Source organism: Lissotriton vulgaris, chromosome 4_1 (assembly GCF_964263255.1).
Source record: "Lissotriton vulgaris chromosome 4_1, aLisVul1.2, whole genome shotgun sequence".
Lineage (NCBI taxonomy): Eukaryota > Metazoa > Chordata > Amphibia > Caudata > Salamandridae > Lissotriton > Lissotriton vulgaris.
Genome location: NC_141691.1, coordinates 325157537 through 325565619, shown reverse-complemented (window position 1 = coordinate 325565619; position 408083 = coordinate 325157537). Strand labels below are relative to the sequence as shown.

Sequence of the window (408083 nt, the reverse complement as noted above, 5' to 3'; positions counted from 1 at the left end):
TAATAATATTGTAAATAACAATGCCTTTTATTAATGCTTTGCTTTTTAAAAACATAATTAAAAAACATTGCCCATTACAATACTAATAGCTTAAACTCACGCAAATGTGAGACCAAGTGCACCGCAAATGCTTGTTTTTAATGCCCTTTGACCTCTGATTGGTTACTGTGGCAGGTCTAAATGGAGTAACAGAAAACCCACAGAGGCACCAAAATGTTGACTGGGGGCGTGGTGTGAGAAGCGATGTTTTCCTATTTTGTAAAGGCAAAAGTTTCAGTGTGCTCTCTTGTCCATCCAAGTTGTGAATGCGGAAGCAATAGCTTTTATGATTAGTAACACAATTGTGACTTTAATGGGTGTTATATGATATTTGTGAGTCCACCAAAGAGTAAGAGAAAGTCACATGCACAGTGGAGTTAGGTACCTTTTGTAGTTGTAAAAGTTTTCAGATACAGATTGGTACATCCCATTAGTTAGTAATTAGCTGAGCAAGGCAAATATTATATTTTATGAAAATCAGGGTTCACATGTAACAAGAAAGTTTGGGAACTAAGCTGCAGCGGAAAGTCGTTCAACAAGCAGCAACACTGAATAGCCATAGTTGCAGCGTGAGTCAGGAATCACGGCGGTCATTTATGTTACAGAAGTAGAATGAGGACAGGGCATTGTGAATGTAGAAACTTAGAGCACCAAGTTGTGATTTTCTAAGTGGTGCAATTGCACACCAAGCAGTAGATGGTCAAAGAACGAGAAGAACATTCAATTTACATCTCTAGTAGAAGCAAAACCATTTGCATTACAACAAAGACTTCAAGTTTCACTGAAGCTGCATTTTGTTTGCTTGCAAGGAAGATACAGCATACATGGCCAAAGGTATACAAAGGTATACAAACATGGATTAATGTAGATTAATGTATTTATTGCACAGCAGGATAACACAAAGTTCAAAGGTTCTAATTTCGGGCAGGACCCAGTCTGTCTCTCATCCTACCAAAGATGGTAACAAGAATACCAATTATCATACAAATGTTTAATATTAGCATATCATTATTTGATGGCTATGTAACAGGGAAGAATAAAGCGCGCCTTGCTGAGTTACGATAAGCACTCGGCCACTGAAAGACAAACTATTCAGTTCTGGAAAAGTATGTTGAAAAGGACCAATCTCACTTATCTCACACCTGTGCACTTTTATGACTTTAAAGAAGATAAGTCACAGGAAACACAAAGAGGGGAGCACAATAATCTTGCAAAATAAGAATTGAGGACCCACGAAAATATCAAACAGAAAGGTTGCAGCACACTTCCAATTACTTTCAAAGTGATTATAATATTTGTCATAAGCTGAGGTTCACTCCAAAATTCTCCATTTAATTTTCTTCACAGGTGGGTGCAGCTGTTAAAGATGAGCAGGTGTTTACATACATCAATCAGGGCAGTCGTTGTATGTATGTAAAGTCCGCGTTCAAGCCACAGGGGATCATAAGGCCAATTACTTACTTAAGCGTGAGGTTGAAAGGCTGAGTGGACCGCTGGGATTCAAACCTGTGACTAAGAGTTAATTTTAAACCACTACAAGGGCTGCATTGGTCTAACGAGCCACCAAACAAGATAGTTAACTGACCTGCTTTTAATTTACAAACATGTCCGAAGAGGATGGGAACCAACATTTCCAGACCCTTCGCTAGAGAGCTAGAGTGATAGGAACTGTGCCAGACAATATTTTTACAACAAAAAACGAATCAGAACCAGATCTCCTCGTACCCAGAGTGGACATCATAACTTGGAAGTTGCATTGTTTGGCACAACCCTATGCCATGGAATGGTGTCAGGAGCACAGTCTTACCAGCATTTATGAAGGGCAATGACACAATCTAATGACCAAGATGGGCAGAGAGTGAGCGGGGCTTTAAGTACATACCTAAATACAGTATGGCTCACAGAGTGGAATGCACTATGTAACAACTCAAATTGTATGCACTTTTTCCTTCCTCTTTCAGCAATGCTCTGCCTTTGACTCTAATGCACCGATGTAGCTCACTTTATTTGTCCTCACTATACACATCCGCATCATTTTACATCAACACAGTGGTTGGCACAAGCACTAATTCTAAGACAGCAGGGTTTACTTTTTAACATGAGATTTTGACCCTCGCAAGAGAGAGAAAGGCAGAAAACTAGGGAAACAAAGTCATAGCAAAGCACTGACAAAGGGAGAAACGAGAGAGGAAAATGAATTTGCAAGAGTGAAATAAAGAGAAAGAAAGCGGAATAGGGTGAAACTAAGTGTTGGTTGCCTTGGTACAGAGCAGCCCAGTGTTCAACAAATCCGACCAAGAGCTCCATAAAAAAAATCTGAGCTGCGTATATATCAACACATAACAGGCCATTACTGAGAGCACTGGAGTTATCCCAATAGGTAGTGCAAGGTTCTCACAGAAGCTGTCAGGGGATCATCAAAGTGTTTAGAATACTACCTATGGGGTTGTCTAGATTGATGGTGCATTCTTGCAGTAAATAATTACATTGGTTTCTTTCTTTTGCTGTAGAACACACCTTATATAATAATTTACAGACGGTAGTGGTGGTTTTAATAGTAGCACATCACTCTTTGTGTGCATTCAAAAGTGAAAATATAGTATTGGTGCCCCTCAAGGTAAAAAAAAATACACCCCACTACCTCAGGTGTCAGCCCACTGTGGTTCAAAAGAACCCAGTGTAAGTGTCAAACATGAGAGTAAACCTCGGCACTCTAATCAAATCACTGTTAATTCATCAATCGTTTTCTTGTTTCTACGCGAATCAATTTAGACAGAAAACAATGTTCAGCTTGCTTGTACAATTGAATACATATATGGAACACACAAATTTGGCAATAGGTTTGGAAGCAGAGAATTACAATAACATCATTTTTCAAAGAAGGAAAACATAATGCAGTGATCCTCCTGTAGGGCGTTAGACCGGCAGCCGACACGTGTTTCGTTCCAAAGAAACTTTTTCAAGGTTTAAATAAATAATAGATAGGGTTCATGCGTATTCTGTAGACGTTCACGATCTTCCAGTAAAGATGATCAATTTCTATTTAGTTATGACGTGTATTTAGCCCGGAACGATAATTGCACCATACAATTTCAGTAAATCCAATTCTTGTCTTCTGAGCATATCTTATTACATCATGGTTCAAAATAAGTCCATATTGATAAACGCAGGCATAGAGCTATGATATGCCCCTGTCAATGAGAGTTCCGCCGTGTATGGAGTCTGTCCTAAGTAGTTCGCTAAATGTATTAAATTGTACAAGCAAGCTAAACACTGTTTTCTATCTAAATTGATTCGCGTAGTAACAAGAAAACTATTGATGAATTAACATTGAATTGATTAGTGCCGAGATTTACTCTCATGTTTGAAACTCACCTTATATATAGGTCAAACTCTACCTGCTGAGAAGGAGCAATCTCTCCAACATTGGATCCGGTTACTTGCAGATTACGCTTATATCACTGATATTGATGTAAGTACCTGGAGATCAAATATAGATCTTTGTAGAAAGTCCCTACATATGTTGAGGGACCTTCCGCAAACTGTAGCCTCTTTATTTTTCGGTTTTTATTCTTTCTTTTTTTCTGTTGTGCAGGTCATGAAGGAGAGAAGTATGTTTTGGATAAAATGTACAGTCTTATTAAATTGGGCCATAGCAACTTATATTGTCCACAGTGTTTAATAATTATGGAGGTACAGTAGGAGTCACCATATTAAAGTATGTTTTAGATTGAGCTGGGTAAATAATATTAATTGGTAAGTAGTAGGGTATAGGATATCAGTTAAAAGATTAACTTTTCATGTTGTGATTTGCTATTTAAATAGAATCCTAGAGAGTGGGGCCTAAGACAGCAGTGTGGCGCCGGGAGGTGGAGTTGACTGCAGCGCCGCTCCATTGTGGATAGCCAGGAAGAGAGGTGATTGAGGGGTCCTGAGAGGCTCAGACTGAGCGGGGCCGACGGTCTGGTCGGTAGCAGGGCACCTCTGCAGTGGTGCCGGGGATGGAGCTACAGTCTGAGGAGCTCGTGGTGCTGTCATAAAAGGAGGCCCTGGGGAGGCGTGAACTGCTGAATCCACGAGAGCTTTCTGGGACGGTGAAGGCACTGACCGGACAACAGGGCAGGGGTTGCCCTACCCAGAGGGCTCAGGAGGAGGAGTTTGGGACGAGGGCGACCATTGCTAGTCTTCTGCACATCCTGTAACACAGTCTTTCTAGTTGGTCAGAGAGAGACTGGGCTGCCGAAGGGTGATAGGTGTGTGCCCATGACGGAGTCTGCGGGGACCCCCACGTCTCCGTAGTGCTTCTTTGGGGGAAGTCATGTCCACCTCCAGAAACAGGAAGGAGAAGTCCATTAAAGACTTGTTTGGTAAGACACAGACAGACCCGATGGCCTCCACTGCAGCAGCTGATTCCCAGGGCCCAAAATTGGGGAAGGAGGAGGGGTCTGAACCCATAACTAAGGCGTTCTTAGAATCCATGTTTGTGGCCTTAAGAGAGGACATAAACACACTCAAACAAGAGTTTGCATCGGAGATCCGAGAGGTCAGACGGGAGATGGATGGCATTGGCGAGAGGGTTGCTGACTTAGAAGGCAAGAGTGATGGGAAGGACGTTGAGATAGCGGCTCTACAACAGGAAATCCTCCGGATTCACGACCAGCAAGTAGACCTCAAAACCCATGTGAAAGATTTAGAAAACAGGTCCCGCCGCCACAATATACGCATTAGAGGAGTGAAAATGGAGGAAGATACGAAGGATTTCTTTACCTACTCCAGGGAACTTTTCAATCACATCCTGGGCAGACCGGCAGAGACAGAACTGAAGGTGGACCACGCACATAGAGTAGGCCCTCCAAGAGCACAGTCGGCCTATCCTCCGGACAAACTGGTATGTGTACAAGACTTTAGTACTAAAGAGGAGATCCTTCAGAAGGCGCGACAGATGCACCCTCTGCAGTTTCAAGGACAATCCCCAGTACTTTATCAAGACCTGTTCGACCTCACCCTACAGAGGAGGAGAACCTTTAAACCCATCACTACACACCTACAGCAACGCAACATCACCTATAGCTGGGGTCACCGTTCCGACTGGTGTTCAGATTAGACAACAAGTTATACCAACTACGCTCTCTGTCGGAAGCCAGTAAACTGCTAGGTGTGGACCTGCCGGAATCAGACGGTGGAGAAGAAAACTCTAAAGCAGAGACAGATTATTCCAGGCCCAGATGACGCCAACAGGGCCGAAGGCGCCGTCTTAGGAAACCGAAAACAGCAGAAATCATGGAGGGTAGAAAGGCGGCGTTGGAAGCGGTCTCGACGGATACTCCTGACACCCAGCCCGGCTGACTTTTGACTATTTTCCAAGCCGACTGATGGAATTTCTTTGGCCTAGGCCGTTGGCGGGAGAGGTGGACATATTGGTTGAAGTCCCACCCCGCTATATTTTTCCCGATCAACCATGGTTGATGGACTAAGTACTTTCATATTTTTTTACCATTTTTGTAAATTTTACTGTTTGGGGAATGTTATGGGGATGGGGGGAGGGTGTCCAGTGCTCCATGACTGCCTTTTGAACAGAGACAGTGATATTTTGAGTGTAGGAGGTACATGCCCCTGTTCTAAGATAGATTACATTAGCGGAATTGCGCGTAGCTCCTTAGGTACACAGCTAGCCTTACTGCTTACTGATTATGCCTGCTTCCACCCTTAAAATTCTTACCCTCAATGTAATGGGACTTAACAATCTGATAAAGCGAAGAGCGATACTGTCTTGCTTAGAGAACTCACAGGCAGACCTATGCTTACTACAGGAAACTCACCTACTATTGCGCGACTGCCATAGGATGAGATCCCGCAAGTTCCCCACCCAGTTCTTCTCCTCTTGCTCTACCAAGACGGTGGGAGTAGCGATTTTAGTGGCCTAACGGTTTCGGGGGGAGGTATTGCAGAAAGGGTCGGAGGGGAGGCTTCTGTCCTACCGCCTTAGGCGGACTCACGTTCACCATTGGCTCCCTATATGCCCCGAATGAAGGTCAGGAAAAATTCCTTCAGATTGCCCTGACTGAAATTATGGCCACCTCAGACCGTCATATTATCTTAGGGGGAGATTTTTAAATTTAGTATTTGACAGCCTTGCAGACAGGTCCAGCCAACGCACTCACCAGGTGGGGACACTGACGAAGGAGGGACTGGGACGATTGCATGAATTAGGACTGCACGATCTCTGGCGGGCCTTTCACCCCAAGGAAAAGGAATACTACTATTATTACAATGCACACAAGACTTACGCACAACTAGATTATCTATTAGCTTCGACTATGGTGCGCCGGTTTGCGACCACAGTGGAAATGGGGGTGGCCTCCCTTTGGGACCATGCCCCGGTAACAGCTACACTTACACTCCCGCCTACATCACACCCCTCCAGAGTTTGGCATCTTAGAGACACTCTTTTACACAGGGCGGACAATGTGAAACGCATACAGAACGCTATTACCGACTACATTTCACATAATGCGAACTCGGACATGACTCTAGCAGTTCAGTGGGCAGCACTGAAAGCGGTGATCAGGGGGGAATTCATCGCCCTCTCAACGGCAGCAAATAGAGAGCGCCAGCGTAAACGTGAGGAACTTACACAAAGTGTGAGGGAATTGGAGCAAATGCATCAACGTACGGGGGCCCCGAGAGTGTGGAGACAACTTAAGATGGTGCGCTACCAACTGACGGCATTGGACAAAGATAGGGCAGAATACGCGGCATTGCGTCTACGCCATGCTTATTATACCAGAGGGGACAGATGCGGATGTTTACTGGCCAATAGACTACGGGAGGATCGCCAGCAACAAGGGGTCAAAAAGATTATTAAACCAGACAGATCTTGTGTGTCTTCGGACGCGGAGATAGCAGAAGCCTTTCGTGATTTTTATGCAGCTCTGTACGCTGGGAGCTCGGGAGATCTTTTGATGGGAACTGCTTTTTTAGATTCGGTTTCCCTAACCTCACTGACGGCAGCCCAAGCTGAACATCTGGAGTGGAACATTCAGATATAGGAGGTCATTGCTGCTATCTCTCGCCTTAAATTGGCGAAGGCACCGGGACCAGACGGCTTCCCCGCCATTTTCTACATAACGTTCTGTGCAGTACTTGCCCCAATACTTACCCGACTATCCAACTCCTTTGCTGAGCAGGGAGTGATACCAGGAGACCTTTTAAGAGCTTCCATAGCGGTGGTTCCCAAACCTGGGAAGGACAGAACTAAGTGTGGGGCTTATCGCCCGATTTCCCTTCTCAACATTGATCTTAAATTATACACAGGGATTTTAGCTGCCAGACTGGCCCCCCACATGCCTGATCTTATTGACCCGGATCAGACAGGTTTTATACCAGGACAGCAGACGTCCGACAACACCAAATGAATTCTTCACTTGATAGAGAAAGTCTCTAGGGTATCTGGGGAGTATATGCTGTTGGCCATGGATGCCAAAAAGGCATTTGACCGTGTTCATTGGCCCTATTTAGAATAAGTACTGGAGAGGGCGGGATGGGGGAGAAATTTCGTACCTTGATTTTAAACTGCTACAAGTTCCCCACCGCCATGGTCAGAGTGAATGGGTACACCTCCACTAGCTTTTCTGTAGAGAGAGGCATGAGGCAGGGGTGCCCTTTGTCGCCCCTCCTCTTTGCACTCTACATGGAGCCTCTAGCCCAGAAGATCAGACAGAATTTGGCAGTTGAAGGGATCAAATTTGGGGGCTATGTACACAAAATTAGCTTGTATGCCGATTATGTTCTGGTATCGCTCACTAATCCAAAGACGGCTCTGCAGGCATGCATGGCAGAGTTCGACACCTTTGCCAAAGTGGCTGGATTTAAAATTAACACAGACAAATCAATAGCGCTAAACCTCTCATTGTCCCCTACCACACAGGATTTCTTACAGAGCCAGTTCCCCCTACAGTGGGCGTCTGATACAGTCCAGTATCTAGGGATCCAATTAGCCCCTTCACTCCCTGCCATGGTAGACACTACTTACACCACCCTGCAGCGGAAAATTCGACGAGAGGTCGGTAGATGGGAGCATTGCCCTCTCTCATGGTTAGGCAGGATTGCGGCGGTAAAAATTACCGCTTTGCCCCTGATCCTATATCTATTCCGCACCCTCCCTCTCCGACCACCAGCTGGCTGGATCAGCCAGCACAGTCCGAGTTAGCCCAGTGTATCTGGAATGGCAGGAAACCGCGAATGCGACGAGTGTCGGTAACGCTTGGCCCAGAAATGGGGGGATTAGGTGTTCCTGACCTCCACCTGTATTTTAAAGCAGCGCAATTACGCTATCTAGTTGAATGGAACAGATGGGAATCGGAGAAATATTGGTTGTTTCAAGATCAGGTAGTAGCGGCGAAACCGTTGCAGGAAATCCCTTTCTTGCGCAGGCCCCACGGACCCCCCAACCTGTAGGCTTCACACATAACTAGGGTCCCTTTGGAGGTGTGGGGTGGTATCAACATCACACACGACCGTACAACTTTCCCGTCACCCCTCACCCCGCTGGTAGATAACCCTGACTTCCACTCAGGCAGAGAAGGGACGGCCTTTACACACCGGTGGAAGCCGGGCTGCATGGTTTTAAGTCACATATATGGCCCATAAGGGGTCATCCCGTTCTCACACTTTCGGAAGGAGTATGGCTTCCCGGAGACTGAGCGACTGAGATACTTACAAGTACTAAATAACAACTCGTGAAAAAGAGGGTCTAAGGGAAGTTTATAGACCTGCCCCGGTTAACATCCCCTATCTAACACTATGAAAAAATCAAATAAACCATGTCTCGCGGGAATACGGCAAACTACAGAATGACGTCATCCCGCTTGAGGTGGTAGTTCGCCGGGATGTAGTTTGCCGTATTCCCGCGAGACCGCGCGAGTCTGAGGCTCCAGGAAATGAAACAGTACAGGGGTTAATATATATTTTTATGAACCAAGTAAGTGGCTTTCCCCTTCTTTTAAATCCTTCCTTTCCACTGACAAGGCGATCGAGTTTGAATTACCATGTTTAAGAATCTGAATCATGCCGATTTTATTTGCGCGCGAGCTCAGTACCCTCCTATTGGTTAAAGCTGAGTTTAGCTTGCTCTATAAGAATGGCCCACCTCCCTCTTCACGTTGCCTCCCCCATACTCAGGTCCAGTCTGAGGCAACAACGGAGAGGTGAGTAAGGGCTATGCTGTAGGAGCGTTTGGAGAGTATGCTTGCTTCTACATTTTAAGTAGAGGTGAGCTCTGTATTGAACTAATGGGAAGTGACATATAGATTTATACCTAACAAGTGGACTTCCCTTTGCTTATACTATTAAGAGATTAAGTAACTGTCCATTTAGAAGGCCCGTGGGTGAGCCTGATATAGAGTCGTAGTGAAAGAAGAGTGGAAGCTAGGATAATTATGTTTTTTTTTATATGGAAAGGAGCAATACTAAATGTACTCCCTTTCTATTCAATACCCTATTCCTTGCCTCCATAGTGCGTGGCCTCCTCTGTCCTGAGCCTTGTCCAGGTGAGGTGAGGTACATATCCCCTGTCATTATGGGTGAGTAAAGAATCTTTAATAATTTGTGGTTTTTAATGTGATTTCTATTTAAGTCTACACCCAATGCACTTATTCCATTTGTTCATTTTTTGTAGGTGAATAAGATACCATTTGACATGGAGGAATAGTTAACACATATCCTTTATGGTTTGATTTATTCACATTATATTGTATGGTTTATCTTTGATTAACACATCCAAGCAGTGACAAAAAGTATTTAGGACAGAGGCCCTGAAGAAAGCCTTAGGAGTTTGTCCCCTTGTTGGCAGAAACATGTCGGCCCCTATACAGTTATTTGTTGAAACTGTTTTTTGCGCTGTTCTTGTTTTTAATCAGAAAGAGACCAAGGGCTATTAAAGTTGTTTGCTGTTTGTCTTCTATTCTATTTTTAACATCACCACTCCATTTATTATTTTTTGCACTGCACTTATACCATTTAGTAATCACATGTATGGTCTACCAACAATTGCGGGTTGAAATCCTGTCCTGCATGTTGGATATGGATATTGTCTCAATGATCTAGAGACGCACCATTCCAACCTTGGATGACCAGATGAGAATATTGATCACTAACAAGACTTTGATGGGAATCCATCTCTGGACATTGGGCTTCACCTACTGTTGTTTGGTGGTTATATGTGTGTTGGTTTATGAGAATTTCTCTAAAGACTCTAAGGTATTTTACCGGGCACTTATTGTTTGGCTTTGAGGCTTATCGTTTTGGAATACACTTTATTCCTTAGCAGACCCCCTGGTTTATTTGTTTTTTTCATACTTACAAGTACGTCACTGGGCACTACAGCCACAGGTCCGCGCTAGCGCAGATACAAGACTATCTACATACGAACAATGGATCATCACACACACAACAGACTCTAAACTCATCTCCGACCTATACAAGATGCTACAGACCATGCAGGTATTATCAAGGAAACAGAAGGTCCTCAGCATAAATGAATAAATGCAAACGATGTTATATAGACCACAATAGGCTGCTATATATTTCAGTCCCTTGTCCAGCCGGACAGGGAATTTAATAATCAAACAAATCGTTCAAGGTAAGGGTACATAATAACAACAAGCATTATGGTTACAGTAGGGCACAGTCCTGTACCGTACAAGGGAAAGTGAGAAAGTAGCAGAGTGAAGGGATATCAGGCAAACAAGGTGAGCTAGCAGGCCACTGTCATAAATCAGAATTAGCAGTGTGTCCTGGAGTAAACCATACATACAATGATATAATAAGGTGAAGCGTATGTTTACTCAAAGGAGTCGACGTTTCGATCCCGCGCTCAATTTATATAGGGATCATCTTCAGGACTTAGGGAATTGTTTTTGCCTGAATGGGAATTAAATGCCAATTGCTGGCGAATTGGAGGACACCCGATATGTTTACAGCAATGCTGGATGGGCAGCTCTGTAGAGGCTTCAGTTGTCAAGTATGGGCCTCCACTCAATCGGACACGTGAAATCCTCGCGGCTGATACAACGTAGGTTTAATGGGTGGCCGGAGTTATGGTTCCATGCAGGCGTCTATTAGCACAAGTTGAGGTGCAGATAGGGCGCCCCGTTATTTTCTAGATTCCCAGGGTATTTCTGAGCGTCTGGAAGGAGTTCCAATGACTACAGCGTGACCGTTGAGGCCGTCTGTGGGAGCATGGCCGGAATTATGGTTCCGTGCAGGCTTCTGTTGGCACTGTTGGAGGTGCAGATATTGCGACGCGTTTTATGTTGCTTGCTTTAGATGGCTATTCCAAGCGTCTAAGTAGACAGAGTTCGAAGGAGGCAGCGTGAGCGTTGACGCCGTCTGTGGAAGCGCGGTCAGTTCAGTGACTAATCCGCAATTGTTGAAAAGATGTTGGGACGCGGGTTGCGAGCTGTGCCAACAGAAGCCCGCACGGAACCATAATTCCGGCCATGCTCCGACAGACGGCCTCAACGGTCACGCTGTAGTCATTGGAACTCCTTTCAGACGCTCAGAAATACCCTGGGAATCTAGAAAATAACGGGGCGCCCTATCTGCACCTCAACTTGTGCTAATGGACACCTGCATGGAACCATAGCTCCGGCCACCCATTAAACCTACGTTGTATCAGCCGCGAGGATTTCATGTGTCCGATTGAGTGGACGCCCATACTTGACAACTGAAGCCTCTACAGAGCTGCCCATCCAGCATTGCTGTAAACATATCGGGTGTCCTCCAATTCGCCAGCAATTGGCGTTTAATTCCCATTCAGGCAAAATCAATTCCCTAAGTCCTGAAGATGATCCCTATATAAATTGAGCGTGGGATCGAAACGTCGACTCCTTTGAGTAAACATACGCTTCACCTTATTATATCATTGTATGTATGGTTTACTCCAGGACACACTGCTAATTCTGATTTATGACAGTGGCCTGCTAGATCACCTTGTTTGCCTGATATCCCTTCACTCTGCTACTTTCTCACTTTCCCTTGTACGGTACAGGACTGTGCCCTACTGTAACCATAATGCTTGTTGTTAATATATACCCTTACCTTGAACGATTTGTTTGATTATTAAATTCCCTGTCCGGTTGGACAAGGGACTGAAATATATAGCAGCCTATTGTGGTCTATATAACATTGTTTGCATTTATTCATTTATGCTGAGGACCTTCTGTTTCCTTGATAATACTTGATACCCATGGTCCCTAGCTACCCATTGGGTTCCCCTTGTCTTTTGTAATGAACAGACCATGCAGGCGCACACTTACAACCCACACAGAGAGTGCTGGGAGAGGGAGTTGGGCAGGACTCTCAGCCACAAAGAATGGGGAGAGATCTACTATAGTGCCCGGCATTCGGCATACCACGTGGGGCTCACAGAAACATTCACGAAAATTGTGACATATTGGTATTACACCCCAGACAGACTCCATGCGATAGACCGAAATCGGGAGGCGACTTGTTGGTGGGGCTGTGGACAGATTGGCAACCTGGTACACCTGTTGTGGGAATGTACACAGATTCAGCCATACTGGACTCCGGTGTTAGACGAAATAGACAAACACTTCGAAACGGAAATCCCACACTTCCCAGCCTATGTACTTCTAGGTCTTCCCAACCCCCTGACGTATCCATTAAAATCCCGCAGGGGCAGGCTGATGGCTATCGCGCTAGGCTCAGCGGTTCAGAATATCCTTACACATTGGCGTACCTCCACTACACCCTCCTTCCTGGGTTGGCTCCACCGCCTATGGCACGTACTTGGGATGGAAAAACTGTCGCTCACTATGGCAGGGGAGGGATCCACCTATGATGACTTATGGCAGCCTTTCCTATCACTATTGGCCACTGAGTTCCGAAAAGTCACATGTCCCCGGTACCTTAAGCTGTTGCGCCTCACTGAACCCTGAAAGACAGACTGTTAGATAGTTTTTTGAGGGACTAGAGAGAGGGGAAGAGAAGGGAGAGATGGGCAGGAGACTGGGAAAACTGGACGGGGAGAGGGAGGGGGTAAGTGGGAGGGATAGGGTTTTTCGTATTTCCTGTTTTTCTAATAGGTTGTTGTTTTTAGACACACTAAATGAGCGGATATTGGCTTAAGAGTTGGCTTCCGGCTCTCGGCTGGTACATTCTGATTGCTATGTTGTGGAATAGCTCGACAATGGCTGTATGTAATTGGCATTCCTTGCGTGTGTTTAAACCAAAATCAATAAAAACATTTGAACCATAAGTAGAATCCTATCAATTTTTCGTGATAGGTATCTTGTATATTTGAAAAACTTACACATACTGTATGATCCCATTTAAGTACCTAATATGGTATTTCATTTTAAATTTATTCTGCAGGGTCAAGCTTTTTAACATAAGGAAAAATGCCAAGCCATTCCGCGACAATGGACGAAAACATTCCTCTGGTACATTCAAGAGGAAAAGGAAGCTGGAACAGATTGAAGAAGTTAAAAGTCAGCGTGGAGAGCTACTTACAATTATGAGAAGAGGGATGTACAATGAGAAGGAAAGTAACCCCAACGCAGCAGTCTTCCAGTCCCAAAATCAGGAGCCAGAGAACCCGCAGGACCAGCACCAAGCATCAACTGCCACAAGTGTACTCATTCAGTATGACAATAAAGTGGTGAAGAGCATCTTGTGTCAAGATCACTACTTGAATAAGACCAGTGGTTTTTGACCGTGCACTGCTTAACTGTTAAACAAATTTCGAAGGTAGTTCGTGCTCCAAAGAATAACTCCCTGCTCTAGAGAGAATAATAACGATTGAAGTTGCACCAACACACATGTATTGGTGTCTCCTTGGGCACAGAAGGGGCGCTGTGTACTACAGCTGAAACTTGAAATGAAACAATCAAAGAGTTGTTCTTCTTAAGTATCGTAAGTGATTTTATTCATCATTTACTGCATCCAGGTAGGCAAATTTGTATCAATGTGTATCCCTCCTGGGTATGCCATATAACATATAGTCTTTTCATTCCCAATGCATTTCGGCATCTGCCTTCATCAGGGGAATATCTGTTAAGAAACATATAGTATATATCACTATACATGAATACATCACTGAACATAAAAATGTTGCTTAAATGTGCTTAGCAGGTAAGTGAGGGTTAAGGAATAGTGTGATTAGAAGGTACTGAGTATACATTAACTAGGAGAGTGGCTGATATCTCAGCGTCATATGGTATGGGCCATAGCGTGAACTTCTGAAATGTTTACATGCAAGTGAAAAAACGAAGGTAAGGGAATTGTGAAGGCGAACGTGCTCTATAAGATGGTTAAGCAGTGAAGGGGTGTGCGATAAGTGAAAACTAAAACTCAGTTTGTGAAAGATCTCATAACGGCAAAATGCAGCATGGCGGTTTGCGAGTGAATCGAGTCAACCACAAGTGTTTACCTCCACCTTAACACCTTCGCTGCTAAGGCAATTCCCCTCCTGTGCTGGAAATTGCTATTTTCATTCTTTTATGACGAGCTGGGCTCGTCATCAGCACACGACCACTGTGCACCATGACGAGCCCAGCTCGTCATCAGCATCGAAAGGGTTAAACTGAAAGTCAAGTCAGTATTACGCTGTAATGGAACTACCGAAAAAACGCTTACCGGTTGCAAGGGCTGTTAAGCTGCGCATCGTAGATGATTCAAACGCCGCGCGTTTCTGCCAAACCGGAATCGAAACACTAAATTTGTGATGTGGGGGTGTGTGGTTAAATACGCGTGTGTAAACAGACAAAATCTTAAAGATGTACGCACTAAGGTGGGGAGTGTGTACAAAGCGTGACTAATAAAGTTCCGGCAACTTGAAGCTAACGTGAGCCAGTGGTGGTAATACCTGCCTGATATGTGAATTAAACTAAATGATAGCATACGAAAAAATAACAATGAAAACTAAATGTAAAATGGAAACTGAAACCAGCATCTCACATGTGTGAATGTGTACATACACATAAAGTTATAAGTTACAAGAAAATTCAACCCTTTCATTCATGCCGTAGGGTTTCAAGGTTTGAAGAAAGTAAATCCAGTGGTTTTCGCGTTTCAAAAGGGATTTCTTATTGTCCTTTTCCTCTGATCTTTCAATGATTTCTAAAATACATGCTTTTATCTGGCTCACTTGGTGATTAGCATCAGTAAAATGAGCCGCAACCACTGATTTTTTCGATTTAATTCTGATGTTACTTTTATGTTCATTATGTCTGATTTTGAGTTTCCTCTCTGTTTGGCCAACATATCCCATTCCACAAGGGCATTTCAACATATATACGATGTTGCTAGTATCACAGGTAGCGTTCACATATAAGGGTATCTTTTGTCCTTTCATAGGATTTTGTATGCTGTTGCCCTGCAATATATTGTTGCAGAAACTACAATTCCAACACGGAACTGTGCCTCTGTATTTTTTTGCTGTGACCTTGGGTGTGGATTGCTCAATCATTTTGCCAATATTCTTAGCTCTGCTGAAGGCGAACAATAGGAAATCATTAAAAATGGCGTGGAAATCAGGTCTGTTTGTAGTAGCGGCCAATATTTCTCAATGATTTTCTTGAACTGAAAGCTGACCGTGGAAAATTTGCTGACATGTGTAATTCTAGGTTTCTTTTCGACGTTTGTAGCGGTTAAAAGTGATTTACAGGGGAGGAGCCAAGCCAGCATCCGAAATGGCCGCATAGCCGCTCGGCTCCGGGAGCCCTCTCTCCCTGCACGCCCATCCTGCTGTTCATTCTGATCTACAAAGGTGTATTTGGATAATAGAAGGAGAGCGTTCACTTACCACCTGCTCCTGAGACTCCTGCGTGCTGTGAATCCGGAGAATTTCCCACCCATTGCTCAGCGGCCCGTGCGGTGACGAAGCCGGGGTGTCGATTGCAACGGGCAGCCGGCCGCGACTGCAACAACAGCGGCCGCCTCTGGTGGTGAGGAGTCGGTCTGAGGGTGCCGTTGTCTTGGAGTGCCGCTGAAGGCAGCATCAGCCCGGTCCCTTGTCGAAGAGCCCTGGGGGCCTGAGAGGCATACTGGAGTCGAGGGGGGTGTGTGGCTCCTGGCCCCCCTCTTCGGACTCTGCACCCGGACATAACCAAGGATCGCCCCCGAGACAGGCGGGCAGCCCCCGGGGAGTGGTAGGGTCTTTTGTTTAGCCTTTTGGTGACTCTCTCTGGGGAACCCACCTCATAACTTTGTGTTCCGGGCGTACATTTAGCGGCGCCCTGTGCTGGGGCCGGGTCCTACAGTGAGGTGCAGAGGGACGGGGCCGAACTGACAAAGATGGCGGCTGACACCTCCCATCACGGACCAAGTCCCGATCGGACGGCTGCCGTAGGCACGGAGCTGGGATGCTGACGGCGCACAATGGAGCCCACACCCAAAGATGTCTTGGCCGCCTTAACGGATCTACGCGAGTCCCTGATTTGCAATGCCTGTGACCTGGATCGAAGAATGGCCGCCATTGCTGTTTCACCACCCTGTAAGGACGTGGTCCGATTTCAATGGAGTGCCGCTGTGCCTGTGTCTACTTCCTTGGGGAGGACTCTTGGCCCGCCTGGGTTTTGGGAATTGCCGAGAGACCTGGTTGCTTCGTCCTCCCTGGACAGTGCGGATGGATACGTGAGTGCCTCTTTGGGACACATGCCTAACTTGAGCTTAGGGACGCGCTGCTGTTCTTCTTTTCGGGCCGCCCTAACAACACCGCGGCATTTGCCGGACAGTGAGATTTCCTCTTCATGGATGGTATTACTGTGCTTGGACTTTGTGACACCCGCGGGCTTGGTATTGCCGCCCTTGGACTTCAGCTGCACACGTCTGGATGGACTCGAGCTGCTGAACTTTTTTTTGGTATTACTCGGGCCTGATTCGCTCGGATCCTCCAGATCCTCCAAACAGTACTGTATATCGATTGACAAGGGATCATTGGGTGGTTCCATTGCTAGACGAGGCCAGGGGTGATGCATTTTAGGTTTCAGTGGCCCTCACGTTAACTGACGGTGCTTTGGGTGTGTTTGCATTGGGATTGTATTATTGATGTACTTGGTACTTGACATTCTCCGTGATACTCCGTTTTGCTTTTGGACTTTCCCCACGTGCATGGGTGATGGGCGGGGCCGGGCGGCGATTTTGAGGGCCCTCCTCCATCTATGCTTTTTGTCTTTTCTCTCTTTCTTTTCTAAATTTCGGGTTCCATTAGGGCGACAGGCACGCGGCTGGGGGGGTAGGCCTTGGCCTTCCACGGGTGTGCAGGGTGGGTGTAGGGGGGCGGGGTTTGTCCGTTCTTTGTTTCCATGGCCCTTTAGTCTTTTTGTCTTTTTCTATAGTGTCGTCTTCACTCGTGGTTCCTGTAACGTGTATTGCTTTGAGGGGTGGGGTTGGTGTTTGCTCTCCACCGGATTTGTGCCAACGTCTCTCCTGATTTGTGTGCCTTAACCCCACTACTTCGTCTGTATTTATATTAATTGTGGATATCCTGATTTGCGCGCTGTGTTGTAGAACCACGTGTGATTGTATGGCACTTTTTCAGTTCTCTATATTAAAAATGAACCTCTGTAATCCTGACTTCGGACCTGACCGTATGTCCACGTGTTGTCTCCTGATATACATATCGTTCCGGCTTTTGAACTGTTCTGATTCTCCGTATCGATTGCTATACTTTTACCCTGTTTCGCGGCCGGCCGAGAAGGTTGTAGGCCCGTACCTGTACTTGATTGCAATGACTAATAAAGGTTCACCAAAAAAAAAAAAGTGATTTACAGCTTCTGGATAACCTCTCTCTCGAAACCCTTGTATCATTCTGTTGGATTGGTTTGTGTATTCCTCGGGGTTTGAGACAATACGTTTCACTCGTAAAAGTTGTGAATACGGTAGATACTGTTTCAGTGCCTGGGGATGGAAACTTTGGTAGGCCAGCATGTTATTGCGATCTGTTTTTTTAGTATACAATGTGGTGGTGAATCCTGTGGTTGATTTTAGAATGGTTACATCCAGAACATTGATGGAATTGTGTTGAATTTCAAAGGAGAATTGAATACGTTCATCCACTTCATTAAGCTCAAGAATATTGTCCTTCAACTCCTCTTCTGTGCCTCTCCACAATATAAAAATATTGTCTATGTATCGTAGGTACAAACGTAGATGGTGCTTCCATTTTGACGCCTGTAAGATATGTTGACTTTCATACTCATGCATGAAGATATTGGCGTAGCAAGGAGCGGCACAATTGCCCATAGAAGTTCCGCTCTTTTGAAGATACCACTGTTGTTCGTGTTTGAAATAGCTGTGCGTTAATGTGAAGTTCAAAAGTTCCAGTAGGAAAATTTTCATGGGTTCATCATAATCCATATGGAGTACAGCCTTTTCAACTGCCTCTATGCCTAATTGGTGCGGTATAGATGTCTATAACGATTGAACATCAATGCTACACATCAACAAATGTTCTTCTCCTTCTATGTGTACCTGACTGAGTTTATTCACAAAGTCAGTGGTGTCTTTAATGAATGAGCCCATGTTTTGTACAAATGTTTGGAGATATTTATCCAACAATTTTCCAACTGGCTCATGGAGACTTCCACAAGTGGATACAATAGGACGGCATGGTGGTCTAATGGGATCTTTGTGGATTTTAGGAGTCATATAAAATCTAGGAGCTTTGGGGTTGTTAGTGGTGAGATAGTTTTTCACTTTTCCATCGATGGTCCCATTCTCCATGGCTTTTAATAAAATCTTGTCAAGAGTATCTTGAATTTCAGCCGTAGGATTGAAGTCTAATAACATGTAAGTGTTATCATCCCGTAAGTGGACACATACTTGTTCCTGGTAGTACGTGGAGTTTAGAATCCCTAGGGCTCCTCCCTTATCTGCTTTTTGGCAAACAATGGTATGGTTGTTGGCTATAGATTTCAAAATGCCAAATTCTTTATTCGTAAGGTTTCTGGTTCTGGTCTGTTTCTGGCAATTAATTTTGGCTAAATCCTGTTTGACTAGTTGTTCGTATAAGTCAAGTGTTTTATGGCTTGAAGGTGCCATGAATGTGCTGGTTTTGGTTAAACCTTTCAGAGGGTCATGTGGAGGCTCTTGTCTTTCTTCTATGAGGTTTTCAAAAAAATGTCTTCATAGTTTCCTCATAAGTTTATAAAAGCTAATATCCAGCTCAAGGTGATTAGTACGTGCTGTGGGAACGAATGACGTGCCCTTTTTGAGAGTATGTAATTGTACATCAGAAAGTGTTACATCGGATATGTTAATGACCAGGGTATTTATTGCTGAGTCTTCTTCTTGTCTTTTTTGGCTATGGTGACATTCTGCGTCTGTGGCGGGTCTTTTTCTTTCTCCTTGGTTGCCTCTCCTCTTTGATCTCCTGGGTCGTCTCTTTCGTTGCGACCAACCTCTAAAAAAGGCTCATCACACGCACGACAGACTCTAAACTCATCTCCGACCTATACAAGATGCTACAGACCATTGTCGCAGGGATTCTGTGCTCAGACAGAACTGTGCATATAGGCTTGGAACCTCAGTTAATTAGGGTGTGCCAAAACTCACCATAGTACCCAAAAATCCCCTACCAGACTAGCTACAGTGTCTCATTGGTTATCACAAACTCCCAATGCTTAGACAAACCAGAACATGGACTTAGTACACCTCAGGTAACGTGGAACACATGAACATTCTTTCGTTATACAATCATTTCAATCCAGAACAAGGAGTAAAAGAGGACACGTGCATATTTGAAATGTTTATTCACTAATGCAGTGTTCTCAAACGCAGTATCTTAGCTAATACAAGCAAACATATTATAAGAAACAAAGTAATCAGCATAGAACACAAATGGTGAAAGCATGGTATTATGCTAAAATGAATAGGGTTTAACAAAACCTAATTCTCACCCTCCCTAGCTAGTATATTATATTATATCTAAGAAGGTCTCTTTGGGTTTTAGCAGGGCGACCCCATACCTCAAGATCCTAGTGGTAAGGGATCACATCATCAGCAACCAGCTCTCTGCATGCGAAGCACCATCAAGTGTGTTTGTATGCTCTTGTGCAAAGCAATATAAAACGCGCCTAAAGCCAGAACTTGTATCACAAAAACAAATGCCAATACTGCCAGTTGGTTCAAAAAAATCAATCAAATTCTATGCATATGAACTAAACACTATGCACAAGAAATTCTAATCATAGAGTCAATCACTTCAATTTTGCATGAATTAAATGTTTCTTAGTGCGAATGAGTATGAATGATATGTAAGGAGAAAAGTATTTTTATGTTTGATTTTGTAAATGTGCTTCACCTAAAAAGTCTTGTTGAAATAATGAAATGTTAAAAGATAAATGAAAGAAGAAAAGTGCAAATAAAATGCAAAATTGAAGTGATTGACTCTATGATTAGAATTTCTTGTGCATAGTGTTTAGTTCATATGTATAGAATTTGATTGATTTTTTGAACCAACTGGCAGTATTGGCATTTGTTTTTGTGATACAATTTAAGGCAGGGTTTGGCCTTACTGTCTGGGAGCCCATACCCAGTGTTGATTAGTTAAAGCCAGAACTTGGCTGCAGCTGCATGTATGTTATGTCTAGGAACGTGCTAAGATCAGTGTTCACAACAACCACTGTGTTGAGATATCCTTGAAGGTTTCTGCACTCACTGTACAGACACAGCTCGCCAAGCAAGGCTGATATCAGAGTAACAACATATTATTCTCGCATGAATCAAAAACAGTCTACTAGGCTCAAAGCTAAAGCAACAGCTATGTGTTGTGTGCAAAAGCAGCAGAAAGGTAAAATGGCGTTTAAACTCCTAAAAAGCTCATGCTAACTTAACACAGCATACAGGCTATATATATCTATATGACACCCTCCCTTGATCCAAGCACGGATAAGATAAGATAAGATAAGATAAGATAAGATAAGATAAGATAAGATAAGGGACTCAATGTTGAAAGCAGAGTTCAATAAAATATATAGTTCAAATTCAAGTAGGTGAGGAAAAATAATGTAGTCCGCCCAAAAATCCAAAATCTCACCAGCATGACAATGTAATGTCCACTGTTATTAAAGCCAATAGGTCCCATATAAAAAATATTCCATCATAATTCTAAAAAGAAAAAATTTTTACAGAAAAAATCATGACATCAAAGGCCTCAATAGGAGTCAGCCTAAAACTGAGTATGCGAAATAAGCAGCAACCGCTTCCAAAAGGAAGTCACTGTTATCATCCGAAAATAACTCAGCCATCCAATTCAATAGTGAGAAAGAACATACATGCTCTTCAATTATCGGAGCCTCTAGTACCATCAGAGGACAACTCGGTGGGTTTTCAATGAAGCTGTGTGCCAAGAAATCTTGCGCCGCTGCAAATATATTCCAACGACCCAGAACACCATGCATCGCTGCAAAGGCCATAATCCCTCCGTCAGAACAAAGCAATTCATGAGTAACTAAGGGAATCATGAGATGATTAAAATCCACTTCAGGAGACACCAAATTGCAGAGACACAAATCCAGGGCCCAGTCGAAATCGCAGCTCAGACAATGAAAGACAGGCTGGACACAGGTGAAATAGGAAAATCGAAATGATAATCCATATGCTCCACTTAAGGTGGCAAGGGGCAGCGCACCATAGTATTCAAGCATCCTGTTGCGAAACCGTGTTAACTGCACCAGCTCGTCTGCGAACACAGGACGGGCATCCATTTTGAAAAAAACAAAATAGCAACAAAAAGCCAGCAGCCAGCGCCAGTAAAACTGGAAATCCACCAAATAGGCTGGAAAAGATTGAATGGAAGAAAGCAGGAATGACTCCAAATATCTTTTGGAAAGAAATCCCTAGACCACTGCTCACTACTTTAAAAAAATGTGCCAGCCCCGAAGTGGAGGACGCGTTAAAAATTATATGAATCAGCTCACCGAAATGTAAAGGAAGGTCAGTATTTAATAAAGCATGCACTTCTGTGCGGGTGTTAGCTATGTGAAGGACAAATGTTTCACGAGCAGATGTCAGGGCAACTTCTTTTTGTGACAATAAGGCTCTTATTCTGCTCATCCTATTGAACTCTGACTTCAAGGTCGGAATTCTCGGCCAGATGGAAACATCCAGGTACCCATGCGTGGGTGGATACAACACATTTTTACAGCAAACCACATGCTCACTGACTGTTACAACATAAGCTATGCCTTTCAATAACCCACAGCAATCTTCATTATTTACAAGTAAATAACTCCCGTTTGCTAATAAAGTAAAAGTCAGGACAATAGCGGGCGCAGGTGTACCTTTCAAAACACATGCTTAATTAGGGCGTTCCTGATTACAAGAGCCATGCAATTGTATGTGTCTATATATTAATGAGTGATCTGGTGTTTCTGTACACTCCTCCCCTTTCAGATAAACCTCCTTTCCGGCCCTAAGGCATCTGTAAGTGAAAGGGAGTGACCAGGCTTCATGTAAATAGGAGCTACCAAGTGGCTCGTATCTACCAATGGCAAATTATTTCATGCAATTTGTAAACTGGAAACGCGCAAATGGTAAAGTTATTAACCCGTGGATAAGCCACGTAGCAGCAGTGGCCCTGCCACTGAAAAGGGTAAAGACTCCAAGCGTTCAATGTGTAACATGGAAAAAGAAGCATCTCTCATTGAAAGAAAACGTTGTTTTTCAGTCAAATTAAAAGGGGCAAACAGAGATGAGACATTAATGTAATTCCAAGGCACTTTTCCGTTTTTCAGTGTCTGCAGGGTCCATACAAACTGCATAATAGAACGCAATTGATTTTGACCATGGTACAAAGCAGACACTTCATCCTGTACAATATCAACAGATGACACAATATTATCCAATGTGTAAATGTGTGAGGAAAGGGTGTTAATGCTGTTATCCACTACTGCAAGCACTTTTTCCAAATTAGCTTGATCAATAGCCCTAAGGCGGGTAGCCGCTTCAATCTGTGATGTTTTCGAGAGTTCATTATAAACGGCATAGATCCATCTTTTAGATCTACCTTTAGCCGGGCCCTTTATGAAGTCATTCAAGTCAACCTCGTCAGTCAGTTTAGACAAATGCAATTTTACTGACGCCAATTTAGAGTGTTTGAGCTAATTCTGACGCAATTTGCCTACTGAATAAGTGGTTAGAGAATGGTCACTCTCAAAACGGGGATCTACTCTGACCTGTGTAAAACCCTCAACCAGGCCCAAAAAACGATGTTGGCACGAATTTGCACTTCTGTGCCACATCAACCAACCCTTGGGAGCCAAACTGGAAATGTTAAAGAATGAATTTAGCAATAGGGTCTGCAACTCTCTAATCGAAAATTTAGTTGAATTTTCCCAACACGAATATTCTTCTAAATCAGGGAAGGAAGGAGCATTTAATTGTTTAGAAGTAGCCAATCCAAAGCATGTTGTCTGTGAGATAGTAGAATTCAAAAACAACATATGATTTGGGATGAGACATGCACGGTGCAAAGCCTCAGTGCCTTATACCTGCCAATTTTTAGAACCCCAAACTGATTTAAGGTCAATAGTTTTCTTACACAACTTGTAGCCACCAACAGCTAGCTGGTCTACAAAGGACTTCGAATACAATAACTTAGTATTGGTAAGTCTAACTTTGGACATGGGTTTATCTGTCATTTTAAAATAAAATGAAGCAGGATTGGACTGATTAAAGTCAGTAAAATAAGTGTACTTTTTCAAAAATGTATTCGAGCTGCCTCTTAAAGGAGCTGGGCAATGTTCCCATTGGGTATAATTCACAGTATTTCTCCTAGAAGTTGTTTTATGTAAGAAGTGATTGCCAAAATGTTGGAAACAAAACAAATCACCATAATTAGCAGATTCTAAATTTAAATCCTCAGCATCAAAGGCAGCATAATATTTCAAATCAGCAAACAAAGTCTCTACAGCCTGAACATCCCAATCATCAGAACGTATGTTTTGTTGAACTACATCCCCCATGTTAACTCTAAGCACATTCGGAACATTAATAACTTCAGTCAGGCCATGGATTTGAAATTTAACTGCATCCCAGACTATTCCATCCAGGACAGGCCACACGGTGATGTTAACAAAGGCCAAGTCTCTTTTCAATCTGTGAGCTGAATGTGATAAGGAGTGGGGAGCAAATGTTCCATTCAGATGTCTACTGTCTACTGCATGTTCTCTCCTCGACATAATGTCCATTGATGAATCGGAAAAAAAAAACACAAAACCAATTGACATAAAAAGATAGAGAGCAAAAAGCCCCAGCCAAATATAAGCCCAAGGGGGAATTAAAAAATGTTTTTTAAACAAAGTCGTGTAGGCCCTTAGCCTCGTGGGCTTCCCTGAAGTATGTGAAATAGTGTCAAATGAAAATCGGGATTCTGTATCTAAACGAGTTTGTAAATCAGGCATCGATAAGTCAGTTGGGTAGGTGTAGTCTGTATCATCAAGGCGAGAACCAGGCAAAGCACTCAATAAAGGACTTGAAACTGCAGGCATCTCGAGGGCCACCTCCGGTACACGATCCGAAGCTGAGGCCAATATAGAATTTCTCACTATCGATGGACATGAGACTGCCAGGGTCATGCTAAGAAGAATCGGCCATTCTGTGTATTTTGACATTGTCAATGGAGATGTACCTCTTCTCTTTACGACCTGGAAGTGGTGGTAAAATGACTGTTCTTGTGCCCTTCACTCCAAGCACGGGAACCGGAGCACGGTATGAGGGACCAAATTCCTTCTTGTTATCGATCTTCTCCCGAACCAGTTCTCCAACTTGGGGTAGCCAGCCAACTACCGGGATCTGCAACGCATCATCCGAAGTGGAGGGCAAATGTTCCTTTGCAAGACTGTCTCTTGTCTCTTGTAGAGTCTGTAAAACATTGCAATGTTCATCTACGTCAAAGGAGGCAGCCGGACCAACCGTGTCTAGACGGTCAAGGTCCGGGACATACATCTTGATACCAAAAAGCATTTCGTATGGAGTCTGCCCACCCAGAGACCTTCTAGGGAGATTATTAAGAGCACGCTGCACGCAATTAAGATGGCAAAGAAAGTTTCTGCCAGTGCCTATAACTCGAGCAGTCAGAGATTGCTTTAAGTCACGGTTCATTCGTTCCACAACACTATTACCCTCAGGTCGGTATGGAGACGAAAACTTGACTTGGACCCCCATCGAATCCATGGCATCCCTATACGCCTTAGAGGCGAAAGCAGGACCCTGATCCGAATGGAAGGTACCACAGGCAAAAATCCCTACAAAGACACGCAAATCCCTGATGACAGTCCGTGAATCAGCGCTGCGATGAGGCCAGACCCATACAAAGCGTGTGCATGAATCAACTGCTACTAAGATGTACTTATACGCAGTATCAGAAGAAAAAGGACCGCAGTGATCCAAATAAACACAACCTAATGGCTTATTAGAAATGAACAACTGTGTTTGGGGCAGATGGGTAGCAGTTGAAGGCTTAATCTGCTGGCAAATGTCACATTGAAGGACATAGTCACGCGTCTGTTTGTACAGTCCCCGCCACCAAAAACGTTGTTGTAACTGAGACACAGTGGCTGAAACGCCCGCATGCGCAGACGCAACACCTTCATGGGCCGCTGTGATCAGCGTGTTTCTGCGATCCAAGTGGGGAATCAACCTTTCCCCAACTTCAGGAATTTGCACATAAGGAACCTTATCGGGACTTAAGTGGTATGTGTACTTCGAAGGGAACCCCGAGGATATTTACCTCCCTTCTCAGTGGCAGCAACAGCCGCCAAGATATCATCATCAATCTTACTTTTGGATCGTGTGACTGCTGCAACTAAATATGTCGATACCGCTGATTTCGCAACTTCACCAGCAAGCGAGGTGCCGACAGCGTGGACTCCAACGTGCTGGTGACCGAGAGTATGAATTACAAACACGAGTGGCAACTGCTCTTTAAGCTCAGCCACTCGGACCCAGATTATTTTATGTTTTATTGTGCTAACCTTGGAATCACGAAAATCATTCTGAATTCAAAAGAACAAGTTCTCATTATAAGACTGGACACAGTAATAAGAATCACTTACGATGAGTGTTGTCACACTAGGATCAGCGTACGCCAATACAAGCATCACAGCACGAAGCTCTGCTAATTGTGCGGTGCAGTCCCCTAGAGTCTGCGTGTGCATGACTCTGGACTTGAACTCATCGTTCACCATGGCACCTACCATAATGGCGTAAGTGGGAACGTAGGCGTGTTTAGAACCATGCGCAACCTACGCCGAACCATCAGTGTATATGATGCAATGGAAATCCTCCAAAGGCCGCATAGCCAAAGGTGCAGAATGAACAAACTCATATTGCAAAAACTCCTTCGACCGTAAGGAGGCATCAAAAATGAACGTGACATCCGGAGACATCAATGATGCTGCTCATTGTATCCACAGAGGGTGCAAAGCTTTAGAATTAGGTACACTGGCTTTCGTAACTGCCTCAAAGCAGGACACGGGGTAACCACCAACATGCGTTTTCCCTGTGACAGAGCGCGTTCCTTCAGAATCGCCATCTGTACAGCCGTCAAAACTTTCTCCACAGTGGAAAATTGCATTTCAGCCAAAGTGTACAAGTGTGACTTGTAAGCAATAGGTACTGTATCTCCTTCATTAAAAGTAAGGTATGTGAAACCCACCGTCCCAGGGATGATTCTTATCACCAGGTTGGTGTGATTATCACGAGTCGATAAGTATTTAGAAGCGAGCAGATCGGCCTGCAAAGATTGCAGTATAGCCAAGTGCTCAGGCAGCCATTTTGATTTTGTAAAATTTGGTTGTATCGAAGCATACAAGGGCTTGATACGCTGGGCATATTCAGGTATGTATGTCCTCCTGAAATTTAAAAATCCCAGCAAAGACTGTAATTTTTTCAGGGTTGTCGGAGCACGCAATTGTGCGCATTTCTCTGTTGGACCTGACCTTGTGGCGTGGTTCCCCTCCGTTCCTCAGCTCCCCGTCAGCCCAGCCCGTACCCAGAAACCCCTGGTTGCCCTGCCCATGTCCGCCCAAACGCCCATGACCCGCATCGGCCTGTCCACGGCCACCTTCCCAGCCCCGCGCGCCCCGAACCCGCAAGACCCAATAAGCCCACCGGCAGCTATTTTCCCTTCCCGAGATCCCTGACGCCCTGGGCTTAGGATGACCCCAGCCCCAGCGAAACTTAGGCTCCAGACGCGCCAGCCCCCGTTGGGAGGGTGAGGGCTACCCTAGTGAGAGAAGACAGGGAGTTTCGATGGCACCCCCGGCCTCCCCTGAGAGACTGGTTTCTGTCACACCTCTGGTCTTCCCCTGGGGGCCAGTTTCGATTGCACCTCTGGCGTCCCCGAGTGCTGGCTCCAGACCTGCTGGGCGGCTGGGAATTCCCGACGCATCCTCAAAGGGATCAAAGAGGCAACCGCCGGACCCCGCCAACGGCCCGCCCCCACGGCCTCGGACCTCCGCCTGCGAGGGTCCGGACATCAAAGGGCCACTGGACTATATCAAGGCCCGCCCAAGATTTAGCAGGCAGTTGTATCCTGGACAAGAAAGCCCTGCTGATCTGATTGCGGCTGCCCTTGGGGAAAACTGAACTTCGTAACTCTTCAAGCCCTGCTGACGCTGTCGCGGCTCATCCTTGGAAACTGGAACATCTGAGCCCTGCTGACCTCGTCGCGCCCCTTCTAACATTCTCCAAGAAGTGAGGAGCTAATCCTCGACCTTCATTCTTGAGCTCATAGCTAGGGAACAACACTGTGTACTCGATAAAAACATTTGAACCATAAATAGAATCCTAGCCATTTTTCGTGATAGGTATCTTGTATATTTGAAACACTTACACCTACTGTATGTTCTCATTTCAGTACCTAATATGGTATTTCATTTTAAATTTATTCTGCAGGGTCAAGCTTTTTAACATAAGGAAAAATGCCAAGCCATTCCGCGACAATGGAGGGAAACATGCCTCTGGTACATTCAAGAGGAAAGGGAAGCTGGAACAGATTGAAGAAGTTAAAAGTCAGCGGGAAGCGCTACTTACATTTATGAGAAGAGGGATGCACAATGAGAAGGAAAGTAACCCCAACACAGCAGTCTTGCAGTCCCAAAATCAGGAGCCAGAGAACCCGCAGGACCAGCACCAAGCATCAACTGCCACAAGTGTACTCATTCAGTATGACAATAAAGTGGTGAAGAGCATCTTGTGTCAAGATCACTACTTCCACAGCCAGTAGAGTCTCCAGTTTCGAGGAACGTGATCAGGAACATGAGCAGCAAGTTACAGAAGGACCAGTATCTCAGTTGCAAGCATAGGTATCGGAGGACCAGCAGCAAGAAAAAACAAGCATTGGCATAGCCAATAGGTCTGGCTTTTGGGACCTTCTACGTATTTAGTTACGCAGCATAATATCCTTGGTGCAACAACATCAACTGTTGCATGGCTAAACATGTATAAGGTCCCAAAGGCGAGACCTATTGGCTATGCCAATGCTCATTTTTCGATCTTGGGGGAAACAGGGCTAGTGCCAGGAGGGTCAAGGGTGAGTGGCAGGGAGGTGAGGAGTGAATGGCAGGAGGGACAAGGGTGACTGTCAGGCCATGGGGGTGAAGGGCTAGTGCCACGGAGGTGAAGGTTGAGTGCCATTTAAGGGGGATAAAGGGTGAGTGCCAGGGAGATGAGACGTAAGAGTTGGGAGGGTCAAGGGTGAGTGCCAGGGAGGGGAAGAGTGAGTGCAAGGGGTGAAGGGTAGCTAGCAGGTCATGGGGATGAAGGGCTAGTGTCATCGACGTGAAGGGTGAGTGGCAGGGAGGTGTGTAGTGAATGCCAGGAGGGACAAGGGGGACTGTCAGGCCATTTGGGTGAATGGTGAGTGCCAAGAGGTGAGGAGTGAGTGCCTGGGAGATGAGAAGTAAGAGTCAGGAGGGTCATGGGTGAGTGCCAGGGAGGGGAAGGGTGAGTGCCGAGAAGGGGAGGTATGAGTTCCAGGGGTGAGGGGTGGCTGCCAGGCCAGGGGGGTGAAGGGCTAGTGTCACGGAGGTGAAGGTTGAGTGCCAGGTAAGGGGGATAAAGGGTGAGTGCCAGGGAGATGAAGGTTGAGTGCCATTGAGGTGAGACGTAAGGGTCAGGAGGGTCAAGGGTGAGTGCCAGGGAGGGGAAGGCTGAGTGCAAGGGGTGAAGGGTAGCTGGCAGGCCATGGGGATGGAGACCTAGTGCCATGGAGGTGAAGGGTGAGTGCCAAGGTGGTGAGTAGTGAATGCCAGGAGGGACATGGGTGAGTGTCAGGGAGGTAAAGGATATGTGCCAGGGAAGGGAAGTAGGAGTACCAGGAGGGTCGAGGGTGGGTTTCAGGGAGGTGACAGTTGAGTGTCACAGAGTCAATGCTGAGTGCCAGAGAGGGAGAAGGGTGAGTGCCAGGTGCGAGGAGTGACTGCCAGGCCTGAGGTGTGAAGGGTGAGTGCCAGGGAGGTGAGGGGTGAGTGACAGGCTGTAAACAGAAGTGAGCTGGTGTCTAGAAGGAAGTGCGAAGATCATCACCTGGTGTGTGCCAGGCTGGGATGCACCAGTGCCAGGCCAGATGGATGCAAGAACCTCTGAAAGGCGGGTGCCAGGTCACTCATAACCTTAGTACAGGAGTGGGGTGCGCAGGAGAGAGTAACATCTTCAAACAAGAAACTATTCAAAATCCTGAAAACTCCACTTTATGGTCTTGCAACCTTATGTGGAATTTAATTAGCAAATGAATGGGCTTCCGTAGCGGACTTGCAGCTTGTTACAGCAACTTATTGAGATAAAGTTAGCATTGCAAATAAGCCAAAGCTAACACAATTTGAATTAGTAACAGTAAGATTCGCAATGAACTAGAGACAAGTTAAAAAAGCACCCCAGTATTGAACCAAGGATACAGAATAATAACAAGCACTGGCGTTGCCAATAGGTCTCGCAGTAGGAAAGTTGGAGCTATTACAATTGCAAATAACAATGCCTTTTATTTTGCATGTTAAAAACATAAACGGCTTTGTCATTTAAAAAACCAATATCTCCAACTTTCCTACTGCGAGACCTATTGTGCACTGCACAGTGTGTGTGAAAGTGGCACTGCGTGGGTGAGTGGCGTTGCGTGTGTGAGTGGCATTGCGTGTGTGAGTGGCGTTGCGTGTGTGAGTGGCGTTGCGTGTGTGAGTGGCGTTGCGTGCGTGAGTGGCGTTGCGTGTGTGAGTGGCGTTGCGTGTGTGAGTGGCGTTGCATGGGTGAGTGTGGCGTTGCATGGGTGAGTGTGGCGTTGCATGGGTGAGTGTGGTGTTGCGTGTGTGAGAGTGGGCTTGCGTGGGTGTGAGTGGCGTTGTGTGTCTGAAAGTGGTGCTGTGCGGGTAAAAGTGAAGCAACAAAAACACATTGGCAAGGTAGTTAAGTTATAGCAACAAAGTTAAGTCACACTTACTCAATGGATCTAAGCGGACACACTTTTCATTTATTTTTTTACTCTTTTTTCATATTTCACGAAATTCATTTATAGAGAGAAGGATACAATTTCAGTAGCGAACATTCACATGAAATTACACTTTTTACAACATAAATTCAACGCTCATTGTGAATGAGACATATTTACATTTACACACTATATACACTATATATACATGGTGCCGCTCGCAGTGAGGTTTCCAGAGTGAACTTGTTCGTGGCTACAGGAGTAGCTTTTGCCAGTGCTTCAGCCCTTTGTGCCTTTGGGGAGAGGAGTATACCAGCAGCGAGGCCGCAGAGGAGGTGAGAGGCGCGGCCCCGGGACTGCGAGGATCAGCGTCTAACACCATCAGCTGTTTCCTCTTCCCGCGTGAGCCGCGCCCCCTCCCAGTGCCACGCCCCCACCAGAGTGCTTTTTACCTCTGGCGGCCCCCACTTCGCGGGTGCCGCTCGCAGTGAGGTTTCCAGAGTGAACTTGTTCGTGGCTACAGAAGTAGCTTTTGCCAGTGCTTCAGCCCTTTGTGCCTTTGGGGAGAGGAGTATACCAGCAGCGAGGCCGCAGAGGAGGTGAGAGGCGCGGCCCCGGGACTGCGAGGATCAGCATCTAACACCATCAGCTGTTTGCTCTTCCCGCGTGAGCCGCGCACCCTCCCAGTGCCACGCCCCCACCAGAGTGCTTTTTACCTCTCGCAGCCCCCTCTTCGCGGGTGCCGCTCGCAGTGAGGTTTCCAGAGTGAACTTGTTTGTGGCTACAGGAGTAGCTTTTGCCAGTGCTTCAGCCCTTTGTGCCTTTGGGGAGAGGAGTATACCAGCAGCGAGGCCGCAGAGGAGGTGAGAGGCGCGGCCCCGGGACTGCGAGGATCAGCGTCTAACACCATCAGCTGTTTCCTCTTCCCGCGTGAGCCGCGCCCCCTCCCAGTGCCACGCCCCCTCTCACTCTAAAGGAATTTAAACAAGGCCACTAACGCGCACCGCGGGACGCGCGCGGGTCGCAGCCCGGGGCGAATCCCGGGCCAAGGGCGGGCCCGTTGTTGCCCGTTAGTGCCCGGTAGAGACCGGACCGGGCCACCTCCCCTGGTTCTTTGTTTTTGTCCATATTTCCACTCCACAGAACCCCATATATGTCTGTCATGCCTGGAAGAACCAGAAGTAAAACTAAATCAGCGATGGCCGTAACCCAAATTACTGGGCCCATAGACCAATTTATTTCCCGGTTTAACGAGACAATCGATCAAAGTATCTCTTTACTGGAACGAAGAGTATCATTGGACCTCATGAACGCCAAACGCTCGTCCTTGGGCACTTTAACAACTGCAATCTCACCTACCCAGCAAACTTTAACTAATCGTTCCCTTCCTCTACCTCAGTCTGTTGCTGGGCCCCTCACAGTACCAAACTCAGTAGACTTATCAGTGTCCCAACTAGAGTCTGATTCATCATTTGTTGACTTAGAGGCTACCCCAGACCTAGAAGCTTGCCAAACACTTGTATCTACCATAGATAAACGTCCTCGAGGATCAGGGGAAGGAGGAATTCCTGTATTAACAGAACCAAGGAATCCACCTAAGACCAAGAAAAAACCTAAAACTAACACCAGGAATCATAACCTTGTGTCACCAGCCCCAAACTCAGCATCAGGCATACCCTGTTGGGTTGAAAATATGGTAGCAGATCTAAAACCGGATCTTGAAGCTACAATATCAGCCCAAATTAAGCCCTTAATGTCCAAAATTGATAGATTAACATCTTTAATCAATACTAAATGGACTAATAAGGCAAATGGAAATGCGTCTTCACAGATACAAGGGAAAACAAAAGAAGTGCCCCTGGCAAATAACACCAATAGCAACTTACCAAAAGATGTTACCGAAAAAGCTAAATCTTTACCCAATAAACCAGGAGTAGCAACGCAACATTTGCCTCAAAGGGGGGAAAAAGCTGCTGCGCCTTTACCAACTCCTAGTGGTGTAGACCTTACTACAAAGCCCCAAACACCTTCAGGTTCTAAAATAGTGCCCAATCAATCTGCAAAGGGTTCTAAAAGTTCAGCCACCATTTTGACAACAACTAATTCCCCAAATAAGACTCAAGGTTCAAAAACAAGGCCGGCTCGTTTTAAGACAATTAACTTACCGCCGGAAGTCTCACCCTTTGTGGTTGTACTGACGGGTGTGCCACCACTGAAGGAGGGGAGAAGAGAAACCCTTGCTGAATTAAAAAACAAATGTGCCCAGTGGCTCCACCTGCACAAACCACTACCCATCAACATGTGTGGCGAAATACACGCAGTTAGAAGAGGAGATTGGGTGGGTAGAAATACTAAGACCATAGCAGGAGACGTTATAACTATTAACTTTAGGGATACAGGGGTAGTGAATTATATATGCAATACACCTAGTAGTGGGCCGGCTACTCAAATTCACCCACTTCCCTTGTCCTACTTTCTACCCATGCCTCCAAGACAATACCCCCCTCGATTCAGCTTTCCAATAAATAGAGGGTATCCACATGCTCAACAACACATTATCCATCAGTGGCAGCAACCATGGCAAGGTCCACCTCCTCCTTTTGACCCCTTTGTATCTCAGTTTGCCCACTGGAATAGATTCAGTGCGCTGGAAGAGGTAGACTGACTTACTTCTGATGAAGCTTTCCCCATGCATTTTGCTACCAATAGGGGCGAGGAGGAGGGCTCCCCTGGTACATCTTATCCGTTATGCCCTAATTCTCCAACTGTGGTAGCCACTAGTCTGATTAAGTCACCATCTTCTGTCTTACTGAGGGAATGTATGGAACCCCTTAGTTTTAGGGACACCGACGGTAATAGAGGAGCTACCACTAAGGATAAAATAAAAATCCTTAGTTGGAATCTTGCGGGCATCCATAGGAAACTGGGTCTGCCTGAGTGGAATGATCTGGTTGAAGCACATAAGATCTGTATGCTTCAAGAGACCTGGAGTACAGAACCACTACACCGGGTTGGGTTTGTTACCTTTTTTGTCCCAGCTGAGAAACCCATCCATGGGAAGGGGCGTCCCTCGGGGGGCCTTATTACTTGGGTAAGCATCTCCCTGAACTGCCGAATAACATCTAAGCAGATAAATAATCCAGACATCTTAGGCATTTTACTACGCAATCCCTGTAGAGGTTCGACTCTAGCTCTTTACAATGTTTATGCTAGAGGTACAAAAAACGGGTGCATCTCTGTAATTTCTGATCTTGAGGTGCAACTTAGGGATTGTAAAGAAGCTGACTATACCCTAGTAGCAGGTGATTTTAACTGCACTTATGAGCCACTTCCCCTGGATGGCATCCCCGACCTGGGTGAAGAAGACAGTAGATGGGGTATCCCTTCACTTTCTATTCCTCCGATCAAGCGCTGGACCCGCAGTGCAGTGCAGTTAAATGCACTGACTCTAGAGTTTGGGCTAAGAGCCACCAATGGCCGTACATCTTCCGACCGGATGGGCGCCCCGGCGTTCAACAGGGTTGGTCATACCTCGAGGATTGACTACATCCTGTTGGACCTGGGGCTTTGGAGCAAGGTTGAAGATATGACAGTCATACCGACTGTTGAGAGCGACCATAACTCGCTTTCCCTAATTATCAAGAATCCCTGGTCTAATGAAGCATTGTCAGTACCCTCCAAATGCTTGCACAATGTTATTGTCTCATCCTGTGGAAGGCGCCTAAAGTGGAACAAAGTTGTTAGCAATCCTGACAAACTTTCTAGTATAGAGGTGGTACTTGTGACCTCACAAGCAGAAATTGATACCATCGACTTAGCCACGGCAGCGGATAGGGCAACACCCATTTTTGAAGCTGCTGTTAAGGCTATTGGGGAAGTCTTTTGGGTAAAGGGCAATGCAGGGAAGATTATCTCCCAGAATAAAACCAAGGGAATGCATGACTGGTATACAGTAGCATGCAGGAAAGCTAAGTCTCGATTAATTGAGGCCGTTAAGGGCAAATCTCAACCCCAAATACAGCTAGCCAGGAAAGAACATAAGAGAATATTGGGGCTAGCAAAAAAGGAGTGGGAAGAGGCCTACTGGTCTATCCTTAAAGAAGCTAGCTCCAAGAAAGACTCATAATGCTTTTGGGATACCATTAGAGCTCGTAATAGGCCTGATAGCGATTTAATAACCTGTAATATCCCTAGCCAGGTGTGGGTCAAACATTTTTCAAAACTCTACACCCGCCAAGCTGATCAACTGCTGACGAGCGACCCTCAAGGGGGGGTTGTGGTTCCATCATTGTTCCCTCCAACTTGGAACATTCAGCCTAGCGATTTCGACTTTACCATTAAGGAGGTCGAATATGCAATAGGCACTATCATTCCCCAAAAAGCGGCTGGCCCGGATGGTATCCCCGGCGACCTCTTAAGATCAGATACTTCAAAGTGGGGAAAATTGATCTATTCCCTACTCATTGCTATCTGTAGGGGCGCCCCTGTCCCCTCCTCGTGGAAAGGGGCGGAGGTGGTCCCTATCTATAAAAAAGGCCCCAGAGAAGACCCGTCAAATTACAGGCCCATTAGCCTGCTAGACATCAGCCAAAAAGTAGTCGGCAAGGTCCTACTGGTAAGAATTTTAAACTGGGTAGAAGAAAACAAAATCCTTACTGACTACCAGGCGGGCTTTAGAGTGGGAACTGGGACAATCGAGCAAGCCTTTAGGCTCATGATGGTCTATTGGAAAGTTGTGGTTATAGGCAAGGGCAGTCTTTATCTCGCGTTCATCGATTTAAAGACTGCCTTTGACCTTGTACCTAGGGAGACCTTATGGAGCGTATTGGCCGATATGGGGCTGCCGCACTACCTGCTTGTATTACTTGTTAGGCTGCACGAAAATAGTTTCGCCCAGATTAGGTGGGGCCCAGGGGGGGAAAAAACTAATAGTATCCCGGTTGAGAGAGGGGTCCGCCAGGGATGTGTGTTAGCTCCCACCCTCTTCTCCCTCTACATCAATGGGGTGGTTGAGCATCTCCGGAAACATCCCTCAGACGAACCATCCCTGGCCGGTGAACGTATACCAACCCTCCTCTTCGCGGATGATACGCTTTTAATATCTAAAACCCCAATAGGCCTCCAAAGGCTCCTAAATAACTTTCAATCCTTCTCCGCAAACCGAGGCCTGGTAATCAACTCAAGTAAAACAAAATATCTTGTACTGAATCCTCCCAAAAAACCAGTCCGCCCTCCTATCCTGAATGCTGAACCCCTGGAGGGGGTTGAAGTTTTTGACTATCTTGGGATACGCCTTTCACATAAAATGGAATGGACATCACACTTGGACAAAATGCTCCTAACCCACAAGAGAATAACAGAAGCTCTTTTGAAAGAACAACGCTCCTGTATAATAAGACCAATAGCCACAGCCCGAGAGATCTATTCGGCTAAGGCGGTTAGTTCTGCTCTCTATGGGGCTGAACTCTGGGGGTCATCCATTTCCGATGCTCTAGCAAAATCTGAGAGGAAATTTTGTAGAGCGATTATGTCTCTACCGCAGGGCACTCCCACGGTCCCGCTAATGCTCGACTTAGGCTGTCGCCCAATGGATGACCTCGCAAAATTTCGTCCACTTTTGCTATGGGCGCGTCTGTGGCGGGTGGAGGAACTCAGCAAATATGCCCAAGGCCTCGCAGAAATTATGTCACTACCAGGGTGGCATAAAATCAAATGGCTGAGAGACATGAAGTCGCTGTTAGTTAATCTGGGCTTAAATGAAGCGTGGACGAATAGAACTTCGCCTCCGAAGTCAACCCTCAAGAAACTTTACTGGGACTGGATCTCCACGCAAAGAAATACTAGTACCACTATGGGTAGACTTACGGAGGATTTCTTGAAGTTTAAAGATCAACCTAAACGGGAAGTGTACCTTGACACTATTGAAAAACCCTTTGATAGGGCGTTATATTTTAAATTTAGAGAAGGAACCCTTCCCCTTTACTCCTTTACTTCGAGTTGGAAATCCTGTGCCCAAACCACAGAGCTTTGCCCAGCTTGTTTAGCTAAACCTGAGTCATTGGCTCATTTTATGTTTGAGTGCAGAGAGTATGCGATACCAAGGAGGGTTTGGCTCAAAAATTTATGCCGGCAGTTGGGCACCAAGAGTCATGTGACTGCAATTAGGATACTAATGTCTGATAGCCGTGCCATTTATGCTTGTGTTTTAGCCAACTTTTTATCATGGGCTTGGTCTATTCGAACCAAAAGGCTAAAATTGACTGCTTAATGCTTTTTTTTAAAAAAATCGATTGCTTAATGAACTGCTTTGTAAATTTGTAAAAACGTTCTACATATGCTTTTCTGATTTTATAAATTGTTGTATTGTGATTTATGTGTTGCTTTTATGATAATTTTTTTATCGAAATAAAGCCTTTTTGACTTGACTTGACTATATATACATGAAACACAGACAAAAAATGCCTATTCTTAATCAACATTTAAGGCACCAGTCCTAATATACAACCTATAAACAACAAGAGGCACCAGATGTTTTTGCTAGCCTGCTTGGTTGTTTGTACTGAAACAATAGCAAATAATAGGGTCAAAAAACAGGTGAAATCAAATCCATAATCACAATCCTGATACGCCCTTCCTGAATCTTGTTCCAGTAGTATGTCAACGCGTTTCGAGCCCGCGTATTAATGAGGGGCTCTCCTCAGGACCTGGACTGGAGACTGTCCTGAACTGAAGTGTCAGTTGTGTAGGGCCACAGTGTTCTTCTAAGGGCGCTCTGAAAGTATGTATCTCAAGTCGATGTCTTTTATGAAGTGTCCCTTGCTTCTAACTAAGGTCACCGGCACTGTTTGCTCGTGATTGGGCAGTCGAGCGGGACTCTCACACTTTCTGTAGTTTTGAAGAAAAGTTTCTTTTGAAGATCCGCTATTAATCCGGCACTCCGTTTTTCACATTGCTTCGCTTCACAAAACGGCGTCTGACGTCAGCACCGAGAGCCCGACTCAGTGGGTGGGTGTGAGTGGTGTTGCGTGTGTGAGTGGTGTTGCGTTTGTGAGTGGTGTTGCGTGCGTGAGTGGCGTTGCGTGCGTGAGTGGCGTTGCATGTGTGAGTGGCGTTGCATGTGTGAGTGGTGTTGCATGTGTGAGTGGCGTTGCATGTGTGAGTGGCTTTGCGTAGTTGAGTGACGTTGCGTAGTTGAGTGGCGTTGCATGTGTGAGTGGCGTTGCGTAGTTGAGTGGCGTTGCATAGTTGAGTGGCGTTGCGTAGTTGAGTGGCGTTGCGTAGTTGAGTGGCGTTGCGTAGTTGAGTGGCGTTGCATAGTTGAGTGGCATTGCGTAGTTGCAGGGCGTTGCGTAGTTGCGTGGTGTTGCGTAGTTGCGTGGCGTTGCGTAGTTGAGTGGCGTTGCGTAGTTGAGTGGCATTGCATAGTTGAGTGGCGTTGCGTAGTTGAGTGGCGTTGCATGTGTGAGTGACGTTGCATGTGTGAGTGGCGTTGCATGTGTGAGTGGCGTTGCATGTGTGAGTGGCGTTACATGTGTGAGTGGCGTTGCATGTGTGAGTGGCGTTGCATGTGTGAGTGGCGTTGCATGTGTGAGTGGCATTGCGTGGTTGAGTGGCGTTGCATTTGTGATTGGCGTGGCATGTGTGATTGGCGTTGCATGTGTGAGTGGCAATGCATGTGTGAGTGGCGTTGCATGTGTGAGTGGCGTTGCATGGTTGAGTGGCGTTGCATGGTTGAGTGGCGTTGCATGGTTGAGTGGCGTTGCATGGTTGAGTGGCGTTGCATGGTTGAGTGGCGTTGCGTAGTTGAGTGGCGTTGCGTAGTTGAGTGGCGTTGCGTAGTGGAGTGGCGTAGCATAGTTGAGTGGCGTAGCGTAGTTGAGTGGCGTTGCGTAGTTGCGTGGCGTTGCGTAGTTGCGTGGCGTTGCGTAGTTGCATGGCGTTGCGTAGTTGAGTGGCGTTGCGTAGTTGAGTGGCGTTGCGTAGTTGAGTGGCGTTGCATAGTTGAGTGGCGTTGCATGTGTGAGTGGCGTTGCATGTGTGAGTGGCGTTGCATGTGTGAGTGGCGTTGCATGTGTGAGTGGCGTTGCGTGATTGAGTGGAGTTGCATGTGTGAGTTGCGTTGCGTGGTTGAGTGGCGTTGGGTTTTTGAGTGGCGTTGGGTTGTTGAGTGGCATTGGGTTGTTGAGTGGCATTGGGTTGTTGAGTGGCGTTGGGTTGTTGAGTGGCGTTGGGTTGTTGAGTGGCGTTGCATGGTTGAGTGGCGTTGGGTTCTTGAGTGGCGTTGCATGTGTGAGTGGCGTTGCATGTGTGAGTGGTGTTGCATGTGTGAGTGGCGTTGCATGTGTGAGTGGCGTTGCATGTGTGAGTGGCGTTGCATGTGTGAGTGGCGTTGCGTGGTTGAGTGGCGTTGCGTGGTTGAGTGGCATTGCATGTGTGAGTGGTGTTGCATGTGTGAGTAGCGTTGCATGTGTGAGTGGCGTTGCATGGTTGAGTGGCGTTGCATGGTTGAGTGGCGTTGCATGGTTGAGTGGCGTTGCATGGTTGAGTGGCATTGCGTTGTTGCGTGGCGTTGCGTGGTTGAGTGGCGTTGCATGTGTCAGAGGCTAAATGTAGCACAGGGAGACTTCCAGCGGTAAGACAATCAAAAACAACTTAGAAAACATTTCACAGTATAAAAAGATCAAACTCATGAACGAGCGTGATACACCTCAGCTAAAAATCATGGTAAATAACAACACACATTAGAAGTGAAACTGCAAGTACAGAAGGACCAGCTTTGCTTGTTTAAAACTCCCACTTCAGGCAGATGAGTGTAATGTGTAAAGCGTCTTGTGCACATGAGCAGATCGTGGAGTCTGAGAATGGCAGCCGAAGCAAATACAAACAAGAGGAACAAGAGGAATGACTGTGAGGCGCATTGGTGTGAAGCACATCAAAGGGCTTCTCCTCCCCTAATTAGGAGAGGAGAAGCCGTTTCGGGAAACTGAAAGTACGGCCGGCCTGCGGCTGGCCATGAATAATTAGGGGAGGAGAAGCCCTTTGATGTGCTGGGCTGGCTGGCCCTGAATGCGCGTGCATGTTATCACGTGGTTCACGTGAACAGCATGAAAACCGCGGGGCTAAAAGCCCTTTGGTTTGACGATGTTTTCGCCACTTGAATTCTCGCTCCGCTCGATGCGCTTGCGCACATCGATAGGTCGCGAGACCTAAAAATGGGGGCAATATTGGTCTCCTTTTCACAGCTGACAGCCAAAAAAACAGGGTGTTGTAGAGGACTCGGATTCTGGTGGAATCAGAATTTTTAAAAGACTCAATTTTCCATAAAACTTTTTTTAAACAACTCTTTTCGACACACTAGCATTTAGTGCCATGTGAGTGCCACTGCCCTTCTCCTAAGACACAACCTCTGTGAAACAAACTGATTAGAATAACTGTTTGCTGTTTAAAACTAAGTGAGGCACGAATGCAGTTTAGCATTCTGATTATTGGTTGAAGGAAGGATAAGAAACCTGGTTACCTTTGTCTGTACCACTGATATCTATGTGGATCGGAGAAAATGCATGGAGTGGTATGGTTTAAAGGAGACGTGCAGGCTGCTTAAATATTGCAGAGATTGGATTGTCAAGCACTAGGAAACAAGAGTGAATGCTGAATAAAACTAGAAACGTGAACACTGATTGCGTGAAAGTGAAACTGATTGCGATTGCGCTACCTGGCTGAGAGGAGGCTGATAGGCAGTGAGTGGCCGGGGGCGGGTGTGTGTCTGGTTGTGTGTGTGTGGTTGTGTGTGTTGTTGTGTGTGTGTGTGTGGTTGTGTGTGTGTGGTTGTGTGGGTGGTTGTGGTTGTGTGTGGGTAGGGTTGTGTGTTGTGGTTGTGTGTGTGTTGTGGTTGTGTGTGTGGTTGTGTGTGGTTGTGTGTGGTTGTGTGTGTATGGTTGTGTGGGTGGTTGTGGTTGTGTGTGGGTAGGGTTGTGTGTGTGGTTGTGTGTGTGTGTGGTAGTGTGTGGTTGTGTGTGTGGTTGTGTGTGTATGGTTGTGCGGGTGGTTGTGTGTGGGTAGGGTTGTGTGTGTGGTTGTGTGTGTGTGTAGTTGTATGGTTGTGTGTGTCGTGTGTGTCGTGTGTGTGGTTTTGTGTGTGTGTGGTTGTGTGTGTTGTGGTTGTGTGTGTGGGTCTGCTTGTGTGTGTGGTTGTGTGTGGGTGGTTGTTTGTGTGGTTGTGTGTGTAGTTGTGGTTGTGTGGGTGTAGTTGTGTGTATGGTTGTGGGTGTGATTGTGTGTGTGTATGTGGTTGTGTATGTTGTGGTTGTGTCTGTGGTTGGTTGTGTGTGTGGTTGTGTGTGGGGTTGTGAATGGTTATGTGTGTGTGTGGTTGTGTGTGCGGTTTTGTGTGTGTGTGGTTGGTTGTGTATTTGTGTGGGTGGGATTGTGTTTGTGTGGTTGTGTGTGGTTGTGTGTGTGCGGTTGTGTGTGGTTGTGTGTGTGGTTGTGCGTATGTGTGTGGTTGTGGTTGGGTGTGGTTGTGGGTGTGGTTGTGCGTGTGGTGTGTGGGTGGTTGTGGGTGGTGTGTGTGTGGTCATGTGTGGGTGTGGTTGTATGTGTGGTTGTGTGTGGGTGTGGTTGTGTGTGTGGTGTGAGTGTGGTTGCGTGTGTGGTTTAGTGTGTGGTTATGGTTGTGTGTGTGGTTGTGGGTGGTTGTGGTTGGGTGTGATTATGTGTGGTTGTGTGTGGGGGGTTGTGTGTGTGTGTTTTTGTGGTTGTGTGTGTGGTTGTGTGTGTGTGGTTGTGTGTGTGTGGTTGTTGGTGTGTGTGTGTGTGTGTGGGATTGTGGTTGTGTGTGGTTGTGTGTAGTTGTGTGTGTGTGGTTGTGTGTGTGTGGTTGTGTGTGTGGTTGTGTGTTTGTGGTTGAGTGTGTGGGTGTGTGTATGTGGTTGTGTGTGTGTGTGGTTGCGGTTGTGTGTGTGGTTGCGGTTGTGTGTGTGGTTGTGGTTGTGTGTGTGTATGTGGTTGTGTGTGTGGGTGTGTGGTTGTGTGTGTGGATGTGTGTGTGTGGTTGTGTGTGGATGTGGTTATGTGTGGTTGTGGGTGTGGTTGTGTGTGCGTGGTTGTGGGTGTGGTTGTGTGTGTGTGTGTGGTTGTGTGGCTTTGGTTGTGGGTGTGGTTGTGGGTGTGATTGTGTGTGGTTGTGTGTGTTTAGTTGTATGTGTGTTTGGCTGTGTGTATGGTTGTGTGTGTGGATGTGTGTGTGTGGTTGTGTGTGTTGGTGTGTTTATGCATGGTTGTGTGTATGATTGTGTGTGGTTGTGGGTGTGGTTGTCGGTTGTTGTGGGTGGTTGTGTGTGTGGGTGGTTGTGTGTGTGGGTGGTTGTGTGTGTGACTGTGGTTGTGGTTGTTTGTGTGGTTGTGCATGTGTGTGTGGTTGTGTGCATGGTTGTGTGTGTGACTGTGATTGTGATTGTTTGTGTGGTTGTGGTTGTGTGTGTGTGTGTGTGTGTGTGTGTGTGGTTGTGTGTGTGGTTGTGTGTGTGTGTGGTTGTGTGTGTGTGGTTGTTTGTGTGTTAATGCGTTGGTCATGAGGAAAGGCTAGACAGGGAATGGGGTTGCTACAGAGGAGAAGGGCTGCGTGGAAGGGGGTAGTGAGGGCTGCGTGGGAGGGGTAGTGAGGTCAGAGAGCAAGGGGATGGAGGAGAATGCTGTAAGGCTTAATGAGCCATGAAAGAAAGGAACAAGCAACTCAATGACCCATGACTGAGGAGACAGATGGCGGCTGTGCTCGTGCACGCTTGTGTGAACGCAAACACTAGGCCAGCCTGTAGCACTTTGAAAACTCACCTACTAAATGTCTCTCCGAGTAGCGCATGCGATGGATCAGCAAAACCTAACCAGTGACACTTCCAAGCTCCAAGGAGAGGTACAAAAGAACTCGGATGTGCAACAGCAAGTTAAGGTCACAATTTACATGCCATCTGAATATTATGATTGCGGAGTAAAGAACCAGTATAGCCAGCGGCAGGACATTGTAAAACTGGCAGGGACTGATAGCAACGAAACTACTAGTGAAACTGCTGAAAAGTTTTTCCACCACATTGTTGATGACCCATGGAAATGGCCTATTACTCAAGATGATAGAATATGTTGCTACCCAGTAGAAAGAGAACCTACCCAGGCTGGACGTAATGCATGTGATTATTTTCCACGTGACTCCCAAAATCGATCCTTCAAACCTTACTTATTTCAAAAGGGAAATGAGTAACGGGCAGCAAATTAACCGTCAGTGGCTGGTGTATTCGACGTACAAAAATGCTGTATTTTGTTTTTGCTGCAAATTGTTTACCACTTCTTTCACTAACACTCAACTTGTGAACAGCTGTTTGTCTGATTGGTCAGCGTTTACATTAACATGAAAATTCTCAGGAGCATCTAAAGAATATTAGGGAGTGGAAGGAGCTTGAACTTTGAATACGGAAGGAATGCACTATTGATAAGCAAAACCTTTCTAAAATCCAGCAGGAGAAGATACATTGGTGAAATGTCTTGGAGAGGGTCCTAGGAATTACACAGTACCTAGCAGAATATAACTTGACATTCCGCGGCAGTGTTGACCTGCTAAACCAACCCCACAATGGCAACTTCCTAGGGCTTGTACAACTTTTAGACAAATTTGAGTCAGTTATGATGGAACATGTTCGCAGAGTTACCACAAAGGAGATTCATACACATTATCTTGGCAAACACATTCAGAATGAATTGATTGAGCTGACTTCCAAGATGGTTCTCAAAGAAATCCTATGGCGTGTCTGAAGAGCCAAATATTACTCAGTGATTCTTGACTTTACTCCTGATTTGATTCATACCGAACAGATGACATTTATTGTGAGATTCGTTCTACAAATGGATGTGTGACTATTGAGGAACATTTCATTTGATTCATTCCACTGGAAGAGCAAAATGGTCTGGCTCTTACTGATGCATTGTTGCACAAACTGAAGGCACTGAAACTACCCCTTGCTGATTGTCGTGGGCAAGGTTAAGACAATGGTGCAAATATGCGTGGACAATACAGTGGTGTGCAAGTTCGAATCTTAAAAGAGAACAGATGGGCTTTTTTTACACTGTGCGCCTGTCACAATTGGACCTGGTCTCGGGAGATGCTGCAGCTTCATCTACATATGCTGCCAACATCTTTGGTATTATTCAACAACTTTACTCATTGTTCTCTGCATCAACAAAAAGGTGGAATGTATTAACTGAAGCTGGAGTGACCCTTTCCCTAAAAAGCACTCTGCTAATCGGTGGGAATGCCGTCTGTAAAGCGTCAAAGCGGTCCGATTTCAGATGAGTTTAATACTTGAAGCACTTCTGCAGGTGTCTGAAATGGATAAAGATATGAAAACCAGAAGTGAAGCAACATCACTAGTATCAGAGCTTGAATCATATGAATTCCTCCAATGTTTGATCATATGGTATGATATTTTAAAGAGAATCGACACAGTAAACTGATGCAGAGTGAGAACATGCAGCTTGATGTAGCTGTGAAATACTTTCCGGAACTACTTTACAGCTGCATTGATATCAGCAAATGAACTTGCAGATTAATTGGAAATTCAAAAAGAATTCAAGTGTGATCAAAGAATATCTAAGAAAAAGAAAATGTTTGGATATGAGGGAGCTGACATGCCAATCACGGACCCACAAGAGCAATTTTGCATCAAGTTTTTTAATGCTCTTGTTGATACAGCAATTGTGTGCATTGACAGATGATTTGAGCAGCTGAAAAATCACTGAAAGCAATTTGGCTTTCTTTATAATATTTCCAGCTTAAAAGACATGAAAAGTGGAGACATACAAAAACACTGCAATGATCTACATCATCTTCTGTCAGAAAGCTCAGCGGATGGTGTTATATCTTCTGACATAGATAGGATTGAACTGTTTCAGGAGATTTCCTTTCTTGCTCAAGTCCTTCCTGAAAAACTTAACATGTTAGAGGCTCTACAGTATATTTATATTAACAGATTGGAAGACATCTATGCAAACTGTGTTCTTGCTCTAAGAATTCTGCTTACAATTCAGTGACAGTAGCATCTGCGGAACGCAGTTTCTCACGCCTCAACTTGATAAAGACTTAGGATTGGCCCTTATTTCAATTGAAGGAGATATTGCAGCAGGATTGGACTACAGTGAAATGATTGATGCCTGTAGTAGAAGAAAGGCTAGGAAGATCACATTTTAACATGTAGTGCTACACACAAGATATTGATTTGTCACAACAAATTTACTTATTCAATATTGTCCTGTCAGAATAAACTCATTGGGCTCTTTAATGTGTTATTTTTCAGAGTTCAACTTAATGTATCCTGATTTGTGCCTCCTTCAGATTCGGCTGTGAAATTTATGCTGCTGTTTTCTTGACCCTCTGGTTCCTTTGAAATTTGGGGGCATGTCCATTCCTGATGCACTCAGAGGATCGACACCAACTAGTCATTGAAGGAACAGGTAAGTGTTACACTCATGTTGTTTCCTTGTATTATTTCTCTGTTTGTTATGAAATAACTTCCTGATAACCTGTTATATGTATGTTTGTATTAGGATGTAGGCGAAACTGGCAGATTCGACCAGTGACCTCCAGATGCGTACAGGACACGAAATGAAGATGGCAATTTCTTTTTTTCCCATTCCTACCCTTACATCAATTTTCCCCAAGTTGGACAACCCCATAAAGTTGGAAATCTAAACAACAATGGTGCTGTCTATTTGGGGAGTTTGAGTATTGTCATCAGAATTCTGCCATTCTGCCTCTACCACTTCCTACAGTTCTAACACCAAATTAAAAACTGTGATTTGAAAACCCCTTGAATTTGCAGCATACCTCCACTTTAAACACACCCAGATACATGACCTTCCCTAAATGAATCAATACTAGGGAGCCACTCAATGAGAATAATCTAGAACGTTGGAGTTACTCTATTTATGTTTCACTGGAATTGTATTTTTATGTGTTTATTCTCTCAACATTGTTTGATTGCAATATTTCCTTTTATCTTCTTGTGTAGTTCCTATATCCCTGATAGGCTCTGCGCATTGGAATAATATACACATAGTTTGGACATAGGACTGAGGTCAGTATGTCTCTATCGAGTTTGTTAAACTTAATTACTTGTGTGTGTCAGCTAACTCAGAGGTCACTAGAAACTTCTCGAATGCACAAGTGTAGCGATTTCATACCAGATCACCACCCATAAGGCTATTCACCGTCATGGTTCTAAACTAACTCCCAGGCTTGGAGCACGAAAAGGCCTCCTAAACTACAATCCCCAGCAGGCAGTAGGGCGAGCCAAGGTGAGGCAAAGGGCGGGTCGAATATAAGCACTTCCTCCGCAAGAGGAAGGTGCTTGACAATTACTTAGAAGACCGGAATGGCGGATGGTATTCCCCGGCGGATACCAGCGAGAAGAATTGCCGCATCCATCCAGTATTTTGAGTGACCCGTGTTTAGCCCATCTTTTTCCGAAAACTTCCTGGAGTGTGCCCATGAAGGAGTGCGGGATTGCCTGCTTCGTGTGCCAGTTTTCGTGTTTCCTGAAAGGGTGCGCCGCGGTAACACGCGAAGAGCTGGAGCGCTTTATGGTTGCGGCGCCTCCGTTACATTTGCATTTATTTGAGCTCGCATCCTTGCGGTTGCATGAGAAAAGCCGGTGCGCTTTCTTTTGCGTCAAAACTAACTGCTGTCAGTTTATTTACAACACCGGTGTTAGCCTAATACCCTTGGCGTTTCTCTGCTACGCGAATTGTGCATTTATATTTTACAGAGTATACCGGAAAGGGCTGGCCTTTAACTTTTGCTTCCCAGTATAAGCGTGCCATTTTCCTATAAGTTTGTGAGCTGCTCCTCACATTGCTGAGGGAATTATAACTTTGAATATCGAAGGTACTTATTTCCTATAGAAAACGAACAACATTGATATCCTCACAAAAGTGTTTGTGGAAATAACGTCACTATGCACAGGGTTTATTGAACTACTGGAGTGACTGTGATTTAAACAGTTCTGTTTTTGTTTGCCTTACTGCATATTGTTTTGAGGCGTTCTTATTCCTGGGTTTTCGGATTCATATGCAGTTGTATGTCTTTCTATTTTTAGGGCTCGGCCTACATCCCACGAAGTGGGTGTGGCTTCAGAGTCCTTTAGAGAGGACTTCGACTAGCTAACCTACGAATTCCAGAGAAGCGCGTGAATTTTGTTCGTTATATATGGCAGCTGCATGGCAATTGGCCCTCGCATGGCTGTGTTTTTACAAGTCAGCACGCAATAGGCCATAGTCTGTAGAGTTTCTTCACTTCCTGCATATTCCGTGCGGAGACGCGCAGCAGAAGGGTATAATTCATCAATTACCAGCTGTTAGACGGACCGGGAGGGTCGGCCGAGGTTACGGGGAGAGGTCTCCAGGGAGAGCCGTCTCCAACGACTGTACAGATAAGTAACTTCCCCCCCCACAGACGGACACCACACAAGGTTGAAGGTTAACGAGACTTTATATGCAATTCTTAGGTTACGATGATGGATACAAGGAGGTCTGGACTCAGGGGTCCCCTCGGTTCTAGTCTCTGGTTTAGGAAAGGGGTAGCGGGACAGTCTTAGTTACCAATGAGTACAAAATAGCTCTCAATCCTCGAGCTCGGCGTTCTAGATGATCGGGCCGTGGAGGAGCCAAGCAGGTCCCGAGATGGATGAAGGAATGGATGAAGGAAGGACGACGGTCCGCGGCGCAGGTCCCGGTGGAAGATGACGGTTACAACGGTCCGCGGCCACGCCAGCAGATCCCGACGACGATGAAGGATGAAGGTTACGACGACTGTGGCAGCGCCAACAGGCAGGACGATGGTGCACAGGACAGAGCTATGGCAGCACCAGTAGTCCGTCCAGGATGAGTTCCTCTTTACGTCTCTCGACTCCAAGATACAACTGCCTTCCTGCTCTGGAGCTGCCCCAGTTATAGGGCTGGTGTGCTTTGATGTCCGGACCCTCGCACTTGGAGGTCGGGAGGTCCGGGATGGGGGAGTCCAGACACCCAGCAGGGGGGTGGAGCCAGCGCCCGGGGAGGCGATGGGCGAGCGGCACTTGGTGGGGGAGAGCCATCGGCACCTCTTTCTCTCATTGACTTGCCAAGTAGTCCGCTCACCTCCTGGGTGGATGGTGGTGCCGGGATGTCTGAGGCCGGGCCAGGCCCAGGGTTGAGGTCGATCGGGGGCCAGGCGGCCTCGTGGTGGAGTGTCCAAGATGGCGCTCCAGGATGGGCGCGTGGGCCGGCAGTGGATCGGACCCACGAGGTCGACATGCTCGAGGGCAGGGGTCCCTGAGGGGACGGAGGACGTGCAATGGTGGTGTGTGGTACTTGCGTGACCGGGCTCGGGCCTGGTTGGGCCGGGGGAGAGCGGCCCTTCATGTGGCCTGTCCAACATGCGTCCCCCCCAGCTGAAGGCGGGGAGAGTTACCCATCCTCTTGGGGACTCTCCTCGTCGAGGCGGAAGAACCGGGACAGGCCATCCGCGTTGGCGTGATCTGGCCCAGGCCGGTGTTCAACGGTGAAGTCCATACCTTGTAGGGAGATGGACCAGCGTAGTAACTTTGGGTTTTCCCCCCGCATCTGCATCAGCCACTGCAGGGGTCGGTGGTCGGTCTGCACCCGAAAGTGGGTGCCGAAAAGGTAGGGCCGGAGTTTCTTGAGGGCCCATACCACAGCGAAGGCCTCCCTCTCTATGGTGCTCCAGCGTTGCTCCCGTGGTAGGAGTCTCCGGCTGATGAAGGCCACCGGTTGATCAAGGCCTTCGGTGTTCACTTGAGACAGGACTGCCCCAATGCCCTGGTCGGAGGCGTCCGTCTGGACGACGAACTCCCGGCTGTAGTCTGGGGCCTGGAGCACAGGGGCGGAACACATGGCGGCCTTTAATTGTTCAAATGCAGTTTGACACTCTGGGGTCCAGGTGACTTTCTTGGGTTGGTTCTTTGACGTGAGTTCTGTGAGGGGCCCCACTATGGTACCATAGTCTTTTACGAACCTTCGGTAGTAGCCCGTGAGGCCCAGGAAGGCTCGTACCTCGGTTTGGGTGATGGGGGGCTGCCAGGCCTGGATGGCGGCAATTTTCAGCTGTAGCGGGGCCACTAGGCCGCTTCCCACCTGGTGTCCGAGGTAGGTTACAGACCCTTGCCCAATTTGACACTTGCTGGCCTTGATCGTGAGGCCAGCTCGCTGAAGGGCTTGCAGCACTGCTCGGAGGTGGTGGAGGTGCTCGGTCCAATGGTGGCTGTATACAGCGATGTCGTCTAGGTAGGCGGCGCTGAATCCTTCGAGCCCCGCTAGGACCTGATTGACGAGCCGTTGGAATGTTGCTGGGGCATTTTTCATGCCGAAGGGCATGACCGTGAAGTGGTAATGGCCATCGGGGGTGGAGAAGGCAGAACGTTCTTGCGCCCGGGGTGTGAGGCCGATCTGCCAATAGCCTGCTGTCAGGTCGAAGATGCTGAGGTAGCGGGCAGCTCCCATTCGGTCGACTAGTTCATCTGCCCGGGGGATGGGGTGCGCGTCTGTTCTGGTGACCGCATTCAAGCCCCGGTAGTCGACGCAGAACCGGAGTTCTGGTGTGGTGCCGGGGGCAGCTGCTTTGGGGACCAGTACGACAGGGCTGGCCCAGGGACTGTCTGAGGGCTCGATGACTCCGATCGTGAGCATCTTGGCTATTTCTTCCTGGATGCAGGCCCGTACCCGGTCTGGCACGCGGTAGGCTCGGTGGCGGATAGGGGGGCTGTCCCCGGTATCCACATCGTGCACACACCAGGAAGTGACACCCGGGGTGAGGGAGAACAGGCTGGCGAACTGTGATAGGAGGGCTTGACACTCCTGGCGTTGTTCTCTGGTGAGGGCCTCTGAGAGCCGGACCCCATCCACGGAGCCGTCTTGCTCTTGAGTCCGTAGGAGGTCAGGGAGAGGCTCGGAGTCTTCTTCAACCCCAGTGTCTGTGGCCATCAGGAGGCTGAGCTCTGTTCGCACAAAGTGGGGCTTTAGTCTGTTAGCGTGGAGGACCCGGAGAGGGTTCCGGGAGGATTCCATGTCGATGAGATAAGTGGCAGGACCCTTGCGCTCTATTACTTTGAAGGGCCCGTCCATTTGTCTTGCAGGGCGCATGGCTTAGTGGGGGACATCACCCATACCTGTTGGCCAGGTTCGAATTCAATGGATGAGGCGTTCTGGTCATACCATTTTTTCATGTCCTCTTGACTGGCCTCTAGGTTGGCCTTCGCTAGTTCTCTGAACCGCCGGGTCTGGTTGCGGAGGGTGAGGAGGTACCGGAAGACATCTGGAGGGTTCTTTAGCGGAGGCATCTCCCAGCCTTCTTTGACGAGACTGAGCGGCCCTCGCACTGGGTGTCCATATAGCAGTTCAAATGGGCTGAAGCCCAGGGATTTCTGGGGGACTTCTCGATACGCGAAGAGGAGGCACGGCAGCAGCACATCCCACTGGCGACGGAGGGGCTCCTCCAACCCCCCGATCATTCCCTTTAGCGTGCGGTTGAACCGCTCAACGAGTCCGTTCCCTTGAGGGTGATAGGGGGTTGTGAATCTGTAGGTGACCCCGCACTGTTGCCAGAGGGACTTCATATATTTGGAAATAAAGTTCGTGCCTCTGTCGCTGACGACTTCTCGGGGGAAGCCCACACGGGAGAAGATCCCCATCAGGGCCCGGCCGACCACCGGGGCTGTCACAGTTCGCAGAGGAACAGCCTCAGGGTAGCGGGTGGCGTGGTCCACTAGCACCAGGATGAATCGATGGCCTTGTTTTGTGCGTGGGTCCAAGGGCCCCACAATGTCTATCCCGACCCTCTCAAACGGGGTAGTGACCACGGGAAAAGGTTGCAGGGGAGCCTTTAGTTTGCGGCCGCTCTTCCCACTGGCTTGGCACGTGGGGCAAGATCGGCAATGCTGGTGCACATCGTTTCTCATTTTGGGCCAGAAGAAGTGGGTCACTAGGCGACTGTAGGTTTTATCTTGTCCCAGATGTCCTGCCAGGGGGACATCGTGGGCCAGGTTTAACAGGAAGTCTCTGAAACGGAGGGGTACCACTAGTACTCGGTTGCTCCCCAGCTCGGCGATTCTTTGCTCGCTGTACAGCAGATCATTGTCCCAGTAGACCCAATGAGTTCCGGGGGTATCCCCTGCGCTTTGGGCGAGCGCTTGCTGGCGGAGTCCCTCGAGGGAGGGACAGGTCTTCTGTTCTTTGCGAAATTGTTCTTGCGTGGGCCCCCCTTCTTGAGGCCACTGGTCGAGGTTAGCGAGGTCGGTAGATTGAGCTGGTTCGGCGGGAATGTTACGGTCGGTGTTTTCGGCCGGGGCGACCGGACGCGGTGGCGCCGGCCATTCGGGTTCTTCTGGCTGGTGGTTGGCACGGGCGGCCATGGAACGGGTGGTGACGCACGCCCAGTCTGGGACGCCCAACATCCCCAGGTGTTCCTTTCGCTCCACGGCGGCCCACGGAGAGCTTTCCAGGTCATTGCCCAGGAGGCAGTCTACGGGGGCATCGTCTCGGACCGTCACTTTCAACATGCCGGAGACCCCCCCCCATTCGAAGGGGACGCAGGCCATCCGACACAGGCTCTCCGAGTTATCGGCTGATCGTACAGGGCAGAGAATGTTCGGTAGATACTGTTCTGGGGCCACCAGGTGACAGCGGACGGCTGTTACACTGGCCCCGGTGTCACGAAGGGCTTCGGCCTGGTGTCCATTGATGCTCACCCATTGGCTGTACTTCTGGGTGTTAGCGGGTAGGGGGACCCGCGGGACCATGTCTTTCCCCCCTAAGCAGGCTAGAGTCATGGCGGCTGGCTCCCACTCTTGATGCTCTTGTTCGTACTCTTCCTGTTCCTCGGAGATCTGTTCTTCCCCTAGAGCTGCAGCGGCCACTTGGCGGGGTCTTGGGCTCTGGTACTGCGGGCAGTTTGGGTCGTTCGCATAGTGGCCGACTCGTTGACATCGGTGACACGTGACATTGGCTCTGTACCCTGGTCGCGCTGGGGTGCTGCCCCGGTTGGCCGGGGGGGTGGTGTTGGTAGCGGGGGCGACCGGGGCGTTGTCTCTTCCTCGCCCTTGGCCCCCTCCTCCTCCTCTGGGTCGGTGCTGACCATTGTTGTTCCGGTTCTGTTCGTAGGACCCATTCCGGCCCACTCTGGTGATCTCCCACCGGTCAGCTTCGGCTGCGAGCTGCCGGGGATCCGTTAACTTGCTGTCGAGGAGGTGTTGGCGGAGTTCAATGAAGCAATTGTTCGACAGATGCTCCCATACCATCAGGTTAAATAGTTGCTCGTAGGTCGTGACGTTGCTTCCTCGGATCCAGCCCTCGAAGGCTCGGCTAAAGTATGTTACATAGTCCACCCAAGTTGTACCCGGGATGCGGGTGCAGTCTCGGAACCTCTGACGGTACATCTCGGGTGTGAGACCATAGCGGGTGAGGAGGGCCGCTTTCATATGGTCGTAGGAGGTCATCTGGTGGTCCGGGAGCTGTAGTAGGGTGTCGCGGCCCTCATTGAGGAATCTTCCCCAGAGACCGGCTCCCCAGTCGCTTCTATCGATCCGGTGTGCAGTCATAGCGATTTCATAGGCTTTAAACCATTGCTGGATGTCGTCCTCTCTGAAGTATTCTCGGACAACATCCTTGGGGATGTGTACCTTTTTGTCTGTGGCCCCTGGGGTGGGGGGTCGCTCGGGCACCCCTGCTTCTTTATTCTGCTTGCGTAGGTTGATCTCGGCTAGGTTTCGTTCGTGTTCGTACGCTAGTTTTTTTTCCTCGAGCTCCCTTTGTCTCTGTTTCTCCTCTCTTTCTTCTCGGAGACGCAGGTGCTCTAAGTTGATTTTTTGTTCGGCCAACTTAAGTTCAACGTCCATTTTAAGTCGGGCCATTTCTAGTTCGTGTAGTCGGGTCCTTTCTCTTTCCTGGATCTCGTCTTGCGAGAGACCCGTTCTTTGCTCTTCCGGGGCCGTGGTCGTTTTTTCTACGGTGCTTTGATCAGGGGTTCCGGCAGCCCCGGTTTCTGCCCAAGATTCTAGGGCATGCTTAAAATCGTCCTTGGTACTCAGTCCGGTGGTAGCGATACCCAGTTCGATGCAGAATTGTTTAAGTTCACGATGGTTGTACTCCCCCAATTTCTCCATTTGGAATTTCTCGGTTGATCCGCTCTCTTTCGTGGTCATTGTGACTCCGTCGTGGGGTGAGCTACTCTCTGTACGTTTATGCGGTGATTCGGATCGCGCCGCTGGCCACCAATGTTAGACGGACCGGGAGGGTCGGCCGAGATTACGGGGAGAGGTCTCCAGGGAGAGCCGTCTCCAACGACTGTACAGATAAGTAACTTCCCCCCCCACAGACGGACACCACACAAGGTTGAAGGTTAACGAGACTTTATATGCAATTCTTAGGTTACGATGATGGATACAAGGAGGTCTGGACTCAGGGGTCCCCTCGGTTCTAGTCTCTGGTTTAGGAAAGGGGTAGCGGGACAGTCTTAGTTACCAATGAGTACAAAATAGCTCTCAATCCTCGAGCTCGGCGTTCTAGATGATCGGGCCGTGGAGGAGCCAAGCAGGTCCCGAGATGGATGAAGGAAGGACGACGGTCCGCGGCGGAGCCTGCAGGTCCCGGTGGAAGATGACGGTTACAACGGTCCGCGGCCACGCCAGCAGATCCCGACGACGATGAAGGATGAAGGTTACGACGACTGTGGCAGCGCCAACAGGCAGGACGATGGTGCACAGGACAGAGCTATGGCAGCACCAGTAGTCCGTCCAGGATGAGTTCCTCTTTACGTCTCTCGACTCCAAGATACAACTGCCTTCCTGCTCTGGAGCTGCCCCAGTTATAGGGCTGGTGTGCTTTGATGTCCGGACCCTCGCACTTGGAGGTCGGGAGGTCCGGGATGGGGGAGTCCAGACACCCAGCAGGGGGGTGGAGCCAGCGCCCGGGGAGGCGATGGGCGAGCGGCACTTGGTGGGGGAGAGCCATCGGCACCTCTTTCTCTCATTGACTTGCCAAGTAGTCCGCTCACCTCCTGGGTGGATGGTGGTGCCGGGATGTCTGAGGCCGGGCCAGGCCCAGGGTTGAGGTCGATCGGGGGCCAGGCGGCCTCGTGGTGGAGTGTCCAAGATGGCGCTCCAGGATGGGCGCGTGGGCCGGCAGTGGATCGGACCCACGAGGTCGACATGCTCGAGGGCAGGGGTCCCTGAGGGGACGGAGGACGTGCAATGATGGTGTGTGGTACTTGCGTGACCGGGCTCGGGCCTGGTTGGGCCGGGGGAGAGCGGCCCTTCATGTGGCCTGTCCAACACCAGCTGTCAGGGGCCGCCGTAATTGAAGCCAGATGTTGGGCGCGCATTCAGCACTCTCATGTTAATTTTTTTTCAGCTGTGTGTGCGCGCATGCTGGCTCCCTGGCAAAGCTTGTGGGCCCGTGGTGTTTGAAGCCAGATGCCAGCACGCGTGCCCCAATCTCTGCTGTGTGCTCCTTCACTGTGCATTTTTTTTTTCATTTATGCGTATCTATGGAATTGGGTCTACAATGGCACACAGGTACACGCTAAGCTGCTCTTGATTTGTTTTAGGCTCTGTCCAGAACGTCAGCCCGGATTTGTACAGGATCAATAAATCTTTATAGTTTCAATGCCCCCTCCCTTCTCAGCCGGGACAAGCCCCTGCCCTCGGAGCACACTGTGTTCACTTTGTTGTGCGGCTTCCAAAGGGGCACTGAACCGCTGGTAACTGGCAGTGCTGGAGTGTATTAAACACACAAACCCTTGGTTACAGGACATAAGGATTATTATAGTGTGAGTGCAGAGTGCGCAGAGTGCAGAGTGCGCAGAGTGCAGATTGTGAAGTAGTGAGTGCAGAGTGAGTGTGCAGAGTGTGAGTGCAGAGTGCAGAGTGAGTGTGCAGAGTGAGTGTGCAGAGTGAGTGTGCAGAGTGCAGAGTGAGTGTGTAGAGTGAGTGTGCAGAGTAGTGACTGCAAAGTGAGTGTGCAGAGTGCAGAATAGTGAGTGCAGAGTGAGTGTGCAGAGTAGTGAGTACAGAGTGTGAGTGCAGAGTAGTGAGTGCAGAGTAGTGAGTGCAGAGTTGTGAGTGCAGAGTGGTGAGTGCAGAGTAGTGAGTGCAGAGTAGTGAGTGCAGAGTAGTGAGTGAGTGTGCAGACTAGTGAGTGCAGAGTGTGAGTGCAGACTGTAGAGTGTGACTGCAGAGTGACTGTGCAGAGTAGTGAGTGCAGAGTAGTGAGTGAAGAGTGCAGAGTAGTGAGTGCAGAGTGAGAGTAGTGAGTGCAGAGTGCAGAGTGCAGAGTAGTGAGTTCTAGTAGTGAGTGCAGAGTAGTGAGTGCAGAGTGTGAGTGCAGAGTGTGAGTGCAGAGTGCAGAGTAGTGAGTACAGAGTAGTGAGTGCAGAGTAGTAAGTGCAGAGTGCAGAGTAGCGAGTGAGTGTGCAGACTAGTGAGTGCAGAGTGCAGAGTAGTGAGTGCAGAGTAGTGAGTGCAGAGTAGTGAGTGCAGACTGTGAGTGCAGAGTGTGAGTGCAGAGTGCAGAGTGCAGAGTAGTGAGTTCTAGTAGTGAGTGCAGAGTAGTGAGTGCAGAGTGTGAGTGCAGAGTGTGAGTGCAGAGTGCAGAGTAGTGAGTGCAGAGTAGTGAGTGCAGAGTAGTAAGTGCAGAGTAGCGAGTGAGTGTGCAGACTAGTGAGTGCAGAGTGCAGAGTAGTGAGTGCAGAGTAGTGAGTGCAGAGTAGTGAGTGCAGACTGTGAGTGCAGAGTGTGAGTGCAGAGTGTGAGAGCAGAGTGTGAGTGCAGAGTGTGAGTGCAGAGTGTGAGTGCAGAGTGAGTGTGCAGACTAGTGAGTGCAGACTAGTGAGTGTGCAGACTAGTGAGTGCAGACTAGTGAGTGCAGAGTGCAGAGTAGTGAGTGCAGAGTAGTGAGTGTAGAGTGCAGAGTAGTGAGTGCAGAGTAGTGAGTGCAGAGCAGTGAGTGCAGAGTAGTGAGTGCAGAGTGTGAGTGCAGAGTAGTGAGTGCAGAGTAGTGAGTGCAGAGTGTGAGGGCAGAGTAGTGAGTGCAGAGTAGTGAGTGCAGAGTGTGAGTGCAGAGTGTGAGTGCAGAGAGTGAGTGCAGAGTGTGAGTGGAGAGTGGTGAGTGCAGAGTAGTGAGTGCAGAGTGGTGAGTGCAGAGTGAGAGTAGTGAGTGCAGAGTGCAGAGTAGTGAGTGCAGAGTAGTGAGTGCAGAGTTGTGAGTGCAGAGTAGTGAATGCAGAGTAGTGAGTGCAGAGTAGTGAGTGCAGAGTGTGAGTGCAGAGTAGTGAGTGCAGAGTAGTGAGTGCAGAGTAGTAAGTGCAGAGTGCAGAGTAGCGAGTGAGTGTGCAGACTAGTGAGTGCAGAGTGCAGAGTAGTGAGTGCAGAGTAGTGAGTGCAGAGTGCAGAGTAGTGAGTGCAGAGTCAGAGTGAGAGTGCAGAGTGTGAGTGCAGAGTGCAGAGTGAGTGTGCAGAGTAGTGAGTGCAGAGTTGTGATTGCAGAGTAGTGAGTGCAGAGTAGTGAGTGCAGAGTAGTGAGTGCAGAGTGTGAGTGCAGAGTGTGAGTGCAGAGTGAGTATGCAGAGTAGTGAGTGCAGAGTAGTGAGTGCAGAGTGAGAGTAGAGAGTGCAGAGTAGTGAGTGCAGAGTAGAGAGTGTAGAGTAGTGAGTGCAGAGTAGTGAGTGCAGAGTGTGAGGGCAGAGTAGTGAGTGCAGAGTAGTGAGTGCAGAGTGTGAGTGCAGAGTGTGAGTGCAGAGTGTGAGTGCAGAGTGTGAGTGGAGAGTGGTGAGTGCAGAGTAGTGAGTGCAGAGTGGTGAGTGCAGAGTGAGAGTAGTGAGTGCAGAGTGCAGAGTAGTGAGTGCAGAGTAGTGAGTGCAGAGTAGTGAGTAGTGAGTGCAGAGTAGTGAGTGCAGAGTTGTGAGTGCAGAGTTGTGAGTGCAGAGTTGTGATTGCAGAGTAGTGAGTGCAGAGTAGTGAGTGCAGAGTAGTGAGTGCCGAGTGTGAGTGCAGAGTGTGAGTGCAGAGTGAGTATGCAGAGTAGTGAGTGCAGAGTAGTGAGTGCAGAGTGAGAGTAGAGAGTGCAGAGTAGTGAGTGCAGAGTAGTGAGTGCAGAGTAGTGAGTGCAAAGTAGTGAGTGCAGAGTAGTGAGTGCAGAGTGTGAGTGCAGCGTGCAGAGTATGATGAGTGTGCAGAGTGCAGAGTTGTGAGTGCAGAGTGTAGAGTGAGTGTGCAGAGTGCAGAGTGAAGAGTTGTGAGTGCAGAGTGCAGAGTGTAGAGTGAGTGTGCAGAGTGCAGAGTGAAGAGTTGTGAGTGCAGAGTTGTGAATGCAGAGTTGTGAGTGCAGAGTAATGAGTGCAGAGTGGTGAGTGCAGAGTGGTGAGTGCAGAGTGGTGAGTGCCGAGTGCCTGTTCCAGAGAGAGCAGGGTATGCTTGTGCGCTTACACGGTGCACTGACACACAGGAGCTAAAACAAAGAACAGCTGAACACGTGGGAGCTTCATTGAGCCAGCAGGCCCTCCGTGAAGGGAGCAGCAAGGAGGGGATGCCTCAACCAATCAAGCGCAGCTACTCACAACCTACTGTACAATTACAACACAGGCCAAAGGGCAGAGCTAGGTCTTTTTGCATTACGCAGGGTGAGCAATGTGTGAGTGTGTAGGGTGAGCAGTGTGTGAGCGTGCCGGATGAGCAGTGTGTGAGCGTGCAGGGTTAACAGTGTGTGAGCGTGCAGGGTGAACATTGTGTGAGCGTGTAGGGTGAGCAGTGTGTGAGTGTGTAGGGTGAGCAGTGTGTGAGCGTGTAGGGTGAGCAGTGTGTGAGTGTGTAGGGTGAGCAGTGTGTGAGTGTGTAGGGTGGGCAGTGTGTGAGTGTGCAGTGTGAGCAGTGTGTGAGTGTGCAGGGTGAGCAGTGTGTGAGCGTGTAGGGTGAGCAGTGTGAGTGTGCAGGGTTAACAGTGTGTGAGTGTGCAGGGTGAACAGTGTGTGAGTGTGCAGGGTGAGCAGTGTGTGAGTGTGCAGGGTTAACAGTGTGTGAGCGTGCAGGGTGAACATTGTGTGAGCGTGTAGGGTGAGCAGTGTGTGAGCGTGTAGGGTGAGCAGTGTGTGAGTGTGTAGGGTGAGCAGTGTGTGAGTGTGTAGGGTGAGCAGTGTGTGAGTGTGCAGGGTGAGCAGTGTGTGAGTGTGCAGGGTGAGCAGTGTGTGAGCATGTAGGGTGAGCAGTGTGAGTGTGCAGGTGTTAGACGGACCGGGAGGGTCGGCCGAGGACAAGGGGAGAGGTCTCCAGGGAGAGCCGTCTCCAGCGATCGTACAGACGAGTAACTTCCCCCCCACAGATGCACACCACACAGAGATAAGGTTTAACATTCTTTATAAGCAATCTTGAAGTACGGTGGAATTGTACAAGGAGGTCTGGACTCAGGGGTCCCATCGATTCTAGTCTCTTGGATGGGAAGGGGGTAGCGGGACAGTCTTATTACTAATCTGGTAGATGCGAGGGTATGATGGATAGCTCACAATCCTCGAGCTCGGCGTTCTAGATGTACGGGCCGCAGCAGCGCCAGCAGGTCCCGAGATGATCGAAGGTAGCGACGGTCCGCGGCGGCGCCAGCAGGTCCCGGTGAAGGTGGTCGTTACAACGGTCCGCGGCAGCGCCAGCAGGTCCCGACGAGGTTGAAGGATGCAGAAGGTTGCGGCAGCGCCAGCAGGCAGGACGATAGTTCGCAAGGCAGGGCTACGGCAGCGCCAGTAGTCCGTCAAGGATGAGTTCTTCACGGTGTCTCTCGACTCCAGGATACAACTGTCTTCCTGCTCTGGAGCTGCCCCAGTTATAGGTCTGGCGCCCTTTGATGTCCGGACCCTCGCACTTGGAGGTCGGGAGGTCCGGGATGAGGGAGTCCAGACACCCAGCAGGGGGGTGGAGCCAGCGCCCGGGGGAGTTGGAGGCGATCGGCACCTGGCGGGGGAGAGCCATCGACACTTCTTTCTCCCATTGACCTGCCAAGTGGTCCGCTCACCTCCTGGGCGGATGGTGGTGCCGGGATGTCGGGGCCTGGCCAGGCCCAGGGTTAGGGTCGATCTGAGGCCACGCGGCCTCGTGGTGCAGTGTCCAAGATGGCGGCCGGGCCGGGCGAGGGCCGGTAGTGGTTCGGCCCCAGAATACAGAGATGTCCGGGGGTAGGAGTCCCGTATGAGACGGGGGTGCGGGTTGCTTCTGTGGGTAACACCCGGAGGGCCGGGGCTCGGGCCCTGTCATGCGGGGAGGGAGCAAGCCCTTCATGTGGCCTGTCCAACATGCGTCCCCCCCAGCTGAAGGCGGGGAGAGTCACCCATCCTCTTGGGGACTCTCCTCGTCGAGGCGGAAAAAGCGTGACAGGCCATCTGCGTTGGCATGGTCTTGGCCAGGTCGATGTTCCACAGTGAAGTCCATCCCCTGCAGGGAGATGGACCAACGCAATAGTTTTGGGTTTTCCCCCCACATCTGCATTAGCCACTGCAGGGGCCGATGATCTGTCTGCACCCGGAAGTGGGTACCGAAGAGATAGGGCCGGAGCTTTTTGAGGGCCCACACCACTGCGAAGGCCTCCCTCTCGATGGTGCTCCAGCGCTGTTCTCGGGCCAGGAGACGTCTGCTGATGAAGGCCACTGGTTGGTCAAGCCCTTCGGGGTTCAACTGGGAGAGGACCGCCCCAATGCCATGGTCGGAGGCATCCGTTTGCACGATGAATTCCCGACTGTAGTCGGGGGCCTGGAGCACAGGGGCAGTGCACATGGTGGCCTTCAGCCTCTCGAAGGCTACTTGACAGTCTGGGGTCCAGTTGACCTTCTTCGGGTGGTTTTTGGATGTGAGTTCCGTGAGGGGCCCCACAATGCTGCCATAGTACCTCACGAACCGCTGGTAGTAGCCGGTGAGTCCCAAGAAGGCTCGGACCTCGGTCTGCGTGACGGGGGGCTGCCAGGACTGGATGGCAGCGATCTTGAGTTGAAGAGGGGCCACCAGACCGCTTCCCACCTGGTGTCCGAGATAGGTCACGGACCCCTGACCAATTTGACACTTGCTGGCCTTGATTGTGAGGCCGGCCCGTTGGAGGGCCTGCAGGACCTCTCGGAGGTGGTGGAGGTGGTCGGACCAGTGGCGGCTGTACACAGCGATATCGTCCAGGTAGGCGGCGCTGAACTCCTCGAGCCCCGCCAAGACCTGGTTCACCAGTCGCTGAAAGGTAGCTGGAGCATTCTTCATGCCAAATGGCATGACTTTGAAGTGGTAGTGGCCATCGGGGGTGGAAAAGGCGGATCGTTCTTGAGCCCGGGGTGTGAGACCGATCTGCCAGTAGCCCGCTGTCAGGTCGAAGATGCTGAGGTAGCGGGCAGCCCCCATGCGGTCGATCAGTTCATCCGCTCGGGGGATGGGATGAGCGTCGGTTCTGGTGACAGCGTTCAAGCCCCGATAGTCGACGCAGAATCGGAGCTCAGGGGTGGTGCCGGGGCAGCCGCTTTGGGGACCAGCACGACCGGGCTGGCCCAGGGGCTGTCCGAAGGCTCGATGACCCCGAGCGTGAGCATCTTTGACACCTCCTCTTGGATGCAGGCCCGTACCCGATCTGGTACGCGGTACGCCCGATGTCTGATAGGGGGACTGTCCCCCGTGTCCACGTCATGCAAGCACCAGGGGGTGACCCCTGGAGTGAGGGAAAACAGGGTCGCAAACTGCAGCAGGAGGTCCCGGCAGCCCTGGTGCTGTTCCGGGGTGAGGGCATCTGAGAGTCGGACCCCGTCCACGGAACCATCTTTCTCCCGGGTCTTGAGGAGATCAGGGAGAGGCTCGGAGTCTTCTTCCGCTCCGCTGTCTGTAGCCATCAGGAGGCTGAGCTCCGAGCGCACAAAGTGGGGTTTGAGTCTATTGGCGTGGAGGACCCGGAGGGGGTTCCTTGGGGATTCCATATCAATGAGATAGGTGACGGGGCTCTTGCGCTCGACCACTTTGAAGGGCCCCGTCCACTTGTCCTGCAAGGCACATGGTTCGGTGGGGGACATCACCCATACTTGTTGGCCAGGTTCGAATTCAATGGAGGAGGCATTTTGATCGTACCATTTTTTCATGTCCTCCTGACTGGCCTCAAGGTTCGCTTTCGCCATTTCTCGGAATCGCCTGGTCTGATTGCGTAGGGTCAGGAGGTACTTGAAGACATCTGGAGGGGTCTTTAGGGGGGCCATCTCCCAACCTTCCTTGACTAGGCTGAGGGGCCCTCGCACAGGGTGTCCGTACAAGAATTCGAACGGGCTGAAGCCGAGGGACTTCTGGGGGACTTCTCGATATGCGAAGAGGAGGCACGGCAGTAGCACATCCCACTGGCGACAGAGGGGCTCTTCCAACCCCCCAATCATCCCTTTGAGCGTACGGTTGAACCGCTCGACTAGTCCGTTTCCTTGAGGGTGATAGGGGGTCGTGAATCGGTAGGTGACCCCGCACTGTTGCCAGAGGGACTTCATGTATTTTGAAATAAAGTTTGTGCCCCTGTCGCTGACGACTTCTCGGGGAAAGCCCACCCGGGAGAAGATCCCAATTAAGGCCCGGCCGACCACCGGGGCTGTTACAGTTCGCAGGGGAACAGCCTCTGGGTAGCGGGTGGCGTGGTCCACCAGTACCAGGATGAACCGATGTCCTTGTGCGGTACGGGGGTCCAGGGGCCCCACAATGTCTATTCCCACCCTCTCGAACGGGGTGGTGACAACTGGGAAGGGTTGCAGGGGTGCTTTAAGTTTGCGGCCGCTCTTCCCGCTGGCCTGGCACGTGGGGCAGGACCGGCAGTGGTTGAGGACGTCGTTTCTCATCTTGGGCCAGAAAAAGTGGGTCACCAGGCGACTGTAGGTTTTGTCTTGACCCAGGTGTCCAGCCAGGGGGACATCGTGGGCCAAATTTAACAAGAAGTCTCTAAAACGGAGGGGCACCACCAGTACTCGACTGGCCCCTAACTCTGCGATTCTCTGTTCACTGTACAACAGGTCGTTGTCCCAATAGATCCAATGGGCTCCGGTGGTGTCCCCTGCGCTCTGGGCGAGGGCTTGCTGGCGGAGTCCCTCGAGGGAGGGACAGGTCTTCTGCTCTTGGCGGAACTGTTCCTGGGTGGGCCCCCCTTCTTGGCGCCACTGAACCAGGCCGGGAAGGTCCTGGGGCGGAGCGAGCCCTTCGGGGGTTTGCTCCGGGGGGTCGGTGTGGTCGGTGTCCTCTACTGGAGCGATCGGGGGAGGAGGTGCTGGCCATTCGGGTTCTTCTGGTCGGGGGATGGTACGGGCGGCCATGGACCGGGTGGTTACGCACGCCCAGTCCGGGAGGCCCAACATCCCCAGGTGCTCCCTTCTTTCTACGGCGGCCCACGGGGAACTCTCAAGATCATTCCCCAGGAGACAGTCCACGGGGGCATCATCTCGGACCGTCACCTTCAACATGCCGGAGACTCCCCCTCATTCGAAGGGGACGCAGGCCATCCGACATAGACTCTCCGAATTGTCGGCTGAACGGACGGGGCAGAGAATGTTCGGCAGGATCTGTTCTGGGGTCACCAGGTGACAGCGGACGGCCGTCACACTGGCCCCTGTGTCACGTAGTGCTTCGGCCCTGCGCCCATTAATGTTCACCCACTGACTATATTTTCTGGTGTTGGCGGGTAGGGGAGCCCGCGGGACCATGTCTCTTCCCCCTAGGCACGCTAGAACCATGGCGGCCAGTTCCCACTCTTGTTGTTCTTGTTCGCATTCTTCCTGTTCTTCGGAGATTTGTTCTCCCCCCAGGGCGGCGGCAGCTACCTGGCGGGGTCTCGGAGTCTGGTTCCGTGGACAGTTCGGGTCATTGGCGTAGTGGCCGACTCGCGGACCGGGAGGGTCGGCCGAGGACAAGGGGAGAGGTCTCCAGGGAGAGCCGTCTCCAGCGATCGTACAGACGAGTAACTTCCCCCCCACAGATGTACACCACACAGAGATAAGGTTTAACGTTCTTTATAAGCAATCTTGAAGTACGGTGGAATTGTACAAGGAGGTCTGGACTCAGGGGTCCCCTCGATTCTAGTCTCTTGGATGGGAAGGGGGTAGCGGGACAGTCTTATTACCAATCTGGTAGATGCGAGGGTATGATGGATAGCTCACAATCCTCGAGCTCGGCGTTCTAGATGTACGGGCCGCGGCAGCGCCGGCAGGTCCCGAGATGATCGAAGGTAGCGACGGTCCGCGGCGGCGCCAGCAGGTCCCGGTGAAGGTGGTCGTTACAACGGTCCGCGGCAGCGCCAGCAGGTCCCGACGAGGTTGAAGGATGCAGAAGGTTGCGGCAGTGCCAGCAGGCAGGACGATAGTTCGCAAGGCAGGGCTACGGCAGCGCCAGTATTCCGTCAAGGATGAGTTCTTCACGGTGTCTCTCGACTCCAGGATACAACTGCCTTCCTGCTCTGGAGCTGCCCCAGTTATAGGTCTGGCGCCCTTTGATGTCCGGACCCTCGCACTTGGAGGTCGGGAGGTCCGGGATGAGGTAGTCCAGACACCCAGCAGGGGGGTGGAGCCAGCGCCCGGGGGAGTTGGAGGCGATCGGCACCTGGCGGGGGAGAGCCATCGACACTTCTTTCTCCCATTGACCTGCCAAGTGGTCCGCTCACCTCCTGGGCGGATGGTGGTGCCGGGATGTCGGGGCCTGGCCAGGCCCAGGGTTAGGGTCGATCTGAGGCCACGCGGCCTCGTGGTGCAGTGTCCAAGATGGCGGCCGGGCGAGGGCCGGTAGTGGTTTTGCCCCAGAATACAGAGATGTCCGGGGGTAGGAGTCCCGTATGAGACGGGGGTGCGGGTTGCTTCTGTGGGTAACACCCGGAGGGCCGGGGCTCGGGCCCTGTCATGCGGGGAGGGAGCAAGCCCTTCATGTGGCCTGTCCAACAGCAGGGTTAACAGTGTGTGAGTGTGCAGTGTGAACAGTGTGTGAGTGAGCAGGCTGAACAGTGTGTGAGTGTGCAGGGTGAACAATTCCGATCCAAACCACATAATTGCATTACACACCACATGCATACGCCCCCTAACACATGGCTAAAAATCATTGCCATTTACAATGCCATTAGCTCTAACTCAAACAAATCCGAGACCTATTGCATTTCCAATGCTTGTTGAACCTTGAGGACATTATTCATTTTGTACCTTAGCTGCAGAACTATGGGTGAGTGGGTATAGAGGGATAATTATCTAGATAGCCTATGTTTCAGACCTTAGAGAGAGCTACTCATATTTGTTGTGTTGTCTTCCTGTCCTTCAGGGTCACCTATCTATGGGTGTAGTACAAGTCTCCTAGACCAGACCCTGAAGTGACCCAAGAACTTGCAGCTAGTTTGTTATTTTATCCACTTCCCTTTTCCCCTGGGCACAACCAAACGCAGCGGGATTTTTTCCTCTGCTGGGGGTTGCGTTAAAGGGAATTGGGTGGGATTTACATCTGTCATCATCTCTGCTGTCCACAAAAGAAAGGTTAGTGGCGTTTCCTATATACTTGTGCTACTGACAACCTGACAGAAAAAAGGGATTAGTTTCTGACAACCGCATAAACATGACAAATTTGTTTCCCTTAGAATCAGAACAATCTCAGAATCGTGGAAACAATAGATAAGCTTCACTCAGTTAATCGTGCATGCTTTGTTTCTACAGAGTTACACAGAAATAGAGAGACGGGCATTTAAATAAAAGGGTTTATTGAACAGTCTTATTTCTCATGCAAGAGATATGAACTGCTACAATCATAAGACAGAATGTGAAGTATAATACGTACAGCGTTAGCAGAAAGATAAAACAATACTGCAATAGCATGGTCTGTAGCTATGACATATATAAGAATACATACATAAATAACACAGGCTAAAATACTCAACTGGTGCTTCTAAAATAATCCTACCCCAGTGTACCTAACCTAAGTGTAGTACGAGGGAAGACGTAGATGCTGTTTAGCTATAGTGTAGTTTAGATTAAGTTTAGTTTTGCCAAGAGTTGCCAAAAGTTTCTCTAGGTTCTAGTCTGCTCCATACCTTAGAATGAGAGAGGTTGGTATCTCTTTACCGGGACTCGATCTCTAACACCCCGCCAGGGGAGTCGGAAATACTGGAGCTGGATTCTCTGCGAGGAGGATGACAGCATCTGGTCAGTGCGTCAGTTGGGGACTTGACTTCCTTCCGAACTTGCTGTGGCGAGCTTCGTCGTACAAGTAAGTAGCTGAACTGCACCGTGGTTTGCCATGGCAAGTGAAAGTATATTTATACCTTGAATGTGTTTAGGAAGGCCAGTATTGACGTACAAGTCGGGCATAAGAACGTCATGAATGAACCCCTAAGGAATAGATGTTCATGCATAATAAATGAGTTCTTGGAGAAATCAATATCCAGGCAAGGGGAAGTCCTAAAGGCTTAAGAATCTGGTTTTCCAAGAACTCGTTGTGACGAAGATGAACAGATGTAGTTGACCATGATGTTATTTGGTTAGCCTGAGCAATGCCTAAATAAGGGCTGGATTTCTATGCCTAAATAAGGGCATTGTGATTTTTTCCTATATAAGGGCATGAATCAGGAAATCTATATACAGTATCTAAATCGACACACAACACCCACTCCACTTTCGTATGAAGGACATTACTAAGTCCTAAACATGTTAAACATATCTAAAATAGAGTATTGCATGATTTGCTAAAAAATGTCTAAAAAACATATTTCTGAAAATGCATCTAAAAGTGTTGCTATGCATAAAATGCAATGGTGCTCTACATATTAAAGCAATGGTTCATTCTAAGCTTATGTTGACATTTGAATGCTAAATGAAAGAATCATGAAAATATACATGTATGAAATGGCTCGTAAATACAGAACAAAAAGGGCCGAAACCATTTCATGTGTCATGTCCAATTACATAAATCAATTTGTTTGTGGACAAGGTTATATATTGTCTCTGGAAGTATTCAAAGAATTATGTTCTCTATGAAAAGCAGATTACTTGTGCCAAAAATGAAAAATGCAAATTTGGAGAAAACAAATTTAAATCATAGGAAAAAAGTTCCAAAGTTAGTCCCTTGTTTTGGAAGAATGAAGGCCAAATTCAGAGTCTCTCAGTACACTGTGTGCCAAAATCAAAAGTTAGTGTTAGGGTTTGGAGAAAACATGAAACCTTCTATGTCTGTAGACAAAAAGTCGTCTACCAATGTAGGTGAAAGTTGGAATACCTTGTTTAGAACATTAACCGCACATAGATGTGAACTATCGCCTTCAGCATTGGTCGCATCAGCAAATTTTTGTATCGGATGTTACCGGTGCACCTGTTGTTTCCTCTTGTACCTCAACAGTAGCAATTTGCGTCTGTGAGATCTCAATAAATGCCGTCATCAGGATTGGTAGCCGCTGGGGACAACACAGAGCATGGGCCGTTACAGGGTCCAGCAGAGTATCGACATCCGTAGGCATGACTGACGGGAGTGTTAGACAGATGTCTAGCACGCATTCTTCAGTGCATAGCAGGCAGCGTAGAACAGGTAAGATGCAATATTGCCAGATTGATCTGAATGATAGAAAGCATGTGGTAGTTAATTCTCCTAGACGAGGTTAACCCAAAATATGGACGATGCGCTCACAACACTTCCTCTACAGCAGAGCTCTCTTCACAGTAAATTGGGTGTCGCCTGGTATTTGGCTTGCCATATAGTAGCAGTAGGAGCAAAAATAGAATCCCTGCAACGAGTCCAAAATGTAGTGGTAGTCCACCAAACACAGAGTTCACGAAGTTTGGAATTATTCCGAGGACTGCTTGAAAAGGTGCTAACAGTCCTGAACACACGATCTTAAATACATGTACAATACCGCTCGTATCAGACATGTTTAAGATACGACCTAACATTTCTGAGAAATGTATAGGGCAGTTTGTATTCAAAAGGGCATGTATCTCGGCAGAAGTCCTTGCGACTTGTAGATCATAGGTTTCTATGGCCGAGGTCAGTGGCACAGTTTGTTGCAAAAGAATGGCTTTCATTCTGCTTAGAGTATTAATTTATATAGAAGAGATGTCCAGTGAAGGCCATAAAGGCAACTCCCTGGCTGTCTTAATTTGTAGAAACAATACTTGCATACAGCAAGTTACCCTGGATGAAACAGTCCCTAGATATGGGATACCTGGCAACATGCTACAGCAGCTGTGATTATTTAACATGATGTAACTTCCATTCGAAAGTTGGCCAAAAATTGGATTATTCACTGCAGCTGCAGCTGCAGCTGGTGAGCCTTGCAGGTGACAGGATAAGTTTGTAGTGGAACCATCACAGGCCCCATGTAAGTTAATACCCTGATAAAGGAGAGAACCGCCTAGTGCGTTTTCACAGTGAGTACACTAAGAAACACTTCAAGCCCCCACTCCAACATTTGTGTGTATATGGTAAATTCCAGGATGTCTTGATGTATTCTTTACCCACCCTTTCATATTTGCCTGCTGGCATATGTTTTAGGCAATACTGAAAATGGAAAATTGTAACAGGCAGAGTAATTTTACCATGTATAATCCATTCAGTAGCTGGGTTTTATGCTACCGTGAATGGTCATTTTTCCAGTTTTTCAATGCTCAGCACCATATGGTCTGCTCCCCTTTTTGCCAGTTTGATCTGTTAATCAGTGAGATTGAATTCTGAAAACAGTGACGTAGTGTTGATTAAACGCCAGGGCACATAGCCTGCACGCAGGTTTTGTAGCGTCCAGCCTAATAGCATAATAGAACGTAAGTGAGACTGATCATGTTGCAACATGACCAAGTTTATTTCCATGATGTCTATGGCAGAAGAAACAATGCTGTCCAATGAATATATCCTGGACGACAGAGTCGTTAACCCATAGTCTACTACAGAGAGAGATTTCTCTAAATTAATACGATCAATTTCTTGTATTCGTTCTGCAGTTTCAGCTTGGGTAATCTCCCATATTTCGTTATGTGCAGCATAGATAACCGCATATATAAAACGTTTTTGACGCGGTTTTCTTGGTCCTAGCAAGAATTCCCTAAGGTCTGCGCCATCTTTAAGTAAAGATAAGTGTTGTTTTACATCCTGCAGTGTACCTTTCTGTAGCCAATCAAGGCATAACTTCCCTACATTGTATGTTGTTATTACCCCAGGATGCTGTCTTTGAACATATCTTGGATCTGGCCTATTGATAGAGAAACCCTGAGTTTTGTTCAGGAATCGATCTTGACAGTTGTTTGTGTCTATGGTCCAGAGCAACCATTTGTTCCAATCTGGATCTGATCTGTTGTGATGCAAAATATTATGAACGTCGACCTCCCTAGTGTAGTGCTATTACTTGCAGGTATAGGTATGGTCGTGTGTACATGTCTTTGATCTTGGCTAACCCAAGGCAAGTGGTAACAAAAAGGAGAGTAAAGGATTTACCACAAAGGTGGAAGGAGTTACTCCTGGTCCCCTGGACCAAAATTAAAAAAAACAACAGGAGGAGTATCCCCTAAGGACCAAATAAATGGTCCTAAGTGGGATAGGAGGAGAAGAAAAAATAATAAAAGAAAGATCTTCTTTTGTAGGAAGACCCCTCACTCATCAACCTGGTTGGTGACATGCTTCATCATCGGGGTCCCACCCGGATAGCCGAGTGCCATCCGGGTGTGCTGCGACACCTGGCTACAGTGGAGCGTTTTCTTTGTCAGGAGGCTACTAGGCACAATTGTCTGACCTGGTCTTCGAAACTAATGAGTTTGTGAAGACCCAGCCTCTTCCTAAAATAAACCCTGTGAAGCACATGAAACAACATTCTGAGTTTCTCTAGTTTTTCCTCGCCTAATCCAGGCTGTGAGGACACCTACTGTAAGTTTACAGACAGGTTTTTCCTGGAATCGAGGGTTGGGTACACGTTAGTGTGTGTATACCGCCCAGTTTCCATACACTTGGTCCTGAAGAAAACCTGGTAGATTCCGTCGCAGGTTGAAACATGTCGACCACTATTTTACACTTCACATAGATGCAGTCGGTCATTGAAGCCAACTGAAGTATCTTACAATTTATTTTAATATTGTTCAGTAGCTTCAGAATATAAATCTCTTTCAAGAAGTTATACTCTGACAATTTTTAACATCACTTTTTTTATTGCACTTCACTCACACACAAAAACTCACTCCACTGTAGCCAGGTGTCGCAGCACACCGGGATGGCACTCGGCTGTCCGGGTGGGACCCCGATGATGAAGCATGTCACCAACCAGGTTGGTGAGTGAGGGGTCTTCCTACAAAAGAAGATCTTTCTTTTGTTATTTTTTCTTCTCCTCCTATCCAACTTAGACCATTGATTTGATCCTCAGGGGATACTCCTCCTGTTGTTTTTTTTAATTTTTTTTAACCCAAGGCAAGACCTTTTTGGACAGTGTCATTCACAAACACAATTTGCTCAGGGATGGTACAGGCTATAAACATAGCTTCTACCCCCTTCGCTTGCCAATCTTTTGTACCCCAGACAGTTTTTGTCTCAATGTTGTCTTTCCAAAAGTCGGAACCCTGTCTAGACAGTTGGGCAATAAAGGCTGCAGAATAAATCTGTTTTGTATTTGTTAACATATTTGTCGTTCCTGTTTTGTTCATATTTTTGAAGAAAAATGATTCTGGATTGGATACATTGAACCCTGAAAAATATTGAAACTAAGTTGCAAAAGTTTTGAGCTACCCTTTGGAGGTGTAGGACAATGTTCGTATTGAATATACATATGCACATTTCTAAACATAGCAGATTTGTGCAAGAAATGATGACCATAATGGTTATAACAATACATTTGTTCATATTCTGATGAACCTTCTAAATATTCATGATTTGTGAATACTGCAGACATTTCTAGATCAGACATTATGTTATTAACAGTCTTGAAGTCCCAATCATCAGAAAAGGTATTAGAGGTAATAAAGTCACTTAATGAAGTCTTGAATTAGTGTGGAATCTTCAAAAGCTTCGACGGGCCAAAAATGTCGTATTCTGTTTTGTCCCAAAATATACCATCTTGTATAGGAACGTCTGTGATGTTCACTGCTGACAAGTCTCTTTGTTCACGATGGGATGATTTGTGTGGCTGGAGAAGTAAGTTCACTCTTTTACTTGCTGTGCCCATTTGAATATATATTCCATTTATCAGCATACCCAGAGTTATTACCAGAGCTAACCAAAGTAGAAAGAAGAATATTCCCAAAACAATCCAAAGTTCAATCCATGGTGAAACCAGATAAGTTTTTTCCAGGTGATGAAAAAAGTCAGTTGCTTGTTCCTTGAAGGTTCTTTTTGCTGGCGTTGTTTCCAGTTCGCTGCGATCCTCAGAAAACATATCAAAGTTAATTAAATAGCCAGAGGCAGTACTGTCAATGGTTGGAATTGCATCCGGATTTGTCGAAATCACTGGAACCACTTGATCACTTGATCACTTGTAACTTCGTTGTAGACAGGTGTATCTGGACGAACTGTTATTTGGGTCTCAAGAGGGACGAGTTCCATAGCTTTGTTGCTTAGTCCTTCATTTCTCACTGTAGAATCTTCAATGGTGATGATTCTCTCAGTTTGAACCTCTTGGATTGTAGATAGAGGAGTGTGTCTGCTACATTGTCTGAGTCCACTTGGCCTACTGCTTAGTATCGGCCACATAGTGTGGTTTGATCAGGTCGATGGACACAAATCTTCTCTCCTTTTTACCAGCAAGGGGCGCCAGTAGTACTGTTCTTGATCCGTGGTTTGCTAGGACGTGTTCTGGATATCTGTAAGAAGGCCCAAATTCCTTCTTGTCCACAATCTTTTCACTGACTAGATCACCAGGCTTTGGGATCCAGACATGACCTTGCTGGGACGGTTGCTTTTTCCCCAGTGGTGGTTGGCTTCAGGAACACGTTGCTTTGTTTCGTTCTTAGTTCATTTAAGTCCTGTAAAACAGCCAAATGATCTTTGATATAAAATTTCTTATTTTCCACCACTGTTTTATGACAATCAAGATCCGGGACCAACATTCTTGTCCCAAATAGGACCTAATATGGAGTGTCACCCCCTAGAGAACTTCTTGGCAAGTTGTTTAAAGCACGTTGAACCCGATACAGATGTTTGGCGCACCCCTCAACCGAACCTTATACCCTTTTTCTTTCCATAGCAGAATTTCCCTCAGTAGAATACCGCAATTCAACGTCCAAACTGGCCATGGCTTCTTTGTAAGCTTGAGAGCTAAACGCAGGGCCCTGGGAAGAGTGTAGTGTGCCTATTGAGTATTTGCTGATAAAGACTTGCAAATCTTTTACAACAGCTCGAGCGTCAGCCGAGCGCTGAGGCCTCATCCAAAGGAACCTTGAACACGAATCCACTGTCGACCATGATATATTTGTAGTTACCATCCCTTTGAAAGGGACTGCAGTGGTCCAGGTAAACACATGCTAGTGGTTTATCTGAGATTAACAGGGGCGTCTGTGCAGGAAGTTTCACAAAAGAGACTTTCAACTTTTGCATATTCACAGTCCAGGACATAGTTTCTGGTCTGTTTCCTAATGCCTGGCCACCAGTACCTGTTTTAATAATGATACTGTGGCGGAAACACCCACATGAGCAGAGGCAAGCCCTTCATGTGCTGCTAGGATTAGTCCTAATCTATGTTCCATGTTTGGAATTACTCTATCCCCCATTCCAGGGATTTGAGCAAACGGAACATTGTTTGTATCAGTTATATATGAGTATTTGAGTGGAAACCCTCTAGGTAACGTACCACCACTGCCTTTGCTTGAAGCTTTGACAGCCATTATTATTTCACTGTCTATTTTTGTTTTTGAACAAGTGTGAGACCTGGCATCCTTGGTTTGGTTTCCCCCTATCTTTTTGCCTCTACCTCCAGTATTTTTGATGCTGTGCTGGATTTGGTTTTTGCTGGTTTAGATGCTTTGGACACTCTGCCACTGCTGATCAGTGTAAGTGTAGGTGCTCCCTGTGTAAATTGTTATTGTGATTGGATATACATGATTGGCATATTTGTATCACCAAGAAGTCCCTAGTAAAGTGCACTAGGTGTGCCAGGGCTGGTGGTGACAAATGCTGCTAATGGGCCTGCAGCACTGATTGTGCCACCCACATGAGTAGCCCTAAAATGGTGTCTCAGGCCTGCCACCGCAGTGCCTGTGTGCAGTCTGTGAATTGCCATGTCCTCCTGGTCAGTGTCCACAGTGACCAGGCCTAACCCTTCCCTTTCTGTGCACATTGGTCAGCCCCATGGAAGGCCCAAGGTACCCCCTTGGACAGGGTGCAGTCTATGTGAAAGGTAGAGAATGTACTTGTGCAGGTGAAATTCCCTGGTAGTGAATTACATCCATTTTCTTTTTTCACTGCTGCAAGGCTATCTTGCTCCATAGGCTATCATGGGGGATGCTGGCTACAGTGGCTACCAGCATATCTTTCCATAGGAGCAAGATAGGACATAACAGTCTAGCATCCCTGAATTCAGACTTTAGTAACACATCTTTTAGGAAAGGTGGTTTTAAACTCCCGTGTTTAAGAATGGCACTTTTTGAAAGTTGCTGTTCTCTTGTCTGACTTTTCTGTGTGCCTTGGCCTGTTTGTGAATTGACTGTCTGGTTTGAGAGTGACAGGGGCTGGGGATTCCCCAGGAGGCTGGCTGAGTCAGCCTTAGGCGGAATGACTGCATTTGCAACTTGAGTGGTGGGAGGAGATAGCACCTGGGCCTGAATAGGGCTGTGCCTGCCTTCCACAATGCTGGCTCCACCTCCTGCTGGGCCGCTGAGACCCTGCCCCTCACTCTGAAAGGAAAGGAGAATCCAGGAAAACAAAGTGCTCAAGGAACACCCAGAACTGGTTCAGACCGGGCTCAGAGCCCTCCGGCACAAAGGGAACAAAGACTTTTAGGGGTATAAGTACAGGACCCCTGACAACAGAAAATTAGATCATCCTGGAATCAAGAAGGAACCTCTGCCAAGGAGAAAGCTGAAGCTGAAGAAGGAAGACTACCCTGCTGTTGCTTTGCTGCCAAGGAGAGGGGAAGGACTTTGCTTTGTGCTGTGTCCCCTTGCTTGAAGGAATCTCCAAGGGCCTGAGAAGAGCTGGCTCCCTGTTATGAAGTCCCAGGAACAAAAGGACTACACCCCCAGCTTCCCTGAACTCTATTGAGAGAGTTCTGTCCTTCCTGGAGTGTGTGGCCCAGTTGTGGTGCCTCTGGAAGTTGTACCTGTGTTGGGAAGCTGGTAACCAAGCTTTTAAAGACTTTCTGCAAGTTTTGTTGCTTCGGTCACTTTCGGAGCGCTTCCCCGACAGTGCGAGGAAATTCCCGCTGCTACGAAGGTCGAGATCATCGCAGCGTCTGTTGCCGCTGCCAGAGGCGTCGCATCCTTCGTTTGCAGGACGCACCAGACCGGTGCGGGAAAATTACCATCGCTGCGAGTGTTGTCGCAGAGCCTGTCGTCGCTGGGTGAGATCGCCGCACAGCTTCTTTGTGGACCGCATCACGTCGTTGCGAGTGTCATAAAGTGTCAGAAGCGATCGCATCGAGAAGCTGCGAGAGAGAGTTCACCGCTGGTCCACGCATCGTCACTCCGGAGATCATCGCAACTCCAAAGATCTTCGCAACATGCTTTTGCGAAAGAAAACTTCCTACGGAACCTACGCACCGGAATCTATACAAGTCTGCCTTACTTCCCATACAGACCGGATTCGTCGCAACACGCCCGCTGCTGCAGCGGGGTTGTCGCATCGCCTCCCCAGGGTCTAGGGAGCAATGCATCGCTTGTTTTCCACCGCACCAGCTTCTGCTTTGGAACTTTGTCGCTTTTAAAAGGTACTGTTGGCTAAACTTGACGCAACTGTGAACTTTTCACACAACTGTGGATTATTTTATCGCAACCTGAAGAACTCTTTTGCAACCATATTCTTGAATTGTGTATGTTGGATTTTTGTCGTTTTGGTCTTGTGTAGTTTAGATTAAATACCTTTATTTTTCTAAACTGTTGTGGAGTCGGTTTGTGGTGTTTTCACTGTGTTACTGTGAGTGTTGGTACAAATACTTTACACATTGCTTTGGGATAAGCCTGACTGCTTGTGCCAAGCTACCAAGGGTGTGAGCAGAGGTTATCTAAAGAGTGTTTTCTCCTTACCCTGACTAGAAGCAAGGGTCCCGATTTGGACAGTGCTACCTACCTCTTCCATCTAGAGACCCCCAGTTCTAACAACAAGTGATTGCAGCTACCGAAGCCGGTTGCACAGCCCCCTTCGCGGCTTCATCAGCCAATGAATTCCCTTTAACGTGAACGCCATCACGTGAGAGTTTTTTTAGTCCATTTCGCAACTGAACTACTTGTTCCCAAAGCGTTTTATGCTTGATTGTGCCACCTTTTGCATTTTTTAAACCGTTTTAAAGCCAATTCTGTAAATATGAATTGTAAGATTGTACACAGTAGAAGGAATCGCACACTATGAGTGTGGGGAATTCGCGATCCGTATTTTCAAGTGCCATGATGAATGCTTGTAGTTCAGCTCGCTGAGCAGTACAATCTTCTAGAAATTGCGTTTTGGTGAACATAGGTCTGATTTTGCCATCGGGCATACAACCTTTAACGATCGTGCATGGTGCACTATAAGCTTGCTTACCCCCCTTAGCGAGCTATGCAGATCCGTCAGTGTAAATTATACATTCATACTGATCAAGAGGGAGAATTTCAGTAGGCAGAGGACATTTGTGTTCGTATTGCAGGAATGCTTGTGTTTTTAAATAAGGATCAACAACATATTCAACATCAGTTGCCGCAAGAGAATTAACCCACTGTATCCATCTCGGATGTAAAGCTTTTGCATTCGGAATGCTAGCTTTTGTAATTGCCTCTAAGGCTGGTACAGGTGTTACAACCATAATGCGTTTTCCCTGTGCTAGGGCTCTTTTTATTTTGCTAAAGCGGTTTGAACTGCTGTCAGAATTTTTTCTTTAGATGTAAATTTCATTTCTGCTTGTGTGTACAAATGTGATTTGTATGCAATTGGTACTTTTTCACCTTCGTTAAAAGTTAAGTAGGTGAATCCGCATTGACCTGGAATTATTCGGATCACTAAGTTGCGTACGTTTACGCGTGTTTGTAAATGTTTTGTTGCTAACATGTCAGCTTGAAGTGAACGCAAGATTTCTGTGTGTTTTTGTGTCCAATTCATTGTTTTAAAATTAGGTTTGATTAACTCGTAGAGAGGTTTAACCCTTTCTGCATAGTTTAGAATATAAGTTCTTCCAAAATTCAGGAAACCTAGAATCGACTGTTTTTTTTCAGTGTTTTTTGAGGTTGGAGCAGCGCACACTTTTCTAAAAAGTTGGCTGCCAGGCTTTTACCTTCACTTGACACCTCATATCCTAAGAAAAGGACATTGAGATGGGCAATTCTTCAGTTTTTAAAATGTATTTATAACCCAAAGAAGCAAAGTCCAGTATAATGGTGTTCACCCTGTTTAAGTGCCTATCCAGGTCATCGTCTGTCAGATAGATATCATCGACATATGACAATGCCTCGTCATCATAAGTTTATAGTAACTCTGTTATCTTTGCTGAGAATAACCCCGGACTTTTCTTATATCTTTGAGGGAGACAACAGAACTGACGCTGTGTCCCCATTATTAAGAAAGTGGTCAAATACCTACTTGCAGGTGCAATGTTTTGACAAAAGAACCCGTTAGAAATATCTAGTGTGGTTTTATATTTGTTGCGCACAATGTTATTCATTAATGCTGTACTGTGTGCATTTTGCACTGCAAATGTTTTGCAACAAGAGTTTAGATGTCTGTAATCCAAAACTAGACGATATGTATTGTCTGGTTTGGAAACAGGAAACAAAGGATTGTTCATAGGTGAGGTGCATGTTTTAATCACCCCTTGGTATACAAGTTGATCTAAGATCTCCCTGACCTGTTTTTTACCTTCTTGCTTATCTAGATACTGCCTTTGTGTAGTTGGTTGATTTTTTAACTGGATTTTATGATGAGGTGAATCCTTATCCCATCCTACATGATTTTTGTATAATGCTGGGGTTTGGGCAACTGCCCATTTCCTGGCATAAGTATATTTTAAATGTACTGGAATATGGTAAGAGAAGGCTGGCATATTCATGTCTTCGCCATGTGGTCACTCCCTGACAAATTCTGGTGGCCAGTCTTGTTCTTCTAGAAGTATATTATCATAACCCTTTGAAAGTCGCTCCCAAAAGAGTGCTTTTACTTTTCTTGGTATGTCTACCTCCATCCGGAGTATTATTTCAAATAACCTATGTGGAGAGCTAAACCTAGTATTTGCAGTTTCAACTTCAATGTCTTCATTCAAGCTGTCTCCAGAAGTCCCTTCAGGGTCTGGCAAGCTATTGTTACTTCTGCTGCGCTGTCCAACAATGTCTGAGCCCATTCTCCGTTCCTCTGCATGTCTGATTTTTAGACCTGCTACCTTTTTGTTGGTGAATTGAGTTTTTTTGTTTTTCTGAACGTGTTGATCGTCTTTGGACTTCACGCTTTCTTCCTTGTTGTCTGACTGTCCTCTTCTTTCGGATATCTGTGACGATATCTGAAAGATACGAGAGGAACGTGTATCAGTATCTTGATACCTGTCAGGTTTTCTCAAATTATCCCTATTCCTGAGGTTATACCTCCTTTCAGAGGGCTCCTTTTAAGGAGATCTACCTCTGGATTGAGAATCTTTCTCTTTTGAATGTTGTTTGCTATTTTCCCACTTCTTTTCAGAAGATGTAATATTGTTTTTAGTAAAGGCCTTTTCAGGACTTTCAGACAGTTGTGGTTTAACTGTATAATTTTATTAATCTTTGTATGTTACTAAGTAATTCATCGTCCGACATTGCTTCAATGTCAGGATAAGGTGTATAGCTGGCTAAAATCGGCTATGTTGTTCCTGGTCTACCTAGTGGACCGAGCTGGTAATGTGATTTAAATATTTTAGGGCGCCTTTAAATTAGAGGTTATGCTCTTGGTAGGTGAGTGGAATTTCAACATCCTCAAAAGGAATATATTCCTCTGGTGGATCATCTTCTTTGTAGAAGTGAAACAAATCTGACCCTTGACCCTGTTCTGGGCCGGTCGCTCCACGCACCGCGCACACTCCCCGTGAGTGAGCCGAGGCTGCCCCCCGCCTCTGCCGAGTTCGCCGCTGCCCTGCAGCTGAGTTCCTCATCCTTGCAATTGTTTGTATTCTGCCTCTCTATTTTTTTTCTGCATTTTGCCTCTGTATTGTCTGTTTCTGCCACTGTATTTAGTTTCTACTGTGTCCTGTCCCTGCTGCGTTTCCCGCCCTCCTCCCCGCTCTCCGCCGCTGCTCCCCTGCGGCCCGCCCCTTTTGTTTCGGTCTCCCTTTCCATTCGCCGCCCCGCTCTCGCCTCCCAGCTGCTCCTCCCTCCCACTTGGCCATTTATGGCGGAGTGCACGCGGTGGGGAGCAGTGACCCTTGAACCTGTTATGAGCCGGTCGCTCCACGCACCGCGCACACTCCCCGTGAGTGAGCCCAGGCTGCCCCGCCTCTGCCGAGTTCGCCGCTGCCCTGCAGCTGAGTTCCTGGTCCTTGCAAATGTTTGTATTCTGCCTCTGTATTTTTTTCTGCATTTTGCCTCTGTATTGTCTGTTTCTGCTACTGTATTTCGTTTCTACTGTGTCCTGCCCCTGCCACTTTTCCCGCCCTCCTCCCCGCTCCCCGCCGCTGCTCCCCTGCGGCCCGCCCCTTTTGTTTCGGTCTCCCTTCCCATTCGCCGCCCCGCTCCCGCCTCGCAGCTGCTCCTTCCTCCCACTTCGCCATTTATGGCGGAGTGCACGCGTACGCGTAGCAAGCACGCGCAGCGGGCACGCCGATTGCGCACCGAAGGCGCGTCAAAGGCAAGCCCGTCTGCGCCCGTCCACGCCTGGACCGCGCCCAGCGCCAGGACCCCTAGCTCTCGTCGACGCCAGACCACACGCCGGACCTACGATGACGCCACCCTCAACGCACTCAACATCGGCCGAACCCCCGCCTACTACCGAGCCACCCCAAAACGCAGCCACGGACCCTTCACCTGCCAAGCCTGCAAGTTCACCTGCCTCCAGATCTGCACAGCACCAGCCAAGCCGAGCACCAGCAGCAACCACCTCAAGTGCATTCTGCTCAACACCCGCTCCATCCACAGACACGCCGTCGAACTCTGAAACCTGCTCGACACAACATCACCAGACGTTGCCTTCCCCACGGAAACCTGGATGAACGCCTCCTCAGCGCCCGACATCGCCATCGCCATCCCGGACGGATACAAGATCACCCGGAGGGACGGCGTCAACCAGACTGGAGGAGGCATCGCCATCGTACACAAGAACACCATCCGCATCACGACCAGCGCCGACGACACCTTCACCACCCGCCGCCGAACACTTCCACTTCCAGATACACACCGACCCCAAGACCACACTCAGAGGCACCCTCATCTACAGACCCCCGGGACCACGCACACAATTCAGCAAAGACATCACAGACTTCATCAGCCCGCACGCCCTCCCCTCCGCTGACTACATCCTCCTAGGGGACCTCAACTTCCACCTGGAGAACAACAAGGACAGCAACACCACCACCCTGCTGGACAACCTCGCCAACCTCGGACTCAAGCAACTGGTGAACACCCACACCCACTACGCCGGCCACACGATTGACCAAGTCTTCTCCTCCAGCAAGAACATCGCCTTCAGCCACTCACCGGACTCCATTGGACGGATCACAGCTGCGTCCACTTCAGCTTCAGAAGAACCACGACCCACCACCACCCGCAACAGGTTCCTCGCAGGAGCTGGAACAAGATCACCACGGGCCAGCTCACCACCTCCATCAGCCAGAAACCTCCCACCAGCACAACGGACCCCAACAAAGCAGCCAGCAACCTCACACAGTGGATCACCAACTGCGCAGATGACCTCGCACCACTGAAGACCCATCCCAGCAGACACAGCAGCAAGAAAGCCTCTTGGTTCACCGACGAACTTAAGAACTCCAAGAGGAACTGCCGCTCCCTCGAGAAAGCCTGGCGCAACAACCAGACCACAGACAACATGACTGCCCTCAAGCACGCCACCCGCAAACACCACCAGCTGATCCGCACCACCAAGAAGACAGCATTCAAAGAACGACTGGACAACAACGCCCACAACAGCAAAGAACTCTTCAGCATCGTCCAAGAGCTCTCCAACCCCAGCACCGGAAACAACAACATCACTCCCTCGCAAGACCTCTGTGACTCACTCGCCTCGTTCTTCCTCCGCAAGATCGCCGAAATACACAACAGCTTCGGCGCACCAACCACACACCCAACCACCGAACCAACACCCCCCACCACCACCCTCTGCGCCTGGACCCCGGTCAGTACCGAAGACACCACCCGCACGATGAACACCATCCACTCCGGATCCCCAACCGACCCCTGCCCCCACCACGTCTTCAACAAAGCCGACTCCATCATCGCACCCCAACTCCGGGACATCATCAACGCCTCCTTCAACACTGCCACCTTCCCGGAAAGCTGGAAGCACGCCGAGCTCAGCACTCTCCTGAAGAAACCAACAGCGGACCCCACCGACCTCAAGAACTTCCACCCCATCTCGCTCCTCCCTTTTCCTGCCAAAGTCATTGAGAAGACCGTCAACAGACAGCTGGCCGCCTTCCTCGAGACGAACGGATCCCTCGACCACTCGCAGTCCAGTTTCCGAGTCAACCACAGCACCGAGACCGCCCTCATCGCAGCCACTGACGACATCAGATCCCTGATCGACAACGGGGAGACAGCGGCCCTCATCCTCCTGGACCATCCGCAGCGTTCAACACTGTCTGCCACCGCACCCTAGTGCAGCGCCTCAGCAACATCGGAATCCAAGAGAAGGCACTGGAGGGGATCATCTCGTTCCTCGCCGGAAGAACCCAGAGAGTCCACCTCGCCCCGTTCAGATCTGAGGCCACCAAAGTCATCTGCGGCATACCACAGGGATCATCGTTCAGCCCCACCCTCTTCAACGTCTACATGAGCCCCCTCGCAGCCATCGCACGCCAACACAAACTCAACATCATCTCCTACGCCGACGACACCCAGCTGATCCTCTCCCTCACCAACGACCCCGCCGCCGCCATAACCAGCCTACACGTAGGGATGAAAGATGTCGCTGAGTGGATGAAGAACAGCCGCCTGAAACTGAACTCAGACAAGACGGAAGTCCTCATCCTGGGATCATCGCCCTCCGCCTGGGATGACTCCTGGTGGCCCCCTGCCCAGGGCACCACTCCCAAGCCAACGGACCACGCACACAACCTGGGCTTCATCCTGGACTCCTCCCTCTCGATGACCAGACAAGTCAACGCCGTCGCATCATCGTGCTTCAACACCCTGCGCATGCTCCGAAAAATCTTCCGATGGATCCCCACCGAAACCAGGAAGACGGTCACCCAGGCACTCGTCACCAGCCGACTGGACTACGGAAACACCCTCTATGCCGGATCCACAGCCAAACTTCAGAAAAGACTCCAACGCATCCAGAACGCCTCCGCACGACTCGTCCTGGACATCCCCCGACACAGCCACATATCCGGCCACCTAAGAGACCTGCAATGGCTCCCCGTCAGCAAGAGGATCACGTTCAGACTCCTCACCCACGCACACAAGGCCCTCCACAACCTGGGCCCCAAGTACCTCAACAACCGCCTGACCTTCTACATGCCCACCCGCCAGCTACGATGGACCAGCCTCGCCCTCGCTGCCGTTCCACGCATCAGCAGAGCCACCGCCGGCGGAAGATGCTTCTCCTTCCTGGCAGCCAAGACATGGAACTCCCTCCCCATCCACCTTCGGCTAACCCAGGACCATCTCTCCTTCAGGAAGCAACTCAAGACCTGGCTTTTCGAGTAGTAACGGACCCCTCTCCCCCAGCGCCTTGAGACCCTTCCGGGTGAGTAGAGCGCTATACAAATGTCATGATTGATTGATTGATTGATTGAATGTGTTATTGGATTTGATTCAGGGAATACTATCCATGAGTGGAATACCTCTTTCTGGTGAGATTCATGTGCCTCTAATACAAAAACTGCTCTACCACCTCTTGGTGTTAGGCCATGTTTTATAAGTTTTAGAGTGATGGCTCTCCTTAAATTAATAGGAATGTTTATAGCATTCTCATCGGTTTCAGTAAAACCTGTAAAGTTTAAAACTGCTTTGGCTTGGTCAGCCTCAGCTCCACCATTATCGGTGTTATTGTCGTTATTAGACATTGTTTAATGAAAAATGCAGAGAAAGTTTCAAGGGAACAAAGATACAGTGCACAATATTTTGGAACACTGTATCCTTCAACGTAGAACAAACAGAAGAGCTAATACATAGGATTTTTCATCCTACTCAGCTATGGCGGATATTATCCCTACCCACTCCAGATGTCTTATGGAGTATTATGAGTAGAGGGTCTCTGAGAAAAGCATGACTGAGTTACTTCATTATCTAGCATTAAATTAGTGCCTTACCAAACCGTTGGGCGCCGTGTAGTATAGTTCCTATATCCCTTATAGGCTATGTTCATTGGAATAATATACACTATAGTTTTGACATTGGACTGAAGTCAGTATGTCTTTATCGAGTATATGAAACTTAATTACTTGTGTGTGCCAGCTAACTCAGGGGTCACTAGAAACTTCTGTAATGAACAAGAAGGGATTAGTTTCTGACAACCGCATAAACATGACAACTTTGTTTCCCTTAGAATCGGAACAATCTCAGAATCGTGGAAACAATAGATAACAGTTTCACTCAGTCAATCATGCATGCTTCATTTCTACAGAGTTGCACAGAAATAGAGAGACGGGCGTTTCAATAAAATGGTTTATTGAATAGTCTTATTTCTCATGCAAGAGATATGAACTGCTACAATCGTAAGACAGAATGCAAAGTATAATATGTACAGTGTTAGCAGTAAGATAAAATAAAACTGCAATAGCATGGTCTGTAGCCATGACATATATAAAAATACATACATAAATAACACAGGCTAAAATACTCAACTGGTGCTTCTAAAATAATCCTATGCCAGTGTACCTTACCTAAGTGTAGTACGAGGGAAGACGTAGGTGCTGTTTAGCTATAGTCTAGTTTAGTTTTAGTTTTGCCAAGAGTTGCCAAAAGTTTCTCTAGGTTATAGTCTGCTCCATACCTTAGAATGAGAGAGGTTGGTATCTCTTTTCCGGGACTCAATCTCTAACACACTGCAAGGGGAGTCAGAAACACTGTAGCTGGACTCTGTGAGGAGGAGGACAGCGTCTGGTGAGTGCGTCATTTGGGGACTTGACTTCCTTCCGAACTTGCTGTGGCGAGCTGTGTTGTGCAAGTAGGTAGCCGAACTGCACTGTGGTTTGCCTTGGGAAGTGAAGGTATATTTATACCTTGAAGGTGTTTAGGAATGCCAGTATTGACGTACAAGTCGGGCATAAGAACGTCATGAATGAACTCCTAGGGAATAGATGTTCATGCGTAATAAATGAGTTCTTGAAGAAATCAATACCCAGGCAAGGGGGAGTCCTAATGGCTTAAGAGTCTGGTTTTCCAAGAACTCGTTGTGACGCAGATGAACGGATGAAGTTGACCATGCCTGAATTTGGTTAGCATGAGCAATGCCTAAATAACGGCTGGATTTCTATGCCTAAATAAGAGCAATGTGAATTATACCTATATAAGAGCATGAATCGGGAAATCTATATACAGTATCTAAATCAACTAAAAAAATCTGCTTTTTATAATAATTGGATATTTGCTAACCTGTTTTCCATCCCCTCCACTTTGTGTCCATTTTACTGATATCCACATTAGTTTGCTTCAGTGATGCCAAATAACATCAATAGTCCTGAGTTGTCACTTTCTGTGATATCACTTCTTGTGACACAATATACAATTAGAGGGGCCTCACATCTTAACTTTCGCCCGGGGGACCGGCCCTGGAGTCCACAATGACCTTTAGGAGTCAGGGTGAACCCAATGATGAAGCATGCCACTACTAAAGTGGCATGCTTCATCATGCAAAAGATGAAAGTCTCTTTTGTGAAATGTCCTGCGCAGACGTCCCTGTTAATCTCAGAAAAGCCACTAGCATGTGTTTACCTGGACCACTGCAGTCCCTTACAAAGGGATGGTAACTACAAATATATCATGGTCGCTGGCTCATAGAGGAGGATACTATATAGATAGTCAGTTTATATCTCGCCTTACCTGGCTGCTCATCCTTGTCAGCACTTGCCCACACTACTCACTCGGGTTCTCTTGCCCAGCAGCATGTGCTGACATCACTTGAATTTAGATTTGAGGGTAGGTGCCTCCAAACTAGTCCTCCATGGTCATAGGGCTCTCTTCTTGTCACAACAGGCCTCTAGCTCTGCCAGTAATGTCACCCAATTGCCACAAGAGTCTTGCTGAATCTTCACGCAGGTCCTTAAACATGTGTCACCAAAAGGTTGAAGTTGGAAGGCAGGGACTTCACACAAGAGTCAGGAGCCATTCAGGTAGGATTCTTCATTCCGTTTTAGGCCCTTAAAATATAGTCACAGCATCATACATGCCAAATGACCCAATTCAGGCAGGAGATTTGTGATTTTTAAAGCCCAGAATGGCTTTCATTTAGCATTCTCTGGCCTGAAATTGTCCCTACTTACGTACAAGTCAAAGTGGAAAATACATTCTCCCAACTATTTATTAAAAGTCTTCCTCTTTCTGCTTACGAAATGTTGGCATGTATGCCAGTAGGTCCTGTTAGGACTCCATTCTCCCCTATCTCCTAGCTTCACAACATGCACCAACATTCTAATCATTTATTCATGAAGGCAATGGGAACTAACAAGATACTACACACTGTTACATTGTTAATCACATTTTTAACCCATAATATGATGGGGCAGTTGCCTAAAGCACTGAGGGGGGACAATCAATTTAGAAAATGGTAACAGGAGGGAGGGGTACCGTAGTGTTGTGAGACTATGGCGCTACCCTTGCGAATCTGGGCGGACTCAATAGAGCAATTATGTAACTTGCTGGGAGGTGTTAAGGTGTGGTTATTAATAGTCATGATTAAATCAGAGTGCAGTGTGTGAGCATATGCTGAGGAATAAAGACATCTCTTACAGAGCTCCATGTGTGGCGTATTCATTTGCATGCTCCCGGGCTGGGAAGTACGCTACATCTGGCGATAAGTAGGGGATGCTTGCCCTGAAGAAATGAGACTGCTGTTCCTGAGAGTTTGCAACACTGCAGCAAACTTCTTGTGGTGCTACGTGTGCCCCAAGTCGATACAAAGCAGTGTAAAGTTGGCGAATGTGGAGTCGAAGCCTCCCTCCAGCCCAGACACAGTAGTTGAAGAAGCTGACCGCCCTACAGAGAACACATTTGAAAAGCATTCCAGAATCTGCTGGTAAGGCTGAAAGAAGAGATATTGTGCTGCACACATCAGAGCCAACATCAATACAAAGCGAACCGCTAAGGGCAGCTATAACCAGGTATGAGGCAAAAAGATAAAGGCAGAGATGAGCGAGTGTGAGAGACAAAAACAGTACTTACCGTTAAGAAAGGAGATGCCGCCTTACAACCTCTGATCAAGCGTGACAAGCAAAGTGCAAGAACACAGCCAGTCCTTGCAGGTGAACAGCAACAGTCATTTGAACAGCATATGTTCTCAACAGCAGTAGAAAAGAGCGCAAAATACAATGCAGCCGCGTGACTGAAACCACCACCGCCATTCGACATGGCAAAGAAGCTAAATATTGGTGCCAGGTAGACTGCATGGATAAAGATGGTCGATGATTTCATAAATGCGCTGGAAGAGGCAGGCAAAAACAAAATCATTAAGAACTTAAAGAATCTTGCTGGTGATGGAGTGAAAAAAGTGAAAAAGAAAATATCACAAGCTGATGTCATCAAATCAAGGAGCCAAGTTCAATCCGATGCCAAATGTGACTATGAAAAGTACATTTTCAATCAAGTGACACAGCAAACTGGTGAAACAATGGATGAGTTTGTTGAAAACCTTGATATGCTTATCAAACACTGCAAATTCAGTGAATTCAATTATGAAGAAGCCACGTGCCTTGGAGTCATTGATGGTTGTCTTTCAAACTTGTTCAGAAGACGCATGTTGAGAGAGACAATCAGTTTAGAGAAAGTGTCAATGGCCATGAGAGCAGAAGAATATGCAGATCAACAGCTGCTGATATGGAAGCTGGAATAGTGCAAGGTGAATTAGCATTGATCATGAAAAGCAGGAATAAACACAAGGTAGATGCATGCAAGTTGATGTTTCTGAAGAAAAATAAATTGTGTTTCTGATGTGGATTTACATTTCCCCATTAAGGCAAATGTTCAGTATAGGACAGACATGCAAAAGTTGTGGGACAGAAAAACACTTTATATAAAAACCAAATGCGTCACAGCGAGAAGAGAAAATGGAGGCCAGAAGGTTCAAGAAGCATTCTCGTTTTACCCAAAAAGCCACAAAGCAATATAAGTTATGACCAGTAGAAACCAGGCAGAGCTGATCAACATCAAGGTCATCCTATAAAGAATCTTCAACGTCATTATCAAACGGCAAAGAAAATGGGTGTGTGATGATGGTATCGACCAAGGAACAATAGGCATATGTAGGTTTGGCTCCGTGCAAAGAAGAACAAGAGACAAGGGCAAACCAACAAACAAAATGACCAAATTCTATGGACACTGCCCCAAGATTATAGTAAAGGTCACTGGTTGCCCCATAACCTTTATCATAGACAGTGGAGCATCAATGAACATAATGACAGTCGAAAAGTTCAATAGCCTGTCTGTTATGGCACGCCTCAACCCATTGAACATGAAGGTATACACGTGGGCTATGTCTACACCATTACACAAAACGACATCAGTGCAAGCGCTGATTTATGTTCTTTAAGAAACTTCATTGCATGCATGTTTATTTAACTTTGCCACTGCAGGTGGCATGGGACTGATATCTCTCAACTAAAACATCCATGCTCAGTCTGAAATTATGGGCCAGTTTCCGTCATTGTTTCATGGCCTAGGAAGGTTCAAGGCAATACAAATGCAGCTTTTTATTAATAAGGACATTCCCCCTGTTGCCCAGCGGCACCCTAGAGTCGTTTTTGACTTGCAATAAGCAGCTGAGAAAGAAATAGAAATGCTGTTGAAGCATGACATGATTGAGTGCTCCACCGGTCCTATGCCATGGGTTTCACCCATAGTAGTGGTGTCAAAAAAAGGCACTGGCGGTGCAGTGCTCATCTGTGTTGATATGCATCAGGCCAACAAAGCAATTGAGAGAGAAAGACATCCTGGTCCACACATAGCAGACATTATGGTGCAACTGAACGGTGCCAAAGTTTTCTCCTGTCTTGACCTGAACATGGGATACCATCAACTTGAGTTGGAAGAGAACTTTAGGTACATCACCAATTCTTTTTCTAATCATGTTGGTTTGTTCAGATAGAAATGGTTGAATTTTGGAGGGTCGTCAAATGCAGAAATATTTCAGGATGTTATCCATATATTTATAAAGCTTTATATAGAACATGATCGCCAAGGATATCGGAGCGCTTTACAATTGGAGGTGAAGAGGAGGTAACAATTGGAGTACAGGTATCAGATAGGAATACTAAAACAAAACATTTATCAAATAGAAATACCAAACAAAAAGGTTACAGACAAAATGGGTCAGCAAAGAATAAGATAATAAACTGGTTTATGGGGGGAGGAGCTATGCGCGGATCCAAGATGGACGCGTGAGCACATGGCTCCCGAGACCCTTTCCACCTCCCGCATCTATCCTGCCACATATCCTGATTTTGACGACAGGTTCTATTAGCTGACGCCCTGCTGGCATGATATCTCTTTTCAGAAATTGATTTGGCTGCTGGGAACCGGACTCTCTGCATCTTGGAACTTTGTGGCCGACACCGACGAATCTCCGTGGCCTCGAGTCTCTGAAGTACCCAGGTGGCAATTGAACAACAACGGTCACTGGGATCCTTCTGTCGCCCCTGAGGTACTTTCGGTTTCGTTTTTGGTCATCATCTACTGTGACTCGCTGTCTGTTGCGACTGCTGGCCTTGCCCTGCTGCTGGCCCTGCACCTCTTCTTCTTTCGCCCTCATCCCTGCCTTTACTGGTCGGTTCTGCGTGGAGCCATTCTCACCAGATCTCGAACGGCCCGACTGGGCTCGCTACCCAACATGGCGGGCAGGTCGGATAGTGAGAAGAGAGCCACCAGGGGTGCATTCCGAGGGGGTGTCGCCCAATCCAACACTATTGATCGCTTCGCCCGCCCGAAGGGATCCCCTGGTGGAGTGGGTAAAGTCTCGGATGAGACTGGAGATGGCTCTCCTGTGACGGAAGACTTGACATTGCGGGATGTCATGGGGGCGCCATTGCCGGTGTTAAGACCTCGATGGGCCAGCAGTATGAGACCCTGGCTTCAAAGATAGACACGGTTGCGATTGAAGTGAACCTTATCAGAACGGACCTCGCAAAGACCAACGAACGGGTCAAGTCGCTGGACATTAAGACCGCAAGCCTCACGACGGATGTCTCTGATCTACAGGCGGAGGTTCGTAATCTTCGATCATCAAATGACTTGTTTGCCCGTTGGCTGGACGACTTTGAAAGCCGGGCCAGGCGCAACAACGTCCGCATCATCGGTGTTCCGGAAAGTTCCTCGGAGCTCTCCACAGATCTTTTGGTGGAGGATCTTGGGCTGCATCATCTCGTGCCTAAGGGACTCAGCAACTTTTTTACCGTGGAGCGTGCCCACAGAGTCCCAGGTGTTAGGCCTAAACTGGGCGCCGCACCAAGACCTATAATTGCCAGGATTTTTAATTTTCGAGACAGGGACGCTATCCTGCAAGCATCACGCAACAACGGACCCACTAAATTTGACAATGCGTCGGTCAGCTTTTATCCGGACTTTACGCAAGCGGTGCAAAAACAACGCATGAGCTTTACCGTGTGAAAAGGCATCTAAGAGACATGGGACTAAAGTACGCCATGCTGTTCCTGGAGTACCGGGTATTTTAGAACTCGGCGGTGCCAGGGAACACACCTGAAAACTCCGAGTCCTTCCTGTTTCAGACCATAGAAACACAGAGTCTTCTAGGTGAAGTCAAAGATCGTATTTATTGGCTGCAGCCAGTAACAGGTATCCTAGAAGTACAACGGCATGTATGTTCTCAGGAGACTGCTCTCTTTTACAATACCAGTCTTCTCCTTATATACAAGATAATATGCTTTAGGCAAACATTCCTTATTTTACAGTGGATCATTCGCATATTTTCGCTACAAAGGAAAAGCAGAGTCATGATGACAAGTCCACATTTCAGTTCGTCCAGCCCGTAATTGATTACCCGGCAAGGCCCACTATTTTCATCAGATATCGCCAGACCCCCAATAAAATCGGGCAACTCCTCCTCGTAAAGCAGGTCATAAAGCAAAAGACAGGGACAGGTGTGTGTAAGATTAGGCATGGTTTGTGTGTGATGAAAGGTTTATGATCTGTCGTGCCTTGATATGAATCTAGCTCGGCCGCTGGGAAGGACCTGGCCGAACAGGTCCGGCTTCGGGCAGTGGAGTGAGGCTTGCCAAGGTCACAGATGGTGTACGTGTCCTTCGAACTCGGTTTTGGTTTTTAGTCATTTGGCTATGTGAGGGCAATCACAATGGATGCCGTTCGCAAAATGAAACCCGAGGGTTCGGAACGGAAATGATGATTTCAGGGTGATTTTGTCACTCGATCACGACGGAAATGCTCATGTATAGTATATGACTCATTACCGGTCTGTTGATACCAAAATCGTCATGATGCGACGATGTTTATAACACGGGTCCAGAATTTTCAGTACCACAGACCCTCCTTTTGCCCTTACATAGGCAACTTAACCTACACTCACGCTAATCTGAGTCCAGGTCTGTATTCATAAAGTCATTGAGATGTTGCTGTAGCATCATCCTATTACTTAGCTTGTTTCTTGATACAGGTTTCCTTACACACGATGTAGCACAGAGGCCACATAGTGCAGGAGAACACTGTACACACAGACAGAGCAAGAAAAGAATGGCTAAGACCATCCCAACGACTATCAATATCTTTCAACCCCAGGCGGATATTAGTTCCCAGAACCACCCCGCCAGTGACCAGTCTCCCTTATCCATGTGAATAGATTCAGATATTTTATGCAGTTTGGAGATGGCCTGGTATACTGTTGGAGCGTTGTCTGGGATGAAAATGCAGCAATTCGATTGGATCACTTTACATACCCCACCTCGGTCTGCAAGTATGACGTCTAAGGCGACCCTGTTCTGAAGAGTCATAAGGCGGTCCGAATGGAGCTCAGCAGTCAGGTTACCAAGGGCACCGGCAGTTTCAACAATGGTAGATTCAACCACCCTTGTCAATTGGCGAATGTTCCTGCTGTTCACCATAGGCCCCCAAAACGGCAGAAAATCCTTTACGAAGTCTCCAAATTCTTGTCCCACATTGTCGTCTTTACTCACAACACCTCTAACTGTCCTTGCCTTGTGGTAATCTGACGCGGCCGTATAGGTGGGAGGCAACAGGAATGAAATAAAACATGTGCCCGAGAAGTCAGGGGGCAACCATGCATACGCTCTATCGTGGCAGATGAAGTAGGTACCCTTAGCTGCTAGGAATGAAGGGGAAGTCTGGGATGCAAAAACATATGTTTCTGCGCAGACACTTCTTCCTAACTGAGCTCCGGGATTTCTGCCATTACCTTGCAAACTTAGGTGACCCTTATGGGGTACAATCCAAATCGGGGAGGATCTCTTTGCTTGCTCGTTCTCACTCAGAGCAACTCTATATCCTGTTATGTTCCATCTAGTGTATGCTTGCAACTCATCTCCAGGAATGGTTCTATACGAGTCAATGTCTCTGCTCATATTCGTGATTCCTACCACTAATGCCTTGTTGCTCAAGTTACTTTTCGTGGAACGTGGGGGGTGTGGTTCGATGGCAAATATGAACATCGTCTGAAACGCCCATAAAGAACCAAGCTGAATGGTAAGACAAAATATGGGATACCTTTATCCGTCGTATGTGGCATAAGACCACACACCCAACAATTAGTTGTGTTCATTACTAACTGGTGTTGGTGTAAAAGCTGAATGAATGAGTTATTTGTAAATTCTGATCTTCTAGCGGTCTCGTGTTCAGGCAGAGGGTGAAAAGAATGCGAGGAAACAGTAGGAGGAGGTATGGGCTGTGTAGTAGGTGCAAACGCCACTTGAAAAGTGAATAAAACATATCCTATTAAAAATGTCATCACACTGAGCAACATACAAATACATAATATCAGAAATCGTGTTCTTATCATTAATGTACACATTCTGGCTTTAAAGTTCATTGATTTGGCAGGTCTCTCCATCTCGGAAAACTCCATCCTCTATAATTGCTGCCTGCGGTGGTAGGGTGTTCTATGCTAAAGAGTGCTTCTGTCAGTCCAGGGCAACTCCCTTAGACCAACCAGAACCGTCGACCTAACGTCTTCGGCTGCACCCCAAAGACTTGGGCAACCGCGACCCTAGCAGCAGAACCCGGATGGCGGTTCGAAAAGCAAAAATAAGCAAGTTTATCAGATGAGAGAGCTGCACTTTCAAAAAGGTCAAAAGCAATATTTTATTTGTCCATAGTCATAGTTCTCGACCTCAAATTGTAATGGTTTCTTCCAGGTGCTGTCTGGTCCTGGAATAAGAGTTCAGGATCTGTAGTGTTCAATCGAATTGACGGAGGCACGGCTGCTTGTAAAACAATATCGCTTTCACGTTCAGAGTTTGTTCCTTTTACACGCGCATCGCTAAAAGGCAGGAAACGAGGCACACTCTCAGTCTTGGAATCAGCGATCCCCTCCTGGACCCATCGGTCGTGCGGCAGAGGTAAAGGGACTCTCTTGCAATGGATCCCGTGGACCCAGTGTTTCTTCCCTTCCACTCGAACAGCCGATCTTGTTGAGAGAAGCACTAGATGGGGGCCGGTCCACCGGGGCTCATCATTCTTTGTCCGCTGAAAGTTCTTTACCAATACGTAGGATCCAGGATCGATAGGATGTCCTGGAGCTTCAGTGGCTTGAGGTAGAGAGTCGTGAACCTGTTGGTGTAAAACACGCAATTTAGCTGTCAATTCGTACAGGTAATCAAGCAGTACAGGGTGTTCTATCTCACTGAACTTTGCTGGCCTTGGCCCTCCCCATATGTTGGCCGGACGGCCGAACACGATTTCATAGGGGCTAAGTCCCACTCAAGAATGCGCAGTCATTCTTGTTGATAGGAGTGCCAAGGGCAGAGCGTCAGGCCAATTAAGACCAGAACTCGCTTGAATTTTGGCCAGTTTTAATTTTAGTGTACCGTTATAGCACTCTACTAATCCAGCTGATTGGGGGTGATTTGCAGCGTGAAATTTTTGATGAATGCCTAGCCCTTCACACACTTTCTTCATCACTCGACCCACAAATTCACTCCCATTATAACTCCAGACCATTCTCGGCATTCCAAATCTGGGGAAGAATTATTTGATAAGGGCTTTAGCAGTGGACAGGGCAGTATTGTCTTTTAAGGGATATGTTTCTACCCATCTTGAAAAGGCAAAAACAACAACGAGTACGTATTTCAGGTTGTTGCACCTTTCCATGTGGATGAAATCTAGCTGCAAAACCTCGAACGGATACGTTGGAGGCGCAAAATGACCAGCTGGAGTTGGGGTTCTCCTACCAGGATTGTATTTCAGGCATACCATACAGTTCTTGACCACATTCTCTGCACACTTAGGAATTCCCGCATTCTGCCATACTGGGGCCAACAACTTACAAATCCCTTTCACGCTGATATGAGCCATTCCATGGGCCATTGTCACCACTGCAGGCACATACGCATCAGGTAACAACCACCGCTGATGTTCTGACAATTCGATCCAACAACCATTTGCATCCAGTTTACCCTTACTTTCTCTCCATTCATTCAGCTCTTCCTCTGTAGCTTCAGCTTGGATAGATTTCACACACTCAATCGTATCTTCACACATTCCAATGTCACCAACCCATCGTGCAGGGCCTGCAAAATACATTCGACTCATCACATTCCTTGCAGTTTCTTTCGCAACTTCATCCGCAAACGCATTTCCATGACCAACATCATCCGTCACCTTTTTGTGTGCACTGCATTTCACAATCGCAACTTGTAACGGCAAGGTCAGTGACTCGAGAAGCTCATTTACCAACTGACCATGCTGGATCTTAGCACCATGCGAAGTCAGGAAACCACATTCCGCCACAAACGCCCAAAACTATGAGTAACACCAAAGGCATACTGACTGTCAGTGTACACATTTACTCGTTTTCCTTTTGCCAACACACACGCTCTTGTCAATGCAATCAACTTTGCTGCTTGCGCTGAGTTATGTGGGATACGTGCAGTTTCAACAATCGTATGCAAGGTCGTAACAGCATATGCCGCAGTCGTATCACCATTTGGCAACTTGAAACACGAACCATCAACCCATAAAGTGCCATCACATTCTGCAAGAGGAGTGTCCCTAAGGTCTATTCTCCCTTTCGTTTCTTCCTCAGTTCTAAGGAAACAATCATGTGACTCTCCGACATTCTCTGACTCGACTGGAATCGGCAACAACGTAGCTGGGTTTAATGTATTACACCTTTTGATGTGCACATGACTCGCTAGGAGTGTCAATTCATAACCTGACAGTCGAGCACTAGTTAAGTGCTGTGTCTTGGTTCTATTTAACAAAGTGTCCACCGCATGTGGAACCATCACGATCAACATGCTATTCATTACTAACCCAGCAGACTGTCGAATAGAAACAGCTGCTGCGGCTGTGGCTCTCAAACAACTCGGCAACGCCTTAGCTACCGGATCTAAAGTCGATGAAAAGTACGCACATGGACGTTGCTTGCCCCCAAAAGACTGTGTCAGAACTGACAATGCACAACCTTCTTTCTCATGCACATACAATGTAAAGGGCTTACTGTGGTGATCTGTACTGCTGTGATGTCACCCATTGGATTCCTATGTACTGAACATTCCTCCCCAGTGTTCCCTGTTTTGGCAGTTGCAGCTGCACTGTCTTTCCCTCAAGCTGGACGGCTCTTTCCTCCTGAATAAATCTCCATCAACTTATTCCTGCTTCCGCCTCATCCTTACATTGGCGACAGAGGATGGGATACGGTTCTTCAGCTGCTGTTTCAAAACAACCTTGTTAAGGAAAACGCTTTGAAATTCAGGATTTTTTTTTTCTCTTCCTACGATCTTCACGGCCATGTGAGTAAATTTACAAATTATTTCTGCAAGAGCTGTCGCAGCCTCTGAACTTCTTTCATTTTTATTGGCCCTGCTACAAACTCTGCCAATTGAACTCATTTGCGCGTTTCCTAACGGCGCTTCACCCGGCTCTGCACAATCTACTTTGCTTCCTGCGCAAGCCCGCACTGCTTCCACCTAACTCCCGCAAGACTTTCCTACCACGTTTTGCCACTATTTAAAGAGTTTCCTACCTCTACTTTCGTCTTCTCCACGCTGTGTGCTCTCCCTCCGTTGGTTCTTCCTCCCTCGGGCTGCGCCACAGAATGATGACGTGGTAGAACCCTCACAGCGAACGTCGTCAAGCAATCCAGCGTCTCCACGCAGCAAGCATTCCTGTCACCATGGAAACTTAGACGCTCTTCCTGCTTGTCAGTCTCTGCTCGTCCTCGACGTCCCACGTCTTCACGTCATAAAGCCTTCAATTTCTGCATTCCAGCTTTCATTGTCTTTGCCGGGTTTTTCAACTTCAACACGTCACAAAGGTTTCTCCTTGTCAACACGTCACAAAGGTTTCTCCTTGCCGTGTACAGCTAATCAGCCATTGAATATTTTCCTCAGCCTCCTGCAGCTTCACTCATTTACGCTGATGTGCACAGCTTAAGCACACAGCAGTTTAAACAGCGTCAGATTAAGCACATCTTTAATCATTTTTCTCTTCACGCTGATGTGCTCAGTTTTTACATACCCACTACAAAAGTAAAACTACAACTTCGCGCTGATGCGCACAGCTTTTACCCTTTTTACCAACGTTTGCACGTTGATGTGCATTTTAGCTACATCTGCACGCTGATGTGCACAGCTTCTACAACATCTGCACGCTGATGTGCACAACTTCTGCACGCTGATGTGCACAGCATCTGCACGCTGACGTGCACAGCTTCTACACGTTTAACAGCATCAATACGCTACTTTTGCATAATAATGTGCACATCATCTTTGTCACGCTGAAGTGCACTGTTTCTGCACTCTATTGTGCACAGTTTACATTTATTTATTTTTTTCTTTTCTCACATTTACATTTTTGTTTTAGGTTGTTTCTTGAATTTAAACTTTTCAATTTTAAGGGAAAATAGAAGATATCATAATGCAAAGCGTTTCTCCTCCAGCTCCATTCCTTCAGACTCCCGGAGATCCTCCTCTTGAATGGAAGCTTTGGTTAAGATCTTTTATGGCCTACTTAGGTGCAATTGACGGTCTTAGGTATCGTGCAGAAAGAAAAAAGAGCTTAATGTATTACCATCTTGGTGTAGAAGGCCAGAACGTTTTCGATCATCTTCCTCCTTATGTTCCACCCCCTGGTGAAGCTCCTGATGAATTCGACATAGCTATAGCTAAATTGGACAAGTACTTTGTCAAAACTAAAAATATGGTTGTACATCGTTACAAATTCTTCACCAGGGCTCAGAAACCTGAAGAAAGCATTGATACGTTTGTTACTGCTTTGAAAATACTTGCTTCTAAGTGCGAATTTGACAATTTCACTTCTCAACTTATTAGGGATCAACTTGTTGCTCGTTGTTCTTGTAAACAAATTCAAGGGAAACTATTATCCTGCAAAGATCCTTCTCTTGATAAAGCTATTGACATAGCCAAAAGTATTGAAACATCTTTGGAGGATTCAAAACAATTAGAAGTTTCTCTCTCTAATACTTCTATTTCTAGTGCAGTTTCCACTAAAACTCCTACTCCTGTTAAGACTTCTAATTTTGTTCCTCGTGATTCACGTGGTTATTTTAGAAGAATGGGAAATACCAGTACTAGAAGACCTTTCATGCCCAATAGACAATTCAGTCAAAGTACTTTTTGCTTTAGATGTGGTTCTTCTTACCATGTTTCTAACTTCAAAAATTGTCCTGCTGCCAATCAACAATGCAGTCAATGTGGCAAAAATGGCCATTTTTCTAAGGTCTGCATGAGAGGTAGAAGAGGTAATGTGCGTTGTGTTATGAATGAAAATGAATCTTCCCCTGATTTAAATTCCCTTGAGCATTCAACTGAATATCCGGAGTGTGATGTAACCAATCAGGAGTATGTAGTTGTTGTGAAAGACAATGATGTTGTTAGTCATACCTTTCTTGTTCCTGATCCTGAAGTTGATGCTATTATTGAAAAACATCATGTTCAACTTCTTGTAGACACCGGTGCTCGCATCACTATTGTTTCGCACGAAAAATATTCTCATTTCTGGCAAGACATGTATTTGCTTCCTCCTGATGTTCTTTCTGTAGCCTTTGAAGGAAGTAGAATTAACCTTTTAGGTTATTTCTGGGCCGAAATTTCAATTTTTGGTAAATTTATCAAAGGGAAGGTTTATGTTGCCAAGCGAGGCATCAATGTTCTAGGTCTCATTCACCAGGCAGAATTTGGGGTTACCATTAAACCTGGTTTACCCAATCCTGTATTTATTGAAGAATGCAATCTTCCTTGTTCTATGTCTTCATCTTCTGCCCCTGTTTGCAATATTGTGAATGACAAATTGTTGGAGCACAAATATAAAAAAGTTTTTGAAGATCGTCTGGGTAAGATCACTAACTTTCAACACTTCATCAAAGTCAAAGATGGCATTACCCCAGTTAAACACAAACTTAGAAATGTCCCACTCAGTATCAGAGAGGATCTGTCCAAACATGTAAGATCATTATGCGAACAAGGAATTATTGACAAAGTAGAATCAACATTATGGCTTTCTCCCATTGTTCTTGCAAGAAAAAGGTCTGGTGACCTTAGGATGTGTGTGGATTTACGCAGTCTCAATCAGGCTATCTGGCTTGATGGCTTTCCCCTTCCTCGTATTGAAGACTTAATAGCACGAGTTGGGTCATCCACTTGGTTTTCAAAATTTGATCTAAAGGCGGCTTACCGCTAGATTGAGTTGCATCCCCTCTCACGACACCTCACTGCCTTCGTAACGCCTGATGGTGTTTTCCAATTTCGTCGCCTCCCTTTCGGGTTGGCTTCTGCCGCCGCTGTTTTTCAGCGTATCATGTCTGAAATGTTTGTGGAACTCTCCAATGTAGTCGTCTTCCAAGATGATATTCTTATTTTCACTCAAACCGAGAGCGAACATGACAAAGTTATTGACCACGTTTTTCATATTCTAGAACAAAGAGGTGTGACCTTACAGAAGAGTAAGTGTGTTTTCAAAGCCAGAGAAGTGGAATATCTTGGTCATACCATTTCTGAAAGTGGCATCAGGCCAAGATCAGGTCTAGTGAAAAGCATCATTGAAGCTACCGCTCCTTCCAACAAAGAGCAGCTCTTGTCCTTCCTTGGTCTTTGTGAGTTTTATTCAAAATTCATGAGAGACTATGCCAAGACCACTGAATGTTTTAGACTTTTATTGAAAACGGGTGCCACCTTCAGCTGGTCTGAGGAGTGTCAAAAGGGCTTTCAACTCATTAAGGAGCACATTACCAACGCTCCTGCTCTTCAACCTTTTAATGGCAATAGAGAAACTGTTGTCACTGTTGATGCCTGCGAATATGGCTTAGGAGCTGTTCTTTCTCAGGTGGCCTATGGTAAAGAATTTACTGTCGGATTTGCCTCCAGGACTCTCCGTCCTGTCGAAAGAAAATATTCCGTTATAGAGAAGGAACTGCTTGCTTGTGCTTGGAGTGTTGAGAAATTCAAGTCTTACTTATGGGGTAGACCGTTCATTCTTCAAACCGACCATCGTCCCCTTGTTGATATCTTATCAGGCAGAAACACCAATCGCACTACTACACGTTTAGCTAGACTTTCCACTAAATTATTGGAATTCAACTTCCAAGCCATCTATATCCTGGGTGGTAAAAACAAGCGGGCTGACTGTTTGTCCAGGTTACCCATGCAAGAACCTGATGAAAATGATTGTGAAACTGACATTGAGGAATGTTTTGTGGCCAATATTTCTCAAAGTTCTATTTCTTTTGCTGAATGTGATTGGATCAAGGCTGTTGAAAATGATGCCATTCTCAAAGATGTTATCTCTTTCATACAAAAAGGTTGGCCCAAAAAAAAATCCCTCTCTCCTGAACTTCAAATTTATTGGAAAATTAATTCTGAACTTTCTCTGGAAAATGGCAAAATTGTTAGGGGTGATAAATTCATTCCCCCTTCTGTGTACAGGGAGAAGATTATTGCTGATGCACATTCTGGACATCTAAGGAGCCACCATTACCAAAAGAAATGTCAGATCGAATTTTTGGTGGCCAAGGATGGATAGCCAGATTGTCGAAACCATCAAACTTTGTTCACGTTGCAACACTAGTGACAAAGTTCTCATTTTAGAAGGTGTTTGTGACTCTGTTGTTCCTCCTCCCGCCAGAGCTTGGCAAAAAATTGGTCTGGACTTTTTGGGTCCGTTCCATGTCCTTCCCAACACCTCCAAATATTTTTTGGTTCTTGTTGATCATCTTTCCAGGTGGGTCGAAGTTGAACCCATCAATGTTCCCAACTCTAAGAGTGTCATCGATTGTTTAAGCAGAATCTTTCTCAGGGAGGGTTGTCCGGAAGAAATTCTCACCGACAACGGGGTACAATTCATTTCTAAGGAAATGGGTGTTTTCTTGAATAATTGTTGTATTAAACACACTAGAACTCCGTTGTACCATCCCCAGAGCAATGGCAAAACCGAAAGATTTAATAGAGTTATTGTTGAATGTGTGCAAGCTGCTTTCAGATCGAATAACTGTATCTTTCAAGCTGTAAAAGATCTTATTTGGTCTTATCGGATTTCTCCCCATGTTGCCACAGGCTTTTCTCCTTTCGAATTGATGAGAGGAAGAAAAGCTTGCTCCCAAGCTTTCCCCTTTTGGATGGTCAAAAGTCTCCACCGTGGCTGTGATTTAGAAGAAGTGTGGGGGTGTGCCAATAAAAAATCTTCTGGTTCTCTGCCTTGCTATGTGGAATCAGGGAAAAAGTCTTCCCACAACATCCACGCTGGTGACTGGGTCAGAATCAAGAATCCTGTCATAGTTAAGAAAGGTTTTTCAAAGTTTCTTGAATCCCAACAGGTTGTTGATGTTCGCAAAAATGCTGTCAAGCTGTCTAATGGCAATTGGTGGAGCACTTCTCGGGTTGCCAAAGATCCTTCCCGTGCAACTGCTCCCCCATCGAATTTCAATGTTGGTAATGGCTTAGTTGAAGATTCGGATGTTAATATTGGTAATTGTTTAAGGAAAAGTTCTAGGGCAATTGTTAGGCCTAACAAATATCGTGATTTCATCTGATTTACTTTTCCTTATTGCTTTTCTATGTTCTCAAGACTGTTTTTTTTTATAAAAGGGGGGAGGTGTGTGGTGATCTGTACTGCTGTGATGTCACCCATTGGATTCCTATGTACTGAACATTCCTCCCCAGTGTTCCCTGTTTTGGCAGTTGAGGCTGCACTGTCTTTCCCTCAAGCTGGACGGCTCTTTCCTCCTGAATAAATCTCCATCAACTTATTCCTGCTTCCGCCTCATCCTTACACTTACTGTAGTCGGGGGTACCTAACACAGGAGCCGAACACAATGCATCACGCAATTCGGAAAAACTTGTCTGACACTCTTCAGACCACGGAATAGGATTCGGTGTATCTTTACAAGTTAATGCCACCAAAGGTTTGGCCAATAAGGAAACATTCGGTATCCATTGCCTTCAATATGATGTAATGCCCAAGAACGCACGCACTTCTCTCTGTGTCCTAGGCACACTCAACTTTGCAATTGCCTGAATTCTTTCTGGGGTCAGTTTCCTTCCCTCCTTCGATAAGAGGTGACCTAGGTAGGTCACTTCTTGTCGACAATATTGCAGCTTTGAGAGAGACACTTTGTGATGCAAATCAGCCAAATGACGCAACAACGACAAGGTGGCTTCTTTACAATTTCCCTCAGTGTCTGCGGCAACCAATAAATCATCGACGTACTGAATAAGGGTAGCGCCATCAGGTAAAACAATCGTATCAAGCTGTGTTTTCAAAGCCTGGCTATATATTGATGGACTTTCGCAGTAGCCTTGAGGAGCGCGTTTGAAGCAGAAGCTTCGGCCTCCTAGACTGAAGCCAAAAATATCCCTGCTTTCCTCGGCAATTGGGATGCTGAAGAAAGCATTCTTCAAGTCAATCACTGAGAACCAAGTCGCTGAAGCTGGAATCATTGTCAATAGGGCAGTGATATCAGGGACAACCGGAAACTGTGGCACAACGATCTTATTCACCTCTCTAAGATCAATCACAAACCTATAAACGGGTGGTTGGGAAGGATCAGTGTGCTTCAAAACGGGCAGAACAGGACTATTACAAACGTTGCCTTTTGTCTCTTCAATTACATCTTTATCAATCAGGTCATAGATGATCGCTAACAATGCCTTTTCACCTTCGCTAGATATTTTGTACTGGGGAATGCGCGGCATTCTAACATTGGCTCTCAATGTCACAACGTATGGCTGTATTTCCAACAGACCCACATCGTTAGGACCAGTAGCCCAAAGAGCATCCGGAAGAGAAGACAGTTCTGTCGGAAGTCTATCCTTTGATAAATACATGGAAGAAACCACTGTCTTGCCCAGTGTAAGTTGTACTCCCGAAGGAGAACAGTGCAAAGTCACATACAATCTTTTCAACAGATCCAATCCCAACAAATTCTCACCACAACCTGTCGTTAGAATGAGGGGTGCTTCCAATTCGCAAGGTCCAATAGAAAGTGACATAGGACTAGAAATTGGGTTCCTAACCGGGGCGCCAGAAAAACCTACAGAAACATTCATTTCGCCAGACAAAGGTGCGCCAGGGAGTTTTGAGTGCATAATAGAACTCTTTGTAGCACCAGTATCCAACAGAAAAGGCTCTGACACACCTGATGTAATCACCTCAACATAAGGTCCATTCTGATCTACTCGAACTGAAACAACTCCCTCTCTTTGTCCATGGCTGCCCTAGCAATCGTTACCTTCCATACTCTCATTTTCTACATAGTAGTCATCAGCATAGTACTGAGTCGTCCTACCAGGCTCGTTATTCTGTTGGTCAAAACTATTCATAGAATTCTGTGGCGGAAATGAACGTGTATTTTGTGGGAACGCACCGCGTCCCCGACCTCTAGGCGTTTGTTGAGCACCGCGGCCTCTCGCACCAAACCCATTTGTGCGCTATAATAAAACCGGACAACCTTTCTTAAATTGACCCTCTTCTTTACAATACGCACACTGATTAGGACCATACGGTAAACGTTGTTGAGAAAACTCGATTCTTTGCGAGTTTCCCAAATACTGCTGAGGCTGCTGATAATCACGCTGACTATTAGTGCGGGGCGGGTAAGCTTGCTGCAAAACAACCTTGGTCTTCAATTCCTTATTCTTTTTATCTGCTTTCTCTAACTCATCTTTGCGACAATTTCCATAGTACTGGGCCGTAGCTACAATCTGTGCCGGCGTCGAAACAGCCCAAGCACTTTCAGAATCCTTCAACTTATTACACAATTCAGGAAGCAAATTATGTACAAATTTGTCGACGAACAATCTCTGGCCACCCTCGGTAGCCATATCCTGACCGCTATGATCTACAAAAGTCTCTTCAAACCGCGTGAAAAAGTCAGACACGGTCTCGTCTGTCTTCTGCTTACATACAGACAACTTGTCCCAATTGACACGTAATTCAGGCATTAGAGTCTACATGTAATTGATGATTCTACCAGGGAGTTCCGCAATTAAAGGCTCGGGTTTAGCAACACCAATTTGTCTGTTATCTACGGCAGCAATATTAACCCATGTATCACCTAACTCCTGATCGTGATCGGCATGGTGAATCTTTTCCCATAAAGGCTGTGGAACCACATTTCCGAACAACATGTCTATATCGGCTAAGTTCATAATGCATGAGCTTACAGTCTGTGATAACTCCTTATAATACCCTGCAGGATTTTTACGGGGATCAGGCAATGTCTGTTTAAGGGCCAAGACTTCAGATTGCTTCCAAGGAACATGCACCCACACACGCTGAAAATGCGGCGGAATGGCTGGATTAGCATTTGCGTCCCCTTCCCTCCAAACTGGGGGAACTTTTCTCATGGGATACTGTCGCGCCTTTTTCCTACCATTGCGCCCAAGTAGAGACCGAGAAGTGCCTTCCTCGTTCCGATACGACAACAATGTCGCAACCGCCCTCTCAACTTCGAGACCTACGATCATGCCCTCTGAAAACTCGAACCGCACACGGCACAACTTAGGCAGATCGTATTCCAGATCCTTTTCCTTCTAATCCTCACAGAGAAAAACACACATTTGTTCGAAAACATATCTCTGCTTCGATGCTTCCCATTGATGGAAGGCTTCCACGATAGACTGTACATCATATCTTATAGGATCGATAACCCATTTATGCGCTAAACAATTCAGTAATTCTCTCTCGATAGTCAGGCAGTTGACTCCGCAACTGTCTTCGTTCTGCGTTAGGGGTCGTATTAGGCGACCCGAAGAAAGGCGAGAAAAGACCAGTAACAGTGTTGGCCATTCTCTGTCGAACAGAAGGAGAAACTGACGGAAGGACAGGAGGAAAGACAGGGTGAGGTAAGGCAGAGGCGGAGGCAGTAGCAGAGGGCATATTAGGAGAAGTACTCGGTACAATAGGTGAGATCGTAGAGAGCACAGGTGGAGCAGGTGTGCTCGGTGGCCATTGAAGAGGCTGCACCAGAAGATTAGGAGCTACTGCAAGAGGAGCTGGTGGCTGTGGCAGAACTAGGGGCTGTACGGCTGGGTGTTGTATAACAAAAGGTTGCGGAGGTGCTGTAGCATTCCGTGCATATGGGGGTGGTGAATTTAAAACGTGTGACATTAAAGGATCCCTCTCAGAGTCTCGTGAATCTGGGTGGAGAGGTGGCAAGACTGGATAACATTTATCGATCGCCATTTTACGTTGCCTGTCCAACTGCTCGTTTGCCTGTTCCTCCTCGTTATCTCTAAACTGCGTAGCGGCTTGTATTATCGAGATACCCCTTTCTCTCTTATTTCTTTTGGCTAATTTAATTTCTTTCTGTTTGGCTTCCTTTCGCCATAGGCGGAAAGAGTCAAACATTGCTGGCCGGGCTTTCTTCTTGAACAGTTTTACCTCCAGATTATCTAAAATCTCTGTGTCAAAACTACCATATTGGGGCCATTTCAAAACACCATTGTTTCTGGTGTATCGGATCGATACTTCATTATATGTGATGGGGCCTACGCCGTGTTTCACAGAGAGCTCATATGTTGGAGTTCCAATCGGAGGAACCGGACACGAGTTCTCCAATCGGGAATCCTTAATACAACCAAGACAAAACAAATTTCCAAATCTGCTAAGACCAGGCATCTTCGCTCTCTAGTCTAGCTTCAAACTTCGAAGGATTATCGAGTACGATAGTCTCGTGAATACACAAGTCCTTCGGTTTTGGCACTTGCAAGTTCCAAACAAAATAATCCCGAAGGATATCCAAAAACTAGGAACCAAACTAAGGACTAGGAGACGCTCCACTTATACTTAACTGAGGTATCGATGACGTCACCAGAAGACTCGTCTATCGTTTCGCTCTACCAATCATCAAGGGTCCAAAACAGGGCGATAGTCAAGGCAGCAGTCCTTCATAGCCGTCGGGACGCGGGGAACCTCGCAGCAAAGACCTTCGGACCACGTCGACATGCAGGGGTCGATGAGGTGGTTGGCAGTCCTCCGGAATTTTCACACGAAGCTCATCACGAACCTCTGGCTTGGACCGGTACCGCTGATACCGCCCCACATTGGGTGCCAACTGGAGTACCGGGTATTTTAGAACCCGGCGGTGCCAGGGAACACACCTGAAAACTCAGAGTCCTTCCTGTTTCAGACCACAGAAACACAGAGTCTTCTAGGTGAAGTCAAAGATCGTATTTATTGGCTGCAGCCAGTAACAGGTATCCTAGAAGTACAACGGCATGTATGTTCTCAGGAGACTGCTCTCTTTTACAATACCAGTCTTCTCCTTATATACAAAATAATATGCTTTAGGCAAACATTCCTTATTTTACAGTGGATCATTCGCATATTTTCGCTACAAAGGAAAAGCAGAGTCATGATGACAAGTCCACATTTCAGTTCGTCCAGCCCGTAATTGATTACCCGGCAAGGCCCAGTATTTTCATCAGATATCAACGGACCCCCAATAAAATCGGGCACCTCCTCCTCATAAAGCAGGTCATAAAGCAAAAGACAGGGACAGGTGTGTGTAAGATTAGGCATGGTTTGTGTGTGATGAAAGTTTTATGATCTGTTGTGCCTTGATATGAATCTAGCTCGGCCGCTGGGAAGGACCTGGCCGAACAGGTCCGGCTTCGGGCAGTGGAGTCAGGCTTGCCCAGGTCACAAAGGAGTCAGCAAAGGTGTACGTGTCCTTCGAACTCGGTTTTGGTTTTTAGTCATTTGGCTATGTGAGGGCAATCACAAAATGGATGCCGTTCGCAAAATGGAACCCGAGGGTTCGGAACGGGAATGCTGATTTCAGGGTGATTTTGTCACTCGATCACAACGGAAATGCTCACGTATAGTATATGACTCATTACCGGTCTGTTGATACCAAAATCGTCATGATGCGACGATGTTTATAACACGGGTCCAGAATTTTCAGTATCACATTCCCGGCTTGCTTGAGGATCGAATACGAGGAGCGTGTGCTCTTCTTTGATCACCCGGAGGTTGCCAGTGACTGGATCGATACTTTGCCGGCACACCGTGATCGACAGGAACAATCGATGGGAGCTGAAGGTGGCCCGGAGGAACGGGTGGAGTGAGTCCCTACCGGCGTGCCACCTATACGGACTTGCAGCGGGGTTTGACTATTACTATGTGCATGACCTGTTGATTACCGTACCCTAGTACAACGCCTCAGCAACGTCGGAGTCCAGGAGAAGGCACTGGAGTGGATCATCTCCTTCCTCGCCGGAAGGACACAGAGAGTCTGCCTCCTTCAGATCTGAAGCCACCGAAGTCATCTGCGACGTTCCTCAAGGCTCCTCGCTCAGCCCAACCCTCTTCAATGTCTACATGAGCCCCCTCGCAGACATCGCACGCCAGCACAACCTCAACATCATCTCCTACGCCGACGACACCCAGCTGATCCTCTCCCTCACCGACGACCCCGCCACCGCCAGAGCCAACCTTCACGAAGGGATGAAAAAGGTAGCCGAATGGATGAAGAACAGCCGCCTGAAACTGAACTCGGACAAGACGGAAGTCCTCATCCTGGGATCCTCACCCTCCGCTTGGGACGACTCCTGGTGGCCCCCCGCCCTAGGCAGCGCACCCAAACCAACAGACCACGCACGCAACCTGGGCTTCATCCTGGACTCCTCTCTCTCCATGACCAGACAAGTCAACGCCGTCTCCTCGTCGTGCTTCAACATCCTGCGCATGCTACGTAAGATCTTCCGGTGGATCCCCACCGAGACCAGGAAGACGGTCACCCAGGCCCTCGTCACCAGCCGTCTGGACTACGGCAACTCCCTCAGCGCCGGAACCACCGCCAACTCCAGAAGAGACTCCAGCGGATCCAGAATGCCTCAGCACGACTCATCCTGGACATCCCCCGTCGCAGCCACATCTCCAGACACCTGAGAGACCTGCACTGGCTCCCGGTCAACAAGAGAATCACCTTCCGTCTCCTCACCCACGCACACAAAGCCCTACACAACCAAGGCCCAGGATACCTCAACAGCCGCCTCAACTTCTACGCTCCCAAACGCCAGCTTCGATCGACCGGCCACGCCCTCACCGCCGTCCCCCGCATCCGAAGAGCCACCACAGGGGGACGGTCCTTCTCCTACCTCGCCGCCAAGACATGGAACTCCCTCCCGACCCACCTCCGCCTGACCCAGGACCACCTCGCCTTCAGGAAGCAACTCAAGACCTGGCTGTTCGAGCAGTAGCGGACCCCCCCTTCCCCCAGCGCCTTGAGACCCTCTGGGTGAGTAGTGCGCTATATAAATGCGATGATTGATTGATTACCCGGGGTGGGAGGGCTCGGGATTCTTCCTCCTCCAAGGGGTCTTTTTCTCTCTTTTCGTAGATTAGTTTAATGGGGCGACAGGTACACTGCAAGTTGGGGTGGCTCTCGGGTCTAACGCAGGGGTGCAGGGTGTGGGGGTGTGTTCTACGGGTTTTCCTGGGGGTGGGGGGGGCTTTTCGTTTCTTTGTTTATCCCGAGGTTCTATTTCGCTACACGCTTTAACTACTGTGCCTGTTTCTCTATGGGGGGAGCACAGCTCATGTTCTTGGAATGGGGGGTAGGGGGCTGCGGTTGCTGAGTTGGAATGTCAATGGTCTGGGTGATAGGATCAAGCGGGGGATTGTTTTACAGTATCTGAAACGTCTTTCACCTGATATAGTGTTACTGCAGGAGACACATCTGATAGGAAATGCTTGCCATGCACTGAATAGAAGGGGATATCGTTTGGTGGCACATTCAGGATTCACTACTGGGTCGAGGGGGGCGGGTGTCCTGGTCAGGAGTTCCCTCCCCTTGGAGATAGATGGTACTGTGTTAGATGATAGAGGCCGGTACGCGGCCATTACGGGTCGCTGGGAGGGGAAGACGATCTCTGTTCTTTCTGTGTATGTCCCACCGGGTTTACAGTCCATCACGTTTTCTGATTTAGGTAGAGTGGTGCTGAACTTCCCTCTGGGCATGTTGGTGGTTGGTGGGGATTTTAACTCAGTTGTTTGTGGTAGTGAGGATCGTCACCCCCCCGGACTCTTTTGAGGTCACAGTTATGGATGAGCAACTTCCTGGATGCGCTGGGTTTAGTGGATTGCTGGAGACATCTGCACCCTGGGCAGGCACAATATACCTTCCATTCGGGAGCACGTGGTAGTCTCTCGAGGCTCGATTATAGCCTGGTGCCAGCGGTGCAGATGGTCTCTGTGAGGGAAATTCGACACCTTGCTCGGGGGATCTCGGATCACTCTCCTCTGGCTTACGATTGATGTCCAAATGGAAGCCGAGGGCCGGGTTGCCCCAATTAACCCCTGGCACCTACGCAATCCGAAAACCAGGGCTGAGGTGGTTAAATGTGTGGACCACTACTTTGTGGAGAATGTTGGGTCTGTGTCCTCTTCGGTTTCCCTGTGGGAGGCCTTTAAGACAGTTGTCCGGGGTCAAGCCCTTTCCCTGATTGCTAGCGCGAGGAAAAGCAAGAATGAGGAAGTGGTGAGATTGGAGACTGAAATCACGTCTCTGGAAGAAGAGCTGGAATCTGGGGTCACCCCCGAGGGTTTGCATGTTTTGGCCCTTAAGCAGGCCGATTACAAAGCGCTGGTGACGGATGCGGCGAGGATGATGAGTCGTGAGCAGCAGGGGCGTTTGTATGATGTTGGTGATAAGGCCGGGAAGTTGATTGCGTGGCTGGATAAGAGAGAAAGGTTGAATCGTGTGGTGCCTGTTGTGGTAAGAGAGGACGTGAACGGGTTGTGGACCCAGATGAGATAGTCGCAGTGTTTGCACAGCACTTTCAGAAGGTCTACGTGCCGGTATCGGACAGGCCGGAGGAGGATTCACATTTGCTACTCAGGGATATCGCGCTGCCTAGCCTTTCGGAGTCAGATAGGGAGCTTATGGAGGTGGATTTTTCTACTGATGAAATAGCGCTTGCTATCTGCTCCCTTCGCTCAGGGAAGGCCTCCGACCCGAATGGTATCCCGATAGAGCTGTACAAATTGTGTCCAGACAAGATGGAGCCACACCTTCGCCAAATGTTTTTGGGATCGCGAGATCTCGGCGTTCTTCCCCGGGATCAGAGATTGGCGTCCATTGTTGCCATTCACAAAGATGGGAAGCCTCGTGATCAATGTTCTTCATATAGGCCGATCTCGCTTCTGAACGACGAAACCAAAATTTTGGCGAAACTCTTGGCGAATCGTTTGATCACGGTTATCGGTGATTTGATACACCCTGATCAGTCCGAGTTATTTCCTCATCGGAATACGGCTCTCAATCTTCGCCGCCTTCATGGTGTACTGGCAAGGGCGGGGTCACTTCGTGAGTCGGCCATTTTGGTCTCATTAGATGCTTCGATGGCCTTCGACACGATAGAATGGCCGTATTTGTGGGCAGCCCTTGCAAAATTTGGTTTTGGTCCTAATTTTATTGGCTGGGTCAGACTTCTTTATAAACAACCAATGGCCCAAGTGGTTGTCAATGGTAGGGCCTCATAGCCTTTCGTCCTAGGAAGAGGCACGCGACAGGGCTGTGCTTTATCACCGCTCCTCTTCACCCTCGCTCTTGAGCCCCTTGCCGCGTGGCTTAGGTGGGAGCCGTCGCTTAAGAGGATTAGTTGGTCCTCTGACTTCGAGGACCGTATATTGTTGTACGCCGATGATATTCTGTTATACCTTACTTCCCCTCGTAAGTCACTAGGGGCCAGAGGTAGGTAAATGAGATTTACCGATTTTTAATTACCGAATTTTACCGATTCGGTAATTAAAAATCGGTAAATATGAGGGGTGGATATGTAGGAACATCCAGATGTTCCTTTTACCGAATCGGTAAATATCTGTATTTACCGATTCGGTAAATACCGACCGGTAATACCCCATTCATTCCTATGGGCTTTGAAGCCCATAGGAATGAATGGGGCATTACCGATCGGTATTTACCGATTCGGTAAATACCGATTCTGACAAGGGTGCGGGGGGTGTCACTTTGACACCCTCTAGCACCCCCAAAAAAGGTTCGGGGGCCATGTGGCAGGCATACCTGCCCTAAGGGCAGGTCTGCCTGTCATATGGCACAGGTGTGCATGCACACATGTGCATGCACACCAGAATCGGTATTTTACCATCAAATAGTATTTGATGGTAAAATACCGATTCTGTAATGCTTGTGGGACTCAGAAGAGTCCCACCTACATGTCAATTTTACCGAATCGGAAAAAATACCGATTCGGTATTTTACAGAATCGGTAAATTTACCTATCGGTAAATTTACCGATTCTGTAAAATACAGGGCCCTACATCTCAAATTGCATTTACCGGTCGGTAACGGCCGAATTCGGCCGTTACCGACCGGTAAATGCCTACCTACATCTGGCCCTAGGAGTGTTGTTTGACGTGTTACGCTCCTTTGGGAGGAACTCGGGTTTGGCCATCAATTGGTCTAAGTCCTGCATTTACCCGCTCACTGCAGAAATGCCACTGTTGCCCCGTGTCTGTCCAATACCGGTATCGCGTGACGGCTTTAAATACTTAACGATTTATATTTCCTTGGACTCAGCCATACGGTATGAGAGGAATCTGCTTCCGCCACTCCGCCGGCTTCGGTCCGACGTCACAGCGTGGTGCGGTTTGCCGCTGTCCCCGGTTGGGAGAGCAGCCTTGTTTAAGATGATGTCCCTCCCTCGATTTCTGTACGCCCTCCAAAACACGCTTGACTTGGTGCCTGCTAGTTATTTCTGGGAGATCGAGGGCCTCCAGAGAAAGCTGGTATGGGGCGGGCGACCTCGCATTGCCTTGCGAATTTGACTTTGCCCTGGTACGACGGTGGTATAGCGTTGCCCGATATAAAACGGTACTATTGGGTGTCGCAACTGAGTGCTATCAACCACGCAATGTATGGTCCGGTCCCGAATCCGGCATTCGAGATGGATAAATGGCAGCTGCCGGGAGGGGACAACAATAGGGCGCTCTACTCTAGATCGGCGGGGAAAAATCTCACCAGTCCCACTGGGGTTGCGGTACGAGTGTTGGGTGCTGCGACTGCTGCCACGGGATGGACAGACAGGCTGACCAGAGCCACTCCGCTTTATGCGGCGGAAAGACTGGGTTGTCTTTGGACGACGAAGGGATTTGACAAATAGGATCTTATTGGCATTAGTAGGGTAGGAGACCTCTGGGTCAAGTATAGGTTCAAATCCTTCATGGAACTTCAACAAGAGTACAAACTGGGCGATAGAGAGCACTTCCGGTATCTGCAGGTTCGTCATGCACTTGGATCCGTCTTCCCGATCGGTACCGCTATCCCAGAGTCCTCTCCCTTGGAAGACAGGGTGCTTGACGGGTATGTCCCTGATAGTACCATCTCCCTCATATATAAAAAGCTCATCAATGACCGCTCGGATCTTCTTGTACAGCTTCATGGAGCCTGGACTGGTGACGGGCTGGAGCTGGATGACGAAGATTGGCAGGCCGCGATATCATCCCCTAAGGAAGTCGCGATTCCGGCGCGTCTCCGGCTGGTGCAATTGAAGATTTTACACCGCGTGTATGTCACTGGTCCACGCCTGATGCGCATAGGTTACTCTATGGATGGGTTGTGTAGGCGCAGCTGTGGTATGCTTGCTACTTTTCTTCATATTTTGTGGGAATGTCCGGACATGGTGGTGTATTGGAGACAAGTGCATGAGGTTATGGAAGATGTTACAGGTGTTTCGTTGTTGCCTGAGGCCAGAAGGTGCCTGTTGAACGTGTGGGAGCCGAACGATTATAGTGTAGCGCAGACTCAATGGGCCACCCTCTGCAACATGATTGCGAAAAGAGACATAGCCCAGCAGTGGGGGTCTCAAAGGGCAACTCTGGTTTCAACCTGGGAGGAAAACATGGATTGGTGCATGTTCAGAGAAAAAACTGTATACATCGCCCGTGGAAGACCTAAGAAATGGGGGAGGATATGGGGTCAATGGAACTCATATCCTGGAGAGATTTGCACCCCCCCTTTTGTAGAAACCAATGATATTCCTCTGTCCCCATGACCGGGCATCCCATACGTCTATATCCTATTGTACTTTACTTGCTTGTTCGCTCCTGACCCCTTCATTCCCTCCTCGTGTTTCCATATCCTTTTTACATCGGCCTTTAACTGGGTCACTCCCCCTGCTATCTGAGACAGCCACATACATTATAAATGTCACCTCGGAATTTCGTTGTTATGTTTAGTTTTTTCTTTAAAAAAAATATAAAATGTGAAACCTTTCATTTATCCTCCTATCATCACAAGAGCGCCGCATGGGCATATTGTATCGCTGCCGAACCCCCGGGTTGTCGGCTGATGAGCTGTGTATTATTTTTTGATTTCGATATCCACTGCTACTGGCCGGCCCCTGTAGTTGTAGGTCTGTATTTGTATTACTTTGTCGAAATAAAGGTTTAAAAAAAACTAGCTAGGAGGGGAGCAGAAGATTCGTAAAAAGAAGAATATCACCCAGTGCAGGACTTAAAGGTGTAAGTCCAAAGCAATAGAGCAGACGATTTAAAATCCTTTTAAGGTAAGAACTTTTTCATAAGGAAACTTTTTACCAATTTGAAAGCAACCTTGGAGGAGATTCTACCTATTCCCGGTGGGAGAGAGTTCCAGATCTTCGGAGCAGAGCCCGAGAAAGCACAGTGACATGTTCTCTTTTTGCGAAAGATCTGTGGTTTCAGGAGGAGAGAGTTTGAACTTCTGGAAGGTCTACTTTTCCCCGATAATTCTAGCTTTTGTACTAGATGACTGGGGGTTTTCAAGTTGAGGGCTTTGTCAGACAGGCAGGCTATCTTTAGCGGTATTCTTACTTTGTAGGGCAACCAATTTAGGGATTTAAGACTGGGGAAATGTGTGCATTTCTTTTGGTACCCGTAACATGGCAGCCGCATTCAATGATGCCCTTAGTGGGGCCAAGGTATATTCGGGGAGGCCACATAGCGTAGCACTGCCATAGTCTAGCTTTGGCAAAATAAGCGCTTGGACCACTTGCTTGTAGTCAGCTTGTGGAAGGAAGGGTTTGAGAATCCTGAGTATCCTCATCAGATGGTTAGCTCCCTTGCACACATTTCTGATATGATTCTTCATGTTCAGATGCTTGTCCAGGGTGATTCAGAGAGATTATGCTGAGTCAATAATAAGGGGGGGAGCAGTTGAAGGCAGAGAGGTGGATCATCCAAGGGTATAACTTGGGATGTGATTCGGAGGAGAAATGAGAAGGAATTCTGTTTTAGAGGTGTTGAACAGGAGGTGGTTCTCACTTAACCAGTTTTGAGTATTCCTTAGGGTAGTAATGAGTGAAATGAAGTTATCCGGGGGAGGAGATTTTCAGATAAAGTTGCATGTCATCCACATATATATGAAAGAAAATGTCAGTGGAATTTAGTGCATTAACTAATGGTTCCAGGAACAAGTTGAAGAGTATGGGAGATACGGCGGACACTTGGCGGACCCCCATAGATACTGGTGATAGCTGGGGGAGAGAGTGGTTTGCCTTAATTCTTTGGGATCTGTGGTGGAGCAAGGACATTTTATACATCAAAGAATCGAAACTATTACACATGATTTTAATTACATTGATGACATACTAGTATTTGGAGCAATGCAAAAAGAACATCACAATGCTCTTATACAAGTGCGCCAGTTATGTGCCAATGCAGGTTCCACTCTGAACACAGCAAAGTGTGCGGTTCACAAGACCAAACTTAAATTCTATGGGCACATATTCTTTGATGAGGACATGACTCTAGACCCAGATAAAGTGCAAGCACTGTCAGCTACTTGCCCCCCACAAGATGTCACAAATGCTGCGTCCTTAGGCATGGCCAGTTATTGCTCAAGTTACATTCATAACTTTGCTACAGTGATTACCACATTGAGAGACTTAACAAAACAAAATGTCTCTTTCCAGTGGTCTGATGAATGTGATCAAAGCTTTAAAAGAATAAAGCATGCAATTAAGAATGCAACTGAGATTGCCTATTTTTACCCCAAGTTACATACTGAGATCGCAGTAGATGTGAGCCTGGTGGCAGTCTTTACTCAACATAATGGTCATCCGAGTGCTCAGAAACACATTGTGGCCTACGCCAGGCAAAGCTTGTCTGACATAGAACATGCATATTTTCTACCAGAGAGGGAGTGTCTGGCTTTAGTGTGGGCCTGCGAACATTTTCATGTATTTCTATACAGAAAACACTTCACTATCATTACAGACCACCAAGCGCTGCTCATTATTTTTGGAAACCCAAAAGCCAAGATGCCTCCTTGTATTGAGAGGTAGGGGTTGCGTATGCAAGAGTACAACCAGCCGGGTACAGATCATGATACTGCTCATTACTTTTCACAAGCACCACCACATCATCACAGTTCGACATCCAAAATGGCTGAGGAGTACATTAACTTAATTGTGAGGTCCAGCTAGCTAGCAGGGCTAGCCTTTGAACAGATTACTGCTGCTACTAATGCGGATAAGAACATGCTTATCCTCAAAGACATAATTTCAATTCAATTGCGGAAGAAGAGTGCTTGAGCTTTTACTGACGATGTTGAATTTAACAAATTAAAAAATGTATAGGATGAACTGTCTGTGACCAGGGAATGTGTTGTATTGAGAGGCTCGAGATTCGTCATACCTGAGAGCCTAAGACAGCAAGTCATTGAACTAGCCAATGAAGGACATTGTGGCATTGTAGCCAACAAAAGAGCCCAAAGAGACTGAGTGCGGTTTCTGCTCCTGGTTGAGCAAGTTGAGAGGGAACCAAAAGAATGCCATATTTGCAATTGTCTTTCCGCCAAAGTGACACAGCATCCATTGACAATGTCTGACCTTCATGCATGGGCTTGGGAAAGAGTTGCATTTGATTTCTTGGGGCTCTTAGGAAACAGACATCATTTCACGGTAGTCATTGATGAGTATTAATGCTTCCCTTTAGTAGAGGAGTTATCACCAACATCCCATGGTAATATCATCAAGGCGGCTGGATGACATCTTTGAAGTGTTGGGTATCCCTGCCATCCTTAAATCTGACAATGGTCCGCTGTTCAATAGCAAAGAATTCAAGGAGTTTCAATAAGAGGTTTTATAGAGTGCGACTACTCACCCATGAGGGTCTCAAGGCGCTGAGGAGGGGGTCAGGGGGAGGGGCAACTTCTGACCCGTCTGGGCCCTGGAATTCAGTCAAAGGGCCAGGTCTTGAGATCCTTCCGGAATTAACGACAGGGAATGTCTGAGGTGAAGAGGCAGGGTGTTCCAGGTCTCGGTGGTGAGGTTGGAGAAGGATCTTCCTACAGCTCTGGTCTTGTGGATCCGTGGGACATGGCCAGGGACAGCTGGGTGGAGTGAAGGTGTCTGGCGGGTATGAGGAATGAGAGTTGGTGGTTCCGATATGATGGTCCTGCAAAGTGGAGGGCTTTGTAGGCATGTGTAAGGAGCTTGAAGGTGATTCTTTTGTTGACTGGGAGCCAGTTCTGTTCTCAAAGGTGTTCGGTGATGTGGCTGCGGCAGGGGATGATGAGGACCAGTCTTGCTATGGCGTGTTGACCATTCTGTAGTTTCCTGAGGAGTCTCTGGGTGACGCCGGCATAGAGTGCATTGCTGTAGTCGAGTTTTCTGTGGATGAGAGGGTGAGTGACTGTCCTTCTGGATTCTCTTGGGATCCATCTGAATGTCCTTCAAAGCAGGTCGAGCGTGTGATAGCATGATGAGGATACAGCATTGATCCGGCTGTTCATTGTAAGCGAGGAGTTCAGTATGATTTAAAGGTGATGTGTGTGGTCCGTTGGGGTGGAGGGGGTTCCCAATGCGGTGGGCCAACAGGAGCTGTCCCAAGCTGAGGGGGTCGGTCCCAAGATGAATACTTAGGGCTTGCCCGAGTTGAGTTTGAGGCAGCTGTCTTTCAGACAGGTGGCAGCAGCTTTCATTCCGCTGTGGAAGTTAAGTCTAGCGGCTGTGGGTTCATTGGTGAGGGAGAGGATCGGCTTGGTGTCATCGGCGTAGGAGACGATGTTGGATCCGTGGTTCCTGACAACGGCAGCCAGGGGCCCATGTAGATGTTGAAGAGAGTGGGGCTCAGGGAAGAGCCCTGGGCACAACGCAGCCTGATTTCTGTGAGTTATGAGAGGAAAGGAGGTAGTCTGACCCGCTGTGTCTGGAAGTTGAGGCAGGAGAGGATCCAGTCCAGGGTCTTATCGCAGATGCCAGTGTTGTGGAGTCTCGTGATTAGGTTGCTGTGGGAAACGGTATCAAAGGTGGCCAAGAGGTCCAGCAGGATGAGGGCTTCAGTTAGGCCCTGGTCGAGGAGGGAGCAGATGTTACGGCAGCATTTGACACCCTGTCCCCCACCATTCTGGCCGCCCGCTTCAGTGAGACGGGGGTGAAGGGGCTGGCTCTCAGCCTCCTCACTTCTTTTCTTAACCATCGGGAGCAAAGGGTCAAACTGGGTGACTTCCTTTCCAATGCCATGCCTTTGCAATGTGGGGTACCACAGGGCTCCGCTTTGAGCCCCACATTGTTCAACATCTACGTGGCCCCACTTGCTAGACTGGTAAGATCTTTTGGACTGGAAGTACTCTCATATGCCGACGACACCCAGATTATGGACTCCCTGTCCCACTCTGTTGAGACCACGGCCCTAAATTTCCGAAACTGTATGGAAGCTGTGGCAGGCTGGATGGCCTCGAATTTTCTTAAATTGAACGGGGAGAAAACGGAGATCTTGATCTTCGGGGGAAATAAGGAGATCTGGTCAGATGATTGGTGGCCCCAGACTCTTGGATCCTGTCCCCAGCCTTCCCTTTCTGCCCGTAACCTGGGAGTCATTTTTGACACCTCACTTGCTTTTGATAAGCAAGTAAGTAGAACTGTCGCAACCTGCTGTGGGGTCCTAAGAATCCTAAGAAAACGTACTCTTTACCTCTCTCCTGATGCCCGGAAACAGGTGGCAGTTGCCCTTCTATCCTCGCGACTGGACTACTGCAATGCTCTTTACCTTGGCATGAGCGCTAAACTACTCCATCGCCTGCAGGTCATCCAGAACGCGGTAGCAAGATTCATTGTCAATGCCCCCAGACGTTCCTCCGGGACCAGGATCAGGAGAAACCTTCACTGGCTCCCGGTGTATGCCAGAATAAAATTTAAAATTCTGACCATCACCCACAAGGCTCTTCACGGTGCTGGCGCTGAGGGCACCAGGACCTTAGTGTCGTCCTATATCCCAGGCAGGGCACTACGCTCCTCTGGTCAGTATCTGTTGTCTATTCCCCGAGTCGCCAAGGCGAGATGGGGTGGTAAGGCATTCTCCTCACTAGCTCCCAGACTTTGGAACGAGCTCCCCCTGGAACTCAGGGGCCAGGATTCCCTGCTGCTCTTCAGAAAGGGCCTCAAAACCCTGCTCTTTACTGAAGCCTACTCTTAGGCTTTTTCTCACCTCCTTTTCATTTCAGTACCTGGCTTTTTTTTTTATTCCATCTTTTGCGCCTTGACGCCTTTGGGCAAAGTAGCGCTTGTATAAATTGCCTTTCATTCATTCATTCATGTTGCCGGTGGCAGCGAGGAGTGCGGTCTAGGTGCTGTGGGTGCTTCAGAAGCTGTATTGGAAGATGTCCAGGATGTAGTGCACTTCGATGAACTCGCGTTAATGGCCTTCTCAATGACTTTGGCTGGAAAGGGGAGTAGGGAGATGGGTCTGAAGTTCTTGAGGTCTGTCGGCTTCGGCGGATGGCTTCTTTAGCAGGGGGTTGATCTTGGCATGTTTCCAGTCATCGGGGAAGGTGGTGGTCTCAATGGGGCAGTTAAATGTGCGGCAAAGTTCAGGGGTGATGGAGGTGGCTGCTCTATGGAAGATGTGGTCCGGGCATGGGTCCGAGGGGGCTCCAGTGTGGATGCTCTTCATGGTCCTGAGTTTGTTGTCTGTGGTGAGCGGGGTCCAGTTGAGCAGTATCTGTTGGGGTGCGCGTGGTTGGGTGCTCTGTTGTTGTGCGGGTGTCAAAATTGTCATAGTTCTGCTAGATCGTGTGGTGGAAGAAGGCGCCGAGTTTGTTGCACAGGTATTGGGTGGGCGGGACATCTGTGGTCTCGCTGTTGTTCATGGCAAACTCCTTGACGATGGAGAAGTGTTCTTTGATGTTGTATGCGGTGGTATTGATTCTGTCTTAAAGGGCAGTTTTCTTTGTGGTTTTGAGGAGGAGGTGGTGTGCGGTTACTGCAGTTTTGAAGGTTGCATGGGTTTCCGGAGTTTTTTTTGTTACTCCATCTCTTCTTGAGACGTCTACAGGTGCATCTAGACTCGTGGAAGGCGGGACTGAACCAGTTGGCTTTCTTGGAGTGTTGCTTGCCAGGTGCCTTCTTGGGGGTGCCAGAGTATCGGCGCAGTTGTAGATCCATTGGTGGAGGTTGCGCATTGAGGTGTTAGCGTCTGCTGATGTTGGTGGAGTGGTAGTGCTGAGAAAAGCATTTCTAGTCAGACTAAATGTCAAGCATCAAAAGAGTACACCTCTGTGGCCCCAAGTCAATGGTGTTGTGGAATGACTCATGGGCGCCCTCCTGTTCATCTATCAGTAAAAGAAAGAAAACTACGATCACCCTCAAAACTGCAGCCATCTTTCAAAGGGCAAACTCATCCTTTAGTAATGTCTATTTCATGCCAGTAACTCCCCTGTGAAAATCTCTGCAATTTAAAGAGGACTTCAATCCTCCACAAAACGGCTTCCAGCATAAAATGGATATGATATTATCCTCTGAGAGTTCCAAGTTACAGGGGCCATCCTGATATGCTTGGCCCTTAATGTTCAGACCTCGGACACAACAAAACCAGACAAACCGACTTCCAAAAACTGTCCATTCCCACCAGATAAACATATCGATGACATCAGGATTGTGTCCCTCTACCCTTAAGAAAGCAGTGCGCTTCACAAGGGTGTGGACAACCACGCAACGCCCATTTTATCCCTAGTAATGGATGTCTAAATCACACCTATAACTGCCTGTCTGGTATCAGCCTCCAACATAACGGAGATGCCCGTTGCCCCATCTCCGCACCATACAGCCTTTCCAAGTCTGCCACCAATGCTTTCAAGATCAAATACCCCCCGAATTGTTCCAAAAATGCAATGAAAAACCTGTAACATAGGACCTTGAGAAATTACCCGGAAACCCTCTTCAGAAACCAATACCATTGCCCTTAAAACCAACATCCTTCTCTTGACACACAATAGTGACCTATGGATCAGGTCCTTACACAATTTTCTCCCATCCTTCTCTCTCTCTAACATACACCTTGGATGTAAACTCAAATGCTCATTCCCCTTTGGCTTCTCAGGCAACCTTTCTATCTCCATCTACAACAATGGTAAAATCATGTTCCAAGCCAATGACACAATCCTGGCCACAGTCAACTTTATTTATCTCACCCTCAAGCCCTCCACGATCCTCCATGCTTACATTCTCAGTTTATCTTTAAAACCCATCACCCACTCTCCTCCTCTTATGGTCCACCCAGACAACCCCTCTCTCCCCAGACTCTCCTGCAATCTGATATGCCACCCTCAACCCATTGCTCACTGCCCTTACCAGAACTTGAACCCCCCCCACAGACCATCTCCGCACTGTTCATCTCCATCCTCTCACAAACAATTATCTCCCCCTCCGGTTGCCTCTTTCACCCTCTTCTCTGCCCCACAGTCGACTCATAAGCCTCTCTCCTTTATTGCCCACTGCCCTACTTCTCCGAACACCAGCCACCGATAACCCACATTTCCCCCAACCATAATTGATGAACATAACTGGCCTCTGCTCAAGAAGCTCCTTGCCTCGTTCTCTTGAAGAAACAACATCCTATCATCTGCTCTATCCCATCTAAGTGTCTCTCTGTCCTCTTGTTACTCCTCTCGCCATCACTTCCTGCCGACACTCCTCCCACACCTTCCAGTATACTGAGAGACCGCCATGTACCAAATGGACACAATCTCCCCTAGACAACTCAGAGTTGTTACGCAGCTTCAATATCCATTACCACCTCCTGCTATCTTCTCATAGTGGGCTGCCTGATTTCCACCATAATCTCAGACTGCAGTCAAGCTCACACACCCCATCCGGTGTACAATCATCTCCTCTTAACTTGATACAGATCCAAACTTCCCTTCCTGAACAACCAAGTCAGAAAGGCAACAGTTTTTCCCTGAACTGCGAGCTACACAATTGTTGGTCTGCCTTAAAACAATGTCTAGAGATACTGTACTGAATCTTGGCCCATGATCTTGATATCCAGATCCAAAACGTGGCTTAACGACTCATCTATACACGCTCTAGACCTTATACTTCCTCCCAATTACTCCATTTTGCTTCAAGGTGGGAAGATAGACATGGTGGAGGTCTTGCATTCATTCACAGAAACTCCCTGAGATGTAAGACCCTCCCAATGACTCAGTACGAGTCTTTCGAATGCATCTCGGTAGAAATGCCCACATCCACTACCTCCAACATCAAACTGAATATGATTTACTATCCACCTGGCCAAAACAAGCCCTTTATCCAGGAATGCGTGGATCTCTTCACCTCTCAACTTATCAGCTCGGACAACACTATCACTTTTGGAGACTTGAACATCCACTGGGAAAACAAGGGTACTTGCTATGTAGACACTTTTGTCTCCTTTCTCAAAGACAATGATCTCCAACGACACTGCCATAAAACCACAGACCACAAAGGCGGCATTCTGGACCTAATAATCTCTAATTCCCCCAACCTACAGTCATATGACCCCATTCCAGCCGACTGCTCAGACCACATGCACATGCCATTCTCCCTATCCGGTCTTATACCAAAACATCAGAGCAACACAAGAAAGAAAAAATGTGGTTCAGTGACACATCCAAACTTGACATGAAAGCCATGGACAATATGGTCCTTCCTACCCTAATTCCGATTACAATTCACCCTGATAATAATGAAGCCACTGACAAGTACAACTCCTTGTTGGAATCCCTTATCGACTAATGTGCACTCCTGAAGTGCAAATTATCCAGACCAAAACCCTCCCGTCCTTGGTTCCCAATAGGACTTTATGAAGAAAGAAAGCTTATCAGAAAATGTGAGAAAGAATGGAGACTAGCACCCTTTCTCCTGAGTATGAATAAGCTTTGCAAAGCATGAAAACAATATAAAGTCCGAATCCTCAGAGTTAAATCCATCCCCATCAGAGCACTTGTGAATTCTGCAAAGAACTGACCAAAGCGCCTGTTGCAGGTGCTCGCACATACTACAAACTCATCCACCACTTCAGCTCCTGAGTCATCAACTTTGAGGATTTCTTTCATAAAAATGTTAAGAGACATCCATATCTCGCTACACACCAGCGAATCTCAGAGATTTTACCATGCAAGGTGCTGCATTCAAGGTCATCTTTCTCCCCAATATCCAAACAATCTCCAAAGTGAAACCCTTGAACCATCTTCAGAACACCATTCCAGGTTCTATTAGCAAATCCCTTGCCACACACCTACTCCCCAATTGGACCAACATGGTCAACTCCTCTCTCTAACAGGGCCTATTTCTAGACCAAATAAAAATGGGTCAAGTCTCCCTTCTATAAAAAAAACAATCTCTTTATCCAGAGAACATGAACAACTACCGCCCAATCTCCACACTCCCATTTTTTGGCAAAATCATTGAAAGTTACGTAGCATCCTAACTCGCTTCACACATTTGAACAAACAACCTCTTACACACTCTCCAATTAGGTTTACTCCAGGGCCACAAAACAGAAAGTGCGATCCTCCAAATAGTCAATGACTTCCTTAGAATCTTCAACTTCGGTAACTCTTACCACCTGGTCCTCCTAGACATGTCTGCTGCATTCAACACTGTCAATCATCTGGACCTCCTTAGCACTCTGGAAAAACGTATGGGATGTGGAGGCACAGTCCTCAACTAGTTCTCCTCATACCTAATCAACTGTTCCCAAATTGTGAAAATGGGCAACTCATTCTCGAGACCAGTCAGCAAACATTAAGGGATCCCTCAAGGATCGATCCTCTCCCCAGTCCTCTTTAAACTCTGCCTAGAACCACTATGTGTGATTCTCAGAAGCTCTGGTATTTTCTTCCACCTCTAAGCTGACGACACTCAAATATACATCAAAATCTCATTCCCTAAAGTCCATGCCCTCCTTTCAATCACGCTCCTAAAGTTTCCAAACTGGATGTCTAATCACTATATAAACCTCAACTAAAACAGAGTTTCTTTTTATTCAACCTCTGAAAGCAAAAACCTCAGTACAGGAATGGATGGCTACCTTTCTTGCCCTGGATGCTTGCCCTGCCATTGTCCAGAGTGCTAGATCACCTGGTATCACCCTTGACAATCATCTCAACCTTCACAGCCATGTCAAAAGCGCAAGACATCAACTTAGGCAGCTTTGGAGCATCAGACAATTGATCTCAGAACAGTGGTGCAGTCTTTCGTTATCTCCAGAATACATTATCTAATTGCTCTTCTCTCAGGCATTCCCAAAGTTTACCTAGGCTCACTAAGAGCAACACTACATACAGCAGTGCGCTTATTTTTAGGTCTCAAAAAATCTGACCACATTTCCCCTGCCCTGCTAACCCTCCAATGGCTTCCAACTGAAAGGAGGACCGAATTAAAAAATGTGTGCATTAAGAGCTCTGCACTCCTATTCACCGTCCTATCTAAACAAGAAACTTAAAATCTCCAGAGAAAATAAGGATTCCAGACATTCCCACTCTCTGTCCTAGGACCCCCACCTTCAATCATGAACGGTACATGATCCACTCATTCTCTGGTAGTGACACAAGTATCTGCATCTCCTTACCTCTCTCCCTCAGCCTAACCACCTACCTAGTCACCCAAGGCTTAGCTCCTCCTGTTTGACAGTGATCCAGCGCTGCTCCAAACCAATCCTTCAAACCATCACTATATATCCTAGGAGCTATCACACTTTACTCGTCGGTGGGGCCCATGACTCCGCGAGTCATTCATTCACACAAATCACCCTGCTCCCAAGATCAGTGAAACCAGAGGATGAGCTGCTGGATTAGCGAAGTGTCTTACTTCATCTTCAATTTTCACCTAGAAGACAATAATGACTCTGAAGCAACCACGCTAATTGATAATTTCCTTAGCTTTGGGATGCATCAACTAATTTCCAAACCCACACATGTAGCAGGACACACTCTTGATGGGATTTTTACAAATAATGACCACATAAGTGTAACATCTATTTTGCCTGTTCCCTGGTCCAATCATGCAGCCATCCTCTTCAACCTGCAATTAAATCCTCTGACTAGCTGTCAAAGAGGCCTCTCACTTCCTGAGAAAACGCGCCCCTGGAAGAAGTTGGACTCCCATCAATTAGCCAATACACTTTTGAGGGATCCTCCATTACCCGAAACCTATAATAGCGATACGTGGGCGACCAGATTCCACAACTGGATTAGCCATGTAGTGGATGAGCTGGCCCCAGTAGAACATAAAAAACATAGAAGAAGCTCAGCCACTGCTCAATGGTACACTGCAGATGTGAAACTAATAAAGCTTAAATGCCGGCACTATGAGCGAATCTGGCGCACGGACTATAGTCAGCACAACAGGATAGAATACACTAAAGCCCTACAGGAATACAAGACAGTGATAGCTTATGCTAAATCAGCCTTTTTTACCCCAAAAATTCAAGAAGCCCCCAATACTCCTAGGGAACTTTTTTAAACAATCACATCCCTGGCAAAGAGTCCTTGTGACACCATTTTGTACCGGATCAGAACTTTGTTGAGAACATAGCCATCTTCTTTCAACAAAAGGTGCAGGCAGTTTATGACGACCTTCACACCTAGCAGCAGGTACTTCTGCTGCCCTTTCTGAACACACAACCCCAGGTGCCACCAACTACTCTCACTTCCCACTCTTAGAGGAGACACAGGTTAGCAATCTACTCACCCAGATGAAATCAGGATCTCCCCTCGACCCATGCCCTCCGTATGTAATGCATATGATTCCAGAGACAATAACCTCAGCTTTGATTCCACTGCTGAACGTAGTAATTAGATCGGGTGAATTTCCACGCAGATGGAAGAAAGCCTGCATCAGGCCGATCCTCAAAAAAGACACCCTGGATCCGATGGAACCGAAACACTACCGGTCGATATCTTGCCTTCCGCTACCGGCTAAGATTCTGAAAAAAGCTATGAACCAAGAACTAATGAAGTATGTAGATCAAAACAAATTACTCGACCCCTCACAACATGGGTTCCGGCCCGGTCATTCGACAGAATCTGCTCTTATCATGGCAACGGAGGATATCCGCAAAACAATGGATGAGGGTGGAAGAACGGCCTTGGTCTTATTAGATTTGACCGCGGTGTTTGATACTGTGAACCATATGGTCCTACTGAGAAGATTGAGAGCCCTAAGAATTACATCCTTTCTTGATGGTCGTATTCAACAAGTACATTGGGGAGGCTTTCAATCTGACGAATTTTCCCTCCCAGGTGGTGTACCTCAGGGCTCGGCCCTATCACCGACGTTGTTCAATCTGTATGTCACGCCACTAGCTGCGCTAATAAAATCCCATGGCTTGCATCTAGTGTCGTACGCCGACGACACATAAATTGTGGTGTCTCTCTCCCAATCGAAAGAAGCTACAGCAGAATGTTTCAGGAACTGCCTCCTAGACATAAAATGCTGGATGAGCCACAATTTTTTAAAACTGAACACCGAGAAGATCGAAGTAATAGAGTTCGGCCAGAAGCCATCTGTCTGGAGCCAGCTTTGGTGGCCCTCGGAGGCTGGCTCCTGTCCTGTTCCAGCGGATAAGGTCAGGAATCTTGGATTCCTGCTTGACAAAGACCTCTCCTGTACTGCACAAATTAACCAGGTCACGTCGGCCTGCTTCTACACCATTAAGGTGCTCAGAAAGATTCTACCGTACATTTGACCCACTTTACAAAGGACGGTGATGGGAGACGTGAATCCCAGGCTCTCCACATCACTGGAGTCAAGCTATCCAGGCTGAAGAAGGCTGATAGCCAGAAACCGGTCCTTGAATGCTTGATTCCGGTCTAGGAAAGACATGGCTTGGTAGTTCGGGCTGGACTGTTCCCATGAGGCACAGGGTCAAGGCTGATTTGCATATGGCCATTGTCTGGCCTAGGGTGGTGTGGAGTGCAAAAAATCGATGGATTTAGGCCCAGATCTTTGTACTGGGGTGAATGTAAGACATTGTTCTGCATTCTGTCCACCAACTGCGTTTTTTGCAATTGTCCTAGTAGCATCTACTACAGTCCTACCAAGTATCACGCAACAGCCGTGACGCTCACGCATTTCAGTGCGGTGATCCGCATCACCGCACTGAAATGCATTGTCACGCATTTTTTAAAACTCTGCTGACAGCGCAGAGACGCAAAAAAAACATAATGCCCAGGGTGCAGGTAGCGCGTGCTGTCTGGTGGGGCCTCTGACCACTGTGGCATTGCGGCGGCTTCTCAGCTCCGCTTCTCAGCTCCGTAATTGTCAATATTGATGCTCTCAGCCATCATCTCGGACTGTGCTGCTACAAGCCTACAATGTTGCAAAATTAATGGGTCGAGGGCGCCATGCAGGCAGCAAGCTGCTGGCTGAATGATTTCCCGGCGCCCACGACGCACTGCGACGTGATCCCACACGATTGACTCACCACCTGCCCAATAAGACCCGGCGGCGGGGCGGCGGGCCTGCCCTCAAGTGGTCGTGCCTTTTCCTTAACTGGGTGGTTTGTGCAGAGGCGCGGCCTAGCGCCCATGTCAAGTCCTGTTACACACAGGAGGTGAGGCTCGAGTCCGAATGCGGCGGGCGGGACATGGAGGCGACTTCACGTGTGCTGCCTGCAGTGTGTCTCACAGCGATCATCATGTCGTCCCCGACCGGCCCGTCCGGCGCGCCGCCCATGGCCGTCTACCAGCCTGAACCGAGCCTTGGGCCTAACTCAACATCATGCCGAGGAGGTGAGGGGACTAGGTACGCCTCGCCGAACCTGAACCTCGGAGGGAGCTTGATCACGGAAAGCCGCTGGTGGGCTGTAGCTACACAGAGCGTGCACTGCGGCTGTGAGGGCCCCCCACGTTGCAGACTCTGAGCTTTATTTGTCTGCTGCCACCGTCTGACTGCCTCATCCTTTTGATAGTAATCGCCCACATGGCCCTGGCTGTCTGCAAGCGGCTTTGGCAGCTTAATGTCCGTCGTCATCACTTTCCTGCTGCCACTGCTTCTGTTCCTTTTCGCCGTTACCCCCCAGAGCAAAGTGAGACTTTTGATTAAAAATTGGTCAAAAGACCGGGGGATCTCTGTCACCTTAGTGCTCTTTTTATTGCTGGTGGAAGGGATGGGCTGGAAGACACAACAGGCTGTGTGCGGTGTACCCTTACTCTCTCCAAGATGCCTCTTTTAGCAATGCTGCACACATTAACAAACGTAGTAGCTTCATAGTCAAGACATGTTGCATTTGTTCAGTTTGTTTTGCTTTCCTCTACTGCTAACGGAGCGCATGATGTGTTATTGTAGCCTGCTTTAGTTTGGTTTCCTTTCTCTAGCAGTGATGGCATGTTTGTGTTCTCTTGGTCGTCTGTAGCTTGCATATTCTTCGGCTAATGGAGTGCTTGCCGCCTTACTGTGGCCTTTTTTGGTTTGTATTGCCTTCACCACTGTTAACGGAATACCTGCCATGTTATCATGGCCTACTTCAGTTCGTGTTGCCTTCCTCTCTTACGGGGGGTGTGCTTATTGTGTCATCTAGCTTGCGTTGTCTTCTTGATCGGCTAAAGGTTTATGTACTTTGTGTGGTATTGTGGCCTTCTTCAGTTTGTGTTGGCGTCCTTTGCTGCTAACGAAGTGTCTGCTGAATTTGTGTTGTCTTCCTTTCCAGCTAATGGCACCCTCGTTGTATTACCAAAGCCTCCTTTCATTTGCATTGTCTTCCTCTCCCACTAGTGACGTGCTTGCAGTGTTTTTATGGCTTGCTGTAGCTTTCACTGTCTCCCTCTCTTGCTATTGAGAATTACAGGCACAGTTCTGAGCTGGTTCGAGTCTTATGTAACTGCTTCCAAGAAATATGATTGTCCAACTCTCTCAGTAGTCTAACCTTAAAATAAACGTTACGTGCACAACTGAATTCCATGTAGTGAATTTATGTATCTCATGCAGTGTAGCAAGTTCTCAGTGCTAAGCGTTGCAGCTATGAATGTCATTATTTTTAGCTTCCTGTAATTTTGCCATTTAATATGAGGCTACAGGAGGGAGCACTAGGGTTAGCATCCTTCCATTTTTGGTGCTCTGCAGCAGTTTCAAGAACTTCTTGGAGTTTCTTGTTGCTCAAATGGCAGTAATTTCTGATATTTTGAAGTTTCCCTCGTCTTCATTGCATGATTTTTGCTCGCGAGAAAGTGTCACTCATAGTCGATGAAATGTCACTCATAATTTCGCTGAAATTATAAAAATGTCACACATGGCAACAGGCCCGGTTCTAGCGGGTGGGCCGGGTGGGCCAGGCCCACCCAAACATGAGCCTGGGCTCTCGCAGTGAGGGCTTGAAGGCAGGTGCGCAACGGCATTGGGCTCAAAGGGATGTATGTGTCTGTGTGAGCCCGGGCGGGGAGACAGCTTCCCGGGCGCACACACACACAGGCAGTTTTTGAGATTCTCGCAGCCGCACCAGAGTACTTCACAGGTCTTTAAAAGACCATTTACATGTTAACTAAGCTTTGTTTATTTTTTCACCCCTCCACATGGCAAAGGCAACAAATCCTTTCTTGAAAAGGGTAACCTTTGCCTACTGTTCTGCTGCATGGATATTTCTTTTTCTATGCAGTGCAGGAGAAAAGAAGTTTATTTATTACTATTCACCTTTCCTGATCCCTACAGCTGCTTATCACATCAGGCTGTGATACAAATTTTGACTAATGGAGTAGTAGGTAAGAAATGTGTTACTATTTGCTTTTCTTTTAAAAATCTGCACAGGGTGTGCGCTGCATTTAAACGGTTTTTATCATTATTACGGCTGATGCAGGACAACAAAAAGACAATACAAAATACCCAGATACCGCTGGTGATTAATGATCCTGCTGGAAAGCACTAATTTGTCTGTTAGTAGTTTTTAAATACAGACGAACTGTATGTGGAAGCTCAGTGGGTTACTACCTTTGTCACAGAGATCCTTGTGTTACTTGCAGTTCAAAAGTTACAATCCTAACATAGGACAGTGACCAACAGTAGCGGTTGGTGTTGTGAGTGCTGCTGGGCAGTGACGTGGAGAGGGGGAGGGGCAGGGTGGGGGGAAGTAAACTACGGAATAAGGACAAATACAGGTAAGTAAACATAAAAATAAATAAAATGAATTTCGTTGCGCGCACTGCATCGCCAAATGCAATGCAGTGCGCGCAACAAAATTAGTTTTATTTATTTTTATGTTTACTTACCTGTACTTGTCCATATTCCGTAGTTTACTCCCCCCTCCCTCCCCCTGGCCCTTCCTCCCCCCCACCTCACCGCCCGGCAGCCTCCCACCACCGACCGCTACTGGTGACCAATGAACTGTCACCAAAGAGCTGCATACAAACATGAATGGTATAGATAGAACTTCGCTTTTTTTGCTTTGTGATAGTTAGAACTTCCTCAGTCTTTCATTATTCTAATGTTGCTAAAATGATTATGTTTGGGCAGATATACATTTTTATCAGTAAAGCTGACCCCCATGGAATACTCTTTAAATCCTAAGGTTGTGTTTCCCCAGACCAAACCCTTTTAAAATATACCGCCCACCAGTATGGATGACATGTGATTCCTACACCTTGTAATCCTCATTGGATAATGTGACATTCCCTGTAGACTGATTGACATACTTGTACGATTCATTGTCTCTGTATAATGTGTGCATGGTGTAAAGTACTGACACACACTACACTGATATGAGTAGCGCTATACAACAAGTGAAATGCTTATGAGAGAGGGGCTACGTAAAGATGAGGGGCACTGTTGGACAGTGGCAGTGAGGAAATCCGAGGAGGAGGTTGTGGGAGTGGCTACGGAGCGATGAGGGGCAATGTTGGAGGGTGGCAGTGAGGGAATCCGAGAAAGAGGTCATGGGGTGGAGGTGGGAGCTAGGGAGAGTTGAGAGTTGAGAGTTGAGAGGCACTGGTGGAGGGTGGTAGGTGAGGGAGTCTGAGGAGGAGGTCATGAGGGGGAGGGGCTACAGAGAGATGAGGGGCACTGGTGAAGGGTGGTAGTGAGGGAATCAGAGGAGGAGGTCATAAGGGGGAGTGGCTATGGGGAGATGAGGAGAACTTATGGCATGTGGCAGTGAGGGAATCCAAGGAGGAGGTCAATAGGGGGGCCATGGAGGAATGAGGGGCACTGTTGGAAGGTGGTAGTAAAGGTTTTTACGAAGAAAGAGGTTATTGGTGTGGAACCAAAAAAAGACTCTCTCAGCGTTGAAGCCGACCCGGTCATGGCCTTTCTGTTTTTGTTTATTTAATTAGCAGTCGGGTCATAAGGGCTGCATACATACTTTAAAGTGCATGCTAATTATATTTATATTTACTGCTATATTCAAAGTTTTAAGTTTGAAGGTGATTTTACTAATGTTTTTACCGGGAAAAATGAAAGTGGAGCCAGATGGTGCCTGATATGGGGCTGGGGCCCAAGGTCAGCTGTGAGATATGGTGCACTGGAGAGGAGTAGTAGATAATCAAGCCTGTAAGAGAGTGTGTTGCAGAGTGCAGGGTCAGGTGGAGGCAGTAATGAAGAGGGATTCTCCCTGAAGGCTCGCACAGAGGGAACCTAAGAAATGTCACTAGCCTGATACTCCCACCTCAGAAACCTCCTCTTCCCATCAAAGGAATATTACATGGAAAAAACACTTTTTGAGAGTGATAATATTTAGAAAGAGATTTGGAAAAGAGTGCGTTTTACTGGGCCTTGTGAGACTAAGAGTAGATAAAGGAGGGCCCTGAAGCAGGCCTGCCTAGACATATATGCGACAAATCGAGCCCGCAGTGGCCCACCCAAATGCACCCTTGGCCCACCCAAATAAAAATTCCTGGAGCCGGGCCTGCATGGCAATCTGAAACCTTGGCAGCTATGGTACTACTGGTGCAAATGTCTGAATGTAATTACTGTAACGTACCGTATCCTGCTACTGCTGTTTAAAGCGCTCCGAAGCATACCAGCTATATAAAATATCGGCGCTATAAAAAATTGCTAAAATAAAAAATAGCACATTTTAAAGGTGTAATGCCCTAAATTTCCACACATGATGCCTGAAACAACCACAAGTGGATACCGTGCCCCACCCCTCAGAAACCATGCAGAGCATGCTTTGCCTCAAAATATTCAGAGCTGCTCCATTTATAGGGGTGGGGGCACTTTATTTCCAAATTTGCTAACGGGGTCCACTTCTATTTTGGTACCACTCGGGTCTGTTTTCTGTCCCAATTCGAGGCTGGCCTTAACTACGGAAGGAGGATATCTATTCCTGTTCTTCTATGGGTTTTTTTAATAACTTGTTTCTAGTCCCTTCTTGATTTTTATCGTTTTGCGTCTTTTATTTCCTTCTTAACACAGCTCAACCTGGGGTTAATGTAATGACGCCGTACGTAAATCAAAGAGGCCGCGCGACGCAGTATTCCCCTCCTTTTCTACCCCACGGCTTAGTGACGTCAATACGCCGAACGTACCCGAATGAAAGGAAACGTCCAGTAACCGAGCTGTGCTGGGAAAACAGTTGAAACAAACAACGTGACTGCGTGTCAGCCGGGGGCCCAGGTAAGCTTCTCGCCTATCGCCTCTGGGCTCTTTCTATTTGGGCGCAGGGTGGCGAGCCCTTTAAATGTGCTGCCCCGCGGGGAGGCGGGCTGATACGCGCTCTCTCCTTATGCCTGTTGTGGTGGGTTGTTGGACGCCCGGGGAGCACTAGTCCGCAGAGACTGGGGCTAGACTTGGGATCGGGGCTTCCCAGGGGGTTCCCGCGTCCTCTTCTGCGCGCCCTTTAAAGTGCACCTAAGTAGGAGGGCCTTACATAGCATTGAAACGCACTGATGCAGCTGTGCAAGGCTGAGGTGTGTGGCTGAGCCTTGTAACAGCTGCACACCTTTCTGCCCCCTTGGGGGCTTCTTTTGTTTGTTAGGAAAACACCTCGCCACATACCGCTTAGCACCTACATTACTATGTTTTAATATATTCGTTATGATGCTCTTTCTGTTAACACGTTAAGGACTGTGTCCTTACATCTTTCAAGCGTGACATCTCCTTTAAATGTTTATTTATATATATATATAGCTGATAGAACTGAAATACCGCAGGCCAACGTACTTCGTACATTATATGAACGTATTTAATACGCAAATGTTAGATTTACCTGTACATGTATCTATTGTATTCACGAGTAAACATTTAGAGGAAAACAACTCATCTGTGTTTACTGTTGGCCTGGCTGTCTGGTAGTATTCAGTCAGTGAGTAATGGGATGATTTTCACTGAGCGGGTTCATAGTGACATCATATATGGGATATAGTACTCCCTGCCATACATTATAAGGATAATGTAAGTCGCTGAGAAGGTCCATCACCATAGAGCAGAACGAGGCTGAAGGCTGAGTTCCTTTATAGGCTTATGAAACTGCGAAGTGACTTGAAATATCCGCATGTAAGGCAGTTGGTGTAATACATGGTCACGCCATTACCTTTCCCACAGACCACTTAAATCTTTGGTGCGTCACTCGTTCATATGAAAAAGACAGCATGTTTGCAAACATGAAGAACAAAAATAGAATTCCTAGTGCAAAATGAAACACATCAAAACAGCTGTTGGCTTTTTTTTGCATAAACGATATGAGAAACAGTTTAATACAAGTGAGTTTCATTTAACTTTTCTATAATTACCTATGCCAAGCTAAAAATTCAAACATGTTGCCATAAATATTTACGTTTGGTTTGTCAGTACAGCTAAAAAAAACAGAGGAAAAGCTAGAAAAGAAGCATTTAGTCTTAATTCTTTAAACAGCTGCGTTAATTATGCTCCATGACCTGACCTGCGTTTCTCATCGGCTGCTGGCTCTGGCAGCAGGCATTGTGACATTAGAAACAATTGTATTAAGTTATAACAGTTGAATTTTGTCTTTAGTTTTTTATAGTAGGCAACTGTGTGTTTCACAAGTCGCCTATTATAAAGAAATTAAGGAGTTTTTTTTTTTTACAGGAATTGCAGAATCCCATGTAGTATATAGATATAGAGCAAAGCTTGAGTTGTCTATGTTGTCACTTAGAAGCCCAAAGCAAATGAGATCACTGTTTTCCCTTTTGACCCATCTATAATTTTATAATATGTATGCCCTCGCCCCAAATCATGTGCCCTGCTTACGACTGCTATGCAGGGGCAGCGGAGCATTGGGTGAGCCATTCATATTATGGCATTTACTCCCTGTCCCAAATTAAATAGAAAAATGCCTATCTGCCTGTCACCCACACAATACCCTTGGTTCCTTCCCTCCCAAAGTAGTAATATCTTCTCTCCAGTGCTGCATTTTCAACCTCTTGAGAGTTGCATCAGAGCATCATAGAATTCTGTTATGACATGGCAACTGTTGTAAAAATATTTGTTTTCCACTCTTGGAATGTTATATCAGTGAATAACCAGATGTATAATCTGGTATTCACAACAGTGGCTTTGAGTAAAAGACATACATGAGATGCAGAAATATAGATGGGTAACAGTGAATAACCAGGATATTTTTCACAGAAGGGTGCAGAGAGACATCAAATAGACCGTAATAGCAAATACCTTTATGTTGATAGCTTCAGTGGGAAAAATATTGTTGTAACCGTGAATTACCAACCAGGTTTAGAAGCAGGTTTTCATACTGGTGGAGCTCAATGAACGCCATACATAACAGTACTGTTAGACCTGGCACCTTGGCGTGAGTTTCCCTTCCACTTTTTGCTGGTGTGCCTCCGATGTTTTGCTGGTTTTCCGATACTCAGGGCACTGCGCCACGGCCAACCCGTGCCGCAGTGCAAGTGCTCCCTACTGTAAATTGTACATGTGATTGATGTCCATGATTGGTTCATTGGATTTACTGTTAGTCCCTAGTAAAGTGCACCAGGAGTGCCAGGGCTTGTAGATGCCGATACTGCTAGTGGGCCTGCAGCGCTGGGTGCGCCACCCACAGAAGCAGCCTTAAGATGTGTCTGGGGTCTGCCACCGCAGAACCCGCGTGCAGTCTCGTACTGTCATGCTGGCTGGGCAAGTGCACCCACTTGCCAGCCTCTAAACCTTCCCTTAACTTCATATCAGTCACCCCTATGGTAGGCCTGAGGGCAGGGTGCATTGTGAGTGTAAGGTAGGACAAGCCCTGATGTGTGTGGCCTGTCCTAGTAGTGAATTACAACTAAATTCGTATTTCACTATTGAAGGCTACCTGCTTCCGTTAGGCCAGAATGGGCTGCTGGAATTATTACACCCTATAATCCCAGCAGGCTCAGGGAGCATGGTAGAGAGTCATGTTTAGTATGCCTGAACTCAGGATAATAAAATATTTCTGTTAGTAAAGTTTATTTTAATGTCCTGTGTTTGCAAATGCTACTTTTAGAGAGTTAGCATTTGCCTGAACTCAGGATAATAAAATATTTCTGTTAGTAAAGTTTATTTTAATGTCCTGTGTTTGCAAATGCTACTTTTAGAGAGTTAGCATTTGCTTGCCTAACCATTTTAGCCCGCCTCTGCTGGTATGTGTATCTGACTGTCTGGGATGTGTGAGTGACAGGGCTGGGGGATGACAGGTGGTGAATGCGCAGATTACACCTTAGTAGGAGGTAGGAGTGGCTCTTGACTCGAAATCTTGCTGTGCTCTGCCACCACAATGCTGGCTCCACCCTCCTGGGGAGCGACTGATGACTCAGCCGACACCTGGCCCAGGAAGGGCGAAGCCCCATCAACAAGGTACTTCTGGCTGCCCCTGTCCACACAATGCTGGCTCCACCTCCTGTGGGGCGTCTGATGTGCCTGCCCCTCACACTGAAAGCAGAAGCCGGATTGCACCCAACAAGGTACTCAAGGACTGAAAGTGGCTATGCAAAGGCCCCCCTGGCCTGTAAGAACAAAAGAAATGCAGTATAAAAGAAGGAGCCTTGCTCCTTGTAAATTAGATCCTGTTTGTGCTACAGAAGGAACTCTGCCCGACGAGAAGGACCTGGAAGGACAAGGAAGGGTGCTGACTCTTGCCTGTGTCTGGTGCCTTGCTGCAGAAGGAGAGGAGAAGGAAAGACTACAAGAAGACTTTTGCTTTGTAAGACTTTGTGCCAAACTCTGCTAAAAGATCTCCAAGGGCTTGCTGCTGAACTTGCCCCCTGACCAGCGCCCCAGGACCAGTGGGCGCTACACCCTGAAGAAAGCGACTGTGTGTGCTGCTTATCGCTGCAGTACTGACGGAGGAGTCTGGGAGCGCTGGGCAATCCTGCCACGCTCCCCGTAACCCAAGGCATCGACATCCCCCCGAGCACCGTGACCGGGGCCCCAAGCAACAGCGAGAGCAACGTGAGGTCCAGCCGCCGCTGGCCCGAACACCGTGACCGCATCTGCGCCGGGAGCCCGAGAGCAACGTGAAGGAGGACCCGTCCGGTCCAAGCTCCCGAATTGACTGCGCTTCGAGCCGCCAATCCACCTGCGAAGACGGACAACCGCCCTGTGGTAACCCCCCCCTGGTCGGTATCCTGCCCGACAGCTCAGCTGTGAGCGCACAGCTGCAACCGGCACTTTGGCTGGGTACGTCCTGCACTTGGGGACCGTACTGCCACTTGCCGCCACCACACAGCCGCCACCTCCAGGGTCGGAGCGAACGACGAAGGAAGGACCCTGCCGCCACTGAACACCGCCGCCCCGGATGACCCGTGACCTGCCCGGCTGAGAGCCGCAGCGAACCGCGACCCCCGGAAAAGCAACGCGACGTGGGACAGCTCCCCTGGAAGCCGCCCGCTCCACAAGAATTTGAACGGTACTGTGTTGTATCCTCACGGTGCGAGCGTCCTGCAACTCGAGCTCGCACCGCGCTATCTGCTCCCAACGCGAGCCGCCTCTGAAACCGAGGCTCGCACAGCTCCGGGTCCTAGAGGCCCGATCTCCCCTCCGAAGCGAGCAGAGACAGCGGAAAGCGCATTGAGGCGCTACAAGACACTGAACCTTACTGAACCCGGGCAGAAGGCCCAAAAGATTGCTTATTGCTACGAAAGAACTGTGGCAACCTGAACTCAAGTAAACTGGAACCGCTATTGAAAGTTTGACAACTGTATTTACAAGCCTGCTTGAAATCTATATAAAGATATATTATTATTATTATATTTCTTATATAGCGCCAGAATCGACCCCCGAATGGGTATCTCCGCGCTTGCCTTGGGAACCCGTCCTGGTTTTTCCCTGTGAGATAGCCCCTACAGGGCATCCCCAAGGTGAAAGCCAGGCATCCCGCCGCGGGGGGGCCGTTGTGGAGATTAAGCAAGCTTAATGCCCAGAGTTGCAGAGTGTGAACCCATGATTAGGTCAGGCACCGAAGCGAGAATTGTCGAGTCCGTGGACATTTGAGCTCAACACCCTGCCGCGTCGGGAATCGAACCCTGGTCCCGGGTCTGACCTCTGCTTCAGGGTCTGCCTGCTCTAACCAGTGAGCCACACTTCTCCACACTTCTTACAAATACAGTTTGGTGTCATTGTGTGGTGGGTTGGTTGTGACGGTGTAATATTGCAAATGTTTAACTCTATGTGCCCCAAAGATTAGCCTAAGACTGCTTAAGCCACACTACCTAGAGGGTAAGCAGAGGTTGTCTGGAAGGTAACCCTCAGCCCTGACGAGGAAGAGAGAGTCCCTGCTTGTCGTTAGTGTTGCACTGCGCCAACTAGAGACTCCCCCTTCCTACAAGTACCAATTGTAACAATACTGAGGTTATTTTGTCTGTGTCCGGGGTCTGTTGAGACCATAACTAGCAAAGCCATTAATAACTGTGAAGTTGAATTTCCTTGTACAGTTTTTGTTACTTTTTGGTCTTTATGAGGAACCATTTGGGTGTGAGTCCAATGTGCTTTGTTACAGTGCTGCTTTATTTTTCTTTCCTCTTGTACCAGCCAGTGGGGGTACCTTTTTAATTACAAAGAAAGGCTGGAAAAAGCTGAACTAAAAAGAAAAGTCCCATAGGCTTCCGAGTGGCAAATAGAAAAGGAAGAAATGGGAGAGAGTCAAATAAGCAGCCAGGTGACAGTGGAAAGTGAAGAAATTAAAATTTGATCAAGATGTGGGATGACATGAGGAATTGGCAGGGCGTGTCAGAATGCAAGGTATGCTGTGAGAAACACTGGGACGTGAAAGCCAGAGAAGACCCAGGGATGCAAGATATTTACACCCCTAAACACAATTAATAGAATAAGTCTTGCAGCATCTCTCCTTGATTTATATATTTATGTGTCGGACCTCGTCTGAAGAGGTTTGTAGAGCTGGGGAATATCCTGTGTATACAGGTCCCATTTCTCTAGGTGTTTGGGCTTTGGGAGACTGATATATCATGATTGAACGGTTAGCTTTTCACAGGGGATACATTATGAGTGAAGGACTAGCTCTTCACAGGGCACTGAAGTCTAGCACTAGAACGTCCTTCGATAATGGTTACCTGAGGTGGGCTTTTAGAGCTACATATAGCAGAGTTGCCTTGCTAAAAGCTCTTTTCACAAACACGTGCTCTTGGCATATAAAGGGATTGAACTCGTACGTTATATAGAGCTCATGTTTGCAATACAGTAGGTATGACAAGTGGTGTATATATATTGCAGAAGTTGATGTATGCAGGGCTTAAGTAATACATGAAAGACAATCGCTCACAATCCCCTTTTGTATGATTATGTGAAAACTATGAAACCCTGCTGCTAGTACCCACCGCCACCAACTTTCACATGAATTTACACTCAGTTGGGAGTCGTGGCATTTCTTTCCCTCTCAAGTCCCTGTTGACTGAACATTGTCATGCACCTGCCCTCAGAGGCTTGTTTTTTGAGCCATGAAAATAAATTACGTCCAGGCACCTTGAAATTGTTAGGGATGTTTTGTGGCATCGTTCTTTAGCCATTTTATTGTTTGTCCCACAGTCATTTAATAAAGCTGTCAGAACCATACATAAAGTACACAGAAGCCTTACACTCTTAAATAATGAACACCACAAATTCAGAAGATCCTTTTCATAGTATTATTTACCACCTGATTATAATTTCGCACGGATTATAATTTCGCACGGATTCTCACGGGTACTATTACATTTAGACTTTCTATCAAGAAAGATAAATAAATAGAAAAAAATCTAAAATGAAAAAAGGCAGAAAATAAACCTTTATAATACTTGTTACAAGGAAGCTGCTCTTTCACACTGTATTCTCCTGTTAAGTTTCAAAGCTTTTCTTTGTTTTGGTTTTACTATGTGTTCACAGTATTCGGTTTCTGGAAACACCTCTATCCAATAAGGTACAGTCCAATTGACCAGTTTTACACATAACCTACCTATTAAGTATGTATCTCACTAACAGGCACTTTAAAATTTAAGACCGCAGACCTTACATTTTGGGCATAATTGTGAACTCTTAATTCACACTTGGTTTGTGATGTAAATATGAATTTGCATGCGCAGTTAAGCAAAATATGTTCCTGACTAGGAATCATTTTTTACAACATAATTTAATTTTATTAAAATGTGTGAGGTTTTTGTTTCCTACTGCAGGCATTAACCGTTCCTCCTGTCCTTCAACAGTCTCACCTCTTTAATGCTTCAATTTGGCTGAAAGACCGCAAGCCAAATTTCGGTAAAGACTGGCTCTGCATAGCACCATGTGTGCAGCGTTTTCAGTAACTTTTCAGCTGTTTGAATTGGAAAAAAACATTGAAATCTGCAGATTGTGGTTGACTTGATTATAATGACTAATCCACAATTTCAGAAACACTGCAGAATCATCTTACTCCAGTGTCTGACTAGATCACATAGACTCATTTGAATAAGGAGGTCTGCAGTCAATTAGTCTGCTTAAAATCCTTCATCAGCCAGATTTGTATAGTAAAGTTTTTTTTTCCTTTAATGAAGTACATTTCTGCTGCAAGTAGGTTTTATGGGTGCCTAGGATTTTCCTGGAATGAGCTTGCGGACGTCCAGTCATGAAAATAGGGAAAGCTGGCATCACTGGGCGTGCATAAAACAAGAATGGATTTGTAACACCTAAAACTAACATTAGATAGTCATGATAACACCGCAACCAAAGAAGGCTATTTCTCTGGTTTTCCTGTGGGATCCAAACAACTTGCACATTACTATTTTTTCCCCAACCAGGAGCCTTAGGCCGATGCTCCGAAACAAATTATATCTCGAAATAGTGCGATTCGTTGGAGATCATTCCAAACTTATGGTTTGATGCTAGATTCCTTCCCTTTGCAACAACACTTTGAGATGGTGATTTAAATGAACCAGAAAGGGTTGAAAACCCACCTCTTTTCTCAAGCACTCTGTTTAATTGTCTGTCTCTCTAACTTGTGGTACCTTTCTCCACTGTCAACCACCCTTGAGGGCCATACAAAAAGTAAACTAGAATAAATAAGTATGTAAATAACTTTAGTAATTTTAAAAATAATAATTCTTGTTCCTTTTCAGTCTTTTTTGTTTTAAGAAATAAAGTGCATTCCTGTACCATCTCACACATCATGTCTACATCTATTGGGCCAAAGAAAATTGGAAGACCACGAAAATGTGCATTTTGCAAGTCCAACAAAGAAAAGGAATGTGGCATTTTACTGACATCTAGCAACCGAAAGGTTGCAGCACATCACAAATGTATGGTAAGTGGCCATCCCTGTAACATCTTAACTGATCACACATAGACTTCCTTCAGTTTTGGTTCTACTTAATTTTCAGTTTGTTTGGGACTGATTATTGATTTTCAATATTTTTGTTATGAATTGCTTGTATGTGCTTAAACAAGTGTTGATGGTTGCTTAGTTCCAGAAATAATAATTTATTACATTGTAACATACCTGTGCTTTGGTCCTGGATTATTTGGTCTGCTCTTGCAGTAGTTAAAAGGCAAACTGCCCTTGTTTAATGAATGATCTTTCCAGTCAACACGCTACACACCTGCCATAAAGACTCATCACCTTGGTGCAAAAGGATCTCCAAAGGCTTCCACTTGAAGCAAAATGCCTGTACGAACTCTGTTGCATTACGTACAAGGCAGTGCAGTTACTCAAAGTAAATGAACTCTTGTAAAAATGTGGAATATCTCTGCTTAACGTCCTCCTATAGAAAAATAGGCCTGTGGCTAGAAGTCTCCAAAATGGTAAAACGCAATTGTCAGGAGCAACTCCAAAAGGAACCCCAAATCATTCTCCCACAGGAAAGGATCCACTCCCATCAGATTCAAATATGAGCTCAAAATATCTTTACAAAGACGTAGTATCACCAAGCTTTGCTTCCGTTTTCCCATCATAGCATACATGGACTTGCTTTTATGTTTGGGGCGAAGCCTCTCAAGTCAATGTAACTTTTAAAATACTCTTGTGGAATTTTCATTTTGCTAAACCTAACACCTATTTTTAGCATAAATGCTTATATCTATTATTGTTATACCTTAGCTTCCTCTGCTCATGAAGAGACCTTCCGCTTATTTTGCACTGAAGTATACAAAAAAATGATTGATGGAATTCTAGAATGAATCTCACCCACTGGTAATTATTTAGTGCCACACCCAAGACCATCATTATTTACACACCATGCCACCTCAGTTTGGACCCACCCATATATTAATCATTCTTGACCTTGCTCCAATGGGAACTGTCCAGCCCGAACTGCCAGGCAAATTACCAGTGGCTGAGATTAATTCAGACATTCCTCCATCACTTTTTGTATTCTTCAGTGATTATCTCCACACGTCAAGTGATCCTGGGTCTTTAGAACTTGGTATTACACATAAACTACTATGTGTGTGTGTATATATACCTTTTAACAATTTTTGCCTCTTGATTGTCTGCTAAGAAAGGACCATTTTGCATATTTTCGTGCTTTTACGAGTTGCTGATCCGTTATTTGTTTGAACAGGTTCACTTTTGTTTGTGAGTTCTTCGATTTTTTTTTTTTATGTAGTGCAAATTCTCTTAGAGTGCTCAACTCGCTTGATTCCTGATCACCCTATGGAAAGCCATGTGAAATGTTTTTCAGGATATGCAGCAATAGACTATATTTTTACACACACATTTGACTGTAAACATAACCCTTATTTTAACATTTTTCTTTTTATGGAACGCAGGCTTTATCAGAATTGTGGCTGAACACATGTCGATAATACGTCTTGAGTAACTGTGCTAACACATAGGTTATAGCTGTTACTTTACTTATACCTATTGCGGTGCGCATTGTTTCTGTTCTGTATGCATTTGAAACTGTTCAGACTTGTAACTGCAGAACATTGGTGCTCTGCACACTTTAATTAACTGTGCAGATGATCCCGTGCACACAGATACAGAAATATGTTCCAAACAGTTGCATTGTAGAACAAAATTGTTACTGCATATTGCGTACTATTGTGTTTTTAAACATGCACGTGTTAAAAATCATGCTTTAGTAAACACAGTTGTGCTAAAGTACACAATTGTGTATCGTTATTATAGACAAAACAGCCTTGTTTATGCTCTACCCAATAACTGCACATCTGCTGGAGTGTGGCTTTTTGTAAAATATCTGCTTAACAAAATGCTCCAGACATCTTTGTCCAGTAAAAAAATTAACAAGATGACAAAAAGTCACTTGTGCTATGCATTGAGGTGCTAGGGCTCTTATTATGTCGGGGTTTGCATTAATTTACTGAATTGTTTTACTCCATCCATTAGGCATGGACGGAAAAGACCATATATTTTGGATGCATTAGGGAAAAGCTTTGTTTCCTGATGTGTAGCTTGTCATGTATTCCAGCTTTGTGAGTTCAGGATTCCTTTTCTTGATAGGCCATCTGTGATAGAAATTCCCAGTTAGGTAGGCTGGTGCACTGCCCATTATTGCTTTGGAGGTGATTGAGCTCATCTTGTACATTATGCATGCCAGACGTGGCAGCCAATGAAGGAACATGTGGAGAGGTGATCAAAATATTTGTCTTTTAAATCAGGTTGCAGCATTGAGGAGATCTTACATTTTGGTCATTGTGGAGTCTGGAATGCTAGTAAGCACAGCATGCCTACACCCAGGTCTGAGAGAACAAGGGCTTCACTCTGGGTCTGTAATCTGATTATGGGAGGAAGGGTTGTATTCTGTGTGGAGCGAGAGCAGGTAGCACCAGGATGTCTGTGTTTGTGATGTGGCTTTCGAAGGATGATTTTCATTGTAACGAGGTTAGTGATTTTCTCAACGTTTTTTTTGTTTATTTGTTGGCCGATGGTGTTAGTGAATTGATATGTAAGGATAAGAGAACAAACGAAGTTTCTGGTGATGTACATCTTAAAGCCTTTGACATTGGTGTTAGCGGTGTGATGCTATGGCATGTGCAGTGATTAACATTAGGTATTTCATCTGCTCTTTTAGGGTTTGTAAGTGGGCACTGCTTGTACATGCATTAGGTTGCTGAGACATGTATTCAGTAATAGAAGGGTATTACCCGTAGGGGTATCCCGCACATCAAAAACAATATCTTGTGAATGAGAGTCCTACGTGATGAGCAAAACAGTTGGAAATATAATATGTCCTGAGGAGTAATGCTCATAACACAGACCATACCATCTTCTTCCTTGATTTGATAAGCAAATATAATTTAAAAATCATTTTGGAGAAGATATTTAAACTTGATGTAGGTCTCGATTAATCAGACTTATTAGTTAAGTTTGAGCCCAGACAACACAAACCACAGAGTAACACCGAGACACTGGAATTTCTTGAAATATGAAGGGAAAATATAAGTGATAAAACACATACATCTGAGGCCAAATTACTGGATCATTGGACTTGAACGTTTGCAGACGTTTAGCAAGCATAAATAGGGAGACCAGTATCTGACTCTTCTCCATTAAGATGCTGCTATGGGAAAATATGTTATCCCTCCAAACCACACTTGAAGGTAGATAAAAGAAGCACTCTCAGTAAAAACATGGGAAAAGTTTGGAAACCAGAGGAGCGTATTACACAATTGCACTGCTGTGGGTGGTAGGTTTCTAATGGAGGGATTCCACTAAATACACAAACTGTAGGTGTATTTCAAAGAGCATTCCACGTACAGATCCAAATTAAACAGAGGAAACGAGGTAGGTGTGGGAACGTAATGCGCATTGCGAGTCACCTGCTCTGAATCATATTGAAAGATTCATATCTGTCGCTGATACTGTGGATTGTTGAAGCTATATTGAAATTAAATTCTTAAATGCAAAATAAAAAACTCTAATCGGCTATAGAAAGGTGGTGTAGTATTACTGAATGTATGCTTGTCAAATATACCCCAAATGTAAGGTGCGCCTAGGGCCCTCATTCACAGATGTTTGAAATAGTCTAAAATGTGCTCCTGTAGCATTCTCTGGACCGATTACAGGTTCTTTGACCATGGAATGGGATTTTGTTACCCCAAAAGAGGTTTTTGGCGACCTTGGTAGTATTTAGGTGTGCAAAAATGTTTTGAAAGTCCAACATAGAAAAGTGACAACAAGCCAGCCAATTATAATGGTGCTCAACAAAACTAACAGAAACCTACAGAACTGCCCTTCATCTAGACCCCTATAAACCGTTGCAGTGGCACCAACATCTGAGCAAGGTCATATGTACCTTAATGCCAGAGGAAATTGAAGCAGTGGTTTCACTGTATAACGAAAGTCTTCAACACCATACAACACAAATTCCTTCTAATCAGATAAGATGAACTTTAGTCATAGGACCCTAAAGTTGCAAAAGTCCTAACACTTTATTGATTATGGGTATTTCACAGGATTTCTACTACTGTTCGTCCCACGTTTATTGGAGTGCTACATTCTGTGAAATTAAAAAAGCGCCTGCAGCATTTGCTGCTTTTTAGATCAGTCTAACAACACATAAATGTACAGTGCCTGGATACTCAGCCTTATGGGTCCTACAATTCTCAAAGAACCGTTTAAATCTTCTCTTAAATTGACCCAGTAAAGTAATGGGTTTGAACCCTTTGAAAACAACTTTCAATTGTAATGCATTTTAAATACTTTTATGTTCTTCTTCTTACCCCATTGAGGCGCTTACCCACTTCATTGTACGGGTAGTGTACTACTATGTTGGATGCCATGGATGGAAGTGTGTGCCTGCAATATTGCCTCCATGGCTAGTGTAGATTACATGCTCTTACTTTTATTTTTATGTTGCTGCACTTTTTTATGGACTTAAAATGAAAATCAGTGCGGGACAGGATGCTTAATCATAAGAGACGCTGCTCGGCAGCACATGTAAGAATGTTGCATGGTTCATGTATGATACGAAGCATATTTGAATAAAAAAGGAGTACATTCTTAGAACCTGATTCTCTCAGTCGAGTCCTCTGATGATGCCAGGAGTACACTCCCCTAGTAATTACTTTACAAGCCCATGGGCATTGAGCACATGTAAGAATGTGGCATGGCTCATGTATGATACGAAGCATATTTGAATAAAAAAGGAGTACATTCTTAGAACCTGATTCTCTCAGTCGAGTCCTCTGATGATGCCAGGAGTACAATCCCCTAGTAATTACTTTAGAAGCCCATGGGCATTGATTTCATTTAGATAGAAAATGGCGGGGAGGGAAACATTTGAGATTGAGAGAATATAAGGAGATGGGGATTGAGGAAGGAGTGTGGTTGAAGAATATAGACTAGGTCTCACTTCCACCCCTGCTCCACCCACACCAACCAATCATGCAGATTGTCTATTTGTGTAGCGCTCTTAGGTGTCATTGTGGGACATTCTATCACTGAACAAAACACCAACTGGTATTATGGTTTTATGAAGGCATCCATTTTTTGTTTATTAAGCTCACTTGGTCACCAGTAAAGATATTCAGACTGGTATAAACCCGTTGTAAACCAAAGTTCCAGTACAAATGATTTAAACAAGTATATAGCCTGCCATTTTCCACCACTTCATTTTAATTAGTTCTAACAGACAGTAAAGTTCTCTAAATTTGTTTTTGTATACTTTCTAGTAGACTGTAAGGGACAAAGACCATGTGTGTGGAGGCTGAAGCTTATTCTTTATTAAACGATTTATTTTTGGCACAATTCTTTACTCCTAGAAGCAGTGTTAAAATAATGTGTGTGTGTGATCAAGAACCAAAGCTCCAGCAGAAGAATTGTAGCCTCTTTAAGCACATGGCTGATGTTGGTGCCTGCTAATGGGAGGCAAGCCTTCCCAGAACCACGAAGATTGCAATGCTCCTCCAGGGTGTTTTTTAATTCCTCTGCCCCTACCTCTAATTTGGGCACCACTGTTGTTGTTAAAACAGGCCCTTTTATGCAGTTGTACTTTTTATTGTAAATTACATGGCAAATAAAATCAATTTATGACTTTCAGCTTTTTTCATCTGCATTGGTGTCCTCTCATTCTGATGGTGATGACCTTGCTGGTTTTTCTTTTGAAGATGTTCAGAAGGAATTAAAAAGAGGTAGCAAACTGGTAAGGTTTTCTTCCTAGTTATGTTTTTTTCCAGGCATTTTTTCTCTCGTTTTGAATAATGTTGTCTGTAGTATTCTTCTGTTGACTTTTGTTTTAAAGCCTAAAATATTGATATTATGAGCCTCAGCATTAATGGGACCAGCTGTTTATAGGATACATATCTTTTGGTGATTTGCCTATCGATTGCGAACTAGTGCTTTTTCTTTACAATGTGAATGTGCCCATACCTATTTCTTTAGAGTAGGTTTTCTTACTACTTGAGGAAAGATTTGTCAAATAGTAAATGTGGCTGGGATTTTTTTTCTAAAAGAGGTGTTCTGTGCCTTAAAGATTTAGGCAGGTCACAGATGTGATCAGGGAATTATTTCATAATTAACTAATAATTCATTAAACTGATTATAGACCTGAGGCATGAATGATGTGCTAAAGGAGCAATACGTAAACACTACATCTCTTCTATAAAATTCAGAAGGGCTACTCCACCTTCCTTATGACCTTTATAGATGTGCATTTCTAGGGGCTTCCGTTATTGCTTTTATCCAAAAGGGCAGTGCTTCCCACACTTTATAGAACCACAATCCAATTATCAGAACAACAAACTTTTGCGACCCACTTAGCTTTAGTGGACATGAGGCAAGACCTTAATTTTAATGTTACCAAAGCATTGTGTGGTAGTGCAGTGTCCTTTACAAACAGCACATTTTCCATTGAAATCGCAACTCAATTTGCAAAGACTTAGTTTTACTGATAAAACCACAACGCGCGCAAATGATAATGTGTGGAAATTGGGTTTTAGTTAATATTTATCATCTGTGCTTCACCAAGTAAACTGTCTTGCTTTGTTTTGATCCTCTTAAAATCTTTCTTTCTATCACACTTCAGCATTACCAAAAAATGTGATTCTTTTTTGCTTTCCTAACTGCTGAATGTGTACAGTTAATTTACAGGTATTTACATTTTGTTGTGTGTTGCAAAAAATGATATCCTACAGCCTTTCCTTTCACACTCTACCCTAGCAAGATTGTCACATAATTAGTCTTGCTTTTCTTTCTCTGGCTGCAAAGTGAGAGGAGTTTGTAAACCCCAATCCCCATGTTAAAAAAGGAGCAAATGTCGGAAGACCTAGCCTGGCATTTAGCCGCTGTCTCTATAGCCCAACATATGTGACGAGATAAATGCAGAATTGAAAGGCATATTTAAATATTGCTTAGACGTTTGTGACCTACCAAAAATTGGCTCATGACCCACAGTTTAGGAAATACTGCAATAGAGGGTTGTGTATTTTGGAGAGTCTCTCATTTACATATACGACTGTGTGACTTTAGGCACAACCTGGTAATCTAATGGTTCCTGCATGCAGTGGAATGCCATTATTAATAGCCCATGATCTTTATAGATTCAGGTTTGCTGTGAGGGTGTTGGGTAGGTTGGAAGGGTTTTGGGTGTGTAGAGGGTGGCCTGTGAATAGTAATTGAGCTCAGAAATTCGTGCATTAATGCCAAGTGTCTAAAAGCCTTTTAGGCCCTTAAAGCCCAGTTGCAGTAAACCAAAAAGGGAAATCAAGTAATGTAGGGTATCATGTAATGTAGGGTATGTGTAGAAGTCTGCTCCTACTTCCTCCCTGCTCTCTTGTTGACACCAGCAACACCCCACAAGAAAGAGCACTACCACAGTTGCTCTCTAATCTGCGAAGTTTTTGAAGTAGACTCCAAGATATTTCTGAAATAACTCGTAGTCTCCCTCTTGTTTTGCCTTAGTCAGCTCGGCCATCTGACATGGAGCAACCCCTCCATTGCAAAGCTTTTCTTTTTTAGAAAGCTAGGCTTTTTTTAGGTCCTGATTTTGGCACCACAGCTATAAAGATACCCATTGTTACAATAACAATAGAGTGGATGTTGAGTCCGCCATTTTAACTGCGGACTTTCTTTGCCCAGCCTCTTTCATTTGAGACTCCACTCCATTGCTATCATTGAACTGTGTGCGGGACTACTTAAAAACTGTAGCCCTCTGTCCCGCCCTGCTGGCTCACCATTAAGTGTCTCACCCTAATCTACTAGTGCTGCATGCGTCTGGCCATTAAACCCAGACCTGTTGACTCTACGTATGCTTTTTTTGACATTTGGGATTTTTTTCACCACAAATGATATTCAGTCAGAATTTGTTTGCTGTTGCCTTGCATTTGGTGTATTATTAAGATTAGAGTAGTTTGTGTCATACTTCGGAGCGCTTTGAGAAGATAGAAAAAATGCTCTGCAAGGAAGTGTTTTTATTTTGAGAAGTGGCATCAACAAAAGGTACACTGAACTAAATTTGTGTTCTTTTACAACAGGTTGAGAGGAATTTCCTATTTGTGCAATTTTTAATTTGTTTTTACATCTTGGGGTTAGTTGGTAGAATAGGTGTGAACCGATAAGCTACGACTTTCTGAAAACTATACAAAATCCTGAATTCAGCAAGGGATTATTTATGGGAATTGGTCAAGGCTTCTTCTAAGAAAACATAAATTGCATTTAAAAAATATTGAATAGGCTGGTCAAAACACGTGTAATTTGGGGTATTCATGGTCAAACTACACTGTTAATTTCTTATATGTTCCACAGACCTCTCTGGCCAAAGATATATAACTTTTATAGTTCATAGTTGCATGAAAACATGCAGTAACCAGAGCCAACAAGTGACCCATGGTTCTCCATTATTTTTTGGTGTGGCATTGTAGCCTCATGTTTCTAAATACTTTATAATATACAGTTGTGACCATATAAAGAGGCGTTTGGGCAGCCCTCTACATTCATTGGTCTGTTCATGTGTCATTCACATTTTGCTTCCTCCCACCACCTCATCGGGCAGTGGGTCAGCCCACTTCTGCTATTGATTCTCTGTGCTGTGAGTGATGGCATTTTTCATGTGTACACCTGCCTTAAATATAGTCTACTTCAATGCCAGGCCTGGTAGAAAATCTCTGCTTTCATTTCATGCTTCTTTTCTTTATTTTTTGTGATGTCTCCATCTCCACATATTTTATGTTTCAAACATATGTAAGCAACTTTAGATACTGGTATTTTCACTTTTCATAAATTTTGCAGTATTTATGCCTGTTTTGTATATATTTAGAAAATAATTGGAGCCAAAGAATTGTGCTTGTCATATACATACTGGTGATTGGTGTATACGTGATCGGCTGGTTTGAGTTAGCTGTAAGTCACTTGTCTCGGGGTAAGACCTGTACCCAGGTTATGTACCTCAATGCTCCTCCGTGGGCATGCAGCACTGGTTGTACCAGCTCATTGATCGTGCCACAGGTTTGTCCTGGTGGGGCCTGTGTGCGCAAGCTACTGTTACTCTGTTTGGCATTTAAAAAGCTACATGTCAAAGTTCTGCATGGCTCTTGCTATATCAGAGTTCTCCCTGGGGACAGGTTACGGTGTTGGGAAGAGGAAGGGTATGTGCGCGTGTGTGTTACTTGCAAGGGTCATGAATGGCACATGACGGTGTGGTTGGTACGACAAGGCCTGCTTCTTGCATTGGATTAGCATGGGGAAAGGTAGCGATAGGCTATTGAGCAGTATTTTCTACGTGCAAAATAGTAGCAGTATAGTGTTTGATATTGCTAAGTTCGTAATGATGAATCCTCTCTGGTAGTGTGAGTGGATCCGCCATTATGGAGATGGAAATGTCACTTTGGGAAAGTGGGCGTTTTGATTCTCGTTGCTCTGTGTGCCTGTATTCCTGTCTTCAATTCACATCTGGGTGCTGGGGGCACAGATGAATCTATGCATTCCTGATAGAAGGCAGTAAACTAGGGGCTCAAGGAAAACTGCAGACTTCTGACTCTGTGGGGCCTTTCTGGGCCGGTTACGTCAGGGAGGAATTAGGACCTGCATTCCAAGGGAAAAGATCTTGACCCAAGATAGTGATTAAACCTCCTGGGGTAGGATGGCAGACAGGACAAACTTTAGAGAGGGCCTGTGCATTTTAAAGGTGGCCTTTTGAACTGATCGCATCTTCAAAGGCCATTGTGGATATAACTACTGGGGCTCTGGCCTCAGAAGTTAGAGAAGCTTTTGGATTTGGAACCATACTATGCTGGTTCGACGCTGGGACTGTTGTATAGCATTTTAGGACCCTAGTGTAATTTTCCCGATTCATGCCCATATATAGGTATAAATCACCATGTCCTTATATAGGCATAGAAATCATAACCATATTTAGACACAGTCATGCAGTCCAAATACGACATGGCTACTTCCACTAGTTCCGATTTCTTGGAAAACTCGGCTTCAGCAGTTAGGGACTTCCCCTTGCTTGAATATTGATTTGTCCAAGAACTCATGGAGTTTTCAAAGAAATTACTCTTTGATGACGTTATTACGTCCACCTTTACGTCAAACTCTGCACCTTCAAGGTATAAATATGCCCACACTTGTGCAAGCAAACACACAGTGGTTTGGAGCAGTTCGACTATCTACTTACCCGACGCATCTCGCTACAGCAAGTGCCGAAGGAAGCCGACCCTCCAGCAGACGCTCTGAGACAGACGCTGTCTTTTCTCTTGCTGAGAAATACAGCTCCAGTGTTTCCAAGCTCCCCTTGCGGGGTGTTGGGAAATCGAGTCCTGAGACAGAGATATACCAGACCTCCTTCATTCTAAACCAAGGTACGGAGCTGATTAGACCCTAAGAAACATCTTCGATAGATTCTTGGCAAAAAGAATACTAAACTTATGTTGCACCACACTTACTTCTTCCCTTGTACTAGACCTAGGTTAGGTACATTGGGGTAGGCGTATTTTAGAAGCACCAGTTGAGTACTTTTAGTCTTTATTTATTTATGTATGTATTTTATGGCCTAGAAACCATACCCTGCTTTTACAGTATTATTTTGTAATACTCTTCTTGCTGTACGCATTATACTTTACAGCCAGTCTTACGATTGTAGCAGTTCATTTCTTTTGCATGAGAAAGAATACTTTTATTGAAAACGCCCATCTCTCTTTTTCTCTGCACCTCTGATGAAACGAAGCTTGCACGAATGACTGAGTAAAATATCTATCTATTGTTTCCACAACTCTGAAGATCAGTTTCATCTTGGGGAAACAAAGTTGTCATGTTTATGTGGTTGTCAGAAACTAATCCCTTCTTGTTAATTCGAGAAAGCTTCTAGTGACCTCTGAGCTAGCTGGCACTCACTATTAAGTTTAATATATTTGATAGAGACCTGGTAGACATAAGTCCTACATCACATCTATAGGATATATTATTCCAATGCACAGAGCCTATTGGGAATATAGGAACTACACTACAGGACATTAACAAGATAAATAATTAGGGCAGGAGCGCCTTCGACTGGATTATTCACAGAGTTGTGGTGCCCTGGAGCTTGACGTGCTTCAGGAAGGGGACTATCACTTGGTGTATTTTGCCTGAACGTTTAGCTAAGTGGCAACTGTTGTGGCCTGGGTAACTAAGTACTCTGCAAGGGCCGGTTGGCTGCCCTCCTGTCCACGAGTGGAGTTTTCATTACATTTCAATGTTAGTAATTTTCAATTAAAATATTTTCGAAATTGTAGAGTTGACTGTCATGTACAGTGGATTAGTGTACAGTGGAGTGGCTTATAGTATAGGGGTGTAGATTGGAATAGCGCAGAGTAATGAAGAGTAGAATAGCATACAGTGGAGTGGCATAGAGTGTAGTGTGGTGCAGTGTAATAGCATAGAGTGGAGTAGCATAGAGTGGAGCGGCGTACAGTCGAGTGAGATAATGTAGTGGCATGCAGTACAGTAGTGTGGAGTGGCGTAGAGTGGAATACCGTAGAGGGGACTAGCATGAAGTGAGGTAGAGTGGAGTGACGTATAGTGAAATACCATAAATTAGAGAGGCGTACAGTGAAGTGGCATTGAATGGAGTTCCGTACAGTGAAGTTGCGTACAGTGGAATAGTGTAGAGTGGATTCAAGTACAGTGTATTGGTGTGGAGTGTGTTAGAATGGAGTGGTTTACAGTGAAATAGCGTAGAGTGGAGTGGCCTCCTGTGGAGTGTTTTACAGGTAACTAGCATAGAGTGGAGTGAGGTATAGTGTAATTGGTACAGACAAATTGCTTGGAGTGCTATAGCGTGGAGCGAGGTACAGTGCATTGCTGTACAGTGGAATAGCTTAGAGTTTGGTGGCGTTGAGAGGCATAGCTTGTAATATCGTAGACTGAAGTGGCGTAGAGTGGAGTAGGGTAGAGTGTAGTAGCATATAGTGGAGTGGCATACAGTGGAGTGGCATAGTGCAATACCGTACACTAGATTGACGTGGAGTGTCATACAGTGGGGCAGAGTGGAGTGGAGTGGGGTAGGGGGTAGGAAGAATTGGAGTGGAGTGGCGTATATTACAGTGACGTGGAGTGTTGTATAGTACAGTTTCTTACAGTAGAATAGTGTAAAGTATTTTGCCATATACCATAGTAGCGTTTAGTGGAGTAGCGTACACTCTAGTTTCATACAGTTAAGCAGCATACAGTGAAATAAAGTACACTGGGATGTGTTGGAGTGGAATGGCTTACAGTGGAGTTTTGTAGAGTTGACTGGTGTAGAATGGAGTGAGGTACAGTTGAGTGGCATTCATTAAAATGTCAGAGTGGTGTTACATATAGGGAAAATGACATACACTTGAGTGGGGTAGAGTGGAGTGGCAGAGAGCTGTAGAATGTAATAGCACAAGTGAAGTGGCATACAGTAGAATAGAGTGGTGCAGAGTGGAACAGCATACCGTGTAGTGGCATAGAGTAGAATACAGTAGAGTGTTGTGGAGTGGGGTAGACTGAAGTTGTGTACAGTATAATAGCCGACTGGAGTGGCTTAAAGTAGAATCGCATAGAGTGTAGTGGGGAAACAGTTGACTGCTGTAGACTGGAATAATTTTGAGTATTACTGACAGACAGTGTAGTGATGTGGAATGCCATATAGTGGAATAACATAAAGTAGAGTATCATACAGTTGAATAGCACGTAGTAAGGTGGAGTGGATTGGCGTAGAGTACAGTGGCATAGAGTGTAGTGCCATAGAATAAAGTGATGTACAGTGTAATAGTGTACAGTGGAGTGGCATACAGTGTGGTGGTGTACACTAAAATTGTATAGTGTGGATTAGTGTAGAGTGTAGTGTCATAGAGTGGAGTTGTGTACAGTGGAGTAGCATAGAGTGGAAAGGCATACAGTGTATTGGCGTATACTGGAGTGTCATAAAGTGGAGTGGCGTAGAGTGTAATAACGTACAGTGTAGAGTGGCATACAGTGGATTAGCGTAGAGTGCAGCGTCGTATAGTGAAGAGTTGTAGGATGTAATAGCATAGAGTGGAGTGATGGAATGTAGTGGTGTACAGTGGAGTGTGACCATTGAAACCGATGTAGCGTAAAAGTGTGTTACCTGATGTAGAGGTCATGAGGCAGCAAAAAAGATTATTTGGTGTAAGCGGTAAATTTTAGTAGTATTGAAGTTATAAAGTTATTAGTGTTAAAATTATAATTTTTAAAACACTTAGTATATTGCACTGTGGTAAGTGTGCGGCTATACTGTAATAGATGCACATAAGGCCGTATTTGATTGGTTAGGGTTTAAGATCTAGGCACGTACTACGTTTTATTGTTGTTCCCTCCTTATTACCACTTTTATTAAGGTGTTAAAAGGTAGAGTAATGTATGAATAATTTTCTATATACTTTACAGCGGTTATGGGAGAACTGTGCATTTTCTTAATATATATTTTGTACGTTTGGTGGCGGGGTTATAGTGTGCGAACTAGACCCAAAAGTATCAGAGCTCTTTACTTGAGCACCAGTTGCGTTACAGAAGGACGCATTCATTTTGTTAGGCACGGAGAGATTAAGTGATTTGCCTAAAATCACAGAATGCTGAGCGCCCCTGCAGAGACTCAAACCCGGTTCCCCAGCTTCAAGGTTGACCGCCCTACCCGTTGGGCTGTATCCTTTCCCTAGTTGTACAGTAATGTTTTGTTTTTACTGCGTATACTTTTTACTGAAGATACAAATATGTCAAAAAGGAAAATACATTGTAGTACACTTTATTTGTAAAATACAGGGTACTACAGTGTTTTTTAATACTTTTTTTGGTACCGCGGTACTCCTGAGGCAGTACCACAGTACTCTGTACATTTAAAAGAAATTAAATATATAATCATATAAATATTTTTCTCCTACATATTACCACTTTAATAAAGTGGTAGTAGGAAAAATATCAAACCTAGTATTTACCTACATATCTAAGGGCGATATGCAGGCAAAGTGTATCTAAAAACAACATGGCTGCCTTTCATTTTTATTAAGGCAGTCATTAGCCAATCACATAATGACTTGTCGTCGCTATGTACCATGGTACTTCTGCGAAAATAGTGACAACAGATATCACCAACGTAAAATGCCTTACAACTTAAAAAATACCCTACTTGCTTGTAGTACCCAAAAGGATCATCTGCGCACTGTGATGTCTAATCCTGCCAAATTTCTGAAAATCCTTTAAGCTACATCTAATACAAAAGTCTATGGAAAAGGCATTGGTGGAAAAACACGTTTTGGGGACCCTCTTTTTTTCTTTGTACTCCCTTGACCAATCACAGTGAAACTTTGCACCAATCGCCAATGTAGACATATATATGAAAAAACCATAGGTTTCACACCAGTTATAGTTAGGAATTAGCATTTAAAAAAACTATTAAATTCACTGAAAAAGCCATAGGTTTCACACCAGTTATAGTTAGCTGCAAATTTTACTGACCTAAAACCATTGAAATTCCCACGTTATAGTTAGTTGGACTCACTATAACTTGCGCATGCAATGCACTGCTGATGACGTCACATATTACTTTACTCATGACATGGTCAGTGACATCACTCATGACATCACTCATGACACCATCCAGTGAATGTGTGTCTTTCTGAAAAATAAATATTAGTGAGTAATGTTTAAATTTTTAAATATATGTATTAGTGTTTCTCTTTGTGTATAAGTAGCTGCATGGGTTGGTGAGTAGCTACATGTGTATGTACATGGGTTATTATATGTTTTTTTAGTATCAGTATGAGTGTCTATATGGTTTGGTGGGGGTATTACTTAGCACATAGATGCATGATTGACTGACTCTCTGTATAAGTTTTGAAGACCGCATATGTGCAGGACTGTATGGGTGAATGAGTGTGTATATGTGTATGTTAGTGAGTGAATGACTGCCTCACTATTGTCTTTATCAGTAACTACATATGTTTTAATCTAGTATATGTGAATATTGATGTATATAAGTGAGTGTATGTGAGAGTAAAAGATTGTAAGAGTTCCTGTTTAAATAAGTATGTGTTACTATAAGGGATTGTTTGAGAGAATAAATATGTTTTAATTTCAATAGAAGTAAGGTGGTAGTGTGTGTATAGCTCTATATGCAAATAAATGGATGTTCAATTGTTTATTTGTATGTGTGTGAGTAACTTTTGGATGACTGTCAGTGTGTAACAGGATGTATAGGTGTATCACTACATATGATGAGTGAGTATATGTATGAGAGAGTATATTGAACTGTTTGTGAATGAGTAGATGTGTATATAGATGGTGGAATTACTGAATTGGTTGTTGTAACTGATATGGTTATCTCCATTTTAAAAAAATGTTTGTTTCTATTTTTGAATATGTGTTTCAAGGGTTACATTACAGTGAAAGGAGGTCTGTCACTCTGTCACAAGGATGGTGTCATCAGTGATGTCATGAGTGATGTCACTGACCATGTCATGAGTGATGTAATATGTGACGTCATCAGCAGTGCATTGCACGCGCAAGTTATAGTGAGTCCAACTAACTATAACGTGGGAATTTCAATGGTTTTATGTCAGTAAAATTTCCAGCTAACTATAACTGGTGTGAAACCTATGTTTTTTTCATTGAATTTAATAGGTTTTTTAAATGCTAATTCCTAACTATATGTCTCAGTTTATATGTAAGACTGTTAGCGCTCTAGTTGTTCTTTAGAACACTCTGGGACATTCTGTCATTGGGCTATATTTGGGCTACATCTGGCTGGTATTTGGGCTACATTTGTTTTTTTTTGTTTCTGGTGGCCATCTTTGGGCTACATTGGGCTACATTTGGGCTCTACAATATATATATATATATATATATAGCCCAATGTAGGCCAATATATATTTTTTTCAAAGTTAATTTTCGTAAAAACCACTTGAGCATATATCTTGAGACATTGCAAAGACACATCAAACTACCAGTCCCTACAATTTTGCCCAATTTTTTTTGTATATATTTTTTTTAATGTATTTATTTTTTGCCTTGGAGCGCTCCCGGTGCGCGCCCCGGTGAGCGCCCTGGAAAGCGTAGTTTTATGAAGCGCCCCGGGGCGCGCACCGGGGAGCGTCCCGTAAGCGCCAATATCAAGAACGAAAACATAATCGTGACGTGCCGCGTCCGCGTGATACGCACGGCGTAAGCGCACCCGGAAGCACTCGAGCGAATACGATCGCGCAACGTAGGCGTCCGACGCGCTTACGCGACGCGCCCCGGGGCGCGTAGCGTAAGCGCGTCGGGTCATGTGACCTGAAAATAACACTTTTCATTGGTTAATAACAGTTTTTTTTCACAAGTAGGGAAACACCCCACCCATTTCCCTCACAACCTGTTTGCTTTTGCTGAGACAACACCTCTTGTCTGTTCCTGCAAAAAAATCTAATTCAACCATGTCTGGTTCCCAGGACCCTTCCCAGGACCAGTCCTCAGACTCTTCGGATGGATTCCTGCCTGAGGCCCCCCCACAGAGAAAAGTGAAGGACCACTTCATATGGAAGTTTTTCTCTTTCCCAGAGGGGGAGAAAAAATGCAATGCAGCCAAAGTCTTTCCAAAACAATTGAGGAAGTGAAGAGGTATTGACAGAATCACCCTCCGATCAGATATATATAAACAAAGAGATTCTATCAAAGTGTAATGATTTTTATTATTTTTATTGTTTTCTGTGGGTGGTAAAAACTAATAAATGAGCTCTCTTAGGGTGGTAAAGATGAGAGCACAGTGTGCTTTTTAAAATACCCCTCACACACTAAAAAAATCCAATAGTGTCATGCTTCATCATTGGGGTCTTCCCGTCCCTCTACGGGGCGGGGCGTGCTACGACCTGACCGACTACGCGGGAGCACTAATTAGTGACAGGACTATGTGACTGTGCAAGTGTGGGTGATGTCAGTGAAGTGTAGGGACCTAATTATGTGTGGGAATAAAAAAGGTTAAAAATCCTCTGGCTAGTGGAAAAAAACAATTTATTCACTTCCCTAGCTGGGGACGTTAAGAAGGGGGTTTTGTTGAGGTAGAGCGATTCGCTACTACCTGGTCTACATGTTTCGTAGGCAGTCCCCTACTGCCTACTCATCAGGACCTTCTAATGGTCCCTACTGGAACAAAGCTCAGTTTTGACAGATTACAGTATCATTGTATAATTCTGTATGTTTCTCTCCCCCCCTTTTTTTTCTCCTTATTTTACAGAGACCACATTCAGGTCATTATTTTTGATACCTTTTGCTTATAGAGGGCCAGCTCATGCCCTGAAGCAGAAACTAGCAGTGGATTTTTACTGCTGGTTTCTAGGACGACAGGCTTATTACATTTAGCAACTGAGCTTTGTTCCAGTAGGGACCATTAGAAGGTCCTGATGAGTAGGCAGTAGGGGACTGCCTACGAAACATGTAGACCAGGTAGTAGCGAATCGCTCTACCTCAACAAAACCCCCTTCTTAACGTCCCCAGCTAGGGAAGTGAATAAATTGTTTTTTTCCACTAGCCAGAGGATTTTTAACCTTTTTTATTCCCACACATAATTAGGTCCCTACACTTCACTGACATCACCCACACTTGCACAGTCACATAGTCCTGTCACTATATTAGTGCTCCCGCGTAGTCGGTCAGGTCGTAGCACGCCCCGCCCCGTAGAGGGACGGGAAGACCCCAATGATGAAGCATGACACTATTGGATTTTTTTAGTGTGTGAGGGGTATTTTAAAAAGCACACTGTGCTCTCATCTTTACCACCCTAAGAGAGAGCTCATTTATTAGTTTTTACCACCCACAGAAAACAATAAAAATAATAAAAATCATTACACTTTGATAGAATCTCTTTGTTTATATATATGCAGCCAAAGTCACCTGTAAAATTTGTGACACTGTCCTATCATGTGGGGATCCCACCCGCAAGTATAGTTTCGGGAATGCTACTTTAATCAGGCATGTTGAGAGGAGGCACCCGATTAATTATGCATGGGAGAGCACCAGGGCCCTGGCTCGCAATCCACCACCCCTCCACTTCCACCGAAGCTTCAACATCATCGGTGAGAGGAAGACCAGCAGTGATGATCCCAAATATTCAGCCTGTTTTTGCAGATATTACAATTCGTTGTAAGCAGTGTGACCAACTGCTCTGTTATGGGGAGCAGAGCATTGAGCTGATTGTTAGAAAGAGGGAGGAACACCGCTGCGCCCCTCAGCCCTAATTTTTCCCCTTTTTTTTTTTGCTCCTGTTGAGCAGTTTTGCAATCCCTAATTTTGTTTTTTTTCTGAAAAAAAATACCAAAAAAATTTAAAAACGTTCGGAAAAAGAAAAAAACCTGTTCTTTTTAGAACTACCTCCAATTCTCCAAAAAGAGCTACATTCCTTACATATTGTGTTGTTCTTTTTTTCAATGAATGTGTACTGCATAACTGTTTGGATGAAATGACTGAATGAAAGGGAGAAAGAGACTGATGGAACAAATGACAGAAGGGGAGTGAGTAAAGGTGAGTTGATTACAGTGAGGAATGCAAGGTGAGTGAGGGTGAGTGAACGGGGAGTGACAGAGTGAGAGGATAGAGGGAGTGAGGGTGAGACCGAAGGAATGAGGGAAGAGCAGTGAGAAAGTGAGAGGACAGAGGGAATGAGAGAAGGAGTGAGTGAAGTGGAGTAAGGTGAGTGAGAGAAGAGGAATTACTGAGGGAGCGAATGAAGGGAAGAGAGGGGAAGGGAAGTAAAGCAGGGGGACTGAAAGAAGGTGATTGTGGGAGTGGAGTGAGAGGAAAACAACAATTTAAGGGGCAGATTTACAAGCCCCTTGCGCCACCTTTGCGTCACGTTTAACATGAGAAAAGTGGCGCAAAAGTGGCGTAAGTGGCTTGTAAATCTGCCCCTAAGTCTCTACATGTAGGTACTTAATAAAAAAAAAACCCCCACATCAAACCTAGGGGGTCAGAGGGGGGTCTACTCTGCCCCCTTTTGGTCATTTCCCCCTTTGTTTTTGCCACCTCTTGTGTCTCGATTTTACCGAGACACAAGATGGCGGCCGCTCCGGACTGTTTCGAATGTTTACAGACACCCGTGAACCAATCAGCTTCCCGTGCGCAAGTCGCGTAGCGCGCCCGGTGCGCGTACCGGGCGCTGCCATAGATATATATATTTTTTTAACCTAAATTACTCAAAATCCACTGGAGCACATATCTTGAGGCACATCGGGCTACCAATCCCTACAATTTTGCCAAGTTTCGTGGAAATCCATTCAGCTGTTCGGGCTAAAAGTGAGTTCGACCGCCCTATGGAAATTAACATGGGGAAAACACGTTTTGGGACCCCTCTTTTATCTCGGACCCCGCTTGACGAATCCCCCCCAAACATTCAGGGAAGGACCGGAGCTCGACGAGGCAAATTTGAGGAAATTTTCAGGCAGATTCGTCAACCGGCGCTAAAGTTATTCCAAATAGAATTTTGAGATTTTGCATTGAAAAAAATCCTAACTATAACTACCTACTGGCGACCGCCAGTAGGTAATATATATTATATCTATCCCAACACGTTTACTGCCTTGAAATTGCTGCTCTCAACACAGCGGGTGCCGCAGCTCACAAAGTCGGTCTTGTGAAGTAAATCACACCGGTGGTCCAAAGACAAAGCTGCATACTCGGGCTGATAATTCAGTTAATTATTTATTCATGCCACTTAAACAAAAAAACTGCCAAACTCATTTCATCCTCCTGGCCTTCATCAATGTCAATTACTACTCATAAAATTACACTTTCTAACAACACATGAACTCTTTGTATGGCGTCTTGATAATAAAATGAATAGAAGGACCATAAAACGGGTGGTACATTGTAAAACATTTTCGGCCATCTAAAAAGTCACTGTGACTATTGCAAGTATGTACATTAACTAAATCTGTTTAATCAGGGGTTTCAAAAAATATATACAATAATAAACCAGTGTTAATCAATTTAGTCATTGTTCAAACCCATATGCAAATACATCAGAAAATCCATTGCGAGCCAAAATAAGGCACTGTTAGACCCCATATTATTCAATTTGTTTCTTTTTGCCCTGAATGGGCCAATTCACCATGGTAAATTGTCAACCGTTTTTTTTAATGTCAGTGACCAGTCAAACTCATACTAGCCACACCAATTAGAGACAAAACCTGAAATACCCACATTTTGTTTAAAGCTCAATATGCAGAGTTCGATAACCTTCTGAGAGCCTACAAACAGATTGTGTCCTGTATGGGCCTCTAGTGAACTAGAGTGTGTCACCCTCTATGAAAGAATAACTGACGGCCTACTCTCTCAGCCAATGTAGGTCCAAAGTTCTTCCTTGCTGTTCAGGCCCCAGGGAGTGCGAGTTCTCAGCTCAACTATGTATCTTGCCTTTCGAAGGGACCTGATCCAGACAGAAGTAACGTAATTTGTCACTTCTGGCATTGTTGACTTCAGCAAAATGTCTGGCTACCGGGTAAGAATTATCACGATTGGTGATCGCCCATACGTGTTCCAATATGTGTTTCTCCACTGGATGGATTGTACTTCCAATATACTGTAGACTGCACGGACACACCAAGCAGTACACTACAAAGTTGGAATTGCAGTTTAATCGTTTGTTAATTTAACGACTAGCTTTTTTTCCTGGGACCAGATAATCTTTGACCTTGGTACTGTTATTGCACACCTTGCAGGCAGTGCAGGAAAATAACCCTGCAATTGCCATTCTTCTGGTTGGAGGTTCATCTACAAAGTGGCTCTGCACTAGAATATCTTTCAATTATGTATTTTTTCTGTACGGTATGTTGAGTCTCTTGGGCAATAACCACCCAATCACACTGTCAGTTTGATGCACCCCCTCCACCCCTCCAATGTTTCTGGGCCAGGTCCCTGATCCTTTGGGATTCGGCCAAAAAGCTGAGTATCAGCCTGACGGTCGTTGTATCATCGTCAGTGTCTGTGCTGTTAACTGGTTTCCGGGTTAGTAGCTCCTGTCTAGCTTTCAAATGAACCTTTTCTGCGGCACCCTGCAGCACTTTCTTTTGTTATCCCCTTTCTCTTAATCTGGAGAGACTCCCTTTCAGCCTTAAAATAATCTTCAGAGCTGGAGCAGTTGAATTAAGTCTCAAAAATTCCCCATAGGGGATACTGTTAATTAAACTGCGCAGATGCTGACTGTGTGAATGTAACACCGTGTTGTCTGCCGTGGGTTTCCTATACAACCTCGTGCATAATTTCTTGTCTGCTACTAAGACTAGAAGATCTAAAAAGGCAACTTACTTATTACTGATATTGCTTGTGAATCTCCAGTTTAAATTGTTCTCATTTAAGATTTGAATATAGTCGTCCGCCTCTGTGAGTGTTCCTCTACAGACAATAAAGTGGTAGTCGATGTATCTAGCCCAAATGGCTACCTTTTCTACCCAGAACTAATTGTCATCTGCCCATGCCACGTGCTTTTCCTTCCAACCTACAAAGAGGTTCACATAGCTGGGGATGAAGCACGTGCCCATGGCAGTTCCTTGCATCTGCAAACACAGTTGACCTGTAAACAGGAAAATATTGTTGTTAAGGTAGAATTCCACAATCTGAAGTAACATTCTACTGTGTGCTTGATATTTGATTGGTCGGTTTTCAGAAAAGATTCCAGAGCCACCAAACCCCGAGAGTGTACAATACAAGTGTAAAGGCTAGTATTGTCTCGGTGATCAGCAGGAAGTTCTCGTCATAAATGATAATCTGTATTAACCTTGTAAAATCCATGGTATCCTGGATAAACGAACAAAGATCCATTTTAAAAACATAAAGGGCTTTGTCATTTACAAAACCAATAGCTCCAACTTTCCTACTGCGAGACCTATTGGCAACGCTAGTGCTTGTTAAATGTGAGATAGCCCTTTACACATTCCAATAAAAGCACTTCCTGGACGGTAGAATGATGTGTCAATCAGCCAATAGCATGAGGTGACCGGGTTATACTCTGGGGGGCTCCACAGTCCACTCTATGCATTTTTAAATTATTGATAAAAATACGTCTTGCAGACCACCGCCAACCAAGCCAAACATAAAAGGAGGAAATATGAATCTGGTAGCATGGTGGTCTATAGGGTGGGGATAGTCCTCATTTACTTCCTATTCCTTCTCCTGTCCTTTTGGTGTGAATTGCCACAAAAGCAATAACGAAGGGTCGAGAGACATAAGGATACTTTAAAAGCTTCTTAGCTCGGGCTTAAAAAAAGATAGGTTTGCCAAGCACCCTATCACTTTGGTATATATTATTCCACCTCGACACTTGTAACATAACATGGTTACGGTAATAGAGGAACCTCGTGACTAGTTTTCCAGTTCTTAATTTAATGTACAGACCGACAAAAGGAAAGCCCATGACTGGAAATCGTCTCCCGTCATCTCGACACCCAGCTTGGTAACCCAATCCAGCCATTTAAAGCGTGTTGCTGTAACTAACGCGCTGGTCTACCTGCCCCTGCACAGCAGCCGCCCTAGTATACGCATTGCTCGCATACCCAGCCCAACACTTACCTGTTCTGCAGCCGAGAGCGTTTCGTAACTGCTAATTCCTCAAACCTTTTGCCCTGTCTGGATCGAAGACCTTGGAGCCGAGGATTGCACCAAGTGTGTCATATGGGTTGTTACAAAACGCAGGCTCAGCAGACGCACGTGGGTGTGTTGTGCTAAAACGAGTGCTAAGAATTGTGATAGCGTTACTATATAGCGAAATGACAGATCGTACGCCTTGTTTCACCGAGGGCTCTTTTCTACCCGTTACTGTAGTCTGACAATTTGGTCAGTAGTTTATCTGGCGTACTCTATGACTACAACTCCCAGAATGCCCAACCATAATGTAGTGGGAACCCAGGAGAAATTAAGTAATCTGGTGGGTTTGAAAATAGGAAGTGTTTAGGTTTCCGCTTGTTACCGATTCTCTGTGTGATCCCCGGCAAGCTATCACGTCATCTTTGCTCATAGTTAGAAAGAGCGCAGGGACGCCGATTGAGAAGCACGTTAAACCAGGACATACATGATTAAGAACGCGAATCTTGGCAAGGCAAATTCAAACTTCAACCCCCATTAAATCGAAGAGTAGCAACAGCGCTCATTTATGGCACTAGGACATGCAGAAACGCTCTAGGAGAAAACTATTTATTGATATTCGTCCAAAAAGTATGCATTGGCGGGTTTTCTAGGTTGTCTGGCAAAGGAAGAATCAGAAACAAAAAGAACAAGGGAGAGAACAACACGGGGAAACTGAGAGTACGGCCGGCCTGCGGCCGGCCATGAATAATTGGGGGAGGAGAAGCCGCAGAGCGCACGCTGGGCGAAGCCCTTTGATGTGCTGTGCGGCCGTGAATGCGCGTGCTTGTTTGCTCACGTGATTCACATGAACTTAAAGAAAACCGCAGGAACGAAGCCCTTGGTTTGACGAGGATTTTCGAGACATGAATTCTCGCTCCGCTCAATGCGCGCACGCATTGATAGGTCGCAAGACCTAAAAAGTCTGCATAAATAGACCCTCTCTCCAGTAGGCTTTCTTTGGAGGATACTATCAGTAACCTCGGTGGCTTCATCATTTCCTTATGAATGTTAGGCAGATGGTAGAATGTGGGAAGAACCGTGTGATCCTCTTTCATGTATTGATATTCGTCTTCCTCCAAAATGCCTTTAGTTCCCCAGTCATTGAGAAACTCGTAAAAAGCCATGACACTTACGTTGTAGTCCTCTCTGCTGATTTTCCTGTAACTTTGTACATCACCTAAAAGGTGTAGTGCTTCCTCTTCATATATGTCTTTAGACATGACATAACATATCCGCCCATATCCGACTGTTTATTAACCAATGAAGTGTCATCCTTCAAAGTTTTAACGGCAGTCTATAATCCCCTAGAGAGGTTATATTTCCTCTTAGCTGTCGGTTGGATAAATGATGTTCTTAGTTTATCCAGGTCTTTGACCAAGGCCTCATGGAAACAGTCTATGGTGTCAAAAGTTTATTGGGGGATAAACTTAGATTTGGGTTTGAATTGACTTTTGCCAATTCTTTGCTCAATCTTCAAGTGTTCCAACAACTCAGGTGCTTTGCCATTGTTGCTGTTCTCTGTTCTCATTTGGGAATTCTGCAGTTTATGTAGAGTTTGTAATGCCTCAAAATCGTGACCGGTAGGAATGTCTGTAGGTGCTGCAGACGGCCTTACCCCATCATCTTTCCTTTTGGGATGTTGGACATAAATCTTCTTTAGCTTAAGTTTCTGAACAAACTGACATAGATCAATTCGGGTTCTACCACCAAATTTGTAATCTAAATTCTCTGGCCGCCCCACATGTTCTACCCTTGGAATTTGGTCTAGTCTCCTCTTTTATTTTAGCTTTGTCAGTGGTCCTGATGTGGGGGAACGCTCTCCTTTAGGGAGATGAAGGTTCCCTTAGGGCGGCCCTGAGAATGGAATTTTTTGACAAGCTAAAGGATCAATCAGCATTTCTTAGATCATTTGCTTACGCAAATGATATATTTGGGCACAGTTTAAATAGTAATTCATCTATGCCAAAGTCTGCATTGAAGCTAGTAATAAATAAGTCTGCAAGCTCGATTTAGTATGGCAAGAGATATTACTCTAAGTAAATCTAAGTCCCAAAATGAGTTGGTCTGTGGTGGTGCCTTGGGGAAAAGGCCACAACCTTATTTAATTTGGAATCATCCACATGAGATTAGAAGACTGATACTTCTTCTGAGAATTAATCTGTTGCCTTTAAGAGATATTAGTGGTATATTGGATAAAATCCCAAGAGGGGAGAGAATTTGTGAATTGTTATATTCAAATCCATGATCTTAATCATGTCCTATTTGTGTGTCCGGAATTACAAAGGGCAAGGCAAATGTTTTTAAGACCATCATTTATTAAATGTAATATTAATTCGGCCTGGGAGACCAGAATATTTGTTTTATCCTCACCAAATTAAATGGTTTGTTATAGGATATTCCAATCTTTGAAAAACCTTTCTGGCTATTTATTAGGAAATATTTAAAATCTCGCTGTCAGGTTGTATTGTCTAATGGGTGGATATCAATGAAGTTTGCACTGTATAAAAAGCATATTCACTCTTCTTTCACACTTTTTAATCTATTGTTGTATTTTACGGAAAAAAAGGAAATATTTTTTGTATTGTATTTACAATTGTTTCTTTTACTGTATTGATGCATTTTGTGGACCTCCGTACTAGTTCCTTAACAAATAAAACTTGGGTTTGGGCATAACCCCATTCAGTCGTAGGACAGAATGTGAGTCCTTTTTGCAGCATTTGGATTTCTGTGTTCGATAAGTGTCTTTTCGGGAGGTTCACAACTGATAACTGATTTACTTCTTGTTGTTGCCCCTTTTGCAACTCCTCAATCGTGGTTGAAAAGTTTGGTTTCCTGCTTAATCCTCCTCACCTGGTTTTCCGCTGCCTTGCTCTTGTGGGCGTGTTCTTTGTGGATATCTTCTCCATGATGCTTTGATCATTTGATACTCCTGGGGAAAATGTGGCTCCTTGCTGGTAGAGGCGCCTGCATCCCTTCTGGATGTTTCCGTTCTGACTGTTCCCTTTCCGCCTCGGATTCCAAAGTGTCCTGGGGTGTCTCCTGTAGGGCTCTGCGGGGCGCGTCGTACATCATGGCAAACATCAAGACTCTGCCTGTTTGATAATCCCGCTGGCCCCATGCAAATTTATTTTGCTTACGGCGTTTGATGTAATTTTTATGAGCAATCAATCTGGTCTTCACTTTTGCTCTCAGATTGTCAATCTGCTCCTTATCTGGAAACACTGTTATACACTCTTCAGTACTACTAATCTCATCAAGAAGTTTCACCCTGTCGCATTTTGCATACTTGATCAATATTGCTACCATGCATTTTGCTGAGTCAGTGGTAAATTCAGCCCAATCCTTAAGTAAATTGAGGTCCGGATTTTCGTAGGAGGGGACTGTGTAGATTCTCAACCCTCTCCGTATTCTGTCCACATCCAAATACCGCTATATATATATATATATATATATATATATATATATTCATACACTGACCTACACGTTATTAGCTTGATTACCATTAAAATCTAGAGATGCAATTTTTATTCCTATCGCCAGGTAGTAGGGCACCTACAAGTTCGCAATGGAAACGACCTGGTAACCATATTTGTAATTGTGTTCCACTATTTTCTTTAAAACTGGCTTTGTCCTTTTTCAGTTTTGGTTTGACTGTACACCTGTGTGCAACGTCAATTGTTACCAGTTACTTAAAATTTACATTCAGTTGTTTTTTGGCTGCACCAGGGGAATAATTTTCTCTTACCACTTGCTATTGGCTGTTTTGGTTTTTATTCTGCCTCCCGTATAGTGCTTTAATTGTAGTGCAATCAGAACTATTTTTCATCTCATTAATGTTCATCTCAGTGCTTGTTTAAGCTAGTGGATAATCTTTCAAATTGCTCATGTTGGGCTTTGATAATCGACAAAGCCTTCAGCAGCAAATGTCGTACATCACCCAGAGATCAAATTCACTCTCATTTGCTTTTAGATCTTTGGCCAAAATGCTCACGGGGCCATCATATAAACCTCAACTGGCAACAATAAAAGCAACCCTGTCATATGGCAGTGTAGGACTGCACGGGAAAGATGCGTACCTACTTAACAAAATGCAGACAGCCATCTTTAAATCCACCTTCCAAATACAACAGGGAGCCTCACCAGCTCAGACGAGGTTAGAATTTGGAACATTAAATGAAACAGTGGGAAGAAAGTACGCAAGTATTAAGTACTGGTACACACTGAAACAGAACACATCAGCCTCGGAATTGCACCAAGCACTATGGGAAGAAATAAGATCTGACGCTAAGTCCCCATACAATCAGTATCTTGAAAAGTCCATAACTGAGACTGGAACAAGAAACTTAACCTGCCTTACCCAGCGTTCAAACAGGCTATAAACAAGTCAACAAAATTCCATTCCCTCGTACTTGATAAAGCCACGTTTAGTACCATAAAACACGCATGGATGGTTATATCAAATTACAAAACACTCGTGGCAGCCCCATACCTAACAATCACATTTTCAGCTCACAGAAAACAGAAACTAATGGGACTCCGTTTTGGGAAATTTCCATCGATTATGGACCAACCAATCTGGGTGCATGATGGACCGAAAATCTGCCGACTATGCGGGAGGAGCAACGAGGACTTCATTCACCTTGTCTGTATCTGCCCGAATCTAGAGCAAGCTCGAAGTTCTCTTTTGAAAAAGTCTATGAACGAGCGGGGTATAAGAACGTGCAGATCTGCAATTATGGCAACCTTGAACCCAGTAGATACGCGATTGAACTGCCTACTACTAAAGTTCCTTGCAGCCCACTCTCAAGCGCTAAAATACACTGCGGCACCCTGTCAACAAAGGGATAAAACAACTGTGGTAGCTCGTGGAGTGAGCTTTCCGGAACATTAAAAGAGGAAAAAATCAAGAACTTTAGAACTAAGCTATACAGACTGCATTTTAATCATACTTCATTTGATTTTAAATAACAAACTCGGTATTAGACGGAGAATGTTATAGAATATACTAACAGAGATTGCACCTATATATTAAGAAATTTTAAACACATTAGTCGATTTTTAAAATGTATTGTGGTTTTAATTAACTGAAACAATAAAAACTTTTTCACTTTCACTTTCACTTCTCATGTTTTGACTACACTTATTCCCATTTTCCATCGGTTCTCTACATTTTTACAGAATAATTAGTCAATCAGCATTTGTATAGTGTAACACTGTCACCCCTAGGGGTATCTGGGCGCTGTGGTTGCCATGTCTCCGTCAAGGCACCAGGTCTTTAGTTCTTCCTGAAGTCCGCCAGGGTGGTTGGGAGGATTAGGTTGTTCCAGATCTTGCCGGCGATGTAGGAGAAGGAGCGCTTCCGCTGCAACATATGAGGGGGTGTGCGCACAGGCTGGTGAGGAAGAGCGCAGTTCATTAGTTGGTTAATGTGGGGTGGTCATTGATTGCATGCGTGAGGCTCTTGGTCTGGCATCTGTTCTGGATGAGAAACTAGTGGAGGTTTCAGAGGTGGGGGAGGGGGGATTTGGGTCCATTTGGGGAGGTCCAGGATGAGTCTGGCTGCAGCATTCTGTATGGTTTGGAGTCTTTTGAGGAGTTTGATGGAGATGACAGTGTTGAGAGCATTGCTGTAGAAAAGGCGACTGGTGACTAGGGCCTGAGTGACAGTCTTTCTAGTGTTGATTGGGATCCATCTGAAGATTCTGCGGAACGTGCAAAGGGTGTAGAAGCAGGATGAGGTGATTGTGCCGACTCGTCATTTAATGGTCAGTTCGCTGTCGAGGATGATGCCTAGGTTGCGTGCATGGTCTGTAGGTGTCGGTGTTTGTCCGAGTTCCGGTGGCCACCAGCTTTGGTCCCCTACGGTGGTGTTCTTCTCGAAGATCAGTACTTCTTTCTTGTTGGAGTTGAATTTAAGCCAGTTGGTTACGTTGGTCATGGCGTCGTAGAAGCTGATTCTGGCAGTGGAGGGGTCCTCATTGAGCGAGTGGATGAGTTAAGTGTCGTCTGTGTAGGAAATTATGTTAAGGCTGTGGGATCTGACGATGTCTGCGAGGGGGGATGTCATGTAAGTGTTGAACAAGGTGGGGCTGAGGGATATGTTGCATAAAATGTCCTTGGTTTTGGAGGTGAAGGGAGGCAACTGGATGCTCTGTGTATGTCCTGTGAGGAAAGAGGTGATCAAATTGAGGGCATTTTGCTGAATGGTGATGTTATAGAGTCTGTTGATGAGGGTATTGGGGGGGAAAACGGTGTCAAAAGCAGCAGAGAGGTGGAGGAGTTTCAGGGACAAAGTCTCTCCATGGTCAAGGAAGATTCCGATGTAATCTTTTACAGCGATCAGGGCGGTCTCTGTGCTGTGGTTAGCATGAAATTCTGATTTAGGAGGCGTCAAGTAAGTGGTTTTGTTCCAGGTGTTCAGTTAGCTGTTTATTGAGGACTTTGGCTGGATAGGGGAGGAGGGAGATCGGTTGAGCCATTTTCTTAATTTGCTGGGGTCGGCGAAGGGTTTCTTTCAGAGGGATCTGACCTCTGCGTGTTTCCATCTGTCCGGGAAGGCTGTTGTGGTGATTGTGTGTGGATGATGCTGGTGAGTTCTGTGCAGATAGAGTTGTTTCCGAGATTGAAAAGACGGTGCGATCCCAGGAGTCCCCACAGTGATGAGGACTGCTGGTGAGTCTGGGGAGCCGGCTGCCAGGCCGGTTGGGCCGGCCTGCTGCTTCTCATGCTTACAACCTAAGTGCTCTCCACCCCCCATCCACACAGTGCAGCTATTTGGCCCCGTGGGGAATAGGTCCCTGGGGCTCACATAGATATGGTCTTGATTGGAACAGAGGTGTAAAACTTCAACAACCATCAATTGCTTGCTAGCCAATTTCCCCGGGCCACTCACTAATCCCTTCATTGCGGGACGCGTTAACAGGGTATTCGCACCCTGCTGGTCCAGGTGGAGCACTAGGGATGTAAAATCGGACATGGTCCATTGATTGGCCCAACTCACTTGTACTCCATGGACCGCCATAAGACGCACACTTTAGCCCTCTTCTCCGGGCTACTTCTAATTGCCGAAATCAAATGAAAGTGGTACTGGTGGCACTTTGCTGAAGGCCTGGGGGTTACTTGTTGCCAATGTTAATGCTAACCCCTACAGCGGACCACACAGTCCCATCCAATACTACCATCCAATATCCACTATTCCTGCCCTAGCAAAACTACTGGAGAAATGCATCCATTCCCAACTATCTAGCCACATAGCTCAATTCCACCTCATTGGCCAGTTCCAATCAGGCTTCCGACAGAACCATAGCACGGAAACAGCCCTGACAGACGTTGTCGAGGACGCGCTCCGAATACTAGCTCAAAAAAACAAATCTTGCCTCCTATTTCATAGACCGTTCCTCCGCCTTCGATACAGTCAAACATCAGTCTCCTGGACTTATTTGAACACAAAATGGGTTTATAAGGGGCTGTCCTTCAGGGCTTAGCCTCTTTCTTAGACAACCAAACTCAAAGAACCAAGATTAACCAATTACTGTCCACGACCACCCTGGTCATCCTGGGAATCCCTCAGGGTGCCTTCTTATCACCTACCCTCTTGAATCTATTCATGGAGCCCTTAACCAAAATTCTGAAACTCTCCAATGTTTAATACCACTTGCATACCTAGAATCATCATCCCCGGATGATATCCGATTAATCAACACAACTCTGCAAAAAAAACTGGCTAACAAAAAACGACCTCAAACTTAACGCTCTCAAAACCGATTTCCTCCTAATTTCCCCACAAGGACACAGTGACATTGAAAATTATATCAAACACTTAACAGCCTTCAACTGCACACCACACATCATAGATTCCACGAGATCACTGGGAGTAACACTCGACAAGAATCTCAATATGCAGTAACACATTAGCACAGCAACCAAAGAAGCAAATGTTGATATGAAAATTCTTAGAAAACGAAAACACTTACTCACCGCCGATGACCTCAAATCGGCCATGCAAGCTCTAGTGACACCCGGAATAGACTTGGAGAATACAACCATATGTGGTTTGCCAGGATCCAGATTGGCTCCACTAAAAGCCTCCCTCAACGCGGTTGCAAGACTCGTCACCGGCTCCAAAAAGAACAACGACATCACCCCAGATCTAAAGGCACTGAACTAGATCCCTTATGAGGCAAGAACCCTGAAAAAAATTGCTTGCAATGCACACCAATCCCTGTAAATCCCTGCACTTCAATACATTGATGTATCTAGCCAAAAAACTGGAAGTATCGGGTAGTGGCAGAAGTTCGAGAAGCACCAGCACCATGCTATTGAAACCTCAAAAATGTCAGGAAAAAAAAACCTACAACCATGCCTTCTCCGGACTAGCACCTAGGATTTGGTAAGCCATGCCCCCAGAAATCAGATGAACCCCTCAATTACGTCCTCCAAAAAAGAAGTCAAACTACTTTCAATGTACAAAATTCTACCCATAGCTCAATTCTTTAGCTAGTTTGGTACTAATCAGATGCAGCTCACCAACCATGATCTGGTCTTGACTCTAAGTGCGAATGGCTAACGCACTCTTTAATACCTTCTGGATCTACAATGAGTATTGACAACATTTATGTTTTCGTATTAGTTACACACACATACGCGTCTTTTTGCAGCATGATGGAATAAATCATCTTCCTTGAGTTGAAATTCACGGTGTCAGTGCCTTCCTTGATCGGAGTGTATGCGGACTGGTAAACAATATATATATATATATATATATATATATATATATATATATATATATATATATTAATTACCTACTGGCGATAGCCAGTAGGTAGTTATAGTTAGGATCTACTTTCCATAGGAAATCCGCAACATTCTATTGGGAATAACTTTGGCGCCGGTGGACGAATCTTCGCGAATTTCTCAAAGTAGGTGGCCCGCTCCTTCCCTGAAAATGTGGGGGAGATTCGTCAAGCGGGGGCCGAGATAAAAGGGGGGTCCCAAAACGTGTTTTCTCCATGTTAATTTCCATAGGGCGGTCAAACTCACTTTTAGCCCGAACGGCTGAATGGATTTCCACGAAACTTGGCAAAATTGTAGGGACTGGTAGCCCGATGTGCCTTTGCTATGTCTCAAGATATGTGCTCCAGTGGATTTTAAGTAATTTAGGTTAAAAAAAAATATATATCTATGGCCGCGCCCCGGTACGCGCACCGGGCGCGACACGCGAGGTGCGCACGGAAAGCTGATTGGCTCTCGGGTGTCTGTAAACATTCGAAACAGTCCGGACCGTCCGCCATCTTGTGTCTCGGTAGGATAGAGACACAAGAGGTGGAAAAAAAAAAGGGGGAAATGACCATAAGGGGGCAGGGTAGACCCCACTGACCCCCTAGGTTTGATGTGGGGGCTATAAAAGGGCCCCGCGGTGCAAAATACATTTTTTTTTATTTGGGCGGGGGGAGCGCCCGGTACGCGCACCGGGGAGCGGACCGGGGAGCGGCCCTTGGGGAAAGAAGAATGACTTAGTTTTTAAAAAATGTAGCCTTTTTTTTATAAATTGGAGGTAGTTCTAAAAAGAACTGTTTTTTTTCTTCTTTTTGTTGTTTTATATTTTTTTAGTGATTTGGGAAAATTTTGTACTTTTTGGCTTTTATGAACTATTTTATATTTTTTTGTTCTATTTATGGGGAGAAACGAAAAAACAGGGAATTGAAAATGGCTCAACTGGAGCAAAAAAAAAAAATAAGAAAAAATTAGGGTTTTTTGGGGCATTTGTGGTTGTCCCCAGCAAGGACGATGAGCTTTATGCTCAGTTCACCATAGGAGATGGTCTTACCACAATGAATACATGTTATACGGAAATCCCCAAACCGTGGCTGAATGCAAGGGATCGTCTCCCTTGCCTCTGGTCCCGATGGAGTGGGTTGCTTTCTTTTGGTGGTGGTGCTTGAAGATTGGGGAGGGTTACTGGCCAGTTCCCTCATCTCTGCAGCAGAATAGTTCATTGGATGCCTGCGCTGCATGTGGCGAATCATGGTGTTGTTTCCAAAAGAGTATTTTTTATTAGGGTTACCCCTTGAAAGTTCCGTGCCACAGATTAGGCAAGTCACCTTGGCCGCATTGACTTTTTTCTTGCCCTCTGGGATCGAAAAAAACTCCCATACAATGTGTGGTTTTGGCTGGTATGGGGTATTGTGTTCTTGCAGCCACCTTCTCCTCCCCTCCTCCTCCTCCTCCTCCTCCTCCTCTTCCTCCTCTTGTTGACCACCAATGTAATCTTGTGGTGGTCCTCTTGGTGGTTGTGGTGGTGGTGGTGGTGGTGCAGATGCTCCAGCTGCTGCTACTATAGCCATTTCAAAGTACAAAATATACCTCAAAGATTGCAAAACAGGTCTTCCTCAGTCAAAGGACAAAGTCAGAATAAGTAAAAAAGGTGGGGTCTTTCATCATTTGGAAGAAATAAAAGGCCTGAACCAATGAGAAGTGTTATTTTCAGGTCACAAGACCAGGGATTTAATCATTATGAAACCAAAACTGTTCTGCACCAATTAAGTGTTATTTTCAAGTCACATGATCCGACGCGCTTACGCGGCGCGCCCGTGGGCGCGCCCCGGGTCGGGTAAGGGCGTCGGATGTTTACGTTGCACGATCGTATTCGCTCGAGTGCTTCCGGGTGCGCTTACGCCGTGCGTATCACGTGGACGCGGCAACGCGATACGTCACGATGATGTTTTCGTTCACGGCAATAGCGCTAACGGGACGCTCTCCGGTGCGCGCCCTGGGGCGCTTCAAAAGACCACGCTTTCCGGGGCGCTCACCGGGGCGCGCCCCGGGAGCGCTCCAGGGTAAAAAAATATATATATACATTAAAAAACTTGTTTTAAATACAAATAAAATATAGGATTCATTCATTTTCAAAAATATTACATTTCACAGCTATAGACATTTGCTATTAACAAAATTTTGAAATTCCAAAAAAAACCATAGGTTTGGGGCTATAGTTAGGAATTAGCATTTAAAAAACCTATGAAATTCACTGAAAAAACCATAGGTTTCACACCAGTTATAGTTAGGAATTAGCATTTTAAAAACCTAATAAATTCACTGAAAATACCATAGGTTTCACACCAGTTATAGTTAGCTGGAAATTTTACTGACATAAAACCATTGAAATTCCCACGTTATAGTTAGTTGGACTCACTATAACTTGCGCGCCTACAATGCACTGCTGATGACGTCACATATTACATCACTCATGACATGGTCAGTGACATCACTCATGACATCACTGATGACACCATCCTTGTGACAGACTGACAGACCTCCTTTCGGTGTAATGTAACCCTTGAAACACATATTCAAAAATAGAAACCCGTACCACTTACAACAACCAATTCAGTAATTCCACCATCTATATACACATCCTCTCATTCAGCAACAGTTCTATATAGTCACTCATACATATACTCACTCATCATATGTAGTGATACACATATACATCCTGTTACACACCGACAGTCATCCAAAAGTTACTCACACACATACTCACACATGCAAATAAACTATTGAACATCCATTTATTTGCATATACAGCTATATACACACTAGTAAATTACTTCTAAGGAAACTTACACATACTTACTCTCTTCATCAGCCCACACGCCCTCCCTTCCGAGGACTACATTCTACTAGGAGACCTCAACTTCCACCTGGAAAAGGATAATGACAACAATACCACCACCCTCCTGGACAACCTCGCAAATCTCGGACTCAAACAACTGGTAAACACCCCCACCCACTGTGCAGGACACACGCTGGACCCAATCTTCACATCCAGCAAACACATTTCCTTCAATCATACCTCAGCTCTCCATTGGACAGACCACAGCTGTGTGCACTTCAACTACAAAAAGGCCACGACCCACAACCAACCACAACCTATTCCACGCAGAAACTGGAACAAAATCACCACCGACCAGCTTTTCACATCACTACACCAATACCCTCCTGCCTACTCCTCAGACCCAAACCAAGCAGCCACCAACCTTGCACAATGGATCACCTGCAGCGCCGACGAATTAGCGTCCTTGAAAAACAATCCCACCAAACAAGGTCACAAAAAAGCCCCCTGGTTCAATGATGAACTTAAGAAATCGAAAAAGACGTGCCGCACCCTTGAGAAAGCATGGAAAAAAACCCAACCACAGAAAACCTTGCCACTTTCAAGAACGCCACCCGTAAACACCATCAACTGATCCGATCCACCAAGAAAACAGCATTCAAGGATCGACTCGACAAACGCCCACAGCAGCAAGGAACTGTTCAACATCGTAAAAGAATTCGCCAACCCCTCAGCAGGCACCAACGACGTCTCTCCCTCCCAAAACCTCTGCGACTCCCTAGCCTCATTCTTCCACAACAAAATCGCCGACATACACAACAGCTTCGTTATCCAGTCCAGAGACCAGTCCTCCCCACCCACCTCCGAACCAAACCCCCCCTCCCAACATCCTCTACACCTGGAACCCAGTCACCACTGAAGACACCATCCGCCTGATAAACTCCATCCACTCAGGATCACCAACGGACCCATGTCCCCACCACATCTTCAACAAAGCAGACTCCATCATCGCTCCCCACCTTCGAGACGTCATCAACTGCTCCTTCAACTCCGCCACCTTCCCGGAAAGCTGGAAACATGCCGAACTCAGCGCCCTCCTGAAGAAACCCACAGCAGACCCCACTGAACTTAAGAACTACCGCCCTATCTCGCTCCTTCCATTCCCTGCCAAAGTCCTTGAGAAAGCTGTCAACAGTCAACTCGCCGCATTCCTCGAATCCAACAAATCCCTCGACCCCTCACAGTCTGGCTTCCGAGCCAAACACAGCACAGAGACCGCCCTCATCGCAGCAACAGACGACATTCGAAAACTATTGGACAATGGTGAAACAGTTGCTCTCATCCTACTTGACCTCTCCGCAGCTTTCAACACTGTCTGTCATAGCACCCTTATACAACGACTCAGCAACATCGGAATTCAAGGATTAGCACTGAACTGGATCATCTCGTTCCTCGCCGGAAGAACGCAAAGAGTCCGCCTCCCCCTTTAAAATCAGAGGCCACCGAAGTCATCTGCAGCGTACCTCAAGGATCATCACTCAGTCCTACCCTCTTCAACGTATACATGAGCCCCCTCACGACCATCGCACGCCAACACAACCTCAATATCATCTCCTACGCAGACGACACCCAGCTAATCCTTTCCCTCACCAAAGACCCAAACACCGCCAAAACCAACCTACACGAAGGGATGAAGAAGTGGCAGAATGGATGAGGAACAGCCGCCTAAAACTGAATTTGGACAAAACGGAATCCCTCATTTTAGGATCATCCCCCTCCGCCTGGGATAACTCATGGTGGCCACCGGCGCTAGGAAACGCCCCCACTCCTACGGACCACGCACGCAATCTGGGCTTCATCCTAGACTCTTCCCTATCGATGACCAGACAAGTCAACGCCGTCTCCTCCTCTTGCTTCAACATACTACGTATGCTCAAAAAGATCTTCCGCTGGATCCCCACCGAAACTAGAAAGACAGTCACCCACGCTCTGGTCACTAGCCGACTGGATTACGGAAACACCCTCTATGCCGGAACCACTGCCAAACTACAGAAAAAACTCCAACGTATCCAAAACGCCTCAGCCAGACTCATTCTAGATGTCCCCCGCAGAACTCACATTTCCAGTCACTTGAAAGACCTCCACTGGCTGCCCGTCAGCAAGAGAATCACATTCCGACTCCTTACCCACCCACACAAAGCCCTTTACGATTTAGGACCCGAATGCCTCAACACGCGCCTTAACTTTTACACCCCCACCCGCAATCTTCGATCATCCGATCAAGCCCTCGCCGCGATCCCACGCATCCACAGGTCCACCATGGGGGGAAGATCCTTCTCCTACTTAGCGGCCAAAACCTGGAACTCCCTCCCCACCCACCTCCGACTCACTCAGAACCACCTCTCCTTCAGAAAACAACTCAAAACCTGGTTATTTGATTAGTAATTTCCCCCCCTCCCTCAAGCTCCTTGAGACCCTATGGGTGAGTAGTGCGCTATATAAATGCCAAACTTTAACTTAAACAATCACTTTTTTAAACACATACTTATTTAAACAGGAACTCTCAATTTCTCACTCTCACATATACTCACTTATATACATCAATACTCACATATACTAGATTAAAGCATATGTAGTTACTCATAAAGACACTAGTGAGGCAGGCATTCACTCACTAACACACACATATTCACACTCATCCACCCATACAGTCCTGCACATACGCGGTCTTAAAAACACATACAAACAGTGAGTCAGTCACCAACCCATGCAGTCACTTATACACAAAGTGAAACACTGATACATATATTTAAAATATTAAAAAATTACTCGCTAATATATGTATTCACTAAGATACACTTTATAAGCCAGTTAACCAATCAATATTTTATTAAAAATAAACATCCATTTACACACTTATTTAAATATTTATTCGTCCATCGACCTTTACAAATACATATATAAAACATATTGATATTTCAGAAAGACACAGGTGGTTTAGGGGCCAACGCCCTATGGGCTCTCTCGATAACGAAGCAGCGGGAGAGGGACTCGGATGGCAGCCAGCCCTCTAGCCAGTGTGTGAGAAAGGCCTTCATATCTCCTTTTTCGCAATCCTCCGGAAAGCCAACAAAGCGGAGGTTATTGCGCCTAGCCTGCCCCTCTGCATCCGCCACTCGGAGCGCTAGGCCCTTCTGAATACCCTCCATGGCAGCCACCTTCTTTTTTAGGGTCACAACATCATCCTCCACTCCGGTGATCCGCGTCTCAGCCTCCGTGATTCGGGCCACCGCATTGCGTAAGTCTTGGCGCAACAGTCACGTCCGCACCAACAGCCCCAATCTTTGCGTCAAGGGTGTCCCTGGACTGGGTAATGGCCACCAAGAGTGTTGCATTGTCCGGCCCCTGGGGCGGGGGGGGGGCCCCGGAGGCACCAGCCGCTCCCCCGCGCCTGTAAATTTGTCCAGAGTAGCCTGTTTTGAGGCCCCGCTGCCGCTCCCGCCTCTGGTCATGGCTGACGACCGGCGGGGGCAAAGTTGCGAACCGCAACACCTCCTCCACGCAAGGGGGGCCCCCTCCTCCAGTAGCCGCACCTAGGCCCCAGCCACCAGGCCCCGGTACACCAGGTTCAGAAGTACAGGCAGGTTGTCCACGCAATCCTCCAGCCGCCGTTGCACTTGGGTCCGTGCAGTCACTCCACACCCCTAGGCGCGATCCGCAGCACACTCCAGGCCACGCGGAAACAAGGCCGGGGCGGCCCCCTGAGTCCCCCCTCTTCCTCAGTACACTCTGCTTAGGGATAAGGGGGCGTCGCGCCCGTTACGCAGCACAGGCAGGGGGAGGCCCCTCCCAGACAAGCACGCCGTGGCCCGACCCGACCACCGATGCCCTGTATGAATCTGCCCGGGCAATGAGGGGGACCAGCCACCTGCGCCGCAGCGGCCCAACCTGCCGCGGCCCGACCTGACCACCGAGCCCTCTGGACTAGCTGCACCACGCCAATAGCACCAAAATGGGAGCAGGCTACCTTGTCTCGGGGCGACGTGTTGCGTGGGTCCTCTGCTCAGCCTCGATCCAGCCGGTCCCAGCCCCCGGGCCTCGTCCTAGGCCCCAGGCACTGTGTCCGGGTCGTCTGGGCTTGCTGCCAGTTCCAGCGAGTCTCCCAGTATCCCGGAGGTAGAGGCATGCCGCACCTTTACCCAGTGCTCGCCGCATCCCCGGGGCACCTCAAAAACCGAGGTCCCGGCTTCAGCATGCGGAGTAGGCCTCACCGCCTCCAGGGCTCGCCGCGCAGCCACACTGCCTCCGATGCCGCCAGGATTATCAGGGCGGCCGTCGGATGTCTTCCGCCACCTAGGCTATCGCTGGGGAGGGTCAGGTAAGGCAGGATAATATGGCCAGGAGAGTTGCGGCGGGACGGAGCTCCACTAAGCCGCGTCCGACATGCCGGTTGTCGTAGCCACACTGTAAGCCACATGTTTGGTGGCTGTAACAGTTTCATTGTCTTCTGCTGCCATTCATCTCTTTCTCAATTTAGCCTGAACACCAATCCATAATGGTATGGCAGCAGTCACAGGTTCTTGTTATGGTCGTTTTTTTTTTTTTTTATTTGGGACCATCAATCTGTCTCCCACCATCCTTCATTCCCACCCAGAACCTTCCTGCACACCATGGTGCGTCGTGGTCACAAGATGTTTCTTCCTGTGCCTCCCTTCACCACACCTCTCCTTGTCTAACTTTCGCTACCCTGGAAAATCCAAAAACGTTGTACTTCCTTCTTCATTCATATCACAACAGCCATGCAGCACCAAATGCTTTAGGTGGTTTTTGTTTTTTTGGATGACCGTCCATAGCTTCATTAACTGCTGTCCCTTTGTTCCATCGCTGCGTCTTCTGAACAATCATCCTGATGATGATTTCCAGGCTCTTCAGCTCCTCTGTTACTGTGTATTTCTGCTTCATCTGGCTGCAGTAACATGATGATGATGGTAATAATTATCTTTCCTCCTCTGTGTTTCAATACTGTCTCTTTTCTCCCTGCCCATACCCCTCACTCTTTTTCATTTCTTTGCCTCTTCGTGCCTGTAATGAGTACTCACCCTGAAGCACTGCACTCTACTCAATGCAACATAAAAACACTCCCGTAATACCACTCAGCACCACATAATTACACGCCATATAATTACACTCTACACAATGCAACATAAATACACTCCATATAATACCACTCAGTGTCACATAATTACACGCCACATATTTACACTCTACTCAATACAACATAAATATACTCAACATAATACCACTCAATATTACATAATTACGCGTCCCAAAATTACACTATTCTATGCAACATAAATACACCCCAAATACCACTCAGTACCACTGTTCCAGCTGAGGCGGGATAGAAGGAAGGGCACGGAAACCAGGCCTGGGTATATATGGTTTTATTTTTATTAAAAAAAATTTCTTCCTTAAAGTTCGTCTCTCCCGGCTAGGATGGCAGGGTCCGTGATTTCTCTTCCTCTGGGTGGTTTTCCGGTCTCTTGGTCTTTGCTGGGACTTCTTCTTGATACCGACCCTCCAGCTCGGGACATGTGAAAACAAAGAGATTAGGGACTATACTTCTCTGGGGAAAAGGTACCACCCCACCAAGGGACCTGGGGTGTGGGGATCACCTAGTGCACGAGTATCTTTAGTAGTGAATGCACACAATAAACTTCAATGATGAGGGCACGTGTTTCGTGGGGAGCAGCACACTACAAAGGGAGCTCGCGAACAGTGATCGTCTCACTCGGCTTTCCCCTCAGACACTCCACGCCTCCCCAACCAGCCTGACATACGTTCCCGTACCTGGCTGAGCCACACTCCTCCTTGGTGAGTGTGGCTGGGCGGGTCGCGGTGTCGGGGCCTCCAGGCACAGCAACCTCCTGGACTGGCGTCTTGCTTCTTCTGCCTCTCGCCTCCGTCGTCCGTCCCTCTTCGTCTTTTCCTCCGATGCTCAAAAGCTCTCCACGACAGTATCCGACCTCCTTGGTGATGTCACACGCCATCATCCTTTCTTCCTCGTTTTTCTCCAATCCTTGGAGAGCCGTGTCATCCGATGGTGTGTCTTCCTCCTCAAAGCTGTTCAGTTTAAAGGGACAGTCTTCCGATTCCTCACGATGTCCGGCCCACAACTCTGCAGAGTTCGTTGGCCACTCACTCTGGTAGGCGTGCAAAGAGGGGAGGGTAGGGTCAGCGATCCACCACTCGATTTCAAGCCCGTTTCCCTCGGTAGGTTCCGACCCCTTTCTACACTCCTCCCTCCCCGGATTCTCCTGATCGGGGAGAGGACTATTCCTAGATAGGAAGTTCGCGTTACAGTTGTCTCTACCCTTTTTATGCCTGATGATAAAGGAAAAGGGTTGTAAGAACAGGAACCACCTTAGGATCCTAGCATTCAGAGACTTATTTCTATACATCCACTGTAGTGACGCATGGTCTGTATAGAGTACGAATGACTTTCCCTCTAGGTAATACTGGAGTTTTTCTATGGCCCATCTTATGGCTAAACATTCCCTCTCTATTGTAGGATACTTTGTCTCCCTGGGGTGTAACTTCCTGCTTATAAAGAGAACGGGGTGTTCTAGGTTATCTGTACCCAATTGGGACAGGACCGCTCCTATACCTGGGTTGGATGCGTCTGTAGCTAAATAAAAGGTGTTGTCAAAATTTGGTGCAATGAGAACCGGACTGGTAGTTATGGCCTGTTTCAGATCATGGAAGGCTTCTTTAGCTTCTTTCGGGGTCTGTTGTAGGAGGACTGGACTCACCTCCTTCTTCAATAAGTCAGTAAGTGGACTAGCTGTTTCTGCAAAATTGGGCAAGAACTGCCTGTAATATCCTATTAGTCCTAGGAAGGCTCTCAAGGATTTCTTTGTCGAGGGAAAAGGAGTATGGACTATGGCTTTTATTTTCTCTTCTTGTGGGGCAATCACTCCCTTTCCTAACATAAATCCCTGATATCTGACTTTGGAATAAGCAGCCTTGGACTTCTTTGCATTGACATGCAAGCCTGCTTTCTGTAAAGCAGAGAGGACAGTTTGGAGGTGTAACAGGTGTTCTGGCCATGACTTGCTGAAAATGACAATATCGTCCAGATATACTGAACAAAAGGACATATAGGGGTGGAGGATCTCATTCATTAGCCTCTGAAAGGTGGCAGGTGCACCATGAAGCCCAAAGGGCAGGACATTGAACTCGAAAGTCCCTCGTCGGTAGCAAAGGCTGTTTTACACTTGTCCTCTTCCCTGAGAGGGACCTGCCAATAACCGTTCACAAGATCTAAAGTGGTAATATAGCTGGCCTCTCCAATCTTCTCTATTAATTCATCTACCCTTGGGATGGGATAGGGATCTAGAGATGAGATAGCATTTAGGGCACGAAAGTCCATGCAGAACCTAGTTCTTCCGTCAGGTTTCGGGACCATTACGATTGGAGATGACCAACTACTATGGGATTGCCGTATCACCCCAAAACCGTAACATGTCCTGTACCTCTCTCGTTATATCCTGATGCCTAGCTGCTGGTATTCTGTAGGGTCTCATTTTTACATGCTTCCCTGGCTCCGTTTCGATTTTGTGTTCTATTAAAGTCGTGCGCCCAGGAACGTCAGAAAAAATATCTGAATAATCATGAAGCGCAGTTGACAATTCATTCTTCATTTCAGCGGTAAGCTCGTCGTTTACGGGTAACGTTTTTAGTGTAGACTGGTGTTTCGTTGATGGCAACCCAAATTGGGTGTTTTTGGGGACTGGTCCTAGCCACTTTAACAGGTTTATATGAAAACATTGTTTCCGTGATGAGGAAATTTGCAAACGATAGGTTGTATTTCCTATAGTTTCTATGACGGGATAGGGTCCCTTCCACTCCCTCTGGAACTTCTGTGTTGAAGAGGGTAAGAGAACCAATGCCCAATCCCCCACTACTAATGTTCTCCATCTTTTCCCTTTGTCATACGTTTGTTTCTGACGTTGCTGGATTTTCTCCATATTCGCATAGGCTAAGTCTCTTCAGTTTTCCCAGTTTGCTTTTTAACTGGTTGGTATATTCAAGTAATGATCTTGCCTCATTCAAATCCTCTTTTTCCGAGGCTTCAAAAGCGGAATACCCAGTACTACTTTGGACTTGGGCTCTCAACACGTATAGAGCCAGTGGCAAGAGTATATCCCAATCTTTGTTCTCAAGTGTCAACATTTTTCGTAAGGTGGTTTTTAGTGTCCTGTTGTACCTTTCCACCAGGCCATCTGTCTGGGGGTGGTACGCTGAGGTACGTATTTGGTGCAAATCTAACAGTTTGCTAACCTCTTTCATAAGCCGCGAAACAAATGGTGTTCCCTGGTCAGTTAGTACTTCTTTGGGGAACCCCACCCTGGAGAATAATTCAATACATTTCTCGGCTATGTTTTTGGAGGTGGGTTACCTAAGGGCAAAAGCTTCAGGAAAGCGAGTAGCGTATTCAATGATTACTAACGCATAGGTATTCACTTTTGAGGACCTGGGGAGGGGTCCGATAAGGTCCATCCCGACTCTTTCAAACGGGTGTCCTATAATGGGTAAGGGTTGTAGGGGTACTGCCGGTGGTTTATATAAGTTACGTTTCTGACATACCTCACATGTCCTACAATATTCGGTGGCTTCCTTGTATATTCCAGGCCAGTAAAACCACGTAACTATGTTCTTTATTGTCTTTTCTGACCCGGAATGTCCCGCTGTTAAATGGGTATGGGCATAAAAGAGAATCTGTTCTCTAAATACCGAGGGCACTAACAATTGACGTGGTTCCCCGACTTTCCCTTCCCGATATAACAAGTCATTCTCTATGATGAACCTGGGATAAGTGGGGTTCGGGTCATGTTGGTGGGCATGAGCTAGTTCCCAGGCATTAAATAGGGTATTGTCGTTTGCTTGGGCAAAACTAAAGTTACGATCCAATACCCATGGTTCAGAGGCAATAAAGGCTGTCTTAACTGGGTTCTTGTCCTTCTCGAAGTCTTTTAATTCAGCCTGAAATAAGGCTAGGAAATCTGGGTTGTCCACCCCTAGGATCAAATCCACTGGTAGTGACTCTACTGCTCCTACCCTCACCATACAAGGGGTTCTTCCTGCAGGACAAATCTGTAACTCTGCTAAGGGATAGGGCTTCATGTCACTGGACAGTTTTTTTTAAAGAGAATCTGGGAAGGTTTGACCAATGCTTTTTGTATTACTAATTGTCTACAGCCTGAATCTAACAGTGCCCTGACCCATTTCTGATTGACCAGGGCACGTACATAAAAGGAAGGACCCATTTCTGCTGTGTACATCACCGCCCTATGTGCATATCCGACCTCCATAGGTTCTTCTGTTTGTCTTTTCCTAGGACACAGTCTTGCAATGTGGCCCCAGTCTCCACAGTCAAAACACTGGGGTCCTTTCATCATTAGTACATCTATTTTGAGGGGTTTTGGTTTGGACGGTTCTACTCTTCCTCGGAGTTTCTTTCCCCCCTTTGCATTAGAAGCACTCTTTGGTGTTTTATCCGCACCCCAAGGGGTGGTTCTGGGTTGGGCTCGTGAATACGTAGCTGCCATCTCGATCGCTTGCGCCGGAGTCAATCCTGAGTGCTGCCGTAGCCATTGCTGTGTCCCATAGGGAAGTGCTTCCATAAATTGTTCTAGGTATATACACTCCATAATCTCTTCTTTACTTTTTCCCTCTGGTCTTATCCACTTATCTGCAGCTGCTTTGAGGCGAAAGTATAGGGTCTTGGGATTTTCTCTTTGGATTCCCCTTTCTTTCCGAAACGTACCCGGTATGCCTCGGTGTCTAAGCCTAGGTGATCCAGTATTATGGTCTTAATAAGGTGTAACTCCGGTGGCATTAGCTACCTGGTAAGCAGCCTGTGCTTCCCCAGATAATGACGGAGCCAAGAAAAAGGGCCATTTATCTTCAGGCCATCCACATGCCCTAGCAGCTCGTTCAAAATTCATTAGAAAAGCGTCCGGATCGTCACCAGCCACATATTTCTGTAGGGAGACGCCAGATGGGTGTGGTACGGGGGTCCTCCTATCCACCAGAGGGGTACTTCCAGGGTTCTTCATGGCAGACTGGAGGCCTTCTATTTGGGCAGCCATCGCATTCTTGAGGACGTCACGGTCTGCTTGGGCCGACACCATTTGGCGCTCAATGGCCCACTGCAACTTCTCCTGCCCTTTGATGAGGCGCTGAATCAATTGATCCATTTCAGTTCGTATCGTATCGTATCGTAAGGGGTGCTTGTATAGCGCACTGACACCATGGGTTTCCTGGCGCTGGTTGGAAATAGAGAGGACAGAAGGACTAGCCAGAATGAGGGAAAAGCCAAGTTTTTAGAGATTTACGAAAAAGAATCAGAGAACTCGAAGTTTTAAGAGAAAGAGGGAGAGAATTCCAGAACTTGGGGGCCAGGTAGGCAAATCTCCGGCCTCCAGATCTGCAGAGCTTGTAAGAGGGGACGGTTAAGAGATGAAGATAGGAGGATCTCAAGTAGCGGGAAGGGCAGTAGGGTGAGATAAGAGATTTTACAAAGGTGGGACAAGAGCCAGCCAAGGATTTGAAGATGAGGCAGCCGATCTTAAAGGCTGCCCTAGAAGCAACAGGGAGCCAGTGGAGTTTGGCGAGGAGGGGCCTGGCAGATTGCCACTTCGGGATCCCTAGGGCCAGCCTCGCCGCCTGATTTTGGACCACCTGTAGTCTGCCCATCGATGTTTTGGGCAGACCATGGTAGATCGAGTTGGAAAAATCTAGGCGGGAGAGGACAAGGGCCATGATGACTTGCAGGAGGGCTTCAGGTGTAAGGAGGTATGCCACTTTCCTGATCCTGCGCAGTTGGTAAGTGCAGGATGAGACCACTGTCCCCACCTGCGGCCCTAGGGATAGAGCGGAGTCAATAGTGACCCCTAAGCTCTTCACCGAGGCCACGGGGGTGGGAGACGGACCCAGTTCCGCCGGCCAGAAGTGTGGCCCCCAGAAGGTGGGGCTCCTGCCAGGAAGGAGGAGCTCCGTCTTACCGGGGTTCAGTTTTAGCTGGTTATGGCCCATCCACTGGAGGATGTGGGACATGGCTGACTGAAAATTAGGAATAGCAGAAGGGGAATTGAGAGAGAAGATGAGCTGCAGGTCGTCCGCGTAGTTAAACACGGTGACGTCCCACAGCCTCAGAGAAAGTAGAAGAGGGCGAAGATAAAGATTAAAGAGAAGAGGGGACAGAGAAGAATTCAGTTGAGGGATCAGGAGGGGAAAATCCTACTTCTGACACCAGTTGTTCCTGCTGAGGCGGGGTAGAAGTAAGGGCATGGAAACCAGGCCTGGGTATATATGGTTTTATTTTTATAAATGTTTTTTTCTTCCTTAAAGTTAGTCTCTCCCGGGCTAAGATGGCAGGGTCCGTGGCTTCTCTTCCTCTGGGTGGTCTTCCGGTCTCTTGGTCTTTGCTGGGACTTCTTCTTGATACCGACCCTCCAGCTCGGGACATGTGAAAACAAAAGTGATGCAGAGATCAGGGACTATACTTTTCTGGGGAAAAGGTACCACCACCACCAAGGGACATGGGGTGTGGGGATCACCTAGTGCACGAGTATCTTTAGTAGTGAATGCACACAATAAACTTCAATGATGAGGGCATGTGTTTCGTGGGGAGTGGGGAGCAGCACACTACAAAGGGAGCACGCGAACAGTGATCGTCTCACTCGGCTTTCCCCTCAGACACTCCCTGCCTCCCCAACCAGCCTGACATACGTTCCCGTACCTGGCTGAGCCACACTCCTGCTTGGTGAGTGTGGCTGGGCGGGTCGCGGTGTCGATGGCCTCCAGGCACAGCAACCTCCTGGACTGGCGTCTTGCTTCTTCCGCTTCTCGCCTCGGTCGTCCGTCCCTCTTCGTCTTTTCCCCCGATGCTTAAACGCTCTCCTCAACAGTATCCGACCTCCTTGGTGATGTCACACGCCATCATCCTCTCTTCCTCGTTTTTCTCCAATCCCTGGAGAGCCGCGTCATCCGGGGGTGTGTCTTCCTCCTCGAAGCTGTTCAGTTTAAAGGGACAGTCTTCTGATTCCTCACGATGTCCGGCCCACAGCTCTACAGCGTTGGTTGGCCACTCGTTCTGGTAGGGGTGCAAAGAGGGGAGGGGAGGGTCAGCTATCCACCACTCGATTTCGTGCCCGTTTCCCTCTGTAGGTTCCGACCCCTTTCTACAACCACATAATTACAAGCCACATAATTACACTCTACTCAATGCAACATAAATACAATCAATACCACATAATTACACTCTATTCCCTGCAACATAAATACACTCCACATAATACCACTCAGTGCCACATAATTGCACACTACATAATTATACTCAATCAATCAATCAATCAGTGACACTTATATAGCGCGCTACCTACCCGTAGGGTCTCAAGGCGCTGGGGGGGCGGGGGGGGGGGGCGCTACTGCTCGAACAGCCAGGTCTTCAGCTTCTTCCTGAAGGAGAGGTGGTCTTGGGTCAGGCGCAGGTCGGTCGGGAGGGAGTTCCAGGTCTTGGCGGCCAGGTAGGAGAAGGACCTTCCTCCCGTAGTCGCTCTTCGGATGCGGGGGACGGCGGCGAGGGCGTGGTTGGCTGATCGGAGGTGGCGTTTGGGAGCGTAGAAGTTGATTCGGCTGTTGAGGTAGCTCGGGCCCTGGTCGTGTAGGGCTTTGTGTGCGTGGGTGAGGAGGCGGAAGGTGATTCTTTTGTTGACGGGGAGCCAGTGAAGGTCTCTCAGATGTCCGGTGATGTGGCTGGTTCGTGGGATGTCGAGGATGAGTCTGGCTGAGGCGTTCTGGATCCGCTGGTGTCTCTTCTGGAGCTTGGCGGTGGTACCGGCGTAGAGGGCATTGCCGTAGTCCAGTCGGCTGGTGACGAGGGCCTGGGTGACGGTCTTCCTGGTCTCGGTGGGGATCCACCAGAAGATCTTCCGTAGCATGCGTAGGATGTTGAAGCACGCCGAGGAGACGTTGTTGACTTGCCTGGTCATCGAGAGGGAGGAGTCCAGGATGAAGCCCAGGTTGCGTGCATGGTCTGTCGGTTTGGGTGCGGTGCCCAGGGCGGGGGGCCACCAGGAGTCGTCCCAGGCGGAGGGCGAAGAGCCCAGGATGAGGACTGCAATCAATGCAACATAATCTCCAAAAAATACCACTCAGTGCCACATAATTACATGCCGTATATTACTCTACTGTATGCTACATACACTTCAAGTAATACCACTCAGTACCACATAATTACACACCATGTAATTACTCTACTCAATGCAACATAAATACATCCACATGCCACTCAGCACCACATAATTACAAGACACATAATTACACTCTACTTAATGCAACATAAATACACTCCACATAATGCCACTCAATACCACATAATTACACGTCACATAATTACACTCTATTCAATGCAACATAAATACACTCCACATTATAACACTGTGCCACATAATCACACACCACAGAATTACACTCTACTCAATGCAACATAAATACAGTCCACATAATACCACTGTGCCTCATAATTACATGCCACATCATTACACTCTACTCAATGCAACATAAATACACCCCACATACCACACAGTACCACAAAATTACAAGCCACATAATTGCACTCTACTCAATGCAACATAAATACACTCCACATAATACCACTCAGGGCCACATAATTACACGCTACATATTTACACTCTACTCAATGCAACATTAATACACTCAATACCACATAATTACACGTCACATAATTACACTCTATTCCATGCAACACAAATATAATTACAGTCCACATAATACCACTGTGCCACATAATTACATGCCACATAATTGCACTCTACTCAATGCAACATAAATGCACTCCCCATAAATACACTCTATGAGACATACCACCAATCAACATAAATGTACTCCACACAATGACACAATTTCACTAAGCATAATTTCACTAAACACTACAGTTCCAGGCCACACAATTCAACTCAACACATTTCCAATACACACCACATAATTACACACCAAACAACATATTTCAACTCTGTTGCTCCACAATTCACAACTTACCTCTAATCCACACCATATAGAGGCATCACCTGAGCACCAAACATCACTCGCCACCACCAATTTGCATCAGCGCACCACCTAAGCATCACGTCAGTCTGCCTTTGAATGAATTAATTAATTTATATCGCGCTCAAATACCCAAGAGCGTCTAGGCGCTCCAGCGAAGGAGAAATACTGGAGAAGAAAAAGAGATTAGTTCAAGAAAAGCCAGGTTTTTATCGCCTTTCTGAAGGAAAGCAGTGTTGTTCTGTTCTTTATAGATATCGGCAGTGTATTCCACAATTTAACAGTGTGGAAGAAAAAGCTGCTTCCTCCACAGCGCACCCTCCTGAATTTCGATACCTGAAGAAGTTTGCTCATGGCTGAACGAAGTGTCCTGTTTGGATGATAACATAGTAGATGTTGTTTCAGGTATTCAGGTTGTCCCAGGGTAGGGTCGGATCAGGGTCTACAGGGATAACCAAGGGGGAGGACGCTAAGTGAGAGGCTGAGTCTTTAATCAGTGTTTTCAAAGAGGGCTTAATTTTGATATAACAGCGTCTTTGCCGACTCGTTATTCGTTCCCTGGCAAACGCTGCGGTATCAAAGGGCGGCTTTCTCGGTGAATCCAGCTTGCTGCACGAGAGACCCGGGACTGGCTTTGTCTCTGTTCCTCTCCGACTCCAGAGCGTGTAAAAAGGAGAGAGAGAGAAACAGTGTCAGACGGCTACACGAGACCAAACAGTTCTTTAGGACCGGGGGTGAGGGAAACCTGTGTAGCGGTGGAAACTATATACTCTGTGAGGGAGGTGCTCGTGAAGGAAAGGGTGTTTGGAGGGGACTAGTTTACAAAGGGGCTAAACAATCAGTCTGGAGGCTGGACACGGTGTCCTACCCAACCCGCTACGTGGCCCCATACCTGTTGGAGCCACGCCCCTCCCGTGGGGGCGTGGCAGGGCGAATCGTGGATCCGGTGGCCTCCTGGCTTCGGGTCGATATCTCCGCTCCCCGCCTCTCGTCTCCGATCTCCTTCTCTTGCTTCTTCTCTGCACTCCGATATCACTTCTCCATTCTCCACCTGGGAAACGCCGTCCGCTGTTTTCCGGGACTGGTCTGTCGTTGGAAGTTCCTCCTCGATTGTTGATGGGCGGAGCTACGTCTTCCCAAGCCGGGTAGTTAAAGGAACCGCAGTCCTCCGTCTCACTCGGCCAGCATGCTTCCTGCTCCTCCGTCCATGTGGGGTCAGGCGGCTGTTGGGACGCAAAGGTAGTGGGTAACAGGGGAGTGGTGTCCCACCAGTCACTGTTTCGTTTCTCGTCTGGTAGACTCGCCCCGTCACACAGTTCCTGTCCCCTGAAGGGCCTTGAAAGCCAAATATAAGGCCTTAAATTCCGCTCTCTTTTTCACTAGTAACCAGTGAAGATGTTTAAGGCCCTGGGACACAGACTGGAACTTGGGAATATTCAGCAACATCTTGGCAGCGGAGTTTTGAACCCGTTCAAGTTTGAGAAGGTGTTGTTTTTGAAGACCCAAATACAGGGCATTGCCATAGTCCAGTCTGGCTAATGCCAAAGAGGTTACCAGTGTTTTAACCTTAGCGGAATATAAGGTTTTACCTTCTGAATTAGTTTTAGGGTTAAATGCACCTGAGAGGCAACCTTATTAACTTGAGATTGGAATGTAAGACAGCCATCAAAAATGACTCCTAGATTTTTGGCCTTTTTTACTGGGAAGGTGTTCCCATCGTCTGAGGCCACCATTTCTCGGACCATATGGAGGGTACAGAGCCCAAGAAAAGCACCTCCGGTTTTACTTCCGTTCAGCCTTAGGCAGTTTGTACTCATCCAGTGGTCCACGCACGTCATACGCCGATTAAAACGAGCCGCTCTTTCATCTGGATTGCAAAAAGGGGGGTGCTGCACTGTTCCTATTAAGAGATAAGGTAGGGGGGGAAGGATTTATCTGGCGTGACCAAGGGTGTTCCAATGATACCCTGGGGCATCCATTATGTTGGACGTAATTGCCTCACACACCCAGAAGGGTGTCATGCTTCATCATTGGCGGTTGCTCCTCGTCGGGGAGGCGGTGCAATCCCCGACGGGCTCACCTCAAAGAGGGGCTCTTTAGCGGAGATCTTTTTTCCAACAGCCTTGTGGTGAAGTGGGGGTGTGTGGGCAGATGGTATACTCCTGTGATGGGATGATTAAAATGTAGCTAAGGGTACCGGAATTGACTTTATTCTGGGGGTCCCTTGGCTGCAATTAAAAAGTGGGGCTAGCTCGCTAGGTGTCAACTATTTAAGGTTGTGTGACCCTAGAGGAGACTAGTAGTGAGTGTGGTCGACATGTTTCTCGCTATGGGTGGATTACCCGCGATTCTTCAGGACCTATATACAAAAAGTGAAGTGCAAAGACAACAACGACATGCTAGTATCATATGTGTTGTGTTACCTCAGTGGATTCTCCTATGCCTATTGGTCATAAACTAGTAGCCACATGAGGGTTCGGCGGGGCAGTACATCATACCCATTCCCGCCGAGCTCGAGTACATCTACTCGAGCTCGGCGGGAATGGGTAGGTCACTGGACACAGACACGGAGGACTGGAGCTACTAAACCTTTGGGCTCAGCTCTGATGTACTGCCCCGCCGAACCCTCATGTGGCTACTAGTTTATGACCAATAGGCATAGGAGAATCCACTGAGGTAACACAACACATATGATACTAGCATGTCGTTGTTGTCTTTGCACTTCACTTTTTGTATATAGGTCCTGAAGAATCGCGGGTAATCCACCCATAGCGAGAAACATGTCGACCACACTCACTACTAGTCTCCTCTAGGGTCACACAACCTTAAATAGTTGACACCTAGCGAGCTAGCCCCACTTTTTAATTGCAGCCAAGGGACCCCCAGAATAAAGTCAATTCCGGTACCCTTAGCTACATTTTATTCATCCCATCACAGGAGTATACCATCTGCCCACACACCCCCACTTCACCACAAGGCTGTTGGAAAAAAGATCTCCGCTAAAGAGCCCCTCTTTGAGGTGAGCCCGTCGGGGATTGCACCGCCTCCCCGACGAGGAGCAACCGCCAATGATGAAGCATGACACCCTTCTGGGTGTGTGAGGCAATTACGTCCAACATAATGGATGCCCCAGGGTATCATTGGAACACCCTTGGTCACGCCAGATAAATCCTTCCCCCCCTACCTTATCTCTTAATAGGAACAGTGCAGCACCCCCCTTTTTGCAACTCCAGTACTGTGTACGGACACCCTGCTGCTACTGGACCTTCCACCATCCTGAGTGGTAAATAGTGTCCGCTGACCTCCCTTCTTTTGCAATATACTTTCATCTGGATTACCAGAAATAGAAACTACGATCTGGGTATCATCAGCGTAGGACACGAACGAGAAACCAAACTGCCTGATGACATCTGCTAAGGGGGTAACATACAAGTTAAACAACTTAGGGCTCAAAGATGAGCCCTGCGGGACACCACAAGGAAGTGAAAATTGCTTCGAACAGGAGTCATCAATCTGAACAAACTGACACCCATTGTTAAGATGGGATTTAAGCAAGCTTAAAGCCAAGCATGAGACTCCTAACTTCTGTAGCCTTAAGATAAGAATTTCATGGTTCACAGTGTCAAAGGCCGCCGGAAGATCCAAAAGGATCAAGGCGGTCTTTGTACCGGAATCCAGCGAAGAGCGAAGCTCCTCTGCTGCCATAACCAAGGCTGTCTCCGTGCCATTCCCCTGCCAGAAATCATATTCTGTGGGATCCAGCAAGTTCTCTGAGGCCATGAAGGACGTAAATGGGAGGTTCATGATTTTCTCCAGCACTTTAGCTGGAAACGGGATCCTAGCTATAGGTCGATAATTACTGTGTTCACTAGGATCCAGACCATGTTTTTTCAACAGGGGAACAATAGAGACCCTCTTCCATGCCTCTGGAAAAATGCCAGAATTAAAATCTCTTTAAAAAGCAAACAGAGTTGTTCTCTGCGGCATAATGAAATATTTTTGGTGGACAAGGGTTCAAGGGATCCCCTGATTTCACCAATCTGACTATTTACAAGACCTGTTCTATATTTGGAGGGACAAAGGCAACCAGGTCCTGATCGAGCTGTCTCGGAGGAAGAGAAGGTTGGATCACTTGAGCCTTATTGTTATTTCCACAGAACATCTCATAGATAAAGAGCACCTGATCCCTAAAAAAATCTGCCAATTGATTGCAAACGGCAGCATTGCTGTTCAATGAGGGTGTGGTCGGAAGTGTCACTAATTCCTTTAATACTGAAAAAAGTGTTTTGCTTGATTTACCTGCCTGCTCAATTTTGTTTGAGAAATAACTACATTTTTCTCCAGAATAATTTTTTATAGACAGTCAATGACTGTGTATAGCTCACTTTTTCCACATCCCCATAGGATTTTCTCCAGCGCCTTTCAGCCAGTCTACATTTTTGTTTGTGAATACGCAGTACATCATCAAACCAAGGTTCTGATTCCTTCGATCGTTTGCTGGTAAATGTTTTTTCAGGGGCCAAGATGTTTACTGCTGTTTTTATCCAGTTATTAAAAATATTGGTGGCTACATCAGTATTGGTTTGGAAGCAGCTAAAGTTGATTGCAATTGCTGTGAGCTAATTTCCTTCCAATTTATCGCTGTAAAGGACCTAGAAGCAGAATGAGGACGAGCGAGATGATGGGATGCCGTGAGTAAAAACTGAATAGCCTTATGATCTGACCACAGGATTGGCAAAGTCTCCTGCACTTTCAATTGTGGGTTAGATGTAACTATGTGCAAAATCTGTGTAAATATACCTTCCAGACTCGTGAGTAGGCTGTTTGACCGATTGTCTCATCGAGGCACTGACCATCAGCTCTAAAAGCGAGTTTGTATGTTGATCATTAGTATTTTCAAGATGGTAATTAAAGTCGCCTAAGATAAAAAAATTCCTGATGGTCTACAATAGCCTTAATGATATGGCCGATTGACTCTACAAACTTATTCTTAGCTCCTGGGGGCCTATAAAGCAATAAGCCATTGAATGTGTAGGTTTCACTAATAGTGATTCCAAATGAAAGTAGTTCGCACTCAGGGCCACTTCCTAAGGTCAAGCTTTTTATTGTTAGATTATCCTTAACAATAATCGCTACGCCCCCTCCCCGTTTTTCCTGTCTATCATTCCTGATTAGTAAGTATATTTTGGGAATAGGTATTGAAAGCTCTAAATCAGATGTCATCTGCCCAAGTCTCTGTGACAAATGCCATATCTTTATCATGAGCCTCCAGTAATTCTGCAAAAACAATATTATGTTTGATCATAGAGCGTGTATTAAGGAGTAGGCCTCGCAAAAAAATTTGTGCAACTGTATGTGGATTAAAAGCCTGCTGTGCTCTAAGACTGCATCTGGTTTTTGTGAAGAGGAACTTCACGTCGCACACAGGGCAAGCCACATTCTTTGGTATCTGGCATCTGTTGATTCTCCCCTAGTGTCCGTCTGCTGCCCGTGTTCTAATTAAATTACTATTTTACAACCTCCACTTCCTCATAACAAAAAAAGTGATAACAAACAAGCATGACAACAGGATGGAAGAAGTTGCCAGTAGTGCAAGTACACCAAAACTAGAAGACATTTTTAGGTCTCGCCTGTCGATGCGCATGCGCATCGAGCAAGCGAGACTATTGCGAGTTATCCACTCTTTATCTAACTGCAAGGAATCGTGGCGATTCCTTGCAGTGCCCGTGACTTTTAAGGTCAATGCGCATGCGCATTAAGCTTATGCGCATGCGCATTGACCTTAAAAGTCACGGGCGCGTGCACGTCCGTGTTTGTTTACCCTTGCCTACTCTCTCTCTCCCCTCTCCGCCCCCGTTCCGCCCCCTCCCCTTCCCGCCGTGTCGCATTTCTCCTCCCCCCTCCCCTCTCTTCCCTCCGGCTTTTTTTTTGTTTATTTTACCCGCCGTGTCTCCGATCCTTTCGCTCTCCTCCCCCCTCCCCTCTCTTCCCTCCGGCTTCTTTTGAAGTGTTCCTGACAGTTACTCGCAAGTGGGTTGGAAGTACAATAAATACATGAACTTGCCCTTTCATGTGTGGAGGCTTCTTTATAGAATTGGTGACGATCCCCAACACACTGGACTCATCAGCGTGCAACCCTGTGCAATATAGCTCCACATCCTCCTGCTGGAAATCTTTTGGATTCTCTGTTTTCTAAAAACAACAGGCAAGTACTGGCTATTTTAGCACTATGCGTTAACTAATTTCAATGAAAAATTGTATACCATGGCGGTAAGTACCTTTTGCGATGCTTGCAGCATTTGTCATTATCTAAGATGTATGTGACGGTTCAACTGTATTAAAGGCTTCAACCTCAACTGTCACTGCAACACTTCATCATTACGCTTTGGTTATGCGTTGCCTCCATCTTGAGATGACAATCCGAATGCATACAGCGCAACGTTCGGTATACTGAAGCACTACGCGACATGCGTGCTACCATTCTCATTCTTGCTGTGCATTGATTGTGCTGCTCAGAGTTGTCCGTCTCTGTTTACCCGCTCCGCCCCCTCCCCTTCCCGCCGTGTCGCATTTCTCCTCCCCCCTCCCCTCTCTTCCCTCCAGCTTGTTGTTTGTATAATTTAACCCGCTCCGCCCCCTCCCCTTCCCTCCGTGTCGCATTTCTCCTCCCCCCTCCCCTCTCTTCCGTCCGTCCGTCTTGTTTATAATGCCACCGTGGGTTCCCTTTCTGTACCGGATGTTGATGGATGTTTTCAGATTTTCTGCCCGACCTCCAGTGCGGTTAAATTCCCATCTTTCCCTCCCCATGTGCTCCGATCCCCTCCCCCACCTCTTCTGCCCGTGATTGCCGCTCCGTCTCGCTCGGTAGTGGCAGGGAGATTTACTCTCTGTTAGGTTCCCGCGGGGAAAATGAAGGCGCACAACATAAGCACAGATAAGGAGGAGGCAACCTGCTCTGTGCCAACAAGAACGGACCAGCCCGAAAGAGGAATGTAGACTGACTGTTGCTTGCAGCACTGCAGATAAGGGTTCAAATAAATTGATAAATCGTGTTGCTGTTTTATTGTAAAACCGAATTACAGGAGAGGAAAACCGCGACAGTATCTTTAAATCTGTAGCAGTGTACTGCTCGTCTCCATCAGGGTGCAGGTCTTTGTAAAAATGGTTTAATCCTCTTCGTACCGACTGTTTCTGTTGCTAGTAGAGACTCCTTGCTAATAAAATATATCACCTTGTAGTGGATTTAATTGAACTCTACATTCGATGTTCTGTTTCCGGTAAAGCACCACGACAAACTATCTGCAAAAGTGTGGTGGGGAACTTGGGTTTAAAGCAATAACATGTTTGAGAACAAACTTTCGTGAAATAATATTTGTGGAACCTTCAAAAGATCGCGCCTTAAAAGATGGAAAATGTTTTGGAACCCAAGTATAACCAACAAGTTCGTGTTTACGTCCGTCCTTTCTGTGCTGCTTCCAGTTCCCATGTTATTATTAGGTCTGGCCTTTGAGACGCTTTAAGCGGTTTCACCTTATTGTTTTTCCACGAAATCCATACATGAGTTGCATACAAGGAGAGTGTTTGTCAGCACGCTTTATCTATTGGCCCGTTAAATTGTCATTCACGTTTTGCTTCCATCCACCACCGCACGGCATATCGCAAAAAGCCATGGGTCAGCCTACTTTACCCATTGGCTCCCTTCGTTTTGAGTGACTGCACAAGACCTGTGCACATTGTTCTTAGCCACCAAAATAATACTTTCTCTGCAATGGCCATGCAGGGGTGAAGTTAACTTTTCATTTAATGTATTCTTTTATGCTTACTTTATTGGGGATTTATTTCCTTACTGCTTTTTTAAGTGTTGACATTTTAACATTGTAGCTAACTAGGATTTGAGTGCATGGTTAATTCCTTTTTGTCTTTTTCACAAGTAATACAATGTATGGCACAACTAAAGGAGACCACTAGTAAAATGGCCACAATAGTGAATGTGTTTTTTCATTTTTATTTTTATGAAAGCCTATGGTGGACACGTATAGGTAGCATTTTTTTGTGGTACATATGATGTTGACCACCTCACTCACCCTCAACCCCTCACTCACCCTCAACCCCTCACCCCCTCACTCACCCTCACTCACCCTCACTCATCCTCACTCAACCACCCTCAACCTCACTCACCCTCAACCCCTCACCCTCAACCCCTCACCCTCAACCCCTCACCCTCACTCACCCTCAACCCCTCACCCACTCACCCTCAACCCCTCACCCTCACTCACCCACCCTCAACCCCTCACCCTCACTCACTCACCTTCAACCCCTCCCCCTCGACCCCTCCCCCTCGACCCCTCCCCCTCAACCCCTCACCCTCACTCACCCTCAACCCCTCACCCTCAAACCCTCACTCACCCTCAACCCCTCACTCACTCACCCTCAACCCCTCAACCCCTCACCCTCAACCCCTCACTCACCCTCACTCAACCACCCTCAACCTCACTCACCCTCAACCTCACTCACCCTCACTCACCCTCACCCACCCTCACCCTCACTCACCCTCACCCTCACTCACCCTCACCCTCACTCACCCTCAACCCCTCACCCTCACTCACCCTCACTCACTCACCCTCACTCACCCTCACTCACTCACCCTCAACCCCTCACCCTCACTCAACCTCACTCACTCACCCTCAACCCCTCACCCTCACTCACCCTCAACCCCTCACCCTCACTCACCCTCAACCCCTCACTCACCCTCAATCCCTCACCCTCACTCACCCTCAATCCCTCACCCACCCTCACTCACCCTCACTCACCCTCACTCACCCTCACTCACCCTCACTCACCCTCACTCACCCTCACCCACCCTCACCCTCACCCACCCTCACCCACCCTCACCCACCCTCACTCACCCTCACTCACCCTCACTCACCCTCACCCTCAACCCCTCAGCCTCACCCTCACTCACCCTCAACCCCTCACCCTCACTCACCCTCACTCACCCTCAACCTCATGCTAAAGATTTACAAAAAAACCCATAAACAATTCTAAATGCACTAACTCTAATGCTGCGAGACCTATTGCATTTCTAATGCTTGTTTATGTTAAAATCTTTTTTTTAATCAGGTTGTTCAGTTGTATATAATGTCTTGGTTTGTATAAAGGTAACAAAAATGCTTAACACTTTTTGTTATAACTTTTCAACATGATGCACAGCAGCTACAATGCTCTACAGCATAACCAAAAGTTCTGGCTAAACACTTAAGGTTCCAAAGGCGAGACCTATTGGCTATGCCAATGCTTGTTTAACATGGCAAAGGGACCAACACATTAAACCTTGGCCTATTTGGTAACCTTTAGCCATTTTTACTTCTTCCATCACACACTCAGGGTGCACATTGGACCCACCCCTCAACACACCTGCACACTTCAAACGGCTGTTTCTCTTAAAAGATCTCTGCTAAAGCGACCCTTTGGGAGACCCGTTGGGCACTGCAGCGCTGACCCAACGAGGAGCAAACGCCCAATGATGAAGCATGACCCCTCTCGGGTGTGTGAGGGCAACAAGAGACAAAGCGTGTTCTCCCCCCTTACATAGTGGGTCCTAGACCTTATCCGCTTCTCCTTCAGTTCCTACACGTTTTTCCCTTCTCTTTTCTGTATGTGGGTGACTCTTTAGCACCCACCCCCCTGGAACAGTGACTCCCTTATTTGGTTTTATGACTTGATAGTGGAGCACGGGCACTGGACCGTAATTCGCTCCTGGTCCCCCCCTCTTCTCTTTTGATACTGAATGAAGAATGAAGATCCAAGAAAAGGCACAACAATATTCATATACTGGGAGGCCCAGAGTCCATGAATACTTGCTGATTAGATCTGTTTATTGAACGGCTACTAACGAAACATTTTGGCATAGAACCATTTACCACAACATTTGTAATCAAGCGGGCCCATCGAACATTGGGACCATGTCCCAACCCGGCTGCCCATTGAGACCACTTATTGCTCGGCTGTTAAACTTCAGGGACCGAGATACTGCCCTACTTCTGACCAGGGAAAAAGGCCCATTAACTTGGCAAGGATCCTTTCCATATTCCCGGAATTTTACCACTTTGGTCCAAGAGGTATGCCGCAAATATAGGTGTGTAATGGCCACACTCCGCAGTTTAGGCCTTCAATATGGCATTATATATCCAATACAACTGAGGGTGGAGATGAATGGTAAGCCATGAGTATCTGACATCCCTGCTGATTTACAGGCCTTCTACTGCAGACGTTCAGATGACCGCTCCCAGTCGCAGCAAAATTCTCCCAACAACCCACCACCTGATATCCAGTCTGGCACAAGCTCCGATCTCTTACCTCTAAGCTGATGCCCCGGACCATTCTTCTCTCTATGGTTTCCCAGTTGACTGCGCGATCAATGCAGACTTTATTATTTCTCCACTGTTATGATTGCCAAATTGCTGCATTACTGATTTTGCACTCTGTCCTGCAGACAATGTGGACCCGACATACCCTTGCCGCTACCCAAGTGTTATACTCTAAAAAGTAAATTTTTTTATTCTACTCCGTGATTAGACAAATAATGTCTTCTAGATTTTTGCTAAATTTGGGGTTCACTTGTCAGATTGTCGCCATGTGTGGGAAGGGGGATGGAGATAGGTCCCTCAGGGATGTTTTAGTTTATTCAATTCTCATAAGTCATGATTTTATCTACGTAACAAGCAGATTGCTGCAGTCTTTTTTTGTCCTTTTTAGGTGTCTCCTCCGCAGCGCGCATGCGCTGCATAGGCAAAAGACCTTTAGTAATGGGCACAAACTTGCAAGCGTTGCATTGCTTTGAATGGCAAGGCTTGCACGTTTGGCGATTCCCTTGCGGGAGCGAGTAGCCCGGCACCATATGTTAGCAATTATGATGCTTTGCTGCTCGCTCCCGCAAGGGAATCTGGTACAGGCCCCTCCCGCCGCGTACTTGTTTACTTGCATCATCGAGGCGGGATAGACTTCTGCCAACCACTGCTCAGCTGAGCTGTACTTGTTGCGCTAACCCTTAAATCGTATTCTCATCAGCACAAGACCCTGATCAGGGCTCAAAAAATCCGCTCGCATATGCAAGCTAAATTTAACGAGGTCGAGCTGTTTTTAGGTCCTACTTGCCCTTTCTGGCGAGTAGAAAGACAAACTAACTTTTGTCCTCTGTCTATGAAAACGCAGCAAATGTGACAAGATAACAAGATTTAAAGGCATTTTTATTGCTCACAAAGTTAATGAGCAATAAAGATGCCTTTAAATCTTGTTATCTTGTCACATTTGCTCCGCTTTCCGAGACTGAGGTCAAGTAGGTTGCAGTTAGGTAGAGGACATTTTTCAAGGTTCTAGTCCTGCAGGACTAGTACAATTTTTTTGGATTTTTCGAGCCCAGCGGATCCAGCACCGTCCACGGAAGCGTCCAGCAGGTGGGTGTGAGTTGTTGGTTTTCCAGGGGTTGTTTGGTGTTGTCCCATCCCGAAGTATATTCCTCTCTCCCGCCGCTCGCGCTTGTTTTCTTCTTTTTACTTGCTGATCGCAGCCAACTGTGTGCGAGCTCCAGGTAGTAATGAAAGATTTCTGGGGAGTCCGAAATAACCCACCCTCACCCCAGCAACTCCTGATTCCCCGTGAACTCCTCCTTTCTGAGCAGACCACTGGGGTCTCATTTGAAGTCCCCAGAAACTGTCACCATCCGCAGTTAACAGTGCCTCCTGTATGGTTAATTCTGGGGTGGGGTTACTGGGCCTTACAACATGCACCTGGTAATGAGGCACAATATTTTTATTTCCGCAAACATGAAGATCAAACAATTGCTGTCTATTTCCAACAAAAACACAGTACTCTTTTAATAATGCATCCCTAAAATACCTCTTCCTAGGTGGGTTTGAAATCAAAGAACAAGCGATAACTGTGTTTTAACGTACTGAACTACAGATCCCAGACTGCTTTGCGACACAAAGATTTGCTATCATTAAAGTAGAAACATATGTTGAAGCGCAGCTCTCACAGCATGTTATTGCTAACCAGAATTTATGATCCATTCAGATCTGTTCGCGCTAACCCTTATATTAAATGCGTTTGCCCGATTCCGTTGTTATGAACAGACCATTCTTCTGATTTTATTGATGTATTCAATTATTTTCCACGGGTGGAACGCAGCTTAACAAACCTTTGAAATCCGGGGTTACACTGCTGGCCCCCTCTAAACACGGAAATAACATATTCATCAAAGGACTAACGAAAGGTCGGCCCTCTCTCATCATTGCAAAGTGTTGAGCTCTTAACTGACATTAAAAAGAAAACTATTTTCATTGCAGGCCTGTCACTCACAATAGTTGCATATGCTGACCAGTTCTCTTCAGCAATTAGATAATGTTTCCTTTGAAACTGCATATAATTGCCCTCGGTTGTCAACAACATTAAAGGAAATGGATGCGGTGCGCCTTCATCAGTGCGTTAAAAGCTGTTTATGTTTAAAGTATTTTATTCATCATGACATACAAGGACAAACACACATTATCATGAAGCAACCTATGAGGACGGGCAGAGCCTCGTCCCCGGCGAAGAGCTATCAGGCGCAGTTCGAATGTGCTAATCAAACACAGCAGCAGAAGGTATGCATTGTCACAGCATGAGATGACATTTCCATTGCGAACACCCCCTAACCCCCAACTTCAAAACTCCCCTAACCCAACCCCCCCCTCCCCCCACCCCCCCCCGCCCTTCCCACCCGTCGTACAGTGCACAGGCCCTATCCAAAGCGCACATCAAAGCCTCCTCGTACGGGGGAAGTGAGTCTCCTATGAAATCACGGATCTGGCGCTGCTGGGCTCGTGAGCCGCATGAGGCGGAGATATTTGGGACAGGTAAGTTCCTTAAATTCTGTGAGCAGTAAGGAATGAAATGGTTGCCAGAGTTCATTAAATTGCGCAATATCCCCGGCTACCGTGAGGGACAATTTCTCCATACCCAACACGTGCCACAATCTATGTAGCCAGCCCGTGATGGAGGGTGTCGTGGTGGTGCGCCAGTGTATCAGGATGTTTTGGACTGCTGAACCTAGTGCGATGGCTATCTGCCTACCCCTTCGGGATCTGAGGGGGTACATCAGTCCATTCGGGAGCCCCAGCAGGGTGTATGCAGGGAAGCGCGGTAGCTCAATGCCAAAATGAGTCAATTTCGTCCAGCACTTCCTTCCAATAAGTGTCCAAGAGAGGGTAATCCGATAGAATGTGTGTAAGTGTACCCCGGTGCCCGCACCTTCGCCAACATTTGTCCTCCTTACTACGGTCAAATTCGTGGAAACCTTAGTCAGTGTGTCAGTAAGGCCCATGTGGTATGTCGAATGCCTCGCTCTATAGGAGATGTGCTCCCATTCCTTAGGGCTTAACGTCCTTCCTAACTCCCACTCCCAGCGTTCTCTCCCCGGGTTATAGAGGTGCGTTGAGGGCTGTTGGAAAAACTTATAGAGATCCGGGATCAATTTCGAATCCAACGTACGCGACGGTAACCATTTTTCGTATGGTGAGAAGTACCTATCGGCCGTATTTCATCTGTGGTTGAAGAGCCCAGTGACGAGCTTGCATATAACGGTGCCTCTGTCTCAGGGAGGGAAACCTCCTGGCGAAACTGCGGGAAGGGGACAACCCCCTCTGGACCATACATGTGACACAGAGCTCTACACCCCGCCTGCCTCCAGTGTGTGAATGCCCCCTTTTCCATTCCTGGGGTAAAGTCCGGATTGTCTACTAACGGTGTGAGTGGCGACGGGAATGAGGTGAGGTCATATGTGATGCAAGTGGCATCCCAGACCCTCAGAGGCACCCTATTAACAAAAGAGGCGTACAAATTCTTAGGCCGGTGAGTCCGGCGCAGAAACTGGATTTCCTGTAAAGGTCTACCTGCCACCGCCTGATCCTGGAAGAGCCAGTGCTTATCAGACTCCCACCTACTCCATTCCACGAGATACCGCAGCTGCGCTGCTTGGAATTACCTCGGAAGTCAGGTATTCCCAAACCTCCCGCCTCAGGGGCCAGAAGTGAGAGGGCCCTACGCATTCTGGGCTTTTTCCCCTGCCAAATGAAACGTGCAACATCCGACTGCAGTTGCGGGATCCACCCGACCGGCGGCTGGAGCGGCAAAGCCCGGAACAAATAAAGAACCTGAGGTAGGACTGTCATTTTGATGGCAGCAATCCTGCTGAACCAAGAGAGGGTGCCGCGGTTCCATCGACCCAATTCCTCCCTGATCTTCGCACCCAGGGCCGTATAGTTGGCCGAAACCATAGCCGGTAACGTGGGAGCTATCTGGATCCCCAGGTAGGGTACCGCCTCTGACGACCAGAACATGGGGAATCGGTTCTGTAGGTAAGTCCTAGTGGCCGGCTCAAGGGAGATATCCAGAGCCACCGACTTCCCTATGTTCATCTTAAATCCCGCGACCGCACCAAAGGAAGCCAGCTCCTCGATGCAGGCCGGCAAGGCTGTCCGGGGCTCGTCCAACGAGAGGATGACATCGTCAGCATAGAGGCTGATAGCGTGTGTGAAGCCTCCCATCCGTACCCCCGTCACTGCCGGGTTGTCGCGGGCTCGCTGGGCGAACGGCTCCGTGTATAGGACAAAGAGCAAGGGCGAAAGCGGGCATCCCTGCCTAGTGCCCCTTTCGATGTTAAAGTCCCTAGAGTCGTACCCGTTCACGCGGACTAAAGCCGTCGGCTGCCTGTAGCAGTTGAGGATCATGGAGTGGAAGTTTTCCCCTATGCCCACCTTCACCAGGACTCGTTCCAGGTAAGGCCAGTGCACCCGGCGAACGCCTTCTCCGCGTCCACGGCCAGCATCATTCTTTCCCCCGGAATCCGGGAGGCTTTCTTTAGCAGCTGGACAATCCGTTTCGTGTTGTCAACCGTCTGCCTCCCCGGGACGAAACCAGCCTGATCAGGATCAATAAGACCGGGTAAGTGAGGGGCTAGTCGACCGGCTAAGATCCCCGTGTATAGTTTTAAGTCTATATTCAGAAGAGATATCGGTCTGTAAGACCCACAGTGCTTCGGGTCCTTCCCTGGTTTAGGGATAACTGTAATGGAAGCCAGTAGGAGATCAGGCGGAATGGCCCCCGGTTCCGCAAACGAGTTAAAAAGACGAGTAAGGATAGGAGCCAGCGACGTGCAAAACGTTTTATAAAAGGGCGAGGTGTAGCCATCCGGGCCCGGCGCCTTGCCATGTTTAAGCCTGGCGATGGCAGAAACCACCTCTTCTATCCTAATATCCTGTTTAAGTGCTCCGCCTGCAGAGGGCCCAGGGAGGGCAAGGTGACCGAATCCAGATAGGAGGCCATGGCCACCTCATCCGGCGGCTCACTAGTGTAGAGATCCGTGTAAAACCTGCGAAACACGGTCGAGATACGAGCATCTTCCGTTTGCGTCGTCCCTGCAGGGTCAGAAATCTCCCTCACTAGCTGACTTTGGCGCGCCACTCGGAGCCTGTTGGCCAGCAACTTGCCACAACGGTCTCCCCCTGTATAAAAGGTGTGGCGCAGCCGGAGCGCCGCGTACTCTACCCGGTCCAAATCAAGGGCGGCCAGAAGCTTTCTCGCTTCCTTGAGCTGTCGCCAAATTCTGGGGGCACCCGTCCTGCGATGTACCAATTCAAACTCGCGAACCCTATCGGTAAGTTCTTCCCTCTTGGCCCGTCGCTCTTTGTTGTCGACAGCAGAGATCGCCAAAAATTCCCCCCTGAGGACTGCCTTCAAGGCCGCCCACTGTGTGGCCCGGGTGGTGCCAGAGTTGTCGTTGTGGGTCAGATGTTCCCGGAGCGCATCCTCGGTGCGGTCCACCACCACCTTCCTGTGCAGCAGGGTATCTCGGAGGCGCCATGTCCAGGAGGATGAGCTGCCAGGGGCAGACATAACGTAGCTTCAACCGGGGCGTGATCTGACAGAGACAACACTCCCATTTCTGACCCCGAGACCAGCGCCTGCACCGGAGATGTAACCAAGAGGTGGTCTAGCCTCGCATACGTCTTGTGTGCGTGAGAATAATATGAGTAATCCCTGTCGGTGGGATGCATATGTCGCCAAAGATCAAGGAGGTCTACCTCCGCCAGCCGCGCCTTACAACAGGCGGAGAACTCCCCGACCTGCGGGGAGCGCTGCGCCGATCTGTCCACAGCAGAGTCGAAAACCATATTAAAATCTCCTCCGAGAATAATGTGTCTATCTGGCGAGGCAGTAACATCCTCAACCGCTGATTGCAGGAAATGTTCCTGCCGGTCATTAGGGCTATACAGGGACCCGATCGTGAAGGTAAGCCCCCCAATCCTGAACCGGTGTGCTAACAGTCTGCCTTTCTGTCCGGTGAACTTATGGAGAATTTCCCCCTTACAGTGTCTGGCCACCAGAATCGCCACCCCTGCTGTCTTAGTGTTGCAAGAAGAGAAGAATTGGGAAGGGAACTTATGTGCGCACAGTCTATGTGTGTCCTGCGGCAGCAGGTGCGTTTCCTGAAGGAGACATATGTCCGCATGGGTATTCTCCAGGAGGGAAAGCACTGCCCGCCGCTTGACAGGATTATTCAAACCCCTGACATTCAGGGTCACAACCTTAAAAGTGTAAGGAGGCATAGAGAACGATGTGGGCGAAGGCGTGAAGTCCCCATTCAGATAAGGCGGAAGATATGAGCACCCGCAACAGTGTCAGAGGCAGCAAGGCAAAGAAGAAACAGTAGGTGTTCGCGCAGCTTCCCCATCTGGGCAAACTAAGATGTGTGAATGTCTCCAGAATACCTAGTAGTCGCGCAGTGCATTGGACGACCCTCTCCCCACTCCCTGCAAGCTTGTAGCGTCCCCATCTGGACAAAACAAGGTGAATGAAGCCAAAGCAGCTAGTACCTGCATGGTGCACTGGACGACCCCCCCCGCCCCCCCCACCCAACTCCCGGATCCCCCCTGAACTCCCAATCGCCAACTGAACCACCCCAACGTCCCCCCCCACCCCCCACCCCCCGTCCCCCAAACTGTTCCTAAGGTTCCATTGTCCCAGTCCGGTCCGTAACGGACAAGTCTGTGGAAAGTCACAGAAGTGGACGTCCTGCCACTATGCACCTACATATAATGCACATGCTTACACAATGCTCAGTGTAAAAACAATTGAACCTTAAGGAGCATCAGAACTAGACTAATGCACCAAATCTTAAGATAGCAATGCAGAGGTCCCACAGCGTCACGAAGTGAACGCGTGCACCCTCATAGTCTATTGCCATCAACCCTTGTGGGTAAGTGTTATCAGACGGACTGAATCCTAGTTCACAATCAAAACAGGGCTGATCACTTCTTCACTATGTGCCTGTCTTGTAAATATCGTGCCTAATGCTCGACATTAGTTATGGGTAGTACTTTCAAAATTGCTTGGTTAGTGATTGCGTAGTTGGTGCAATCGCTAGGTCAGGGAAACGGTGGTATATCCAGGGGGATGCCACATAAATGAGCATTTAGTGTCAGGAAAGAATTAGACACCTGTACTCATTGCGCAGTGATATCTTGTATAGATGCCAGGCGGACATTTACATTTACACTAGGTAAATAGCTTCACTCACGTTACTGGCAATGTCAGGTCGAGAGGATGCCATGCAAATGAACACAAAGCGTCGCAACTTATGTAATGGTTTATGTAAGCCAGGCGAAAAAATGAGGCATTTCGGAAAGCGTGTGGACTAAAACACCCAACAAACAGAAAACACTCTTGGTGCCCGGATACTCGGGACAACTCACGCCATTAGCGAAGTGTGATATCTCCCATAGGTGAAGACAGCGCGGGTAATCTTCACGCGGTAACTGTCTACAAAAAGAAGCACGCGTGATTGTCAGAGGTAAACAAAAACGGCGAGATAAAAAAACCCCGCTAACTATCGCGGAATTCCAATAAACTTACTGCCTTACTCGCGGCTCCCCGCTCAACCTATATTCCAGGCTGCCGTCTCACCCGGAAGAAGCCCATGGACCTACTGCACACCGCTATATGCTGCTGCAGATTGGTGGAAGGCGGAGACGTGCAGGGTAACGTCAGGGCACGCCCTGTTGTCTCTTAAAGCGGTACGCGCTGATAATTAACGAGAGGAGACTGTCAGTCAGGGTTCGAGACCCCTGGTCCTAACTAATAATACGTAAATAGTGCAGAATGGTGCAGACATTGGGCACAAATGCAGTGGAAGAAGCCACGAAAATTATAAATTAATTATTAAGGTTGTTTCTACCACGGGGCATGAATCATTGCGATGTTTACTTAGAATGATGTCTAAGGGAGGGGGGTGGGGGAGGGGGGGGGGGATAAAGGCTACAAAAATAAATTGCCGTCCTGCCTTCATGAGGAAGTTAAAACTGAATTTAAACAGCGGGGTTATCTCAACAGCCTGGTATTGCTGTTAAAGTTTACACTCCTGTTACCGGTGGAAGATATCAATCCACGCGATTGGATGTGAAGGCTTCAAGGGAGTGCCCTAGTAAATAGTGCAGAATGGTACAGCTATTAGGCACAAATGCAGTGGGGGAAGCCAACGAAAGTTGCAAATTAGTAGTTAAGTTTGTATCTCGGGGCATAAATCACTGCGATGTTTACTTAGAATGACGTCTAAGAGATACTGGCTGCAGGAATAAATTGCCGTACCGCCTTAATGAGGAAGTAAAAAATGAGGAAGAAAAATTAAATTAAACAGCGGGGTTATCTCAACAGTCTGGTGTTACTGTACTGTTACCGTTTTTTTGACACATTGTTTTTTGTAGCTTAGTATTATAATTTGAGCGAAAGGGATGGCCCCATGAGTACTGAGTGTCATGCTCCCGTAGGAAATCAGTCGCTATTTTAAAGGCCTTGCGTTTCTGCAACGTGATTGCCGATAGATCTTGGAAGAGGGCCACCCGGTGACCCCTAAACTCCAGGGATGGCTTGTTTCGAGCTTCGCGGAGGATCCTCTCCTTCAGGGGGTAGTCCGGCAGGAAGGCTAAGATATCGGGGGGGAGGTGCTGCGGACCGGCGCCGCAGGCCCACTCAATGCGCCCTGTCTATCCGGACGTGGAAGTCGGCCGGCTCACCCAATATCTTTCTGAACAAGTCTCTCAGGTATCCAGCCGCGTCCTCCCCTTCCTCTCCGGAAGGAAAGCCCCGGACTCGGATGTTGTTTCTCCGGGACCGGTTCTCAAGGTCCTCTGCATGTGACTGGAGATCGATTTGCTGGTCCCGCAACCGTATCACCTCCTGCTGGAGCTGCGCGATCTCTTCGGTACGGGCGTGCCCTGCCTCCTCCACCGAGGTCACCCTCTCACCCAGGCCATCGACCTCCCTCCGCACCTCTCGAACTTCCCCTGCCACCTCCTGCTTCAACGCCTGAAAATCCTCTCGCAGGGAGCTGAAAAGAGATTCAAGGAAAGACCTGGTGACCGGTGGTTCCCCCTCCGCTCACCCCTTGGGAGCCGCCCGGTTGGTTCGGGGAGTGCTGCCCCCGATCCTGCCTCGCGTTGCCTCTGCTCAACATGTCCGGCAGAGTACGATCCCCCTTCTTGGCCCCTTTGTTGCCGGCCATTCTGCGTGGAATAGTGCACTCCTTGGCTGCCTGTAGAGACACTGAATGGCCGTAGCCCCTCACCTCGCCCCAGGGGCACCAGCCGATCGGCCCGCACTGCTCTCCAGTACCCCCAGTGTCCCTGCGCCGTAGTCCGCGGTCTGCTCACCCCAAAATCCGGCTATCCTTTGGGCCCTCTAGTCCAAGTACCAGGCCCGCACTGGTCCCCGCCGCCTCCACTGCTGGCGTAGAAGGTGTGGGCTCCCCGAGTACTCGGCGTGCAACGCGATCACCACCAGTACCTCTCCCTTCTATGTTGCCGGTCGCCTCCCGATCCGGTGCGACATCCAGAGGGCCTCCGACCTCCCAGGCCGAGCGCGAACAGTGCGCCTTCACCCCCAGTGCAATCGCGTAGGAGGGGCAGTCTAGGCCAGCCGCTCGTCCACCGTGCCACCTCACCTCCAATGAACCTGGAAGGCCACTCACCAGACAGGCTGTTCTGATGCCGAACCGCTCCCAGGCCTCGCTGGTTCGGTGTGTCGAAACAGTAGCCCGGGCCGTCCTCAGTGGTGGGAGAGCCGAACGAGCCCTCTTCACCTCATCCAGTGAGGCCCGCCAGTCCAAGCGCTACCCACAAGGCGACTCCGGAGGTGTAGGCCGCAGCCGCGGCGTTGCGTAGTTCCACACACCAAGCGGCGTTGCAGTCCTTAGCTGTCCTTCCGCGGCTCCCACTCCGTCGCCCGGGCCATGCGCTGCCTCAGGGACACAGCTCCGCACCTCCCCGGCTCCTCCAGTGGGGCACGGCAGGCCGAGGGCGTCCCCGGGTGCCCTCAAGGTCCGTCGCACAGGCCGCAGCCCGGCCTCGCGTAGTGTATGATGCCGGGGCTCACACCTCAGTCCTTCCACTACCAGGAGCCGGTCGTCCCAGACCACCAGGACCCACCGCAAAGCCGAATAGGCACAATCGCCACCGCCAGACCGGTTCCACAGCTCCGAGGCGCCTCCCGGGCAATGCTGCAGTTGCGAGGCAAACCTGGCTCCGCCACCGGCCCACGCCGAGGGCCATCGTTGCTACCGGCAGTGCCTCCGGAGTCTTCCAGCCGCAGCCCCGGGGTTCTTTGTCACCCTGGGCGGTGTCACCAGGGTCCCCCTTCCTCCCGTTGCCGATTTGCAGCAACGTGGGGGGAGATCAGCGTATACTAGCGGCGTAAGGGCCCAGGCTCGGAGGAGCTCACGGAGAGTGACCACTCACTCCGCCATCTTGGCCACGCCCCTAAAAGCTGTTTAAAGTGATTAAAAACGAGTTCTGCTGTAATTCGTGGCACTAGCATTGCCGGCCATGTCCTGCTTTCCTCGTCTAATGAGACCCGGCTGCTCTTTCCCGCCGAGGTCAAGTGCCCGATCTGCAGAGCCAGGGATCCGTGCCTGACAGGGGGCGGCTGGAAGAAATACCTGATAATTTGCGTCCACGGTAATCCCTGGAAATTGTCCAGGGTCATTTAGAAGTAACTTTATTCCCCCGGAGGAAAATCTAATCAAACTCATCCTTCAATCACGTGCAGCTCGATCATGTGCAACACCTTCAGCCAATGCGGCATTTTTAGACCATAGCAAACCGTATGCACAGCACTATTAACAACAAGCATTGGCATAGCCAATAGGTCTTGCTTTTGGGACCGTCTAAGTATTTAGTTATGCAGCACAATATTCTTGTTGCAGCAACAACTGTTGCATGGCTTAACACTGATAAGGTCCCAAAGGCTATGCTAATGCTTGTTTTACCTAATGTCATTGCATGTTAATATCAACTCATTCGCAGATATAACCTGCATGTCCTGGAATATACAGGATTTAAATAACCCGCGTACAGGTAAACAAGTGTCTACGGTGGACATAGCCCTTATACAGGAGACCCACCTATCACCTAGTTCGACACCTACCTTTGTAACCACATAGGGAAACCAGTTGTTTCCCATTTATAGCACCTATGTGAGAGGAGTGTCTATATTGATTCATAAATGACTACCTTTTCTTTTTTTTTTTTTTATTTCAACACATTTTTATTGTCTTTTAAATACGTCAATACATGCAACATGACACATATAGTCATTGCTGTTTTATCATTACAGGGTTTCCAGCCCAACTCGCTGGTCTGGTGGCGCCACTTTACAGATTGTTCCTGCTAGGCTGACCCCCTATCCCTATGCCCCCGTGAAGATAGAGAGAGGTGTGAGAGGGGAAGGGGTGAAAATTTGGGAGGATAGAAAAAGAGAGCAATAGAAAAGGAGAAAAGAAGAGGAAGGATACAAGAAGTTTGATATCTCTCGATACAGACTTGGCCCTGGTTTGGAGTTGTGTTGTGCTCCGTGTGATTGATTTGTGTTGGTATAGCTTAAAGCGGATCATGTGTGTCAAGGTATTTGTCCAGGGCCTCCCACATGCCCCTGCGGGGTTGTTTCCATGGTGAGTTTTGGAGGACCATTTTGTCAGCCCCCCTCAGATATGTCAACCAGTTGAGCCAGTCCCTGAAAGTTGCCTTAGAGGTGTTTTTCCATTTGGTGAGAACTATTTTTACAGCTGCTGTTATAAGGAGGTCCAATAGGTCTCTGTCCTGTTCCGACCTCTAGTTCTGTGGTCAGAAATGCGGTTGTGAGGGAGGGGAATTCTGGTTTGAGCGTACATGCTAACGGTCTGTTTATGAAGGTAAAGATCTTATCCCAGAATGTTCTAACATTTGGGCAGCGGCATATAAGGTGTGCAAGGTCTCCCTATCCTTGTCGCAATTCCAGCAAAGGTAATTTTCTCTCAGACCTAAGGTCGCCAGGCGCGCTGGCGTCCAATAGGTTTTCCAATTAGCTTTGCCTGAAGCCCTTTTGTCCTCCCTGCCTTTTCCCCTTCTGTACTCTATTGGCTAAGTAGGGCACAGGCTTGTGCCCCACCTTATGCATTTTTTTGAACTATCTTATACATTACATAAAAAGTAAAGAATTGACCTCTGTCCGGCTGGACATGTCCACTTCAATATAGTAACAATTGAGTCTATATTTACTTATCGCCTATTTTCATTTCTGGGGACCACTGTTTGTTTAGAATAATTAACTCCCAAGGTCCCTAGTAGACTTTTTTTGGGCTCCCTTGTTCTTTCAAAATACCATCTTTTTAATAGTCTACAAGATAGCTCGGGCCTCACTCCTACAATGATTGAGGCAGAAGTAGTGCTTATTCCTAAACCAGGGAAAGATCATACCCTCCTGCGTCATTTTGCCCCATTGCCTTGTTAAATACAGACGCCAAGATTTACACGAAAATCTTGGCAAACCACTTGGAACCTCACCTTCAGGGTCTCATTGACCCCGATCAAGTGGGATTTATTCACCATCTTCAGGGAGCAGACAACATCCGGCGGATAGCCCACCTTGTGGAAAAAGCATGTTACAGAAATATTCCTGCCTGTCTGGTGTCCCTTGATGCAGAGAAAGCATTTGATCAAGTGGACTAGGGTTTTCTCAAAGAAATCCTACGGAAGGTGGGGTTCGGACCGGGGTTGATCTACAAATTGATGGCACCCTATTCACAATCCACGACCCGCATTTGTTTTAATGGACTTCTCGCAGCCCCCTATTCCTGTTTATCACGGTACCAGACAGGGGTGCCCATTATCCCCTCTGCTATTTGCCCTAGTGGTGGAACCCCTGGCCATCGTCATTCGTCAAGAACAGGATATAAGGGGTATCTCCATGGGCGGTTATGAACATAAAGCCTCCCTCTTTGCTGATGACCTCCTTCTATCCCTGTCCTCTCCATCTACTTCTCTCCCATTCGTGGCGACGCTCCTCAGGTCCTTTCAAGACCCATCAGTATATCAGATCAATCGCACTAAATCTCATGCTCTTAATCTTATTCTTCAGGCCTCGGAAGTCCAGGAATTGCAAGATCTTATCCTGGTTCTGTGGACTAACTTGTCGATTTGGTACTTGGGCCTTGACTTGACCCCCACGCTCTCGACCTGGACTTTGTCCAATTGGCCTACGTATTAGAAAGCCATCCGCAAGGAACTGCACAGATGGTAGGGCCTTCTTCTTGCATGGCCGGGACGCATCAATACCATTAAAATGTCTCTTCTCTCTAAAGTCCTATATCTATTTCAAATCCTCCGCACCTCAATACCACAAGCTGATATTCTTGCCCTATAGCGGGACTTTAGGAAATGTAAATGGGGGAATTCCCGTCCTCGCTTCTCTAACAAGATCTTAATGTTGCCCCGGGACCGGGTTGGACTTGCGTGCCCCAACCTTCTGGAATACTATTGAGCTTGTCACCTTCGGTTTCTATCGGAATGGGTGGTTCGCAAAAGTGATGACCACGGGTTCCATTTAGACCGGATGGTATCCTGTAGACCTCTGTGGGACCTCGCTTGGCTGCCGCGAGAAGCATGTCCCCATAGTGCTTACATAGCTACTCCTAATCAATCAATCAATCAGTGACACTTATAAAGCGCGCTACATACCCGTGGGGTCTCAAGGCGCTAGAGATCTGGGATAAGTTGGCGGTACCACAGGGCTTAACAACGTTTTCCTCCCCTATCACTCCCATAGAGCTCAACCCCATGGTTTCCCCTGCCTTGCAACCTTATGCATATGGCGTGTGGGCTGAGGGAGAATGCCGGGTTATTCAAGATCTTTTTCAGGGCAATGATTTCCGTACGTTCGAGCATTGTAAGCAAACCTTTCACCTCCCAGAGGTTTCACATATGCAATACTATCAACTACGGCACTGGATTAGTTCCCAGATTTACATTCTGGAAGCCACTAGACAGCTTACTGCCTTTGAATACCTGGTCCGCAAGCTTGAGGGTTCGAAGGGTCTGATTTCTAAAACCAACTCCACCTTAAACATTCCCAGCGTCCCGCGCATCATGGATACCAGACATGGTGGGCCATAGATTTGGATAAGGATATACCTCCGGAGGGGTGGGCTCGATTTGTAGAGGTATATCCCAAGGGTATACCGGAGCACAGCGCAATGCCAGTCCGCATACAAATTGATGACACAGTGGTACTATACACCAACCCGCCTGCATCAGTTGTTCCCAAACTTCCCCTCGACTTGTTGGAGGTGTCAGAGGGATAGAGGGGACTTTATTCACATTTGGTGGTCGTGCCCCAGTCTCACTATGTTCTGGAAGGAGGTCCTTAGTCACTTCAAAGAAGTAGTGGGTTACCCCATTCCTTCCTCTCCGCTAGTCACGATTTTGGGCATTAAACCCTCAATGCTAAAAGCCATGACACACGCGGACTGGCACCTGATCCTCCATTTATTAGGAGAACGATTTGATCGCATCTGGCAGCCACTTATACCCCATTTCACTTTGACTAGACACTCCTGGTTAGTTCCTCCCAGAATAGGAGCCTTGGTGGTGTTTGAAGACTCCCTAGAGCCTTTCTCTAAGGGTTGGAAACCGGAATCTCCGGAACGGCTCACCTGAATCAACGGGCCTGCCATCTGTACCCCTTAAGTCCCCTACTTGGGATATGGGTCCTTACAGCGCGTCCGCCTTCTTGTTTCTCCCCTTCCTTCTGGGAAACTCCCTATAGTTTTCCACTTTTTTCGTTTCTTTTCTTCTTTTTTTGTCTTATTTCTATAAAATTGATGATGCCTCTCCATTGTTTAATGAGATTCATCAGATAATATTAAGGTCCTACCTATTGGGAGGTTATGCATCGCGTTTCACTAACGATTCTTCTGATGTGTCATTGATGGAATTCCACTGGACAACCGGAATATGGATTAACTCTTGTTTGCCAATCCTATCTTTATGTACTCCCCTGGAAGTGAATATACTGACACGCTGCTTGAGGTTTGTGGGTAAGGCATGCATTGTTCTCCTCTAATTTTGACATATCACCTAATGGAAGACTTGATGATGTTTTGCATAGTCTAGACTACACTCCTTTTGTCTTTATATTATGATAATTCACCGTGTAACATGGAATGTGCATTTATTTTGACGCTTCTCTTATAGGGACTTGTGTCCTCAATTTGTTTGGCCTTTGCTTTTGCTTTATTTTCAATAAACAGACTTTATAATAAAAAAATATAAAAAAAACACAGCACACATTGCGTTATTTTTCATGATATCAGGTATCAGCGCTGACATTCGTAATTCCTAAAGAAGGCTTGTGGCATCTCTTACCCCCAATAGTAGACCTACGTGTGCCTTAGGTCAAGTCAGAGGATCACATAACTACTGACGTTGTCAATCTGGCACAAAAAAACAGACTGGTGCTAATAATCTGAATAAGCTCATCATGGTCCTGTCTCAGTACTCACGTACTCCATATGTCTTTAAACCGAAGAGAAGTGGAAAACCTTCAACCCAATTGTTGTACAGGGGTCAACCTGTTATGTACTGGTTGTACTTTTTTTTGCTTTTATTTATATTTTCACAGCAGAGTTCCATGGAACTGTAGAGTTATCCACTATTGTCTCCAACCCCAGCAGTCGGATGCTTTGCCTCCATTTGAGCCAATCACGTACAGGGTTTTGCAGTCTACTCCAAGCCGATCCATTTGCCTAGTGGAGAAGACCACGTGCATCCTTGGTTTGATGTGTTTCCAAACTAAGCCTACCAGGTTGCCTTTTTACCCTCATGTTCTCTGCTGAAGGGGTTTTCTCTTCATTTGAATGCTCCAATGCAGATCTATACGGTTAATCTGGAAAATTAATTTGAAAACTCAGGGGAAAATTAGGCCTCTGTCAAGTTTCCCATCCATAGATCTGAACACGAACTACTGGACAAAGACATTCTATGTTGCTTTTCTGTGAAAAAAAAACTGGTGTTTCGAGTCCTGTCCATGCACACATCAGGGAACTAATCAAGCGTTTATGACTTCAGGGCACATTCGTACAATGCAGAACCAAGACTACAGGCATGTACTCTTTTTCTTATTATATTAAACATCGAACTGATGCCCCTTTTGTGTGAAATGCTGGAAGTGGTTTATCTGGTTTCATTAATTGCAGTTTGTAACTTCATGATCGTCGTCCCAGCATTCTTTTTATACCCTCGACATGCTCCCATAGGGTAATCCAACATCACACTTTAGGCAGAACATAACATACACCCAACTGGGCGCAGTTAAGTGTTATATGCATAAAGCTAGCTAACATGTAGCTTCTGACAGCCCGGAGGTCTAACACCACCAGAAATAAACAACTAACTTTAGGCACAACCCTGTCCAAACCCCCATCATAGCCTAGGTCTGTTACTGTGTCGCTTGCGACGTTCCCATCAATGTAACCATCCTAAGTCACACTTTTAACAGATCTCTTTAGACTGCACAAGCCTAGTACATGAAACACAGGACAGATATGCCATATAATTGGATACCATCATGATCACATTAAACAGTGAGAACACACACACATGCCCCTGCAGCCCCTATCCCCCTATTAATGTGTGTAATTCATCTTGAAGATGTGAAGATGTCAGGATTTGGTCTTTGGATACGAAAATCCATATATCCACATCTCAATGAGTCTCTAAAAATAAACCATTGCTTCTTATATGAGAAAATTAAAGCCAAACAAGACCTCAATCTGTATGGCGGAGAGGCCGTAACAGTCATTGAACATGCCCTGTACTAATACCAGCTACCAAACCATTTCAGTTGTTTGTTAAAATATACAAGATTCCTGGTTCGGGGTTGGATTTCTTCATTTCTGCTTTTTAGACAGACCCTGGCTCAGCAAATCTGTTGTTGCAGCATTGGATGATGTACACATAGAAATGATGTAAATTGCAATCCGTTTGAAACCGTCATACCGAATGTCATCTTTGCAGCGATTTAATAGTTGTCTGCTTTAGTTGGAATGAGATACGTGTCTCCTGATAGCTTTCCATGTTTGTTTTCTTTCTCCAATTTACAGATGTGCTCATTATGTCACTGTCCAGGAGCAACAATAGGATGTGAGGTGAAAACTTGTCAAAAGACATATCATTACTACTGTGCATTGCATGATAAGGCCCAAATCAAGGAAAAAGCATCAGAAGGTGTTTACATGTAAGGATCTTTTGCAAAACATTTCTTTTCATTAGAAATCACTTTTCGCAAGTCACATAATTTTTGTGCCATGCCTGCAATTCATGTTTTTAAACGTTTAATATACAAAGTGGCTTCCTTGTAATTTAAAGGACTGTAGAAGTTGTTTTGATAGACAAAGTGATGGCCATCCCTGTAGCTAATAAAGCTGATACAAACGATTTAACAGAGTGAGAACATGCAGTGTCTTTTTTTCATTTTTTGGGGACTAAACTAAAAGCTTTGCTTTAAGAACTGTCTCAATAAATTTACAACTGCTTTATTCACAGGATTTATTGTCGCAAGCACAGGAAATCAGCACATAACTCTGAAGGTAAAAATAAAAAATACATGTTTGCATGTTCTCAAAAACATGGCCTGTTTACTTTGGTAAACTAGTCATTTTAAGTAAAATTGTATTTTGCCAAGTTGTAAATTCAGTATTGCTTGGTAGTAAGCCACATTTAATATGTGACAAACCAAATCAAACCAAATGTGCAAGAGCAAAATATCTTTGTAAAAATGTGTGAGTTCTATTGGAACCCATGGGCTGCTTAGAATGTCGGCCATTCCCTGGATAAATGTATGAGCTCAAACTATAGTGTGTCTGGATTATGTATTTAAAAACAAATAAACCTGCTTGTAGTTATTTTTTCATAGTTAAACACACGCCCTACTGATTAGTTAATGCACCAGTATTTGACATTGTACTTTATTCTTTTGAGAGCTTCACTCAGACCTAAGGACAAGTGTGCTCATTAATATATCTGTACGGTTCTGCTCAGACCAGTACACCATGTAGAAGAGAACTGAGGAGGTTGGTAGGCGTCCAAGATAAAGATTCAAAATAGGAAGTTGGTTGCCTTGTATTTTCTTCTGTTTCGAAACGAGGATAGGCACTGGAGCCACCACAGGTGGTAGAGCATGAAGTGATTGTGAAGCACAGATTTAAGTATCCCTGTGCAATCAAGCCCATTACAGTACGCTGTAGCTGAATGTCCATGCATAGTCTGCTCCAGGTGAGTTTAGTAGCAGTAACATGGGTTCTGCTGTTAGCTATTTTGGGGCTGTGGTTGAGGAGGCACCCTCTCGCCCATTTTTTTGTGTATCCTTAACTGATGTCTAGCAGGTTTCCTGTCTGCAACAACAATATTTGTGATTTTAGTTAACAGTGATGTTACCCAAGGAATGGGCTTCCTGGTGATGAGGAAAACATTAAGCGGGACTTTGGAGTTAAAGGATCATGAATACATTTGTACTGACGTTTTAAGGAAAATCAGGAGGTTGCTCTAATGTGAGGAAAGTCACTATCAGGCCCTGGTAGTTATGACAGAATACACTTGAATGCCCTGCCAAGTTCTGAGCACCCAGGGAACATCAGCCTGTTTGGTTTCAGCAGAGAGTAAGGTCCTGACGGAGATATCCTGCCTGAAATTAGAGCAACCTCTAAGTCATTAAAAGAGATGCGTTTGAGTTTGGGGATAGAGTACATACTGTGGAAGAGACCATGACTTGACAGGTTGATTGTGAATGATTGCAGGGACACATATCCCATCTCGAGGAACACCAAATAGTTCTCAAATGCTAAATGTGAAGACCTGGACAGCTGATGGGAAATGTTTGGTTCGAGGCATGTGGGCTGCTGAATTCATATCTGTGCATAGATCGCCGCCTAGTGTTGGGTCCGGATGATTGCACATTGTTGTCCTGGAAGAGTTTTCGAAGTATCACGAGATAGGTGGCTCCTCCCCTGGACTACAGTGCGCATGGGCATCGCCTCCATCCCCAGATTGTTTTTTTCCGCCATTGGGTTCGGATGTGTTTCGGTTCCCTCTGTCGGAATCGATAGTTGTTTAACTTTCCTAACTTGAGACCAAAAGGTCTTTAGGATTTGCGTCGGTATTGTCCATCGTTCGGGTTTGTTTATTCATCGACTCCGAACACTTGCTGCCCTTCCGCGTGCTGTCGGCGCAGACGGGCCTACACGACGCTCCAGACTACTCAACATGGAACGAACTCCGTTTAAGAGGTGCCCGGTGTGCACCTCAAAGTATTCACACCTCGACGTGCACCCAGTGTGCAACAAATGTTTGTCGCCGGACCACGATGAGGCCAGGTGTATGGCCTGCTCCAAGTTCCGGTGCAAGAAGACTCTCAAGCTTCGTCGGGCCGCTAGACTCCAGGCCCAGTTATCAGCGCCCCCGCCGGACAACATCTTTGAGGAAGACGTTGATGACGACACTGTCCTTCAAGTTTCGGACTCCAGCCCGGCGTCAGAGGATGAAAACTACGACGCGGGGGACGAGGAGTTTGAGGAAGTCGTCAGAGAGGTAGGGGACGACGACGGGGCCATTGCCACCGTGGAGGATAGCTCAGAGGAGGAGCATCCTCAGACTGACTCAGGGGTCAACCCCCATTATACGGCCCAGGTCGAGGGATCGCCTTCGGGCCTTACCCAAGACCTTAATACTCGTCCCACGGCCCCGCCTCCGGGCCCGGCCACGGACATTGGTGATGCGCCACTCCCGGTACAGAAACCGAAAGTGAAGCCATCAGGGTCCACACCAGCGGTGTCGAAACCGAAAGTGAAAGGCGCACTGGTGGGACTGAAGGCTCCGAAGGCCTCAGCGCCTAAAAAGTCCAAAATGGCCGCCGACATCAAGAGCCGCGCCAAGATGGCCGACCCGAAGACCCCGGTGTCGAAGCCGAGCGCGAAGACGACCGACGCGGCCGCGTCGGCGCCGAAGAAGGTCGACGACCCGAAAAGAGCCTCGAAGAATCGTCAAGACGACCCCAAAGCTCTGGCTGCGCCGACTCCGGTCGACAAGGCCAAGGGTGGTGATGTGTCGGCTCCGAAGACCGTGCCTTTGATCGCCGACCCGACTCCGGACTCGGGGGGAATCGCTCGAGCCGGTCCAGCCCTCACCGTCCTTGACCAAGAAGGTCACGGAGTCCCTTCAACGTATTCGGAAGGACGCATTGGCTCCCGAACCGAAGGATGTGGTGCCGAAGCCACCACAGAAATCGGCAAAGGCGCAGACGCCGATCCACTTCACGCTGCCGCCGAAGACGACGCCGAAGGCTTTCGCTCCAAAACATGGGGCCGGGGCGCCCTTGAAGCTGGTGTCGACGCCTAAAGCGTCATTGGTGGTGTTGAAGCCTCGGCTCCAGCCACTCGCGGACGAGGAGCGTCGAGAGGTTGTCATCGACGCCAACACAGGCAAACTCTCTCTCCTTAAAAGGAAGGTCACCCCGGAGCCAGTGTTGGAACATTTTCGTATTCCACTCAAAAAGAAGTTGGACTCTGCGGGTACTTCTGCCCCTGTGGAGCCTGCATCTCCACAAAATTTAGAACTCTCACCAGCTCACTCTATCGCTGGGGAAGGTGACGGAGATGAGGAGGACGAGTACAATCATCCAGCGTACTCGGATCCGGAGGAGGTCAATGAACATTGGTCTGCTGGAGGCGACCCTGAGGACCCTCAGTCAGGTCACGAACCGCAACTTTTTGCAGCAAAAACTTCTCCAACAGAGGACTCAGCATCCTTCAACGCTCTGATTGAGAGAGCTGCGGCTAATCATGATGTCGACCTCCATGCGGACCCAGTGGATGTCGATTTTCTGTTTGACACTTTCTCGGTGGCTGAAAAGACTGTCAAGACATTGCCTATGCTCAAGGGGGTGCTGAAGCACGCGCCTGAGGTTTTCAAGGATCCCACTCGGGCGTGAGTCATCAATCCTCGTATTGACAAAAAATACAAGGCAGCGCCCACTGATCCAACGTACATCAAGGGACACTTGCCACTGGACTCTTTGGTTGTATCCAACGCACGCAAGCGGGCAAACTCGCAAACCACGGGTGATGCTACTCCCCCAGATAAAGAATTGAAAGTCTTTGAAGCCTCAGGAAAACGTATTGCTGCACAGGCAGCTAATATTTGGCGCATTTCAAACACGCAGGCCCTACTTGCACGCTACGATAGGGCGCACTATGACACCCTAGAAACACTTCTACAGCACTTACCTGATCAGTACAAAGAGGGTGCTGAAATGTTAATTCAGGAGGGGAAGCTAATCACCAACGCTTCCATTAAGTGTGCACTGGACGTGGCTGATACCGCCTCCAGGGCGATAAACACTAGCGTGTTACTGCGTAGACATGCATGGCTTAGAATATCAGGCTTTAAACCAGACATACAGACAACCATATTAAATCAAACAGTTAATCCAGACCACCTGTTTGGCCCTGAAGTGGATGCAACCCTTGAAAAAATGAAGAAAGACACGGACACTGCTAAGTCTATGGGGGCCCTCCAGTCCCAGCAGTTTCGGGGTGGTTCCTTTCGCCGCTCCAATAATAGAGGCACCTCAAGGGGTCAGGCATCACAATCCACGCAGTACTATAAAAGCAACACCCAAACCTCATACACCAACAAGGGTAGAGGTGGTTACAGGGGCAACAATGTCAAAGGCAGAGGACGTGGAAACAACAGCTCCAGGTCCTCCACCACCAACAAACAGTGACGCCTTGTCGCTGCCCCCCGACCACACAACACCGGTCGGGGGGAGACTCCAGCAGTTCCTGCCCGCGTGGAAATCCATCACCACGGACAGGTGGGTCAAATCTCTTATCCAGTACGGTTACTGTCTGGAACTTACTTCCACTCCACCAAACATATCTCCAAGAAGCCGTCCTATGTCCGGCGAGCACTTGCACTTGTTGCAGCAGGAGGTCAAAGTCATGCTGCAAAAAGGGGCAATAGAGCTCGTGCCACTGCAAGAAAGGGGAACAGGAGTTTACTCTCTGTACTTTCTAATCCCCAAAAAGGACGGATCCCTCAGGGCCATCCTGGACCTCACGCCCCTCAACTGGTACATTCTGTCAGAACACTTCCATATGCTCACGTTGCAGCAGGTTCTCCCTCTGCTTCGGCAGGGGGATTTCCTGGCTACGCTAGATCTCAAGGATGCATACTTTCACATTCCCCTGCATCCTTCACACAGGAAGTACCTCAGATTCACAATTCAAGACCAGCACTACCAGTTCAGGGTTCTGCCTTTCGGGGTCACCACAGCGCCAAGAGTTTTTACAAAGTGCCTGGCGACTGTGGCGGCGCATCGAAGACGCCAGAACATCCACGTCTATCCTTATCTGGACGACTGGCTCATTCAGGCAAAGTCAGAACAGCAGTGCGCCGACCACGTGTCCCGCACCATTCATCTCCTGCACGATCTGGGATTCTCGCTGAATTACCCAAAATCCCATCTCCAACCCGCCCATATACGGCAGTATCTGGGCGCGACAATAGACACTCTGGCAGCCACTGCGCAGCCAAATTCAGTGAGAATCGCCAGTATCCAGACGCTGATCCAACGATTCAGACCTCAGCACTCGCTTCCAGCGAAGGTGTTCATGCAGTTGATAGGCATGATGGCCTCCTGCATCTCCATCGTCCCGCACGCGAGGTTACATATGCGTCCGCTTCAGGAGTGCCTAGCACGTCAGTGGACTCAGGCTCACGGGCAACTAACAGACCTAGTGTTGGTGAGCGGTCGAGCAAACAACTCTCTGCATTAGTGGAATCCACAAAACCTTTGCAAGGGCCGACCGTTCCAAGAGCCTGTGCCACAGATTATCCTGACGACGGACGCTTCTCTCCAGGGATGGGGAGCGCATGTACTCCACTACACAGTGCAGGGACTATGGACACTACAGCAAAGGAAGATGCACATCAATGTACTGGAACTGATGGCGATCTTCATGGCCTTAAAGGCATTCAAAGTACATCTGTGCAACAAGGTCGTGTTGATCCGGACGGACAACATGACGGCCACGTACTACATTCAGAAACAGGGAGGCACACACTCTCCGCAGCTGTCTCATCTGGCTCAGAGCATGTGGAAGTGGGCCATTCAGAGGAACATGTTCCTCATGGCGGAGCATCTCCCAGGCAAGGACAATCAGATGGCGGACCTGCTCAGCAGGCACAGCCACCAAATGCACGAGTGGGAGATACATCCATCAGTACTCCAACCATACTTCCAAAGGTGGGGTCATCCAGAGATAGACCTGTTCGCCACAAGGGGGAACGCAAAATGCCAAAGCTTCGCCACCAGGTTCCCACACCCGCAATCGCAGGGCAATGCGATATGGATGAACTGGTCAGGCAGATTTGCGTACGCTTTTCCCCCAGCACCTCTGATACCGCTGGTGGCGCGCAAGCTCAGGCAGCACTCGATGACTCTCATCCTGGTTGCTCCGACGTGGGCTCGCCAACCATGGTACACCACGTTTCTGGAACTCTCCGTGGTACCGCATCAAAGGCTTCATCTCACACCCAGCCTTCTGACGCAGAGCCATGGCGACATTCAGCACCCAGATCCGCAACAGCTCAACCTGGCGATCTGGCTCCTGAAGTCCTAGAGTTTGGCTACCTCAATCTTCCCCCCGATTGCATGGACATCATTCGGGAGGCAAGGAAGCCCACTACTAGAGCATGCTATGCGGCTAAATGGAAGCGGTTTGTCGTTTGTTGTGTAAACCACGACATAGACCCGCTGGATGCTTCCATTCAGAACATCATTTGTTACCTGTTCCATCTGTACCAATGCAATTTGGCGTATTCTTCCATCCGCATTCACCTGTCTGCTATGGCCGCATACCTCCAGAATAGGCAACACCTTTCACTTTTCAAGGTTCCTGCTATCAAGGCATTTCTGGAAGGACTCAAAAGGGTCATTCCACCACGGACACCACCAGCCCCAGAATGGAACCTCAATGTGGTTCTTACAAGGCTGATGGGTCCTCCTTTTGAGCCACTGCACTCTTGTGAACTTCAGTTTCTGACTTGGAAGGTGGCTTTCTTAGTAGCAATTACATCGCTACGGAGGGTTAGTGAGTTACAGGCACTCACCATCCAAGAACCATTTTTCCAAGTACATGCTAACAGGGTGGTGCTCCGCACTAACCCCAAATTTCTACCCAAGGTTGTATCTCAATTCCACATAAACCAGACAATTGAGTTGCCAGTGTTTTTTCAAAACCCTGAGTAACTGGCGGAGCGGATGCTCCACACCCTTGACGTTAAAAGAGCCTTAATGTACTACATTGACAGGACAAAGGATTTTCGAAAGACCACGCAACTCTTCGTTGCATTTGCCTCACACCACAAGGGTAAGGCTATTTCCAAAGCTGGAATCGCTAGGTGGATCGTGAAATGTATTCAGATCTGTTACGCTAAGGCTAAACGCACTCTCACAATTCCACCAAAAGCCCACTCCACCAGAAAGTTGGGGGCCTCTATGGCTTTCCTTGGGAACATTCCCTTAGAGGATATTTGTAGAGCAGCCACATGGTCTACCACACATACTTTTACTAAACATTACTGTGTAGACGTGCACTCTAAACAGCAGGCAGCTGTTGGTCAGGCTGTTCTCAGAACACTTTTTCAGACTGCTGCAGCTGGCACGGGCGGCCGCCAATAATAGGAGGACTGCTATGTATTCTATGCACAGATATGAATTCAGCAGCCCACATGCCTCGAACTGCAAATGCTACTTACCAGTATGCATCTGTTCTTGGCATGTAGGGCTGCTGACATTCATATCGCCCGCCCTCCTCCCCGGTGCCTGTAGCAGCTGCAGTATTCATATATATATATATGCTCATAGCATGGTCATCACTCACATAGTTCACTCCATCTCTGCCAATGGCTAAAAACAATCTGGGGATGGAGGCGATGCCCATGCGCACTGTAGTCCAGGGGAGGAGCCACCTATCTCGTGATACTTCGAAGACTCTTCCAGGACAACAATGTGCAATCATCCGGACCCAACACTAGGCGGCGATCTATGCACAGATATGAATGTCAGCAGCCCTACATGCCAAGAACAGATGCATACTGGTAAGTAGCATTTGCAATACCTAGGACTGATTGATATGTGGAGATATTGTCACCCTTTTAACTGTAGGCCGTTCACATTTCCTCATATGCACAATACCTCTCCAAGACTAAGTTATATTCTTGTAACCAAAAGACTTCTAAATCTGATGGCGAGAGCCTACCGAGGTCAGCAGATGATGTTGGATCACTTCACAGTTATTGGCATGATGAACTGGCCATGGGGATTTGGGCTGTTGCTGAGGCCAATGAACATTTAACAAATCTATGTGAAATGGCCCTTTATTCATTACTACAATGTGGGTGAGGAACATGGTGATGTAGGAAGCACTGAAAACCGTAATTAGGTGTGCGTGATAGAAAAAGCAACTCTTATCAAACATATGAGGAACACATTAATAGTGTGCCTGCACACAAACATAAAAGAGGAAGTGAGACCTAAAAGGACGTGGCAATATTTAACAAACATACAGGGGCAACTTCTTTAGAGCAGGAAAAGGCTTATTATATTTTTACAAGGATGGTGGCTAAATTTCATGTGGGAGGGAATAAGGCTAGCAAGCTTCTTGTAAACTGAGAATTTAGCAAATAAGACAGTGTATATACCAGGGGTCAGAGATCAGTTAGGAGATTCTGTGGATGTGATGCTTTGTGAATTGGATGCATTTTAGTGGCACTTGTACTAGGCCGAGCCAACTAATCCCAAAATTGGAGAAAGTTATCTAGGGTCGACAAATCTCTAAATACATAAGCTTAAATTAAAAATGTTAAGATACTTGTGTATGGCCTAGGTGGCCAAAACTGTGGCTGCTATCCGTTTGAGCTCCACATTCATATAATGAAATCCTAAAAACAGTGAAAGGTATTGGGAGGGGGACCGCTCACAACTGCCCTGGCAGTTGTGACCGCTCTGCCAATGACGGGGACTCCATTAAAGAGAAGAAGAGCCTTGGGTAGTGAGTCTCCAGTGATCAGAAAATCATCAGAGGCTGGGTGATGTGGCATGAGGCAACCCACGCTGGGGAGACGCCACAGTGTACCTTCCTCGGTGGTTCCCCTTCCTGACAGAGGTTGTTGATGACCTCAGTCGCCGACTGTTCTGGCCTAGAAGGAGGACCTTACCCAGAGCTGCAGACTGTGCCCTATTTCCTCCCATCGGGCTCCCCTTCCAAGACCCCACCTTCCCACAGATGTGAGGGAGGCTTGATCCGGATGCTGCCCCACTGTGGGAACGAGTGACGGGATTTGAGGCCTCTGGGTTTGATTGGGGGCTGTCTCTGGTGAATAAGTGTCCTCGCCTGGCCCGCTGTCTCAATGAGTGTGAGGACGGCCTACCTAGACAAAACAGTTTCCTGAGCTAAGAAGAGGGTGCTGTGACGTACAACAAGGAATTTCTTCTCTCTTCCCCATCAACCTTCTGTAGGGGTATTAGTGGAAATTGTAATGGGGGAATTTGTCCACTACCAAACCCCTTGTCTCCCCATCAATCGCCTGCGGCTGGGCAGGACAAAGATGAGACAAAGTTCAATGAGTTACTAACACCACCACAGACTGAGGAAGGCAGTAACTATGCCCATTCCACACCAGGGCTTGGCCACGATATCCAGGATATATGATACCATATGGTTCTAGGACTCTGACTATTGAGTCTCTCACTGAGTGATGTCTAGGTGCCAGCAATAGGAGACCAGGGTATTGACTTTCGTGGGACACCTTGTTCCTTCTGATAATCCTCTCTGGCAGGGAGTGGGGACTGCTCGTGCCACCTTGGGCCAGAGAGAAGGTTTCCGGTCTGAGGAAGACTGGATACAGGCGCTTTGACGGCAGAGTGACATTCTAGTGTCACATCGGGCGCACGTTCATAGACTACATAGCCGAAGAATAATCCATGCTGAGCTCCTTTGGTTTTGCTTTGTTCACCCTAAGTTGGCAGGGTATGCCCAGACGTGGGTCCCTTGCTTACTTTGCCACTGGATTCAAGCTAGCCTGGCTAATGACGGCTGATTAGCCAGAAACCGGGCCCAGGGGCTTGCTTCGGGTCCAGGGAAGACATGGCTTGGCAGTTCGGGCTGGACTGTTCTTATGAGGCATAGGGTCCGACCGATTTGTATTTTGCCATGTCTGAACTGGGGTGGCGGAGTGAGCTAAAGAATGATGATGGATTAAAACCAGATCAGTTGACTGTGGGTGAGTGCTTGCAAAGTTCATCACTCCGTCCATCATCCCCTCTGGTTTTGCTGAGCTCCTGCCAGGGCACCTTGACAAATTTGCTAGCGTGAATTCATCTCACCCCGTCACCTAGACGAAGTTGCGCACGGTGGGAACAACATCATTGACGGGGCTTATTCCTGAGAACAATAAGAAGACAGTTGCACTCCTATTTGCTCCAAGTTTAACAATCAGTTAACTTAAATCAATTGTTTCAGTGCCTGTGGGTATCCCCTTCTGATCGAGAGGTGTACTCTAATATGAGAACAAAAAGCATTTTCCAAGGTCAAAACGTCCCCATTAGGCACTCCTATGATTCTTTGTGTAAGTAAATCAATTTATCCTTGGGTGATTAATTTTCAGTTTTCTTTTACTTTATTCTTTTTTTTATTATCTCCAACAATGTAATGTTCCTCTTCACACTACATTATTAGGTTTGTATCAATGTATTTGTATATTGGGGAACCCAATGCATTTCGGGTAAGGCCCTTCATCTGGGGATGGTTCCTTACATTTAGCATTGGTTTGTCTCCATGTTGCCTCGTAAGCGCCTCCTGAGAACCCCACTCCACTTACCTAATCTTGCAAGCCATACAATCCTCAAAGGAAATGTTGACGTCCAGGATTCAGGAAGTATGAGCAGATTTACCCCTACTCAGACAGGATGTTCATTGAGCGGTATAGAGGATCACAGAAACCGAAACCTGAATACTGGTGATCGCAGAGTCCCTCAAAGATGAGAAACAAACAATTGGCAGTTTGAGTGAAGTGACAAAATCGCTGGAGCTAAAAACTAAAGATGCAGAAAGTAGCACACATCAGAACTACCTTTACTTTTGTGGCTTGCTAGAGAACATTGACTCAGGAGACCACCCCAGACCCTTGAAGGATGGATCTGGGAACACATGCCAGCAGAGAAAGCGCCCAATGTCAAATTATTGAGCAGACTTTAAAGTATAACGATAAAGCTGACATTCTGGCGGTGGGCAGGTTGGAGGGAACAGTGGAATAGGAATCCCAACACATTTTGATCTTCCCAGACTTCACAAGACTTGTTCACTTTCTCCAACCTATCAGACTCCTATGCTTTGCCTCCTTCTCCCTCACACACAATCCCCGCAAATGTTTAACTTGAGGTCGTGCATTCTCCTACATCGCACCCAAGACATGGAACAACCTACTTCAACGCATTAGAGCCTCCTCCTCACTTCTTAAGTTCGGCAAGAAGCTGCATACCTGGCTCTACTTATAAACAACTTAGGAAGCACACACCTACACACTTGTCCAAGCACCTGGATTCTCTCTTGGGTGATTAGTGCGCTATATAAATCAACATAACCTAACAGAAAGCTCAAAAGTCTTTTTATGAAGTAAAGAAGAAACTGAGGACAATCAGCCTTAGATATATGCTGATTTACCCCACCAAATTGAAAGTTTTATTTCATGATACCTTCCTTGAAACCCCCTCGGGAAACTTTTGATGGGTAGAGGAAACCTTGAGGTCTGGATCCAACCCCCTACCCTCTTCCAGAGACCGGAATGACTGGAGGAGGGGGGAATTTACATTCAAGGGATAAGTGTTGTTACCATCAGGGCAGGACACTCTAACAATGGACCATTGCTGACGATTCTGTGATCTCTGACTCCGAGCCAGACGTTTGTCACCAAGAAAGATGATCCTCAGGAACGTAGATACATAAACTGGGAGCTATATACTGATAATGTAGTTGAACTGTCCTCAGCTGGAGAGTAAGTAGCACAATGAAATAAGAGTATAACCCATTTTGTGGGTAGGGGTGTCTTCCTTCCACTCCCTTTCCTGATTGAGATCCACAAACTGGGTATTGGAGAAGTACCCGCCCCAGGTGTGCGAGGGGGGATGAAGGCTCCTTCCTTACATTCTTAAACTCATTTGGAGTCCAGTGCAAGAGCGGCATATACACCGTTTAACCATATACTCTCTACTTGGTTTTCTTGTTTTTGTCTTCATTGTTTTGTTGGGGAGGTTGAGGAGGTAATTCTACCACAGATGCTTCATGCTGCGAAGTATTGAGAGGAAGGTGTGCAGTTAGTAGGGATTTAATAGTGGTTACTGTTTACTCATCCAGGGTCAGAATACACCAAAGAGGGACAATTCTTCGTACTGCCAAATGAGCGGATCATTTTTTTAATCCAAAAGAAAAACGTAATGTGTGTTTTCTGTTGCTGACTGCTTTTTTTTAGGTCTCGCCCGCCGATGCGCTTGCGCATTCGAGCTGGCGAGAGATATAGGGGCTTATCCAGAGTTTAACCAAAGTGGCGATTTGATGCAGTGCACGTGCGCTTTCAGGTCAATGCGTAAGCGCAATGAGTTAAAATGCGCGTGCACAGCATCAAATCGCCAGCCATCTGTTCCCCAGCTTGATGCCGCCAGCAGCTCTTCCCGCTCCGCTCCGCCCCCTGCTGCATCAAAGCGTGCACTCTGACTCAACCATTTCTTCTCCCCTTTCAGTTTCACGGCCGCCAGGCTGTGTCTCCTGGCCTTTTTTGTACTTTCACGGCTGCTATTATGCTTAGCTCCAGAAGCCTTATAATTCCTGCACCTCAACCATCGCTAGTGACCGGTCTCTCTCATCATCTTTTGTTTACTCTCTTGAATCTCGTCTATCTCGCCTTTCCAGAAATTTACTGTCCAGATTCTAATGTCGGAAACATGTTTTTAGTACAGCTGCTTGTGAGTTCTGCATTTTTAACATCCGTGCAAGGCGCTTTAAGACTCTGCATTTTAGTATAACTATTCGTCTCTGACCAATTTCCCGTTTTTAGAACGTATTTATAGTAATTAAATACCCTTATGCTCAGCTCTGGACGCTTTAGACTAACAACAGTAACTCCGTTAGTAGTTCTGTTGTTACAGTGATTGGAATCTGCTATGTGATTATTTATCCAGTGGGGTACTGTCTGATTTTTAGCATTTAATGTAAATTCACCGCAAAACGTCTTGCTACTCGACAGATGCTTTCTTAGAATGGTAAATTATGTATCACAGATGTCCCAACCTATCGAGAACTGGCCGATTGGTTATCCAGTGGGGCACAGTCTGATTTTTAGCATTTAATGTAAATTCACAGCAAAACGTCTTGCTACTCGACAGATGCTTTCTTAGAATGGTACATTATGTATCACAGATGTCCCAACCTATCGAGAACTGGCCGTATGTACACGGCGACACTGCTTCTTATGTATTTGATTGTTTTCTTTTTTATGCTGCTGTCACTTTAGCAGACTTAATAAAGTATTATGTCAAATTCCGTCCACTTCCAGAAGCTTCCTGCTGTCTGTGCACCTGTGAGGCAAGATCTCCATTGCTAAGTGGATGTGCACAGGAATAATTTCTTATTTGGAACAACGTGTTGGGATTAAAGGGACACACTGAACGTTTAAGCAGGAGCACCAAGGATGTCACTTCCACCTCTCATTTCCTTCCACCTCCCTCTACTGCCATATAGCCAGAGTGTTCCTGATCTGAAGAGTGTCGTCTGCTCCCTGTTCCAAAAACGTCATTTCACCACAATCCATGCTGTTAAATGTGTTAAGGCTGCCAGAACAGTAAATAGTATTGAAAACCAGGCGCGCGCTTGGCCTCACTCACACCCCATAAGCTTTCCCTCCCACTCGCACTCCCCCCCCCCCCTCCCACTCGCCCCCCCCCCCACCCCTCCCCAGGCTCTTGAAGCATGGTGCTCCGCTGGTCATAAACAGGACCATCTGCACATTTCTTAGCCCTTCTCGCAACCCCTCCCCCTTTCATGTTCTCACCCATCCACCTCCTCTCCCAGAGCCCGCTGCTTTTGGCTTTGGATGACCCGACTCTGCCTTCCAAGCGCCCCGGGGACACAACCAGCAGATCACCTATGCATGCATTTCAAAGGGCTTCTATCAAGGGACAGCAGTCCTTCATGGGCCCCACCATTTGGCCGAACATTCACAAACGTGCACTTCAAGATTTCATGCTGCTGAGGTCGATTACATGCTACGGTGACCAGGGATCCCACTTTTTCACGATCTAGGCCACTTTTTCACTTGGTGTATGGCCTATTTCAGGGACATCTTAACTCCAGTCCTCTGTTTGGCAGAGGGGCAATTACATAATGTTGGAAGTGTTGCTTCCTTAAAGTGGAGTAATGCGTCTGTGATTTTCTTTTTATTATGCGTCAAGCTCCTAAACCAAACGTGCCTTCCTGGTTGTTAGACCTGTCGGCCCTTTGGGTGGTCCCTCCTGTCAGTTATTTATTTTGTCCCCTTTTTGCCCCTCATAACGTTTTATTTTTTTGATGTTCACTGGATTTTTGAGGTGTTGACGTAGGGGTTAGATGCTCTTTGCCCTCATAGTCCTCTTTCCTGAGGCCCAGGTGCCTTTTCTGACTAAAAGCATGAGATACACAAAATGGTGGCTATTAACTGCCATAACTGTAATTTCAGGAAAAAGGCCCATAGGATAGTATAGGAATGATCTAGAACCTTCTAGCCAGTTCTAGTAGCCTGAGACCTATATAAGGGCCAGTGTGTGAGCGGCCATTTTAGAGTGACCGGAGGAGCTTGGGTGAAACCTGGTGAGGAGTAAAGCGGTAATGTAGGGAGGAAGGCGCACTGTAAAGGGTTAGGTCGTCCCACGGGCCGGCTGCCCTACTGTGTTAGTGGGTCCCCCTACCTGTTGACTAAGCCCTATCAACACTTGGTCATACCTAGCTCTAAACATCGAACTGTGCCCCAGAGAGAAACAAGGCTGGGCTGCTTAGGGAGAGCTGCAGACGATCAGCCTGAGAATCCGACCAGGAGAACCCGCATTTATCAAAGAAGACTGGTACTGTTTTCCTACCCCTTTCGGGACCCAGCCTGAGCTGTTTCCTCAAGGTGTGTGGGGTCAAGTAAAGCCTAAGCGTCCATCAGACTGAGGAAATTATCTTACCTCACTGAGGTTAGCGTGGCCGTTTTCCCTGTCGCGGGGCTACTGTCCCTCTTACCTCAAGCCTGTTAGGGAGATTCCACGGGAAGGTCCGCTTGGGGTCAGCAGGGCGATAGTGCCTTTGTGGAAACAACGCGAAGGCCAGTGAGGCAGGCTAGCGATAACCCGGAAGAAGGGTCGGGGAGCAAAGAAGGCCGGACTGCGTTCGTTCCCTCCCTCCCTCTCTGACGCCTGAGGTGTGGGCGGGACGCAGTGCCGACAGCAACGCTGGAAGAGTCACGGTGTGGCTCCGGTCCCTTCAGCTGCACGGAGCCGCCAGCGCCTCAACTGAAGACACCACCGAGCCACAGAAACGTGGTGAGAGGAGGGAGAGAGGCTGTGTGTCCTGACCGGGGCGAGTCTGCAAAAAACCCGGTAAGACTGTTCAGTGTAGCGCACGGCTGCAGCGCCTGAGGGGGGGAAGGCCTCGCTGTTGACACGCAGTGCGAGGTGAGAGAAAACTGTTTCCATTCAGGATATCAGCGTAAGGTGAAATAAAGAACCATCGGAGGTTAGCATTCATCGGGACTGGGGAAATCCATTAGACTGTCTCCGTGAGAGCGAGTGGAAAAGGAATAGGAGACAAGGTGGATGAAGTACCCGGGATATTTCCCATAAACCCCCCTTTGACATTTTCACCTGCTAGATTCAAATAGCGTGGTACAGAGAGGTCGTGTAAGTTGACCTGAGCCTGGTGGTCCTATTAAGTATCTGGTAAAAACCAATGGGGTTGTCAAGGAAATCAGAACGGTTCTCACAGTAGACAAATAACCTGCTTGCTTTTAATTCAAACTCTAGAGCTGCCCAAATCCATATATCCAAGAGTGAACACTGTGTAACTGACGGCTGAATCCTTAGGATTCTCTAGTTAAAGAGACAAAGAGGTTTTAAAGTGTAAAGTGCCTTTTGTTTACTCCTTAAGGAAGTGATATTAATGCTGCTTATGTAAAATTACACAGTGCAGTTGTTGCTGAGTTTTCTTTTTATCTTCTGGAGAATAATTGAATTGCTGCATGCAGGGTACTGTTGGGAACTTAATTAATGCAAAGAACCAGATGGGGAGTACTTGATGTGTATAGTGACAAAGCAGACTGATGGAGTAAAAGAACAAAGAAGTATTGTTTTATAAAACGACCTGTATTTTTCTAAACTGATGTAGTGTCCTTATTTTGGAGTGGATGGACGTTATGTTACTGAAAGGTGTGGCGCAAACTTAACACATGTACCTTTTGAGTTAGGCCTTCCTACTTAGTGCCAAGCTACCCTATGTGACTTGGAGACCCCAGGTCCAACACTGATATTTCATGGTGCTGGAGTCCATAACATGGTTCTCACTCTCTCCTCTATCTCTCTCCCTGCTCTCCTCTCTCTCCCTCACTCAACTCCCCTCTCCTCTCCCTCCTTCCCTCTCGTTCTCCCTCTCTCTCCTTCCCCTCACTCTCTCACTCTCAGTCTACCTCTCTCCCTTTCCCTCACTTTCCTCTCTCCTCTTTCACCCTCTCCTTTTCTCTCTCCCCCTCTCTCTCCTCTCTCCCTCTCTTTACCTCCCCCATCTCTCCTTTTTCTCCCCATCTCCCCCTCTGCTTGCTCTCCTCTCTCTCCCCTCCGTCCTTTGCTCTCGTCCTCCCCCTCTCTTCTTACCCTCCCTCTCTCCCTCTACCCTCTCTCACTTTCCCTATCTCCCTTTCCCTCACTTCCCTCTCCCTTTCCCTCTCTTCCCTCTCCCTAACTCCCCGTCTCCGCCTCTCTCCCCGTCTCCGTCTCTCTCTCCTCTCTCTCCCCCTCTCTCTCTCCTCTCTCCTCCTCTCTCTCCCCCTCTCTCTCTTTACCCTCTCCCTCTCCCTGCTCTCCTTTTTCTCCATCTCCCCATCTCCCACTCAGCACCACCACAGCATCATCACTCAGCACCACCACAGCATCATCACTCAGCACCACCACAGCATCATCACTCAGCACCACCACAGCATCATCACTCAGCACCACCACAGCATCATCACTCAGCACCACCACAGCATCATCATTCCGCACCACCACAGCATCATCACTCAGCGCCACCCCAGCATCACTCAGCACCACCACAGCATCACTCAGCGTAACCACAGCATCACTCGGCACCACCACAGCATCACTGGTTCAAATATGTTCTTTCAATGTTTCAAGCTGTTTTCAAGCTTTCAAGCTTTATTACAAATCATAAAAATGTTAATATTTCACTTCTGTTCTTGGATTTTCGTCACAATAAAAAACACTTAACATAATCTTCATGAAAGTTATTTACAAAAGGTTAAGCTATTGACATTACAAATTAAATAAATTTAAGTATTAATTATTTAAAAAAATTAAAAGCCATATTTATTTGTAATATCAATACATCTAAGTCACGTAAATACAAAACATGTTGCATTACAAATGCTATAGGTGTCACATTTGCGAAAGTTATAACTATTGGCATTGTAAATGACAAAGCTATTAACTTAGCTATTTTAAAAAACAACACATAAATAAAAAAAAGTCATTTATAAAACCAATAGCTCAAACTTTCCTAATGCGAGACCTATTGCATTTCCAATGCTTGTTTTTTACAGTGGCTCTCTCTGGATTCGACGGCGGGGGAAGAGAGCTGGCAATATTTATAAATAAGCACCTTCTGTTCGCGCTAACCAACATTTGGAGGGATGTTGAGGGGAGATATGTGATAATTGAAAGCACCCTCTATGACCAACACCTTACATTTTGTTCTGTTTATGAACCACCACCATTATGCAAGAGCTTCTTTATTAGGATTGATCCTTTTGGAAGGGCCGCCCGCCATAACGTACTGGGTGGAGACTTCAGTGGCCTGTCTGGTTAACTACACTTGTGATAGATCAGGTCTGCCCATTGCGACACCCCCCTACATCTCATTCAACAGATCTCCGGTAAATCTCCAGGTCCCAGGGAATTACCAATAGAATTTTATTAATACCTCGCTGGCGCAACCACTCCTAGAAATCTCACCATAACTATGAGGCAAATATAGTCAACATCCTAAAACCAGGAAACCTGCTGTGAAAGGCAGGATTCATATTGCTGTATCTATCTATGAGACACAGAAGCAAATATCCTAGCAAAGATTCTGCTAACTAGCCTCACCACGGTGATAAATGCTCTTAATTACCCTAACCAAAGTTGTTTTATGTCATGCTGAGCAACCAGACAAAAACTCTGCTGGGCTTTCAATGTGCTATCTCTGGGTCATAGGATAAACATTCCTTTTACCCCGTTCTCATTGACCTCAAAAAAGCCTTTGATAGTATCCCCAGCAATTGCATTTTTATGCTTTAAGAGTATATAGGCTTCAGAACCTATTTCATGGCTTACACCTATATACTGTACACGGGGCTCCGTGCCCAAATAGGGGTCAGAGGGACTTTATCATCTTCGTTCACATTGGAGATGAAGGTGCAACAGGATTGCCCCCATCCTCTTTGTTCTCAATTGCAATTGAACCTTCAGTCCATCAGTCGGAGATAATTGATGGGTTCCGATGGTCATTACACCTGTACGATAAAATATTGATCTATGCTGACCACCTACTAATCTGTTAAACAACGCTTCAACCTTAGGCCCCTTAGTGCAGACAGTGTATTTGTTTGGCCAGTACTCTGGGCTGAAGGTTAACTAGTTTAAGATGAGAATTTATCCTTCATGCCTCAGTGGACGAGACTAGGATCTGAGTAGTATAAGCAGTATGAAATACCTGGGGTCTGACATCATCATGTTGGGGGGAGTGGCTGGGGCCAATAATATCACCCAGTGCTGGATGGCGCCAGTAGAGATAGACATGTCTGGATGTTGCTTCCTTTTACTATGGTGGGGCAAATAGCACTGTTGTCAATAAACTAAGAGGAAAGTTGGAAACCTACATTGGTCCTCTTTATGATGAGGAGTGAAGATAGACACTAATGTTCCCCATTGGAAGTGACATTTGAAAACGGGCTTCGCCTGATATTCAAATATCTACACAGAATGTACTGCAAGATTGTGTGCTTTTGGAGCCCGATTGCTTGAGATGGGCCGTAGTAGAAGACTTCTTACATACGATCTGGGCCTGTCCAGTTGTAGTCCCATTTCTAATAGGGGATCATTTGCATATTCTGTGCCATACTGAACTGGCCGATCTATCTGCACCCTAAGATGGTTTTATTAACCACATCGCTGCAGTGGTTATTTTTCCCCTGTGCTGGATAGTGGAGTTCTCCTATATTCATGACGAGCTCAGCTCGTTATCAGCACAGCTCAACTGTGCCTCATGACGAGCTCAGCTCGTCATGAGCATGGAAGGGGTTAAACATACTGGATGATGAGTTTCACAGGAGATGAGAAAAATCTCCTTTACACAGGATTGGAGGAAGTCAGCACCTCTTAGTATTAAAGACAGGTATGGAAAGATTCCACATCTCCTGAGATTCCGATATGTGAGGTTAGGAGCTGTCCACAAAAAACATTGCAAAATGTGGGGTGGTTGGGAGGAATCCCAAGCAGATATGATGGAGAACTAACGCTGTTAGATCCTCACTGTGAGTAACATTTACTTTTTTGGTTGCAGCCAAGGTAGACCTTTAATATATTTCATCCATTTATTAAATGTAACGTAAAAAACTTCATCTAGAATGGTATTACACCGTTCATTAATATTGTGTGATGTGTCCCAAAATGCATATATTAATGTTGTTTTTTACTGTTTTACTTTATACACAAACTCCACTCAGAAGAGAAGAGGTTCTGAGAGCCATTAGAAACCTGAGGACTGCTAAAGCCCCTGGACCCCATGTATTTGCTCCCACGTTTAATACAATCGTAGCAACCCAACTGGCCCACCTACTTACAGAGGTACATAGGATGAGCTCTGAAATGGGCAAGATTCCGCCTTGGTATCGAAGACCGCAATCTTGGTCAGCTTGAAACCAAGGTGGGACCTTTGATTCATGCTTTTCCTATTGCCCATTATTGCTTCTGAATATCGGCACCAAAATGTTCACTAATTTGTTAGCCAGCAGGCTAGTTAACCTGATTTAAATTGTTGCCGCAACCGATCAAACAGGCGAAAATTTAAAAACTTTTCAACAGAATTTGGTCTTCGAGTCAACCTCCATAAATCCTAGAGCCGATGTAAGTAGGGAGTTCACATTTCTATAGAGCCTAAATAATTTTACCCCATTTAGCTGGGCTTGAGACTGTCTGACATATTTGTAGATTAGACTTTGGCCCGACTTGAAGGTTTGTGCCCAAAAAGAAATTATGCACACCTAGCCAGCAAGACGAGAGTTAGTGTTCGATCCTGACATAATTATGTCTTATCCTGGGGAGGTCGCAAAGCAGTCTTGAAAAGGTCTACTCTGGCTAAAATGTTATACCTTTTTCAAGTGCTAATACTACAGGTAAAGCAGAGAGAACTCTCAGATTTACAGAAGCTCTCCAGTGATTTTATCTAGGCTAATAAACATCTGAGAGTATGCAAGTGGAATGGTGCAACCGGAAATATTGTAATCCACAAGTTCTCAATTTTATTCCAAAATATTTTTATTCTTCCTTTGATTCATAAAAGCATTTTTCCATACATAGCGACATCCAAACAACGCGTTTTCATTCAAAAGAGGTTTCGAACTTCATCAGGGCAGTAGACAATACATCAAAAACATAAAAACGAAATCATATATAGACTAACTAAAAACACAAACCGTACCCCATTGTATATCAAAACAAAAAAATACATCAAACATTCATAGTCAGAAGTACACCATGACATAACACATTAATGTATAATGAGACATCAGAACATGACAAAAAGTCAGGGAATTATAACGTATCTATAAAAGTATAATAAAACATCAGGACATGACAAACAGTCAGTGAACAAAACAATATAAACCATTATATGTTGTATCCATGTGGGTAGAAGAGACAGAAGTGCACTATGACATGGCAATATAAATGTATTTTTGGTATTTTGTTCAGCACAGCCAGGTGCTTTCACTCGGTATCGTGAGGAGTCCCTAAGTCTGTCAGATTGCACAAGGAATGTTTACATCCCCACAGACGGAAACACACAAACTCACTCCCTCTCCATGTTTGTAGTCTTCAAATGCGTTTATTATTTTACCATATACACCAGGGTTCGGCGGCCTGTGATAAAGCGGATATTCTGGAAGCTATCCGTGACTCCGGAGTTGCACTGGAAACCAAAATGGCGGGATGGCCATGGACATCAACCACTTGCGCCTGGACCTCAGGAAGGTGGCTGAGAGGGTTACCACTACTGAAGAAAGCCTAAACGCATTCCAGACCGAAGTCCGTCAATTGCAGGAGACGGTAAAGGCCCTCCAGGACCATGCAGCCCGGCTGGAGAATAGGGCGGATGACTCAGAAGGGGGTCTTAGAAGGACAATATCCGCTTTTTGGGCTTTCCGGAAAAGGCAGGAAGGCCGGCGCTGGACCTATTACTGGAAGATTGCATTAGCACAACGTTCCCGAACCTTCAGCTCTCCAAAATGTTTGCGGTGGAGAGAGCTCATAGATCCCTTGGCCCTTGGCCGAAGCCGGGATCCCCGTCCAGAGCCAAGATTGCCCGACTGTTCAACTTCAGAGACCGGGGCGCGATCCTGCAATTTATCCGTACCAATTGCCCGCCCAAATTTGAAAACCGCGACATCCACATCTACCCAGACTATACGAATAAAGTACAGGATCAACGGAATGACTTTTTGGGTTAAAACGCCGGATGCGAAACCTCAACATTAAATACAGCTTAATCTTCCCGGCCAGGCTCCAAGTACAATATGGAGACATGGTAAACTTCTTTGGTAACTTTTCAGAGGTGGCAGACTGGATGGACTCGCTGGGACTGTCCACCATGACCAGCATCAGGGCTGGCAGGAACAGGGGTGGAGGAGTAGTCTGCAACAGAACCAGCAACGTTGCACTGAGGAACAGCGCCTCAGGGTACGGGATCTGGCGTATGGAGGTCGTATCATGGTGGGACGCGATGGCACTCTACTGACGGAGCTAGAGACGATCACAATGCAGAACCAGTTCTCTTCGCTATGCCTGGTTCAGGAGACACAATTGGAGCAGGGAGGGCCCAATAGCCCGGTGGATGAGGGCTCAGGAGACACGTGAGGCGCTGACTCTGCATCGAGACCTGGGGGCTCTGGGGCACGACCACTGTAAGTACTTACCTTGACCCGAAGGGCACCTAGTGTGAATAAGGGGCTCGTTGGATAAGATCACAGGTCTGGAGACTCTGCAAGGTGGGTGAGGGGGGGAGGAGGGGGAGTTCTAGTTAAGGTTGCACCATTTAGCCATATACCCTTTGTAGGGCTCGCCTGCTGATGCGCATGCGCATAGCTGGCGAAGCTCTATAGTGGCTTATCCAGAGTTTAACCACTGGCGATTCCATGGAGTGCATGTGCGCTTTTTAGGTCATTGCGCAAGCGCAAGCCCTGAAAAGCGCGTGCACATGAAAACCAGCCATCTGCCGCCAGCAGCTTCACTTGGGATCCGCTCCGCCCCCTGCTGCATCAAAGGCTTTAATTTCGACCGGCCGTGTCGCATTTCTCCTCCCCTCCTCCCCTCCTCCCCACAGCAATGCCAATTCTCTTGTTTTCGGCCTCCCACCCCACCCCCCTCCCTCCCCACCCCCTTCCCTCCCCACCCCCTTCCCTCCCCACCCCCTTCCTCCTTCCTCCTTCCTCTTCCCTCCTTCAAACAAGCCTGCATTTTAATCCACAACTACAAAGTACCCTAAATTACTTGTGGAATGCTTCGATCTGTACGATAAACCCCAAGCTGGGACGTCTGTCTCATAGTCCCACTCACACCAACACTTTATTTTTGGGCAGCTGTTTATAGTCGGTACTCGGCACGAAGGAATTAGCGCGTTTTACATGAGCACCAGTTACACTATTCAATTGCCCAGAGTCACAGCATTTTGAGTTGACACCAAAACTCAAAAGCAGTTCCTCAGATCCAAAGGTGGCTGCTCTTGCCATTGCGCCACACCCTCTCCCCTTCTCCAGGGTGCTGCTTTTCGAATCCCCTCCCGCCCAGCATTTCTCCGTGTTGGGGACCCCGCTTCCCCTATCTTTCCACTTTTGTTTATCTGAGCAGTTCAGTACCTCAAGCGTTCTGTTATGCCACATCGCTCAGCTTACAAATCCCTTCGCTCTTTCTTTTCCTCTCCACGTTTCTGCCTCTTTAACTCTCTCTTCCAACTCTCTCCCTCCCTCTACATTTACTTACACAAATCTCGCAGATACCCGAGCAGCAGTGCCTGCACTAGCGAGCGTTCTGTTATGCCACATCTCTCAACTTACAGATCCCTTCGCTCTTTCTTTTACTATACACGTTTCTGCCTCTTTCACTCTCTTACAACTCTCTCCCTCCCGCTCCATTTACTTACACAAATCTCGCCGATACCCCGAGCAGCAGTGCCCACAATACCGAGCGTTCTGTTATGCCACATCTCTCAGCTTACAGATACCTTCGCTCTTTCTTTTCCTCTCAACGTTTCTGCCTCTTTCACTCTCTCTTCCAACTCTCTCCCTCCCTCTCCATTTACTTACACAAATTTCGCAGATACCCCGAGCAGCAGTGCCCGCACTACCAAGCGTTCTGTTATGCCACATCTCTCAGCTTACAGATTCCTTCGCTCTTTCTTTTACTCTCCACGTTTCTGCCTCTTTCACTCTCTCTTACAACTCTCTCCCTCCCTCTCCATTTACTTACACAAATCTCGGCGATACCCCGAGAAGCAGTGCCCGCACTACCGAGCATTCTGTTATGCCACATCTCTACACTTACAGATTCCTTTGCGCTTTCTTTTACTCTCCACGTTTCTGCCTCTTTTACTCTCTCTTACAACTCTCTCCCTCCCTCTCCATTTACTTACACAAATCTCGCCGATACCCCGAGCAGCAGTGCCTGTACTAACACCACCACAGCACCAACACAGCACCGCTCTGCGCCATCACATTATCACTAGGCAGCAACACATTAACACGCAGCCCAACACCAGCAACACCACAGCACCACTCTACACCACAACAACACAAATCAGCACCACCACAGCAACACTCAAAGCAAAGACCAAAGCCATTGAAATTTGTAATATCAATACATGTAAGTTAGGGGAAAACTAAACATGTAGCTTTACTAATGCTATAGGTGTAACATTAGCTATGTTTATAACTATTGGCATTTCAAAGAACAATATTAATAGTTTTAATATTTTAAAAACATAAAAAGAACTTAAGAAGGAATTATATTTACAATATCAATAGCTCCAACTTTTCTAATGTGAGACCTATTGCATTCCCAATGCTTGTTTGCCTTGCCGGCTGTAGAGTGCTGAGGCGGCCTGGCTAGACCACTAATTGGGCAGGGTCGCGCAGTGCCTGTCAGTCAGCTGAATTTCAACGATAGGGAAGGGGATATCCGATTTGGGAACGTAAGTTCCGTTATAATCATTATTTTAAGTTGGGGAGGGTGATTTAGAGGGTGGGTGGAACTTTGGGGTGGGGTTCTGAGTCCTCAGACCACGGTTGGGTTGTGAGAATGAAGCACTACTGCCTTTGGGTGGGGGAGTTGGGGTTACACAATGTTGTTTTATTTGGGTTACTGCCGGGTCACATCCTTGTTGCGCCGTTAGAGGTCGGGGAAGACATATCATGAGGGGCCATGTATTAACACTATTGGGGGTCTCCTGCTCGACCGTCGGGTGCCGCTGTGCCCTCAGACGCTGATTCATGCCAGGTGACCCGCAAAAGTACAAACTCATAACGTGGAATGTCCGGAGGCTCAATAATATTGTCAAACGGGTCCGGGTGGCACAATACCTTAGGCGGTATGTGATCAGTGTAGCCCAGTCCAAGAAACGTACCTATGGGGAGACTGTCTTAAATATGTCTAACGCAGATGGAGGGGACAATTCTTCACTACATCCTACTCTGGGTTTGCTAGGGGAGCGCTTATTTGGGTGGCACCGGGAGTCATCTTTAAGGTAACAAACACCAAAAGTGATCCTGAGGGGAGGTTTGTGACGGTGGAGGGGACGCTGGATGGGCGCTGTAATTGTTTGTTGAATATGTATGCCCTGAACAGTGATGATAGCGGGTTTGTGAGCCGAGTCTTGGGGCAGCTAGATCTGGATCCAGTCACGGAATTGATTGTTGCAGGTGATTTCCATTATGCCCTAGATGGAGAGCTAGATAGACATCCCCCAAAGCTAGATGCCAAACCCAGAATGAGAGAGGCGATGGGCCAGATGCTTCAAAACTATGACTTACTGGATATCTGGAACACCGAAACCCTGATCGGCGAGTGTACTCGTGCCACACACCTGCTGCCAACACCTATAGTAGACTAGACTATTTCTTTATCCAGCAGTCGGCGGCGCTTCAGATAGCGGAAATGCCATATCTGGCCCGTTATTTGTCCCATCACTCCCCGTTACTACTAACCTACTCTCCAGGCCGGCCGAGGTCTAAGGTACCGCTATGGAGGCTTAACACGGAAGCCTTTGAGGACCCAACTTACAAAGACGCCATAACAAACGGGTTGGAGGCATATTTTGAGGTGAACTGGGGCACGGCCAACACCAGGGCAATAGAATGGGACGCGATGAAGGTGGTTATACAGGGGAGTATGTATGTCCACGGAGGTGGAGGTTACGCAAGTGCTTGAACGAGACCTACGCCTGCTTGAGAACCGCTTGGCAAAACTAGAGAAGGAGCTTACCATGAACGGGGAGGGGCCGGCTAAATGGGCTGAACTGCGGCGAAAGATAGGGGGCATCTGGGACTCGCTAGGTAAATTTAACAGAATTGCGAGCAGGCTCCGTTGGTACACATGGACGGAGAGAAGGCGGGAGGGCTACTAGCGCGTCTGATTCAGACGGAGACTCGGCACCACCCGATCCTGGCACTCAAAAATGAGAACGACCAGGTAGTATATACACAACATGAGATCAATAAGGTATTCCTGACCCATCTACATCGAATTTACTCCGCACCCCGGTCCCCCATGGCCCCTGAGGCTGTGGAGGCCTATTTAGCTGAGGTGGACCTGCCCTGCATAGACCCTGAGTCAGGAGGCCTTAGGGGCTCCTTTTAGCGGTGAGGAGATACGGGCGGCAATAGCCCACCTGAAGACCACTAAGTCCCCCCGGATGGATGGCATAGCAGCGGAACTTTATAAAGAATATGGGGGAGTCCTGATCCCTAAACTCCTAGAAATCACGGCGGAGGCCAGCGAGTGCGGTGTGCTTCCGGACTCCATGCGGGAAGCACTGATAGTAATGATTCCCAAGCCAGGGAAGGACCCTCTGCTCCCCAGTTCCTACTGACCAATCTCAATGCTGAACGTGGACCTTAAAATCATCAGCCACGTACTGACAAGTAGGCTCCTCCCCCATCTGTGGCGGCTGGTACACGATGACCAGTCTGGGTTTATACCAGGCAGGAATACGTTGCGGAATATCCGCCGCCTCGCACACGTTATGCAATCCATTGGAAGGATGGGCCCAGCAGAGCACCTTAGTGTTCCTTGATATCGAACAAGCTTTCGATTCGATTGGACTATCTATGGCAGGTACTTCTAAAAATGGGCCTGGGGAAGGGATTTATAAATTTGGTGAAACTACTTTATGCCCGACCGATGGCGAGGGTTCGCACGGGGCGGTACGTTTCGGACGCTATACCCATAGCGAGGGGGATGCAGCAGGGATGCCAGCTCTCCCCCTTGTTGTTTGCCTTTGGCGGTGGAGCCATTAGATTGCCATCTTCGCAGGGTTCTCCGGGGACAGGGCATACAGTGGGAGATAAGGAGCATATAGTATCACTGTACGCCAACGATGCATTGATTTACCTGTATCGACCGACCCATTCCATGCCGGCTTTGATGGCTATACTGGTGCAATTTGCCGATGCCTCAGGGCTTTACATCAACAAAGCGAAATCACAGCTGTATGCGATCAGCCCGAAGAATGAACGGGACGGAGGACAGTTCCCGGACATGGAACTTCCGTGGGTAGAAGATAACCTACGATATCTGGGGGTGTGGGTCTGTAGGACTGAGGCCACCTTTTACCAACATAATATGGGGAGAATATTCTGGGGTCTACAGAATAGTGTTGCCTTTAGGAGCACACTTAAACTCTTCCTGATGGGGAAGATCGCCCTGATAAAGATGGTGGTCCTGCCCCGATGTCTCTACACAATGCAGAGCTCCTTCTTTGAGTTCCCACCTCGGGTTTTCAGGGAATTGGATGCACTACTGGTCCTACTGTTATGGAATGGGAAGCGATGTCGGACTAGCCTAGAGGTCATGAAGCGTAGATAAAGCAAGGGGCGTTTGGAGATCCCAGATCTGGAACTTTATTACTTCGCGTCACAGCTACAACATGCTATAGCCTAGTTGAACACAGATCCCTCCTGGGAGATGTCCTTTCTAGCAGGCACATACGGGGACCTACAGTTGAGTGCACTGCTCTGGAGGGCGGAGGCCAACAGGAACAGTCCTCCATTGGTGCGGCTGTTAGCTGCAATATGGAACCGAGTGGTACGAAGATTGAACCGGGAAAGGCCGTTCGCCCCAGAGACGGATTTCTGGCTTATGCCGGCCTTCGCTCAAATTGGCCAGGTTATGTCAACAGATAAATGGAAATATTGGGGCTGTCTTATGCTGTCTGACCTCTACCCAGACAACAAATTCATTACCTACCAGAAAAGGCGGTGGCGACCTTTGACCTGGGTTCAGGACAGTTCCTGCAATATGCCAAACTAGCAGCCACAGTGCAGCAGCTTTGGCCCTCGTTCCAGGAGGCTCCGAGGCACACTCCTACCCTGGTCACTATGATAACCATGGCGGGGGGGTTGGGTGGGGGGGAAGGTTTGTTACTCACCTTTATAGGGCGCTCAGAGAAGACAAAAAGACTGGACCCTTAAAAATAGAGGAGAAATGGCATCGTGTGTGTCCGCAGGAGATCACATCACGGAATTGGGGAAAATCCCCAAGAGTGTGCGAAAGGTGTCGGTATGCAATCGCTTCAAGCAAATCCAGTATAACATAGTACACATGACCTACCTCTCACGCACGCGGCTTCAGGCCATCGATCGCTCTAGGGATCCCCATTTCCCCAGAAGTCGCCAAGATTAGGCGGACTATCCTCATACTGTGTGGACATGCTTAACGATCCAGACGTACTGGATTGCAGTCCTAGAGGACCTGACCAGGATAACGGGGTGAACAATTGCCATGGACCCGCGCGCATGTCTCTTGGGCCTGATTCCTCGAGATCCTGCACGTAAGACAAGTAGACAATTTCTGGTTCTGGGTCTTGTTGTAGCCAGGCGACGTATCGCGATTCATTGGTTAACCCAGCAGGGACCGCTACTGGCCAAATGGAGGGCAGATTTGAGGGAGTGGGCTCTGGTGGGGGAGGGGCACATGCGTAACACCAGGAGGGACAGCAAATTGCCTGAGGTGTTACTGGCGTGGGGAGTGATGATACAAGAAATAGCGGGACAGGCCCTGCAACCTACACACGAGGGCACTGAGGAGACTACTTCCACAGGGGGGGGGGGACCCTAGGCCAAAGGGGCGAGTCACAAGGAGACCTGACATGAATACTGAGATTCACGAACCTCCAGTTAGACCCTACTCAGCAGGGGACAGGTAGTGGGGGGATTCGGGAGGGGGTTGGGTGGGCGGGTTACATTACAGTTGTTATGTTGGACCGCACGAAAACGACAAGGACAATATACATTGGGAAACCTCTGCAGACGCGAATTTAGAATTTAGCACTAATCGCCTGCATGTATAATTTTTTGCAATGTTGCCCGCCTCGGCTGAGGTGTTTCAGATGTATCATTGTCTCTGTACATGGTCTGTAGCTTTGGAGGAACAAACTAATAATGACATTTTCTTTTAAATGAATGTGTCCCTGAACTCTTTAAGGAACTGTTTGTGACCCAGGAAGCACTGACACTTCACCACAAAGAATGCTCAGTGTGTTGTGTTGTGTGGTGCTATTGTGATCTGGTCTCCCCTGCTGAAGCGACGGTGCACTGAACTCACTGGCCTTTTACCCGTGGATAGGGAAGCCAAACCTTGTAGACCTGGGACAGAGCCCCGGGAAACTCAACACTGTGAAGGAGTATGAAAAAGAAACTGGGATTGGCTTACGTTTGGGTAATAAACACTGCCTGACAATATTGGTAACCCAACTAGAAAGCCCTCCACAAGGACATAACCGCTGTTTTTGTCAAGAACAAGCTCAGCGAAAGGGAAGGAAACCAAAAGTCTAAACCAGATCAACACTGCCCAAGAATAACTGGAGTTTCTAGTGCAATAATACAAGCTCCTCCATACCTTCTGCAGTTTAGGACCCTTTCTTTTCCATTTTGATAACATGCATTACTTACCTTTTTCTTTAATAGCATTTTGTTTGCTCTGATCTTTCGCTGCTTTCAAAGTATGAGAGAATTTTGGAGTTCATTTTCTGAATGCTCATTCATGTACATGCTTGTTACTTCTAAGCAGATGAATTGGAAGAAGGCACTCTGGGCCAAAAGATTGAAATATCAACTCCCAATCGAAAAACAAAAGCTCATAAAGGAAGGCCAAGGATCTCTGAAGGTAAAATCTTCTTCTTCAGCTAAAACAGGCATAGCGCCTAGAGATACCACAGTGAGGTTTATGAATTTGTGATAATGATGTTACAGTTTACCCCGAGTTGTTTTCACTGTTCATGAAACTCTTACCTGCTTTTGATTTTTTTGTCTTTCATACTGTTACCAAACCACATTGTGTGCACTATTTTCAGGAGTTTTAAAATAACCATTTTAAAATAAGTAAGTTCAAATGCGTATTCAGTTATTAGTGATTATTGAGTTTGTTAACTCATTAAAGAAAGATCGTTTGGATTACGAATGAGTCCCGAACTCTTTAAGGAACTGTTTGTGACCCAGGAAGCACTGACACCACACCAGAAAGAATGCTAAGTGTGTTGTGTGGTGCTACTATAATTGGTCTCCCCTGCTGAAGCGATGGTGCACTGAACTCACTGGCCCTTCACCCGTGGATAGGGAAGCCAAACCTTGTAGACCTGGGACAGAGCCCCGGGAAACGCAACACTCCGAAGGAGTATGATAAGGAGGTTTGCTAGAAACTGGGATTGGCCTACTTTTAGATAATAAACTCTGCCTAGCAATATTGGTGACCCAACTAGAAAGCCCTCCACAAGGACATAACAGCTGTTTTGTCAAGAACAATCTCAGCGAAAGTGAAGGGAACCAAAGGTCTAAACTAGATCAACACTGCCCAAGAATAACTGGAGTGTCCAGTGCAATAATACAAGCTCCTTCATACCTTCTGCAATTTAGAACCCTTTCTCTTCCATTTTAATACCGTGCATTACTTACCTTTGTCTTTAATAGCATTTTGTTTGCTCTGATCTTTCGCTGTTTTCAAAATATGAGAGAAGTCTGGTGTTCATTTTCTGAATGTTCATTCATGTAAATGCTTGTTACTTCTAAGCAGATCAATTGGAAGAAGGCACTCTGGACCAAAAGATTGAAATATCAACTCCCAATCGAAAAACAAAAGCTCATAAAGGAAGGCCTAGGACCAAAAATTTAAAAGGGCAGTCTGAAGACAAGTCCTCATTTTGTAGGACAGAAGAAACAGAAAGTAGTTCCTATGTAAGTAGCTAAACAATAAAATGTCACTGCTGCTTAAAGATGACCTGCATTTCTGATTAAAATGTACACACTGTTTATCAAATTATTGTTATTAAAAAGAGCAAGTTAATAAAACATAACACTTCTACAGATGTGTATTAATCTTACCAGTATACTAAACAATTGCAAGATAAAAAGTTTTAGATCTATCTCTTAACCCTCCCATGTCTGTCAGAAATATATCCAACAAACCGAAAAGAACAGGCCAGGTGCTTAAGTACTTGTATCACCAGCCACCAAAAATCAGTGCTGACACCTACTGAAATTGCTTCTTTCTGGTCGATGTACTCACCCTCAGTTGGTGGCATGTTTCATCAGAGGGCTTGTTGTACATCCTGCAAAGAAGCAGGTTTTTTGTTTGTGGTGGGCTCCGACTTTGTATGAGCGTTTATGGGGGTCTTTTTGAAGTCTAGTACATTCCCTATCTATCATTCACTACTATTGTACATTAACTGCAGAACAATCAATCAGGGGAATTGTAAGCACGCTACTCACCCATGAGGGTCTCAAGGCGCTGAAGGGGGGTGGGTCCGCAGATCTGTTTAGCCGAAGAGCCAGGTCTTTAGAGTCTTTCAGAAGGTGTTCAGGGAGGGGGCGCGTCTGATGTCTGCTGGTAGCGCGTTCCAGGTCTTGCAATATGAGAGAAGGATCTTCCGCCTGCTCTAGCCCCGAGGACGCGCGGGGTTTCGGCCAGTGCGAGGTTGGCAGATCGGAGGTTTCTTTTGGGTACGTGGAAGTTGATTCTGTGGTTGAGGTATTTAGGTCCGTTGTTGTCTAGCCATTTGTAGGCGTGAGTGAGGATTTAGAAGGTAACTTTTTTCTCCACGGGGAGCCAGTGGAGTTTACGTAGGTGTTGGCTGATGTGTTCGTGCCGCAGGATGCAGAGGACAATGTTCTGTATAGTCTGGAGTTTGCAGAGTAGAGATTTGTTGATGCCGGCGTAGAGGGCGTTTCCGTAGTCCAGTCTGCTGGTGATGAGTGCGTGGGTGACTGTCTTCCTTGACTTAGGGGGATCCATTTGAAAGTCTTGTAAAGGATACGGGGTGTTGAAGCAGCTGGAGGTGACAACGTTGATCTGTCGGTTCATGGTGAGTGATGAGTCGAGTACAATGCTGAGGTTGTTGGCGTGGTCTGAGGGGGGTAGGTGGGCTTCCGAGGGCGGTCGGTCGGCCAATAGGTGTTGTCCCATGCTGAAGGGGTGGTTCCAAGGACGAGGACTTCTGTCATCTCTTCGTTGAGCTTCAGGCAGGTGTTGGTCATCCAGACTGCGACGTCTTGCATTCCTTTCTGGAAGTTGAGTTTAGTGGTGGTGGGTTGGGGGATGAGCTGGGTGTCATCGGCGTAGGATACGATCTTGAGGCCGTGTTGTCGGACGATGGCTGCAAGGGGGGGCATGTAGATGTTGAAGAGGGTTGGGCTCAGAGATGACCCCTGTGGGACTGCTCTGGTGATTTATGTGAGATCTGAGAGGAAGGGTGTCAGTCTGATCCTTTGGCTTGTTCTGGTGAGTAATGATCGGATCCAGTCTAGGGCTTGTTCCTTGTATGTCAGCGTCATGTAGTCTGGCGACTAGTGTGTGTTAGGAGACGGTGTCTAAGGCCGCTGAAAAGTTGAGTAGGATTAGGGCTGCGGAGTGGCCTTGGTACAGAAGGTTGCGGATGTCATCTGTGAAAGCGAGCAGGGCATCCTCGTTCCTATGGTTGCTTTGCAATTTGGATTGGGACGGGTTGAGGATGGCGTTGTCTTCAATGAATCGTATCAGTTCCCTGTTGATTCTTTTCTCTGCAACTTTGGCTGCGAAAGGGAGGAGCGAGATGGGCCGGTAGTTCTTGAGGTCGGTGGGGTCTGCTGTGGGCTTCTTGCGCAGGGGCCTGGCCTCTGCGCGCTTCCAGTGGTTGGGGAAGGTGCCTGTTTTGAAGGTGGTGTTGATGGTTCGTTACAGTTCCCGTGCGATGGGGGCCGCAGCTCTGTGGTAGATATGAGGAGGGCAGGAGTCGGTGGGGGCCCCTGAGTGGATGCCTTTCATGGTCGAGGTGGTGTCTTTCGTCGAGATCGGTGTGCAGCTAGAGATGGTGGGCTGGCTGGTGCCTTTGAGGGCCGGGAGCCAGCTGTGGCGTCTGGTGGATGGTCGACGAAGTTGTTGTACAGGGTTTTGATCTTGAGGTGGAAGTAGGTTCCAAGCTTGTCGCAGAGGTCTTGGGACCGGTTGATGTCTATGGCTCCGCTGCATGGGTTGGTGAATTCCTAAATGATACTGAAGAGGTTTTCGGAGTTGGTGGAGTTGGCAAGGTTTTTGTTATGGATGAAGTTCCTCTTGGTGGTTCTTATTTTGTTGTGGTAGTCCGTCAGGGCGTCCTTGTAGGTGGAGTAGTTTTCGGTTGTCTAGGTGTTTCTCTAGTTCTTCTCCAGGCGTCTGCAGGTTCTCCCTGGTACTGCGTAGAAAACTCATGAAGAATTAAAATGTGTCTAAGGTTGATTTAACACAAGTTCAAGTTTTCCCATTCTGTGGCAACCATAAAAGAAATGAAGCGTGAATTGCAACCTTTTCTATATGTAAGCATCTATTCGTTTCATGCCCAGCTAAGCCTATCTGGTCTATAAAATTTAATCTAGGCTTTCTCATTACACCTATGACAACTACCTCTCTGAAATAGTTCCTACCTGTGTGTAAAGGGATGTGTACTTAGACTAAAATTAAGTGACTATGTACTTATCTGACCCTTTCACTTGGAACCACCCTTGCGCACAATGTTTCTGTATATTGGTCAGTTGCTCTTACCCCAGCTATACTCTGGGTCCCTGAGAGCGGCATGTGTGGGCAGAACCCACGAGTCGCTTCCCTCCACTTAGGTGAGTGGCTAAAATAGAGCAGTGCTGCACGCCTTAACGGTTCCTGGTGTTCAGGAGCATCTGCTGGACTCTGTGCAGGACAGGTGAAATGTTCATAATGAGCCTATGCAATTGCCATACTGGAATGGATATTGGTAATGTTTTTGTTGAAACGTGTACCACGGTTCGTAAACCTACTTTTGGCGGCATCCCTTATTGCGATTCATGTAACAATTTTTTCTCATGCATGAGTACCATGACCCGGCTCTACAAAAAAAAGAAAAAATTCTTTAACCTCTACCAAAGCAGATTTGACCCTCAGCTCCTTGTCTAAATCTGGACAGCTTTGTGCCCACACCACCCTCATCAGTTAAACAGCTTGGCTTAACACTCAGTCAAGTTCTCAGATGTACCCTTTATATTAGCTAGAAGGGTAATGTTGCAGACTTTCATCTCCATACGTTGCCATGCACTGGTCATTTAACGGTTTAATTTCCGCAATTGTCTTCTTGCTGGAGTTCCTCAATCATAGTTGGCCTTGTTCAAAGTGGTACTGCTCGCAGTGCTGCTGAATTTGATCACATTTCTCCTATCCTTTGCAAACAACATTAGCTGCTCATTTTTGTCAGAATCAAATTCAAACCTGCTGCTGCTTTGTCCAAGATGTTGCGTGATAACAGTCCACCCTACCTTGTGGCCTTGCTTATGGTTTATGGCAGCCAAAGAGGTAAGAAGTCACAGTTTTGTAGTAGGGGATCTCTGTGTATAGTCATAATCTAGTGAATAGTCCCGCCCATGTGCGTGGACCCCAGAGCAATCAAAAATAATCTCTTAAAGTGTCGAAAAAAATGCAGAACTGCACAGACACTTAAGAGAGAATTAAAGACAGATAATGCAGCCTATTAAACCAGGCTACACTGTCCAGTACTTCAACTAGAAATTCCACCAAAAATCCACAAACAGCAAAGTCTGTCCAGATTTCCCTTGCTTCAGCAGCAAAACCCCTCTGGAATGATAGAGAGGAAGACCTGAACAGACAAGCACCATAGGCTGCCATTATGTGGCTCAGAACAGGATACTGTGCCTTTAAGAGAACTTTCCAGAACTTCACAGTATCCCAGAATGCGCTGCAGGTCCCTTTTACTTTCAGTTCTTTTTTCCGGCTCCTGCAAGCAGGACCCTGGAGCATTGAGCTCTCCCTTTTCAAGGGTTTATTGGTGATTTTTCACTTTTGTTTCAAGTTGAGTGCCTGCTAAAGTACTTTGGTGCTTTTCTTCTTGGTTTTTGCACCCTTTTGATGTCAAATATGCCTGCATTATTTGACAAATGTCCGGAGTGCTCCAGGAAGAAGGCCAAATCAGATCCCCATGAGGTGTGTATCCTCTGCCTTCCCTCTTCCCATGTCCCAGAGGAGTGTGTGATTTGTCAGGGTTTCTCTGGCAGGACCCTGAAGGACAGAAAGAAGATCAGGCTTCAGGGCCTTGAGGAAAGAAGGCTGAAGGCACAAGGTGGGTCTGGAGGGGCTTCCTCTGCCCGTGCTGAGGCCTCTGGGGGGCTCCCCAGGGGCAGGAAGACCAGCAAGCATCCCCATTCTCCGTCTGGGTCTATTGCACCGACTACGGCGTCGAGAGGGATGACTACAGTCTGTTCCCCGTCGTCTGGGGCGAAGCGACATCGACACTCTACATCGAAGGAACTGAACAGACCGCCGTCTAAGTCTCCTGTGACGATTTCGTCGTCCTCGTCGAAGTCATCGTCGAGTGATCGACGTTGAAAGGCCCGGCGTCGGCGCTGGCCGTCGAGGCGACACCGCCGTTCTTGGTCGGCAAAAAGGAGAAGATCGTCGTCTAGGAGATCCTCGTCATCGAGGCGCAGAAGGTCGCTGTCGAGGCGCAGAAGGTCGCTGTCGAGGCGCAGAAGGTCGCTGTTGAGGCGCAGGAGGTCGCTGTTGAGGCGCAGGAGGTCGGTGTCGAGGCGCAGGAGGTCGGTGTCGAGGCGCAGGAGGTCGGTGTCGAGGCGCAGGAGGTCGCTGTCGAGGCGCAGGAGATCGCCGTCGAGGCGAAGGCACTCGCCGTCGAGGGAGAGATGGTCGACGCCGAGGAAAAGACACTCGACGTCGAAGGACCGACGCTCGCCGTCCGGTCGCCGTTCTTCGACGCCGAGGAGACGTGGCAGGAGGTCTGACGCCATGGGAGGTTCGCCAACGTCCCAGGCTGGAAAGGAAGGCAGATCATCGGGCTCGGTGTACTCCGCGGTGTATACCCCGTCACAGAGGCCGGTTACACCCCTGCCTCCATTGCCGAGGGGTCTCCCTCCGAGGGCCCCTACTCCTCCTCCTTTACCACCACTTCCGCAACCTGTACCTCGACCTCAGTTGCCAGAAAAGCCGCCTCCGGTCCCTCCGAGGTCGGTCTCACTGCCCAGACTTCCGACCCCTCCCAAGGGGACCGCTAAGCCGAAGGCCCCGGCCAAACCAAAGTCGCCCGCTCCGGTGGAACCGGCGTATCGACTGAAGCCAAGGAATTCACGATCACGCTCCGGACGGAGAGGGAGATCGAGGAGTCCACGTAGATCCTCCACCAGATCAAGACGTCGCCATAGGAGGCGGGGATCTAGGTCCCGCACGGACTCCTCCAGGACCAGGACCTATTCACCGACATTGTCGGAATCCCCAGGGACAAGGGTGTCTAAGGTGGACGACATCAGCACGTTCCAGGATGTTCTCCTGAGGGGGCCTGCAAAATTGGGAATCACGTGACGGCTCCAACCCCCACGACGTCCGTGATATTTGAAACGCTTCACAAGAAGCATTTGTCTCGCCCTCTACTGCCACTAGTGCCTGGTTTGGTAGAGCCTGCGGAGGAGCTGTTCCTCACGCCAGCGGTGGTGAAGGCCGCTCCCTCCCGACTTCTGAAGAAGTACTGGGCCCCGGATTCGGACCCGGCTTTTCTGCGGATAGATCCGGTGCCTGACTCTGTTATAGTGACGGCGGCCAGGAAGTTACATTCTACCTCCCCGTCCTCGACCGTGTCGCCCGATAAGGAGAGCCGGCTGGAAGGAAAGCTTGTGGGACTGCATCCACGGCCATGAAGGCGTCCAGCGATGCGGCGTTGCTAGGGCGGTATGACCGTGCCCTGTGGGACTCCCTGCAACAGTTCACGGAACTGCTGCCACGAGACAAGAGGGAGGACTTCCAAGAGATCCTTAAAGAGGGGATGCTGGTGTCAAACCAGGTCATCAGCACGGCTGCAGATGTCTCTCTTTTGGCTGTCCATGGGTACTGTCATGGGATCAACCAGCGGCCCCATGCTTGTCTCAGGCTCACATCACTCAAGCCGGAGGCCCAGCAGCGGGTGGCCAATCTGCCCTTTTCTGGGGAAACCCTGTTCGGAAAGCATGCCGATGATGAGATGGCCCGCATGAAGGCGGAGGCAGAGACCCTGACGGCTGTGGGCTTGCAGAAGCCCAAAGAAGAGAAGGCCTACCGCCTGTTCCAGAGACGGTTCGGTGCACAGGGAAGAGGACTAGGTCAGCCTTCGGGACAGCAACAGCAACAACAGCAGCAGTTCCGGAGTCCCTTCCAGAAGCGCCAGAAGGGTAGAGGGGGACAGCAGTCCTCTACAGCGAACAAGGGCCCGGCCGGGTCTCGACCCTGAGCGGTTACTTCCCCTACATCCGTTACCCGCTCCGGTGGGCGGAAGCTTTCAATTTTTTCTGGCCGAGTGGAGAAAAATTACTCAGGACAAGTGGGTGCTGAATATTGTTTGCAATGGATACAGACTTTGGTTCACCAGCCCGCCTCCATCAATTCCTCCGGTCAGCTCGCGGTTTCAACTGCTCGAGCTCCAGGTGGAGGCCGAAATCCTTTTAAGGAAAAGGGCGATAGAAGACGTACCTCTGTCTCAAAGAGGAAGAGGTCTGTACTCCCGGTTCTTCCTGGTTCGCAAGAAGGACAAGAACGAGTTCAGGCCCATTCTGGACTTCCAACATGCAAACAAGTGGATTCGCAGAGAAAAGTTTTGCATGCTGTCGTTGCATCAGATTTATCCTCAGTTGCAACAAGGAGACGACTGGCTATGTGCAATAGACCTACAGGATGCATACTTCCATGTGCCCATTGCACACAAACACAGGAAGTTCCTGCGATTTCAAGTCGGCACCAATCATTATCAATACACAGTACTGCCATTCGGGCTGAGGTCTGCGCCCACAACATTCTCGAAGTGCATGGCAGTGGTAGCAGCACACCTAAGGAAGAACAAGGTGTTTGTCTACCCGTACCTGGACGATTGGTTGATCAAGACCTTCTCCTTCTCGGAAGCTCAGGCACACTTCCAGAAGACGTGCGTTCTCTTGAACAAGCTGGGGTTGCACATCAACATGTCCAAGTCTGTCCCAACTCCGATCCAGTGCATTCAGTACTTGGGAGCCACCATCAATACGCTGTCAGCAAGCGTGTCTCCTTCGGAGGAGCGACGATTATCACTCCTTCGGAAGGCTCAGGCTCTTATGACCACTCCATCTACAACAGTGAGGACGGTGTCTTCTCTACTGGGATTGATGGCCTCTTGTATCTTCCCAACACCACAGGCACGGCTGCACATGAGACCGTTGCAGTAGTGCTTGGAGGATCAGTGGGATCAGAGGAGAGGGTCTTGGGACGACAAGATACGACTGTCTCTGCATGCTCTTCAGTCTCTGAAGTGGTGGTGTTCAGCGAAGAATCTCCTCAGAGGGGTTCTCTTCCACAAGGACATTCCCACTCAAACTATCGTGACTGATGCTTCTCTCCACGGTTGGGGGGCGCACTCCGGAGACTTACAGATTCAAGGAACGTGGTCCCCGATGGAGTCCACGTATCACATCAATTTCGTGGAACTCCGAGCTGTTCACTTGGCACTAAAGGCCTTTCATCCGTCCTTTCAGACCAACTCTCTGCTTGTACAGACAGACAATACGACCACAATGTATTACCTCAACAAGCAGGGGGGCTCGAGATCACTCACTCTGTCGCAGGAGGCGCAGGCGATCTGGCACTGGCTTCTGGCCAGAGGACTGATGATGACGGCTACCCATCTGCCAGGTGTGCAGAATGTTCAGGCGGACGCACTGAGCAGACTGATTCAGGAAAACCACGAATGGGTCATAAACGACGAAGTACTAGGAGAATTCTTCGCAAGGTGGGGGACTCCAGACGTAGATCTGTTCGCCACCGCCGAAAACAGCAAATGCAGAGACTTCGCCTCCAGGTACTACCAGCAGGGGACGCTGGGGAATGCGTTATGGATCAACTGGTCGAACAGCTTTCTGTACGCTTTCCCACCCATTCCCCTGAATCCGGCGGTACTCATCAAGCTGTCCCAGTCCAGGGCACGGATGATCCTGATTGCCCCGGAATGGCCCAGACAGTGGTGGTTCATGGACCTGCTTCACCGGTCTCTCCTTCCGCACATACGGCTGCTGTGCAGGCCGGACCTTCTCACGAAGTTCAGGGGGATAATGCACCACAACCTCTCATCTTTGAGTTTGGCGGCATGGCTCCTGAGAGAGTGCAATATGGCCATTTGAATCTACTAGAAGATTGTATGGACATACTGAAGGAGACTAAGCGACCTTCCACTTGGACTTCAAATGCTTACAAGTGGAAAAGGTTCTGTATCTGGTGCAAGTCCAAGAACTATGACCCGACAACGTGCAAGGAAGACGTCATCCTTCCTTACCTTCTGCATTTGGCGCAGTCTGGCCTTAATGTTCATTCCATTAAGGTTCATCTCGCTGCATTGACTGCCTACAGGAAATGCCCTTCACAGACTTCCTTCTTCCAGATCCCTGTGATCAAAGATTTTTTGGAAGGCTTGAAGAAAGTATTCCCTCCTGTCCGACTTCCTTCGCCTTCATGGGAATTGAATGTGGTGCTGTCCAGATTGATGAAGGAGCCTTTTGAACCTATTCATAAGGCTTCGTTGCAGCACCTGTCCTGGAAGGCGGCGTTCCTCGTGGCCATTACATCGGCCCGCAGGGTGAGTGAAATTCAGGCGTTGTGTTGCCAAGAACCTTCGACTGTATTTCATGCTGCTAAGGTTGTTATGCGTACTCGCCCTAAATTTCTTCCCAAAGTTATTTCTGATTTTCATGTCAACCAGACTATAACTTTGCCTACGTTTTTTCAGAATCCTTCATCTCCAGCGGAAAGGTCTTTACATTCCCTGGATGTTAGGAGGGTGTTGAAATTTTATCTGGATAAGACTAAAGATATTCGTAGGTCAGACCAATTATTTATCAATTATGGATTCGTCAGGACCGGTCTTGCTACCTCTAAGCAGTCCATCTCTAGGTGTATTGTGTCCTGCATACAACTGTGTTACCAAAAGGCTAATAAGACCTTAGGGGGTAAACCTACGGCTCATTCCACCAGGGGCAAAGCTGCCACGACAGCTTTGCTCCGTAATGTTCCCATTGCAGAAATCTACAAGGCGGCCACTTGGAAGTCGGTCCATACCTTTGCTAAGCATTACTGTCTAGACACTGATGCCAGGGCAGACGCTCAGGTTGGGCAGGCTTCACTGCGAAATTTCTTCGCACGATAGTGGTGTTATTTCTTGTTTCTCCACCGCCGCTTTGGTGTGGGGATGGGCTTTCCATTCTATTCACTAGATTATGGCTATACACAGAGATCCCCTACTACAGAAGGAGTAGTTTCTGTCCTGTAACTCCAGGTCTGTAGTAGGGGTATCTCTGTTATAGTCCTAAGCGCCCGCCCTCCTCCCCGGTGGAGAGAGATATTCATGCAAGGGATGCTACAGGTCTGGCGTTTTACGCCTTCAAAAATAACTGAAAGTAAAAGGGACCTGCAGTGCATTCTGGGATACTGTGAAGTTCTGGAATGTTCTCTTAAAGGCACAGTATCCTGTTCTGAGCCACATAATGGCAGCCTATGGGGCTTGTCTGTCCAGGTCTTCCTCTCTATCATTCCAGAGGGGTTTTGCTGCTGAGGCAAGGGAAATCTGGACAGACTTTGCTGTTTGTGGATTTTTGGTGAAATTTCTAGTTGAAGTACTGGACAGTGTAGCCTGATTTTATAGGCTGCATTATCTGTCTTTAATTCTCTCTTAAGTGTCTGTGCAGCTCTGCATTTTTTTCGACACTTTAAGAGATTATTTTTGATTGCTCCGGGGTCCACGCACATGGGCGGGACTATTCACTAGATTATGACTATAACAGAGATACCCCTACTTCAGAACTGGAGTTACAGGACAGAAACTACTCCTTCTCTCCTAATCTAAACCCCCAAGTTTAGAACCTTTGCTGCCCAAAGACAGTTTTACTCTGAAATGGTCTCTTCAGCCTAGCATTCTCTTCCTCCAGCCCTCAGAACTTCGACACCATATACTACCTTCCAAAAAACAGCATACTATCAGCAGAAGAAAAATTTAAATGTTCTTGAAATGTATCCTTTACATATTGCAACTATGAAAGTTGGGTATATAACATCTCAGGAGACGTGAGACAAGATTTAAAGTCTAAGTCTCATAGCAAAATGTTAAGGAATTCCACTCTTTTACACTAAAAGTCACTTGTGGGGGGGTCAAATTCTTTTGTTTAGCTGTGATTTATATTTGTCTGTTATCATTTGTTCAGGTTACTAGTTCTATGAAAGACATTCACATACTGGTGAGCCTATTCTAAGTTGGGTAGTCAAGTGTGTGCATCTCCTGATTCTTTTCTCCCTGATGAATCCTACATCCTATGCATTCCCTCCTTTCCTTGACAAATCAGGCACATATTGATCCATCACCCTCACTTCACATTGCTTTTCACATGGGTCTTGATGGATTTCTATATTTACTTGTTGTGATACATGTTATCTGTCAGAAAGGCAGATAACATTTCCATAAGGCAGCCTGCCAAAGTTTTGACTTTCACAACACCAAGGGAAAGGGGATTCCAGTTTCTAGAAATGGGAAAGTGTGAGTCTCCTCACCAATTGTAAATTCAACATGAGTTTGCAATGGGGGTGTGTAGTGGGTTATTCTGTCTTCCCTCAAGGTACCTGGGTGTATAATCATGATATTTAGCTGCAAGTTCACACATATTCCCTTATTAGAGTTAATAGTTCTACCCAGTAAAAGCTAGATTCCTCAAGCATTTTTGCGGGCGCAAACGGTGCGAATCGCTGAATTCGGCCGTTTGCGTCCGCAAAAATGACATTTGGAATTCATCAATGGGTCATGAACTCGCAATTTGAAAAATCGCAAAAAATTGTGATTTTTCAAATTGCGATCGCATTTAAGGAATCTTAATTTGAGATTCCTTAAATGCTATTCATGAACCATTAAAGAATTGCGATTTCGCTATTTTTTGCCGCTATTTACAGCGAAGTCTGACTTCGTGGTAAATAGCAAACTGAGAAAAATGCATGTTTGTGCATTTTTCTCAGTTGTATGTTAGACACACACACATGTCCTTTGGACATGTGTGTGCGCAACATAAGTCTAAATTTATATTTCAGTGGTGCTACAGGGTGTCCTGTGGACACCCCTGGCACCCTTTAAATCTCATCCTTATTTGCGATTAGCAAATTGCTAATCGCAATTAAGGAATAACTCCCCATTCATTCCTATGGGCCTTTCGCAAATGAGGAATGCGTAGGAATCACAATTTATTTAGCGATTCCTATATGAATCCCGTTTTGCAAGTCCCTAATAGCGATTCCGTAATAATCGCTATTAAGGACTCGCAAAACGGGACAATGATGAATCTAGCTGATAGTCTTTAACCGCAGGGAGGGCCACCAGATATGTAACGATGTTCCCCTCATCCGGCATCCTCTCCAGCTCAAACTTCTATTTACAAACCTATAGTCTAGTGTCCGATACCAGCGAGTTGGGTTTTTATAAGTAGTTTCTTCCTACTGTGTGCAGGTTAAGATTTTTGTAGCCCTTGACCAAACTGCCACCCATTCTTTCTCTAGCAAGATTTGTTTTTAAATATTTTTCTCATTTTTGAATGTAGATGTCTGTAATGTTTATGCTGAGCGTTGTATACAGACATGCTATTACTTTGTCACGGCTGTTAAAAAATGGTCTCTAATTGAAGTAAATCCTTGTTTCCTTCTGTATGCCTTGGTTTCCGTTCTTGCCCAGTGTATTGCCTGTATTCGTTTTTATAGATGTCTCTCTGAGGCATTCGACCCTGGTTTTGTACTCTGGCCCTTTAAAAAAAATGCTCCTCATGTCTTTGCTAACCATTTTCTCTTAACCCTTTGGCTGCTGGGGTAATTTTCCTGCTGTGCTGGGGGGTTGGGGTGCTCATGACGAGCTGAGCTTGTCATGAGCTACAGTGCTCCTGTGCTCATGGCGAGCTGAGCTCGTCACGGCCACACCCGTTTCAATAGAACGTTCAGCACAGCAGGGTAATTATCCCAGCGGGCGAGCGTTCTAATGGCCATGACGAGCTCAGCTCGTCATGAGCACAGGAGCACTGTAGCTCATGATGAGCTCAGCTCATCATGAGCATGCAAGTGGTTAAGAACATATTGATCAGTTAGTCCTGGGTAAAGTCTGAATAATACATTAGGGGAGTCAATGATATGGGTAGGTGGTTGCTCTTTTCCTTCTGGCCATACCATTCCAATAAGTGAAGAGGATTTTTGTAGTGCATAAAAGTTTAGCAGTTTTTGGCTAAAGCATGGGGGCAACCACAGTAAGACTTGCAGTGGGATGTAAGAAAACGTGCTCCTGCATCATAGGAACTTCATTGATAGTCCATTCGTTAAATAAATCTGTGCAGCCTGTGCCGAACCCTGGAACACCTTTAATATATATATATTTAACATTTTGAAAATGAAAATTGGAGAATTTTTATAACTGAAAATAATTTTCCATAAAGTCTGTGAGGTATGTTAGCAATGTATTTTCCTTCTGAATGCCGTAGAAGAATTGTCGAGGAACTCTAACATAGCCTTTACATCCTCAACCCTTTGCCATGGAAAAAAGCTGCCTGTGTTCAAACATCCTGAGGAGAAAATGCAGCCTGATTGGCTACCAATAATAGGAGCCAATAAAGAAGCTTTTACCCTATAAGAACCTCAGAAGCACCCTCTCCCACAATGCACTGGAGAGGCAGTTTGCCGCTGAGTGTCCGTTTTTTATGTGCAGTACACAATCCATATGGTCTGACAGGAGGAGGGAGGGTTGTTTATGACTTCAAAAAAAGATATCTACGATGCAGAACTAGAACTACAGGTATGTAACTTTTCCTTCTGCATTGTAGGCTCTTCATTGATAGTCATAAAACGCTGAATAGAGTAGCAAGCTGAAAGAAAGATCTCCATACTGCGCCTTTCAGGTATGTGTATGCGATAAACTTCTTATTTGTGTTAGCTGTAATAGCCGAATTACATTGACCTAGCACAACCAGCTGAAAGCTTGGAACTATTTAAACAGATTCTTCAACGTTTTTTGCCTGTTATTTGCTTCGGCCTAAGTGTCTGTCTCTAGACAATAGTGTCTTGTGAAAGTGTGTATAGATTTCCAAGTAGCTGCCTTACAGATTTCCAAGATTTGAACCTGTCTTACACAAGCTGTGGTTGCTGCCCCTCTTGTAGAGTGAGCTTAATGTTTGCCTGGTAAAGGTTTATTAACAATTTGGTAGCACAAAGAAATATACAGAACTATCCGTCTTGCTATAGATTTTTTCAAAGCAGCTAAGCTAGAGCCCTATTTTATAAAAAGATGGGTTGACTTTTTATATCTTTCGACTTATCCAAATAGAAACGCAGCACTCTTTTAACATCAAGAGAATGCAGAGTTCTCTCCTCCTGCAGTAGGTTTAGGATAAAATGTTGGAAGCGTAATACATAGAATAATTTGAAAATCTAAAACTTTTGATTAAAAGGAAGGGTGTATATGCAGAACCGCTCTGTTTAAAAACGAAATTGTGAATAGTTCTGAAGATAAACTTTGGAAAAGGCGGCAACGCCGAAACGAGTTTGTTGACTGTTAAAGTGTGCACGCAGGAGAATAAACCTGGCGTAGAGACTACGAAAATTTTGACTGGAGTGTCCTTAATTGTGAAGCTGTTCATGGGCATGGGAACAGTGTGTTGTGTATGTATATATATATATATATATATATATATATATAATATATTATAATGTGTGTGTTCCTCCGGAGTCCACGCAGTCTGCGGGAAATTATTCAACGTGTGTGACTGAAATGAAGATCTCTACAATGTAGAACTAGGACTACAGACCTGTAACATTTCCTTCTTCAAATCACCAGCCATAGATTTGTTATGTTTGTTCCCATCCGCTAAAGGACCGGGTGGAATCTGTGCTCTCCCTATATAGTTTGTAATGTCTGGGAATACCTGACCTCCCTCTGATGGCATTTTAAAGAAAGCCAACTTTTTTTTTAGCCTAGCTGCTTTAGTCGTACAAATACAATTTTGTAAACTACACTGATTATCTTTTACCTAATTTTGGTGACTCTGAGGAAGGGTTTGTGCCTTATAGAAAAGTTGGGGAGGAATACTGTTTTAATACTATTAATACAACTAAACCACAACAGGCCTAGATTGCCCAATCTATATAGAGCCTTGAAAGTACTTCTAGAAGGTCAGGAGATTGCTTGAGTGGAGCGCGGAACAGTCTGGCATCTTGACTACAAAGTATTGCCAAGAACACCCAGTACATTGGAAACATTCTCTCAACAAATACAACTACAAATCATGATTGGGGTCAGCATCTTCCATTTCAGATGATTTAGAGTTCTTTATCTAGAACCCAGATATTGCATGAAAAAATCTTTATCTTCCCATCAAGAGCCTGTATTGGGACTGCTAGATCTGTTAAAGCATACACTATGGCACTCAGAGAGTACTATCTTGTCATTCTGTGTTATAAATTATTTTATAGCTTGATTCTAGTTTATTATTTTAGTTTATTATTTGGAACAGTGTCTTTACCACAAGTGCAAAGATCAAGAGTGACAATGGACACCCTTTTTTTGTGCCCCTAGTGAGTGGGATTTACTGTGAGAGCTTGCCGTTGATGTTGATTTGGACAGAAGATTGCTCAAAATTATTGTACTGGCCATATGTCTTGGCCAGTACGTTAAAAGTAAAGTGCCAGCTCATTCTGTTGAAGTCTTGTCCTGCATCGAGGCAAAGAAAAGATAATCACTATTTTCAGGGGCGGCCGCTCCATTAGGGCGTTGGAGCGCCGCCCCACTGCTTTCTCGCAGCGCGAGCAGCAGAAAATGTTTGTTTGGCTGTCGGCACACGTGTATGCGATACTGATCTTTTTCTACAGTGCATACTGTATGCTTCGACGCTTGGGTGGGGTTAGGGGCATTGTGAGTGTGTAAATATTGTGAGTATGTGTATGTTTTTGTAGATGTGGGTGTACTTGTGATCGTTCGACTGACACTGATTCTATGGGTATGGTTCTCATAGTGGGGGTATGGCTAGGCCGACACCACTTGAAAGCGCGGGCCATTTCATTCGAACCCCGGCTATTAACAAACGCCACTCGACTCTCCAGTTGCTGCGCACGTGCAAGAGTTGTGTTTTGGGTGCAAATCTTTTGCCACATTCGCACTCATTTGCCCCGCATCCCTCAGATTTGTCACTGCGAGTATCGCAGATCTTTTTTCATTTGAACCGATTATCAAAGTTACAGTTTATTTGCATGTGTGTAGCGGATAGTGTTATTGTTAATTAGCATCATGGCACCTTTTGATAGTATGAGTTTCCAAAGGTTTCCACTGCAGATCAGTTTTATAGATGAGTGCGGTCTGTAGGCTAGTGCTTAATTTTTGCATGTGGTGGCACTGGAACTGATTTTTCGGGACTGGAATCTATTTTTTATCATCTGATTTTGTTCCAGAGCAAGAGAGAGAATGGCAGAAAGGGTTTAAGAAGGAAGAGAAATATTGGAAAACACCAATGTAGTGGAGTAGGGTCTGCAATCCTATGATCACCCAGATTTTTTGCTTTTGTTTCACTGGTTTACGACTTTCTCTGGCTGTGGGCCTGCCAATCAGACCCACAGCCTAGCTGTTCTCTCACTAAATTGACATGTGTACCTTAGGTGCATTATCCAATTGGGACTGGGCTACCTTATCAGACCCTGTAACTCAGGGCATAGGTGTACCCAGGGCCTACCAGGGGCTGAAGCATGTATTATGCCACCCCTGGATGGCCATCTAAATCTGACACAACTGGCTGCACGACACCTGGGGCAAGGTGGTGTAATCACCCTTTGATTTAGATATAGTATACCTATATCTAACCCTAAAAGTGGACACACAGATTCCTATCAGTCACTCCTGTGGCAGGCCTTGCCAATCCTGGAGGCAGAGTGCATGGAATCGTGTGAGATGGTGCTCTGGCATGAGCTGAGCCCGTTTGCAGCTTGCGGAACCAAGTCCTAATAGCTGTTCCATGATAACGCATACCGTATACTCTTACGTGCATTATAATCCTCGCGGTTAAATGCTATCTTTGGTATTGCTTTATCAAAACATGTCGAGTAAGGTGTCATACGAATTGGAATACTAACCCCTCGCCAATTCTGGCGACGGGGTTAGCATTCCACCCTTCTAGAGGGACACGACATGTATGTAACTGTGAACCCCGGTTAAAGTTAACTGAAGCCTCAGCTCCACAAAATGGATGCTGCCACCACAGACACGAGTCTGACCTCCTGCTGCTGGGAGTCCTTCCAGCGAGGAGAGCTTGGACAAAGGGTTTCCTGTCAGGGGCGGTGCTAGCACCATCCCAGACAGGGTTTTGTGTATCCTGGGTAGGCAGGGCTTTACAGGAAGGTGACTGCAAGTGGCACCCCGGTGCTCACTACGCATCTGCCGGCTAGAACCAGTTCCAGGGGCACACCAGCCCCTGGCCTGGGGAAAGTCCGGCATGGGAGAGGGGTGTAACCACCCCCCTTCCTGGTCCCACCCCTTTCTTTAGGATAAAGGCAGGAGCGGGGACCCTTCCAAATTAGATCATCTTTGAATCAAGAAACTACTTTCTACGAAAGGAACTCTCGACTTCTTCTCAAGATTTCTCCCTTGTGGCTAAGGAGTAGTCTAGACTGCCCCTAGATTGCCTTCCTACAGTTACCTACAGAGTTAGAAAAAGATGCCAGTGCCAGTGAGGGCATCTCATAAAAAGTGACGTGCTGGCCTCAAACACCGCCCAGTGTAATGCTTCATCATCGGCTGTCCTCGCCCTCTAAAACCTTGGTTTGATAGAGGGCGGGCATACACCTGGAGACAGGGGTGCACTTCTAAAGCTAGGTGATGGCCGTGGGGAAGTGATAAGTGACTTAAAAACCATTACATTTGTCCATAGACTATATTTATTTAGGTAACAAATGTACTGTAATTAAAAGAAGTGACCAGTGATGTGGGACATTATTCTCCCTTCACCGTTTTAAGTCTGGTCGACATGTTTCTGCATGCGTGTCCCTGAAGGGTACGTAGCATTCTTCAGGACCAAAGGGAAGGTTACTACCCAATGGCTCACCTTCTCACACCTAGTGTAAAAAGAGGGGGACCTTCCTCTAAAGTGGAAGGGGCTGTGAGCTTAAAGCTCCCCTCGTGGTGTAGTACCACTGCAAGTGACTCTGTAGGAAACAAAAAAGGAAACAAAAGAAGAGACATACAGACCAAAGCGTGTGAGTATGTACGCAAATGGCACACTATTCCATCCATACGGCGCCACAACTATTGTGTGCGTGGTGTGGTCTTCATGAGACACGTGACAAGTAACCGTGTCATCTTTCAGTCAAAATAAAAGAAATAGTACCATATCAACTCTTACCCTAAATCCTATCCTACTTGCTCCATGGGAGAGTGGAGGTGGAAGGACCTACTTTGACTTTCTGGAAATGAGAAGTACAGGGGGTCAGAAGTAGTGGTCAGAAAAGCTGCCAACACACATTGGCCATTCAACATTGATTAAAGGTTATCATTCCATTGGGATAGTGTCTAAACAATCTGTTTCCCAGAGGGTGAACACACCCTTCCACTCTCACATTCACAACCAGTCATACACCCTCTTACTGTCTGGCTTCAGTGCTTCCAGCCGTTCTCCTCAGAGGCATCCTTTCGGTCTCCCCGTCGATGGAAAGTGGTGAAGACCCAGGGGATATATGTACTCTAGTTAAGTGGCCAATTACCTGGATAACAAGTGTTAATTGAGGGCGTGAGATATACTTCTTGTGTCCTTCTCGGGCGGTGCCTGGCCGCCTGGGAGGAGGCGTGTCTCTATCTGCCTGTGCACGTCTATATTGAACATGAGGAGTTCTATTATTAGCCCTTCATCGCGTCTATACATAACGCCGTTTGATGACGTCTCTTTAGGTTGCCGATGTCTATGGTGTAGGCAATGCACATGCGCCTGGGGAGAAGTGAAAGTCCGGCGCATGCTCGTTACCCTCACTTGTTACTAGCTCCCACTCCGCTGTCAGTGTGCCGTAGTGCAATTATCCAGCATGCGCAATACTGTGGGCGGAGGCGTGTCTCTATCTGTCTGCGCACGTCGATTCTGAACATGAGCAATCCTAAGCCCCGTGCCTCTAATTCCCACTCTTAGCAAGCGCTGGGGTTAGTGTGTGTGGACCAGAACAAGACTCCCAGATCAGCAACGACTGGGCCCAGATGAACCAGATTGACATATGGCATTGCAAAGCTCTGTAGCAAAACATTGCAAGGTTTCATGTTGTGATTGATTGACTTTAAAAGGAAGGTCTCATTTCTGCTTCTGAAGTCAATCATTCGGCAGATCTTGGTCCAAGAATAAGCACAAGTAATTCAAGCAAGAGTCTGTCCGGCCTTCTCTGTCTCGCTCCCGAAGTCCTAAAGAGCCAATTCAGAGGCTGGTCTATTTGCACTCTGAATTTCCTAGTCCATCAGCGATGGTGCAGTAAGTTGAGGCCTTCAGAGTCCATGCTTTTTGTTCTCAGCAGTGAGGCCATGAAATGTATGTTCATCACGCTACCGGTTCCCTCTGGCATGCCTTCAGGTCTCAAAGATCCGCAGGGACCTCTAGTTACGTTTCCGCTGGTAGATTTGCCCTCAGCGTCTCTTGAACCTGCTTCAAGTTCTGCTCCAGCTTCTGTACTTTTGTGGTCCAAGTGCCAGTCCCTTTGACATTGAAGTTGACTCCACCGACTGCAGAGGAGGCAGCGCAACCTATAGTGGGTTCCGCCGCCAAGTCAAACGTCTCGGCCAAGGCCTTGTTCCAAACCCACCTAGACCTAGCCTCCTCTCATTCCTTCTGCTTGTGTCACATTACTTCTACCATCCGGCCGTGAACGCCCTGCATCAACTTTTTGGATTGGATTCTGATGATAGCCAATAATATGATAATGGGGCCAAATTGTCCCACAATATGATGAGTTCAAGTGGTATGAAGAATTAATTACAGGATGCTAGTGAGATGGGTACCTCCCCAGACAACTGACTGGTATATCCCATGGCCCAGCTGCAGAAGAGATTGTTTTTTTTTCAGGTGTGATGAGATGAGCAGCAGAAGTCCTTGACCTGCATCTCCTAGCCAGAGGTTAAAACTAATACCCGCGCACAGTTCTTTCAGCCTTACCAAGCCCCTACCAAATTACTCCTGCCCTTTAATGAAGCCTTTGCGGACATTCTCTTTGGCAGGTGGCCAAAATCATTGTAGGAAGCAGGCTCTATATAGTGGACCAAAACCAGGTACACTGTGTGTCCAGGCAAACCCCAATTAGTTTACAAAGGCTAAAATGAAAAACCAAATGCTCTTTTTGTCATAGTGCGGGCGAGCAGTTGGGCTTATCAGAGGATAATGCTAAGCCTTTGTTGTAATCACAGAGACAATAATTGAGACACACACTCCTGAATAAATACAAGACCAATTTAGAAAAATCTTGTATTTTTTATACATTTTAATACCAAGAACTTCTATATCAAGTAAGTACTTTTTAAAATATTGAATTGTGCAGGTAAGTTAACCAGTTACTTAAATGTGCCTTTACGCACAATGCTTTCCTATGGGAGAAAAGGCATAAATAGCATACAGGTATTTACGGTTGGTTTCCGGGGATCTTCTTCGGGTCGTAGGGGGCCTAGGTCCAAAGCACCACCAGCGGTTACTCCTTGCCTGCACTGGGCCATCCGGGTGCATAAGTGCTGGTTGGGTTGGTAGCTGTGCACGCTATGTCGATAGAAAGAAGGTGTCCACCTGGAAACAGGCTGCAGTTGGGGACCTGGGTACAAGTCCGGGAGCTCCAAATGGGAGGCTCGGGTCATAAGGGGGCACAGCAGATTCGTTGGTACCCAGGCTGGGGTGAGCAGGTGCAAAGTAGAAAGGTCTGCTGGGCTCTGTGCAGCCTAAAGCCTTATGGCCGTAGGTCTCACCGGTTGGTTGATAATCAGGACAGCTGGACTCCTCTGAAAGTAGGTATCTGTGGTGCTGATGTCCCTTGACAGTCTTGGAGTAGTTGGAGTCCTGACTGCACTCTCACAATCTTGGCTTGCTGCAAGGGGTCAGGTGCCCCAGGTATTGGTCCTATGCAGCTCTGGTTTGTGCTGGTGTCCTCTCCTTTGGTGGGCGGGGCAGATCTTACCTTCAGGAGTACAAGGTCCTCTTCCTGAGGAGCTGCTGCGTCTGGCTGGGGAGTGGCAGCTCGGTAGGCTGGACTTTACATTTCGGAACCTGCGGACCGCAGGGGAGTAGTTTCTCTACCGCAAGGGAGATTTGCTGGTAATCTGTGAAGTGCTGGCAGCCACAGGGATTCTTGGCAGCAGCAGAAGTTCAGTTGCAGGATGAGTCGCTGGGTTGCGATTGTCGAGACTTAGTGCGGCAGGCAGGGTTTGGCGCCAAAAGTCAACAGCACTCTTCAGTTCTCGCAGCTCTCTGTGTCCTCGTCTTATTGGTCTGTCTAAGCTATTTCCTGGTGTCAGAGGTGCCACCTAAATACTCAATTTGGGGTGTCAAGGGGAGTGACCGGTAGTAGCCAATAGTCTACTTACCTTTAGGATGTCTGCACCCTCTATAAAGCCACTTTCTGTGGGAAGTGGGTATAACTCCCACTCAAGAGCCTAATTCAGCTAAAACTAAGATGGCGGGATTCTAAAAGTTGTGTCCACATCAGGTAGCCCACCTTAGGGGTGGTACTAGCCTGAGAGGGGGACACGCCTCCTGGCTAACTAATTTTCCTGCCTGTCCTGATGCCAAATGGGCCAGGGGGCAAGGGGTGGCATTTCCCCTGTTTACGGAAGCCTTGGGTTGCATATCAAAAGCGGCAGAGGCCAGCAGGGGTACCACTTTCGAGGGAGGCTAAAGGTATTGTCAATTGGGGAACCAATGGTACAGTTTTAGGGAAAGAAATCTGGCACTGGGGACCTGGATAGTTGGAACTCCGTTCACTTTTGCATCAGATACCAGGCATAAAGTGGGGTTGGCCATGTCAAAAAGGGGCACTTCCCTACTGTCATGATCTGACCGCCCTGTTCCCCACTGATCAGCTACAATAGACCCTGAATTTTTCAGGCTTCCTCTTATGCGGGAGAGGTTGGTGGTTCAGGATTTCTCAGTAGAGTTAAACTTAACCCCTTCCCTACAACCTCACCTGACTGTGGATCAAAATAGATGGAAGCCTTTGGCAAACACAGGTTTTCTTCTGTCAACTTTGCCTCATAATCTGTGAATGCCAGCTGCCTTCTTAGCCACAACACCCATCCTTTATGGGACATGGTCGGTCAGGTCTTACAGATTGCCCCAGAAGATATGCAGGTGTCTTTAGTCCAAACTATTCAGGGTGGAAGGGATGCAGCTAAATGTGCTTATCAATCTGCCTGGACACGACTTTGGTCAGGCTGTAGAGCTTTGGTACCACCCTTGGATGAGGTCCAGGGGTTTCTTTGGGGATGTTAAGACATCCTTAATGACTAACATTTGATAGCACTTGCATCTCAAGTGCAAAAGCAGATTCGACCCTAGAGTGATTCAAAGAGTTTCAGGGATCCACCAGGGGCTTCCAGTACCATCCAAGCCAGACCTGTTCACTTGCACAGTAACCCTTCTAAGCGCTTTTGGGGTAATGGCTCCCAGAGACAGCTCCTAGGCCACCAGGGAAAACGTGCAGCTCAGTGCCCCACCCCTCCACTACTCGCAACTTTAAAACCACTTTAGGGTGTCCTTTCGGGTACACAGCCACCCTGTAGAAGTCCAAATTTTCCACAAGGGTAGCAAGCTAATACATTCAACAGTTGTGTCCTCCAAATTATTCAACTGTTCTATGCCCTCCCATTTCTTTGTTCTCTGCCACACTTTCCACCTCTATCAGGTGGCTGATTGAGGACTGCGTGTCTGTTTTGCAGCAGGAGGTGCACTCCCTCTTCAACAAAGGATTGAAAGGATTCCAGACTTGGAAGTAGGAACAGGGTGTCAGTCCTGCTACTTCCTTATGTCAAGAAAGGACTGAGGCCTCTGTTCTTTCTTGAACCTCTGCCATCTGAATGCCTTTCTGCAGCAGGACCGGTTCAGGATAATCACATTATTCCAGTTTCTGTCTGCCCTGGTTCCTGGACACCAAATTGTAGCGTTAGAGCTGTAGGCCTGGCCATCCATCCTCTAACCAAGCTGTCTCTAAGGGGGTCTTCTGTCTCAGTAGCAGAACAGGGTCTTGCACCCAGGTCTGTACGACTTTCACCTCCATGCATGGAGTTTGAACTGTGGCAGTAGATTCCATTTGATCTTTCTCTTGGTGTAATTAATGTAATATTGGAAGGCAGGCTCCCTTCTACAAAAGTCAGTGTACACCAGCCACTGGGACAGGGTTGTGTCTTCGACCTTTTATCGGGCAAACTGTCAAACACTTTATTATTTGTTTTATTGTAGGCCTAGCAACGACTTGCAGTGTTTAAGGCTATCTGTCTGCTCTTTTGGCTTTTTTACAGTTGCCGGTTCAGCTTTCTGTATGTTCAAATCACCTGTAGTATTGAGGCTTCTAAAAGATTTAAATCATATGTTCCGCCCAAAGTCCTTAGTGATGCCACAGTATTACTTGAATCTGGTTCTCAAATTTTTAATGTGCACCACTTTTGAGCCAATGCAATTGCCCACTACACCATTTGAGCCTGAAACTTTTTATTTTGGTAGTGATAAGTTCAGCTTGTCACATAAGGGAGTTGCGGAAACTTTTGGTTCCGCTGCTTTATTTAGCCTTTTTCCAAGATATGCTGTTGCTGAGTTCTCGAGCTGCATTCCTACTGCTAGTAGTAGTGATGCCTTTTCATGTCGGATGAGGTATCTCCATCCGGGCTTTCTTTGCCCGGCCTCTTCCCCTCAAAAGAGGAAGAGAGACTCCATTGTTTGCATCCCAAAAGGGACCTCACCTGCACACCACTTAAATAAACTTAAAAAAAAGATTTAAAGCCCACCCATTACTAACCATTTGTTAGGTTCCACTTCACTCTAGTTTCCTTGCTTCCTCTTTGTCTGTGCGTCCTCCTCATCTCTGGCTACTTCCAGGGCTTCAGTTTTCATCCATGCCACTGAGCTTGGACCAAGTACTGCTTCCTGCAGCCATTGTCCTTCCAAAGGCCGCGGGCTCTAACATGTACTCCAATGTTTTTAGTTTTTTTTACTCCACTGCAGTCCCTCTCCTTCATATATACTCTAGAAGAGTGCATGTGTCTGCTGTTTCCCCTCCCATGCGTTGCTTGTCGCCCTGCCCTTCTCCCACTGTCTGTTGTTGTTGCTTCCTTCCTTGTGTGGTTTGTGCCCCATTGATTGTCCTCGGTGCTATGTCTCAGCGTATGTGAGGCTGGGTCTGCCTCTGCCTCTTTCTGTCCCACACCCACCCCCGGCTTGTGTTTGCTCTCATGGTTTTCCCTTGCCCTCCAAAGAAAGCTGCAAGATACTGACACTTTACTTTCAGTGCCTGCTTGCCTGGTCTGCAGGAGGACCTGCAAGGGTGGATACGTTCCTGCAGTGCGTGCTTCCTGGGGCTGCCCAGCCAGTCTGAGGCCCATTTGGTATGCACAACGCTGTCCTTCGAACTGTGACTGAGTTTTGAGGAGGAGTGCTGCGAGGTGGGTCTAGTAGCTGCTCTTGGGTCACTGTCACTCATTCTCCCTCCTGCACAGACCTCTTCCGAGCTAATGGAGCCTGCTCCACGCCTTCACCCATGCTTCAGACCACAGGTCGGCACAGCACCACCTGGACCTATATGGCAGGGCAGAGAGCATCAGGCACATTGCCAGCATAGTGGCTAGGGCAAAGCACTGGTAGTTAGGAAGCAGTACCGAGCACACACTGCTGCCTCTACAGTTCTCCCTATGGATATTTCAGGGAAGCTTTGCAGGGACATGGAAAACACCTTAGTGTGTCAGAGCCAGAGTTGTATCGAGCCCACCACCATGGCATTGCGCTGCCTAATCTGAAAGAAACAGGTTAGTATTAGATTCCTTACCTTAGAATATCCCCAGGCGTCAGACTGGATCCAGAAACTTTTGCGTAGCAGTACCCTTGCGCGTCGTCTGCGGCTCCGCGTCCGTCGTCAGTGTCGTTGGCGCCAGGATGACGTCGCAGGAGTACTTAGACGCCGCCCTTGCGCGCTGACGTCAGTTCTTCTTTTTTCTGCGCCAGCAAGCGCCGATCCGGAAAAAGTGGTACCCTTAGTCAATTTTTGACTAAACATTTTTGATCATTTTTGATCTTTCTTCGAAGTCGAACGACTTCAACGGTGCCGGTAGGGATGCCCGGGTTCAAGCCCTGCGTCGACTGCAGCCGACTGATGCCGGTTATCGACCCCATCGCCAGTGTCTACATTGCCTGGGGCCCGACCACGATGACAAGTCGTGCCCCGACTGACGCCTGGGGATATTCTAAGGTAAGGAATCTAATACGAACTACTGTTTCTTACAGATATATCGTTACCGAAGGTAAGTAACGTGTGCTTCATGTTCACCATAGCACTGCTTATATAGTGGTATTTCTGGCTAAAGTACAGCGTGCATTACCAAGCACAGTGTATGCAGAAGTACTCTATGTCCTGCATGATAACCCTGTGAACTGACCTGCTTGAGTGTTGCATTTCTGGAGTGATAAAAGGAAATGGGATATTCCTGATACTAGGTTTGTTACTGCCTTCCCCAGCCCAATGGGCTTTTCATATGCACTCGCCTGTCTGGATCCCTTGTCCAACCTCCCTTAACCCCCACTTCCTGCCCATTCCCTACACGGCAGCAGTCCACGTGTGAAGCGCCTATCTGTGTTTGCACAGCTCATGGGCGCAGCACCTATCTCTCGGATCATTACATGCACAGTCTTCTAACCTATCGGGTGGGAGGAAGTGGAATTTAAAACAAGTTCCTCTGCGATCCCCAGGTGACAGAGGGCTCATTGTAAGATTTGCCTGCAAGAAAACCAAGCTCTTAAAAGTTGGGACCCACTGTTTCTCTTCCAGGGGATCCTCATCAAAGTCATAAGCATTAGAATATTCCCACCCATGCGCGGGACCCCGGAAACAATATATTATATGTGCCCCACATATATATATAGACATATATATATATATATATATATATATATATATATATATATATATATATATATATATATATATATATATATATATATATATATATATATATATATTACCTACTGGCGATAGCCAGTAGGTATATATAGTTAGGATTTTTTCTCTATGGAACTTTTGAAAATTCTATGCCTAATAACTTTGGCGTTTGTGGACGGAATTGGCTGAAATTTTCAGGAAAATGGCACATTTTGTTTCTGAGCAGCCCCTGAAAATTTGGGGGGGGTTCGTCAAGGGGGGGCCGAGAAAAAAGGGGGGTCCCAAAACGCGTTTTTCCCATGTTCATTTCCATAGGGCGGTTGGCCTCACTTTTAGCCCGAACGGCTGAATGGATTTCCACGAAACTTGGCAAAATTGTAGGGACTGTTAGCCCGATGTGCCTTTGCTAGGTCTCAATATATGTGCTTCAGTGGATTTTGAGAAATTAACGTTTAAAACAAGATATATATCTGTAACAGCGCTCCGGGCAGCGCTCCGGTTCGCGAACTTTTCGCGTATCGGAACTTTGTGAAGCGAAGCTGATTGGCTCTCCGGTGTCTGTCAACATTCTAAACAGTCCGGAGCGGCCGCCATCTTGTCTCTCGGTAGGATCGAGAGACAAGAAGAGGCCAAAACAAAGGGGGAAATGAAGGAAAGGGGGCAAGGTAGACCCCTTCTGACCCCCTAGGATTGATGAGGGGGATATTATAGAGCCACGCCGGGCCCAAAAAAAAAAAAACAAATCCGATTTTTTCGCCGTAGAGACGCGTCTTGGTTCGCGAACCGGGCAGCTAACCGGGAAGCTAACCGGCAGTGTAACCCAAAAAAAAAAAAAAATTCCGATTTTTTCGCCGTAGAGACGCGTCTTGGTACGCGAACCGGGCAGCTAACCGGGAAGCTAACCGGGAAGCTAACCGGCAGTGTAACGGGAGTCTGAGGAGTAGCTGATTGGCTGTCAATATTGTAAACAGTCCGGAGCGGCCGCCATCTTGTCTCTCGGTAGGATCGAGAGACCAGAGGAGGCCAAAACAAAGGGGGAAATGAAGGAAAGAGGGCAAGGTAGACCCCTTCTGACCCCGTAGGATTGATGAGGGGGATATTATAAAGCCACGCGGGGCCAAAAAAAAAACAAAAAAAAAATCCGATTTTTTTCGCCGTAGAGACCCGTCTTGGTACGCGAACTGGGCAGCTAACCGGGCAGCTAACCGGGAAGCTAACCGGCAGTGTAACGGGAGTCTGAGGAGAAGCTGATTGGCTGTTATCATTGTAAACAGTCTGGAGCGGCCGCCATCTTGTCTCTCTGTGGGATCGAGAGACAAGAGGTGGAAAAAAAAAGGTGTAAATGAATGAAAGGGGTAAGGCAGACCCCTCCTGAACCCCTAGGATTGATGAGGGGGCTATTAAAGTTCCCTGGGGGGTGAAAAAAAAAAATTGCGATTTTTCGCGGTAATGGTGCTTCCTGGTACGTTAACCGGGCAGCTAACCGGCAGCGTAACGGGAGTCCGACATATTGTGTTTTTTGAACGTTTGTGATATGTGCACGTGTGGATTTTGTCTAATTAAGGTTAAAGAAATATATATATATCTTTAAGCGTGTTCTGGCGCGCTTACGTTTTGGGTTTGGTTTGCGCTGCAGAGACGATACGTCACGGTTATGCGATGCATCATGAGGCGTCTCACGGGCTACGTGATACGTCACTTAATAAAGAATATATTTTACAGCTATAGATATTAGCTTTTAAAAAACCAATGAAATTCACAGAAAAAACCATAGGTTATAGACCATATATAGTTAGGAATTTGCATTTACAAAACCTTGAAAATTCACTGAAAAAACCATAGGTTATAGACCATATATAGTTAGGGATTAGCATTTAAAAAACCTTATTTTATTTGCACAAAACCATTGAAATTCCATATATAGTTAGTTGCACTAACTATATATCGCGGACCCGCAATCCACTGCTAATGATGTCACATATTACATCATTCATGACATGGTCAGTGACATCACTGATGACATCACTGATGACATCTCAAATGACATCACTGATGACATCACTGATGACAACACCCAGTGACTGTATGTTTCTGTAAAGTTAAAATATGTCTTACATATTGAAGAATGAGTGGATGTATAAGTGTCTGGATGAAGGATTTAGTAGGTGCATGACTGACTGTATGAGAGAATGATTAAATGTGTCTCACTGAGTGCATGGGTTAGTGATTAAAGTGTCTTAATTTGGCAATCATTATTTATGTTCTTCTGTAAACTGCTGCATGTTTAAATCAGTAGCTATATCAGTAACTATATGGGTTATTGAATGGTTGCCCAAGTATTTGTATGGGAGACTGAGTGTGTGTGTGGGTGGCTGGGAGGTGTATAACTCTGTGCATAGATGTGTGAGCAGTTCATTCCCTAGGTGTATGGGTTCAAAAGTGCATGTAGAAACAGCTGTATGGACAGTTGACTGTGTGCATGAGTATATTGGTGAGTGAATGGATATCTCAGTTCTACATGTCAAAGTAAGTACATATGTAAAACACACTCCATGTGAGAGTTGACATATATAAATAACTGAACATAAGAGCCAGTGAATGTGAGAGTGGCTGTATGAATCATTGTGAACTTGTATCAAGGATTGTATAAGAGAGTAAATATGTGTTAGTATATGTTTGAATAAGTAAGGTGTGTATAACTGTATAGTTAAGGAAATGGAGATGTGATTGATTCTTTGCATGACTGACTAGGTGTGTGAGTAACTCCATGGATGTGTGACAGTCTGTGAGTGCCTGTTTACACTGAGTGTATCTAAGGTTATATTAGAGTCTGAAGATGTATTATCACATAAATGATATCATCAGTGATGTGATCAGTAATGTCAAATGAGATGTCAGTGATGTCATCAGTGATGTCATTTGAGATGTCATCAGTGATGTCATTTGAGATGTCATCAGTGATGTCATCAGTGATGTCACTGACCATGTCATGAATGATGTAATATGTGACATCATTAGCAGTGGATTGCGGGTCCGCGATATATAGTTAGTGCAACTAACTATATATGGAATTTCAATGGTTTTGTGCAAATAAAATAAGGTTTTTTAAATGCTAATCCCTAACTATATATGGTCTATAACCTATGGTTTTTTCAGTGAATATATATATATATATATATATATATATATATATATATTCAGCTCACGGTTTCACCAGGTTTTCGCAAAGGAAAGAAACCACGCACTCCGGGGGTCGTTTTCAGTTAGTTTATTTTAAGTTCGCAACAGACGCGTTTCGGCGCTCCGCCTTCCTCAATGTTACAAACATTGATGGTGGGCGCCATGTTTTTAACAGCGTACACTCGTGATCAGAGGGCGAAACAAACAAGGGACTGTAAATCATTACACCATATTGGAAGTTGTTCACAATATATGACACGTTGTGAGTTGATGTACAATGTAAAGGCTATCCTACTTCATTAAGCCCCAGTAAATGCTCACGATAATTTCGAGCATGTTTGCTGACATCCGTGATTTAAGTAAGAAGAAAACATAAATTGCGCACAAATATAGCTCTCGCATTTCATGGTGTCCCGCCGTGTATCGGCATAAGGATCTCACCTTACTGGCAACCTGTCAGCCATATTAAAGCGGCATACCTCACTTTTAAATCACCTTGTCAATAAATTGCAAGCCATTGTACTAAGTCACAACAAGTGACGAGTAGAAAACATCTCGCCGTGGATCGGCAAGTCACCCTTGATTCGTTTTTTGTTCCGTCCCATTTCTAAACTGTAATTATCATTATCATTTCATAATTTCAAAATTCACACTGTGGAAGTTCTACAAAAGAGCAAAGTATAAACGAAAAAATAATAATACTACATGAACCATTAGAGTTGACTTCTGATTTTCCTTCAATAGCTGCACAAATTGCTTTTGTCCTCACGACATTATCATTACTGCCTGGTACCTAACTTGGAACGATATTTCTCATACTAATTCTACGTACATTTTGAACATCACAAATCCGTTAGTCTGTTTTGGTGTTCTACGACATTCATACCGTTAAACAGTTATGGGTCATTTATAAGTTGTACGTTTTCCAGTAGCTTATTCCCATTACTGGCCTATATGAGAAGCCAATTCCTCCCCTGCATTTAAACCATTCAGATGTTTGGTCATTAAATCGATAATGTATCGAGACTCCAGTCTCCTCAAACTATGCAGTCTGTCACCACCCCTGGGATTTTCCGGTATATGATCTAATCCGAAATACTGTAATTGGTGTCTGTTGCTTGAGTGTTTTTGCTGAAAGTGTCGGGCAACAGGATATGACTGATCATTTTTGTCAATTGCTCTCAAGTGTTCTAAAATCCTTAATTTCAAGGGTTTAATCGTGCTCCCGATATACATTAGTCCACACGGGCATTTAAGACAGTATACTGCGTAGGAGGTATTGCATGTGAGGTATTTATTGATCGTTTTCACTATTCCAGTGTTCGGAATCTCATAGGTTTTGACCCTCTTACTGTGTGCACAAGCTTTGCAATGATGGCAAGGGTGGAAGCCCTTTAGGTCTGTCAATGTATTGGTTTTCCTTTCGATTTTCTTTAGGTGGCTCTGGACTAACATGTCTTTAAGAGATCTTGATTTCTTAAAAGTTACCAAGGGGTACTCTGGGATGTCATTCTTGATACAACTGTCAGTTTTTAAAATATGCCAATTCTTTCTGAGCATGCGTTTCAGATAGTTTGCTTCCGCTGAATAAGGGGTTACCAGCCGGAATTTTCCTTGTTCGTTCTTTTTATCCACGGAAGAATGGTCTTTTTCAATCAGTAGATTGGATCTCTTTAGTGCATTCACCTTTTGTAACGCACTTTGTAGCGTTGGCATTGCGTATCCTCTTTTTAGGAATCTACTGATGCATGCTGATGCTGCAATCTTGAAGTCTGAATCTCTGGAGCTATTACGCCTGAGCCTGAGTAGCTCCCCGTAGGGTATACTTTGTATTAACGCCGTTGGATGATTGCTGGTGGCGTATAATATTGAGTTACCCGCTGTACTTTTGCGGAAAAGTGCTGTCTCTATGCTGTTATCAACAATGAATACTTTTAGATCCAAGTATTCTACGCAGGTGTTACTTATGGAGCCACTGAACTTGAGATTCATATTATTCGTGTTGAGGACATCAATGTAGGCCTTTGCGGTGTGTTCCGATCCTTGCCAAATTATAAACAAGTCGTCAATGTAACGACACCACTTGATTACACAGCCTTTTTCGCCATTCACCTCCAGCGACCTGGGTACCTGCTCCTCCCACCAGCCCACGAATAAATTCGCGTAGCTGGGGGCAAAGCAGGTACCCATCGCAGTTCCAGACACTTGTCTGTAATAGACGTCCTCAAATAAAAAAATATTGTGTTTCAAACAAAATTCTACAAAGATTGCCAGCATATGATTGTGCTCCAAAAACCTCAGTTGTCGTTTTTTTAGATAATGTTCCACTGCTTTGATGCCTTTCTCGTGACTGATGCATGTATACAGGCTTGCTATATCTAATACTAGCATCCTGTAACTGGGGTCCCATTTAATTTTGCCAAGTTTGGATAGAAAGTCCTTTGTGTCTTTTACATAGGAATCCAGTTGCTGTACCAGTGGGTGAAGAAAATGATCGATGAAAGTAGAGAGATGTTCGGTTAGACTGTTTTGAGATGAAATAATGGGTCTGCCCGGGGGGTTATTGCAGTTATTGCAGGAAACTTGCAGGGACTTGAGCTGGATATATATATATATATATATATATATATATATATATATATATATATATATATATATATATATATATATATATATATATATATATATATATATATATATATATATATATATATATATAAAAATAAGCAATTGTAGCCAAATAAAACAATAGAGCTGGAATATGCTGTGAAGAATCTCCACCATACAGTGTATTTTGCATTAGAAACATGAGAAACAACACCAATGCTTGTTTAGAAACTGTTTTAATGCTTAGAAAACAGTAGAAATACTTATAACACACTGTAAGCATATACAGCTCCCAGGCTGCATTGCAAATACCCAGTCTAAAAAGACTGAAAAGCTAACTTGTAGCTGAATGTACTAAAACTGACGCCGCGCCTTTAAGGCACCTCTGCCCCTAGCTTCCCATCATGCCTCAGGGGTTACAGTTAGGTCAGTTGTTCTTTCCGGCTCCTTCAGGAAGGACCCTGGATACACAGCTCCACACTTTTCTGCCTTTTTCAGTCAGAAAATCTTCTAAAGAACAATTTTTTGATTTACTTTGACTTTTAACATCAGGGTCAAGTAAATAACTGCTTAGCAGTCGATTTTTTGTGAGGTTTTCCTGTCAGGATGCCCTCATTATTTGATGATTGCCCTTCTTGTGGCCACAAGAAGGCAAAAACAGACTCTCATGAGGTCTGTATTTTATGCTTGCCAGAGGATCATGATCCTAAAGACTGTTCACATTGTAAAACTCTGTCTGACAAGACTCTTAAAGACAGAGAGAGGAACAGGCTCTATGGTCTGGCCCAGAGATCCATGAGAGGAAGATCTACAGAGAGGAAGAGTTCAAAGAGACCCAGAACTCCCTCCAAAGGCAAGTCAGAGCGTCCATCAACCTCAGCAGCGGGCTCGGCGCTGAAAAAACAACATCTGATGGACAGTTCAAGAGAAAAAACTCCGTCGACGTCGGGACCGGCGTCGATGAGGAAGTCGTCGTCGAAAAGAAGTTCACCGACGACGAAGAAAGCTCCGCCGTCGTCAACTAGGCGACGATCGGCGTCGAGAGAAGCCACGAGTTCACCGTCGACGAGAAGATCGACGTCAAGACTTAAGTCACCTCCGCCGTCGTCAACCAGGCGACGATCGGCGTCGAGGCACAGATCACACCCGCCGTCGTCTCAACGTCGACAGGCTTCTAAGAGTGTGACACCTCCGCCGACGTCTCCACGGAGGCTCTCGGCGTCGAGGAGCAAGAGCCCCCTCGGACGCTCGCCGTCGAGGAAGGGATCATCATCGACGGCGCGTCAGCGCTCGTCGTCGAGGATGTCCGATCCTCCGCCGTCGCCACATGTCAGGTCGACGTCGAGGGCATCGTCGACGACAGGACAACATCGATTGACATCTCCGTTGCCGACAGACCAAGGTCGGTCGACGTCGAGACCTCCGTCGAAGGCAGGACGACGCCGTTCGACGTCAAGGGAGAAGACTCCGTCGTCGGCTCATCATCGCCGATCGACGTCGAGGGACCACAGGTCAACGTCGAAGCATTCGACGTCGAAGGTTGTCACTCCGTCGACGCCGCAGAGGCGTTCGACGTCGAGGGAAAGACTTTTGAGACGTCCTCCAACACAGGTGAAACGGAGATCTCCTTCAGTGCCTTCGACAGTCCTAGTGACACAATCTGCTTCTCACCATTCCTCCTTAAGTACCTCTGGTTCATCGAGGTCCTCTTCTAGGAGTAGGAGTCCGGTGCAAAAGACACCCCAACGGCGGTATATCACACAGGCAAGACTCTCGCCAAGATGGTATGGTCCGTTGAGTAAATGGAAGGATTCTGGAGCGACGGAGAGACTACGAAGGTACTTGAGTCCAGACCACAGGTCCCCTCTTCAGCAGCTGGCAGAAGAGGCAGACAGACAGAGTCCTACCAGTCACCGATCACGCTCACGAGAGAGGAGAGCGGACCGGTCGCATACCCCCAGGGTCCTCCGATCACCAAGGAGGGAGCAACCCAGATCTCGAACACCGAGAAGGGAGGTACGGACTGAGAGATCGAGATCTCCACGAAGGGAGCATCAGAGGGAATCACGTTCTCCTCGAAGGGAAGAACGACCTAGAAGATCACCAGTGAGGAAGGAGAAATCTCACCACAGGAGAAGGAGAACTCCATCATCCTCCTCCTCCTCTTCATCTCCATCTAGATCTTCTAAAGGGGATTACTCTCCAACGCTGGCAGACAGCCCTCGCTCCAGAGCTTCCCCGCTTGACGACGTCAACACGTATCTGGACGTCTTACAAAGGGGTGCTCACAAACTTAATATAGGGATGGCTGTTCCAGAGGTGTCCACTACTGTGATTTTTGAGACCCTTCGTCACAAATCATATACACGGCCTTTGCTCCTATTGGTTCCAGGGATAATGGACCCAATCAAAGAGGTTTTCCTCACGCCAGCAACGATCAGGGCGGTACCGGCACGTATCCAGAAGAAATATAGGCCGGCCGACTCAGATCCTATCTTTGTTAAGGGAGAGCCTGCGGCGGACTCAGTTATAGTAGCCTCAGCTAAGAAGAATCACACAGTCGCTCCTTCTTCTTCAGTTCCTCCTGACAAAGACAGCAAGACGCAAGATTCTTGGGGACGCAGGGTATGCAGCACAGCAGCTTCATCCCTGAAAGTCTCTAGTGCATCAGCACTTCTCGGAAGGTACGATAGAGCCCTATGGGACTCCATGGAACGATTCAAAGAGAAATTGCCCAAGGAGGACCAGAAGGACTTTGAGGAAACAGTAACGGAGGGCTGTTTGGTGGCGAACCAAATGATTAGTTCATCTGCAGATAACGCCCTTCTAGCAGGACATGCCTACTCACATGGGGTATGTGCGAGGAGATCTTCTTGGCTGCGTTTAACTGGTCTCAAACCAGATGCCCAGCAGCGCATCCTCAATCTACCCTTTTCAGGATCTTCACTCTTCGGGGAGCATGCCGATCAGGAAATGACCCGCATGAAGACAGAATTGGACACAGTGAAGGCGGTTGGTCTGGAGAAAAAGAAAGAGCCGTTCAAGCGACGCTTCAAGACCAACAAGAACCGGGGAGGCCAACAGAGGGTTCAAACCCCTCAATGGTCTCAAAACAAGCCACAAGGAAAGGCGCAATACAGAGGAGGAAAATCGGGCAGAGGCGGACATCATCAGTCCTCTACCACGCCTAGAGGAGGCAAGGCCTGAGCAGTGGCTTCCTCTGGCGCCGTTACCCACTCCAGTGGGAGGAAGTGCTTCGCAACACCTGGCAGAGTGGGTCAGCATCACAAAAGATCGGTGGGTGCTGAATATACTGCGCAATGGATATGCGCTATGTTTCCGGAAGAGACCACAACCGATTCCTCCAAAAAAGACTCGCTCGTACCATCTAAAACTCCTCAAAAGGGAGGTGAACGTCCTCTTAAAGAAAAACGCAATCGAAGAGGTACCCCCATCCCAAAGGGGGAGAGGAGTGTATTCAAGGTATTTTCTAGTCCCCAAAAGAGACCAAGAGGACAAGTTCAGACGGATTTTGGATCTTCGAACCCTCAACAAGGTGGTGGTCAAAGAGAAGTTTCGCATGCTGGCACTTCATCAGATATGTCCTCATCTACAAATTGGAGATTGGATGTGTTCGGTGGACTTACAAGACGCGTACTTCCACATTCCTATAACACCAGGCCATCGGAAGTACTTGAGATTTCTGGTAGGGAACAAGCATTACCAGTACAAAGTGCTTCCCTTCGGACTCAAATCCGCACCAAGGGTATTCACCTAGTGCATGGCAGTGGTAGCGGCATGTCTACACAAAAAAGGTCTCTTTGTGTACCCATATCTAGACGACTGGCTCCTGAAGAGTCCGTCCCCTCGTCAAGCCACCAAAGACTGTCACCTGTGTCTCCAACAACTACACAGTCTCGGCCTCCACGTGAACACAGAAAAATCGGTCCTGCAGCCCACGCAAACTATCCACTATCTGGGAGCAGTTCTAGACACAAAGTTAGGAAGAGCGTTTCCTTCGCAGGAGAGACTATCTTCCATGGGGCAGAAATGCAGAAAGTTACTTCAGTTTCCTCGTCCAAAGGTGCGAGAAGTAGCGTCTCTATTGGGCTCCATGGCGTCCTGCATCTTCCTAATACCGAACGCCAGGTTGAGGATGCGGCCTCTACAAGAGTCTGTGGAAGATCAATGGGACCAAGCGACTGGAGATTGGGAGGATCGAATCATCCTGTCTCAAGCAGCACTGACCTCAATACAGTGGTGGACTCGCCCTCGGAATGTCCTGCAGGGAGTCCCTTTTCAGCAACCTCTTCCTTCGCTGTCTGTGGGGACGGACGCATCTCTATAAGGCTGGGGTGCTCACATGGGTCATCTTCAGATTCAGGGTCGCTGGTCGACCAACCTTCAGACATACCACATCAACATGCTGGAGCTTCGAGCAGTTCATCTGGCGCTCAAAGCGTTCCTTCCAGCAATAACAACTGACAAAATCCTGGTTCAGACGGACAACACTACAACTATGTTCTATCTGAACAAGCAGGGAGGAACTCGATCTCGCCCTCTGTCTCTGGAGGCCCAGACAATCTGGCACTGGCTTCTGGCTCGGGGATTGTCGGTGGTGGCTGTACACCTTCCAGGCGAGCTAAACACAAAAGCAGACGCACTCAGCAGGCACTTCGAAGATCAGCCAGACTGGGTGCTAAACGATGAAGTAGTCTAAGAACTCTTCCGTTGCTGAGGTCGTCCAGACATAGACTTATTTGCGGACGACGAAAACGCAAAATGCCACGCCTTCGCGTCCAGGTTCCACCGGCCAGGGACGCAAGGGAACGCTCTCCTGCTGGAGTGGACAGGAATGTTCGCCTATGCGTTTCCTCCTCTGGCACTGATTCCGAAGGTGGTGGCCAAGCTCATCAGATCGAGCATGGACATGATCCTAATTGCTCCAGATTGGCTGCGACAATGGTGGTATCCAGACCTGTTACATCTGTCGCTGTGTCCACACAGACGCCTGCCGTGCAGGCCAGACCTGTTGAGCAAAATGAACGGGAGGATCCTGCATCCCAACCTCCCATCGCTGAACCTGACTGCATGGCTCCTGAGGTCTTGCAATATGGACACTTAAATCTGCCTCCGGAATGTATGAATATTTTAAGAGAGGCAAAGAGACCTTCCACAAGGGCGTCTTATGCGTTCAAGTGGAAAAGATTTTTCATTTGGTGTAAGGACCATGGCTTTGATCCCACCAAAGGACAAGAAGAGGTAGTCCTTCCATACCTCCTTTACTTAGCTACATCAGGGTTGAAATACGCTTCTATTAGGGTTCATCTATCCGCCATAGTAGCGTACAGAAAATCACCTACACAAACATCGTTTTTTCAGGTCCCAGTGGTTAAGGATTTCCTTCAGGGATTAAAGAAGGTCTATCCCCCTGTGAGAAATCCTTCTCCTCCCTGGGAGTTGAACCTGGTTCTCTCCAGGCTGATGTCTACACCGTTTGAGCCTATACACAAGGCCTCCGAGCAGCATCTCACTTGGAAGGCGGCCTTCTTGGTGGCAATAACCTCTGCGCGCAGGGTTAGCGAGATACAAGCACTCTGCACCAAGGAACCTTACACTGTGTTTCACCACAACAGAGTGGTAATGAGGGCTCACCCATCTTTCCTTCCAAAGGTGGTATCGGATTTTCATATAAATCAAACGATTACCCTTCCTTCGTTCTTTCCTAACCCATCGACCCCAGCTGAGAGGTCGTTGCACTCGTTGGATCTTAAACGGGTGCTAAAGTTTTACCTAGAAAGAACGAAGGACACCAGAAAGACAGACCAACTCTTTGTCAATTATGGTTCAATGAGGACCGGGTTTGCAGCAGCCAAAAGATCCATCTCCAGATGGATTGTCTCATGTATCAAACTAGCATACCAGCTGGCTGGCAAACCTTTGTTACAATCACCCAAAGCTCATTCCACTAGAGGGAAAGCAGCCACAATAGCGTTTTTGCATGACATTCCTATGTCAGAAATATGCAAGGCTGCTACATGGAAATCAGTCCATACCTTTACAAGGCATTTTTGCCTAGAGTGATTCCAGAGAGGATTCTCAAGTAGGGCAAGCCTCCTTGAGAAACCTATTTGGGTATTGGGCCTATGAATATGAATGTTGTCTGTTGATTCCTTTGCCCGCAGGCATGAGGTGAGGCTCGCTACTCTATTCTAATGCTTATGACTATTGATGAGGATCCCCTGGAAGAGAAGGATTAGTTACTTACCTGTAATCCTAGTTCTCTTCCAGGGGTATCCTCATCAAAGTCATAAGCAACCCTCCCGCCTCCCCGGGCAAAGGACTTGGTTTATTAAATAGGAGATGTTTTTAACCTGTTATTACCATGGTTTGGTTTTCAGTCTCCGAAAAGAACAACTGACCTAACTGTAACCCCTGAGGCATGATGGGAAGCTAGGGGCAGAGGTGCCTTAAAGGCACGGCGTCAGTTTTAGTACATTCAGCTACAAGTTAGCTTTTCAGTCTTTTTAGACTGGGTATTTGCAATGCAGCCTGGGAGCTGTATATGCTTACAGTGTGTTATAAGAATTTCTACTGTTTTCTAAGCATTAAAACAGTTTCTAAACAAGCATTGGTGTTGTTTCTCATGTTTCTAATGCAAAATACACTGTATGGTGGAAATTCTTCACAGCATATTCCAGCTCTATTGTTTTATTTGGCTGCAATTGCTTATTTTTATATATATATATATTTACATATATATGTCTATATATATGTGGGGCACATATAATATATTGTTTCCGGGGTCCCGCGCATGGGCGGGTATATTCTAATGCTTATGACTTTGATGAGGATACCCCTGGAAGAGAACTAGGATTACAGGTAAGTAACTAATCCTTGTGGGGACAGTTGAGGTTGAGGCATGTTCCGTGTTCAGAAGAAAGACAGAAGGGTTTGTGCAGATCTTGAGCTCTCCGAGCCTTGCTGAGCTGCTTGTATCTCCAACTGTGAATGAATCATGAAGTGCATGTGTCTCAAACAACATGCAAACACTTGTTGCAGACACTTTAAGTGCTCATGTACATGTCTACTTATGCAGGACGTGTTTGCAAGGATTTATTCTTGTATATTGTATTGTATTGTAATTGCATTTATATAGCGCTTCCTACCCCTGACGAGGTGTCAAAGTGCTTTTTCGGCGAGTAGCACGCTACTCCGGGACCCATAGAGGATTAGTGTTGAATTAGTATAGTGAAACATGCAAGTACATTTTAAGTGCTGGATAGGTTAGTCAGTAATTTGGATTTGGAATGATAGCAGAAGGATAGAGGAGGACAAAGGTTTGTATTTATATAGCGCTTGTTGACGCATGCTATCCAGGAAGCCTATAAAGGATTAGTGGTGAAATAATATGGTGAAATATCAAGTAATTTCAGTGGTGGATATTAGTTAGTTACTTGGAGTGAGAAGAATAGCAGTGGGATAAAAGGGGAAGAAAGATTTGCATTTATATAGCACTTGTTACCCCCGATGGGTGTGGATCAAAGTTGGCTTTGCAGGTAATCTGTGACTCAGACCAACCAATAAGGTCTCCATTTCCTACCTCCCAATACTTTCACAGAGACAGTTTCACAACGAGGTTCTGCAACTCTGCTCCCATTATCAGAGCTAATCTCAGGACTTCGAGCTTAGCAATTTACAAATCATCACTAATTCAAGGTACTACTAGTCAAGACACACCCTAGATTGATTTTCTTTGTTAACCATGGCGACTTTACTTTCAAACGCTTTCCCCACCTGGAGCTACCAACTCGCCGTTCCATTCAACATCTCACTACTGAAATATTACAATACCTTTCCACCTGAATACAAGACTGTGTGTGTGTAAGGATCTGAACCAGGACATTTTGGAAACCTTCCTAATCAAGTCAAGAACAGAACCTGAGACTTTCAGCTGCCTAGCAATGCCCTCAATAACTTTTTTTTGCCTAATATCAGTCAAATAGGGAATGACAGCGAACCACCAAAACTATACTCAGACGTGGAAACTAGCCATTTACACAAATATCTCACTGTGGCCTGTAGATCTAGTAAAGACACTACCCTCAACGGGAAAAGCCTTGGAATCCTGTTAGATGTGGACTCAATGTTGGAACCCCAAGGAGATTCCCTACTAAAGCCCTCGATTAATATACATAGAATCCTGAAACGGATATTCTGACACCTACGGTTTTCCCAAAGACCTTAAACTACAGCTACCCTTGTATTTTCTCTGATCTCAACTGCACAAACCTATTTTCCTGCAGGCACCAAAATTCATCACAAATTTCAATAGCTTCAAAACCTAACAGTTAGAATCCTCCTGCATCATAAGGCCTGAATTCATGTTGGAAAACCCCATTGACACTGCACTGGTAGCCAATTTCACTTCAGAGATGACAAAAGTTTTTTTATGCAAAAATTAACCAAATCAATGTCCTCAATGCAGTTTCCTCTCTGATATTGTCCTCCAAATCAAAGGGCCATTATTTAAATAAGTTATACATTAATGGCTGTTCTTTCCCAGTTCAAGCCAAAATCTTTAGCGCTCTCTGCCACTCCACAAAAAAAAAATACCTCTTCTTCCGGAAGGCTTAATACATGGCTTTTGCTTCAAACTACTGTGTTAACCTCCACTCTCTACAAAACACCATTAAGTAATATTAACACAGCATCCTAGGGCACAAAAAGCCACTCCAGACAACCACAACCGCTTGAAATAATCAGATTTTTCCAGCATATTTCTACCCCGTGATACCAAGCTATCCATATAATCGCACATAGAGCTTGAATCGAAACAAATGGATAGCACACACCTACCATACATTAATTTGTTGATCATTAACTTAAATAAAAAGGTGTTGTGAAACGGAATTTATTCCTTCTCAAGTACCTTTATAAAACTGGCATGAATATCATAAGTGACTAACTAATATTTACATGTACAGACCACATGTCAGATCTCAAACATCTCAAGGACATCTCAAAAATGGGCCACACTGCCACCACGCTCTTCTAACAAATTCCACAGGTGCTACTGTTATCGTTCTAGATAGTTTAGTTACTACAGTGCCACACAAGAAGCAGTTCAGCACTATACAGATACGAGCTAACATAAACAATCCATTACTTCTGGGAACTATGATGGACAAATTCCTTCCTCCCCCCCTGCCCAATCATGGACACAAGCTCATAAAGTAAACAACCCAGAGAATGGTAAAGCCCAGAAATTGGTTGCATTAAGGTGACTGGCTTCACAAAGAATGGGCAACTCCTTTGGATAGGGATGGATGCCCTCTTGCCAACTGTATTGTATGGATATGAACATTGATGCTCAAGAGGATTTAGAATGAGACACCATTGGTTTGAACCAGAGGTCCTCAAACAGTGGGGCCTCGAAGCGCGACCAATGCGTTTCCCGGCTGTCTACCTTTACATGTAGCATTTGAAGCGTGTAAAAAGTGAGGGGAGTGTAATACTGACTGTAATTGGGAAAGGTGAGTGTGGAGATGGGTGGGGGTCAAAGACGAGGCTAAAAGAAAAATATTTTATAAATGTTGTTCTTTTTTCACCTTTAGGTAAATGCATATAGAGTAACATGCATCCACCTTAATGAAAAATAAATGTACGTTAGCTTTCAATCTCTCTTTGTTTCACAGCACATCCATCCCTGAACCTCTACTTCTTTGAGGGAGACTGCATTGCCACAGATCTTGTATAGGCAAAACCTATTTGCTTCCTAGTAGTTCTTTTCGTTAGTTTGTAGTATAGATGAATATTTATCTTGACATTCTGTACATTGTATGTTTTTATTTAACTGCATATAGTTTGGTACTTGAATCTTGCAATGCTTTTTTTAAATATATTTATATATATGTATTTAGAGAGACAGGTCTCCACTCAGAGTAAGCCCCAGTGATGTCCGCCAGAAATGTGGATTCTGTCATGCAGGTGAAGAGGAAAATGAAGTCCGAGGCAAGCTCCACGTATTTAATGCAAAAAAAGCAGCAGCCCATTACAAGTGCATGGTAAGGCAAGTTGTTTCCCTCAAACATTGAGCATATTTAGCCAATATTGTCTAGTCCTTACATGAAAATTAGTTGTGGTGGTGCTTTAAACTAGTGTCATACATTAGTTTAGTCCTATTACCGTAGAGTTCCCTTTTAAAGTATCAAAGTCTCACATTATTTCATTGATGTTAATGCCATGGATGTGTATTATTATTGTCTAGATATGTGTGTATCTGATAGAGACACGTTAGTGATAGATTCCTTACCTTAGAATATGCCAAGGCGTCAGACTGGATCCGGAAATTTTTGCGTAGCAGTACCCTTGCGCGTCGGTAGGCGTCGTCTGCGGCTCCGCGTCCGTCGTCGGCGTCGTGGGCGCCGTGATGACGTCGTCGGAGTACCTAGACGCAGCCTCCGCGTGCTGACGTCAGTGCTTCTTTTTTCCACGCCAGCACCGCAGATCCGGAAAAAGTGGTACCTTAGTCACTTTTTGACTAAACTTTTTGAGATCTTTTTGATCATTCTTAGAGTCTTCGACTCCGATCGGTACCGATAGGGATGCCAGGTTTCAAGCCTTGTGGGGACTGCGACCGACTGATGTCGGTCACCGACCCTCACCGTCGGTGCCTCCACTGACTAAAAAACTTCGCTCTGGGAGAATGGTGGGAGGAAGAACCTGTGCCAAAACAAAATCAAATCCCTTGCGAAATAAATCGATGAATAACCAGCTGCTAAAGGGTCAATGCCAGCTTTTTGAATTATGGGAAAAACCGGTGGATAATCCCTTATTGACTGGTGGAAACGATACCACAGCCCAAAACAACCAAGAGGTCTATACGCAAGCTGTGGATATCAACGCTCTTCCTGTAATCTCTGAACCATCACAGATGATACTCACTGACACTCCCTGTATTGTGCACTCTGAGGAGGGTGGGGTTGTAGATTCTCTTGCACTCTCTCTTAAAGACAATCCAGTTAATAACTCCGTCCCTCTTTTGGAGTCACCCCTGAACAGCATGGATGGTCAGGCTTCACTACCACTTTCTATTGACCTCGAACTCTGTGGCCGCTATGTGAAACCTGACAGCCCGGATGCTCCGAAAATTAATAAACCCCTAGGAGGGGCGACCCCATCTGGGCTCCAACTCTATAGTAGTACCCCCTCTGTAAATAAACAAGGTATGTCTGATTTATTAAGTACTTCTAGGAGTCCGATTCTCAATCTTTCGGGCAGTTGTCCTACAGTCGGGGCTGGAGACAAACCTTTATCGGAATCCCTTATAGCCTTGGAACACCTGTTAGCCTCTATTCTGTTTCTACTGGGGAAATTTGTAGGCAGCTCGGACTGCATCTTGGACTCTGTCACACAAATCCTGGAAAATTTAGTTCAAAAAGCACCGGAAAAGAAGAACACCCCAATCTTTTCGTATGTTACTAACTTGAACAAAGGGGAAACGGAGGTGTGTACAGAAAACTCCAAGTTAAAGGTCCCTGAACCAATACAAGTTGTAGCACACAATAATAGTGCTAAGGGCTCACCCATAACTGCTGCAACCAATTGTATTATGAATGTGGATCTAGAGATAGAGGAAGAAATTATGCCTAACCTTGGCTGCCAGGTACCTCAAGAACTTTTTCCTATCTTCTGTGCGGAAAATAAAAAAGCAATTGCCGAGGTTAACCAAGAAGTAAGGGAAAAAAATGGAAAACACAAAAAATACAAAGGAAATAAAAGGAAACCGGTGCGAAAGCATAAGAAGAAAAGACAGAGGCGGATTATTTTTCAAGACTCTTTACATCTAAGTGATGGGGAAAATAAAGCCACTGAACTTATTCCATCAACTGCAAGGGAGGCTTCGGAAGTCAGTCTTAGCTCCCATACTTCAGAGACCCTTGGAAACTCTCTACCCACGATTAGGGAGGTCCTAACACAAAAAGTTGGTGTGGGTTCAAAACCTTCCCTTGAATCGGATCTAAGGAATGTTAATCCAGTTAATTCCGGGGTACTTAACCCACTGGCCTCTCCTTTTACTATCACAGTGGGGGTAGAGGAGTCGCCAATTCCCACTCTTGAGCGAAAAGAGGCTATATCTTTTGTGGACACTAATGTGTTGGCTTTTTTTCCGCTATTTGATAATGATCTACCATTAAATAGATCATGGCTACTCAAACGCTTTAGTGAAATGGATAAGTTACATCTTATTCAATCAAGTGATATTGAGTTAGTATCTTTGTTAGGGGGAAATAGTGTTTCGAGTATAAGGGTTACATTTTATTCAAAAATAATCGTAAATCTGGTTCTGCAACAGGCAGAGTGTTTCCAATGCACAGGCATTGATGTTTTACCAATACTGAACTTTGGATATAAAGATGCGTCTTATAGAATGACCCAAAAAGATGATAAACAAACTGGGGTTGTTTCATCCTTCAAAGACTTAAAGATTTGGGTAGCAAAAGGGAAACGTTTAGTGTCCCAGATAAAACCACTCCCACTGACTCAGAATTCCTCTTTGATAGAGGACTCTAATCGGTGGAATTGGCTGCATAATGCTCTATCTTCCAAATCCACAGATAATCCTAAATTATTTCAGCATCTTTAATAACCAATTGAAAATCATTTCATGGAACGCAGCCGGGATACACAGTAGCCCAGAGAAATTCGAGTTACTATTCACGTTGGGTGCAAACGTGATTTGTATTCAAGAAACTTGGTGCACCAATAAAATTGATGTTAGAAATGACTACTTTGTGTTGGAAGTTCCGGCTGCTGCTTCCAAGAAAGGCCATGCTAAAGGGGGAATCGCGTGCCTGCTATCAAATAAAGTGAACTGGAAATTTACTCAGTATACTGACCCTAGTAACCTCTTTCAAGCCATATCCATAGCAAATCTTCCCACTCTTCCTAAGATGACGTCTGTTGTTATTATTAATGCTTATATTCCTCCAGAAGAGTGTTTTACTTCTGTGTTGAAGCAGGTTTTTCAATATATTGGCCTCATTAAAAACAGAACACCTTCTCCACAAGTCATATTAGTGGGCGATTTAAATTGTAAAATATCTAACTCCAGTATCAACCTGTTTAGAAACAAAGCTAAAGAAGAGGCGTACTTTATCCCACAATCCGTCTTCCCAGATAAAATAGCAACTAGCAAAAGAGGGAAGATTCTTCTCGAGGAATTATCGACAGTCGAGGGACTTATTTTAAATGGGAGATTCCCCTCTGACGTACCTGCGAAATTTACGCATAATTCTTATTGTAAGCCCTCCATAATTGATTATGCGATATCGGATTATGATATATTCCCGCGCATCCTGGACCTTATTATAGTTCCCACGACATTGAGTGATCACAATATAATCCTCCTGGCTATTTCCTTAAAACCACCTAGTACGGCATCATGGTCTATTAATAGTAAAGATACAGCCTTTCATGCTTCCTCTGGTAGATGCTTTTGGAACCCATCTGCAATTACTGGGGTGCATACTATTTTATGTAAAACTATAGCAGATCTGAATGCTTGGTGTGGTCTAGAAATCGCCAGTTTTGAAAACTTCATGCGGAACATTATCCTGGATGTTAAAAAAGCTAGTTGTCCCCCGAAGCGGGTATACATGCCCAGTGCTTTGAGTACACTAAATAAAGAAATAAATAAATTAGTACGAGCCCAATTTTTAAGTAGATCCGGGGAACGGGAAAAAGAAGTATCTAGGTTAAAAAGAAAGAGAGTTAGATTGAAGGCGAAAATAAAAAAGGAGAAGGAAGACTTGGTATGGATTAACCTAAGGGAAGCAGTAGTGCATGGCAAGATCCGTGAATTTTGGTCCATAATCGGGAAGGGATGTGGCAATAGATTAACCCCTTGTTCAATTCCTATTGCCGAAGATGTCTGGTCTTCCTACATTTGGGAGCTTTATGGGGGGAATGGCACTATAGTGGATACTAACTTCCCTGATGTAATCTCTGAAGGAGAAATTAACTATCCTACAGAGGAAATAATAGCAGCGGCCATAAAGAATATGCGCTCGTCCGGTGCAGTGGGCCCGGACGAACTCCCCATGACAGTCCTGAAGCAGGAGCCTCTCCTTTGGAGTAAAATTCTTCATCCTCTATTCAAATCCTGTTTTGAGTCGAAAAAGGTACCAGCATCTTGGAGGGGTAGTATCTTGGTCCCCATCTTTAAGAAGGGTGCAAGGGATATCCCTAGTAACTATCGTCTGATTGCTCTCCTCGACTCAGTCGGCAAGATCTTTGCGAAATGTCTCTTAAATCTACTTTCCGACTGGGTTGACGAGAACAATATTCTACCACTCGAACAAACGGGATTCCGTAGGGAACATGGCACTTTAGATAATTTAACCACCCTGCATGTGATATCGGACAAGTATACGAAAGTGAGAGGGGGATTTGTTTATGCAGCCTTCATTGATTTCTCCACGGCGTTCGATAGAGTGGATCGTAGAACGCTGTGGAGAAAATTATCTTCTCTTGGAGTACCCCCATACTTGTTAGATCTTGTCCGTACATTACATACGGAAACATGGTGTAGGGTGCTGCAGGGGGGTGAAAGGGGTCTCTCTGACCGTATTCCTTCCCTAAACGGCCTAAAACAGGGCTGTCTTCTGGCGCCCCTTTTGTTCTCCCTATATACGCAGGATTTACCTGCTGCTGTGTCTGTCTGTGAGGGTATTGCTCCAGTGATAGGGGGGGCCTCTATTTCTTGTTTGATGTACACTGACGACATTCTCCTTCTAGATCTAACACCTAAAGGCCTGGCAAATAGGTTGCAAGCTCTTCATGCCTTTGCAGTTTCCCACTCTATGAAGATTAACATATCCAAAAGTAAAATCATGTGCATAGGGGGGAAAAAGAAGTGCCGCTCGGAAGACTTCGGGTGGCACATCGGCTGCCAAAAACTGGAGGTCGTTAAAACTTACACCTTTCTGGGAAAAATCATCGCGGCTAACCTGAGCGAGAGGCCTCACATTGAACACTGCTCCCGAAAGGCCCTAGCACATGGTAAAGGCTTAAATTCGCTCTACTCAGCAACTGGCAAAAGACACTTTGCCTGTTTGCTTGAAGTATATAGGGCTAAGATCCCCGCTACCCTTCTTTATGGTATTGAACTCATTGAACTAAAGCTCTGGGATTTCTGCAATAAAATTGAAGGGAAACTTTTGAGATCCCTGTCTTCCCTAAACACTAACTGCTCTTTAGCAGCGTGCAGACTCGAGTTTGGGCTAAGGGGCAGTTGGGTGCAGGGTCTATGTGCCCTGGTACGATGGGTGGCCTCTCTCGCCAGAGCAGAACCGGGGACAATGAGAGCCTTACTGAAAAGTGAATTATTAGGCAACTTTAAAGAGTTTTCACAACTTGTAAAGAACTTCAGAAGAGCTGTGACTCTTCTGAGGTTAGATGAAAGTACTCTGTTCCTGCACTCTCAATTACAACTAAAAATCCTGTTAAAACAGGCATCATGGGAACTATGCTTTCTAACTGATAAGAACGTAATACAAGGAAAAGGGGGTTGTGATCTTCTCCTTAACTCATATGTTGCCAAAAAAGCACTAAACTATGTTTTATGGAACTTACCCCATGGCATTAGAAGATTCTGGTTCCTTCTTCGTCATGACCTATTGCCATTAAATGTACTTCTCTCTAAATGGCATGGTTCATCTAACATGTGCAATTTTTGTAATGTAAGTATACAGGACCGTATGCACGTTCTGCTGATCTGCCCTGCACTTCGCACTTTGCGCCTTAAATGGCTAAAACCTATCTGCCTTCGCTTAGGTATATCTAATGTAAATATTTTTGTACAATCTTTATATTGGCCTCCAAATGAAATGTTCTGCTTCTATATTTTTAAATTTTTTAAAGGATTTTTAGATATTTATTAATATGTTACTCAGGTACTGTGCCAGCTTTTATTTGTGCTTACTTTAATGAATGATTTATGGACTCGAATGACATATGTACTTGGAATATCTTGACTGAATTTGTAATGGTTTTGAATTTGTTGTACGTCTTTTATGTGGCCCTCGATGAGAGCCAAAACATAATAAACTTTGAACTTTGAACTTTGTGTACCGGGTGATATGCGATGTACCCTGAGCATGCATCGGCGCGCCACCGTCACCTGTAGGGGATATGTACGCCGTGGTTTTGTTCCCGGAAGAAGGAGACGGGTGAGTTCCGGTATGGGGATCTCTCCTGTCGGGGTATGTGTTTCGCTCCTGTATCGCCCCTGCGTCCAGTAAGATAACCACTGGAGTTGGGCCGCCAGGAAATAAGACTCGAAAGATGGGGCTCCTAGGCCTCCCTGGGTGGTAGTCAGTTGCAGTGTCCTTAGCGCTATCCTGTGCTTGCCCGATCCCCATATGAGTGTTCTCAGGAGAGAATCAAGGTCGCGGAAAAAGGTTCTGGGTGAAATGACCGGTAGGTTCACGAAGTGGTACAGGAGTCTGGGGAGCATGATCATTTTAGCTAAGGCTACACGACCAATCGGGGCGAGTGGGAGCTCGGACCAAAAGCCGACCGCCGATCGGATGCCGGCTAGCGCCCTGCAATGCTCCCCCTCAAATAGATCGGTCGGGGAGTGGTAGAGACGGATCCCGAGGTATCGAGGGGCCTCCGCTGTCCAGGGCACTTTCTGTGTCCCTATCCAGATGTCACCAGGGGGCAAGTCAGGATGAAATGGGTATACTGTGGACTTGTCCCAGTTGACTCGGAGTGCCGACCATATGGGAGTAAGGTTGTCCAAGATGTCTCTTACATAATCAAGAGGTCATCAGCGTACATGGATACGCTGTGAGTGACCTCTGCGAGTGGAATGCCCCAGTGGAGACCCTCCTGACGCAATCTAATGGCTAGGGGTTCGACCGCAAGGGCGAAAGGGAGAGGCGAGAGCGGACAGCCTTGCCTCTTACCCTTTTGTACCGCGAAGGTCGCAGAGATGTGTTTCCCTATTCTAACCTGTGAGGTAAGATCTGTGTACAGAAGCTGCGTGTACGCCGTGAGGACAGGGCCGATATTCAGCCGGCGCAAGACGGAGAACAGGTATGGCCAAGTGAGGGTGTCAAACGCCTTCTCAAGGTCTAGGGTGAGGCAGACAGATCATGGGAACAGATTTTTCGTTTGATCCTGTACGTGAAAAATACGACAAATGTTTTGGGATGTGTTCCTGCCCGGGACGAACCCACATTGATCCGGGTGTACCAGGGGGCGTATAATTTGAATATATCTATCGGCCAATATTTTCCAGTCGGCCGACAGAAGTGTGATGGGACGATACGATGACATAAGTTGTGGATCCCGGTGTGGTTTTAGAAAGGTCACTATGACAGACTCCCGTAGGGAATGTGGCAGCTTCCCTTGTTCGAGGGCTGTCTCAAACATCAAAGTTAGTTGCGGTACTAGTAGTGGGGAAAATGTTGTATAGTATTCTAGCGGGAGCCCGTCGAGGCCTGGGGCCTTATTACGGGATAGGGCGCGTATCGCGTGGGTGACATCCGTAGATGTTATCGCGGAATCCAGCGTCCGTTTGGTAGCATCCGCGATCGTAGGCAATGTCAATGGGTCAAGAAAATGGTCCACCGAGGAATGTGAGATTATGTGTGGGGCATTATATACCGCCGCATAATAATGTTGGAACGCTAGGAGGATTTCGTGTTGGGAGCGCACTAGGGTACCATCAGGAGCGATGATGTCCGTGATCGGTCGGATCTCGGTGTCTTGGCGCGCCAACCAGGCGAGCATTGTGCCGGATTTATCCCTATCTTTATGTACTCGGGCAGCATATGCCCTAAAATTGTATTTGCGGAGGTCGGCGCAAGCCGACTGATAGGCCGTTTAAGCCTCTGCCGTGAGTGCAGCATGCTCCTCGGAGAGGTCGTCTCGCTTGGTGACCATGGTGCGATGTTCCGTTTTGGTGAGCGCCTGCTCTAGTGTCCGCCTAACCCTGGTGATTTGCTTGATGCATTCCCCGCGAGCCACCACCTTGAATGCATCCCACTCTACCAACAGGGACGAAGCTGAGCCTGCATTGTGGGTAAAAAAGTTTTGTATGCTCTGCCTGTGTGCGTGTTTAAAGACCTGGTCAGTCAGACACTCCCAAGGTAGCCGCCAGGTGGGAACTGAAGGGTGTGGGGGGCGCCAGTTGAGTCGCAGGATGTCGGCGTCATGATCCAAAACGATCCTACCCATGTAATCCGTTGAGACGACTTTGGGGAGAATCGGCGCGGAGCAGAGGAACCTGTCTAGGCGTACCCGTAAGTTATGGGGGACAGAGTGGAAGGAGTACAAGCGGGTGTGCGGGTGAATGTGTCGCAATGCATCTGTGAGAACCCAATGCAGGGCCCAAGCCTGGAACTTCTCCGTTTGCTTATGAGCCGGGAAGCGCTGGGGCGGGGGGTGTGAGCAGTCTAGGGTGATGTTGAGTGTGCAGTTGTAATCCCCTCCCAGAAGCCAAGGTGTAGAGGTGAACTGGGCTAAGATTCCCGTGAGGTGGTCCCTGAATTTATCCTGCTCTACGTTAGGGGCGTAAATGCTACCCAGAAGGACTGCTTGGCCATCGAGGGGCCCCTCGAGTAGAGCGTATCTTCCTTCCCTATCGATCACCCGGCGAAGTTCTCGGAAGGGGGTCCCTGGTTTGACCCAGATCAGGGCACCCCGTGCAAACGCGGAGTAAGTTGTAGCGCAAATTGTGCCGCAACATTTTGCCTGTAATCTGCCCAATTAGTTGCTGGTAAAGTGGGTTACCTGTAGGAGTGCTATCCCGGCAGTCTGACGTTTAATGTAAGAGTACCCGGAGTAGCGTTTCCATGGTGTGTGCAGGCCCCGGACATTGAGTGTGACGACGTTAATGTCCGATTGTGATGCCGCCATCGTCTAACATGTACACTATAAGGGGAAAGCACCCATGTGACCCGTCAGGACTAATGTCAGGGTAGTGAGTGTACGCTGACACGCACCATGCTTTTAAACGGGGTGGGACCATAGTAAACCAGGAATGAAACTGGGGGTGGGAAGCAGTCCGAATACATAGGACTTGTCACCGGTGGCGACATATCCAAACGAATACCCTACTAGGGGGCGGGGGTATAACAAGAATCTGCGGGGGCGGCAGCATGTGTACTTGCGAGGCTGTGTGCGGATCAGGCCTTTGAAGGAGTGGTGAATGTCGCGCGTGAGCCAACATTGTACATTGGTGGCAGGAGAGCCGTGTTAAGGATGAAACACAGCTGTGTGAGCCAGACGTCCACAAGGACGGTAATGAAATACAATCACTTCAAAGATGCACCCGATTGTCCATCTAGGATAGCATCCGCTGTTTGTGGGGTGACCAGGGGAGGGGTGGTGGAGCCACCGCCGGACACTGTGCCATCACTATCGTTGTCTCCTTCCGATGAGAAGATGTGCGGGGGCCGATCAAAGTCCTGCATGAGGGGCGATGCCTGTAAATCGATCACAGCCTGTAGGGCTTCTCGGCGTTCCCGTACGATCTGTGTCAGGTCCGGGGATTCCGAGGGGGAGGACCCAGTCCTGCTGGCGGTTCCCTGGCGTAATCGTCTCGAGCCTAGTCTTCTAGATTTTGCTGGTGGTTTGGGACAGGGGTTGCGTTGGATCTCCGCCCTGGATTGTGAGGGACAATGTTGGTCCGCCCAATCTTGCGCCTCTTCAGCGGTGGTAAAGAAGATGGCAGTGCCTTTGTGTAAGATCTTGAGGCACGCCGGGTATAGCAGGGAGTATTGAATGTTGTTCGCCCGGAGGCACCTCTTGACGTCGAGGAAGGAGGATCGCTGTTGTTGGATAGCTCGTGCGTAATCCAGAAAGACCATGATCTGACTGTTTTCCACTTGCAAGGGACCTGCCGTCCGAGCCGCTCGAAGCACCGCGTCACGGTCGCGGAAGTGTAGGAATTTTGCAAGCATCGGTCTTGGGGGGGAGTCCCGGTTTCGATCTCCTGTTTGGCACCCTGTGGGTGCGTTCTATGGATAAGACCGCAGTGCGGTCAGTGGCCGGGGTGAATGATGTAATCCATGTTTCCATGTAGTCCAAGGGGTGGAGGCCCTCAATTCCTTCCGGTAGGCCTAGGATGCGAATGTTGCAGCGTCGAACGGCCCTCCAAGTCGTCTGCGCATTCCTCCAGGGCCGCCATTCGATGCAGGACCTCCTGAAGTGTGGTTTGCTGTGGTTTGACCGTGGGTTGCAGATCGGCCAGTGTCTTTTCCCCATCTCTCACTTTATCCGCGAGTTTCCGGTGATCGTTGCGGATCAGGCAGATGTCCGTGGTCAGGGTGCCTAGTCGCTCCTCCATGGACAGCCGGGACAATTCGATGGCCGCCAGCACCTGGTCGAGCTTCGCCGAGAGAGTTGGGTCGGCTGGCGGTGCGGTAGATTGCGACCATGCCCGCGTGTGTGGCATGTTTTCGGGGGGCTGTCTCGGGTACCAAGGTGGGCTGTATGCCCCTGGGTTTCCCCATGGTGGTGACGTCCGGAGTAGTTTCTTGGTGGATACTGTGGGGTAGGTGTAGGCGCTCCGCACGTGTTTTGTTCGGGCTCATGCAGACAGGAAGCTGCTCTGCAGGTAGGCGCCGACCGTAGCGAAAGGAGGGTCCAACGAGGAGCGGTGTGGTCCAACCCCAGCACGCTTGAGGAGCAGCCAGTCTGTGGGGAGCGGGGGGAGTAAAGGTCCAGATGCAGTGTTCCTCCAACAGAAAGGTTATTCGGTTGGCAGCAGGGGACTCCCAAGTCTCACCACCCCGTAGCAGGAGCCAGGCGGTCAGCGGGACCGGGGGGGGGGGGGGGTTTCTTCGATGGAGCACACCAGAGTCAGGCAGCCACTGCAGTGGAGAGGAGAGCTGACCGTCCGATGGGAGTCCCCGGCGGGTCGCTGTAGAGAGCGTGACAACAGGTGCACAGGTATCCTCGGGGAGTGGCCGCGTGAAAACCTCACTGTCCTTCCCGACCGGGTGCCATCATAGTGTCAGGCACAGTGGTTGTCGAGGCGGATTCAGGGGGTCAGCAGTTGTCCAGTCCCAGGAATGGGGCCCCAGGTCTCAACGCCTGCAGCACGCACCTTACTCAGGAGGGAGATCGTCGGGCAGCACTCCGATGTAGGGGCTTCACGCCAGAAGCCGGGTGCACAGTTATGGTGGGGTCGCGCCGATTCAGAGTCCCTCGGAACAGGAGGTAGGTCCCTCTGGAAGGGTGAGTCTTGTGGGCAGTCACAGCAGCATCCGACGCCCCTCAGTAGTCGCCGCCGAGTAGGGGAGATCGGTAGGAGGTGGCCAGGGACAGTCAGCTCTGAATCACCGGGTCGCGGCCGCCATCTTGGTATCCGGCGCGCGCCTCCGGTGAAAGTATTTTCTTTATTCCGCGGCCGCCAGTGAGGGTGCTCGGGACCGCGGTGCTATGTCGGATACCGGGTCACTGATTCCGACGGGGATGGCCCTCCGCGACCTCTGGAAACGGGCAGGATGCGGGCCTGATCGCGGAGCCTCAGCAAGTCACAGCCACCATCGTGGCTTGTGTAGCCCCCACCAAAATCAAGACGGTGGAATGCTTGTTTCATGGAGCACTACAGGCAGCCCACCTTAGGGGTGTGACTAGCCTGGTGGTGCAACACAACTACTTTTATAGCTAATTTACCACCTGTCCTGGTGCCAAATGTGCCTCGGGCCGGGCGTGGCATAGCCCAGTTCTGGGGGAATCCGGATCACATATCAAAGGCGGCAGGAGCTTTGAAGTTCCTGGCCTTAGTATGCAAATTAACTAGCAATTTTTCTGGAGGAGGTGTGAACACCTTCCTCTATAGCAGGCATGGTTTCTGGCCTCACAGTGCACGGGCTCTCACCTGCAGGGGGTCAGAAACATGTCTGTGGTGGCAGGCTGAAAGATACCGGTCAGCCAGCACACTGAGGCTTGTAGGTTTTCAGAGGGCACCTTGAAGGTGCCCTCTGAGTGCATGTTTTCATAAATCCACTACTGGCAGAAGTAGGGATTTATTAAGACAAAGTGTTCGATACCAAACACCATATGTTTCAGTAAAGTAATCATATAGCTGGGGACCTCATGACCAGTGCCCAGTACACATACTCAAGATGGCTTCCCTGTTCTCTTGTACTATCTAGCAATTAGGAATAGTATTAATCCCGCGAAGAGTATCTTCTCTATTGTGTCAGATTTAAAAACAATTAGAAGGAGACGGCAGGCCCATTAATTTCTTCGAGTCCGCAATGTGAGGAACTTGCCTTATTCTTTTTTAAAAGATAGAAGACCTCTATAAAGGCTTCCCTATGACAGCTCTGGACTGTCCTGAAATATTCAGCAATGGGACGGTATTCCCTCAGATGGAGCAGGACCGGTTACTTGCTCTCTGTGCATAAATTAAATCAGGCTCATCGACCGATCCTCTGAAACCTGACCACTTTAGGCGAATTTTACCTACTATTTCTCCCTCTCTTGGCAAAGTGATTAATAAATCACTCAGTCAAGCGATCGTTCCTACAGCATGGAAACAGGCCAGAGTACTGCCTTTGCATAAAAAATCCTCCCTGGATGCCAAAAAACTGAGAATTTCAGGCCAATTTCATTGCTCCCCATGACTGCTAAAATTGTGGAACCATACATCAATTCCATTCTTTCGGACCACCTGACCAGCAATAATATACTTGACCCCTCGCAAAATGGATTCCGTGCTGGCCATGGTACGGAGTCAGCGCTTTTGACGGTAGAAGACATCTTTGGGCAGCACTGGACGCAGAACAGACGTCGGTACTGATCCTTCTGGATCTCAGTGCCGCGTTTGATACAGTGTCCCATGCCATCTTGCTGCGTCGGTTAAAAGAGGCAGGCATCTGTGGCCTTGCTCTGAAATGGCTTGCGTCATTTCTTGCAGACAGGTCTTACCAGGTGACTGCTCCCCGTTTTTTTCATCTATATTTCCCATCAAGCACAGAGTACCACAGGGTTCATCTTTGAGTCCTCTGCTCTTTAATGTATATGTACAACCTTTGGCTGTTTTGGCCAAGAGCAGAGGGCTGATGGTGGTCCCCTATGCCGATGACACGCAGCTGGTGGTGGCACTCTCTGGTAACTCTAGGGACAACGCCGCTAAGTTCCAAGGTGATCTTGCGGCAGTTGCCGGCTGGTTAACAGCCAATTGCCTCCAGCTGAATGCTAGTAAGTCTGAGGTGCTGCTGGTGGGAAAGGACCATGGGTTCTGGAATGAGCACTGGTGGCCCGGGAATCTAGGTACCCCTCCCCCTCCTAAACAGGTGGTAAAGAACTTGGGGATCTGGATGGACTCTTCGCTTAGTCTCCAGACTCAAACAAAGAAGGTAACGGGCACCTGTTTCGGTCTCCTCCGTGGGCGGAGACCTATCCTGGGCTTCTTCGATGCCCCGACTAGACAGCTTATTATTCAGGCACTGATTATTTCTGGGCTTGATTATGTGAACTCTCTGTACCTAGGGGTAAACAAGGCAGAAGTACGAATTTTACAGGGAGTTCAGAATGCCACAGTGAGAGCTCTTCTGGGATTGCGTAGAGTCTGCTCAGTGTCTGGCAGTCTTCGCCGTCTTCACTGGCTGCCTGTGGCTCAAAGGATTGAGTTCAAAGCACTCTGTGAGCTTTCAAAATTCTGAAGCTTGGATCTCCTAGCTCACTGACAGATTTGCTTTCGTTCTATGTCCCCAGACCCCCCCCCACCCTGCCCCCCGCCAGCTTCGCTTCATGGGCCAACATTTGCTGCGGGTCCCTCGTGTCAAAGTTCGAGCTGGAGGTCGCTCCTTTCGTTATAGAGCGGCTGTTCTTTGGAATTCTTTGCCCCTTCACATTCGAGGCCTTGACAATCTCGCTCAATTCAGGAGGGCTATTAAAACCTTTCTCTTTCCCACTGTGTAAACCCTCTTCCTTATCTTGCTGCTACTTCGCTTTTAGCGCCGGGACGTCCCTAGGCTGGGGCAGCTGTCGCGCTCAATAAATGTTTTAAATAGAAAAAAGAATTGAACTAGACTGCACAGGTTCATATCTGATTAGGCAGCTATGTTCTCACATGTAATATAATGTACCCTGCATCAAATACCGTACAAAAAGTGGGGGTGCCAAATGTTAAAAAGGGGCCCTTACGTAAATACACACCCAAACAAAAGCTAATGAGACAAACCTTTCCCAAGAGAGTCTTCATCTTCTAAATGGAAAAACCGAAAAGGCCATTTGCATGGTCAGTCCCAAGACAGTGCTCCACTGTAAAGTCCATTCCCTCTACAAAGATGAACCACCTCAACAGTTTGAGGTTTTCTTCTTCCATTTGCATCAGGGATCTGAAAGGCCCTGTGCTCTATTTGTCCAAGGAAGTGAGGGCCAAACAGGTATGTTCTCAGCTTCTTCACAGACCAAACCACACCAAAGGCTTCCCTCTCAATGGCACTCAAATGCTGTTCTCTGGGTAGCAACCTCTTACTCAAGAAAGCAATAGGTTAGTCATGGCCATCCTTGTTGGTCTGGGATAGGACCACTACTATCCCATGTTCAGTGGCATCAGTCTGCACTGGGAATTACTTGGAATAATCAGCTGCTTTTTAGAATGGGTGCTGGGCACATTGCTTCCTTTAGGGTGTCAAAAGCCTTTTAGCAGCTCACTGTCCAGTGTACCTTCTTTGATTGCGTCTTGGAGGTCAGCTCTGTGAGGGGTGCCACAAGTTTACCATGCCCATTCATAAACCTCCTGTAGTACTCACTCAAGTCAAGGAATACCCTGACTTGATATCTGGGTTGTTGGAGCCGTCCAGCCCACACAGAGGACCCTGACGCCAATCTAATGTCACCCCAACAATTGGGAGATTTGACAGAGAAAGGGAAGAGTGTTCCAGAACCAGAAGTGGGGGTAGGACAGAGTTCCTCCCCAGCATACAAAGGCTGGCACTAGGTATAAATAGGGGACCTCCAGAGCCACTCTTTAGAACACTCCAGGACTTGTGGACATTACAGAAGGACTGCTCTTCTGCCAGAGTACTGCTCTTCTGTCAGAGGATCTGCTGTCTTTCTGTTTGGAAAGGAAGTTGTGACCTGCTTAACCTTATCCCAGTCTAACCTGAGTGACTCCAATTAGCTGACCTCCTGTTTGAGCTAGAGGGACATAGCAAGTCCCAGAGCCTCCCTACAGCTGATCTGCATTACCTGCATCTGTAAATGGACCTAACTGAGCCCTGCTGGCCTCTGCTGGAGTGACTTTCTAATCCCCAAGAGGTGCCCCCAGGTATTGGACCCTTGTCTGGTATTAACTTGAGCACCCCCAAAGAAGAAAAGGTGAAATTTCTGTAGTTTGTGCTCTTGGAAACCACAATCAGGCTCATTGCTGACGATAACTCTGCTGCCTGAATGACTGTCAATGTGAAGCTCTGGTGAGACATGCTCTTTACGCTACAGCAACCCCCTGCAATTCAAGATGTGCACTTCACGCTACTGCAATGACAGTCCACAGTGACCACCAACATGAAGCTCTTGCATAGACTGTCCACGACTCCCAATCGGAATTTTGCGCAAAAGCTGGGACCGTCTGCAAGCGGACTAAGAAGGTAATTTTTCAGGGAAACTAACCTGGTCCAACCTGTCTCCCTCACAGCCAGCCTGAACTTAGGACTTCCCACCCCTACCCCCACACCCTGGTCAAGTACTACCAGAATACTGCAAGTGGCTCTTTGTACTTGTAGGTGCGATTTGTACCTAAAAACTTTGAGATTCCATATCTCGGGTACTGCTGATTTGATTTTCTGGTATCATTTTATTGATTAGCATTCAATCTATGTTTGTAAATTGGTTTAAGATTTTCTTCTGTGGCATTCTCATTTTTTTGCTTTTTGTGTGCTGCATAAATACTTTACGCATTGCCTCTAAGTTAAGCCTGACTACTTTCTGCAAAGGTACAAGAATGTTAAGCACAGGTTAATTTGGTGACTTTTGTGGTCCACGCCGACAAGGATTGTGGTTGTTGCCTGAGTGGGTTGTCCCCCACTACCAACCGGTAACCCAATTTTTTTACACAAGCACTCAAGGAAATTGTATCCCTTCTAAAAGACAGAGCAAGAACGCTTCAGAGTCTACTAAATACAGTTCTGAAATCGCAGGAAGTAGCCTGCAAGTTTTACCTAAGAGTCCAGGGCTTCCTAGTGGCTGCAGAAGCATTAGTCTCTTGGGTTCAGTTGGACCTCAAACCTTGGGTTTGACATCTTCCGTCACATTGGGGAATGGGGAGTTTTTGTTGATGGGCAACAAAATATAAGCAAGGTAACCGTGTCAAGGATAATTGTTTTATAAATATTTGGTAAAATAATAAAAATTAAAAACAACCATGTTTTTGAAGGCTTGAAAGAGTAAGGGGGAGGAAATTGTGCAACACTGAGGTCTATTGATGTCTTGAAGTGGCCTTTGTAAGTGAAGTTCAAGTTTGCTGAGATAACATCTGAAAAGGTAAGTAGGCCATAAGCCTGTGCACATATTTGAGATGGATGATTGGTCTGTATTATTCCCAAGGAGTAATCTCACCCGGATTACTCCTTGGGGACAATACAGACCAATCAGAAACACTTAACGTTTTCCTTGGCAAAATGGGCTACACAAGAACTTTAGATCTGCTTAATGGCTGGATTGCAACCCACTGAGCCCTAACCTGCCAGTCCTAAGAGAAAACAATCTTTGAAAAATATCTAGGATTTTAGCTGGATCAGATGAGGAGCCCTGTAAGGCCCTTAAGCACCAAGAATCAAAATGACACCAAGGGAAATCATGTACTTTAAGGAGCCCAGGCCATCTGGATTGCTGAATGGGAATAGCAACTTCCTTTGAATACCCCTGCTCCTGAAGCCTTAACTTTTTAAGGTCCACCCGCTTAACTTTAGAAATTGAGGAAGCAGAGAACAACTCAATGGATGTCTGGGCTAATATGTGGCAACCAATAGAACCTATGCATGATCCTTCTGGATCTTTCCAAGGACCTGGGATGTTCACTGAATAGAGGAGAGGGGAGGGGTGAGGTATAATGATCCGGTAGCCGCTAAGGGACAACTCATTCACCCTCTAGGGCTCCTGACATGAGAGCAGAGAACAAAAGCTGGGAAGAAGAGTTTTAAGCCCTGTAGCAAATACCTGCAATGACAGGCCACAGAATTAAGCTGACATTTTCTGAATTAGATTGAGCATTCAAAGGGTTAAAGAGGTTTGAAAAACTCTACTATGACTGTCTTCAGGCTCCCTTAATGATCGGATGCCTTCAAAGAGTGAAGATAGGTCTCTGTAAACAATCCTGTGTTCTGCGCCACACCACCAGTCCTAAAACATAGATTCAACCCCAATACACCATCCATATGTTTGGACAGCCTGGTTACTCGGGCAGTTATCAATCTCAATAATACTGCCTCATTCCGAATACAGAGGGGAAAAATAATCTGGCACAATAAACTGCTTCTATCTCAATTCAAGAAGTTCCACGTTTCTTCCTTGGGTCAGAGATCCTGGGTCGAGTCCCCCTTTAATGGTAACTCTCATCCTATGGTGCTGGCATCTGTATCTAGAATCCAAGAAGGAGGAGACGTTTGAGGCACTCCCTTGCTAAGATTCTCTAGGTCTAGGCACCATTGAAGAGATTGATGAATCCTAGAGATTATGGAAATCAAAGCCTCCTAGTTCTCTGAAATGGGCTTCCAACTCAACATGAGATGATGCAGAAGGAGCTGCAAGTGGAGATGGAAGCCGGGTTTTATTTGAAGACAGGCCGCATTGTCTCCTCAAAACCTGAACCCATCTCTGGTCGTTGCTTTGGGCTGACTCATTAGCACTGACAAATGAGACCTCTTTTTAGATCGAGCCTAGCGGTAGCACGCAAGCACTACTCGCTCTGCGAGACTGCTGTAGTAGAGTATGGGAGAGAAGCTACGCCCACTCTCCTCCCATATTTTTCATTGGCTTGTGTTATTGTCTTTCGTAAATTCTGCCTTCTAATTCGTTAATAGGCTTGTTAGTCCCTCCTTAGTACGGCCTGGTCTTCAGTTGTACCCTCCCATGCACTGCTTCAGCTGAAACCGCTTGTGCTTTTTTAAGCAGCACGGCCACCCCCGTAACACGGGCGCCTCCTTTCAATCACTTTAACCCAGCATTATCTCGTGCCTGTTTAAACCCCCAGCCCTCCCCCCCCCAAATAAAATGGATTCACAAATGGATTACAAATTCTGTGCTGATGGGCTGAAGCTGACAACAGCACATCAGTGTTAGATGTCATCTGTACTAAAGCCACCTGACAGGTTGTTTTTAAAAACCTATTTTATTAACACCACCCCCAACAATATCACCCCCAACAATACCACCCCACCAATACCACCACCACCTCGACCGATACCACCAACACCTCTACCAATACCACCACCTCCTTCAATACCACTGCCAATACCACCACCAATATCACCACCAATACCACCACCAATATCACCACCAATACCACCACCATCAATCATACCGCCACCAATACCACCACCACCAATACTACCACCACCACCACCAATACTACCACCACCAATACCACCACCACCAATACCACCACCAGTACCACCACTACCAATAGCAGTACCACCATCATGACCAGTACCACCACCAATACAGCCACCACTAATACCACCACCTCCACCAAAGCCACCATCACCACCAAAGCCACCATCACCACCAAAGCCACCATCACCACCAAAGCCACCATCACCACCAAAGCCACCATCACCACCAAAGCCACCACCACCACCAATTAGTGATTTTTATTAGTTACCAAAGTAGAGAGGGAGGCAGAGGCAGAGGTAGAGGCTAGGTTTATCCTCCTGAAAATCGAGTATATCGATGATAACCTCCCCTTAGGGAATTAGATAGGGTACAGCAAAAATTCATTTTAATCCCTTGTCTAGAAAAAATAATTTTTTTCTAGAGACCACTCACCCATCAGGGTTGGACCTAGGTGGCATTCTTCATCATTGGGGTTCCTCTCAATACTCCTACAGATTGAGGTGTGCTGCAACTTGCGAATTACTTAGGAACACTTTTTATTGTAGACTATGTGTAGTGCAGTGATGTGGAGTGGAAAGGGAAAGAAAATCTAAAACTACCTAACTAGTTGAGCCCTATGCTTGCTTAACTTTTCATTTCATGCATTCAGTCCCTACATATAGATATTACACCTGTGAATTTAAGTGAGCTGTCCACACCATTGGGTATAAACATTCAAAACCTTTTAACGGACACCTTTGAATGACACTGGTCAAAGGCTTTACTTAGACCAAATCTATTTTAATTTATTTTTTTCCACATTAAGCCCTTTACAGTCTTAATATTGCATTGAAATCATCACAAAGTATTACTGTATGTAAGTCAGGTTAGCTTGCTGCATAAGTAAGGTTAATTTTCAAGATCATATTGAAAATTAAACACTCACTTCTAACCCAACTAATGGGCTGATGTACAAAGAAACAGGTCAAAAGTGTAGTCTGTTTGCTCACTTTATTCAAATGTCTCCAATTTTGCAATGCAATCTATGTACTAATGGTTTGCGTTGCAAAGTCCTCAGTTGCAGAACGACCTACCTAATTCATGTCTTTAAGGCAAGTCACTATTGCCCATGTGATTGGGCTTTAGACATTACATGAGGCCAGGTCACTATTACCATGTGACTGGGGATTTAGACAATACCGGGGTCCACCAGGTATGACATCCAATGTCTAGTGGCGCATCTGCCAGAAGTGGACAATGACTGTGTGGACCTGTTTAGCAGGAATTATACACAAGTTGAGTTATATCCCTGAGTATTTTACCAATGGGGCGCTCACACCATTGATTTGTTTGCCACTGCAAAACTCCAAAACTTCACCTCCAGGTACCTATGCTCACAGTCACTGGGAAATACACTATAGATAAAATGGTCTTGGATATTTGCTTATGCTTTTCTTTCACTTCCCCAATCCCATGCCAATGTGTCCAGTCTACTGTGGTGCTTTATTCATCTGGAGATCTCTTGGACCTTCCGACTCTGTGTCAGGGTCCGCTCTGACACCCAGACATCAAGCAACCTAATCTAGCTATCTGGCACCCGAGGTCTTTGCGTTTGATTTCCCTCCAAACTACTTTAAGTTTGTCCAGGTTCAATAAAAACACCTCAGCTCCCTTATTCTGAACTGGTTGTATCAGCTGGCGAAGACGCCAGTGACATTGTACTGTCGAATGACAATAAACGGGCCTTACAAAAACAGGTATTGGATATTAAAAGATCGTTGTTGGTCCGGTTGGGCTAGAACATAAATTGCCTGACGAAGGAGGAAGTTCCCCACATAGATCAGGATTGCACAGGGTGTATTCCCTGCTGATGATAAAGATTTCCTCTGCTTGAATGGGAACCTATGAACACGTTTTATTTCTTGAGCCCATTCCCAATTCTCCAACTCAGGAAGTGCCCCTTTCAAAAGATCAACAGTGAATTTTAAAACATTGCCCCCACACCACCCCCTCTGGAACGCCCAAGACCCTCAAGTTATTGCGTCTCATTTAATTTTCAAAATCCTCTAACTTCCAATAAGTGTCTGACATTTGACACTCCAGTGACACTGCCATTTCTTTATGGGTTATGGATTCATTTTCCAACACATTGACTCTACTTTCCACCTCATCCATTCTTCGCAGAAATTCAGAGCAAGTTTTTGAGATCTTCCGGCACGCTGTCTGGACCCTCCGACTTTCAATGTGCGTTTCATCTCTATGGGCCACGATGCTTTGGTATATAGAGTCTAAAAGAGGCGGGTTTAATTTCTCCTGTGTTGTTTCCAGCTATCTTTCCAGATGTGGCCATACTACCTTCTAAATGTGGGGAGACAGTAGTCCCAAGGAAGACCCAAAGTTTTCTTTTCCTTTTTGCTACCTCTGTCATGAGGATGTCTTCCCTTCTTAACTGTCGTAACAGCAGCCGAGGTTTAGTCTTGCCCCCCCCATTGGATTTACTGGAATCCGATTCCTGACCCTGGCTGTCTGAATCAGACCAGTCTGAAATGTCAGATAAGGAAAATAATGTATCTCAGGCTTCTGCCTCTGCCCCACGACTGACACCAATCTCTCCTATTGCCCCATCCTTTGTAACAGAAAGACCAGTCGGTTGAAGAATTTCTTCTCCTCCTGCCATTGATAGCTCAGCTCCATTCTTTTGCAGAGACTCCAGAGCCAGAGCCTTCGAATACCTGGGCTGCCTTTTGCCCCTTTACAGGAGTCAAAATTTGGCTCACCTCAGAGTCCGGAGGTATCAGTTGTGGCTGTATCCCAGAAATGGGATTTTCTACCTGGTGTAAACTGCCAGATCTGGCCTTTTGCAGTCGTGGGGCTAGACTTGTGCGGGAGGGCTGGTCCAGCACCGGTGGAGTTTTTTTGGTAGGGGTCTTTCCCGAGTCCCTTATACTGGTGCAGGGGTTTTCTTAAAGAAATGTGGCCATATGCCTTCCGTTAAACCTGCAAGAGGTCCTTTTGCTGAGGGGCCCTTATCCATCTTAACTGTTTTGGCTGTTTTCAATTTGACTGGAGGCATTGCATGGATGGTGGCCACAGCAATTCCGCTGATGAAGGATACCGCCGGCCAAGCAGAGCGGTTCCAAAGGCTGGACCAAAAAGCACCAACAAGCCTCGCACAGCGTTTTGTGTGTCCGGCGGCAGCGCTCACTTTTCCCCAGAGCATACTGCCAAGCATACGAAGGGCTGGAAAACATGGTTACGGAGCGGCGGGCGGGAGTGCTCCCAGCGGCCGCGATAAGACCGCCGCCATCTTGCCTGATTTTTTAAATAATTTATAATGTTTTATATTTTTGTTTTAACTGTTTGAGTTTGAATAGTAATTTTTTTCTCTTTGCTGCCCAACACTTTCCCTACTGTTGCACTCACTGGAGTGGGAATAGTAATCTTTACCCCTCTGCTATCCAACACTTTCCCCTACTGTTGTACTCACTGGAGTGGGAATACAAAATGTTACCCTTCTGCTATCCAACAGTTATTCCACTGTTGCATTCAGTGGAGTGGGAATAGTAATTTTTACCCTTCCCCTATCCAACACTTTCCCTACTGTTGCTCTGTTTGGATTGGGAATAGTAAGTTTTACTCCTTCGCTATCCAATACTTTCCCTACTGTTGCATTCTTTGGAGTGGGATTAGTAATTTTCACTCCTCCGCTATCCAATACTTTCTCTGTTTCTCTCACTGGAGTGGGAATAGTCATTTCTACCCCTCCGCTATGCAACACTTTCCCTACTGTTAAGCTGTTTGGAGTGGGAGTAGTAATTTTTTTCCCCTTCTGCAGGAAGCTGTCTCTGCATATACGATATATATGATGACAAAGTATTGTATTTTAATACTCCTCTTTTTCTTGTTATTAGTCTTATTTTTTGATATTGTACTATGTGGCAAGTGCTTTGCTGTATGCTACTAGTATTGTCTTGTATATAGATATGAAATATATGTGAACAGATTTTTTGTGATTCTTGATTTTAATCATGACAAAATGTTTTAAATGATTTTAATAAATAAATATGTATAATTTCTACTATTACTGTTGCGATACTGGTACACTACTTTTGAGTTGAGAACTATGCTCCCCACTGTGAGTTCGGTTTTGTATTGAGTAAAATGTCGGGTGATTGAGAGTGGTGTATAATATAAGGTATACCAAAGGATGAATTGTTTTTTTGATCTGTGTATAACATACCAAAATGAGGTATAGTGTACAGAGCCCAGTGGAGCCTCAAAGGTAGGCAGAGTTGATAGTGTGGGCGAGCAGTACGGATTTGTCAGATTGTTGTGTTAAGCATTTTTTTTGTACACACTCAATCAGCAAATGGGTGCACACACTCAAAGACTGAATTCAATTTGTTTTGTTTAAAAATATTATTTAGTTATATTTATTTCTTAGAACCAAGCAAGCCTGGCACAGGTAAGTGATTTATCCTTTGCTGTAACAATACAGTTTGAATTGCAGTTGTGTATATATACTTTAGGTTGGTTACAGTAGAATTACTGGAAATGCAATACCTTAAAACATTGTACATATACTTTATAATGACTTTTCAATAGCAGGTTATGTATATCTCTTTGCAGATTACTTTTCTTACACAGTGTAGTATACTTGGATACTGCACTGGGACATTTCCCGTAAAAAGGTAAGTAAATGCGTTTTGGTTAGTTTTACACAGTTGTATAGACTTGTACAGATTTTCCAACTCCAAACTTAAAATCATTTTCATAGAAAACAGTCAATGTTATCCTATGGGAGGAAATGGAGTTATAGCTTAACAGGTAAGTACTTTGTTGTGGGAGTTGGATTTCTAGGGTTAGACTCGGGGGGGGGGGGTCTCCCAGTGGCGAAGATGCACCCTCCGCGGCACTAGGGCGGCCGGGTGCAGAGTGCTGAGGCCCAATGTTATCCAATGGAGAATAGGGGGGCTTCTTTCCAGCTCCTTGTCGCGGTGTGGGGCACCTCCGTATTGAGGCTGCAGGTGTCGGCAGGATGCTTGAGGCAGGTCAGGGATCACTGGATCATGGGTCAGGATCTCTGAGGAGACCTCCTTGTGGTGTTGGGCCACTCTAACTCGGGCCATGGGCGACCGGTGCAGAGTGGTGCAGTGTCGCGGATTTGGCCGATCTGGCGACTTTGGGTGAACAAATCGGGTGTTAACGGGAGACAAAATCTTTTCTTTGGAAGGCAGGGCAGGTCCTCGAGGTTCTGGAGGTGGCTGGCTGCAGGACACACCGGAGATTCACTTATGCAGGTTCGAGATGGGGGACAGGCCGGTAGGGCTGGGGCAAATTCAGTGGGTCTCCTCCTCTTCTTAACTTCGGCACAGCTGTTCAGTACTTCTTCTTCTTTTAATCGTTTCTTGTCTGAGGAGGTAAGGTTCAGGAGGGCCCCTAAATACTAGATTTAGGGGCATTATAGGTAAGTAAAAGGTTGGGACCAATGGGTCCCTTCCTTCTGATGGGTACACCCAGTATGATGCGTCCCTCCAGCAAAAGGCCTGGGGAAGGTCACAAAGGCTTCCCCTTCGTAGACCCTGCACATCCTGGGAAGGAGGCTTGGGACCTCGTCCTAGGATGTGCATTGATTCAGGCCCCTGAGAGCTGCAGGCTTTCGACGCAGGGGTCCAGAAACATGTCTGGTGATGGCAGCTGGGGAGCAGCCTCTCAGCCTGGACACTAATGTGAGGTAATTTTTCAGGGGGCATCTTTAAGATGCCCTCTGTGTGCATTTTTTATTAAATCCCACACTGGCATCGGTGTGGGTTTAATGTGCTGAGAAGTTTGATACCAAACCAAACTTCTCAGTTTTCAGTAAAGCCATAATGGTACTGTGGAGTTCGTAATGACTAACTCCCAGCACCATATACTCTTAATGGCATTACTGCACTTACAATGTCTAAGAATTGGCTTAACCCCTTAGGGGTACAAGGCTCATGCACCTGTACTCCCATCACTGGTATAGTGCACCCAGCTAGAGGGGTGGCCGATCTATGCCAGGGCAGTGGGTTGTAGGCATGACACACAGGGATGTGTGACATGTTGACTCTTCACTTTGTTCTGCACCAAAACACAGAGCCTGCAAAGGCAGTGTGTGGTACAATACGTGCTGCAGCTCTTAGAGGTCTTTCCTGGTCACAGTGACCTGGGTACCTGTGATACTATTTACCAGGGGCTGACCTGTGGCCAGAGAGTGCCAATTGGGTTTGGTCTTCAGTGCAGTTTTAGGAAAAGAACATAGGCCCTGGGTACCACCTGATTGGCAGGAACCCAGGACACACTCAAAGTCATCAGCAGTTCAGCAGGAAGTGGGAGAAACCCTGCCGAAAGAGTGCACTTTCTCACACCTCCGCTATCCAACACTTTTCCTACAGTTGCTCTCATTGGAGTAGGAATAGTAATTTTTACCCCTCCACTATCCAACACTTTACCTACTGTTGCACTCACTGGAGTTGGAATAATAAATTTAATTATTTTGATATCTAACACTTTCCCTATTGTTGCACTTATAGCATTGGGAAATGTAAGTTTAAATATTTTCTTATAGTTTAATGTTTTAAATTATTGTAGAATGTTTTTTTATATTTCAAATTATTGATATAAATATATTATTTTTATATAATTTTAAAATAAATTAAAGATATTAGTTTATGAATTATTTTCAAGTAAATATATATATGTATAAATCATTTTTGTGTACTTATATTTTAAATTAAGTTTTTGTTATATTTTGTTAAAATGTATAGTAAATGTAATTTATTTTGTTAAAATCAATATTAATTTTCTTTTTTAATATATATATATATATATTTATATTTAAATCGATATTTTTGACATCTATATTTTTGACATAGATATTTCTGATTCAATATTTCTGTACTTACCTGTGTAGGTCTGGGAGTCAATATTTTTGTATTCTATATATTTTTATAGATATTATTTTTTTTTTTTTTTTTTTTTTTTATCATCAATGTTTTTGTCAAAGATATTATATCAGTAAACCAAAGCAGTCACTCCAAGAGAGGCTCTATTTTAATTTTGGCTCTGATTCTGACCAAAGCACACCAGAAGGATATGATTATGGTGATCTCCCTCCTCATTATACTGATGACTATTTTTACTTCCTGTCCACCTCCAGAAAACGTTGATCACCTCATTAGTCATGACTAAATTGGATTACTGCAATTGCCTCTTCCTCAATGCTCACCATAACATCCTAAAGAAACTGCAACTCTTGCAGAATGTTGTAGCAAGATTACTTCTGAAAATCCTGAAATACCCTTCAGTATCCAGGTCAATCAGGAAACTTCACTGGATCCCTGTTAGGCGGCAAATCACTTTTAAGTCACTTTGTGTCGTGTACAAAGCCTTCAAGGATCTGGCCCTAATTTCTTAAAGCACAGCTTCAGCTGGTACTCTCCAGGCATGATCTTGCGCTCAACCAATACCAAACTTTTAGTTGTCCCTAAATTCAAGTGGTCACCTTGGAGCTGCAAGAGCTTCTTGACTGGCACATTTAAATGCTGGAATGTTCTTCCACTGCATATCAAATGCGCCCCCAGTCTTTTGGCCTTTCAGAAACTGCTGAAGACCTGGCTTTTTAACTCTCCTTATCAGTATTTCCTCCCCTTCGGTGTCTACTCATGCCTCTCAGCTAGCACCAAGACACCTCCGCGTATTTGTTGCGCTTTACAAATTTCTATAACATAACACAGACTTCCTAGAAACTAGCCTACTTGATACCTCCCTGGATACAATGATGGATTTTACCACTTGAGCTCAGTTGAAACCAAAACTAATGTCCTTACAGAAAACGTACCCTCGGGCCAGCTATGTCTAAGCCATTACTTCCTTTCAACGGGCCATTATGGACACTTTGATGGGTACTGGGTGCAAACCATATTCCTGCCTGCCATTAAAAAGACACTGCACCAGGTGTCATAGGCCGGCACCTGGAGACCCTGACTTTCTCTCCAAGCACCCGCTTTCAAACAGTTTAGTGGTGCGGGCATCTACCAGCAAAGTTAATCCAAATTCATTCCTCTCTGCACCTCATGGTAGAGAATCAAAGCAAATTAAGGCTTTCCATAAACAAATGTTCTCTTCAGCCAGTTTGGCACTGTAAGCTTTTATTGCAGTTTACTTGTTAGGTCATGATATGCATGTCATGTGGGACATAGCAAGCAAGATCTTTTAGGTGGTTATGGAAGACCTTAGGGCCTCTTCGGCACATCAGACAATACAAGATGGCCAGGATGCTGCCGAGCACGTGATTTATGCTGTCCTGGACAATACTGATTAGTTGAAAAGGGTGATTGGATTAGTGTTGTGGTGCGCCTCTATGCATGGATGTGTTCTACAAATATTTTGACAGATGTGAAAGTTTCTCTTCTAGATATGCCTTCAATGGCTCTCTCATCTTTGTTTAGAAACCTTGAGCGATTCAAATATAGTTGAAGTACAGCATTCTCTCTGGAACTGCTGAAGACCCCTGCTGCCCAGTTCTCTCCCCAGTTTCTAGGGCACTGGCATGCAGACCGCACCAACTCCCCCAGCCTCTGCCGAATCACATCAGTCCTTTCAAGGCCATAGACGTGGGTTTGGCAGACTTCATAGGCCAGACAGAACCACCAGTCCTCCCAGTCACCTTCAATTGTGGCATCAGCCTCCTAAGCTGCTTTAGTTTGCCCTTAGTGGCACATACTCATCCACTGGGGGAGGGAGGATAGAATCCAATTCGTCCTCTCCTGGTGGTGAGCCATTATAACCTACAAATGGGTCATTCAAATTGTTCAAAATGGCTATGCCTTAACTTTTCTGTCTGCTCTGCCTCTTCTCCTTCTCCTATCCCACACCCCCTTCTTACCCCTTTTCAGTAATTTTTCAGAGGAGCACCACTCCAGGAAGTGCAAGTGTTGCTCTGCAAGGTAGAGATCAAGAGGGTCTTGGACTCAAAGAGGAGGGGGTTGCTACTCGTGAGGCATCTTTATATGTGGAAAAAGGAAGCCTTTGGCCTATACTGGACCTTCTGCCTCTGAATGCCTTCCACGGGTAAGACAAATTCAGGATGCTCACACTGGCCCAGATTCTAACTGCACTGGGCCCAGGAGACGGTATGGTGTCCTTGGACCAGCATCCGAATGCGTATTTCCATATACCCATCCTAAGGTTCCATGGACATTGGGGTCAGGAGGGCTCTACAATTACATTTAAAGTCCCAGGGGGCTCAGCAAAGTGGAAGTCTGGCAGATTTCATTCAAATTTTGGAAAAGTCGGCCCGCAATCTGGTCTAGTGGCTGCTTTAACACAATTGGTCTGGCAGCAGTCCCCTCTCCCTTCACCATACAGAGTTGACAGTGGTGACAGATGCATCACTATAGGGTTGGGGAGTCATCTTGGGAGGTGGAGATCATAGGGCTCAGGTCTTCAGAGGAAGGTCTATTTCATCCCAGTCTGTTGGAGCTGTGAGCCATTTGCCTGCACTGAAGGTTTTTCTGGCATCCACCAAGGGGATGCTAGTGCAGTTGCTCATAGACAACACTAATGTCTTGTAGCACTGCAGCAAGCAGATCGGAGTCAAGTCATGGAAGTCTGCAGGAAGGTGCTGCACCTTTGGACTTGACTAGAGTGTTGGCTATTTCCTGGTCGAGAACTACCAGCTGGGATTCTTAAATACCAGATCAGACAAGCTGATTCAGGGTCGTCTGTCAGATCCCGAATGGCATCTACATCTCAAGTTAGCGCAGGGCACCTTCCGTCAGTGGGTTAAATCCTGACTATATCTTTTCAGTATAAAGAACGAGCCCATTATTTTTAGGTCTCGCCTGTCGATGCGCATGCGCATCGAGCTTGTTAGGTCTCGCCTGTCGATGCGCATGCGCATCGAGCTTGTTAGGTCTCGCCTGTCGATGCGCATGCGCATCGAGCTTGCGAGACTATGGGGGCTTTAACACTCTTTAACCAACTTGCAAGGAATCGTGGCGATTCCTTGCAGTGCACGAGAAATTTAAGCTCAATGCGCATGCGCATTGAGCTTAAAAGCGCGTGCACCTGCCCCCAGCCGCCTGCCTTGCCCACTCTCTCTCTCACAGCCTCCCCCAGCTCCGCCCCCTCACTTCTTGATTGCACGGCCGCTAGGCCGTGCCTCCCCTACTCTCCTCCCCCCTCCTCCTCCTACTCTCCTCCCCTGCCTGCCGTGTCGCACCTCTCCCCTCTCCCTGCTAAGCTTGGTTAACCTATGTCCTATGTCCACGCAGTATCGCCTGTTTACGTGTTTATAGTGCCAAGATGACGGCCAACCACAGCTTCAGAGCACTCTGTGACGAGTGCACAGAGATGCAGCAAAACATTATCAGGACTCTTATAACAGTTCAACGCCTCAGGCATCAAAAGGAACAAGCAGGGCGCCAGTGGTGCGATTGCGACTTCTTCTCCCCTCCCAAGGCTTTCTAATTTTCCGGTGGTCACAAAATGGCTGCCGAAGAGCTCCTTGCCTGTCTGTTTGTCCACCTGCTTGAGCATCTCTGGTCCTTTTCTAGGCCGGTGGTCTTACCAGCCTATATGTACACACATCAATCTCTTTAGCCCCCCTCCTCTCTCGCGCACACTCCACCCCGCCGGAGCCTCGCATCACTCTGCAGTCTCTGCCTCGCGCCCGCCATTGCCCCCTCCCCTTCAATCTCTCTCGCGCACACTCCACCCCGCCGGAGCCTCGCATCACTCTGCAGTCTCTGCCTCGCGCCCGCCATTGCCCCCTCCCCTTCAAGGGGACTGAGCACGTGCTCTCATTATCTCACCTCCCTTTATAATTAATTTACGGTCTTTGCAACTCCCCAGCCATATGTTGCTTTGTTTTCGCTGCTTCTTTGTTGTTGTGTCGCCCCACATCCGCCTCTCACCGCACCAACGCCACCTCGCCTCAGACAGCCCCCTCCCTCCTCCCCCCCCTCTCTTTCTCGAACACTTCTTTCGCCTCCCTTTGAACTTCTCCCAGCTCAATTACTCTCCCCCTAATTTCCCATCACTTCCCTTTACAGCTCTTTTTCGCTCTCCCTCACAAATTCCCCCTCCTTTCCAATTCCAACAGATCACCCCTCCCAATACTGTTCGTCACTGGGCTATAAGTGGGATCAAAGGTGTTTGGGGGAGGGGGTCTCCAAAAGGTGTTCGGCCTATTTAATTAAGGGTGTGGCTTAAATATGTAAACTCATTTTCTGTGATTTCCATAGTATGTGCCACCCAACCTGACTTTTGGTTCCTCTCCCAGCTTTCCTTTATTGCATCCAGTTATAGAACACAAAAATTGACGTGCACCAAAAACCTAACAGAACTATTGCAATTTATTTATTTATGTGTTTTTAACATAGCGCGTACTTTACCCAGAGTTGTCAGAGCGCTTTAGACTAGAGCGAAGTAAATTACATAAGGAAAAAGTGACATGGTAGTAGACAACACTACTTATATGTACAGCAGTTACTCGTGACGTGAGTTACAGATTAACAAATTACATATTCACTCAAGATTACATATTAAGTAAAATTGGAGCGATCAAGGCTGCACAGCTACATAATATATATTTATAAAATTGAGACAGAGGGTCCTAGTAGCTCTGGATGAACTAGCTCCACATCCACCACACCCACATCCACCACACCCACATCCACCACCACATCCACCACATCCACCACCACATCCACCACCACATCCACCTCCACCTCCACATCCACCTCCACCTCCACATCCACCACCACATCCACCACCACATCCACCACCACATCCACCACCACCACCACCACATCCACCACCACAACCACCACCGCATCCACCACCACAACCACCACCGCATCCACCACCACATCCACCACCACATCCACCATGACATCCACCACATGCACCACCACATCCACCATCACATCCACCACCACATCCACCATGACATCCACCACATGCACCACCACATCCACCATCACATCCACCACCACCACCGCATCCACCACCACATCCACCATCACGTCCACATCCCCCATGACATCCACCACCACATCCACCACCACCGCATCCACCACCACCGCATCCACCACCACATCCACCATCACCTCCACATCCACCATGACATCCACCGCCACATCCACCACCACCACATCCACCACCACCACATCCACCACATGCACCACCACCGCATCCACCACCACATCCACCACACCCACCACCACCACATCCACCACCAGGTGCAAATGCAATGTTCTTGGATTTTCGTCACAATAAAATACACTGAACATAATCTTCACAAAATTAATTTACAAACGTTTAAGCTATTGCCATTATAAATTACAATAAATTTTATTTAAGTATTAATTATTTACAAAATTAAAAGCCATTGTTATTTGCAATATCAATACATCTAAGTCACGTAAAGACAACACACATTGCATTACAAATGCTATAGGTGTCACATTTGCGAAAGTTAAAACTATTGACATTGTAACTGACAAAGCTATTAATTTTGCTATTTTCAAAACCAACACATAAATAAAAAAAGTGTCCTTTACAATACCAATTGCTCAAACTTTCCTAATGCGAGACCTATTGCATTTCCAATGCTTGTTGTTGTATAGTATTGATTAAGGTAGAGGGACAAGCTCTCTTACTCATCGCTCTTTTCTTGTTTAAAGATATATCTTTTCAGCACCATCAAAAATGTGCAGTGTCAACAGTTTTACGAGATGTAGTTCATGCAAAAAGATATGCTTGGAGACGCCTTCCATTTAAAATGACTTTGCTTCTGCCCTGAGTTTTGAAGGTCAAGAAAAACTGGACCCAGATCATTCTGGTGCATCCTGATTGCTCTAGGAGAGTTTGGTACCTGCACCTTCTGGGCATTAGTCTCTGCATCCAATTTGCCGCCTGAAGTGGTGAATGTCATCCTTGCAGCACCGTGCCTTTCCTCAAAGTCCATCTATGCCGTGAGCAGGGACAAATGTGCAGAGTTTGCAATGTAGACCCCTTGCAAGCCAAACTGTTGGATGCCGTATTATTGTTTTCACTTTGGCCCATCAAGGCCTGTCTGTGGACACTATAAATAGGTATTAGTCGGTCCTTTCACTCTTTTCATGTTTACCAAACCAACCCCATGAAAGAGGAGGAGAGGTTCCATCTACTGGACATTAAAAGACCTTTAAACTTTTGGATCAGTCATACCAAAGGCTACCGGTGAGGGATCAACTTTTTGTGGGGTTATGAAGGGCAAAGAAAAGGAAGGCTGCAAGTATGAAATTGAGTTATTAGTTGAGAAGTTTAGTACCCAACTCAAGTAGTAACCACTATCCTTGTCTGAGTGGATAATTAAAGTTACTAAATAAGCCTGAACTAAACCCACTGGTAGTTGTGACGGAGAGCAGAAAGGCTTAACTTAAAGGCAATGTGTAAAGTATTTATGCACTATTAAAACAGTAATAAAGTTTAAGTGCAAAACAATAAAAATCACATATTTGAAAAATAGAGTACAATTTAATAAACAAAATTACAGAAATTCAAATAAGGGGAATGTGAGTTATGGATTTTTAAAATTTAAACACAAATAGTGCCATGAAGCCCAAAATGCCAATAATGGTCGCTGTAGAATGGCGCCTAGGCACAAATGGACACTGACCGCAAAGGAGGGTCAGATACATTAACAAGGTTCGTCCTGATCAAAGATTTCTACTTTCTGACTTTAGTCCTTTGTCTAAAGCCACCACAAGAGTACACTTCTAAAGCCCACAGGACCTCGGGGAAGGCAGTTAGGGATTTACATCGGATGATAGGCAGGGTCCATTCAAGGTCCAGTTGAGTGAAAATTGTCTTGTATCTTCTTGTATCCCTGTAGCTTGAACTGGGGGTCAGGCTTATTACCCTTGGAGTCCGCTTCTTTGTGCTGGGAAAAGAGGAAGAGAAGCTCCTGTCTTCCAGGCTCTTCTCGGATCTCAGACAGGAGGCTCATTTCCTTTTCTCATCTTGCATATGTCCATGAGTGTTCTGAAATGGGTGCCCCACATTTATGCCTACAAATCGATGCAAAAGGGGATGATGGACGGAGTGTTTGAGCAAATCAAACACTCACCCCCAGTCAACTGCTCTGGGTTTAATCCATCACCATTCTTTAGCTCACTCAGCCAGCCCAGTTCAGACTTGGCCATATGCAAATCAGTCTGACCCTGTGCCTCAAGGGAACAGTCCAGCCCGAATTGCCAAGCCACGTCTTCCCTGGACCGGAATCAAGCATCCTGGGACCGGTTTCGTATTCATAATCCCCATCAGCCAGGCTATCTTGAATCCAGTGGCCAAGTGAGCAAGGGACTCGCGTCTGAGCATACCCTGCCAACATGGGGCGAACAAAGCGATACAAAAGGGGATGATGGACGGAGCGTTTGAGCAAATCAAACACTCACCCCCAGTGAACTGATCTGGGTTTAATCCATCACCATTCTTTAGCTCACTCAGCCACCCCAGTTCAGACATGGCCACATGCAAATCAGTCTGACCCTGTGCCTTAAGGGAACAGTCCAGCCCGAACTGCCAAACCATGTCTTCCCTGGACCGGAAACACGCATCCTGAGACCGGTTTCGGATTCAAAATCCTCATCAGCCAGGCTATCTTTACTCCAGTGGCCAAGTGAGCAAGGGACTCACCTCTGAGCATACCCTGCCAACTTAGGGCGAACAAAGCGATACAAAAGGGGATGATGGACGGAGCGTTTGAGCAAATCAAACACTCACCCCCAGTCAACTGCTCTGGGTTTAATCCATCACCATTCTTTAGCTCACTCAGCCAGCCCAGTTCAGACTTGGCCATATGCAAATCAGTCTGACCCTGTGCCTCAAGGGAACAGTCCAGCCCGAATTGCCAAGCCACGTCTTCCCTGGACCGGAATCAAGCATCCTGGGACCGGTTTCGTATTCATAATCCCCATCAGCCAGGCTATCTTGAATCCAGTGGCCAAGTGAGCAAGGGACTCGCGTCTGAGCATACCCTGCCAACATGGGGCGAACAAAGCGATACAAAAGGGGATGATGGACGGAGCGTTTGAGCAAATCAAACACTCACCCCCAGTGAACTGATCTGGGTTTAATCCATCACCATTCTTTAGCTCACTCAGCCACCCCAGTTCAGACATGGCCACATGCAAATCAGTCTGACCCTGTGCCTCAAGGGAACAGTCCAGCCCGAACTGCCAAACCATGTCTTCCCTGGACCGGAAACACGCATCCTGAGACCGGTTTCGGATTCAAAATCCTCATCAGCCAGGCTATCTTTACTCCAGTGGCCAAGTGAGCAAGGGACTCACCTCTGAGCATACCCTGCCAACTTAGGGCGAACAAAGCGATACAAAAGGGGATGATGGACGGAGCGTTTGAGCAAATCAAACACTCACCCCCAGTCAACTGATCTGGGTTTAATCCATCACCATTCTTTAGCTCACTCAGCCACCCCAGTTCAGACATGGCCATATGCCAATCAGTCTGACCCTGTGCCTCAAGGGAACTGTTCAGCCCGAACTTCCAAGCCATGTCTTCCCTGGACCGGAAACAAGCATCCTGGGTCCGGTTTCGGATTCATAATCCTCATCAGCCAGGCTATCTTGAATCCAGTGGCCCAGTGAGCAAATGACTCACGTATGAGCATACCCTGTCAACTTAGGGCGAACAAAGCGATACAAAAGGGGATGAAGGACGGAGCGTTTGAGCAAATCAAACTCTCCCTCCCAGTCAACTGATCTGGTTTAATCCATCACCATTCTTTAGCTCACTCAGCCACCCCAGTTCAGACATGGCCTTATGCAAATCAGTCTGACTCTGTGCCTCAAGGGAACAGTCCAGCCCGAACTGCCAAGCCATGTCTTCCCTGGACTGGAAACCAGCATCCTGGGACCAGTTTCGGATTCATAATCCTCATCAGCCAGGCTATCTTGAATCCAGTGGCCAAGTGAGCAAGGCACTCACGTCTGAGCATACCCTGCCAACTTAGAGCGAACAAAGCGATACAAAAGGGGATGATGGACTGAGCGTTTGAGCAAATCAAACATTCACCCCCAGTCAACTGATCTGGTTGTAATCCATCACCATTCTTTAGCCCACTCAGCCATCCCAGTTCAGACATGGCCATATGCAAATCAGTCTGACCATGTGCCTCAAGGGATTTGCATATGGCCATGTCTGAACTGGGGTGGTGTGGAGTGCAAAAAAACGATGGATTTAGGCCCAGATCTCTGTACTGGGGTGAATGTATGACATTGTTCTGCATTCTGTCCATCAACTCTTCGTTTTCCACATTTATGCCTGGAACAAGGCGGTAATGACCCCCTGGGGATGCCCTAACCAATGTTAAAGATTCCCTAGGCTAATCCTAAGCACTTTCAGCATTTTCAAGATGATCCAGTCTTGAGTCACACTTCAGCTCTGAGGGCTTGGGGTGGTTGTGGGGAGTGTACTATGGTAATCCTAGTGTTCTCCCACATCTAGCACTAAAATCCAGTTGTAGGTAGTCCCTGTACCCCCAACAGGCTCGAACAGATGTGTTGTAAAATGAAAGCTAAGCTGTAAGCAAACCACAGTGGATACACACAGTGTTTTGGCATTCTGTTTCCCTTTTGTGAAGTGCGCCACAAATGTTATGTGTATAACCCTAACAGACCTGTCACTCTGGATTTGGCATTCAAGCAGGATTTGACACTTCAAAGTCAAGTAGAATGCTCACAGCCCCACCCCGGTGGTCAGAATAAACCAGTTCTGGAGCACCTCTCCCTCTCACTGGGGTTGGCGCCTGTCTGACTAGAAGGACAAAAGGGGAGGCAGGCCCTGGTGTGTGCTCATCACCACCTGTGGCAGAGGAGACCCCTTTGAAGTCCACAAAGTGTCTGGGCACAGCCCCCAGACCATCCTGTCAGGGGGAGGACTATTCCACCTCACAAAAAAAGGCTCACTGTTCATTGTCCTGGAAGCATTTCACACAGCCATCAAGCTGACTTTCGAATACTTGCAGAAAGGCCTCCCAAGGCTTTAAGCATGCAAAGGGTGACAACACTCTATACCATTAAATTGGATTGTGTTTATCTTTTAGAAAAGAGTTCATGAAATATTTCTCTAGCTATTATCAATATGCAATTAATATTATAAGGTGTTTTAAAATAATCCAACCTTTCCCTATGGAAGCATCCAGTGTTGCTATGGTGAAAATAGCGTTTATGCTTTTTCCCTGTAAGAACATGTGGAATATTAACCTTCTACTTTTATAAATACCATCCACACTACCCTATAGGCAATAGGGCCTACCTTAGGAGTGACCTTGTAATATTTAGAATGGAGGTTTAGGCCCACGGAAAGGGTTTATTGTGACAGGTCTAATTGGCAATTTAAAACTGCACAGCCAGACTACAACAGTAGGCCTGCAGACATTCTTTACTCTGTCACTGTAGTCATTGGCACGAGAGGTGATGCAGCCCACTAATGACAAGTAACTTACAGGCCCTGGGTACACTTTGTACCATCTACTAAGTACTTGTAAGTAAGTTAAATGAGCCAACAGGTGTCTACCATCCTATTTAAAGGAGGTCTACAAGCACTTTCCATTGGTTAGCGAGATCAAGTGCAAAATGTTCTATATTCAGCAAAAATAGGGTCAGCAGAAAAAGCTATTTTTTCCCAATGGTCTTGCAGAAAGGGCAGTTTTTCAACCCTGTAGAAAAAAAGACTGTGTTGACTATGGTGAAAATAGCTTTTATGCTTTTTTCCTGCATGCAAATCTGCTACGCCAGGCACCAGACTGATCAGGTTAATTTTCTCAGCAATTTCCTCACTCGCATTAACGTCCGTTAATTTCTATATGTGCCTTCCCATGCAAATCCCTAGCTCACTGTCTCTGATTCTGTTACTTGACAGTATACTTTTTCAAAGTCTGTTCCAGTGTGCAAGGGACATGTCACCTCACAAAACTACAGGTTTTTAACCCTGCAGGGACACAAACAGATGTCTGTGATGGACTCCCACAAGGTCTGTCTCTGGTATCTGGGCTGCTCGCAAGTCACAAAATCATGCAACTGATTAATTTAAAGGCCATCAGAGACCGCAAGCTCTATATCACTGTAATAAGGCTTGCAAGCCCCAGTCCCAGTCTTGGTTGAGGACACAGACACATCCTTATTTCCGAGAGAGGTCATTCTCTCCCACTCCAAATGTTCAGGTAAGTCATAAAGATTAGAAGTCAAAGTGAAGCTCCTATTCTTACCGCCACTCACGTCCAAAGAAGTCACATGGACGTAGTGTATCCCCCGGTCTTGGTCTCCATCTCAGTTGCCGACCATGGAACCAATTCCCAAGCTAGCCTCGATTCAGGCACCAGGGTTCCCGGCCATCAGCATTGCTGCATCAGACCCAGACCTTCAAAAAGGCCATGTTGCAGCTTTTTGGTATCCCGCCAGATCTCTCTGCCGCACCTTTTTGGCCAACGAATCCGAGGAGACCTCATGTGAGGTTACCACTGGCGGATCAGTCCCCGATGCCTTGTAGGCCTCTAGACTCCAATCCGAGGTCCGCTCCGGCTTCAGGGTCAACGCTGACTCCTCATATGGCACTGAGACTGATGCCCAGCTCTTGTACGTCAGCGCTGGCACAGACACAGCCACCACTGGGTTCTTGCCCCCATGTTAATTGTAAAACAGCTAGTTGCTTTTGATCCCTCTCCAGAAGTAGTAAATGTCATTCTGGCAGCTGGACATCACTCCACCGAAACCATCCATGTGGGACGCTGGGAGAAGTTTGTTGTGTGGTATTTTTCATGTTGCCTTTCTATGGCCACAATAAAATGTTATTTGTCTGCCTTCCCTACCCTTTTACAGTTACCTGATCAGCCATCTCTGTTTAAATGACCTGTTGTGATGTGTTTTCGAAAAGGGCTAAGACACTTTTCTGCAGAAACCTTTTGAGATGCCCCATCTGGATCTAATGTGCCCCAAATTTGTGCCTGGAAAAAGATTTTGTTTCGATTGTAGTGCACAGGGTCCTTGCCAATCAGGTCCCCTGTAACTGTACTTCTTCTCTAAAACTGTTCCACAATTGGCCCTACAAGCCCCCTGTAAGTCCCTAGTAAAATGTACCTGGGTTCCTAGAGCATTAGGACTGACTCTAGGGACCCCCTCACCTAGGCCATGCAGACTGGCACTGCAGCATGCTTGCTCTGTTGCAGACAAAACTACAACATCGACCTGGCCATGCCACCTAGCACTGCCTAAGGCATAGGTAAGTCACCCCACTAGCAGGTCTTACAGCCCTAAGGCAGGGTGCACTATATAAAATGTAAGTCTATTCTTAGATATTGTAAGTGCCAGGAAAGCCATAGAGAGTCCGTCCATGGGCTGGAACCCAGCACCATTATGTCCTCTGAACCCACGAGTGTTTGGTACCAAACTACTCTCAATAAACCCATACTGATGCCAGTGTGAAATTATTGAAACATTAACTCACAGTTGCCCCCTTAAAACCTACCAACCATTGTGTGGTCAGACTGGCTTTAGGCAGCCTGCCACCACCAGACATGTTTCTGGACCCCTAGGTCGAGAGCCCCGCTCTCTGGGACAAAGAAAAAAGCCCATCCTGGGTGGAGGATGGGCACAGTGCTCAAGAGGAAAGCTTCAAAGGCCTGCTTTCTTTGTAATGCGACCCCCATCCTCTGCTGCTAGCAGCAGATGGCAGCTCCTGGTTTAGCCCCCTACTTTGGGCAGGAAAACCAGTGGGATAAAATAGGAAGAATAGGAAATGTGCCTACCTCTGACAACTCCACTCCTACGGTGCAGTAGGTGAGGTGAAGCACATCTTTCAGTCCCCGCCATCTTGAGGATGGGTAGACTCCTTCAATCAGGGCTAGGATTGGGCCCCCTCCCACAGGAGATTGGCATCATTGAGGGTGTAGGCACCACAAGTAGAGTGCCCATGCCTATTGGCCCTACTGTCAGTCTCTTAAATCGCCACTAAATATAGTATTTTGGTGACTACCCCAGACCGTGAAACTACTTCCTGCCGACCTACGATGAAGTCTCCGTGCAGAGAAGACTGTCTACACCCTCTGACTTGGCCCCCATCCCTACTGGCCTGTCTGCAGCCCTCAAAGATCAGCGAAGAAATCACACCTGTCCTGCAGTCAGTGACCTCCACAACCTCTGGGAGGACTGCCTGCCTTAGAAAAAGACCAGAACTCCTGAGGATAGCTGCTCTGTCCACAAGAAACCAACACCAAAGACTCTGGTGCCCTCTGGATCCGCAATACCTTGCCCTGACCTATCTGCACCCTATGCTTCTGGCCTGTGTCCAGGTGGCCCACTGATCCAGAAAAGATTCCCCAGAGTTGGCTGGACTCCACCACAACACATACAGTGGAATCCAGCGGCTTCCCCGACCGACTCCGGTAAGAGACACCCAACGTCACCTCTGCACCCGAAGCCCCTGGGCCTTGAGGAGCACGTTCACCTGTGTCTCTACAACATCCCAACTTACCTCTGCTGTCGCTGGGTTCCTTCGTGCAGCCTCCAGTTCGTCGCCTGCAGCCTGTTTTTCAAACCAAGTTTCTCAGTTGAATTGCATTGGGTGCCCAACACTGTGTTTGCACCCAACCGCCACTGTGCTGGTGGTGGTGTATGTTTGGTGCTGCCTTGTGGGCCCCTCTGTGCTTGCCTAATCCTCTGAAGCAGGAGCCCTGCAGCCACTTACTTACCGGCAAGTAAGATGTCTTCAAGCACCCCCAGTCTCCTTTAGGTAACATTGGGCCTGATCTTCCACTGACCTCTGCATGCGGTGGTGCAGTGTTTGTGTACCCTGCCCTCTGCTGACCCTGCAACCCGAAGACTGAATTTGTAAGTTGTTCACTATCCTATAAAACCGCATTATTGTTTTCCTCCATAGGTTAACATTACAAAGACTGAAAATTGCCCTGTGTTCACTTTTGAAACTGAAAATATTTCCTATTTCTATTTAAAGATGTACTTACCTTTTTGCGAAGATCTTGGTCTGAAAATAAATCTTGAGCAAAGTCTGTTTTTATAAAATTGGTGTGGATCTTCTTTTAAGTTGTGTGTCATTTATTGGTTGTTGCTTGCACAAAAAATGTCTTACACTCCTCTGTGCTAGGCCTAAGGCTGCTTGTTCACACTACCACAAATAGAGCAATTTGGGTTTGCACTGAACCCTGTACACGTCTGGCGGAATCTCTGGACTCTGTGCACGATATAATCACTTAATGTTATGTCGTCTTTGCCACTCTCATTGATGGGACGGCTGGCCGTCGCCAAGATGGTAATGCTTCCTAGAACGTTATATGTCCTACAGAACTCACTGTGTCCACTCCCGCCACAAGTTTTCCGCACTCTCAATATGCTGCTCACGTCCCTGCTGTGGGCGGGACGGCGCAGTAAGGTAGCTCTCCACACTGTAGTCCGCAGTTATGAGGAGGGGGGGCCTGGAAGTGCCACGCTTCGACTTATATTACTATGCTGCACAGCTGCAGCATGCGCGCCTGTGGTTTACGGACACGTACAACCGGGAGACGCGCCTCCTTGCTGGTAGGGCGGACATCCAGGCTCTGCAGGTCGCCATAATGCAGGGTAGTGTAGCGGGAAATCCGTTCTCCTACAGAACTGTGCATAGAGACCTGGAACCTCGGTGAATTAGGGTGGCCCAAAACTCACCTCAGTACCCAAAATCCCCTTACCGAGCTAGCTACAGTGTCTCATTGGTCATAACAAACTCCCAATGCTTAGACAGACCAGAACATGAACTTAGATTACCTCAGGTATCGTGGAACACATGAACACTCTTTCGTTATATAATGATTTCAAACCAGAACATGGAGTAAAAGAGGACACGTGCATGTTTGAAATATTTATTTACTAATGCAAGGTTCTCAAACGCAGTATCTTGTACAATACTAGCAAACATTATAAGCAACAAAGTTATCAGCATAGTTACTAGTCTTTAAAAGGCGAATGGTGACCGCATACTAAGATGCTGAACTGAATAGGAATTAACAATACCTAATTCACACCCTCCCTATTTAGCATAATATTTTATATCTATGAAGGTCACATTTGGGTTTTAGCAGGGCGGGCCCATACCTCAAAATCTCAGTGGCAGAGGATCACATCATCTTCCACCAGCTCTCTGCATGCGAAGCACCATCAAGTGTGTTTCGTGTATGTTCAGCACAATAATATAAAACCCGCCTAGAGCCAGATTTTGGCAGCAGCATGTGTATTATGTCTATGGAGGTGCGAAGATCAGACCTCACAACAACATTGTGTCTAGTTATCCTTGCAGCCTTCAGCACTCACTGTGCAGACAGTGTACCGAGCAAAACTGATATCAGAGGAATAACATATTATTTCTCAAGTAAAGCACGAAGCTCTTCTGGGTCGAAAGCTAAAGCAACAATTATGTGTTGTGTGCAAAATGAGGCAGAAAGGTAAAATGGCGTTTAAACATTTAATAAGCTCATGCTAACTTAACACAGTATATAGAAAAGAATTAGCTATATGACAGTAGGGGGCGGATGCGTCTATTCCTTATGTTGTGCGTCACACGGCTGGCATGTGGCAGCGGTTTGTTGAGAGGGTCTTACGGAGGACACCCTTTCGTAGGGAGCTCCTGATCTGGATACTAGCCCCCTTAATCGACATGGAGAAATACATGAAAAGAAATCTCCTCTCCAACCACAACAGATCCAACCATTTCTTGGATCAAGACTAAACTCTGTCACTCGGAAAGCATACCCCAACAACCAGAGGGCGACCACACTGCAACATTTACTGCACTCTTTAAGTCTAGTCACCCAATAACAGTAAGAACTGTAATGAGACTACTTGGAATCATACAGAGCAATTGTGCCACAAGCAATATTATACGTGAACCTTTTTCAGCAATGCCTCACTTGTCACAATCGGGGAGGGTCAACTTGACAATCTTGTGTTGATAAAGACCAGAACACAGCAGTCTCTGCCCTAGCGGAATAGCAACAACCTGCTAATCTGCAGACTTTCTGTGGTTCCTCTGTCATAGACGTATTGCTCATCGGATGGGATGCTCAATGTAGAAACAAACTATTTAAGATATATTGGATTAAGTACAACAGACCAAACAAATCAAATATTTGGAGCACCTAGGTATATCGCTAGCACTCAAAGCCTTTTATTATAAACAAATGTTATTGACATTTTGGGTTGTCTCATAATTGTAAGCCTTTTATGCAATGATCAGACAAGACAGTCTTAATCAAAGCAAACAACATAGCTGCAATGTATTACATTCAGAAACGGGGCACTCAACGAATTTCTGCTCTCTAAACTAGCCCAAAATATCTGGCACTGCACCATTTATCACAACATAAACCTCTTGGTGGAACATCTCCCAGGAGTAGACAACAACTTTGTGGACCTATTAAGCAAGACTCATCAACAAGTACAAAAGTGGGAACGCGACCCTCAAGTCCTACCAAAGTATATAGATGTACAAATGGGGCACTTCAACTGTAGACCTCTTTGCAACAGAAGAAAATGCGAAATGTTAAAACTTTGCATCCATGTATCCACACCCATAGTCCATGGGCAATGCAATACGGATGAGTTTGTCAGGGACATTTGCATGTGCTTTTCCACCTTTTCACTTATCCAATATGTAGTCAAAGATGCAGCAACACACAATGAGGTTCATTCTAGTGGCATCAACGTGGACCTAGCAATTTTGGTTCTTAACTCTGATGGAAATGTTCATCTCACCCAACGAGAAACTTTCACTCAGGGTGGATCTTCTCTCACAGCACAAAGTTCTCATCAGACCCCAGAACCTCAGTCTTTCATTTTGGAACTTGACGTTTTAGATTTTGGTTAGTTAAGTCTTTAAGAAGAATGTGTATCTTTCCTGTACTGCTAAATGGAAAGATTTCAGTTGCTATTATAATAAACATCTAAAGCCACTTCAGGTAACAGTGCACGAAATACTTGCTTATCTCCTATATTTACTTTAGTAAATAAGATTTTGTTACAGCCCGAATACCAAGGTGTCTTAGCGCTAACAGTGTAAAACCTCAAAGAAAAACTGGTCGGTGGTCAGTAGGTGCAACTTACTTTGTGTGTGATACAAAGAGCCATGTTTTGGGCTAATTCGTGAAACATGGCAGACTAGGCCGAGATCTTAAGGCCAGAGGAACAGAATTCTGGAGTTTGCCATCAAGATATCGTCGAATTCTGCCTCCCACCCCCAAAAGCTGTTGAGTTCCAAAAGTTAGTGTTGTTACCAAAGAGAATCACCTCGGTTTTCTCAGCATTTAACTTTAAAAAGTTTATTTGCATAAAGATTGATACTTGTGTTAAACAATATTTCAACTTCGAGGCAGATGGGCCATCATCTTCAGGAATTGCAACAATATTTTGTGTATCGTCGGCGTAAGAATTGGCCGACAAGCCACAGTATTGGATGATCCCTAACAGCGGGGTGACAGAAATATTCAATAGCGTCTGGGATAAAGAAGATCCCTGTGGGACTCTGCTAAGTAGGGAAAAAGCTTAGATTTGAATCCATTCAATTCCACACTCTGTAGTCTGTTAGTTAGAAATGAGCTTCGGAGGGACCGGGCTGCACCATCAATCCCAATTCTCTCAAGCCACTTGATGAGGACCTCATGATTGACTGCATTCAATGTGTCTGTGAGATCGAGAAGCATTAAAGCCGCTCTCCCCCCCCCCCTCATCCAAGCAAAACGCATGGTTAGCATATAGATCTCTAAAGCTTCATCTACCAGCTGTTATACATTCCAAATAGAGAACGCTCATCGCTTTAATATCAGTAATAAAAGCGTTTATCGAGGGTTTCAAACGGATAATAACACCTAGAATACCTGCATTCCCAGTGTGGAACTTAAATATAGAACTTACAAGGCTGATCCGCCCGCTATTTGCACCTTTGCACTCTTTGTGAATTTGCATTATTTAAGATTGAAAGTGTCTTTCTTAGTGGCTATTACCTATTTACGAAGAGTTGGTGAGCTCCACACACTCACTATTCAATTAGCATTTATTCAAGTACACAAAAAACTGATGTTATTAAGCACTAACTTAATGTTTTTACCATTCCAATCAGTCTATAGAAAATTACAATCTTTTTCCCCCAAACCTGTTTCTGTGGCAGAAGGGGTGCAAAAAGCGCTTTAATACTATATTGATAGGACAAAAGCATTTTGGAATAATGATCAACTATTAGTGGCTCATGTAGCACCACAAAAAGGGAAGGAAATTTCAAAAGCAGGTGTTGCAAGATAGAGCTTTAAAGGTATTTTAACCCGTTTCATAAAAGGAAAAACAGTGCATTCTGAAACTCAGAGAGCACATTCTACGTGGAAAAGGGGAGCAACAATGACTTTCTTTCTAAGGTAACATTCCCATAGCTGACCTATGTAAGTAATGTGGTCAACTCTGCATGCCTTCACTAACCATGATTGTGTAGATATACTAACAACACCGCAGGTTATGGCTGGTCTAACAGTGTTGTGAAGACTGTTTCAAACATCTGCTGCAGCTGCCCACTAAACACAGATGGGAGGATAGGGCTTTACAATCAACGCAACGCATCTGTATCTGCAGCAGCACATGCTACGAATCGGTCACATTACTTACCCTTTAAGCATCTGTTTGTAGTGAGTAGTGCTGTAAATTCACATGCCTCATCTCACCTCCCCATACATGGGTAGTGTCAGCATGTGTTTTTTTCTTTATTATGTAACAATGTCAATGTATAGCTTTTACATTTACATACATATTTATACTCTGGTTTACTATCGTGTTACCCCATTCTGGACGGAAAACTTTATAAGGGTGAAGCTAAGACCCATGCACATTGTGGAAAAAAAAGGAGGCACTGTACACCTCGTGACTCGAAATTTCTTCAAAGAAAAATAATTCAATGTCCAGACCCAACACTAGATGGCAGAAGTGTTCAATGCATTTGAATATACAGCACTACACGCTACGAACAGATGCTTACAAGGTAAGTAATATGTTCCTTTCTTTTATCTTTCAGACCTCTTAGTTAATGCTTTAAAATGGGCACTGTAAATAGGTTTCAATATTGTGTATAATTTGTGTCTGAACTGTTCAAAATAGTTTGTGTACAAATGTCACTTGTCCTTTGAGAAATTTGTTCCTGCCTAGTTTACTCTAAGCTTTGATTGTTCTAAAGACTTATTTCCGATGTATGACATTCTTTTCCAGTTATTCTCTTCTGGCACTGTTCAGCTGACGACGACGTCAAGGGCAGAATTTGGAGATTTCGATATTAAAACTGTAATTCAAGAAATGAAACGAGGGAAGAGAATGGTATGCTTGTTTGTTTTCCACTTCATACATCCTCTTAGTTTTACCTGCAAAAAACTGTCTCTTACCTGGGTAATAACTTTACCATTCCCTAAATCCTGTGTGGATCCTTCAGATTCAAGGCCATTCAATGTATACAAAACTTTATACTTTTAAGGCAGACTCCACATACATATATTTCATATATGTTAATGCAAGGTCCTCCTCAGGGCTTTTCATTTTAGGAAATAGTAAAGTCAAACAAAAAGATGATGTTGAATTACTTCTTGCACGGTTACCTGAAGTGGGTTAAGGTGTTGTCAGACAGACTTCAATTTAGAGTTTTGGCACTAAAGAATACTTACGACACACAACATAAATGTGGTTACATAGTAGCATTATTTACAAAACATTGTCCATGTAGATTAGAGTGTTTTGTTTAGCTACAGTTTGGAGGCAACTGTAGAGCTTTTCACATATATTTTGCAAATGTTAGGAACCCATAATCCTTTAATGACCTACCAGTTTAGGTTAACACAATGTTTGCATAAGCTCTAAATGAAAGTATTACATTAATGTATTGGTGAATAATTTAGAGAAAGCAAGTTACCATGGCTAGTCTTTCCCTTTTCTCTTTGCTTTGATGTCAGAGGGTCTAGGGGTTGATAAGTAAAGTGTGAAGTGTTCCTAGTTTTTGCCCAGAATTAAGCTTTTTTTGTGTTTTTTGTTTTGTTTTAAAAGACCTAAAAGTCAAACCATATGGAAGGAGAAAAAGTTGATAAACTGGTGAAAATATCTGTGGTTTGAGCTATATTCTCCAGTGACTCTCAAAATTCTGCTGTCTGGCTATGCATGGGTAAAACTACTTGCTTTGTGCCACCTTGGATAATTAGCATTCAGCTGTTAGGTTGCATTTGCCAGGCAACAATCCGTTGTTATTGTTAACTACAGCTTATATAGCGCCAAATCACTGTCAGGTCTCTAGGCGCTTTTGACAGAAGAGGATGGTATTTAGCAGAGTAGGTAAAGAAAAAGATGCGTAAGGCCGTGGCACTAAGCGGTGCTTAAGGCTTCCCTAAACAGGAGTGTTTTTAGAGCCTTCCTGAAATGCAACGGATTTGCTTCCTTACGAAGAGACTCTGGAAGTTTGTTCCAGATCTGTGGAACCAACACTGAAAAAGATCTGCCACCCTTCGTTGCTAATTTATAGCGGGGACAAGACAGCAGTTGGGTGTTTGAGGACCTTAATGACCGTGTGGGGTTATAAACCCCGAGGCGTTCTTTAATGTAGGCAGGTGCTTGGCCATAGACTGCCTTATGGGCGATGCATAAACTTTTGAACTCCACCCGTTGTTTTATGGGGAGCCAATGTAGTTTACACAGTAATGGAGATGCATGGGTCCGTCTAGGTAGCCTAAAGATCAGTCTAGCTGCATCATTCAGGACTACTTGCAACCTGTTAATCAATGTTTTGGGCAGACCCAGATATAGGGCATTTCCATAATCTAATCTTGAAATTATTGTGGCGGAAACAATTGTACGAAGCGTGGAAGAGGAAAGAAGAGGAACTAGCTTACGTAGCTGTCTAATTAGATTTGTGCAAGTCCCAACAACGGAGGAGATCTGGCTGGTCATTGACAGTTCTTGGTCAATCTTTATGCCTAGACTTTTTACATTAGAACATGGTTTCGGGGTGGGGCCAAGATCTTGAGGCCAAACAAGTCTCCCCACGGAGAGACTTCCGTTGAGACCACCAAGACCTCCGTTTTATCTGGGTTTATCTTCAGCGAATTCGCTGTCATCCAGCTCACCGTATATTTGAGAATCTTTTGGGCATGGGACTGTGCAGATGCCGTGTTGTCAATACTAAGTAACAACTGAGTATTGTCGGCATAGTTAAATGTTTTGCAGCCCATGTTTACCAGGGAGGCAATTAAGGGCTGCAGATACAGGTTAAAAAGGAGTGGGGACAAAGCAGATCCCTGAGGGACTCCACACTTCAGGGTACCCAAATCTGATATACAGTCCCCCAGTTGAATCCTTTGAGTTCTCCCGGAAAGAAAGGATTCTAACCATTTATAGGCTATGTCTTGTATCCCGAAAGCGGCCAGTCTGTCCAGAAGTAGGGTGTGGCTGACAGTATCGAATGCCGCTGACAGGTCTAATAGTATCAGGGCACTCAGCTTCTTACTGTCAGCCATACCTCTGAGCTCATCCAGCACTGAAAGCATCACCAATTCAGTGCTGTGGTGTGCCCGAAACCCTGCTTGACGCTCCTGGAGTAGATGGTGTGACTCCAGGAATGATGAGAGGGATATCAAGACGTGTTGTTCCAAAATCTTGGACAGAAAAGGTAGCTGGGATATAGGCCTATAATTATTTGGGTTGGTGGGATCTGCCCCCGGCTTTTTTTATTAGGGGCCTAACTCGAGCATCTTTAAAACTGGAGGGGAGTTGGCCAATATCTAATGATTTGTTCAGTAGGGAGACAAAATGACTCTCTAACGTAGGGAGTGCCAGGCGAAAAATGCTGGGGGGACATGGGTGTGCTGGTGAGCCTGACTTAGTTCGATTCATAAGCTGTCCTAAGACTGTGGGGTCAATCAAAGGGAATTTAGAAATAGTGTAGGCTGGGGGGGAATTTGAAAGTGGGGAAAGGAGGGGTGACTGCTGGAGGTATTCTTGATGTCCGAGAGAATAGTTTTTACCTTATCAAGGTACTCATCCTTAGCACCCTCCTGTGTGTGTCATTAACAATTTCTGGAGAACATGGATGGATTGCAGCCTGAGGATGAGAACCCCATCCTTTCTTTCTCCAATACAGTCGAATGGAATCCTATAAACCTTCCTCTTTTATCTTCTGAAAATAAAGATACATAAATTAGTCTTAGAGTGGTCTTTTCTTAAGCCATTTGTTGGACCCAAACACCATATATCTACAAATTCTTACTTGTGAAGGTGGGCGCAAAGCGCCTAATTGTTAACCTGTGTGTTTGGAATAAATCTGCAAAGCAATTTGAGTCTTGTGAGCATAAATTAGAATGCCCTTAAAAGTTGCTCTACCACATAGTTAAAATATATGTTGTACATGATCTCGATCTGTATTAATCTGTGAATCCTCTGTCCAGGGTTTAATTATTCAGTTGTCTATGGAAGAAAGCCGAGTTTAAATCCCATGTTGTTCAAAAAACTTCCTGTTTGAAAAGGGACTTGTGTATAAAGCCAATATTGTAGTCACGTACTCTATAGTGCTCCGTTTTATACAAAAACCGAGTTTAAATACCTTTGTTATTCATGTTTACTAAGTATCCCTGTAAAATGTGTGCATCTGGTCCATTTCGCGAAGGCGTTTTCCTCTATGTCCCGCTCTAAAACCAATGTCGAGTGTGGATTCCTTGTTGCTAGGGAGAGCTTTTAGTTAGTTAAATGCCCCTATCGAACTTGTCTATGTGGCCGATATTGCCTTACCTGGCAGCGTTAAATGGTTTTTCTTACTTCAAACTCTCACAAAGAAGTCTGTAATGGTCTCTCAAATGGGCGCCGATTCTCTCAACTAAACGCTGTTTACTCGCGTAATCTCGCGTTTGTTAGGCGCTTTTTCTGGATGCGACTCTGAAGAAGGAATTCTGGGAATCAGAGTTTTTTAGAAATGCACTCAAGTGCTCTGAATGCTCATCCCTTAGAATGAATTCGCCATTTACATGGGTTCTAGTCCCGCCTTTATACAAGTCGAGTTTGTTGGATTAACTAATCTTTTTTTATGGAACTATTTGCTAGCGGGTTTCACGCTTATATCTAAAGATGGTCCTTGAATGACAGGGTGATTTGAGGTGTTGTGGAAGTTAAAGTTTAGGTTTTCATTATACACGACTGCACTCGGGTTAATGGTAAAATAGTTTTATAATTATAGCAACCTTTTTGAACGGACTGTTTCTTTGCAAGAATTCATTAGTGGCCTAGACAATTATCCCGGATTTATGCAATTTGATGTTCTCGTGTTGAGAAGTCTTCATGAAAAACAAGTTTGTTGAGCACTTTGCTGGAAGCTCCTTGCTTCAGAGTAATCTTAGACACAGTTTTTTTGCTTGAAGTGATGATTGTGCTCTATCACACCTAGTTATTTATAGAAAGCAATACTGCTAATAATTCTGCTTTGAAACTCGCTTGACATTCGGCTCCATTGTAAATTTCTACTGAATGATGTTACAACCCGGACTGAAGTATTATGCCAGCTGGACGATGTCCATGGTCCAAAATGTCCAGGGCGGCAGCTTAGCTTTTTTCACGTTCACATTGATTGAATTGTTTTCTGAGCACCTTATGGGTGCTTTACACTTCATTTGAGACATGTGGCTTGAGACTGTATCCATCACCCTGTTGTGTGCATACAGAGACGTACTGGCAGGGATTTTTAAGACCTACAAACTGTAAATTTCCGAAAGTTCATTAAGACCTTCTACTGCTGTATTAAATTTGATGATCAATGTCGCCTCTCTTTTGATCAGTTTAGCCTCCAGGTCACCACCTCTTAGATCTTGTTCAAATTTAGAAATCACAGTCCATCGTAGATCTTTCTCTTTAAGGGTGTGGCTGTGCCAGTGATAGACCAGAGGGGCCGTTTGCCCATTTTTCCTTATCCTTGATATGTGTTGCGAAATCCTATGACGGATTTCTTGATATGTTTTGCCGATATTTAGCTTTTTGCAGGGGCAAACAGTCCCATATACAACAAATTTTGATTTGCAATTCGTGAAATGCTCTTGATTCCAATATATTCCATTCTGTGTGAACAACTCTCCTTCCATTGTCCTGGTCCATACAGACAACATGACAGAAATGTACTACATACAAAAACAGGGGGGGGCACACTCTCTGCAGCTTTCACACGTAGCTCAAAGCATATGGAGATGGGCCATTCTGCACAACCTATATCTCCTTGTGGAACACCTCCCAGGAGTACATAATCCAATTGCAGTTCTGCTTAGTCGTCAAAGACAGCAGATTTATGAATGGGAACTTCATACTCTAGTTCTTCTTCCATTATTTCACATGTGGGGCCACCCAGAAATAGATCTGTTCACCACACACCAAAACAGAAAATGCCCAAGCTTCGCATCCAGGTATCCACACCCAAAGGCAATGCGCTATGGATGAACTGGTCAGGCAAATTTGCTTACGCTTTTCTGCCTCTCCCGCTCATTCTGTTATTGGTTCGGAAGCTCAAACAGCATTCCCTCACAATGATCCTCGCAGCTCCAACATGGGGCCGACAACCATGGTTCACAACCCTCTTGAAACTATAAGTAGCTACGCCTCTCACCTAAGTTCTCACTCAGTACCATGGAGAGATAAGGCATCCATTCCCAGTCAACTCAACCTTGCGATCTGGCACCTGAAGTCTTTGAGTTTGGCTACCTCAATCTCCCTCCTGGCTGCATGAACATCATTAAAGAGGCTAGACGTCCTACCACCAGAGCATACTACTCCGCAAAGTGGAAACAATTTGTAATTTACTGTACAAATAACAAAATAAATCCACTAGATGCTTCTATTCAAAACATTATCTGTTATCTCCTGCACCTACAACAATGTAACCTAGTATATACATCCATAAGACTACATCTCGCTGCAAAAGCAGCTTATCTTCAAAACAGACAACACTTGTCTTTGTTTAGAATACCTGCTATCAAAGCATTTATGGAAGGACTTAAAAGAATAATTCCAACCTCTCCAGTATGGAATTTAAATATTGTCCTTACCAGACTCATGGGTCCGCCTTTTGAAACTCTGCCACATGCAAATTTCAGTTCCTCGCTTGGAAAGTAACCTTCCTGGTTGCTATTACATCTCTTAGGAGTTAGTGAACTCCAGGCATTAACCATACAATAACCATTTTTGCAAATCCATCATAACAAAGTGTTTCTTAGGACTAACCCACATTTTTTAAAGTAGATTCTGCCTTCCATCTTAACCAGTCTGTTGCACTCCCAGTTTTTTTCCCTCTTCTAGACTCAGTGGCAGAACGGGCTCTTGACATGCTAGACATTAAAAGAGCAATACTCTACTATGTTGAAAGAACAAAATCCTTTAGAAAGACTAAACAACTCTTTGTGGCTTTCTCCCTACCTGATAAAGGCAATACCATTTCAGAAGCGGGGATTGCAAGGTGGATTGTTAAGTGCATCCAAATGTGCTATTTTAAAGCCAAACGCACATTATCCATTCCCTATAGAGCTCATTCCACACGTAAACTAGGGGCTTCTATGTCATTCTTAGGGAACATTCCCCTAGATGACATCTGCAAAGCAGCAACTTGATCTACACCGCACACTTTCACAAAACACTATTGTGTAGATGTGCAGCAAAACAACAAGCTGGTGTGGGCCAGGCTGTATTAAGAACACTTTTTCAACCACTGCAACAGATGCAGGTAGCCACCGCTGGGGAGATAACTGCTGTATAGACTATGCACAAGTATATCATCTACAGCTCATATGCCTCAAACGGAAAATGCTACTTACCAGAATGCATCTGTTCTTGGCATGTAGGGCTGTGGATTCATATACGCCCACCCGCCTCCCCGGATACCTCTTATCTGTTGCAGTACTACAATCTTACTTACACATAGGGTCATCTCTTTCTATTTCTTACTAACTCCATCATAACCCTTCATGGCGAAAAAATTTCATGAGATGGAGTCGATGCCCATTGTCACTATCACCATAAGGAGGAGTCACCTATCTCGTGACTACAAAGACTTCTTCGAAGACAAAAACAAAGTACAAACAGCCGAGCCAAGCCCACCACCAGATGGCGATCTATGCACAAGTATATGAATCTACAGCTTTACATGCCAAGAACAGATGCATACTGGTAAGTAGCATTTTCCTTTCCTTTTTCTTCAATTGGGAATGAGTGCTATTTATTGTTAAGGTAGAACTAGCTATGGTTCTCTTTGTACTTTATAATATGCATTTACAAAGATCTCTCTGCATTTCTTGTTCCCAATTTTCCTAGATGCTACAGAAGCAACGTATTTAACTTTATTTTTTCTTTTATTTGTTACCAGATTTTATTGTATATGTGAAGTTTTTTGTGTCTATTTTTCTGTGATAGAAATGTACGCTTTGCAGTCAACTTGGTGCCACCATTGGATGTGAAATTAAAGCTTGTATCAAGACTTACCACTACCACTGTGGAGTGCAGGACAAAGCCAAATATATCGAAAACATGTCACGAGGGATATACAAGTATGTATGTTATGATGGTTTATCAAGTGGAAAGTGTGACCTTGCAATTACAGTGTGTACTTTATTGCTTGTATTATTAACAATGTCCATCTAAAAAAACACCCTTTATTCATTTTTATAGTAAACCCAAGACCCACTACACCTGTGGTTTGATTGGCACAATGCCCTTACTTTAGATGCTAAACTTCTGGTGAGAATATGCCCGCCTAATCTTTGGTTCACCAAATAAGATTGCACATGAGAAGCCCAGTACCCACAGAAAGGGTTATTTGAAAAATAGACTGGAAGGACTTCATAGGATTAGTCCATGTAAATGTTAAAGTTAACTAAAGTTGCTAACAACCATTCTTTTGATAGTTTAAGAGCCAGTTAAATCATTGCTGACTATTCTAGAATCGATTAATCAGCTTGGCAGTCTTTCGAGTTCTACATTTAATTGGGATAAAACAGTAGATACATAAATTTTCAAAAACGGAGGTATCAGAGTGCTTTACATGAGTATCTGACAATAATTGCAGGTTAAATCTTTACAAAGGTTACACAGTTATTAGAGCATGGCAACATAGTGACAAGTAAGGTTGAGACAAACAAAAAGGAACATATAGGTAAGGGAAAAAGCAGGCAAGTGGAGATATTCCGGGGAGGTGGGCGTGGGGGTAGGAGCAGGGGAAGTAGACCGAGAATGGAGGAGGGAAAAAGGAGGGGAGGGTTATAGACACTGCATGGCGAGATCCTTTCAATAGGAGGAAAGGGATGTAGCCATTACTAGGATTGTAAGAACAAGACTCAAAGATAAATCGTGGTAATTTTGGATTCTTTTCAAGAGAAGCTAAAATTAGTTTAACATTGTTAAGCTTAAGGCAAATGTTGAATGCATCTAATATAATTCTTCTCCCTAAAATCCTTATGTCTAATAACCTCTGGATCACGTAACCAACATAATACACCTATCTTTTGAAAGAGCAATATAAACTGTATTGTGGAATGGGAGAAGGTGCAGAACAATTTGTTATTGCTCTATTCTCCTAACGGACATGGATGATATTTTTACTAGGAAATACGTGAGGAGACACCTATCTTTTGGTTACTACGTAAAATAATTTTTTACAAGGTAAATCTCTTTACTAAACCAACCACAGAGAGTAAATGTACAACTTTAATAGTACACTCATCAAAAATAAATCTCCTTCTGCCACAATTTAAAAACAATTAAGCCACTATATGTTTCAGTATAGACATTTCACAGAAGTGGCCTTTTGTAGGACGGCTATCAGACCACAGAAGCTATCTATTTGTGAAAAGACCTAGGGCCAGATGTAGGAGCCCTAATACCGGTCGGTAACGGCCGAATTCGGCCGTTACCGACCGGTATTAGGGTTTCCAGATGTAGGGGGGGCTATATTTTACCGATTCTGTAAAGTTACCGAATCGGTAAATGTACAGAATCGGTAAAATACCGAATCGGTATATTTACCGATTCGGAAAAACCACATGTAGGTGGCACTCCTAAGAGTGCCACAGGCCCTTAAAAATCGGTATTTTACCACCCAATCCTATTGGGTGGTAAAATACCGAATTCAGGTGTGCATGCACATCTGTGCATGCACACCAGTGCAATGTGACACACAGACATGCCCTTAGGGCATGTCTGTGTGCCACATGGCACACAAGTCCAGAATTGGGGTGCTAGAGGGTGTCAAAGTGACACCCCCTGCACCCTTGCAGGATTCGGTATTTACCGATTCTGTAAATACCGAATCTGTATTTCACATTGATTCCTATGGGCTTCAAGGCCCATAGGAATCAATGGGAAATACAGATTCGGTATTTACAGAATCGGTAAATACCGACTCTTACAGATTCGGTAATTTTTTACCTACATCTGCCTCCTTCCAATTTACCGACTTTTAAATACCGAATCGGTATGACTCGGTATTTAAGAGTCGGTAAATCAGATTTACCTACATCTGGCCCCTACTGTCCGCTTACAGTGGGCTTGGAGCACACCCATTAGTTGACCTCAATCATTCATTAAGGGGTTGGTGAAGGGCGCTACTCACCCGTGAGGGTCTTAAGGTGCTGGGGGAGGGGTAGGTCTAGCAGCTCCGATCAGTTGAAAATCCAGGTCTTGAGTGCCCGTCTGAAGGTGAGTAGGGTAGTTGAGCGTCTTATTTCAACTGGGAGAGCGTTCCATGCTGTGGCGGCGGTGTAGGAGAAAGCTCTCCCTCCAGCTCTGCTTCGGTGGATGCGGGGGACCTCTACCAGGGCGAGGTCGGAAGAGCGAAGATTCCTCTTGGGGACTTCATCGTCTCACTTAGGGGCTTCTCCCTCGAGGGCTCGCCCCTGTCAGAACCTGTCAGTCTTAACACTACTAGGTTTTCTGTTAATGCCATCGCTTTAAAGACATCACATGACTCCAGAAAAAGGGTGAATTTCAAAACAAGGAAGTACAGGAAAAAGTTCAAGATGGCCGCTAGCAAACTATCTTTAGTGCAGCCGTCTAGTGTTTCATGCAGAAGGGCACAAATTGAATGTCTTGGAGTATCTCCTCTGGAATCTTGCACTTCACCTGAGTTTACAGAAGAGTAGGACTCTTCCTCAAGAAGCGGCGCAAATGTTTAGTCAGGGTAGCGAATCGCGTTACTATAGTCGTTTAGCTTCGCCGCACCATAGGAAGGAAAAGTGTACAGAAGTTGTTGCTGACCTCAGAATCCAAGTAAGGTTGTTCTTGTCACGTCGAGTGAGTCTGTGCGTAGTTTTTGTCTTCCGTTGCAGTTGCGCAGTAACTCGAAAACCCATTAGAGTTCCGTGAAGACACCGTGAGGCATATGCCCAGTTGTGTGTGTGGGATTAGTGAATGAATTTTGCGATAGTTCAAGGAAACTTATTTATAAGGAGGTATGAGCAGCATTTGAATGAGAGCTTTGTGAACTGGCAGTTCGTTTCAGTTACGTTTAATAATTGTTTCCCAGCTAAGTCTCAGTAAATATTTCTTGAGTCATAAGAAATTTCACAACGAATGATTTGCATCGTTTTTGAGTAAATAAGAAACAGTTAGAACTTACCTGAGTAAAAGAGTGAGTCCTTAGATGTATTTTCCTCTGACTTTAGTATTCTGAAGAAAGAAATAAAGTACAAGTATTAGGAGACTACAGGTTGAGATCATTCTAATACAGAGTTTACAAGAAAAAACTAAGGGGTAAAGTATTACTACAACGAATAAAAAACAATTTTCAGAGATAAAAGTAGAATTGTGAAGGTAATAATAATATGTTAAATTACAGAATCTGCTTAAAGAACAGTGTTTCAAGATAGAGAGGAAAGAAGTGTGCAATAATTCATTAAAGAAATCAACAAACATAATAAAAACAACGAAAGAATAGAAGAGTGGCAAGAGCCAAGAAAGTGACAAGTATGTAATAAGACAAATGTATATATATTCATGTATTAGATTAAGGAGATAGAGTAGAGAAACGATAATAAATGTAAATATCTTATATCAGTAATTCATTAACTGAGACGTGGAAGACTAACCAGCCGAGTAAGTCCGAAGATAGAAGATTTGATGAAAACTTGGCAGTCTCTTCTCTGTCCCGATCCCCTTTCCTCCCTTTGAGTTCTGTTGTAAAGATTGACAATGAGGAAGTTGGAGTGGGGCATTGGGTCCTGGTGGCATTCTGCTCCTGTGCAAGCAGGGCAAGAGGCCTTCCTGACACCCCAGCTCCCTATTGCTGTCTCCACCCACTCTCCTGTTTCCTGTTGCTGTCTACTCCCACCCTCCTACTACCTGTTGTGGTCTCCTCCTAGTCTCCTCGTTGCTGTCTCCTCTAGCTCCCCTTGGGTGTCTTTTCCCCTACCCTCTAGTCCCTAATCCTATTCCCTTTCTCCTTCCTGGTCTCTGTTGCTGCACCCACACATTTTTTTGTGTACATTTCTTTATTAGGTGTTCCTCCATATCAACAGGTTACATACAATAAGCAGCAGCCTCTGTCACCTCAACCGAGGTGGAACACGATTTTAGATCAATACAAATCAGGTTTCGGACTACAGAACTGGATCGAGGAGGAGACTCTTGTTCCGGATTCCTACACAGTTTTATGAACGTTCCCACAACATAACTATAACTGCCCCCCCCCCTACCTCTTCCCCCGAAACCCAACCCCTCCCCACAGAATACTTAGCTTAAATTTATCCACAGAGGGGTCTCAATTACGCTCTACTTGCAAGAAAAGGAGGGCTCCGTGGAAGAGGCTGGGACATTATGGGAAACTTCAAGGTTACCATTCGAGGAAAGTGTATAGGAGTACAGGTAAGAGTCCTCGAAGTCACTCCCCTCACGGCAAAAGGATATAGAAAGCAAATTAAAAACACTGGAGAGATGCTATGAACTATGTCCTGACAAGCACACACTAGCAGAAATACGTGAACACCTCACTAAATAATCAGAAACAGCAGAGCAGGACGTGTGCTGTATGTCTAGACGATGGAGAGCAAGATCGTACGGGGAGGGCAGAAGACCGGGGCATACATTAGCTTCTAAAATAACAGAACCAAAGTGCAAAAAAACCTTATCAAAGAGATAGAGGCCCAAAATGGGATTAGATGCTATGACACCCCAGCCATTCTGTGGATCTCTGCAGCTGTCTGTATGGGCTGCGAGAAGCCACAATGGCAGCAGACATGGTTGAATACGTGGATGATGTGACCTTAGTATGGCTCTCCCGGGACACAGGGAATTTCTGGTGCAACCAATCACAATAGAGGAAGTGAAAGAAGCCTTAAGCACTCTACCAAATAGGAAAGCATAAGTTTGGGCCGGAATTCCCATTGAGTCTACAAGACCTATGTAGGCCTATTAGCGCCATACTTGCATGCAAGGTAAATAGAAGTGCAATAAAAGCACACGTTGCCCCTCCACTTCGTGAAGCCTTCATGATAACATTATTGAAACCGAATAAGGCCCCAGAACTGTGCAAATCCTATAGGCCCCTATCCCTTATAAATATAGACACCAAAATCTGGGCCAAAATAATAGCCGCTGTCCCTAAAAATGGACTCATACATGGTCAAGGTGGAACAAGTATTGTGGACATATTTGCGCTCCCCCGCCCTTCCTCTCCCCGTTCCCCTCCTGGAAGACCCTATACTAACCCTGGGCGTAGTTTGCGTAGTAGTGCTTCGCGTAGCTACGCGAAGTGCACTACGCACGCTACGCGGAACTACGCGAACTGGGTAGAGCGGTAGGAAAATGCTGTTCGCACTGATTGCTCATTGCCGGATCCTTGTCCGCACTGTGCAATCATTGCAAACGGCATCTTGCACAGTGCAAGCCGTCGTTTTCTGGCTCTTGAGTAGATTTGTACTCGAGCGGCAGCTTTCTCAACGCAGACTGGTAGTTTCTCGTCGCGAGCATACACGATCACTCGCAATGAGAAACCTGACCTCCCCACGCTGAGGTTCTCGCCTGTAGGTTTATTTTCCACGCTCGCGATCGACAACTTGAAGTTGCTGATCGCGAACAAGGAAAGGGTCTCGCTGGGATGTTGATTTTGCTCGCTTGCGGTTGGCAAATTGACTTTGAGGACCGCGAGCAAGCAAAAAATGCCCGCTACGCTAAGCGTTTTTGCACTGTGCTACGTGCAATTCTCGAGCGTAGCCTAGTACTACGCCCAGGGTTACCCTATACCCACCGAGCAATGTGAAAATTGATTGTACATAACTGTGTTACACCTGTGCCACCCAGAGAACGGTTTGTTATGTTAGCTATGGAATTAGTTCACGAAAATTAAGATTGTATCTACCTTGCTGTCTTTAATAAAAAGATATATAAAAACATTTTAAAAATAATAGCCGCTCCACTACGACCCCTTCTCCTTAGCTAAGTCTTACCAGATCAATCGGCATTTGTTCACGCACGCTCGACCTCACACAAGCTGTCTTTCATCAACTGGACCTAGAGATTAAGGCAGCGGCTGTACAGTTGGACACAGCCAAGTCTTTTGATTCTATAAAATGTGAATATATGTTCATGGTGTTTCATCGCATTGGAATGCCTCAAGCATTTTTGAGGTGGGTATGCCTGTTGTATTCTAAACCAGTAGTGAGAGTACTCTTTAATGGCAATGCTTCAGACCCAGTCAAGATCTGCAGGGGAAAGAAGGCAGGGCTGCACATTGTCGCCATCTTATTTGCTCTCACACTGGGACCATTGGCGTGTGTAATTCGGCCGGGACATGCAGCTGCCGCACACCACGGATTTGCAAAAACAACAATTGATGGACGGAATGTTGCATAATGGCAAAACATTCACCCCCAGTCACATATCTGGGTTTAATCCATCGTTATTTTGCTCACCAAGACCCCAGTTCGCACATTGCCATATGCAAATCAGTCTTGACCTTGCCCCTCATTGGAACAGTACAGCCCGAACTGCCAAGCCATCTCTTCCCTGGACTGGAATCAAGCATCCTAGGACCGTTTTCTGGCTATCAGCCTTCATCAGCCAGGATAGCTTGATTCCAGTGGCATGGAGAGCACGGGACTCACGTCTGAGCATACCCGTCCCACTCGGGGTGACAAATGCAAAAACAACAATTCATGGACGGAATGTTGCACAATGACAAAACATTCACCCCCAGTCACAGATCTGGGTTTAATCCATCGTTATTTTGCTCACCAAGCTACCCCAATTCAGACCTGGCCATATGCAAATCAGTCTTGACCCTGTGCCTCATTGGAACAGTCAGGTATAAAAGGGGGTGGTGATGGGCGGAGCATCTGAACCAATCAAACACTCATACCCAGTCAACAGATCTGAGTTTAATCCATCACCGTTTTTTAGTCCACTCTGCCACCCCAGTTCAGACAGTATCAGCCTTCATCAGCCAGGATAGCTTGATTCCAGTGGAGAGCTTGAGACTCTCGTCTGAGCATACCCGTCCCACTCGGGGTGACAAATGCAAAAACAACAATTAGACGTGGGTCCCGTGCTCACTACTCTACTGGAGTCAAGCTATCCTGGCTGATCAAGGCTGATAGCCAGAAACCGGTCCTGAGATGCTTGATTCCGGTCCAGGGAAGACATGGCTTGGCAGTTCGGTCTGGACTGTTCCCATGAGGCTCAGGGTCAAGAATGATTTGCATATGGCCATGTCTGAACTGGGGTGGCTTGGTGAGCAAAATAATGATGGATTAAACCCAGATCTGTGACTGGGGGTGAATGTTTTGCCATTGTGCGACATTCCGTCCATCATCTTGTGTGTTTTGCTGTTCACCCTATGTGGAAAGGGTATGCCCAGACGTGGGTCTCGTGTTCACTACGCCACTGGAGTCAAGCTATCCTGGCTGATGAAGGCTGATAGCCAGAAACCGGTCGTAGGATGCTTGATTCCGGTCCAGGGAAGACATGGCTTGGCAGTTCGGTCTGGAATGTTCCCATGAGGTAGAGGGTCAAGACTGATTTGCTTATGGCCATGTCTGAACTAGGGTGGCTTGGTGAGCAAAATAACGATCAATCAATCAATCAGGGATTTGTAAAGCGCTCTACTTACCCGTGAGGGTCTCACGGCACTGAGGGGAGGGGAGCTGCTACTGTTCGAAGAGCCAGGTCTTGAGGAGCCTTCTGAAAGTGAGCACGTCTTGGGTCTGCCGTAGGTGGGGGGGAGGGTGTTCCAGGTCTTGGTGGCGAGGTAGGAGAAGGATCTGCCGCCGGTAGTTAGTTGGATGCGCGGGACGCGGCGAGGGCGAGGCTTGCGGAGCGGAGCTGGCGGGCGGGGGTGTAAAAGTTGAGTCTGTTGTTCAGGTAGGCTGGTCCAGCGTTGTGGAGTGATTTGTGTGCGTGGGTGAGGAGTTTGAAGGTGATCCTTTTGTTGACGGGAAGCCAGTGCAGGTCTCAGGTGGGAGGAGATGTGGCTGCGTTGGGGGACGTGGAGGATCAGTCGGGCTGAGGCGTTCTGGATGCGTTGTAGTCGTTGCAGGTGTTTGGCTGGTATTCCTGCGTAGAGTGCGTTGCCGTAGTCCAGCCTGCTGCTGACGAGGGCCTGGGTAACTGTTCTTCTTGTTTCGGTCGGGATCCACTTGTAGATCCTGTGGAGCATGCGGAGGGTGTTGTAGCTGTAGCAGGAGGAGGAGGAGGAGATGGCGTTGACCTGCTTTGACATGGAGAGGAAGGAGTCCAGGATGAAACCCAGGTTGGGTGCGTGGTCCGTGGGTGTCGGAGCTGTTCCCAGTGCGGTCGGCCCCATGGAGTCTTCCCAGGCCGAGGGGGTGGGACCTAGGATGAAGACCGCCGTCTTGTCCGAGTTCAGTTTCAGACAGCTGCTCCTCATGTTCAAGTTCAAGTTCGGGCATTTATATAGCGCACTGCTCACCCAGCGGGTCTCAAGGTGCTTGGGAAGGGGTTCATTATTTGTCGAATAGCCAGGTTTTAAGTTCTTTTCTGAAGGAGGTGTGGTTTTGAGTAAGGCGGAGGCGAGTGGGGAGTGAGTTCCAGGTTTTGGCCGCCAAGAAGGAGAAGGATCTTCCTCCCATGGTGGATTTTCGGATGCGCGGGACTGCGGCGAGGGCTTGATTGGAAAATCTTAGTTGGCAGGTGGGTTAGTAGAAGGACAGTCGAGTGTTGAGGCATTCGGGACCTAGATTGTAGAGGGCCTTGTGTGCGTGGGTGAGAAGACGGAATGTAATTCTTTTGTTGACGGGAAGCCAGTGGAGGTCTTTTAGGTGTCCGGTGATGTGATCTTGGCGAGGGATGTCCAATATGAGTCTCGCTGATGCGTTTGGATGCGTTGGAGTTTTTTCTGTAATTTTGCTGTGATTCCGACGTACAGTGTGTTACCATAATCCAGTCGGCTCGTGACTAGTGCGTGGGTGACAGTCTTTCTTGTCTCGAGGGGGATCCAGCGGAAGATCTTTTTGAGAATGCGAAGTATGTTGAAGCAGGAGGATGAGACTGCGTTGACTTGTCTGGACATCGAGAGAGAGGAGTCTAGGATGAAGCCATGGTTACGTGCATGGTCTGTGGGTGTGGGTGCTGTGCCCAGAGCGGAAGGCCACCAAGAGTCGTCCCAGGCGGAGGGGGAAGATCCTAGGATGAGCACCTCAGTTTTGTCTGAGTTGAGTTTTAGGCGGCTATGTTTCATCCATTCGGCTACTTCTTTCATGCCTTCGTCAAGATTGGTTTTGGCGGAGTTGTGGTCTTTGGTGAGGGAAAGGATTAATTGGGTGTCTTCGGCGTAAGAGATGATGTTGAGGTTGTGTTGGCGCGCGATTGATGCGAGTGGGCTCATGTAAACGTTGAAGAGGGTGGGACTGAGTGAAGATCCTTGTGGTACTCCGCAGATGACTTCGGTGGCCTCTGAGATGAATGGGGAATTCGGACTCTCTGAGTTCTCCCAGCTAGGAATGAGGTGATCCAGTCCAAGGCTTTTCCTTGTATGCCGATGTTGCTGAGGCGTTGTATGAGGGTGCTGTGGCAGACTGTGTCGAAAGCGGCGGAGAGGTCGAGTAGAATGAGGGCCGCTGTTTCTCTGTTATCCAGTAGTGTTCGGATGTCGTCAGTTGCTGCAATGAGGGCGGTTTCGGTGCTGTGTTTGGCTCGAAATCCGGACTGAGAGGGATCGAGGGAGTTGTTGGATTCAAGGAAGGCGGCGAGCTGGCTGTTGACGGCTTTCTCAATGACTTTTGCCGGGATTGGGAGGAGGGATATGGGTCGGTAGTTTTTAAGTTCAGAGGGGTCTGCTGTGGGTTTCTTCAAAAGGGCGCTGAGTTCGGCATGTTTCCAGCTTTCTGGGAAGGTGGCAGAGTTGAACGAGCAGTTGATGACATCACGGAGATGGGGTGCGATGATGGAGTCAGCTTTGTTGAAGATGTGGTGGGGGTAGGGGTTGGTTGGCGAGCCAGAGTGGATTGAGTTCATTAGTCGGATGGTGTCTTCAGTGGAGTTTGGGTTCCAGGCGCTAAGGTTGTTGGTTGGCGGAGTAGGATCTGAGGGGGGTGGGGAGGGTTGATCGCTGGGAGTGTTCTTGAAGTTGTTGTGGATGTCGGCAATTTTGTTGTAGAAAGAGGATAACGCATCGCAGAGGTCTTGGGAGGGTGTGATGTCGTTAGATGCTGCGGTGGGGTTGGTGAATTCTTTGACGATGTTGAAAAGTTCCTTGCTGTTGTGAGTGTTGTTGTCGAGATGATCCTTGAATGCTGATTTCTTGGCGGATCGAATCAGTTGGTGGTGTTTGCGGGTGGCTGCCTTAAGGGTGGCCATGTTGTCGGTGGTTGGGTTTTTTCTCCATGTTTTCTCCAGGCTGCGGCATAGCTTCTTGGATTTTTTTAAGGTCATCATTGAACAAGGGAGCCTTTTTGCTGGTTGATTTGATCTGGTGCTTTTTCAGGGGTGCTAATTCGTCAGCACTGTGGGTGATCCATTGCTTGAGATTAGTGGCCGCATGGTGTGGGTCCAGTGAAGAGGGTGGGAGGGTTTTGGTTGAGTGATGTGAGGAGTTGGTCAAAGGTGATTTCGTTCCAGTTTCTCCGGGGAATCGGTTGTGGGCGGTTGTGGGTCAGGGTGGTTTTGTAGCTAAAGTGAACACAGCTGTGGTCCGTCCAGTGGAGTGCTGTGGTGCGGTCGAAGGAGACATGCTTGCTGGAGGTGAAGATAGGGTCGAGCGTGTGTCCGGCTACATGGGTGGGGGTGTCAACAAGTTGTTTGAGTCCGTGATTGGCCAGGTTGTCCAGATGGGAGTTGGTGTTGCTGTCGTGTTTGTTTTCAAGGTGGAAGTTGAGGTCTCCCAATAGAATGTAGTTCTCGGAGGCGAGGGCATGTGGGCTGATGAAGTCATCACTGAATTGAGTGCGGGTACCTGGAGGCCTGTAAATGAGGGTGCCTCTAAGTGTGGTCCTAGGGTCGGTGTGGATCTGAAAATGGAGATGTTCAGCGGTTGCGAGATTATCGCCGGAGCTGGTCGTGATTTTGACGGTGTTCCTATGGATGATGGCGATGCCTCCTCCTGTTTGATTGGTGCGGTCTTTTCGGATAATCTTGTAAGCGTCCGGTATGGCAATGGCGATGTCGGGTGCTGAAGATGTGTTCATCCATGTTTCTGTGAGGAAGGCGATGTCCGGTGACGCAGTGTCGAGTAGGTCCCAGAGTTCAGTTGCGTGTCTGTGGACCGAGCGGGTGTTAAGCAGGATGCACTTCAGGCGGTTAGAGTCGGTGCTGTGTATGGAGGAAGTGAATTTGGTGCGGGTCCTGATGCAGTTGAACTTGCAGGAGAGGCAGGCGAATGGGCCGTGGGTACGTCCTGGGATGGCTTTGCAGCATTGTGGTGTGCGTCCGGGGTTGAGGGCGAGGAGAGTTGTGGCATCATATCTGACTCTAGTGGGTGGGGTGAGGCGGGGACCAGGGGGTCTGGCGCTGGGCGCGGTCCAGGCCCAGACGGGCGTAGACGGGCTTACCTTTGGCGCACCTTCGGCGCGCATGGGGCGACTGCATTCATTCCCTTGTAGAGGTTGGTTTTGGCGGTGTGCGGGTCCTTGGTGAGGGAGAGGATGAGCTGGGTGTCGTCCGCGTAGGAGATGGTGTTCAGGTTGTGCTGGCGGGCCACTTGTGTGAGGGGGGCCATGTAGACATTGAACAAGGTCGGGCTGAGGGATAAGCATTTGAGTCGCAGATGATGCCGGTAGCTTCAGAGCGGTAGGGCGGGAGCCAGATTCTGGGTTCTGCCGGAGAGGAAGGATGTGGTCCAGTCAAGGGCCTTTCTTCTGGATTTCGGCTTCTTGGAGACGTGTTCTGAGTGTGCGGTGGCAGACCGTGTCGAAGGCGGCTGATAGGTCCAGGAGGATGAGGGCTGAGGTTTCGCCGTTGTCCAGCTGACGCCTGATATCGTCTGTGGCGGCGATAAGGGCAGTCTCGGTGCTATGGTTGATTCTGAATCCGGAACGGGATGGGTCTAGGATGGTGTTGTCCTCGAGGTGCTGCATTTTGGCGATTTTCTTGATGACCTTTGCCGGGAAGGCGAGCAGGGAGATGGGCCGGAAGTTCTTGAGGTCTTTGGGGTCTGCTTTGGGTTCATTTCGGCGTGCTTCCAGCTTTCCGAGAATGTCGCGGTGTCGAAAGAGATATTGATTATTTTTCGCAGTTGGGGTGCGATGGTTGCATCAGCTTTGTTGAAGATGTGGTGTGGGCAGGGGTCTGATGGCGATCCCAAGTGGATTGAGTTCATGATCTTGCGTGTCTCTTCGTCGTTTAAACCTAGATCTGTGACTGGGGGTAACTGTTTTGCCATTGTGCAACATTCCGCCCATCAGCTTGTGTGTTTTGCACCCTCGGATTTGCCAGTGGCCACTTGCCATCGCCTTATTTCTGATGATATGATGCTCTACGTTCTCAACCCTGAGACTAAGCTGGCACTCCTCTTACGCCAATATGTCAGCTATAAATGGTACTTGGGTCTGATTATCAATTGGGACAAATCGTCCATATTCCCTCTTACCTAGGCCACTGAACCTCATTCCATGGAATTTCCACTAGAGTGATGTACAGAACCATTTAAATATCTCTGGGTATGGGTGCATCGGGTCCCGAAGGTCGTGATCTGGCTGAATTATGGGCGAGCAGTTACAAAATTGGTAGACCAGGTAGCTAGATTGTATTGTAATTGCATTTATATGGCGCTTACTGCCCCTAACAAGGCGTCAAAATACTTTTTTGGCAAGTGACACGTTACTCCGGAACCCCTGAAGGATTAGTGGTGAATTAGTATATTTAAAATATGAAAGTCATTTGAGTGGTGGATATGGTAGCCAGTTTTTTGGATTGAGAAGGATAGTGGAGGGATAGAAGAAGGGAAAATGTTTGCATTTATATAGCGCTTCCTACTCTTGGTGGGGTGTGAAAGTGCTTTTTCAGCGAGTAGCACGCTACTCCGGAACCCATAAAGGATTAGATGGATCTGATTACCTCATTCTCTGGCTGACTGAGTGGCAGTTATGAAGATGGTTATACTGTCCAGGTTTCTGTATATGTTTGTTTACATTCCTATATTGTGGTCAGTGAGTTTTTTAATACCATCAAAACTTGCTTGACAACACTGGTCTGGGCTGGTAAAGAATCTAGGTGTAGCTGCGCTACATTGACAAAACTGTATGAGGGTTTGGGTCCCCGGATTTGTACCTGAATTACTTTTGTGCACAAGCTCAGTTGGTACATTATTGCTACTTTCCAATATAGTATTTGCCACACCTAGCGGTGGAATGTAATGACGCTCTTCCAATACCTTTTACAGCCATCCTACTGTATGAGCGAACAGAGATCTAAGTTTAGATATTAACACCATGCGCCGCACCTCAAAGGCCTGGCATTAATTGAGTGTCGGGGCTAGTTAGTTCTCGATGTCCGCACCAGCACTTCCTTTGACATCCCACCCAGCTATTTTCATTACACACGAACCTAAAGCATTAGACATACTAGCGAAGGCGGGGCTAACTACTTTGGGAGACCACTACGATGTAGAAAAATTCCTGTCGCTAGCAACATTTTCTTCTACCCAGCCCCAAACACCACTAGTGGTGTTCATATATCTTATGCTCCGGGTAGCTGTGCGATCACTATATCCCCTATTCCCAGAAGGACCAGCCACATTAGGGGTGCTGCAGACGATGTTAACATGTAGCTCACGTAAAGGTCTTATAACTCTTTTTATAACGCTTATCAGAAGGAGATTCCGGATGACTTGTTAGCGGCCCTTGATAGATGGAATGAAGTGCTGGACATACTGCTGTCTCAGGGGGGCTGGGGAGCTTGCTGCGCACTTACGGTGAGACTCACTGCCAACTGTAACCTTAGAATAATACTATTTCAGTATTGACAGCAACTCTATTATACCCCTCTTCAATTACATAAATATGGGCTCTGCTCCAGATCCCAGTGTATTAGATGTTGGACATTGGATGCTAATTTCATGCACGTAGCATGGACCTGCGCACTAATGTATCGATTAAGGATGCAGGTAGGACAGGCCCTGTCCGAAATGGTGATGGAGAGGGTGAAATGAACACCACAGCTATTTATATTGGGGTTAGTTAAAGCTCTGCAGCCAGGCAATCGCAAAATGCTATCCACTGGGGGGAAAAAGGCAACTCCCAAGATATATCAATGGTTAAAAGATGTTGTATATTGTGGAGCTCCCTGTGGCCCTCAGACCTAAGGATATATGGGTGCCTGTTACAGCTTACCTAATGTCAACGTAAGATGTGATTTAATTGGAATACCAAGAAAAGTCCTGATACATGCCTTCGTGTGGAGGAAACCCATAATGGTATTGAATGGGACTGTAAATAGAGAGGTTTGCTGGGATGTACAAATATGCACAAATTTAACAGATTACTTCATTTTGACTGCATTTTTATGTACTCTTTATTTGAACTAATAATGCAGTTAGAAATCAATTAAAAATGCAAAAAGTTGCCTTGCATCATTTCCCACATTGATGTTAATAGCAGGAACAAATGACAATCCAGAAAAGATGATTGGCCATATATTATATGTAGTGTAGCCAAGGTAATAAACAAATACATCTCAAGCCTATAATCACATGTAAGCTCTGCTCCGCAGTATGCAAATGGAAATTCAATCTTGTCTCACGTAATTCCAGTTGTCACTCTAGGTCTCTCTTCCTTGAATGAGGTATTTGGCAGCACCACGCAATAGAATGATTGGATGCACATTTCCCATGGCCGGATTGGCCAGCCGGGAAAGTGGGCAATCCCCCGGTGGGCTGGAGCCCCAGGAGACCGGTTTCAACCTCCAGGAGTGGTGGTGCATGTTGGACTATCCCAGCGGCAACTTGAAAGAGTTTCTCTGCTTCTGGCACACATTAGCACGTCTGCAGATTGGGGCTGAAATTGTCATTTTTCCCAGGTTGGTTTTAACTTCGCAGTCCGGCCCTTACATTTCCTTTTGAACGATGAGGCTGATATGACTGCTTTGATAGGAAAGCCCCTTAGTGATAGTCAACAATCGACTGGACAGAATAACATCAACTTACTATTCGCTTTAGTCCCAATAAGTAACATTTGTGATTAATTTTGGTATTCTAGAACTATTACTTATGTAGCATTTTGAACATATAGCCATGAGGGTATACTGAGTGCGGCAGTGCTTAAGAAATCTGTGATATGTGGCAATCACCACCTACTTTTCTTTCTTGAAAAGTGCAAAAACACCCTCCTTAGGAAAAGACATTTGCCAGCAGTGAGGAGAATATTTACGTCTAAGACAAAAGGCATCCGTGGAATATTCAGCCCAACTGAAGGTCAGTGAAAGTGTCAGGGTGTTTTCACTGAATCTACAGGGGGAGTAGAGCTCTCTGTAGACATGGTGATTGCCTCTCTGAGGTCAGAGAGACCAGATCTAATGGATAAATGCACAGGTGCTGCCGGAAACTGCCATGGTGGTGCCTTCTTGGGAAAGAGGAGTAAGGGTGAATTTAGTTTTGGATAGGTTTACCAACTGACCGCACATGTTGTTTCAACCTGTTTCTCTGCTATCCCCTCTCTTCTTCCTTTGGATTTGCTTTGAGGCAATGAGATTGTCATAATTCATTCATAGTCTGTTTTAGGACTGTAATAATCATGTAACTCTAAGATTGACTGATCCTACAGAGACAAAACTGAAAAATATTGTGTACTTTTTCAGTTTTTATTTATGCAACACTTTTGCGCCTCTACTGCTTTTCACTAGTAAAAGCATTTACACATATATACATTTATGCTTAAGTGAGGTTTTGCATTTTTGTAAAATGCATAATATTACTTCAGGATATAAATTGATTATGTAAGTCAGATATGGTCAAATGTTTATGAAACATAATAAAAATTATAAGTTGGGAAAATTAAGTGAGAATAAAAAGTTTGATCTTTTAAAAGAAAAAAAAACTTAGAATCATCCACAAGACAGGCTGGATCCGCAACTTTTTTCGTGAGCAGTATCCGTGCAGCAGTAGAGGGCATAAATCATGTCGACGTGGCGTAGTCCGCACCAGACGTAAAGTGTGTGGTGCCTATATAGGTGCCAACCCAGCATGCTGACACCAGTTCTTTTCTTTACATGCCAGTCAGAGGAGATCCATAGAAGAGGTTCCCCCAGTCTTTTTTTGACTGACTGTGGTCAACAATTGTTTGAGACTTGGTCTCCTGATGTGGCAGAGATGTCCACAAGGAAGGCTGGTTTTAACCCCTGTGACGCCTGTCACCTGCAAATGTGATTGACTGACCCACACCTTGCGTGTCTTTGGTGCCTCAAGCACTACCATACCGCCAAGTAATGCAGCCCAAGGCCTTGAGGGAGCGGTCCCTCAAACTCCTTGCTGTTTGATCTGTGATGATTCAACAGTCTCAATCGTGGTCGAGAGGAAGGTCCCGGGATTAGTCACAAATGCATTCCAAGTGCTCGTAGTCCTAGTCATCCAGGCTTTCTGTTAAGTCCTACAAACAGAAGAAGAGCAAGAAGTTGAAGACTCTAACCCCTTCCGTCGAAGTCATCCAACAAGAGGAGGGAGTGTTGGCATTTAAGGGCCCTGGGCTGCCTTTGTACCTCACAGAGTTTGGGTCCATCAGGCTCGGGAGGGGCCCCTACTGGTATTCCACCAGCAGGTTCATCCCGCGGCAGTCGGGCCCCTTGGTCCATGGATAGATCCTGAGCGGTACCTTCCCCGCTGCAGGCTCCACGGTGGGCAGTCTCCATACTTCTCACTGACTCATATACGGATCCGGCTGCAGATTGTCCTATAAAGATTCTGGTGCCGACTGGGCGCAGACCACCCAGGTCGGAGCCTGTGCCCTGTTCCTTTGCGCTAGGACTTGAGAATGACTGAAAGGGGCCACTGCACTCTGATAAATACTAGCCCCTAGATGTCACTAAGGACACCTGGTGTGAGGATCTGGCAGGTGCCGGTGGACTGGATACCTCACCAGATATTGGCTGCCTACGGAGAAAGGAACCTCATTCGCTAAGGAGGTGAGGGCAACGACTGAGGTCCTAGACCTTCAGCTACACACTGTGGCTGCCAAGACAAGTGTCTTAACTGAGGTGATTCAGCCCGGAGTCACCACAGTTGAACCTCTTCTCCAATTTAACAAAGCCCTCATGGATGTCCTACTCGGGCCTAGTCCAAGCCTGTAAATAGGATGTTTGCTCACCTCTAGTCATGAGTCCGCAGGGTTCCTCCTACCCTACATGTACTCCACCACTGCTTTCAGTATCTTCTCCTTGTCGCACTGTGTTTTGTACAGCTTGTCCTGTGGCCTGGGTCCCGGGAACTGTGTTTGTGTTCCTCAGAGCAAAGGGGTCTCTCTCATCTGCAGGGCAATCAGACACCCGCCCAAGTGTATGCCAGTTTCCCACAACACATCCTACCCCAGAGAGTTTGGTGGTCCAAGCCTCCACTTCCTAATCAAATTCTGGCACCTTCCTACCACTCCCCCAGACAGGAAATCCGCGAGGCTGGATACCTTGGGGAAGATAATGGTCTCTTCTGCCAACCCATCACTGCAGTCGGTGAACAGCACATGCCTTTTGGCCCGATACTCTCACTCGCTCTGGGACTCTGCTGCTCAGGTGCTGCCTGTGGTCTTGTAGGAGGCCCAAGTCATACCCTCTCAAGCTGTTGCTGAAGGGGAGAAATGCAGCTAAGTTTGCCAAACACTGTGGGCTGGATACAACCGGCTGGCCAGGCAATGCAGTTTTACCATTGGTGGCCTTACGGCACCACTCCTGGCTGAGGATGACTGGCTTTCCTGGGGATGTCCAGGTCTCATTCATGGACATGCCCTTTGATGCCTCCCGTCTCTGTCACGACTTTTTTGAACTCTGCAATGGTGCTCTTTAGCTCTTTAAGGTCAGCAGGGCTATGGCCAGGTCCTTGGGCCTTTACATGGCCCCTCAGGAACCACTGTCTGACTTCCACTCCTTTCTTGACTGCGGAAGGGGCTTCAGCTGCATCTCAAACTGCCCAGCCACCATGGCCAGCAGATTTCTCAGTCTTTGCCTGGCTGAGGAAGCAGCACCCACAGACCTCATAGGTCAGGTAACCAAAGATCGGGCCAGTCCACCACCCCTCCGGCAGCCACAGCCTCTAAGCCCCTTTACTTTGCCCTCCGACCATCATGGCACCCATCACCTGCCCCACTGGAGAGCGATAACATCTGACCACTGGGCTCTCCAGATTGTTCAAAAGGCTATTCCCTCCCCTATGTGACTACCCCTCCACCCAGGCCATCCACATGCGATCAGCAGACAAAGTATTGCATCTCTTTATTCCACCAGGAGGTGCAGGCTCTCTTGGCCAAGGGAGCCATAGAGAGGATTCTGGCATCAGAAGTGGGTTGTGGTTGATTAATCCCACTACTTTCTGGTGCTCAAAAAGGACAGAGCTTTTTGTTCTGTCCTAGACTTGCACCCTCTCAATTACTTCATGAAAAAGGTGAAATTCAAAATGCTCACGCTCTCGCAAGTCCTGTCTTCCTGGACCCAGGAGACTGAATGGTAGCGTTGGACTTGCAGGACACATGTTTCCACATGCCCATTCTGATAGCCCACAGATATTACCTGCAGTTCAAGGTGGGCATGAGCACTTTCAATTTACTGTGCTGCCTTTTGGCCTTTCCGGCTCCCATTGCCTGTAAACCAAGGTAATGGCGGTGGTTGCAGCTCACCTCTGAAGACCAGAGATGCTAGTCTTCCCCGGTCTCTACGACTGGCTATTGAAGATGGACTCATCCCAAGTGGTCATCTCCCAACTCCAGACTATGGCAGACCTCCTCCATTTGCCGGGGTTCACTATCAAGGCGCCGAAGTCACATCTAATCCCTTCTCAGTCACTCTCTTTCATCAGAGCTGTTCTGGACACTGCAGTTTCAGGCTTATCCTCCCAAATTTCGAGTCCAGGATATTAAGGCTATGATACTGATGTTTCAGCCTCTATCCTGGATTTCGGTGAGATGGACTGTGAGGCTGCTGGGCATCATGGCCTCCTGCATCCTGCTTGTGACACATGCTCACTAGCAAATGGAGGCTCTGAAGTGGGACCTTATGTCCCAGTGGGTTTAGCATCAGTTTAATGTCTGACATGATCCAGATCTCGAAGGGCACTACAAAAGATCTGAAGTGATGGCTGACGAACCACAATTGGGTCAGCAGCAGACCTCTCTCCCCTCCCTAACCAGATCTGACGATACTTAGACACCAACAAGTGGCCGAGCAGGTTAAATTTACAAGAGATACATCGCCTAGTCAAATAAATGACTAGGTTGGACAACCATTATGTTGAATCGATTCATATTTTATCAAGCAGTTTTTTGAAAAATGTTTTTCTTATGTCATCAAAAGAACACAAATATTTTTAACAAATACAAACCTACATTTAGTGCAGTGAAAAACACTTCTCACAAACAAAAGAATTGTCATATAAAATCACAAAGACAACTGTGCAATGCCTCAGACAACTGGATTTTGAGGCACCAGTCCTAAATAACAATAAACAAGTGGACAAACTGAAAGTTACATTCGCCTACTTGTCAACACCAACACAAGATACATATTGTAATTTATAATGGGGTGCTAATAATAGGAATAACACATGATAAACTGCGTGATTACAAATGTATTATTTCATTCCTATCAAGCCCTGTCTGTTTTGTATCTTGGATGGAAGGTCAACGCGTTTCGAACCCAATTTGATTCTGCGGGTTCTCCTCAGGACACGGACTGGGGGGTCGCTGTCACTGTGAATAATTAAAAACTTGGTATCAGTAAGAGGACTGCCTCTAGGGACCTCACCTCTAACAGACTCAAACACTCTTATGATTGGTTACCTTATTCGTAAGGGGTGGCAGTTGGAAATTCAAGGGCCATCCCCCGTTAGCTGTACTCTGTAAACAGATAAAATCAGAGATATCAGTTTTAAATGCTGCCTTACTGCCCGACTTATGCTCCACTACCTGACCCCTTTAACCAAGACGTACCTCATTGATGAGTGCTATGGGCGTGAGGCGGGTGCCGGATCGTTTTAATATTCGGTGTTCATATCTTTACACACGACCACTGCAATACAAGCGAACCTGGAATTACTGCCTGTCTGAGTGTGCGGATTAGTGGGATTACAACTTTTAATTCGGACATCCTACCTTAATGATCATCAGAGCTGTTCTGGACCCTGCAGTTTGAGGCTTATCCTCCCAAATTTCGAGTCCAGGATATTAAGGCTATGATACTGATGTTTCAGCCTCTATCCTGGATTTCGGTGAGATGGACTGTGAGGCTGCTGGGCATCATGGCCTCCTGCATCCTGCTTGTGACACATGCTCACTAGCATATGGAGGCTCTGAAGTGGGACCTTATGTCCCAGTGGGTTTAGCATCAGTTTAATGTCTGACATGATCCAGATCTCGAAGGGCACTACAAAAGATCTGAAGTGATGGCTGACGAACCACAATTGGGTCAGCAGCAGACCTCTCTCCCCTCCCTAACCAGATCTGACGATACTTAGACACATCACTACAGGACTGGGTGGCAATCTGGGAGAGGTGCAGATCAGAGGACTCAGATCTCTGGCGCAATCTGGACTCCTCATCATCCTGCTAGAGCTCCAAGTGATCTTGTTGGCATTAAAAACCTTTATACCCTCCATCAAAGGACAGCTAGTGCAGGTGTTCACAGACCAGATCACCGCCATGTGGTTCTGCAACAAACAGCGTGGGGTGGGGTTGTGTACCCTCTGTCAATAGGCCCTCATCTCTTGGCCGTGACTGGATCGTCGGATAATTTCCTTGGTGGTTCAACACCTGGCGAGCTCTCTGAACACCAGAGCGGACAAACTCAGTCGAATATGCCTAGCGGATCACAAGTGGCCAGAGTTGGTGCAAGTTCTCTTTCAGAAGTGGGGAGAGCTGTGGTTAGATTTATTCGCCGCTGCTAAACACCCACAATGTCCTCAGTTCTGCACGCTGGAGTTTCCTAGGAAGCTCTCGCTCGGAGACTCATCTCAAGTGGAGCTCTGGCCTCCTGTACCCCTTTCCGCTGATACTACTCCTGCCCGGAGGTCTTAAAGATAAGGAGCAGCCGGGCCCATCCTTGTGGCTCCAGACCTGGTTTGAAGAGTCTGGTATCCTAAGCTGTTGAATATGTCCATAGGTCCTCCTATTAGGTTGCCCTTTCGTAGAATCTTTGTTGCAGCAGGGGAGGGTTTTCCTCCCGAATCTGCCTTCACATGTAGAGATTGAGCAGCAAGTTGACAGCATTTGACCTTCCGCCCGAAGTCCATAATGTTATTTTGGCAGCTTGGCATCCCTCCACTAAGACGGTATACTCAGGTGGTTTGCGCAAGTTTGTGGCATGGTGCACAGACTAACAGGTTGACCCTTTATCTGCAACCATTTCCCAAGGTATTTTGTGTTCGAGGCATGTGGGCTGCTGAATTCATATCTGTGCATAGATCGCCGCCTAGTTTTGGGTCCAGATGATAGCACATTGTTGTCCTGGAAGAGTCTTCGAAGTATCACGAGATAGGTGGCTCCTCCCCTGGACTACAGTGCACATGGGCATCCTCTCCCTCCCCAGATTGTTTTTTTCCGCCATTGGGTTCGGATGTATATTTACTAACTCAAGTTCGGAATCGGTAAAAAACTTTCTTTTGGGCCAAAAGGCCTATAGATATCGTCGGTATTGTCTTTGCGATTGGTGCCGAGTACTCGTTCCAGCTCAATTCTCGAGCCGGGCGTTAGTGAATAGCCGCGTGGCTATTCAGCTCCAAAGGCCCGGTCGACGCCAGAGTCCTTATCGACGATCGTAATGGAACGAAGCCCATTCAAGAGGTGTCCTGTTTGCAACTCCAAGTATCCTCACATCGACGTCCACCCGGTGTGCAACAAGTTCCTGTCTCCGGATCACGATGAAGCCAGCTGTATGGCTTGTTCTCGGTTCCGGTCCAAGAAAACTCTTCACATTCGACGAGAGGCGCGGAAGGAAGCCCAGCACACAGCGCCTGACCCGGTGAACATCTTCGATGCTGAAGACAATGAAGGGGTCGAGCAGGACGTTCTAGAGATCCAGTCGGATCCTGCGTCGGAGGTCGACTCCACTTATGACGCAGAGGAGGAGGAGATGGTCGAACATGACGAAGTCGTCGACGAGGTAGGAGACGACGATGAGGCCTTTGGGGCCGTAGAAGATAGCTCGAGCGAGGAGCTAGGCCCGCCCGATGGTTTGTGGGCCGACACTAACACACTCGGTAAGGCTCGGGTCGAGGGATCGCCACAAGGCCTTACCCAAGATCAAACAAGTGGTTCTACAGCCTCGCTTCAAGGCCCGGCTACAGACATTTCTAAAGAGCCATCGGTTGATCAATCGAAATCGAAACCAACTACATCGGTGACCACAAAACCGAAATCACCGGAATCCAAACCGAAAGTGCAGGTAACTTTGATCGGATCGAAGGCTTCTGGAACGTCGGCTTCGACGCAACAAAAGAGTGCTATCGACCCGAAGAGGTCGCTGAAGAGTGTCGAGCCAAAATCCGGGGCGCCGAAGAAAAAGGTCATGGACATCGACCCAAAGACCGTTGACACAAATAAAGGACTCAAAGCGCAGGACGCTACCGATCCTAAGCGGTGACCCGACAAAGCCAAAGTCGGGAAGGACATTGCGCACAAAACACACCATGGCTCTAAAGATCCCGTCGAGTCAACACAACCAACCGCCTCTTTTTCAAAGCAAGTGTCGGACTCGCTGCAGCACATAAAAGAAAAGGCTACTGTCGGACCGAAGACCGCTCCGCCACCGAAACCAGTCAGCAAAACTCCAAAGTCGTCGGCACCGATAAAGTTTATACTGCCGCCACCGGTACCGCCTAAGGCGTTCGCCCCACACGCTGGCGTCGACCCGGCCAAGAAAGTGTCCATGGGGAAAAAGCCAGCAACTGCTGAAGTGGCCACAAATCGACAGCCTCTCCAGGAAGACCAACCGAGGCAATTCATCGATGCTGAAACTGGTAGACTTTCCATTCACAAGCGAAAGATCGTACCAGAACAACCAATGGAGTCGTATAAGATTCCATTAAAGAAAAAGAGGGATTCAGCAACGTCACCTCTTCTGTCTGAGCCTCTGCAACCATATGGACAAGAGCCTGGTTTTTCTTCACCCACACATTCAGATGCGGATGTAGAAGATGCTTACAATGAGGAATATAATTATCCTATCAACACTGATCCAGACGAACCCTGGACAGACGCTGTTGACCCAGGGGAGCCACAAACTGCCCCTGACAGCCATGTCTATGCTGTTATGACATCACCAACAGAAGACACGGCTGCGTTCAACGCACTTATTGAGAGGGCAGCAAAGAATCACGATGTCCAACTCCATACTGACCCTATTGACGAGGATTTTTTATTTGACACCTTCTCAACCTCTGAAAGAACTGTCAAAATTCTACCCATGCTAAAAGGTGTCCTAAAACACGCTGGAGACATCTTTAAGGAGACCACACGGGCCAGAGTGGTAAACCCCAGGATTGAAAAGAAATACAAGCCAGCACCTGGGGACCCTACATATATCAAGGGACAGTTTCCAATGCTCGTAAGAGAGCGAACTCGCAAACCACGGGTGATTCTCCTCCCCCTGACAAGGAGTCCAAAGTGCTTGAAGCATCAGGGAAAAAGGTGGCGGCTCAAGCGGCCAATGTCTGGCGAATCTCCAACACACAGGCACTCTTAGCCAGATATGACAGGGCTCATTATGATACACTTGAAACCCTGTTGCAACACTTGCCAGATGAGTACAAAGAGGCAGCAGAAATACTGATTCAGGAAGGAAAACTTATTTCCAATGCGTCTATTAAATGTGCACTAGACGTAGCAGACACTGCGGCCAGGGCGATTAATACCAGCGTTATGTTACGTAGACACGCCTGGCTGAGAATCTCCGGCTTCAAGCCTGAAATACATACCACCATACTCAATCAACCAGTTAACCCTGATCACTTATTTGGCCCAGAAGTGGACACCACCTTGGAAAAAATTAAAAAGGACACGAAGACTGCAAAGTCTATGGGAGCTCTTAAGTCCCAGCAGTTCAGGGGTGGTTCTTTTCGTCGCTCCAACAATAGAGGAGCTTCCAGAGGCCAAGTGTCCCAGCAGGCCCAGTATAGTAAGGGAAGTACGCAAACCACCTACAGTAAGACCAATAGAGGTGGCTACCGTGGAAACAGCACCAAGGGCAGAGGTCGTGGAAACAACAACTCCCGATCCTCCACCACCAACAAACAGTGACGTCTTGTCACTGCCCCGACCATACAACACCGGTCGGGGGGAGACTACAACAGTTCCTGCCAGTCTGGAAATCCATCACCACAGACCGTTGTGTGAGACAGCTTATCCAGCACGGTTATTGTCTAGAGTTTACATCCACTCCACCCAACATACCCCAAGACACCGTCCTATGTCCGCTGAGCATATACAATTATTGCAGCAGGAGGTAGTCAGCATGCTGCAAAAAGAAGCCATAGAGCTCGTGCCGGTAGAACAGCGAGGTACAGGGGTGTACTCGCTGTACTTCTTGATCCCAAAAAAGGACGGGTCCCTCAGACCCATACTGGACCTCAGGCCCCTAAACGAGTACATCCTATCAGAACACTTTCATATGCTCACATTACAGCAGGTTCTACCGTTGCTAAGTCAGGGAGATTTCCTCGCAACACTAGATCTAAAGGATGCATATTTCCATATACCAGTACACCCGTCACACAGAAAATATCTCAGGTTTACCATTCAGGATCAACATTATCAGTTCAAAGTTCTCCCCTTCGAAGTAACAACAGCACCCAGGGTGTTTACCAAGTGCCTAGCGACAGTGGCTGCACACCTACGGAGACAAAATGTTCACGTCTACCCTTATCTGGACGACTTGCTTGTCCAAGCAAAGTCGACCCAGCAATGTGCCACCCACATGTCCCACACCATTCACCTACTTCACAGCCTTGGATTTTCACCGAATTATCCGAAGTCCCACCTTCAGCCCGCACACGTACGGCAGTACTTGGGCGCGACAATAGACACTCTGGCAGCCAAAGCACAGCCAAATTCAGTGAGGATCAACAGCATTCAATTGCTGATACAAAAATTCAGACCACAACACTCGCTTCCAGCACGAGTGTTCATGCAGTTGATAGGCATGATGGTTTCCTGCATCTTCATAGTCCCGCACGCGAGACTACACATGCGTCCGCTTCAGGAGTGCTTAGCACGTCAGTGGAATCAAGCTCACGGACAGTTGAAAGACCTAGTGTTGGTGACCGGTCGCGCATACAACTCTCTGCATTGGTGGTATCCACAAAACCTTTGCAGGGGCCGACCGTTCCAGGAGCCTGAGCCACAGATTATTCTGATGACGGACGCATCTCTCCAGGGATGGGGAGCTCATGTACCCCACTACACAGTGCAGGGACTATGGACAGCACAGCAGAGGAAGATGCACATCAACCTTCTGATGGCTATCTTCATGGCAATGAAAGCATTCAAGGTACATCTGTGCAACAGGGTTGTGTTGATCCGGACGGACAACATGACGGCCATGTACTAGATACAGAAGCAGGGAGGTACCCACTCTCCACAGTTGTCTCATCTGGCTCAGAGCATGTGGAAGTGGGCCATTCAGAGGAACATCTTCCTCATGGCGGAACACCTCCCAGGCAAGGACAATCAGATGGCGGACCTGCTCAGCAGGCACAGCCACCAAATGCACGAGTGGGAGATACATCCATCAGTACTCCGCCCGTACTTCCAGCAATGGGGTCATCCAGAGATAGATCCCTTCGCCACAAAGGAGAACGCAAAATGCCAAAGCTTTGCCGCCAGGCTCCCACACCCACAGTCGCAGGGAAATGCGATATGGATGAACTGGTCAGGCAAATTTGCGTACGCTTTTCCACCGGCACCGCTAATACCGCTTGTGGCACGCAAACGGAGGCAACACTCGATGACTCTCATCCTGGTTTCTCGAACGTGGGCACGCCAACCATGGTACACCACGTTTCTTGAACTCTCCGTGGTACCGCATCAACGACTGCACCTCACACCCAGACTCTTGACGCAGAACCATGGCAACATTCAGCATCCAGATCCGCAACAGCTCAACCTGGCGATCTTGCTCCTGAGGTCTTAGAATTTGGCTACCTCAACCTGCCTCCTGACTGTATGGATATCATAAAGGAGGCCCACTACTAGAGCATGCCATGCAGCCAAATGGAAGCGCTTCGTCATTTATTGTGCCAATAATGACATTAATATTACATTTATCCGCAATAGCAGCTTATCTCCAAAACAGACGGCATCTCTCACTTTTCAGAGTACCCGCCATCAAAGCTTTTCTGGAAGGACTCAAACGAGTTATTCCTCCCAGACACCCACCAGCACCTGTATGGAACCTAAATGTGGTCCTTACCAGACTAATGGGTCCACCCTTTGAGCCTCTCCACTCATGCGAGATACAATTCTTAACGTGGAAAGTGGCTTTTCTAATAGCAATTACATCGCTACGAAGAGTTAGTGAACTTCAAGCACTAACTATCCAAGAGCCATTCATACAGATTCACTCCAACAGGGTGGTGCTGCGTACTAACCCTAAGTTTCTGCCTAAGGTGGTTTCGCAGTTCCATATAAGTCAAACTATAGAACTGCCAGTGTTCTTCCAGAATCCAGATTCGGTGGCAGAAAGAATGCTCCACACACTAGATGTCAAAAGAGCTCTCATGTACTACATTGATAGGACAAAAGATTTCAGGAAAACAAAACAACTGTTTGTTGCCTTCTCACCACAACACAAAGGCAACCCCATTTCAAAAGCAGGTATAGCCAGGTGGATCGTTAAGTGCATACAAATTTGCTATCAAAAGGCTAAGCGCACATTAACGATTCCCCCAAGAGCCCATTCAACAAGAAAGTTAGGGGCCTCCATGGCTTTCCTGGGTAACATTCCTTTAGAGGAAATCTGTAGAGCAGCCACATGGTCTACCATACACACATTTACTAATCACTACTGCCTAGATGTGCACTCCAAACAGCAGGCAGCTGTAGGACAGGCTGTTATAAAAACACTTTTTCAGACTGCTGCAGCTGGCACAGGTAGCCGCCGCTAATGGAGGGACTGCTATGTATTCTATGCACAGATATGAATTCAGCAGCCCACATGCCTCGAACCGAATATGCTACTTACCAGTATTCATCTGTTCTTGGCATGTAGGGCTGCTGACATTCATATCGCCCGCCCTCCTCCCCGGCGCCTGTAGCAGCTGCAGCACTCAGAATTACTCTTGGCATGGTCATCACTTACAGTACAACACTCCATCTCTACCACAATGGCGAAAAACAATCTGGGGATGGAGAGGATGCCCATGCGCATTGTAGTCCAGGGGAGGAGCCACCTATCTCGTGATACTATGCACAGATATGAATGTCAGCAGCCCTACATGCCAAGAACAGATGCATACTGGTAAGTAGCATATTCGTTCTTCTTACCCTGGCTCAGGGGGGCTCTGCATTGGGCACAATAATGGGTTATTTATCTACTCTCTCAGCCTTTCTGCGGCTGGCAGATCAGCCATCCCATTTTAAGTCCCCTATTGTAAATAGGTTCCTTAAAGGTCATGTTTCCTCCAGCTCCCTTTTTATGCCTCAATGGGACCATAGTTTGGTTCTTACTTTTCAAATGTGTGCTCCCTTTGAGCTGCTTCATAACAGCCCTCCTAGGCTCCTCACCATCAAAACGGCTGTTGTGGTGGCAATTACATCAGCCCAGATAATGAACTGCAGGCATTATCATCTCAACCTACGTACATCTCATTTTTACCCAGACAGACTGGTCCTTCAGACCTGAATACCCTTCTTTCCAAAAGCAGTCATACCATTCCACGTATGCCACCAGTCCATCACCTTGCCTACCTTTTACGCACCACCTCATCCCTCTAAGGAAGAGGAGATACTCCACCGGCTGCACCCTAAAAGAGTGTTGTTCTACCTTGACCGCACTCGACCGTTCCGGGTGGATGAGCAACTCTTTGTTCGGTATGTCAAAGACAAGAAAGGGAAGGCCTGCAGAAGTGAACCAACTCTTGATGGATTGTGCTATGCATTAAGATTTTCTACGTGTTGGCCAAGAAGCAACCCCTGGAGCGCTTGTGTGTTCATGCCACCAGATCTAAGGCTGCAATTACTGCGTTGGCACGCTGAGTTCTGGTCCTCGGTACTAAAGAAGGTCCCAAAGGGCTGCAGCATTTATTGTGCCACCTTAAGGGACCCCTCGCCACCTGCATGCACACTGCCATTGCAAGCTGCATGAAATGGTGCACACAAAAGTAAAAACACAACATGACACACATCCTGTGTGCCATGCCGGCAGACACTGTATGCTATATATGGAGGTCACCGCTACAACAGTCCTAACAGCCTAAGGCAGAGTGCATTATATTATGTGTGGACATATCTCCATGTGCAGATATGCTCCTGTGATGTCCTAGTAGATTCTTAGTCATTACAAGTGAAAAGGAAATCCATCTTAAGTGTATGTACTGGGCACTGGTGAATACTAGTGTGCCAGCTACATGATGGCTTCATGGAAACCAAAGGTGTTTGGTATCAAACATCTTGTATTAATACACCCTGCTGATTCCAGTGATGGATTTATTAAAACATGCACCCAGAAGTGGTACATTAGTGGTACCCCCTGAACCCTACTAGTTCTGTAGTGTGCTGGCTGACTGGTACAGATCAGCCTGCCACCACAGATGCTCTATGGACCCCCTAGGAGGTGAGAGCCTCGCTCTCAGAGGTCTTGTCAGTCTGCTCTGACAGAAGGTGTTTACACCTCCTATAGCAGGATGGCTAGTAAATTAGCATATTGAGGCCAGAGGTTTTAAAGCCTCTGCTGCCTTTGATCGGCTAGAGGAGCCATCAGGAAACTACTTTGGCTGCCAGTCAGACAACGATGTAGGTTCAAGGCTCTGTCTAGCTTATAAATCATTGCATGGACTGGGGCCAGCCCACTTAAAGGAGAAACTCAAATGGTACCTCCCAGTGAGGATGCTTCACTCAGCTCTGCCATGTACCTGACTCCCCTCATTTAGGAGTACCAACTAGGGCGGGAAGAGCTTTTTCAGGACCACATCTGTGCTCTGGAACAGCCTTCCACTGACATTAAAAGCTGCTCCCTCTTTACTTACATTCAAAAAGGCCTTAAAGACCTGGCTTTTCTGGCCGGATTAGAAGGCACCCGATCATTTGCTTGACTTGCTTTTTGACATGTGCTGTAGATATATCCGTTTTCTATAGCACCAAGATGCCCAAGGGCAGGAGTCTGAGCTTTATAAATTAGTCATCCGTTCATATGCGACAACAGCTTTCCCCAGACCTGGAAGATGCTACCCACTGCCCTGAGGCCCATTAGGCACCAGGAAAGGCGAGAAATGTTTAAGCGAGGAGGCGTGGGGCACTCTGGTCAGGCACACCCCTAAGGTGAGCTGCTTGATGTGCCCCACTCTAGGAAAATTCCACCATCTTGATGGCAGAATTAGGAACACTGAAACAGGGTTAATCCCCCTTCTCACAAGTGGTCTTATAGGGGACAGAGTGACCCCTAGGATAAGTAGCTCATTGACTACCACTCTACACTCCCCTAAATTGAGTATTAGGTAACCCCTTAACACAAGAAATTTAGATTGACAGTGAAGAGCCGATAAATGTGAGCACTGAAGACTGCTGTAGACTTTTGGCCCCAAACCCTGCCTGCCCGCTCCAGACTCAACAACTGCAAAGACCCAACTCATTCTGCAGCTGTGCATCCTCCAGAAGCCTCGGAGGGTTGCCAGTACTTCCAAAACACACTCCCCTCTGATAAACCTAAGGCTTCTTGACCACACTACCACATATAGGTCACTTTGAGATTGTTAAAGCAAGCCCCTGTCCATTAATAAGGTATACCTGGACTCTTTACACAGTTGACCTCTTTTGGTCATGTTATATAAAGAGCCAACTTCCTAAAACATTAGCACGCTGAGGGGGCACTGACATAGGCACTGTGCATGTTACTTCTCACATGGACTAGGACATGCAGAAGCAAAATATGCTACCTATTAGCGTGCAAGGGTACTGCTCATTGAAAAAAATCCAGATCCTGTCTAATGCCTGGGGATAATTCTTAGATAAGGAATCTATGGCTAGGTAGAGACTCTGCTGCATTCTGAAGTGTGGTTACTAGCACTCCAAATTTATAAGGAAATATTCAAGATAACTCAATGTAAATTGATTAAAAAAATCACTATAATCTGCCTAATGCGTGCCTTTTGGTGTCAAAGGGCTGCCTGTCCCTAGGTTAAGTAACTATCTTTGGGAGGTACGAAACAGAAACTGTTAGGACCTAACTAAGAGTACAGCAGATAACCATCTTATCATACTATTACTGTTGCTTATCATGAATCACTCAACATAAAATAAGCTGCGTAATCCTTTTACACAATAACAATAATAGAATCAAAAAATCTGCGATGATTCAATCTTTTGTAATCTTTGTTTCTGTATTGGTTAATATGTACAATTTTGTCATTGATTCATGACTTAATGTTCATACATATTCATACAAGAAATATATTGTGGCTCATGTTTTTAAACATCATGATTGGTACACATCAGTAACAGCAATGGATTGAAAATTGGTCTGATGCATTTCGGAACAATGGGTCCCTTCCTCGGGGGCCACTGTAAGAGAAACGGCAAATAAAGAAGCCACAATTAAATTCTATTTTCTGTATAACGATGTCATCATAATGAACACAGAAATAAAGTGAGCCCACTTATATCAAACGAGACGTTCAAGAAGGGTTATGGTGGTTAAAATCATCATTCAGAGAAAGTAGTGCCATTAATGAAATGAGGTGAAAATAAAAATGAAAAAGCGATGAAACGCGAGTTGAGATAATAGGCTCATGCATTTAAATGCTATTTAAAGCGACGTGACGATGAAACTGTGTATTACAAAAGCTTCTAATGTGGAGTGAAAGATAACCATACGCGACCGGCATGACGCATGCTTTATAAAACAAAAGAGAGACCGATTCGCTTGCGCATATATGGTACTGACCTGTAGTTAAATAGAAGTGCACCGCAGCGTAGGTTCTCTCGAGTAAATGACGAACAAAGTCCTATAGGGATGAAGGCTAAGAGTAAATAATATAAACAGTGACTGAAAAGTGAAAGTGAACGATAGAAAACAAAACACAACGTGATACCTGTAAGTACTGGGTTGAGGGCTTGCTCTGTGGTTCCCCTATCTGAAAGTGAAGGATGTAAGGTTAATGCTGAAACAACCTGTATGTGGCATTTAGAGAAGTTGTAAGTGCTAAATGGCAACTGACCTTAAACAGAATCCACTGGTCACAAGTAGTGTCCTCTGCCAACAACTAATAAAGTTTGGGGGCGAAAACTCCGGTCAGCGCCGTAAAGCTGACGAGGAAAAAAACACGTAATCTTCCAGCCAGCGATCTACGAGAAAAAATGTAGCGTATGTGTGTCTAGCACTACGAGAATATGGGTGAGCAAGAAATAGCTCCTACCGGAGGTCAGCACTAACCTGAAACCGTGATACTCGAGTCACAACCAGAGTAGGAAATCCATTTCTTTTTTTCTTTTTTTTGAAGAGTTTTATACAGAGCGAACTAGACCCGAAGCGGGTATCTGAGCGCTTTACATAGCACCAGTTACATTACATGAGGACACACATTCTTTTTTTTTTTTAGGCACGGGGAGGTTAAGTGATTTGCCCAGAATCACAGGATTTTTTTGTTGGGCGTCATTACCGAGACTCGAACCCAGTTCCCCAGGTCTGAGGTCGAGCACCGTTGCCGTTAGGCCAACTCCGGTAAATTGGTGAGCGTTAAGACGCTAACCTCAACACATTGAAATACCACGCGAAGCGAGAAACAATAAAAGAAGGACCACCAACGACGGTGGCCATGTTAGTAGAGTAGGCTAAGCAGTGTAAAGAAAAGTAAACAAACGAAAAGTCCCATCACCACTGTGTTATATAAACCCTTGAACAGCAAGGTTCATCATCCTCAAGACAAAGAAACACGTGAAATATGCCCCTAGGTGTGGAAAATAAAACATTGGTGCCACGAATATGATGTGGTACATTAGAATGATAACCGCTGCATAAATATGACAATCAACAACTAGTAAGACGATTAATGCTACAGTGATGACCTGATAAGTGTCCCTGCCCTCTCTTATTTCAATTTTCTCTATAACCAAGAAACGTACTTGTGAAATGTTGTGGTTGTGTTGTAACCAGTGTACAACTAAATTGGAATTTGTGTTCTTGGTACGTATCATGCGTTTGTGTTCACCTATTCTTACTTTAACTTTACTTTGTCTTCCTTATATACATCAGTCCACAAGGACACTTAATACTGTAGATCATGAAGTTGGAATTGCAGTCTGCTGTGAACCATAATGGATATTTGACTCCTGTTTTGGGGTGATGAATTAAATGTTGTTGAATTACATTACTGCAATATGTGCAGTTGTTGCATCTTTTCATTCCTGAGTGTTTCTTCTTTTGGCTTGTGTTCAATTGGTGATATGACAGGGTCGATTTTTGAACCTATTGGAAAATATATTGATCATTTTCTGCAAAGCTTTGTAGATTCTTGGAAAACTAACATCAAAGAGACCAGCAATCTACCTCTTTTACACCAACATCACCCAGAGGTAATTCAAGAGGCAGTTACAGAGGTAACAACAACAAGGGTAGAGGTCGCGGAAATAATAACAACCGCAACTCCCCAACCCCAAAACAGTGACTTAATACAACTCCCCCCAGACCACATAACACCGGTCGGGGGACGTCTATCACAGTTCCTACCTGTCTGGGAAAACATCACATCAGACAAGTGGGTGAGACAAATTATCCAACATGGTTATTGCCTAGAACTCACAGCTACCCCACCAAACACCCCCCCCAGACAGCGTCCAATGACTCAAGACCATCTGACATTGTTAAAAGAAGAAGTACTATCACTGCTACAAAAGCATGCCATAGAGAAGGTTCCAAAGCATCAACAAGGGACAGGAGTATACTCTCTATACTTCCTAATCCCCAAAAAAGACAGGTCTCTAAGACCAATCTTGGACCTCAGACCTCTCAATGCATACATAAATTCGGAACATTTCCACATGGTCACGCTCCAACAGGTACTTCCTTTACTGAAGAAAGGGGACTTTCTTTCTACACTGGATCTAAAAGGCGCTTACTTTCACATCCCAATGCACAAAGCCCACAGGAAATACCTAAGGTTTGTAGTGGAAGGACAACATTATCAATTCAAAGTCCTTCTGTTTGGGGTCACAACGGCACCAAGAGTGTTCACAAAATGCCTAGCAGTGGTTGCAGCACACCTAAGAAGACAACAAATACATGTCTTCCCTTACTTGGACGATTGGTTAATAAAGGCCAAGTCACAAGAAGAATGCCTTCACAACACACAGAAGACCATTCAGTTGCTGCACCAACTAGGTTTTACAGTGAACTACAAAAAATCCCACCTACAACCAAACAAGATTCAACAATACCTGGGGGCTACTATAGACACAGAAAGAGCCAAAGCATACCCCAATCCAATCAGGATACAAACAATGGTCACATTGATACAAAGATTTCAACCACAACACTCACTACCAGCACGGGTGTTTATGCAGCTGTTAGGCATGATGTCCTCCTGCATACTACTAATAACACATGCCAGACTACAAATGCGTCCACTACAGGAGTGTCTAGCGACACAGTGGAATCAGGCTCAAGGTCAGATTACAGATCTGGTGTTGGTAGACGACCGTACGCATCGCTCTCTGAAGTGGTGGAACACAACAAACATTTCCAAGGGACGGTCGTTCCTAGAACCGATTTCACAAGTGGTACTGACAGCGGACGCATCGCTCTCCGGATGGGGAGCGCATATGGACAAATACACAGTGCTGGAAAAATGGAGTGTGCAGCAAAAGAAACTGCACATCAACCACTTGGAACTACTAGCAGTATTTCTAGCATTAAAAGCTTTCCAAATGCAAATAACCAACAAGGCAGTCCTGATCAGAACAGACAACATGACTGCAATGTATTATATTCAAAAACAAGGGGGGACACACTCTCTCCAACTATCCAAACTAGCACAGGACATTTGGAGATGGACCATTCCTCAAAAGATCTATCTGCTAGCAGAACACCTACCAGGAGTTCAAAATCAGATGGCAGACATCCTAAGCAGACAGTCAGAACAAGTACACGAATGGGAGCTGCACGACAAGATACTGAAGCAATTTTTCCAAAGATGGGGGCAACCAGAGATAGATCTGTTTGCCAATCATCAGAACGCAAAATGCCAAAACTTCGCATCCAGGTACCCACACCACCGGTCCCAGGGCAATGCACTATGGATAAATTGGTCCAACAAATTTTGCTTACGCTTTTCCCCCTCTCCCACTAATTCCATTGGTGGTTCGGAAACTGCAACAGCACTCAATGACAATGATACTAGTAGCACCCACGTGGGCAAGACAGCCGTGGTACACCACGCTACTGCAACTCTCACAGGTGCCACATCAAAAACTAAGATTACCCATGCACCTTACACAGAACCATGGAGAAATAATGCACCCAGATCCCAAACAATCGAACCTAGCGATTTGGCTCCTGAGGTCATAGAGTTTGGATATTTAGATTTACCTCCAGAATGTATGGAAATCATTAAACAAGCAAGACGTCCTACCACCAGAGCATGCTATGCAGCAAAATGGAAGAGGTTTGCTGTACACTGTAACAGTAATCACATCAACCCTCTGGACGCATCCACTAAACAGATTATTTGCTATTTACTACACTTGCAGCAATGTAACTTAGCATATACCTCTATCAGAGTTCATCTCGCAGCGATAGCGGCGTACCTACAAAACAGACAACATCTTTCCCTGTTTAAAGTACCAGCAATTAAAGCTTTCATGGAAGGACTCAAAAGAGTCATTCCACCAAGACTACCACCTTCCCCAGTCTGGAATCTCAACATAGTACTTACCAGACTAATGGGACCACCCTTTGAACCTATGCATAGGTGTGAAATACAATTCCTCACATGGAAGGTGGCCTTCCTCATAGCTATCACTTCACTCAGAAGAGTAAGTGAATTGCAAGCGTTTACAATTCAAGAACCATTCATGCAGGTACACCAAAACAAAGTGGTTCTTAGAACAAACCCAAAATTCTTGCCTAAAGTAATTTCAGCATTCCACATCAATCAGTCAGTGGAACTACCAGTCTTCTTTCCAAAACCACAGACGGTAGCGGAAAGGGCCCTACATACATTGGATGTCAGGAGGGCAATATTGTATTATATAGAAAGAACACAAACTTTCAGAAAGACAAAACAGCTATTTGTAGCGTTTTCTCCTACACATAAGGGCAATCCCATCTCTAAAGCAGGCATTGCCAGATGGATTGTAAAATGTATACAAATATGCTACTTAAAAGCAAAGAGGACATTAACTGTTCCTCCTAGAGCTCACTCTACACGTAAACTAGGAGCATCTATGGCATTCTTGGGAAAAATTCCACTAGATGACATATGCAAAGCAGCTACCTGGGTTACACCGCATACCTTCACAAAGCACTATTGTGTAGATGTGCACACAACACAACAAGCTAGAGTGGGACAAGCTGTATTAAAAACTTTATTTCAAACTGTTGCAACAGACACGGGCGACCACCGCTAGGGAGAGAACTGCTGTATAGTCTATTCATAATGTACCATCTGCAGCCCGTATGCCTCGAACGAAATATGCTACTTCCCAGTATGCATCTGTTCTTGGCATAGAGGGCTGCAGAGTGGTACATGCCCTCCCAGCCTCCCCGGAAACCTGTGTCTGTTCCAACAATATCTTATTTAGATACACTTACATGGGCATTTCTATCTGTATTCTATCATACTACTCCATCTAACCCTACTATGGCAAAACAATCTAAGGATGGAGCCGATGCCCATGCGCACTAGCAACCAAAGGAGGAGTCACCAAGCTACAAAAGACTCTCCAAGAGAAAAACAAGTGCAATCATCCGAGCCCAACACCAGATGGCGATCTATTCATAATGTACCACTCTGCAGCACTCTATGCCAAGAACAGATGCATACTGGTAAGTAGCATATTCCATTTGCATTGTAGATGTTTTGTGGCAAATTCAAAATACGTCTAGGAGTATTTAAAGTAGTGTTACCAGAGAACCTCTTCATGTACTCATACATGGCTTTATAAATTGGCCCCATTATTCCAAAACATCCGTTCCAAGTATCCACAACCCAATCTCAGGAAAATTCTCATTGGATAGATTAGTTAGGTATGTTTGTCTACCTTTTTCACCTCACTACAACTTCTATCTTATGTAGTCCGTATATATGCTATTTTGCAGCCTGTGCATAACATATGTTTCTACTATACACATGCTGCAAAGTGAAAATAATACTTGCCTGTAACCATCCAAAGGCTGATTATTCTGTTGTTGGTCTTTTAGGTCGATCCTAGCGCAGAACGCATGCGCTGCTCTAGGAGATGACCTTTTGGAATCAGTCTGCACTTTTCAAGCACTCGTGCGTGTGGCGGCATCCACCATGCCGGAGCGAACAGCAGCGCGCAGGGGCCATCTTTTGTCAATTAGCGTGGCCGCGCACTCTTGTTTACATTTGCCTGCTCACGGTCGCTTTCACTTTGCCTGCTCGCGGTCGCTTTCACTTTTTTGTCATCAAGAGGCAGATGCAGGCTGTCTCTACAGTGCATGTAAGGGCCCATAATTACACTGGCACGTCTTATGTAATCTGACTCAAATGTGTAAAGGAACGAATTACAAAATACTGTTAGGTGCAGCTAGGTTGGTTTCTCTCGAGAAATTTTCTCTGAATGGTCGGTTTTGGCAACAAGCCGTTATATATGGCAGTTATAAATGGTCATCTTAACAGCCAAATCTAAAACAATAGTTATTAAACGAAGTCTCTAGGGCGAATGATGAGCACTCTGCTACTTGCCTTCTTCTGTGGAAGTTTGCTGGAGAAACATAATATTTTTTAAATCATGTGTGTGCTCATTTTTAAAACAAACAATATGAACATTGACTGAGCGTTGTTTCAGCTCTCAGGGTGCATGCGCATGTTAAGACCGGGAACCATGGAGCTCTATGTGGGTGAGTTCGCCATTTTGAGGCAAACAGGTTGGTATTTGCTGACAAAGCCTTCTGAGCGTGAACTCCCGCCATTAACCAATGTGACACCAAGAGAATGAGATACTCTGAAATGGTTGGGTAAGCGAGGGAGCTGGGGTATTAGAACTTGAACAGAGATATCTGGCAGTCCACAAGGTGTTTGACAGCCTCTCTTTAGGGGACAGTGGAAGCTTGGTCCTAACAGCCAGGCACCCGCAGATTTGTCATCTGCCTAGCCCTTGCTCCCATTAGCTTTCATAAGTGATTCCTCTCAGCCAAATATAAAATAGAGGAATGTCCAGGCAGGACAGCCTAAGTCTCTGCAGACTCTCTTTACTATTAAAAATCGAAATGCATATGACCTTCATTATGAATGCACATTACCAGCAAAGCAGTTTGCATTAAAAGGGACGATGGAAGCAATAATTAACCTCTTCAAATGCTGAAGTCTTAGGAGGTTCGAGCAAGTTTTAATAAGAGACAACAGATATTGGATTAAAGGATATTGGCGTGTTGAGGGAGGTTTGAAAAACAGTATGAAACTATTGGATATTGCCGCCAAATAGCTACAGATAATTGGTATCCTGCAATGAAAATTGAGGTCTCTACTGTAAGCGAGATGGAAATGAGTACATTTGTCTCAGTATAGCAATATAGCTTTTTGGCAGTGAACTGAAGACCGTTAATATCTCTAGATGCATACCTGCGCATGTTCATTCACCTGCCAGACGCAGGTTGGCTTCCTAACACTCTATTAATTTAATAGTAAAACTAATGATTTGCAATGTTTGTATATGAAATGTATTTAAGGGTTTGTTCTGGTTGTTCAGTTACTAATCCATTGTCACTAAACGGAGAGACACCTGTCTCTACATCCTTTTGTTTCTGAGTTTGCTGACAATTACTGTGTTCAGTTCACTCTTAGAGACGCACCCTTGAAACTGAGATGTTCCCTGTAGTTAGTGACCACAAATTCACCATTCCACAACTATTTCAGCGGTTGAGGGTCTGCAGAAACACCTGGTTCAGTTTCAGCAGCCTCAGGAATGCTACACGATTGGTTTCCTTACATACGCCCCCAAAATCCTTTGTTACGTGGATCCCTATTGGCCTGAAATGCTTTGCGAGTGTCCATTTAACTTCTTCTCAAGAGAGATGGGGGGAGAAGGGTAGAGTTTGTTTTAGAACTAAAACTAAATAAACAAGCATTGGCATAGCCAATAGGTCGTGCTTTTGGGACCTTAAAAGTATTTAGTTATGCAGCACAATATCCTTGGTGCAACAAAATCAACTGTTGCATAGCTAAACCTTTATAAGGTACCAGCGACGAGACCTATTGGCTAAGCCAATGCTTGTTATCCTCTACATCTGGACACTCTTAGGCCACTTTGGTTTAGACAAAACACCAAAGTTTATGTTGGGAGTGCATGCGACTTAGGTTTGCACTTTGCTGGTGACATACCTTTTGAGCTGTATTCCAACAATTCTTTTGTGCATATATTGGAGACACCAACAGGAACATTCCAGCCAAGTTACTAGTTCACATCCTTTCTACAGATACAGACTTCCCCTAGATGCATTTCCATCATTTTGGGAATGTTTTTTAAAGGTTGTGAATTAATAGGTGAGGATTAAGTTACCACTATTAATTGATTTTTAGCTTCTCGTGTTGTAGTCACAAGGTGTGTTCTCGCTTGCCTTGTACATGTATTATAAACTTATTAGTAACACTGTCTTTATGTTCTGCATTAAATGGTTCCCAAATGTTTTATTACCTTTACTTTAACACTTGCAGAACTCTTAAACTTTGATCCATAACATGTTATGGTGTGGGGAAATACATTTGCTCATTAATATTTGTTCAAGGCATGTGTGCTGTATATCCTCATCTAGTGTTGGGCTTGGATGGTTACAAGTTGTTTTTGTTCCAATAGGTTTTCTTCAAGTTACGAGGTTGTGTGACTCCTCCCTTATTAATACGGTGCATGGTCATCAACGCCATCTTCAAATTGGGTTTTTTCCGCAGACTGTTTTGTATGTAATCTCTCGAACTCCCCCTCTAGACTCCTTCGAACAACCTATTGGTTCTCATATAGATCTCCACTCGAGGGTATTGTGTTGATCGCGTAGTTCACTGCATCCGAGAGCTCACCCTTCTGAGTAGCTGCTCATCAGCTCGCTCTCGCGGCCTACAGGCCTCGCCCGGCCTGGCTTCCTTTTTCCATTTCTGCATCCTTTGGAGAAGGACATGCTGAATAAATTAACTCCATTCCGCTTCTGTCCAGAGTGTCATTCTAAGTACTCTCATACCAACCAGTACTCCGTTTGAAAACAATGCCTCTTGCCAGATCTTCTAGAGGACACCTGTGAGGCCTAAAACATCTTTTTGATCGAAAAAGACCCTTAGAGATTGATGTGCTTTATGCCAAGAATGCAGGACAGGCAAGCACACGATGTTACAAACATCTTCGGTCAGCAACAGGAAGAAGCAGCTGCAGCGGGTCAAATCGCTCTCTATTCACAATGCTGATTCCGAGTCTCAATCTTATCTGGACTCTGACACTCTTCAGTCGGCACAGAAGCATCGGACAGTGAGTACTTCTACCCCGGATTCAAAGTCCAAAGCGGTCTTGACTGAAACTGCACACGGTCCGGTCCGCCTCTGCAAAAAGGTCATCGCACACACCAAAATAATTTTTTATTTTTTTAATGAATTTTCTTTATTAATTTTGCTCTTTGGAAGGTACAGACCATGTTCATATACAATACATTTCCCTCACATTTCAACTGATACCATGAACATTCCATTCGTGAAGTCAGAATTATAACCTTATATGCTCTTCCAGAGCGGTTTGCAACTTAAGACAAGGATTTGGTGTGCAGTAAACAAACTTTAACTAACCCCCTCCACGAACTCCCCCCCCCCCCCCCCTCCACCCCTATCATCCCCAACACCCTCCTGCCGGTTCCATGCACCATAGGTCCGATTATCTCAAGCACCGTCTGGGGTCTCCACTTATTTCCCCTCCTGACTGTGGGTTTCCGTCCCAGTGGAGTGTGTCTCATTGGCGATAACTGTGTGGACTGTGGGGCCTGCCCTTCTATCTCCTGCACCGTCTTCCCCCATGCCATTAGTACCTCAGGCAGTTTGTCATCTCTTCTGGTGGCGCACATGCCCTTCCCCCGCCCCTGCCCATTCTCTCAGGTCAGTTCTCCAGCTTGCGATCTTTGGCTGCTGCTGCGCCAGCCAGTGTATTGCTATCCGCCGCCTAGCTATTATGAGCCCCAGCACCAGGAACTGTCTACTCGTCTTGCGTTTAGGGTTACGGGGAATTAGACCGAGGAGACATGAGCTCGCCTCCATGGCAATCGTCCAGGCAGTTTTTCTATGCAGGTCCTCTAGGACCTCCATCTAGTATGTCTGAATTACTGGACAGGTCCATACCATATGTGGAAAGTCCGCCTGCACATGGCGAAATCTGGGGCATGTTGGATCCCTAGAGCTATCGATGACGTGGAGCCGCCTGGGTGAGAGGTAGGTCATATGTACTATATTATACTGTATTTGTTTAAATCTGTTAGAGATCGATACATTCCGTATGCTCTCATGGATTTTCGCCCGTTCCTGCAGACACACCTGCTGCCATTTCCCTTCTATTCTTAAGGGTCCAGGTTTTTATCTTGCCTCAACGCACTATATAGACAGGTGACAAACTTCCACCCTCCTGCCATTGCTATCATCTTAACCAGGATATAGGTGGGTTTCGGGGCCTCAGGGAATGAGGGCCATAACTACAGTGCTGTGGCCGCAATCTTGGCATATTGCAGAAATTGTCCCGGTCCCAGATCAAAGGTAGCCACCGCCTCCTGATCGGTAATGAACCTATTTTCCAGGTCAGATACCATTAGGCAGCCCCTGTCCTTCCATTTGTCAGTTGACATAACATGCTCAATTTGAGCGAAGGGTGGCATAAGCCAGAGATCAACCTCCGGGGCGAACGGCCACTCTCGGATAAGTCTCTTAATCACTCGATTCCAGATCTAATAGTCGGACTAGTGGAGGACACTGCTCCAGAGACCCCCCCTGCCCGCCAAAGGAGTGCCCCCAGCTTCCGGCCTCCATATGTGTCCGCCATAGGGCTCTCTCCCAGGAAGGGTCGGTATCCAACCGTGCTATGGCATGCTGCAATTGCAATGCAAAATAATAAAGTTCCAAGTCGAGAATTTCCAAACCTCCTTTGCCCTCCTTGCGTTTCATGACCTTCAGACTGACCCGGCACCGTTTCCTGTTCCATAGGAGCTGTAGAAGCAGCGCGTCTATTTCTTTAAATATCCGATGGGGGAGTTCAAAGAAGGATCCCTGCATCGGAAAGAGGCATCTAGGCCAAACCACCATTTTTAGCAAGGCTGTAGTAATCAGGGTTCCCAAGGCCTACATGCTCCGTAGATAACCCACTTACAATAAAGAACAGTTGGCACGGAAGCTGTAAAAGGCAAAGAACAAGTTTATTAAGACCCCATGGGGTGGTGGTACACTCATACAGCACCCTTCGGTAATGCAAGAGGTATCACACCGAACACCGGTGTGACCCTGTCTTATATACAGTTTTGGGGTAATAAAAGATAGGCGGCACAAGTTACAACACATTTATGTACATATATGGTCATGTTTTGGAACACAGCCAGCTCATTGGAGGGGGCACAACTCCGCTGGTCAGTTTGGCACACATTCCTGAGGGGTAACTGGTCAGTGGGGACTGCGCATGTGCAAGCTTGACCAGTGCTAAAAATAGCCCGTTGCTGGGCAGACTGAAGTGGTCAGTGGTACGGACAACGGACTAAAGGGCACGCCAGCCACGACGCTGCTTATGGTCTAAGATGGCCACCGCAACATTCAAAATGGCGTTCTCATATATAGCCAAGTTAAGGAGGGAAACGTGTAGTTTCAGCTAATCGCTAACGCGGCCATGCCAATTACGACAGACGACCCTTTTAGCGTTTAGCTGAATCTACCTCATAGTGAACATAATCAGGATGTTCATCCTCGATGTCTATTAACATTATTTGGGTCACTTCTTTAAGAAGCATCATTTTGTCATGGGCAAGAGCTCGTCTTGATGGTATACAAGCTGGGAGGCACATAGAACACAAGGCCGGGCCACATTGGATACATAGACATACAAAAAATAGTGCCTCCACAATTATACATAGAATCGTTAACAGTTTCCAGCCCCAAGCAGTAAGCATTGACCAGAACCATCCTGAAAGTGTCCAAGTTCCATTGTCTGGGTGTATCTCAGCTGCGATTTTATGGAGTTTTGATATGGCATCATAAACAGATGGAGAATTGTCCGGTATGTACACACAGCAGCTACTTCCGATAATTCTGCATGCCCCCCCACGGTCAGCTAGAACTACATCCAACACCATCCTATTTTGAAGCGTAACTATTCTAGAAATCTGGAGTTCCTCGGTGATATTTCCTAGGGCAATGGCAGTGTCATTTGCTACAGCCTCGACAACACGTGTCAGTCGTCTTATTTTCCGGCTGTTCAATGCGGCCCCCACGAAGGAAAATAGTCCCAAATTGAAGTCCACATACTGTTGTAAGGCAGTATCAGTCTGATCTGTCATCCAGAACAACAGTTCGTTTGACTCTATTCAGGACAAAATCGTGGTACAAGATGTAGTCATTGTGATACATTGGAGGGGCAATGAATACAGGGGGTAGCACAAACGATACATAACACGTGCCCAACCATCCCAATGGAAGCTGATGATAACCCTTCGTTCCATTCGGGCTATCAAAAGTAAGTGTGGTGTTACATTCACTTTTCCCTACCGCAATCGAACCTTTATTTCTGATACACAAATCGGCTTTAGTAGCAATGACATTAATGACATGTGAGCTGGATACATTGATATTGCGTTGATTGCTGTACACACGCGGGGCAGATACGTTGTCGGGCCTGTACTCTTCCCATTCAAATCGAGTACCCTCGGCCCGTGGAAACCCATCCTTGTCATGGGAGCATATTTTATTCAAACGAAAAAGCACCCCCCCTTTTGTTGGCCATCTCAAAGTAAAGAGGAGGGTGTATCAGGCGTTGCAGGATCCATTATGCGAGAACGGGAGTGGAATGAGTGGGGTGCCCCCTCTCTTCTGGTGCCCCGGTAACATCCCACACACCCAACAATTAGAAGTATTAGTCATATTATGCGTGTGATGAAGAATCTGAATAAAGCTGTTATTCAGATAAGTTTGCCGATGTCGTTCTTCATGGTAGGGTAAGGTAAAGTGAAAATGTTCAGATGGAGCCGGGGTAGTCGGCAGCAAATGTTCACGTGCAGGTACCACAAGTTCAACTACCCAGGCTATTACAGCTATCACCACAATAGTCAGGACAAAGAGAACGGCACCTAATATTCGTTTATCTTGTGATGCTGATGATGCCATAGTTCAGAGAAAGTTCTTACAAAGTCTCAAATAGTTCGAATTATTCACAAAGTCTCAAATACACATGTATGTATACCTAAAAAAAGAAAAATACGGTGCTGAGCTCCGAGGTAGCCGTTGTTTTCTTCTCCGGGCCAAGACGGGTGTCGCTACACTGGCAGAACTGATCCCCCCCCCCCCCCCCCCCCCCTTGGAATTCCCGGTCTCCGTTTCACAAACCTGGAGCGGTAACCAACCAGTCACACACAAAAAACCAAAAATTCTTCTTATCGGGGACGCAGGTTGTAGTGCTCTCGTCCAGCAACAGCGTGGTCCGGGAAGGCTCCCTCAACTTCGGCCGACGTCACAGCTGGGCTCTTTTCTTTCTCCAAAATCTCTTTGTAATCAGTCAGCACAGCAGGAGTCACCAGATCCGGAGAGACACGGCGGCAGTGTGTCGAGTGCACCCACCGCTTCCTGTTGGTCACTCGTACAGCGGTCCGGGTTGCCAGGAGGTCCTGTTCGGGGCCCTTCCACCTTGGCTCTAAACTGCTCGCTCTCTCAAACGACCGGATCATCACGTGGTCGCCAGGGCGAAGATCATGGCCCTCTCCAGTAGAGTTGTCAGGGAGCGCTTCTCGAACCTGTTGATGAATAGAAAGCAAATCATTTGTTAATCGTGCCAAATAATCGTTCATCATAACACAAGGCACATCATGTATTAATCGCGGCTTAGGCACCCCCCAGATATTCATGGGGCGCCCAAACACCACCTCATATGGTGTGAGGCCAGTTCGTGAATGGGGTACTGATCTAAGAGAGAGCAGTGCTAGCGGCAAAGCATCTGGCCACTTCAACGACGTGGATGCCACAATTTTGGCCAGTTTAAGTTTCAATGTAGCATTGTACCGCTCAACCAGACCTGCCGACTGAGGGTGGAATACAGCGTGGAACTTCTGCTGAATCCCTAACCCCTTCAGTACATACTCCACAATCTTCCCAACAAAATGAGGCCCATTATCGCTCCACAAAAATTTGCAAACTCCAAAGCGAGGAAAGAATTCCTTAAGCAACACCTTAGCCGTTGTTAGGGCTGTGTTGTCTTTCGTGGGGAAGGCCTCAACCCATTTGCTAAAGGCACATACCACCACTAAGACATACTTCAGGTTGTTGCAGCGCTCGAGTTGGATGTAATCCATTTGGAGTACCTCAAATGGTGCAGAGGGTGGAACGAACCCTCCTTTCGGAGTATGGGTCCCCTTTCCAGGATTGTGTTGCAAACATACCAGGCAGGTCTGCACTACTCTCTTGGCTGTATTAGCAATCTCGGGATGTTCCCAGACTCGTGTTAACAGTCGAGTGATTGCAAGAGCTCCGACATGCGCCAGTCCATGTGTCATCTGGACCATCGCCTGCAAGTAAGCCGCAGGCAATTTCCATTTCTCCATGTCTTTGCTTCTCCAACAACCCTCATCATCTAGTACCCCATCTGCTGCCCATGCCGCAAGTTCTGATTCAGTGGCCGATTTTTGAATATCCAATGTTTCTACTCTAGCATCGCTCCATCGCTCAGCCTGCGATTGTGTCACATACATGGGGGAACTAGTCCGAGACATAGCCGTTTGCCTCGCTATGCTGTCTGCGAAAGCATTTCCTTGGCCCACTTTATCCGTAATCTTTTTGTGGGCACTGCATTTTACTATCGCTACTTTCTTTGGGCAAAGCAACGCGTTTAGGAGATCACGCACTAGTTCTCCGTGCATAATGTGTTCTCCGTGAGACGTCAAAAATCCACGCTCTCTCCAGAGTAGCCCGAAGTCATGTGCTACTCCGAAGGCGTACCGGCTGTCTGTGTATATGTTCACACATAGGCCAGCACTCAATTCGCAGGCTCTTGTTAAGGCTATCAGCTCTGCTGCCTGAGCCGATTTCTGTGGTATCCTAGCTGTTTCTACTACTGTCTTAAGTGTTGTGATCGCATAGGCTGCGGAAGTCGTACCATCTGGCAGCCTCAAACACGATCCATCAACCCACAGTTCCCCATCCACATCTGGAAGTGGCACATCCTGTAAGTCAACACGACCCTTTGTCTGTTCCTCGGTCAGGAAAACACAGTCGTGATGTTTTTCTTCCTGACCCTCTTCGACCGGATAGGGCAATAAAGTGGCAGTGTTCAGGGTAGCGCATCTTTTCAGTGTAATATGTGGCGCCAAAAGTGTCAACTCATATCCTGTTGGCCGCGCACTCGTAAGGTATTGGGTCTTTGTTTGATTTAGCAGAGCATCTACTGCGTGAGGAACTAACACCAGCAGTTTATGTGATAACACTATTCCCTCACTCTGCCGTATGGCTACTGCTGTTGCTGCTACCGCTCGAAAACACCCAGGCAACCCTCGTGCTACAGGATCAAGAATGGCAGAGAAGTATGCACATGGTCTCTGCTTGTCCCCGTGTACCTGCACTAATACTGACAACGCGCACCCATCATTCTCGTGCACGTACAATGTGAAAAGTTTTGTGTAATCTGGTGTGCCTAACACGGGTGCAGAACAAAGGGCCTGTCTCAACTGTTCGAAAGCCTTCTGGCATTCATCTGTCCATTCAAGGGGCATTGGTGTAGCTTTGGACAATAACGCTAGCAAAGGTTTTATAATGTGTGAAAAACCCATGATCCACTGTCTACAAAAGGACGTCAACCCTATGAAGGCACGTACATCTCTCTGCGTGCGGGGGACTGGTGTGTCTAAAATTGCTTGAATTCGATCAGATGTTAATGCACGCCCCTCCTTAGACAACAGATGACCGAGGTAGGTCACCTGAGGTCTACAGTATTGGAGCTTTTTCTTCGAAACCTTATGATTGTTCTGTGCCAAAAAGGAAAGCAACGCAATCGTACTTTCTTCACATTGAGCGTAAGAGTCTGCAGCAAGCAGAAGGTCATCCACATACTGGATGAGGACAACGCCAGACTGTAAGTCAAAGGAATCAAGCTGTCTTTTCAAAGCCTGGCTATAGATACTCGGGCTCTCAGTATAACCTTGGGGAACACGACAAAATCTATACGATTTATTATTTAACGTGAAGCCAAACAAATATCTGCTATCAGGATGGACAGGGATGGAAAAGAACGCGTTTTTCAAATCAATAACACTAAATGTTGTGGCCGTCGGTGGTACCAATGTAAGCAAGGTCGTAATGTCGGACACCACCGGGTATTGGGGAATGACAATTTTGTTGATCTCTCTCAAGTCAATAATGAACCGATAGACTTTGTCGTCAGTATCTCTCTTAAGGATCGGAAGAATAGGGCTGTTACAAACATTATAAGGAACCTCTTCCACTACTCCTGCGGAGATCAAATCCTGAACAATATGTGTCAATGCAATTTCACCTTCTCTCGAAATCTTATACTGTGGCACTCGTGGTAGAGGGGCCCCCTCCTTAACAGTAATGTGTATTGGTGGAATATGCATCTCTCCCACATCCGTATCTGAAGTCGCCCATAACGTGTGCGGTAGAGAGGCCAAAGCTGGAATGTCTAAGATAGTGCAAAACCTATCTGGGTCGGGATAATTGTCATTCAGGATAACCCGCACTCCCTCAGGAGCGCACCGTATCGTTGCTCGAAAATATTTAAGCAAATCAATGCCCAGAATATTATCTGGTGTGTGGGGCGATAACAAAAATTGACCAAAACTGAAAAATTTATCAAGACATAGTGCAAGGGGTTTTGACAATGGGCTAGGGGAGGGTGTGCCATCGAACCCTATACATGTTATCATGTCGCCAGACAGGGGAGCCCTCGGAACCAAGTTTTTCGACAAAGCGCTACGAGTAGCCCCTGTGTCGACTAGAAATTGATCAGTAGAACCCAGAATACCCGCTGTTACATATGGACCCTTCTGATCTACCGGCACTTCAATTGATTCCTTACCCCATCCTACGCAGTCCTATGCATGCACATAATCCTGATGCTCCACATTCTCACCCTCCGATATTTGATATTGATTCCGTCTATCAAACGTGTTTCGTTCATCCTGGCCACGGCCCCTGTCCTCAACCCTTCCACGATCACTTCCGCCACCTCTCACTCCTGTGTAACCTCCTCTCGACCTACCACCTCCTCGACCACGCTGACTACGCTGCTCACGAAGTACCGGGCAATCATCAGCCCAATGCCCAAACTCCTTACAGTAGGCACATTGATCCTCCGCTATATCCGTACAACCATACGACGTATTCCCTCCACCTCGTCTACCTCTATCATTCCCTCTGCCCTGTGTTCCCCGAACCTGCGCCAACATCACCTTCGTTTTCAATTCTTTCGCCTTTTTATCAACACTTTCTTTAGCCTCCAATTCCTGCCGCTCATAATACTGAGCCATAGTTAACAAAGACGCAGGGGTCGCCGTGGCCCAGGAACTTTCACTCGATTTCAATCGTTTTGCAATCTCCGGTAGGAGATTAGCCACATACTTATCTACGAACAAATGCCTACCCGTATCATCTGTTAAAGATTGACCACTGTAATCGTGAAACGCCTCCTCGAAGCGTGTAAAGAAATCTGAAACCGTTTCATCAGGCTTTTGTTTGCACGAGGCTAGCATAGTCCAATCAATCTTTTTAGAAGGAACAAGCGTTTTTAATTTAATCAAGATAGCCGCCGGAAGGTCTAAAATCAACTGACAAGGCTTACATGCCGGTTCCCTATCTAAATCTGCAACATTTATTTCTTTCCATGTCCCCCCAAGTATTGTTTCATCATTATTTTTACGAATTTGCCTCCACATATCAGGTGGAAGAATTAACCCAAAAAACAAATCTATGTCAACCAGAGTCATCACACAAGACGAAATAGCCCCTTCCACCCCTTCATAAAATGCTGCCGGATTTTTCCGAAGGTCAGGTAAAGAATTTTTCAATGCCATAACATCTGCTCTATTCCAAGGCGTATACACCCAGTTATATATAAAATATCCTTTCGCATCCTTTGACAATTTGTCATCATCTGTACCTTGCCCTTTAGGAGGGACATACAAAGGTGCAGCTTCACGCATAGGCATAACATGCAATGCAGAACTCTTATCTGAACCCCGGAGAGAACACTCCTTAATCTGTCCGTCAGGTCCCGGCTCGGACTCCTTTTGCCTCCTTTTCCGCTCCTCCCACAATCTGGTCGTTTCATCCCGCAGCTGAATCAGTTGCTTGAAAAGGTCGTCAACATCTGCAAGATCAAATACACCTTTATCCAAATTCTCACGATGAACTGACACAACTTTAGGTTCTAACGTATCTGAAAGTTGACGATATGCAACAACAACTTCATCCACTAAAGTAGACAAAAAATACAGTAATTCCTGATCCGTCCAACCAGCCCTTTCCGCTAACACCTCATTCTGAGTAACACAGTTCTTATTCACTTTACGGGCCCAACTACGTAAATGTGCGGACCTCTCCGCAGTAAACCTGAGAGCGGATATACCCTTCTTTTCCGACTTATCCTGCCCATCATCTCCCGAATCTTCAGCTGGAGCCGTCGGCGAAACGTACGGAGGCGGTGACCGATCTAACAATGAAAAATCATCAATTTCATTATTAAGGACAGGATAAAGCGGTCGACGAATAGGGTATTGACCAGTCGTTTGTAATTTACGTTCCCGTTCCTCCCTCTCTTTCTTCTCCTGAGCCTCCTTTTCCTCAAGCTGTAAAGCCTTATCACGAGCAGCCTTGCGCTGCTCTTTGTCCGCCAAGGCAACTTCACGTTTCATTCGCTCGCGCACCGCTTTCTCCCACATTCGCACACAATCAAACATGTTTTGTCTAGACCTGCGTTGAAACAAACATTGCTCCACAAACTGTACTTTACGTAAATCGAACGACCCATGTAGAGGCCATTGCAATTCAGGATCTGTTTTTGTATACTTATGCCATAATTTGCTGTACATAATGGGGGGAAGGCCAAATTTAATGTAGATCTCCCTGTTCGGTGTTCCTTCTGGGGGAGCCGGCTGTGCTTCTGCTAACCTAATTGTGGTACCATTTCCAAGACAGCACATCCCTCGGAGTGTGCTAAAAACAGGCATGTTCAAAAAGTATCACGAAAGCGTGACACCGTATAAAATGGCACTTACAGTACTTCACACAAACGTGCCGCTCAGAGGAAAAAAAACAAAGTTAGAGAAACATCTCTACATGCCTGCCTATGTGAAGTGCACTACACATATAGATTCAAAGATCACAAATTCACAAACGTTAGCTAACTCACATCAAATCATAGATCATAGGACTTCGGCAAGCGTCCGAAGACTACCTTACCGATCACAAATCATAGAACTTCAGTAAGCGTCCGAAAACTACCTTACCGAACACAAATCTTACCCAAATTCTCAAATGACCAGATTCCAACTGCCAAAGTCTTGTGATCAAATCAGCCAAACGGCACTTTCCCAGCAACGCAGACACTCGAAAACTCAGTCGGAGACCGGCGCCACCTGGAAGGTCAGATCGGAAGGAAAGGAAAAAACACCGTGGGAGCCAAGACTCGGGTCACTCAGTGGCAGCGCGCGTCCATGGCGAGTTTCCAAACCTTCGTCACGACCTCTCCTTCGGGCATCCGAGTCGCCGATGAGTCCCTGGTCGTGGTCGCCAATTTGTAGTAATCAGGGTTCCCAAGGCCTACATGCTCCGTAGATAACCCACTTACAATAAAGAACAGTTGGCACGGAAGCTGTAAAAGGCAAAGAACAAGTTTATTAAGACCCCATGGGGTGGTGGTACACTCATACAGCACCCTTCGGTAATGCAAGAGGTATCACACCGAACACCGGTGTGACCCTGTCTTATATACAGTTTTGGGGTAATAAGATAGGCGGCACAAGTTACAACACATTTATGTACATATATGGTCATGTTTTGGAACACAGCCAGCTCATTGGAGGGGGCACAACTCCGCTGGTCAGTTTGGCACACATTCCTGAGGGGTAACTGGTCAGTGGGGACTGCGCATGTGCAAGCTTGACCAGTGCTAAAAATAGCCCGTTGCTGGGCAGACTGAAGTGGTCAGTGGTACGGACAACGGACTAAAGGGCACGCCAGCCACGAGGCTGCTTATGGTCTAAGATGGCCGCCGCAACATTCAAAATGGCGTTCTCATATATAGCCAAGTTAAGGAGGGAAACGTGTAGTTTCAGCTAATCGCTAACGCGGCCATGCCAATTACGACAGGCAATCTTCCCCATTAGCGAGAGATATAGTGTGTTCCAGAAGGTAATACTGCCCGGAAGACCCCTAATAATCCGTCTCACTCACCAAAAGACTTAAATGGAAGCCCCGCCCTTGGACTCAGCTCCCAAAATTTGGCCTAAAGCTGGGGCCTCCGCCTTTTTTTCTCATTTGCCCCTACAACACCTCGACTTTCGTATCCTCACCCAAACAAAAACTGGTTAATTTAGATTTTTCCCAGCCTGCTGGGCAGAAAATCTGGATTTTATTAAAGACACGGAGGCTAAGATAATGCAATCTCCTTTATTGCTTAGCTCACAGCAGCAACAATGAAAGGATCTAGAACTTTAATGAACATTCCAAATAGGTATATAGTCCATGTGCACGCAGTGGTCTTCCTTCTTTGTGCAGCAAACAAGATAACTTTTACAAATAACTTTAGAGAACATTGAATGAATAATAACAATTTAGAGAACTTGAAGCCATAGAACTTGAAGCCGTCGCAGCAAGCTTCTGGTGCAATTAATCTGCAAAGTAGAAAAAACAAAAGGATAAGGAAAAATCACATCCTAGGGCGGGAGCAAAAGAGGTGGGATAATCTTATCCTCCGTGTCTTTAATAAAATCCAGATTTTCTGCCCAGCAGGCTGTGAAAAATCTAAATTTTATGGCATGACACGGAGGCCAATATTCTGCAAGTTCAAAGTGTGTTCAAAACATTATCAATGACATTTGATACATGTTTAAAGTAACATCTTTTGAAAATACATTCATTCGACCAATCTGCAGCCCTAAGGATATCCTGGAGGCCACCACCCAAAATAAAAGCTTTTTAAACTAAAGCTCCTCTAAGGGAGTGAGCGCCAAAAATTGAAACATAGATTCAGCTTCTTTCGTTATGTCTTTAACCCATCTAGCCATGGTGGGAGAGGAAACCGCTTTATGAGGATACCTGTGGGAGATGATTATTTGATCTACAGAACCCCTCAGACCCAAAGTCCTTCTCGCATATTCCAACAGGCACCGCACCACACACAAGATCTCATTCTGAGGGAAAAATGTATAGAAAACAGAGGTTGACAGTTTTAGTCCGTCTTTTAATGAAAAAGCAAACGACCTCAGATTGAAAAGACCTACTAGAAACATCTAAGGCCTTAACATCTGAAGTACGTCTGAAGGAGACAAGGCACAGTAAAACAGTTAATTTATAAGACAATTTGAGGTAACTAGTCTGAGGACTTCTCTCACGTCCCAGAGAGCAGAGTATTTTTGTAGAGGAGGATTCTAAATGCGCATACTCCTCATAAGTTTTTTGGTCAGAAGATTCTGGCCTACCGAGGAACCATCTAGCAGACCGTGACCTGCAGCAATTGCTGATCTATATACGTTAACGGTCCGATAAGCCAGTCACGATGCGAAGATTTGTCAAAAAATTAAGAACTTGAACTACATCAGCTGAAACGGAATCGTAACCCCGTCAAAGACACCGGCTAACCCATTTACGCCAAGCCAATCTATAGGCTTTTCTGGTACATGGGGCCCATGATTCTGACATGAGCCTGAAAGTGCCTTCCGAAGGTCCTGGGATCTGCCACTGTCTCCTGAAATCTTCCAGGCCATCAGACACAGGATGCCCTGAAGAACAAGTGGGTGGCACTCCTCGTGAGGTCCTGTAGCAATTCTTCGAAAGCGGGGATGAGGATTGGAAAATCCACGCTCATTTCCAGCAGGATGGGGAACCACGCCTGAGATCTCTAGAGAGGAGTTATTACTACTAGGGATTCTCTGTTCCTCCGGACTTGGACGAGGAGGCGTGGAAGCATGGCAAAAGGTGGGAATGCATAAGGTCTCAGACCAAGCCAGTTCTGAAAAAAAGCATCTATTCCCAAGGACAGAGGGTCCGGCCTCCAGCTGAAAAACTTGGGCAGCTGAGTATTGAGACGATCCGCAAAAAGGTCTATTCCGAAGGGACCCCAGCGAGTTTGGATCGCAAGAAAAATTTCCCTGCCTAGTCTCCAGTTGCTCAAATCTACAAAGTTCCTGGAGAACCAGCCTGCTACCCCATTGTTCAATATCAGAATATGTTCGGCAACTACCGAGATGCCTTTGTTGAGGCAGAAGGCCCAAAAGTTCTTCGCTAGGTCCGAGAGGCCCTTCGAATGAGGACCGCGCATTTTGTTCACGTATCTCACAGCTGATACTTTGTCCATGCGAAACATGACCGAGCATTTCATCAGATCTTTGGTACATCTCTGGATAGCAAAGGATCCCGCCAGTAGTTCCAGGCAGTTGATATGCAGATCCTTCACCTGTGAGGTCCAGAGTCCCCCCATTGAAGAATCGCCGCACGTTGCGCCCCAACCCTCCAGGCTTGCATCCGAGTGTATGACTAAGTCTGGTTCTTCCCCGAAGATCGCTCTGCCGTTCCAGGCTTCTGCATTCTTTAACCACCATATTATTTCCTTCCTGGAGTCTGTGTCTAGGCAAACCATTCGAGAGTAAGATGGATTTATCCTGAGGGCCTTGGCCTTGAGCCTCTGAAGCGCCCGATAGTGCAGGGGACCCGGGTATATTGCTCGGATAGTAGAGGACAGCAGGCCCAGTATACTTGCCAAGGTCTTTAGGGGAAAGGAGCGAATCTTTAGCGCTTTCCTTAACTCTTTCCTGAGTTTCCTGACTTTGTCCCCCGGCAGTTTCAATTCCGCTTGAAGTGTATCCACTGAAAAACCCAAGAACTGAGTGACCTAGGTTGGGGACGTAGAGGATTTCTTTGTGTTTATCACAAAACCTAGGTGTTCCAAAAGATTTATTGCGAGGGCAGTGTGTTGTGAGCGACTTCTCTGGATTTGGCCATTATCAAAATGTTGTCGAGATATAAAATTAGCCGGACCCCTTTGTTCCTCAGCCATCCTGCTATCGGACGAAGAACCTTGGTGAAGCACCAAGGGGCTGATGAAAGACCGATGGGGAGCCTGCAAAACTGCCAAAGTTTGCCCTCCCAAAAGAATTGGAGACATTTCTGGTGAGGGGGCCAGATCGGAATGGTCAAGTAAGCGTCCTTGAGATCTAGGCGAGTAAGCCAGTCGCCCTTTCTCAATACGTCTCTGAGAAGGTGGATTCCCTCCATTTTGAAATGGTGGTAAACCACCCACTGGTTTAGGTCTTTGAGATTTAGGACGGGTCTCATTTTTTTTGTCTTTCTTCTCTACCGGAAAGACGTTGTTGACGAAGCCAATCTTTTCTCCCTCCCGAATTGCACCTTTGGCAAAAAGGTCCTTCACCTCTTGGGACACTAAAGCGGAATCTTTCGGCGAGGAGCGTGTTTCCTGGGCAAATCTTTTCTGAACAGGAAGGTCTACGAACTCTATTTTGAATCCCCTCACGATGTCTAGGACCCAAAGGTCCTGACTCACCATGGTCCAATTCCCAGAGAAAAGGGCTAGTCTCCCGCCCACCTTTATAGGGGTATCTGAAAGGTCTTTGGGAGTTCTTACTGGTAGAGAAGCCTCTTGTCTTCCTTTCACCTCTGAATCCTCTTCCTCTGAACCTTTGTCTTTGGGGAAAGAAGGATGACTGGAAGCCATATCCGGACCGAAAGGACCTTCCGCCGCGTCCTCCAAAGGGTCTTGTTGAGGTACCTCCACGGCCGGGGAATCGACCCCGCATCCTCCCGGCCCGGGAAAAAACTATTGGTAAAAAAACCTTCTTGATATCCTTCTGAGATTTCTGGATGGAGTTAAAAACTCCCACGAACTTTGCCATTTCTCTAATGAATTCTTCACCGAAGAGAAGCCCTTGAGAGGATGCACCCCCTTCTTTGGAGGCAAGTTCGGCCAATTTGGGGTCGATCTTCAAGAGTACACTCTTACGCCTTTCATTTGAAAGTGCAGTATTTGCGTTGCCTAGAAGGCAGATCGCCCTTTGTGCCCACTGGTGTAGTTCTCTTGGGTCAATGGGAGTATCAGAGACGTATGCCCCTTCCGCCAGCTCGAACATTTTAGTGAGTGGACCCGTGATGTCCAGGAGCCTATCCTGACAGGATTTCAGGCCCTTGTCCAGTCCCCTCCTGGGATCCTTCCCGGTCTTGGCAATAAAAGCCACCACCTTGCTATCCAGTTCAGGGGTCATAGCTATTTTGTCGAGAAGGGAGGGTCGGGGACATTCAGATCTCAAGCGAGCTCTAACCTCCTTTGGCATTTCCTTGCGGAGCCAAATGGAGAGATAATCACCAATGTGTTGTGACGGGGTCCATTCTGGCGAAAGGGGGTGTTTGATAAGTAGTGGGACAAACATGTGTTCGCCGAAGGGGTCAAGTATTCCCATTCTAGACCCAGAGGCCACTGATGCCTCACCCAAAGTCTCTCTGATTTCCCCTTCCTCTTCATCAGAATTGAAGTCTGAGGAGCAAGAGAGGTCTATCTCGTCCTCCGATCCATCGTCACAATCGATGGGGATAGGAAGGTTTGGGCCTTTTAACTGCCCATCCTATGTGCCCGAGGCACCATTGTCACCGCCAGAGCGAGAATTCAAATAGCCAGGGTTGGAGCTCTTAGACTTTTTTGCAGCATCAGGAGGGGTTAGTAATAAACTGTCTTTTCCTCTGGCTAGTTTTAACCTTGGTAGAGTTGCTTAAATCCCCTTGAGCTCTTGTCTGAGGCCAACCTGATTTTGAAAGGGATTCCAATTTTTTATTAATGGTCTCATACAGAGAGCCTATGACTTTATCCAGGGCCTTGTTGATAAGTCCTTCCAACGTATCTTCCATATTTAGATCAGAGGGGTCAGCAGCCATGGCAATATGAGTAAAGTACAGAGGCCAACTGACAGGTAGGAATGTTAGCAACAAGATGGAGGTAAGTAACTATGGGAACAAGGTCAGGGCTAAGGGATATTCCTCTAATAAGAGGTTGTCTTTCTTCTAGAATCACCAGAAAAAACAGAGTCCTTTCTTACTGTTTATGCTATTTGGGGAATCCCCTTTTCACTGTTTATGCCCCTTATAGGATTCAGAGTAGTCCTTTGTTAGTGTTTGAGCCCCTAGAGGTAATGGTATTTGTCGTGGTTTCCCTTTTTTATGTGTTTTTTTTTTGTTATTTAATTATGTGCCAGCATAAGACAAGCAGCGGGGACAATTCTGGTAAGTTTGAGGCTGGAGAGAGGGCTTGTGTGTTAGGAAACTCAATTTTCTGGTTTCCGGAGGTCGTAGAGAGGTTTGGTCCCCATGGCAACGCAGCGCGGCTCTCTGAGGCAGGAGAGAAGCCGCAGCCCTGCCATGGAGACAGGTGTAGCGCGTTCAAGCACAAGGCCGGCGTTCAAAAGACGCCGGTCCTGTCCAAAGTTTACAATTGGCCTGAAATGACCGAGGGGGGTGTGCGAAAGGCGAAGGAGGCGGCGGGCAGAGTAGAGGAAGCTTCGCTTGCCTACGAAGGGAAATAAGTCAAGAAAAAACGTCCGCGCAGAGAGTATTTAGTGAGGCGAACTCGGGGAAAAAAGGGAAGCGATGAGCGAGAGGAAAGTGAGCCTCGCTCAAAGGTGAATAGTGAGGTGAAGGGCGCATAGAAGAGGCAGGAGATGAGAGAGGGCACAGTAATACACCATCTATTCAGCAGAGATTGAAAGTAAGAACTGATGAATAAACCATTAAAAGGTAGTGTTATTAAATGAGTGGGGAGGGAGGGTGGGACAGACATTCAAAATTAACCTCCCACAATCTGGTATAAACCGCACACAAGAGTACAGGCAACCACAGTCAGGCACAGTGCAGACAGTCAAAGAAAGGTACTGATCTTGTGAGCAGCAGCAACAAAGAAGATGGATGCACATGGACTATATACCTATTTGGAATGTTCATTAAAGTTCTAGATCTTTTCATTGTTGCTGCTGTGAGCTAAGCAATAAAGGAGATTGCATAATATTGGCCTCCGTGTCATGCCATAAAATTCGGATCTGCCAGTAGCTCTACCTAAATCGAAACTCTCTCCACTGAAGTGTTTATCTTTCCGGATCAAAGACTACACCGGAGCCGATCCTCAATCTCATGCAGGAAAGGCTCGACCCAAAGCAAAAAAAGGCTCTAGATTCAACCAAAATCATGCTTCAGATGCAAAAACCCACTCTTCAAACAAACAATTAACTTTCCGGGGGGTGGCTTTAAATGCTCCTTTACAACATTCAAAGGAAAAGGATGCTACACCAAGTCCTTTGCCCATTTCTACTCCAGCAACACCATCATACACTCAACTACCTCACTCGTCAACACCGTATGAGCCAGGTGACATATGGTCTCACTCACCCCTAGTAGATGATGAGGATATTATACCACAATACAAGCTTCCAGGGGATGCCTGGGATGATTATAATGCCATTCCTCAAGGGGATACAGACCCTGATCACGATCCCATATGGCCATCCCCACCTGATGACGCTTCTGTGTATTAAGATCTCATAGCAAGGGCATCAGCTTACCATCCGGTTCCCTTGCATATAGATACAATAGGAGAGGACTTTCTTTATGAAACCCTATCTGACACTCAAACAAGGGTGCAATACCTACCAATCCTGAAGGGTATGGTACGCCACACAGAGGGCATTTTTAAAGATGCTGTCAAGGTGAGAGTTAGAACACCACGTATTGACAAAAATTGTAAGGCTGCACCATGAGCAAACTCCAGACTCCCTAGTCGTGTCTAATGCAAAGAGAAGGCCCAACTCCCAAACATCAGGAGAGGCGCCGCCTTTGGACTAGGAATCTAAATTGATTGATGCTTCTGGAAAACAGGTACCTGCCCAAGCATCTAATCATTGGCTCATAGCTAATAGCCAGGCTCTATTAGCTAGATATGATATTGCCCATTGGGACGAAATGTAGGCGCTCCTCCAATACTCCTCAGAGTAACAGAAAAAGAGAGCAGGAAATTGTAAATGATGGTAATGATAATTAACATTTCAATAAAATGTGCCTTTGATGCGGCTGATACCGCTGCTAGAGAGATAAGTACTAGCATTCTGTTGGGTAGACATGCTTGGCTTCGTGTCTCAGGATTCAAGCCCAAGGTACAGTAGGCAATCTTACACCTACCGTTTGACAAAGCACTCCCTTTTGGACCTCAGGTAGACACAGCCCTAGAAAAGATGAGCAAGGACACAAAGGTTGCAAAATGAATGGGGGTTTGCAAACAACCACATATCGTGGGCCCTTTCAAAGCCTACCAATAAGGCAAGGTGCAAGATCTGCCTTCTCTGACACTGGGGCAGTATATAAAAATCAGGGACATACCTCTACCCCAAAAACATTCTATTGAGATTCCTATAGAGGAAACAATTTTACAGAAAGATGTCGGAGAAATAATCTCCGCACCTCAAACATTAACAATAAACAATGACTTCCTTGTCATTCCCCCAAACCACTTAACACCTGTCGGTGATCGTCTTCAAACCTTTCTACCAATCTGGAACTTAATCACAACAGATCAATGGGTGTTAGAAATTATCCAATATGGCAAAGGTGTGGAACTAGCTACAACTCCTCCAAATATCCCCCCTTGCAAACATACACCATCAATACAACATCAAATTCTCCTTCAACAGGAATTAGCAGCTCCATTACAAAAAGGAGCAATAGAACCAGTTAAAAAACTATTTCAAGGAACAGGGGCATACTTGCTATACTTCCTTATCCCCCAAAAAAGATTTGTCTTTACGCCTCATTCTTGATCTCAAACCATAAACGGTTACATCATATCGGAACACTTCCATATAGTCACTCTTCAGGAGAAATTCTTCCATTGCTACAGAAAGGTCATTTCATGACCACCCTGGATCTAAATGATGCATATTTTCACATACCTATCCATCCTGCACACACAAAGTATCTCACGTTTCAGTTTCAGGGCAACCGTTATCCATTCAAAGTTCTTCCATTTGGGATTACCTCCGCAACCATTCACAAAAGTGTCAGCTCATCTTCGAAGACACAACATGCATATGTTTCCATATCTAGATAACTAGTTAATAAAAGCAAGCAGTCTCAACCTATGCAACCACAGTACTCCACACACCCTAACTCTTCTACATTAATTAGGGTTCACCATCAATTTACAAAAGTCAAACCTACAACCACCTACCATACAGCCATATCTACGAGCCATGTTCAACACACATTCAGCACTGGCATGCCCCAATCCAGACAGAATCAACAACCTAGTATCATTAATTCAACAGTTTCAAATAGGGAATTCTATCTCAGCCCAAAACATTTCTACAGCTTTTAGCATGATGGCATCCTTTATCTCAATAGTCCCACATGCCAAACAACTCATGAGACAGCTCCAGGAATGTTTCTCTCATCAGTGGAAGCAATCACTGGGTTAACTTAACGATCTAGTGTTAGACAGCCATGCACATCACTCTCTGGAATGGTGGAATCCACAGAACTTATCCAGAGGGCAGCCATTTCAAGATCCAGTTCCACAGATAATTCTCACAGCAAATGTGTCCCTTAGTGGTTGGGGAGCTCATCTCCAGAACCTCACAATCCATGAAGTATGAGATTCCAAGCACAAGGATCTCTATATCAATCTCCTAGAGCTGCAAGCTACTCACCCAGCAATGAAAGCCTTCTAACCTCACCTACTACACAAAGTTGTCCTAATTAGAACTGACAATATCAATAGCTATGTATTATATATAAAAAAGGGGGGCACTCCAATTATCTCAGCACAGAAAATATGGAGCATAACAATACACCACAACATTCCTCTCCTAGCAGAACTTGTCCCGGGGACAAGCAACCAAGTTGCGAACCTTCAAGGCATGACGCAGCTGCAAGTCCACGAATGGGAACACACAGTCCTTCTACCATACTTCCAAAGGTGGGGGTTTCCACAAATAGATCAGTTCTCAACCCAAGCAGGTATCCACACCAACAGTCCAAGGGCAATGCTCTATGGATCAGTTGGTCAGGGATATTTGCCTACGCTTTTCCACCTCTCCCACTTCTTCCATTAGTGGTCAGGAAACTACTGCAAACACATCTTACAATGATACTACTTGCACCAACATGGACTTGCCAGCCCTGGTTCTCGACAATCTTAGAACTATCCATAGTTCCACACAAGAAGCTTCACCTTAAGCCGAAACTTCTCACACAAAACAAAGGGACATTAAGACACCCCAATCTCAAAAAAATTAACTTTGCAATCTGCCACCTGAGGTCTTAGAATCAGGATAGCTAAACTTGCCACAAGAATATATAGACATTCTTAAGGAAGCCCATAAACCTACCACAAGGGTATGCGGCCAAATGGAAAATATGTTGTTTACTGTCAACAGCAGATCATCAACACTCTTAATGCAAGGGTGCAGGCACTCATTACTTACTTATTGCATTTACAAACAACAGGGTTAGCATATACATCATTACGCCTACATCTGGCTGCTATTGTAGCCTATTTGCAGTATAGACAGCACTTATTATTTAAGATTCCTGTCATTAAAGCTTTTATGGAGGGACTCAAAAGAACCATTCCTCCCAGGCTTCCTCATGCACCAGCATGGAACTTAAACATTGTATTAACAGGACTCATGGGACATCCTTTTGAACCTCAGAACTGTCAATTGCAATACCTACCATGGAAACTTGCCTTTTTAATTGCTATCACTTCTCTCAGAAGGGTCAGAGAAATTCAGGTATTAACACTTTAAGAACCTTTCTTCCAGCTACAGAAAGATAAAGTGGTACTCGGAAAAAATCATAAGTTTCTTTCAAAAGTAGTTCCTAATTCTCATATTGATCAATCTATTGAATTACTTGTATTTTCCCCACAACCAGGTTCTGTTGCTGAGAGAGGATTACACATATTATATGTTAAAAGAGCCCTGATGGGTTATATCGACAGAACTAAAACATTCAGAAAGACAACACAATTGTTTATCACCTTTACACCAACTCATAAGGAAAAGGCCATTTCAAAATCAGGAATGTCATGATGGATCGTTAAATGCAAAAGCGAAAATAATTTTACTTGTTTGCCCTAAAGCTCATTCCTTCTAGGAAAATAGGAGCTTCTCTGTCTTTTTAGGGAACATTCCCATTGCTGAAATTTCAAAGCAGCTGTATGGTCTACTCCACACGCATTTTCAAAACATTGTGTGATTTAATGTGATGCAAATATGCCAACAAGCCAATGTTGGCCAAGCAGCCTTAAGGACTCTCTTTCAACCAACTGAAACCTTCACGGATTAACCAATGCCTAGGGGTAGTGACTGCTTTACAGTCTATGCAAAGCTTGTGATCTACATGACACATGCCTTCACCGAATAATGTTACTTACCCTGTAAGCATATGTTCTTGGAATGTAGTGTTGTAGATTCACCTGCGCCATCCCTCCTCCCCAAAAGAACCCTGTGCATGTTGCAGTTTATATACTTGCATAATGCTATCCCATGGCCATCACATTGCTATACTTATTATTACATTCTCACCTATCTATGGCAAAGCAATCTGAAGATGGTGTTGATGACCAGGAGTCACCCAACCTCGTGATTCAAGAAAAATCTCTTGGAACAAAAACAACTTGCAAACATCCGAGCCCAACGCTAGATGGCAGAGTTATGCAAAGCATGTGAATCTACAGCGCTATATGCCAAGAACAGATGTTTACAGGGTAAGTAACAATAATCCTTATGGGCCATGTGGACAGAACCTACTTGGAGTATTAGAATAACTCACAAAAGTTAGCTACTGTAGAAAGAACCAAGGAAGACAGATTTGTTCTCGTTTGCTGTGAATTACACTGAGGTAGTTTAAAATCTGGGCCCACCTGTTAAGTTTTCTGCAAATGGTAGTGTTTTGCTATAGAAGGTGTAGTGAGCGAGGAATGCCAGTTTACTTGCTTCCTATTTTCACTGGAAGCCAGTGGTCTTGGATGATTGAATTTTCACTGGAAGTCAATGGTATTGGGCAATTCATGTACTAAAGTCTGCAGGCTAGTGTGAGCATATGAATTATCCCCCACTTTATTGAGGGGGCATAAGATGTGCCTATCTCCTCCATCTTCTACAATTTTAAACGTGCATAAAGCAAAACAAGGTTTTTAAGGATTACATAAAATAAAATGTTCAAACATGCTGTGTGCACATATTATTGACTAGTGTGATGTTTTAGGAAAATGTTCATAACACTTCCACTTTTTTTCATAGACTCTACTGTAAAAATCATAGTGGAAATGATGAAAGAGATGAAGAAGATGAAGAACGAGAAATCAAAAGCCGAAACAAAATGAGTATCGAACATAGCGGCGCTACTCAGCAAGTCAATGGAAACTAGTTTTAGAAGTTACTCCTGACAAGTCTTACACCTAGACAATGAAACACGCCCAAGAAGCCAAGATAGTAAATAGCAGTAGGAGGCTTAATTCTGGTCAAGTGCATTTCATTCAGAGCTGTGTAAAGAACTTCTGGGGAATAGGAAATCTGTATATTTGAATCTTGGCTAATTTTGTAACTTTGAAAAGGAAGACCTCATTAGTTTTCCAATAACTTTGGTTTTACTGCGTCTGTTAGGTGGATTTCTTTATTCTTAAAAAATAAAGTTGTCATCGTTTGAATAGGTCAAAGAGACAATGATAGAAAACTGGGAATGAATGAGTCATCCTTAATTACTATACTTTTTTATGTTTTCGTAAATCAAAACGGGTCGTTGAATTTATACTACCCAGTTCTTGTAAGAAATGCCACGATACTGCCTGAAATGTTTGTGTGTAAGCCTACAATAAATGGCAGAGTTTTACATGTGAATATTGTCTTTACATTATTGTCGATGTTATTCTCTGGGAGGGCTTTTTGATGGTTTGAACATTAAATATCATGTTTGTTCGCACAGAAACCAAAATGGGACACAATTGTGTAATCTGGGGTTAAAATATTCTGTATTTAACTTCATTTTCGATACTTTATGATTAAATTGTTTGTATTCTGCAAACTGACATCCCCATACTGTGTATATGCTGTTGTGAGATTTAGTAGCCTTTTTTATAACCTATTTGTGTTCTTTTTATTTTCTGGGACAGCACAATAGAAACTACTAGTATGTAGTAGTCAGCCTTATGTCTAGGAGATAAAGGTCATATTTGTACTAGAAATCTACTTTTATTTCTGCAGAGTGGTCAACTGTGTTCTAGATGTGGACCTGTATGAAAGTGCCCCTTTTTGCCTGGTTACTCCCCCTCCCACACACTTTTTGCCTGGCACATGATGCACTTTTGACTTAGAGTGCCCTGGGTCCCTGCCAATCAGGTTCCAAGGGCCTGTGTTCTTTTCCAAAGCTGTATCTCTGTACCCACAATTGGCACTTCTCTGGCCACAGGTAAGCTCCTTGTAAAAGGTACTATGGGTACCAAGGGCACTGAGACCAGGAAAGGCCTCTAAAGTCTGCAGCACCTACTGTGCCACCGTTAGAGGCCCTGTACCTTAACACCCACTCACTGCCATTGCTGGCTGCGTTTTTTGGTGCAGAGAAAAGTGAAGAGTCACTATGGCACACATCCCTGTGTGCCGTACCTACAACCCACTGCCTGGGGCCTAGGTAAGTCACCCCTCTTGCAGGGTGCATTAGCCCCAGGTGAGGGTACAGTGGCATGAGCCCTGTACCCTTAGGGGGCTTGGCACCAATGTAGAAGGCAGGGAACCTCGGAGCTCCTCCGTGGCCGCCCTTCAGAACAAGATATCCTGATGCTGTACTGAGGCCCCCGGCACGGCAAAATAGAGCAGAATACTGGGTGCTCCTTTGGGAGAACTCTTTGGGTACAGAAGTGCGGCAACCCGGAGAAATTTGCGTTTATCCCGCCTGAGAACGTCTGCAGACAGAGACAAAATGGCGGCTGTGATCGGAGGCGGAGATCGCCGCTTCTGAGGTGAGCGAGGATCCCCCACAACTGCCTGGGCCACGCGGCGGAGGGGGAGAACAAGCTGGGGCTCACCTGCACAATCTTACAAGAGAAAGAAGTGGAGGCGGTGCGGAGCACGGACGAGCGCCTTCCCACCGCTTGCATGCTGAAGCCTGACCCAAAGATGGCGGGGAGGGCGGCGAGAGCTGAATAGTGGTGTGGCCGTTAACCCTTGAGCTGATTCCACACTAGCAGATACATCTCGGCGGGAACTGGTGATAAGACTATATTGTCCTGGACACCGGGAGATTGAGCTACTGCCCGTGATGTGATACTGTCTGGGGGATCCGCTGGCTGGAAACCCCAGAAGGCAGGTACGCGAAGCTCCTGCGACCTGACCGGGAGCGGACCCTGCATAGTGCTGGGAGTTTGGCTGGGCGCTTCTGCCCCACTAATGGGACTGCTGTGAGACCGACCGAGGGGCACGACAGACCACAGTGTCGCCAGCTGCATTCCAGAGACGCTTTATAAAGTCTCACTGATTAGTGCCAGGCAGCCCCACAACACGAGTTTTCACTGAGGAGCACAGACTACGCCTAGTTGCATGAACAAGATTTAATGAGTGAGGCTGCGGGGGGAAAGTACGGATCCAGAAGAGCTACCGCAGGAGTAGAGATCCTGAGCTTGGAGCCCTGCTACTGTGACTGAGGGCGCACTAAACACCGTGGTGGGCAGAAGGACCTGGCTGAAGCAGTGAGGTGGCAGACAGGCCGCCGCAGTGCAAAGCCGGTATAGTGACTGGGACTGTGGTAACTAGACTGGCAGCCATGAGAATAACTGAACCGCTGGGGAGGGGGACGCCCCTAGTGCCTGCGTGGGGCTGTCTGCTCCTCAGTGGGTCCCTGGTGCGAACTGTGTCGCTTTCCCTCGGCAGGAGAAAAGGAACTGTGCTGGTCAGCTGAGGTGGGGCGGAATCACAGATTTCCCTGGCCTTGCTGGCCACTGCTGCGTACAGCCACCAAGATGGGCAGGGTATCAAGGAAAAAGGTGTTTGAGGTGCTGCGGTTGGAGGAGCCAGAGCAGCACACGGAGGATGAGGATGTTGACACTGGGAGACAAGAACCTGGACAGTCTGTGGACCCTACACTGGGAGAAATTATGCAGGCCGTCATGGCCTCACGGGAGGCACTAGAGAAGAGGATGGATGCCATTGGCACGGATCTCACCCTACTGAAGGACGACCACCGAAAACTCAAGGAGAGTGGCGACCAACGAAACCAACATGAAAGACATCCCGGACATGTCGCTGAATTACGTGGTACTTAGGGTTAAAGTACTGTAAGTGAGAGTGGAGGACAGCGAAGGGCGCTCGAGGCTCAACAACCTCCACATAGTGGGAGTCCCGGAACGTGAGGAGGGGACGGATGCAGTCCAGTACTTGGAGACATGGCTGAAAACTGAGGTGGCACTGGAGGGTCTCTCCCCATTTTATGCGCTGGACCGTGCACACAGGGTCCCGGCTCGCCCGCCTAAACCTGGGGCTATGCCTCGACCAATAGTGGTGAGACTGCAACATTACCGTGACCGAGACTTTATACTACAGAGGGCCCGAGGGCAACAGAATCTACAGATTGGGAACAGCAAGGTGATGATATTCCCAGACTACACCAGGGAGGTACACCGCCAAAGAACCTCCTTCCTTGCTGTTAAACGAAAGCTGCGTCCGCTCCGTCTCCCCTACGCTATGCTATTTCCGGCCCGCTTGAGGGTGACTGCAGATCTCACGCCACAGGCAGCTTGGGACTGGTTGGAAAAATGCACACACCACAGGTGACTTCGCCCCGAGGACGGCTGGTCAACACGCCATCAATACAAAGGCCTATCTCTCCAATGGATCGTCGTCAGGAAAAAGACAGTGCAGTTTAAGCAGTGGCGGCCATCAGCCAGGGCACGGTTAGCCTGGCTAGTAACGACACGGACGTCGAGAAGAGTGGAACAGAAAGCCCGAGAATGGGTAGTGCCCAGGGACTCTCAGAGATAGAACTTCCGGACGTCACTCCGCGGACAGCAGATGGGATGTTTGGGTGATGGGTCTGCAGAGGATACGCGGGAAAAGTGGTAAGATGACTGCTGTGACCACTGGGCCCAGAGAGAGGCCTGTTTGATGCAGGGTAGCAAGGCGGGAGACGACACTACAAGAATGCCGGGGGCCCGGATGGCCGTACTAGTTCTCATGGGAGGGGGACGGAGGGGGTTCTGGGGGCATTGAGCGAGAGTCAAACGCTACCTTCTTGTTATGGTTCTTGGTATGGATTCCCTGGTTTGGATGGGGGCTTCTTCTTGTGTACCTGTCCTGGAGTGTGGGAGTTGGGTAAAGTTTGAAGTTGGGGGGAGGTGGGGGGGATGGGGAGGGACAGACATGTCGCTAGGGGGATTCTAGAAGAGCGCGATCTCGAGCTGGGTCCATGGGTACCTCCGTAGGAATCAAAGATATGTCTTGGAATGTAAGGGGGATGCATTCTATGGGTAGGCGACACAAAATACACACCTACCTAGTGCAGAGAGGGGTACAAATTGCACTGCTGCAAGAAACCCACTTGACAACCTGCCCCCTCCAACAACGCTGCAGCGTTGTTGGAGGGGGCAGGTGTTCCATACCACATATTCGGGCTACGCCAGGGGAACCTTAATATGGGTGCGGGCAGGGGTACCATTCCAATGTGTTAGGCAGATGGTTGATGCAGAAGGCAGATTCACAGTGGTAACAAGGAGACTTGATGGTCGGGACATTATGTTAGGAAGCATATATTCCCCCAACGTTGAATAACGTACCTTTTTGGCACAGCTATTACAGAAACTGGCGGGGGAGTTGACGGGTCCTGTACTGCTAGGGGGGGAACTTTAATTGCGTAACTGACATAGACCTGGACCGCTCTCATCCTACGCTTCCTGATGCCCCCACTCATAGGGTTGCAGAAGCCAGATGGGAATGGCAACAATACTGAGGACTGATGGGAACTTGGAGGGCTCATCACCCTGGGGAACGGGATTATTCTTATTTCTCAGCTGTACATGAGCTGCACGTCCACCTGGACGCTATACTATGCTCCCCTGATATGCATGTGGCGGTCACGCTGAGTGAGTACTTGGCTAGGACGACCTCTGATCACAACCCACTATTGGTGTCCTTGAATTGGGTTCGGCTTAGAACGGTAATCCCTAGTTGGCGTCTCCGAATGGAAATACTGGAAGACCAGGTCTTCCGAACCCCCAAGGGCACTGCCATTGAGGAATACTTTCAGCATAACACCAACACATCCACAAACCTGCATAATGAGAGGGACACATTCAAGGTAGTGCTACGAGGGCGGTGCATTGAGGAGGCTGTGGGAGTTTGAAGAACCTCATTGAGTGAGGTACAACAGGTGGAACGGCGGCTCAGGGAGACAGAAAGGAGAAGACCTGTACGGAAGGATAAACAAGAGGAGCTGTCGAGGGCGAAAGAAGAGATGGTGACGCAAGTAGAGAGGCTGAGGTGCTTTGATTACAGGGGATCCACGGCGTGAGCGCACACCGAAAGAGATAAATCCGGGGCACTACTAGCTTTGTTGGAAAACCCGGCACGCAGAGGGGCACCGATTCTCGAACTACGCGAAGAAGGGGGGCCGTATACTATGGACAGCAGGCTATTAACGCGCAGTTCCTGGAATACTACACTACGTTATACCGCTGTAGGCTTGACCCTAAAGAGCTGGAGGAGAGTGATTTTATAGATGTAGATCTGCCTCAGATTGCGGCAGGGGACGCGGAGAGCTTGGGTCGGCCGGTGGAGCTGGGTGAGGTCAGGGGAGCCATAAAGCGCATGGCCAAGAACAAAACGCCGGGTACTGATGGGTTACCATCTGAGTTTTATGTCACATATGTAGACCTACTGGCTTCGCAACCGGTAACCCTTTATAATCAATCTAAGCAAGATGGCTATCTGCCTAGCTCGACAAGGGAAGCAGTGAGCATACCCCTCCTTAAAATGGGCAAGCCGAAATGGGACCGCACAGCCTATCGCCCCCTGGCGATGCTAAATATTGACTATAAGATCTTGAGCAGTGTTTTGGCCAGCCGCCTGATGGCACATATGACAGCTCTGGTGCATGGGGACCAAGCTGGTTTTATCCATACCCGGAATACGGCCATGTACATACGGAGGCTGTGCCAATTACTACACGGAACGTTGGCAGAGGGAGGTGCGGCATGCATACTATTGATTGACATTGAAAAAGCCTTGATAGCTTAGAGTGGCCATATCGGTTCAAGGTTTTGAGGATGTTTGGCTTAGGCGTAGGGTTTGTGGCCTGGACGAAAATTCTGTATAATCGCTCGCCGGCCAGGGTTCGAACGGGTGGAGCGATTTCTGAGGCCTGCGATGTGGGTAGGGGGGGACAAGACAGGGCTGCCCGCTGTCTCTCCTCCTAATTGCCCTGGCAATGGAGCCTTTGGAGGTTCATGCACGGACGGGGAGGCACTACAGGGGCTTAGAGGGGATGGGTCAGATGCACTACATTGCTCTATATGCCGACGATTTGTTAATGTTCCTCGCCAATGCTGCCGACAAGCTACAGGGTCAGTACAAAATAAGGTTTGGTCTGAGTTTAAGCAGTATCAAATAATTCCAAGTAAACACACACTCACCATTAAGTTTAAGAATGGGTCGGAATAATGAACCAACTTATACATTTCATACATTTTGGCATTTTTAATCATGCAAGGTCAGAGTGCGATCCAATTGCAGCCAAAGTTAAGAGTGAACATATTGTAGAATATACATGTAATTATCATGTCATTACATTCGGTATTCGAAAACGGTGCTCTCAGAGGAAAAAGGGGGAGGTAAGTGAGTGAGTGAAGGGGACAAGGTAAAGGTGTGGTGACAAAGTGGTTACATCCAGATTGACAATTGAAGAACCTCTACAGTCAAATTAATGGGCAAAGGTTCCCAAAGTCACATCACACATAGATAGCAAGAGTTCATCGCTTATTTAGCTCCTATGGTGTGTAGAATGGAGGCGTAGTTCTACGTTTCGACCCCTGATTACGCTAAAGGGCAGATTCGCGGCCTCATGGTGGGGTCTTCATCAGGAAGAGAAGGAGAGCGTCGTCAGAACGGTCATCAAATGTTCCGTCTGTGAAAGGGGCTCCCTCGAGCTCCAAGTAGTATTGGCGTGTAGGTCAACACACAGCCGTTGGGCACAGGTAGTTAAATCCTCGATCGGTATTTTGAACTTAAAAACGGGAACGCACAGCCGTGCTGTATCTCCGTTGGCGTCCTGCATCCGAGTGTGCTCGGGAATTGCTGGCGAGACTGGGGCAAGCGGCGGGGCTTAAAGTCAATTGGAATAAGACGTGTCTATTTCCGGTACTAGGGTACAGAGGTGAACCACCTGAGGGGCTAGATGTACGCTGGGAAAGCAGATGCTTGCCTTATTTGGGAGTCAGAATTTATCATGAGCCTGCTGATTTATTTGAGGGTAATATAGGGCGGGCATTGAGAACTACCAGGAGTAGTTTTGATGTCTGGGGGACTCTGCCTTTATCAGTTGCGGGGCTAGTGGCGTTGCTAAAAATGATAACCCTGTCTCACCTACTTTACTACTTTGGGTGCCTGGGAAATATTTTGTCCAATTAAACTCTATGGTTACGAGTTTTCTGTGGGGCTCAGGGAAGTGTAGAGTGGCGCTGAATACTATGATGCGCCTTAGACAGGAAGGAGGGTTTGCAGGCCCTGATTTCAAGGCATATTACCATGCGGCCCAATTTCAATGGTTCACGCAGTGGATGGTGGGGAAGTTGAGGGCAGAGGTGGACCAGAGAGGTAGGGACTTGGAACTTCGCCAACTGGCCAGGATTCTGCTTCAGCTTCAGGTGCGCGAAAGAGGTGCCCAGAGATCTGTGGGTAATGCGGCAATGCTGGCATAGAGCCCTAAGGCGAGGTAAGATGGCCCCTGCGTATGCGCCTGAGATTCCAGTGTGGCTCTGTGAGGAGTTGCCGCACGGGGATTGGCAGAGGCTGCGGGATTGGGAAGAACCGGGGATCTCCACCGTTTAGGATCTATATGAGGATGGTACCCTCTTACCATTTCAATTCCTCATGGAACGATATGAACTGCCTGCCAGGACTTTCTTTTGCATGTGGCGCTGACTGCTGCTGTGCTTAAACACTGGAAAAAAGGAATGGAGGAGCCACAGACCTTCCTCCCCTTCCAGTATGTGGTCACCTCGGCGGGAAAGATTGAGGAAGTTACATGCCTGTATGGGAGACTGATGCAGGGGTCCAAGACTCCTTTAGAGGGGCTGCGCATTAAATGGGAGGAGGATCTGGGGACACCTATAGAGGCAAAGCCGTGGGAGATGTTGCTGGAGCGGGCATGGAAATGCTCCCAGAATGCGAGATTCCAGCTAATACAATTCTACGTGTTCCATCGTGCGTACCTCTCTCCTTACAAAATCAATGAGTTTTTCGGATCCCACGCAGCCTGCCCGCGGTGTAAAACGGAAAATGCAGCGTTTGTGCACATGCTCTGGGATTGCCCACTGCTACACAGGTTTTGGGGGGGGGGGGTCCAGACAAGGCTGAAGAAAGTGACAGACAGGGAGCTGCAGCTAACTCCAGGTGTTTGCCTGTTACACTGGTTCCCCCACACTGCCCGTAACAAAATTAGTAAATTCCTAGATTTAGGGTTAGTCTTAGCTAAAAGGGAGAACACTAGTCATTGGAAAGTGTAACTGCCCCCAATACTGCGCGTTGGCTGCGGAAATTTATAAAGTGGGTGGACTGCGAGAGGACTTTCCGGCTACAGATGGCCCGGAGAACTGACAATGATAGATTACTGGAAACGGCGAGAGCCTGGGTGGCGATGGTGGACCTTCTCAAGAGTCCGACTGATGATAATGACTGATCCCCTGCAATGTGAGGGACTCACTCCACTACATGGGAACACAACCTCTGGTGAATGGGTGGGACGGAAGGTGGGCAGGGAGATTGATGTGAGATTGAGCATCCCCCTAGATGGGACACTGATTACTGTCATATGGATTTCAACAAAGCGGTAAGAATGCATACTGTGCAACAAGTGAGATGTAAGGAAGAGCGACATGTCTGAGGGGAGGGTGGAGGAAGGGGTAGTGGGAGGGGCCAGGGAAGGGGGGGAGTTGGTGGGGGTTTGGCAAGGGGCAGCGGTGAAGTTAGAGTAAGCATAATCCTAGGGTAGTATGAGCCAGCCCTCCAGGACTGTAACAAAGGTTCGAATGGGTACGACTACTG

The 408083-nt window shown here is 46.6% G+C and overlaps 1 protein-coding gene across 11 annotated transcripts; it reads left to right on the top strand.

The window, feature by feature from the left end:
- The first annotated feature begins 128392 nt into the window (after nucleotides 1-128392).
- Nucleotides 128393-399680, top strand: PHF6 (PHD finger protein 6). Of its 11 annotated transcripts, none has more exons than XM_086918687.1 (12): nucleotides 129217-129531; nucleotides 135424-135505; nucleotides 136342-136526; nucleotides 142225-142326; nucleotides 212474-212607; nucleotides 212916-212959; nucleotides 242299-242394; nucleotides 243298-243458; nucleotides 284610-284753; nucleotides 329577-329681; nucleotides 336774-336907; nucleotides 399084-399680. In XM_086918687.1, exons 1-12 carry the CDS (start codon nucleotides 129511-129513, stop codon nucleotides 399208-399210), a joined length of 1335 nt encoding a protein of 444 aa, XP_086774813.1. In that variant the 5' UTR covers nucleotides 129217-129510; the 3' UTR covers nucleotides 399211-399680. The 11 variants fall into 11 exon arrangements, with proteins under 11 accessions (XP_086774821.1, XP_086774820.1, XP_086774819.1 ...); XM_086918686.1 differs by having other exon boundaries at nucleotides 243295-243458; XM_086918695.1 differs by lacking the exons at nucleotides 129217-129531; nucleotides 135424-135505 and adding an exon at nucleotides 128393-128446.
- The last annotated feature ends 8403 nt before the right edge of the window (nucleotides 399681-408083 follow it).

What these genes read in the sequence shown, in the direction of transcription:
- PHF6 (XM_086918686.1), top strand. Translation starts at nt 129,511, where the DNA reads ATGAGAAACAGTTTAATACAA. An exon ending in CAGCACATCACAAATGTATG is followed by an intron (nt 136,527 to 142,224) that starts GTAAGTGGCCAT and finishes TATGACTTTCAG; the next exon opens with CTTTTTTCATCTGCATTGGT. An exon ending in GCATCAGAAGGTGTTTACAT is followed by an intron (nt 212,608 to 212,915) that starts GTAAGGATCTTT and finishes CTTTATTCACAG; the next exon opens with GATTTATTGTCGCAAGCACA.